Genomic DNA, 509,915 nt, shown 5'->3' with positions numbered 1-509,915 from the left:
AGGTCTTCTCAAAATGCCTTCGAACACTGCCGGTGAGTATCAGCCTGCCAGCTGGAGCGAACTTTTCTGTCAATGCTTCCCTCTTCGCACCAAGAAGCCTTCGCCCGCTGATCAAGACATTGAGATGCAGAACATGAGCAACCCTGTCGTCCCTGACCATGTTGTTCGCGCCAATAACCCCGACAACATTCGCAGACCTGCCCGTCCTTCACCTCAATCTTGGTGGTTGAGAGACGACACACCTCCTGTTGCACCTCCCCCTACTGCTGGCCCTAGTGGCCCTCGTCAGCCTTACACTCCTCCTCAACCTCATCGTCGTGATCTTCGCATTGCAGCTAACAGCCCCGATATGTTTGTTCACGACTCCACTTCCTCGCCACAGTTCCCCTCGCTCGGAACACCTCAATGGGATCATCTGAATAGAGTTCAATGGACTGCAAACTCCTCCAACTACTCTTCTCAAAACAGCGGTCGTATGCCCACCCCTTCCTCAATCTACAGCGAGCACACTTCCATGGCCCCTCTCCCCGCCACCTCGACTATCTTCTCTGAATCTCGACACATGATGTCGGGTGCCCTGCCTACCAGATCCTCCCCATCCTCCACCTACTCTTCTGCCGGCGCCGTCGCTGCTTCCTCCGCTCGCCCTCTCCCTTCTGCATTTGCCCACTCTGAATCGCTGCAAGTCCCTCCATCGACCCCTAGAAGGGATTTCTATGCCGGTGTACTCGCCGCTCAAGAGGCCATCGACTACAGACGTTCTCTGCAAAGATCAGGCTTGCAGCCCCCCTCCCCCACCGATGTCTTCCTCGTCAGCCCCCCTACTCCTCAAGTGACACCTAGAAGCGTTCAACATGCCGGTGTGTTGGCTGCTCAGGAGGCCATTGACAACAGACGTGCTTTGCAAAGGGAAAGCTCGCAACCTCTTTCACCCATTGATGATGAAGCACCACCCAGCAGCCCTACTGGTTCTGTGGCTTCTATTGACTTTTTCACTGGTGCTGCGAGGAATGCTGATTTTGGTGTTAGACCTGCTAGACCTGCTAGAGTTGCTGGGGCTGGCCCTTATGTTGCTTGAATACCCTGCTGCTTTTTTTTTTTTTTTGAGTTGCTTTGCAAAATATGATGGCTTACTCACTGGTTTACTCTGTTCTGATCTGTATCTGCCCTTTTTCTGACCTCATTCCAGCGGTGTCTTTCGCTCTGGGTGTTTTCATCTACTGTTCCATATAATGACAACATATCAAACTCTTTTTTTTTTGCCTCAACCAAATATCATTTTATCTTCCGATGTACCCTTGCCTGCTGTTGTACTAAAGTATTATTGTATCGTATCCCTGACAATTTTTAAGTCACGACGCGTACATGAAACCTGTACAGCTCTTTTTTCCACATGAACCTCTTTATCTCCATGTATTTGTGACTTGTCAACGGTTTACGTAGGTATAGAAATAAATGGCTATTTTCCACGATAAATTATATTGAGTAACCCAATTTTCTTTGGATGACTGATTGTGCCGAATGCTTTGTGGATATCTTGCATTCCAGTAAAACTATCTCCATCAACCAAGAAAAGGTAGCTCTTACGTCTGTGATGTTCCAGTCTGAGGGAGGTTAGATGTGTCGCCGAAGTTCTCGTACTCGGTTCTTGTTGATTTATCTGTGGCTACGAAGGCGGCGCTGGCTTCTTCATGAGCTGTTTGGGCTTGAGTGCATGGCTGTTCCATGGTTATCGTGTTAGCAGGATTTTGGCTTGATCTGATGTTTCTGGCGGAGAGTTTGGGAGGCAGATGTAGAGGCACAGAATTGCACCGCAACTGAGCTCTCAGCCTAGCGAGGCGCCTTGCAAACTACTGTCAGAAAGCATAATATGTTTGGTTCGGTTGAAACTTTCCAAAGAAACCAAGGAGGAGCGCGGCTCTCAATGGCCGTGTACCTGATGACGAAAAACATACTGCCTTTCCACAGTTAGGTCAGAAGCCTTACATGGATGGAGGGAGAGGGATTTGGTGCCAGATCAATCTCTCTCTGTGGCTACATCTACGTTACATCTCTCGCTTCGAAAATGACAATTACAGAAATCCTAATATTCCACATAACTTCCAACCTCAAGTTTCGAGGCATCGAATCCAGACTCGAGTGACGCCGTTTCGGTTCCAAGCCTGACTGTATATGTTTTCTGGATCATCTGGTTTTGATCTCCTGGCAGATTTACTGTTATCTTCACCAGACAGTCGGTAGTGTCATAAGCAACTTCGTTGTGAGCGTCTGTCGTGGTAATGTCTCTCCAGAACTCACAAGGCTTCAGGCATCTTGGGTCAGTCCTTTCATCAACCAGCATCCTTGTCCACACAATCATCCTCTATGTAGCCATTTCTAGTGTTTTCCTAGTCTCGCTCTCGTTCGGTTTGACTTGCGCCCTATATCCTGAAGTGTTCTACTTGATTGAACACCATCTAAGCTGTAAAGATGCAGAGTATATTCAGGTACGTTGTGGTTGTCCATAAGAATGGGACGCTCGCTTCGCCTTCAACTGACATGACTCTGACACAAGCTGCCGGGTGCTTGTGTCGCTGAATCCTCTTGGGTATTCGCATCGCTACCTAGACTCGAAAAGGTGCCAAAAAAGACCAGCTCGTATAGAACACCTTAAGCACTTTCCAACCATCTCGTCTATGGTTAAAGCTAACGTAGGGATCCTTTGAACCGATCTTTGAGCCTTCGAAGGATTTACCACCACGTGCCCCGGACCGAGATACAGTGATACCTTCCACGAGTCACAGAGCCTCCATTCAGTTGTCCAAACGATAGTGTCCCCGGTGCCGCGGATTGAGATGCAGAAGACGCAACTAGTCGAGTCATTGTCTTGTCTTCCGTATCCCGTATCTCGCAACATCTCTTGCGAACCGCGGAGACAAAATCGATTCGCGGGGTGGAGGAAGGAGGGGTGAACGGAACATGACTCTTTCCACCAAGCACTCGACTCATGGACAACATCTATCTATTACCACTGGCATTACATTATATTGATATCGCAAGAACTGCTCGTTTGGTCTGTTGTGTTGTCTAACATTCACACATTTGTTCTATAGACGCGCGGGTGTTTTGGAAGGAAAGATCTACCGACGCACAGGTTGTCGATCATTGATACACATGGCCACTGCCCAGAGAGCCTCCTTCTCTGACAATCACCCTTCTCGCTTGTCATCAGAACTCAAAAAGAAAAGGGTCTTTTCTTGCGACATGACCCCGAACTCTGAAGCGACTCGGGGAATCTTGAGGCCTAATCATTGTCCGATCCGCACGTAAAAGTCGTCTGTCTATACCGTACGTGCGTTGTGGATTCATGGCTTGACGAAAGGCACAATGGCTTTTTTTGTTATACCCGCAGCAGCACCGGAAGGATGGATTGACTTTTACACCACGAGCATCTCCGTTATTCTACTACCGGTATGCCATGTGCTCCTCGGCGCCGAGTACCATATTATCATGACGCAGGAACCTGCATATCCAACTATCAGGGGTGGACTTGGCAGCCTGTTTCAGAAATGCAGCCATCGTGAAGCAAAAGCACTACGGTTCTCGGCCGGCTCATTTGTCCGTCCGTATACCAAGTTCGGCTGATCTGCCTTTGATTGCGTAGGGCTGTGGTTTTGGCTGGGAAGGATTCACACGTGAAAGAAGGACACTTTGGCCTCGAATAACCTTTTGATATACGCGAAGTTGGGAAATTGGATAGAGGGGCGTTGGGTAGCTACAGGAGAGGAATTACGGTGTTGGCCTGTCGACCATTGAGGCTGAAGAGGAAGTTGTTCGTAAATTGATAGATTTTTGAGATGTATGTACAAAAGTCTGGTATATGTGATCAAATGTTGGGCTGTAAAAACCAGAGGCGCTAAATGTGACAATTATATGTCTTGCTGAGACATAGAAAAAGTGGCTGAAAGTCAAGATCAAACAGGTGAGTCGTTTTGACTCTTCCGCAACATTGCTTTCGATGGCTTCTGGGGCGGTGGTACTATCGACGTTGTCGAGTCGCTGGTGCTGCGTCCGTCATCACTGCTGTTGCCTTCTCTGCTGCTACTGCTTCCTGGTGGTGGTCCGGCTGGTGCTCGTACCGCCCACGCTTCTGCCCATGCTGAAGATGTGCCTGTCATGCTGTCGTTCTCCCTCTTCAGACTCATGGTGTCCTCGCTGACGTGGATCTCCGTGTGGCGGTGAATGCCCTCGAATTCGTCCGGATCCGGCATGAGGAGGTCCAAGTCAATTTCTTCGTGTCGTGGCTTTTTCCGCACAAGAGTTTCGACACGTGTATGTGTGGTCGTGTATGTAGGGGTGTAGCCGTTGTAAGGTGTGTAGGTGTTCTTGCCAGAAAAACTGCCCAGAGATCGAAATTTGAAGGTTCTTCGGATGAGAGCCCAAACAAAAGCGGCATTGGCTGTCAGAAGTGCAGTACTTGACTCTCTGACGTACCAGTACACCCAACTCACCCCGAACGGTGAGCGGAAGCTGTAGATTTTGTTGAGGATGGCACAGATGATGACAAAGGTTCCAAGTGAGAAGATACCAACGATGGCGATTTTTTTGCGGAGTGGTAGCCGAGTCTTGATGAACATGGGAAGAGCGACAGCCAGTATCAGAGCGTCAGAACTTAGATTAAAGACGGCATTAGTAATCAGGTGGTTTGTGGCAGCTGTACACTGCTTGGTCGAAGGTACGGCCCAGTACATGGTGAAAGGGCGACACCAAACGCCGAAATAAAGAACCTCCATAACGACCCAGCTGATTCCGACGTAGTAGAACAGTATTTTGATTGCAAGTCTTTCTTTGCTTCCAACTGTGACCAGACGTTGGTAGAGAAAGAGAAGGCAGAGCTTCTCGCACCAAGTGGTCATAATTTGGCATTGTTCCACGACAAGCACCAGTTTTGAGCCGTATTGACGATCATGAATCTGCTCGGCGGTAAGAGTGCTAACGTCGAAGCCGGGTGGTAACAGGTTGGAGTCTGATTTGGCAACAATGTTGATAGTGACGATCAAGGTGGTGTAGAAACACATCGCAGCGACGGTGATGTAGTCATCAGCTTGGAAGCGCCTAATCGTGCCGAGGCTTTGGTATCTCGATATCCTGGATTTGGGAGTCAGAACTGCGTTGGGATAAAGGTCGCAAGGGCTCAATCACATTCGACAAATAACACACAACACCACAAAAGACCACCAGATCCACGTCTCGGCCTTTAGAGGTACCATTTTGGCTGGGGAGACTGGAGAATATTTGCTAGGGCGCGAGGGTAAGGCGACTTCAGGGATATTCCTGAGGCGAAAGTGTAGTCCCAGCCTTTTGCTCCGTGGTCATATCGCGGCTACCGCGGTACCCAGGGTCGAAAGGGGGGTGGTGGAATAAACCACTGTAGACGGGATGTCAGAAAAAGAGTGAGACGTGAGATGTTTAAACACAAAAATGTGGGAGTTTGGAGGATTATCAACTGCCCGGACCCTACATGCAGAGCTTATTCTCTACCTGATTCCTAATTCGAGAAGAACTCTAGCGTCACGCGTACCCAGTAGAGATTCACATCCGGCAAACGGGGACTCTGATGGCGAGAGGATCCCGCCACCAACGTGCGATAAGAAGATCACTGACTTTTGCCAAGCTCATTGGGCCTGTTGCTTTTGCATATGAATGTCGCTTCCCTTGAGAAAAGGTGCCAACAGACGAGATTGTGCTGTACAGTGTCCACTGAAAGCCGTAAACAGTCAGAAAATTCAGCGTGCATCGGATACGCCATTGATCGACAATGCGTCGAGTCCGTCTCATTACGATCGCGCTTCGTGAGCGTTGAGGAGGAGGATCAAGGGACCGACAACTTGGGGTGAGGGCAAGGACAGGCGGGACACTCCAGGTCCGCGGCCGAGAGGAGCGCGAGAAGATCCGAGAGCGGCGACCTTGCCAAGCACGCCCCAGACTCCTGTCCGGTATGAACTCAAAAGTAATATCAAGAACGTTCATCTCAGGTAGAAGCCGCGTTCATGTCCCCGGATGGAGGACGTTGGTCGCGTTCAATACCGGTGTGATTTCTCCAGGCCTTCAAAGCGGCTCGCTACCGTCGGGACGTGACCTGTCTGTCAGAGTCAGTCAGCACGGCTGACATAGATCTCCACTGCGACGAATGAGGGAAACACACAAGCTGGCTGACTCGTCTTTGAGCAAGAGATAAACATCAGTGTTCAAGCCACTATCTATTCGAATCCTTTCTGCAGCACTACAGAGTCAGTGTGGAGGTCGCTCAGCCCCAGAAATGCTTGGGGCTCATTTTAGGATACAACGGTATCCGCGAGACACCGGCGAGTGGAAGAACCTAGAACGATTGGAAGCCCTGACCCGGTTCAAGATCGACAACGCAATAGCTTTGAGACCATCTTCGAATATGGAAAAAGGAAAACGTATGATAATATCAATAACGCCAGTGATAATGTTCAGAATCCGATCCCGAACGCCGTGTGGTGTAGTCACCAATGTGGTTATTCCCAAACCCCCTCCTTCACGCCATCGCTTGATGCAAAAAGCCCTTTTGTTCCGTCGCCTAGCACTACTTGACACGGTCAATATAATCTTGAGTAGGTTGCTCGTATTCCTGAGACAGGTAGTTGCCTGCATTCTTGCTGAGCCATTGAGTCATCTTGTGCAATTCCTCGCGAAGACGGCTCACGGCTTGAGAATCCATGTTGGTGTGCGCAATCAGATCAGGCATGGAGACTGGGAACTTGTTAGCAAGGTAGTCCTCACATATTAGCGATTGATGATACGCACCAAACAGACGGCAAAGATGCTCGACTCCGTAGATGTCCGTTGGGAGCTTGCCTGTCAGATCTCCGGTGCCCTTGTTGAGCTGCGCATGGATGTCTGACCACTGAGGACGCTCGAAACGGTACAGCAGAATACGGCCTATACTCTTATTGAAGTACTCCTTGACACCAGCAATCACCTCCTCAAGGATATCTGCTTCAGCACTGCCCTCTCTGCGCTTGAGACCCTCGGATGCAGCGTAGTCTGCAAGGAATTGCGCGACTGGAGTCTTGGAAGGAAGCGGGACCAATCTGTTCTCTCTGGTGACCTTCTCCCAATCATCAACAAGGATGGCCTTGAGACTGTCGGGCATGAAGATCTTAATCGACGGTCGACGGAGAAATTCATCCTCCTGTTTACATGGTCAGCAAACAATTCTGATGATGGTGTTTTTGGTGCGACAAAGATCGAGCAAGAGTGAACCAAACGCATCTCGGTAGGTCCATCGTCTCGGTGTGGCTGGGTTGTGGTACACACAATCTAGAAATCTTGTAGCGAGGGGCAGAACCTCCGCACCACACGACACGTAAAAAATCGTGAGTCACGAATATACGAAATAATTCACTAACCTTGTCGATACCCTCAAACTCTCTACCACGTTTGGTTCCCCTCGATGGTGCAGCAGTAGCAGGGGCTGTTCTTTCCTCGCTGCCTCTAGCAGATCCAGTGTTGAGATCGCGCTTTCTGGTAACGGTCGCAGTCATGGGCTTTGCGGCCGCTCTGCGCTGTGCATTCATTTCTTGCCTCAAGTTCTTCGAGAGCTCAAGGTTCTCGTCATTGTACTTGCGCAGGCGATCTTGAGGCACCCAGTCGTCCCAGCTATACAAATATTAGCACAATTCGTGCCCACAAGTGCGAATTCGAAACAAATTTCGGTGCAAAACAGAAGCAGGGTCATCAAAAAAATGACACGTGTGCCGAGGAATGTTCGTGCCAGCTTTGCAGTGAAAACTATGATGGTATATGCGGAAGTGATGATGATGTTGTGGTTGCTACAAGTCGAAAGGTCCACAATAGGAGATATTTTGATGCGCGGAGAGATGGTGAATGTTCGAAAATGTCGCAAACTCACGTGTTCTTCCAGCCCTTGTAGTGAACCTTGTACTCGTAGGGTGATTTCTTGTCATTTTGGTCGGTGTGTCGGGAGTCGAGCACTTTTGCTTCATAGAGTAGTTCGTGATGGAAGCAAAGCGCTCTTTCGTCTTTGCCATACATGGGTATCGGTGCAGCTGGCGCCATATTGAACGTTTGACCTGATTGAGACTGTTGAGTCGCGAGATAGTTGTTGTTGAGAGATGATCAACCACGATCGAATCTCGAAGTTGGTCGGGGGATGTTTGATGAAAGTGGTCTTGGAGATTCAATCAAGGAGGAATCTGTGAAAGCGTGTCAACGCTCGGACCTCCGCGTTCAAGTCTGGCTCTCCTTCCAACCGTCCACACGATTTGTTTGATGGTGCTGTGTGATGATATCTTGTCTGTCGGCTCGTGCAATACAAGTGAACAATATCCATGAAATCAGCGATGGGAGACGATCGTCTAAGATTACAGCGGCCATGCGCTTCTCTATCTATTTTCTTGAAATATCTCTACAGATCACATTCTTCCACTCTTCATTCTCTACAGATCACATTCTTCCACTCTTCAATCTTTCCATATCCGTCGTCAGCTTTCTAATCGAGCTTGACCTTGATGCCGAAAACTCTGTCAAGAACACCGAGGAATATCGAGAGCATGAAAGCTACTGGTGGTAGGGAGAAAAAGAAGCTCACGAGGCTTGCGAATCTCATGATCCAAATCACCGCAGTGCGCACCGCATGATCCATCATGTTGAGCTGCGGTGCTTTTCCTCGTGAGAACGTCGAATCCTTGAACTCGAAAGGCAGAGTAGCCCCCAAATGATCAATCGCTACCTTCAGACCACTGCTAAAGCCATCTTCGTGGAAGCCGTACTTAGTCCACGCTCCGCAATAACTGATTCCTGACGTGTTTTGAATCTCGCCCATTCTGTTCTGCGACCTGACTGCAGCTGGGGTATACAATGGGTGACGGTAGATGAATTTGCCTTGTGTCTTTTCTGGTGCAGGCTCGTGAGGAGGATTCATCGTAACAAGGACGGGACCAAATTTGGACTCTGGAATGTGCTGCAAAAGGTTCATCCAGTAAGTCAAACTTACACCTGCAGGGTGTTTAAGCTTGGAGGGTGCAGAAGTCGTAAGATAGTTCCATGCAGTGAATACCGGTCTCCTCAGAGGCATCAAAGAGAGATCCGAATGTAGGTATGCAACGTTCTCAGATGTCTGGAAAGCGCCCAAGATTTCTTGCTCCTTATCTGAGGGTGGCACTCTTGATTTGGCCGATAGAAGAGGCAAGATATCGTCTCCATGACAAGCCATAATAACGTGGTCGAAAGTCGATGATTCCTGAGTACCACTGAGCGGGCTTTTGTAGCTGACTTCGACTACGGATTTTCCATTCTGATTCATTCTCGTCACGCCTGTGATTGGAGTTGAAGTGTGAAAATGAAACCTCCTGGGGTCAGAGCTTCGCACGATGGCATCAATGTACTTCTGAGAGCCGTCCTTGATAGTCAGCCATGTGGGTCGTGCTGCGATAGTAGAAAGCAGGTGATGATTCCACATGAATCGAACAAGGGTCAAGACAGGGAACTCCAGACTCGTCTTGTCAGGTGAGGTGCTCCACACTGCAGCAGTCATCGGAATGAGATAGTCATCTTTGAATGCCTGAGAATAGCCTTCTTCCTCCAGATAATGACCAACTGTCTGGTCGGTGCGCGAAGAGTCGTCTTCGGTCAGAAGGTCCAAAGCAAATTGATTGAAGCGAATGATGTCAAAAATCATGCGCCACATTCTAGGCTTGAAAATGTTCTCCATTTGAGCGAAGATGCCTTCGCCAGAACCAGACCATTCGAATTCACCATGATTGCGGGAAACACTGAATGTCATCAGGGTAGGAGAAATGGGAACTTTCACATGATTCAAAAATCTGATCAAGTTTGCTGGAAGTTGTCAGCATCGCGTACGAAACAAAAGCAAGGATGGGCCAGAACGAACGGTAGGTGGCAGAGTTCATGACAATAAAACCGGTGTCGACGGGAGTAGAGTGTTTGCCATGTGTGAATGTCTGGGTGTTTGTGTGACCCCCCAGACGATCAGACTTCTCAAAGACATGGACTTCATGATCAGTGTTCTGCAATGCCCAAGCTGCACCAAGTCCGGCACATCCGCTGCCAACGATGGCGATACGCTTCTTCTCTGGAGGCATTGTAGAGATGATGGAATGCAATTTATTCAACCTAGCTTGAGAGGTTGACGAACAGTATTCCTTTGTCCAACACGGCAGTACAAGGCAGATATATAGGAAGGTTTGGCTGAGACGATCAAGCTGGATATGATCAGAAACGCGTCTTGTTGGAGGACGTGAGGCGTTTAAGCTCGAGCGTCATCATCGAAGAAGCACTGGCCTCCAAAGACCCATCCTCCGCCAACAAGGTTGTGTCAAGCTTGGGACTCTCAGAACAAGACTACCTAGATGGCTAGCCAGGCGATCAATTGGACATCAAGTGCTGCAGTCTGCTCAACAGAACGGCAAAACTGTTGTTCCGCAAGCATCGGAGGAGACGAAGAAAGAATTAAGGTCCGCGGTCGTCGGCCTGAAAGAGTGCCGAGGAAAGTGGTCCGAGCTTATGTATTGCGGCCTCCAACATCATCGTCGCTTCCCCGACCTGATGCATATGCAATAGCAATCAGGCAGGCACAACCATCCATAACCGAATTACAATCACAGTCAGTTGCACGAAGTGACACGATTTGATACACCTCCAAGCCAATCCACCATCACCGCGCGCACTAAACGCTCCTTCTTGTCCACCAGAATAAACCGCACTTGATCCACACTCGAACAACCGCAGTCAACACAATGGACACCGACGCAGGATCTGAACTGTTCAGCAACTATGAAGCTGAACTCAAGCTCGTCCAGGCCGACTTGAATCAGAAACTCGATCAGCTCGCCGAACTCTCGGGAGAACAGCGCAAGGCTGCCATCAGTCGCGCGAACCACACGCTGGACGAGGCCACTGAGCTCGTGAGTTGATCTTAACAAGCATTCTCTCGATCGGTTGCTAATCATAGCCATCTAGCTGGACTCGATGCGACTGGAGAAAGAGAACCTGCCTTCGAACCAAAAGGCCAAGACGAACCAACGTTTCCGCAACTACGCAACCGACATTGATATGGCTAAGACAAAGCTCAAGGGGCTTTCTAGCGACAAGTCTGCTCTGTTCAATAGACGCTACACCGATAACCCCACTGGCGACGACCAGCTGGAACAAAGACAACAACTCCTGTCCGGTACCGATAGACTCGACCGCTCGAGTGGCCGTCTTCGTGAGAGCCAGCGCATCGCTCTCGAGACTGAGGACATTGGTCGCAACACGCTTGCAGATCTTGCCAGACAAAGAGACGTCATTGACCACACTCGCACCACTCTGCTCGAGGGCGAAGGCTACACCGACAGAAGCAACAAGACTTTGAAGCAGATGGCTCGTAGGTAATGCTTGATCCTATACCCAACATCTACCTGCCAGCCCGAACTAATCTTGACTAGAATGGCTACGAATAAAATAATCACCATTGCCATCATTACTGTTCTGGTTCTCCTGATCCTTGCTGTCATCATTAGCAAGTTCAGATAGACGGCAGTGCATGACGTCCTCTTTCCTTTCATTTTTTTGTCTGTATCTTCTTTTCCAATCGCCGCGGCGCACTCGGAGTTCATATGGCAGGCACAAGTCGTTCAAGGTCGGACGAGTCTTTTATACCAGGTCTACCTTGATCCAGACCACATAATCCATTATCTGTTCCTCGCTGGGGTTTCTCATTCCTGTTTACAATTTGGCCTGCTTGGCGTATTTGTTCAAGAAACTCACCAAGGCAGCATCAACTTCCTTAGCCTTGGTATAATTCAGGTAATGGGGCCCACCCTCGATCACCTGCAACTTTGCATCTGGACTGTTGACGAAGAGCTTGATCTCCTCCTTTGCATTCTCGACGCTGTACACCACATCTTGATCTCCGTGTAGCCATAGTACAGGGGCCCGCACATCAAAGAGTCTGCCATGCAGACCGTCTCTGTCACGCAGATTGATGGCAGACATTCTCGCGCGTCTGCGGCCACCATCACCGCCCCAATTCTTCTGGATAGCCTTGACCCAGAATTCGCCATCTTCGGATGGGATGTCCTTGCCAAAGCCAGTCTGGTTCATGAAATGGCAGAAATCATCTGCAGGCTTAAAGTCGGGAGTGCTTTCGTTGCTTGTCCATCCTTCGATTGAAGGGGTAACGTTTTGCTTTGCATCCCAGCAGCCTAGTTTGACTGTTCGTTCGTTTTCAGTGTCCATTGAAGTGCCGAGAGGGATGATTCCGGCGACCTGTCGTACTGTTCAATTGCTGCTGTTGTATTGCATAAGTGTCACAACTTACCCTCTCGGGTGCTAACAGAGCCATTCTTACAGTCTGCCAACCACCCTGACTAGTTCCCAAGACAAAAACCTTGCCTTTGATCTCCAATTCATCCAGAACCTGCAAATTCATCACCGCACTGTCCCAGTAGGTAAAGTTCTCGGTCTTTGCTCTAGTCTGTCCATGGCCCAGCAATTCGATAGCCAGCAGGTTCACTAGGTTGTTCAACTCGGTGTTTGCATATTGGTGGCGGTAGAGGTCTGCACTGGTGCCGAAGGAGTTGCAGAGAACAAGGGTGGGTTTGGAAGGGTTGTAGGGGTGAGGCATGTAGGTGCTTGCGGAGATGCCACCGAGATGAGGCACATGTACGATTTTTGTCTGGACTGGGGTGATAGTCATGTTGGCGGTCACTCAATCGTTGAGGTGTAAGAAGAGTCAGGATCAAATCTGAATAGATATATAGTTTTATTTGCAGGGAGAGGTAGGATCCTAGCACCTATGTGACCGACCCCTCATATGAATGCGCTCCACTTGTTACTGAGCAAAGAGCCTCCAGTGATCTTGATGATGCTTTGGCGACTAGTTTAACCGAGGTTGTCGAAACCTGGACCGAGCGTCGTACTTGGAGTTGCAACATTCCAGCTTGGCAACTGTAGCACAGCTCTTGATTGTTTGCTGCTTTCTCCTCGTGACCATCAACCACTGCTTCTGTTGAAATAAGAAGGCATTGGGGCGCCGTGTGGTAAACTTCTTGACTCCATGTCAGGCTTCCGCGCATCTGTCGGTACATGGAGCAGGCGATCTCTGCAAACACTCAACAGTAAGGACCTTGGACTCAACAGATGACTAACACCGCGCTCTACGCCAGCGGCTTCAATGCCTTTGGTCAGCTCTCACCGGGCTCGGAAAAGGACATCACCGAGCTTCAAGAGCTTGTAACCCTGCAGGATGCTGACAACATGGAAGAGGTCAAACTCCTTTTCACCGGCTGGAGTGAGACTACCTTCTACCAACACGGCAAAGGTAAGTCAAGCGGTCGAATCATCCGCCATGGCAGCATCAACACCACTCTGGATTCGCCACTGGCTGAATTGGCTTCCGGATTTGGAGATCACAATGGCCTCCTGGGTGTCTACAACAGCAAGGGGGGTGTCGCATTCGCCGAAGAAACTCAAGTCGAAGCGCACGTTGCATCAGCAGACTCGCTCTCTGACGATGAAACTCCAGGTGTTGCACACTTGGCCATAGCAGGCAACGGTCATGTCGCCGTGATTCTCGCATCTGCAAGTTCACCTCGAAACAGTATCCTCGAGTTCACAGCCTTTGAGAAGTTCCGCCAGTGGTTCGACGATGAAGTCAATGTTTATCACGGCCCCAGAATCAGCCACAGCGTTCCAGGCCGTGTTGCACAATTGGTCGCCAACGTCACTGGATTCGTATGCCTGACGCAGGAGGGCAATGTGTATACCTGGGGCGATGCCAGACATAGCTCGCTGGGGCGGAGTGTAGCTGAGACAGAAGCGAAGAGCCCTGGTCTCGTGGAATCGCTTGCCGGTATCCAGATCAAGAAGATTGCCTCTGATGGCTGGATGACAGCAGCGTTGTCAGAGCATGGCGCAGTGTATCTGTTTGGAACAGCAACACCTGGGACTCAACATACCATCTCATGTCTGCAGGACCTTGATTCTACTCAAGCAGCACTGGTAGAAATTGAAAGCAAAGGAGAAGCACTGGACTTTCTGGATATTGCTGTCGGTGATGGACATGTCTTACTGCTGGCTCAGGATGGACACGTCTTTGGCGCTGGCGACAATCGGAATGGTCAACTGGGTCTTGGTCAGAAAGCATCAAATCATGTTCAAGACTGGTCGGAAGTCACCATCCCGGATCAATATCGATGTGTTGCGGTATATGCAGGCCCAAAATCATCATTCTTCAAAGTCGAAAGGTGACTCGGATGGACTCAATAATCCTTCGAGATGGTTCCTCAGGCCGCGCATTGGGCGCTTGGTCCACTGTCAACACCACGTGGGATTCTATACAGCTCCCGCCTTGGCACGACCTCCCGGCGCCCACCACCACATCGATTTATCGTCACTTGGTTGGCCTAGCTGCGGAATACCGACTGCGCCCTCGACTATCCTTACAACTCTCTCACGATCTCTACGCCATCATGGCCCCGCTCAAGAAGCGTACACCCAAGGCGCGTTCCTCAAGAAAAAAGAAGACCGCCAAACTGCAGCTCACCGGAGTTGCCGCCAACACTGATACCTTGCATTGTTGTCTTGTGTGTTTCAAAGACCAGCCTTTGAGCGCCTTTCCCGATGTTGGCAACACTGGTAACCATGACCATGACAACAACACGTGTCGCAAATGTTTCAACCGATACACTGTTGACCAGATCAAGTCTGGCAAGGATGAGATCAGGTGTTGCGAATGCGCAGAGCATTTGACCTACGACCAGGTCAAGACCATCATCTCCAAGACTTCTCTGATCACCTACGACAAAGTCTTGGCCAAGGCATGCGTAGAGTCAGACGCTGACTTTCGCTACTGTCTTTCGGAGAAGTGCAAGTCAGGTCAAATCCACGTGGGTGGCGCAGAGCAGCCTCTTTTCAATTGCGGTGCCTGCAAGGAACAACACTGCGCAAACTGCGAGGTCCCATGGCATGAAGACGAGACTTGCGATCAGTACCAGGCCCGTCACGATGATGAAATCGTTCAGACAGCAGTCGTCTTGTCCAAGATCTCAAAGCGATGCCCCGGAGGATGTGGTGCTAGAATTGAGAGAGACGGTGGATGTCCCCACATGATCTGTAAGTCATGCTCAAGAGTCCGGGGTTTACATGACCGTTGACATGTTTTCATGCAGGCATCAAGTGCGATCTTGACTTCTGCTGGAACTGCCTTGGAGACTACGAACACTTGGATACCCAGGGATTATGCACACCAGCCCCGCAAGCCCGCGCTGATTCGCCCTCTGATGACATCAAGTCTCGTCAGGCAGAACGTCAAATCCGCAAGGAAGCTCGCCAGGAGGAGGATGATGCGTCAGAGGCCCTCATCATCGTTACCACCAAGAAATGCCCCCGCCTTCATTGCGGCGTACCCATCACAAAGGACGGAGGATGTGATCATGTGACATGTCCCAACTGCGATACCCAATTCTGCTACTGCTGCCTTGCCAACTACGCCACAATTCTCAAGTACGACAACCGCCGCCACAAGAAGCATTGCATTTACCATCCTTCCCACAGAGATCGTCAGGAGTTCCCCACCAAGAGTGACTCCGACGAAGACGAAGACGAAGACGAAGACGAGAGCACCACCGCCGCCGATCCTCGCGCCCATGCTGCCGTCAACGATCTGGAGAGCGAAGAGAATTTTGACCAGGAGCTCGTTGACAACGAAGTGGCCAAGATGCTTGAGGATCACGGCAGGGCTCGCGCAGCCGACAAAAAGGCTGCGGCCAAGAAGAAAGCCGCTGCGGCTGCATCAAAGAGCGCAGTATTCACCACTCGTCGCGCCCTTAGATCGAACACTTTGGTCTTCACATCGGTCACCGGAACGGTCGAGCGTCGCATCGACAGAACCCGTACTCGCGCTCTTGACCGCGCTGTTCGCGCTCGTGGCATCTAAGACGCTCGTCGTTGACTCAAGCTCGCTACTCATAACTCCGTTCTGACTTCCACCTTTGTCAACGAGTGATTGCTAGCAGTGTTGCATAACTGTTCGCAGTCAGTTGGTCACTTCTGCCTCGATGATCGAACAGGATTGAAGTACCGCGGTTGGAAGGATACACATCAGGGATTGTCTCATTCACTTTCGTAGATAGCATACATTCAATCGTCACTTGACTTTCCTTGATCTCAGTTAATTGTGCTTCACTCTATCCTTTCTTCACTTGTAAACACCACATTCGACGTTTCTGATTAAGATATCTCCAACACAAATGTAGAGGCACAAGATCGCACTCTCAGCCTCCCAGCACATCCTATCAATCATCTGTCAAAAGGCAGGATGATTTTCGAGTTGACGTAAAGGACCGGAGAGAGCGTACAGGGAAGTCGCTTTCAGCGGACCAGCATCAGTTTCCAGTATCGCTCTCACTGGATAGGTGGTAAGTTTTGAAAATTATCTTGCATTCTGATGTGTGGTTTGAGAGCCGCGTTGGGAGATGGAGATGTAGTTCTAGATGTCCGGATGCTTGAGATGTCGCTATCGGTGAACATTCATCGGTCACTAAAATCATCTTGGCTTTTCGATGGCTGGACGAACAACCATTAATCTTACGAAAGAGAATGGTTTAGGGCATGTGATTGTTTTTCGCATAGCCACAGCCACTGTGTTTATCTTCAACCGACGAGAAGAATATCGCGCAACGTGTGGTTTCTGCAAGCGGTCGGCGATCTGCAGAGTTGCTCGTCCGGAAACTTCATGGCTTTGGTGATTACTCGAGTATCTCGACGACGGTAATCGAGTACAGCGAACGTGAATTTTGAAGATTGTATACTATTGCGAAATATGAAGATGGTGATTCGTTGGAATTTTGACGCGAATCGACCATACGGTCGTCGAGGTATGCTGTTCGACAGCAATTGATCTTTCGCTTACTGCGACCATGAAAAGCTGGTCTGCACCAAACCACCAACCCTCCTTCATCACCCCGCTTCCTGCACCACCGAACATCAAGAAGGTGTTCGCAGAATGTGGAAGGCCCATGCGATGCGACATTTTGACATCCCTTGCATAGCCTCACATCAAGACAAAGAGGGAAGCTGCGACACTTGCCTACTGCTGCAAGAACGGTGGATGATAATTCGCGCAACTCACCACAGCAACAAAGAAGCCCCAAAATCGCGCATACCTTTCTTTGGCTGCTACCGTGCTGTCGGAGAGGGGCGATTGTCACGTTCGGGACCATTACAAACTCGGTAGGTCGTAGAATATGATCCACCACATTGTTTTGTCTCGTGAGAGGAGGGTAAGGGATTTTTCTATCTGGCTCCTTGTGGTAGGCTAAAGCAGCAGAGCCTCGATAGTGGCACAGTAAGGGAGTATATCATCTGCGTTGTCCATTGTTCTTTGCATTCTCTCTACATACTCTTCTTCGATTTCGACTGTGCTGCCTCGAGCCGTCTCACCGGTTCTCGCAATCATGTCTTCGCAAGTTCAACAGGAGGAAATGTTGGAGCAAAAGGTGCCTCGTATCACCTACGCCGACGATGTCGAGAATCGCCCTCGTACTGCAGCACGTCTATCGCGTCGCTTGTCTACGGACTCGATGTCGATTCGCTCGATGTCGCGCCAAAGATCTGTTGACCCTTCGCTGGCTCTGCCTCCACAGTTCAGGACGATGTAAGCACTGCGACAGGTTTCGATGGGGACAAGCAGTTAACGCATCGAATAGGTCTTTCGATATCGAGCAGAGCAAGGCGAGGAACGATCTACCTGTCAAGGGTGCGGTAGAGAAAGAGAGTGGTAAGAGTTTCGTGGTCCTGGCATTGGTGGTACATGACTGAGCAATATGCAGACTTTAGCAACTACGACCTTCACACCATTCCCATCGAAGAAGTATTCGAGCGCTTCTCGAGTTCGCCTACCAGTGGTCTATCTTTGGACAAAGCCATGGTCTCGTTAAGAGACGTCGGACTCAACAAACTTACCGCACCACCATCCAACTGGTTCAAGAAAACCGTCACCTACCTCTTTGGAGGCTTTGGTAGCATCCTGTTCGTCGCAGCCATTATGGTGTTTGTTGCTTGGAAGCCTTTGGGTGACCCTCCTGCACTTGCCAACTTGGCGCTTGCGATCGTCTTGGTACTCGTCTGGCTCATCCAGGCAGCGTTTAGCTTCTGGCAAGACTTCTCCAGTGGTCGTGTCATGGCCTCGATAAATACTATGCTTCCTGACAATGCATTGGTGTTGAGAGACAGTAGCTGGGCAAGTGTCGAAGGAACCAAGCTTGTACCTGGCGATGTCATCAAGATCACCATGGGTAACAAGGTACCGGCAGATGTAAGATTCTTCGACGTGTCTTCAGATGCTCGTCTGGATCGATCCATCTTGACTGGTGAGGTCAAGCCTTTGGTCGCAACAACTAAATCTACAGATACCAACTTCCTCGAAACCGCAAATATTGGTCTTGCCGGAACCAATTGCACCACTGGTACGCTGCATGGTATTATTATCAGTACGGGTGACAATACAGTCTTCGGAAAGGTAAGACTGCTTTCAACATGCAAGCACGATCATCATGCTGACCGACCGTAGACCGCGAGACTTACCAGTCACTCCAAGCAAGGTCTCACACCTCTCCAGAAAGAGATCTTGTTCTTCGTCGGCGTCATCACTGCTCTCATGATTTCCATGATCCTTCTCGTCATCATCGTCTGGGCAGCTTGGCTTCGAAAAGACCACCCTGGTTGGATATCGGTCCCTATCCTGATTGTAGACTGTGTTTCCATCGCTGTCGCATTCATCCCCGAAGGTCTTCCAATCGCTGTCACCGCTAGTCTGACCATCACAGCGGGGATAATGAAGAAGAATAAAATCCTGGCAAAGTCTCTGAAGACGGTCGAGACACTTGGAGCTGTCAATGTCATTTGCTCTGACAAGACCGGAACAATCACGAAGAATGAGATGACTGTTACCGATTTCTGTATTGGTTATCACCCTCATCAAGCATCGAAGGCAGCTCAAATGGTTGACCAGAGTCCAACCTTGGCTCGCCTGGCCATGCTGAGTGGTGTCTGCAATGCTGGCGAATTCGATGCCAGTACCAGGGAGAAGCCAATTGCTGAACGCAAAGTTCACGGTGACGCTACCGACAGAGCAGTATTGATGTTTGCCGAAAGCATCATTCCTACTGCCAGACTTCGTAGCCTCTGGCGTACAGTCTACCGCATCGACTTTAACTCGAAAAACAAGTTCATGGTCAATGTCTGTCAGAACGACAATGATCCCCAGCAAGGTATTCTTCTGACCATCAAGGGTGCTCCCGATATCCTTGTTGGCAAGTGCTCCACATACATGGACCAGAGTGGCAAGATTCAAGAGCTTGGTAATGAAGGTCGTTCCGTCATTGAGACTATCAAGAACAGATGGTCATCTCAAGGCAAACGTGTGCTTCTTCTTGCCCAAAAGCCATTGAGCAATGTCAAGCTCAATCCTCAAGAGCACCCGCAGGTTTATGAGGAGTACATCATGGCCAATGTCACTTCTGGTTTGACTCTCGTTGGTCTCGTTGCCATTGTCGACCCTCCCAGACCCGAGATGCCCGAAGTCGTAAGGACACTGAAGGGTGCCGGTATTCGTATTTTTATGGTCACCGGTGACTTCAAGCTCACTGCCAAAGCTATCGCTACCGAGTGCGGCATCATCAGTCAGGAATGCGATGACATCCATGCGCTAGACTATGATGGCAGCTTGCACGAGTTCAATGGCTCAAAAGAAGGACACGTCCATTTCAGTGAATCCGCCAGATCGATCGTCGTCACTGGAGCTGAGATTAGATCCTTGGAAGATGACCAGTGGGACAGGCTCTGCCAGTACCAAGAGGCTGTCTTCTCTCGCTGTATTCCCGAAGACAAACTGATCATAGTCAAGAACTTACAAAAGAGGGGACTGATCACGGCCATGACTGGTGATGGTGTCAATGATGCACCATCGCTCAAGGCCGCTGATGTCGGTATTGCAATGGGTTCTGGTTCGACTATTGCCATCGAAGCAGCCGACCTTGTGCTCTTGGACTCGTTCGCGGCCATTGTCGAGGCTGTCAAATATGGCCGTGTGGCTTACGACAATCTTCGCAAGACAATTTGCTACCTTTTGCCGGCGGGTTCTTTCTCAGAATTCTGGCCAGTCCTTACAAACGTCGTCTTTGGCCTGCCTCAGGTCCTGTCGTCTTTCCTCATGATCATCATCTGTTGCTTCACAGATTGTGCAGCTGGTGTGGCTCTAGCGTACGAAGCGCCCGAAGCGGACGTATTGAATCGCCCTCCTCGCTCCAAGAAAGATAGACTTGTGGATTGGAAGCTTATTCTGCACGCCTATGGTTTCGTTGGTGTGTTTGAGACCGTGCTGTCTTTCACAGTGAGTTATTGGTTTGCCCAGCGCCGCGGCCTGCCCTTCTCAGAGTTGTGGTTCGGCTTTGGCAAGATCCCGGATGGCATGACACAGGACAGCGTGAATGGCATCCTCAACATCGCATCCTCGATCTACTTTGTCAACTTAGTCGTCATGTAAGTCAACTGCGCATCCTCGCACGAAAAGGATGAAAGCTAATCTCTTCTCAGGCAATGGTTCAACTTGATGAGCGTGCGCACTCGCCGACTCTCGCTGATCAACCATGCACCCTGGAAAAATCCGTATCTGTTGCCGGCTATCATCTTTTCAATGCTGATAGCCATCTTCTTCTTGTACGTGCCCAAGTTCCACAGCGTTCTTGGCACTTCAATTATACCGGTGGAGTATTGGTTTTTACCTTTCGCTTTCGGAATGGGCTTGCTCCTGCTTGATGAGACAAGGAAGTTCCTGGTCAGAAAGTTCCCAAGAAGTGTCTTCGGGAAGATCGCCTGGTAGGGGCAGGTCGCAATGCCGTGAATGGACGAACCCTGTAGATACTGGCATTGAGGTTCCACGTACGTAGTCAATCCATGTTCATAGACACACACAGGATTATGGTAAATTCAGAAAGGTTGTGCCTACCGACCGATCAGCTCCCACATGTGCTAAAGGCTGTCGCTCCCGACCAAATCTTGCTATCACAGGTGAAGACACTTGTGCTTTAAAAGCGCACGATGCCTTCGAGATCGGTGCAGTCGTCCACAGATATGCGCTTACTGACACGCTGTCACATGTCCCCCTTGTCGCCAAAAGCCTTGAGAGGTTCGGCGGCTGTGTGGCACATCCACGCAGAGAGGCTGTCGGAACGAGGCTGGACTCATAGATATGTGGTTGGTCTCCGGCCTTGTATGTAGCACACCGCCGTTGTGTTCTGAAGCACACCAGCCATTGGAACGTGTTTCAAGATCATCCCGTGAGTATCTGTACTTTAAACGGCGCCTCGAACATCCTGCGACAGACAGGGGCGTCCATGTCAGGGTGACGAGCGACGCGCCTTGCAAATACATGCCGAGATGTCACTCAGAGGGCTGAAGTTGTTTTCGGACATGGTGTATGGAATATAATCCGTGGATCGGGGAGGCTGGCGATGATCCATAATGAGCCAAGACTCAGACCTTTTGACGTCGATAAGATCCCATCACAAGCGGTCGGAGATCAATTCGTGCATGAGTGGCTGGTTTCTAGACAAGTATGTCGTTGAATTCCGCCGGGCTGGCTGACTCGTCTGTTGAAGTTTTCCGGCAAGATTTGGAGGATGTACTCTGAGTACCGAGTCACCCTTGTACTTGCAGGATGTCTCTGCAAAGCTTTGCGGAAGGGGTCGGTTTGACAGCATCATGTTGGGGAACGCTTCAAGGTGTGTGGATGAACCCTGCCCAGGTACAGTTCCGTTGTACTTGTTCCTGGATCAGGTACAGAGAAATTTTATTCCCAGACTGGTCGCGTTGTCTGCACACTGCGCGCTTGTAGTGTGAGAGAGATGGTGTAGTGGTGTAGTGGGGGCCAGCCACCGCGCGGCACACACAATTGACCGAACAATCGCACCTGTTGGAGATTCGAGAGGAGGTTGGAGCATCTGTCAAGTTCGGTTGTGTGCATTCAGCCATGGGATGCGCTTTCCCGACCTGCTTGCAATCGTTGACCTGGTAAGGCAAGGACATGTTGCACTGCACTCGAACGTTCTGGGTCAATTGTGCCTGAGACATCTCACAACGATTCCTCCATCGTTTCTATTGCCTGTATAACTTTTTCAGTTCTATTGCATTATCGCAGCCTCGACGTCGTTCGATGGTTGAGGCATGAAGCCAATTGGAATTTGTAACAACCTCTCCACTTGACCAGTCTTTCAATTCTCTCCCACAGTCTTCAGACTTCAGCCTGCCATTCGACCGCACTCAACCGCGGACTGCGCCTCGTTCGGTAAAGAGTGCCCCGCCAGGTGACAGTGATTTTTCGCATGGCAGACGTCGTTCTGCATGTTTCCGTGATGACAAGTCAGCAATGCCGCGAGTCACAGATGCCGAGCTCAGCAACGAGGCTGGGCATTCCAGTACGACAAGTTGGTGTCGCTGCAAGATTCTCACCTCCCCTCTTCTCAAGGCTGTATTTCGCTGGCACGACTTTCTTTCCCGCTTCTGCCGCTTCCGTGGAACAACCCCGATCGCGCGCCAAGAGTCAAAATGGATGGGAGTTGGACCCACCTCACGACCTTCTTCAATGTTTTCGAATTCAGAGTCCACACACACACAATCGCTGCACACTATCGAGTACCAGGCGGCAAGCGGGAGATTGACAGCAACTCGGTGCGCGGATGGCGCATTGATCGAGAGCGTGCGAAAAATTCTTACAGAGCTTCTAAGCCAATCAGATACCTCAAAAAGCAAAAGAGTTTTCGTCTGTTTTCTCGATTTTACCTTAGCGTGTGGAGCTTGGGTTTTGCTCTTGTCTTCCTTTTGCCCTACATGTCTTGCAGATGCTTGTGCGGCGTGTCGACGCTGGGACCTCCATGTAGAAGGTCTTCGTGTGCTTTCCGTCACCAACATCCACGCTTCAACTCACACGTCGCATAAGTTGGTGCATAACAGACATATGCTGGCAGCGATGAGCCGACCTTTCCCAACCTTTCCAGCATGAATTGAGGGGGAAAAGCCATCAATCACGTAACCTTGCACTAACCAGCCAGTCGAGCTCAAGCTAGAATCGAGGCCTTGCAGCATGGCACCGTTCATCAGCCGCTGTACCAGCGAATGGTAGAGGAACAAGTCCCGGGAGTGCCTGAAACGGCGCACGAATGACAGCGCCAGAAAGACCGGGTACCTGGACCGAGTGGTCCGTAGCATCAACTTTCCGCACCCCCCACCAGAACAAGGTCTCTCTCGGTCAACTCGCTGCCTGCTGTGATTCATCAGCTTGTCGGCCACTATCCCTCGATAGGGTTCGCGCGTGAAAAAGCACATGGTAAGCCCAACCTTCGTGCTCCACATGGGGCGGCTCAATATTTTTCAACCTTCTGTTTGGTGTGCTGCTTCGGCCTGGACGACGAGCACGCATAAGAACCACGGACTGCTGCTCCAACTTCCGTCTCGTTTTGCACCACCAACGTCCATCTCTATCATTTGCTCTGGTTAGCAACGCTGCTGTGCAGTTCACTCTTTCACTGCTCGCCACATCAGTCTCTACCAACAAGGTTTCAGCTTTACCTCGACTTTACGACAGTACTTGAAAGCGCCAGCGCATCAATACAACAACCCCAGTCATCAACATGAAGAACTCTGTTTTCGCTACTGCCGCCCTGGTGGCCGCTGCCGCCGCTGACAACGTTGGAAGTGCCATCGTCGTTAACAAGTGCAACTACGATGTTACTCTTGTCAACGTCCCTTCCTCTGACGGTGGTTACTCCGAGATTGACAAGACTCTGTCTCCCTACGACACCTACACTCAGGCCTGGACCTCTCTCAGCAACGGAAACGGTTGGTCCATCAAGCTCTCCAACAGCACTTCCCTGGAGAACATCCTTCAGTACGAGTACACCTACCAGAACGACGGAACTATCTGGTACGACCTGAGCGAGGTCAACGGAAACCCCTGGGATGGCGACTGGGAGATCACTGCCGACTCCTCTTCGTGCACTCCCAAGCAGCAAGCTTACCGCTACGCTACCGATGATGCCTACGGCATGCAGGCTTGCCCCGCTGACTCCACCATCACTGTGACCCTCTGCTCCGGCGAGGAGCAGAACGATGGCGCTGCTTCTTCCATGTCTTCTTCCGTTCAGGCCCAGACCACCACTTCCAAGTTCTCGACCACTGTTCCTGCTCCTACCACCAGCGCTGCTCAGGCCCCTACCACCACTTTCCAAACTTCCACCATCACCCAAGCTGCTAGCTCCGACAGCGGCAACAGCGGCGATGTGATTGTTACCGCCACCTACGTTGTTACCACCACTCAATGGAACCACCACTGGGGCAGCTTCACCAAGCGCGACCACCACCACCGCCGCCACCCTCACGGCAACTAAAGGAGCATTGCTCCGACCGAGCACCCTGGATGTTGACATTCGGGTGCTTGCACGCCACGATGTTTGATTTGGATCTGATTTATGACAATCTTCTTCTTTCGGCTTCGTGAGAAGACTTGTCCTCTCATGTTGTCCGCCCCCTTTTCTTTTCGATTTCTGAATGAACATTCTTTTGGGTGGTATGAGATGCACCACAATGCTCTCATGGTTTGGCGATTTTTCTTCATCTTATGCTGGGTTCTTTCGAGGACTGTCTGCAGGCTGGGTTTCTTCTTTTCTGTGCTTCCCTTCACGAAGGTGAACACTGGTTATTGGCGCTGATGGTCGTTGGGATACAAGATACGATTGGGGCTTCCACGAGGGCGAATTTCACGACGAGTCACGGCTGTTCGGAATGACTGGTCGTCATGGATGAGCCTTCAATCGAGGCAAGAACGAATTTCTTTCACGTGTAACTTCTTCGACGACCAAAAGATGCCACATAGGATCTTTTAGGATTCACGACTTTACTTCTGATTCAAAAAATAGACAAGAGACATTTGATCCCTTGCTACTTTCAATCTTCACTCACTCACTTCCCATGTGCTAAAATATGTCACATCTAGCCATCTCCTGCGACCACAACTGTACAGATTCATCTTCGGCTGTAAAAATGCGCAAGATTTTTGAGGTTAGCAGAATTGTCCACAGAGACGCGCTGGATGTCTACCTCCACCCTAACACAGCAAGAATCGTTTGCAAGGTCACATTTTTCATGTCTGATATTTTTTTCCATGCTGCTTACCTCTTGTGAGACATAAACAGACGATCTTTTACCAAGCTGTCGCCGAGGATCCGCGATCTACAGGCACCATACCAAACCCCACTTTGGCAGTTTTCGGCTTCGCTTGCGGCTACTCCAGGCATTCGTCATGGATGACGACCAAACGTGTGGAGTTGCAATTGTGCACGGGGCGCTTTCTGCAGCTTTCACCTTTCCACTCCGAATCCTTCCCACTGCTTTCTTCGCCGCGGTAACAGCTTTGAGATCACCACCGAGCATCACAAACGCACATGCAGAAACCTCTGTTCAAGCGAGTCGGCAGCGGGAGAAAGCAATATATCAATAATACGAGCTTCTCAACAAAATTTAGTGAGGTGGCAGCGACAAAATTGCCTTAAGGTGACGCATTGCCGACGAATGGAGACTTGGTAACCTGCGATCCTTGCTGCTCCATCACACCCATCGATGCAGCGCTTCGAATCATGCTCGCGGTCAGGAGTGTGTAGTGGGCTTTTTGGCTAAACTGCATCGGCAAACCAGGACTCATCCGTCATGTCCAATATGTTGAAACCCAGGATTGCTCCCTGTTGAGCACATTGGACTGGATTCTGTTGTCGATGCGACCAAGATACGCACACGCGTATGTAGCTCGGTCGTGGGCCATCCGTCGCATGTTGACACTTGCAACTGAAGGGCAATCAAAGCATTCATCACAATATCCAGGAATTGCCTTGGTTCATTCTGCACTGCCCGGAGCTCGTGTTCAACTGTCAGGTGGCGACCCTGCTTACGACGACCGGTTGTCTTTTGCCAAAGTGCCACGAGTCTTGACAAGCCGTTGCATAGATGGGCATCTTTCGGACAAGTCGAGCATACGGAAACATTATGAACAACTTTTATACGAATGATAGTCGTGCCTCGAAGCATGTCTTGTCGATGCTTAACGATCCGATACACGCCTGGTCCATGGGAGCGGGTTTCTTCCACGATGCTAACAACGTATATGTAGGGGAACAGGAATTGCAACAGAACCGAACTCTCAGCCTAGCAAGGCTCCTTATAACATAGCAGTCAAAAGGCACATTGGTTTTGGTTTTTGATGTAGGTCCAAAGAGATCAAGGGGCAGTATCGCTCTTAACGGACATGTACTTGATCATCAAAAGTATCCTGCCTTTTTGCAGCCAAGGTTGCAATGCCTTGCAGGCGAGAGGGAGTTCGGTGCCGGGTCAATTTTACTGCGGCTACGTCTACGTTACTCCGATATCCCAAATCAACTCTGCATCTATGTAGCTAGCCCGTGGTATATCGGTCTAATCTCCTACGCTTCTACAAGGCGGCTATGTGTCGAGATATAGAGTGTTCTGGTTGTCGAGTATCACTTCCAGAGGAGTAGCGCTTCCCTAGCTCTCTAGAGAATCACGAAGACATCAAACCCTTGGTTCTACTCAATATCTACGCTTTTGTCATATCACAAATCGCACCAGAGGTACCAACAGAACATTCGTTGGCCAGAGTTGTTTGGTTGCACACACACACGGTAGTTCTACCGCTATTGAGTAGCACGCATATCCATGCATCTGCATCTCAAACGGTCCGGTCAATTTTCTAGTTTGCACTCAGGCTGGGTGATTGTGCGGCAATGCAAAACTCGACAGGATGGTTATTGAGATTGTGGAATAAGATATCAAGGTGATAGTGAAAATATGACCTCTCCACATAGCGAACGGTAGAAATGCACGATCCTTCTAGGCTGGAGGTGGCTTCCATTGAGAGCGTGCATCGCTGCGATCAACTTGACTAACCCACGGGATATTGTGCGCTTATGCGGCCTGTGTAAGGGAGCATCTCGATAATGTGAAGATATCATCCTTTCTGATCATAGTGGTTACAGCGAGGATGATATCCGAGCACAATAGTTCGGGTTTGTCAGTTGAGTTGGTGCAAGGGTCTCGTGGTGAACTTCGAAAGATCGTGTCTAGGATAAAGGACACGTGCAGATTGCAGCAGTCACATGACCACCAACTAGAAACAAACCACACAGTCAATGTAAATCATAGTTCTGAATATCGCCAAACTCGTTTTGGTATCTCTAACAATTATGTTGATCTCGTAAAAGCACAATGGTTGCGTCGAGTGGTCGTCAACGGTGTGACCCTGGCCGCGGCTGCCTGACTGCCTGACTGCCAGACTGCCTGACTGCCTCATTGTGAAACACTTTGCATCGCGCCTGCCTCCGTCGTAGGGTTTGCGCATGAGCTAGCTTCTTCAGGCTAAAGAGTATACGAGAGCTCTTGTTGGTCAAATGGCTTGTTCTCGCGAATCTATTAAAGACGGCGCAGCTGTGTCAATGTTCATAGAGACTTGGAATTTTGTCCGATGGCGTTTCGGTAGACTTTTACCCGACCACCGATCCATGACCTGCCGTGCCACCACTTCTCGAGCTGCCTGGTCTCTCACTTCTGACTCTCCTCTCGCGTCTGAAACATCCAAACTGTCCTTTCGTGCCTTCTCTTAGCCTCTTCAAGATCGCTCTCATCTCTGGAAGCTCGGCCTGCAGTCTGGTCCTGGCATCTGCATCTGTTCTCTCATCAAGCACCAGGTATATCCTCGATTGTATGTCCGAAGCCTTCTCAGTCGTGTAGTTAGAAAGCGTTTGTGCTAGCAACTCGACATCGAGGGTTGCTTGCATCAAAGCCGTAAGTGAGTAGGTGCGACGTTCAGAGAAAGCAGCAAGAAGAGACTCGCTAGCAGATTCTAGGAAGTGAGATAGCAAGGGTGAAGTCAAGGTGCTTGCTGTGGTCGAGACTTCAGTATGGACCAGTACCAAGGCAAGCAATACATCGTAGATATAGGGACGAGCGTTGGTAGGTCGTGACGAGGTCTTTGGCAACCAGTTGGGTGATGAGATGCCGGCGGAGATGATCACACGGAGTTGTGTTGTGGTGGGCTTGACATAGCCTTGGAAGAGGCGGTCGTCAATTTGTTTGAGTACGTCGCGGATTTGCTTTGATTCATCGGTGAATTTGATCGAGAAGGAAGATTCGAATTGCGAGATTAGTTGTGGAACGACTTCACGGCGTAAGTGGTTAAGGTTGCTAAGTGTGAGTAGTAGACGGACGTTCTGGTAAGCTGAGTTAGGCATTGACAGAATGGCTGCATGCATGGTTTGACATACCTTGTCGGTTGCTCGTGTTGTCAAGACGTTGTTGTCCGCACCCAGACCACCTTGCGCTATCGGCACTGTAAGACCATCTGGGTCCACGATACCTGACTCTTCCAATTTCTTGTTCTTCTCCGCGTTCTCAACTGCACCGCTAAGGGTCTTGTATATGCTGGTGATGAACTGATGTCTGACCATTTGTAGAAGCTTGGTAGGCGGAGGCCCAACGACGTCCTCATAACCAGGACGTGACATTGCCCCAGAAATGTACAGAATCTTCTGCATATCGCCAAGGATAGTTTCCTCAAAGGCGCTGAAGCGGTACGGCATGTTGGTAAGATCTCGGCGATCTGAATGTCTTGACCAGTCTTCGAGATATCTGGTCTTGTCGGAGTCGACGTTCCAAGCAGCACAGACAGCCTGAATACAGCGTTCACGCACTCCACTGACCATGGTCTTGAGCTGCTCTGCCATCCGATAATTATCTCTGACGAGAGAGAGGCTAGCAACCTCGCCAGCCGATGTACCGACAAGAAGTAAGATATTACTGAGATAGTGGACACCGCTCAAAGAGTTTGCGTAAGGTGCCCAAAAGGCGAATTTCTCCCATGATTCACCACGTTTGGGTGAGGGCTCAGGGATGTTGTTGACATCGAAGGAAAACATGCGTTGATCACTGGCCAGACTAGAAGAAGGGGTATCGGGTGTTGCAGGAACCGGTGAAAATAGTGACGAGATATCCTCAACAGGAGAATCGACAAAGAATGAAAAGACGTTCTCACGCATGCTGTTCAGCAGATCGGTAGCAGAATGACGAAGGCGGCTGATCTCGTCTTCTCTCAGATCAAGATGCTGACGACCGCCTTCAGAAGAAAAGACTCCGGTGGGTAGATTTCTCTGGGCTTTGTGCGAGATGAATGACTCTGCAGTCTCCCAGAACTCAACAATCTCGCTTAAAAGCCCACCCTGGGAAGATAGCAGACTGTTCAGTGCGCTTTGCACCTTTTCCCAAAAGTCGATAATCTTCGAGGCGTCCATAGCATTGGGTTCGTTGTTCGAATTTCGGTCTTGCACAAAGTTTGCCACTGCAGACTGTAGATGGAGCTTCGAAGTTTGAAGCGTAGGCGGTTCTGCAGATGCGAGACGTCGTCTCGAAACCTCAATCTCGATGCGCATACGATCGAACGAGCGGGTGAGCTTTTCTTTGAGGTTGTTGTATCGACTGAAAAGCCAGAACGTGATGGGGTTATCATCCATGTCGATCTGTAGTAGTGTCGCTATCAATGTCATAGTCGTGTCAGGCTGACCAGCAGTAGACGGTGTAGAGCGACGAGTCCTTGCGGCAGATAGTTGTTTACGAGATTCGCGCTTGAAAGCACCGATCTGAGATTGAGCGTCCGACCAAACCTTTGCAGCAACCAGAATTTGATGAACGTCCGAGTCTGATAGTTCTTGACTAGTTTCAGCTTTTCGAGTCGCATCATTGGCAAGCTTTTTGGCACGGTTGTATTCAGATACAAGAGAATCGTAATCTTTCTTGCGGATGGCATCTTGTAGAGCCTGGCCAATACCAAACACGTCACGATTTTGCTCAACATAAGACAGGACAGATTTGAGATCTTCCTCCTTTTCGCGACCGCCGAGTGCAGGGCCCCAGACTTCTTCGGCCTTTGCACCAAGTTCGATCAAGGGAGCCTTTATTCCAAGAACGCCATATTCACTCTCCTTTGTCAGAGCATTCTTCTTCTTGTCGGGCAGCTTGTTGATTACGGTTGGTGTCAGAGCTCCGCTGGGAGTACGGAAATGTGAGATGCCTCCCCTACTCGTGTGCCTCGAATGTCGTCGTTGATGGCCGGGAGAAACTGGCATGGCCTGCTGACCTTGGGTACGCATCTCGGTGTATACATTATCGATAGTCGCTTTGGCCTTAACAAAGCGTTCGAAGTTGGACTCGACCAGCAGTTTCAGTGAAGCGGACTTTTGCTCGATGGAACGGGACAGAAAATCAAGACCGTTGAGTAGGGAGTCGGTCGAAGCGGAGTGGTGGACTTGAGAGAGGAACAGGTTCGGCGAGAAGGTGGTCGACGACAGCATGAAACGATTGCGTAGACGGAGGTTCTCCTCAACGGGCAGTCCACGGCGACGCAACTCGTGTACTACGCTAGGAACGATGCCCAAAGGGTCGGGTTCATCTTTCTGCACACTGTTGTCGGATCGTTTCCCTCCAGCAGAGAGGGTGCGATCCAGAGCAGCGAACTTGGACTCCCTATGGTTCGCGCTTGTCGCGTCAGTGGCAGCATCGCTGTCGTAGTCGTCATCGTCGCGGTCCGGCCATTCTGAAGGATATAAGGAGTCGAGCTTGTAATGATTGAGCAGCTCTCGCTCGACTTCGGCAGACATTGGAAGTTGATGCTACAGTTATCATTGACTACTCAAGTAGTGACTGGCTGGCTGTCGCTGTACGAGTACACGTCCTCAAAGTCAATGCATGGGCCCGCCAGCGTGTTCAGTCGTGTTGATGCGGGGGGTATCAGATGGGAGCGATTATCTCTTGGCGCATGCTGGCTCCCGCTCCGGCTTGTCCCTTGTCGCGAGCCGACTCGAAAAGCGCTGTTTGGTAGCCTCGCTTTCGAAGCTGTTGAAGTCCTCCACCACGCACTCTCGACCGGCAATCTCCTCTCCCCGTCGTCTCTCGCTCTCTCAGCCAATTCATCAACATGCTCGGACCCCGAACATTGGCCAGCCCTGCGCGCCAGTGCCTGCGCCAGGCCAGACAGCAGCAGTTCACCAGACTTTCCTTCGCTCGCTCCTACGCCGTCGCCGCCGGTGACAAGGTCGCCAAGTTCAAGGGTACCAAGGGCAACGACGGCAAGTACACCGTCTCCCTGATCGAGGGTGACGGTATCGGTCCCGAGATCTCCCAGTCGGTCAAGGACATTTTCTCCGCCGCCAACGTCCCCATCAAGTGGGAGCCCGTCGATGTCACCCCCCGCCTGAAGGACGGCAAGACCGTCATCCCCGACGAGACCATTGAGTCCATCTCCCGCAACTACGTCGCCCTGAAGGGTCCCCTCGCCGTATGTCCCACCGCTGCCTCTATGCGCCCGCTCTTGCAAAATCTCCCCAGACTGACTCCCCCATTCTAGACCCCCGTTGGCAAGGGTCACGTCTCTCTCAACCTGACTCTCCGTCGTACCTTCAACCTCTTCGCCAACGTCCGTCCTTGCAAGTCTATCCAGGGCTACAAGACCCCCTACGATGGTGTCAACACTGTCCTCATCCGTGAGAACACCGAGGGTGAATACTCTGGCATCGAGCACGTCGTTGTCGACGGTGTTGTCCAGTCCATCAAGCTCATCACTCGCGCTGCCTCTGAGCGTGTCCTGCGCTTCGCCTTCCAGTACGCCCAGGAGGTTGGCTTGAACAAGGTTCGCGCTGTCCACAAGGCCACCATCATGAAGATGTCCGACGGTCTCTTCCTCAACACCGCCCGCGAGCTGTCCAAGGAGTACCCCAACATTGAGTTCGATGCCGAGCTTCTCGACAACACCTGCTTGAAGGTCGTCACCGACCCCACTCCTTACAACGACAAGGTCCTGGTTATGCCCAACCTGTACGGTGACATTCTTTCCGACATGTGCGCCGGTCTGATCGGTGGTCTTGGTCTGACCCCCTCGGGTAACATTGGTGACGAGTGCTCCATCTTCGAGGCCGTCCACGGTTCCGCTCCCGATATTGCTGGCAAGGCCCTTGCCAACCCTACCGCTCTCCTCCTTTCTTCCATCATGATGCTGCAACACATGGGTCTCCACACCGAGGCCAACAGAATCCAGAAGGCCATCTTCGATGTTCTTGCCGAGGGCAAGGTATGTTTCTTGCTTCTCTACTCCCTACCTAGCCAAAATACTGACTCTGTTTCTAGACCATCACCGGTGATCTCGGTGGTTCGGCCAAGACCCACGAGTACGCTGCCGCTGTCATCGCCAAGCTCGCTTAGAAATCTGCTTTATTGCTTGAGAAAGACGATTGGCACGAGTGGTGGTGAGGCGAGTGAGAACGAGAGACTGATGAAAATATATCAAATGCCGGTTTCTTCCTTTTCCTCTTACCTTCCTCTTTTGTTCTTTCTCTCCCTTGTTTATCGCTGTAAAATACACCCTCTTCCTAAATACCATATCCGCCCATTTTCTTTGACATGTTACCCCATCCTCCATGCTTCCATGTGTTTGTTCAAATTTCCTGGGAATGTGGAGGAGGTCGGGTCGGCGGGAGCTTTCGGCTATCTACGTCCGTCGCGGCCCGAGAACACGGCAGTCAGTTCAGCTGCTTCCGGCATGCTCATCACAAGGCACAGCAACCTCTCCGTGTATTAAAGCAAAATGGCGACATACATCTGGCAGTCAGAGATCTGTATTGGCTGCATGCTCTCAGCTTTTAACGTGCTGACATTTCTAGCTATCAAGATGTACAAAGTATCTGAGGATGAAGAAAGTGCCCGCCAAGACTGATACATTGCCATGTACTCCATGTACGAACACATCAAAGTCATAAAATGATACATTTCAACAGCTACAGCATAAGAGCAGGATGCGGAGAGGAAGGTGACGATCAAGATGTCATTCTTGATTAGCTGTCGCGATGTGCAGTATCTTTTAAGCGCTGGAAAATGGACATCGAGAGATGATTCAAATGTGTTTCCGTTCGATTGTTGTGCTATAGCCATGCTTTGATAAACTCCACTGAAGTAAAAGAGCAAAAGACCAGCAATGTTTCCTTCCTTTCCGTGCGTATCGTTCTTCTCGTCTTCTCAGAAAGCATGTTGTGTGGTGCGCCTCATATACGCCAGAGCCCAATGCAAGTGAAAAAGCAACCAGGCATCCCTATACCATTCTTTCCCTTTAATAACCCCTTTTCTTTTTCGTGCTCCCGGTGTGGGAAAGCTACTCGTGATGCATGAAGAGCTGGCTGATGCTTTCACCGTGGTTGTTGCGGCGGATAGCTTCAGCGAGCAAAGTGCTGACATCCAAGACAACCAACTTGCGGATGCCCTTGCGCTTTTCCTCGGGAATGGGGAAGGCATTGGTGACAACGATCGCATCAATCTCGTCACACTCGTCCATCTCGCGTAGACAGTCTTTGCCAAAGAGACCGTGGGTGGCCATGCAGTAGACTTTTGTGGCACCACCGCGCTTGACGACCGTCTCGGCAGCGGCGATCCATGAGCCAGACTTGTCGATTATGTCGTCGACGATGAAGACGGGGCGATTTCGCACGTTGCCGACAAGTGTGATAGTGGTCTCAAGCTCAGGGTCTTGGAGAGCTTCTTCCTCTTCGTCGTCTGAGGCTGTGGCGTCGCCGGTACCGCCAAGAGCAAAGTCAGGACGGCGAGAAGATGCGATGGATGCGAAAGATTGCATCATGTGGTCGGGAACCTCCTCATCGTCGGAGCCTGCGCTTCTCATGGGGTAGAGGCCGGGTGTGGAGCTGGACATGGCGGACATAACAGGCGAGGGGAAATCGTCGTCGACAAGGTGACCGTGGATAAGACGACCAGTAATGACGTTACGGGCACGCTCGTCGGTGTACTCATCGGCGGCTTCTTCGTCTTCGTTGTCCTCGGTGGGCTCAGCAGGAGGCTGAACGGTGCCGAGTGCGGTGGACACGCGGTGAAGCTTAGGTGGGCCGTCGAGTGCGGAGACACTGTCGGGCTTGTCGCTTGATTCATCATGTTGTCCCTCCTTGTTCAGGCCGTCAGACGAGTCGGGGCGCGAGAACTGAGCCAAGGGGCTGGGAAGAGCCGGGGCACCCAACAGCCTGCTGTTGAATGCAGTGGTCGAGCGCGGCTTTCCGGGACGGCGTTGGAAGTTATCTGGACGGCTCTCGGAGTTTGCATAGTCAGAAGGTTTGCTGTCGCCGGACTGGGGAGCGAAGTCGTGCTCGATCGGAGGAGCGTGGTCGAGGTCGGTGTGTTGCTCGGCTTCGACTTCTTCAGCTGCGGCAGCTGTTGCGGCAGAGGAGACCTCGACTGGGGCCATGGACTCGCCGGTGGCGGTCTCGTAGATGACTGAGTTGTACATGCTCTGGCCCATGTTGGGGCGTCTTCTGTCAGTGGTGACAATGCCGAAGCTCAGCTTCAAGGCATCGGCCAACGAAGTCACACGCTTGGTACCACCGGGGTTCTTGCTAACAACGACACCCTCCTTCCAGTTCTCGACGGTGCTGCGGATCCAGCGGGCAAGGAGGGGCTCGGCGACCAGATTGTCGACGGGGCACTTGAAGAAGCCCTGCATCTGGCTTGCGTGAAGGTCAATGGTAATGACGTGGTTAACGCCGGCAATGTGCATCAGGTTGGCAATCATGCGGGCAGTAATTGCACCTCTGTGACTCTTCTTCTTTGACTGGCGCGAGTATGGGAAGTATGGCATGACGGCTGTAGAGCTTGGTCAGTGCTGGGCGCATCGAAAGAGCTTGTTTGTATGTTCGATCTTACCGGTGACAGTCTTGGATGAGCCTCCCTTACAAGCGTTAATCATAATCAGGAGCTCCATGATGTCGTCGTTGGTCCTGAACGGTCAGCGGAGTCCATGGCAATGATCAAATGCCATACTTTTGAGAACCGCTTTGGATGATGAAGACGTTCATGTCGCGCACCGACGTCTTGATCTCGACACTGGTCTCTCCGTTGGCGAACTTTCTAAGATCGACCTTGTCGGGACGTCTGCCGAGTCTCTCGCAGATGCCATCGGTCAGGACGGGGTGGCTACGGCCGCCGAAGACACACGTCTTACGCATGTTGAAGATGCACGGGGGTGGTTGTTGTATGAACTAGAGTGGACGCCGAGCTTCGCGGAGCCTTCGACGTGCGAGACGTGGCGTTTGTTGTGGTTTGTCGCGTTGAAGCGAGTTCTGCTTTACTGCTCTCTTCACATGGTGAGGTAGTGAGCTCGACGTAATTTTGCTCCATAGAAGTTATTTGCTTGCTTGCTCCGTTATCGCGGCCCGTGCCATATCACTTGGCAATGACCAATGCGACTCCTCTCCAATCGCGTCAATTCCTTGTGTAGGACTGCTAAATCCTGAAGTAAGAAGTCAAAAGAATATGTCACTCGGAAAACTACTTCTACGGCACGAGCTAATCTAATTATTTGGACGTGGTGTGATGGCTTCCTGATGCGGCTGTCGGGACAACACTTCTGACCTCTCCGGACGCAAAATAGACAGTATTTTTGGTGTCGCGTGATTGGCTGAACTCAATTGCTTACACGAGTGTTCTTCTCCTAACAATGCACGCTTTATCGCCGAGAACGGTATGAACAAACTGAACATGTTGGCAGGCAGGCTATGCAAAATCGAACCATGGCTTGCGTCCGAGAACAAACAGTCGCGTTCGCAGTGCAATTTCTGGTGGAAGAAGTTATGCCTCACTTAGGTGCAGCATCCACTGTGACAACCATCTGACTTGGATCTTAAGGATTTGAGCAATCTTCTACGAGTAGCTACAAAAGTGTGGCAGGCACAGTGAAAACAGCGGTCAGCTTCACTTCCTCCAACCACATGCCGTTCCACTCACACAGCGAGCTTGCGTGTCTATATTGCGCGGGGTGGTCGCTGTGAGGCTGGAGCTCTTTATCTGCTGACCATCTTCCACTCTCTGTTTCTTGTTACCTTCTTCTCTTCATATCAGGAGTCGTTCTCAGCCCTTCCAACCTCTCTCAGAAGTAACCAGCAACCCAGCCCATCTCATTCCAAGCAACAAATCGAGTTCCGGCAGTCATGTCTCACTCATCTTGTCCCAAGTGCGGTGCAACCATCTCCGGTGGAAAGTCCTGCGGCTCATGCGGTGCTGTATGTTTCTTCTGCCAAACATCTTCTCTCGAGTACTTCCAGATCATCAACCCTGACCTTTCATCAGACATGCCCCAACTAAGACCCTTCCTATGACCTGCATCCGTATCATCACGGTTATGCCGATCAACCGAGATACCCCGCGGACACGACTTTCCCATCCTTCACATCATCCACATTTCTTCACTTACGACAATGACGACAAGGTTGACAAATTTTTGGTTCTTGGAACACATGCGCGGAGTTGGCCTCCGCTGTTGCTCACTGGTTAGCAAGGGAGATTTTCAATCATAAGACTCGACTCGAGGGCCAGATCAATTGCGTTTAGCCGGTGCATCGATATTGACATAACAACAAGCAATAGCATCATCCACATGTCAATGGAAACTCTTTCTCTCCAAGCGTGACGTATTGACCAGATTATTGCTCCCCTATTATAAACTGCTCTCCCTCCCTTCAGCTCGTCTTGAAACCATTCTAACGTATACTACCACTCTCAATCACATCCATCATGTCGGACATCCCTACCACAGGCACTCGCAGTCAGCTGCACCCCGAAATCCAGACCTTCCTCAAGGACCACCCAAAACTTCACCTCGGAGGCCAGGAAGATTTCCACGATGAGAGGAACCACCATCTCGAGGTCTTTGGTATCCACAACCTGCCCAAGGATAAAATTCACCCCATTGGAGAGGTCGAGTTCACTGCTATCCGTGGGGCCCATGGAACAATCCCTGTTCGTGTCTTGTATCCCAAGAGCGGAGAGGATAAACGCAAGAACGGTGAAGCAGCTGCTTTGGTCTACTTTCACGGTGGAGGTTACACGGTCGGCTCAGTCGATGAATTCGAGAACGGTCTGAGATTGCTGGCCGAAGAGAGTGGAGTACAGGTAACCATCCCTCTATCATTATCACCTACAAGCAAGTTGCTAACAAGCTCCAGGTCTACGGTGTCGACTACAGACTCGCCCCCGAGTACCGCTTCCCCATTCAATTAGATGAGTACTCCGCCGTAATCGACTGGCTCCAAGGCGATGGAGGCAAAGCTCGCGGCGTACACCCCTCCAAAGTAATGGGCGGCGGCGACTCAGCAGGCGGCAACATGACCGCAGCAACAACCCTTCGCCGTGCAGACAAAAACCAAACACCTCTCGCCGCACAAATCATGCTGTACCCCGAAGCCCGCGTTCCCTTCGACACCCCCGCCGCGGTCGAAAACAACAGCGGCTACTACCTCGAGTGCAATGGCATTTTCAGTTTCGCCGATCACTATTTGCCCAGAGGTACACCGCCATCAAATCGCTACATATCGCCCGGTATGCAGGATATCAGTAAACTTGGTGGCCAGCCCCCTGCTGCCATCTACACGTCTGGCTTTGACCCTCTGCGTGATGTGGGTGTTGAGTATGCGCACAAGTTGAAGCAAGCGAAGAATGAGGTTGTTTGGCATCATTATGAGGATATGACCCATGGATTCTTGCAAATGACTGCTTGGTCGGACAAGGCTATCTCTTGTGTCAAGGATATCGCTATGGATATGAAGAAGTTTGGCTACGGCTCATGAATATAATCTACAGGGGGAAGGGACGCCGGTAGTCACTTCTAAATCTCGTGCTCAATGTACATCATGAATGCATGCCTCGGCATTTCTGTGACTTCAATTGGTAGTGGTTGATGGAATGCCAATTTCAAGGTATAGCAAGAAAGACAACTATGCAACTTACCAATGCACTAAAATACCCTTGTCGCTATAGACATGTACGAGGCCTTTCAGATCGGGAGACATCCGTGAAGATGAGCAAGTCGGCGTGCTCTCACTGGATACGACTCCGACCTGAACAAGATTCTGACTATTTACAGTCACACCCCTTTAAGGCTGCTCGCGAGAGGGAGCGAATGCGACATAATCAACAGCTGATAGGAGTTCGTGATCATGTAATATAATTAAAACCAATCGAGTATACAATATAAAGCCTGTCACTGAGAAGGGTATGCCACACTTCCCATGAACACCCTCGTCCCAAAAACCGATATCGTGATCCCAGCTCGTCCCGTCGTATCAACATGTTTAGGTGTAGATACTCTCAGTGTAGTAGTTGACTGCCAAGCCCTTCTCAGCCATCTCTGCGTTTTCGAGGAAGTGAAGCGGCATCCACACAAGATGTCCCTAATTTGCGTGAGCAGTTGTTCAGATCGAAAGGAGTGAATACCACTTACCTTAATCTTGTCCAGGTTACTTTTTACGTCAGCCTCGGGTTGGTACTTGTTGTACAGATGGCCCTGTTTCATGTCTCCCCTGGGCAAGAAGTTCTGGTAGTCTTCAAAGGTGCGAATGTTGTCATCGGGATCTGCGTGGAACAGATGACGGAAGACCTCTGTGTTGACAGTAGCTCGCTCGGTCCACATATTCCAAACCTCGTCGCACAAGGGGTCAGTAACAAGCTTGTCCCATTCGTCACCCTCGTACCAGTGGTTAGGGCAGACGTCCGGGGGCTGTGCGTTAGGGTCCTCGCTTGCGTCCAAAGGCTGAGCAGGCAACAAACCTAAGTGTTCACGCCAAAGCATACGACGAAGGGTAGCAGCGTGATGACCAGCTTGGTATTCATGGCCGTCCATCATCGAAGGAAGTGCATTAGTATCCTCCATGATAATGGTCAGTTCCGAGTCGTGGTAGCCCAATTGAGATCGATCGTTGATGTTACTGCTTCCGCAGATGGCAATTCTGTCATCGACAATGCAAGTCTAGCACAAAGTCAGCGTTACTCCTTATAAATTCACAGGTGGTTTCATTCACCTTTCCATGAACGTAAAGTTCCTCCTGAACCCAGTTTTCCTTCTCTTGTTCGGCGGCATTCTCGTCCCATGGCTCCTCGCTAACCTTCTTTTCGCCCAACATGGCGCTCTTAGCCACACTGTCTGCACTGATGACTTCATCCTTGTTGAGTCCGGCAGCCGCTCTACGGGCTTCGAACTTGCGCTTACGATCCTTGTAGTGCTCCTTCTCATCATCCTCGGATTCGCCCTCGTCGGAAGAAGACGATTCTGCACCACCGTGCACACCGGAGGACATGATCTCCTCGGCCTGGGCACGCTGGACTTCTTGGTAAGTAACACCGGACTCTTCTTCCATCTTCTTCATTGCTGGTGTCTTGTTGAGTCGATCGTATGAGCGAAGGTTGAATACGAAGACGTGCTTCTCGGGATCGATACCCTCCTTTCTGATCTGGCCGAAGATGGAATGTTCTCCTCTGTTGATCGACTTGTATTGGTAGTCCATGATTGCTCTGAAGATGTGTTAGCGGATGCGTGAGCACTGAGGAAACAGGAGACTATCTTACCTAGTACCGGCGGCGGCATTATCTCTCAGGTCACCAGCGAATCCAGGAATAGCCGGAATAACGATGATGACTCTGAACTTGCGACCTTCCTTGCCAGCTCTAACACAAGCGTCGACGATGGCTCTACCGATCAGATTGTGGATGGGTGCTTGCTCCTCTCCAGTGGAAGTGATGAAGAACTGGTTCTCAATGTAGACAAAGTGCTGGGCATTTCTGATGATCTCACAGTATGCGTTCTGGATACTGTGCTCGGTCAGGATACCACTGGACCAATCTGCGCTGCTTCGCACAATCTGCGCATGGACACTGCCTTGGACGTTTGAAGGATCCGGTCTGCCAGTCTTGACGTTCATGGGCGAGATGGGGTGGTGAATGTACTCTCCAACAGGATGCTTAGGCCTTTGGACTGCAATCAGATCCTCATCTTCACCCTCACGGCCCTCCAGAGTGAGCCAGTCGAAACGGTCATCACGCTTGTACTTGTCACGCTTGACAAAGTTCCAGCGCAACTGGAAGTGCTCGGCGATATCGTAGACACAAGGACCGATAACACCCATAGCCACATCGTGCCAGGGCATACGTCCATAATCGGCCTTGCTCAACTCATTACTTTTCCAATCTTTGACATCCTGGAAGTCCATAATACGATTGTTATTGAAATCTTGTCCAGGGAAAACTTCGTTCTCGACACCCGAAGGATGAGCATCGGCTAGGGGATGCTGCATCTGGTCCCAGCGACCGAAACAAAGGTCAAGGCCGCCGATGAAGGCCAGATCGAAGTCGATGACGATGAACTTTTCGTGATGGGCCCAGTAGAAGGTCATGTCTCCGGCGTTTTCGAAGACGTTGTGGTCGGGGTGACGCATGCTGTGTATGAGATCAGTACTTGATATGGATTGGGGAGCTGCACGCGGTTCTGTGGCGGTATGTACAGAAGAGGGGACGGTCATAACTTACACATGGATGTTGCCATGGCCAGGAGTTCCCTCGGGGCAGAGAGCACGAAGGGCACGCTTGGTGTGGGCAGAGTTGCAGGTCAAGGCTTGGTTGACTTCCTTGTAGACGACAATGTAGATTTGGACGCCGCGTTCAGCTGCACGCTTCAGGATGTGATCCAGACGCCAATCTTGAGTGGTGAATGGAGGTCTGCGCAGGAAGAGTTCGGGCGACAGCCACCAATCCTCGATGTAGATTGTCTCCTTTGCTCTTTCAAGTGCGACCGACACGGCGTGGAAGTAGTCGCGGCCGTCAATGTACCACTTGATTTTGTTTCCATCTCTTTCCGGCGCGAAACTTTGGAAGCGATGGCCTTCGCCGATTTTTGTTCTCTTCTCGTCGGTAGCCTTCTCGTGCTCTTCGTCATGACGATGGTTTGGGTTGATCAGGTTCTGCCACTTGCCAATCTTGTGCTTCGCGTGGACGGCCTTGACCTTGATGTCGTAGAGAGATGTCTCCTTCAGCTTCTGTCTCAGGTCCGAGAAAGGATGCTTGATGTGGTCGCCAGCACTCTTATGCTCCGCGTCGGTCGAGTCACGAGTCTGCTCTGCCGAAGAGTCGACATGCGACGTCTTTCCGATAAGACCCATGTTGCGTATTTGGACTGGTCAGCGCTTAGGTATGCGCAGCGCACGCGATATTAGGTATCGAGTCGCGAAAGGGTCCAATCAATGACCTCAATCGATTTTGAGAGATAAGGAAGTGCGGAGGAGGGGAAGAGGGACAAGGAAAAGAAAGACCGGCTGAGCTCGGAGTGTTAACGTTTACCTTGAAAATCGAAGGAACGCTGCACCTTCCGAAAACCTGATCGCCAGACACAAGTCCTCGCCCAACTTGTCCGATCTTGGTGCAAGTGTGGTGTTTCGAGTGTCGCCTAACCTACGAGAGCCCCGCGCTTACTATTATGTCATCCCGCAGCTTCCAAACCAAGATCAGATCAGTGGAGTTGGTGTGGCTTGCAAGGGGTGGCTGGCTATCATCTTATCCAGGATCCATCAAAGAAACATCCCCTTGAAAGTTGGCTGGTGGTCAAATCAACTCTTAGGTTATGTATGCTCATATTACTGCCATATTCATGTATGAAAAATCATCTAGACACAAAACACTCCCTTCTTCCCTGTATGCATAAAATCCATCCCGCAAATTTACAATGCCAAAGACGGTGAAATTACAAATGCCAACGCCATACGCGAACAGCAACTTCATCTTGTTCCAAAACCGACTACATACCAGCAGCCAACATCAAGCCATAACCAACCGTGATGATTACGACGTAGGCCATGATTGAGGCGGGTACACCACGCGTGATGAAGTGCTTAACCTGGAGGTAACGTCTGCCAGTGTTGGGCTCTTCCATCATGATTGCAGCTGTGGTATTACGTCAGTACTCATTCGCAGCAGTTTACAGGTATTCAAGAACTTACTCATGTTGGGGAACCCAGAAGTGGGAAGACCCATAGCAGCGGAAGCCATGAGAACGCTTCCCATAACAAGAAGGTTGGGGTGTGGATCGCTCATGCCCTCACCAACCTGCTGAACCAAGGGCAACACAATCAAGGCAGCGACTGTGTGGGAGATAAAGGTAGCTACGACACCGATCAAGGCAGCAAACACAACCAGCACGCTGTAAAGGCCGAGACCTTCGACGCGAGTGGTGATGGATTCGGCAATGGTACGCAGCAACCCAGACGAGTTGACGGCCTTTCCGAGTGCCAAACCGCCAGCAGCCAGAATAATGATGGTCCAGAGGAAGTTGTTGAAGTCCTCCTTGTTGAGAATGCCCAACCCGAAGAAGACAACCATAGGAAGAATGGCGACAACGCCCATGTCACCAAACATGAATTCGAGCTGGTGGCTGAAGCACCAGAGCACGATGGTGAAAATAGTGACAAAGCTGATGAACCACTGGGTAGGTGTGAACTTGTCCTTCATAGGGCGAATGGGCACGATTGTCGTGTTGCGACCTGGACGGAATGTGACCAAAAGCAGACCCCAGATCAAGAGGATGGAGATAATGCAGACGGGGAGTGAGATGAAGAACCAGACTCCCCAGCCGGGTGCTGGTGTCATGTTCTGAAGGGCAATCAAGTTTTGAGGGGAAGCAATTGGCGAGGCAGCGCCTCCCATGTTTGAAGATAGAGCAATGCCCAAGAGCAGAGCCTTGGACATATCCGAGTCGGCCGGCAGGTTTCGCAAAATGGGCTACAATATGGTCAGTGTTTTGTCCTCAATAGTCTTGGGTGAAGCACATACCTGAATGATGGAGAAGCAGAGAACAGGAGCTGCGACGTTACTGATCCACATACTGGCAAACATAGCAACAAACATGCTGGTGATGAGCACGTTGCGAGGTTTCGTGCCAGCCTTACTAAGTACGAACGTCGCCATCATCTTCGCAATGTTATGCTTACTCAATGCAGCAGCAATCGTGAAGCCTCCGAGCAAGAGCATGATGACAGGGGACCACATAGCACCGAAAATGTAAGTTGCTGCTGCCTTGGATTCGAGACGACGATGAGGCTCGGCTTCGGATCTGACGACGCGCAAGACCACAACAAGGAAGGGGACGAGCAGCGAAGTCACGAACAGTGGGATGGCCTCGGTGGCCCAGAGCAAACTTACAAGGACGACAAGCGCCAAGCAGTTCTGTTCAACTGGAGACTCCATGATGGGTGCGAATAGCAGGATGAAGAAGACGGCAACCACAGCCACCAGAGTATAGAAAGTGCTTGACAGGAGGAAACGTGGGCATCGGTACTTACCAAGAGGTGTGACAACCTCCTTGGTAGCCTCCAGCTCTTCGTCACCCTGCAAACGTGCCTTGCCGCGGTCTTCGATACCGCCCAGCATTGTTTGGCCGAGACCCATGTTGGCGGCTTGTGCTTTTCGCTCGATACCAATCATCTCACGCCAGACGGTGTTGCGCTCCCAGACGACGTGTTCGCGCAAGTGTAGGCGCAGCTCACGTCTGGCCAGGTCGACATCGCCCTTGGTCACAAGATCTGCGTATGCTGTCTCGAGCTTCTCGATGTTGACATTCAAGCGATCGGTAGTATCCTGTTGGAAAGGATAGGCATTGTCGACGTTGGCCTTGATGTATGAGCTCTTGAGCTTGCGGTCCAGAGTTTTGTCGTACTTCTTCAACACTTTCGCGAAACCAGTCTTATTGAGTTGGATGAAAGAGCGCAGTTCGCACAAGGTGACATATAGACTGATGGTGCGTTTCTTGAGAGTCACGCCTTCGTTGTACAATACGTCGAGGGCTTGGTCGTCAAAGTCGTGAGAGCTGCTAGGTCGTCTACGCGACGAAGAATCCAGATTGGAGCTTGCCGACATGTCGTATGGGTTGCCGTCGCGAGAGTTTGACTTGGTGAGACCGGTTCGTTCATCATCACTCTCGCCTTCTTCTTGATGGCCACTCAAAGTACTGGCGCGTCTTCGACGACCGATGCTGAAGCCCTTGAAGATGCTAGCTTTTCTCGCCTTTGCCAAAGTACCGTTCCTTGCAGCCGGGCCAGCCTCGTGTTCTCCATCCTGCTCTTGTGTCTCTTCCTCAAACTCCTGTTCATCCTTGAGGAGTGACTCGACTTCGGCAAAGATATCCGACTCCTTGTTCTGGTAGAAGGAAATGATCTTTTCCAGGTCGTGGTCTAGGGCGCGGGAAAAGACCTTGTCTGGGTCCTCATTGTCGCCGGCAAGAAGTGGTGAGGCCTCGACATCTTCGGGGATGGTATTTGCTTGGTGAAGCCTCTTCTCGAGGGTGTATATCCTGGCGTACGTCAGTAGGCAGAAAGCAAGGGCTTCGTGGACGCGACGGACAATTTCTTGAGATTGCTGTACGAGATGTAGTTGTTGCTCCACTCGGGCACGGCATTGAACTGGATGCTATGCGAGAACTTCATGTCGAGTATGCGCGCGAGCTTCTCGAGTCGCGCGGCCGAATATTCGTTGTGCGATGATGATGTCGACGACGGAAGTGGCACTGCGGGTGCGGGAAGAAGAAGGCCGAGCTCGATGTCGGTATCGTTGAATCGTCCACCCTCCAGAATGCTGACGCCAAACGGTTGTTCTTATTGATTCCGGTATCCTCTCACGTGGACATCTGTATCTACAGGTGTGGGTAGCCTCAATGTATCGCACGTAGTCGCTGTGATGGACTTCAACGTGGGTAACGACACCGTGCCATCATGATTGGCTTGGGTTCCAAGACAACCAATCCCCCAGCTTGGCGTAGGTATGCTTCTCGCGGTCCCTCCTCGACCAACACCACTTTCGGCCCTCTTGAATGTCATTTGACCTTGTTATGTGGCCCTCGCCCTGCGTACTGGTCCACTTCGTTCGCCTCATCATGTGCACCCTGCATGCAAGGTGCCTGCACACCGACGCCCAGAATGTCACTGCAAGATAGCTGTGTAATTGCACCATGTCATGCTTTTGTCTTACTCTGTGTTTCGTCTCAAGCCATGTGCTGACTGAAGACCGATGTACTGCCATCGACAGTTCAGTGCTACGACAAGCTACAGCCATCCATCTTCGACGATGATCAGGACTGAGACCAGGCTTCACCTCGACACGCAGGGGCTCAGAAGAATTTTGTGACACTCTACATATTCGGCACGGATCTCTCATGCTCATCTGGCCATTGTCAGATCTGATTAGAGATCCCGCTTGTTCGTTGTTGGTAGTTGCCTGGGATTGGCGATCCCAAGCCCTCATTGTCATTCCCCATCAGGATTCAATATCAAATCTTCGCCATCCATGTTCTGCTCTGCTTCTTCATTATCAACATTGTCGTCGTCGTCAGTTCCATCGTCTTCAGCCGACCACTTCTCCAGTCCATCCTCGTCCTGTTCTTCGTTCGGCTCCTCCTCTTCGTCTGGGGGCAGATCGGGGTCGACTTTCTCTCCTAGGTGACTTGTTGGAAGGAAGACTTTTCCTTGCAGCTTATCAGGGAAGTATTCCTGGACGACCCTGCCTTCTCTGTAGTCCGGGTTATATTTGTATTCTTTGCCGTAGCCGAGTTCTTTCATCAACCTTGTCGGAGCGTTGCGCAGATGCACTGGAATAGGTATGCCGGCAATACCAGGTTCTGACAGAGCAGCATACGCGGCATTGAGACCTCGATATGAGCGTGTAGACTTTGGCGCCTCAGCGAGTGCCACTGTAGCATGTGCAAGGTTGATTCTGCACTCAGGCATGCCGATCTCTTTGGCAGCCGTGTATGCAGCTGTTGCCAACGGAAGCAAGGTGTTGTCAGCCAGACCAATATCCTCGCTCGCCATGACTACCATTCGTCGCGCGATGTAGACTGGATCCTCTCCGGACTGCAACATACGAGCGAGGTAGTAGAGTGCTGCGTCAGGATTGCTACCTCTGACACTCTTGTGAAACGCGCTGATTGTGTCGTAATGCTGATCTCCCTGGCGATCGTATACTAATGTTCGAGTCAAGTTTTCTTTGACAGTCTCAACGGTGGTATCGGCATCGTTTGACAGATCCAGAGCAAGGGAAAGAAGATTCAGGGCTGTGCGAGCATCACCGTCTGCAAAGCTTGCATGATAGCGAAGTAGTGCATAGTCATTGCCTTCTAACAACTCTGACGCGTGAGGTGTCGTGGGAGGTTCAAGGCTCAGAGCACGCCTGAGTATAGATGTAATGTGCTCATCATCTAGCTTGGACAGAGTGAATGTACGACATCTTGAGAGAAGAGCATTGATGACTTTGAAGCTGGGATTCTCCGTAGTAGCTCCAATCAAAGTGATTGTGCCATTCTCTACAGGGGCTAGGAAGACATCTTGTTGGCTTTTACTGAAGCGATGGATCTCGTCACAGAAGATGATTGTTCTGCGGCCAGTGAGAGATAGTTCATTGCGAGCTTCGGCAAACAGTTTCTTGCATTCGCCAACACCAGACGATGTACTGTTGATCTCAACAAAACGATTGCCTGCGGTTTTAGCAATGAGGCGTGCAATAGTGGTCTTGCCTGTACCTGGGCCGCCCCAGAGGACCATAGAAGGAACACGATCGGTTTCGATCAAGGAGCGGAGAACACCTTTTGGGCCTACAAGCTCTTGACCCTGTACTTCGTCTAGAGTACGTGGTCGCATTCTTTCTGCCAGAGGGGCAGCTTTTTCCAGGTTGACATTTTTGGATCTTTTAGGTAAAGGTTGATGAGAGTCTTCTTCCTTGACATCCTCTAGAGGTCTCTTCTGAGTTGCGATGGGAATTTGGACATTCTTGTAAACCTCGGTGCCATTTACGGGCTGGGTAGAAGAGGGGATGCTCTGAGTCCGTTTGGCAGCTGGAGTTTGGAAAAAGCTGGCCACCTGAGTTGGTTTCGGGGGAGGTTGCTGTGTCGGTGGCGGTGATTCGTCGGTGAATTCATGGCAACCTGAATCGATATGTCGATTGATATTCAGCTCCTTGACGGGCTTGCTACAGATAGGACAATCGACGAGCTGTTGTGATGACATGGGAGGTGGTTATGGAATGACATGACTTGATAAAGACGCGGGATTCGGAGGAGACGCGTTAAGCTCTCGAGACGAGCGTCGAGACGACGCGCCTTTTGCGGTATCGGCGTGCTGGTCCCGGTGATGTCGTGCTTGGTAGTGGGGTTGGTCAAACATGGGGTAGAGATAATATACGACTAGCAAGCTGACTCTTACGCTCGCCATGAGATTGCTTCGACCCTCACTTGTTTCTATCAGGACTCTCCCTCAGAAGTCTCTCGTCCGCCAATTCACATCATCCACGTTCAAGATGCGCAAGGATCCGTTCAAGCCTGCAGCCCGCGTGGCCGGCCAGAAGCAAGATGTCTGGTCCATCGTCAACGAGGCCGCTGCCTCTTCCAAAGTCTCTGATGTTGTGAACATGGGGTGAGTAGGCGAAGACTTTCTATGGCCAATCTTTAGCTGACCCCCGACACAGACAAGGCTTCTTCGGCTACAACCCTCCCCAATTCGTCATCGATGCCGCCAAGGGTGCTCTGGACAGAGTCGAGTGCAACCAGTACTCGCCCACCAAGGGAAGACCTCGTCTGAAGAAGGCTTTGGCAGACGCATACTCGCCCTTCTTTGGGCGTACTCTGTATCCTGAGAAAGAGGTCACCATCACAACCGGCGCAAACGAGGGCATGCTCTCGGCCTTCATGGGCTTTGTCGAGCCCGGCGACGAGGTCATTGTCTTTGAGCCTTTCTTCGATCAGTACATCCACAACATTCAGATGCCTGGTGGTAAGGTTGTCTACGTGCCCCTCCATCCCCCAGAGAAGGGTGCCACTCAGACCACTTCCGCTGGTGACTGGTCCATCAACATGGACGAGTTGAAGGCCGCTATCAACGACAACACCCGCATGATCGTTCTCAACACCCCCCACAACCCCATTGGAAAGGTCTTTACACGGGAAGAGCTGCAGGCAATCGGTGACTTGTGCGTCCAACACAACATCATCATCCTGAGCGATGAAGTCTACGATCGTCTCTACTACACGCCTTTCACTCGCATGGCTACTCTGTCCCCTGAGATTGCCAACCTGACTCTTACTGTTGGGTCAGGAGGCAAGAACTTCTACTGCACAGGTTGGCGTGTTGGATGGTTGATCGGTCCTGAGCACCTCATCCAACCCGTTAGTGCTGCCCATACTCGTATCTGCTACAGCAGTGTTAGCCCTCTACAAGAGGCCACGGCTATCGGCTTCGAGGAGGCTGACAAGCACAACTTCTGGGACGAGACCAAGGCCGAGATGAGAGGCAAGATTGATCGTTTCGTCGCTGTCTTCGATGAACTGGGCTTGCCCGTGAGTCCTGCTCCGTTCAACATCGTGTCTTCTCCACTAATATGACCCTCCTAGTACTCCGATCCCGAGGGTGGTTACTTCGTTCTTGTCAACATGTCCAAGGTCAAGCTGCCATCTGACTACCCCTTCCCTGCACACGTTGCAAGCCGTCCTCGTGATTTCAAGCTATCGTACTTTATCATCAAGGAGCTTGGCGTTGCTGCTATCCCTCCTACCGAGTTCTTTACTGACGACAACGCTCATATCGTCGAGGACTGGTTGAGATTTGCCATCTGCAAGAACGACGACGTGCTTGACAAGGCAAAGGACAGACTCAGAGGTTTGAAGAAGTACATGCAATAAGCGCTCCAATACCCATGCTATAGATTTACGAGAATGACAATTGTGTACATATGATGCAGTGTACATGCCAGAAGTGACGACATTTGCTGTGCAGACAGTGAGAATACCGGTGTCCAAAGGTCTTGATCATAAAACTTCGGTCCAACCCGGGGAGCGTGACAGACATTTTAACAATACCCTGGAGAGCTTTCTAAATAGTGCTTGTCTGTTTGAATTCTGTTTCCGCTTGGTCGTCTTGAGTTATCGCGTCCGGACATCAAGACCAGGGTCACCCAGCAAGCGATGAAGCAGATCTATCGCGATCTATCTCCACCTTAGCGCCAGATGCTGACATCATCACCGATCTCTCTTGACGATCAAGGGATTCATGTCTCTGCACCAGTGCATCTTATGAACTAACGATTCTGGAGAAAAAGAAGCATCGTCATAGCTAGCTAACAGGTAGACTGAGCTCATGTGTATCGCTGTTTTTCTCAGCCTCTTTTCTTTCCAATTTCCACACCTTTTTCTCATATCAATTGATGCTTCGGACTTTATTTCACACTTCTGCGAGATCCCTTGCGTATAGAACCAAGACAGTTCTGGTCCCAGTCAAATTCTCACCCATCTCACGATATCAAGCCACTATGGTCGCTGCTAAACGCAAGAGAAACGCGGCCACGACAGCTGCTGCAGTTCCGTCTCCGCCACCAAATGGATTGACTAACCCTCAAGAGAACTCAGAGGTCATTGACGCGCCGAACGCGTATCGAGCTTCTCCAGACAGCGATGTAGACCAACGATTAGCACCAGGACCTATCAAGTCAGAAGCAGGATCAGAGTCGCCTCTGTCAGACGTCCCGGATGTCGAGCCGCCGGCTAAGAAGAGAAACACCAAGAAAGGTGCTGCTAAGGCGGGGGCCGCTATTAAGAAAGAGAAAGAAGATGTAGCTACTGAAACAACGCCGGCTAAGAAGACACCGGTCAAGAAGGCAGCCAAAGACGACATGGATGATCCGGAAGCTGAAGACGAAGAGGAGGCCGGCGAAGAAGAGCTGTCTGCGGCGCTAGGCCGACCTCCTCCCGTCAATAGCGATTATCTGCCTCTACCTTGGAAAGGAAGGCTAGGATATGTAAGCTTGTAGCGAATCAGCGTAAGGGATGACTTGCTAACAAACATAGGCTTGCTTGAACACCTATCTCCGCTACAGCACACCACCAGTCTTCGCCTCCCGTACTTGCCGCATTGCCTCAATCCTGGAACACAGACATCCCCTTCGCGATCCTAACGAGCCCGAGCACCCAACGAAAAACCGTCCTGATAGAGAGCAACCTGCCAGCATAGAGCGAGGTCAAAAGTACGTCGAAGCACTTGGTGTCGCCAATGCTAGGGATGTCATCAAGATGCTCAGGTGGAATGATAAATACGGCATCAAGTTCATGCGCTTATCCAGTGAGATGTTCCCTTTCGCTTCTCACGAGGAGTATGGTTATAAGCTTGCTCCTTTTGCTTCCGAGGTACTGGCAGAGGTCGGCAAAGTTGTTGCTGAGTTGGGTCACCGTGTCACCACCCATCCTGGACAGTTCACACAACTGGGTTCACCGCGCAAACAAGTTATCGACAATGCTCTGCGCGATCTGGCTTTCCATGATGAGATGCTCTCGCTTCTGAAACTTCCCGAGCAGATGGACAGGGATGCAGTCATGATTTTGCATTTGGGAGGCGTCTTTGGCGACAAGGTAGCAACTTTGGACAGGTTCCGTGAGAACTACAAGGCACTGCCACAGTCTGTTAAGAACAGATTGGTGCTCGAAAACGACGATGTCAGTTGGTCAGTTCACGAGCTGCTGCCGGTTTGTGAGGAGCTCAACATCCCTATGGTTCTCGACTACCACCACCACAACATTATCTTTGACTCTGAGCAGCTTCGTGAGGGTACAGCAGATATTATGAACCTTTATCCCCGCATCAAGGCAACGTGGGACAAGAAGGGTATCAAGCAGAAGATGCACTATTCTGAGCCAACGCCCGCTGCCATCACTGGACGTCAAAGGAGAAAGCACAATCCTCGTGTGGCCACTCTTCCACCTTGCGCAGACGACATGGATCTCATGATCGAGGCAAAGGACAAGGAGCAAGCTGTTTTCGAGTTGATGAAAACATTCAAGCTGCCAGGCTACAATACTTTCAACGACATTATTCCACACGTCAGGAATGATGATAACAAGGTGGCCATGCAGGCCTCCAACAAGAAGAAGGCCACACCCAAGAAGAAGGGTAAGAAGGTCAAGGACGAAGATGAAGAGATGGAAGACGATGAGGAAAGTGCCGTGAATGGCGAGACCGCCGCATTGGTACCCGAGGAAGAAGTTGGCATGGGTGGTCCTGAAGGTCGCGTATACTGGCCACCAGGCATGGAAGACTGGCTTCGACCTAAGAAGCGTGAAGTCAAGCCTAAAGCCGTACCTGGATCCGCAAAGAAGGTCACTCCTGCACAGAAGAGAAAGGCCCTGGCCGATGCTGTCGCCCTCGAAGCTGCCGTAAAAGAGCAGCACGAATCTGATGAAGATGCCGCAGAAGCAGCCACGCCAGCAACGAAGAAGGCCAAGGAAGCTCTCAAGCAAAGAGCAGCCGCTGCCCGCGCCAAATCCGATGCCCTTCAAAATGCAACTGCGCCTCCTGCTGCCGCACCCGCACCCGCGACGACAACAAAATCAGCGCCCAAACGCAAAACACCCGCTCCCAAGGTAAAGAAGGAGAAGGAAGAAAAGGTCGAAGTCACACCTCCCACCAGTGATGACGCCGAATCAGAGCTCGAATTGAACTCATCAGAGGAGGATGCTCCAGCCAAAGCGCCAAAGCGACCTGCTCGTGCCGGTGCAAGATCAAGCGGTAGAGCCAACAAGTCCAAGGTCAGCTATCAAGAGGCGGACGTGAGCATGGATGAGGATTGACTCGAGGGGCAAAGGGGCTTTGATCTTGTTCAGCATGCTATTGCTGCTGCCCCGCCTGGTACTGTGTAGTAGAAAACTTGATATATAATAATTACTTGACCTTATTTCCCACTGCCACATGGCTCGCCATTGTGTTCAAATATAGGCATAAACATGCAAGATGATCTTCGACCCTGGATGACTGTTTGTCGACAATAAGATCGAACAGCTGCCCGACTCTCCCACGTCTGACTCCAGTAAATCGATGCCTGTTGAAATGCAAGATACCTTTTGGATCAATCAACACGTCCCAGCGGCATAGACCCTCCTTGGACAGGCAGAGAATTGCAAATAGCTCCGTGCAATTTTAAACAATTATTCGCCGGCCTCACACTCCATCGGGCCCTGCACATGGTGCACCAGAATCAGTCACCAGGGCATCCACAAACACTCGACAACAGCAATTGCTCCTTCCCCTCCTCCACCAGCACTCTCGCTTGAACCAGCCCGGACGATCGATGTAATTGTCCACAGAGAGCGGTAGCTACCCAGGCTCTTGTTGAATAGATCATCGATAGCAAATACCTTCTTGCGTTCTGACCGCACCATCTGCTAGCTTTACCTACTGTCGATGGAAGTGGGAAGAGTTGCTGCACCAATGTTTCGGCAATTGTCCTTGGAATGATTGGAGTGACGATGAGCTCAACACAGAGCATTGATCAGACTATAGCACGTGATAAAGACAGCATGAGCCCTGGCGCTAGCTCGATTCGTTCCAAGTCACAGGATCTCTCGACACGTCCGGAAGTGTACACGAAGCAGGCAGGATGGCAATTAGGCCCCGAGGGAGTAGAAATCTGACAGCACGTGAAATATGATAAAACCCTTTCATTGATTGATTGCTTTTTGATAGTTGTAGACTCGTGATTGAAACATTAGCGACATTGTACGTTAATCTTGGAACTCTATGCGCCAACAGACACATTTGAGCTAGCCGGTGTCATATTTCCCCTGCTTCCTTGCAGCAATCCGAGCAGACTTTCCGCTGCTTCTCTTCTACGAGCAAGATCGTCCTTGATACGCTGGTGTTTGGCCGCTGCACTGCGTTCTGTAAATCTGTTGGAAGTGCTTTCTTCCACGAACTCGATCGAGTGAATCATGTAGCTGACACCGTCGTGATCGGAACCCCACTCCCGAGAGCGCAGGAAGTTCTGCGTCGATGCCATGTAATTTGTAAGAGCAGGCAGTATGAGGAGTGTAATGTGCAGGTCAGCCTTGGGTGGTAAACGCAATGGCACTTTGGGCTTCTCTGTGACGACTTTGCCCAGTTCTGGAGTGTCTGAGGCCTCTTCGCCTTGCTCTGAGAATAGCTCGCGGAGGTCCTCATTAAACTCGCCAAAGTCACCACGGATCCAGCCAGAGTGAACAGCAGCAGCGACAGGGTCAGAATCGTCAGAATAAACTTCAGAACCCCATACTGCGCGTGTTTTACAGATTTCCTCGAGACCGCCAGCGACAGTGTCACCTTCGTCGGTAGTACCAGAAGCGGCAAGATAGGCGCGTGGTACACGAACGGTAAACGTGCAATTGTCTTTGCCTTCGAACCTAGGGATCGGCTTGACAGAGCTCTTGAAATGATACTTGGAGTCGAGAGGAGTGGACTCTCTTGGAGGCAGACTGAGCTTTGTAGAGTAGAGCTGGCTTCCGAGGTGCTTTCGTTGGAAACCTGAGATGGATGCGAGCAGTTCCTGGTTTGAGACGGATGTTTGAGGTTTGCGTGCAGAAGGCATCAGCGGTGGCCTTACATTGTGATGATGGTGGTGGGGCGGATGCGCGTGAACGGCATGGTGATGATGATGGTGGTGATGATGAGCAGCAGCTGCAGCCTGCTGCGGCGTACTGGCATTAGACGGGAAGCGGAGAGGATGGAAAGGTGCTTGGGCTTGAGGGATTTGTTCTTCCGGCATGCCATGGTGATGATGGTGGTGGCTAGGGGGTCTTGTCAGCATCAGCGTGGCCGTACAAAACGGCAATTGGATTACTTACTGGTGTGCGTGGGCATGATGGTGATGATGATGCGGTGGTTGATGTGTTGTTTTGGGCCGCTTGCTGCCTCTCTGGCTAGCCGTCGGGGTGTTCCTACCATCCACGCTATCACTGTCCTCGCGATTGTCTTCTCTCAATCTGCTTCGTGCTTTTCTACTATCTGTGTCTTCGTTGACATCCACCTGCCTGGCTGGACTGCCGCGTGAAGGGGTTGCAATACCGGCTGTGGGAGTATTACTACCAACACCGCTACCGAGGCCCGAGAACATTCGACCAAACTCACTTTTAACGCCAGGGTCCGCTCCAGGGCCTATGTGTCGTGGTTGTGCTCCTTGAACCGCTTGAGGCAGTGGTGACGACCTTCCATTCTTGTGTCTGATCTCTGATGCTACGCCCAAGAAGGCTCGCTGAAGAGGGTGTTCTTCTCCTTCTCTTGCTTCATAGCCCGGCGGGCCGTACATGGCGTAATGTGCTGCATTCGGCCTTTGCCTATCATCCATGCCGTTCATGGCGGGCGATTGCCTGTGTTCAGGTCGACCGATCATCTCGTTGTGTGGGCCACGTTGTTCCATCTCTTCTCTGCTCGGCATCTGCACCGCAGGCCTAAACAGACCTGGATACTCCTCGCGCACTGGGCCGAAGTTCAGGCGACCATACGATTGTGGTGGAGGCGCTGGCGTGGAGCGTGCTGTATGTGACATTGTGTGAGGCAGCTGATGATGGCCATGACCGTTGAGATCCGGCCGTTCAAGATCAGCCCTTGAAGGTGGTTGCGACAACGGTCCGGGTCTGCCCATGTGGTCGACGTATGGTGGGAAAGCGGAAGGGTGACGTGGCGGCGGTCGGTCGTGCATGTCTTGCCTGTTTCGCAACTCCTGATCGAGGTGAGCATGCATGGGTTGACTGTTAGGTCGGGATGGCGCATGCCCAGCGTAGTGATGTTGCTCCTCAGGATGGCCTGAAGGTGGAGATGACTGGAAGGGGCGGAAGCCTGGAGCAGCGTTATGTTGAGACATGTGGAGTGGTTGGTGTGGACCAGGTTGATGGAAGGGCTGAGACTTTGATTCTGCAGGTCTCTGAGCTTGCATCATACTGGTCGGGCTGTGGGGCCGTGGGTAATGGCCAGGCGGGGCTCTTGTGCTGGCCGAACGAGCTCTTTGCGGGGACGACGGGTGTATAGGCTTCATCGGAGGGGAGGGCGCAGTCGCGACGGTCTTTGGCGAGTGGTTTCCATGGCGAGACGACGGGTCGCCGCCGATGAGCGAAGAGATGGACATGGTGGTGCCCGGTCGGGAGCTGAAGCCTGGCAGTTCCCTCGAGCCCACATAAGGCGAAGCGGATGGGGTATGGCGAGGCGCAGGCATGGAAAACCCAGAGCCTGGTGGGCCCGAGGTAGGGGAGGGTGGTGGCATATTGCGAGAGGAGTATGCGAGATGTGGTGGCGGAGGAGGAGGGTCGAGCGGCGCTGCGACAAAAGTCAGCCCAGGTTCTGTTTGACAAGCTTGAGAGAACGCGGAAACGTGCCTCCTGGATAGCGCTCACTCCCGACGGAGCGACGCCGCGCAGGATCGTAAGGGAAAGGCCCGCTTGACATTTGCGCAGAGGTGGGAGCAGATGCGGCGGTGGATGAAGGAGGATGAGAGGTGGGATGCGGAGTCTGAGACAAGTGCTGGTGTTGAGCTTGCTGGTGCTGCTGGGGCTGTTGACGATGATGTGCCAAGAGAGCTAAAAGCTGGGGTTAGAAAAAATCTTGACCTTTCTCGACTTTAGCGCGGTGGGCCAGATTAGGCTCCCGAAGCCGCTGCAGATTGGGAAATGCACGGTCGCGTGGCTGCTGAACCCTGCCATTCAAGCTGTCATGCCAACTGTGAAACCAACCCACAAAAGACGCGCTCATGTAAAAGACAAAGACTCAATTGTCGTACCTTGTGGCTGTGTACTCCATGCTCTTTCGTACGGTGCGCCCAATCCAGGTGCCGCAGATGCTCCGCCGGGGCCAATACCATAACTGTCTCTTCTGCTGTGCTGCGTCGACGAGGGCATGAAAGGGTCGCGCGTGTGGAATGGATCCGAGAATGGCATCTGAACAGGCGGTTGCGCGGTTTGCGTATGGTATGGAGGATGCGACGACGATGAGACCTGAGACGTTGCGGATTGCGCGGCCGCAAAGGGCTGAGACGAGGGTTGTGGCAGTCGATTATCCATCTTGACACAGGCATTGCATGTTAGTCCGAGACCTTGGCTTTGAGAGTCGACCCTGTGGATTTTACCATGGACGGCCGCGGGCTTGTACATGCTGGCTTTGGCCTTTTTCCTTGTCAAGAGACGCGTAGACCTGATGTTGAGAATATGCGATAGCACCGGGAGAAAAGCGAGAAGTTGAAGAGAGGAGGGGGTCAAGCGCAAGACTCGAGCTTGCTTGGTTTGCGCTTGGGCAGGCTCAAGACTTCAGGCCCGTGCTGCTTTGGATCAATCTTGACTGCGTCACTCCAAAGTCAAAACTCCACCTACAAAGTCCACACCTCGTGCCAACGTGCTTTACAAACTCGCGCCGGCCAGATCATGCTCCCTATGCCTGGTGCTCCCTCATCGTCGCTCGCTCTGTTCCGCCAAAGATTATTCAACATGTTCGAGGGAGCCGACAAACGTGTGATAGCTTCGTTTTGGTTGTTCGGTGAGCTGCATCTCCTGACCACCCCCTGCCTCTACCTACTTTAAGTACCTTGCATGTCCAGACTATTAACTCATCAACCAGGTCTCATTAACAATGTACTCTATGTGATCATTCTCAGCAGCGCTCTGGATCTCGTCGGTCCTGCCGTTCCAAAGTCGCTCGTCTTACTATTCGATGTTGTACCGTCATTCCTGGTAAAGCTCACCGCGCCATACTACATCCACCTCGTTCCGTACAACTTGCGGATTCTGGCTTTTGTCGCACTCTCATCGTGCGGCATGTTACTTGTTGCCCTGAGTCCTGGTTCCGCCGACTCATCTGTAAACGCCGCTTCTATCTATATCAAGATGTCGGGCATTGTATTAGCATCCATCAGTAGTGGTGGAGGTGAACTCAGCTTTCTTGGTCTGACCCATTACTACGGCCCCTTCAGTCTCGCGGCCTGGGGGTCAGGCACTGGCGGCGCAGGACTGGTTGGTTCAGGTGCCTATGTCTTGTTCACCACTGCCATAGGCTTCAGCGTTCCAACTAGTCTGCTTGCTTTCTCCTTCCTCCCCGTCATCATGCTCTTCAGTTTCTTCGTCTTGTTGCCTGGCAGGGATTTGCTCAAGGCGAAAAGCCATGTCTATGTTGCTGCTGGGCAAAACGACCTGGATGCAGACACTGAATCGCTACTCAACGACATCCCAGATGACTCTCGTCCACTCTCGTTACCGAAACCGAGCCAGGGCACTTCATCATCATCTGATGCATGGCTCAATCTTAAAGTGAACTTCTTACGGGCCAGAAGTCTATTTTTCCCATAGTAAGTCACAAGATCCTGATACCGACAGAACAAACGGTAAGCTGAACACTATCCTCCTACCATAGTATGTTGCCTCTACTTCTCGTATACGTGGCCGAGTATACGATCAACCAAGGTGTCGCACCCACTCTGCTGTTCCCTCTTAACGAGACACCCTTTGAGCACTATCGATCATTCTATCCAACCTACAACGCCATATATCAACTCGGCGTCTTCATATCTCGTTCTTCATTGCCTTTCGTGAGGATCCATGCACTATACCTTCCTTCGCTCCTGCAATGCGTCAATCTTGTGATGCTGGCGACACATGCCATGTTCCCGTACTTGCCGAACATATGGTTCGTCTTTGCCATTACATTCTGGGAAGGATTGCTTGGAGGAATTGTTTACGTCAGCACCTTCCGCAGGATTGGAGAGGAAGTAGCCGAGAGTGATAGGGAGTTCAGCTTGGGGGCAACATCTGTGTCGGACTCAGGTGGAATCTGTATTGCAGGGTTTTTGGGAATGGCAGTCGAAACGGGACTTTGTGGGTGGCAAGTGGCACATGGGCGAGATTGGTGCAGGAGGCTATAATAGGGTAACATGCAGCTCACAAGTATGAGACAGGCACTGTGTTGTTGCATAGATGAAGAGGTCCGGAGGCTAAACGGAGTTAAGCGGTCAACACGCAATGCGGAGAGATGATCAGCATGTCACTAAGCATAGCGCATGCCCCAAAATTAAACAAAGACATGTTACAACACATGGCTCTTTAGCTGACAGCTCCGCAGCATGAAGCATGGCGACTCCGTCCAAAGTGCGCGCCTTTGTGCAGTGGAAAGAAAGCAGCGTCTTTGCGGGCGAGGAGATTGAATGCATCATCAGCTTCAAGAACACTTGCGACGACGGCTCGCAACAGACGGCCGATGAGCAGACGACAAACACCCGACACAAGCCTGCTCCGAGGCAGCGTACCGTGACACACTCGACGCAACAGCTGTCTACCGCGCCTTCGGTAGCTCCCTCTGTCGCCGGATCAAGGGCGCCTTCACAGTCACAATCGCGTGGCCATCGACCCACCCTCTCCCTGACCGTCTACCCTCCGCCGCCGACCAGTGCCCATGCCCGCATACCCAGTCATGCTGCCACCAACACCACCACGACGACAACGCGCCATGCAAATACCCATGGCCGCTCTCTGTCAATCATGTCAATGGGCAGCGACAAGGCCGCAACCACGACCCCCGTAACCACCCGTCGCCCTCCTGCTCGTGGCCATGGTCGCTCTGCTAGTATGCAGGTCCTATCACGTACTCCCTCATACCAGGCGCCAAATCTGTCTTTCAGTTCCTATAGAAACCCTTCGCCGCTACAAGACCAACACCCTCCATTAACACGACGTACTTCGGGCATCCGTACTGCTCCTGGCACTCCTGCTTTCAACTTCCCTTCACCTACCACAGCCCAGCCGCCCTATGCCACCACCACTTCTCCCTCGAGACCTCCCTCTGCATCTCACATGATGCCTCCGCCACGCCATCCATCGGCTTCTTCAGCCTCCTTCCCACCACCCAACTTTTCATTCCCACCCGAGTCTCCCGGTACTTCACGAAGAGGCACTCCTACGCTTGGTCGCTCTCCCATACCCGAATTCCAGTTCCCTCCCAAAAGCCCCGCTCCACCACAAAGACCACATCACCCTCCCTCTCCAAAGCCTCCAAACATGTCTGATTCTTATGCCAACCCTCTTTCACGCATAATATCCGAGTCTGGAGCCAACGACACTCCTCGCACTAGCAGTGACTTTTATTCTCTAACAAACCACTCGTCTGAGACTGTCTCCTCTGACGCAGCCGCTCCACCGACCGGTAGGATCCTCCCCAAACCGCTCAATGGACGCAATCAATACGCCCCACCGACCAGTCTGCCGAGAACTCAGCTCCCCGAGACTTTGATGATGGGATATATCCAGACCATGGGATCTTTTGTCCTTGATGGCTCGCTCGTAAATCAAGCTCCTTTTGAGGACGTCAAGAGAAAAGGCGTTGTGGGTGGCCAAGGTGGTGGTGGCGTGGTTGGCGTGGAAAAGTCGAAACGTGAGAGTGGCATGTTTGGCTTCGGCTGGGGCAATATAGGCGAAAGTTTAGGTGGCCTCCTGGGCGGTGGTGAAATGAGCAGTATCAAGGAGATGCGTAATGTCGCAAGCTCAAAGACCATTCCACTGCTCAGCACTCCACAATCCATCCTTTTCGTGGACTTACGGCTTGCACCAGGCGAGACCAAGAGCTACTCATATCGCTTCCGCTTGCCGCGAGGGCTGCCACCTTCTCACAAGGGACGAGCTATCAAGGTACAGTATCACCTGACTCTCGGTATCCAACGTCCAGGAGGAAAACAGCAGGTCAAGCACATAGAAATTCCTTTCCGCGTGCTTGGAAGTGTTAATCGTAAGTTGTATCCACCCCAATCAATGCCATATGCTCACAACCTTTAGATCAAGGAGAAACTCTAGGTCATGATTTGATGTCTCCCTATGTACTTCTTAGTGACAAGGCAAGGAGTCAGAGCATCGCTCTTAGCGGTTCAAATCCACGATTTCCATCAACAAAATCACCCTCAGATCGAGAGATATCATCTGCTTCATTGGATGACTTCTTATCGTACGCGGATCAACTGTTCGCCCATCCAGTATCTGATTCTGGTGCATTGTTATCTCCCACAGCGGAAAAGCCGTCACGAAGGCGATCCTCGCTCGAAGAAGCCGCGCCGAATAATATGAAAGAAGCTATAGACCTGGCCATCTTGAGGTCAAACATTTCTTCCGGCTCGCAAGACCAACTATCGCAGTCTAACAACCGCTTTACGATTGCAAGAGGTGGCCAACTTGTCGCCGTGATTACGATTGTGCGACCAGCCTATCGCCTGGGCGAAACCATAATCGGCACAATAGACTTTACTCCACCAACACCCGAGAATGAGTCCGTCACAGATCATATCCCGAGCTATGGAATCAATGTTTGGCTAGAGACCACTGAACGTGTAGACCCAAGCCTGGCTTTGCGATCGTCGTCTTCTGTGCAGCGAGCAACGAGGAAGACGCATGCTCATGTTAGTGAGAGCGTTCTTTTTGCTCGCAAAGTGTCCTTCAGACTCGAGATTCCTACTACAGCCACGCCTACGTTCGAAACTACAGGTGTGCAATTGGTATGGAGAGTTAGAGTGGAGTTTGTGACCGCGAGGGTACGACCAAAGGCAGCTCGCGGATTGGGCATTGATGATTCAGAGATTGGTGGTGAAGAGGAAGAATTGGCACCGACCCCAGACAAAGAAGACGATCTACTCGAAGAAGTCGGTCGGGATGAAAGAGGTGTTGTTAAGATCGCAAAAGAGCGACTAGTCGCCGAGACTTTCGAAGTCGCTGTGCCTGTTCGGGTGTATGGTGTTGCTGGCACAGGAGTTGACGGGCACGAAGCCGAGACTGATGGTCTCGAGGTTTGATCTTTAACTAGGATATGACATGTACCGATATACAGACGGGGAACAGACCAAAAAGTGAGAAATGTCCATGTACTGTATAGCATTCGGTGTGACTAGTCAATCATACTTCCTTCTTGCTACTGCAGTTTTTCGTCATGCGTCATCTTTGATACTCATGTTGTTGTTTTCTCATGCGACCAAATTGGCAGTCAGATCTATCCCATAGCATCTAAAGCAATCTTTGCGGTTTCACGGGTGCTTCCAAGTAAGTTGGAATCATTTTGCAAATGCTGCAAGCGTTCTCTCCAGAATTTCCACCTCTCGATACTTGTGCCCCCCTCTCCCTGCCAGAGATCACGCTCATTCTGCTTGACAGCGTGGATTTTCCCCTCTTTCACTTGTCTTCTGAAGTCTTTGCAAGAACGGAGGAGGTAATGTTCATGTGGCGTCCGTGACAGATCGTAGAGTATAGGCCCTGCATATGAAAGCCACTCTTGTACGGTGGGCAGTTCTATGTCGAGCAGTGCTTTGCTGTCCTCCAGTGTATCGCAAATTCGTGCGAGGCCTTCGAACTTGAGGCCTTCTCCTAGAACATCGGCATCAACCATGACAAACAGCGCTTCAGTGCGTGCGATGTTTGCGATCTGTGCAAGTTTCTCCGGCGATCTGTAGGTATCTGGATGATTACGCCAATGGTTCTGATAGTACCACCAGTTTCCATCGTACCATTGATGGCCAAAAGATGGCAAATTGAGCCAAAATCGAGTCGAGGAGTTCTTGACTGAACCCGAGTCTGGTCGCTGTTTGATGCTGCACATCAGCTCAACGATTTTTGACTGCGAATTTGGAAGTTGAATCAGAGCGTCTTGTAACACGCCCCAGAGATTCGGAAGGTCTTCTAAGGGGTTCTCGCATTCTTCAGTCGGCCGAACGATTTCTTTGGCGGCTTCGATCACAGTGATTTCGTCACGAAGATAGGCTCTCAGAGCCTGTGCTTCCTCCGGACGGCAACCGTCTTCTTGGATGCCGTCAGGTGCGATAGCGTATTCAAACCAAGAGTCAGACATGGTTCTTTAGATGAATAGGAATGGACGATGAAGAAGAACGAGATGTGCAATGAACATGTGGTATCGGAATCATCTCGGCATGTGTGATGTGGGATTGACCACAAAAGCATCCGGAAGTCAGGGGTCCCGAGAAAGTTGACATTCCGCCTGCGTCACTTTGTCGCTCCTACACCTCGACCAGTAATACCATGCACTCGAGTACACAATTCCATCACCGCTGTTCTAAGCAAAACACTGCTCTCAATCGAAGGAGTCACGCAAGTAATTGTGACAGGAACAGGATGTCTTGTCGATCTTTACAGAAAGGTAAGTATGAGGCGCATAAATACACTCTTGGATGTATATGCAAGACCCAGCCTTGTCGTCTATTGAGACTCCGACTTGACCAGATTCCCAAGGAGTCCTACAGGCTCGACATCCGAAAAGTTGACTAGGTCGTCCTTCATCTCTTGTCCATGCTCGCCAAAGCCCTTCATCATGCCGTCTTGGTTCTCCCATTCCATGATCGTGTGGAAGGCATAACCTTGTGATGTTTCCGGGTTGAGCTCGAGGATTTTGTACGACTTGAGGCCGAATGGCTTGAATCTCTCCATGGCCAGAGGCATGTGGTGGTCCTTGTAGTAGTCGAGCTTGAAGTTCTCGGTCTTCTTGTAAAGTGCAGAAACGATGAAGACCATCTTGACGGACTTATGGAGTTGCGAAATATGCTCCGATATCTCTGATGCTTCTGATCAGTACAGGCAGACGGAAGGTGAAACATGGTATGCTGACCTACTCGAGTACGAGAGCGCTGGCTTCGACTACAGTGTATTCAAGAAATAACTCGTGAGCACAGCAAAAATACGAAGAGTAAGGTCATACATATCCTGCATGCCACTCGTGGCATTTATATCTACATCGGAGTTAATGTTATGGTTCCGGCTTATATCCTATGTCCTTCGGCCGATGGGATTGATATCTGAAAGAGAGTTCATTCTGGGTACGGGGATACGGGGATACGAAGATACGGAGGACGTCGTTTGATAATCGCACCATCGATTCACCTGAGCGCGTGCTCGTCGGATATCTTAGCATTTGAGCTCCAAGAGCTTCGGAAACCACGTCTGCCGGTGGACGAACCAGCAGCCGACGGTCGAATACATGGCCGACGAGTGAATGTGTCCCATGCTTTAAAGTGGTCGTGCTTGAGGCTATCCACTCCGTTCTCAGACTCGTCGCTGAACATTCTCATACCGCCATTGTTATCCTGTTTCGAGCTCAAGTCCTTTTCCAAGATGCAGGCTTGGCAATATTCAACAACTGGCCAGGACATCGTCGCAGCTCTGGAGCTCAAGAACCTGGATATCCGGGCCAAATCCTCGCTTCGCAAAGATGAATTGCTCATCGAAGTCATCTCCGCATCCATAAATCCTGTCGAGTACAAAATACCCGAGGCCAGCGGTGTCATGTCCTCTTTTTTGCTGTCACTCCCAGCTACACCGGGTCTTGATTTCTGTGGTCGAGTCGCAGCGAAGCACAAAGACTGTTCTGCTTTCCAGGAGGGTCAAAATGTCTTTGGCGCGCTCAGTAGTGCTTTCATCAAGGCTGGGACACTCGCTCGCTTCGTTGTCGTCAACTCGAACCAATGTGTGCTTTTACCACCTGGAGTTGATCCGGATCAGGCCGCCGCGACAGGCACAGCAGCGCTTACAGCCTACCAATCGCTGTTCCCTAACAGCACGACACAGCCCGGGTCACATGTGTTGATCAACGGAGGGAGCGGCGGAATAGGCACTTTCGCCATACAGATGGCCAAAGCCAGAAACATACACGTCACTGTCACATGTTCAACCCCAAACATCGAACTCTGCAAAGCAGTTGGAGCAGATGAAGTCATTGACTATACAAAGTGCGACCTTATCTCAGAATTGACTCAACGTGGACAGGTGTTTGACTCAGTCCTCGACAACGTCGGTGTGCCAGACAATCTCTATCACAAGAGCCATCAGTTCTTGAAACCTAGCGGCACCTTTGTACTGGTTGCCGCGAACCCCAACGTCTCCGGCATGGCTCGAATCGCGCGATTGTTCATGCAACCATCATTATTAGGGGGAGGTCAGCGCCGTCTGATGTGGACAATGGTGGAAACAAAGCAAGCAGACCTTACGCAGATCGCTGAATGGCTCGCCGACGGGAGCCTGCGTACAATCGTCGACTCTACGTTTGAATTCGAGGATGTACCAAAAGCTTTCCAAAAGCTGAAGCTGGGTCGTACTAAGGGCAAAATCGTCATCCATGTCGCAAAGCAGCCATAGAGTAAGACCGTTTCCGTTGCAATTTTGTCGGAAGACGCTGCTCCACAGAGCTTGGGAAGACCTAAAACTTCCTACTCACATCCTATGGACGAGCGTGCGCCATGTTTTGAAGAAGAAATGTATTCATTTTGCAATCATTATTTGAACTAAGCAGATTTTGCTGGCCACTTGACTCTTCTCTCCGCACGTGCCATGAAGTTTGTAGGTCGGATAAGCTGGAAGAAGGGATCATACTCGACAGCCTCATCATCGGCTTTTGACCAGTGGTAACGGTAAACAAGTTTGGGCAGGAAGATTTTAACTTCCAGGAGAGCGAAGTTGAATCCAATACAGCCACGAGGTCCTTGGGCGAAGGGTATGTATGTGGACCGGTGGCGGTTCTTGACCTCCTCTGTGTCCCATCTATCAGGGTTGAATCGTGCCGGGTTGTCCCATAGCTTGGGATTGTTGTGGATGTGATGTAAGGCTGGGATACATATGCCGCCCTTTGGAATCTTATAACCACCTGGCAGGATTAGATCGTGCTGAGCTGTGCGGCCGGGCTGGTAAGAGGGGTTGTGTTTGCGCTGCATTTCCTTGACATACTTGTCCAGGAAAGGGAGCTTGCCGATGAGATCGGCGTCAAGTACGGTGTCTTCGTCGATGTCATTATCGATGAGCTCCTGCAGCAGACGTTCTTGCATGCCCTCGTAGGTGACCAATCCGTAAATAAGCCATGAGAGAAGCGATGAGGTAGTTGTGAAACCGGCTGCTGTGGCTACCATGATTGAGTGGCTGAGGTAGCGTTTAGGTAGCTTCTCTCCTTGGCCATCAACGGCACGAACAGCATAATCTGAATTATTGAGTCAGTCAAAAGTTGCAAGGATGTCATATCAACATAACTCACCCGCAATACAAGATGCCTTGAGCGCTGCATCCTGCAAGTCCAAATCTTCAACACCGTTGGGAGTCACTGCAGCGATAGCAGCTTCCATCTGGTGCTCAAGTTCGTTTCTGACGTGTCGCAGTTTTGCCGGGTCGCCGAAAGGCAGATATGAGTACCACGATCCCATGGTAGAAACCTTCTTGTTCAACTCCAAGAGTTCCGCAATGTCGCGTACCATCTTGTGCATTGGCGCATAGACCGAGGAGAAGTGGTTGAAATCGAGCCCCAGAGTAAGTTGACCAACAGCTTGAGAGCCGAGCTTCAGCATGTACAGATATACGTTGAATGCATCGCCTTGCTCATCCAGTTGATCAAAGACCTTATACGCCGACTCTACAGTCTGCTGCATCTTTGGGCTGTAGTGACGGACGGCCTTTGGGGAGAAAGCTGGAGGAAGGAATTTGTGCGTAAGTCTCCAGGCTTCAGTATCTGTATCTGCGAGGAACAAGCCTGCTTCTTGATCCATGATACCGAAAAGCGGATGTTCGGGTGTGATCTGTTTGGTAAAGAATCCGTTTTCGTTGAAGACATGGTTGGCGATCACAGGGTCGTTAGTCTGATAGATGGTTGAGCCAAAATTGGTCGTCTTGAAGACAGGACCATATGTATCGAAAAGTCTCTGGTTGTTACCGAGATGGTCGGGGTAGATTTCGTAGTAGTTGCCGATATAAGGAAAGCCTTTAGGACCCGGCACTTCTCTGACCTGCTTGCCGTCTATCGTGATTGCGACTGGTTGTTGACTGCTGATGACCTCTGACACCTCGGTGAGGGTGTTTCCATCGACGGAAAAGTCGATGCCTGAATTGAATCAGTAGCTGCTTGTGTTGGAAGAACGACATGCTTACCACTCGGCTCCAGGATAGCAAAGTATCCTGCCACCAAGAGACGAAGCGACTCATAGTCAGATACTGCGCTTGAGTCGACCTCGATCTCATGCCCCGTGGTAAGATCCTGGCCCAGAAGATAGAACTGTACTGAAGGCATGTTTGCTATGGTTGATCAATACTATAGTCTGTTTTTGCCCATGGAGTTTGAGGGAGTCTGTGTTATATATTGAGCATCCACTTCATAAACGGACAGCCTACCCAGTTGCTTGTTGCTGACCCATAATGCATCACGGACCATCAAATACCCTGCCGCGGTTCGCAATTCGTCTTCATCAAAAACTCATTACAAGCGGGTCGAAGTAGGCGAGAAGTCTCGAATCTCGGCCGCGACATTACACCGCTACGAGTAAGTCCTCGCATCTTTGCGACAATCATTTGAGTTTGCGATGAGTTTCAAGGAATTGCGTACGGCATCATCTAAGGAGGCCGAACGTGTACGAGCGGCAATCGAGCAGATGAGGCGACCGATATGATGTTTTCACATGTCACATACTTGCGAGGACGGGCCGGGGACGCGTTCTGGAAAAGTTTCAGGAAGCGCAATTATGAGTCGCAACGATATCCAGATGTGGTTGCCCCCGAGTTTGCCGATCGTATGGACACTTTCTAGCGTCGTCAAATTTAGATTAAGCTGCTTAGTAAGCTGTCATGACAGGTGGATGACCCTGCCTCATGGTTCAACCACCTCGATCTCCATCCTCGGGAAGCATCATGGCAAAAGAGCAGAAAGACTGAGGTTGAATCGTTTAGTGCGATGAAGTTTTCTATGGAATCCGGACACAAATAATATGGAAATTGGCAAGCCAGGAGGAACCTTTCTCACAATCTTACACCATTAAATAGACCGCTGAGACTCTGACACAAGGCACAACGATTGTCGTCATTGACTGTTTGTTCAAAGAAAGCTGATGCTCCTACATCATTGGGAAAATCACAAATTGGAAGCTCAATGTACGGGAAAAGACAGTGAAGTGAACACGAATGGTATATTGAGATCATCGGAGCATAGTACATTAGAACGTGAAGATATCATCGGTCATCTTGCCGACAGCACCAGGCTTCTTCCATCCCAGCTCGACTAGGTTCTTCTTTGTGGCATTGATCATGCCAGGAGGTCCACAGAGAATAATTTTGGTCGAGCCATCGTTCGAAGGTGCAGGCATGTGTTGCTCCAACACGTCCTTGGTGATGAAACCACTTCCATATTGCCAACCCTCGGGTGGGTTGTCGAGCATATAATGCACCTTGAGGTTCTTCGGGTAAGATTTTGCCCAAAGATCCAGCTCCGATCTGAGTAGGATGTCATCCTCAGTGCGATTGGCGTACACCAAAGAAACCTCTGTGGTGTCCCTTGGGTCTTCGCAGATTGATCTGATTAGCTGGTAGTGAGGAGTGATACCAGTACCTCCAGCAACCATGCCGATCTTCTTAGCATAACCCTTTTGGTACTTCATAGCACCCTTGGGACCACGGAAGAGGACTTGATCGCCGACCTTGAGCTTTGCAAGGTATTGTCCGGTCAACATGCCGTCGTCGTAGAGACGGATGAGAAGGACCAGCTTGCCGAGATCAGTGTCATTCGAGGTTGGTGTATATGAGCGTGTGATTGTCTGCTCTCCAATTTTAGCCTGGATCGCAACGTGCTGACCGATGGGCAATCCAAGTCTAGTCGTCGGAGTGGGAAGCTCGAATGTCAGGCGGACCAGACCCTGACCAGGTAGAATCTGCTTTGACACCAATGGCAATGGCTGGAACTCTGTGCTTTTCAGGAAGCCGACGAAATGCCTGGTGGGCAGCTTGGGGACCTTCTTGTACATTGCACTTCGCCCGAATCCGCCAGGAATAGTCGTGATCTTTGAAATGTACGATGCGAAGCCTGCTCCGAATGCTGCTGACAGCACGCTTGCAAGCAAGAAGCCTTTGAGGAAACCATTTTCGGATTGCAAGAAGTTTATCTTGTGAAGGTATTGCTGGGCGCCAGGAATGTGAACTTTGCCGTGCAGCTTGTATGCTACTGTTGTGACCGTACCAGCAACCAAGCTTGCGGCGCCAATTGTGCTGAGAGTCTTTGTGCTGAGTAGGTTGCTCTGGCTTGAGACCGGCTCCTTGCGAACGATTTGAACAGTCTGCTTGCGTGAAGTTTTGGCGCTGAATCCTTGGACCGTGCCGATCAAGAAAGGAGCCATGATCTCTCTGGCCTCATCCGAATGCCCGACGTCTTCGAATGCTTGGGTAGCATCTTGTCCAGCCACTTCAACCAATGATTCTACACCACCGGGATGATCTAGGGTGTATTTTGTAACGTCGTATATGTTGCCATCGACTATGATCCAGAGGTCTTTTTCGGTGTTGTGCTCTGAAACCTCCTTGAGGGTGTATTCTGTGATTACTGTCATGGCGAATTTGGTGTTTTGGCCTTCGGAGACGGTGTGAGAAAATGCTTTGCACAAGTCGAATCAAGGACGGCAGGGTCTAAAACGGATCTTCGAAGCGCACAAGTTTTCTTATATTGCTTACCGCCAATAGCAATAACATGCTCTCTGCTCGCCTGAGCATGAAGGCCGAGGCCTATCACCTCTGCCGAGCCTGCACGGCCGCACTCAACAGTGGATCGAACGCGACATATTGGTGCGTAAACAAAATCCTGGTGATAGGCTCTTGACTAGTCTTCCTCCCACATTAGAGATCCTAAGGGGGCGACCATAGCGAGATGAGGTATGTCGGGGTCGTGTCAAACCGGGAGGTCAGGATCGGTCCGAAACCGAAGGTAGATGAGAGGGTTGTTCACGGCTGTCAGTTTCAGAGAGCCCGACTTTTGTCGTCCGTGCGCATGGGCCGCTCGTATTCTCGTGTGCAGAAGTCGTGAGAATTCGCCACCCCCAACCTCTTGATGTCACCGATTCCATAGCTATTTGATCGTTATTCATGCTATTTGATGCTCTATACAGCTCCTGTTCCTCTGATTTCTGGCGTAATAGCTCAAGGTAACCCTGCCCTGCAAGTATCTGAAATTTGAGCAATATTAGAGCAATATCTGACTCGCATTTTAGACATTGGTTCGACAGTCGTTATGCCGCTAAACGACTACGATAAAGACCTTATATAGGCCATGTTTCGCGACAGTTGCGACGTATCTATAGTCTCTAAAATTGTTCCTTATGTAGCTCCTAGTACGCTCTATCGCATGTAGCAAAATGTTAAGCTCTTTAGCTAGGTCCGGAAGCCTCCTAGTGCTATTAAGCGCTTAGGAGCTCCTCGCAAGATTACGCTAGTTATGCGTGAATATCTTATAGAACTGCTTAGCTATAGGAACGACCTTTAGTAGGAGGAGTTAGTGTTTAAGTTATAGTACGAATTTAATGTAATAGTCGACCGATCGACCATTAGTAGACTACTCGCTAAGGAGGACCTATCGAATAAGGTTAACATACGTATTGCAAGTTGTTAATCTATTGCTTAGTAAGGCGCATACCTTAAGGAGCTAGGTAGACTAATAACTCGTAGCTACGACGTCGACATTAACCCGATAGAAATGCTACTCTATCTAGATAAATCTATAGCTAGCGAGAAGGTAATGTTTCGAAGGCGCTTATAGTCTTAGATCGGCCTACTAGCCTATATAAGAAGCGAGTTAGTATTAAAGATTCGCTACTATTACCTAAGCGATATACGAGCACTAGCTAGAGAGTGTTATCTTACCTTAGTACGAGCCGTTTCCTAGCAGAAGATCTATTGTTATTATAGATAATTGCTTAACCTACTACTCTAACAAAGTATGTGCAAAATTTGGTGAGATTTAGCTATACCCTAATATCCTATAGATTACCGAGTTAGGTCGACAGTTCGGGGTGTTCCTAAATCCTACTATACTTGCTACCCTACTTACCTTACCTAAACCCTATCGAACCGTCCTTATACCTCTTAAAATAATGGCTCCGTAGGTAGAGAGATCTAGTACTAACACCTAGCGAGATAGATCTAGTAGCGTATAGGGCGGCATAGATACTGCATCTTAAGTAGGCGACGCATTAGAGCCTAGACGGTGTTAATGTTAGGAACTTGTTCGTTAGAAGCTAAGTACCTTATTAGATCTAATGGTCGCTACTCTTATAGCTCGACGACGACGAAGGGGACTACGATAAGATAGACGTAATACTAGCTAGAGCGCGAGAAGTTAAAGCTAATAATGAGGCTAGAGTTAGTCGGTGTTCTTATCTAAACTTATTAATAAACTTAGTTAGCTCCTTATAGAAGACTATTCGAAGACCTCCTTACTTAATAACACGAGCTAGTTACTTATTAGATAACTAGAACAGTATGCGTAGGTTCCAAAAATTAGCCTCTAGAGCGACCCTCGCCTAGTCGACACTACTAGCCTACTCTAGATACGCTGTTTTAACTGTTTTAAAGAAGGATTACTAGCTCTTAGAGGTAGATAGTTTAAGAGGGATAGGTAACACCTATCGAGGAGGTGTAATAGGTGTCGCTAGAGCGACTAATATAGTAGGCGACTAATGCTACTCGGGCCCTTAACTAATATAGAAGTAGTTAATAGTTACTAGGTTTAAGGGCGATACTTAAGTCGAAGCAGCTAATGCTAGCGCTAGCCGTTTAGCCTTTTATAGCTCTACCTCGTGCTAGTAATGACGACAGATAATAAGCTACCTAATCTCTCTACTTAGCCGTTTAAGGGTGCTTTAGCTATTACGAACTAAGTCTCTCTACTTTATAGCGATATCGAAGAGGATCTAGTAATAGCGACCCTTATAAACGAAGCAAGCGAGACCCCTACGCAATTTAATATAGTAATAGTTCGGGTTAGGGCAGTCGTATTACTATATAATAGCGTTCTAGAATAAGGCTCGTTCTTCGAAGTAAGCACTAGTTGCTTATTAAGACCTCTCTAAACGATGACTATAAGAAGTAGGAGTAGCTAGAGCAGTAATAACTAGCGTAGATAACTCGTACGAGGGTAGTTACTCTAGCGCTAGTTCCTAGCTATTAGTCGTCTAAGTAGACTCGATTATAATAGTTAGATCCTTTATGCTAGTACGAGTGTTATACTTAATAAGGTCTATTGCCTTCTGCTAGCGCTCGCTAGCTCCCTCTACTCGTATTAAAGTAACTACCTTAGTCTTAGGTAGATTACGTATACTAATCGATACGACTAATGCTCTAATCTTATAGGGCATAAAGACATAGATTTCCTTGTTCCTTAACTATAGAATAATGGTAGTATCTATCTCTTTAAGAATAGCGGACTATAGCTTATACGTATTAGTAATATTAGTGTCGTCGTTAGAGACCTTTTAGTAACCCTAGCGACTCTTATATTAAAGCTTAAACACTACTAGTACTAGCGGTAGTAGAGTAGCTATTTAAGGAACAACAGCGGCAGTATTTAATAATACTCTCTTTACGAGGGCCGTCTTATTAGCCTTACGAAGGATAGTGCGAGGTTTAGTGACTTTATTTAAAGTAGTTATTAAACGAGAGCGGGTTAGGGCTAACCTGCTAGACGGCTTTATAGGCAGCTTCCAGGCTAGTAGGGCCTATATCTTAGTCTTTTTTAAAGTACTTATTATTCTCGTTTTTCCTAATGTGTTTGTAGCATTAGAAAGTAGTTTCCTCTTTTGTACGGGAGTTTTTAAAGGTTGTTATAGTTGTTAGGTAGACGTAGTTCGTTTGTTGTTAACCTTAGAGCGCGTCGGAGTTTAGGGTGTAGGCGCATCGATAAGCCGGTTTAGCGTAACACTACGCGTACTTCGAGGTAGCCTTGCTAAGGGGCCCTCCTTAGCATCATCTTCGAAGTGTATAAGCCTCTTACTAGTCGTTAGAGACTAATAGATTAGTGCTAGCGAGGGTAGTAGCTCTAAGAGCTCGGATTCGGCAGTAGGCGTGTTTCTAGCTTCCGACGCAGATTGCGAGCGCGTACAACGGCCGGAGTCGTTAATAACGTCTAAAATGGCTTAAGCGTCCTGAGAAGTAGTTATATCGGTGATTATAATGGTCTAATTCGATGTGGTATTGGTGTTGTATAGATAATTAGAAGATTACATGCCCCCCAGAGCATCAAGCTCGAGGCTGGGGGTGGCGAATTCTCACGACTTCTGCACACGAGAATATGTCGACTTCTGTTTCTTCATAGAACAACGTTCATGAATTATGATTCAGAACCACTCATGATGAACGTGCCCTACCACTGCAGTGTCTGTTCCGAAATTCGACCCTCGCGGCTCATCGTTGCCGGTCGTGTTGTGCATACTAGTATGCAGCGTCATCGCCATCTCCATCGCAATCGTTGTTGCGGCAGCAGCATGCCGGTCGTGTTCAGTCGTTCATGTTGGTATCTATGAACAAACCATTGTGATGTAAACATAGACGCCTAAGTAGCGCCCATATATACCGTTACTGAGACCTGTAGATAGCAAGCTTCACATCACAATATTTTCTATCAAAATTTCTCATCTCTCACAAGCATGTGGACTCCTCCTCAAAACTATGCCTCAAGGCCAGTAGCCGTACTCGGTGGCGGTGTCCTAGGAAGACGTATCGGTGGGTGATGAGCGTATGATCCAGATTGGATGGATTCAAGCTGACTAGTTTATGCATAGCCTGCTGCTGGGCATCCGCTGGTTATAACATCCGAATCAGAGATCCTAGCGAACAGCAGCGTAACGATGCTGTCGAGTACTTCAATGCAAATGTGGCATCATATGCCGAAGCTACTGGAAAGACCCCAGGCAAAGTCGCTGTCTTTGTAGATCTCGAATCTGCTGTCCAGGACGCTTGGCTTGTGTTCGAAGTCGTTCCTGAGAAACTCAACATCAAGATCGAAACCTTTGCAGAGCTCGAAAGACTTGTGAGTGCATCTCTTTGAGTTTCGAGTGGCTCTACGGCCCATTCAAATGGCCACATTACTGATTTCTGTCCTCCAGGCTCCCAAGGATTGCATACTCGCATCTAACTCATCATCATACAAGTCCAGTGAGATGATTGAGAAGGTCAACGACGAGACGAAATGCCGTATTCTGAATACTCACTATTTCATGCCGCCGGCAATCATGATGGTCGAACTGATGACTGATGGATACACACACCCGGAGATCTTCCCTTTCCTCGCAGAACGTCACAAGGAAGCAGGACTCGTCCCATTCGTGGCTCGCAAAGAGTCGACTGGGTTCATTTTTAACCGAACATGGGCTGCTATTAAGCGCGAGTTCTTGACGATCTTGGCAGAGGGCGTTTCAACGCCCGAGGAGCTGGATCAGATGTGGACGTTATTCTGGGGCTCCAAGCAAACTCCTTGTCGCATCATGGATCGTGAGTCATTCTCCTATCCAGCGTGAATCCAAATCATATGCTGACACTCACGCAGAGGTTGGTCTAGACACTGTCCAATTTATCGAACAGCACTACGTTGATGAGAGAGGACTGCCCAAAGACAAAACTGTCGATTTCCTAGAAGAGAACTATATTAAGCCGGGAAGGCTCGGAGACAAGTGTCAAAAGGGCGGTCTCTATCCCCCTTCAGCACCCGACACATCCAAGATCGTTCTTTGCGAGCTTGGTGTGTCGAAGTCGCTCAAGGGAAAGGATAGCACGAAAGAGGTCCTCAGCAACGGCCGTCTGTTCCAAGTCTCAAAGGACGGCAGCAAGCCTTCGACATTGTTGGAGAAAGCCGGCTTGCCAGATGGTATCGAGTACTGTAAAGCCGACAATCGTCTGTACACCACTGACATGGGCACTTTCGGCAACAACGACGGAAGAGTCTTTTCCTGCAAGCTTGATGGCAGTGATGTCAAAGAGATTGTACCCCGTGGTAGTGTTCACACACCGAAGCAGACTGTCATCGACGAGAAGAACGGCAAGCTATACTTTTGCGACAGGGAGGGTCTTCGTGTAATGTGCTGCAACCTCGATGGAACTGATCTTCAAACGTTGGTACAGACAGGAGACTGGCGAAAGCCCGAGGAAACAAACGACCAGAGCAAATGGTGCGTCGGTATCACACTGGCTCCTAATCTTGGCAAACTGTTCTGGACACAAAAGGGCTCACCCAAAAGCGGCAAAGGTCGCATCTTCAGCGTCAACATCGATATGCCTGCCGGTGATTCGGCAACTAGTAGATCAGACATGGAGTGTGTCTTGGACAAGCTACCCGAGCCAATTGACCTCGAATTCGACGACACCAACAACATGCTTTACTGGACGGACCGAGGCGAAGTACCTTACGGTAACAGCTTGAACAGAGCACAGCTTGATGCAAATGGCCGTGCGCGCCCGATGGACAATGGCCTCTTCCCAAAGCATGAGATCCTCTTCAACGGCTTCGACGAAACTATTGGACTAAGACTGGACATGTCGAACGACACGATCTATGTTTCTGATCTTGGCGGTACATTGTGGAAGCTCCAGAAAGGCGTCAAATCAAAGGTCTTTGAGGACAAGACCAATGCGTTTACAGGATTTGTTATAGTCCCATAGACACTTCACCGGATTCAACCAGAAGCTCGAGTAGGCAAATGTGTAATGCAATAGTTGCAGCGAGATCTGTGCCAATCTTATAATGCGACATTGCGTGTGATCAAATTGTTTGATAAAAGCGTGATACATTCCGTCAGTCGTTGATAGTATGTCCAATCTAGCCGGAATCTCCTGTTGGCGTGCTGTGATAGCTCACGAACTCACGTTATGACGTTCGTCTGAGTCCATGAGCGAGGTCCAGCCATCAAGCTTTTCAATATCTGGAGAGTCTGTGATCGTTCGTCCGAAGTAAATCCAGAGACGTGTATAGAGCTTTCGAGACTTATCAATTGTCGATCCAAATTCTCGATAATCTTCGCTCGCTTCAGAATGCTCAAAGGGGTATTTGTCGCTGGGAGGACGGGTGCGATGGCGAGATGAACCATTTCGTAGCATGCGAAGAATAGCATAACGACTGGATCTCCCTGAGCGAGGCGTTGGAAAGCGCTAGGGAACCAGTACATCCAATTCCTGATAGGGTAGAGTGCTTGCAACTGGTATTCGGCCGGTGTATTTGTCACTGAGAGCATTGCCAGACTAGAGACATAATTTGAGAGCTCTTTGATGCCGCGCTTGAATTCATCATCAACCTTGAAACTTCGTATCCTCTTCAAAACTGTACTTAGTACCGTGAGAGCTCTGGTCAAAGGTCGCTCCGGAAGGCTAAAAGTGGCGTCTCGTAAGATGGAGACTTCATCGGAGGATGCAAGAAGCGATCTCAGATCAGAATGTTGTTGGTTGACATCCATGAAGTCAAGCACGCTCTTGACTCCTTGCATCGTATGCGTGTACTCGTCACTCGAAGGAGCTTGCCAGGAGAGTACCAGCGAAGCGGCCAAGACTCCAACGAGATTGTCCGGATCGCTGTCTGACAAATTTTGACGCAGGCCTCGTATTGCAAGGTATCGATATTCGGCACTAGCGTGTGCCATATCCGTAGTTTTGGTAAGAGAAGAAAGATGAGAAGCAGAAAGAGCGCAAATCGCATGCCTAACGAAGTCCTTTTGCATAGCTATCTTGAAGGTTCTAGCAGATATCAGATCCGAGCTAGTGCAGAGTCGAGAGGAGTGTTTACGTACTCATGCAACACGAGTCCTCCAAATACAAGCTGTTGTCTTTGTCTTTGCTGAAGGTCTCCAATCAAGCAGGAGAGATGGTTGAACAAGTACGAGTCGCGATCGAGCCAGCCAGGATGTTCAGTCAATGGAAGTCGGATAGGTAGGTTGCCTAAACGTGCCACACTGGAGTCCTTCATATCTGGATATTCGCATTTTCGACTGAGACGTCCGCAGTTCAGACATTCAGGTCTGTGTTCGTCACATCGTACCTGTCGCCTCTTGCATGTCAAGCATCCGTTCTTGCTCTTAACATGTGGGCGGCGCTTCCTCTTCTCCACTGACGAAGCACTGCGGGGCGGCATCTGTTCTGTGTGGTCATGGGAGTGTCGAGCTACACGACGAGAACAAAGGTCTGTTTACATGGTTGGGAAATTGATCGAAAAAGAGTCAAGACCAGAGGATGAAGAGACCGGCCGTTTGAACCGAGGCTTCCCGACGCGCACAGATCTGCGGTCCAGCTTGGTGTCGTAAATTTGCAAGGGCTGCCATCTTCATACGACTCTCATCGCTGTCTTGCACTCTCAAACCCAGAATTATCTCATGCTCAGAGTGGTATGCGTGCGCCCGTGGTTGTATACCCCTCTCAAAGATGTTGCGAGAGCGGCGGCGACGCGTCTTCGTTGATGCACGTGTACCCTTGACCCCTCTTCGCGACATCGTATCGTCAACGCCTTCAGCTGAACATGCCAATGGAGGCTGTACTCTACCTCAAAACCTCCTTTGTACAGGGGTGCGTTAAGTAACTTGACGCGTGACATCTCTTCAACAAAACTCGGCCAAGCGATGCGCAGTCAATTCTCATGAGAGAGTGATTTCACAACGGCTGAAAGTTGCGTGTTCAAGCAGACTCCAAGCGCTGGGCTTGCTTGGTATATGTAGATCGACGAGCATCGAAATATCGAGGCATCGTGGTCGCTGTTTACGAGAAACCTTGTTTTGGTTCCTGAATCCTGACCAGCTGTCACAAGTTGCGCCATGAGATCACCCGCTCGTATGAACCACGTTATCGCATATTGTCTCGAAAAGACGGCACTTTTACGAGGCGTTATACCGCAGGTGGATGCTTCGCTTGACAGATTGGCAAGTCACTGATCAGCTCTATACCACAACATCAGCAGTACGCGCATGCTCACGATGGTATTCTGCACGCCGCAGGAGATGTGCTGTATATCCGAGCCGCATAAGAAATGCGACGATTCGTTGGGTTCCTGCTTGAGCCAATCTATTCCTGCACCTCGATTGGACCCCTCACCAAGCCAGAAAGTCTTAACGGTTTTAGTTCGTCAGCCAAATGCGCCAACTCGACTAGAAATGCCGCGCTGCATGGCAGTGGCAGTATTGTGCCAGGGGATGTGCTGGGCAACATCTCGACCCATGGCTGGTGAGTTCTCGTGTTTCTGTTGTACGTTCTTCTCAACTTTCAAAAAACATTTCTTCCATTCTTTTCAAAACTCTCTCACAACCTCCACTTGGACATGATTCGGCCGCAGTGTTGCTTTTGAGCTTTCGTTTCGACTCCGCATTCTGCCCCAGAAAAGACCCTAGGAAACTGCATCCGTGCACCATCCTGGAAGATAAAGTACTCCTGGTCGTTGCATCTTTGGAATCGCGTCCTTTTCCGACCGTTGATCGCGCGATTGCTGCGTGGGCAAGATATAGTCCTTCTGTCACAGCCATATGCAGCAACACCCGCTCTTCTGATCAAATCACAACACAATGGCTTCGCCAACCAGACCTTCATCATCACGCCGTCTCACACGACCAGAATCATCATACCTGGACGATGAAAGACATGGCGAGCAAGCTGGACGGTCGGCGGTCAACCTCCATGCACAACTTTCATCAGCGTCTTTGCGACCACCCAGCAGACGAACAAGCAGTGAGAATATAGCTCGACATGATCGGCCGAATCCCACGACCGCCCATCGTTCCACAAACTCGACCGTGTCCGACCAATCGTCAAGAGATGGATCAGTGGGGTCACTACACAACGCGCGTACACGAGATGCAAATGCTGCTGGTATTGCACTTGGTCAAGGGTTATTGCCTCCCCCGCCTATACCAGCGTCGCGGTCAGCTTCCCGTCCCTATAGCATGCGTAATGTTAGCTCGTCCACAAGCTTATCAAGGATGGCCACGCCCAGATCTGTTCGAGACTTGGGTCGGGACTTTGACAGATATTACAACCCATTCGCAACACCCTGTCAATCGACGACCGATCTCACTGCTTTGCTGCCCCGTCGCAATTCAATGGATAGTACGCAACATGCCGGAGCTACTTCTGTACCGATATCCAGACGAAACTCGAACCCGTTTACTGACGAAAATCATCCCGCGAATAACTTGGAGACCACAGTTGCGTCTCCTGCTATAGGTGCCGCAGCGATTGCAACCCCTAGGCCGGACTTCGTCGACAACAACGATCCGGACAGATCATTCTTTCCGTATCTCGATGACAGACTCGGTGCGCCACTCACCGAAGAACAAGGCTACACGTTTCCTCTATACTGGCACGAGAAAGAATGGGATGATGACATGCACCTGCCAATGGTCGACGATGATGTAAAACTCAAACCGACATTGCGAGACCACTTTTCGCGCAAGAATGTGCTGGACACACTTGGCCTTGCATTCATGGTCATCGGTTTGCTTAGTGTGTTCATCATGTTGCCTGTGCTCAGCTGGTCAGGCATCAACATCATTGGATACAACGATACGCCACTGGATCAAATGTGGGGATATCTGGATAATGAAGTGACCTGGGCGACGGTGAACGCAAGTCGAAAGTGGCCATTGCTAAAGAATGTGCGTACTGGACTGATCGACCCAGACACACCAAAATCAGAAAGGACAAGAATAGGTGTTGACGGAGATCACTACAACCTTGTCTTCAGCGATGAGTTTAATGAAGTGAACCGCACATTCTACCCTGGAGACGATCCATACTGGTTTGCTCCAGATTTCTGGTACGGAGCCACGCGAGATCTCGAATGGTACGATCCTGACGCCGTGACAACCTGGGACGGTGCACTCCATCTCCAACTCGACGCCTTCGGCAACCACGGCCTCCAGTTCCGAAGCGGCATGCTAAACTCGTGGAATCAACTCTGCTTCAAAGGCGGCATTTTCGAAGTCTCTGTGTCACTTCCCGGACCAGCAGGAATTCACGCATTGTGGCCCGGTGTCTGGAGTTTGGGAAACCTCGGGCGACCAGGCTATCTAGCAACCACAGACGGCACATGGCCTTACACTTACGACTCCTGTGACGCAGGAATTACACCAAACCAAAGCGACAGCAGCGGTATGAACAAATTGCCCGGTCAAAAACTCGCCTCTTGCACGTGTCCAGGTGCCGATCATCCCACTCCAGGCAAAGGCCGCGGCGCCCCTGAAATCGACATCATCGAAGTATCTGCAGACTACGGCGGCAAAGGCCTCGGAGTAGCAACCCAAAGTTACCAAATCGCTCCCTTCGATACCTGGTGGTATCCCAATGTCGACTTTATGGAAATTCCTGATTACTCCTTATCGTTCCTGAATACATGGACAGGAGGACCTTTCCAACAAGCCGTTTCTACAACCACGATGTTGAATAATGAGTGGTACGACGGAAAGGCCTATCAACGGTATGCTTTTGAATACGAACCTGGTGTTACAGAGGATTCGTTCATTGCATGGACGGTCGCAGGAGAGGAGATGATGAAATTCGATGCCAGAGCCATTGGCAAGAACGGAAACATCGATCAGAGGATTATCAGTGAAGAGGTAGCCACTCCCTCTCTCTCCCACCTCGTTCCACGCCCTCATTGCTAACATGAATCCTAGCCAATGTCCATGATCCTCAATCTAGGAATATCCGAAAACTGGGTCGCTATAAACTGGTCAGCGGTAGAATTCCCGGCAATAATGCGTGTAGACTACGTTCGCATATACCAAAAACCAGGCGAAGAGTCAATAACTTGCGATCCTCCCGGTTTCGAAACGACAGAGTATATCAAAAATCATCCAGAGGCGTACTTGAATCCCAACTATACTGTAAGTAACGCAAGGACAAGAATTAGAGGTGAAGAGTTGAAGCTGATGATTTTTTGCAGACTTGGGCGGATACTGGATATGAATGGCCGAGGAATGAGTTGATGCATGGGTGTTAGTGGTATGGGAAATGAATGTGTATGATGGGACATATGAGGGATGAGGATGTAATGTACAGCCACCGTGGATATGGCATGTAAGATGATAGAACGCTACATCTTCAAGCAAACACCACGTCCGTACAGCTTGAGACAAACGGAGGGCATGCAAATGACATGCGGTTTTTGAAGTCGTAAAATTGTTCATTATGCTTGATGCTGCCATCCTTATCCACCTGGTCCATGGTATCAGAACTCCACCGTTTCTTTCCAAAGCCCCGGACCTTCCCTTCCTACACTTTGATCTGAACCCCCGACCATTACCCCAAGTCTTGCCCTTGCCCCTTTCTATATCCTAAAACCAAGAGAACTCCCATAACCAAGGGTCAAAAGTAGAAAAATGCTCAAGCACCGACGACACCCAATCCATTAACCCCCAATCCTTGCCCCTGCCCCATTCCAGACGTGTTCTTTCCCTTGACACCCACCCAGCCTCGTCGTTGCCTTCCAGTCCTTCCCCTACCCAACCAATTGTACTTCAACTCCCTAGTCAATCTCTCCACCATACTCTGACTCTGATCTCCTGTTTGTGCGCCAGCAACCACAGAAACACATTGTAGCATTCTAGCCACGGTTTGAGTGACTTGAGCAGGGTCTGCAAATGTCGGTGGGCGGCCTGAGGGATCAGGGGAGAATGAAGATGAGAATGCGGGAGCGGAAGTTACGCTGTCGATGGACGCAGCTGGATAGTGTGATGAGGTGTGCGGAAGGGAAGTGCCAAAAGATCCCGCAGAGGTGTTGGAGGTGGCGCGGCTGCGTGTGTGTTGGGGAGGTGGTGAACCTATTACTCCGTTGTTATTGTTATCAAGATAGTTTGTATTGCTGTTGAAACTGCTTCCGAGGCGTGGAGAGAGGCTGCCACCTGTGGAAGGTCTTTCTGCTCCTCCTGCTGCTGGATTTGAGAAGCCCCGACCGCGATTGCTGGATATGGGTGGTGATGAGGAGAGATTGTTCGGGGCAGGTGCGGTGTTGATGCTGTCCAGCGACAGTCGCGAGAAGATGGCCAGCAGCGACTCATGACGAGGGAGGAGCACCACATCGCGAAAGACGATCAATGCGATGCGACGGACGTCCAGCTCTTCTCCCAAACCGGGCATACGATTTGATGTATTGCTCGTGATCGTCGCGCCTCCAGAACTGCTCGGTCTTATTTCGTCGAACGAGGAAGAATGTTTCCGGAAGAATGGTGGCGGCATCTCTGCAGGTACAAAGGCACCCCAAAATTCTTGAGCCTCTCTTGCACTCATGATACTGCCACGACCCCTGAATTCGAGGTCGAGAGGTAAAAAGACAGCTTGAATGAAAGGAAGGATAGAGCTAAATGTTGTCTGCCAGATTGCGACAAGTCGTGTTACAAGTCGCTCGTCTGGCACACCTCGTAAAGTTTGTGCGAGAGAAGAGAAGCCTGTCGCTAGTAGTTCCCTCAAGTCCTCTACCAGAACCACAGGAGCACGCTTCTGAATGCATCGCCGAATGTGGACAGAGACGAGTAGGTTGAAGTCTTCGATAGGTGTCCGTAAGTCCTCGCCAGAAAAGATATTCAACAGTCTTGCCTTGAGTAAGGGCCAAGCATCATCGGCTGTGATGCCATGTAACCCCATGCTGTTGCCCAAATTGTTGAATGCAGCGGCTGACATTGTAGGCTGCGGCTCGTACAAGGGAAGCGAGAAGAGCGAGTTGCTACTGGGAGGACCTAATATCGAGGTCGAGTCAAGACTACTGGGACCCATGAAGTCACTTCTCGAGTCGTCTCTCAGCAGATTGCCAGAGCTGTTGGACATGATTGGCGTAAGATTTGTCGCGGCCGCAGCAGCAGCCTTTTCTTCCTTTTTCTTTTCCCTCAAGGCACGTCCGCCGTGTCGTAAGTCCAAACCACTGACAGATTTGGAGAAACCGGGAGACTGAGGGGTGAAGGAGTAAAGAGACTGTGGAGCATTTGGGTCTACTGCAGTCGAGTTTGAGGAAGCCGAAGATAGAGGCAAAGCACCGCGATCTTTTTGTTTCTGCCTTGACAAGAAGTGGTGCCTGTGTTTCTCCTTGTCCTCTTTCTTGTCTGCTGTTGCCGTCGCTGTGGTGGTTACGGGCACCAAGGTTGAAGTCGAAGTATTGGCGGAAGAATATACAGAGGCAGCAGCAGAAGAGTTTGGATCGGTCAGACTAGTCATGGAAGCACTTGCGAAACCAGCGCGCAGCAAGCCACGGTTTGGAGATGGCAAGGCTGGAGCAGCCTTTTTGTCAAAGTCCTTGTCTTTTGTGATTCCAATACTCTTTGGCTTGTGGAACAGCTTCATCTTGGAGCGTTCCTTGACTTTTACTTCCGAGGGAGTTGGCGGAGGAGGAGCGGAAACAGGTTGATCGGCAGTCAAGGCATGGGGAGAAGGCATGGGGCCTGGGCTTCTCGGGAAAGCGACGTTGGCAGCAGTCGTAGCAGTGATTCTACTGTCGATATGGGAAGACTGTTGCGGAGGAGGACTCAGTGTAGTTGGAGAGGCTATGCGACGGTCCATACGACTAGCGGCGACATTGATGGGCTGTAAGGGAGGATTCGGACGTTTGCGGTCTTGGTTCGCAGAGTGCATGTGGTGCATGGCGGCTTGAGCAGCGATTTGGGAGGCTGGCATATGCGAAGTGTGTGGTAGGGAAGGCTCAAAGAAGCCTTGCGAGTGTTGACGACCACGCTGGAGGATGGATGGAGGGGCTGACGGCGGAGGAGGTGGGGGAGAGGTCATGCGCAGTTGAGCATCGATGGACTGGCGAGGTTGAGGACGGGAGAAGTTTGCCAGAGCAGAGGGCGCAGTGGTGCTGTGGGCGGTGCTAGGACGAGCCGAGTATTGCTGTTGCGGTGGTTGGTGTTTGGTGGACGAATCGTTGGTGGCCGCCGACATGCTCGATGCGCTGCGATGCGACGACAGGGTGCCTGTGCCTGTGCCAGAGCCGGAGCCAGAGCCAGAGGGAGAGCGTTGTCGCGGCCGGGGTCGCAAAGGGGGGTGATGGTTGTTGTTATTCATGCTGCCTCATGTTCGGATGTCTTTGGCCCAAGTACATGCACCATGTCTCAAAGTCCCTCTCTGATTTGTGTGGAGTCAGACTTTCCACCGTCATCATCCAAGCCCGTCCCGTTCCTCGACCTTCCCGAAAACAGTAAAGCCTCTCCTGTCAAAATCCCTCTCCTACTCGAGTACTTCCAACCTCCTGCTATCGACAACTGATACACCGGATACTGCCAACATGCCCGCCCACTTGACCGCCGTCTACACATCGCCAACTGCGACCAACACCTTCTCGTCCCCGCTCTCATCCGCCCCCACCGAAGCCAGCTCGTCACAGGAAAAGTCGCAATATCTCGCTCACCTGCGCGACAACGTCTCTCAAATGCAACACGACATCAACCAATTCTTGACCAAAAAGATGGAAGAGGACAAGGCTGCCACCGACGCTCCTGCTGCGTCAAACGACGAAGACATGGAAGAGCAGATGTACGGAGAGGAAGTCGTCGATGAGGCCTGAGTTCATCGACAACAGTCAATGTACAAATATCCTCTTTGTTGTCATCTGCAATACCCCATGTATACCCGCTCTCTTTCGTTCATCTTGGCTCCTTCCATGTCGGCAAAGTCACACTCCTGCCGGCTCCCGCTTGGTCCTATCGAGCGTGAACGGGAGCCCGTGGGAAATGTAGAGAGACCTATCTCGAGATGACCTCGTCCGTGTCTGGGAAGGTAGGAAATCGCAAGTCTTGCTTCGATCCACACGGCAGGAGATAGCCTCCAGATCTCGTATCTCGCTCGAGATCCTCAATTCCAGCAAAAAGTGGCTTCCTCAGGGGATCGAACCCGCATCTATATACTGTACCAAACACACAGAGCAACCTCATCCCATCCACCCAAACCCAAAACACAATCACCGCGCATACGCACCAATCTTTTCTTGAAAACGAGATATCAGTCAGAGATGCAAAAAAGAAAGTCTTCTCGGGTCGCCTCAGTCTCCGGCTGTTTGGACTGGCTTGACCCGCCCGAAAGATTTCCATCCTCAATCTCATTTGAAACTGACTTTTGGCCCACCGCATATGACAAGTTGTCAGTTGACTAGCAAGAGCGCGCTACCGATTGTGCCATATGCCCTTTCTTTTGTGCTTCAAATCAATCCGACTCTAGCTCAATATAAATGCTTGTGGTAAAGCGAAGGGTCTTGGCGTGTTTCGATCAATCATTGCTCGCTTCCATCCATTGGCATGACTACATCCTCGATGGCCTGCGGTCAAGACTTTCTCAAGATGGTCATCTGCTTTTCGCGTCACCCGTTGACAAGTGAGAAGGCATACACAACTGTTAGTGGGAGAAGCTCCAGCGAGAGGAAGACACAAGTGAACTCTCAACTGACAGTACCTGATGACTGAGCTGATCCTTGCTGTGTTTCAATTTACGAATTGATCATGGGAATTTTTGCAACCAAGATCACCGTCGTGATCTCTTGTAGCCACCATCACTTGATCAAACACACCTCTCATCTTGCTTACACCTCGACTTCGGCCAGTTCTCCGAGTCTCTCACATCAACTTTCACATGGACCTTCAGTTGATATTGCCTCGCCAATTGAATGTGTTGTCAACTCCCACTCTCACATCACTATTCTACCGGTACATAACTCTTTCTTGAACCTAACTTTATCTCTTTCACAACACACTTGCCAATTCCGACAGACGATCTCTGCAATCATGGAGTTCAGCGTATGCATCTCTTTCCATACAATAGATCGCCTCGAATATTAATGCTGCACAGAGGTACGACAACGGGCTCGAATACTACAGAACTAGCGCCGGGAAGCTGGAAAGAACAATTCTCGATTTACGTCGGGGCAACGAAAGACGTCAAAAACTGGTGGACGGCCACAGCGTCGAAAGTGAAAAAGTAGCCGCAGTGAAGGCCCTGAAGTGTCTTAGACGTGGGCCACCATGCGAAGCCCAAGAAGATCTCGAGATACTCATCACACTTGCCGGTCGTGAATACATCGCAAAGCACTTGATGGTAAGTTGGATCATATTCTGCTGGATGCTTGTCGCTAACAACGTAAGCACTTTTCTCTGAGCGCAACCAAGATTGGCACTATCGGCAACGACGAAAAGCTCAAGGACCTGCAACCTAAACTGGAGAAGTGCATCAAGTCGATCGAAGAAAGTGGTACTCAGGTCACTGCCGCAATGACCGTTGACTGCGACCTCTTTGTCCATGCCCTGATCCAGGTCCTGGAGGAAGAACAGTCCAGACTGCCCTTTTGACCGATCCTGAGGACTACGATGTTGATGAAGTCTCTGCTCAGAAGTAGGACTTTGCAATCATCTGAAGCAACGATCCTTACAAAGTAACATCTCACGAAAACTCCTGCGACAGGTAGACAGCCATCAGGATCATAATTGCTTCAAAGCACAGCCTATTGGAACCACTTTCCCTTGTAATCAAAATTCAGATTGAGATTGACATCTCGCCCCAATCCGTCGCCATTTCTTTCCTGCTGGTTATATTCCGCCTCTAGTAAATCGTGTGTTTCTTCCGCCCTATCTCCACTACTCCTCACAGATTGCAGAGCTTCTATGTGCGCATCTTTGATTCTTACACCACCTATGACCGAAACATGTTCTCGTCCTCACATGCATACAACGCCAAACGCACCCATCACCTCATTCTCTGTCTCACATCTCCGCCATCATACGTTCAAGACAAATCAGTCTTTGATCTTTGAACACCAGGTATAATGTTCCGTCACCGGAAATAACAACCAAGTGGATTTTCAATATGGGTGATGTACCATTTTTCTATCTGGCCCGCATTATGTCAAGCTTTGAAATCGTCCGCAGGTCCAGCTCCAAGAATGCTCGCACGACCATGGCCGTCTCGCACCCTGTAGATAGATCTATATCACGCCTTCTCGCGCCCCCTCTTGAAGTATCGGCTGACTGCCTCTCGCCCGGCTCCGAAACGTCTTCTCCATTGCTGATGAATGCATTGCCGGGATGAGCCCTCACTCCAACAAGTGCTTCTTGAGCCACTGTGTCTGATGCTCTAGCAAGCCCTTGTCGGTGAACGACCAACCAGTCTCATCGATCAAAGCCTCAGCAGTGTCGTCATCTACCAGCAGCTCGCTATCCAGAGCATAGTCCAGCATGCGGTTGTATTCCTCATCGCTAGCCTCGACCAATGCTGGGGCAGAGCGTTTGTCGAGGTAGAAGGTAGGTTGGGTGTACTTTCCAGACTGGTCGCGACCTTGTTCTTCCAGAGTCTTGTTGAGGCGGCGTCTCTCAGAGCTGACGAGCTCTAGTTCCATCTCAAGACGCTCCATCTTGAGTTTGAAGTGCTTCACGGCTTCGTCGTGCTCTTCCTGGATACGTGCACGCTCTTCCTGCTGATATATGTTAGCGTGACAAAGTGAATGGTGGTTGTGGATGGCTCACAGTCATCACTGCATCCTCCTCGATCTTGGCTTCTTTGTTTGCAGGCTCTTCTTGGTCGAAGTCGGTCTCGCGATCTGTGATTAAGTAAGTGTTGAGATCAGCAGGTGGGAAACGATCATGGCGTACTCTTTCTTCTTGCATTTGCACGGGCAGCTCTGTCGGCCGAGGCAATTGACTTCATGCCATTCATGATCATGGTGGAAGACGAGATATCAAGTTAGATGTTGATGACCAGAGTAGGTAGGGATGAGTGGGTGTTGAAGTACTCTTGTAGACACAAGGTCTGCTGTGAGTGATTGTGAAAGTCTAGAAGCTCTCAGATCATGAGAGATGACATTTTCTGGTTTCGTTGACATGCTACGTGGAAATGGCCTTGAATAGGGCAACAGAACAATGTTGAGAGAACAAGAAGTGAAAGCTAAGGAAGTGAATCAGTAAAGTGGCTGACAAGAACTGTTGTCTCCCGCTCAGCCCTTGTAACTTCGACGGGCGTTGTGTTGAGTTTCTTGTACAGTTTCCAGAAGACATCTAGCGACACTTCAGTCAGCCCGCGTGCATTCGATTGAGACACATGCACACGACAACACAAGATGCCACATAAATCATGGGATCATCCATGCAGAAGAAAACCAAACACGCTATCCATAAGATGATATCAAACTACAAACTCCATCCCATATGACTTTTGCCCTATAAATCAACGAGCTGATTTAAGCCCTGCTGGCTCTGTTGCGGTTCTCATCTCTCTGACCTTGACCCTTGGGTGCGAAACGGCCCTTGTTGACACCGCCACCACCACCACCTCTACGATCGCCAAAGCCACCGCCTCTGCGATCACCAAAGCCACCGCGCGAGCCTCCTCTACCACCGCCTCTGCCTCCCCGATCGCCGAAACCTCCTCTGCTACCACCACGGAAGCCGCCCGAGCCTGAGCTGCCGCCACGGAAACCACCTGAGCCAGAGTTACCACCACGGAAACCACCGCCACGGCCTCCACGAGAGTCTCCCCCACGATCACCACGGAAGCCGCCGCCGCCGCGACCACCAGAGCCGCCACGTCCTCTGAATCCAGAGCCGCGTTCGCCACCTAGACTCCTTCGTTGAGGTTTCGCCCTTGCGTCTGCGATTTCTTGAGCGTCGATTTCCATCTCGTCCTCATCTTCACCCTTGGAACCTCTGTTCTTGAACTTCAGCTTGCCACCTCTACCTCTCTGTGCTGCATCACGTCCCTTGATGGCCTCAACATATGCGTTGATACCATCTTCAAGAGATGCAGAGTTGCCAGCTTCGTCAAACTCCATGACTTCGTCGTCCGAGTCGGCTTCGTTGAAGACGAGTTTGCCGTCGAGGTCCATCTTTGCTGGTTTGCGAGTAGCAGGTGTGCGAGACTTGGAGGGGATTGTGCTGCTGATGTTGGCAAGGGCTTTGCGATCGAGCAAGTCCAGAGGTTCATCTTCATCTTCGACGATGAAAGTGTCACCGCCAGCCTTTGCCTTACGGCCCTTGGCTGCTGAGCGACCAAGTACTTCGTCGTCAGATATATCAGAGCCGGAGTCCTCCTCATCACTTCCATACACTTGCTCGTCAAACTCTGATTCGAATTTGCCTTGGCGCTTGGTGGTGTCTTCCTCTGCGTCGTCGTCCTTGCCAGCTTCCTTCTTTCTCTTTGCGCGGTCGCGAGACTTGCGGATATTGGAAATGAGCTTCTTGTCTTCTTCGGGGCAGTGCTTCTCCACAATCTCAACACCAAATCTCTTGATCATGCGCTCGAAGATATGCTTGACCTTGAGACGGAAGTGGGCCTTGTGCTCGTGGGACCAGACCATGAGGTTAGGAATGAGCGTTGCGAGGCGAGGACGCATGAGATCAGTAGGCAACGAAAGCACACAAACCTTGACGAAACCAAGACATGAGCGAACAATTTCGCGGTTTGCGGAGGTAAGGAAGAGATCCATTGTTTGTACCAGATCCAGAATGACAGGCTCGCTGAGAGTGTGGCGGAAATCGTAGAGAAGACGAGCGAGAGCGGTGATGGAGGCGGAGATCATGTGAGGGGTTGAACCGGCGAGACCAGCAGATACCATGGTGAAGTATTCCTCAAGACTGGCTTCGACAGGAGCGGCATCATCGGGCATGTGAGGAACCTTTGCATTGATGACAGTACCACCCTCGGTCATCTTCTCACCCATTTGTACAAGCAAGTCGAAAGCAGCGGTACGTGCCTTCTCGTTGACTTCCTTTGCGCTGATGACGACCTCGGAAAGGATAGAGGGAATGAAGTGGAGATCATCCTTGGGGATTGAAGAGATGATCTGAGAGATGGCGGTCAGACGGTCGCGACGAGAGGGAGCAGCAGCCTTAGGACCAGCCTGAAGAAGTAGTTGTTGGAGATCAGAGTTGCGCTCAAGGATGGCAGCACGACCAGATTCAGACTCAGCAAGGCGAGGGATGAGCTTGTAGGCCTTCTTCTGCAATTGCGGGTCAGAGTCGTTGTTGACAATGATGGCAGCCATGTTAAAGAGTCCAGCGAAACTGTCACGAGGAAGATAGATAGAGATTGTGATGACCAGATCCATGAGGGTGTGGGACATAGGGGGCATCTTGTTGGGTCCCTTGGTTTCCTTTTGCTTGTCGGCCTGAGTTTGAGGGCCGCTCTCGCCGAGAGATGACTCGAGCATGGAGGCAACACGGGTGAATGTTTCCATCAATTCGGACTCAGGAGTAATGCTGAGGTAAGCATTGATAGCTTGAAGGATAATACCACGGTATTGAGGCAGAGTCTCACTGTAGACGTTGAACAAGACCGCAAGAATGTTACCAGAAAGTCCGGAAAGGTGCTGGATGTTCTTCTGTGCGTCAGCTCTTGAAATTCTACCCTGTGCAATAAGGTCCTCCTCTCCTTCGATGGAGAGAACGGTCTGATTGGACTCAACCATGTTCTGAAGAGCTCTGCAGAGCTCGGTACGGAGTTGAGGTTGAGAGTAAAGAAGATTAGCGACCATCTCGGCGAAAGTTTGATCAAAGGCTTCGGTAACGTCAAGAGGAAGGTCGCAGTATCCAGGAAGGGTAGCCCAGATCTGTTGAACAATGGTCTCGAAGATCTTGATCTCCATAGTCTTCTCGGCATCGCCGTGGTTCAGGACACGCTGGAACATGGCTTCACTGAGGGGAACGAGTTCAGCACGGAAGTGAGCGAGACGGGTGTTTCTGACAGAGTCACGGAGAATAGGAAGCATCCAGGCACGTCCAGGCTGTCCAGGAACAGGCTTGGTCAAGTTCAGGGGCAGGATCTCGAGAACGTTGTCAGGGCCCATGGCTGTGATGGCCTTGCCAAGAACAGCATCTGCTTCCTTCTTGCCGGAGAAGGAGTCGTTTCCACGAAGATCACCAACAGTCTTGACAGCAGTGTTTAGAATACCCTGGGAGCGCCACTTCAATGTGTCGAACATGGCACCGATGACGGAAAAGACCTCCATCCAGGCTGACTGGTACTTGATGCTGAGGAGATCATTCACCTGGTTTCCGAGGTTCTCGAATACCTTCTCGTCGTAGATTGAAGGCTCAAGGAGAACAGAATCCGGAACACAGTTGTTAAGGAAGGAGATAAGACACTCCGAGGCGGAGATGCGGATGTTGTGGGATGAAGATGTAAGGAAGGCCGAGACCTGGGTGAAAAGGGTAGGCAATTTTGCGAAAGTCTCCTCGGGGTCGAGTTGAGCAGCAACATCATAACCTCTCGAGATAACGGCGATCCACGGGGGCAGGAGTTGCGAGTCGTTCTGGGAAGGCTGAAGCTCGCCGATAACCTCTAAAAGACGGGGGAGCTTTGCAGCCGAAACCTCGTTGGCCAGACCAGCAAAGATAATCTCAAAGACTTCGAAAGCGGACATGACCAGAAATTCGTGGCTAGACTTCGAGATGGCGAGCAAAAGCTCACATAGTGAATCAATCTTGCGCGAAGGCCATCCGTTGGCGGCCGTGGCGATAACCTTGACGAGTTGCAGGGCGTGCATCAAAGCTGGGTCATTCTCTTGTTCCTTTGCTCCCTTCTTTGCCTTCTTGGCCTTTGCAGACTTCTCGGCGGCGTCCTGGAGCAGGCGCATCGAAGTTTCAGCGGCCATATCAGAAGCCGGGTGGTCAAGCGAAGGACTGGGCGGAGGGTTCTTGAGAACGGTCGTGAGGGCATCCTGAGCTCGCTTGCGAACCTTGGGACGGTGGTCGGAAGCCAGACCAAGCAGACCGGCAACAGCGCGACGGGGACTCAAAGATGAAGCGGGGAGAGCCCATGCCTGAGCATCTTGTGCGACCAGCAACGATTCCAGACATCCGATACTCGAGCGCAATAGAGGGGCCTCTGCTTCCGGATGTGTAAGGGCGGGGGCGAGACTGCCCAGGATCTGACTGAATTTGGAGCGCAATAGCGGTGCGGGAACGTGAGGCGTAACGAGATCGAGGAGGTATACGACGGCGTAAGCGACTTCCTTGTTAGCCATGTCAAACTGGGCAAGCAGCGACAGGAGGGCGGCAAAGTAGGCCGTTGGTGTTGAGTCGGCCTTTTGCGAGCGCAGAGTGTCTTCGACTGCGCCGAGCACGACAGCCGTCTGTATATCAAGTCAGAAGCTGTCATTCGGTCCAAGTATGTAGTCACTCACCTGCTGCATGCCCTGCAGCTTGGGCTGCGTCCTGATCTTGTCGAGTCTCTCAGTCAACGACATGGTCGACATGATGTGTGTACAAGCAAGAAACTGTTCAGCCTCTTTGCCCAAACTTCAGAAAAGTTGCACTTGCTGCGACCGACTTTCCTTATCGATAAGTGCACGGATATCGCAGGCCGAGACCCTCGCCAAGCCTTTTATTGCGGAAAGAAAAGCATCCTTGCTAGATCCACGACCCTGCAGCCATCTTGACCTTGTCTCGCCTCGGGTTTGTTCTGTTTTCTTTCTCTATGCATTCTCCTCAGGCTGTTGAAAGGCTCCTTTCTTCCTCGAGATGCACGCGAGTGATATCCAAGTATATCAGTGTTCTCCTGGTTCGTGGTCGAATGGTGGTATGCTTCTAGAATATTTTGAGCGTGGTGTCAACCACTCAAGTAAACATTGCCTACTTGGGTCTGCACAACAGCTGCTCTTCACCACCTGATTACTCAATCTAGAAACAGGATAAGACGTGTGATTTAAAAATGAGATTCGTCTGCATCATTTTTGCGTGATAAAAACTAGGGGTAATTACTTAGAGACTACAAAAAACAAAGAAAGGAAGTCCATAAAGTCTTTCAAAAAGCAGTAGACATACATCTACTGTCCAGTCTCGGTCTCAACACCAGGCTGTCTGCCGTTAAGGCCACCTGTCAACTTGTTCTTGATCTTTCTCAAGCCAATCTTTCCCTCATCCTTTGCGAACTTGAGGTTACGTGCTGGCTTCCACTGCATCAGTCCACGCTGCTTGCGCTCTTCAGTGCGCTTGTTCTGCTTGTTCACATCCTTGGGACTACCATCAGTGTTGTCGGAAAATGTCGAATTTGTGCCGGCATAGGAATCGTACGAGCTGCGGCCGCCAGTGGTGTCCGTAGCGTAAGACTTTCTTCTGGATCTTTCGCCGTTGTTGCCGCCACGGTTCTCGGAGTTGTTGGCATCCATGACGCCGAGATCTTCCGAAGACTTGTCGTTGTCAGAGTCGCTATCGTCGTCGGAGCTGGGATTGTGAGGATCGTGAAGGGGAGGTTCGGCACCGGGCTCGCGACGCTTTCTACCTTGCGAGTCCATGTAGGCCTTAGGGTCTTCGCCAAAGGCTCCACTCCAATCGGTACCTTGCTTGCTGAGCCATTTTTGCTTCTCGTCAGGCTCTTCTTCCTTGAGGATGTCGCGGCCTTCAGTGAGAGATTTTTCGTGCAGAGCCTGAACGCGGTCGGGCATCTCCTTCTCAACCAATCGTGTACGGACACCCTCAGCAAGACATGCTTCCCAAGTCTCATAAGTCTCGCGAGACTCGTTGTCGGCGACAAAGTGCTCATGACTCTCATCCATGCCAGCCTTGAAGCGACCGGAGAATCTGAGGCGACCGATCTCCTCGAGGTCGTCAAGTCCTGGCATGGCCTTGTTCACATTCTCCTCGGTGATGTAGTTTTGAGTTAGTCTTGCTGGAGCCGAAGTGCGCCAGATGGGAATATCAATCTCGGTGGTCTCATTGTCGACGAGGTGCTGCAGCCAGAGAACAGCGTGAGCATCAGCCTTGCGCTTACCAGAAACGTGGAACTCGAAGACAATAGGACTACGGTAACGGTACTTGACAGGAAGGCGAATAGGTTCCTTCTTCTCGTTGTGCTGAACTTCCCATTCAAGACCGTTGTCAACCTTGTGGCATTGTGTGCGAGGCAGCTTGCCAACGGAACCACCAGTGCGCATCTTAAGCTTTGCGTGGTGAGTGTAGCCAGTTGCAGTGATCTTCTCGGAAAGGAACTGGAAAGTACCAACATCCCAACCGAGCATGTTAGGAGGAAGACGAGTTTCGATGCTGCGGAAGAGAAGCGAGATACGAATGCGACCGAAGCCAATACCACCGTCAAGAGGGTACCATCTGGTGACCTGCGAGCTGGTCTCCATAACGTCGGATAACTTGAGGGGCACAACTCCGAGGATAGGATCGTGTTCACGGTTGCGAGAATCGCGAACAGTAACAGTGACGACAGCGGATCTCCAGTCGCGAATGAAACGCTCGGTACCAGCATTGAAGATAGGTTGACTGCTGACTGCCTTGGCACGAGTTCTGTAGACCAGCTCATCGTTGTAGAGGATGGTACAGTAACTGGTAGGAAGCTGTTCACCCTCCTCGTCAGTGCCTTCGCCACTGGGCTTGGCGGGCTCGTACTCTCTACCCTTGCGGCTGCCTTCGGTGCCCTTGATGTTATCAAGTTCGAGGTTGACAATCTGGTGGACGACGATACTGCAAACACCACTGGGCCAGAGAGGGTCTGGGGGAGTGTGTTGAACAGCATCATCGGTGTCGGTATTGGCGATACCCTTGTCATCTTGGAGCTCGGGCTTGTCACGGAGGTTCTGAGGGAGTGCGTGGTTCTTTCCGTCGGTACGAAGAGCGGGCCTGAATTGAGGCTTGCCAAAGAAACCGACTTCCCAATGGAGCTCTCCGGGCATTTCGCTGTCCGAGTCCATACCAGCAAGCTTGGAGACTTGAGGGTACATCTTGCCGGGGTGTTGAATCATCTTCTGCATGGAAAGTTCGACCTTGCCAACAATATCATCGGCGGTGTGACGGTCAGAATCCCAGAGTTCGACACTCAAGTTCTCATCGGCTTTGATGAGCTCAGGAGTAACGAGGAGAGCAGCGGTTTCTTCCCAGATAGGGTTCAAGTCGTCGGTGATGACACGAGTGCAGTACATGGGCTTTCCGTACTTGGAGAAGGACAAGGTGATGTAAGGATCACTGCCTCCGTGTTTGCTGCCACGCTTGTCCTGCTTGCTCAGACCGACAGCGCGGTGAATACGAATCCACATGACACCAAGAGCCTGGACATCCTTGGTGATATCGTCGCCTTGAAGCATTGCTCTCATGTCAAGAGACATAGACTTGGGAGCGACGTACATGCTAGCAGCCGCACCAATAGCGTAGTTGACAAAGTTCGAAATGAGAGGAAGGTTGAGAATGTTGACGCCCTTCTCGAGCATAGGGATACATCCTGCTTGGACGTGAGGAACACCCATGAGAGTAAAGGTCAGTGTTTTCAAGAATGGAGGTTCGGGAGTCATGGCCATGCGCAGTCTGACGGTACCGACCAGCTCTTGCAGCTCGACGAAGATTGGGAGGGGAACGCCGAAGAGACCCTTGATACCCAGGTAGAAGACCAATTGCATGTGCATGTTTCTAGCTCTGTCGGATGCTCTCTTTCCAGAAGGAGCAGCGTGGTATGCGAACGAGACCTCGAGGTTGTAGTAGTCACCGCCCTCCTCATCAGCGGCAGCTTCCTGGGGATCCTTGGTCTTCTTGTTCTCTTCGTGGATTGCAGTCTTCATCTCCTTCATATGCTCATCGGGAAGAGCGCGCAAACTGAGGATACGGATGGGGTTGCTGCCTTGGTTGATCTCTGCGACACGCACATTTTCGATGATACCAGGAACCGATGCTTGCATGACGTCTTCGAGGGTATCGGCGACACTCTGGAACATATCCGGATTGACGAGACCCCAAACGACTCCAAGCAATGTATTCATCCACTCGACGGATTCGGGAAGGAGGTTAGCAGTTGCCTATGTCGCTCGTATCAGTAGGAGAACCCAATCAGAACGTCCAGGTGCGAAGCTCACCGTTCTACCTCTGATCTTCTCGCTGTCCCATTCAACTTCTCTACCACTGCGGATGACCTCTTTGGCCCAGAGGAAAATACCGGATGAGACACACATGGCCAGAGGGATGAGGCCCTTGAGCGAGCCACCGAAGATGTTGCCAACAAAGACGATACCCAGGAAAACACCAATACAGAGACCTGTCGCCCTCTTCTCCATGGCAGCGAAAAACGGCTCATAGCTGACGGATGGTGTGGGATGGAAGAGGATGTTGGTCTTCTCGCCGTGGATTGGTACGTCTGATGTGCTTCCTTCGGCGACAGGATCCGGAGGGGCGGTGACATCTTGGTTGTGTTTGTAGTCTGCCATGGACTGGGAAGGGTCTGTCTTGACAGTCTGTGTTGGGTCAGTCATGTCGCATACTCATTCGTATCTGTGTGACGTACTGTAGGCTTGTCCAGGTTTGCGTTGGGTACAGAAAGCTGCTCGCGTGTCAGATAGCTTCCCCTCTCGGATTAGATCAACATCTTCATACCATGGGGTTCTTAGCCGCCTCGACCATCTCCTTGTTGACATCCTCGATGACTACCTCCTTGCCGGTGGTAGGGTCTGTGACCTTTTGCTGGTTCTCCTTTGCGTGGAGATCCGATGTCTGCTGATGAGGGACAGCATCGCCAGTTGCGCCTGTGGCCTTTGCCCTCTTCTGCTCGTCAATCTGCTTGTCGCGAGTTGCCTTGTCGCGATCGAGCTTTTCGATAAATTGGTTGATTGTCGGGATCTTGTTCGAGCCCGAATAGTGGCCTCCAGGCGCGTGCTGCTGTTGAGCATCCGCCATGGCTTGTGAGGTGGGACCGGTTGGCTTTGGGAGAGTATGTAAAGAAAGAGGAGAAGGAAGCTAACTGAGGTATTGTTGTCTTCTCGCATGCTACACAGCCTTGCTCAGGTGCGATTGACGCAGAAAACCTGGAATGTCATCCACATCGAGGGTATGGCGCGTTCGAATGCGTTTCTCTACGTCATCCTTGTGGCTCTTGTCTCGTGTGGCTGCAGCGAGAAAGCCTGCCCGTTGCAACTTTTCGCCAATTCCTGCTCTACCTTCAGAACTAGACCAGGACGCGATGTCAAAGGGGCTCTACTATAAAACCTACTTTCTCATATCAGACATCACAACTACAAGACAGCAGTAAGAGATGTTACAATGAAGACCATGCCGAAATCTTCAAAAGTGGCAGCCACGACGACTGATGCGGAGGAGTGCGGAGCATTGACCAATCCAGCCGCCCGAGGGGTCTCGACGATCATGGTCAAAAAGACAACGATCACCAAGTTCGGCGTCCATGATCTGATCTTCCCCTGCTTCTCGTTCCTTGATTGATTGATCTTATCAACCACGTGTGGCTGGTTTACCTCGTCCTTGAGATGTTGTCCTTGCATGCGTGGCTAGCACGATACTGGAGACAGACGGTCTCTCCTACAAGGAGGGACGCTCCAATCAATAGACAGGTTCTAAAGTCATCCATAGTAGCTATCTACACTCAATTTACACTCTATCCACACTACCTCGCCACCTCGTCATGCTAGTCATGTGACCTGCTATCGCCGAGCACCGAATATCTCTTAGCTAACGCTCGCTTTAGTTAACACCTACTAATAACAATGTCGTCTACTACATCGAGCGATAACGACTCGGACCTAGAAGATACCCTTACTATATACATGATCTAGAAGGGTTAGCGCATTAAACAATACCCTATTCACCCTTTTCGGCCTAGATTTAAGTATAATATAGACTAGTAGGTATTAGACGCATAGGGGGATTAGAAAGTTCGCTTTTACTGCCGGTACTCGAGTCTTCTGCTACTCTAACTTAACTAATAGCTAATTTAATACGTAGGTTCGGTCGAGAGGACGTTCCTCTACTTATTAAGAAGTTCGAACTAAACTACCTCTACTTTAAGCATAGATATAAGGTCGATTCTAAGCTCGCCCTCTACCTTACCCTTAGTCGCTTTATATATCTAACCCGTATCGCCGCTCTATCTAACCTATACGGCCTCGCTCCTTCGACTGTTTCCTTAGTAATTAATAACACCCTTAAGTAGATTACTAGCCGCTATTGTCGTATGCTACGCTAGCACCCCTATTTAACATACAAGTTTATAGATCACTGCTAAGAGGCTATTAAAGAGTTTAGCGATGCCGACTAAATTTAGGGATTTATAGACGGTACGTTTAACCCCTTTAGTAGGCTAGAGCACGAGCAAAAGGAGTAGTATTCCGGATATAAGAAGCTCTATAGTCTCTACTACTAGGGAATTATAACACCTAATAGCATAATGCTATTAATAGATAGTCTATAGGAGGGTAAAAGAAACGATCTAACGATAGCTCGCTAGTCTTAGATAGAGGACTAGCTTCGCCTTATTATAGTAGAAGGGCTCCGTAAGCTCTATCTATACGGTAATCTAGCATATAAGGCCCTCGTCTTTGTTATATATGCTTTTACTAGAGCTAGCAATGTAACGGACTAGAAATGGAGGAAGGAGTTTAATAAGGCGATGTCTAATATACGGATTAGTGTTAAGCATAACCTTAGTTAGCATAAGAAGCTCTAGTCTCTAAACCTGTTTAAGTACGCTCTAAAGTCTAGCTTATAACCTATAGCACTCTACTAGGAGTTTGCTGTCCTTATGTTGAACATATATACATGTCTATACCCCTATAGTAGCATAATAGCGACTCGGTTTAATATAAGACCGCTAACTATTAGTTAGTATTTATGCCCTAAGGCGACGGACTAGTAGGCTTTAACTAGAGAAAATCTACTAACTAACCTTCGCGCATTTAACAACGACGCTTAAACCGTTTTTAATACTTAATAGCTTAGATTATAGCGCTTGATTAGCTCTACAATCTAATGTCTTTTTCTTCTAAATCGGACTTAATTTGATGGTATAGTTAGTAGTAAGAGTAATGATATATTTATTTTAGAGAGCTCGCTAGGGTAAAGCTACGGGCAACTTATACCGCCGGAGAGCTCTAGAGATCTCTAAAGAGTTAGAACTAGGCAAATCTAGGGCCTTAGCGTTGTTTTAAGATAAGACTATACTTCTCGAGTTGTTTTAGAGCAAGATAACGACATTAATTCTTGTTTGATTCATTTAAAATTTAAATCTACGCTCTATTATAGTAAGTTAAGGAGATATTAAGGAAATAAAGCTAAAAGATAAGGTAGTAATAGTACGGTAGGCCATTAAATAGCACCGTTAGATAGCCGCATGTCGCCTTAATCTATCTACTCGACTAAAGCAACCTTAAAGCTTACTCCTTTGTTAATTCTCTTATAACAATACTTCTAACAGTCCTACGTATTAAAGTAAGTTAGGGCGCGCACTAAATCTTCCTACTACTAGCTCTAACTGTCCAGCTATCCTCTCTCTTAATTATGCTTCTCCTACTCTTTAAACGATAGGTTAGTAATAGTATACGGCATAGTTAATAACTTAGGCGCGTACGGTCCTATTTCTCGTAGCCTTAGTAGATTAAAGTCCTCGTCCTCCTCTACTTACTCCTTATCCTCTTTAACTAAGTTATCTATAATGCGCGCGCTATTTAAATAGCGAGAGACTAGTGTTAGCGATGTCATTATCGTACTTAAAGACAGTTCCTCTACGCTAGTAGCATTAGATAAGAACCCTACTAATATTAGAGTAGACCCCTTCGACACTAGTAAAAGAACTTACGATAACAAGCTCTATATTTCCTGCTAACCTTGTTTAACACGACTTAGCCGCTTATCTACGCCATTATTAAAGGGCGTAGAGGACTAGATGCTCTACGAGCGACTTATTCTTAAGCGCGCTATTCTCCTCTCTAATCTCCTCTCTACCTTATCCTTATTTATTCCCTTTAATAATAACACTATCTACGTCTATATCTTAACATTATCCTCTAGTTAAGGTCTACGCATTCGCTAAGGAACTTAACGGCCTAAGTTACTAACCTCGGACTACATTACCTCGGTCGTTTTACTAGTAGAGGAGGGATCTAAGAATAGTAGTTCTCGGCTACGTATAGTAGATAAAGAAGGCGGTATTAACTTAGTCTTTTTCTTCTTCCTTATATGCTCCTCTATGTTAACTTAGTTACTCTAAGACTGCTTAAGGGTCCGAGTAGTAGTAGCGATAGTAGCGTTAGCGGCATCTTTAGTAGTAGTATAGTTATCGAAACACTTAATCTAGTCGTCTACTACTCGGTCTCGCGGAGTATCTATTATCTCTTTACTACTCTAGTAAGTAGCGAGCTTAGTCCTACGCTTTTTAGTCTACCTTTCTATTAACCGCTAATAACTCTAATAGGTATATAGAACTCCCCTCTTAGCCTCGAGCATATTAGCAATATTATTCTAGAACTCGGTAATTTTCCTATCGGCATATAGGGTCTCGAAGTAGTTTAATGCGAGCCTTATAAGTAATGTCTAATCTGCATCGCTTAGTTAATTACTATACGTAGTCGTACTCTACGAGGGTGCTACCGAGGGGCGCTAGGATAACGGTGCTTCGGAGACTAGTATCTAAGAGGGTACGGGCATAGGAGGGGGTTACGTAGAGAGAGGAACTATTAATGATAAGACTAGCTTATTATCATTACGGCCGTTTAAAGTAACGAGTTCGCTACTACGAGGTCGAGGCATGTTAATTGCTATATAAGAGACAAGAACTAACCCTCCTTCCTTCTACTAAGGCTTTAGCTAACGTCTCGATAGCCTTCCTCGCTTAGCTACTTAGTACCCCTACCTTCCAATTCGATGAGTTCCTAGTCATCTACACTTAGTGTAAACCGCTCAACACTTCTAAGCCGATCGAGCCATCCGTCAATAGCCGAAGGCCTCTTAGGGACTGCGGATCGAGTGCGGAAGCGAGTGTGGATGGTTTCAGAACCTCTCTAATGGGTCTTGACTGGACGTGACGTTGTTTCTCGAAAGAGCCATGTCTTTTCATATGGACTTCCAACAGCTCTCGGATGTTGAGGATATCTGCTCCTGGTCGATTGCTGCGACACCGTCTAAGGCTATCGCTTCTGCTCCAATTTGACTGCATGCTGATGACTTGCTTGCTTGAAATAATACATCCAATTTGACAATGAGCAAGGGTAGGGTATTGGACAGACGAACAAAGCTTCGAAGAGCACAATATCTACCTGATTCATTGAACATGACACCGATAGTTCGCATTCATGTTTGGAACACAAGCCGCTGGGGAAGCATGAAATATGTGGCATAGAGGTCGTAGATAATCGTTTTGTTTTTGCTGGCTAAGCAGCGGCTGTCAAATTGGACCGCGTCAACGAGGAAGGTGGTGTGCTAAAAGGAGAAGAAAATACAGAACGTGTCTCCGATGGAAGCTAGGAAATACATGGATTTGTGTTCATTTACAAACGCCTTGTGTTCTCTTCTTTGCAGGGTCCACTGCGGGGCCGGGTTTGTTTAGCACGGCTTCAACGGCGGTTGCTGCGAACTGTCAAGGACAAGGACATTTTCATTCAGGAGTTGAGGCAGCCGTTAAGCCGGCGACGATAAAGGGATAGCAGAGAAGAGAGCTCGGAGCTGTCACTTGATCAAAAGCTGCAACCTTCAACCATCTTCCAAGAGTCCAGGAACGCAAAGTAATTTAATCAGACCAGCCATCTTTCGCGCGTGCTTTGCAAGTGGACAAACAAAGCCGGGACCAATCACTTTATACACGACACCGACCCTCCAACCATCCATTTGCATACTTTTCAAGAGTGATATAGAGACTGCGACACATACAGCAGCAGGGAGACCATGTCCGATATCGAGGCCAAGCACAACGACGACAAGCTGCAGCAGCCAGTGCAGCATGCCAACACCAGCGAAGAGGACGAAAGGGATACGGTAAGTTCCTCGCTTAGCCCTGCCATCAACTCTCTTTGTTGTCTGCATTTGGGCCTCATTCGCGTCTACCGCGTGCTGGGACTGACCACCTTCAGAACACATTCGAAGATGCTACCGATACGACGAGTGCTGTTCACACTGAGCCGCAAGACACAACGCGCCAGTCCATGTCCATCTTGAATCCAGGAGACGACACCCACCATGAGGCTCACTTAGCAACAGACAGCCTGGAATCCGACGAGACGGTACCCAAGGTCTCCACGCCACTCGCGCCAGGAGCCTTTGACGCCGACGACACCGAACACACCACCAATCCGGCGGATGCGAAGAAAGAGATTGAGCACGGAAGTCAGCCGACAGGCGATTTGGTGGATGAGGAGAGTCGACCTTCAACAGCAAAGTCTTTGCAAGAAGATGATCGTCCCGTGACAGTCGACCCAGTGCCCACGGAAAGTCGCCCTTCAACCGCCAGATCCGTGAACGAGGAAGCCGCTACCGCTGCAGGAGCCGAGGACAAGCGAAGCAGTATCGACATCATCAACCAGGAAGTGCCTTCCGCCGAAGAGGACGACATGCCGCGAGCTGCCAAATCCCGTCAGAACACTCTCGAATCTGTCCCCGAACTACCCCCCGCTGTGCCCGAGAAAGAGACCGACAACGAGCCCGTCAAAGGTCTATCTGGTGATCTTCCCACACTCAATTACCCACCACCGCCACCACCTCCTCAAAAATCCCAGACCTTTATGGTTTCGCCTACGATCGAGAAGCCTCCAACCACACGGAAGGTTTCGAGCCCGTTTGCCTGGTTCTCCAGAGCTCGGAAAGCCACTTCTCCATCCAGGCCTACAAGTCCACGAAGAAACACAGCTTCGTCGTTGCAGAGCTTGACCACAAATCCGGACTCAAACGACGATGCCTCCCATCCACCCACCTTAAAAGATCGCTTCCATCTGTTGAGACTGCAGGGTGAGTCTGCCATATCTACAGATGACAGTTTGGCTCTTCCTCAAGGCCGCCACGGTCGCGCAGGAAGTCTGCAGAGTCCAACTAAGGAAGAGAGTGGTCAATTGAGTCCTCCGTTTACACCCCGTGCAAACTCCTTCTCCGCCATCTCATCACCCACGACCAAGCTTCCTCCAGGAACTGTATCCGGTGATGCCGCAGGACCATCGGAAGAGCAAGGTGATGTCAATTGGGATCTCTGGCAATCTGTTGTGTATGAGGGCCCATCGGCTGTAGCACGTACCAGTGGGGACGAACTCAACCGCGCAATTGCCAACGGCATTCCTCAGCCCATCCGTGGTGTGGTTTGGCAAGTTATGGCAGAAAGCAAAAATGATGAGCTTGAGCAAGTCTACAAAGAATTGGTTGCTAGAGGTACCGACAAGGAGATTTCTCAAGCACCCGCCGTTCGACGTATCAGTGGTACTGGCGAAAAGGAATCAGTGGCTTCTTCAGCTTCTTCCATTCATTCGGATGCCTCCGCGTCGGTATCTCCTCAGATGAATGGAGCAGAGACATTCACCCCGACCGAAAAGAAGCGCAGATCGAAGGACGAGACTGCTGCTTTGCAGAAGCTCGAAAAGACCATCAGACGTGATCTGGGTGCTCGAACGGCATACTCCAAGTACATTGCTAGTGCCGGTCTTCAGGATGGCTTATACGGTATCTGCAAAGCATATGCTCTGTACGATGAACCCGTTGGCTACGCTCAAGGCATGAACTTTATCGCTATGCCCTTATTGTTCAACATGCCCGAGGAAGAAGCTTTCACTCTGTTTGTCCGCCTCATGTCAAAGTACAATCTCCGCTCCTTGTTTACGGCAGAAATGACGGGCCTGCATCTACATCTCTACCTGTTCGAACGCCTCCTGGAAGACTACGAACCAGCACTATACTGTCATCTCCACAGACGAGGCGTTCCTCCAAACCTATACGCCACACAGTGGTTCCTCACTCTCTTCGCCTACCGCTTCCCTCTACAACTCGTCCTCCGCGTCTACGATCTTGTGCTTAGCGAAGGTCTCGGCGCTATTCTGAAGTTCGGTATCGCACTCATGCAACGCAACGCTCAAGCACTACTGGAGATGAAGGACATGGTTCAATTATCAACCCACCTCAAGGAACGCCTCTTCGACGTCTATATTGACAAATCACCCTCCGCAACCTCAATTCTCGAATCAGGCTTCTTTGGCTCCACCTCCAGCGGCACAGACAAAGAAGTCTACCGCGCCGACGAACTCGTCCGTGACGCATGTGCCGTGACCATCTCCCCCGAGACTCTCGCCGCGTACACGTCCGAATATGAAGAACAAGCTCGCCTAGAAAAAGACCGCGAAATCGAGCTCGAGTCTCTCCGCAATGAAAACACAAATCTCAGCACCCGCGTCCGCAAACTCGAACTCCGCACGCAAGAATCCGACGCCGAGCACGTCGATCTTGCATCCAATCTTGTTCGCACCAAAGTCGAGAACGACTCTTTGCTAGACGAAAACGAGAGCTTGAAAATGCAGGTCGAGGAATTGAGGAAGATGGTTGATAAACAGCCAGCAGAAGTCGAGGACAGACTCAAAGGGGAGATGGATAGGATTATGGCGAGGAATATCGAGGTGCAGAATAGTAATCGTGCACTTGAAGAGCAAGTCCAGGAGACTGAGCAGGAGCTTGTGGGGACAAAGATGATGTTTGCGCAGGTGAGTTTTATTACAGAAGTGTGGATTGTGATGATTTGATGCTGACTTTGGATTACCAGTTGAACGCCGAACATGATGCTCTCAAGCAGAAACTCAGGGATATCCAGAACATGCTCGCCAGTACTGATGAGAAGTAAACCTCTTCTCTCCACTCTCACATCCAGCATAGCAAAGAGGCACGAAAGAGTTGACCTCTTTGGACTGTAGATCAGTCGTTTTTGTTTTTGCCTTTGTGTTTGTTCAACATTGGCGTTCTCTTTGTCTTTTCAGGCTAGCGAGGAGAAGAGCGATTCTCTTCATTCCAAGCGTTCGATCATTTTTACGGAAGAGCGTTCCAACCGTTGCATTATTGTATATAAAGGTTTAGGGAATAAAGCATCCTTCCTCTTCCCTCATTATTTATCGCTTTCTTGGTGGCTATGTGCATCCAAATACTGATCCTTGACAAGAACTGACTCTTATTCGAGCAATAATACTTCTCTCCTTGACAGTCTGTCGGTCTTGAGAAGCGCTTCCAAAACATGTAATGAGTTGCAGACTTTCTTGAGATTGTGTGTAGGGTGTTTTGATGTTTGAAGATCATTCATTTCGCTATTTTAAATCCTTTCAAAACCTACGCCATTCATCTTTTTGTAACATCCATGTATCATTTTCATTCAGACAGAAATGCAGAGGACATTTAAAATCTCAAGTCCCAGCCAATCTTAGGACCAAGCTTGGGAAGCTCCTCGGCCACACTCTGCACATCCTTGTCACCACGACCAGAAAGACAGATGACGATATCCTCACCCTTCTTCATTGTCTTGGCCAACTCGACAGCACCGAAGATGGCATGCGAAGTCTCAAGCGCAGGAATGATACCCTCAAGCTGGGACAGCAGACGGAAACCGATAAAGGCTTCAGCGTCAGTGGCTGCGATGAACTTGGCGCGGTCGGTGTCTTTCCAGTTTGCAAGTTCGGGACCGACACCAGGGTAGTCAAGACCGGCGGAGACTGAGTGGGTGTCGGAGATCTGGCCGTGCTTGTCTTGAAGAATGTAAGTGCGTACACCGTGGAGGACACCGTGAGTGCCGCCGGAGAGGGTGGCTGAGTGGCGGTCAGTGTCTACACCGTCACCACCGGCCTCAACACCGAGAAGCTTAACGCTGGGGTCCTTGGAGAAGGGGTAGAACATGCCAACGGCGTTAGAACCACCACCCACACAGGCAACGACAGCGTCGGGGAGCTTGCCCTTCATGGCTTGCATCTGCTCCTTTGTCTCTTGGCCGATGACCGACTGGAAAGTGCGGACGATGGTGGGGAAGGGGTGGGGACCAATGGCTGAACCAATAATGTAGTGAGTAGTGTCGAGCTTGACAACCCAGGCGCGCATGGCCTCGTTGACGGCGTCACGGAGGGTACGGCTACCAGCCTCGACGGCGATGACTTGAGCACCGAGAAGCTTGATACGGAAGACGTTCAGGGCCTGGCGACGGACATCCTCAGCTCCCATGTAGACAGTGCACTTCATGCCGAACTTGGCACAGACAGTGGCAGTTGCGACACCGTGCTGACCAGCACCAGTCTCGGCGATGATCTCAGTCTTGCCCAAGCGACGGGCCAAAAGGACCTGTCCAAGGGCGTTGTTGATCTTGTGCGAACCAGTGTGGTTGAGATCCTCGCGCTTCAACCAGATGTTGGCACCGCCGGCGTGCTCGGTAAGACGCTCGGCCATGTGCAAGTGACCGGGACGGCCCATCCACTCGTAGTGTGTGCGGTACTCCTCCCAGAACTTCTCATCGTTGATGGCAGACTGGAAACCGTCCTCCAGCTCGCGCAAGCAGTCCATCAGCGACTCAGGAACGTATTGACCGCCGAATTCACCAAATCTTGCAGGGATAGCATTTGAGTCCATGGGTCCATCGGTGTTTAGGGCTTCGATTTGGTCAGCAAGACCAGGGCCGTCGGGGGTGTCCTTGTCCTTGACAACGCCATCAACATGGACGTTCTCGGGCTCCTTGGCCTCGTTCATGGTCTCTACCATGCCGACCTCGCGTGTCTGCGACTTGATAGTCTCTCTGCGCTGGGTGATACCATCCAGGTAGTCCTCAACAGCCTTTGCGCCCTGGCCAGCAGGAGCGTCGGCTAGAGTTGAAATGATCTGACTGCCAATAACGACACCCTCGGCCATGCTACCAATGCTCAGGTAGTGGTCTCTTGTGCTGACACCGAAACCGACAGCAGCGGGGATACCGCCGGAGTATGAGTGCACGCGATCAAGCAGATCTGGGAGTGCAGTATTGACAGTACCGGAGGCACCAGTAACACCCATCCTTGATACAACGTAGATGAAGGAGTCGGCAATCTTACACAGCAGCTTCATGCGGTTCTCTGAAGTAGCAGGAGCGATGAGGGGAATGTATGAGAGACCGGCCTTGGTGCAGTGGTTGCGGAAACGGACAGCCTCCTCTGGGGGCAGGTCGACCATGATGAAGCCGTTGACGCCAGCCTCCTTGCAGTCCTTCAGGATCTTGTCCTCGCCGTAGCTGAGTACGGGGTTGTAGTAGCCCATGAGCATGACGGGAGCACGCAGACCTCTTTTCCTTGCGTCGCGGACCATCTGGATTGTGGAGATGATGTTGACACCGTTCTTCAGGGCGATAGTGTTTGCTTTTTGGATGGTAGGACCGTCGGCGATGGGGTCGGTGAAAGGCATGCCGAGTTCGATAACATCGGCACCACCAGCCTCCATGGCGAGCATGATGTCGGGAGTCTCCTCGGGGGTAGGGAAACCGGCGGTAACATAGGTGACCAGAGCAGGCTATGGATATGTCAGTCGACTGCGAGAGTCAATTGCGCTTTGTCTGGACTGACTCTGCTCTCCTGCTTAGCCTGAGCAAATGTTCTCTTGATGTGCTCCATGCTGGGTGGTTGTGTAGTGGTGAAAAAGAGGGAAACGGGTATATAAGGCGACTCGGCCTGTAGTAAGCACACAATGAATTGACCTTGGTTGCAAGTCTAGGGAGTGCGCGGGGGTGATTGATGTAGTGTGCAAAAGTTGTGGTGAGTCAAACAGAAAGCGACACAGCCAGAGCGTCGGTCGGCATTGATCATCGTTTGCGGGCAGAAGTGGCGGCGGCCGTGCTTTCTCGAACGCCGCGACAATTGCCCCTCCACCCTTCAATCGTTCGCCCAGCAATATCAATTCTCCCGCTCGGCTAGATGCTTTTGCTGTCATCTCAGTATCGAGTATTTGTCTAATGGGTGATCTCACATTCACACGTTTTCCAGTATTCCTCACAGGTTGTGTCTCCTATTGTCAGTCTTCAGGCTGCTGTAACGAGCCTCTCGATCCTCAGTCATGGACTCGACGCTGCCATCGGCTCATGCGGCAGCACCATTTGGTAATACCACAATGACTCACAAGACAGAGCCTCTCCATTATCAAATCATGCTCTGTGTGGTACAAGAGGAAGATGATTTCGAGTCATCCTTTTAGTACGCAATACGTTGGCGGACCCTTTTATGCCGGAGTGCCGTTCCTGCATGATTGTCTACTCGTAGTTGGCCCTTGGGACGTGCCATTCTGTATCTGATCTGCACAAAGGATATACTGAGAGATGGTTTCGATTTTCGAGAACGTTTGTTCATTGAGCTTCAACACTCAGAACACATGGTCGATCGTAGCCGCCAAACCCGGCGCTTGCAGACACCAGCAAACACTCGAGGCTTCAAGACATCCAACACAAAGAGCTGGGCGGCTATCGAAACATTACCCCCAACTTCCAACCCTCGGCACTTCTCGCCAACTTGAAACAAGACACTTCACCTCCTTCCATAGCCGCCCCGTAAGAGGCCTCGACAATGCCTTCTCGCATTGCTATTTCGAGACAATGGAAGCATGTAGGTTCTTCTAGAGACAATAAAACTTGTTGTACCCTGCTTTTTGTTCTTCCACGCCCTTTCACGATTTCCGTTCACGACTTAGGACAATCACATTCGCTCAATGACACGATAGGCTTCCATTGTCGATAGCCGCATTGCTTTCTTTCAACACTCTTTCAAGTTCCTTCCCTTCCTATCTTCTTCTGTTTCCTGCTTTTAGACACTTTCAAGAATCAACAACACATCCCACGCTGGCCGTTTACTACTTCTACACTTTAATCACCATCTATTTCCACAACTCCTTCTACACCTGCTTCGACATATTCGCAAACACCAACCATCAACCGAAAGATGTCGTTCAAGAAGACCTTCGAGAGACACCTCAACAAAGAGCTTGAAGACAACCAAGACAACGCTCTTTACCCACCACAACTCTCGCCCAAGGACCTCGAGTCTCAATCTCCACCACCTCCTCCACCTCAGCTCCCTCCTCAAGTCTTTCCCAGCTACCCAGAGAGAAGAGGAGGCATGAATATCCCAACACCCATCTTCATCCTTCTCATCCTGGTCCTGCTCTTCGAGTCCTGCATCATCTTCGTCTACACAGTTGTCGCCCTCTGGAATACTCTTCCCATGCCAATGCCTATGCCTATGCATCTCGAGCAACCTCAACCCCTCATCATCTCTCCTCAGTGGCAGATCCCGGCCGCTGCTTCCGCTCAAACAATTACTGAAACTGTCTCTACAACCATTTTCTCAACAATCACCGCAAGCACAACACTCTCTGCATCTACAACTACGCTCTCTGCTTCTACAGCCACAACCACACTCTCTGCTTCTACAACCACGCTGTCTGCATCCCCGACTACGATTCCTCCTGTTACCGTAACAAAGCCTGTACCTACGATCACCGTGTTGAGCACTGTGAGTGCTCCTCAATTGCCGTCCATCACCACAGAAACTATTCTATCAACCACGAGTTTGGGCAGCAGTAGTACGGTGACAAGCACCGCTATCGTTACAGCCAGTGCCGTTTAGACGAGACAGAGACGCAGAGATGACATGAAGAAAGCTGTATGTGTGTTTTTGAAATACATGATTTTGCATCGAGAAGAACTTTGCAACCAGAAGAATCATCATGACAAGGAGCTGGTTCTCCTTCAAAGCGATACATTGTCGTACATTCACGACGACGAAATTGCTCAAAGATTACGAAATATAAAAGTCTACTCAAAACTCCAACTTCTATGTACCAAGACGTGAAGCCTGATGTGATCCCTCAAAGGCCGAAGTCCAATGTTTATCCGAAGTGACATGCATTTCAAGAAAGATATGAATGCAAGGGTGCATGTTCTGAAACCATATGAGATGCAGAAGAACTTCTCATTCGAAGTTTTTGCTTAATCGACTGCAACTATAGACCTCGCCTTCGAAGTATGTATAAAGAAAAGGGCAAAAACGCAGAATTTTCCCCCAACGCAATGCTCAATGACCCCATGAAGAACCCGCTCCATCGCCCTTTGCCCCTCTGGTTTTTTTGTGTTTTTCGTGTGTTTTTATGTGCACAGTATCCTCTCCGATGATTTCCGTTATGAGTAAAGCAAGTAAAAACAAGAACAAAGGAAAAGGAAAAAAACAGAAAGACGATTGCTCCATTTTGATGTGTGATGACCCCCTTTGTCCTGTGTCGTGTTGAGCATCAATCATCAGATTCGCAGAACTCGCAGAGTGAAGAAGAAAACAGTAAAAAGCTCAAAGTGAAGAAAGAAAACAAATCAAAGAAAGACAAAGAAAAGGGGAAGGACACTAGCATGCTTTTCCAGTGAAAAGATGCCCATTGCCGCGCAGAACTCCAGAAGATGCAAGAGAACTCCGTAAACGCCCGCTCAAGATTATAACATGTCGTCGAAATTGATGCCTCTCTGGGCAGCGAGCTTGCGGAGGAATTTCTCCATGGCGTCGTTGCCAGAATCAATCTCCTCGAGGTAACGGGTGGTCTCAGTGAGAACGGCACTCTTGCTGAAGCCACCAGTCTTGAGGTTGGGGACGATTTCGTTGAGATCTTCGTAACCTTGCTTGATGATGTTGCGGCGCTTCTGCTCAGAGCGGATGTGGTTGCTGCGCTTCTGATCTTCAGTGAGGTTCTTGCGAGCGATGCTGCTAAGCTTGCTGTTGGCGCCAGAGGAAGCTCTGCGACGCTTGCCAGTAGACTTGGGCACGTTGTTGCTCTCGCCATCATTGTCGTCAGAGTCAGCAACAGTGTTGTCGCCATCAGGGCTCGAGTTGTTGGTGACCTGGAATGCAGGCGAGGTGATGGATGTGTCAAACTCGTCTTCATCGGGGATCTTGAACTTGCGACGCTTCTTGGTCTTGGAGCGGTCAGACTCTCCAGTGGAAATCTGATCAGCGAGGGTGGCAAAGGGCTGCATGTTGGCAGGGTAGTAGCTGTGAGTACCCCTGGTCAGGTCAGGGGTGTGAGGCACAGAATTCTCAACAGAAGACATGGCGTCGTTAGAGGAGTGGACCATGTTGCGCGCGAAATCGACTTGTTGTTGGGTGAGAGCGTCTTCGAGACCTTGATAGGGGGCAGCGTAACCGGATTGGCGAAAGTTGTTGTCTGTGCCAAAGTGGAACATAGGGGTACTGGATTGGTGGGAGGAAGAAGAGTGGGAATGGGGAAGTGAGTTTACGTTTGTTGTCGAGTTGTCGAATGAAGCACGAAAGTGGCCGTTCGTCGAGGGGTACTGGGAGGTCGAGGAGCTAGTCGCCGTGGGGACTGTGAAGGGAAACGACGCATGTCGGCTTTCGTGCTGCGCCATTGGCTGCTGTTGAGCTACGGGCGCAGGGAAGCTTCCGGAACCGAGTCTATGAGTTCCCGGATTTCCTTGAGCTCCTTGAGTCGAGTTTGCACGGTACGAAAACAACGTCGACGCAGCATGAAGCACATCCGCAGAGGCATTCGCTTCGGGTATACCAACGATGGCGAGCAGATCCTTGGGGTCCTTGGGGATCTGGAAAGTCCGCTGGCTGTAATCGCCGTTCTGGTACTGGTATGCTTGCTCTTGAGTGGGGTATGAAACAGGATATGACTGATCGCTGGTAGGATACATCCATTGAGTGTCGCTGAGCTGGTCGAACTGCTGAAAGCTCGAGTCCGGCAGGGTGTTCAGGTTTGCCAAGATGGACTCGGGCATGCTGTCGGGCCCTCCATAGTGGTCAGGATCGCTGAAGAAGTTCTGGAGAGTGGTAGATTCGTCTTGGTCAAGCAGAGGCGGGCCCGATGGGGGATCGTTGGGCTGGTAGGGGAACTCGTCTGTCATAGTGTCAGCGCGGTAACAGTCAAATGCACGTGCTAACATGTGGCAGGGCACACTCGCACTCACATCCAAAGGGAGTTGTGGACCAGGACGAACGGTTATCGGAGGCCATCATGGATGGGTACGAGGCAGTCTCGACCGACTCGAGTGGCTGCAAGCTGTCGCTTCTGATCTGTGGAGTAGCGCTCGTGTTGAAAAGGGCATCATCCTAGTATTCCCAGTCCAACTGCGATTGGCGCATCGAGAAGAGTTTGGCGGCTTGTCTTGGTCCGGACACTTGAAGATGGCAGAGATGGTCCTGAGCTGAGGTGTAATGGTGTGAGTTGAGATGGAAGTACGGCGCCGCAGTGATGACGAGTACTGATATACCAGGTGATGGTCAGGTACGGAGCTATCGATACTATTCCGGTGCTATCCTGAGAGCTGGAGTGTGTGGTTGTGGTCGAGTCCAGATGGCCGACCATTTGCGAGAGTATGATGCAGACTTGCTTGCATGTGATTGCCAACGTGCACGGACCACCCGCTTTCACAGCTACCTTGAGCACGTGCAATCAAGTCTGCTGCGTCCTCCGCTCCTTCCTTCTAACGAATACTGACACCGCCCGCAGGAGCATGTTTCTGCTTCTCAATTCACTTTCATATACGCCTTGAGTGACGGCCAACTAGCATGCACGCTCATGCTGTTCTGAAGACGATGACGTAGCTTCCCAGAAGGAAGATGAAAGACAAGATACACAGTTCTGTCGATTGTGAAGTACATCTGATCGTGGCTTGACATGGAAAGCTGCGAGATCATCACGCACATTGCAATCCTTGACTTGAATTGGACCCTGATAGGTATACATGAGAGGCCCGGCCCGTCTGCATGTCAAGGCCTTCTACTTGTCCATCGTGGCGCAAAGTGTGGTTTGAAGACAGGTTGGTTGACCTTCAGAGATATGCCCTACCTCTTGGCTTATGGCTGCTTGCCCTCCGTTTCATCTTCAGTGATGATACGAACATGCTTCCGCTTCGAGTTTCGTGTCTGCCTCGCCTTTTTCTGCCCTCCAAGAAGGCATTTACAATGTATTCTTTATGCTGCCTCGGAATCGTGTCCTGCAGCTCGCCGCATTCCTCGGGACTCCGCATTCGCGGTCCGCCTTCTGCCGCTTTGCAGATCTGGAGCCTCTCTTCTGCAGAAAGCACTGCACTTTCAAGTCACAACCACAGCATCTGGATGGTGGAAGAATTACACTCCACACAATGATCTGCAATACCAAGCAATTCTTCCGAAACGCTTCGTCTTTGCTTGTGGAGACCCCATGGGCAAATTAAGCCACCTCATTGAGGCTTCTCTCGCTTGTCTTGCCTTGGTCTGCTTTGCTGGAAATGCTTGTTGAAATTAACGGATGAATGATTCTGTACATCCCCTCATCCATGTAACAAGTACCTGATGTTAGAATACAGGCCAAGTATAAGTAGCTATACCACGCTCCGATCGTCTCTCTTCCTCCATTCAACCATTCAAACATTCATTTTGAACCTTTTCTGTCCACGAAACAACATGAGATCTCTCGGTTCGTTCAAACCAACATGACTTTCTCTACTTCCAGCTGACCTCTGAAAGCATTCCAGTCATTGTCACTTTCCGGACTGGCAGCAGTAGCCGCCGCTGCCCCAGCTTCGAACATCGCCAGAGCCGCTGATGCTTGTCATGTCACATCGTACTCCGGTGTCGCTGCTGCTGTCTCTTCCTGTACCAACATCACTCTGGATGGTATCGCTGTGCCTGGAAACACCACTCTTGATCTCACCAAGCTCAAGGCAGGCACGACGGTGACGTTCGCTGGCAAGACAACTTTTGCCTACGCCGATGCCAACTACGATATGATCAAGTTCGCTGGTACCAACGTCGTGCTCACAGCCCAGAAGGGCGCGATCATTGACGGAAACGGTCAAGCATGGTGGGACGGTTTGGGTTCGAACGGAGGAGTCGCTAAACCCAACCACTTCATTACCGTCAAGGCCATCGGTAATTCCGTCATCAAGGACCTTGTGATCCAAAATTATCCTGTCCACTGCTTCAGTATCTCTGGCAGTAACGGCCTTGTTGTGAAGAACATTCTATTGGACAACTCAGCTGGCGACGCACCCAACAACCGATCCAATGGACTTGCCGCTAGTCACAATTCTGATGGATTCGATATTTCAAGCACTGATGGCATGATCCTGAAGGATTCTCGGGTCGTGAACCAAGATGACTGTGTTGCTATCACCAGTGGCAACAACATCACCGTTTCGAACATGTACTGCGACGGCGGTCATGGTCTGTCGATCGGTAGTGTTGGAGGCAAGGTGAGCATACACTTACTCCCTCCATCGTTCGATCATCTTATCTGACTTTTCACAGAGCAACAACAATGTCACCAACATCCTTTTCGAGAACAGCAAGGTGTTGAACAGTCAGAACGGCGCAAGAATCAAGTCAAACTCTGGCACGACCGGCTACATTGCCAAGTAAGCATTACATTCTCTTCGTCCTAATTAAGCAAGCCTAACATCCTATCCAGCATCGAGTACCGTAACATCCAGGTCTCGAACATCGACATCTACGGTATCGATATCCAGCAAGACTACCTCAACGGAGGCCCGACTGGCAGCCCAACCAACGGAGTCGTTATCAAGAATATCACTATGTCGAACATCTCTGGTACTGCACAGGCCAAGGCCAGAGACTACTACATTCTCTGTGGCGATGGCAGCTGCTCCGACTTCAAGTTCAACAACATTCACATCACTGGTGGAACCAACAATTCCTGCAATATCAAGCCTACAGGAAATTTCCAGTGTGTTTAGTTAGACATGCAGCAAAGACGGAACGCTGTATCCGAAATAAGGGAGAATACCAACCAACCACATTATACTTGATTGGAGTCTATGAATAGTCTGTGCTCATGCTGGCGCTTAGATATCCAATGAGGAAGGAATACAATTATTTTCTCTAACCTCGAAACATCATCAAGCTGGAGGTCACAGCAGTGCGAACTTCCCATTTTTTACTTCCAAATATTTACTTTGTCGCTGTTAACCACTCGTTACATCCGCCAGGATGGTCACTACAACTCGCCTTCTGAACAAAAACAAAGAGAAAGACTGCATCTCAGTAACCTTTGATCGAAAGTATTACCAAACCACGACCGCTTTCATCAAGCGAAGTCTGCGTCCTCAAGAATGGCAGGTCAGCACGTTCCATGGCCGTATCATCGTTCCACGCCTCGGAGAAGAGCGATTGCTTAACGAAGCAGCCGCCCTTGAATTTATCGCGAAGAACACCACGATTCCCGTGCCAAAGGTCCTCGCTTGCTTCGAAGACGATGGAGCCGTGTATCTCATCACCGAGTTTATTGATGCACGACGCATGGACGACCTCACGTGCTCTGACCGCATCATCATCGAGGAGGAACTAGAAGGCTACGCTCACCAACTGCACACACTCCGCTCCAGAAACCTTGGCGGTTGCTCTGGTCTTGTAATTCCACCCTATCGAGTCTGGGACAAGACACCTCGTGATGAGTGGAAGCTGCATCCCTCGGAAGTAGAGGAATATGTGTTTTGCCATCATGATCTTAGTCAAGCCAATGTCCTGGTCTGCCACGATGAGCTGAAGATCAAAGCTGTCATTGATTGGGAGTATTCTGGCTTCTAGCCTGAGAGGTTCGAGAGGGCGTTTTATAAGCGTGTGGGAGCTTCGGTTGCGTTGGAGGGGGAAGCGGATGATGTGGACGAGATGTTGAAATTTATGAATGAGAAATTGGTTCGTTGATTGGTCCGGCGAGAGCGACTGTTACCTGTTATGTTGGCAGATATGTGGATGTTATGGCGATCCGGACTTCGGAATCGTGCACGAATCTACTTCGTGGGCTGAAAGCAGTTCTGCAGCAGTAACAATGGCTTCAAATCATAGCGTGGGGGAATTGAGCAGGCGAGAATGGCTTGGAGGCCTCATGCGCATCTGAACTTGATATTGAGGGGAACAATTTTGTTTGAATGGCTTCTCTCATCTATTGAGGGTTGGCTTCGCTCGCACCGCTGCTTCTCCATGCGCTCAAGATCAAATCGACGATGTGATCCACACCCTTGCCGTTCTTGACTTGGGCGAAGATAGTAGGCCCACCCTCTCTGCGAGTCCTGTCAGCATGGATATTCCAAGATGTATTTGGAAAAACGTACCTGATCTTCCTCGAGTCTCTGTCCATGACTCCGAGATCAGCACCAATAAGTTCTGCCAGATCAGTCTTGTTGACAACAAGCAAGTCAGACTGTGTGATTCCAGGACCGCCCTTGCGAGGAATCTTGTCGCCTCCCGACACATCGATAACGTAAATGATAAAGTCGGCAAGTTCACGGCTGTAGTTTGCAGCCAGGTTGTCACCGCCAGACTCAATAAGCAGCAACTGAGTGTTGAATTCGCGGTGGAGATCCGTCAAAGCAGCCAGGTTTGCCGAGATGTCCTCACGCACGGCAGCATGAGGGCAGCCTCCAGTCTCGATGGCTCGAATACGTTCAGCAGGCAGAGCCTTGTGTCTTGTCAAGAATTCGCAGTCCTCGCGGGTGAAAATGTCGTTGGTGACAGCAGCGATGTTGTACTTTTCGCGGAGAGCCAGGCAAAGGGCCAGCATAAGTGCAGTCTTTCCAGATCCCACGGGGCCACCGATACCGACCGTGAAGGCTCGTTCCTTGAAGTCACGACCTTCAACGATAGGCATCTCACGGCCCAAGAAGGATCCAGGACCATCTAGAATCTCATGGCTGTGTCCGTGGTCAACAGCCTCGTGAGAATGAGAGTGGGATCCGTCGTGCGAATGAGACATGGTGCGGTATTGGAACGAAGGACACTTGGATGTAAAAGTAAACAGATGCTCAAATTACGAGTCAAAGTTTGGAGAGCTCCACGTCGAGGGTCTTGGAGGGTCCGAACGGGTGGGGCAGCCCGGCGATAAGGACCGAGTCCAAGCTTTTTGCCCGTTATCGGGAGTCGACGACAACATCCAATTGTTCATACTTCTCTCCCACGCTGTCTAGACTTCATGACCATGTTGTTACGTCTTCTCGTCAAGAACGACGAGAGGTAGGATATCAGATGATGGATCTTGAGTCCGTCGACGCAGTCACATATACGTCCTTTGGTATCGAGAGATTCTGAACTTCTGATCGGATGTTCTTGGGTGAAGGAAGCATGTCTATTCGCCCATGATGATGCGGACGCCCTCCTCTATCCATTCTCTATGTCTAGTAAACGTACTCGAAGTTGGGATTCTGCTTGTCCGTCAAATTGCTGAACGCTGTATCATTGAGCGCAGCAGCTTCACCACTTTCACGCATCCTGAGTCTGGTGTTCTCCTTACGCTTATTCTCCCAGATAAACACGTATCTCAGAACTCCAAATAGCACGAGCTCGACACAATTCGCTACTAACAGGGAGCCGATCCCGAGAGGATACGAAGGTGCTTGCTCCTGTCTGTAGAAGAATGGACTGGCAATGTTTCCAACGCATGCGCCGAACCAAATCATTCCGGAAACTATCATCTTCTTCGATTGACCTCCAGTATTGCTGGTCACAAGCGAGAGAGACAGCACGAAAGAGGCTTGGTATGAGCCAGTCAGATAGCTTCGATGGATGTCAGCTTTGTTTGGTTCATCAACTGAGGCCCTGGTTCTGAATAACTTACAAGCAAATCAGTCTTCCGACGTAGGCGGTGTCGGGTGCCAACAAGAATCCGAGAGCACCCGCAATTGTTGGCAACATGAAAAGAGCACATACGATTGTGCGGCTGTTCTTAGGCAAATATCTGTTTGCCATGGCTCCCAACCCAATCCAGATCACTACCAGGGCTCCTTGAGGGATACCGAGCAATGCTGTATGTAACGTATCAAACCCCAAGCCTTTGATAACCAGTGTGGAAAAGTTGCTCAAACCTCCGTTAGGTAAATTACTAAAAAAACCTAACAAGGTAAATAACCATGTTTTGTAGTCGAGGTATGCTTCCTTGATTTGGTCCCAGTTAATTCGCTTCTGCTCAACACCAGTCTGGTTACGGCGCATACGAGCGATCATGATCAATTTCTCATCGCGAGAGAAGCCTTTGAAAGTCGTGGGTGAATTGGGGAGAAGGAGGCAGAGCGCAATAGCCCAGACCGAACAGAAAGCACCGACGATCAAAAACTCGTATCGCCAGGAGGCAAGAGCACCGTTGATATTTCCAATTCCGTATCCGATAAGACCACCACCAGCCACTCCCACGCCATTCCAGACATACCAGGCTGCAATTCGAGAGGGCTGTTCCTCACGAGTGTAGTACATGGATGTGATAAGCATGAACGCAGGATCGGCGATGGCTTCGAATGCTCCGGACAAGATACGTAATGCTGCCAGAGCTGGGAAGTTGTTCGCGGCAGCTTGACACATGAGGAGAGCTCCCCACATGAATATATTGAAGGAGAGGTACCACCCAGGTCGGCATCTTTGCATGATGAGGTTGGAAGGTATTGCCCAGACCAGCCAGCCAAAATAAAAGATACTTGACAGCCATGAGTATTCATCTCCAGTTAGGTCCAGGTCTTTTTTGATGCCAAAAATTGCTGCGTAGGACAAGGTAGTCTTGTCGACGTACTATATCGTGGGAATCAGAATAAGCTATGACTGCTTTTCCTCCATCTATAGGGCGTTTCTCACGTAGAAGAAGTAACAAATTCCCAGCAATGGGATGATGCGTCTATCCAGCTTGCGTTTGAGTCTTTTCTCATCTGCCTGATCAATTGATTCATCATTCGGATAGCGTTGCAAGGCTTCTGCATAGAGGTCGGCTTGATCGTTGTCGAGCTCCCCAGTGATCGGTTCCTGAGGCTTCTTGTAGTCAATGTACTCGACCTCCTCCTCCTTGGCCGTATCGTCGTGCTTGTCCATGGTTACTTCGGCGGATGTGTCGGATGCTTTCGTGGGAGACGTTCATGAGGGATCAGCGTGTCTTTATAGCGACCATGCATTGTCGGGGTCCGGGGATTGCAGTGATCCTCCGGCGAGAACCCCGCTGAGATTCATGTCCATCGGTATCACCGCGTGACGATCGTCCAGACATGTATGTCGCAGTATGGCGGTCCTGGGGTGCGTGAGGTGGAGTATCACTCTTGGCGACTGGAGTTGTTCCACCAATGAACACCTCTGAGCCTCGAGACGAGCACAATTGAACACCTGAACTTCAGATGTGACCCCAGCCGAATCACCGGCAACACCGCCCCATGGGGCACCTGCTTCCAGCCTGTGCAGCTTCTGAATGTCTGTGCCCTATTCGACGGTATTGGCTAGTCTCACTTCCGATGCTCTCTGCAATTGTCCGGCGGCCTAAAATCTATGCAGAGGCACCATCGACTGTGGACAGCCTCGTAACCAGTGCGCAAGCAGAGCAAATGCTTCCGCGCTGCTACATCCATGTCTCTCTCTATGACTTGATCGGAGACGGTCGTGGCGCGAGTGGCCCTGCCTACCGATGAGAGCACCACAACTATTGATCCGAGCCGTCCGTTCATGCCAGTAGATGGACCCGATTTGTCTTCTCCCAAGTGCCCAAAGCTGTTGCGAGTGTGTGGGTCGAATTGCGGACCTGACTTTTGTGACCGCCAACTTCTTACGTCTACTCCTTGCTCTCCCGGGTATTCAGTCGTACCACACTCGATCAAGTAAGTATCGATCGCCGGGAGGGAGAGAGCAAGTCCCTACAACGAATTTGAGGTTGAGACCAGATCATCGATTTTGCTTGGATTGGGTGCGTGCGAGAGGTAGCACTCTGTGCTCCTCGTTCCTCTGTCTGTCATGGGACTTGCTAGCCACTCTCGGTTAGCGCGGGAATTGGTTTTCTGAACGCTGGGGTGCTTATTTCGAACCAACTGCTGAGATGACCCTCGAAGACTCAATTGAAAACTCCAAAGGATTTACAGCAAGCCGTGCATGTAGATACGTTAGAATCTGCGACGACTGCTACGTTGTATGAAAAGCGAAGGTATCGAGGTTCCCAGCGAGGTTCAAATGTGACAAATTTGCAAGCCTGCTGAGACTCTTTCGAACTTGGGAAATCTCTGAGAAGGCAGCGGCAGTTTCAAGTGCTACTATGTTGCAGAAGATGGCGAACGTCTGGGTTGGCAGACTGACGGAAAGCAAAGATGAAGCTTGTCCTGGCGACGGCAGCAATAATCTAAAACGGGACGCTCTCCACAGGCCCCCATGGGGATAGAATTGCCGAACAAGCTAACATCTACACACGAATAGATCGTATCTACGGGTTGCGACACGCAGTGAACCGCAATGTACGCCTAGCGCGAGAAATTCCGCGATTTTAATATGGGTGGAGGAATAAAGGTAGGCCAAGAACTCGATGTCAAAGCCACTCTTCCGCGCCAGGTATCCAAAGGTGAATTCTGAGCCAAGAGAGTGATTGATACGTTCATCTGTAGTGCTCGTTCGGGATCCCGTACTACGGACTGTCCAGAGAGAGAGAGAGAGCAACAGAAGTTTGTGGTCGGTTGTCAAAAACAGGCAGGTCTTTGAGCCTGCCAAGCCTGCGGACGCGAGGTCGCTGAGGAAAAATCTCCAAACTTTGATGCTTCCTGTCTGTTTGAACCCATCCTTCATAACATTTCTGCCCCAACACGGCGGATGCAGTACGGTCAGTAGGCGGATACGCCGTATACCCGAGAGACACGGTGATGAAACTAGGGCAAGACCTGGCGCAAACAACCAATGAAACGCTCTGATTCTCGACTCCCCAAGCCTCGTAACGCAATACGGCGGATACGACCGTAATTCCTTTACGGTCAACAACAGTTTTGATTGCGACTTGTACGAATAGAAGAGGCAGTGCTGCAAGGCAGACAGGTAAGATGTATGATAAAACTGTAGAATCCGGCTCTTCTCTCTGTTCTCTTCTTGTCACTCCATCTCCCGCTCCTATACCTCACGTCAGCCTCGTTCCTAAGCTCGCTCTCAGCTTGAGTACCATCTACTTACTCAGAAGAGACGATACGCACTGAACCACACAAAATGTCCGACTCAAACGACGGAGAAATCAACTTCGTTCTCTACCATTACACGCCATCAATCGTAGCCGCCATCATCTTTGTTGTGCTTTTTGCACTCGGATTCTTCGGACATGTGTTTTACATCTTCAAGCTGCGTGCTCGCTATTTCATTCCATTCACCATTGGTGTGCTGCGTGAGTTTTCTGCATTAATCATTTACAGGACACAGCTAACACGACATAGTCGAATGTCTTGGATACGTTGGACGTGCTCTCTCACACAGCGACAAGGAAGCTCTAGGGCCTTTCATCATGCAAAGTCTTCTGATTCTCGTCGCACCTGCACTGTACGCAGCCTCGATCTACATGGTTCTCGGTCGCATCATCCGCCGTCTTGATGCCGAAGAGTACTCGGTCATCCGCACCAAGTGGCTGACCAAGGTCTTCGTCATTGGCGACGTCTTCTCCTTCCTCGTCCAATCCTCTGGTGCTGGACTTCAGGCCAAGGGTGATCTCGACTCTTTCAACCTCGGAAAGAACATTGTCATCGCTGGTCTCATCATCCAGATCATCATCTTTGGCTTCTTTGTAATTGTGGCCGGTCTATTCCACGTCCGCGTCAACAAGCTCCCCACCGGTGCATCCGTCGATTCAAACTTGAGCTGGCGCAAACACATGTACAACCTTTACTTCTGCAGCGCCATCATCCTTATTCGCAACCTCATCCGTGTGGTCGAGTATGCTCAAGGAAACAACGGCTACATCATCACTCACGAGTGGATGCTTTACATCTTCGACGCTGTCTTCATCTTCTTGGTCACCGTTGCTTTCCTTGTCTTGCACCCCAGCAAGCTTTTGGGCAGCGGGCGTTTCCCTGCTCGTCCTTCAAGCGATCCCCAGCTCTATGCCATGGAGAGTGGTCGTAGCCAGGTTAGATCACACCGCCGCCATTCCAAGCATAGACACAGTCGTACTCATTCGCATTCTAGACACCCCCACAAACATCATCAACACCATTCAGCAAGACCGAGAGGCCCTAGATCTCCTCATCGATCTTCGAAGCATGATCGCCGAAGGATATCGCGCGAAACATGAGAAAGAGCTGGCTGGGAATGGAATGGGAAGGGACACATGATAGCGTTCGAGCATCACACATAACGAACAGGCGTTAGGGAGTTCTTTAGCTCAGGCTATACCACCTTTGAGCATTGACAAAAGGTCATGATTGGAATTGAAGCAAGGCCTGCACATACTATGCTAGTAAACATAATGAGATTGTTCGATATCATTCCGCTCTGCCAACCGAGTGCTAGAGAATACTGCTATCATGTCTACTTTGTCGCCATTATCCAGAACTCTTGAGCTCATGGTAGTTACAAGCGTTTTTGGAAGACTCAAGATTCTCAGCAACACCATCCATCTCTCGTTCAAGAATCACTTCGTTTCTTCCTTAATGTCTCTTCTTTACTTGGGTCCTCCAAAACAGAGACAAGAGCCAATCAAGAGACGCTAGTCTGTTGGTGAGCAGCACAGTGTTGTGCCCCAACACAAGAATGATGGCCAACATGACATCTAAGCTATTTTGAGGAAGCAAACCGTTGTCCATGCAGTCATTAAGCGATACAGCTATTGTAGCAATCTCGGAGTAAGCAGAGGTAGATTGCAACAACAACGGCGGATGAAATGACAAGCAAAACGGGCAAGCGCTGCGAGAAAAAATACGTAGATACAACGGTGATCAAGTGATCATGCAGCTCTGATTTAAGTTTTGGTCAAGGCTAATGAGATTGTTCATGAATGTGAAAATGGTTTGTCTTTTGTGTGTAAAAGTGATCGTTCTATGGAAGACGATCATGCTTTCTCTGTGATGATTGAGAAGGAAGATGTGACAAGGGAGAAAAATGAAATAGGCATCAAGCAAACAGGAAGCGACAACGGGGGTATGGTCCTTTTCTCCTGACATCATTAACAACAAAAACATCAACGCCGCCGTAAGCATTAAATTCACAAGAATATGTGAAGTGGTTAGGTCGTTCAAGCAGCCACTGGTGTAGACTCCGGAGCGGCTGGTTGCGCATCAACAGACGTGCTATCATCACGAACAACGTCACTGAGGCGTAGACGTTTTGATGGGGGTGCAGCTTGTGACTTGTAGGACTCGATCTCGGCTTCGAGCGACTCGACTGTTCTCTTCAAAGCAGACTCGCGAATCAGGGCGGCATCAAGGTCGGCTTTGTATTGGTCTGCGGCATCGCGAGCTGAGGCTTCCTTTGCACGGGCATCTTGCTCGCTCTGTTCAAGCTCAGCGACTCTACCACGGAAGAGGTCGTTGATGACTTCCAGTTCGCTAACTCGGGTCTTCAAAGAGCTGTTGTTCTCTGAGTACTGGTGTGCATGTTCAGGGTGCATTCCGTTGACCGAAGGTGCGGGAGAAGGTTGACGAAGGGCGAAGGTAGGCAGACCGGATGGCTGGAAGGAGGATTCGGCGAGAGAGACGTTGTCAAAGACATGTTGAGGGGCGATGTTGGGATTGTGGTGCGAGACCATTCCAGGAGTATTCGTGCGAGATGAGGGCGAAGGGGAACGGTGGTGTTCGCCAGAAGACATGCGATCAGAGTGACGGCGCTGAGGATATGATCCAATCGGAGTGTTGATGTCGGCATGGAAGCCAGGCGATTCAAGCGAAGGCTGAGGCAACATTAGCTTGTGCCAGAGACAGAGTAAGAGTGACAAGTTGGCTGACCTTCTTCTTGGGGCCGGTGGCTGTCTTGACGCGGTTGCGGCTCTTGATAACGTCCGTCTTCAGACTGATCGGACGCGGACGGCCATGTAGCTTGAGGAAGAGACCGCAGGCATTGCACAGCACTGAGCCCATCTCGTCGCGGCGCCATAGTGGAGTGGTGCTTGTACCGCAGTTCTGGCATACGGGCTGCGTGTCGAGCTCAAGTCAGTTTCACGCTCGTTATCGATTTGAAAGATAAGGATAAGGAATCGCGACGCGCACCAGTCGCGACGGACCCTCGAATAACACTTACAGGTCCATTTTGCTGGCCACCAGCAGTGGCAGCAGGCGCCGAAGTTGCGTAGTTCATCGTGTGCATAACATTAGAAGTCCTGTGAAGAGAAGGTATCAGTCCTGTATCAATTGCGAGATGCGTTGCCAATGCCGATGCGCTGATAGGGTAGGGCAGAGATTCCCACAGCTTGGGCCTTATCTCGGGTCTACCTGCCGACTCAAGATAAGATTCTCCCGACGCCGACCGACTACCCCACTACCAAGTAACAACAACAACAATCAAGAAAGGAATGCTTACCTGGGCATCATGGCCATTGGATTTGCTCCGAATTGTCCAAGGCTCGAAAGGCCAGGAAGTTGCATCGGTCCACTGAAAGATCGCTGAGGAACAGAGTATTGTGGTCCTGTGTACATAGGGGCTGCCGAGGATGGTCGAGGGATTTCATGTCCCATGTGTGCAAAGAATTGTCTATCTTCAGCATAGATTGGAGGCGTAAGAGTGACCGGGTAGTGAAGGCCCATGGAAGACTTGGGTCTGTACACATCCATTGCAGCATGTCTGTACGAAGTGTCGATAGAAGTAGGTCTGTATGCCTCGATAGAAGAAGGTCGGTGGAGCATCGTAGCGGTGATTAGTTCGTCAAGTCTTTGTAGAGTATCGTCAATCGATTAGTCGTTGGAGATGGTCTAAGATATATGAACCAGGTCAAAGGAGTGTGTATCAGAAGGTATTAAAAGAATGAATGACTGAATTAGGATGGAAATTAGTATAGAGTCGAACAAAGGAGTGTCGTGAGAGAAGTCGTAGGTAAAACACTTTGTCGTGAGGCGTATGTCTAAGTATACATATGTCGTGAAGACATGCCCAGGGGTGGCGACTATGTAATGACAACGGTAGAGGCTTGAAGTTCGGCGTCGAGGTAAATTGCCAAAACAACAGCAAAAACGCAAAGCGGTTCTAGTGGGCGTTATGTCCACCGTCCTGCGTTTTTATCCTGTCCAGATATCTGTGACAGCATCTCAAGTCATGGTAAACATTGAATTCACCATGTACCTGGTACTCTGATTCCTGTGTTTGTAGTCCTATTTGATTCGAGAGGGCTCTGAAGTATCATGACGTTCTAACATTCCGAGTCTCTCGAGCTTTGGAACGAGTAATCGATCTGTGATATGTCTTGTCAATTCATTCCTGGAAAAGTGCGTAATTTGACGAAGCCTTCGACCAGCGTCATCCGTGGAGCTGCGTACAGGTGAGCAGCAAACAAAGCTCCTTACGAGAGCCGCAGGCCGCAATCAAAGTACAGCTCGCGTTCGACGGCTGCACAACGGTGAAGACAGGAGATTGGCGGTAGCAAGTACACGAAGTTTATCCCTTACCCGTCACGCATGAACAGAGATGAGGTCCGTCCTACTTGGAGAAGCGATCGGCGATCGATAGCAAGTACAGCTTATTGTGATAATACTGACTTCTGAAACTTGATTGCGATTGGCATGATGTATAGCGAAGAGAGAGCAGGCGAATGCTTCCAGGTCTCGGTGAGCTTGGACCCTGGCAGATCCAAAAGGAACAAGTTCAAGGGGCATTGGGGCTTTCCGTTTACGAGAGACAGCTCAATGAACTCGGCGTTCGCGGGACAAGCATGGTTCGACGACTTGAGGCGGTGCAATCAGGACTGAAAGTTGGAATCTGCTATCGAACAAAAACGACTGCTGTATCGCGGAATCGTTGGCATTCAAGCTACGATAAGCAAATGATAGCTAGCTGAGATGTACAAGTTTCTGGCCATGACAATTTTTTCGATTATTCTTTTTGCAGTAAATCGACGTGTAAGCAGAGAGTTCTTGGTTACAAGGAAAAGAAAACACAAGGCTATTTAGACAGCTGTTGAATCCCATGCTTTGAGATGGAACTTTGATCAAATGTGCAACCCCCTCTTGTATTTGAGTCAACATGGGGAAAGCTTGGCATGTCCAGTCGTCATTCCATCGCCATTCGTGTTCAAGAATCACAAGGTGACTGTCTTGGACTGGCCACCTGTCTTCCCTGAAACCACGACCAGTCAAAATTTATCATGGGAAAGTCGAGGCCAGCAACGTCCGGCTATGCCAGAATTGCCCAGGCAGAAGAGGAGGACGACGATTCATACCATTCCGACGAGGACATTCACCAAGGCCAGTCCCGCATCTCGGTGGATGCAGACAGTACGACGTATGCGCCAATACAACCGAAGCGACGTGAGCGTATGGACCTGCCCGATGGTCGACCTTCCAATCACCGACGACGACGTACAAACTCTGGAGTTGACATCAAGGCCATCAATGCCAGGTTGGAGAAGTGGGCCGACGAGATCGCTCAGAAGTTCAAGATTCGCAAAGTCAAGGGCAAGTCGCAAGAGGAGGAGCAATTAGAGATACACCATTCCGTGTTCCAGGCTCCTGACTGGATCAGACCGGCCACAGCCGAGACACCGGCAACCGACCTCGACGAGCCCAACGATGACAGAATATCCAAGATTGAATTCGACGACATTGTTGAGAGCGTCCGGGTCGCCATTGAGATGGGCATGCAGCCCAAACTCATCTCTCAGGGAAGTTCTGGAAGTTACTTTGCGAGGAACACGTCTGGCAAAATCGTTGGTGTTTTCAAGCCAAAGGACGAGGAACCGTACGCTTCCAAGAATCCAAAGTGGACAAAATGGATACATCGAAACCTCTTCCCCTTCTTCTTCGGACGCGCATGCCTTATTCCCAATCTCAGTTACATCTCTGAAGCGGCCGCCTATGTGTTGGACAGTCGTCTACGGACTCATCTTGTACCCTATACCGACGTCGTCACTCTGTCTTCCAAGGCCTTCTTCTACGACTTCTGGGATAGGCGAGCGCATTACCGCAAAGGCAAGCCATTTCCTGAGAAGCAAGGTAGTTTCCAGGTCTTCCTCAAAGGCTTCAAAGACGCGAACATCTTCCTCAAGGAGCACCCATGGCCCGATCAACATAACTCAGGCTTCCGAACAGATGCTGCGCCCAAGCGAAGGAAGCGAAGATGGGGAGAGGACTGTCGACCCAGAGGTGCACCTTCCGATGATGAAGACGAGGATGTCGAGGGGTCTCAAGCACCTTATACCGACCGACAACGCTCTCGTAATGTGTTCTGGACGCCCGCTCTTCAACAGTCATTCCGCGAGCAGCTTGAAAAGCTTGTCATTCTCGATTACATCATGCGCAACACCGATCGAGGACTTGACAACTGGATGATCAGGATCGACCAGCAGAGTCAGGAAGCCGAGATTGTTATAGAACCTCCCAACAAGCCAAAAGATGGACAAGCCGACCCTTACAAACGACAAGAAAACATGAGCACAGGCGGCCCAACTAGTTCACGACCAAATGCCACTGTGACTCTTGGTGCCATCGACAATAGTTTGTCCTGGCCTTGGAAGCATCCTGATGCTTGGAGAAGTTTCCCATTCGGCTGGCTTTTCCTACCTGTTTCCTTGATCGGTCGTCCGTTCTCGGAGAAGACCAAGCAGCACTTCCTTCCTCTGCTTACGTCAAAACAATGGTGGAGTGAAACGCAGATCGCGTTGCGTAAATGCTTCGAACAAGACGCCGATTTCCAGGAGAAAATGTTCGCTCGTCAGATCGCCGTCATGAAAGGACAAGCCTGGAACGTCGTGGAGACTCTAAAGACACCGGACCACGGCCCTCTGGAATTGACGAGACGTGCTCGTGTTTGTGTCTGGGATGACCTTGTAGAGATTCCAGTGGCCGTTCCCTTACGTCCTTCCAACGATATTCGCCATAAGCACACCGACGTTGTCAAGGTTCCAGGAATCAGAGAGGAAGAAGAGATGGATATCAGTGCTGCTTATGCTTCAGCACCTCCACTGCACACCGATCTTCTTGGCCCCGATCCTGCGCAAAACAACCGGTTTAACATCTCGCGACAGGACAGCAGTGGCGACGTCCGACGCAGTGATGACAGCAACACTCCTCTTTCGCCCTCCAGTGTACAAGGTTTCACATTCGATAACGCCAAAGAGTCCAGATTTGCACGCCCTGTTGCCATTCGCTCCAAGTCAAGGCTCAGTCTCGACGAGACGAGAAGACTATTTGACAATCTTGGGGAACGTCGGAGATTCTCCTTCGCTCTGGGAAAGAGAAACGATGATCTTGATGTTGGTGATGATGATGCCGATCTGGATGGCGACCTCGGTTTCGCTGCAGCAGAAGATCAAGATGGTTACAGGAGAAAGGTGATTGTCGAAAGGATTGAGATGGTCAAGGGCAGGGCACCTGTCTTCACTTGGTGCTAGTGTTACGTGTTAACGGCGTTTCGGATCTGGATTGGGGCATGGGAAGCTCAAAGACATGGGTAGGCGGCATTGCAAGGCGCTGTACAGATACCACGTGTATACCTAGGATACCTGAAATGAATGAATGATGACAGTCTCTTGACGGGATGGCTCTGGCCAAACAGCGAAAATGCAGTTTCCACCGCGTCAGTGTCGCAATGCGTACTTCCAGCGAAACTCGAGAGCACACTAGACCTCGAATTTGTCGCATTGTATAATACACAGGATTGCGCATCTTTGGGTGTCGCTATCTTTGGCGAGTTCAGACTCGAGATTGTTGATTGCTCACGGCCGGCTCGAGTCCGAAGTTCGTCTCGAGACGGCTAGCGACACGTCATGATTCACAACCAAACACAATCCTGTCCAAACCAAACATCTCGCCAGTGATACCAATACCTTTGGCTTGAGTAATAATTTTGTCGGAGGAAGACTGTCTGACTTGCTGCTTGCAAATCAAAGGCTCATCAATTTAACGTTGTTGCTTGAGTGCGACCGAGTGCCCCAGACGTCTTGCCGGATGAACGAACCTTCTCTCACCTCATTCGCTCGACTTCAGAACACTGTTATCACATGTTCAACTCACAGCGAATTTTACCGGCCACTTGAAACCAGCAGGCGATTGCCCTTGAGTTCTCGTGAAATCGATCACTTAAACATCATTCTCAAATGAACGCTGCGCAGAGAGCGGCATTGCTCAATCCAAAAGCTGCACGTAAAGCGGCTGCAGCAGCAAGTGAGTAGCGGAACAATCTTGCATCACATCGCTTCTTCACCCGCCATTGTTATCTCTCACTCTTCTGTTGTCGACATCGACGCCATCTCACTTACCTTCTTGCCTTCCTTGCACTGCTCCCCTCTTCTTCTCTTTTACCTGAACTTCCTCTTCCTCTTCCACTTCCACTTCCACTTCCAACCTTCCAACCTTCCAACCTTCCACTTCCAACCTTCCAACCTTCCAACCTTCCACTTCCAACCTTCCAACCTTCCAACCTTCCACTTCCAACCTTCCAACCTTCCATCGCAACCTCAATCATCCACTTTATCAATCCAATACATGCACTCTCTTCCACTCGTATCTACATCAGTTCGATACGTCCTCTCATCATACAATACAACATGTCTTTTGACTTCGCCCCTCCACCCCACCACTCCCCCGGCGCTTCTTCCACCATGGAGCAAGATCTGACTGAACAAGGCAAGAAGCGAGAGCGTCAGGATGGTCCCCTCGAGGATGACACTGCCGAAACCATGCAGCCTGGAACTGGACTCGGCTCTTTCATGGAGCGCATGCACAACGTCACCGATCGCGAGGCTCTCCCTGCCTCAAAGAAGCAGAAGACCGACAACAATGACGAGAACGACGAGAAACGCAAGACCACTTTTAAAGGTGGCAAAGGTGGAGTCATTGGTGAGTATCTCAAGGAGCAGCGCGACCAGGGCGCTCGTGAAGCTGGACCCATCGACCTCACTGCAGACGACGAAGAAGACGATCTCCAGATAGTGTCTGTGAAGTCGACTCCTCAAGATCCCAAACGCGAGATCTGCCTGGGTTCCATCTCAGCCAAAGTCATGGCTCACAAGGTACCTGCTGCCAACAGAACCCTGGGCAAGTTTTCAGAGAACTGGCCGCCAGCCAAGATGACACTTCATCCCCGAGTTGGCCAGGAACTGGTTTTCATCGCACTCGACGGCAAAGGTGTCGAGTTCGGTAAGCTGGACGTCATTACTGCCACCGCGCTGTCTCCTTTGCTCAAGAATGCCCTTCTGAAACTGCGCCTCGCCCCTTTGTTAAAAGAGCGACCCAAGGAGACCGGTGAGGAGCCTGGACAGACCATCTCGAAGCCTTTGGACATATCGATTACTCTTTACTGCACCGCTGAAACCGCCAAAGGCATTGGTCGACAGCTCAGCAAGCGCCAAATCTGGCTACACAAGCCCCTGACCGTTGCATATGGCACAGAGGTTATCAATCCCCACGTCCCCAACTACAATTTCATTCCGAAGGCCGGTTTCTCAGCTCCGATACTTAGCCAATCGGCCGGCTTCCGCGTTCGTACTACCGAGGAGATCAAGAGCGACGTTCTCTCGATGTTCGACCGTCTTGGAAAGGCAGAAGAGCTACCAGAAGCTGAGGCAGACGCGACACTCGTCAAGACTGAACTTATGCAGCACCAGAAGCAAGCTCTGTACTTCTTGAGCAAGCATGAGACTCCCACTCCACCTGAAGAAGACCCGCTCTGGAAGGACGTCATTCGTAAGAATGGGACTCGGGCCTGGTACAACGTTATTACAGGAGACGAACTGAAGAAGGTCAGCCCTACCTTGGGCGGTCTATTGGCTGATCAAATGGGTTTGGGCAAGACGCTTAGCGTGCTTTCTCTCATTTGTGCGACACTCGAGGAAGCCAGAGCTTTTGGCGATGGAGAATTGGAAGCAAGCGATCAAGTTACCGAGAGCGTTGTGCGCAGATCTGGTGGAACCCTCCTCCTCTGTCCCAAATCGGTTATTTCAAACTGGCAAGAGCAGATCGGCCAGCATTTGGATAACACAAAGGTCCGCTTCTACATGTACCACGGCAACAAAAGAGAGCAGGATCTCGACGTTTTGGCCCAATACGACGTTGTCGTTACATCATACAGTATTGCTGCTAGCGAGTTCACATCATCCTCAAAGAACTTTAGCGCGCTAGCTCAGATGGCATGGTTTCGCATCGTTTTGGATGAGGCACATCAGATCCGCAATCAAGACACTACTACCTTCAAGGCAGCCTGCAACTTGGTTAGCAAGCGCAGATGGGCAGTCACCGGAACACCAGTCCAGAACAGACTCGACGACTTTGGCGCTCTTATCAAATTTCTCAAGATTTACCCCTTCTCCGACAAGGGTGTCTTCGAGAAGCATTTTATGGCACCATTCAAATCCGGTGACCCTCAAGTCCTTGACAACCTCCGTCTTCTGGTATCCAGTATCACCCTTAGACGCTCAAAGGACAGGATCGATCTCCCTGACCGTGTCGAGGAGATCGTTCGTCTTGACTTCTCGTCTGAGGAACAAGCTCTCTACGATGCGTTTGCTAAGGATGCCAACAAGAAGGTACGCGCCATGACCCGCGGAAACGACCGCCTTAGAGGCAGAAGTTACGCCCATGTTTTGGTCAATATCACCAGATTGCGTCTTCTGTGTGCTCACGGTCGCGAATTGCTCAGCGAGGATGACATGAAGGTCCTGCAAGGTACTTCGTACGAGACAGCCATTGACTTGGGAGAGGAAGGAGATGCAGAGAAGGCCGTCATGACCAAGGACCAGATTAACGACACCTTCTATCTTCTCCGCGAGAGCTCAATGGATATCTGTTCGTGCTGCATGGAGGGAATTGGCCGTCTCGACCCCATGGGAGACACCGGCAGCGACACCTCTGATGATGAAGATGAGGCAGAGGACATTATCGGCTATCTTACCCCTTGTCTCCATCTCGTATGCCCCGCTTGCGTTGATAAGTTCTGGAACGAGCTGAGAAACACTCAAAGCCGCGACAATTACGCCACTTGCCCTCAATGTGAACAATACGTCAAGGCCGTGATGCACCCCATCAGTCAGAAGAACGTCGACGAAGACTTGGAGATGCGCCAGAAGAAGAAGGGACAGGTCAAGTCCAAGAAGGGTGTTGAATACGGTGGTCCTCACACCAAGGTCAAGGCATTGATCTCTAACCTGCAAGAGCACGCAGAGAACTCGCGTGAGCTGATGGAGATTGGCGAAGCACCAATTCGCAGCGTTGTGTTCTCCGGCTGGACGTCTTACCTCGATCTCATTGAGATCGCTCTCAAAGCTGCCGGCCTCGGTTTCCTTCGTCTTGACGGCAAGCTCTCCGTCAGCGCGCGCACGCAAGTCCTCGATCGCTTCAAGACCGATCCATCCATCTCTGTCTGCCTCGTGTCAATCAAGGCTGGGGGTCAAGGCCTCAACTTCACTGCCGCAAACAACGTCTTCATGATGGAGCCTCAGTTCAACCCTGGTGTTGAGATGCAGGCCGTCGACCGTGTTCATCGCTTGGGACAGAAGAGAAATGTGATGATCAGACGCTTCATCATGGCCAACAGTTTCGAAGAGAAGATCGTGGAGTTGCAGAAGAAGAAGATTGAGCTGGCCAATCTTGCTACGGGAGGAAAGGCTGTAAGACAGGACGCTAAGGAGATCTTCCAGAACTTGATGAGTCTGTTCTAGATGAGAACAGACGGGGAACGATTGAGGGATTGAAGGATGGGGAAGTTGAAATTAAAGCAGAGCGTGCGGTTGAACCGGCGCAGAGAAGAGAAAGAGAAACGTACTTACATGGCTCAGAGAGACCTGACAGTCAAGTACTCGAACATAACGTAGCAATCAATCTCCGCAAAGCATTGACAATCCAGGCTCCCTTTGAACACAACTGCTTTCCTCGTGGTTTACTGCATTGTGACAGCACAGGCTAACCATGCGACAAACTCACAAGATACTGGGGGAACATCGTGGTCGAAGCGGCAGTAAAAAGAAAGGCGCACAAACATTGCATTGGACCTCCCCGTGTGCTGAACTTTGTCAAAGCGCTAACTTTGACACTCTCGGTGGAAGGATGTACTGATCTTGAAACAATCGTGCAATCATTCAGCCCGGATGACCTCAGTTACGATTGCGAGAGGCGGCTGAGTGACAACCGTTAGCACACGGGGAGGGAGAAACAACCAAGCCTCAAGGGCTTTAGGGAATAGACGAAGCAATGTGGGGACCGATGCAAGAAATGATAGTGTCCAGAGGTTGGAAGAGGGTCAAGAACAATTGCAACACCAGAGTTAGTGCGAGCAGATCATCTTCATGACTGGATGCCGAAGAGGCAAAGGAACACCAAGACTGCTTTCGCTTCGCCATGCATGATATTCGAGGATAAAGGAAAGATGCCCGAAATGCGCCCACCTGTGGTATTTACAACGTACAGCCTACAGATCCAGACCCCTTGCCATGCCCAGAGATTTGGTTCACTTTTCATTTAGATTCAATCGTCGTCTATTGCTTGAGCTTCTCGGTCAACTCGGGGACCTTCTCGAAGAGATCGCCGACAAGACCAACATCAGCGACTTGGAAAATGGGTGCGTCGGCGTCCTTGTTGATGGCGGCGATGACCTTGCTGTCCTTCATACCAGCAAGATGCTGGATGGCACCACTAATACCGGCGCAAAGGTAGAGCTGAGGAGCGACGTTCTTTCCGGTCTGACCGACCTGCAAACTGTTGTCTGCGAAACCGCTGTCGACAGCAGCACGAGAGGCACCAATGGCGGCACCAAGGGCGTCGGCGAGCGGGGGCATGATGCGGTCGAACTCTTCCTTGGACTTGAGACCACGGCCTCCTGAGACGACCTTCTCGGCGGTAGCGAGATCAGGGCGGTCCGAGGTAGCGAGGTCTTCGCTGATCCACTCGGTAGGGCACTCGGCCTTGGGGTCGACACCCTCTTCGACAGAGGCGCTACCGCCCTCTGCGGCGCCTGAAGGGAAAGCAGTACCACGGACGGTAACGACCTTGGGGCTGTCATCGGTTTGGACGGTGAGGATGGCGTTGCCGGCGTAGATAGGACGGACGAAGGTGTCTTCGGACTCGATGTTGGTGATGTCTGAGATTTGCTGAACGTCGAGCAGGGCGGCGACTCGAGGCATCAAGTTCTTGCCAAAGGCCGAGTGGCCAGCGAAGACATGTGTGAAGCCTCCCTTCTTGATGTTCTCGACGAGCAACGGGGCGAAGTTTTCGGGCAGACCCTAGGCTTGTTGTTAGCGACTTGGACAAGAGGGGCGAGCAATTGTGTGACACACCTTGTCGTACGAAGCATTGTCGACGTAGATGACCTTCTCGAGTCCCTCAACCTTTGCGGCCTCCTCAGCAACGGCCTTTACGTTGGAGCCGGCGACGAAACCAGTAATGGAACCACCGAGCTTCATGGCAGCCGAGACGGCGGCCAGCGATGACATGTTCAGCTTTCCCTCTCTTTGTTCCAGGACAGCCAGTGTCGAGAGCAGGCGGGCGAGGGCAACATCGCGCGACAAGGGGGAGGTGACTCTAGGGCGGAGACATGATGAGCGGGCTTGCCGCAGGGCCGTCTGTCGTGCTGCTGAGAACATGGTTGTGATGTGTGATGTGTAGAATGGAATCTCCAGAAGACCAAAAGACTCCCCGCTCTGTCATACAAAGATGGTTCGGCAACACCAACTTCGAGCCGAGGGACCGACACCGGCCGCCTCGTTTAGTCCATCACCCTGTCCGGATATTGCTTCTACAGGAACACACCATCACAGTCTACTAATGGACCCAAGTCCTGTGTGGGGTCATCTAAACCAATCAGTAAATATCTGGGATATGATTTGTGGCTATCTTATTGGCGTTGTACGATGGGAGACATCATCCACGATTCAGATGGTTCAATCAGAATGTCAAGCTGAACGAGTGAGGACTCGTGGGAAATGTGATTGGAACAAAGGTTGGTGTTGGGATGGCTAGACTTCTTTTACTATATACGACCAACTCTCATATTTGACCGAGTAAGAGTCCAGTTTTTGAAAGAAGCATTAAACTCTGTCTCGGACTGCTTGTACGATGTCTTTCCTCACAAGCACTTTCACAAGGAAGGAGCTCGGGAGGGCCGGTTGATCTCTGGGTAAACGCTCGTTGCGGAGGATTGGCTTGACGGACGCTCAGCGCGGAGATTCAGACGCGTCGGGCCCTTTCCATACCAAGTCGATCTGTCAAACCATCGACACGCGCATTTCTACCTTTGTCGCATTCCCCGCCTGTTGCATTATGGATCCTCTGGCGAGCGAAGACACTGCCAACGCGCCTGGAGCCGTGTCTGACGAATTGATCCACGCCGAGAACGACCAGATTGAGCAACAGCAACAAGAAGCTCAAGGTATATGCCAACCCATCCCCATACTTTGCGCCCATCACTAATCACTCGGCGCAGAGGCAGAAGACACTTCTATGATGGACGACACAAACGCAAAGTCACCGTCCGACAATCCACTCGATGCGCCCGATGGCCCTCCCGCCGAGAACGATGCACAGCAGGGCGACGACGAGGACATGGCTGACGCAAATGAAGACGCAAACAAGGATGCACCTGAAGCTGCCGAGGATACCATGGATGCCACACAGCCGGAACAAGCACAGCAGACAAAATCACAAGTCGAGACCTCGGCCCGCTCCCACCTGATCGAACAGACACACGCCATCATTCTACCCTCATACAGCGCATGGTTCGACATGCACCAAGTACACAACCTCGAGCGCAAGGCTCTGCCCGAGTTCTTCAACTCGCGCAACCGCTCAAAGACTCCCGCCGTCTACAAGGACTACCGCGATTTCATGATCAACACATACCGCCTCAACCCTCAAGAATACCTGACTGTCACTGCATGTCGCCGCAACTTGGCCGGTGATGTCTGTGCCATTATGCGCGTCCACGCTTTCCTCGAGCAGTGGGGCTTGATCAATTACCAGGCATGCTCACCTTACCACTCCATTCTACCCAGTACAAGCTAACAAGCTGTAGATTGATCCCGACACCCGTCCCTCGAACATCGCGCCGCCTTTCACCGGTCACTTCCGCATCACCGCAGACACTCCTCGTGGTCTCCAACCCCACCAACCGGCACCCACCTCCGCAGTCACTGCCGGACGCGCCCACCCCGGTACAGACCGTCTAGCAAGCGCAACTCCCGCAATCAAGTCCGACTCGAACTTGGAAGTCAGACGCAACATCTACGAGTCCACTGGCAAGGACCTCACCTCCAAGCAGGAAAACGGTACCGACCTCGACGAAGCGCTCAAGCAGCCCGGAAAGCAATACCACTGTTACTCATGCGGCAAAGACTGTACCCGTGTGCGTTATCACAACGCAAAGGCCCCTCCGCAACAAATAGTCGGAAAGAACGGCGCTATCGCTAAGTTTGATCTGTGTCCTTCCTGTTTCATGGAGGGCAGATATCCCAACTCGACTGGCCCGGCCGACTACACGAAGCTGGAGAACGAGAAATACACGACTATCGCCGACCGTGAGGCTCCCTGGGCAGACTCGGAGTTGTTGCTGATGCTCGAGGGCCTTGAGCTGTTTGACGAAAACTGGGAGCAGATCGCAAACCATGTCGGTAGCCGAACAAGGGAGGAGTGTGTGCTCAAGTTCTTGCAGCTCGAGATCGAGGACAAGTACCTCGAAGGAGAAGACACAGTTGACGGCGCATCAAACAACCTCGCTTTCCTGAGCAATGGCCGCATTCCCTTCTCGCAAGCCGACAACCCCGTCATGTCTGTCATGAGCTTCCTTGCCAACTTGGCAGATCCCACGGTGGCCGCAGTCGCAGCAGGAAAGACAGTGGAACAGATGAGAAAGCAGCTCCGCAAGACCTTGGAGAAGGACTCGACATCTGCTGAGCCAGAAAAGGAGAAGGAGACATCGACCGAACATCAAGAGGCCGCTAAGGACGACAACTCGATGGAGGTGGACGACAAGCCGGCAGCCGAGAAGCAATCTGCAAGCCCCAAGCCGATGAAGGAGGAACCCAAGGACACCGCATCTTCACCCGCCACACTCGCTCTCAGCTTGACAGCTGCCCGTTCTTCTGCTCTGGCCTCACACACCGAACGCCACGTTAGCTCACTGGTTTCCTCGGCCGTCAACTTGCACATGCAAAAGCTGGAACTCAAGCTACAACAGTTTGACGAGATGGAGACACTTCTCCAAACCGAACGCAGAGATCTGGAGCGCCAACGCCAACGTCTCTTCTTCGACCGCCTGCAGTTCAAGCGCAGAGTCGCCGATGTCGAGAGTAAGTTCGCAAGCATGGGTCTTTCTGCAGAGAAAGATGTCAGAGCAGCCGCACAAGGCGAGGGCGAGGACAAGGGCGACAAGCTGGGTGTCGTGGGTACTCAAGAAGGCGCAGCTGCTGCTCAACAGACAGAAGAAACAAAGCCCTCCAGTGCCGATGAGGCGGGATACAAGACTGTTGAGATGTAGTATACTCAAGGTCTCAATGCGGTAATGGCGACGGCGTTTTAACAAGCGAGCACAGGGTTCTGGCTCAGGATGGGGGTTTAAAGATCAAAGTCTCTCGAATTGGAGTTCTCATAACTGCTACTACTACTACACAAAATATCAGCAATTCAACACTGAAACCTTTGTCGTCACAGGCTCTCGGTGAAGAATCCTCGATGTTCGCTAGACCTCTGCATTCATATAGTCGCCTCTGAGCCGAGGAAGCTTGTTGTGGCAGAGCAGCTTGGAGTCATGGCTTCGCGTACGTCGCTCTTCCCCTGCTAATGTGCGCCGCTGCTACATTACTACCGTTCACTGCGTATTACAGAAGTCAAGAGAATTCATCGTGGAAAGACAAAAGACTGTCAAGGCAGAACAAAACTTTACTTTTCAAAACCCAACTTTTCAAGTACAAGAGAAGTAACGACAACGTGAAATTTCGAAAGTGGAAGAGCAGAACAACAATGCTACAGATGTGACTTGATAAGTACCACAAACGAAGATTAAAAGGGTCAAAAAAATGATGGAAAACATGTCAAAGCTGCAAGCTGCAGGCTACTGTATGTGTCTTCACCAGGAAGTAACAAACAAAAAATAAATAAGCACCATGGGCAGGAATCGAACCTGCGACCTCCTCGGATCTAGACTGACACGGCGTTGAGTAACAACGAATGACTGCGCACGTGTTAAGACCTCGGGTGTGATACCACTACACCACCACGGCTGATTTGACTTGTTAGAATAATCTAACGAAATCTCGAATATAAAGGTTGAGTAAGAGTGGTGGTCAGTGGGCAGTTCAGTGGTGGAGAGGTGCGCGTGGTTGAGGGAGTTCGAGGGATGAGCAGGCTTCAAGATTGGTCGATGTCGGATTTGCGAGAGTGAGGGAAAAAGGAAGACCGAGCATCACTTCTTCCATATTGCATGGTCCATCTTCTCCCAAATCAGTTCCACAAGGGCACCGATTTGCATTCCTCCCTCCAATAGTACCATGAAAGGCACGTCCGCTCTCAACTCTCTCCAACACCAGTTTCTCAGCTCCGCCACGACCATACTGTCCATTCCAAAATCGGACATTGGTCGATCGAGTGAGGTCGTAAGTCTCTCCACCTTCGCCATTACAAGCTTGGAGAAGTGAGCGAGGAAAAGATCGCGGACGGCGAGATGAACAGCTGATTCGCCATCTGCAGCTGCGTTGCGCAGGAGAGTGGTAGTGTTGAGGGCGGAAGAAATCATGGATGTAGGGTGTTGATTCATTTCGGCTACGGCGGTGGCAATGCGTTCGAAACGGGGATCAGCGAGGAAAGCCGGTTGGATACTTGATGACACAAGTTGACCTGGCTCTAAGCCAGTGACGATATGAGCGACACTCAAGGTATCATGGTCAGATAAAGCTCTGACGGAACCTCGAGGTCGGCATGCGACTTCCATCATCTCGATGAAGTCGTCTTCAGGAATACCGTATACACCTCTCTGCTCGAAAGATCCCTTAATGTCTGCTTCATGTTAGCAATGGTTTGTTGAGCTTTATGGTGTGCTGCGAATGTAAATTCACCAGGATGAGACTCGACGTGTCCGACTCCAACAACCATCCCCAGCGCAATTGAACATGCTTCCAAACCCAAGCTCCATCTGTGACGTGCCATGGAGTCCAAGAAAGCGTTAGCTGCAGCATAGTTACTTTGGGTCGAAGCTCCGATCGTGCCCAGTGTCGAACTGGTCATCACAAAGAAGTCCAATGGCTCATGCAGAAGTGCTTCGTGTAGATTGATCGTTCCTTTGACTTTTGGATCCAGCACTTTATGCCAGCGTTCGAGTGACATGTCATCAAACAGATCGCTCTAAGTTGGCTTTAGCAACACACACGAGAAGAAATTAAGCCAGGACTTACTGCGAGCGCCATTGCCAGTTGCATGACTCCCCTGATGGGCGTCTTTGCCGACGCAATGGCTCGATCTACATCAGCACGATTGCTCACGTCTCCACTTACAACAGAGACCGTGACTTCACCGGCTGACTCTAGCTCAACAACAAAGTCTGCCGCTTCAGGCTTATCGACTCCCGATCTTGAGAGGAAAACAAAGTTTCGTGCACCTCTAGAGATCATCCACCTGACAAGGCTTCGACCCAATCCACCTAAACATCCAATTAGCAGATACGAGGCCTTTGACTCGAATTTTACTAGTTCGTGAGGCAAGTTTGTTGGTACCATGCTCTGGCGATCATACGCAAGAATTGTTCCCGCCGTCGAGGTACTTTGCGACACTGCAGAAAAGGCGTCTGGAAGCTCCGATACATCGTATGTAGAGCTCGGCTTGATAGCAGCAACTGCACCATCTCTCAGGAGTCCGAGGACTCTGTTGACTAGCTTTCCCAATTCTTGTGGCTGCGTTTCAAGCATATCATTCATATCGAAGGACGTGATCGAGACACCTCTTGCAAAGACTGATCGATCGAGGAGGCCAAGATCAGGTAGCTCAGAGTCTTGCGAGATGTAGACAAGACGACCATGCTTCGCAAGAGATTGCCACACCCCAGACACATCGAAGCCTTTTGGGCGAGTCAATGCCAGACTAACACCGTGGCCACCCGTGATAGTGTTCACCTTGTCCGCCAGCAGCCCCAAGCTGGCGACACATGACTCCCAAGTCGTATCCTCTGGCCAACCTTTCTCGAACAGAGTCTTTTTCTCTTCCGACTCAAATGTCAAAATCACCTTGAAACCACGGGTTAGAGAATAGCGTATCACAGCGACAGCTATCGCTTCTGGCATGTCGTGGATCAGTATTGTTTGTCCTACAGCAACGCGAGCCAGATCATCGAGGATATGAACAGCTGTACAATATGGCAAGACAGATGTGACCACATGTCCAGCGTCCTCATCAGGGCGCAGTAGCTCGCACCGAACATCACGAACAGTGAGCGAGGTATCAAAGTTACTAGGAGAGAAACAAACGACGCGGTCACCAGGTTCACACTTCTTTGTCTGAGGCCCAGTATGCTCCACAATCGCAACGCAGATGTTGCCAAAGTAGGTTGCGATTTGCGTACCTCTCAGAATGGCAGCTTCTTGTGCGCCGATGCCATAAACCGTGGGTGTCAAATGGACCTCATCTGCCCCAAGATCAGAAGGTGCCAGAGGCTTTTCTTTGAAGTAGAAGCTCTCGACTCGTCCGACTTGTCGAAATGTCAGTTCTAGGTTTTCCTTGATCTGGCATATTTCTGGATCTGGCCGAGATTGACGCGCAAAATCGTGGTTCAGCGCATCGTCAAGGATGTAGCGACTGGTGTATGCAGTGCTCGCGGAGATGACAAATTCGTCATCAAGGGTGCGACTGTCATCGTTGTGGAAACTTGACTCATGTTGAAGGATAAAAGACGCCGAATGCGAATCGTCAGCATTGTCAGGATCGATATCAATGCTCGATATTTGGAGAGACGGCTGTGCTTTAATAATTGATCTTTTCATACCAGAGATGAGCGAATACTCTGGATGTCCTCCTTGGAGAAGGCCGCCTCGAGTGACCCACACAATGGAGGAAGCAAGCCTAAACAGCGTTTTCACAGCATTCAAACATCCCTCTGTCATGTTGATGAGCAGTGGACCCTCGAGTTCGGCGAGCATCAAAACTCGTTGACCTTTAGAGATGTGCTTGTCTACAGCAGAGAGAGGGATGTTCTGAGTCTCGATGCCTTGAATTCTTGCGAGAGTCTCAATCTCTTTAGCAAGAGGTTGTAGAGTTTTATTGTAGACGAGGCAGAGCTTTCCAAGCTTTGGAGGCGTGGTTCGTGAATCGGCTTTGTCCTTGGTCTCAATAATGGGTTGCCATACGAGTCGAGCGAACGGTTCACGAGGCCGGTCGATCTGCTGGTCGGCAAAGTCCCCTTCAAGCGAGAGCAAGGATACCGACATCTGAGCCAGGGGGCGACCCTCAGTGGTGAAAAGTCCAGAAGCTCCACGTACCGAACGCGTACCGCGACAAGTGCCATGGCTCAGCAGCACACCATGGCCTGGAAGTGGAGGTGAGTTAGGTACTTGCCAAATTGTCAGATTGTCGATCTTTGTAGGTAAGTACGCTTTACATATCCCTTTAACGTCGCCATTACAGGCCGCGATGACTGCAAGCTGGATACAAGCGTCTAACGTAGTCGGGTGTATGATGTAGCGCGATTCATGGACCATGACGCCTTCTGTCGATTTCATATTCACAAGCGCAGTTGCTGTTCCCGGTTCTGCATCGGTTCTGATGTTGCCCAGCGGACGAAAGGTAGGTCCGTAATGTAATCCGATCTTGGCGAGCGCGGTGTACCACTTCTCGTCGCTCTTTCCCGAGTTTTCCGTCCAGTCTATGCCTTTGACATCTCCATTGCCCACCCCTCGGTTCGTTCTTAGCTCGTGAATAAGCACTGTTCCGACAGCGTGCTCAGTCCATTTGTCTTCTGCATTGACCGAAGTTACGCTAAACTCAAACATCTTTTGACCAATCTCTGAGCTCGACACATGAATATTCCGAAGGTCGAACATGGACTCGACTTCTCCATCGGGTGCGATGATAAGAGGTGCTCTGATCGAAAGATGTCGGAATGTGTAGCCACCAATTTCCATCCCACAGGTTTCGCCAAACTGAGTCACTGCTTCAATTGCCATTGCAGAATAGCCAGCTGCTGGGAAAAGCACATCACTTCCGATACGATGATCAGAGATCCAAGGGACGTCCTTGAGCTTCAGTCTATTACGCCACGACGGGCTGAAAGAGGAGCAACCTAGTTGAATGCTACCAAGGATATCGTGACGAGGGTGTTTTCGGAAGCGCAGCTGTCGACTCAGTCTGTTCTCCGCCCATAGTATGTCGCCTTCGTAGTTCCATTGATAATTGGGCAAGTCCGGCAGGAATTGACCCGTCTCTCCACCCTCGGCATTGACGGCGTCTGTATTGATCGGGTAGCCGTTACTAAAGAGGGAACCGGCTAGCTTCAGAACATTCTCCACGCTGTCTTCGCCACGTATTATGCTGGGAAAGTAAGTAAGCCTTTCGGGCTCAATACCCAAAGAGGACCGTATTTGTTTGATTGGACCAGAAAGTGCAGAGTGCATACCAATTTCTATCAAGCAATTGACAGTAGGATGAGCTTCCAGCAGAGACGAAAGTGCTTGGGTGAAATTCACTGGGCTCTCCAAGTTCTCTCTCCAATACTCAATGCGAACGTCGTTCGAGTTCGTGAGTACTTTTGGCTTTATGCAAGAGTACATTGGGATGTCAGAGCATGCTGACGTAGGCGGAGAGGTTGGGAGTGAGGATTTGAATGAACTTTCGTAATACTGGCCAGCGTCTTTGACCAAATGGGAGTGATAAGCATTCTGTGAGGTATTGAGAATACGCGCAAAGATTCCCTTCTGGCTGAGAATACTGTGGACTTGTGAAATTGCGATGGCTCCGCCACTAAGTGTCACACTCTGGGGAGAATTTTGACAAGCGATCATAATGTCGGGTTGATTTCTCATGAGAGCCTGCATCTCTTCGGCTCCCAGGCCGACAGCCATCATGGCCCCAGGCTTGCCATACTTTGTGACAGCAATACCACGGAAGTAGGCGACTGCGATAGCTTCCGAGATGGTCAATAATCCTGCCGAAAAAGCTGCTGCTACTTCGCCAGAACTATGACCTACGACAGCTTGCGCCTGTACACCCCAGGACCGGAGCAGAACCGTTAGAGCAATTTGGAGCGCCGTACTTAGAGGTTGGGCCAGTGCTGTTTCGTGCATGCGACTTTGGTCTGTCGACCTAGAAAGCTCTTCAACCAGGCGCCATGCTGGAGGAATGGGAAGTGCAAGAGTCTGCATAGTCTCGCGTACGACATGATACTGTTGGATAAGTCCATAGCCCATACCCGGCCATTGTGCACCCTGACCGGTGAAGACAAATGCGATCACTACTTTGCCGGAAACTTTTGAAGGGACATGCTGTATTCGTCCTGGCAAGAGTTGAGACCGAATGCTCTCTTTCGTGACTGTAGCGAAGGATCTGTGGCGGTGTCTCGTCTTTTTTTGCGCAAGGGTGTACGCGACGCTCGCGATGTGGTGACTTTCGGCTACATCGGCCAATGCAGCGATATTCCTGTCGAGGGTGGACTGATCGTGCGCCGAGAAGACGAACAGGTATTTTTTGGGTGTTTGTTCCACGCAGGAGTTGCCATCGTCGACCACTTGAACCAATGAAGCACCCACATCAGGCCCTTGCGACTCCGAATGGATGAGCTGGCGGGAGCCCAGTATAATCTCGGGAGACTCAACAATGCAATGTGCATTGGCGCCACCATAGCCGAATGAATTGATGCTCACCCGCTTTGACGCTCCTTTCGGCCATGGGACAGTGTCACGAACGACCTTGAGGCATCCCTCCTTGAAGTCTATTTGTGGGTTGAGATTTTCTACGCCAACGGTGGCCGGTATCTGGCCATTCTCGATGCTCAGAACTGCTTTAATCACGCTAGCGAGTCCACTAGCACCTTCAGTATGGCCTATGTTCGTCTTGATCGAGCCCAGAAGTAAAGGGTTTTGTGGTGTCCTGCTAGGCGCAAAGATATTCGCAACAGCCTTGACCTCAATGGGATCGCCAACGGGAGTGCCAGTACCGTGACACTCAAAATATCCAGTATCAGCGAAATTCAGGTTGGCTTTCGTGTACGCTGCCCTGATACATGCCTCTTGTCCCTCGGCGCTGGGGTGGTTGATGCCTCGACTTCTGCCATTGGTGTTGACAGCGGTAGATCGGATGACAGCTCGAATGGGATCATTGTTCGCGACGGCGGCGGAGAGCGTCTTGAGGTAGATTGCACATATGCCCTCTCCTCTGCCGAACCCATCCGCTCGCTCGTCAAAGGTGTGGCATGTCGACGTTGGAGACAGGACTCCAAGCCGTATGCTAGCGATATGCTGCTCGATGTCGTTGATGATGTTGGTACCTCCGACAATGGCTGCTTCGGAGTCTCCGGAAATGAGACTCTGACAAGCGAGATGGAGAGCGTAAAGAGATGACGAGCAAGCTGTGTCAACCGTCATGCTTGACCCTTTCAGATTGAACACATAATTAATCCTATTGCTGAGTATCGTCATGTCCGAGCCGGTCATCTCGTAAGGCTCCCCGTATTCAAGATCTCTAGAGGTCATGCGACGCATGTCGTTGGTAAAGCAGCCGACAAAGCAGGACGTTTTAGAACCAGAAAGTTCATCAAGTGTAGCTCCAGCATTTTCGAAGCTCTCATATACGACTTCGAGTAATTTCCTTTGCTGGGGGTCTAATGAGGCGGCCTCAAGAGGGCTAATCCCGAAGAACGATGGATCAAATTGGCGCAAGCTGTCATCGTGGCTCAGGAAATATCCTCCTCGAGTGTTTACGCTTCCTGGTCTGTTTCCGTCTGGGTGATACCATGCATCAAGGTTGAATCTGTTTTTGGGAATCTCCGACCACGCAGATTTGCCATCTCTGAGAAGATTCTCCCAGAGCTTCGACGGTGTATTCGACTCTCCAGGCAGCCGACAGCCTTGTTTTCTGTTATTCTCTAAGTATGTGATGTTTTCGTATAAACCTACCTATGCCAACAATGGCTATTGGTTCGTCAAGAACTTCTGAAATTGTATCGGCGGATAGCATACTCGCCATGGCATCCGGAATTCACACGAGACGTAGTCGCCTATCATGGCGGCTCTTCGACCTTTTTGTTCTTAGCAATCGCTGACATTGCGGTAGCCATGTCAAACCTGCGTGCCCACGCTAGGCTTGAATGCGCTCGCTTATGTATGCTAAAACAGATTGAGCTGCAGACAAATCACAATGGTACCGAGCTCCCTCAATCTGACAGAAGCTATCACGGGGTTATCGAATAACACGGCGTTTTCGAGAAGCAGAGTTGTAGCCCACAAGAATGGGTTCGGTAGTTAGTCTCAATGAGTGACCTTGTCAGTCAGGAGTCTTGTGCCTTCCCAAAGTCTGCTTTAGCAGGACCATTGCTGTCGGAGCGTTGTTCCTATCGTTCATTTCATCCGGGTAATTGTCACCACGAGGCGATCTGTCGAGCTTCGAAAATCATCTTGATTTGTCGAAGGATGAAAGACTGCAGGAAGAGGCCGGTCGCGTCGCGTGAACATGATTGGCCTGAGCTTTGACGATGGCCCACTTGCTTGGCAAATATTGATCCACCTCTCATATCAAGACTCATTCTGCGTCTATCCAGACATTATCGGACCTACGGCTGGTAGTATAGTTGCGCAGAGTTGCTTACAAGAGGTCTCACATCCACATCTGTACTGTCATTCCTGCATGACGGCTACCCGGTCATCAGGGATGAAGCAGGCTGATCAGGCTTATTGTGGCTTGGTCTCAACGAATACTAATATCATCCTTCGGCCATCTGCATGTGGTTTGATAGTGCTTTGGTGAGACGAAGCAGCCCCATGAATCTCATTGGTGATCAAATTCTAGCCTCCGTCATGTTGGTGGTGATCTCGGCCATCGCTCTTTCCATCAACGGTTGTCGCATGATCTTCCCGTACGCGTTTCTTTGGATGGTTTCCACGAAAACAACACCACCATCTAGAGCCTTGAAGCTGGCCAATCTATCTCTGACGAATCTTTGCACCTCTTGCTCGTCGATGCCGAAACCTCCTTCACGAATGACCACATATGCTCTAGGGAGCTCTCCGTCAACTTCCCTGGTGGGAAATCGAACACCAATCACAGCGGCATCAAGTATAGATTCGTGCAACAAGAGAGTCTGCTCAAGCTCAGTCGGAGACACTTGCCATCCACGAACTTTGATAAGCTCCTATACACGATCAGTCACCATGGTCCCTTCGATCTAAAGGACTCGATCGTTCCTCACCTTCATGCGACCAAGGATGTAGACATTACCGCGTTTGACGCACCCGAGGTCGCCAGTCCTGAGCCAGTCTGCGGTTGACACACCAGTAGTGGCGTCATGGAACCTCGAATAGCCATTCATCGTAGAGGGTCCACGAACTTGGAGTTCGCCTGCAACGCCTTCGTCGAGAATCTCCAAGCCATGGCTGTCCATCACCCTATGAGAGCGTCAGCGTCAATCCTGCTTTTCTTGAGGATTCCAATACCTTGCTTCCGTGTTTGGCATCAGTTCGCCTACACTTCCGTCCATGGTCCCCCTATCCCATGGTGTGGAAGTAATGCGACCAAACTCTGTCATCCCCCATACTTGAGATATGCAAGCGTCTTCATGCAGGATATCATACATGGCATCACTCAAAATCGGAGATAAAGACGAGCCGGCACACCATATTCGTCGTAAAGTCTTCAACACGAGCGGCGAAGTTCGTTGGTTAATAATGCTTGCCACCATAGTGGGAACCACAGCAATTTCTGTCACGTTGAACCGGTCCACAAGACTCGTGAAAATCTCTGCATCAAATCTACGCATGACATACGTAGGCTCACCACTCTGGTATGCCGAGTTCTGGACAAATGACGCACCGAAAGAATGAAACAACGGCAGAGAGATCAGTTGAGAGGCGGCGTACGGCTTCGGCTTCGAACACTGCATGGCAACTCCTGCTGCGACCAAAGCATAGTGAGAGGTAGCAGCTACTTTCGGTAGCCCTGTTGTCCCGCTGGTAGATTGAAGTACAGCAATAGTCGATTTTGCTATCGCCTCTCCGTTGAAACGTATCCAGTCTTGCTCGCCATATTGTAGCAAGCTAGTCCAGCATTTGAGCTCTTTTTGGATGGTTTGTCCGGCGTTCGGATCGAACACAAATATCTGTTCTGCTGAAATCGAGGCTTCCAGAGCAGTGGATATCTTCGTCAAAAGCCCTGCTTCGATTATGGCATACTTTGGCTGTGCTACTGATATCAAGTGGCTCAGCTCAGTTACTTTGTAAATGGGATTGGAGCCGACGAAGATTCCGCCTGATCCAATGATGCCAAAGTAGAGGATGGGATAAAGGATCTATCAGAGGCTTAGTAGCTTTCACGATGTAGGTTGGACCATACTGACATGATTGAAAGCATGCACAAGAACACAATCCCCTGGCTTCAATCCCACTGCTCTGAAACCAGCAATAAGCTTATGTATCAACGAGATAGTTTGTCGACTGTTGAGTCGACTTTGGTGATTGGCAGCATCAATCAGGATCTGTCGAGATAAGAATACAGCATATTGTATTGTGTGTTCTTGACAAGATACGTACGTCTTTCTCCACATCTACTCCAGTGTTGTCAAAAAGCCAGGAAAGCAAATCTACAGGTGGCACCTCACGGTATTCACTGGGCAAGTAGACCATGATTCTACAGTGTTTCAGAGCATGTTTCTTGAAAGAGACTGCATCTTTATGACAACCAATGCGAGAGGTAATATATATTTGGAGACCTTGCTGACCGCCAAGCACGCTATGAGCGCCACACCAAAGCTGCCCCGAATCTATGTGATCCTGCGAGCTTCTGGCAAGATCGAAATAAGACGAATTCCTGACGAGGTTTGAGGACTCATAACGTGCCATCGAATTCGTTCGTCACGGCATCTGTAGCTCGTGCAGTAAAGATAGGTGGCCAGCTCAACTTCGGGCCAGGGGAGAGGCAGACCTGACCAGGCTCCTCGTCAGAATCTCCAGTCAGATCAGACCTTTCGGGTAGGCAATAGATCCTCATCTGCATCCGCGGATCTCGATGGAGAACTGCTGCGACAGCCGTATCCCAACCATATATCCATCACTGCTCCACGTGTTGCTCCAAAACTTCAGCATCCATCCATACCAATGCGAGCGACATCTCTAAGCACCGCCCGAGGCCACCATAGATTCATCCCGACGTTCATACTGACTCGACACTGTTGCAGCGCCAGGGGCAATCTGCACGCCGCCATTGCTTGTGACTGTAGCTATGGGGCGCCCACAGTTGCTGCATGTGTGACGTGTGTCTTTGCATTCATCCAAAACGCAAGGCAACCAACAAAGGCAGCCGGTCAAGACGCAGAGGATTGCACCCCACATGAGTGCTCTGTCTCCTGAGTTTTTGGTCGTTCTCGTCATGACTGGTGCTTTGCAGACTGCACAGTCGACCTTCGCTGGCAGGCTTGAGAGCGATCCAAGAGGTGTCACATTCTCAGGGTTGGGGGTTGCGACTTTGGCTGGGTATGGCGGTGGGGCCTCCATTGTACGATGTGTTTGGAGGAGAAGGATCTGGGTTCTGATGGTCGATGTCGATGCGTGGTATTGATATAGAGTTGGAAGGCTCTAGCCTGGATGAGAAGATGCGATTCGATGTTTGTGGAAGCAGGCTGTGCTTGAGACCTTTTCTTTCAGAGCTCGAAGGATATATGGACTTATATGCTTCGATGTGAATGCGGAGCATCTCAATAAGTGAAAGAAGAAAATAAGGCAGAACCGTTCACCTAGGCAGATGAGAGCTCGCAGCTCAGCCATGCCCAGCCATTGTGCCTACATTCCTTCGCGATAATCCTCTTGACCATGCGGCGGTTGCGGATTGAAATAGACAAGGCGCGTTGATCAGGCTGACCGCATTGATGTGGCGCAGCTCAAAGGATTGCACGAATCCTTCATGTGTCACGAAAATATCGTCGATCTTCTTGAACGACCAACATTTGTTTCGTTTAGCGCTCTGAGCTTCGACGACAGGTTTTGGTCACTCACATATTACCAAGTTGTAGGATTTCCGAGCCCGTTTTCCGGGCATCTTGGCCAACATCATTAATGACTTACCATGTCCTCTTACTGGCCAGAAAATGTGCGGAAAGGGAGCACTTCGGGTGAGCATACAGAAGAAACATTGATGTTGTAAGTTGGGTCGCGAAAGCCCAAAAGAATCAATTCCAGCACTCCCGTACGTCCCCTGTGCAATTGGATACATGACGAGCTGAATGCACAATATGGATTCCGAGCTCAGGACAAGCATAGAAATCGGGCTGAGTTGCATATATTGTCTGAATGAGAAGAGTTTGATAGCATGGCCACGTAAATACAACGGACAAGGCATTGCTCTTACAGGATTCTGGATGCAATACCATCATCCTCATCTTCACGCCGCCCCTCTGCCAGTTCATCGGCGTGTTGATCACCAGCCACAACAAATCCATCCGCATCCGTACTCTCAATCCATCGTTCACCAGCTTTGCCAGGTTGTCTCCATGGAGGCACCTCTCCAGGACCAACCTTGCCCACACCCCTTTCTCTCCACTTCTTGGGCGGCTTGATACCCAGCTCGGCCATCTCTGTCCACTTCTTCTCGCCTCTCTTCTCCCATCTTTCTCTTCTGTCTTCAGCTTCTTCTTCATTGGGCTGCCATTTGCTCTTCAGAATACGCCGGATAGCCTCTGGTGGGACTTTGAAATGCTCAGCCAACACGGCCGTACTATATGTTTCTGGTGCTTTGGCATGTAGAGCTCTGATACCGGCCAAAGCATCTGGCGAAATGCGTTTACGGGGGTTCCAATTCTGCTCTCCGAATTTCTCTTGCAGCGCGTTCTTTTGTACGGTCCAGGTGTCGAGGTTGCGGTTGCGTTCCTTTTTGGCTAGCTTCGCTGCTGCTTGATCTGCGATGAGCTTTTCGGCGGCGGCGTGTTTTGCGGCCTTTTCTTCCTCTTTTCTGGTCTTGATTGCTTGGGCGATTTTGGAGGCTTTTGCTGCGGAGGGCAGCTTGGGGGAGGTGGCAGAGGCGATCAGCGAGGCCATGTCTACGGCCTCCTCGTCTTGGGTCGGATTTGTTTGTGATTCCAAAGCTTGCGCTGCTGCTCTTCTTGCCTTTCTGTCCTTTCTGGCTTGCGATATGGGTTTTGGCGTGGTTGTTGATGCATCCGCAGAGACGTCTTCAGCGGGCTCGGAGCTAGGTGTATTTTGTTCTAAAAGAATGGCCTGGTCCTCCGGAGCTAGTGGCGCACCCCTTGCCTTCTTCTCTGCTCTTACTTTGTTCTTGGAAGGCGACTTGGTAGCTGTTGCTGGCCCTGTTCCAGAGACTAGATCCAGAGTCACTGACGATGCGTCGTTTTGTGGTGGGAGAGATTGAGCCTCTGGAGCGTGTGCCGCTCTTCTCGCCTTTTTCCGAGCGTTTTTGCCGGGGTAGTTCTGTTTCGGTGTCGGCTCAGAGAAGATGTTCAATCTTTGGCCCAGGGACATCAGTTCACCAGGCTTGAGTTGAGGTTGTGCCAGCAAATCGGGGAAGAAGATGGCATCGACTGCTTGGTCTCGGTCCTTCAAGTCCAATTGTTGTATGCGCGCATGGCGTACTATTGGGTCGGGTTCGGTCTGCGCATGCTCTTCGTGTATGACTACCTCGGGCTCAAAGTCCACAGTGCTTCCAATCTCTTCATCGGGGTCGAACGGCTCGGGCGAGTTCAAGTCATGGCTCGACTGTGGTAACTGCGATATGTCGGACGTGGCATCTTGTGTTGTCGTCGTCGAGAGTTTGGGGTCGGTGATGTTATCGAAAGGCACAAAAGTGTCATCGAGTGAGCGGATAGTGGTATATGATTGAGAGGCAAGGGGCTGCGACGAGTTGTGGCGTATTTGCAAGGCTGATCGGTTGCTTAGATTTCTGAAGCTGATGTAATTGGGTCTTTGGCGGATGTCGAGGCCAGCGACATCCCTGACAAATGCCTCTAGAGCCCGTACTGAGCAAGGGCACTTGTAAGAACGCTGCATTTGATCGAAAGAATAGACTGGTTATGTGTTGGCGAAACGAGGGAGTCGAAAGACTGAGATAATTCGCCCATCGACGACCCCACCGCCAGGCAGAACCCTGGAACAATCATCTTGCTCCGTTAAATCCGCACAACTTTCGAGCCTATTTTTGTCGCCTACTGTTCAACTAGGTACTCAGAGATATCGCTGATTTTGGATGCTGTAATCATTCTTGGAATTTCGACATGACAATGCTAGGTCTGCAACATGCTCCACGCGCTCTTGACACCCCATACGGCCACACGTCCTCCTAGTAGACTGGCCTTGGTGACCACAAATCCAACCACCGATACAACCGCGACTCCCATCAACAACCACTTCAGACTCGCAATTTCAATCTCTTTCTTCGATAACTTGGCTTCCTCGACTCCACCCATCTCAGTCATGATGCTGTACTCTGGCACGTACTTGAAGTCGAACGATGTCTCTTCACCCTTCAATCCACCCTTGACGATGATTTTCCAGAAGATGTCTCGCAACACCACCAGCTTCTTCTGATCTGTTGATTTGTTCATGCGATTCGTGTAACACCAGAATCCGAAGAAGATGCATTGACCTGCCATCAATGCAGTATAGTATATACTCGGTTTCGGAAGCGCTAATGCATCACACAACTCATTGCCATTGAGCCATCGTGCTCCTGCGCAGAGGAAATCCGAAGATGCATAGCCAGGAGGCTGGTCTTGCAGACTGCGAATCACATTGTTGGCCAGGATCTGTGATGTCCGCGTCGGTGCAATCTCATGCATCATGATGCTGTCGAGGATGCGCTTGCTCTGTTCCTTCGTTTCCAAAAGACCCTCGACAGGACAGCCAATCACGTAGGCAATGTACCGCCATAAAGCTGTATAATCCTCGATCTCCTGTGGACGAAGATATATGCCCTGTCGAGGCAGCGATATCCAGATAAGTGCGCTAGAGAAGCTGACTATCGTGCCAACACAATCCATATTGTTGATGGGTACTCCAAGTTTCTCCGTGTCGAAGTATTCCGGTCTCGTGGCTGCAAGTTTCATGATTCGATTCCGTACTGTTGCGTGTAGTAGTCGTACTCGGATCGTGGCCGCCCATCCTTCACCTCCAGGCTGAATGGCTTCCAGTGATTTTGTGCACTGAAGAAGATATTGTGTGGTCTCAAACAAGCGATTTCTCGCCACATCGACAGAGAAACCTCCTGTCCTTGACAAGACCTCGGTCACTCGAGCTGCTCCGAGCCCACCGAGTAGAGATTGATATGCCAGTCCAGTAAGAACAGGTCCGCCATATCGATAAAACACATCCTGTCCGCGTGCAATTTGCTCCCAGTCCACCCATTCCGGAACAGTATTCACCTGCTGCCAAAGTTCCTGCAGTACTTCATCCTTCTCGGCATTATCGCGGAAGATCGCATACAAGTCTCTCTTAGGCTTGACCTCTGGAGTCGGCTGCTTCTCCTCATCAGGAAATGGTTCTTTTCCTTCCGAAGGTTTCTTCGTGCTGCGCGGTGGTGGTGGCGAAATCTCGTTTAGTCGGTTTAATGCCTTTTCTCCAAGATAATCCCATCTTTGTTTTGCTGGGTTCATTTGGTCCAGTGTCAAGTGCTCGTCCGTAAGCACGAATTTGTATCCCCATGCTCTGTGTCACAGTCTCAGTATTTTTGTACTGCATGTGATGTTTTGCCTCCAGACTTACGAGACGGTATTGGGCGGATCTCTTCTAAACCACGACATTTCTGCTATGCTAAGATGTGATTACACCAAACGAAAAACGAAAAGAAAGAACAGAAAGGGATACGGTGTAGGAATATTGTATTCAGGTTTAGTGATGAATCAACAAGAAGTAGTAATAGGGAAGAAGTAACGGTCTAGCCTAGATCAACGATTGGTGCGAAACAATTAGTTGGAGCCGCTAGACAGTGAGGTCATCGACAGATATTTAGCCTTTCGATGCTTATGCATCCTTTTCGATCAAACACGTGGAGAAGCCAGATTACCTTGCATGTATTGCAGATCTGTTTTGTATCCTCCCTACTACTACAGCGAGATTCGGCAGAGAAATCGATTTGTCCCATGGAGAAGTGGGTTGTTCGCCGCGTAGCCCTTCGAAAGTCAGGAGTTGGGGACGGCATGGGGAAGTTGCCACCAAAAACATGCACTTCTTCAAGAACATGAAAGAGAGCCGACAAACGTATGAGAATTTGATGAATCGCCGTGAGGCAGATATAAAATCTAGATAAATAACTGAACTATATGACAAAGGTATAAACGTAGAAGAAACTCCATGGCTCTTATTCCTTGAGCATGCCACCAACCACACCATAAAACACCTTTCGTCGAGAGGTTCGATATTTCATTCCTGGGATCTCTCTTTCTCTCTCTTTTCAAGTTCTCGACACTAAATAGTCGAGAACAAAATCATTAGTTCATATCCATTCAAAATATGTGCCCGACGCCGGATAACGATGCAAGAAAAAATATCAAGGGACTGTGTCGACGTCTATGCGCGTCTGAAGATATCTCGCAGCCCCCTTCTGTCGTTGGTAGATTCGAGAGAACAGCTACGGTCATAAAGAGCCTGGAAGATTCAGTTAGTCGTGTGTCTGCAAATACCTTGATCTCTGAAGAACTTACCTCGTCATCTCTGATCATGTTACTGTTCAGGATCAATGCTCTCAACTCATCATTCCTAGGGCCGAGCATGGAGTTCCTATAAGGCAGACCTTGCGCCTTTTGAATCCCGACGACCGTTTCTCCCATGACTTCGAACTTGCGCCAGTTGATTCTGCCATTCACTTCGTCGCCGACAAAGGTCTTGTTGCCTTCCTCGGCGGCCACAAGATCTCGGATGGGTAGAGGGAGGAAAGGGATTCTCTCTCCGCTTGAGTTCTCCCAAGCCAGGCGATAAGCAGAATAAGAGCGAGTGGGAGACATCAATATCTCCAGCTTCATCCAATCCTTGCCGGTCTCGGGTGAAACCAGTTCTCGAGTAGCGGCAAGTCGGTGTACGGCTGCACTGCTGATACCGGCAAGGAACGCCCCCAGCGAGTTGTAGTTGTTCATCTCTCGCAGCTTACGGGCGACATGCATGAGCTTTTCCAACATCAGTACACGGTGTTTCGCCTTCTCTCTAAGCAAGATGAAGTTGGCCACCCAGTCTCGAATGTGATTGAAATGGTCGATCATGCGGCTGACATGTACTATGGATTTGCACTGTGCCTTCTGAGTTTGCGATAAGGAAACGTGCCGCACCAAATCACGCGGACGTACTGCACTGAACATGATCCAGTCAATGCGTGTCAGTTCGCAAGCGATGTGATCCGTTGGTGTTTCCATAAGCATGTGCCAATGCATCTTGCTGATTGGAATCTTGGGGACGGGAACCAGAGATGGGCCTTGTCTACGTGCTGCGTCCACGGTCTGCAGCATGCCAAAGTCGGTATGTAAGGAATGGGCTGCATTTCTACCCTGGCCGCCATCGAGAGACAGGCTTCCCAGGTTGTCGCTAAAGTCAAATTCGGGATCGTCCAGGAGTGTGCTCACACGGGATGACCAGCCGAGATCGGGGCTCAGGAGACCGCGTTTTTCACGATCCATGTCACAACAAGCCCAATTTGTATCATCGTCTTCTGTCACAACGTCCAAGTCACAGCTCATCTCACGAGCGGCAGCAGAGAAGATGCGTGTGTTGGACAGCTTGGCGACGAAGATGCGCATGCGACGGCGGGTTTTTGTGTGTGCAAAGTCTCCAGGGTATGTTCCAATCCATTGCTCAATGACAGATAAGTAGCGTAATTGTGAGACAGTCTTTGTCATGAAAGGACAGTTTTCTTTTTCCAAGGCTTCGAAGCGATGAACTATAGCTTCCAGCAACTGTCCGGGTGCAGCGAATTTCCGATAGAGGGCAAGAAAGACAGAGCCGAATCGTGTGTCGGCTTTTGATCGCGGTAGCCCCAGGAGACGGTCGACGAGGTTGTCAAAGGAGTATCCCCGCTCATCGGATGGGGCCTCTGATTGACTATCGACATCAAGACCGCCATCCTCAGATGAGGAGGCGTGCTCAGAACGAGATGAGTCTGTAATGTCGTCGCGTGATTCGTCCAAATTCGTGTCAATGTCGAGGGGCGGATTTGTGGAGGCTGAAGGGGTTGTCACCATTGTGGTAGAGTCGTGTCGTGAGTCTTTGCGCATCGTGTTTGACTGTGCCGAGCTGGCTCTTACGTGACCTTGACGTGAATGTGATCGAGAGGCTTGGGAGAAAGCCAGGGCGGATGATATGGTTCGACGGCGAGATGAGGCAGGGTCTCTCTGGGCTTTACAGAAGTTAGCCAACTATACTTGCATGGTGGAGCGTTTAGGGCATTTTCAGGGCAGGATGGGGGCGCCATGTTGACAAACAAGACTTGTTTGCGTTTGCATGGGAGCGACGCCGGGGCTGGAGGAACAGGGAGGCGGTGGATGCGACTTGCCCGAAACAGCTTGCAACAGGCTGGCTATTCCCTTTGCGTGGGAATCGACATGCGATATGGAGGATTGAAGCGTGTCGAGCGAGCGGAGGATGGCTTTTGCTCGTTGTTCGATGTTGTTTGGATCAAGCTGGCGATAGGTCTTGTCGATGTCGCATTTGTTTGAGACAAGGACCGAAGGTACCGACGATTTCTCGAGGGCGTCTAGACGGCAGTTAGCCATGTTGAGCGAGTCAGGGCGGAGAGTGGATGGGTCACTCACTCAGGACGACAGGGACGTCTTCAAAGGTGTCCTTGTTGGAGATGTCGTACAAGGTGCATGCGGCGTCAACACTGGGCATACGGGGGTCCAAGGGCCAGGTGATTCTGTTTTTCTTGTCGACGTGGACGTCTTCGAGTCGGCACTCTAGCATGCGCACCAGGTAAGTAGCACTGTCGACCGAGATGCGACGGGCATTGACTGCAGCTGTCGGGCGGTTTGCGAGGCCTAGGGACTGCTGGATGAAGGTCGACTTTCCCACGCCGATGCTCCCGACGACAGCAATGTTGACTTCGTATTCCGAGTCGTTGTTGGTCTGCAGGAAGCCGTTAGTCGCCAAACGGCGTGGGCTTCCTGCTTGCTCATCCGTGTCAATGCCCAACCCCCGTGCGTGCGACAGTGAAGACGATGCTGCGTCCGCCAGAGGGGTCGAGGGCCGACTGAGCGAGGATTGCTGCTGCTGGCCGCCTGCATATTTGGCCGTCGCGACTGGCGAAGAGTGCGTCCGAAGAACGCGTGGCCGTCCAGACGCCGACATGTTCAATTGTGCTTGGGCTGCTGTTTCTGCTGCCATTGTTGGAGTTGGTGCGGCTTGTTCATGGTACTGCTGTTCCGCCATGGTCTTGATGAAAAAGGCAGCGACTGCTGCATGGCCAGTCATTTCATGTCTCGAACTGGGTGATCCGCCGTGACTTCTTAGACCATTTGACGATCTCCTTTATTCACGCCAAGCCAGAGTCTGCTTCGTCTAATCACGACCATCTGTGCTGCCTCTCCGTCCGACCTCTCTATTCCTCTGTCTAGACCTTCATCTAGACTCTCGCTGCCTCTCTTCTCGTCGTGTCCATTTGGCTCGCCTTATTCATCAACAATATTACGAATCCCATCTTTGAATCAATCTTTGCGCGTCCTAGCTGACCCGACAGTCGGGGTCTGGGTCTTCGGCCAGCATCCGAGAAACGGCTCCACGCGAGTCGGCCCTCCACCTAAGCGTCCTTGCTTTCTCTTTTCTTAGCACCCAAGCCTCGTTCAATATCCTACCAAGACTACTCTTAGAGTCATGCTCAGCTCGCTTTGCTCGAATCGTTCAGAGCGGCGGTCAGCTGGTGACCAACACAGCCGAATGGCTCGTGGAGATCTACCTTGTCTCGAACCCAACTACCAGCACAGGTTCCTGTTGACGAATACCACACTCCCCATGTCTCCTTGACCTGCACTTCCGGCTAGTATTCCTCAGCTCCCCTGATTGCGTAATTGCGGACTGGTCTTCTCGAAGAACTATGCGGTCAATATGGACATCTCACAGTTAAGATGTAAACTGTCTGCTTTCAGATCACAGCAGAGGTACCTGTGTTCTTCGCGATCGAGTCACTTATGTACAGAGATTTTGACTCTACAATGATCATGCGAATCGTAAGGAACAGGAAGTGGAATGCCATCCTTTACATGATATTTGACATCAAGCTTCGAACCTTCTGACCATCCAATACCACAACTGTACAATGACGTCAAGAACACTTGATGAGCTCATTTGACTTACCTCTACCCTTCCAGAGCTCAAAGCTGTTTACCACAGAAACATTGAGACACTTACTACGTACACAATGGCTCCCTCCGGATTGGCAATTCTCTTAGGCGCAGGCCCCGCTACTGTGAGTATGCTCTCGAGCGACAAAGCCATCTGTACTGAAAGCAACAAAGGGTGCTGGCATCGCACGCGTCTTGGCCGACCCGGCTCGCGGCAACATGGCAGTCGCGCTGCTTGCTCGACGCTCTGAAGTGCTAAACGACCTAGTGAAAGGCCTCAAGTCATCTCTTGATGATCCTGTCGTCGAAGCTTTCCCTTCAGACACCTCGCCTGATTCGTTGAAGAAAGCATTCTCAGACATCGGCCAGCACAAGTCTTTCAGCGGTCTTAAGCTCCGTGTAGCCATCTACAACGTCAAGCACTCTTCCAAGAAGCCTTTCCTGACCGAGACCTACGGCGATTTCACCGAATCATTGGAAACATATGTCGGGGGCGCCTTCACGTTCTCACAGGAATCACTCAAGCGATTCTTTGCCGACCATGGAGAGTCAACACTAGCCGAAGGCTCCCCTAAGAAAGGCACACTCATCTTCACGGGAACTCTCGGTGCTCTCAGATGCAATGCCGAGTACGCGGCATACGGCGCTGGCAGATCAAGCGTAAGACAGCTTGCCCAGACACTCGCTCGCGAGTTCAGTGCGAAAGGTGTCCACGTCGCACATTGTATTGGCAACGGATCCATCGAAGATAAGGACGGAGAGGATCAGAAGACCGGAAAGAAGATATCGGCTGAAGCTGTGGGCAAGACCTATCTATGGTTGGCGGAGCAAGAACCGTGCTTGTGGACTCATGAGCTCGATATGAGACCCGCACAGGAGAAGTTTTGAGCAATAGGGCGAACGCCGACAGGTTATCGCTGCACAGGATCTTCCTATCAACTCCGAACGCCGCAAATCTACGGTGCTATACGGTATCTACCAACGTCTGTAGTATGTAATGCCAAGTCGTTATTGTCAGGGTTATCTCTGATGGCCAAATTTCTCTACGGTTTTTACAGCGACCAGATGACGAGTAAGTAAAGATCACCATCCATGTGCTTCGTGCGCCGCCAACGTCGACACCAAGAGCACCATGTTTCTTCGTCACGCCACTCGGTTGCGGGGGAGGACGGGCGAACCAGGCTTCTGGTAGTCATGCTGGATGCTATGGAAGAAATGACCCGCCAATATCTTACTTGACATTCTGCATGGCATTCTCCGAAGAGAGTAACTGTCGTACTGACAATCCTGACAGCCTCAAAGTGGGCAAATACAAAGCCTACGATTGCAAGATCGATGCGTGACTCGGAAGCCTGTCATCGAAAGCGGTGAGCCTACAGCAAGGCGGCTATTGCCAATGGCCTCGCATCATCAATGTTGAATGGCTGACCGTGGTCCGCGGACAAACAACCGAAACAACTCCTCGTCAAAGCTGGCTTCAGACCCCGACAAAGTAAAGGTTTGTGGGAAAAACATCTTGCTGGCGTACTCGTACGACAAATTTCAATTTGTGTCCTCCTCAATGCTTGCTTCAAACATTACATCTGGATAACTCTTGATCCACCCACAATCCCATCCTGGCATGTCTGTATCCATTCGTCCGTACGCAAACTCATTCGACGAGACAGTCTGCTCGATCAAGGACCTCACCACCACGCCATACTTGATACGGCATGCTCATCAGGGCGTCTGGTTGGAAGTATTCTGTTCAGGGAATCAACACCATGGCTGTCGAGCAGAGACAGCCGGACTAACCTTGCTGGCAGCTATTCGCACAATCGGACCACCAGGCTCTCGTGGAGACTTTCTGCCGTCCGAAATGCAATTTCCACAAGCGTCATATGCCTGAGTTGTCCAACGACCGCATATGTGAAAGTATGTGCATTGGTGTTTGAAGAAACCGCCTTGGCCAGCACTCATGATGGAAGATAGGATGTCTGGGGGTTTTCTTGTTGAAGAACAGAGCAGATGATAGGATGAGTCGACACCCTATACCTTCTTGCCGGTGTGGCCGTTCTTATAACATGGCAAGCCTGTCAGGACTCTGCGTGGTGTCAATAAACCCCGTGCCGTCCAACTGCATGTTGTTGGTTCTTTGTCGTTGTCGATTTCCTCTTTGACACAAAAAGATACAGAGATGAGAACGCCACGATACTTGTTGCAATACGCCTGCTGTCGTCGAAAGCAATGCTGTTGGTAGCCAGGCTGTCGGTGAAGCTTGCAGCTGTCAGAAGAGGGGCACGAGTTATCGGCGGTACACATTTTCATGAAGACACCAACAACATCGACCTCCGGTGGGATAACTGCATACCCAAAAGCAGCCGAACATCGTTCACAGAAAGGCCCGTCTCCGGTCTTACTGAGATAGAGGCTCTTTAGACAGCGTTATTGCTTTGCAAAGCATTGATGCAAGGCCGCAGCTAAGCGCGATTTAGGAGGCCTGTCTGTACAAGGTCGTCATTATAGGCGAAGGAAGAGCTTCTTTCACATGTAAGAGAAACTTGGACCCTTAGCAACAGGATGAAGCGACTGTTGAACTCGGCGAATTAGACAGGGCACGGAATAATGTTCACAGAGACTTTGAACCAATGAAACTCTGTGTCGCGAGGATCAACGTCCGCCTGGACGCGGTTGGGTAAAGTCTGAGAGAGGTTCAGGCACCCGCACTGGATAGAGCAGCATATTTAGGCGGATGTGGGCTGGGAAGTGGTGCAGATAAAGGACGATTCGGCGGCGCCTCGTCGAAACGATGATGGTGCTCATGCGGAGAAGGAGCACCTCATCTTCCCGTGCGATTCGCTTTCGGCCGTTGTGACCCTGACTCTTCTGTCAAGGTTCGCAATATTGCGGGGTTGCAGCATGGACTCTGGAGATAGCTCGCCTAAGTCCAAGATGTTGATCGCTGATGACTAATGGAAGCGAAAGCGAAGGCTACGGCATTTGAGGGGCGGGCACGCAAACACGGTCCTGTCGAGCTCGTTTAAGAGGTTTGTATGGGGAGCATGGATGATGTATCAAAAGAAATTTCATAGAACGATTGATAATTTAAACAAGGCCTTGCGAAGATACGAGCGGACTGGCGCAAGAGGGCGATAAGGACTCTCATTGGCGGGGGAAGTGGATGCGATAAGGTTCGAACTGGCTCTGGAAGCCTCGGCTCTCGCCAGAAGGCATGGGGGTTGCAAAGCGTGGGAGACGGAGTGATGAGCGGGCTTTCCCTAGCTCGACTGTCCAAACCATGTCCTATTCTCAAAGACTACCATGCCGCCTGTCATCAAAAGTATCCCTCGTGAACACTCTGAACTCCGATAACTTCTCTTCTTTGCTGGAACATGCTACCTTGGCTACTCGAACGTCCTCTCTGCCTAGACGCCACACTCTCCACACACAACTTGATATCTCCATTATTTGAGTGATTTCGACCCTCAAAGACGTCCAATGCACACGACCTGACTGCTCGACGCTTAAAAGATTTCTGCAATTCTTCCGCCATGAGCACAGCATGCATCAAGTCCGAGGTCAGTGTTGGCCCAGAGACCAAGCCAACCATCAGAAAACGTCGAAGGAGGACGACAACGACAGGCGCGGCCGACGACTGCTTTGCATGCCGGAAACGAAACGCCCCCTGTGACCGCAGGAGACCGTACTGTGGCCAGTGCCTCGAAATGGGAAAAGATTGCTCTGGATACAAGACCACCTTGACATGGGGTGTGGGTATCGCTAGTCGAGGAAAGCTACGAGGCCTGACATGTCCCGTGGCTGAGAAGGCCGAGGGTCCGGTTGGTGTCACCAAAAGGAACAGTCTATCACAGCCTCGAAGGAAGCCTTCCACTACTGTACCTGCTTCCGAGCGACCCCCGCGTATAAGCATAACCACAAACACTGTGCCACCTACGTCTCAGGAACCTCTCCGCACTCCGTCCTATGGCTTGTTATCTCCAAACGACCCTCAACAGCCCATCTTTTGGCAACCGATACAGCAATATGCGAATCCTGATCTCACATCACCGACCTCGCCTTATGAGAATCGCCATCTAATCCACCAAGGAAATACTTCGGAGTATCCCATGACTCCCTCCTCGCTGAACTACAACGATGGCCTACAGTCTTCTAATAATTACAATCTTCTTGAGCCTACCTCTCAATCTTGCCCTGAGTCTTTCCCTACAGACTCAGCTTTCTATCCCGATCCACCCTTGGAGGCTCCTACTGCTACCGACGACCTAGGGTTTACTCAACACCAAGATACATCATTCTTCGAGCCTTCATACGATGCAACAGGCGCAGATTATGATCAAAACGTGCAACCTGACGAATTCGAGTACAGCAATCTCGCCATGACTTTGGCGACTTCACAACAACCTCTAAACACGCTGCCAGACCTGTCCATATCGATTCCGAGGGCTATGGCCACTTCGTTGTTCTACCATCTTTCGCCAAGAATGCAGTACCTGTTGGACTACTACGACAAGCATATCTGCTCTGTTCTTGTCGCCTTTGATGACACGGTCAATCCTTATAGGATGCATATCCTTCAGCTCGCTACACATAACGAAGGTCTCCAAAACGCTCTTGCTGCTCTGTCCTTGAACAATATGCGTATGCGACTGCATAAGCGGGCTCCTGTCAAGGGGTTCATAGAAGAGCTGGACGTGAAGCAACAAGATGTCGACAACAGTATTCTAGCTCGACCGTCACCCGAGGAAAGTTATTACAAGTCCGTCTCGATCGGTCAACTGCAGGCTCAATTGGCAGATGCGGTCAACGCTCAGGACGATTCGGTCCTTGCTATCTTGCTCATTCTGTGTTTATTCCATGTTTGCGATAGTGGCTTCTCCAAGTTCAAGACCCAGCTAGAGGGGGTTCAAAAACTGCTGTCCATGCGTGATCCTGGCGTCAGGACCGGTTTCATTGGTTGGGTCGAGATGTTCTTTGCTTGGTTCGATGTCATGACCTCGACTGTCAACGACAGAGAAACCGAAATCCAGGGCGATCGTCTAGACATGCTTCATTATTCTTCGAATCTCGGTGCTCTGGAGCAATTCTCTGGATGCGACGGTCGATTGTTCAAGTTGATCGCCCGCCTCGGCCGCCTGAATCTTCTATCGCAGAACAGACCAGTACGCCCAGATCCACGAAACTCAAAGGCATCATACGGTGCCACGACAACTCCCAAGTATAGGGAGCAGAACACCTTTCCAAGCTCAAGAGGATGGCGTACACGTCCTCATTTTGACCCAATGGACTTCAGCCGCCTAGATGGTAATGGCTGGGGTGCTCTTTTGGCCGACCTTCCTGAGGATAGTGACACAATATTCAGAGAACCTTCTGACACGCGACAAGAGTTTTGGAAGGAATGGCATGACATTCGATCTCGTCTGGAAACATGGTCGATGGAAAGTCCTTGCTTGTCGCCTACAGCCCTCGATGCTCCAGCAGCTTCACTCGAGCCCGGACAAAGAGACTTGACACATATCAACGAGTCTTTCCGTTCGTCAGCACTTCTCTACACTGAGCGACTTGCTCACCCATTCCTCCCCTCCTCATCGCCAAAATTCCAAGCGCACGTTCGCAACGCTCTCTCGCACATTGCTGCGCTGGAAATTACTTCATGCGTCAACAAGTTCTTGCTTTGGCCTCTCTTCATTGCAGGTACCGAATGCGTCGACGCGGCTGATCAAGCATTAGTGCGTGACAGATGCATAGAAGTACAAATCGAGAGCGGTTTTTTCAATAACATCTCCGTCTTGGATGTCCTTGAAAAGGTGTGGGCCGAGAACGAGAATCCAGACGTGCAGGACGCAGAGTCTGATGAAGTTCAGCGCCGACGCGACAGTGCTAAGGAAAACGGCGATCGTGTGCAAGCGTTCAGATGGAGAAAGGCTATGGACAGGGTTGATGGCGAGTATCTTGTCATATAAGACCAAAAGTTTGAAACATATGCATTTGTGTGTACATATTTATGTCGAGAATTCAAGACCCATGATTACTGCCTTCTCTGACTATCTATTACTTCCCTTGTCATTTCTTTGCTCAAATGAAAGCTTGTGTCTTCCTCATCTGTTTCTGGATCGCGCGTTGCGTCTCGCTTTTCTCCATGTTCGAAATGCCTGGCTCTTCCTTCTTTGGGTACGCAAACCATCACTTCCTCTTCTAGATGAACACAATTTCTTCCTATTTGAGACGTCTCGGTCGTTCCTTGTTTGCCTGAAATAGAAGGTTCCATCCCTGGTGGACTCGATTTGGTTCTTTGAGCATTCACATTTCATTTGTAATATTTCTGCTAACAGATGAAACTTCAGTGCGATCGGCATGAGCATGTGTGTTTGTGTTGATTGTACATTGAGCAGTTCCTCTACACATCTCTATGCTATTTCTACATGGTTAACTTTTCTGTTTGGATGTGCCCAGCCTCTCTTACACCAAATTCTCTACAGTAACTTTATTCAACTCTGCAGAGCTTTCCGTTCTGCATATCGTAATCCCGCCACTCGGATCCAACTCTAGAGACCGCATACAACGACTCACTAGGATCGTACTTTCTCTTGATGGCAGCAAGTCTATCATAATTGACACCAAAGAAATCATGTTTCCAGTTCGAATTGTAAGGGTTGGCTTCGTTCATGTAGGCACCTGTGTTGGGCGCCCATTCGCGCCAGACCGCTTCTCTGTTGACTTCATACCACTCTGCAGATTTCTTGATGATTTGAGATGGAGAGTCGGTCTCGTCGGAGGCGGGGCCGGAGCCGGAGATGGCGTGCACGTAGGTGGAGCGCCAGACTGGGTTCACGGCGCCTTGACGTTCGAGAGGTGTGTTGTTGACGCCGGGGCCGGCCATGAGGCCCAGGATGAGCATAGCTCTTCCGCTTCCAGGCTCCGTGTACATGATGCGGCGGAGGTAGGATGATACTTGCTTGTAAGGAAGAGTGAGTTGGGCACGGCCGAGCAGACGGCTGGTCTCCAAGCCTCCGGATCCTGCGGTGTTGGAGGGTGTTTTGGAGCTACTGTTGCGATCGAAGGGAGCCACTGTAGGCTCACTCCATTGTAGAGAGAGGCTGGAGTTCCTGCCACCAGTGGTGTTGCGAATGGCTGCGATGATAGGTTCAACTAGAGCAGTCAGGTTGGCTGCAGTGCTGTTGTATGCGGACAGTTGGACTGTAGCCGAGACTTCGCCGGGTGTTGACCCAAATGCAATAGCATTGCCCCAGAGGCCTTGGTCCATGAGGTCAGGGATGTGGTTGAGCAAGACAGCAAAGGCGTCCCAGGTAATGTTGCCAGTAGCATTCTTGCCGGCACTGATTGCCAATGTTCCGGCTACGGAGTTGGCAGGAGCTGGATAGGCTTTGAGTACGTACTCGGTAACAACGCCGTAACTGCCACCTCCACCGCCGCGAACAGCCCAGAACAGATCTTGATGTGCGGTGCTGTTCGCAACGAGAACATCGCCCTGAGTTGTCACGACAGTGACTTGCAAAACTTGATCGGGCGCAAGACCGTATGTGGCACTACGGGGTCCATAACCTCCACCCTGAATGTGACCACCGAGACCTACAGATCCATCTGCACCACCAATGACCACTTTGCCGAGCTTCGCTGCAGCATCATAAACATTGCCCCATTGCTGGCCACTGCCAACATGAACAACGTCTTCAGTCTTATTCCAGTTCGACTCGAAAGTGATGTTGTTCAGGTGGTGAGTCCAGATAGAGAGAGAGTGGGCACCAGTTGATCTGAGATGTGTTAGCCAGTGTTTGAATGACAAGAATACAAACTACATACCGGCCGTCGAGATCATGACCAGTTCCCTTGACATTGATGCGGATGTTACGGTGCGAAGCCCAGCGCATTGCCTTTGCAATCACATCATTTGATGTGCCGTTGACGATGTATGCCGGGTAGAGTCCGAGAGTACAAGGTCTGCCTTCAATGTAACCTTCGGTTCCAGGAGGTACACACGAGCTGTTTGTCCAAAGCGAGAAATCGATAGACTCTGGAAGGGTAGCATGGAAGTATGTCGAGTTCCACTGATCTTCCACCTCATTGCAGGAAAGAGTAGAGTTGAAGGGATTGCCAGGGTAGCATGCCGATGCAACCGGACGGGTTTGCAGAAGAACACCACCGAGTGTGCGATTCAATGCTGCCCATTCAGATGCTTGAGGCCAATCAGAGTCCAAAGGGGTCGATTTGCAGACTGCTGCAGTGCTAGGACTGCAGGCAGCGAGAACTGCTATAAGAGTTGTGCTTCGCATAGTGCTTGGTGGGTGCGATGAAAGATGAGAGCGAAAGACTGTGGAAGATTCTTCTTATATAGATACATGTTAGCTTGTCAGAAGTTTGACTATGACATAGCAGAGGGAATGCAATGATGCTCGGAAGTTAAGGGCTCGGCGTGTCGTGGCCAGGTCCACAGCGTATGTACCATACGCAAATCCCGTATCCGCATACGGACAGGGTCTCGCCTTAAATTCACCAGTACGTACGCAGCTTGTGGCAACACAACGTCCGGCAAGATTCGGATGGCTTTGAAACTGCGTTAATACATCTGTAACCTACCATAATTAGACCGTGATCACATTCCTCAACACATCAAACTTTCTTGGTTCGGCCTTGGTTTCGTCTTCACCAAACCTCAGCCACAATGCGTGATTACCCCATACTCCCTACAACACAGCCGGAATTGCTATAAACCAGACGTCGAGTTTGGAATGCTTTGCGCATAGGAATCAACTCTGCTGTGCCTGCGGGAAACTTTGACCCAAAATGTGACGCTTGCGGGCATACAAATCCAAAATCATCTGACCAAAGAGTCCATTGGCCCACGAGAACCACGGTCTGGTGTAGTCAGATGAGTTAAAGGTGTTGATGCTCTCATGTATAAGTCCAAGAGTGTTGGTACTGTCGATGATCAAGGCGAGTTGCTCGCTGATTTCGGTGTCGTTATCGCTGGTCAGAATGCGTACAATCGAAGCCATTGGCCAGGCATATCCAGGTCCTTGGTGTGGCCCTCCAATTGCACTAATGACAGGACCTTGCATGAAGTAAGGATTGCCGTAGCTGAGCAGTAAGGCGCGTGTGTTCTGGTAGACATCGTCATTGGCGTCAAGGTAGCCAAAGAACGGTGCTGAGAGGAGCGAGGGGATGTTGGCGTCGTCCTTTGGAGGTATAGTCAGCAAAATTCTGTTAGAAGAACGGCAGACGGCTATTGTCCAACAAGCCAGTTCACAAATTGAACTTGTCATCAATGAGTTGCGCCCTAGACGCATTCCCTCGATGCTAGTTGAATGTGCAGACTGGCCCGCTGAGTTTGATCCTTCGGCTGACGTACCATGATGTTTGCAGAACCATAACCGTCAACCTCGTAGGCATAGACACGTTTGCCCCCAACAGTAACGATACCATGTTCCTCTATACCTTGTCTTATGATGGTAGCGAGCTGTGTCATGTGCACGGACGTGACAGCACTCTCTGAATCGTTCAGAGCAACCATGATTGGAGCAGCTGCTTCAAGGTAGCGAGCCAACATCATATTGGACGGAATGAGGTACTGGTAGATGGTCGCATCATCCGAAGGCCTGAATGCTGAGCGGAACAAGCCAATGCCGCCTTTGAAAGGATTGCCCAATCCGTCGTTGGCAAGGGTCTCAGTTGCGCGGTCGCTCACTCTAGTGAAGCTGTAATCTGGCTGCTTGACCTGTCCATTAACGTCGTACGTGGAAGAGAAGTAGAGATCGTTGAAGACTTGGTAAACGTGATTGATGGCTTCTAGCCAGTGGTGCTTGCCGAAGAAAGCGGCATCTCCTGTAGCGTTGTAGTATTGTGCGCTAATCTGCAGGAAGGAGGCGAGAGAATCCAACTCGTACTTGCACTCGAAGACCGAGGCATTATCGTAGGTAGGGAAGACAACATCTTGGCTAGCTGAGGGATTCTTTGCAGGAGCGATACCGCTCTCGACGGGAGGCTGAAAAGCATTGCAGTAAGGCGAAGTGAGCAGGTATCGAGCCTGGAGATTAATGACACCGCGGAAGAGAGAGGCAAGTGAATCCGCCGAAGAATTGGCTGTGAGAAGAGGAAGATAAGACTGCATCTGATTGCTGCTGTCTCTCAACCACATAGCATCAATATCCCCTGTGACGATGAAGGTAAGCTCCTCATCGGGAGAATCGGCGGCATAACCCTTCCAGCGAATGGCTGTGTCAAGGGTGTTGGGGTAGGCTATCAACATTAGCAGCAGAAACGATCAATTGTCAACATAACTTACAGTTGAGGAAGGTACGCCACAGGTCGAAATCAGACATGGAATAAAAGATAGCGTCGGAGGAACCATCTTCGAAGAAGGACATGTTGAAAGTGCGGCAGGCAGGTTCAGGACGCATGTACGAGATATTGCGTGGGCCGGATGAAGGTGGATAGTGCCAGGATTGCGAGTATTGGAGATAGTCAGGGCATTGGGCAATGGCAATGCCACAAAGCAGGGCAAGGAGTGCGAGCAGATTGACAGACATGTTGGATGGATGTCGTTTGGTCAAGGAACAGGGAAAGAACGAGGAAGGGGGGAGTGCGGACGATCTTTAAAGAGGAGAGAACGGATGAGCGAGTGCGTGCATCTGTATGGCAAGAAGAGAAGTGGAAAGCATGAAAGCACTTGCCTCTGTTGACTATTTCCAGATTCGCGCGTCGATCAAGTCAAGAGCATCATCACATGGGCAACACGAAGTGGAATATTGTCGTTTGTACTTGAGATGGGGGAGCATCAAACAGCGGAGACAAACAGCACGAATGAGACGCGAAGGAGAGACTGCGGGGCTGAGGCAGGGATTTGCAGTTGCACTCTGAGGTTGCGCTGCAGTATTGGCTAAATGGAGCGAGCAACCTTGTCGATGTCAAGTGAACACTTTATGCAAGAGAGCGACGGACGTTGCTGCCGGTGTGTGATGTCTCGGAAGGAGGGCAGAAGTGAAAGAGCTGGGAGAGTGAGAGTGAAGAAGGAGCGACGCCGTGGCCTCGGCCCGCAATTGACGTCGTTCATCCTCAGGCACGGTCTCAGCGGCTTTGTCGACTGAAATATGGCCCATCACCTCAAATCGCTCTGAACTTGAAATCAACACAACCACTCGCACGACACAATACAGGATCACATCAGTCTCCTCTGTCCCACGCGCGTACCTCGCCACATCGACTCTGCGCGCCATGGCCGCCCAGGCAGCCACCCTTCGAGGCGACGAGTACTCCTCCCGTTTGCCCACTCCACCACGTATTGTCGTACCGCCGCCGACAGCAAACATCAACCTGGCTCCCGAGTTCGATCTGCATCCCATCGCCAAGTCCGGCCCGCTTGCAGCCGTCAACTACAAACACATGACAACCAGCAGTCTCCTGGACTGGAGCTACGAGCGTCGTCGTCAAGCCCAGCAAATCCTCCCATTCCTCTACCTGGGCCCCATGAGTGCTGTCAAAGATCGCGACTTCCTACGAAATGAGGGCATCACTCTGCTCATGGCCGTTCGTCATTGCCAGACGTTGGAAAGCAAAATCATGCAGTCTGCTTTGAACGTTGCCGACGAACTCAACATCGAAAAGAAAGCCCTCGACATGTCTAGTGCCTACGAACTGGTTGCCTCGTTCCCTCGTGCAGCAACCGTCATCAACCAACACATGAACTCTTGTCCTGGAGCAAAGGTTCTGATCTTTTGTGAAAGCGGAAATGAGCGTTCTGCTGCTGTCGTCGCTGCATACATCATGGATATTCTGGCCGACGTCGATCACATCAAGGCCATGCAAATCGTCCAGGCTCAACGCTTCTGTGTCAACTTCGACGATAACGTCAAACGTCTGCTCCAAGGCTACTGGGATATCTTGCAGGCCAAACGTGCCACCGCCAACATGAACACCAGTGGCACAGCTAAGCGCGTCCTTGAAAGAGAGACCGACGACGATGGCATGGACGTGGATGATTCAGGCGACGATGGTGAGAGGTTCGGGAGCAGAACCTTTGCTCCCTTTGTGGATACTGCATAGTCAGATCATTCTGCCTTTTCTGTTTTTCAATGCGTGGCGTTTTGCTTTTCCCCAATATACCCCTCGGTTTTGTTTGCTAGGCGTTGGAGGCTCGGTTCTATTCATGACTTGTGGCACAAAGGGTCACTATCACCATCACAGTTTCATGGTGTAGCATGGTCACGGCGTTAGCTCAAGCTATTCGGGCTTCTTCATTTACACATCTCAGTTCTTCGATTTGCACAGTCGACATATTTCGTTCCACTACAGTGACTTTGGACTTGGGTGACACGGCTTCTTGCAGTGCCATGGTAGGCTGCTAAACACACGGGTATATACAATTCATCTCGCCGCCTTCTCATCGTCGATCTGCTTTCTCAGGTCGCTGAGAACCTCCTCTCTTTTCCTCAGGTGAGCCTCGAGACCATCAACCTGCTCTTTGACCATGGAAATCTCATCGCTGAGGCCCTTCAAGCCCTGGCCCACCTTTGCTCTTCCCTCGCCTGTTTCGAGGTCACGCAGCTCGCGACGCTTCCAATCCAACAGCTGCTCCAGCTCACGCTTGACTAAAGCGGGCTTGCTCTCGTCGCGTCTGCCACCACGTTCTCTTCGCTTCTTTGCTTGCTCCTCTACCTTTTCCATCTTCTCTTCCAGCTCTTTGAGTTGCTTCTTCAAGCGTACCTCTTCCCATTCGGCATCGGTGCGGGTGGCAGTGAAATCAGTGCCCTTGGGTCTGTAGGCACCACGGTCACCGACTCCCAAGCGACTGAGGTATGCATCGCCGAACTTCTGCTTCTTGCCGCTCATGGTGCTGTCATCACGCTTGGTCCCCCAACGATCGGCGGCGGTTTGTACTTTGTCGACTTGATAGTCGATGCGGCCTTGTTCGAAGGTGGCGCGCAGACTGGGAGGAACGGAGCGAGGTAGGCGGTAGCCTTCGTGGCGGTTGGCGAGCATGTGAAGGAAGGTAAGGCATTGGTCCTTGCCAATTGCCGGGTCGCTACGGGGGTTGACGAGGTTCCATGCACTGCGCATGTCTGTATCGGGCACGTCCAGCGATTCGTAAAGCGGGTTGAGAGATTCGAAGGTGATGCTACCATCGCGAGGGTCGCGGTTTGCGCTGTAGATTTCCTCGTACTTTGTGCGGTCCGACGGGGGCATGTACCAGTCGAAACCATCTTTGAGTCCTGGCGTGTCGTCTTCTAGGTCGTCGACTTGTTCGAATTGAGCCTGGCGACCTGAGATGGCGTGGGATGCTTGGATCAAATGTGCTTTGCTCTCGGGGACAAGCCAGTCAGGCAGTGTTGCTGGGACGTCCATGTACTCCTGAGAATAAGTCAGCACCCATCACAAGCAGCTGCATCTTATCTCTCTCACGTACTCCGTTGACCAAATCAAAGATCAAGCGCATGGCGACGCAGAACTCCTCGAAATCCAGGCTGCCGTCACCATCGACATCTGCCAAATCCCATACTCGTTCCAGCTGGTCGTCGCGCAATTGACTGTTCTTCAGCACCGAGGCCGCCTGTGCGCCATTGAGGTGGGTACCGCCATTCGACAGCGAGGCGAAGATTTCCCAGTATCGTTCCACCTCCCACTGCTCGATGCGCTTCGTTGCCATATTGCCTGTCTGTCTATCGATACGCGACTAAGGAGTGAGCCTGTCGGGATCGCTGCCTTGGCTTGTCCGGTAGTTGGCGGCTTGGCCGATGACTGCTCTCGGCTCTTCCTTTGTCTGCTTCAGCTGGTATTATCGTATGCGTATGTACTGCTGATCCGACTATGTGAGCTCTGCCGTACTTCCGCAAGGGTGTTGTCGTGTTCCTGGACCGCTGGACTGGTCGGGCTGTGAGTGACGTGCACTTCTTGGCTCTACCGACCCCAATCTGTCTCCGCCTTCTCCTCATTTGTCGCCCGACATCCAAACTCACAACTCACTCGACTCGTCGTCTATATCGCTCTTCAGAACGCGTTGCTGTTATATTGAAGCGTGATTGCGGAATCGATTATACGGGTCTGAGCGTACGTGTTACGCTGTCGCTTCCATGCAGCACTTGCTATCCGACAGACTGTCTGCCAATGGCTATCAACTCTTGATTCTCCCAGTCACATAACAAATCTTGAGAACGCCGCTCTCTCTCCTCCATGTCACAAGAGCTTCTCAGCTCTAAGCCGCGTGGCTGTCTATGTTGGGTCAGCATCTGCTTCAGGCCATCCTCCAGCCGTCAAGCCAGGTGATTCCGTTGTTCCTTCCCGACAGTATTGCACAGTGCATCTAAGATCCTTGTTGTACTTTAGTACTCAGACAAATCACACGTACTGCCATGGATCCAATCGACGCCCGCGGATACCACACCAGACTCTTCTCTGACTTATTCCCGGAAGTAGACAGTCGTTCTTACGAACACGAAACATGGTTTTGAGTTCTATGCTTACGAGACGCAAGTCTGTCACGATGTCTTTGCGGAGAAATTGATGCCTGTAGACTGGCTCTGCTCCCGTGCTTTAGCATCAAGCTCCGGCTCACTAAACACATCCCCTCTACTCTGGCTGTAACCTAGGGTCGACGGATATCACGTCCAGCTTGCCATCTTTTCAAGTCTATATCTCCAGATAGACAGATTTTGAGCCTCCAGATCAGACTTATCGGAAGTTCAGATAAGCATCTGTCGTTTCTGTGGCTTGCTTGGCTCGACACAGTGCATATAGATCTTGGCATCAAAATTTACCTAGATTCCTTGTCACCTTCCAGGTCTCTCCCTCGGTTTTGGAATTCGCAAATATCCGTTGCGTTGGTTCGGATTATTCTTGAGGTCCATGTCAGAAGTCCGTAGTCCTGGAGGCCGGTTTCTTCTTTTGGAAGTACTGCTGCCGATCACTCGACGATCCACACACTACCGAACATCCTAGAGTACGTCACGGTCTAAATCTCCGAAGCCTTTGATGATCACCTTCTGAAGATGTACCACGCATGAGTGGCTAAGCTACAAACACCGCTTACCTTGCGGTTCCACAGCTCAGAGGCAATGCGGGTCCGTGACGGGACCAAGTCTCCATCCTTCTTGCTGTCTGCCGTTCTTTCCCTCGAGATCTTAAGATCCAATCGTAAAATACTCATTAGTCTTTGTCACTACACGGAAGTTTGCTCTAAAGGTTCCTGCGCAGCCAACTCGGAGATCACCACCCTTGCATGGTTTGTTCGCATCTCATCTCGGCACGCGAGTAGGAAGACTAAATCGTCTATCTTTGGCTGGGCATCACATTTGCCTGACTGTGTGGGTCAGTACGTATGCTATGCTCACTGCCCTGAAGCCGCTCTTCCGTCGTACTCGAAAAAAAGCCATCACGATGAGCTGTATATAAGATCAAGTCAGATGTGTACGTTTTCTCTCTCTGTTTCTCATTCCACATTGGCAACATTCGTTTCTTGCCTCTCAGTAACCACGACGTTCTTCGAGTTGTACAGCTCACACTTCTTCTTATCCTTCGTACTTACATTATTCATCCTTTGCTTCATTGCAATGCATTTTGAGAGCTTGACCGCTGCCTGCCTTCTGGCATTGGCGTCCGTGTCTTCGGCTTCATCTTCTGGTAGAAAGTATCTATGGGGGAGGGGTGGTCAGGGCAAGATGGTTCGCCGTCAAGCTTCTTCGACATCCTCAGCTGCTGGCAGTACCTCAACTTTGGTCGCTGACAGTGCCTGTTCCAACGGGCCTTTCACAAGGTCTTGCTGGACAGATGGATTCTCCGTTGCTACCGAGTATGCAGTTCAAGACGACCGCCCCTAAACACTGCAGCTAACTGTATCCCAGCTTCGATCAAAAGTTTCCCACGACTGGCAATACCGTTAGCTACAACCTCGAGATCACAAACACAACGTGCAATCCTGATGGTGCGAATGAGCAACAATGCCTCCTGATCAATGGTCAACTACCAGGACCTGTGATCAGAGCCTCCTGGGGTGACACTCTTTCCATCACCGTTACCAACTCTATGCAGGATAATGGCACATCCATTCACTGGCATGGAATCAGACAATTCAATTCACCCGGAATGGATGGTGTGAACGGTGTCTCCGAATGTGCTCTTGCTCCAGGCCAAACCAAGACATATACTTTCAAGTGCACACAGTATGGCTCTTCATGGTACCATAGCCATTACTCAAGCCAGTAAGGAAAAATTGCTTTTCTCGCATCTAATATTAACTTGCTGACCCATTATGCAAAAGGTACGGCATGGGTGTGGTGGGAACCATCTTAATTGATGGTCCAGCGACTGCCAACTACGACATCGATCTCGGCACATTCCCTATGATGGATTGGTACTACAAGAATGCCGACGTCGTCAACACCTTGGCCCTCATCAACTCTCAAGCTGGAGGCGGTGCTCCTCCTTCGGATACATTGCTACTTAACGGTACGAACAACAACGGTGCTGGTGGCAAGTACCAGTCGGTCGCACTTACAAAGGGCAAGAAGCACCGTCTGCGATTGATCAACACTTCCGTCGACAGCCATATGTTGGTAAAACTGGACGGTCACTCTTTCAGTGTCATCGAAGCCGATTTCATCCCTGTCGAAGAATCAGCCGTTGATGGCTGGCTTTTAATCGCTATCGGCCAAAGATACGATGTTGTCTTCGAGGCCAACCAGACTTCCGGCAACTACTGGTTCAGAGCTGAGGTTGCCACAGAATGTGGAAGTGTTAGTAACGGCAATGGTCGTGCGATCTTTAGATACGACGCTTCCGATACCTCCACTCCAGAGGACACCACAGAAACCCCTCCAACTGTAGAATGTATAGATTTTCCTACTATTCCCTACTGGAAGCAGTCGGTGGACAAGGACGACTTCGCTCAGCAGGCCAAGACTTTGAGCACTGGCTTTGGTGAGGGTGTCACTGTCAATGGAGAGAGTCTGCTTTTGTGGCATTTGAACACCACTGGTAAGTTTACGAATGTCCTGGGTCTATGCGAACACATGCTAATGTCGAGCAGCCATGTCCATCCACTGGGACAAGCCTACGCTGGGCTACGTCTTCAACGGCAGCACTTCCTACCCTCAGGAGTATGATGTGATCGAAATTCCCAACGAAGGCGTTTGGACATACTGGGTTATTCAGCAAGTCTCTGGATCTCCACCCATCACTCGTAAGTTCACCATTTCAGAATCCTCCCACCTATACATTCTTCATCATGCTGACTGAGCTCTCACTATAGACCCTATTCATCTCCACGGTCACGATTTCTTTGTTCTCGGACATCAAGCGTCATCAACCTTCGATGCTTCATCCATGATTGACCAACTCAACTTCGATAACCCACCCCGCAGAGACACTGCTACCCTCCCTGCCTCTGGTTGGCTTGTACTCGCCTTCCCGGCAAACAATCCCGGTAGCTGGCTCATGCATTGTCACATTGCCTGGCACATCTCTGAGGGTCTGGGAGTGCAGTTCCTGGAAGCTAAAAACCAGATCGTTTTGCCTGATGAGGGACAATTCACTAGTCAATGTTCGAGTTGGAAGCAGTATACTGCCAACATGGCTTTCCCTCAGATCGACAGCGGTCTCTAAGGGTGTTTGCCAGCTATTGTTTGGTTCTGTTGGCAGAATAGGCGAGACAAAATAATGTTAATGACTTTATGGAATCTAAATTGTCGTTGTGTACTGGACGCCAAACATGGCATTTTCCAACTGTTCCACATAAACCAGACATCCTATCGTCAACCAGCCAGCAGATAACAAACCGAACTTCCAAATATACGCAAAGGGATTTGCAGCATTATGAGCTCTATGGATGTATCTTGATTGCCATGTCGAGTATATGGGATGAGAAACGGGCATGCCATTGCGAGAACAGGGTGGCCCTTGCGGCGTGACGAGAAAAGATACTCGTCTGTGATTGGCCGATCTAGATCTGAGCGATCTACAACTTTAGATCGCAACACCAGATCGCGACGCAACCAAACGCGCCTGCGTCATCAGGTACACGTCCGAACTTGGCTCAAGAAAAGGCAAGGGGGAGATGTATCAATAAATTTACATCTCCTATCAATTCTCGACAGCAACTTTACACACTAGTATTAAGTTACCGAAGGCCACAGAAACAGTCTTCGATTCATCATGGCACGTCTTTCGAGAGGAGCTGCCAAAGCCGAGGAGGCAAAGCAGCCAAAGCAGCCAATTCCTTCGCTGAAGACAGAGAAGAGTGAGATATCATCAAACATGGAAGCCGAGGAAGCAAAGATGGCAGAAGCTCGAAGAGTTCAGGAAGAAAAAAGAGACAAGGAGCTGGAGGCTGAGCGAGAGAAAGATCGCAAAGGCGGCAAAAAAGTCGTCGACACCAAGTTCAAAGCTCTTGAATATCTCCTGAATCAGAGCAAGTTGTATTCGACCATCATGCTTGCTCAAATGCAACGACAAGAAGAGGAGGCTCAAGCTACTGATGAGAAGGGCAAGAAGCGAGCTTTGAAAAGGGAAGAGACTGCGGAGAAGGCAGCCGAGGTCAGCCAAAAGAGAGCTACACGATCAGCAAATGCCGTCGAGGAAACAGCAGAAGACGCATCAGAACAACCAACCACTGGAGCGGGTCGAAGGAAATCAGCACGAGGAGTCGCAGCCAAGCCCAAACCTGGAAAAGGAAAGATTTCAGATTATCTCAACAAGGACGACTTGAAAGCAAAGGCAGGCGACAAGTCCATCAATGAAGCCCTGAAAGAGGAAGCCGACTCCGACATCAAGGCTGGCGACATTGGCGTTCAGAACTTACGGTCAGCCAAGCAGCCAGCACTTGTCAGCGGTGGTTTGATGCGTTCCTATCAGCTCGAGGGTCTCGAATGGCTCACATCACTCTACGAAAACGGATTGAACGGTATTCTAGCCGATGAGATGGGTCTCGGGAAGACTATTCAAACGATATCGTTCCTCGCTTTCTTGCGCGAGAAGGGCACATACGGTCCTTTCTTGATCGCATCACCTTTGAGTACAACAAGTAACTGGGTGAATGAATTCAAAAGGTGGACTCCAGAAATCCCAGTCGTACTCTACCACGGATCCAAGCAAGAGAGAGAAGAGATGCGTCGAAAGAATTTCAAGAACCCGGGCAGCAAGGAATTCCCAGTCATCTGCACTTCTTACGAGATTTGCATGAACGATCGCAAGTTTCTTGCCAACTATGGCTGGAAGTTCATCATCATCGATGAAGGCCATCGTATCAAGAACTTGAACTGTCGTCTCATCAGAGAGTTGCAATCCTATCAGTCGGCCAATCGACTTCTGATCACAGGAACGCCGCTACAGAACAACTTGACGGAGCTGTGGTCGCTATTACATTTCCTCATGCCCACCATCTTCGACAAACTTGAGTCTTTCGAGTCGTGGTTCGACTTCTCTGCATTGAACCAGCGCAACGGTTATGAAGATATTCTGTCTGAAGAGCGCAAAACCAATCTGGTCACTTCTCTTCACGCGATCTTGAAGCCATTCTTGCTACGCCGCATCAAGACAGATGTCGAGACCTCTCTTCCCAAGAAGCGCGAGTACATTCTATACGCACCTCTCACAGCCACTCAACGCGAACTTTACCAGGAAATCCTCGAGGGCAACAGCCGAGCATACCTCGAGAATAAAGCAGTCGAGAGTCTGAGTGGTGCCAACACACCTCGCAGCACTCGAGGCGCCAGTCTCAAGCGCAGTAGACTCGAAGAAGGAAGCGCCACACCGAACAAAAGCGTCAAGTCCAGTCGAGCATCTACACCGGCAACAACAGCAAGTGCTCGCGGCAACAGAAGAGCCAAGAGATCACAGAATTACGAGGAGCTATCCGACACTGCCTACTTCAAGCAAGTGCAAGACGAACAATCAGAAGAATCAGAGCACGAACTAAACTCCAGCGAAGAAGAAGCCCAAGAACAGGCCCAGACCCTCGCATTGGCCAAAAAGCTGATCGGAGCAAAGAAGCTGCAGAACCCAGTTTTGCAACTCCGTCTCTGCTGCAACTCGCCTCACAATTTCTTCTACCCATTTATGGAAGAAGACAACAGTGATGTCGATGAAACACTAGTCAAAGAAAGCGGAAAGATGATGCTCTTAGACTCCCTGATGCCTTCTCTCTTGGAGCGTGGGCACAAAGTCCTCATTTTCAGTCAATTCAAAACCCAACTTGATCTGATAGAGACTTACTGCGATGTACTCCGCGGATGGAAATGCAGTCGTATCGACGGCGGAGTCTCCCAATCAGACAGACAAGAACAAATTGCTCAATTCAACTCGCCAGAATCAGAGACGAATATCTTTCTGCTCAGTACAAGAGCCGGAGGCCAAGGAATCAATTTGACAGCAGCGGATACGGTGTTACTCTTCGACAGTGATTGGAATCCTCAGCAGGACCTACAGGCACAAGATCGAGCTCATCGTATCGGTCAAACACGCCCTGTCATCGTCTACCGCTTCGCCACAAAAGGCACCGTGGAGACTTTGCTCTTGGAAAAAGCAGAATCCAAGCGAAGATTGGAAAAACTTGTTATTCAAAAGGGCAAATTCAGATCGATGAAAGCTGGTGAGGTTTCGGGGGCTGAGTTCAACGAGTTGCAGCGGTTGTTGGAACAGCAGGATGGTGAGAGGATGGAGTTGGAGGAGGGGACTAAAGGTCTGTTATCCGAGGAAGAATTGAACACGTTGACGGACAGGAGTGAAGAGGCCTATGAGAGGGCGGAGAAAGGTCTGGATGGCGGTGACAAGTTTAAAGCTGTCGAGACAAAAGCTGGTGGTGAAGGGTTCTTGGAGGCAATGAGCAAATGAGATGTTGCGTATGTAGAGCTGGGTTGTTGTACCAGAGGGAATCGGAACCCCGCTAAATGCATTCATTTCAGGCTGCTTCATTCTAGACCGAACAAATAGGCAGGAACATATTCAAGCCGGTCGCGCAGAGAGTCCGTAGGAAAACACAGTTTACGGTCTCTTGTATCCAAAATGACGATAGCTAGTCTATCTGTTGTATCCTTTCTGACGGATGAAAAAGCGAAGTGTGTAAGAAAATAAGATCTGTCCAAAAACGCAAGGGTATCTGACAAGAATGACAAAACATGACTTTTTCTGTGTCCCCTGTGAGCCACCGTTCCATAAAAGGAAATTTCGACTAGTCTACGGTATCAGCCTCGTCGTTCGTGTGCAAGATATTCTTCGAGGGCATCAGTAAACGTATTGCGGCCATCTATGAGAATGTCAGCAAGTTAATGTCTTTAAGTAAAAGGAAGAGATACTCACTTTACGGCCCACTGCAAACACCAGCCGTTTCCCATCGGCATCCCAGTTGAGACTGGGCTCGTCACCAGTCTCGTCGCCATCAGGCAAGTTGTTTTCATCGCCTTGGTACCAATGTGTGGCGGCGGCTCGCCATGTGAGGAGCGGTACGGAGCCGGTATTAAGGTCCCAAATCTTGACAGCTTCTTCGCTTGCGACAGCAAGACATGAGCCTGTAGGTGACCACGACAAAGCCAAAGCAGCTTCATGAGGACCCATGGTGAACTCATGGAGGGTTTCGCAAAGATTGGGAGAAACGCGGTAGACCCTCACAAGTCCAGAGTCATGTGTTACTGCGAGGCGCCTGGGTACAGGAGTGCCGATGTTGCTTGCAGGGTCTACCGGTTGGAATGCCATAGCAGTGGCACGTCTACCGGCGGGACCATCCGCAGGGAAGCCAGGCAGAGGGACCCATCGAGGGGTAGTTTTGGCGAGCAATATGGTACAGTCGTCGGACACAGAAGTGGCAGCAACAATGCCGTTTACCGAGTCATAGCGTACCTTGTCCCACTGCTTGTCTGTTGGATGAGAATATTGCAAAGCAAAGTTTCTGGTCCCAGTCGAGGCAAAAGAGTCGCCGTTTGTATCAGTACCGTTGGGTAGCGAAGCATCATGGATCTGGTAAAAGTCAAGACGGTTCTCACCGCACACGACGATTGAGTCATCGGAGGCCCAAACAGCATCAATGACAGGCTGATTAAATAGCTTCACAGCTACAGGATCTAGTGAAGTTGCGGGCTGACTAGCATCCCAAATTTCGACCAGGCCACGCTTCATGTTTGTAGAAACACTCAACAGACGTGTTCCAGATTGATTATAGCGCAAGGCGACAATCATGGCAGAGTGTTGTAGCAGGTAACCTTGAAGGTCGTAGAAACGTTTCGTACCCTGAACAGTAGCATCGAACATTGATCTCACAGGCTCATGACTACCTCCAGGCAAGCGGCGAGTAGACTCAAGAGCACAAGTAGCATATCGCCCAGACGGATGCCAGCAGGCAGCGGTGATGATGGAGCCCTTGGGCATGGTCTCTGCGTCGGTGTGGTGAGCACGCTGAACACCGCCCTTTGTCTGATTCGGCAGAGTGTAGAAACGGCACAACGATTCACCGACAGTAAGTAGGTGGGTGGACTGCGACAGGGTTGGGTTCCACAAGGCATGCAAAATAGAAGCGTCCGGTTGGTCCAAAGCCCAGTACATGGTCTCTGACTTTGATTTCAGCTTTTTGTCGGTTTGTGTAGCAGAGGAGGTGGTGGGAATGTGGTCTGGCTCAGGAGCATCTGAAGTGGGCTCGTGTTCAGCGTCTTGTTGGTCGTCGTCTTGCGGTATGGAATCAATTTGCATGCTATCTGGATTGAGCGAGTCATTGCTCTTTCGGGAGCGTTTGGCGGGAGGTATCGGGAAGTCGTGTTGGTTCGTAGAAGATCGTCTGTCGTTGATGGAGGCGCGGTGGGCGAAATGCCTGGTAGTCAGGTTGAAGCGGCGCGATTGGTTGGTGACTTGAGCGAGCAGTTGGTCGTGGAAGATGGCGTCCTGGATGATGTGCACCAGCTCGTGCTGCTTGACCAGCGGCGCGAATGGCAGTTTCTCGGGGTCGCCATATTCTTGTGGACGGTGCCAGTCTTGATGCAGTGCCTTGGCCGCGTTCTCATGGCCTGCTTCTTGCAGGTAGCGGAGGATCAAGTAATTGATGTGGTCCGAGCCCAGAGCTCCGTCACCCATGGCGCCTGAGGTGGAACTGTGGCCGACTGTATGCGAGTGCCAACGACAAAGCCCGAGATGGAGATGCAGATGCAATTGGCGCGAAATGACAAGGACCGTGTGCGATGCTATGCGATGCGATGCGACCAACCAACCTGGAAGAGTATTGGCCAGCCGGTATCCACTATCCACTCGATGCAGCCAAGTCCTGCCACATTCCCTCAGCCAGACAAGCTTTGGCTTTCCGCTCCACTCCGCTCCGTCCAAGGAACGTGCGAGGTGGGGGAGTCGCGACCGGAAAGCTCGCTGCTGTTGTTGCTGCTTTGCTCTGGCTTGCTCCTGCCCGCATTCGAAGCTCCATGAACGTCGGCCAAACATAGATCCTTCTTCGTCGTCATGCCCATTCGCATCAACTTACCGCCATTGACACGGGCGCTTCTCGTGCTTCTGCTCGTTCTGTCCCTGCTCAATGCCTCGTTCAGCGTGCGCAGTCTCATTCGCGTTCAGGCGGTGCCGTTCTTGGCCATCATCCCTGCGAACTCGCTGAAGTACCCATGGACGACCCTCACCGCTGCCCTGCTTGAGACCAATCTTGTCAGTTTCGCCATTTCGGCCATCACCATCTTCTATGGAGGCCGTTATCTGGAACGTGCTTGGAGTGGTCAAGAGTTCGCCAAGTTTGTCCTGTTCGTGACCATGATTCCCAATTTGTTGACCTTTGCCATCTACTGTCTGTGGTACTCTCTGACAGGGAACCAAGTCCGAGCGTGAGTCTTCCTCTGCCTGCTGCCTTGCCCATCTCCTTGCTGACAGTCTCTAGAAACACAATCATCAACGGTAACGTTTCCCTCGAAGCCGCCTTCCTCGTTGCCTTCAAGCAGCTGGTGCCCGAGCATACCGTCTCCTTGTTCCGTGCCACCATTCGCATTCGCGTCAAACACTTTCCCGCCGTCTTTGTCTTGTTGAACAGCTTGTCTGGTCCACTACTCGGCACTGACACTGCTTTCTTCCTGTCATGGCTTGGCTTTTTGACCTCTTGGATATATCTACGTTTCTACAGAGTCGCGCCTTCTCTGGCAACCACTGCTACAGGCGAAGATGCCGTTATAAAAGGCGATGCCAGCGATACGTTTGCATTTAGCCACTTCTTCCCCGATCCAATCCAGGTTGTTCTGGACCCCCTGACCGACTCCATCTACAAGACTATGGTTGCGCTGAAGCTATGCGCGCCATTTTCTGAGGATGCAATCGATCAGAGTAACGAACAAGCCTCGGCACGAGCAGAGGGTGGACTACCAAGCATAATGACTGGCGGGAGAGGGGGTCGTGCTGGGGGCAGACGAGAAGAAGCAGAACGAAGAAGGGCGCTTGCCTTGAAGGCTCTCGATCAGAGGTTGAATGCCGCTGCAGCTGCTCGTGCGCCCGCCGAAGCACCAACAGCACCTACTGTTTCTGCAACCACCAGCGAGGCTGCGGAAACGAACACGACAGAACCTGTGGCTGCTTGAAGTTATTTGTTGCGCTTTTTAAGATACCCCCATGCGAAAGCTATTGTCCTTGATCCCCGGCTTCGTACACAATAACGATACAGTATACGCCTTATAAGCGTTTCATGAATAATGCACGACGAGACGCGTGCAAGTTTTGCGTAGTACGGTAAAGGTGCCGTAGCGAATGTTTGTTCATGCTGTTTCGCTCCAAAATCAACTAGCAAGTCCCACCCGAAAACCATGTCTTCTCTCCTTGTACGCCTTGAACAGAATGGGATATCTCTTGTATTAGCCTCGATGAAGCGGATATATGGTGCTTGACCAGATGTCGGATCCATGTGTGATGTCGTTGTTTCGATGGGTATGGGGAATTTCGACGATCGCATCAATCCATGCGTTGATCTTGAATGCGGCTTTCGACGTAAAAGCCAGAGTCGGGTCTACGGAGTTCCTTGAGCTCTTCGGGAGAAAACTTCTGGTCGACCTCCTGGACGTCGATGAGTTCCTTGACGGCGAAGATTTGACCGGCGACTTGTTGTGAGACGGGGTGGTAGACGGTCTTCATGCGTTTGCGCAGACCGAGAGCCTTGAGAACGCCAGAAGCCTGCTTGGGCAAACCAATGGCCGAGCGCAGCAATGTGATGCGGAAGTACGACATGTTTGTCTGGCAGGTGTTAGAGCTGTGACTTGTAGGTTGGGACTTGTCGCTACGCACGATTGGACAAGCACAATTGACAGGCGTAATTGTGAAAAGCTGATGGCGAGGGTGATTGACGCTTGCGCTTCGATGCTGTCGGCGCCTCTTGGCTTTCCCGACGCTCCGCCGCCGCCGCCTTCTTCTCCGCATTCACTCTCTCCGAGGCTCCGTTCACGCGTGTGCATGTCCATGTTGGTCCCTTGACGTCTTGTGCCTCGCATATTGACTCAACATGAATGACACGGACGATGTCGCCAATCGGCTTGCTGAGCTGCTGCGGCATCCAGATGATTTGGAGAAAATCACCTCACTGAAGAGTGAATTCACGCGCAAGAAGGCCGCTGTCGACGGCCAGCTCCGTATAGGTCTCAAGGAGCAGCTCGAAATCACTCAGCAAGGAATGTCTAGCATTAGTGACGGCCAACACACTGTCAATCTGATCAAAGACGAAATGATAAAGATTGATCGTCTCTGTGTCGAAGCCCAAAACATGATTCAAGACTTCCCATTCGTCGACAAGGTCGCCCAAACACATCGCAACTTTGCTCAGGTCGAGGACATGAAGGCTCAGATTGAATCCTTTGGCCGCAATCTCGATGAGCTGGAGCAGCTACTTCGCGAGGACGACGAGAATGTCGAGAATCAGGACAACCTCCTTGCTATACACTACGGCCTCACCAAGTTACGCGACATCCGCGACATGGCCCTGGACTCGATCAAATCGTCAACCGAAGATTCTGGCACCGAGCTGATCAACAACCTCCAACTCGGCGAAACCGGTGTCACGTTGCAAGACCACTTTACGAGACTCGACGACGTTGTCGACTGGTTTGACGAACACGTAGGGTCTGCCTGTCTGAACCTGATTCCTCTTGTCCAGTCAGGTAACAACGGCATCATCGTGCGTCTGGCCCTAATTGTTGAGAAAGAGGAAGAGAAAGACCGCCAGGTCGAGGCACTGCAACACGCTCATCGCGAGTTCAAAGACCTGGCCTCGCGTTTCAAATCTATGAACGCTGGTCAGAAAGAGCTGCGCGGCTACAAGGACAAATTCTTAAAAGCCATCGAGTACAACTGTCAAGCTCAGTTCGATCAAGCTGGAGAGAGCTTCTTTGAGGACCCAGACAAGCTCGAGAAAAGCGTGCGATGGTACTTCAATGACCTCAATACCGTCAAATTGGGCATGCAAACTCTTATGCCCAGAAAGTGGCGTATCTTCAAGACATATGTCGCCATCTACCACAGACTCATGCACGATTTTCTCATGTCCAAAGTCCAAGACGATCAACTAAATCCTCCACATATGCTGGCTGTTGTCCACTGGGTCACTAAATACTACGCCAAGATGGAGAAGCTGGGTGTACCTGCTGACCAACTTCAACCTCATGTCATTGATGACAGAGAGGCAGACATAATCCGTGAATACAGGACGCTCATTACCAATGCCGTCGAACAATGGATGGACCGCATGTCTACTACGGACCAACAAACTTTCCTCGAACGTAAAGATAACACACTTGACACTGATGCTGAAGGTCACCTCCGCACCAAAACCTTGGGTGACTTGTGGCGTATGCTTCGCGAGCAGCTCACAGTCGCAGCATCTTCGGATAGACCTGACGTCGTCGAGGGTGTTGTGGAATCGATGATGCGCGCTCTCCAGTCAAGGCAATCAATGTGGCAGCAACTCATCGACTCCGAGACCCAAAAGTACACTTCGCCTGCAATGCAACAAGTTGAGCAGGAAGGTCTACAACCCCTACAAGACTGGCTCGTCGCAATAGCCAACGATCAGATCGCATGCATCGACGATCAAGAGGACCAAGGCCAGATCTCATACCTTACGACCTTTAGACGAGAATATGAGACAATGGTCACACCTGCATATGCAATCTCGTCAAACACTGAGCTCGACACTCTGCGTGATGGCTATGTCGATCTTGGTACTCACTGCATATCGCTTTTCACTGCTCTCATCTTCTCGGTCGATTTCCGTGGTATTCTTGCCGAGTTCTTCACTCCGACGTGGTACAACAAGAAAGCAATGGCTCAAATCATCTCCACCTTCGAGGATTACTTGGCCGACTATTCTGATGTCCTGCATCCTTCTTTGAGGGATGTTCTTGTCGAAGAACTCTCAGACGAACTGCTGGTACGTTACCTGTCAGCCATTCGCAACCGAGGAGTCAAGTTTCGTCGTGGGGATCCTTTCAACGAGAAGATCAAAGACGATGTCTTGACGGTGTTCAACTTCTTCTCTACCCAGGAAGCTTCATTCCCTGCCATCAAGGACAAGTGGAGAGCTGTCAATGCCTTTGTCGAGCTCCTCAACGCTGAGAAAGGACCTGCAGTCGCGGATGCGTACGAACAGTTCAAGAGAGAGAACTGGGACTTGCAAATTGGTTGGGTTGAGGCCGTCTTGAGGACCCGTGATGATTGCGACAGGTCCTTGATTGGACTCGTCAAAGCTCGGGCTGCCGAAGTTGAAGTCGAGAGAGGAATGGAGACTGTCATGAGCAAAGTGAGATGATAATGATAAGGTTGCCTGTTTGTTTTCTGTTGGAACTATGCGGACTTGTGTTCGGCGTGGAGGCTTGAATTGAGTTTTGGTTCCTGCATGGGTTCTGCACACCCTGTTTGTTGGTGGTAGCAAGGCGTTCCTGCGGGTGAGGTCAAAAAAGATACCCGGTTTGATTAGAAACTCTTGATATAGAAAGAGTAGACTATCGCTGTCCACTGTCGGACATTATTCACTCTCTAGCCCAAGCACGATACATTAATCACGGGAAAGCGCAATCACATTCTGAGCCCCTTTTGGCGTTTCGATAGTCATGCAAGAGAGCGAAGAACAGCTGCAGGCTTCGGGCAAGCCGCCACCTCACGGGCTCAACCGAGTGCTTGCCGCAACTTTGTCTTCTACCGCGCCCAACCGTCTGCTACTCGGTGAGAGGCTTGCAGCTGAAGTGTCTGCCACATCGTCAGTCCAGATGGCGCGCCACTCGTTGACGTCCGCCACATACACGCAGCTCAGGCTGAGCTCGCCCATCACAAGAATAGTAACGGTCCGTGGCGGACGGCAGCCGCGCACGCACAAGCAGCCGTGCCCGGTCCTGTCGATCGCCCTCGACCCCCCGAGTTTCAAGTTACGGCTCGCGTTCTGTGAGAAGCTTCCGAAGCATCTCTCTCCAAGTTTTCGTTGTTGGGAAGGCACACTTCCAACACGCTTTGGAGTCGGCTCTTCTGGCGACATGATTTTCGCACTCGCTTCCGTCAATGTTCTGCTGAGTTACAGTTCAGCCCTTCCAGAAGCTGGCAGCGAACTGGCCTTCAATAGCAGCGCATGGACATCCCCATGTTCCATTTTAATCTCGGTCGGATCAGTTCGTGAACTTCCTGAGCCTACCAAGGTGGAGCTCTCTCTACTTATCACCGCGGTGGTGTTTATTTGCGGTCGCGTACCTCGTGCACTGTATTCACGTTCGCGGTGTAGACGTTACCGTCCAACGGCCATTGACTCTCAAAAGAAGAAGCAACTTGAGCAAATACATACAGCCGTTAAGTCGATGCAAAACGACGTCAAGAAACAGTGTCTCGAACAGATGATTGCCCAAAATGCTTTTTCGTCATCCAATAGTAACTCGCCCAACCCCCTTGTCGCAGCACAATCGTTGAACGAGGAAGAAGCTCGACTCTCAACGTGCTGCGGGGGAAAAGTGAGACTTGGCGTTAGTGTAGCTCTGTAACCCGATTCTGACAAGGCTGTGATTGATTCCGCTAATAATTTATTGTTGTGTCGTTGCCCCGAACCCAAGACGGAGCTGGCAGGTTATAAAGTCGACGATCCTGGCATTCTCGTTCCCGCCGTCCTTCTTCCCTCTCTTCCTTCCTCCTTTTCACTCTTCTCTGAATTGACCTTTTTCTTGTGAGTCTCGCCAACCTGTCACCCTCGAGCCCCGCAAGCAGCTTCTAATACTCGACCTCGAAGTCCAATTCAGTTTCACATCAATCACAATGGCCTCCGAGATGGCAACCCACCTGAAGCCCAACGGCGGCGCTGAGTTCGAGAAGAGACACCACGGCAAGACCCAATCCCACGTTGTACGTTAACCACCCTTCGAGCTGGTGATGGATGTTTTCCGGACACGGTGTCATTGTGTGGGCGCAGAGAAGCTAGAGACGGCAGCTACTTCGTGTGGAAGCTCTTCCATCCTCTCATCTCAGCTTATGCTGAGCTGACGCGATCGTCGTTGCCCCCACCATGTTGCATGGCTTTTCAGTTTCGCTCATACAATTGACGTGTACCTTCGACGGTACCATGGCTTGTGGCACAGTCAGGATTGTTTTAATCCGCCAGCTCGACAAGTTTGCTTAGCAAAGTTGCTAACCGTGTCGGAACAGGCTTTCGAGAACACCTCGACCTCGGTCGCTGCCTCGCAGATGCGCAATGCATTGAACAACCTCTGCGACGAGGTCACCGACCCCGCTGAGAAGCAGGTATGTTTGAAACTCGATGAACTTCACAAACTGTATGTTCTGGAAAACTAACACGCACGAACAGCGCTTCGAGACTGAGATGGACAACTTCTTTGCCCTTTTCCGCAGATATCTCAACGACAAGGCCAAGGGCAACGAGATCGAGTGGTCCCGCATTGCTCCCCCCAAGCCTGAACAGGTCGTTGCCTACGAGGACCTGCCCCAGCAGGAGTCTGTCGACTTCCTCAACAAGCTCGCTGTCCTCAAGCTCAACGGTGGTCTCGGTACCTCGATGGGCTGTGTTGGCCCCAAGTCGGTCATCGAGGTCCGTGACGGCATGTCTTTCCTCGACCTTTCGGTCAGACAGATTGAGTACCTCAACCGCACCTACGGTGTCAACGTCCCCTTCGTGTTGATGAACTCGTTCAACACCGATTCCGACACTGCCAACATCATCAAGAAGTACGAGGGCCACAACATCGACATCATGACCTTCAACCAGTCAAGATACCCCCGTGTCCTCAAGGACTCGCTCCTCCCCGCCCCCAAGTCGGCCAACTCTCAGATCTCCGACTGGTACCCCCCTGGTCACGGTGACGTTTTCGAGTCGCTCTACAACTCCGGTATTCTCGACAAGCTCCTTGAGCGCGGCGTCGAGATTGTCTTCCTCTCCAACGCCGACAACCTCGGCGCTGTTGTTGACCTCAAGATCCTCCAGCACATGGTTGACACCAAGGCTGAGTACATCATGGAGTTGACTGACAAGACCAAGGCCGATGTCAAGGGTGGTACCATCATTGACTACGAGGGTCAGGCCCGTCTCCTCGAAATCGCCCAGGTTCCCAAGGAGCACGTCAACGAGTTCAAGTCGATCAAGAAATTCAAGTACTTCAACACCAACAACATCTGGATGAACCTCCGCGCCGTCAAGCGTATTGTCGAGAACAACGAGCTCGCCATGGAGATCATCCCCAACGGCAAGTCGATCCCCGCCGACAAGAAGGGTGAGGCCGATGTCAGCATCGTCCAGCTCGAGACCGCCGTCGGTGCTGCTATCCGTCACTTCCACAACGCACACGGCGTCAACGTCCCCCGCCGTCGTTTCCTCCCCGTCAAGACCTGCTCTGACCTGATGCTGGTCAAGTCTGACCTCTACACCCTTAAGCACGGTCAGCTCATCATGGACCCCAACCGCTTCGGTCCCGCTCCTCTCATCAAGCTCGGTGGCGACTTCAAGAAGGTCTCAAGCTTCCAGAGCCGCATTCCCAGCATCCCCAAGATCCTCGAGCTCGACCACTTGACCATCACCGGTCCCGTCAACCTCGGCCGTGGCGTCACCTGCAAGGGCACCGTCATCATCGTGGCCAGCGAGGGTCAGACCATCGACATTCCCCCGGGTTCCATCCTCGAGAACGTTGTTGTCCAGGGTAGCTTGAGACTGCTCGAGCACTAGAAAATTTCTTTCACAAGGCGCGTGTTATTATGGAAAAGATTCAAGAGACGCAGTAGATACCACGGAACATCCAGTAATTATCTCATTTTCAAGTCATGGCGAATTCATGCAACCTTTCAAATTTCTCTATTGCAACTGCTCATCCTGCTCATCCTGCTCATCCTGCTCCAATCTTACTGCCTGTGTGATGTTTGTCAAGGTTCCAACGATAAGGGTTACCTCGGAGATTGCGGGATGCATCTCCTGGCTTCATGATGGCTCTCAAGATCGACGACAAGTGCCAGAGCGCACTTTCAGAGATCGTATAGGATCCCAACACTGTAGAAGCGACTCTTGTAGGACAAACATGCAGAATAACAGGGTGTGGATTCTTTGTTTGATCAACAAGCACATGGAGAAAAGGACAATGACATAAGGCTGTGTCAAAGTTGGTTCAGCTTGGCACGGCACGTTTTACCTTTCCGAAGGCTGGATGATGATGAGTGTTTGGGAGTTTGTTGGCGGGCTCTTGAGGGCGATCTCTGTAACTCTGTTGCAAGTCACGGCAACTCAGTAGCAAGTTTTCGTCTCCAGCCAGGAACACTTGATGTCGCAGCGTATCTGAGTGCGGCCATGTCGCGTCGTGTCACCAACGTAACAAAGTCAAGCCGCCGTATCCGCACATCACCAGCCGCCGCCGTCGCGACCCCGTGTAGCTTGTCCTCGCCGTCGTCGCCATAGCCCGGCGATGCAGCCATCCCAGGGCTTGTCTGCTTCCGCATCGAATCAAGCACCCGACTCTCAATCCTCGACATTGAACGCTTCCAACCACATCTTTCGCGATTCTTCGTCAGCCGACAACCGTGTCGTCCGCTCCATCCCGCCATGGGTGCAGACCGAAGACGACAGCGATGATGAGTCGATCGATCAGACACAGCGTCTCCTACCTCTGGCCAATACCGTTCCCGCCTCTCATCACTACCTCCCTGCCCCGCCCACCCAACACAAAGCCCCTGGCCGAAAGTGGGATCACATACGCTCCGCCGAGCCTCCGTTGCTAGATCAGCCGATAGATACGAATCAGCAAAGATGGCTTCCCTACATGGTGTCCGGTCCGCAGCCACGAGGCGTACCTGGTGCTAGGCTGGTCTCGGATGCCTGGATGGACGAGAACATGCCTCATCTCACTACTACCTGGACTGCTGCCGAACCTGAGAAATCCTCAGATAAGCCCAAAGGCTTGTGGTTATTTACTCGCGAAAGAAGATCAAAAACTTTCGGGCGCATCAAGGTATTTTATATTCTTCCGCTGTCGGTAGTCTTGATTTCTGACTATTGTGGCAGCGCATCATCCTTAAAAATCCTTTTGTACCTCTAGTTTTCCGTCTCATCGTTCTTACCTTTACTCTGGCTGCCCTTGGCTTGGGCGCCAGAGTCTTCCACGAGGCCAATGCCGTCAATCGAGATGGCGAAGGGCCTTGTAGCAAGCGCGCCTCGACATACATGGCTATTGTCCTGGATAGCGCTGCCGTGCCTTATATTGGCTACATCACATGGGATGAGTACTTGAGTAAACCGTGTGTATCGTCCAATTGAGAAACCCACTGAGATCATACGACTTACTTTTGTTCATAGGCTCGGACTCCGCAGTGCTACGGCCAAAGTGTCCCTCCTTCTAGTCGACCTCTTTTTCATTGTTTTCTACTCGTCCAACTTATCTCTGGCTTTGGATGCACTTGACGATCCTCGTTGGGCCTGCTTCGACCACAACGAATCTTTACTATCGAACTGCCCCGCTTCTCCTCGTATATGTCGGTCTCAACAGGGTCTTTCTGGTGTTTTGGTTGTTGCTTTGATGGCGTGGCTCTTCACGTTTGTTATCAGCGTACTCAGGGTAGTGGAGCGTCTTCGTTAGCGAGGAAGGGAAATCCAGCATGTTCCTTTGTAATCATTTATGCCATCCCTTTATGTTCAGTGTATCTATTTATATCCTCCATCTAGACATGCCTGTTTTTGATGCCCATGGCTATGCTTCTCCACAGATCGTGACTCCGTATTCGACATCTCCAGATCTGCCTCGCACCAAATGGATCAAGACAGATCAGCGTGGAGGACGTAGGAAAATCATCGACCGCGTTGATGCCGAGGCATCCAATTTAATTTAAGCGGTTTCAATCAAGGCCCTGGTTCGAGATGCATCTCTACAAACGCCACAGAAACATCTGGCTGTGGCTGAGCGACAACTCAGCCACACGCGACATCCACGTCACTCAAGCATTTCGCGGACTTCTTTTCACCTTTCCTCCCATCGCCAGCAATCAAGGTACCGACGACAAACATTGCCCGATTGTCTCCTCAGCATACATCCCTCCCATCCACACCATGCGGTTATTCCTCCTCCCCATCTCAACACGACGCACGCTCATCTACTGCGATCGCGTCGCAACCCAAGTCAACGCCAGCGGAAAGCTCTCCTACCACGATCGCATCGTCAACAAAGCAAACGAGACCTGGGCATCCTGGGAGAACTCGCCTAACAAATACAAGAAAAAGCTCACCGATTACGGCAATGTGATCTTCAACCGCATCTCCTACGAGGAGTGGGGGCTCAAGACATTGCCTTCATCCACTGCGGACCTTACACCCACTGAGATTATCTTTCCTGGTCGGTTCCTGGATCAAAATAAGGTTCCCGAGCTTCTGAAGAGGCTGGCGACCGAGAGGCAGGGCTTGCACAAACAGAGGTTTTGGGGTAGTTTGATTGGATTGCCTTTCACTATCCCAGTTGGACTGCTGCCCGTCATTCCGAATATTCCTGGGCTCTACCTTACTTTCCGAGCCTGGTCGCATTTTAAAGGTCAGTTCTTGAAGCTTTCATTCCTTTGAGCGCTGCCTCTTTTGGCACGCCAAGGACAGGGTGTCCCTTGGTTTACTCCTTCCACGACCAATGATGCTGGGATGCAAGCAATCAGTTCACCGACGGTCATGATGTATGCTGTCTGAAGACCAAGGCGTCTTGACAGTCCTCATGGGTCCAAATGGCTTCGTATCATTCGTGATTCATTGCTTTCGTCTCAATCTTTGTTCGGCGATGGCTGTCTCTCAAATCAAGGGGAACCCTGTCCTCTGTCAAAGAACGTGATCGCGAGAGAACCACAAACTCCTTCGCGCGCTGATACAAAGGGCTGAATCGCTGACTATCTCACAGCATTATATGGATCAAAATATCTAGAAGCTTTGATTAACAGCAAGGAGCCCTTGATAAAGATGTCTCCGTCAAAAGCTTTGGACAATCTTTACGCTGCTGGCTTGATACATCCTTCCCGAGAGCACTCTAGGCAGGCAACTCTGCCGTCGGACAACGAGTCCCAAGAAGTCGCCAATCTTGTCACACAACAAACTAACAATGACACAGCCGACGTCATGTTGCTCAAGCGGTGGAATGGCAAGCTACTCGCCGAGCAGTTTGGCCTTCCAGGCATGGAGCTTGAGATTGAGAGAGCCGTCGAGCAAGTCCAGAAGACTATCGAGATTGAGGGCGAAAAGAAAGACACCAGCACAACGACGGAGGAACAGGCGCTTTCGGATGGCGAGAAAAAGTAACGTGCTGGGGTATCTTGCTTCCAATCACCGAACTGTATTTGTGTCCTTTGCCAACATTCCTGGGTCTTGAATCTCTACTCTTCGCAGCACTGGCGGTATCGTCGTCGATTCTATATTCTGGATGCCTTCTCGAAGCTGGGGTATGACGCTCCAGTTTAGGAAGCAGAATCTCAATCGTCGGAGCATCTATCGAGCGGTGTAGCCCCCATCGACGGGCAGTGCGACCTGCATTAGTGTCAGCACATATACTACAATAGTCGACAATTACGAATGATGCTTACTCCTGTTATCCATGAAGAGTCTTCGGAGGCCAGGAAAACAGCAGCCCGTGCGATATCGTCCGGAATGCCCAGTCCCCGGAATGGATGCAGGCCGATTATGTGTTCCTGCGTCTCTTCATCCATCATTAACTCGCTAGTCATCTGAGTCGATGTCCCTGCGTCGTGTCAGTACGTACTTGTACACGCCAAGGTACCTTCACACTCACATCCGGGACAGATACAATTGACATGAATCCTGTGAGGGGCACAATCCAGTGCGACCGCCTTGGTCATGTTGACGATCGCACCCTTCGAGGCGCAATAGCTAGCGAAATTGCTTGTTCCCACCATACCGAAGATACTTGCGACATTCACAATCCAGCCACGGTCGCCGTTTGGGTGCGGATCCTGGTTGAGCATCTGCCTTGATGCGAATTTGCAACCGAGAAAGACGCCCTTCGAATTGACTGCTTGTATGTCGTCCCACAGGTCTTCGTCGGCAGACCAAATAGGTTGTAACGTCTCCAAGTCAAATGTAATGCCGGCGTTGTTTACAAAGCTGTTCGAGACAAATCAGGAAAATGCGTCGTCTCAACAGAGGTGAAGTTGAACGTACATGTCGAGTCGGCCATACTGAGATACGGTCGTTCGTACCAAGTTCTCTACTTCCTGGCTACACGCTACGCTCGTGCTGACGAACATTGCATTGCCGCCTCCGTTGATGATTACGTTGTGTGTTGCATTTTCGCCAGAATCGCTATCGCTGTCGGATGACGACTCAGTATCGGCACATACAACATACGCGCCCTCGGCTGAGAACCTAAGTGCAATCGCTCGACCGATCCCTGTGGATGAACCTGTAACGCTGAGCCGGTGTCAGCTGGCGGGATAGGATAGCTGGCGCAAGACCCCTGATCAGATATATGATCAGCCGGATACTCACATTGCTACTTTTTCGTGCAGCCGTCCACATTGACCATTGTCCATCATGGCCGAAGAAGATCACACTCGTCGATGTGTATGTGACTGAAGTCTGCCGTGTGACTTCGAGGATGATAGCTTATACACCGTGGCCACCGTTTTCGATCAGACACCAGGTACTGTACAGTTTTGAAACTTCATGCAACAGCAGCCTGTCGACAGACCATGCGTACTTTGCTGTATAGGTCGGATAGTTTGCTTCCAAAGTCTGAGCACGTTCGATGACACCTGGAGATGGATGTCTTGGCTAGTTATGCCCTGTCTCAATCACGTCTGGTTGTCCTTGCGAAAATAGCCAGTGCTAGGGCTGAGAACAACCTTTCAAGGATGATGTAAGGCGTTCGTCGAGACTGTTCGTCAGGGGAACAAGGCTTTCTGGCGGGTGTGCCACCGAAGGGTCTGCAGTTTGCGAATCAAGACCGGGTCAACGGTCGGATGTAGAATATGATGAAGTCGAATCTTGTGGTAGATGGGCCAAATTGCGGCTCGAGGGTCCACACAAGGGAAGGTGCGATGGAACGTTCCTAATAATACAGCTGTGCCAAAGTCATGCTACTCAAGATTCTTACCCACTTGGCCGATAAACGAACTAATCAATAAACTGACCATCTGCCCGAGTTCATACGACGCGTGGCTTGAAAGAGTTACATGCATCTAAACTTACCAACGGCGCCGGCTTGCGGGGAGGCTTGCATACTTTTGCTCTGCCGACCAAGAGTCCCCAAATTGCTGACGATCGACCGGCAGTTGTCGTTTAAGGTATTTATTCGGAACATGTGGTGACCCCTCGATCACTTCGCACCCATGCAAGCAGAAGGGGCTTGATCCGAGATTCTGATAGAGAAATTTTGATCTTGCTCATTCAACTCCTCATGGTGGGACCGTGGACGTTTGGCTGTTGAGATGGAACAACCCTAGGGCCAGTGTTTGCAACATGTATGTCATGCTGCTATCAAATACTCCAAATTGTTACGGTTTGCTTGTCTTCTTCCGGCCTTCCGGACCTGAACTTACCGGTGAGTCCTTGTAGGCTAGTGTTCCACTCAGTAAGGCTCTGCAGGGTGAACGCTACTCGTATACGAGGAACGACTTTGGTAAAGGATGAGTCCAGATAATGTCAGTACCGTCGTGTCAAGAGGGAAGGGTGGACTAGTGTCATGGGCTTTCCATCTAATCGTACGAAGTACTATGAAATATAAGTAGCCATTCCTAACGGATGCGATCATCAGTAGTGCCAGGCAGGCGCGATTGTGGACTACAGTCAAGCTATGCAAATAGAGTTTCTGCAGTTGTGCCGTCCGTTTGTCTAGAGTGAACTGGTCGCTGACCCCGAACAGCTACTCCGATCAAGATCCGTGATTAGGCGCTTACCGCCCGGCGGCTCTATGATCTATGATATCTCTTCCTGAGCCCCTAATCATGGGCTCCGGAGAGTAGGTCAGCCCTTATGTACGTGACTGCAGAACTTGGATTTAGACATTCTGCTTGTCAACGCAATCGCGCGATCATGGTCAGCTAACGCGTGCTAGTCTCAACAAGCTGCGGACCTTTCTGTGCTGATTGCCTGCCCACCAGCCTGATCTTTTGATTGATCGTTGACCGTATGCGCTTGGCACCATCAGAGCAAACAAGATTTGACCAAGCCATCATTTATCCGAGGTGAGTGACGAATAGACGTTCTCGAGTCTTGACAGATGGGTGAGACCCAGCCACATCTCAACTGATGGTGCAATGTTTCTGACTCTGTCTTAGAGTTACGAGCTAGGGCTAGATGGCAGAAAAAACCCCCATGCCTTGAGCCCTCGTAGATCTTCACAGGGAAAAGCTGCTCAGCCGTCCACCAGATGCAAGATCAGGACCGCGTCTCTTGAAACAACCGAGTGAACCTCGGAGGCTGGATACTACTCCCTGCGCATCCATTGGACAAGCTGGAGAAACAGAGCCGCTTGCCAAGGGTATCAACTCTAATGGTAGTCTAGCCTATCCAACGGCAGCGGCGCACGTCGCAACAACACATGGCTTGTGTGTCGAGGCGCGTGGGGTAATCCTGATTCCGCGATTCTTTCCGCATGCAATATCAAGGTCAGCTACCGCAAAACGATGACATTCATCCAAGGTTTTCACCAAAAAGTTCTCGAATCAGAATCGAAACACACTACGTTTACCTGAAAAGATGTGATGCAGTGCAGAGGTGCATGCACGACCTTTGCGTTGCGCTGTGACGACAAAAACATTTTCTGGGCGTTGGTCCTCTGGAGACTGGATCTTTGGCCCTTCAAATCTCGGTCCGCCCAAAGAGACGCCGTTCAGTCTACCCATGCTAGTTGAGGAGAAGGATCACGGAAGGAATTGAGATCTTCACACCTAGAATGCAAATCTCTTGGATTGACGAGAGCGCATCTTTGACAGAAGCTAACTAATTACACTGCAGTACTGGGGTATGCTCAAACTGATATCAGCTCAGCGGTCACTTGTGCTTTGCCCTGACCAAAGCTTCACTACAACGATATCGCTTACATGCGTTGAGAGATCGCACATCTAACTTCATTTGGCCTGCCGACTCATGTTCACTCCGTATCGTTCTCCTATAAGCTCTTGGGTGAAAAGCCGTACGATTAGGAGGGCAGTGGTTCGAATCCAAGTGTTCAGGATCTGTAATGACTGTGGTTTGGAACGTGTTTCGAGCCTGGCAGGTCCTCAATCCTATGTTGCGGAAGCACTCTCAGCGCAAGTGCCTGCCGAAGTCCCTGCGCTGAGAATTGCAGATGCCGATCGACCATGTGTTTCGATCATCGCTCACTGGTAGACCACGACTTCAACCGCAGTACATGTCAACTCTACTTGTTTCCATCTTCAAGCCGCACTACCGACATCGCGCTGCCGGTCCCAAGTCCTCCGTGGGTCACACTAAACGCAATAGGATAAGTTGCTAAGCGGTTAGACTAACATCCCTCTCCGTCACCACATGCCTTTGGGACTAGCGCACGTTCGCTTTACATCAGCTATCGCGTACGCCCAAGAAGCGTCTTCTCTGCCTTTGTTCCGTTTCGAATGGAATGGAATAGGACGAAATGGAACGATCAAAGTGATTGCATCTACAAAGTAGTAGATCGAGAGTGTTTGAGTTATCTTGTCGGATTATCCTTCCAACCACTCGCACTTGTTAGGGTTCAAGCGATTCATGCCATTCATCAATCTCGGGCGGAGGCAATCAGATACAAAGACCGGAGTAATGTATCCTCCAGGAGCAGGGGCTTGATCGTATTGTGCCTTGTACTCTGCATGGCAGCGCCGGTGTCTGACGGATCGAGCATCTCCCTCCCCCCAGACGACATTCCCCCTTCTTCTACAGATACACGAACAGAGTCTGAAGCCGTGTTCTTTGTGTATTTGGAGATGAATCTCTACTCCAGCAGTCACGCGTAGTCATTTCTGTGACGATCACAATCGCACATCAGAGATATCAATATCGTTCTGCTTTTCTCAAAAACGTCAAACCCAGCCTGATAGGAGGAGCGGGTCGATTCGCACAAACGTAGCCCTGCCATGAACCATCCAAATAAACTGCTCGTAGATCGGCTTCGCCGATATCTGCTTCACGGTTCTGATAGACCCGTGGTCGACTTCATAACGAGCGACTAGTGTCATAAAGTGTTGGTCCTTCTGTCGCGGCACGCCCGTGAGCACAACTGCCGCCGTCATGACACAAATGTCTACAGACACGTCGCAACCCGGAACTCTTTTCCTCTAGCCCTGATCTTACTAGCCTTCTCGTGCCCCAAAGTGTGTGATATAGAATCGATTACATGTTCTAATGCCTTGACGCTGTATAAGTAGGTCAGAACTTGGACCTCATCATAGTGTGATAGTCCCACTTGATAGATTCTGCACGTCAGTGCGGAAAGAGAGCGGTGAGATTGACTGGCGCAATGTGGGACAGTGGAGAAATTCTCCGAATACGCACCCTGATTGAGAAGTCATTCGGATATTAGAGCTCTGAAGATTGTGGTCACAAGAACCAACGCATGTACATACACTACGCACGTAGCTAAGGATCACGCTTCTCAGCAATAAAAATGAAGTCCTGATAATGCAGAGTTGAGATATGGTCACGCAGCTAACTGAAATGGGTCTTACACAGCAATACTTGATTGTCCGTTATCCTTCTCCATCGAAGCTCACAGGCTAGAACCATGTCGATTCAGGATAGTACCTTGTCAACACATTAGCGAAAGCTGGGAGCTACAGTATCTATCCCATTCGTCTATTCCATCTCAACGGAGTGATCATCTTGGTCACCGTGACACTGGCACGGCTGATGCGTAAGGGCCGTCTTTTTGGTAGCGTGGTGCGGTTCTCTGCCACATCATTAATCGGAACCTGTTTTATCAGCTACTTGTTATCTAGAAATGCAAACAGCAACAATGGCGATTGATGAGAGGGATGTCTACTTCGGCGACCCAATGAAATCGGGAAGCCTGTGAAGGCTTGAGACATATCGAGCTTGGCTCCGTGCGTAAATAGGGTTGAGTTACAGGTGTACTGTGTATCACGCCTTTGTACGGAGGGAGGCATCTCATGATGTTGTCTACATCTTTCGGCCGAGTAATTGAGGCTTGCCTCTCGTTGTTTTGAGCAGACCACGCATTGGAGCTGCCACTGCTCTAGCTAGCATCAGTTGCTCTTCGCCTCTCCAATAATTGGAGAACACGTTCCACTTCATGCAAGGAATCGCTGATATGATCAAACTCGTGCTGCGGTACGCATATTGCTAGTGTGGAATCATGTGAGGAAGAGCAATGCGATGCCTTCCAATGTACAAGGGCTCTGGATATGATCAGGCATCAAGACTGGATCTCTTGTATGGTAAGGCAATTTGCACATATCGATACACCCTGGTCTGCACATGCCCATACGACAAAGGTTATAGGCGAGTCGCTTCGACATTCAATCCTTCCAAATACTGAAACGAGCAATCGCTGCCGGAGTCTCGGTCCGATCTCTGACGATAGGGCGCTGTCCGAGACGTCATGATGTTGTGGCCGTCAAATGCGCACAAAGGACCGAAGAAAAGTTTCGTTGTTTGTTGCTCTATGTTCCAACGATGTTGTATGCGGCTTCCAGGAAAACTTCCGATGGCCGAAACGCACGGAAGCCCCGAGGGTGACATTACCGGCGCGGCTTGCAAGTTGCAACGTCCTTCGGTTCACGAGTCAGACCGCATGGCTGCTGATGCCAAGAGATCTAGAGACATGGCTCCACTTCCACTCTCCGCGCTCCACGGGTAAATCCTACCTATCGTTCCACTGACATACCGTCCCACCGAAGACTCACGTCCCGGGCCATTGCGCAGGGCTTGCTCACCCGGACTCGGCGAGCTCGGGACTTGATGAGGCGGGGCCTTTGACTGAGGGTGGGGCTGATGGAGGATGGAACACAAGGGCGGGCGGACCTCGCGGATTCTGAGCACGAATTATCACCAGCCGGACTCCTTTGCAGTTCTTGGGCTAACGTTTCCCTGGACTTAGTCTCACCTTTACCAGCGCACCGTTTGGCACCTGCCACCTGCTACCAACCGACACATAATTCCGAGGGGTCACACGAGGATACGATGTTGAAGTCTGCAAGTTGTATGAAGATGAAGCCTCGCACTAGATCTTTGCACAGCTAGCCGCAGAGGACGCTTTGAGTTGACAAAACCAATCCCTGGCCATCTATCTGACTTTCATACAAGACAAAGGTAGGCACTGAAATCGATCTTCAAGGATGTCACCAAGCCTATGCTCTACTGTCTCCGTGAGTCATGTTCGGCCGAACCTCTAGACACACATGTAAGGTGCTGGTATAATCGGCAGGGTGAGATGTTAAGAGCGGCATAGTCGAAGCTTGGAGAAATCAATCAACCGGTGCGAATTGATCTCGCCATGCCATGGCTTGCTCTAACGTAGGACAAGCTCTTCTTATCGACTCATGATCCAGCAACTTTTTGGACCATCGATGCAAACATCTTGACACCGGTTCGAGTACACCATGTCGCTATCGGTCATCGGTACGTAGAGCCACATGCAGGTATTCGAGGTAGTTTCACGAAGCAGGTGATACCATATCGTTTGCTCGACGTACTCAAATATGGCCAGGATAGGCGAACATGCATATTTTCCCAGTACAGATCCAAGAGCCTAGAGGAAGAGGCAGCACGCAAAGGAGATATGGCATTCATCCAACGGCTACGGAGACTCAGGGGCTGCCACCACATGGTTAGCCAGTACCTAGCATGCGAGTATGCACTCTGTGGAACAATTAGTGTGACAGCGTCACTCGGCCGCTGTTCCAGTCCGCTGGACCGCCGACACTCAAGTGCTGACTCCATATAAAGTATCCACTCAAACCAAGTCGCTGTTCAGCGAGACAGAGGCTCGGGTCAGCCGAACTCGCCCGCACGACAAGTACACTCGGGTTGTACTCCGCAGAGCTACAGTACTGTATCCCGAAAACGATAGATTCCTAACTTCTCAGTCTTCAAAAGTGTTACTCCTGCTTGGTTTATCGCGGAAGCCTCTCTTGCAACTGTGCTACTTACAATTCAGATGGCACAAGCATGTCCAGTTGTTCTGGTTCACGGCATGCAGGGAAGACAACATATTTCATAATTGGACTATGCTATGAACGGTTCTCGAGACCTTTGGACCTTTTCACGCGATCATATGCACAACAGAAATTATCTACCGGATCAATCATTTGAACAATGAAGCCTCATTGTACTGCTCCTAAAGAAGTAAGGACATGCCCGAATGATCAGATGTGGTGTATCCGATACGTAGCATTTGATGTGGTTTCGGAAGCTGCACTTAGGATGTAACTCTGTACCTTGTGGAGCTGTCTTGTCCAGATGTTTGCAGTCGAAGTCATGAATAGGTCATGAACAAGCCTGTGTCATGGCAACTGGGTGGCATTCTACGTGCTTGAACATCATGGCCAACAGAACGAACTACCTATCGCTCTTGTCGTTTTTGCTGTCATCTCTTTCTCGGGATTTATTCTTCCCGTTTCAGGGTTGCTCCTTCCGGCTCCAAATCCATGTTTGACCCATCCGCAGATCGCGCCCTCCTTGCTTGTGGCTACATTTTTCTGGTCTGCGACCACCTTCCTCTTCTACACACGTTTGACATGCTATTGTTGTGGTCTCAGTCTTCCAAGACCCTTGGCTATAATGAGCTTGACTCTTCTCATCGATCGAGTCGAGATAGAGGAAGATACCTGTGGCTGTCCCAGCCGCTCAATTCAACGAGCACCATGACGGCCAGTATTTGTTGACCTCTTTAGGTTTACCATCCACCACGACTCCGAGCCATAACAAATCTTGATCACCTTCTGCGTCTTCCGACCACAAGTACAATCACATCGTCCCGTCGTGTCGATGACAACAGCAGTAGCGATTGCTGTCTGTATCGTGCCTCACACTTCGCCCTTCCGCCTACTACATGTATCTTTCTATCTTGAAAACCACAACGTCAACAGCAAGACCTTACCTACGAGCCCCGTCTCGTCCCGTCCCTACGACCGTTATTTGTGCCCCGGAGCTGGTATTTTCGACAACCACGGAAGACGAACATCCAAAAGACCAGGAAGAAACATGGAGGATACGCACAGAGAGAAGATGGAACAATCCATGTCAACACATTCGCTGACCAACGGCAAGGAACTGGCAGTCAAGTATACGAGAAAGAGCAAGTAAACAGACAGGAAAAGGACGATAGCGCAGATGAGGGAGCAACTAGCAGCCAAAGATGGAAGTGAGAACACTTAAAAAGAAGAACCGAGCGACCGAACAGGCACAAAGGTGGAAGCGGCGATCAGACTCGAGAGGATAGAGCGATTGATTAGGTGCCGGTCACTCTTTCCTTTCGTTTGGTTCGCTCCATCTCTTTTCAATGCTCTTACCTCTCGGATTTGTATCGTCTGCATTTCTAGACCTTCCCTACTTGGCTGTCTTTCCATTGTCTTGCTGCGATACATCAGTTGCAAGTCCCCTTGACATTTTCCTCGGTTATCACTCCTGTACACATCGATCGTGCCTCAGATCAGTGATTTGTTTCTCACCAGAGAGGGGTATGATCTATTCAACTGTTTATCATCTTGTGTATGTCTCTCATGTATGCAATGATATTCTCTACTATACATCATGTTGACGCAGTCAGTTTCTGCGAGCGGAAACATGCAACCATGCAAGCAAACCCATCCATCAAGATAGACATAACGGTTGACGAAGCAAAAGCCACTTTTTACTCCAGACATTATGTCTTCTGCTATCATGAAAAACAACCTTGTTTGTTTTGTTGGAAATGCTCATAGTACTATGTTGTTTTGCAAGTGGCCTTCAGAATTCGACTTTTGTTGTTTCCTTTTTGTTATATTGCGACCGCAAACACAGCCCAGCACACCCCGTATCCCTACATAGCATCTGAAATATCGCAATGAATGCATACAAGCAATTAAACTGGTTCAAAGACTTATATGTGAACGATTAGACTCAAGATAGTGTTTGGAATGGCTGCAGTAGGGGTGACCCTGGTCGAGATGTCGTATCCGGACCAATGTCCTACTTTTCGTTTCAACAAGAAAGTGGCGATTGAGGGCAAGTAGGTTCGCATAGATATGCAGATAAATACGGTGAAGCATACCGCAGTGATTTAAAGCACTGTCGTTAGTACTTTGACTTTGTATACACCACTGACCAGCACACTTACTTACAACACTACACACTTGACCACTTCCGACGATGAGAATCTCCCACGAGGATCATAGCGATTTACTCGGCATGGTGTGATAAGACAAACGCTCAAAATATATCGCTGTGCTATGGAAAAAAGGGCCTGCCAACAACAGCAGTAGTTCTATCTATCCTACAAATAAGATCCTGAATTTTCCGCCTTAAATTTGAAAAGGGCTGCGACTTTAGCCAGCATGCTCGACAATCTCGCTGACGAGCTTGCCATCCTTGAAGTAACTGCGGAACTGCTCGGGAAGAGGGCACTCCTTGTAGTCCTCTTGCTCGGTCTTGGGAGGCAGGTTGACGTTGATGCTCGTGCACTTGGAGGTGTAAATCTCGGTGTTCAAGCTGTCCTTGGAAAGATAGATGGCGGCACCATCGACTTGGTCGAGCATGACAGTGGGAAGGCTACCCAAGACCTGGAGGCCGAAGTTGGGACACTTGATGACATCGACGGAGGAGATGAGGTCGTCGACGACGAGGTTGGTGCGTGGACTGTTGTCGATGCTGATGGCGTTGGCCTTGCCGATCAGGCGAATGCTCGTGTTCTTGCACTTTGTGATGAGAACAGACTGGGTGACGGTGACCTCGACTTCGACGAGACCCTCGGCATCTTCAAAGTTCTCGATGATCCACTTGTTGCCGTCGAGCTCCTTCTTGGGGTCCTTCTTTGGTGCGGGTTGTGAGATACCCTTTCCGCGGATGCTGTCGGGCTTGGGCTTGAGCTCGGGGCCTCTGCTACGGCTGCGGGTGATGCTGTCTTGGCTTCCTTTTCGGTCAGTGACGGTGGAGCCAGCGCGTAGCGAAGGGTTCTTGTGTGTCATCTCGCTCTTGTCGACCTTTCTCAGACCAGACGTAACAGACTCGCCTCTGTTCAACTGATCGAAAACAGCACCCATGTCACCACCACCAGCCTTGGCGGCAGGAGCCGGACCTGGTGGAGGTGGGGGAGCAGCGTTGTCGAAAGTAGGAAGTGGTGGCGGCGGAGGAGGTGGTGGGGGGCCGCCTGCACCACCTGGGGCCGGAGCGGATTGTGAAGGAGCGGAAGTGGGAGCAGAATCGGCGGAAGCTTCCTTGAGGGCCTTTGCGAGGTCCATGCCTTGAGGGTTCCATGTGACACCGGGCGAGTAGTGGGTGCGGATGTAGGATTGGAGGTTCTTCCAGATGGAGTAGTATGATTGAACGTAGGCGACGTGCTTGGGGTCCCTGGGATGTGGTCAGCAAGATGAAGCCTGAAGCATGGAGCGGTCGTGATTCACTTCTCCTTGTATTCCTTGAGCACCCTGTTTCCGAACAATTGCACACCTCCGAGAATCTCGGCAACGTAGTCGGCGGGCTTTCCCTCAAAGACGACCCACTGCAGACCACCCATACCCTCGGCGACCATGTTCAGGTGGTCCTTGAAGGGCGAGGCACGGTTCGAGTCCTTGATCTCGGTAACGGTGCCCATCTCTTGCTGAAGGTCCTTGATGAGTTCGGAGAAAGCTGGCGAGGTCATGTCGGGCTTCTTGGCCTTGTTGGCGACGACGAGATAGTGGCGCTGAGCAGCAAATGCGCGTGAAACAGCGTGTGCCTAGAGCGTGTTAGTCGAGGTGTGGTCGAGTCGTCGGCGGGTCATGGTCGTACCTGTGTCTCAATGTTCTTATCCAGACCTGATGCAGAGTCAAGGAACTTGGCGACATGTTCGTTGATCAGGCTGTCCATGTCCTGGATGGGCTTAGGGAGACTCGGTTGCTGAGGAGCGGGCGAGGCTGCAGTCGGAGCATTGGCACCATCTTTGGCGATTCCAGGCAGTTCGGGGGCGCTGGATGAGGCGGGAAGATGGGTGGCTCCAACATCGGCGACTGTGTTGCGAGGTTGGTCGAATGAAGCCGACGAGGTAGCAATGTCCTCAAGACGGGATGTCGCTGCCTCGAGTCTGGCGACGGGCGTCAGTAACGTGTGTGGTATGAATCAACAGCATGCCGGCAGACGAACCGCTTGATCAGCGTAGTGAGGTTGTGCATGCCGAGGTTACTCGTCGTTGTCGCCATGTTGAACAAATGGAATTGGTCACTTCGTACAAGTACAAGCAGTTGGTATAAGGAAGTCAAGTCCGAGTACGGATACCCAAGTGCTACTGTATTGTTGGACCCCCGGCCTGACGCTCCGCCGATGCACGAGCCCGGAGGCCCAGACACCGAGACCAAGCCACTTCCGTCGACGCCAACTTCGACACCATCATCTCGGATCCATTCACCACCCAAACACTCTTTGTTTCGCCTTTGTCACTCTCTTGCTTTGGTCGTCATGCATCCTATTGATTTCTGTACTACGGGCATGTTCATCATTGGTAAGTGGCCACCCAGTTCTGCCTGCTCCGTCTTCGCTTCGTCTGTATGATACCGTTTCCCCGGACAAGACGTTCGTTGGACAGACAATACTCGACCACCAGTCCTGGACACTTGTCTCACAAACTATTGCTCTAGACCTGCACACGTCTTTATTGCTGAGATAGGTGCTTCCTCGAATGCTAAGTCGTCTTTCGCAGATGACATTTACCCTTCGCCCTCTGCCCCTGACCAGACTCCCTTCCTGAACATTCCTGGTGGTGCTGGGACCTATAGTGCTTTGGGTGCTCGTGTGCTCTCTCCATCACCTCAATCAAAGCGTGTTGGCTGGCTTGTAGATGCTGGTCATGACTTTCCTTCGCTGTTACGTGAAATCATAGACTCTTGGGACACTGCCATCCTTCTGAGATCGCGCGACGGCTTGACCACCAAAGGCTGGAATGGCTACGGTGCCAATGAGCATCGCGGTATGTACAAACCCTTCTTGTAAATTGCCTTACTAAACAGAAAATCAGCATTCAAGTACCTGACGCCCAAGCTTCGTATCACGGCAGAGGACTTGTCGCCCGAGTTGCTGACTGCGAAATCATTCCATTTGATCTGTGCTCCGGCGCGTTGCATTGAACTGGTTGAAGGGATCAAAACTCGAAGGGCTGAGCTTGGACAATCACTCGAAGAGCCTCTTTTCATTTGGGAACCTGTACCCGATCTCTGCGTGCCTGCCGAGTTGGACAACACCATCAAAGCGCTCGAGCATGTCGATATCATCAGTCCCAACCACGCAGAGCTATCCAATATCTTCTCAGTTGTTGGCAACACAGAATCTGGGGACGTAGATGGTCAAGTCATCGAGGACTGCAGCTCAAAGTTGCTCTCTGGCCTTTCTGCATCTCGAGCATCCAAGGTATCAGTAGTGGTCAGATCGGGCAAGGATGGGTGTTATGTCGCTTCAGCGTCCAAGAAAGCATGGCTTCCGGCATTCCACGCACCGACCCCAGACAAGGTGGTTGACCCAACAGGCGGAGGTAATGGTTTCCTTGGAGGATTGGCAATAGGCCTCGTCAGAACGGGAGATGTAGTCGAAGCATCCAAATGGGGCAACGTAGCAGCAAGCTTCATGATCGAACAAGTAGGAGTTCCAGTGTTACAAACAGAAGGAGGAAAAGAGAGGTGGAACGGAGTGGTGGTAGAAGAAAGAATGAAGGAGTACTCGATGCGATGCGAGACTGAGGGAAGCAGATAGACAGTAATGGTATTGGTCAACCTTTTGAAAAAGAAAAAAATGTACAAAGTGAAAGGCCCCGAAACTCCGAATTAAATCATGTAGACGTGCATGGGTCTACTCGTCCTTGGGTGCAAGTGTTCTCTCGTGTTCGCGAATTTGACGGCTCCAGCTGTGCGTGTGGTCAGTATGATGCTGACTCGTGGTCTGGGGGTTCGGGAAGTATGTACTATCTGCTAGGGAAGAAACGGCCCTGCTCGGGCATCTTGTAGCGGTGTTCGCGGTCGGCGCTCAAGCTGAAGAAGACAGCAGCGACGGTGAAGACGGCAAGGCCCATGACGGCAGTGTTGGCTTTCCAGTTCTTGGGTTGCGAGTACCAACCACCAGCGGGGGACCAGACGTGCTTGGGGTAGCTATGGAAAGTTAGAGGTTGTACAAGTCGAATGCGATAGCAGTTGGCAGGTGTAAAGGGTGCGGTGAGGGACAATTGAGCAGTTTTGGGGAGTGGGTGGTTGCATGGCGGAGGAGGGTTCGGAAGTGTGTCGAGACGGCGGTAGGGACTGTAGACGAGGGAAAACGTACGGGATCTTGTCGCCGGCCATTTTGAATTGCGATTGAGAGGAAGTCGAGAGAAGTGAGGAGTTGGGTGGTGTTCTGATAGACAGCTCTTCTGACGAGTCGAGTTGCTTGTCGATGGACTTCCGCTGACGGGGCCGCCAAGACATGCAATGAGGACCGTGCATGGTGGTAGTTGGTGATGTCTGGCAAAAATCTTGCCCGTCGACGACGAGGTCCAATTGCAACACCATGAAGCGCATTGCAAGTCAACACATGCGTCGCTCGCTGCTGTCGCCGCGGAATCTCCGCCTGTCATCGCCGCTATCTTCCATCTCCTCGTCTCGCCGGTGCTTCGCCCTGTCCGCCCGCCTCTCCCAGCATGCCCCCGTAACAGCGGCGCCCGCCATAGCATCCGAAGCCGTCCTCGATACTCCCTCGACCGACTCGCCAGTCGATCTTAACAAGTCGAGTCGCGCTGGTCGTGAAACCTCTCCCAAGCTCAGCGCTCTTCACGCCCGTCTCTCGCTCCCGCCGCGTTTCCCGCACGCTTCTCTAGCTCGCTGTCTCGTACATCCCTCAGCCGACCGCAATCCTCTCAACAACAATGCCTCTCTCGCTGTCCTTGGACAAGATCTTCTCGCATACTACACTGCTGAGTGGTTGATGTGTAACTACCCTCGCCTTCCCATGGAGGTCCTGTTTGCCGCCCAATACGCTTACTCTGGCCCACGTACTCTGTCCGCCATGCGCGAGGAATGGGGTGTCGAGTCTGTTGCCGCCCCTGGTCCCGAAGTCGATCCCGGTCTTTTGCAGTTCACTCGCCGCCAGGCCGGTAACGCCATGGCCGAGGGCGGTATGGCCCGCTTGAAGGATACTCAGACCTCAGACAAGAAGACTGGTACTGGCCGTGCTAATGAGCAGTGGAACTACCGCCGTGGTACCTCTTCTCGCATTGTCTACGACAATCAGTTCGGTGACCTGGCAGAGCACGCCGATAACCCTGTGACCACTGCCAACGCTTCAACCCCCCCTGGTCCTGTCACCACCGAAGAGGCTTCGGCTACCTTTATCAACGCCGTCTTCGGTGCTCTCTACTTGCACGCCGGTGCCCAAGCAACCCAGGCTTTCCACCAAGCTCATATTCTGTCGCGTCATATTCCCCTGCATACTCTCTTCTCCTTCACCCACCCAACTCGCGATCTTTCGCGCCTGTGTCTTCGTGAGGGCTTTGAGTCGCCAGTTGCCCGCCTGCTCTCCGAAACTGGCCGTCACTCTCGCAGTCCCGTCTTTGTCGTCGGTGTATACAGCGGCAGCGACAAGCTAGGAGAAGCCGCCGGCTCAAGTCTGGACGAGGCTCGTGTGCGCGCAACTGCCGCCGCTCTGCGCGCATGGTACCTCTACTCGCCCCCTCGCGACCACATTGTTCTGCCCAGTCAGTCTGCCACGACTCAATGGCGACCTCAAATGGTCGACGTTGGCGAGGTTGTTACTTGAGGATTTTAACGACATGTAAATTTCTGTACCATTAGTTATACCTGCGTCCACAGGCCAGAGGTGCCGCGGACCATACCGCTCCGATTTAGGACACCCGTTCCGCCAGCTTCTATGCTATCCAAGCATTGTATCCTGTGGCGCGCCAAAAGAGTAGGGGAGACAATTTGACTCTCCCTGGTTGTATTCTCTGCATACGGATAGGCGTCAAGGATGGTGGGCTGTCAATTTATCAGGAGTATCTATGAATCTCCCTTGAAGATCCGAGGGTTTCTGTGTGTAAATATCCATTTTTTCTTCACAAACTGTACAATCATCCATCATGTCTTGTGCCAATCTTTGTACCCAGCTGGCACCGATTCAGCCTTCTTCGCCAACAGCTCTGGATGCTCATCATCATCTACGCATTTCTGGAAATCATACCGAAGGTCCAGTCAAGTAAAGCCGAGCGATGCCGAAGCCGTCAAACACCATCTCGCGTCTCCGATGCTGAGTCACGCCCTATGAAGCACATCAGTCAACAGTACGCGAGGTGGCTTTCCATCAAGGTCGACCCTGCCGAGTTCTCCGGACCTCCACACGCCCTTGTATCAACATCACTGCATATTGCGAATTACTTCATGTAGGAATCGTACGATTCAATTCTCATCCGTCTCCCTGTCCAGCTCGCCATGCGCGGTTTCTTCTTTGCTTGCAGTCAGCTTGGTAAGCCAAAGCCCAGGAATATATACGGCATATTTGGTGGAGCTGAAGATGGTGGTGGTGACTCAGCATGGTCAACGATTGTGGGGTATCTTATTGCGGTGATTCGCTTTCGGCCTTCTTGATCCTTCTCGTTCTTGTCACAAAACAGGTCGAATGTCAGCCTATAGGGCTGATAGTCGCGTTTTCTAGTCGCGGTATGCCTACCACACGTCTGGGTCGAAACGTCAAGAAAAAGGCGTGAAGGATTGCAATCACCGCCTACCTTGTTTGTAGAGTCACAAGGGCGTAAGGTGAAGACTCAATTGAGTACACGAGGAGTCATTGTGGCTTTCTTGTTGGTTGAGCGGTTTGCCAGAATTGCATAAATAGTTAGCGGTAGGTTCTTTGTTGTTGCCTGATCATACCATCTCGAAGTAGCAGCTTTTGCAGTCGATCTAACTGTACTGTTGACCTTGTACCTGTGGATGATTGTCAGACCATTTGAATCCTTCTTCATCTTCTGTCAGATATAGTATCTGCTGCATCGCCAAGTTTGAACGACATCACAACTCTCTACCATTCTAGTCGACAAAACCACAACACAGATCCACCTGGAAATCAAACATTTATCGACTTGACAAGATGCCTTCCAACCCCTTTACCCGCCTCACATCCTCTGCTGGTTCTTCAGACACCGCCTCAATCAACACAACATCCTCCACATCATCACTGGCAAAACTGCTAAAGAGGAACCCATTCTCTTCATCCTCTTCCACCACCACCTCTGATACAACTTCGACCGCCGCCTCCACATCAGATACGACGACCAAAGCCAAACCAGACAAGAAGGAAAAGTCAGCACTATCCCCAGGAGAAAAGCAAAGGATCAAACAACAAGATCGTATGAGTATGCAGGCACTGGCGACTCATGCAGCTTTCAAGTGATGCATTTGTGCAAGACGAAGACATGTCGACAAATCCCCCGACTAGAGATAATGAGGTCTGACGGCTCTCTGAACAACGGATTGAATCGTGATTATATGGCTAGAGGTGGAAAGCAGCAGTGATGAACCACATTGGAGGATTGATAGACGTCATAAAGTGTTGAGTAGTCGAATGGAGTGGAAGGGGGAGTGAGTTGGGAGTTGAAGAAAAAGCAGTCGAGCAAGTTGCTAAGGTGATGCGTTGAAGAGTTGGTCGCGGAAGAGAGTGTGCTCCCCGAAGTAGTACGAGTAACGATAATGCTTTTAAATCTCCCGGTTCCAATTTCCCCTTCGTCCTCTCCACATGTGCCTGCCATCGTTGAATCTCGAAGGGAGTTCCAAGAAGGCAGGAGCGCACCCAACCTAACCACAAGAAGCTAAGGTTTAGACCGCTCCTTCTCTTCTGAACGAGAGGTCCAGGGGGTTACAAGAGATGCGAGGAACTCATGATAGCAGATCGAGAAGGATGAAGTGGAAAAAGGCTGCGATTTCGCTCATGTAAAACATTAAAGAACTTTCTACTCCTGATACGCCCCACCCCTACTCCTTTGTTCTTTTGTGGATATCATGCTGTGTCATTCATTCGCCGAAGGAAAAAAAAAACCCCATTTCCCATGTTCGCCGAAACCAATCGAGATTTGAAAGTCGAGGGAAGGGAAAGAAATGAAAACGTCGTGCTACCCGCTCGCACACAATCAGCCACTCCTCTCTCTACGAGCGATAAAGTAGACGATCAAATTGCGAGCACTCTCCTGCAACCCATTCTTCTCCAGCATACCCCAGAACTCGCTCTTGGGATCGCCTGGAGCAGAGGCATCAGAAGGCCAGCTCATGTGCAGTTGCGTCGCCAGCTCAACAGAAGACTTGCGCACCTCTGCATCCTTGGAGCGCAAAGACACTACAGCAACGCGACCGGCACGTTCGCCCAATTCCTTTGACAAGGGAGAAGCAGTAGCCGTGGTGGAAGCGAGCAGAGCGGCCAGATTGCGGAGAGCCAATGCCATGGCTTTATTCTTACGCACCATACTTTCATCGCCATGTCTGGCTTGAATAGCAGCAACAGCTCCGTCGAGTTCTTGCTCTTGGGTATCGTAATCGGCTTCTTGCACGCGATTCTCAAGCCACTGGATGATTGCTCTCTCGCCCTCGTCCGGGTGAATTTTAGCCACGATGTCGCTAGCCAGAGCTTCTAGATCCTTGACTAGGAGGCCAGAGCCTTCGACGTTCTGACGTGCGTCTAGTGCGCCGGTGAGGGAGCGAGAGTACCAACGTCCTGCGGCAATCCACTTTCTATAAGGTGATTGCTGTGCGTTGAGCACAGTTCTCATCACACTGGTAGCCTGTCTTCTGAGTTCTTGCGAGTGTCGGACGTTGGGGTTTGCTGCAACGTCGGAAGACTCTACAATGTACTCGAGCAGAACACTGCACAAGTCGTCGAAACGTCTGCCTTCTCCGACCGAGCCGAAGATCTCGCCGGACTCGGATGACTTTATCAACTCGAGCACTTTTCTAAATCCATGTGCATCGAGAGTGCGTCCACGGATGCGCTCGATGCCGGACATGAGCAGTTTTCTAGAGCGCAAAGTTTCCTGTGGTGTTGAGTCTTCCGTTTCCGGCACCTCGTCTCTGTTGGAGCCTTCGGCGATGGAAACTTGGCTGAACTCATTGACAGGCACCTCACTCAGGACATTGCGAGCATCTTGTGATTGCTGCACCTTTTGTGCTTCCGAAGCCTCAATACCCTCCATGAATGGATCCTCGTGGATCTGGAAAGTGGCTTCCTCAGACTGAGGAGCAGAAGGCTCGATTTGAGCTGCTGGAGCCAATGTGGGCACAGGAGATGCTCTAGCGCTTGCAGTCTTTGGTGGGCTGACTGGACGAGGGCTGGCCCGCTGACTGATAGTGATGGGCGAATCATTTCTGTCCGATGCGCGACGTGTATATTGCGGTGCTGCAGGCTGTATATCTGCGATGGGATCAACATTTGAAAGTTGCGATGGGCGACGCTCAAATGAAGGCATCTGGGTTCTGTGCACAGTGGGTAACTCCATAGTAAAGGTGTCATCCGCGATTACAGGGATCACGCTATCAACGGAGGCAGACCCGTTTAAGGTCGGTCTACGAAGTGTCGATTGTGGGGAAGTTGGAAGATGACTTCTTGTCGAGTTTGGAGAGGTGGGAAGGTGGCTCTTGTACGAGGAAGTCGGCACAAAGGAAGCAAAGTCATCTTCTTTGGGCGCTGCTGGCTGCTCCGATTTGCTGTCTCTGCTCGAGGGTCGACTTCTGTTTGCAGCTGAGCGTGGAGACAGGTATGACTGACGGAATGGACTCAGCGCCGGGCTACTTCTTTCGCCGCGGTTCTTGCTTGCAGATGTGTTGGAGACAGCCGTCGCAGTCTCTTGTCGTGGACTGGTAATGGGGCTTTTGATGGATGGTGTCTCGGGTCTGGCTAGTCTGCGGCTGGCATAAGGGTCTGCTGTAGCAGGACGAGGCAGCTCTGGACGCCTGACAGGTCGTCTCGCAGCTCCAGACATTAGTGCGTTGGGTTTGTTGCTGGTAGATGTGGAGGAAGAGGTGGAAGCAGCTGAAGGCACGCGTGCAGAAGCCGGTGGCGCGGCGGAAGGTTGACGAGCGGATAAATTGTTCGAGGACTTCGACCTCACCGTAGTTGGCGATACAGTGGCCATGGCCGAGTTGGGACGACTCTCAGCTTGTGCCTTCTTTCGCGCTGCTATGATTGCGTCTCGAACCGAAGATTTCGAGGCAGCACCTGCTCTACTCACAGTGGAGGCGCGTAAAGTCGAAGCGTGTGAAGCACCAGTAGTGGGAGCGTTTGGATTTTGTGGGTGCTTCTCAAGAGCCGTCTTTGCTTTTGGATCGAGAGTGTTCATGATGAGGTCAGCTCTGTTGGGCCAAACCTTGGCCAGAGCCCAGTAGGTGGCTCGCATGGCCTCCTTGACCTTGGGCTGAGAGTCGTTGAGGCCATGCTTTACACACTTCTCAGCAAGTTCGAGACCTCCGGTGCTTTCGAAGTGCGACTTTGCGCCAGCCTGTCTGCTGAGGATAGTGCGGAGCCAACCTGAGGCGAAAGTCCTCGGCTGAACGTTCTTGTCCTGACAGGCAACCCAAACGTGTTGCATGGTACGGATGTTGTACGATACGTATTGGTAGATGGTGTCGACAGTCTGGTTGCCGTTCTGAGCAGCAATGTTCTTTGTAGCTGCACACATCTTGATGAAGGTTTGCAGGTAGATCTCGACCATTGGGTCAAGAGCAGGACCCAGGGTTCTGGCCAGCTCTTGTACCATAAAGCAACCGTTACTTGATGTTGTCGTTCTGAGAGAAGTTGCAACCTTGATGATGCCGGCCTGCATCTGTTTCATCGAAGCCATAAACAGAGTGTGATAATCGGTGGGAGCGTTTCCTTTGAGCAGTCTTCTCATCTTGGTCACGCTCTTATCGCGGTTTCCCCAATTTTCCTCGCTCTCCCTGCCTTCGAAAAAGGGCAGCATATCGCTGAAGGTGTCTTCTAGTTCTCTTTGCGAATGGACGAAGATGGGGTCCATTGGAATCTCCTCGGGTGGCGGGGCTCGAGCGGCTTCGCTGTTGATGCTTTCGGCGAGGTGTGGATCGAGGGCAGGTAGGGAGCGAGTTGAATGTGACATGTCTGGTGCAGGCGCGGAAGCCTTGTCTGAATCGATTTGTGTAAGGATTTGAGATGCGATGCCTGTGCGTACGCCGTGCAGGTTCAACTGCTTCTTCAGGTCGGCTTTTGCGCGGTCTGGCGCATGGCTACGGGCGAATTGTTAGTGGAGCTGAAAGATGCTCAATAGGAGCGACATACCGGAAAAGGTCCACCAGAGCGCTCTTTGCTGAATCCCGCACTGCGCCGTCGTGATCCTCGAGATTGGCGACCATCAGAGGCACAAAACTCTTGAAAGGTAAGGCTTCGTCCCGGTTCATACGCACAACCCAGTGCATGGCTGCATCCTTTGCGCGTACATTTCCAGTGGGGATGACTTCATCACGGACAATGTTCTCGACGTCCTGGGGACAGAAGTGCCAGGCATCGGCGAATGCTTGCGACGCAGCGTTGCGATGGTTCTCGCGAAGGTCGCCCAATCTCTCTTGCAAAGCGACGAAGAGTTTGGGGACGTGTTGTGAAATGGCAGTACCGTCGGGGTCCTGGATCTTCAGGCGCTTAATAAGATGACCCAGCGTGGTGAAGGCAGCAGTGGCAAGGGTACTGGAGGCTTGTTGGGTCAGGGCGACTCGGAGACACTCGAAGATGATGGGTTGCGCATTGTCGGGTACTCGGTGGTGCTTGATGTCAGACTTGAGATTGTTCAGCTGGGTGAGTTTCGCATCCGACGCGGCTGAGGAGCGCTTGAGCGTCGTCAACAGAGTCGTGGCCTGCTGGTCCATGGCGGAGCGAGGCGGAGGTCGCGTGAGGGGCGGTTGTCGGAGGTCGAGGACAGTTGGCGCAAGTATCTGGCAGAGAAAGACAGAGTGGACGGGCTTTGGGCGCTGTTGTTGTCTCCCCACGCCGGAGTATAAACAACGGCTTGGAGCTGAACCTTGTAAATCCTCCCTCTGCTTTAGCCGCGATTATGCACAAACTCAGCCAGCCTATCCTTGCAGTTTCCCAGGTTTGTTTGTTTGTACCTGTTCTTTGTCTTTGTAATCAATTTCACTTGTGTTTCTCCAATGCGACGATTCGATTCTAGAAAATGTCTAGGTCTGACGCAACTTTAGTCGGTCCCGAACGGCTTTGGGCTTATCTAGCCTATCGCAAACGCCAAGCTTTTCACATCTACTCCAAACTCAGAGGAACGCATTCGAAACCATCTGATATACAACTATGTAAAAATAATACCTCCGTCAACAACTTGCGTTTGCCCGGTAATGTAGTTACTGTCGGGGCCAGCAAGGAAGGAGACCAGTTTGGCTACGTCCTCTGGCACAGACACACGACCAAGAGCAATCAACTCATCTGTATATTTCTTGATCGTTTCACCCTTCTTGATGACTTGGCCCAGATCATTGCCACGTTTCTTGCCGAGCTCCTCGTCGATCAGATCCCACATGGCTGTGCCGACAATGCCAGGTGCATACGCATTGACGGTAATATGATGTTCGGCCATTTCCATTGCATAAGCCTGTGTGAGTCCTCGGACTGCCCACTTGGACGCCGAGTAGTGCGAGAGGAGTGCGAATGGCTTGAAGGCTACAATCGATGCAGCAGCCAACATCTTGCAAGGCGCCTCTGCAGTGCCATTACCCTGTGAGATCATCTGTCGTGCTGCAGCGCTGTAGCAGTTCTGTACGCCAAATACATTGATTCGGAACATGCGTTCGAAATCTTCGGTCGTGAGGTCCAGCAACGGCTTGACTTGAGCAATTCCTGCATTGGCAATCCTGCAATCAGAAAAGTCAACGACCAATTCAACACATTCTCTCACTGCAAAAAGGTGATAATCATATGGGCAAGAGACAAAAAATACGCTCCCCCGGACAGGCTTGAACTGTCAACCTCTCGATAGCCAGTTTCGAAGAATCGAAACCTAACAGTCGAACGCGCTAGCCAATTGCGCCACGGAGGAATTGAAGAAGTTGTACTTCTCGTGGCAGGCTTGGTTGGGCCTGGTTGCGGGGTGGCGAAAACTTTGCGTATATATCGCCTCAGGTGTCCGAGCGTCTTGTGCTTTGACTGCCAACCAGCCCGAGTGCTTCAATCTGATGTGCATGATGGACAGATCCCAGCTCTTACATACTACAGCTTGCTAGGCATAACTCATGCTCGCTGTGAATACATGGAAATGATGAGAAAGGTTGTTGACAGAAGACTCGACTTACATTGTGTTCAACGGGCCAAGCTCTTTGACACTCTTTTGAATTACAGCCTCCACTTGCGAGAGGTCTGAGACATCGCCGACAGCTCCGACAGCATTGACGCCTGCTGACTTGACCTGGGAGACGACCTCATCAATGCCTTGCCTATTGGCTTCGACATCGTTGATGCATAGATTGTAGCCGTCCTGGGCCAAACGGAGAGCGATCGCCTTGCCGCTGTCTTGCGTGTCAGCATTGGGAAGCAAGATTGGAGTCAACATGGTCAATCACATTCCACGACTCGCACCAGTGACAATGGCTGTCCTCTTGTCCTCTCTTTGGAGGGTGCTTGCAAAGGTCCTGGCCTGAGAGGTAATGAGGGACGTCCTAGCGGAGTTTACAGCTTGCCAGGCTGCTCTAGAGGCGATTCGTGCGACCATGATAAGCTATGGGCTTATGGGATGAAGCTGTTCAACGAGTAGAAGCTACAGGGAATTGGAGGTCTGAGAGCTGGCGAAGAAGTAGAGAAGAGTAGGAAAGCGAGGAAAGGCAAGACCGGACAGTTATGTGAGAGACGGGGTTACGGAAAGACAAGCAGGGCACAGCTAGGTGACCCCTCTCCAAGAGGCAGTTGAGGATTCACATGAACGGAATGATTTCATTCGGAATAGCGATCTGGTGAGCTGAAGGAGGAGAGATGCATGCCCCGCATCTTGGCCAGCAATAGCAGTCATCCGGGGTTGCGGGAGGAAGACGATGATCCGGAATCTCATAGCTCGTGGTGTGTTTGTCCGAAAGACGAGAGAGATGAGGCAGATGGTGGATGGTAGATGCGGGGTTCCACCTGTGTGGCTACTAGCTGCTTGTAGGTAGGAAGCATTGGTAATTCTAGGAAGGAAGGTGGAGCGAGAGATTGATTAGATACAGCCAACTCGGGGGTTTCGGGCTAACAAGCAAGTCGTCTTTGTTTTGGTCGGCGACAATTGCAGCGTGACAGGATCCAGAATGTCTAGACTTGGAGGAGCAGCGAGCAGTCGCAACTTGAGTCTGACAGAAGAGCTCGAAAGGCTTGAACAGTCAATCACCTTGACGCTACAGGGTGGGTTGAATTGATTCTCAATGTCTGGCTAGGATTGACGTGTTTGGCAGAAATCGACCACAACTTCAGCAAGGCGCATCGCATTGTAACATCAAGCATTCTACCCGTTGTCGACCAATATGCCCAGCACTCTCGCGATGTTTGGGAAGGCTCCCGCTTCTGGAAGCAGTTCTTCGAGGCATCGGCCAACGTCTCCCTGTCGGGCTACCAGGAGGGCGCATTAGAGGAGGATGTCTCCCAAAACGACACAACCGCCCAGGAGACTAGCTACGATCATGACGCGTCAGTAGAGGACCTCGCCGACCGAACCACGACTCCTACGGGCCATGATTACGCTCACGACCAAGATGACGAGACGTCCATCATCGACTCTCCTTCAAACACAACCGGCGTCCACAGCACTCCTCAGATCAAAACCAAGCCCAAACACTTCGCTTCCCCTTCGCCCGTCAAGCCGCAGTTGTCAGATCAGATCAGCACACCTATGCGCGACTTGAACTTCCAGTCATCATCTCCATTCGAGCCCCCTTCAGCCTACCAGCCTTCAACCGCCCAGCGCCAACAGAACCCCGACCCCTTGATGCATCGCATCATGGACCGCAACTTCCGCATCCAGGCTACTCCACACACTGCTCGCAAGCAACAGCGTCCCGCTCCGATCGAAACCCCTGCCACTGCTCAGCAGTCCCACACTCAGACCCGCACTCGCAACTTGTTTGCCGACAGCAGTCCCATGAGCAGTCCCGAGATGGCTGCTCCACAATTGCGCTCCGACCTATTCTCTCCTCAGAAGTCTCCCAGAAAGACCTACCAGCCGCCAACCACCCCCGGTATCTCTGTTCAAACTCCTGGTCGCGACATCATGACTAGCACTGGCCGTGCTTTGTTTACAGACACCAAGGACAAAACCACCCGCACCCTCTGGGAATCTGACAGTGATGGCGACGACGACTTTAGTATCAGTCCTCCTAAGACCATGCAGTTCCACGTTCCTCAGTCCCGTCTCATGCAGACACCAGCAAGAGAAGCAAGCAGGATCATCGTCGACGACTTGTTGGCTACTGCCGGCGCTGACCGTACCGAGTCCATTGAGGGTGATAGTGTCCCCGATATCAGCCCGGGTCTCGTCAGGAGAAAGTGGGACGATGATGATACTTTCTAAGACACCTGTTCTGGAGATACACTTTCAATACTAGTAAAATTATCACTTGCTTGGAAGATATTGCTTGTTCGGCGCCGTGGTCGCGTAAGATGCCGCCGTACTACAACTCCCATGTCCCCAGTTATACCCCGCCCAAGTACGCCGTAACCATACATAATAAACAAAAGACCTTGATCACTCAACTAGAAGAACAGCAACTCATCATCGCGCCAGCCTTGATTCAACAAGGCAGCATGGCAACTCTTTTCCAGCGCCTCGGGTCCACAGATCAATACCAACGCTTGTTCGGTCGGATCCAGCTTGAGCACTTCTTTGCTGGCGTGTTCGGCGAGTAGCGGGGCAGCGATGCGTCCCCTGAGACCATCCCACTCATCTGGGGCTTGAGTGAGCGTGTACAAGAGTTTTGCTTTGTGCTCATTGTCCTTGGCAAATTGGTCCAGCTCGCCCTTGCACAGGATGTCTTCGACAAGACGATTGCCGTCAAGAACTGTGCATTTTGTCTTGTCATCAGCATCCTGCATGACTGCACGGAACACTTGGTAGATAGGTGTGACGCCTGATCCACCACAGATCATGACGAATTGTGAGATCTGGCGTGTGACACCATTGACGGCACAGAGACCTTGACTCAAGTACTCGAATTTGCCTATCGGGCCTTTGAAGTCGACGAAGTGGCCAATAGGTAAAGAATCCAAGGCTGTCGACATCTTTCCTCCTTCTTGCGTGCCGTTCTTGAAGTAAACCTTGATCAAAATGTCCACAAAGCCCTTCTCGGCTGTCTCGGAGATTGGTGTGTAGGATCGGATGATGGCCTCGCGTGTCACTGGATCGCGCAAACGCATCATGAGATGTTGACCAGTGGGGAGGCCGAGTCGCTGGTCCTCAGTCTCGAGCTTGAATCTGAAGACACGACTGTCCCAGGATACCGTGGTCTTTGACTGCAAAATTGCTTTCTTCCATGTGCGTGAATTCAAGAAGAATTCCGATGGTGTTGCATTCTCGTCTGGTTGGACCTCCTCACCGCTCAGTGCTTGTTTGCCTTCTTCGTCCAGAGTGCCGATGTGATAGTCCGGCATCATGGCTTTTGCAGTCTCACTGTGGATAGCCATGAACTCGTCGGTGCTGTCCAACCCAGCTGCTGAAACGATACTCTGTGCACCTCCAGGATGTCCTTCCAAGAACGCCGTGCCATCGTAAACTTCTCCATTCACAACGAACCATGGCTCTTTCTCCGTGTCGTGTTTGCGCAAATCGTCAATCGTGATCTTTTTGTCTATTCCGTCCTTGATCATCTTGACCTCTTGTGCCGCTTCTGTAACAGGCTCCGGTGCTTCGGAGCTTCCGAGTTGTTCGCCCCAGTAGCCGTTGGCGAGGTTGCCTCCTAACTTCTTCACTCTTTCCATCCAGCCGCCAGGCATCAGAGCGGGTTGAGTGGGATGCTCGAAACGCAGATAGTCGTTCTCGCGATGGATGGCAATGCGGAACCAAGGATTGTTCATCATACCCAGAACACTCCAGTACATGTCGCGAGGCTGCACGTTCATACTCTCATCCATAGCTCGGCACATGATGTCTTTTGCGTCTTTCAGGTCATCGACCGGGATATCGATGTTCCAGAATGCCCAGGAAAAGCAGCTTTCTCTCCACTCCATGTCCAGTCTGCCACCGTAAAGGTCAACTGGGCCAGCGTCGCGGTACCTGTCTTCTGCGTAGTCGACATTGGCCAGACGCCAGCTCTTGCCTTTGTCCAAGGTAACCTCCACACGAGTGATTCGTCGACCACCGCCACCATATGCGTATCCTTTGACTCGATAGTTTTGTGGTGCGCCAACTATGCATAGTTGCTCTTCATGCACCGGGTGTGCCATAGCGGAGTTGGTCGAGAGATCATAGATGGCATATCGCTCATCCATCCACCAGTCCTTGTTGTTGGCCGATTCTTCTGGCGACACGGTGGTTGGCAGCACTCGGTTGTCGTAAATGTGGTACCAGTTGTCGCTAGGCTTGTCGGTGATGATGAGCTTCTTGAGCCATTTCACGCTACGGCCTCCGATTTGGCCAGGAATGATGGCTCGTAAAGGTTTGCCGTGGTCTGGCGTCAGCATTTCGCCGTTCATCTTGTACGCCAGCATCATGCCTCTGTTGGGATCCAACGCCCAATTGAGCTTGACAGAGGTTCCGTAGTATCCATTGGGCTGTCACGATTAGTACAAGCTTCAATGTTGAACATGCAGAAGCGTCTCACCAATTTGTCAGCACCCTCCATACACACATATCTTGCTCCTCTCTTTAGTCCGGCCTTCTTCAAAATCTCATGCATCATAACACCAGTCCACAGTGCATTGGAAACACCAGCTGCACCCCAAGAAAAGCCTTTGGTCTTACGAACAACATTCTGCTCCTTTCGTCTATTACCAGCACAGACGAGAGTTACAGGACATGTGATCTGGTCATATTCTCTGACAAGGTCTTTGAATTTGATTGTGAGTGGGTTTTGAACAAGTCTAGCATCATTTAGTGACAACCTCCTTGGATCTCGCAAGAAATATCCTTACCCTTCTACTGTGAACTCCCAATCGGGGATGTCTGCGTCGTTGACCTGGGGAACGGGACCGTGGTTTCTCACATAGAAAAGCTCCGGACTTGTCAACCATCCTTCGTTGTAAAGATCTGTGAGAGGGGCTTCACAGTTGAACGGGTGGGCTCCAGTCAGTCGAATCAGTCGTGGGTCTCGTGGGAGCCATCCATCTGGTGTCTTGTGGTCTAGCGGATTGATCTCGGTGGGTGGGTGTGATGGTGGTGGCAAAGCGAAATCTGTTGATTCTACTTTGCCGCTTGATTTCTCCGAATCACTCAGATCTGAATCTGGCGGTGTTGGTGGAAAGTCCGCAGATACCCTTCGGAGATGCACACGCTCTTCCTCTGTTGCTTGAACGGCGGCCATCTTGAAGGTCCAATCTTGCAAGAAATTTCAAGGATAGATGCTGGACAAAATCGGGGCACGAGAAACCAAGAAAGAATGTTGTAGGTATGGATTGAGTTCTGTTTTGGATATGATTGTGCAACGAGGACCGATTTACGAAATCAGAATAAAACGAAAATGTCCCCGGAGAAAGGCTGACCACAAGAATGCCTACAATTTAGATGCCAAGAACGGTCAAAGGCTTCACATTCGTCATACCGGCATGTCCAGACATGTTGTGGGCGGAGAAGCAGAAAAAGAGCCTCACTAAACTACGATCACAAGTTACCGCGGAATTGTTTGTGCTGCAACCGGGTCAAGGAGGTACCGCTGTCAGCATGTCTGTGGGACGTGGGTGGTTGAGATTGAGCAGAGATAAGGCTGTCTGTTTGCGGGATAGCGTCAAAAGCGAGAGCCAACATGCTGCTCTGCCCGATGCACCCGTTTTCGAGATGGGATTCTCCAGTCTTGCTCCTTTACAAGTAATTGCTTCTACCCGCACTCGAAGACGAGCTTCAGACGTCGATAAAGAGGACCAATGGTCCAGCATCAGCTTATCAGTGGTACATTGTTGAGCAGGTGAAGTCCAAAAAAGACTCTGCGCTTAAAGACTACTTTGCCAATCGGTCTGCTGTGATTGGTTGCATCCAGTCTTGTCAGGGTTCCTTAAACTTCTTTTCTTCTTTGCCGACAATGCTCCTTTATCGTCCTTATCAGTGTTGCTCCAGCTTAGTGCATCTCCACGTTCACGACCCGTTTCCGCCCTCGACGATCTTATCCGAGGAGAAAGACATTGATGTCGCCGTGCAGGTGTTTTTTGTTTGGTAATCGCGACCTTCGTGTTTGGCCACGTCCCGCTGAACGCTGACCAGGTGTTGCTTCTCCGGCCGCCGCGGCACACGTTTATGCCATGGCATTTGCTGGGCTTGCATGTGCTCCAGTAGGCGGGGAGGCAAGATATCATGTTGATAGATAGCTCTGTATGGCAAGGCAGGTCCATAAACCCTCTGTTTCCCATCTCTATCTTTGGCTTCTACTATCTTGTGATACTCCTGTTTCTGCTCTACACCACTTCCACGCCAGCGTCGCTGCTGTGCTTTACTAATACATTTTCACCTGTGCTTGGCCAGTTACACTACTCGCCAACATGAGTAACAGCGAATGGAACGATGCTGAGGCAAACCTCCTCCCGGAGAAGGTTGAGGAGTTGGAGCTCAAAGGAGAGCTGCCCAAAGACACGAAGAGGAAACGAATTGTAGTGGTTGGTTTGGGCATGGTCGGTGTTGCATTCATGTGAGTATCGCGTGGTCCAAGTCACATTGCATACGCTGACTTCCTCCCTACAGAGAAAAGCTTATGAAGTTCGACGTAAAACGACGAGAGTACGACATCATCGTCATCGGAGAAGAAGCACACCTCGCATACAACAGAGTTGGCTTGACCAGCTTCTTCCAACATCGAGAAGTCGAAAACCTATACCTCAACCCCAAGGAGTGGTACTCATCAATGCCCGAGGGCTCGTTAAACTACCACCTCAACACCAAAGTCACATCCATAAACTCAGAGGAAAAGAAGGTGGAAACATCACAAGGCACTACTGTGCCCTACGACATTCTGGTCCTCGCAACTGGATCCGACGCTGTTCTCCCTCGCCACACTCCTGGACATGATGCGAAAGGCGTATTCGTATATCGCACAATCGAGGATCTGGAAAAGCTCATTGCATATTCCGCCACGAAGAATGGATCAGTCGGTGCAGTAGTCGGTGGTGGTCTTCTAGGCCTTGAAGCCGCCAAAGCCATGATGGATCTCGAGGAGTTCAGCAAAGTCAAGCTCATCGAGAGAAATCGTTGGGTGCTGAGTAGACAGCTGGACGGTGATGCTGGTGGCATGGTTGTTGAGCAAGTCCGAGCTTTGGGCTTGGATGTGCTTCTCAGCAAACGTGTTGGAAAGATCAACGTCGACGATAGCAACAGTGTCACTGGTGTGACCTTCGAGGATGGTGAGCAAATGGACTGCACATGCATCTGTTTCGCCATTGGTATCAAGGCTCGTGATGAGCTTGCCCGCGCGGCAGGTATCAAGTGCGCTGACAGAGGAGGTGGCATCGTTGTCAACAACGACCTTTCTACTTCAACGCCAGACATTTACGCCATTGGAGAGTGTGCTAGCTGGGAGAGCCAAACCTTTGGTCTCATTGCACCCGGTGTCGAGATGGCCGATGTCCTTGCCTTCAACCTTACACAAGCCAAGTCTCATGCATACCGACAATTCAAGCGACCGGATCTCAGCACTAAGTTGAAGTTGCTCGGCGTTGAGGTTGCCAGTTTTGGTGATTTCTTCGCCGACCGTGACGGTCCGCAGATGCTTCCCGCCAGACGCGGTGCTGGAAAGAAGGAAGGCACCACCGATCAAGAGGACCAAGTCAAGAAGCTTACTGAGGGACCCGCCCCGCCTCCGGTTAAAGCTCTCACCTACAAGGATCCCTTCAACCAAGTTTATAAGAAGTACCTCTTCACCACCGATGGAAAGTACTTGCTTGGTGGTATGATGATCGGAGACACCAAAGACTATGTCAAGTTGGTGCCTATGGTCAAGAACCAAAAAGCTCTTGAAGTCTCCCCTAGCGAATTCATCATTGGCGCAAGCAAGGGCGACGACGATGCCGACGATCTTGCAGATGACACCCAGATCTGTTCTTGCCACAACGTGCTCAAGGGAGATGTCACCAAGGCAGTCAAGGATGGTACTTGCAAAACCATCGGAGACGTCAAGACATGCACCAAGGCCGGCTCTGGTTGCGGTGGCTGTATGCCCCTGGTTCAAACCATCTTCAACAAGACCATGGCATCTATGGGTAACGAGGTTAAGAACCATCTTTGCCCACATTTCGAGTACTCTCGTGCCGACCTCTTCAACATCATATACGTCAAGCAATTGAAGAGCTTCGCGGAGATTATGAAGCACTGTGGAAAAGACCCCGAGTCACTGGGCTGTGAAGGCTGCAAGCCCACTATCGGAAACATCACTGCTTCTCTGTTCAATAAACACATCCTTGAGAAGGACGGTCGTGGTCTTCAGGATACAAACGATAAATTCCTTGCCAACATCCAACGAAATGGCACGTTCTCCGTCGTCCCTCGTGTGTCAGGAGGTGAGATCACAGCCGACAAACTCATCATCATCGGAACTGTCGCCAAGAAGTACAACCTGTACTGCAAGATCACTGGTGGTCAGCGCATCGACATGTTTGGTGCTCGCAAGCAGGACCTTCCTGCAATCTGGCAGGAGCTGATTGATGGTGGCATGGAGTCAGGTCATGCCTACGCCAAGTCACTGCGTACTGTCAAGTCCTGTGTTGGAACTACCTGGTGCCGCTTCGGTATCGGTGACTCTGTCGGTATGGCTGTTCGCCTTGAAGAGCGTTACAAGTCTATCCGCGGACCTCACAAAATCAAGGGTGGTGTCAGTGGTTGTGTGCGTGAGTGTGCTGAGGCACAAAACAAGGACTTCGGTCTTATTGCCACAGAGAAGGGCTTCAACATCTTCGTCGGTGGTAATGGTGGTGCGAAGCCTAGACACAGCGAGCTTTTGGCCAAGGACGTTCCTCCGGATGATGTTATTCCTATCCTTGACCGCTACCTCTCCTTCTACATCCGCACTGCAGATAAGCTCCAGAGAACAGCTCGCTGGATTGAGAACCTTCCCGGTGGTATCAAGTACTTGCAAGAAGTCGTTCTCGAAGACAAACTCGGCATCTGCGCCGACCTTGAGCAACAAATGGAGCAACTCGTTGGCTCCTTTTTCTGCGAATGGACAGAGGTCCTCAAAGACCCCGAACGTGTAAAACAGTTCTCCCAATTCGCCAACACAGAAGAAGGCGTTCAAACCGTCGAGGACGTCCAGGAACGCGACCAGCACCGTCCAACCTACTGGCCCAAGGACTCCATCACCACCGACTTCCGCGGCACAAAGTGGACAGATCTAGCATGGCAACCTCTCGCTCGCTCCGATCAATTCCAAGACACTGCAACCGGCAGTTCGCTAGCGGTCAAGCGTGGCGACACACAGTTGGCCATCTTCAAGGTCAAGGGCCAATACTACGCCACTCAGCAAATGTGTCCCCACAAGCGCGCCTTCGTCCTCAGCGACGGTCTCATCGGCGACGACTTCAAGACAAACAAGCTCTGGGTCAGCTGTCCCTACCACAAGCGCAACTACGAACTCAGCGGCGCCGACGCAGGAAAATGCGGCAACGACGAGAGCGTGAACATTGCCACTTTCCCCGTCGAGGCCCGTGAAGACGGTAACGTCTATGTCAAGCTGCCTCCTGTAGAGGAACTTGACTCTGTGTTGGGAACTAGCAATTTTGTGGTCAAGAAGGAGGGCGAAGAAAAGCCTTTCGAGAAGTTGGACAAGAAGATTCTCAAGGGTCAGAAGGGCAAGTTTGTCAGTCACTTGGAGAACGGCATGGGTATGAAGGCAAAGGCCAATGCTATCCTTGCTGGTGGCGAGAGAAGTGGTGGTATGGACTGGTAGCTTGCAAAGCATACTTGCTAGAGATGATTTGACGACTTTTGAGCATTGGGTTGGTGTTTTTAGTGGATGATGGGAGTAATACAGATGATATCACTTTTGCATAGTTTTGTATTTCCTTCATAGACAAATTACATTTCATTGATCTACCAAAATCAGACTCTTTTTCTCAATGCAATGTTGACTTCTTTCTATACCCTGATTCCTGTTGTCATCTGTGCCCCGTCACCCCTTCCTTTATTTTCCATCTGCGATCGCTGTATGACAAACAGAGTCCCTGATCATTTACAGGACGACTCAACCATTCTCAAAATGGTCTTCAATGGAGAAATTCGCCTTGATTTCATGCATTTTGACACGTGTGTGTGACCGCTATAGCATGATGGGCGTTACTGCTAATTTTGTCGACCACGATTATGTTGTATGCGCTTATAAGTAGCCGCCGATACATCGAAGACCATCGAGATGACACCCAGGGATAAGACTGTCTTGTGGCAGGCGAGCAGAGTCATTCTGTCTACGTCTCACAATGGACATAGTCTAAAGGAGGAGCCTGGATAGGACAGACGTCTCGAGCCAATTGAGTGTGAGTGGATTAGCCGTCCCGCAATCGAATGACCATATTCTGCAGGAAGGGACGAACGCGGTACAAGCATCCGAGTTGTGTTTGACACGGTTGAATGCAGCAGCAGCATCATTGATCTTCGAACAGACAATTGCACAGTTAATTAAGCGGCTTGTGATCACAGGACAAGATCTAGCAAGGGACCATGAAATCAAAAAGATTGTGTAAAAAAAAGACGACTTTTGATAAAAAGGAGTCGAGTGGTTGGTATATAAAGCTGGCGTAAACAATGGACTAACAAAAATCAAGGCTAAGTCTTCGAACAGGGGTATTTTCTTTTAGAAAAGAGGCTGAAACAGCAGAACAGTGCGGGCGAAAACAAAAACAAAAAGTCAAGGATAACAGCGTTGACCATAAAACGGCAAAAGAATTGATGAGGGAAGAGACGGGAGATGAAACATAACTGGGTGGTATATGTAACAATGTAATCTCAACAAAAAATGATGCCGGTAAAGATAAAAAGCAAAATAGGGAACGTCAGGCGGTCGGATATCATTTGCGAGGAAAAAAGCAGACGCGAGAAGAGAACAGAAAACTCCAGGGGGCGAGAAAGGAATGATCGCATGAACTCCACCTTCTCCCTGGGATTGGAAAAGACATACGTAGTCTGTAGAATCAAATCAAAATCATTGCGGAGGCCCAATAGGAGCCGGGTATCCAGAAGCAGGTGCAATAGGAGCAGCAGAACTCGAAGGACGCGAGCCAACCGGGCCATGTGTTGATGACGATGACGATGCGGACGTATTGCCGCTATTGGCATTCACGACCTCGACGGAGATCGAGGCCGACCGATTGGCGTTGGCATGGTAGTGAGCGTTGGAGGCGACATCGCCGCCTAGCCCGGGTATCAAAGTGGTGTTAAGCGAAGTCGTAGAGCCATTACGCCCAGCGCCAAAAGGAAATTTGCTTTCATAAGGTGTCGACGAAGTAAGCGATGCCGAAGAAGTAGCTGGCCTGCTGCCTGCCGCAGCCAGAGTGGCCCACCCGCCGTTCGCCTGATTGTTGGCGCTATCGGGCTCGACTTCGGGACCGTTGTCATTCCAAGGATTGCGATAGCCCGACTCTCGCGATTCCAGGCTTTGCAGCGAGGCCTTGGATGCATTGTTCGAGGCGTGCTTGAACAAGGATGAGGCAGGGGAGTTGGAACTGTTCTTGCGCCTGTCGAGGAAAGACGAGAGAGAGGAAGACATACTACCCGGCTTCCTGAGTCTATCGAAGATTGACCGATGACCTTCGTTACTTTCCCCACTGCCAAAGTGAGTGCGCGTGGGAGATTCGGCCACGACGGGCGGCTCGGCGCGTTGCAGTAGCTTTGAGTCGAAGTATGGCATCGAGTCTTCGAAAGAATCGGACTTGGGTCGGGGAATCGCACCCTTGACGGTGCTTGCATTCAACCCATGAGAAACCAGTCCAAGGACCAGGAAGTCTATGGCATCCTTCAACCCACCGGCATTGTTGCGAGTATAAGTTAGAAGGAGATTCTCAGCCTCGACATCGTCATCGCCAATCCTTTCGAGCTTGGGCTGCTGGACAATGACCTCAACAACGTATTGGTCTTTGAGTTTCTGCAAAACATCGTCATGGAACTCTGCAGAGTTTAGGAAGTTACGAAGCTCGACAGTGCTAGGAAAGGAGATGTCGTGGCTTTCGGGAACCATACCCAAGAACTCGTCAACTGCTTGCGGGACCTGGTATTCGGGACCAGACACAGTGATGATGTCGCTAGCCTGCTCGGTGCCGGGGAAAGTGATCTTACAATTCCACTTTTTCTCGAGCTCCTCAATTTCGGGCATACGAGCGACCAGCTCGCGGTGGTAAAGTCTGTCGACAATGACTTGTTCTGAGACGTACTCGGCATCGACCTTCTCAACCATGTCCATGATCTCCTGCTTGACGAGTTCAAGGTTGTCAGCATTTCGCGCAGGGGTACGGCAAATGACATTGTCGACTTTGACATCATCGTCGTCTTTGCCAATGCCGCCACGATCCATTGCATTCGAGAATTTGACGAAAACAGAGTACTTCTTCATGATGCGCTGGATGTGTTGGCCTCCGATACCAATAATCCGCTTATGATATTGGTCGGGGACATGGAATGAGATAGAGGCAGGCATCTCGAGCTCGACAAGGTCAAGTCCGTTTTTGGTAGCTTCATACTGGGCGCCACGAACGTCGATGTAGAAGTTGTACTCATTGAAACCGTCGAAGACAATCTGGACGTTGCTTTGACTCATGATTTTGTTGATCTTGCCATTCTTCTTTCCGCTCACGAATTCTTTGTGTTCGTTGGCAAGCTCAACCTTGACCCGCAGAGTCGAGTTGGCCTTCTTTACAAACGGTAGCGAGTTGATGATGGTCATAGCGGCTTTGACAGAGTCGTCACTTCCATTGATGTGGAAGTTTAGTTTCTCAAAGTTGATCTCGGCGCCGGAGTTGATGCAGATGTCGGGCAACATGGCACGGATGTCGGAGGGATTGGGCTGTCTTTGCATGGGGTCTAGCTGTGTCAACCACCAAGAGGCGCTGTAGAATTGACCGGCCAAAGACATGATGTCGCGCACAGTACGCTCGACGTTGAGAATATCAGTGGCTTGTACGCGCAAGAGACCACTGTGATTGCCTAGCGGGGGCAAGAGGACATATGAGCCGTTTTGCTCGACAATCTTGCGGATCTTGTCGAGGCGCTCGAGCAGAATGTAGTCGACTTTGCTGGTTGTGATGGCCACGTCCTTGACAAAAGTCTTTGTCGTCAGGACTAGATCCTGAAGGCGTCTCTTGGCTTGCATGATATTCTCTTGGCTCTCGCCTGTGATGATAATCTCGTCTCTGGCGCGGGGATATGAGCCTGCGGGGCTATAACCGAAGATGCCAGGAAACAGGGGCGGGAAGTAAATGGCGGTACCGGTGGCCGATTCAATGAGCTTGATGTTGCGGCGATGTCGGCCACAGATGAGGGTGTGGAGGGAAAGCTCGAGCTTGATCGTATCGACTTGTCGCATGAGCTGAAGTACTTGTTAGTATACGAAGAAGGGAAAATGGGTGAAAGACTTGGTGGGCGTACGATTTGATCGATCATGATCAGAATTCTAGTCTTTGCATGCTCGCAGCACTCCATGTCACCAAAAATCATGAGACGCAATCTGTTCTCGACCAAACTGTCCATGGCACCGTGGATACTGGCCGAGTCAACGTCGAGGGGGCGAGGGTTCAGCAGGAAGATGTCGGCTTTGGTACGGTCGGAAATGTCGTCCATGTGGCGGAGGACATCAGTACGCACACCCTCGGTGTTGGGCACCATAATGAGAGTCGAGTCCACGTCGACGGTAGCGGAACGCTATTTCGAGTCAGCGGGGTGCTCTATGTGTAAACGTCTTCTTCCCTCATCTACCTACCAAGGTGATGGGAGTCTCGTTCAATATCTTTGCCCGCATCTTGTAGACTAGCTCCGAGTCGCCAGAGAGGCAGACGTTTGTGACCAGGGTGTTCAGGGGACCTCGCTGCATGCCGGGGACAGGCTTGGGCTGAGCTGACGTGACATGGGCCTGGATCTGGGCACCGCTGGCCTCGGTGATGACCTTGCACAGCGACTTGAGGTTCTCGACATTGCGGGCGTGGACGGGGAGGTCGTGGTTCGGCGGCGGAGAGTCGGGATTCGTGGCTTGGGGATGCGTCCAGCGCGCGTAAGCTCCAGGGCTGGCGTATATGACAGAGTCGGGGTCAGGGCCTGAGAGATTCGAAGCGAAGGGTATGTTGAACGACAGGTTGACGAGGTGGCCGGGGACTTGTGGATTCGGCTGCATGACATGCTGGCTGGCCATGTTTCGCTTGATGTTTTGCGGAGGGATGGACATGTCCTGGTGGTGAGGACGGCCGAAACCCATTGCAGGCGTCATCTTGTCCCAACCATGGCGTGCTTGGCCGGTGAAGTTTGATATCTTGTGCATCGAGGACGTCGGGGTCGGGTGAACGAGCGTGATGGGTTTGTGGTCAGATGGACGTCGAGGCTGGAGCAGCGCACTGCAGGAAGCAACCGATAATCAACGGAAATCACGGGCGCCCAGAGAGCCCGCCAGTTTATGAAAAGACAAGCCAACCAATGTGAGTCGTCGTATATTGCAATCCCCGACGATTTGCTTTGTTAAACTCGTCGTCGTCGATTTTCCCACAGCGCGTACGACCTCCGCCGATACTAGCAAGCACACATCCACGCAAACTTGGGGCTTCACGTGACCGTGCCATCAACTGCCAGCCTGCCAGGTGCCTTTAGCCTTTCCGCATCCGCCGACCACGAAACCTGCACGAGGAATGAGGGGCCCACCACTTTTCACTCCCATGAGCCGCCCATCATCACATCCTGTTTTACTCACTTGTGCACACGCAATACGGTACTCTGTTGGATGATTGTTTGCCTTTCTGACCATCTGCATCTCTGGCCGTCTGTTCCGACACACAACCCATCTCTTCCCATGCTCTTCCCTCTTGCTCAGTAGCCTACTCTTCTAACCTCTCTTCCGTACTGATCTACATATATCTCCCTGGGCGCTGCCGATCCTTCCTCGCCGTAACGCGCTCCAGGTCCTGCATATGATCCTGCAGCTTGACCCGCTCCGTAACTATATCTCATGTCCACCGGACGCCCATATTCAGATCCTGGCACAACACTGACGCCTCTCATGGGTGCAGGAGGAGGTGCCATCGTCGCCGCACGACCTCCTGCCTCTCCCATCCGGACAAACTCGCTCTGTGGTGCCATGCTCGGTTGTCTTGACATGTAGCGAACAGGCTCCATGTCGGGACGCACACTATACGCTCTGGGAGCATATGGTCCTGGTGCCGCTTCGGGTGGGTACACTGAAGCTCTACCCCCTGGCGCCTCCCTAATGTACACAGGCCCGGCTGCCTCGTCTCGATAGTACTGCGGCTCTGGAGCACGGGAATATTCTCGCTGTCTGTAGGCACGGTAATCGGTAGGCATAGCCTCCGGCTGCTCGACCATTCTACGTACCGGCGGAGGTGGTGGCGGTGGCATTCTCGTACCATGTTCATCCTCGTATACACTGTGGGTCGGCTGGCTTGCGTAAATGACAGACTGTCTGCTCGGTGCACGTTCGTACATCATCTCAGGCTCCGGTCGCAATTGCGGCGCGACTGACAATCTGGAGGATACCTCAGGCTCGTTCGCGTAGTATCTATTGCCGTATTGGTCCACGACAATCCTTCTAGTCGGTGGCAGTGGAGGAGGTGCCATAGTGGACATGGGAGCCTCCCGCGCGGCCCTGAGGTGTGGAGGAGTCACCGATCTCTCAGATCGAAGGTACTGCATTTGTGGTGCTCTCATGACTTCGTCGCCATATCTCGATGTCCTTTCGGGAAAAGGCTGCGATACAGTACGGTAGCCAGCAGGGGAGGCTATCCTGCCCATAGGAGAAACTGGACGGTGCGCAGCATGCAGGCTTGCCACGCGGCGTAAGTCTTGATCATCTCTTCTGGGTCTGCCATAGACACCCGGCGAAGATACTCTTATGACACTGGGAGAAGAAACGCCATCCAAGCCGTAGTGCGAAGGTGGTGGTGGCTCCTGATAGTAGGTTTGCCTTGGGCCTGAGACTATCTCGACATCTGATGGCAGTTGGTAGGGACGAGTGCGCACAGATTGCAAAGCAGGAGGTGCAGCAAACGGTGGAGGTGATACTGGCTCGGGTTTGATGTACGGTTCGGGAGATGGGGCGGCCGGCTTGTTGCGTGTTTTACGGGCCTTGGTAGAATGAGCCTCTGCATCTCGCTTCCTCTTTTTGTTGCCCTTTCCTCTCGGCTTCTTGTAAGCGCCATTTGGACTGGTTTGTGTGGAATTGCGAGGAGAAGTCGTCGAGTCGTCGGACTCGAATTGCTGACGATAGGCGCTGGATGATTGATAGGCATGGGGTGAAGCAGGGTGTTGGTTGTTTGATGCTGAAGGATAACTCGTCTGAGATTGACCAAGTCCAGGTGGCTTGACCATGGTAAGGGGCGAGACTCGGGCAGGCTGAGGGGCAGCGACTTGTGTGAGGTGGCTTGTGATGACAGGAGCTTGAGGCGATGGGACGTAAGCGTCTTGAGGCACGAACTCACTGCTGTCTGATGCAATGCTTAGTCGGGCCGTGTCCAGCACAAACAGGAAACACTTACCATCATCTAGATCCATAGCATCTGCATCACCGTCGGGTCCGCTGAAGGCATTGGCATCTGGAGGTGAATATTCCTCCGAGTCTTCTCGTTCCGCGTCGTATAGGGCTTCGTTCTCATGCTGAGCAAAGGCCTGTGAAGAAGGATGAGGCTGCTTGTCAAGAGACTCAAACTCGACAGGATGCTTCTTGGGAATAGACGCGCTACTTGCCGTATGTATCGCTTCCACCTTCTCCTTGGGAGAGCCCTCTTCTGACGACCAGTCGTTTGCCTGGCTAGAGTAATATGAATTCTCGTCGAACGAATCACTCGCTGCAGTCTGGGGGTTAGCGGCAGGTTTGAGACCTGATATGGGCTTGACCATTTCGAGGGCTTTTGAAAAAGTCTCGCTCAGGTTGACGAGAGGTGGTGCCTCCTCAGTATTTCTGAAATGAGCGTTGTGTTTGCGCTGATCCGCCGCATCCTTGAGCTGTCGCTCGATACGTTGTCTTTTCAACTGCATCTCTGCTCTTATCAAGTCTTCCGATTTTGTCAACAGGATTGGGTCGATACCGCTCTTGGTGGCATTTGTCCCTGTCGCCGTAGACGTGTTCTGCGAGAAAGCTTGCGCATTCCCCAGACGAGCAGCAGCGCCGTAAGAAGAGCCAGACATTGCCTGTTCTCTACTTGATCCGTTTGACAGACCAGGTAGCTGAGAGGCCAAGGACTGGCTGGACGTAGTTGGCGGTTCGGCGGCGGGTTGAAGCCGCTGTTTAACGGCAGCTGGCAGCTTGAATCGCGGATGTCTGTCTGCAAGAACATTGTCCTTCAGTTGCAGCCACTGGTCGTAGAAAGCAGCTTGTACATGATGCTCCGCGATCATGGACCTGTGGCCATTCACCTGCGTGGAGGCCATGACGAGAAGACTATCTCCTGTTTGCGAGCGTCGAACAGCAATTTCACAATAGTGATGGTACTATGCAAGCGCCATGCCTCTGCGATTCTAGTGATAGTGGATGGATGGCACGCGTGTTGTTTCAGCAAAGGGAGGAAGAAACAAGAGCTTGCATTGAAATTGTGAGATCGCCCGCCAGACTCGGGCTTTTTCCTTGGCGTCGTCCCCGGACCGAACGCGGAGTGATCCCTTCGTTCTCCATACCATCCACGTCAATGTGAGTCTTTGCCTCTGCTTCTTTACAACCTTGTTGAATGTTGCACTCTCTTTATCGGTCTACTTCTCTCTTTGGTCGGTCAGGTCTTCTTGCTTCTCGGAGTTTGGCATCTTCTACGCATATACACGCACAGAGGTTTCAGAGCAATATGGCGGACAATCGTAAAGTCTTCTTCTTTGATATAGACAACTGTGTATGTACCCAACCGAACAATCTCACGCTCTCTCCTTCGTTACTAACACCTAGTTTAGCTGTACTCGAAGAGTAGGTGAAAATCGATACACATCCTGAAATCATGTCTAATGAGTCACAGGCAAGAAGGTGCATGAGTTGATGGGCGATCTTATTGGTACGCGTCTTCGTTGTACGCCTATCTCAACAGAATCACTAACGGTATGACAGACAAATATTTCCAAACTCATCTTTCCCTATCACAGGAGGACGCCAATGAGTTGCACATGCGATACTACAAAGACTATGGACTCGCTATCGAAGGACTCGTACGCCATCACAAGGTTGACGCACTTGAGTACAACGAGAAAGTGGACGACGCGTTGCCTCTCGAAGACATCATGTTTCCGGATCCCAAGTTGCGCAGACTACTCGAAGATCTCGACACGTCGAAGGTGAAACCCTGGCTCTTTACCAATGCATACATCAACCACGGCAAACGAGTGGTGAAGCTCCTGGGTGTTGAGGACATGTTCGAAGGCATCACGTACTGCGACTACTCAGCAGCCAGGTTTTTGTGTAAGCCATCGCCGGACATGTTCAAGAAAGCTATGAAGGAAGCTGGTGTGACGTCGGCCGAAGATTGCTATTTTGTTGGTATGTTGTAGCTCCATGACTTTGTAAAGATCAGTACTGACGTGTAAAAGATGACTCGGCCATCAACGCAGTTGGTGCAACCAAGTTGGGCTGGACTGCGGCACACTTGGTAGAGCCGGGTGTCACTGCTCCTGTGACACAAGCCTCAAAATATCAGATCAGCAACCTCCAGGAACTCAGGAGCATCTTCCCTCAATTCTTCAAGTCGACTTGACTGAGGTCTAGATGATACGTTTACTTGCTGCTTCATGACCTTATTCTAGAGCTAGACGATACATTAGCGTAATCATAATTTTCGAAGATGCTAGGGGTGCTTGGCTTGCGATATCCACGAACAATGCCAGCCAACAGAATTGACACAGATGATAGAGAAACGTGTCGGAAGCGAACGACTCATTCAACAATCCTGCGTGAAGGCACGAAGGCACGAAGGGACGATTCGTTTGAAAGACAGAAGCGAATGTCCAACGAAAGTAAGTCTTTGAAGTGTCGTGCCTTGGGCAGACCGCTCTTTGGAAACCCAGTCCCTGTAGGATTTGGGCAATCCCCACGTCTATGTTGTGCTATGATGTCGACGAGTCTCATATAAGGATTATGGCGATTGAGTTTGGTCAGGCCTAACATGAGGTTCAAACCTGCACGAGTAAGGGAGATGAAACGTTTAAGGAGCCGCGGCGGGTCCTCAGCCCCTATAAACAAGCTCAGTGGTAGAAGACATTTAGCGTCTTCTAGAATGAAAAGTTAGAAAGTATATGGAGACAAGCAAGACTGGGCTGCTAGAAAGAATTCTGTAGACCAAAACGGCCGTCGGACCCTGTTATGCCTGCATAAAGAATGTAGACAGTCCTGAAATTCGGCGCTTTTGAATACGGAGATTGGCCGAGGCGAAGACGGGTTCATATCCAACAGCAATTCGAAAGGCTGGAGGTGGAGAAGCCACACAAGATCAGACAAGAAGCGACAAGCGGAAAACGAAGCGAAGCTGGAGAAGCTTGTCGGACTTTGAATGTTTTGAAGAGTGTTTTTGCCGAAAAGTGCGACGCTGCTGCAGGCATGTTCCTGTCAGCACCGCAGCAACAATCGGTGCCTGTCAGCACGGCAATGGAGAAGGTTTCATGTACTCTTTTGCATCGACGATAAGATTTGGATAACAAAAGAGGTGTGGCTACGGAGTCATGCTTCTCTCGCAGTAGAGACTGGGCATCCAGAAAGCAGGATATGGCAGAGCAGAATGATGAGAGTGGTTGTTTCAGCAGTCTGGTTGGAACAAAACTTGGGCCCTTGTCTGGTTCCTTGAATAGATGGCGCTCGGACTTGATAGCGAGACGGGCTAGACGGGGCAAGTTGAGGGAGATTCAACCAAGACAAAATGGGGCTGGCGTTGCGGGAGTCCAGGTTTACGGAGGTTTGCCACGGGCTGACCTCGTCGTCATGACCAGCGGCTGTGGCGATCGGGTTACAGCAAAGAGGCACGAGTTGAGGCAGGACAAGTGACAAAGATTGATGGGAGGTTGCGAATACAACGATGGTGCAACATGGTCAGATGTTAGTGCATGGTGCTTGGCTGGCAGGCACTTGAACGCGTAGTCGAATACGAAATGATTGAGATCGGCCGAGATGGATGTGGCAGGGCGGCGGGCCCATGTTGAATTGTCAGAGGGGATTTGGCAGAAGCACCAAGCCTGCAAGTGCCAAAGCCCCCTTAAGACGGCAAGCACAGGCCCAAACAACATTGTAGCGCGACACCTCCCGATCAACAATCTTTTTGCTTGCTGCTCCTCTTTCGCATCTCGCATCTCGCATCTCGCATTCCGCATCACCTCGACCGTCTCCGTGACCCTCTGCGACTTCCGTGTCCGTTCCGCCATACAGCATTGCCCGCGCAGGCCGAGGGCTGGCCGACTTGCAAGACTCTGAGTAGACGCTCGCAACGACACACGACTTCCGACGGCGACTTCTCCGCTCTCCACGCTCCACCACCTGTCTCGCTCTTGCTCGAGTTTGTTCAATCACAACCAGCAGTATGTCATCTCCACCGGACGCCTACCAGCCTTCAACTCCTCACATTCGGCTGAACTCAGGCAGCGACGACCTCGTCAACATGGCCGACTCCCAAGACCACCAAGCCACACGCCAACCCTCGTCTCGTTCATTGACGAGGCCTGGCACCGCTGGCTCTGCTTCCATCCGCCCCTCGTTACACCCCGCCCCTTCAACGAACAGCCTATACAACGCCGGGGCTCCCGAGTCGGCAGAGCTCCTCCTCCCGCCTAGCCGCTCTCGTCCGTCACGGCGCTTCCGCGATGACGACTCGCCCATGCGATCGCCCAGCCAAAGTGGCTACAATTCTCGCCGCACCAGTTGGGGCTCCGAGTCGACTGGCAGCAGAGACAGCCGCGTGGGTCCTTTTGCCTCTCCCTTTGACGACTCACGCGCGCCGTCACGCGCTGGCAGCGATGACGAAGGCGTGAACACCCAGACCGTTTCGGAAAAGTACAATATTCTGCCTTCGGCTGGTCTGCTACTCTTCCCCGAAGATGTCGAGAAGGACGATTACCTGCACAATCCGGATCCCAACGAGAAAGAAGGTCGCATAACGTGTTCCGACTTGTTTTCGAAACGTGGTATTACCAACTTGGGTGGCCTCGTACTTATCACCCTAGGAGTCTTTATGCTGTTTATCGGTTATCCCATCATGTATGTTGACCCTTCACTCATACACCGCCACTTCACCACTAACTAGCCGCGCAGCACATTCGCTGTCAAGTACAACGAGGCTCCCGTAAATACATGCTCCAGCGACCCCATGTGTATCAAGGACAACGTCGCACTGCTGAAGAACGTACGCCATGGCCTCATCGACCCAGCCACCCCCAGCTCGGTCATGACGAGAAAGTCCGTAAACGGCAAGACTCTCAAGCTTGCAGTATGTCGCACCGCCCCAAATGTGATATGCCTTATACTGACTGCTTTGAAGTTTTCCGACGAGTTTGAGACTGACGGCCGCACTTTCTATGATGGTGATGACCCGTACTTCCAGGGTGTTGACATCTGGTACGGTGTCACTCAGGATCTCGAGGTGAGTCTTTCACACCCTTTCATCTACATCTCCATCTGACAATAGCTAGTGGTACGATCCCGATGCTATCACCACCAAGGACGGTGTCCTCGAAATTACATTTGATGCTTTCCAAAACCACGGACTCAACTACCGCTCTGGTATGCTGCAATCTTGGAACAAGCTCTGCTTCAAGGGCGGCTATCTCGAGGCTAGTATCTCGCTTCCTGGTAGGGGTGACACGATCGGTTTCTGGCCTGGTTTCTGGGCTATGGGCAACCTTGGTAGACCTGGCTACCGTGCTACTACTGATGGAACCTGGCCTTACAGTTACTCGGACGTCTGCGACCCCGGTATCACTGCTAATCAATCTTCTCCCGATGGTTTCAACTGGCTTCCCGGTATGCGACTTCCCGCTTGTACTTGCGATGGCGAGGAGCACCCTAGCCCTGGAAAGTCTCGCTACGCTGCCGAGATCGATGCCATCGAAGCCAGTGTCTCCTACCTCGATCCCGAAACATACGGTGCCGCCGTCGGCTCAGCCTCGCAAAGTTACCAGACCGCTCCCTTCGATATTTTCTGGCGCCCGAACACCGATTTCATCGAAGTCTACGACAACTCCATCTCGGAGATGAACTCTTACCAGGGTGGTGTTTACCAGCAGGCTCTCTCTACTGTCACCCTTCTGAACAACGATTGGTATGATGGCAAGGCCTACCAGGTGTACGCCTTTGAGTACGAGCCTGGTTCAGATGGTTACGTCGCTTGGTACGTGGGTGCAGAGCCCACATGGAAGATGACTGCCGATGCTGTCGGACCCAACGGCAACGTCGGACAAAGAGTCATGCCGGAGGAACCTTTGGCACTAATTGCCAACTTCGGTCTCTCGGCCAGTTTCGCCCAGCTGAACTGGACTGGTCTGGCTGAGCTCATGCCTGGCAAAATGAGATTCGACTACATCCGTATCTACCAGGATGAGGACGGCGAGATGACCTGCGACCCCGAAGGCTACCCCACAACCGAGTACATTAAGAAGCACTCCAAGGCATACGAGAACCCCAACATTACAAGTTGGGAGGATGCAGGATTCAGCTGGCCCGAGAACTCGTACGTCGATTCTTGCAAGAGCAGCAACTACAAGGGCCCGAATTAAATGGACGGGAACGAGGGTAATGGCGCAGCAGCATTTTTGACAAAGGCGTTATTGACGGAGTAAACATGGACCATGATGATATTTTCTCTCGAATGGGCGAAAGACGGACCACGCGGCAAGACGCAAGATTTTTTTGATTTTCTCTCGACAAAGTTACAGCATGCATGGGAGTGCTCGCCATGTTTTCATTATTTGAGGTGGAATTCACGAAACGGAAAGAAACACACACGATTGATTTTTTGTATAGATGTTTTGAGCAAGTCACCCGAACTGGAGCAGAAGGCATCGAGCTTCATCTCGTCATGACTTTTGGGGAGGCAGTTGTTATTGTTTTGTCGTTTCTTCGCATCTGCTCGTTTCTGTTTTCAGTGTTTTTGGAGGGTTTATGCTTTTGGCCTGATGTACTCGTACGACATGAAAAAAAAGCAGTGTCGGTGTTTTTACTAGACCTTAATCGAAAAACCAAAACACATTTCATAATTCCCAAAGACCGAGTTGCCAATTGGGTGATATAAGAGGATAGAAGACACTGAGGATTGAAGTAATCCAGAGAAGTGGAGTGAGAAGGGGGTATAATACAGGTATATGTACAGGTAGTTTCGTGATGTCTGGTGCGCCTTGTCTAAGCGACAGGAGACAGATGGCCATCCTTGTCATACTTTGCCTTGAAGAAAGTATAGTTGAGGGTGATGGTGTCAATCTTTGACATGTTCGGATCCCTCAAGAACTCGGGATCAATGTAAAAGAAGACAGGCATGTCGACAGTCTCTCCCTTGTTCAACCTCTGCTCTTCGAAGCAGAAACATTGAATCTTTGAAAAGTAGGGGGCGACTTGGCCGGGAGTCACAGAGTAAGTGGCCACACCGATGATGTCTTCCTCTTTGCTCAGATTGGTCGCGGTATAGAAGGCCAGCGCGGTCTCGCCAGGCAACACACGGACTTCCCTCTGCTGAGGTGTAAATTTCCAAGGCAGCACGTCCGAGGTCGAACCAGCAAAGGTGATGCGTAAACGGCGGGAATCAGTGATGGGGATCAGGCGAGATGCAATGTCGTCTTCTTCGTATTGGCCACTGTGGATGGAGATGGGTTGGCCGCCCCAGCCCATTTGCTGGCAGATCATCTTGTAGAAGGGTACGGAGCCATAGGATAGCGCTACTGTGCCCAGGATGATTGAGAGGGTGTAATAGAGAGTGTTGCGATTCTTGTTTTTGAATTGAGCGCGCAGATCTTCTTGGGTGGGCATGCGGGTCTGTTGGTGTTGGTTTGGCTGTGGACGGGTCTGCATGCTTCTTCTAAAGAAGTTGCGCGGTAAGGAGCGGGCGCATTGTGTCGTCGTCGTCGATGGTGCTTGTGTTCGTAGTGCTGTGCGCGCTAGATTGCGACCGAGCAGCGATATCGAATTCATGTTGGATCGTGTTTATGAAAAATGTAGATCGTCATGGATGCGATCAAGGATGGGCCTCTTCGGAGGTGAGCCACTGGCCGCAAAGCTTACTCATCCATCTAAACTCTTTTTTACCATCCAACTCTGTCTCTACCCATCTATACAACCAGTCAAGATGGGAGAAATCTGTGGAGTCTGTTCGCAGAACGAGTCCAAGTACAAGTGCCCATCTTGTCAAGTGCGATAGTGAGGTTCTCGTCATCAAGAGCAAAAGTCGCATGCTGACCATCAACAGCTGCTCCATCGCATGCTTCAAACAACATAAAGAGACGCACGCAAATGACCCACCAAAAGAGAAGCCCGCCCCTGCGCAACCGATAGCTGCCGAAACAACCACAGTGCCAACCACCACAAGGAACGCCCTCCCAGGAAGCACCAAGAAAATAGACTTCACCAATTTCGAATCAGACCCAGAACTCCTACGCCTACTATCTCGTTACCCAAACCTGCGCATCCAGCTCCAGAGCGTCTATGGTCTGACTCTAGAACCTCCACCGCAAGAGCAGCCTTCGTCCAACTACAGAGGCAGAGGTAGAGGCAGAGGAAGAGGAGGTTTCCATCAGCAATCCCACTGGTCGCAAGCAAAAGGTGACAAAGAGGCTACCGAATCTTTCAAGAATATGAGACGTGTCGAGGGTGATGACCAAGGGCTGGCTGAGTTTGTTCACTTGCTCAAGATGAGATTTGCGACTGATGCTGGACACGCTGGCCCTTGAGTCGCATGCTGTCAAAAATACCAGCATCGGCTACTCTACCAACTGGACCTACACTTTCACTATCAGAACCGCATCATGACTTTCAACTCGGCACGAATCTAGTGTCAGGATGAAGGATGCGCTCAGCACCTGCGCCAAGATTTCGATCGAAGCCCAAGGCATTGCATCCACACAAAGCAAACTTGATCACCATGATTCTGAGCCTTCGACACAATCGCCAAGGGGTCAAAGTCTCAGATTCGGTTCTTATCAACATATCCAAAATTCTGGCCAGCCGATCCAATCCTCAGCCTGGCCAATCCAAGTCATCAGTCGGGTCTTCCCAATCATTCGTTCATTCATCTCTCTACTTCAGCTCTTTCTTGCTGTCGACCGACAACTCGGAGAGGGGGCCGTCTTTGACCATGAGTGTCTAGAGAGGGAACTTGTTAGCGAGACTTCAAGATGATGCGATGGGCTTCATTTCACGTACCATAACTTCGTACAAAACGTCGGCAGCGGCCATGGTGGTCAACTCGGCATTGGTATCGTAAGCAGGCGCAACTTCGACGACATCGGCGGCCACAAGGTGGATGCCCTCCAGGCCACGGATGATGGTACGGAGCTCACGGGTGGTCCAGCCACCTGTCTCAGGGGTACCGGTTCCAGGAGCAAAGGCAGGGTCGAGCGAGTCGATGTCGATGGAGAGGTAGACAGGGTTATCGTGACCAACACGATCGTGGATCTTCTTGATAATACCATCCATTCCAATCGTATCAATCTCGCGAGCCTCGACGATTTCGAAACCACAGTAGCCGTCGTTTTCGTAGTCGGACATGCCCGAGAGGGTTGTGCGGATACCAGCATGAATGTTTGTATCATTGCGCAGTAGCCCTTCCATTGCGGCATGGTAAAAGTACGTACCATGGTTGATAGAGGCAGTCTTGGAGGGTGCGCCTCCGAAAACCTTTGGCTTCCAGGTGTCGAGATGGGAGTCAAAGTGGATGACCGTGATGGGTCCGTATGCTTTGTTCATGGAGCGCAGAAGAGGCAGCGTGATAGTGTGGTCTCCGCCGAGGGTAATGACGCGAGGAAGTGTCTTGCCGTGTTTGCTGGGGCCAGTCATGTGTGCGTTTGCGGCGGGCTCGCGCATGAGGATGCTGTTGTGGCCCTCTTCGATTTGCTTGAGAGCCCACTCGTTGTCGTAACTTGTCACGGGGATATCACCACAGTCGATGACAGTGGCCCAGCTATTGAAAGGGTTCGCTGTAATTCGAATTAGTACTTGATATTATGATGCATGTCATCGTTGGTACAAACCTTGGAGGGGGACGTTGAAACCTCCGTAAAGGTTCAGACGTCTCGAACCCTGACGAATACCGCTAGGACCGAATCTGGCACCAGGACGGTACGAAGTGCCAGTGTCGAAGGGGGCACCGATAAAGGCAATGTCGTACTTCCTGGCATCGCTAGCTAGGCAGGGGTGGTACTCGATACGACCAAAAGTCGAAATACCAGAAAAGACCGAATCGGCCTGAGTACCACCATCACCAGGAAGGGTATTGTACCACAAAGACTTGTGAGGGCCCTCCTTGAAAGCCTCTTGGCTATGGTCGCCGTGTGCAGAAACACCAGCTGCCAATGCAGCGGCAAAGGTGACCAACTTGAACATCTTGAGCTGTACCCTTCAAAGATGAAGAGGATTGGGATAGTAAGATAGAGTTGTTGAGAAGTATGAAGAGAAGAGAAAGAAAACCGCAGCAGCTCACTCACAACTAATACTCTTGCGATCCTCCAGCTAGCCGCCAGGAACAGGAAAAACACCTACGCAACCAACCTCGAGCTTACCATATTTACCTAACCACGCCCTGTCAAGATTGTCAACACAAGCTAAGCTACACAAGGGAGCTCAGAACGAGCAGAGATCATGTCGTCAGTGTCGTGCGATCCGACATCATCTTCCCGGGACTGGTGATCGCGCGAAGGTGTCACAGCAGAGAAAGCACGATATCAATCTATCATACCCCACATTGGTTGTTGACACACCGGCCTTAGAAGGCGGCGGCCGCAGATATGCACCCTCGTAGATATCTCCGGCTTGAGTTGAGTGATCTACACTCGTGCAGTGGTGGGGTTGGCAGGGCCGCGAAAAAGCTGGGGTTAGTAAAGAGGGTTTATAACACTGACGTCGGTGCATCACTCGAGTACTCCAACCACTCTATCTCTCCGCTGTCAATAATCTGGATTGGTAAACTTGCCGTATCGCGTGGCAGAAAGTCTAAATGGTCGTGGTATCGGAAGTTGTGTCAGATCGAGGGATTGGTGTGGATGCAAGCCAGCTTCCTAATCCGGTGATATGGTTCTGATCAGGCACTCCTTCCTTACCAGGGCTGAGAATCCTCGTCATCGCATAGAACCAGGTATGGTGCTCTTGGCATCAAGCAGTCTATCACCGAAACAGCAGAAGCAGCATCTCAGGCGTCAAATTTGGTCAGATTGTATTATCTATAGTACTATGATATTTTTGATGCTGGATGAGCCCAATGCTATCTACTTTCCTCACCCTGGTAGCCCTCAACATTGTTCGCCAATCCAGACTCGACCTGCTCCTCATGCTCCATCCTTTCGAAAGCCTTGCGGACTTGATAGTCCCAATTACTCCAAGCAACAATCGCCCACTCACCAAACCCGACCAGGTACAGAGCGATACATTGACCAACCCACAGACCTGCCAAACCCCAGCCATGGAAGGCCAACCAGATTCCCAAAGGCAGGGCACCACAGTAATAACTGATTATGTTGACCAGAGCACCAACATGTTGGCGTCCCATTCCACGCAGAGAACCACCACAAGACCCGTTGAGCCCATCAGCAATCTGGAACAAGGCGACCCAGGGCATGACTTCTGCAGTCAGCTTGATCACATCCTGATCGTCGTTGAAGATTCTGGCGTAGAAATTCTTGACGCCCATCAGGAGTGCAAGAACAAGGGCTCCAAGGATCATGGATAACCAAGCAGCTACATTGGCGCTACGTGCTGCGCCTTTCGCGTTTCTGCCTCCTAGGAGATTTCCTACGCGTGCTGATGTTGCAACTCCAACACCGAAGGGGATGGTGTTGAGGACTTGATCTGTGGTCATGATGACGGATTGCGCGGCCAAAGGGATGGTTCCGAGTTTACCTGCTGCAAGAGCCACAATCTCAAAGGCCCACCACTCTGTACCTACGTGGACGACTCCAAGTAGAGCAAGCCTTGTGAATGTGCCAATGTTTTGGAAAGCTTTCTTTGACCATCCGCCCCAGCAGTCCCAGCCTGAGACAAAGCGAGCATAGGCGAGAAGGAGGAGGAACGATAGCCAATACGATATGCTTGTGGCCAGAGGTGCCCCGAGGAGACCCATCTTGCAGGTGTAGACGAAAAGATAATTCAGACCTGCATTGATCGGCGAGGTGATGAGAAGAACATATGTGCCAGGTCGCATGATGCCTACACGTCGTCAGCTGGTGTCAGAAGTTCAATATTCATGTCTGACTTACCCTGTGCTTGCAGGAACTTCTTCAAGCATTCGAAGTAGATGTATCCAAGTCCACCGAGCGCAAGAACGCTGAGGAACTTGCTGCTGTCGTGCGACAATTGCTCGTCTTGGCCAAGAGCTCTAAAAACAGGCTCCGAGCAAAACCATAGAATAGCCACCGGAATGTATAGCAAGCCAAGTACGAACAGTGCTCTCTGGAGGATGATCCCCAGATCGTGTTTGTCCTTGCTTCCAGTAAAACTCGCCGAGGCAAGCGTATCGATGGCAGTGGTTCCTCCCAAAGCAATGAGCCAACCAGAGGCCATGGCGAACATGTAGGAGAAAGCCGCTGCTGCTAGTGCTTCGGGACTCAATCGTCCAACGACCAGAACCGAAACAGTTTGCAAAGAGTTTTGCAGCATATATGCAAGGAAGACAGGGGTTGATCCGCTGAGCAGCACCCAGAATTCGTGGATAATGAGCTGAGTGCTGCTTTTGTCCTCGTCATCAAAGTCGTCGACTGAGCCAATGGTTGGCTCATCGTCAGGCTTGGGAAGAAGAGAGGTTCTTTCATCTGGTTCTTGAAATTTCGAATCAGTCGACTTGCGGAGGAAGTTTGGCAGCCACGAGCCGGCACTCTCGGTGCCATCTTGACGACTGTCCATGATGCGGTAAGGTTGATTGAAATCAGAACAGTGTAGAAAGGTGCCCAGAATCACTCAGCAATGGCTGTCCAAGACATCAAGTACAAGGCCGATGCAACGAACAGAGATCTACATTGAATGGGTGATAAGTAACATGATGTTGTAACCACTCAGGAATCAACGTCAATTGTTGGCCATGAGAAAGAACGTTTAGTCACACTGTTGGGCGCAAACCGAACATAACAAAGTACGGGCTGAGTATCCAGAAGCAGACTCCCGATAAAGGTACGGAAAGACAGTGTAGACGATAGACGACGGGCCGGCGGCAGTAGTGTTGAGTCAAGTGGATCTTGACTCTCTGACAGCAGAGTGTTTAACCTACTGAACAAGGGCCCTGTGAGCATGATTCTTCTTATCAGGAGGATCTGCTGGGGTAGATTGAGCAGGGTTGACTAAGTCGCATGGCTAAGCAGCGATGACTACAAAGCCATGTCAGCCGCCATCTATGCTTTTATCATCCTGGTGCATAAGATCGGGTATCCAGATACGAGCTAGGCTTTTACACCATCGCAAAAAGAATTCATGGTGTGGCATTCTTATTGTGACTGTTCAAGATCAAGAAGATTGGCAGCGTGGATGGTCGTCGCAAGATAACGGTCGGTAACGAGACCCCCGCCTCACGGTGTCCTTGGCTTGAACTGCGAGCTTCGAACCCAAAGGTAGTGAATCCACAGTGTGGTCACGTCTTTGACTTCAATGCTTGCAAATTAGGTCAACTGCAGGGATTTTCAATCAATTACAAGTAGGCATTCGTTATATAGTAATGCGAAGGCCGGAGGTGTTGTTGAATGAGGCACAGAATGTGGGGCGAGGGCAGTACACAGACCACTGCTTGATTGCTCTTGCTTCCGATGCCACGCGAGTAGGCAACTTCAAAGATCCCAAACGAGACCCTGTATGGGTCGTCACCCTCGTACAATAATGCCTGTCGATATGGGCAAAACAAATTTCCATGAACATTTGATATCATCTCTACCGACCTGCCGAGAAGAGACAGGTGTAACGAGATCAACTCCTGAGCCTGACGACAACCAGGTCAATCGACCCGCCTCGATATGTCGAGTTATAAGCCACCAATGAAGGAAGCCGTGTAAGGCAGCGAGTTCGATGGACGATGAGTCTTCCATGGCGTCGTGTCAGACATGCGATCGAGAATTTGTGTTGCCATCCTGCGCGCCCTTGGTTGCGCCAAGTTTCATAATCAACCCACACTCTGTACCGGGCTGAGACTCAAGATATGAATTCCCGCGATGTGGAGGCAGCCTGCGATAGCACCTGCATGAAGACCCGACGAATGAGATCCTGGCAGACGCGGCACCTATCGGAAACCCTACGAGTCGTCTCATAGGGCCACGAACAAAAGTGTTGCTCACTTACACAGACCTATTATCCATACGCAAGATTGGCTTGAAGGTTTTCTCGATGCCTTTTCATTCCTTTTGCTCTTTAACACGGTCTCGCCAGCATCTTATGCATTCCTTTACTCATCGGCTCAAAGTCAATGCATTGAAAGCATCCACCAGCCATGTCTACCAAAGATGAGAAAACTCTCGAGTATGGCGAGAAACCACCAACAGGATCCACCGAACCCAGACAGTCTTTGGAAAATGGAGTTGGCGAGATCATACACACAGTCAACGCTTCGGGCCATCGAGATCAACTGCAACGGCATTATGGTCCTCTACAAATTTGCGGTCTCGCTTTAAACATCGACTCTGCTTGGGTAGCCTTTGCTGGCTCATTGATCCTTTCGTTACCCAATGGTGGTCCTGCTGGCGTTCTCTACGAACTTATCACTGCATGCATCTACTATGGTATCATTGCAGCATCTATCGCTGAGGTATACTTGACATTATATACACGCATCAGTACAGTGTCACTAACCTGAGTACAGCTTGCTTCAGCAGTTCCTACCGCTGGAGGTGTATACCATTGGGCGTCGGTCACTGCGGGTCCAAGATGGGGAAGAAGTATTGGGTTCTTCGCTGGTAAGTCATAGCTCGTCGAAGGTGATGGTCTTCGCTGACAAAACTCTCAGGTTTTCTCAACTTTGCTGGTTGGATATTCGATCTCTGTTCGATCATTGCAATCCCATCCAACGTCGTCCTTCAAATGTACTCGCTCTTCAACCCCGATTTCGTCCTTGAGGCCTGGCACACCTACCTGACCTACGTTCTGATAACATGGTTCTGTGTTCTTTTCTGCATATTCGGCAACCGCTTCCTGCCACTTCTACAAAATGTCGGCCTATTCTTGCTTATCGTCGGTGGAGTTGTCAGCATCATCGTACTAGCTGCGACACCGAAAACACATGCAAGCAGCACTTTTGTCTGGTCAGACTGGCAAAACACTACCGGCTGGGGCGGTGGAGTAGCCTTCTTGACTGGTGTGCTCAATGGCTCTTTCACCATTGCTACCGTCGACAGTGTGAGCCATATGGCAGAAGAGCTCCCCAACCCACGCCGCGATATTCCACGAGCAATCTTTGCACAGGTCTCTCTTGGAGCCATAACCGCATTTTTGTACGCCATCGCACTTTTCTACGCAGTCAGCGACCTCGATGAAGTCATCAACACTACTGGCTCCTTTCCTGTCGCCGTCATCTACCACCAGGCAACTGGCAATGCTGGTGGAGCCTTCTGCCTGTTGCTCATCGTTTTCCTCATCATCATGATTTGCGCCATCTCGACTACCCTGTCTCTTGGTCGCACCTGGTGGGCCCTTGCCCGCGATCAAGCCACACCTTTCGGCAAACTCTTTTCTTCTGTAAACGAGGATCTCTCCTGCCCTATTCCAGCAACCATCCTTGTCGGCATCCTGGTTACCGGTCTCGGTGCCATCATTCTTGCCTCGGGCACTGCTTTCAACGATCTTGTTGGCTCCTTCATCGTCTTGTGTGCATTCAGCTACTTCCTGGCCATCTTCCCTCACCTTATCACCGGCCGCAAGTACACACCTAAAGGCTCTTTCTGGATGGGCAAGTGGGGCTTCGGAGTTAATGCCCTAGGTTGTGTGTTGATCGTCTTCTTCAACATCATGTTCTGCTTCCCTTATGCTATGCCCGTCTCACCAGATTTGATGAACTACAATTCTGTGATTTTGGTGGGTGTGCTGATTATTGTCACCTTCTGGTGGCTTTTCTATGGACTGAAGCATTATCCTACTCCAAAGGTGCTTACTGAGGCAATGAAATGAGTACCACTCCCTCCATAATGTAAGATATACCGCTTGTGTTATTGCGTTCGCCTATGAATATCTGTAGCGCAGTCTGTGCGATGCAATATCAATAGAATTCCCTCCGATTCCTCCCAAATCAAGAACTCTTTCCTCCAAATCAAGACTTCTTTCCTTTTCCCTTCTTGCTCACATCCTTGCCGGACGCTCTGTCTGGCCAAACCCCTTTTCTCTTGAACCACTTCGAACAGGGGTTGCAGACATGGCTGTTCTTGACTGGCGACCACGCCCATCGTTGGGCTGCTGTAACTCCACAGAGATTGTTGGCGCAAGGCAGATTCTCTTTGCGTGAGGCACGTTTGTGGCGTCTTGGGGTGCGAAGCTCATCGTTGTTCTCCCTTGCATGCACCTAGCATGCATCGCACAGATAGAAGCCATGAGCGAAAGTCCAATGCCAGGTAGAGTTGCCGTCCATGCCACATAAACCATTCTGACAGACTCCCGGTGGTGGAGGGTTGGCAGCCATTGCTACAAGGTTTGCCGCTTTCGTTGTAAGACGGGACAGGAGCAGCCGAACCAGGACCTCTGACAGTGCCACGGGAGTTCTTCTTGACCAAGGCCTTGCGAAGGTTGGTGGTCTTCTGCTTGGAGGCGGTCCAAGACTCGTACTGGCCTGCGAAATTTGTCAGTATCTGTCTGCGAAAATTGTTGCTCAAGGACATGACATACTGTGGTCATAGAAATCACAGAGCTCGGGGTGGCTAGTGAAAGCACAGTTGCTGCAGGCACCGAAGTTGACATCGCGGGTGCCACTGTTAAGGGTGCGGCAGGTGCTGAACTTCTTGGAGCTGTTGCGGCGACACTAGGTGCAACAGTCATCGTCGTGGATAACAGAACCGCGGGCAGCCTGCTGGAAGATCGAGCCTAGGTGGTAGGAGTGGCTAAGCACGGCGAGTTCGGCATCACGAGCGTTAACCTAGTCGAGCTCGTTAATGAGGTGAAGGCGACGGTTGTGTTGATCAGCGAAGACACCGCCATGGGTGCCGAGGGTGCCGGGATTGATGGTGCTAGAGATTAAGGCGCTGCGCATGTACTGGCGAATGTATAACAAGTCTACGAAGGTTGCGATTAAGCCTAAAAACGTTGGTCAACGATCTGAAGATCTGAAGATCTGAAGACTTACCAGCAGTGGTGATGTCAAAGTCATTAGTGTTATCCTTGTGACCAAGAGGACCTTCGTTGTTGCGGTTAGGCTTCTTGCAGCTATCGTCACCCCCGCCGCCGCCGCCTAAGGCGCTAGAGGACGTGCCGCTAGCGGTGTCATCAACGCGGTTGATGGGAGTGCAAGTCGTCATGTTAAGAGCGCGTGAGATCGTTAATGCGCGTGTTAATGTTGTTGTTCAAGAGAAGCCGGAGAAGTTGTTTTGAAGGCGCAGGCGTCAATTGAGAAGGCGCAGCAAAGAGTGATGAAGACTGTGAGTGATATTGAAGAAGAAGAAAGACTTGAGGCACGAGAAAGGAAGTACTGATCAACCAACAACTGTTGCTGTTGATGTTGATGTCGTGGAGAGCGTTGAAAGCAGCCGGAGGAAGTTATTTGTGGCTCCCTTAAGGCTTCCAACGACGAGTGAATTCAGCTATTCACTCGCTCCATGGAGCTCACGAGCTTCTTCAGCTATTGCTGCCTTGCCTCGTCGACCACTGTCACTGATGGTCATCACTGGAGAACTGAGAGATCAAGCCTCCAGTCCTCACCGACTTACTGGTGAATTTGAAGCCTGTTGAGGCCATGGTATATAGATCTTGAGGAGTATCATTGCATCACTGCGAACATTCGATTTGAACTCATGTCATAAACCATTCTGACAGAATCCCGGTGGTGGAGGGTTGGCAGCCAGTGCTACAAGGTTTGCCGCTTTCGTTGCAAGACGGTCGACTTCCTCCGGCGTAGGGTACTCGTCGTATGACTTGTAGTACGCATCGCAACGGTGGCACATTCTGTCGCCATTGTCGTCGTCGACTCCCTTCACGAGATGCCATGAGTATGCTTCGGGTGTCTCGCAGTTCGCACAGACGTAGTTGTACCTGCCAGTTGTTGCCATGTAGATCTTCTTCGATTCGTTCTGCATCTTGCGAGTCTCGGCGGCGCGTGTTTCAATGTCGATGGGATCGTCGCTGCTGCTGTACGAGAAGCCTTCCCGTAAGACGTTGGTATGGTTTGTTGGGACGGTTGCTTGGATGAATCTCAGCTTGTTGTAGGAAGACAGCGCACTGAGCTCTCTCAAGTGAGGGACGTCGGCGTTCGCACCAAAAAGCTGCCGTGTGACAGCCTCTGCAAAACGAGTAAAGTCTTTGTCCAGAATTGTCTCTCGGCATGTAGTGATGACGAACGGGTCCAACGGATGGTCGATGTCGTCGATGAGCGGAGTGTATGGTAATGGACGGCGGTGGTACGAAGAGTGTAGTGATGGATGACAAAGGTTGTGTTTGTGGAAAGAGATGAGAAAGAAAGCGGGTCCGTCTTTGTTTTGAATCAAGTGAATGATTGGACTTTGTTGCCATTTGAGAAGTCGCGCAGTGTGGGAAGTCGCTGCCACGCCCATCACAACCAGCATCTCTCCACCTCCTTCCTAATCTCGTCCGTCGTCTTTCTCCCGTGTGTTAAACTTTGTCACGCGTATGGCTGTAGAATTGCACGATTTCCAACATTTGCAGAGGTAGCCTCCATTGAGAGCGTAATAGTTAGTGCCTCTCTCCGGATGACTAGGCCGATGTTGGAAAACATTGTGCATTTCTACAGACCAAAAATAATTCTAGGCATGGCCGTGGGAGATGGCTAAATTGACAGAATTTGGCACAAGGGGAGGTTGTGGTTCCGTCGAAGGAGGGATGCAGGTCCGAGGAAAGCGTCACGATGGCGTGAAACTATGAAGTGTCTTTGAAATGACTCTCCCAGATCGAACCCGAAAAACGCCGGACCAAGCAGGGCACGTGAGAATCTTTTAGGCCTGAATTGTTGGCCTCTCTAAGCTATCAGAAATTATAACACTGACTCGGGAGGTCAAGACTCTCTTGTCATTGCTTGATCATATTTCCGGTCGAAAGTTGTGTTAGTCAGGGTGACACTGACAGCAGTATTGACATCCTCATGACATTATTCTGAACAGCAGAGCAACAGAGGAGCTAGAGCAAACGTTTTGCATACTTCCGCGAGACATGACTCGGGTTTTCAAATGCTTTGTGTCTTTGTATCATCAAAGTCAGCTACAATCAACGAAGTAATTCAGCTCGGTCAGGGTGAACTCTGCGCAACGCAATCTGCATTACTGCGAACAATCGATCCAAACTCAGGACTCCTCAATGTGAGTAGGATGAAGAAGTTAAACTGAGTGTGTTAAATTGCGGCGCAATAAAAGTCCATATTCACATTAAACATTACTCATCAGATATGCTACTATCCTCCAGCGTGCTCTCCTTCGAAGAATGACCGATCTTCAGCAAAAAGACCAAGACGGCAGCATAGATCAATCCTAGCGCGAGGAACGGCAGACCAACGAATGCGCCTCCCAACTGCAAGCCACGCTCAAACAGCCAAGCAAACAGAGGACCGCCAACCATAAGAGCCAGAGTATCAACAACACCAATCACAGTATACAGCTCTGCGACCTTGTTCGGCTTGACCAACTCAGTCAAGAAAGATCTCAGATACACCGGAAAGCCACCGCCAAGGGTAGCAATCATCAGACTGATGGTAAAGAGGATTGCGTTTGGAGATAAGCCTACGGCAACAATGCCGAGGAGCATAAAGCAAGCACTTCCACGTGCGAGGAAGAGATCTCGTTTTCGTCCACTCAGACCTGATTTGGCGAGGAGTTTGTAGATCCAAGATTGCATGCCTAGGAACATGACGATCGTTACCCCAGCTTTGACGGTAAGCAACAGAGTTGCTTGTGAGAAACTCATGCTGTAGCGGGTACTCGTGTATTGTAGCAGTAAGGGAACAGCGGTCGTCGTCAACATTACTGGAACGAAGGTAAAGATGAGGCAGATCACACGTTTATCCTGTAAGAAGTACTGAGTCGATTCGATCAGAGGCTCATAACATCGCTGCAGGAAGTTTCTGGCGTCTTTCTTCGAAGCTAGCGGCGGTCTCTCCTCATCGCTCTGCTGGAATTCGCTGGCTTTGGAGTTCGAGTCCTGATACCCAAGCGTCTCTGGGATCAACAGACACATGGGACAACCGATGGCGAAGCAGACTATGCCGAGGAATATCGCGATCAAGGGGTTGAATGTCATGATCCAGGCCGCTATGGGTGGGCAGATGAGGTTAGCACAAAGGTTGGCCGCGAAGATTCGCAGATAGACTGCAGATCTGGTCTCTTGAGTTGTCACGTCTGAGATGATGACGAAGAACAAAGCTGATAGTACCGGCGAGCCTCCACCAGCAAGATTGCCCAGCGATGAGAACCAAGCGACTCGCAGATCGAATGTTTGCCAGAACCAACCTGCCCGGCTATTAGTGACCCTTGGCCAGAAAGCAGGCAATCGAGGCAGGGTCTACCACAACTTACAAACAACTAATTGCCAGACCATCTGAATAGGGAAAGAGCAGATACCGAGCACGATGATCGGTCTTCTGCCCCAGCGATCCGCTAAAATGCCTACTGGAATCGACAGAATGAGACCTGCATGTAGTCAATAAATAGACCGACTTTCAATCCTGAAGATCAACTCACTAGGAACACAGTCAAGAAATTGTTGAGTGCCTTTCAGCATTGCAACCTTTCCTTGTACCTCGGAAATTTTGCACAATCGCTCTTCAACACCTCCAAGTGCGCCTGGTCCAATAGCAGATCTTGGTACGAGAATCTTGGTTGGATCCTCTTTCTCCCAATACTGGTAGCAGTAGATAGACTCCTGGATCCTCGTCAAGGGCGCTTGCGAGAACTGATCACCGCATTGAACGATTAAGATCAAGACTCCCATGATGATCAGGATGGCACGAGGGCTCATCCGACGTGGCCCATTGTCCAGTGATGCTCCATCGAGAGAGCCCAGATCGCGTGCCAAAAGCGGCGTCACTTCTGTTTCAAGCACTGCCGGTAACTTGCTGCTCGCTGGTTCATGTTGCTCAATTTCGAGTACCTCAATTGTGTCTTTCGATGGTCCAGCCGTCATGATGTAAAATGGAAAAAATGACGAATCAATCCCCAGCGCAAGCCCGAAAAACGCGTAAGGGGAGTACGAATACAAACACCCCAAAGCTGTAGTCTTGTAGTTGTACTATTTATCCACCTACCCTTTTGGAGCGCCGCGCCGGGACAGCTCCTACCGGCGATTGTTTGAGATAACGCCGTCAAAGGGGGCCATGTACGACCAGGCATCCACAATCCAGCGACCGCCATTGGCTGATGTTAATTCAGCTGCCTGCGTTTCCAGAGATCAATTTTTGTTTTTTCTCAATGGTATGGGCAGCGGATCCTGATCCCGCCATCGGTTATGCATGCGTTGTTGAAGATGATCTTCTTACAGCAGTCTGATAACCTGTGACGCTGTGACATTATGATGCCGAGGCTCAAGGTGATTTGACGAGATTTGGCGCGCTATCTTACTCGTATGTACCCACCTCTCGAGTGGCAGATGTCCTCCAACATTGACGAGCAGCGCATGAAGCATGGCTGGGAGATACGTGTACAGACGTCGTTTGGGATGTTCGCTTCAAAAGTTGCAGGCTTGTCCGCAGCCAATTTGCAAGCTCAGAACATCGATGAGGCATCAAAAACGTCACTTTCCGCACATGGAAGCCGAGATGTGCAAGATTCGGACATGAGCCGACTTTGACGTTCAATGTTTTTAGGGTGTTGTAGATATTTGGTCAGGCACATCAGGTCATTGACAAAAGAATTGAACATATGAATACGGAAGTTACTTTTTACAGAGAAGTTTAACCTTGTAATCCCACGTCCGTGAAAGACCGCATGCAATCACAACAATGTACGAGAATATGCCATCAATCGTGGTTGACACCGTTGCTCGCCTTGGGGCTGTTTCTCTCGCTTTGAGGCTTGACGGGCCTCTTGTCTTCATCACCACTGTCATCATAATCCTCGTCCATCTCCATCTTACGAGCGGCGGGCTCCAGATGGGGCTGCTGAGGCTGCGGCTGCGGTGGTGGTTGAGACTGAACAGGTGTCGGAGCTTGGGTAGGAGGTTGAGGTTGGGGTTGAGGAGGAGGGGGAAGCTGTTGAGCAGGAGGTGCTGGGGTGTGCTGCTCTCTGCGCTCCTCGTTTGCGCCAATACGTGGAGAGGGTTGAGGTTGAGGCTTCACCTGAGGTGGGCCAAGAGCTGGCGGGTGGTGTGCAGCCTCTGATGGGTGGTAGTTATCGGTAGCACGACGCTGGTCCTCTGCGCGTCGCACTTCTGACGGGCTTCTATAAGGAGAGTTGGGGATGCGATCCATACGGTCTGGCGGCGAGGCACGTCTGCTGCTAGGATCTTCCAGGCGCGAACGACTCTCCTCGTTCGCAGGCTTCTTCTGAGAGCTCATGCTGGAAGCATCATCTTCCCATTCTCTGTGTCTCTTGGGAGGAGCAGTCGAAGGGCGGTCTTCGCGCTCCCTTGCTGCTGCCTCTGCTGCATGCATAGCTGCACTAGGTGGAGGAGCACCCCCAGCGATGCTGGGAGTACCAGATGTAGGATGGTGCTCAAAAGGCTGACGACCAAACTTGCCGTTGGGAGAGGTGTTCTGGTTCTCCATGATGGGACGTATCTCGGGAGGGCTGCCCATCCTGTTAGGGTATCCAGAGGCTTGACCTTGAGCCGGAGGAGGTGCACCCATGCTCACAGCTGGAGGAGGCACACTGGACGACTGCGGGCCATAATTGGGGTTGGCAATACGGTTAGGGGGAGCGGGTCCTTGTTGCTGAGGCAGGGGCTGAGGAAGCTGAGAAGGAGTCTGAGCTTGAGGTGCAGGAGGGTATGCGCCAGGCCCAGGAGCATTGTAAAGCACCTTGGGAGAGGGCGACAAGCCTCTGTGGGCTGGCGGAGGTGGACGCTGAGGTTGGTCCTGGAACTGTCTAGGTTCTTGCTTCGGGGGAGTGGGCTGACGAGGAGGCACATGCTGAGCAAGGCGATCTCTAGAATCATACGGGTTCAACATCTGAGGCTGAGCACCAGGGTTCTGAGGGTTCTGGAGATCGGCAAGACGGTTAGCACGAGACCAGTCTCCACCTGCGGGAAGTGGTGGCTGTTGAGCCCCTTGAGCTTGGCCCGGAGGAGGAGCTCCCCATTGAGGGGCCGGCGGACCAGCGCCTAGAGCACCTGGCTGGTATGCTTGGGGAGGTACATCCTGAGGAAGTGGTGCACCTGCTTGGTTGGGCAGGCCGTTGGTGGGCTGGCCCTTCAGCAGCGCGAGACGGGCCTTGATGTGCACATTGGTGGGGTCGAGTTCGGCAGCTCTCGAGTATGCATCGAGCGCGTCGTTGGTCTGGTTGTTACAAGACTCATACAAGGTGCCGAGATCATACCAGACCTCTGAGATGTTGGGGTTAAGCCTAATGGCGCGGGAGTAGGCATCCAGGGCATCTCTGTACTGGTTGATCTGATAGTACAACACTCCTATTGAGCACCAGAACGTCGGGTTGCGACCATCGCGATAGACGGCTTGTTGATATGCCTCGTAAGCTTTGGGGTACTTCTGCTGAGACATGTAGCAGCGACCAAGAAGGTACCAGCTTTGTGCATCTGTCTGGTCCGAGTTGACCGACTTCTCGAGGTATTCGATGGCCTGCTCTTGACTATTGAAGCTGGTGCTTTGTTGATGATGCAGCCATCCGAGCTGTTGCAAGACCTTGGCGTGGTTGGGGTCGCGGTCGAGGACGCGCATGTAAGCGCTCTTAGCCGAATCATACTAGACCTTGTATTAGTCGTGGTGACGAGATGTGATGAATGGTCGCCTTACCTCTTTCTGCTGCTCGTAAACATGACCAATCTGGAACCAAATGTCTTCTTCACTCAATGGGCGAGGAGGGTCATTGACAATGTACTTGAAGCACTGCATCATGGTCAGTAATCTAGATGTTGCGAAGGACGGTGAATTGACAAACCTCCAAACTTTGCTGGAACTTCTGCTGCTGCTTGTATATTATACCGAGGCGAAAGTATATCTCATTGGCCTTCTCGAAGCGAGGGTCCATGCGCATGACTTGTGAAAAGGCTTCTTCGGCGTGTTCGAGGGAGCCGTAGCGATCATAAAGAATACCGATGCCATACCAGAGCTTGGGTTCCTGCCGGGTATTTAATATTGGTGAGAGCGACGACATTGAATAAGCAGGAGTAGACAAACCTTGGGGTCTGGCAAGTGATACAGCGCTTGCTGGTATGCCGAATAGGCCTGTTGCAGGTCATCCATCATGAGGTAGCAATGGCCTAGACGCGATTAGCTTGGAAGCAGAGAGAAAGAGAAAGGTAGTCGCGAACCAAGACTGCTCCAAACCTCCCCATTGGCATTCTCGATTCTCAAAATCTGCTTGAGATACTCAACAGCAGCAGGAAATTGGTCCTTTGACCTAAGAATGCAGGATATAGCAAGCATGGCCTGGACCGAGTGGTGGTTGAAGCTAAGAGCACGCTCATAGGCCTGAGTTGCGCTATCAAGCTCACCCATCAACTCGGAAACACTTCCTGGGACGTGTTAGTAAACGCGTCATACTAGAGGTAAACACGAATACGCGGAAACGTACCAAGTTGCAGCCAAATGCCCTCATTTGCTTGCTGGAGGAAATGCGATGCTGGCTTGGCCTGCTGAGGTGGCTGCAAGGCAACAAGGCCATTGGGTTGACCTCGACCCTGCTGGACAACATGGTGGGGGTGCATAGCCGCCGTTGGAGACGTCTGAGATGCCATCATGAGGGACTACGGGAAGAGCGCTGTGCTTGGTCAGTCTCGGGGAGCAGCTATAGCAGGAATCGCGTGGTGTTGTGTTGATAGCGCGAAGGAAGAAGACTTACTTGTGGTTACGTGAGACGCGCGCAGACAGACACAGTGCCAAGCGAACAGAGACAAGGTGGGGGAGTTGTGTAGGAAAGATGTCTAGTATAGCTCTGATGAGCGGTGGATGGAGGCTGCTAAGTCTCGGGGGTGTTGATGGGATACACGCGACGAAACAGGCTGCAAGTGAGAAGAGGAAAGAGAAGAAAATCGAGAGGGGAAATGCCAGCAGTCGGATGGACGACGCTTCTCACAGAACCCTAACCCAGAGTCCTGAAGGGCCGCCGCACACCTACATCTGCTTGGCGTAGCTGTTTTTGATGAGCCAAAGAGATCGGCATTATGGCGCCCGCCCCTGTCGAACGGTAGCGCAGGCGGCGTGTGGAGGATACGGAAACGATTCAGGAAATAATGGGGGTTTGCCGAGCCAAGCATTGAGGCCTGCCACGGGAAGGAGCGAGAGCGGTGCACCAATTGGACTGCTTAGATCTGTTGACATCTGTTGCCATCTGCATCTAATCTTCATCTGCAGAGCTTCTAAGCATTCCATCCATCGGCAGCCTGCATGTTTGGCAGTGACAAGGCTCTGATCACGGTCCAGCGCTGTGAGACTCCTTGCCTCAGCTACAACAAGAAGTAGTTGTAGCTAAGACCACACCTACGGTTGACATCCGTACCTTGAAACTGTCGTCTCGTACCTTTGAGCGCCACCCTCCCGTCTTGTGGGAACACCGAGGCTTTCGCGAGAGTTGATTGACATCGTGGGGAAACCACGAAAAGAAACTCAGGAGAGAAAAATGATGATGCCTGCACGTCCGTTGAACTTGGCAAACCGCCATGTTGCGCCCTAAACGCCTTTACACCGCAACGATTCGATGGTCGAATCTCAATCTCGTGATGAACCAGCCACGTCGAATCCTTCGGCGTGCATCATCACTGCACCGTGTGCACTCGCAATGCAGTGATGCACACCGCGCAAGCAAGCCGGCCCGCCGTGCATACTGCAAATTAATGCGCCAATCCGTCAAGCCTGTCGATAATCCCACTCGGCTATCTTTGTCTCTGCCGGCGCTTCGCTGCATATCTCCCCGCCCAGTCAAACGGACGTCTACAGAACGTTCCGACAATAAACCTCCTGTACACAAAGGAGTAATCCAAAACGGTCGGCTGGCTGCTGCAATAGGTAGCGATGCAAAGACATAGACGACGTTGCAACGACCAAACAAGATCCAACGGAATCTAGTATGAACCATCAGGTGCGCCACGGCGAGCCGCGAGCGGCTTTCGAGTTCTTGGAAGCTCTTCGCTGTGGTTAACGTTTGGCTTTTAAAAAGGGTGGCTAGGTCAGGGCCACGTGCAGCCAGATGCTTTTAGGATTTTGGGTGTGGAGCCCACTCGTCTGCGGCTCGATGGCGTGCCTGGCGTGTGTGGCTTTGGCAACACATCGCTAGATCTCTCCGCATCCTGACACCCCCGAACAGGTTCAAGGTCTCGTCACACAGCACCAGTGTGATCGACAGTCAGATGTCCGGGAGAATTTACATTCACTCTCTTGGAAGTACACGCAGGACATGGGCCGAGTTCAGCTGATGTTGCACTCAGATACTAAACGGGTCACCACGGCTCCACGGATCCACTATGCGAGGTTGCAAAAAAGCTTGTTCCTGAAAATGGCGTACTGCCCGATCAAGCTTCACCGTGCTTGGCTGTTAGACATCGATGATCTGAGAATTGACACAAACATCCATGATTCGAAAGCTTGTCAGTGTGAAGTTGTGTTTGGAAGCGCAGTGATTGACTGGTAATTGGATTGCTTTTTCTATTGTATGTGCTGTCGGGCAGCGGCACATTTGGCAAGGTACTCTATGCATGGACCTGCTGACGGCTTCTGGTGTCCCCGAACTTCACGTTGCAGCGTCTGCATGTCGCCTGCACGCAGTTTAGTGCAAGCCCAGCATCTCGGGCGCTCTGCACGAGAATGTTTCAAATCAAGACAGATTGATTTGCCCTCGGTAGCACTCCTACCCTGTGGCTCGTCTCAGTTTAGCAAGGGTTGCTTTCCCTGCGCGGCTTTCGTTGGGCTTGCCAATCTCGCTGGTGATCCAGTCACCAATTTTGCTAATCTCAGAAAGGTCGATACCAGTGTTGACCCCAAGGCTTTCTAGCGAGTAGACCAGGTCTTCTGTAGCGACGTTACCAGTTGCACCTGGCGAATAAGGACAGCCACCCAAACCACCGACAGCGGAGTCAAACGTTCGAATACCATGCTCAAGTCCCACAAGGGTGTTGACCATCGCTTGGCCAAAAGTGTCGTGGAAGTGCAGGGCCAGATCGTCATTGCGAATGCCTGCTGAGGTCAGAGTACGCAGCAGTTCTCTTGTGCGAGGTGCTGTGCCCATTCCTGTGGTATCCGCGACTGAGATCTCATCGGCTCCCATCTCAAGTAGACTAGCAGCTAGTTCTGCCACCTTGTGCGGGTCGACATCTGGGCCTTCGAAGGGACAACCTAGAGCGACGGAGATATAAGCACGTACACCGAAGCCCTTGTCTCTGGCGGCAGTGATCAGAGGCTGGAACCTATCAAGCGATTCGGCGATGCTGCAGTTTGTGTTCTTCTGCGAGAAAGACTCAGTCGCGGCGAGGAAGATCGAAACTTCATGCTTCGGCTGCTCGACGCTTGACTTTGCATCCATGGCGGCGGCTCCAGAAGTCGCAGAGGGCATGTCATTCGGATTCTGAGATGATGTATTCAGTGCAGGACCAGAGTCATGAACAGGAGATGGCGGAGGAGTTGGGTAAGAATTGGTCCCCTTGGTCGAGGACTGGTTGTGGGTAGAGATAAAGTTGGTTAGACCCTTTATGTTTGGCAATAACCATTGATAAGTTACGGGTTCGGTCGACTGAGGGGGTTGTTGCAGAATATTTTGCAGCACCTTGTCTGAGCTTGCCATCTATACAGTGTCAATTGTCAGTGAGAAATGTTGAAGTTGGACATACTCACTTGCGGAGTCCACTTTGGGTGAACGAACGAGCCAGCCTCGATGGTCTTCAGTCCGGTGGCCGCGAGTCTCCTGACCAAATCAATTTTGACATCAGACGAGATGGATGACTTTTCATTTTGCAAGCCATCTCTGGGTCCGACTTCAACAATTCTGACCTGATCTGCAAATCGTTTGGAAGTGATAGAGAAGCATCGCCTGCTCAGAGGCTTAGGCAGCCTAGGATGTCTCAGTGTACGCATGGTTCCAGACATGGTCTTTGATCCAGAGAGACTGCAGCTCAGGAGCGAGTCGAATGGAGGATAATCTTTTCGCAATGCAAAGTACACTGTACCAACAACAGTCACAAAGATGGAGTCATGCCTCGGGCTATGTGGAGAGAGAGAGCGGGGGCGGCAGGACGGGAGCCAAGGCCGAAGAACGACGGCGCGGCGTCGGCGGCTATCGGCGCCGATGCCGTAGGTAATCATGATATTTTTTGGACATGGGCGCAACTTTTCGAATAAGAACAAAATGGAGCAAGACCGACGACAAGCAGATCTCTCGACACCAGAGCTCGATGGCGAGGCCATCGCCGTGTCTAAGCAACCTAAGAAGCGATTCATCGGACGTAGGGCAGCAGCAGAAAAAGCAGCGGCCAAAGGCGAGACAAATGGCGGCGGTATCGAAGACAGCGGGGCTGTTCAAGGTGCGCATCTTGCTATGGTCTGATTACGAGCTGTACTGATAGCAATCTGCAGTCGCCGCACCCAGAAGGAGCGCTCGTGCCTTGAACCAAGTACCTCCCGAGATTCTGAACGATGAAGACATCAACGCAGCCGTTGCCCTACTCCCCTCCAACTACAACTTCGAAATCCACAAGACCATCCACAAGATCCGCACTGCAGGAGCAAAGAAAATCGCGCTACAATTTCCCGAAGGCCTCTTACTGTTTGCGACGACCATATCCGACATCATCACACGCTTCTGCCAGGACACGAGCACATTGATCATGGGCGACGTGACATATGGCGCATGCTGCATAGACGATTACACGGCGCGCGCATTGGGGTGTGACATGCTGGTGCACTACGCGCACAGCTGTTTGATCCCTGTCAGCGTGACGCAGATCCAGACGCTATACGTCTTCGTCGACATCGGTATTGACGTCTCACATCTCCTGGCGACCATCGAACGAAACTTCAAACCAGGATCTAGGATCGCCATGGTTGGCACCATTCAGTTCAACGCGACGCTGCATGGTACGGCTCCACAGCTGCGGAACGCGGGCTACGACGTCGTGATACCGCAGATTGCACCGCTGAGTAAAGGCGAGATTCTGGGTTGCACAAGTCCAGCCCTCAAGGACGAGGACAAGATTGACTCGATTCTATATCTGGGAGACGGACGCTTCCATCTGGAAAGTGCAATGATTCACAACCCGACGATACCTGCGTACCGATACGATCCCTACTCGAGGAGGTTGACACATGAAACATATGACCACGAGCAGATGATGTCTTTGCGAAGTGATGCCATCAGGTCAGCAGGAAAAGCAAAGAAATGGGGGCTGATTCTTGGATCGCTCGGAAGACAAGGAAACCCGCATACAATGACCATGATTGAGCAGCGGTTGCAAGAGAAGGGCATACCATGGGTGAACCTGCTGCTCAGCGAGATCTTCCCGGGAAAGTTGGGAATGATGGACGACGTTGAGTGCTGGGTGCAAGTAGCATGCCCTAGACTGAGTATCGACTGGGGTTATGCGTTCCCACGACCATTGTTGACGCCGTACGAGGCGTTGGTGGTGTTGGGAGAGAGAGAAGGATGGGAAGGAGATAAGAAGGTATATCCGATGGACTTTTATGGAAAGGATGGTCTGGGAAGAACAAAGCCTGAAGATGTGGCCGCCAGGACGCGGGCAGTCCAGAGTGTCGCGTAGATGTCATGTCACAATATCAAAGATAGCGACTTGTTTGGATGTTGCAATTCATGTTCGACCGTGATGTTTAATTCATGTTGTTGTGCAAAGTCAGGGAGGTCTTTATTGATCGGCGTCGACGCTTCAACATGGACAGGGACATGTGTTTCAAGATGGCTTCTCACTTAGCCAGCTCATTCAACCTTCCTAACATGAGCAAATGAGATCATCGCAACAATGGCAAGTCTGACGCTGGGCGTGGGACAGACAATCGAACTCAACGATGGGAGACAGGCCGTGGTGCGGTTCCTGGGAGCGACGGGCTTTGCGCCGGGAGAATGGGTCGGTGTAGAGCTGCACGATGCGACTGGTAAGAACGATGGATCAGTCAAAGGCGACCGGTACTTTGACTGTGAGGCCAACCATGGCATGTTCTTGCGCGCCCAGGGAGTCAGTCGTATCGTGAGTCGGCCGACGACGAGACCGGCTAGTATCAACCTTGGACAGGCGCGTCTCGCAGACACCAAGGCGACTTCTGCTCTGCCTTCTCCTACAAAGTCGCCGACCAAACTTGTTCGAACTGCTACTCCGACCGCGTCTCAGCCCACCAGGAATGCGACTCCTCCTACCACAACGACTGCACGTCGCCCTGTCTCGACCGCTACTGCTAAACCACGAACTGCCTCAAATCTGAGCGGTCCTTCCACGCTATCTGCTGCTGCTAGGAGGACATCCACTGTACCCCCGTCCAATGCCTCGACTACAGCTCAAACCCCTCGAACTTCTGGCTCAACAGCTGCTCCCTCCTCGTCGCGTTTGACTGCTCGCAATGTCTCTACCGCAAGAGGCCTCACCCCTGCGACCAAACAACCTCCCGCACCCATCCGTCAGACTCCCGCTGCCCGTCGCGTATCGTCCGCGCCAAAGCAACCACAACCTCAAGATAGTCCTTCGCCTGCGACTTCCCCCTCGATCGCTCACCCGGACCACTCTCAGGACCCTCAAGACAGTGAAGATGCTCCTCAGTCATTCGCCCCATCCTCAAAGCCTGCCACTTCACCGGCTGCATCACATACATCACTACGCCCGACCAAGACTACCGCGCGAGAAGTTGAGGACCTACAAACAAAGATGAAGATTATGGAACGCAAGCGCCAGGAGGACCGCGATGCTTTGAAAAAGATGCAGAATGTCGAGCAAGAACGGGATAAATATGCGAGCGTCGTTCAGAAGATGCAGTCAAAGATGCAAGCCCAGTCGCAAGAGTTGAACGACCTCAGGGGTCAGCTCAAAGACTCTGAGAGCCGCTTGCTCGATATCGAGGCAATCCAAGCTGAGCACGATGCTGTCGTTGAAATGGCCACTCTCGATCGTGAAATGGCCGAGGAGACAGCAGAATCGCTCAAGACTGAAGTTGACGCTTTGCGGACCAGCAATGAAGAGATGCGTCTCGAACTCGACATTCTCAAGGAAGAGAATGAAGAGCTAGGCAGAGAAATGAACCCCGAAGAGCGTACAAGTCAAGGCTGGCTCCAGCTAGAACGCTCCAACGAGCGTCTGAGGGAAGCTCTGCTCAGGCTGCGTGATATGACCCAGGAACAAGAGTCTGACCTGAAGGCTCAAATCAGCAGCCTCGAGGAAGAAGTCAAGGACTTTGGTCTACTGAAACACGACTATGAAGAGACCAGAGAGAAATTACTTGCAACCGAGGCTGATTTGGATGACATCCGCCAGCAGCTCGATGCTGCCATGGGCGCTGAAGACATGATCGAAGAGCTGACGGAACGGAATATGACCATGCAAGAGAAGATTGACGATCTGGAACTGGTCATTGAAGATCTTGAAAATCTCAAGGAACTCAACGATGAACTTGAGATCAACCATGTAGAAGCTGAAAAGCAGATGCAGGAAGAGATCGACTTCAAGGATACCATCATCGGCGAACAATCACGTCGCTCTACACAGCAACAACAGGCCATTGAAGATTGTGAATACACAATCTCACGCTTCCGTGAGCTTGTTACCAACCTGCAAGCCGATCTGGAAGACATGCGTGCATCGCGACAGATCACAGAGACCGAAGCAGAGGAACTGTCAAGCAGAAGCCGTGCAATGATGGATCTCAATATGAAACTTCAGATGTCTGCTGCCAAGACACAAATCAAGACAATCGATCTCGAATTGCGACGTCTCGAGGCCGAAGAGGCAGCAGAGCACCTGTCGATCGTCCAGCTGTTCCTACCCGAAGCATTCCATACAGAGAGGGACTCGATTCTTGCATTACTACGCTTCAAGCGCGTGGCCTTCAAGTCTCGTCTGCTCAACAACCTGATCAAGGAACGTCTGAATGGACAGGGAACCAAGATCGCTGATGAGGACATCTTCGCCGCCTACAGTGTGCTTGACAGACTCACATGGGTTGCCGAAATGAGCGACCGATTCATCAATGGCATGCGCAGCTGCTCTGTTGAAGAGTTTGCCAGATTTGAAAGTGCACTCTATGAGCTTGAGCCTGTGGAAAGAGCATTGAATACCTACATCGAGTCCATCAAACGAGATGACATGAAGGAGGGTAGAGTGGACGAAGAGCTGCAAAGGTCAATGGCAGTCATGTCTCATTTGGCCTCCATACATATCAAAGAATCACTTGCAGCATCTGCTAGCGATATGCTTATGCAGACTTCCCTCGTCCAGAGCCATTTGGACAGCACTTCGTCAGCGATCAGTCTGTGCAGATCCTTGGTCCAGACGCATGTCCCTACACCACCAGACAGCGAGACTGACGAGGAAACCCTTTTCACACAGCTGGATAACATCATCTCCAGCATCAGAAGTGCTCGCGTCGTGGTCAACAAGACGCATCGCAACATCACTGATCTGCAATCACGTTCGCTTGCATTGAGTCCCTCTAACTTAGAGCTTCTCATCTCCGCAGAGAGTCTGACGTCCAAGCTCGCTGTCTTTGGACGTCGCGCCGGCGAAAAAGTCCAGAGCCTGTTCGGTGAGGAAGGCCGTGAAGATACAATCACCCTGGGTGAAACCGAGCTTCTCTTGACCCGTCTGTCCGCAAGCATCTTTGGCAGTGGCGCAGCGGAGTCAGCACCATTCGAGTCTCTGTCTACCTACCTTACCTCGCTGACCATTCAACTCAACGAGCTCAGCGACATCTCAGCCAATCTCGAGAACACCCAGGAGTTTGAACGCCCGGCCGAGCCATGGGTGATCCGTAGTTCCACTCTCCGCTCCACCAAGCTCACCTCCATCGACACCGAAGCCGAAGTCGTCCGCCTCACAGAAGTTGTCCGTGAACGCTCCCTTCTCGTCCGTTCCAAAGAACAAGAACTGGAGGAACAGAGCGTGCGTATCGAAATGCTCGAGGCTCGCATGGCCGAAGCCACGAAACGATCATCCGCCCTCGCCGACCTCGAAACTTCCATCACCGCTCTCCAAAAGGAAAAGAGCATCCATCAGACTGCTCTTACTGAAGCCGAAAACAAAGTCACCAGACTCAGGAGAGAACGAGATGAGTGGAGAAAATCGGCAGAAGATAATAAACCAGATGTCAACGCTACTAACAACGTCGCCACCGAGATGGGAGGAGCAAGTAAGATGGAGCTTGATAGAGCCAACCTCCGCATTACAAGCCTAGAGTCAGCAATCCGCTATCTCCAAACCCACTCTGCTGCTTCCACAACCACCACTGCCACCAGATCTTCAGATCTGGACTGGCTAGAGACACCGCTTCTCCCTCCTCCATCCAAGCATCAGCAACGCCAGAAGACACTTCACGCAGAAGGCAAGACCGCATTCAGCGAATTGTTGAAACTGGTCACCGAGGCCAGACCTGTGTCTCTCGGCAATGCACCAGCGAACAGACTTGCTTGGAGACCTGCTGCACAGACAGCTAACTACACTGCTCAAAAGAAGAAGGAAGATTGGGCAATATGGCGGGATTGGGAGAGAGATATTCTTGATCGTGTTGAGGGTAGATCTGGCAAGAAAATCAGCAGGCCATCGAAGGATCAGGATTATGTTGGCAGTGGAGATGCTGTTGTCATTGTAGGCGAAGACGACATGTAAGATCACTAAAGAATTGAAGAAACGTTCTTGTCAAATTTGTGAATCGATGTGTTTCTTGCGTGCTTCTTGCGCTTTGTGTGGACTCTCGCCCCTTGGAGAACGAAGCCCTCGTTAACTCGATACGGCTAGTTTCGTCCCGTCACGTGTCATGCTCGCTCGTGGAAAGTTATGCCGTGATGCAAATAAATTATGCACGATGTCATCTTTCTCCTGAAGGCGCTGTCGTCTCTATATAGCTAACGCTGGTCTCTGTCCTGGTATCTTTATAGATTCATGGACCTCATGACATACCACAGAACACTGTTGAGAGTCCTTGGATCTTGTTGTCACGAAGAAAACATTGTGCTGCGAAGAGCTGGTTTTCAGACCTGAGAGCATGCAGAAAGCCCGTACACATCCATTTTCTGTAATTTGTATGTTCTATGTGACCAGGAATGAAGAATTCTGCAAAAATCGGTTGGTTTGGGGCAGAATGTTCAAATTCGGTGGAGGAATGCTGGTATGCGCGTCGAGCTGCGAAGACACCTCAAACCGATTGAGATCAAATCGAAGATCTTACTGACCATACAAACCTGTTACAGACAAGGTGGCCATTGCTTTTACGAGAGCCACACACTTACTTGGACAACTTGTGCTCACTCGCGCGAAGCTATCAGCAGATATGCAAGCGTTTCGTAATAGTGGACTGGAATCTATCCTCCGATGAAAGACCCCTGTGCTCGCTGGGCATTATTCGATCATAAACAGAATTATGCACATCAACAATGCTGGCAAGGAGAGCATTTTGGTTTGGCAACACAGCTTTAGAAATTGACGTCAGCGGTAAAGAGGGGCAGGGCACTGTTTGTTACCAAGAAATCTCACAGGCACCAACAAACATGCAACGACCAACACTCAGACTTTTACGCACACATCTACTACGCGCCAAAACTTCAAGATCAATCTCCAGGTCACCAGCACAAGAAAAGATTTACTTCCCTCAACGAGGTCTATCACAAACCACACGAATCAACATGTCATCCGATCAGGAATACGCCAACTTTTTGGAAAAGGCCAACCAAGATACCGGCAGCAGCAGCAACGAAGTCAAGAGCAGCGGTTTCGCGCAAACGAAAGCAGTGGATTCCGCTGTCCCAGCACCGCTGAAAGATGTGGATGCTTTCTATCAAAGCGACACCGATGAGCCCTTCGAGCCTGTTGCGCTGAAGTATGGCAAGAAGGATTCCATCAGTCAAGGTCGGTTTATTCGAAGAGGATTTATCAAAGTAGAAGCTGATGTACAACAGACAAATTCGCTGATCTGATCAACCATTCTGGAGAGGTGGAAGAGATCAGTGTCAAGGACTGGAATGTCAAGAACGTCTATGCTGAGGTCGTTGAGGCTGTCAAGAAGGCTGGTAGTGGCAAAGCAGATGTGCAGGTGTTCCGTGTCGCTCATGGCAGCACTCGTTGCGAATACTACATTGTCACTCTCAATGATGAGGGCGTCGTTGTCGGTGTCAAGGCCAAGGCTGTTGAGAGCTAGAGTTTGGCTATTTGGCTTCTTCAACATCCTTTCTGTTTCCTGCCTACTTCTGCGTAGGTAATTTTGATACCCATATCCAATCCACTTCATCATAGAATGAGAGTGCCCAACGTCCGAAATGATATCCTGATTTACTGATGTACAAGTCTCACACAAAGCACACTAGCCGCAGCAGCACTTCCACCCAATCCAACCATCTTCAATCCCTCCACAATTCTACACCCCCACCTTCTCTCTCCTAGAACAGCAGTCTTTCCCACTCCGAACCCGAAAAGTGTGAAAACCATGACCACCACCGAACACACCAAAGCAACACCCCCATCCTCAATAAACACATACGGCAACAGCGGAATCAACCCTCCAAAGAAATAGCCAAAAGCAATGCATAAAGCACTGGTGTACAGACGAGGTGATACATCCGCGGATTCGAAGCGGTGGTGGTGTTCAAGTAGAAAGTTGATAGTCTTGTCGTGAGCCGAAGTGATGTCGGTGGCTACTGCGTCGAGCAGAGAGGCAGAAACATAGCATTCTAATGTTGATATCACCGCTGCTCTGGCTTCTGCTGGTGATGTATAGACCATTGCGATGGTACTTGCTTTTGTCGTAGCTGCTGATTGTCTGTTGCACATCAGTACAATAACTTCGATATCTCCAGACGTTAAAACACTTACGCTTCACCACTAGCTCCTAGATCTGTCACAGGAATTAGCATGCAACTTCCTCATGCCCTTGCAAACACCAAAAACTTACAACCACCGATTCCCATACTTATACTCCCAGCCATCAACTCAGCCAATCCCGCAAATACCACAATTTTTGTATCTCCCAGTGCAGCTAGTCCGGCGGTGAGAGCAAATGGAACGGTCAAGCCATCGCTCAGACCTAATGTCAAATCCGAAATTGTGCGAGGGTCGATTCTCTGATGCCATTTTGAGGGTTTTGAATAGGCAGTGGTGAACTCAGAAGGTGATTGTTTTTCTGAGTCACTACGACTAGACGTTGGGAGGGGCGAGTATGTGCCGGATGTATCGCTTCGCAGAAAAGAAGTTATAGAGCTAAGTGCCATGTTTGGTGTCGAATATGTTATTTGTATTCGAGGATGAGCTGGCCGGTGAGTTCGGGAGTAATATTTGTGTGAGTGGGCGGTAGGTACTGTAGAGAGGGAGGGAAAGAAACATGAATGAACGGGTGCTGGGGCGAGCTACAAACATATATGCTCGAGTACTACCCACGTGGTGGCTATCAAGCGGCACACTTTCTCTGTATCCCCCGTCCCCGCAAGATCAAGAAAGGCAGAATTGTGACGCGATAGGCATAGTCACACCAATTGAATGGTAGGACAGGAGCTCTAATCTCATAGAGCAAAAATCCTGGATGACTGAAGGTTTTAGAAGTTTAGAAAGATACGAAGAACGGAGAATTTAAGATGGAAGCAAGACAGACATATACAGGAAAGATAACACTGGGGCATGGCCTCTTTTTTCCTAGCAGGCCCAATGGACGACCATCACGAGGCTCAACAGTTTGTGGGATCTGAAGCCCACAGTAAGGCAGACTGATTTTCGATCTCTCATTGGAAACGACCCTGAAATAGAAAACGATTGTGCCTTTTCACAGCTTCGTCAACAGCAGTCTTCATTGCTGGAGTCTCTCTGCTTTTGTTCCCAACTGTTTTACGTCTGAATTTTTGCTCATGATAGGCTTAATGGACTGTTTTCCGCAAAAGCATCAACCTCTAGTTGGCCCAGCCCTGGGGAGGGTACATGCCATCAGGGATCTGTACAGTGTTCTGATAGTAGGTCTGATTTTGAAGTGATTCGTCACCCCAAGTACGCACAATTCTGCCAAGAACCTTGCGGCCGTTTCTGACAAGCTTGGTGTTGGGAGGAGGAAGAGTGACAACTTGTCTGTCAGAGTTGAAAAGACCAGCGAAAGAAGTGTTGAAGAAGTGCGTAGGGTTGGCACTGGTAGCTGCATCCCATGCAGTGTTGGTGTCGCCAGTCTGGTCGGCAACGACAGAGAAAATATTGGCGCCAACGTCCCAACGACCAAGTGTGTGCAGGTTCCAGTTGGCCTCGACTGTGCTGATCTCGGAGTAGTGGTTGTAGTATTGAGGGTCAGTTGTACCAATGAGCTTCTTCGGAACTGCGTCGCCAAGCAGCATGCCCAAAACGCGATTTGATGAAGTATATGTATGATTCTCATCGAAGGTGACCAGGATGAGTGTGTTGGCCATGAAATGATGATGCTTCTCATCTAGCAACGGCTCCAAGAAGCTACGAGTCCAGTTACCAGCAAAGGTCACAGAGGTGTCATGTCCATCGTTTTGCATACTAGTAGTGAAAAGTCAGAAATCACGGTTGTGTCTGGAGGAGGAAGAAGAAGAAGTAGAAGAAGCGTTTGCTTAAGCATTCGTACCTAGGAGTGATGAACATCCATTGCGGCAGCTTCTTGGCTTCAAGGTCGCTGTAGAATTGGGTCAAGTTCTTGTTCTTGGCCAGTCTTTCCTGGCTGGTGTTCGCATCGTAAATGATAGCGGGGTTATGTTTTCGGACGTAGTCATTGGCTTTGGTTTGTTGATTGATCCAGGCCTTGCCTTCGAATCCAGAGTAGGGCATATCTTCCTGGTATTGAGACCAGGATATACCTTTGTCCTCAAGAAGGTCGATAATAGACGAGACATTTCCGGGTAAGTTGTTTACATTGTCATTGTCCATGCCAAAGTTGTCACCGCCAATGGCAGCCACATAGTTAGGCTCACTGGGATGGGTGACACCAAAGTAATTGCTGAGTGTAATACCCTTCTTGGCTAACCATACAAGGTTAGGGTCACTGGCGGCTTTGTCGTAGTCGGTGTTCTCGAGCCAGATGACAACGAAACGATCGAACGCCTTGCCCTTGACATTGGAGGTTGGGGAGAGTGTCAGGGCGGAAGCTCTAGCAGCAGCGACATCTGCTGCTGCAGTCGCAGTCAAGTTGACAGCGACAGCCTGGCTGGAAAGAGCCAGCGCAGACAAAACGAGAGTAGAAGAATGCATCGCAGATCAAACGAATGGTGTTGTACTGATCTTCGATAGGAATGAGGGCGGGCAAATACAACCTTTATCATCTAGCATATTGCACTCTGCCTCTGCCGTCGCCGCAAGCACATACCGCCATTTGGGAGATAATCGACCTTCCTAGAATACTCGTAGCTAGGTGGCGGACGAGTGGGAAGAGCTTGTGTCCATGAACCCTACACACGTGGGACCTAGCTGTACAGGACGGCATGTAATAGCCGCGCCCTCATTGGCACGGCGGAGTCTGGTGTCAATCTCCTGCCTTAGCAAGAAAATAAACATGTCGGTTGGAAGTTCAAGCTCCACTATCGAGCATGTAGAAGGTTGTTCAGCAAAAGTCCGAGGCGGGTGGAGGAAGCACATGTCGAACAAACAGCCGTGATTGGCCGCTCCGAAGCGTTTTGTTTCTCCGTCCACCTTCCCTTCACGAATCACGACCACATTCTACGGATATTCGGCGCGCGCACCTTCCTGAATAATAACAAGCATTGCCGTGATTTTCTAGGCGTGTCTTGATATGAATTGGCTCCCGCCCGCCGCCGCGGCATCAGCCTGCAGGCCAGCTACAAGCAAAGACGTTCGAGAAGTTGTCGCGTTTTCGACCCGCGCCACATGATCATGTTGAGTAGAAGGCAAGAGCACTGAAGATCGCCGCAGGATACTTTTGTATTCGCTCGAATTTTTGCAATTGCTGTCTTCATACTCTGCTCAGTTTCTCCTCTCCTTGACTGGGCAATATTGAGGCTGCCAATCGCCGAGCGTACAACATGACGGCAACGGACGAGGAATTCGCTATGAGCGAGACTTCCGACCATTGGCTCGACAATGATTCTCAGAGCCGAATTCTGCTTGATGAAGAGAAAGCTCGCACAGATGTCGGCTCACAGCCACGTTCATTCAGATGGTGGCAGTTCGCACTGCTGTTTCTAATATCAGTCTTGTTTCTTGTGCCATTTGTAGTCAATCTCGCGCCCAAGGGCTCATCGTGGAGCGAGTTTATGACAGATGGTTCGCGACAATCAGCTGTGAGCACTGAGTCGTCTCAACCTGAGGAACCCAATTTGGCGACTGCAGATCGGACAAAAGGCGCTACACCATCGCCTGAAGATGAATATCTGCTTGATCCTGCCTGGGATCTCCAGGCTGCCCCCACTACGAGAGAGTACAATTGGACTCTCACGGAGACGGAACTGAATCCAGATGGCGTATGGAGACCGATGCTGCTCATCAACAACCAGTTTCCCGGTCCTCTGATAGAAGTCAACGAGTACGACACAATTCGGGTCACCGTCAACAACCTAATGAGCAACTCGACATCTATACATTGGCACGGGATCTATCAGAACGGCACAAACTCTATGGACGGGACCGTTGGTGTCACGCAGTGTCCAATTGCCCCAAATCACAGCTTCACCTATGAATTTGTGGTGAAAGGGCAGAGTGGTAGTTACTGGTACCATGCGCACCAAGGTCTTCAGACTTCGGATGGCCTGGTGGGTCCATTGATAATCCACTCAAGAGACGAGCGGAAACTGCAGCAAATTCAATACGCCAGCGACCGCGTCATCACGCTATCAGACCATTATCACGATTTGTCTGGAGCACTCGCTAGGAAATATCTCGCCCCAGATATGGAGAATGCAGAGCCCGTGCCGGATGGAGCTCTCATGAATGGTCGTGCTATCCGTAATTGCGACAACCTGCCTCATCGGAGATGCGACAACACCACAAGCAATGTCGGCCTACCCACCTTCGACCTCGAGCCGAAAAGACATCACAGATTGCGCATAATAAACGTTGGTGCTTTTGCCGAGTTTCAATTCCAAATCGACGAGCATGAGCTGGCAGTCACAGAAGTTGATGGTACTGACGTCCGACCAATCAGCTATCATCGCCTCAATATCAACCCAGCTCAGCGCTATAGTGTGATTGTTCACACCAAAAGCAGGGAAAAAACCAACTTCAGAGTGAGAGCTCGGATGATTACTCACTGTTTTGCTGAAAAGAACCCATATATGGTAGCAACGGTTGAAGGCGTTTTGCGTCATAGCAGCATCCCTAATCACGAGTTGGCCACTGAACTTCCGGAGACTATTGATTGGGACGAGGCTATCGGCCTTGAGTGCAAGGATTTGAACACCACAGAGTTGGCGCCTGTGCCAGTCATTGCAGCACCCGCAAAGCCAGATTCACTTGTCTACCTACGTTCCAATTTCGAGATCGGCGCCTACAGGCTCTCTAGAGGCAAGTTCAATACGAGTAGCTGGCACGCGGATGTTCAAAATCCTACATTGTTCCGAGCTATCGATGGTTTGCAGGCAAGCAACACGTCCTTCGATGAAGCGCAAAGCGACAGGTCAGTGTTCGTCAACGACCGGGCGTTCTATCAGCCCACGGAGCTCGTTGTTCAGTCCTCAGGCATTAAGACCATCGACATCTTGATCTCCAACTTTGATGATGGTAATCACCCGTACCACCTTCATGGATACAAGTTCTGGGTACTTGCTCAAGGCCACGGATACCCTCCAAGAAAGTCACTTGATGGTCCTATGGATCTGGACAATCTCTCGCCGCTATATGATTCGCTTGACTTATCGAATCCTCTGCGTCGTGATACGGCTAGTATTGAAGCGTTCGGCTGGGCCCTGATTCGCTTCGTGGCCGACAGTGCAGGTGCTTGGGCCTTCCATTGTCACACATGGCATACGGAAGCTGGTCTTCTAATGCAGTTCCTCACGCGCACTGATCTCCTGGTTGATAGCGAGATTTCAGAGGCTCATCGGGGACTCTGCATGGCAGATAGACTTGATCTGGAAAGAGGCATGGGCCCAAAGGATGAAATATATTACGATGAAGCATGATCGCTGTATTGAAGATATCGTGATCGTCTCGATCCCTCCTCGGGCCCCTAACCTGTGCTAAGATTTGTTTTCCGCAATATTCTTGGGGTCGTTTTTGGGCCATAAAGAGATGCAGAATCATATCAAGATTGGAGTCGCGTCCAGCGAGAGGGGCAGATGGAGGCCCAGAAACATTTCAAAGCTCAATTGCTTGGATTCAAAGCAAAGTCTTCCACGCCTGAATGTCATCGCTTCGCATGATGATTGAGTAAACTCGACTCAACGACTAGTGGGGAGTTGTGTTTGGCTCCAATCTGAACTCGCAAAAGGATTCTGGGTCAATAGTCTGCGACAAAGATGAGGATCAATTTGTATTTGGAAGACTGAGCTTCGGTTCCACTTGTCACCATTTAGATATCCACGAGATATCGACCTGCCTCGAAGACAATCATTTCCACGTTCATTGGACTATCTGGACGTCTATCAATGCGGCTATGCACACTCGTCTCGCTTCTGCAGCTATTAACAGTTAAATCGGCATGGCATAACGGACCCCGTGGGCGATCATCCTCACACGAGCGCCGCCAACACCTTCCGCTGCTGCCAAGGCATCTTGGCATACCAATCATTTCGCGACTTGGCAATTTGTCCCTTGTTGACCTTCTTCTTTGGGTCGTGCATCCTACCTCACCGTGTAACGAGAAGGTGGGTCGAAGGTCTTGGGTCGCGTGTGCTCCTTGTCTTGGCTGCTCATGCCTGAGTACATGTGTACAGCCGCCACCATCGAATATTCGCTATCTCTTGGCTTTTGGCACCATTGTCAACCGCTTCTGATAACAATCCAACAGGTCTGTACTGTACAGGTGATTGACCCGCGGCTCGACAATATAAAGTTTTGAGGAATGCTGCATATTTCACTTCCCCTCTTCTCTCCGTAGGTAAGTTATATAACGAGTTGTATCTTCATACCTGCTCGAAGACTCTCGCTTCTCCTTGTTCGTTGTTTCATCCACTTATTCCAAGGTGCATTCCACCTGAGAACATTCCCAACAATGAGCAACACCGTCCTTGACGCCAACGAGCTCGCCAAAGCTCATGTCCCGGAGGCATCAATGCAAGGCACTGCCTTCGAGAGAAATGCTGGCCGTGGATCAATGGACGTCGGCAAAGCTGAGCCTCTCTACGAAGTGAGGACTCCGGAAACCGAAGTATACGACGACCTTCCTACCGAAGAAGACCTTAAGACTCTTCGTCGTGTATCGGGAAAGATTAATTGGGCTGCTTATACAGGTAAGAAAACAATTTTCTTTTACGCGAAGAGCACGCGTTTTTTATAATTTTCATTGTCGATAATAACAAAACAAAAAACGCAGTTGCATTCGCAGAGCTGGCCGAGCGATTCTCATACTACGGAAGTTCTATCTTATACACCAACTTCGTACAATGGCCACTTCCTGAGGGATCTCGAACTGGTGCTGGTGGTCTCAACGGTCAGCCCGGTGCATTGGGCATGGGTCAAAGTGCTGCACAGGGTATCTCCCTGTTCAACCAATTCTTCGCGTAAGTTTGAGACGTCCCAAATTCTGTTGTCAGCTATGGGACAAGGGAAGAGAGGAACCGCTGCTAAAAGTTCGCCAGCTACTTCATGCCATTGATTGGTGGTTATGTTGCCGACGCTCACCTTGGACGTTACAAGACGATCCACATTGCCATCGTTATTGGTATCGTGGCTCACATTATCCTCGTCGCTGCCTCTGCGCCCGATGTCATCATTCACAAGACGAGTGCGACGGCCGCTTTCATCATTGGTCTTTTGACCTTGTGTGTCGGTACTGGTTTCTTCAAGGCCAACATTTCTCCTCTGCTTGCAGAACAGAATACTGACCGCCGCATGCGTGTCGAGACGCTCCCAACGGGCGAGAGAGTGTTGGTTGACCCTTCTGTGACCAATTCCAGAATTTTCTTGGTGAGTCGCCTCTAGCGGACTCTCAAGATCGTTCAACTAACTTGAACTCGTACTTTTATTTTGCTGTCAACATCGGCTCGTTGACTGGTCAGATCTCCATGGTGTAAGTAAGAAAGGGTGCAGGCACCGGAGATGAAACCCGACCTCGAGGCCCAGATCTCAGCCGCCACTTTCTAAAAGGCTGCATTCATGCTGACTCCACCCTTCACAGATACGTCGAGAAATTCGTTGGCTTTTGGCTCGCATTCCTCCTGCCAACTGTCTTGTTCGTCGCTGCTCCAGTAGTTTTGTTCTTCAATCGCAAGAACTACATTTTGAGCCCACCTACTGGCTCTATTCTGTCCAAATTCTTCCACATGCTCAAATTCTCCTGGAAGAACAAGCAAGGCTCATTCAAGTGGGACGTTGCAAAGCCTTCGAACGTCCCCGCAGAGCAGCGCCCTGTCTGGATGACATATGATGATGCCTGGGTAGACGAAGTCAAGCGCGGTCTCAGTGCTTGCAAGGTCTTCCTTTTCCTGCCTCTCTTCTTGTAAGTCTTATCCTTGTCAGCGTATTAAGGCTTCAGCTGGCGAGTGGTGGCTCCCAAAATCGTTCCTGCAAAGTGGTGGTGCTAGGTTTTGGTTTATCTAAATTTTCACCAGCTCAACCCAATCCCCTATGCCTTCATTATACTGACTTTAAACCAGCTTAGCGTACAACCAAATGACAGGCAACCTGACTTCCCAGGCCGCTGTATTGCAACTTGGAGGTAATTATGAGTCCTGGTGGTGTTTTTGGCGTTTGGGGGTCGAAAATGCTAATTTTGCTCTCCACTTGCAGGCGTACCCAACGATATCATCCAAAATCTTAACCCTATTTCGATTGTCATCATGATCCCCATCCTCGACCACGTCATGTTAGTCTTCTATCGTAAAGTGTTCTTTCATTCGCGAGTGCTGACTCCTTTTCAGCTACCCGGGATTCCGCAAGATAGGCTTTGCATTTACCCCCATCAAGAGAATGACAGTCGGATTCTTCTTCGCTGCCGCATCGATGTACGTCACTTACCATTCCATGAGCTTTTCCGGAGTGGCGTTTCGGTCTTGTTTGAGAAACTACTTTTGTCAAAAAAAAACCCCTTTCTCCAGAACAGACTCACACCCTGGAAGCTCATGGCGTGCCTGCCAGCCCTACTAACCAAAGTGAATGCTGACCATCTTTCCTTCAGGGTCGCTGCTGCCGTCATGCAACACTACATCTACGTCAAGTCCCCTTGTGGTAAATCGGCTAGTGATCCAGATTGCATCAAAGAATTTGGAAAGGCCGATATTAGTGTCTGGGCTCAGGTTCTTCCCTACATCTTCATCGGTAAGTAAGCTGAAGGTACAAGCTCAATAAGCCAGTTCTGCATGTTTGGCCAGTTGATGAGACAGCGTCAAGGACGTTGTTTCATTAATGTCAAACTCGATGTGTGAGCCGGCTCGCCGAACAAGTATCGTAATCCCCATTCAAAGAGCTTTGCTAATTGTGACTTCACCTCAAGGCATCGCAGAGATTTTCACAAACGGTAAGGATAATCACGGACCCGAGAAGCCAGAGACGAAAGAGAATATCGTTTAATTTTGGCAAATTCTCTGTCCAGCATGCTAACCTTATCCCAGTAACCTCCCTGGAATACGCATACGCCAAGGCACCCGCCAATATGAAGTCCATGGTCATGTCTATCAACCTCTTCATGAGTGCCTTCGCCTCTGCTATCGGACAGGCGTTCACTCCGCTTTCTGAGGATCCTCTTCTTGTCTGGAACTATACCATCATCACTATCCTTGCTTTCCTTGGTGGTGTAGGATTCTGGTTCTGCTTCCGTGACCTGGACGCAAATGAAGACAAGCTGAACATGCTGGAAAGGAGTAACATGCAAGGCAAAAACACTGTCGTCGAGCCGAAGGACACTGAAGCACAAGTTCAGCACGTTCACGAGCAGAAAAACTGAGATGGACTTCTGTCCTTCAAATAGACTCTACCTCGACGCGTTATGAACTAAATTCAGTTGATGCCTATCACTGGTCGTTGTTCATAATCACCACTATATATCTTCAAGTACTCTCGTTTAACAACTATACTAGGGATCTTCTTCCACTATACGCATAATGTTCCAGTCCTAAGGCCAAATTGATCTCGATGTTCTATCCACACTCGGATATAATAATGCCGAGGGTATATGGTGTAGCAACCGACGTCAGTAGGATTCCAACGCACTACGTATGGAACTTTCAGGGTCCCGACAGAGGAAAGAACACAGCCATTAGCTCTCATATACAGACTGTTTCCACGTCCGACGGTTAGCGTGGGAGTCAACTTTCTTGCATAGCAGGGGCATTCAGCCGATGACAATGCTTACCAAGGTCGATATGAGCAGTGTTCAAAGCTCACACTAACCGTCAGATGCAGCAGCAGTCTGTACAATCCTAGAACAATCGTGCGGTTCTACGACCTCTCCAGACATACAGGAGATGCGGGATGAAATGTGCCCGTAGAGAATTGCTATAGACTTCGTTTCATCCTTCTGCAAGCCATGCTGACACAACCCCGCGAGTCTGACCGGTTGTCCCAGCCATTCCCCCCACGAAGTCATTCCAGACTTCCTGCAGCTTACACTCGACCAATCGATCCTCCGCTATTTGGAATTTGTGTTCTACGATGCGCGACCGGTCAACATCAGGCGTGCAATAAGGATGACAGGAACAGAGTCTAGACCACTAATCAGAAAAGGTGGCAAAATCTATATAACTTTGCGTATCCAGCATGGGATTTCTTTTCTGTTTTTCAAAACACAACATTTGTCGAGCAAACCGAGAATCTTCTCTCGAATAAGCGATATGACCAAGTGGGACGACCTGCTGGTTAATAATGGAGCACGAATTCACCAAGGTCATGGACGCAGACTAGCTTCCGTGCCTACCGGTGATCGCGAGATTGACAAGGAAGGAGGTGTCCGTACAAGACCCATGAAAGTCATTCTTGCCAGCATGTCAAGAACTGGCACTGTTTGTAAGCTACCATATTGTCCATCCTCCCGAGCCATGAAGCTATCGCGCCGGTATCAATAAAGCTACACGATGGCTTCCGAGCAGGAACCACTTCTAAAAGTAGCGTGCTCGGCTGCTTCTTCTGGAGTGTTCTGCAGACTTCAAAAATATCGTGGATATAACTCAGGATGTGCGAATTACAAACTGCTACTTTGAGAGGGAGATAATCGAAAACATATCGCTAACGAGACAAGCCATGTACACCGCATTCCAGAAACTGGATCTTCATCCATACCATATGGGTATGACATAATGAGGATATCGCCACAGTCACCGCTGATGAATTCGTAGTCGAGGCCATAAAAATGCCGGCTAGAGATCTCGCCATAGCAGTCGAAGCTATAGACGCTCGTAACACTGAGAGGGCTTATGGCATAGCTGAATTCGACAAATGGATAGGAGATTACGATGTAAGCTTATCGCAGTCTACGGGAATCACCAGCTAACAAGGATAGTCTGTCTGCGATACTCCCATGAACTTGCTGGTCAAAGAGCTTATCGAAGCGTACCCAGAAGCCAAAGTCATACTCACGACTCGCGATCCTGCTAAATGGCGCAAGTCAATTGAGAACTCCATCCTCATCATCGACAAATGGAGAGTCTGGGGATATCTGCCGCTCATCAGTCCCGATTGTGCGGCTTTCATCAAGATGATGCACAAGATGGACGAAGTCATGGATGGCTACAGTATCGCTGCTCTCAAACGTCATAATGCCGGCATTCGAGAAGTTGTGCCCAAGGAAAAATTGCTTGAGTTTACGTTGGGTGAGGATGGATGGAAGGAGCTCTGCGAATTCATCGAGCTACCGCAGCCGGAAGGCGAGTTTCCGAATGTGAACGATGGGAAGCTGTTTGCGACGATGCATGTTGTGCTGATCAACATCTGGGTTATGAAGGCACTGAAGGATGCAGCAGTCCGCGTAGCTCCTTGGGCAATACTGCTTGGGTCGATGTGGTTTGTCAAGAGGCTTGGTTACTTCTAGCAAGAACAGAGCTGATCACTTTTTGAAACACCCATCTCTTGATAGCATTAAGAACCATCTGACCGTCCACTTTGAACAATAACCTCATTAGCCCAACCGGCTGTCTGCACCAAACGTCTCGGGTTCGACTCGGCTCGTTGCTAACATTCTTTCGCAGCTTCAATCTTCCCAATCGGTTCACTTCTAATCCTTTCCAATTCACTTGCACGTCTCACCCTTCACAACGTTGACCTGTTCCATAGGTCCGCTGTTTCCAAACCACTGCTGGGCTTCGGTCCTCAGTATTCCAAACCACTGCTGGGCTTCGGTCCTTANCCGGTCTTGGACAAGAGGTCATGGTGGTGAAAATATGTGAAGTGTATATTTGAGCTGAACGCTGATCCCCAGTATAACGAAGACCTCCTTCAACATCTATCAAAATGCAGAAATCGATTCATTATATCGAGCAGGTCTGCAGAGAGCTTGGAAATCATCGACTTTGCTTGAAGTTCTGATTCCGTTCAAAGTCTACATACAATTGGACCTTGATCTCTGTATACCCATCACAAGCAAAGGAGGACGACTCGTACTTTCCGCCAACAAACGTTGCAGTAGGAAGCGTTTCTATCAAATAGGCAAGATTCAATTCACTATAGTCCGCAGGTCCAGGGAAAGCTCCGTATTCATCATCTTTCTTTGGACGTTTCAGCCATATTCAATAACTTCGTGCATCTCTACCGTGACTTCTCCATGCCTCTGGTGAGCAGAGAGAAGAAGATTCATTCATCTCCGACAGTCAGTACAATAAAAAGTATAGCTGAAGAAACGCAAAAGCCATTTCACAAATCACGCATGTCCAGAGAGAGCACTGAAATTGACAACTCTGTCAGCTCTCGTTGGACATTTTGGAAAAGGCGAAGAACTTCTTGCACTCCCGCGAAAGATAGATCAAGGCAAAATGGGTGCTGGGAAGGTCTGATCCTTGCTCTCCACTGTCTTCCTTACTTGTCTCCAAGAGTGTCAGGGGAGCTCAAGATAATCGCACAAGTCTTCGGAGCAATAGTCGACGTCGTACTCGGAACAGCAACCATAGCGATCATCAGTGTCGTCGTGATAGCCTGCATGGGCTGCCAAGGAGGTTAGTAACAATATCCGTGCCCAACGTCATGCCGTTCTTCCCTTCACACACGAGCGAGATTCTCTTCTTCAAATCGGCAGCCATCATTTGCAATTCTCGCAGATGTGTATGCTTTCCGGCGACGGTGCCCATTGCTCCGTTCCATCTGGTTGTTTCACGGCCTAAACATCATTGGCCTATGTTACAGGTTGTGCTGCGCAATGTGTTAGCTTTTCGGTGACCTGTTTGATCTCGTGTCGCGTGTCGTGTGAACGACATGCCAAACATGGCGGCAGAGATTGGCGCGTGTAAAGGTTGAAGTGGCAGTACGCATTTTGTGACTGTGATGATCAAAGCGCAAGCGAGGAGACTGATTTATACGAAGCTCGTATGATTGTGCTCGACCAGCCTGGAGAAGGCGCGAATGCACAGTTCAGCGCCAAGGCGAAATCACCAGCAGACTTTCGTTGCGCAGTGACGGAGCAAGGGACGGCTCATCATAACCAATCAAGCATCGTCCCCATCCAAAACAGCGCAGAACACTCGACGAAGACACACAGAACCGACACAACCCAGTAAACCACATCAACATCACACTTCGCACTTGCAATCATGGCTTCCTTGCATGGGATCAATTGCTTGGTCGCTCGGGGCTGAACTACACCCTTGCTGCCATTAAGCCTAGAACAGAATGGAAGCAAGGTACTTCCACGACCGCAAAGGCCAAACCCAAGCCTTTGTCAATGCAGGACCGTCTTCTTATCGACAATTGGCAGGGAAGACCTTCTCGCGCTCCCAGACTTTCTTCCTGCTGGCGTCCGCGACTGCCCAAGGGTTTACCTGGTTAAGCCCCGTCAAACAAACACTGGCAAGAAGAACTCGACCTCCAGGGCAAATGAGAAGGTACGCCGCGCAAAGCGACCTCGAGACACAGAAGACAGCGTCCAACGTCGCCCATCGAATCCAGCTTCTACCTACGCGACACCTCAAGCAGTGGCATAGGAGCTCTGAACCTACTCTGGCAACTGATGACTTTCAGAGTCGAGTCCGTCTCAACCATAACTACACCCATGACCTCGGTCACATCCAAATACTGCACGGTCTCGGCCACAGTTCTTTTCCTCCAAAAATTGCATTGGCCAAAGGCCTCGGTTTCTTTCCTGTCGTAACTGCATTGGCTCCGGCCTCAGTTCTCTTCACACCAACACCAACTGCATTGGCCTCAGCCTCAGTTTCAGTCTTCCTCATACCAACCCAACTGCATTGGCCTCAGCCTCAGTTTCAGTCTTCCTCATACCAACCCAGCTGCATTGGCTTCGGCCTCAGTTCCCTATATAAAGCTACTGTATTGGCTTCGGCCTCAGTCTTGAAAATGTTCACCATCAAACCAATGTGCCAGACAAAATCTGCCTTGCTGCAGAATCTATTTTCGGTGCGCGATTGTGCGCAACTTCTTGTTACTGTATCTGTCTACCCCGGTCCTTCGATTGTGCTGTCAGAATACACGAAGTTATTAGATTGATGCAGATGGCTACGGAAACTAACCACTTCATGTGCTCTCATTAAACATTCTCCTCGGTCAAAGAGCAATCGTGCATCTTGGAAGATGCGTGTGTCAGACTTTTGCAAGAAGAGAAGGGATCATTTGAAAGCTCGATGTGGTAGAGATCATTGATGATGACACTCCCTCACCCAAGTTCGGATCGCTGTGTGTTTATCAAAAGGCACGAAGTGTTTGAGAGCATTGTGAAAGTCCAGTGGGAGTGAGAAACAGGGACACTCTCTGTGGAAGGAGTCCCTATTTCCAAAAGCTTCTTGCATTTTGACAGTTGAAAGTGAAACCATCTGGCAGCTGGGAGCCTCAGCTACTCTCCTCGATTTCCATATAGCCACTGTCCAACTCAGCTTCGCAGTCATATTGGTTCGCTAAGCACAAATATCATCATCACCACCCTTGATCTTGCCTTCTGAAATGTGCCACGTCGTCATTATTCTTCAACTGTGACTCATGTGGTTAGCATATACAGACTCGACTTGATGATAGCTCCTGACCGACGCTGCGGTAATCATCAAATACTCTAACACGGAGGTTCTTCCGGGACAACCCAAGCACAGTCGTCCCTACGCGCACGACAATCGCCAGACAATTAACACGCTAACAACCAACACGAAATGCAATAGATAAAAACTTCCGCAGCAACAACAACAACAACAACAACAAACCAAGACAAAGCACAATACATCACGAACACTGAACCATTTCTCCAAACAGACACAATGAATCTTCAGTCGCAAGTAATCGCACCTGCCAGACCTGCACTTTGTCCAAGATGGGCACTTGGTCTTTGCCCCTACGGACACCACTGCCACCTCGATCATCCCAACAATCTAGATCCGACAATGCCAAAGGAAGTCGATTACAAGGTATCCAACGAGCTGGGTGAGGCTTGCACAAGATGCTTGCAAGCAGCAATCAAGGTACGCAGCATCCTGCTCACTTTCTTGCATTTATTGATGCTGACATGGATGCAGTGTGACAAGCAAGGACGCGATTCTGGATCCGATGACCCTTGCTCAGAATGCCGTTGGTTTGGTGGAGCCACCTGCAACTGTACTCTCTCCATGACTAGCTCATACAACGATGCATTGTGGCGCGGTATGATGGGCAGACGCGACTCTGACTTTGACCTCGCGCAGCCCAGAGACAAGCAAGCTGCATTCTCTAATGGCAGAGTCCCGGCACCAATGCCTGATGACAGGCTCAAGAGTAACTGGCAGGGAGCCTCCAAAGACGAGCTCCTCGCAAGAAAGAACATGTTGCCTCCGGAGGTTCGTCGTCACCCAAGAGCCTACCTGGTTCCCCCACGTGAAAGCAACACAAAGAAGAAGTCAACAGCCTTTCTGTCACGCAGCGGCGCCCATGATTCGAGTAGGAACGTGAGCATATCTTCCAGCAACACATCGATGGCACCAATGCCATACGGAGGATTACAGCAGCCACCCCCTCCGCAACCCTCAGCATACCCCCAAGGCAACGCAGTGGTAGCATCTGCAATGCATTGGCCGACCGGTCAACGTATTCAGCACTTCCAGTCGGGCCATACCGTCATCAGCCCACGACAGAACATGTTCCCCTTGCTGCAGAACACATTTTCTGCTCCAGCATACGGTACCAACCCTACTGTGAGTCACCTCCATCTGTTTTTTAAGTGTACGAAACCGAGGTTTGCACCAAAGCCGAAGCTCCAGGGAGGTCTGAGCATTGACCTATACATCAAAAATCAAGATGTTTCTGATGATGGGGTACACGTTCGTTGAGAGAGCAAAGTTCATCAAGCTCTCTCTGGCCATTGTACCTACATGAGGATCATCTTGCTTTTCGATGGCTGTTTGCAAGGAAGTTCAACTCTGTCTCAAACTCTCTGTCCCTATATTCAAGTTAGTCAAGACTCATGTTACTGACCGATCAGCAGTGGAACAACCCGCCTCCAAGACTTCCACCAGCCCCAATGCCAGCCATGCGCACTCGCAACCAGCCGTCAACATCCAATCTTACAAGACCTCCACCAGCCCTGATGCCAAACATGCGTGCTACAAACGAGCCCTTGTCATCCAACACCGCCGGACCTCGCCCAGCCAAGAGACAGCGCACCATGAGCACTACCGCACAATCGTCCAGCACCCGTTCACAAGTCAATGAAGAGCAGAACGAGTCGAAAGCAAGCACCGCTAGCGACTCTGGCAAGCCCACCAACCACGATGACTCGGATGAGGAATACTTCTCTGCTCCAGAGTGATGTTTTTACTGGCGCTCCCTCCCTCGATGACACCTCCGCGGTGTTTCACTATCTCCTCTGTACACTGCATGCCTGCTGGCTTTTCTGTTCCGTCTTTCGCTCCACTCTGTCTCAGGACTTTCTCTGCCTTGTCCATTGACTGTGGAATAATGCTTTTCCTTCTATGTCCGCTACACGGTCATAACCTTCGACGTCCGAAGAAGTAATAAAGAAATCAGATGCATTCCGTGTTTCCATCAAAGTATCCAAGCCTGTGAATTGATACCTACCCTTTTTCTGGCTCCATAAGTCGATTTCATCATCATAGCAGGCCTTTCGAATTGCCATCAACAGGCACAAAGCTTCTCACACTGTTGTGAATCTCCAGTGAGAATTTGAGGATGTGGTGTGCCGCCATTTTCTCTGGACAAGTTCGCGGCCATGAAGAGGACTCTACGTTTCGAAAAGTATTTCGAGAGGCGCGTGGAATTCGGCGTGAAGAGGACTGAGGAGAATGAGTCTAGATTGTAGATCATGTTCATCATTTGTCTCATGCAAGAAGACCTGGGCGAATATCGTGTCTGCTGATCCCTTGAGCCTCATGACGATCAGTGTCAGATCAAGCTGTGGTGCTGGGAGGACTGGTAATGAGGTCTGGTCATGCGATACCGGTCCGGTCTGCCATCGCATCGACAGCACCTTGCTGTACGCAGGCGAAGATAGTCGAGAGTTCCATAACTCGGAGCTCATCGGGTTGTATGAGGAAGTGATAGAGGGGGTGTCGATAAAGTAGCGAAAGTACAGGACGAGCGCTGCAGCCGAGTCGGTGATTACTCGCTTGACCATGATGATAGCGATGAGTGTTATAACATCAAGCAAAGTGCAACTTCGCCTATGGATAGAACAGGGGCTGGTTGAGTAATTGAGCCAATCTGTTGTGCAATCAGTAATGATCTTCGTCTTGGTTGATTATGAAAGCTCGAACTCTACAATCATTGTTTATTATGCCATCGGTCAAGAGAATTGTTTGCCCATATCAACGAACCAAAACAGCCAGTGTCATGAATTGCAAAACGTGCTTCCAGAAGTAACTCAAATGTCAAACCAGCGTGTCGACTGAGAATTGTATTCAGGGTAGCTGTCTCGAAGCCTCTCCGGAGGTTGGCAGGCTGGGAATGCGGTCTGATCAGCCCTTAGGGCTTTGCAAGGCTGTGATCAACACCACGTTTCATGAGGTCCAACATGGATTATGACGATTGCGGTTCTAGAAGGCTTGAAGATGTGTGTCGATTGCAACACACGGACGTATGATTTCAGCTCCATAATTGTTGAGCTGAACGATTGCTGTTGACGAGATGAAGCTTCCCGTGTGCTGGAGTTTGTCGCTCTCATCATTCTGTTGCGGCCGAAGATCGACTTGTTGAGCCTGAGGGGGAGTGCTCCGCTGTCGAAATCTCCAGCGCGTCGTCTATTTTTCTCAAAACAGTTAGACCGATTTAGGGCTGCATGGTGGACTCTTCTCCGAAAACCCTCGTGATCTTTAAGCCGCGACGATGCGACAACAACTTACACTTTGGCGACTCCAACAAACTAGATGATCCTTTCAAACAACTACAGCCGCACCAATCGCTGTGTTTCGAGAGAGTGCTTATACTTCTATATTAGGCTGCGTACAGCAGATGATCAACGCAGGGTTGCAATGGCGCCGAGCATCTTGATGATTTTTAAATGCCAAGCTGTTCGCTTCGTCTCAGGTAAGTTCTCACCCGCAACCTGAGACGTCGGCGTTCGCTTTAGAGACGACCTTGGTCTTCCGGGCCTTGCTCGCAGTATACAGGGCTCTGTAGCCGATATTGGCATCATAGTAGCAAGTCTGTGGAACTTCGGGGGGACAGGTAGGTACAAACATATAAGAAGCTTTATGTGCCTCCTCGAATGTGACTCTCTCATCAGTTCTTCATTCGTCTTGTTTCTTCTTTGTCCTTTTTTATCCTACACTTGTCACTCGTTTCGACTATGAAGTCATTCACTCTTTTCACTTCTGCTCTGGCAGCATTCGCAAGCACTGTCAGTGCCGCTGGTGTCACCGGTGCCGCTGAGGGTTTCGCAAAGGGCGTTACTGGAGGTGGCTCTGCTGCCCCTGTCTACCCTTCCACCACCGCCGAGCTGGTCTCGTACTTGGGTGACAGCTCGCCCAGAGTCATCATTCTCACCAAAACCTTCGATTTCCGCAACACCGAAGGCACTACTTCTGCCAAGGGTTGCTCCCCCTGGGTATGTGATACTGATAAGACATCACCACAAGCTATCCAGATATCTGTTCAACCTTTGCGAACTCATATAAGGGATGTTTGTGGTGGTGGCTATCGATCCTGCCAGAATAATGATACTAATTTTCAATAAAGGGCACCGGCAGTCTCTGCCAACAGGCTATCGACAAGGACAACTGGTGCGAGAACTACGAATCCTCGTCGCCGAAGGTATGTACTGTAGCTCCTTGGGATGTTCTTTGTGGCTCCAGGATGTTTTTTGTGGCTCCAGGAATTTTTTTTGGTGGCTCCAGAATTTTTTTTCTTATGGCTCCAGGATGTTTTCTTGTTGCTCCAGGATGTTCTTTGCAGCTCCAGGATGTTCTTTGTGGCTCACAGCTGATGTAATCAGGTTTCTTCCCTCACATACGACAAAGCCGGTATGATTGGCATCACTGTCAACTCCAACAAGTCCCTGGTCGGTCAGGGCTCCAAGGGTATCATTAAGGGGAAAGGTCTACGAATGGCAAACGGCGTAAAAGTATTTTTAGGGTACTCCTGGTTGCACAGAGCGATGCTAACTGTGTTTCCAGAACATCATTATCCAGGTTTGTGGCCAATTCGATTCTTGGGCGATTTTCGGTCTCTAACAGCGGAACAAGAACCTTGCTATCACTGACATCAACCCTCACTATGTCTGGGGCGGTGATGCCATCACCTTGGCCGGTACTGTGAGTTTTGAGGTCCTCAAGGTGTTGTTGTGAGCTGTATACTAACATATCACAAGGACATGATCTGGTAAAAGGAATATTTCAACACCCATGTTTGACCTTACATTCTGACTCGTTATAGGATTGACCATGTCACCACACAAAGAATCGCACGCCAGCACATCGTTCTCGGAGAGTCTGCCTCCGGTAGAGTCACCATCTCCAACTGTGATATCGACGGTGCCTCATCTTGGTCGGCCACCTGTGACGGTAAGACTCCCCCAAATGGAACAGTAAACAGGAAGAAAGAAAGGCAAGGAGAAGGAGATGAGAAACAGAAAGAAGGGAAGAGGAAGAGGAAGAATATCAGAAAAGACGAAAAAGAAAAAAGGAGAAAAAAGCCAAAAATTTCCCAAACCCTCCCCCAAACTCCCCAATACAGTCCAGGACTAACAGTATCACCCTAGGACGCCATTACTGGGCCCTTTATTTTACTGGGTCTTCAGATTTAATCACGCTAAAGGGAAACTACATTCACCACACTTCCGGTCGTTCTCCCAAGGTCCAGGGCAACACTCTCCTCCACGCCGTCAACAACTACTGGTACGACATTGATTCCAAGGGTCACGCTTTCGAGCTTGGTCAAGGCGGCTACGTTCTCGCTGAGGGGTAAGTCAACATACTTCTGACTTGTGGTACGTGAATTAGCATACTGACTCTCTCTATAATAGTAACAAGTTCCAAAACGTCAACACCATCATCGAAGCTGGTGCCACTGGCAAGTACTTCACCGTACCCTCCAGCGGCTCTGCTTGCAGCTCTGTCCTCGGCCGCAGCTGTGTCAACAACGCATTCGGCAGCTCTGGTCTCTTCTCCTCTGCCGACACCAGCTTCCTCAGCAACTTCAAGGGCAAGAACATTGCTTCTGCTGCTGCTGCCAGCACCGTCTCCACTGCCAACGTCGGTTACGGTAAGATCTAAGCTATCAGTATGGCTTGATCGTCTCTCAACTTTCGCTTCTTGGTGCCCTATTCTTGCTACACACTTTAGATATGAGTCAATGAAATATCATTCTTGTGTCAACCACGATCTCTCACAAGTGAGGACTATTGATAGTACCACAGTAGTCAAGCTCGAGTCACTTCAGGGTAGGTGACCATCAGTTGCATTGAAGACAATTATCTGCCTCCGGCGACCCCTCGATCCAGGTATCGAAAATCACAATACTTTTGATGGTTGGCTCACATTTCTCGAGATTAGGGGCATCATGTGCTCTATCTGGGCAATCACTCTGCCATGAAAAGCATCGTGCCTTTTGAGGCTTTGCTATCAAGACGGAGTTGTGTATTGACGCAACTTTTTAAAGGTTGCGGGCAATTCCACTACGTGAACGTTCCGTGTAAACCACACGCGGCTCCTATACTTTCTCACCATTGCGTGTCTTGCACGGCAATCTATTCACATATCTTTTGCATTCTCTCCAGGCAAAAAGCTATCACGTGGATGACTGATCATGCAGGCTACTTTTCCGGTTGATGCAGCGGCCCACAAAGATGACCTATCAGCTTACTGTCACTGTACATGAAGTCTGTCTGGAACTCAGCGTACGTTTTTAAGGCTCACATCAATAGAATAGACTAAGAGGTTGGAAGTTGATCAAGGTGCTCGACAGAAAGGACGGGTGAAGATCATCAACATCCTCTTGCACCAGGGAGAAGAAGATGGTTCAATATATAGCCGGAGGAAGGTGTAGCTTCGCAGAGGCATGCTTTCTCCAGTTTCACGCCGTCACCTGCGAGCAATGGCTTATTTTGAAGTGCGAAATTTTGGCTCGTCCGTTCATCTCTATCACTGGATGCTTCCAATCGGTTCGCTCGTCACAAAAGCGTTTCGCCTTTTCACACTCGGAAAAACTTGCTGGGGAAAGAAAATCCAGTTACTGCACAACACTTTTCTCTCTCGTCCGCGCAACTTCATTACCAGAACCAAAAGGCAAAAGAATGGCTGTAGCGAGCAGGATTCGAACCCACGATCTCCTTGCTTCAAGAGAATTCACTGAGGACCGAAGATCAACAGTAAGGAATTAACCTGGATGCTTGTGTTTGCAAGACATGTTTGCAAAGGCGTCTTGATCACTAGACCACAGCTACTTTGGATGATTATTGTGGATCTGAATAGTATCTGAAGGTCGGAAGGAGAGATCGTTCAGGATGGAAGTAAGTCAAGTAATTGGAGGCAGGAACGCGCCTTCCACATCGCATCACCTTAGAAAACGCAACCCAAGTTCCACCTCAAACGACGACATACTTGCGATGCCAGTGAGCCATTTTTAAAACCTGTGATCAGTATCGTCTGAGCAACTTTGTCAACCCAAGATCTTGCGACCCTGATGGTTGCTTGATGGGAACACCACATCGAGATACGAAATGCGCCATATCTCAGCGCACAATGCCACGGTGCGTCTAGAGATACTCTAACCATGTCTCTGAGAGTCAACAACCACTATCGTCGTATCAAATACTGCACCGACTGGGTACCTCGCCCTACATGCTCATTGTTGACTTGGAAAGCAACGTTGAGGGGATGACCCTGTCATCACACATCTGGGACAAGCAACTTCGTCATCAGAAATTTCTTGCGATAGAAACAAAACAAGAGAAAAAAGCGAAATCATCGAATTCATCAAATTTTATTACTTTACAAGCTGGAGCAGTGTCTCCTAGTAATTCCCTCGAATTTCCAGCGAAGCGCCACGGTGCGGGGTCGACATGCTAGCTCCGAGAGGCCGAGGAGGCGCGAGAGGTAGAGGTATAGTAGGAAAGGGGAGGTTCGAATCGCTATTATAGGGTAGCGGGGACAGGTAGGATAAGGAGGATATAGTTATAAGGGATAGGGAACATGCGGAAAAAAGAAAAAGAGACGGCAGACAGGGCGGCGCAGAAGATAGCCCTTAGAGACGCGACGTACGCATCGATATAGACTCTAACTCGACGTTAGTAGAAGCGACACTAAGGAAGAGACCCTTACCTATAGCTACAAGAATGGCGACTAGAAGCGTAGAAAAAGAAGGGAGGAACATTAGCCACTAAACCGAGGGTAGCCCTACACCTAGTAGTAGTAGAAACAGCGACAGTATAAGAGAGGTCATAATGAACGACATTATGCAACAGCTATTAGATACACAAAGAATGGCTAGAGAGAGAGAAAAAAAAGAATAGGAGGAAAAAGACAGATATAGAGAGGAGATTAGACAACTATAGACGACTGTCACAATGCTAGTCCTAGACATTAAGAGCCTACAAGAGGTAGCCCTAAACTAGGGTTCCCTCTAGTTATCGTCCCTATAGACAGGAACAACCGATTCCTACGTAAGTGTTGCAGCTTAGGGAGTATAACTGTCAAGCTAGGAAGTAGTAAGAACGCTAGTTAGGTCGCCTAGAACATTAGTGTCATTCGACCTTTTAGAGCAGTTAAGCCTACCGTAGTCACCCCTAATATCTGTAGGAACGTCGATTAGAAGCGCAATAAAAAAGTCCAAAAATGCACAAGAAGCAGATATAGTATTAGACATAAAAAACCTTAAGATAGATGGATACACCGGAACATAGCTTAGAATAAGAACTAAGAATCGAATTATCGCTACGATCAGATCTAACGAAGGGCTAGACATAGTCGTCCTTAACTAGTTCATAATTAGACATACGAATAAGGACGTCTACCTAGCGTACTTTAAGATCGATAAGGAAGTAGAGAAAGTAGCGAGAGCTTACGTAGATAAGTAGATACCTATATTCCTCGAAGGGGTAAGGCTCATCGAATCTACCTAGTACCTAATTAAGGTGGATTTTATCCTAAAAATAGAAGCTACGGACCACTAGACCGGAGCAATTAGCTAAGAAACGCGAGATGCTTTTATAGAGGAGAATAAAGTAGAAGTTAAGTTAATAAGATGGCTAGGTAGACTAAAGGAGTACGCCTCCTATGCATCTATAGTAGCTAAGCTAGCGACGAAAGAATAGGTAGAGAGACTACTCTAGAGACAAGTAGATAGCGAAGAAGTATAACTATTTAGCTATATAGTTACAGTCTTAACCTTCTACGACAATAGAGGACTAAGAGCCTATTATAACTGCCACTAGTTTAGACACACATATAAGGAATGTAAGAACACTACTAGATGCTTATAGTGCGCATAAGAAGGACATAATAGCTGCAACGTAGGGAAGCCGAAGTGTAGCAACTGCGGAGGAAGTTACCTAGTAGGCTACAAGAAATGCCTAGAGTATAGGAAACAACAAGAAAGAGAGATTAACCTACGTCGCTATAATTAGTACACTAAACATTCTTTAAGCAAATTTGCATAGGAGCTTAGGAGTTTAGGATGCTTTATATAACGACTTAGACATCTAGGACTTCGATGCTATTCTCATATAGGAACTACACTATTAGGAAATTGTAGGAAACCTTTAGATCACCGGAGCCGGACCTAACTTTAAAGTTATAAAACCAAAAACACTATAAAGAGAAAACTAGACATAGAGGATTCGATCGTGCATGTAGATTAACCGGAACAACGAGTATACGCAACTTACGATAAACAGTAACAACATTATAGCAATCGTTATGAAACATAGGACCCGTAGCATACTGCTAGTGTCTATATACATCCCGTGTATAGGCAATAGGCAAGAAGTTAACATATAAGAATTATATACCTAATTGCAAGAGGTCTAGGAAGCAATTATAAGAGAGGGAGACTATAATGTAGAGTTAGAAGTATTTATCGTAGGAGACTTTAACTAGCATGACACGATATAGGGAGGAAATGAGGTAGCATTAGGGATAAGATAAGGTAAAGGCAGTAGAATACTAGATTTCATTAAGGAAAACAACCTATAGCTACTTACATAAAGAGGAGTGCTAACATAGGAACGTAATAGGTCGACATTAACGATCGACCTAACTATAGTTAGTAAAAGACTGTTCGAGGACCGAGACGTCTATTAACTCTTCGAGAATGAATACGGCTTAGACTATAGGGCGATTTATATAGCTATAAGCATAGGAGACACTATAGAGGACCTAACAGCTCTACGATACCTACTATAGAAAGCGGACTAGAAAGCGATAAGAGACAAGATAAGACAACATCTTGCTAATAACCTATTCCTAATAGATAATCTTAAAGCAATGTAAGGCTACATTTAGGAAGTTACCTAGGCAGCAATAGAACACTATTACCTAAAGGCAAAACCATTAAAACACGTAAAGAGATAGTAGTTAAATAAGTTGACTTCTATAAGAAAAGAGTACATAAGGACTCGTAACCTAGCAAGATTAAGAAGGAGATAAGGCTAGCAAGATAACCGCCTTAAGATCGTAGTAAAGATAGCGAGGCATAACTTTTACTACGCGATTAAGAAACGCAAAAAGGAACATTAGATAGGGTTCCTCAGTAAATTAGCAAATATTTAGAAAGCAGCTTAATACCTTAACCTAAGTAAGAGATTAAGCTTCGGCAGGATTACATCTATTAAGGGACACGGAGGGGAGGTCATTTAAGACAAAGCTAAAATTGCTAAGGAACTGCTACACAGTTTCTTCCTAGAACTACCTATCCCCTAGAGACCTAAACATATAGGAGACACTGTTGCAGACTAGCTCTTTAGCAAAGCATTAACACTAAACGAGATTAAGAAGGCACTATTCTCTATAAGCCTAGACAAAGCGGTAGGAAGTAATAGCTTAACTATTAGAGTATAGAGAGAAGTCTAGCTAGTTTTGCAATAGCAAATCTACACACTCTTCTTAACCTCGCTTAGGTAAGGTAAACTACCGTTATAATGGAAGGTAGCAAAGATTGTTCTACTTAAGAAAGGGAATAAAGATAACTACACTCTTCCTAAGAACTATAGGCTAATATCTTTGCTAGCAACGCTAGGAAAGATAATAGAAGCAGTAATGGCTACACGGCTTGCATACCTTACGGAGGTGCATAGACTCCTACCTAATAACCACTTCGGAGCAAGGAAGCAGAAATTAACAGTACTAGCTATTTCCTACCTTTAAGAAGCCATCTACGACGCCTAGAGAGGCAAAAAGACCCTATTACTAGTTTCATTCGATGTTAAAGGAGCATATAACAATGTTGTAATAGGACCACTTCTAGAGAGGATAAGATAAAGAAGAATTCCCGAAACTATAGTTAGATAGGTTTAAGACTTTTGCACCGATAGGAAAGCAAGTATAGTAGTTAATGGCTTTACGTCTAAGGTAGAGGACCTACCTTAATTAGGCTTGCCGCAAGGATCACTACTTGCCCCGATCCTATTCCTTTTCTTTAACGTAGATCTAGTATAGATGGCAATTAAAGAAGGGGCCTCTATAGCATTTGTTAACGACTATACTACGTAGGTAGTTAGTAACTCCGCGGAAAGAAACACAAGGATAATCTAGAGAGATATACTGCCGAAATTGGAAAGATAGGAAAAGGAGAGTAGAGTAGTGTTCGAAGCCTCGAAAACAGCGTTCATTTACTTTATAAGATATAACGACTTGCTTAGAGATAGCGACATGCCCCTATACTTTAAAGGAGACCGAATATAGCTAAGCTAGTCGATCAAAGTCCTAGGTGTAATCCTAGACTAAGGGCTTCGGTTTAAGGAACATCTAGTAGAAAAAGTAGGGAAAGTACTAAAAGTAGCACTAGCCCTTAAAAGACTGCAAGGCTTAAACCCTTTAACTATGCGGCAGTTATACACTATAACAGTTGTACCTATTATAGATTACGCGTCGCTAGTTTAGTATCTTGCAGTATCTAACAAAACGCTATTAGTGCTACATAGAGCCTAGAGGGTTACAGTATAAGCCATTATAGGAGGATTTAGAACGCTAGGTCTCGATGTTGCAGTCTTAGAAGTAAGGATACTATCCTTATAATAAAGACTACACGAGCAGACACTTAGGTTCTAGATCTCGATCTAGAAACTAGAGGCGTCACATATCCATACAAAGCTTACTAGGATAAGACTAATTAAGCGGTTTAACTCGCCTCTCCGGAAAGCAGTAGGGTTATTTATAGGACTTAATGCGAATAGAGCTAAGAAGATCCCCGCTATAGGGTGTAAACTATAGAGCCTAAAGGCCTATGTTCATATACTCGATAAGGAAGCAGCTAAGCTTGTAACAGCGGAAGAACTAGGAACAATCGACTTCTATACGGATAGATCTATCCGTAACGGACGAGCAGGCGTAGGGATCTAGACATTAGCATAGGAAGCGTTAAGCATAATAAGAAGAGCTAAAGAAACTAACGTCCACCTAATAGAGCTAGAAGCGATATAGATGGCCATTAGAGGAATACCACACGGGAACAACAGATTAGTAAAGATAAGGGTCTTTTCCGATAGCTAAAGTGCCCTTCGGAGCATCTAAGCTACAAAGATTAACGATAGTATAGGCCTAGTCATGAAAATTAGGGAGAAAATTGCTAAAGCGACATTCTCACTGCACTAGGTCCTAGGCTACGAGGGAATTAAAGGTAACGAAAGGGCAAACGAGCTAGCTTAGAAGGCGATAGACGCTAACTTAGCTATACCTAACCCTGCAAACAACGTCCCGATTTTAGCGATATACGTAAGAGCAAAGGTCATAGATTTTAAGCTAAAGCACAAGGAGTTCTATAGCATAATAACAGGCAAACATCTTTAGAAGATCGACAAAGCATTGCCTAGAAAGCATATAGCTAAGCTATATAATGCACTTAATAGAATAGTAGCTACTATACTGGTCTAACTAAGGACAAACATATTAAGGCTAAATACGTACCTTAGTAGAATTAACATTGTAGATACAGATAGGTGTAAATGTAGAATAAAAGAAATAGTACTACACTTCTTATTCTTATGCCTAAGATAGAAGGATAAAAGATAGGCTATAAAGGTAGCACACGGCAGCAGATACTAGGATCTGTCCTACGCGCTAGGAGGATACTTAATAGCCGAAAGAGATAGGAAGAAGGTTAACGGCGAGAAGGGCAAATAGTAGCTAGACTTAAACGCAGTTAAAGCTACCATTAAGTATGCCATTAAAATAGGAAGATTGCAAAGATAGTAATAAAACAGTAAAAAGCAAGACGAACCCTATAGACTAACATAAAGTGCTCTCTATCTAACTATAATAACATAACTACTACCTTAATCTAACTACCTCTAAGTAGTGTTCGGCTAATAAGGAAGAACACGACATAAGGAATTGCCCATATGGAGGAGGCTTACACCCTCTAACACTTAAGGGAGGAAAGTGTAGAGTCACTCTTTATAAGAGCACACTAGAGTACTAGGCGTCTGCGATTAGTTCGAGGTCTAAGAGACCTCCACCCTCCTTATATAACTAAGACCGATGGTTGTGATTGGCTGGAAATCTTATCAATTATGGACAGCTCATACCCCTTGCGGGGTAAATAGCTTAAGAAAATCAAATCAAATCAAATCAAATTTCTTGCGATTCATCGGCAGCGAAGAAACACAGGATTTTTGGATGTCCACAAGTCAAAACACTGCACTCTACGTGTTCTGCGTTCACGGCTGCTGGACTCGGCTGTCGAAACAACATTGTACCGAGTCTCCTTGATTTGCTCCCGAGTCCTCCAACTTGGCCTTCGCAAAGCCGTCCCGAAGAGCCGAAGAACGTGGCCGAAGATCCACACCAACATCAATCAATATCCGACCCCTAACATGCATTTGATTGTCTCATCTATGTCGCCAGGACAAAGCTCCTTTTCAATATGATCATGATCTTACCGTTCTCAACAGCAAAGTTTCGTGTCTAGCGTGGAGGTTGTTCAGCTCCTTATTTTGATCAGAAAATTTTCCTGTTCCACGCTGGCTGCAAAGAATGGTAAGCTTTACAGAAAGGGGTTTGACACAAACCGTCTGCGATGCCGAAGACCTCACCACAAGAGGCAGGAGCTCGTTAATAGGAACTTGACAGAACGTTGCATGCGATCTGCGTGAAGCATGAATAGTAGACCTGCAGGTTTAACGAGTACAATGAATTGTAGGATCGAAAGTTACTGCATCCTTCTACGTTGACTGCTCGATCAAGTTAGACGAACAGCACTATTGGTCGCATGCGCCTACTCATAAGCCGCCACAGCATCTACAGCGCAGCAATACTACCTGAGGGATCATGAGCTGTCGTATTCGCGACAGACTGATCGCGATGGAGATTTTACATCTTTCACATGAAGCCGGCAGGCGCGCGCTTATCCAGAAAGCGCAACTCTCTGCATTCTCTGGTTGAGCCAGCAAGAAGCGTGAAAGAATTTTCCATAATAGCGCCCCGTGCTCAGTCAATATCGTCCCCATGGAGAGCCCCACGCACCTCCCTGTATCCACAGTCCCCATGGTGAAGGAACGTTGAGTCAATCACACTGTTTACCATCCCCAATCTTGATCGGCAAACGAGGCACACCGCTTATTGTTTACTCTGACATGAGACTCTCGTAGGATCACACCCCAGCTTCGATTCGTGCTTCTCAGCCACTCAAGCCTATTCAAGCCATTCCAAGACATACAAATTTCGGCAGTCGCGTGAGTTCTGCCCCAAGCCTCGGACCAAGCAAGTGCAAGCATCCACAACGCCGCCACGCTGGCCAGCGTTACTTGTATGCTGGCATCCACCGATGCCGCATCGTGCAGTGGCATGCGCCAGAGGCAACGGGCTGGCTTGAACAGTCTTACACATGAGAACAGGTAAGCTTAGCCTGGAACTTCCAGTCCATCAGCCTCGTTGTAGGGATATTGCCTATGTTATGCCACCACTACAGAGTTTATTTTGGTAATTTGGCACAAGCTCGATGCGATTTCGGAAAGGAGCGTTCAACTTAGGGCGCGAAAAAACTTCCGCCCCAGCTTTGCATCCATCTCCAGTGGGGTTGTTCGGGTCGTTCGACAGTTCTGGTATGGCGCTTGCCTGGAGGTGACACGGATCTGAGATGATGATCCACTTCGGCCATCGCCGCATGGTCTGACTGTACAAGGATGTGTCTGACCTTCGGCACCCCGTGAAAGCATGCCGTGTTGCAAGTGGCCGAGGCGTCAAGCGTTCCCGAGTCTTTCCCCGAAATCCCCACCTCCTCCCCAAAGCCCTCCACACACGCCGCTGAAGGTCATCCCCACAACACGCGAGAAGATCAACTCATGATCCTCTCTGGATGCGAGAAATGCGATGGAGTCACATGCTAGAGGTTCTGCACGAACATGTACAGGTACATGTTAATCATATGGTAGGATCATCAACTCCGCATTTGGGAGCTGGAGACATCTCTCAAAAGAGCCAATCATGGTCGGCTAACATGTACGAAGGACCCCGTACTCAAAACGTCCCAGGGTTAGGCACCGCGGCAAAGATGGCATGGTTCGCGGAGCACAAGCTCAAATTTCTTCACATTTTCCACCACACCTCTCGAGACTTCCGAGGAAACATGTTCGTGGTTATGCTAAGGCGATCGAAACGCTTCATGATTTCATATCTTGGATTCGTCATGGTCGAGAAGCACAAGACGGCGAAGCATCGGGCGCTGCGAGCTTGTCTTCGAGACGGCGAGTCTATTGGGTGGCCGAGGCTGGGCTTGCCCGGCCGGTCCTTGCTCGACGTTGGGTGGACCGTTAGTCTAAACCCACATCAAATTTGTAAAGCTTGCCCCGGCGTCCCGTTGGTGAGTCTCCCGGCAGAAGCACTTGTTTGCTTGCCAATCAAATGTTCTAGATGGCTTAACGATCGAACCATGTGACTGGAACCGAGCGCTGAACGGCCATTTTCTCGTCATAGCTCGCCGAAGAAGGTGTCTCTCGAATTTGTTTTGGGCTAGATCGAGATGTTTTCGCTGTAAGATGGGGCCACGCGGGGATCGAGTCGAGAACGAGGGAGGGAATACAAAACCACGGGTCTCGCACCCCTCGATGGATTTTCGTATCACACAACCAATTCATTCATTCAAGCCTCCGCCAACATGCCTGGTGCTATGCTTGCTACCACCTCTGATGTCAATCAGATTGAGGCTCCAGTCACCTGGAAGGCCTATCTGATCTGTGCCTTTGCTTCCTTCGGAGGTATCTTCTTCGGTTATGACTCCGGTAAGAAGCATTTCACAAGACCGCAACATTTCTACAGCCTCTGACAATTGATATAGGTTACATCAACGGTGTCACTGGTTCTCCCGTCTTCATCGAGCTCATCGAGGGTGCTGGCGCAACCACCCTCTCTGGTCCCCACAACTCTCTCATCACTTCTATTCTCTCTGCCGGTACTTTCTTCGGAGCCATCATCGCTGGTGATGTCGCTGATACCATTGGTCGTCGCTGGACTGTCATCATGGGTTGCGCTATCTACATGATCGGTGTTGTTCTTCAGGTTGCCTCTCACGGTCTTGGTCTGATTGTTGCTGGTCGTCTCGTCGCCGGTCTCGGTGTCGGTTTCGAATCCGCCATTGTCATTCTGTACATGTCTGAGATCTGCCCTCGCAAGGTCAGAGGTGCTCTTGTCGCTGGTTACCAATTCTGTATCACAATTGGTCTCCTGTTGGCTTCCTGCATCAACTACGGTACCAAGGACATCAACAACACTGGATCGTACCGTATCCCCATCGGTATCCAGTTCCTCTTCGGTATCGTTCTTGGTGGTGGTCTCTTCTTCCTCCCCGACTCTCCTCGCTACTTCGTCAAGCGTGGTAACGTTGAGGCTGCTCGCAGCGCTTTGGCTAGACTGCGTGGCCAGCCCGGTGACTCCGACTACATTGAGGCCGAGCTTTCCGAGATCGTTGCCAACGAGGAGTACGAGCGTTCCATGATCCCCACCACTGGCTGGGTTTCTGGTTGGGCAAACTGCTTCAAGGGTTCGCTCTGGAAGCAGAACAGCAACCTCCGCAAGACTATCCTCGGTACTTCTCTCCAGATGATGCAGCAGTGGACTGGTGTCAACTTCATCTTCTACTACTCTACTCCTTTCCTCCAGTCTACCGGTGCCATCGGCAACGCTTTCTTGATTTCGCTCATCTTCACCCTCGTCAACGTCTGCTCTACTCCCCTCTCTTTCTGGACTGTTGAGAAATTCGGTCGTCGTCCCCTCCTCGTCTGGGGTGCCCTCGGCATGTTGATCTGCCAGTTCATCGTCGCCATCATTGGTGTTACCGCTGGTTTCAACAAGACTCACACCATCCCTAACCCTGCCGGTGGTGACCCTCTCACTCGTGCCAACAACATCTCTGCCGTCAACGCCCAGATTGCTTTCATCGCCATCTTCATCTTCTTCTTCGCTTCCACTTGGGGCCCCGGTGCCTGGATTTTGATTGGTGAAGTTTTCCCTCTTCCCATCAGATCTCGTGGTGTCGCTCTCTCCACCGCCTCCAACTGGCTCTGGAACACAATCATCGCGGTTATCACACCGTACATGGTACCTTCTATCGCTCTGTATTGTCTGACAACATGCTAATCATCATACTAGGTCAACGAGGACAAGGGTAACCTTAAATCTTCCGTTTTCTTCATTTGGGGTGGTTTGTGCACCTGTGCCTGTAAGTACCCTCTGAACATCATTTCTACTGTTTAACGATCATGCTAACGCGTAGTCTAGTCGTCTACTCCTACTTCTTGGTGCCCGAGACCAAGGGTCTTTCCCTCGAGCAGGTCGACCGCATGATGGAGGAGACCACTCCCCGTACCTCCTCCAAGTGGGTCCCCCACGAGACCTTCGCCTCCTCCGTCGGCCATGCCAACGGCGGCAAGCTCGACATGGAGGTCGTCGAGGACGTCGAGAGAAAGGGCAGCGTCTTCTAAGCGCATCGCCTATCTCATGGATTCGCAAAAGAGACAGAAAACAAGACAAGTTTGGAGCCACCATCACTCCATTGTACAGTTCTTTATAATGTTGATTGTTATCTATTAGTAAATCACTAATAAACCTCTCTATTTCATCTTCAAACCACCTCTCTCAATGTTACTGCTGTGATGCATGATGTTTTTGACACTCCTCTAGCTCGTCCCCTGAGAGCAGCAATCGACCGCACTCTCAGTGGACCCAGCACTGTTTCTCAAAACATTCGTGCATTTGGACGAGCTCACAGCCCACCAGACAGACCATCACGGTGGAGAGAAAGTGACGATTTCTGGGGCATTGTGTTGTGCAGATCACGATCGTCTCGGATCGACCACGAACCGCTGGCCGGTGTATCTCTTCCCGAACGTCCAAAATTGAGCGTAAGCAGCACCGAAAGTCGTTCCGATAATTTCGTTGTTGTCAAACCATCGACTTTCATCTTGCCTGTTGCTAAAACAATCCACTGATGAGCATAGGATCCAATATTCCTTCGTAAAAGACCCGCGAGGAGTTCTTCGGCCGACGTCCCACATCTCAAAGTTTTCCTTCCTTGGAGGTCGAAATCCAAAAAACGGTCATCGCAAAGCACGGGAGCTTATTCATTCTGGCCCCTTGGTATTATTTCTCGGCGCCCCTCTTATGTGTCTCGACTGCGCATCCCTGTGTTACTCAACATGGCTGGACTCCCGCCTCGTGTCGAGCGGCAACGCCAGCTTACATGAGTCTTGTGTCGCATCAACGCGACCGATCCTCGGAAAACATCTCATCACCATATCGCCAAGTTATTATTGCAAACGGCACAGTCGACTGGTAAGCGCAACGTCAACGAAATGAACAAGCAACAGCCACTTTGCGGGAATTGTTCTTGTCTGACGCCAACGTCTTTCTTCCTTTTTCTTGTCGCTGCGACAAGCAATTTTCCTTTTCAGCTGCCAAGTCGGCGGCGGCTTGCTCGCGTGACTCGGACGACTTTCCTCTCGCATCGCATGCAGAACGAACTGCAGAATGTCACATATCGAGCGCATCTTGCGGCATGGACATCCTTGCGAAACTCTGGGCTGTAGCATATTCATGTGCTGAAGCTGAATTTGTGCAGCCTCCAGATTGCACGACGACGACGACGAGCACACCAAATAGTCGCCTTTCTTGACCCATGCGCTCACATCGAAAACCTCTGCCCAGGATGATGGATGCAAGCACCGCGTGTAGTAGACGCGGAAGTTCAAGTTGACTAAACTGAGCATAAGAGGTCAGGACATGTTGGTCACAATACCGGTAGGTACACGTATGATGCCAAGACTTCACCATACACAAACCCTTTTTTCTGGTATCACTGCATGATGAAGACCCAATGGGTTTCGCGGCTGCGTACGACAACTTTCGGAAGTTTTGCCATGTCCACGTCGTTGAGCATACGCATGGCCGCGAGTCCAATGGAGGGGTTAAGGCTATCAGTGTACGAATAGAGTGTTGTACTCTGGTTGTACTGAAGCAGTGACGAAGAATAAGTTTTCCTTTATTTTCTATTTGGTGCCCTTTTGTCTCTGCTCTTCCACCCTTCTACTTTTCTTCCATCCAAACATCTAAACCGCGATCAAGTGTTCACATCACATTTCCAACATGCAGCTCACAGCATTAGTCGGCGTCGCTCTGGCAGCCATGACCATGGCTCAAGGTCTGAACAACACGGACCCAACTTCCACGAACTCAGTCTTTGCATCACAAGCATCCATGAACCTTGCAGCACAATCTTCTCTCATCTCCGTAGCCCTGGACTCCATTTCTTCAGTCGCCGAAACCGCGACCGGCATCTACAAGACCCAAATGCAGAGCCAATATTCAGCATATTCGTCGCAGGCTTACGCTGGACTATCAAGCCAGGCCATCGCAATCAGCAGTCAACTCGGCTACTCCATATCTGTGGCTACGAACATGCCCATGACATCGGTGGTTGTTGTCATTACGAGCACGAGTACGAGCTCGGTGTTTGCTGCTGGAAGTGGAAGTGGCAATGTGACTGCTTCTGGATCCAGCTTCAACTCCTCGTCAACGTCATCAGGTGGTTCCTCGGGTTCATCAATCAGCAGGATTTCGGCCTCTTCGACTGCGGGCTCATCATCTGTTCGTTCGTCGGCTTCTTCTTCTGCTTCGTCCACATCCTCAGCTGGGGCTGCTTCTATCGACATACCAGCTTTGGGTGGGTTTGCCGGTCTCCTGTTGACGATCCTGCATCTCATGTAATTTCCTGTCATCATTTTATCCCATCCTTTTCAAGCACTTCTCATAATGATCTAATATGTTTCCATTCACACATATACATACCAGATATTACCACAACGCAACTCGCACCATTCAAGCTTCCATTGTCACCATGTTCTATTATGTGTCTACGGAGACAAAGTGCGAAAAGAAAAACGAAACCGTCGGGCGAGAGAGTTGACCGCTGGTCATAGGTTTGGCGGGCAAAACTCTTACAGGTCCTCCAACCCTCGGACCGAATCACACGAAGCCTTTTATTCATACATACCATTGTTGAGAGTATGGTGGTATATATACGCTGAAGTATTCACAAAGATAGAATATGACTCAGGTATAGTATGGCCAAAATCAGTCAGTCTCAATGGTCCACGAGCCCCTTGTCAAAAGCATCCTGCATTTTGATATGCAAATTCGTGCGGATTGTTGTGATGGGCGATCAGTGTGTGATAGGGACGGCTTTGCCCCTATCTACCATATCATGTCAAAGGGGTGGGTGACCCATCAGTTCAGTGCACGTCATCTCCAAGAGTAGAGACCATCAGATATCAGCCTACCAAAATGCAAGATGGTTTTCTATATTCGTGGTTTGTCCACTGAGAGCTCAAACACTGGTACCCTCCGTCGAGCGTTATTCCGATCTTCAACTTCCTTCTGCATTTTCATGACTACTCTTGATGGCCTACCACATCGTAGAAAGCAACATTCATTGTGCTTTGGAGTACCCATGTCTTGATACCGATTACCATGGCTCTCCTGTGCCTGCGCTTCCACGCCTCAACCTCATTTTTTCAAAGGCAAATCCACATCCACCAAAAACGCCGCGTTCACAGGATGATACCCAGCATCCATGATCGCCGCATTGACCATCAGTGTCTGCTCTCCCCTGATGACCTCCTTCCCACTCGTCTTACTAGCATCCACATAGACTGCTCTCTGCTCCATAACTTCCTTTTTGTCCACCTCTACTGTCTCAACACTCTTAATGCTCTTCTCCCATCCTCCATCCTTGAACTCCTGGATCGTCTGTTGCGGTTCTCTCTTGGGCGTGTCTTCCCAAGTAACCCTCTCAGCGCCCCAGCCCTCATGAATATGACCGAAACAGTGGATCAGTGGTTTGGCCCTCGCAACTGCTTTGAGGAGATGCGGACATCCTACATTTCCATGTGGTGTGATGTCTCCACGCTTGAAGGGTGGGCCATGAGTGCAAATAACATCCAATTGTTTGGCGGAGAATGATGGGATGGGGTTAACAGAGATGTGTTTGGCGTCGATGAGGACGTTGGAGATGTTGTAGCGGTCTTCGTGCTTCCAGTAGGGGAAAGCCCAGTCGCAGAATTCGGGTTGGTATTGCGATGTGTAGAGCTGGTTTGGGAAGGAAGATGTTAGTAACTTTTCCTTGTGTTTGTGGTGGTGAAGAGGTAGATGATGGGAAGTCGCGCTGGGATCGAGGGTTCTTCTTTCATGTATCGGCTCATGGTGGGTATCCAAAGGCACGATGAATTTGATGTTGGTAGGATTGGATGTCCAAAGAGAGTCGTTGAAAATGTTCCCAAAGCTCTTCCATTGTTTCCGTCGTGTTCTCACCATGTCACCAAAGCGAGTGACAAAAAGAGTGAGATAAGAAAGATAAAAAGGAAAAGAATAACTTACAGTCAACACACCCCCATTCTTCAGAGGCACCTCATGCACGCCCTCCTCCAACATAACCACCCCCTCTCTCCTCGCCCGTCCTTTCTCTCCAAACCAAAACTCCCTCGCCTCCTCATAAGTCTCTCCATCCCATAGATGATTCTGATGTTTTTCCATCCACGTCTTGTCAAGTGTGCGATCATGATTTCCGGCAATGACCAGCTTGATAGGTGCGTCGATGGAAGCGAGCAAATCCAGCGTTTTGTGGTATTCAGAGGTCAGTCCTTTCATAGTGAGGTCGCCACAGTGGATGAGGATATCTGCTGAAGGGAGGGGTTGGCGGAATGGGTTTGGAGATGTGGTTGGTTGGAGAGGTGTGCTGTGGGTGTCGCTGACGATCAGGATGCGTGTTTTTACTGTTTGCGGTTCTGCCATGTTGTGCGGTAGTCGTTTGGACGTTTGTGAGATGGAATTTGGTAGTCGTTGGAAAGTGTTGTTGTTGGTGGTGAGTTGGTGGATTGATGCGATTTGGAGCTTGGGTTGCCTGCGTGGTCGCGTCACAAGCCTGATCTTGGGTGCAGCAAACACACGATTCACAGTGAGCTTCACCATGGAGTCGCACATGGTTTCATCTATGTATCAATATATAGTGAAGGGTAAGAAGCAGAATTATAATTGTTACATCACATGCGATCTTTCGAGTGATGGACTCATCTCTAGTCAGGCCGAGGCTACCCAGACACAGACTGGCAACTCTACTGGCTACCAAAATGCAATATTTATTCAGTGATCAGGTGAACATCCAATGATAGAGGCTGATCCTACATCTATCTGTCTTGCCGAGAAGGAGGGCTGAAATCGAAGAAGACAAAGTCAAGCACATTGAACCAAAGTAGTCAGGCACGTTGGAGAAGATAAAAAAGTCAATACCAAAAGCACAATCATCTCATGAAATTTCTGTCGACAGATACAACTTATGAGGGGGTATTCGAAAGGCTTTGAAATTTTTTTGAGAAACAAGAGAGAATTTGACGTAAGCTAAACAACAACAGTGCTTTTTGCTGTCCCGAGCAGACGCCTGTGTCATGAACAACGACGCCAACCATGTGAAAAGCCATGATGAACATCCCCCCATAATCCTTCGTTAACGGCGGGTCATGGTTTACTTGCGGATGGCGCGCTGGTAGAAGGCGAGCTCCTCACCCTCGAGGATGTAGCCGTCAACACGACCGCTCTGGCCGGGGCGCGAGGCGACAACGGCGAAGAGACGACCGGCCTCGAACTGCTTCTCAATGGGAGACTCGACCTTGCCGGAAGCCTTGGTGCGGGCCTCCTGCTTCTTCTCGACGGACTTGGACTTCTTGACCTCCTCGGCCTCGGTGCCCTTGGCCTGGCGACGGCGACCGAGAGCGGCACCGTAGTGGGCCTCGTACCACTGACGGAAGGGAGCGGCATCGATCTGGACAACGGCGGACTTGGTCAAGGTGTTGGTACGGACGAGCTCGTTGTTGGAAGGGTGGTAGGCGACGGCAATGACACGGGTCTTGCGGGAGATACCCTCAGAGCCCCAGGAGAAGTTGCCCGAGTCGAGACGGAGGGCACGGAACTTGCGGTTGCCACCACGGGTGCGCACGAGATGGATACGCTTGGCACCGATACGGGTGTTGGCGGCCTGACGGCCCTTCTCGAAAGCTGTAAAGACGAAAAGTCAGAAAGACAGTTCGTCAAGCAATCGGGTTACGGTGTTGGACACCAGTTTGTTTACGTACCGCGCTTCTTGTTGGCGGGAATGCTGAACGGAATGTCAGCGGGTGTTTTCCCATAGAGCAGAGATTGACAGCAAATATTTACCGCTTGGCGCCAGAGGCGGCGCGCTTCCAGTTACCACTGCGAGAGATACCCATGTTGTCGGATTATGAAGGCTGCTATGCGAAAGCGGAGGTCAGCGTGCTGTTCGAGGTGCGTGTTGAGAATGACGACTGAGAAGGCGCGAGCGAGGATGGTACGGCGGACGGCTGTTTGCAAATCTGAATCGATCGGGAGGGCTTGAGACGGTGGCAGTCGAGTGGAAGGAGTGCGCGGTGCGTTGTGTGGTATTGTCTCGATCGTTTGTCGAAGATTGTGTATGCGTGTGCAATTTTTCTGTCCTCCACTGACTGTCCCCTGCGCCGGTCCGACGCGGATTTGCAAAAAGTCGATGGCCGTGTATGCCCTGTCGCGTCTTCTCAGGCCATCAATGAAGCGACTCACATTGAATGGCTTCACAAAGAGGGGGTTGTCGAGGGTTGTCGTTGTCGTCGTCCGATCGCGAAAAGCCAGACTCCAGTGCGATTTGTGGAAAGCTGCAAAATTCGCTTGTGGCTAAACTCCGGCTTCCTTCCCTACAAATCCTGGGGAATTCCTGACTTCTCGTCCGCCAAGCTTCGACCATCACTTCAGGACCATCATCCGAACATGGCAACTTCCCAAAAACATCCTTCACAGCGGCTTGTGCTGGCGGTAATGAGAAGCTCTGGCATGTATCGCCAAGAGTCTAACAACTGTTGATACTTCGTATCAAGAGTCTTCTTCCATGAAAAACTAACATCTAAGCTGCACGATTCATGCTGATAAAGGCAAGTAATATGCAAGTGCTGCAAACCTCGATAGGTCGCTCTCAGTGCGGCCAACTTCACGCAAGGCGAGGGGAAGGCTGTTGGAGTAGGCAGCTTTCCATCGTTGCTGCCTCTTCTGTCATGCAATCCTAAACTGTGTTTCTTTCTGCACCTCCGCACAAACACTCATCAACTGCAACATCACATCAAGAACATTACAATCCATCAATTTTGCAACGTAAGAATCCATCAATCATCCCGCAATCTCATCTACGTTACCAAGCAGTCCATCATGGCTGCACATATCGAGACAGAAAAGGACAGTCCTGCACAAATCAAGACAGAACAAGACAGTCCTGCACAAACCAAGATAGAACATGACAGCCCCATACAAGACAATCATCCACAGGTCGTTCCTCCACAAGTCGTTCACCCACAATTTTACCCTGGCCAGGGCCCTCTTGGTGTCTTCACCCTCCCTGGTGTGTACAGTTTACGTACCAACGAATGGCCCACTGTCGAGTTCAAGAACGAGTTTCGTTACAGAGGCGTACTAGTCTTCGAGTTGAAGATTCACCAGGACCCAGCCACTGTAATTGATCGGAAGGATCCCATCACTGTGAGAGTCTTGGTCCTTAGAATGAGCAAGACTCCGCACAATGCCGACTCGAAACTTGTCACGTATCGAGAAGAAACAACTAGCAACAACTTGACGAAGCGGATCACTTATCGTGGTGTGCCAACACTCACCTATACCGGCCGGGGAGAAGATTTCAGACCACCTAAGGTGGACAACGTGCACTGGTGCGATGGTCTAAGGACAGACACGGCCTGGGACGAATCAGAACTGGAACAAAATTACCGACGCAAGGAGTTGATTGAGCGCATTGCGGAAGTAATTAACATCGAGGATGAAGATTGGGAAGACGTTAATTGGGGGGAGTTCAAGGTACTTCTAACCTAACGCACTTCATGTCTGAGTAATGACTAACAATATTCAGAAACGCGTCGATAAAAAGGCCAGCCTGCGCACCGACGTCATTCGTGACCTTTACTAGCCCACTTCGATGTCGTCTTTTCCCGCGACATCATGATTTTCCCCGGATACTGTCGATATCAGCACGTCTCAAGCTCTCTTCCGTCATTCTCGCCCGACCACAACCCCCATTCCTCATCCGAGAGTCTTGACCCCAACAGAACACAAACATCTCTACGAGTTTCAGTCACTACAGTTTACAAGGAAGGGGGAGGCGAAGAAGGGTATAAAGGATCATCAGTCTGTCATTCACAGTTCATGATACTTCCTTGAGTCGATCATTACTCCGAAGTAGTCGAGACTCTTGATAGCAAGCATCAACCAAACAGTCGTCTCTTCCCCAATGCTCTCGTTTTTCCAGCTCTGGCTCCGTGTCCTATTCTTGTGTTTGCAGGTTAACTCTAATGCTGAAAAGGTCAAGCAGAACTTGTACCACGCGGTCTTGCGTGTTAGAGAAAGTTATTGTTGTTCAATAACATCTTTCAAGAACATGACAGTGTCTGTTGAGCGCTGGGAGAGTGTTACTGTCGAGGATGCTTCTTCTTGTAACACAATTTCATAGTAGCGGCTCTGATCGCCTTGCCAACACATGCTCTGCTGGGAAAGAGTGTTTCTGAAACATTAACACTCATGAATTAGTCGACTCGTTTATAACATTATACATCTCTTGTCGCGCAAGAACTCAGTCTCTTCAGGTTTCATCGTTCTTTTGACGAGCGCTGGAACGTTCTTGTTAAGAGAGAATGGGGAACTTGTCTTGGTAGACGTCAATGTCCAAGGCTGACATTCCTTGAGCGAGTAGAAGGGACGGCAAAAGAGCGATGAAGATAATCATACAAATAAACGATAAAATAGGGTATCTAGAAAGATAATAGCTGACAAACAAACGAACAACGAAAAAATCGCGAACATAAATCGCGAACCTCTTCCTCCACATCTCTGTATCCTCCATCACATCTTCACCACCCTCACCTATCACCCCTAAAATCTCGTCCTACTACTCGCCCGACTATGACTCCTCGTGCCTGCCTCCTTCTCCTTCCCGCTCCCACCCAAACTCAAAAAACTCAACCTCTTCTTGATACTAGCTCTTCTACCTCTAGGTTTCTGCGCCGCCGTCAATTCGGTCTGTTGTGTATCTATCGTCAACACTTCCGATGGCGCTCTTTCTCTGGCTTCCCTTGCTTGAGGGATTTCTGTATTCTGCCATGCAGGGGAGCGAAGACGCCAATCCCGTGATGGGTAGAGGACATGCAGCTCCAAGAGGAAGGTCTGTTCAAAGGAAGTGCGGAGGTGTTCTTTGATGGCGGGGGCGATAAAGGGGGAAGAAATGGCTAATTCGAGACAACGGGCGTGGTCGTCGAGGGAGGTTATGAGGATATCTCGTAACTGGCTTTCTTTGGTCTTGACTTCGCCGCCCAAGGCATCGTGGTAGATGGATTCTGCCATTGTGTTTGTTGCGGTGCTTCCTGTGCCTGGACGTGAGGTCAGGGAGTCGAGGAGGCGGTGGTATTCGGCCACACTGCCTGTGCTAGAAGTGTCGACGCTGGCTTGAATACATTCGATGAGTGTTTCTGCTGCGGATTCGCCCTTGGATGCTGTGGAGTGGGCAGCTACTGCGATATTCAGGGTTTTGCGTTGGGTGCGGTCGATGGCTGCTTGTACTGGCGACAAGATTACTCTTTCCTCGCGAACGATAGGGGAGTATGAGAGGAGTGTTGGGAATGCGGTTGAGGTGTAGAAGACTGTTTTCTCGACGACTTGGTCGACGACGCTGATGGCTGGGTTGTCGTGGCGGGATGTCATTGCGAATGCAATTGGCTGAGCTGTCAAAACGTGTTCTCTGAAGCCGGGTGCGACGCCGCCTTGTTGGTTGATGGGATGGAGTTGGTTCTTGTACACTGTGACGGGGCTAATCTTGACGGCTGGATCTTGTGTCGAGGATGTCGGATGCTTGTAGTCCGGACCCAGATTGGCGACATAAGGATACTGCACTTGGAGCAATGTCGAGAAGCTCTTCCGATCGCAATTGGCGGGACCTTCGAAGATGAACTGCCTGCTCCGAACAGACTCTGGGAAGAACTCGTGGTCGCTGAAAGCAACATAGAAGTAGCGAGGGAGTGGTACAGGGCCGGCTGCCAGAGTGTTGTATATGCGTGCCTCATCAAAGCGGACTTGTGCGATACCAGCTGCGTCCCAAGTCGCCTCTCGACCTTCCGAAAGTTGTTTGAGAGTCTTGATGACATTTTCCCAGCAGTAGCCTTTCTCAAAGTACGTTGCCATTGTCCTGTACAGACGGTCTTTGCGCGATTGAACCAGTTCTGCAGGAGTTTCTAGCCCCGGGATCTTGGCTGGAGAAAGTACTCTGGAAGGTTGGCTCTCATTCAACACCTCGACATGCAGGTTCAGTGCACACGCTGCGCTGGAGTAGCTCTTGGCTTGTACGTGGAGCTCAGCAAGTTCGTGAATGCGACACACGTATGCCTCTTCTTGACCACTCAACCGCAAGAACTCCATCAGACGTAGCAGCTGCACCATGCGAGAAGCAGGATCTCTCACCTCGCCCAGATCGGCCAACACATTGAACAGGCGATCGACTTCTGCAATCACACTCATAACAGCTTCGTAAAGCGTATGGAGCTCGGTGTTCTTGATGATGACGAAGTGTTTTCCGAGTCGCTCCAGGAATGCTGAGGCAAACGGACTTTGGATAGGGGCACTTTCGCGGTGCATTGTGTCGAATGCGTTGATGATGGCCGCTTGGACGACGCCAAGGTTCTCATTCAACTGCCATTCGCTCACAATGATAGACCGAAGGACGTCGAGACCAACAGATTGAAGTTGGTCATGCAATCCCATGCAGAGCCTGACGACTGACGGGATGACCTCAGTAGAGAGACCCACCTGATATCCACCAACTCTGTCCATCGGATGGAGAACCTGAAGATACTCGGGTGGTGCCTGCCAACCTAAGCAAGCCCATCCTCTTTGGAGGAGATTGGCAGCGTCTGCACGAATATCACCACCGATCGTCCAGATTGCTCGTCGTGTCTGTTCAGTAAATGTCTCCATCGACACCATCTTACCAAGAGCTAGATCAATCAAGATCTGGAACCAGAGCTCCCACAAATCAGGGTTGAACTCCATGACATCGTTGACGCCAGTGTCATCTTCTGAAGGCACAAAGTTGGTGGCGAGAATTTCGAGCAGCCACTGCAGAGCAGAAACTGCTACCTTGGCATGCGTAACGTGCAGACTGAGCCATTGCGTTGGAAAAGCTTCTCCATTATGAATAGATTGGAACACTCTGAAAGCTTTCACCAAGAACTCTCGCTGCATGATCTTTGAGTCCGATGCAGTTGTGCTTGTGAAAAGCTGGCCTTGTGGAGGACCATTTTGGAAGAAAGTGTCCAGAACAGCAGCAATCTCCATCAGAACCTCAGAGGGTACATTCGCCGCATCCACAGGCATGTTTAGAAATGGGTAGTGGCTTGGGAATAGATATGAGAGTGACTTCTTCGACCTGTTCATGGACAGCGAGGATACTCTTCCATCACCCCCATCCTTCATGAATTCATCGATGACATGGTATGCCTCGACCAACCTCCAGATGTAGTGCAGAGATTGAGCCGGGATTGAGATTTGCGCTTGCTGCGTACGCAGAATAGAACAGCACATTCTTACACCCTCGATCTTTTGCTCGGTCAAATTTGCAGCATCTGGCCAATAATCTTCAAGCCATCCGATTGTCAAGGCATGAAGCTTAGGCAACACTTCAGGGTCGGAGAAAGTGCCTTGCCCAGACAATTCTTTGACCATGATCAATCTGTGTATACGCAGACCACCCTTCTTGCTGGCGGATGCACTCATCATGCCTTCGACGACGTCCAATATATCATCAGCAGACATGACATGAGCAAGCTCAGGAAGCCAGGAAGAAAATTGTTGCATAAGGATAGTCTGTGTGCCGTAGAGATCTTCTCTAGGGTTTCTCATCAGGTTCACCAATGCGACTGAAACAGAAGAGACAGCATTGCTCAGAGAGGAGGTGCTTTTGGGTGACCCAGGTTGGCCGCGGTTCGTGACAAACTTCATTACCTGGCCAGAGACTTTCAAGGTGCTACGAAGCTCTCTTGCATCTTCGACATCGTAAGGTCTGCTGATGAAGGCGCGTAAAGCTCTGCAGACACCTTTGGAGGCATCGTGTGAGTGTTGGCGCTCTTGGATGTATTCTTCGAACAGAGTTTTTGTGCTACTGAATCGACGATCGCGCGTGAGATGAAGCATGTGGACCAGACACGACAAGGCCCGCTCGGTGAAGTTTTCTCCAAGGTTTACTCCAGTTCCAGTGTCATCGACCACACGGTAGAAGACATCAAAAATCTTGTCAAGTGCTGTCAGCACAGGCTTGAAAAACTTGACGATCTCTGCATCCGGTGCTTGCTTGAAACCTCCTAGCAAAGGCATGAGACCTTGTACAGTTGTTCCGTCCCATTGAAGAAGAGAGCTGATGGTGGGATCTTGAGGTGTAGTACTACTACTCAGCGTGACGTCTACCGACAATGCCGCCATTGGCGTATTGTCTTGTATTTGTAGTTGATCCAAGCAAGATGGTAGCATCTGATATGCGCCTCTACCATGAACAGTGCTAGCAGTGTATTCGCTGTAGTCCCAGAGAGCCAGCGTTTGTTGGCCATGGGTACATACAGCACCCTGATGATCCCAAAGAGGTATCCAAGCCAGTGCGAAAGGGAACTGGTTGCCCTCAGCAATACTAAGGACAACATGAGCATGCGGAAGGTCTTCGTTGGGGACTGATAAGCGAATGGTCTGATTCCAGATCTCATTACGGTCGATAGCAGAAGTCCTGAAAGCAGTATGAGGTGGTCGATTCGAAGTCGGCCAGATCGAGCTTTCAATTCGCTTTCCTGATTCGGTGCGCACCTCAAGTGTCAGCTGCAGATTTCTTAAATCTGCTTCATTGGGTATCAATACGCTTCCTTCTTGAGGATGGAAGCAGCGAGCGCCAGATGGGAGGATGGATTCTTTGAGTGTCAGATACACGTCGCTTCTTTGTTGAGCTGATCCGGAAGAAAGATTTAGTGCTTGAGTACAATAGACGTCTCTTAGTAATGCGGGATGATCTTTGATCAGCGCATCCGCATTCGCGTGAGCAAAAGCATGTAGATCGAGTTGGAAGTTTCCAACCGAGCTTGCCTTGGTGAAGCTTCCCATTGGACTGCGGACAAGATTCTTGATGACCTCTTCCCAACCATCAACTCCAGTGGTAGGTTCCTCAATGACTTCTTCAAATGCCTCAGCAGGGGTCCACAATGAAATATTGTGGATGATATTGCCATGTTGACGAATGAGCTCGCCAATTTCTATGGCGCCATAGCCAATGACACGCCGCAACTTCTTTTCTGCAGTCGGGGGACGTCCTTGGGTGTCCGCTGTCACAGGCGTCTGTGGTCGACCTCTCAATTTCGATCGTGAAGATTCTCGAGTTGGAGGTCGTGCTTGGTCCTGGGAAGTGCTTCTTTCTAGGGTCTTCCGGCCCCGTTGACTACCCCAGAGGAAGCTGCGACGTGCTCCCGTACTCTCAGAACGGCTATGGGATTCCGGACGTTCTCCTTGAGGCACCGCGGGAGAAGGTGCGATGGTTCTTTTTCTAGGAGCCTCCTCGCGATGGAGCAGACAGACAAGATATAGATGGGAGCTTGGATCTGTAGCACTTCCTATCTCAGCTTTGGTCAAGTCTGTGAAAAGTGTTTTTGGCAATTGGTTTGGTGTAAGACTCTCGAGAGAATGACGATCGAAAGGCACCTCAACAGCAAAAACCTCGGACACAGCACGTGGGACTGAATCTGATGCTTGACGACACAAATACATGTGCAATACCCCAGACTCTCCACTCATATCGCCAGTTTGTTTTAAATCAACCAGCAAGTGTGAAACCAAAGACTCTTGAGCAGGAGGTGGAGGAGGCCTATCGCGCATGCTCATTAACGCCTGCAGCTCCAGCATTTCTGGGATGCTGTCCTGTGCGGTGAGGATGCGACCTTTCTCTTGTGGACTCCGGACTATGACTTCGCCATGGAGCAGCTTGTTTCCGTCGACCAAATCCCATACTGTCCTCTCTCTCAAAGATGCAAGCTCTTTCTCTGTTAGAAGATCGTGTATCAACTGCTTGCGAGCATTGTCCAATCTTCCAGCCAAATCTGACAGCTTTTCCAAAAGGTCGTACTCGTGGTTGAGTACTAGTTGATGTACATGAGTAGAATGCCATTCGCGCAGACATGAAGAGATCTCGTCGACCAGAGGTTCTTCATTCGAAAAGGGGGTCGCGTCGCCGATACGGAGGGCAGGCAGAGGAGCCTCGTCTTTGAGAGCACCCACCGGCCTAGGCTGCACGTCCACAGGCAGCAGGTGCGCATCGTTTGGTCTGCGTGGTAGCAGACGTGTCCGTCTCTTCGACTTTCCTCGGCTTGGTGCAAATGGCGGCACTTCCGGGGCAATGTCTCCATTCTGCGCACCTCCATTTGCCTGAGCAGTATCCAATTGTTCCTTCTCTTCTCCAGCAGTCTGGCTGTCTTCAGTCAAGACCTCGCGGATCTCAATGCAGTTGCGAGGGAAGATTCCAGCGTATGCTCGCGGCATCAGCGCTTGGCCGTTTTGACATTCCAGACCAGTAAGGATCGAAGGTTGTGATAGTAGCCATCCTCGACACCACTCATGAGTAGTTCCACCTATTTCCGTCACGTAGACATCGTCGCCAATCTCAAGAGCGACATCGTTCGGGTGGGTCGCTTCAAAACGCTGCACGCATACAGCATGTACGATGTTCTTGACCGGTCTCCACGACATGGGGGATGTGCTGACTGTTTCCTGCTCATATATGCGCTGTCTTCATGGGCCAGGGACGAGTTCACACAGGGTTACACGGCGTGTCGTGTGGGCTTAGCGGTGAGCGGTCGGTCGAGCACGAGGGGCAGCTTGGAGCTGAGGACGATCAAGCAGCGTTTCCACAGACGATTAGCTAACGAGCGACTGCCTCGACATATAACTTTTGATCGAGACGAAGGGCGCAGCTGTAACAGTGAGAAGGTTTGAGACCGCCTGCCGTCGTTTCGGATATCTATGCGCCTACAAGTCCGCGCGTTTCTTGGTCTTGCTTCTCTTTTGCTACGAGTATCTCGTCCCCTGTGCTGCTTTTCTCGGGGTGACCCCTAGAACTGGGCTGATGCGATTCGGTCTCCGCTCAATTCAAGGAGCATGATAGGGAACGTGTAAAGGAGACTCACTGATCGATGACTCCTATACCGACTGCCCACGAACGCGCTCAGGGTAGTCTACCAAAAGGTTATTTCGGGCTTCCAATGGCTTCATGGCACGGACCATCTCATCTTCTTGAAGGTCGCACTGTCTCAACCAGTGCAGATCCTCCATCTTTTGCTGATCTTACCGTCTGTCTTGTGTCCATCACACCTGCCACCCGTGCTTGGTAGTACTTGTGCCGTCCTTAGGGTTGATATGCGATGGAGACTTTGAGCGTGGTCGAACCAAGTCGCACAGCCGTCAGCCTTCAGCTCGGGTTCAGACGCCCTTCTCACCCTGTCGGTTTAGATTCCAGCAAACACCAGACGATCATCATGCCGTGCTTGCCGGGAAACATATTACAGTAGCGACAAGGTCGAAACTGCGCGAGAACTTTTTTGACAGTTTTGGGATTGATCGCTGTGTGCCTTCTGAATCGTTGTCGATACCAGGCGCATGATTTCTCTGACTCGAGTGGCAGCGGCTGGTGAAGATCTGGTCTCGAAGATGGAAGAAGTCTGTTGGAAGCCATAGTCGCCGACGTCTTACTAGAAATTATCGATCTTCCGATACGTTCGTTAACAGCTACTCACTTTGTTGTCTTGGAGAAGATACGCACGCTGGAGAAGATTTCTCTATGCGTTAAATCTCATGCCCACTGCGAATTGATCTGAAGCTACCACGTTCGGAGCGGAGAACCACCGTCCGTGTCAAGAAGAAGACATGATCATGAAAGCTTAAAGGGTTGTCGACTGCGCGATGCATCGGTGCTTCTTTCCTGATCAGTGACGAGATCAGATGAAAGGCTGGAGAATCTCACGATCTGTGAAAACTGGAGAGGAGACCCCTCTTTGACCTTTCCCACAGCAATCCACTCTCGATACGACCCAACTACGACTGCGTGCGGAGTCGTGCGGGATGCCTACCACTTCCCATACAGGACGACGTCATCATAGCAAGCATCTCTAGGGCTAGTTCAGTACTCAAGTAGGTTATCTCATAGCTTATAAATGAGACGCCTCTACGCGTGACAGCTCGTCGAAACACAAGTAAATGGTTCAATCGCTCCATCATGTTGGTTCGTAGAATAGCTGCCATTGCAGCAACGCTCCTCCCGAAAGTCTTTGCCCAGAATATCATCAGCCTTAGTGGCCACGACTGGATCTTGTCAAACTCGGACTTGAACATTTCCTGCCCTGCCTCATTGCCATCTCAAGCTCATCTTGACCTTCACGCCTGCCAGGTCATAGGGTCGCCATACTATGGCCTAAATGATTTCAACCTTCGGTTTGTAGCCTGGGCCAATTGGACATATACCAGTGCTCCCATTTCCAACCTCCAAGCCAATTCATCTTCAACATGGCTAGTGTTCAATGGACTGGACACCTTCACAAGCATATCATTCTGCGGAGAGCACGTTGCCGCAACAAACAACCAGTTCCGTCAGTACTATTTCGATGTCTCGGCCATCTTCGACGACTGCCAGGACGACCCAGTTCTTAGTGTCAATTTCGGAAGTGCTCCAAAAATAACACAGGAAACCGCAGACGAACCTGGTCAAGAGACATGGCCATACGGGATCGAGATCATGTATGAGTTCCCGAACAGGCAATTTATGAGGAAAGAACAGAACGATTTTGGATGGGATTGGGGTCCAGCCTTTGCTCCTGCAGGTCCATGGTATGTGTCGTGGAATCGCGGTCAGATATGAGAAACGTGCTTATTGTTTGATTCTACCAGGCAACCAGCATGGATAGTGCAATTGAACAACCCAGAGGTCTACATCAGGAACTCTCTTGTCGATATCTATCGCCAAGGACAGCTAAACAACCTACCTCCAGATCAGAGCCAGCCATGGGTTGTGAATGCTAGTCTGGACTACTTCGGAGCGATTCCGAATGGTGCATCTCTACGCTATATCATCTCTACTCCTGACAATACTGCTGTTTCGAGCGGGTCGTTATCAAACATTAATATAACCCAGGGTACAGTGACAGGATCGACAGTGGTCGACTCTTCTCTTTTCGAGCTATGGTGGCCGAGTGGCTTAGGACCACAAACACTGTACAACATGACCATAACTCTCGAGGACAGCCGGAACAACACACTAGCAAGTGTCAACAAAAGGACCGGTTTCCGCACCATTGTCCTGAACGAGAACCCGATCAGCCAAGCACAACTTGATCAAGGGATAGCACCAGGCAACAACTGGCACTTCGAGATCAACGGACATGAGTTCTATGCTAAAGGCTCAAACTTCATCCCACCTGATCCTTTCTGGCCTACTGTCACCGAGGAAAGAATGCGAACGCTTTTCGAGGCCGTAGTTGAGGGGAATCAAAACATGCTTCGCATTTGGTCTAGTGGAGCATACCTTCCCAGTTTCATCTATGATCTTGGAGATGAGTATGGTATCCTCCTTTGGAGCGAGTTTGAGTTCGGAGATGCTCTGTATCCTGTGGATGAACTTTTCCTCGATAACGTGAGGGAAGAGGCAGAATACAATGTGCGACGAGTCAACCACCATCCCTCACTGGCTGCCTGGATGGGAGGGTACGTATCTCGATAGCGTGACCCGCGGCAATCGCTGACGAAATTCTAGCAACGAACTGGAAAATTTGGAGTTGGCGAACGTTAACAACACAGCTCCAGAAGAGTATGATCGCTACGTGTCTGAGTATGAGAAGCTGTTCCTCGACACTCTTCTTCCAGTAGTATTCGGCAACTCTCGAAGTATCAGCTACGCACCCTCTAGCACAAGCAATGGGTGGCTGGAGCTCAATTTCTCCAACCCGATCCCCATCGTTGAGCGATACAACAACCTGACCGAAGGGTCAGTATACGGCGAGACAGGTTGGTGAATCAATTCTTGCCTTTCCGTGTGCTAAACCTTGTCACGCGTACAACTATGAAACAACACAATTTCAGCATTGTTAGGGGTAGCCTCCACTGAGAGCGTGGTAATTAGCGTCTCTCTACGGACGACTTACCGATCTGAAAAACATTGTGCGTTTTTACAGGCCAGACGACTCCAGGCGTGGCCGCAGGAGATGGCTGGAAGTGACAGGTTTTAGCATACGGGGAGGTGGAACGACTCTATGCTGACACACGAATACAGATCATTACAATTATGATCCGACCGTCGCTTTCAACCTCTCCTCATACCCTATCGGTCGTTTCTCAAACGAATTCGGGTACCACTCCATGCCCTCCCTCCAGAGCTGGCAACAAGTGATCCCAGAATCCCAGCTCTACTTCAACTCTTCCTACGTCCAGCTACGCAATCGCCACTACCCACCTGGCGGTCTAAACACCACAAACTACTATAACAGCAGTCTTGGAATGGGCGAGATGACAAGAGCTGCTATTGAGTGGTATCCTGTGCCAAACAAGATTGATAGTGTGGCCAATTTCTCTGCTTGGTGTCATACTACGCAGATCTTCCAGGCAGATTTCTATCGCTCGCAGATTGAGTTTTATCGCAGAGGTAGTGGACTTCCTGAGCGTCAGTTGGGATCTTTGTATTGGCAACTTGAGGACCAGTGGACGGTATGTATCTTGACAGCTGGCAGAAAAGACATGTGGACTGACCTGATCAATGACAGGCACCCACCTGGGCAGGCATCGAATATGACGGTGAGCTTGGAGCTGGCCGCTGGAAAGTGTTGCACTACATTGCAAAGGACGCATACCAACCAGTCATCATCGCACCATACTATAATGTCACGACAGGTGATTTGGAAGTATACGTAACCTCTGATCTCTGGCAAGCCGTGTCAGGAACAGCTAGCTTCAGCTGGTACGACTGGTCAGGTAATCGCCTAAACATCTCAGCAGCACCCAGCGCACAAGTCAACGTGGGCGCCATCAACTCCACACGCGTGCTTTCGACCAACACTTTCGACATCTTGAACAGCACTGGCTTCAACTACTCGGATGTGTTGCTGCACATGGAAACGACAGTCCAAGGTATGATGCCCAACAGCAATCAGAGCAAGACATTCACACATGAAAACTGGTTCCACGCGTCTCCATTGTCGACAGCAGCGATGGTAGATCCTGGGCTTGAGTTGTCGTATTTGAACAGCACCAAGAACTTCAGTATAACTGCGACTTCTGGTGTGGCTGCTTGGGTGTGGATAGACTATCCAGCAGGCGCTGTGGTTACTTTTGATAGCAATGGATTCTGGTTGCTGCCAAACCAGACACGTGAAGTTGGGTACAAAGTCAAGGCCGACTCTACTGAGGGTGGATGGATTCAAGGAGTCTCGGTGGAGAGTCTGTACAATAACACGATTGCGTGATGAGTTGCTCGTGGAGAGTAAGCACTTCTTGCCTTCTCACTAGCCGTAATACAAATCTCAAAAGCAGTCGTGCGTTATGACAGACAGCCAACAAATGACTTGCCGGTGGGGTGTGATGCTGGCCAGTATGTTCGTTCTGCATGGGTTCGAGACATTTGAGTGACGGGACTCAGTTTAAGATGTTTCCTCAGTCGTGCCTTCCTTAGATTTGGCTCGGCGTTGCTCTTGCCACTCAGACCTGTAGGGAAGCTCGCCATCGACCGCTCCACGTTGCGAAAAAGCGAGCAGAGAAACGTAATCGTCAAATTTTGCCACTTGGTTCACAATGCCATCGATTAAATAATTCGTCGAGAAAGTGGACGAGTGAACAGTCCAGATGTGCAAAGTGAAGGGTCCAAATCACATGACGACGGTGGTGCGCAGAAAAGTCGGAAACTAAGCGAGGACCACGCTGCCAAGACTTGCACGGCGGGCTTTTGCAAATTTGATTTCCTCCAGCCTTTCACTCTTCAGGTCCTCCTCGTTGCAACTAACCACAGCAGTCAAGCAAGATGTCGCACAGAAAGTTCGAGGCTCCCAGACACGGCTCTTGTCAGTACCATCGCTACAGCTACACGCTCAATCGGAATCCCATCTGGACGAATTGCTAATGCGCGCGCAGTGGCCTTCCTTCCTCGCAAGAGAACCGTCCACCACCGTGGTAAGGCCAAGTCGTTCCCCAAGGATGACTCCAAGAAGCCCGTCCACTTGACTGCTGCCATGGGCTACAAGGCCGGCATGTCCACCATCGTCCGCGACCTCGACCGTCCCGGTGCCAAGCTCCACAAGAAGGAGATCGTTGAGGCCGTCACCATCATCGAGACCCCTCCCGTACGCTATCCCGACCCTCCAATCCGACTCGAAACAACTACTAACACGCCCTGCAGATGGTCGCCGTTGGTCTTGTTGGCTACATCGAGACTCCCCGCGGTCTCCGCTCGCTGACCACCGTCTGGGCCGAGCACTTGTCCGACGAGGTCAAGCGTCGCTTCTACAAGAACTGGTACAAGTCCAAGAAGAAGGCCTTCACCAAGTACGCCAAGAAGCACTCCGAGAACGCTGGCCAGTCCGTCACCCGCGACCTCGAGCGCATCAAGAAGTACTGCACTGTCGTCCGTGTCCTCGCCCACACCCAGATTCACAAGACCCCTCTTAAGCAGAAGAAGGCCCACCTTATGGAGATCCAGGTCAACGGTGGTTCCGTTTCCGACAAGGTTGACTTCGCCAACGGCCTCTTCGAGAAGCCCATCGAGATCAGCTCCATCTTCGAGAAGGACGAGATGATTGACTGCATCGCCGTCACCAAGGGTCACGGTTTCTCTGGTGTTACCTCCCGTTGGGGCACCAAGAAGCTCCCGAGAAAGACCCACAAGGGTCTCCGTAAGGTCGCTTGTATCGGTGCCTGGCACCCTTCGCACGGTATGTTTCGACTCACACTTCCAATTTTTGTCCTCTCACTAACACCCTCTCAGTCCAGTGGACCGTTGCCCGTGCTGGTCAGGACGGTTACCACCACCGTACCTCGGTCAACCACAAGATCTACCGTATTGGCCGCGGTGACGATGCTGGCAACGCCTCGACCGAGTTCGATGTCTCCAAGAAGACCATCACCCCCATGGGTGGCTTCGTCCGCTACGGAGAGATCAACAACGACTTCCTTATGCTCAAGGGTTCCGTCCCCGGTGTCAAGAAGCGCGTTGTCACTCTCCGCAAGTCCATGTTCATCCACACTTCCCGTCGTTCCACCGAGAAGGTCGAGCTTAAGGTTAGTTCATCCTACTTACCCTACCATGCCATGACGATGAATGCTGACTTGAAAAAAAGTGGATTGATACGTCCTCCAAGTTCGGTCACGGTGCCTACCAGACCCCCGCCGAGAAGAAGCAGTTCATGGGTACCCTCAAGAAGGACCTCGAGCGTTCCGCTTAAATGCTTTCTTCACGATAGTAAAAAGTCTTACTTGCGACATGACCGGCGTTTTGTTATTCAATTAGCGGTCTGGCAACTGGGGAAGACGAGTGCTAAATTTCAAAATGATTCCCACCCCAACCAACTTTTATGTTTTTCGTTCTTTCAATTTTTCGTTTTTGTGCACGATCGATCATTCAAAATGCCCACTCTGTGCTACCTTTAGTTTGACCACCCACTGATTACAGGTGTAGACATACTCTTTAAATACTCAAACCATGTCGCCACTCTGACTGAAGATCATGGCCACAATGTCAAATGATTCATACCTGTCCTATACTCGACGACTTCGTCCATACTAACCCAAGCAATGTACACATAGAGGTATAGTCGTCGAACCAAGACCGAGCTCCCAACCTGGTGAGTGGCCTCACTAATCAATCGTCAAAAGGCACGGTGTTTTTGGTTTTGCTATGGTTGTCCAAAGAGATCATGAAATTATTGTCCTCGACGAACAAGCATCCGTCGACACTGCTGTGCAGGACGCCCACAAGAAAGATCGTGATGAGTCACCAGCCTCTGCGACACGAGCATCTGTCGACACGGCTGCGAAGAGCTATCCATCAGAAAGACCGTAGTGAGATCTCAGCCCCAGCAACGCAGTTGTCCGTCGACACTCCCTCGAGGAGCCAGTCATCGGAAAGACCGCAATGAGGCACCAGCTTCCGCACCATGGTCATCCATCGATACTCCCGCGAGGATCCTGCCCCGAGAAAAAGATCAAAAGGCCTCTCAGCCGCTGCGCTACAGGCTGTTGTCGACACTTTCTCGAGCAACTATCGCTAGAAATATCGTAATGGAATACCAGCCCGCGCATCATATTCATCCGTCGACACTCCTACTACAAGTGCGACCATGGAAAAGACCTTGGACGACCACCAGCCTACGCATCACGGCCATCCGTCGACACTCTTATGAGGAGCTGGCCGCCAGAAAGATCTTGAAGAGCCACCAGCCTTTGCGCCGCAAGAACTCGTCGACACTGGTGCGGTGGAGCAACAACCAGAAAGATGTGAAAGACCCTACACCGCCGTACCGCAGGCTGTCGTCGACACGTTCTATAGATTTGCTATCGAGGAAAGCCTTGTGGGAAAACTAGCCTCTTCGGCTCGATTAGTCGTCGACGCCACTTCGCGCACAGTGTTGATGGAAGCTCGTTGGCTCTCACCGGCCAGTGACCGTTAGTCAAATACCTTCCTGCGTTTTGATGGCTTCTCTCCGTAGCTGCACGGCAGTTGAGAGCAGGGCCGTTACTCGACATCTCTGGCGTCTCTGGCCTTTCACTGACATTGTCGAACATCTTAACCCATTAGGCAGTATGTCCAAAAATCCTTCAACATTCATCGCACAATAGCCGTGGATGGAATCGAACAAGCTTTCCACTGTTGGGTAGGGACTTGCCTACCTGCTCCAGTCGGGTGATTGTCGTGGATTGATAATCATCTTGCGTTTCGATAGATGCGTCAACAGCGCTGCCTGGTACCAGAGGTTGGTTTGGTTTATGTGTACGAATTTCCTCACCACCATATTAACAATTGTAGTCTCCCACCCGAAAGTTTCGACGGAAACAACAAAAGTCCGGTAGGAAGCTCAATTGAAGGAGCTTAGGAGGTACGTGGAGTAGTCTCCTCCATCATGCAGTGGACGTGATTGGAGGACAGACTCTTGGTTTCGAGCAGAAGGAAGCAGGATCAGGAGACAGACATGATCGGAGAGCGATTTGATTAGGGGATTATCTTTTTTTACAATTTCTGGATGCTCAAGTTCTGATGCCATGATCTCCACAACCTCCATGGCTACCACGCTTACTCTTACTCACTCCACTCCAGTACTTCTTCTTCTTGCCACGCTCATCCTTAGGAGGTCTCCTACCTGAACGCATGACATTCTTTCGCCAGCCTCTGTCACGACCAGGGTTGTTCGCCTCATAGCACGACCTACAGCCGTAGCCTCTGCACAATCCACACTTTTGAATTGCAACCCTGGAACATTTGATCAGCATTGTAAGATATTGGCAACAGAAAAGAGCGAGTTGCGTACGTTCTACAGCCCTGCTTTTCCCTGTTTGGGGCTTCTCGTCCGTCCTCGCACTTGAACTTGTGGCGAGAGTCGTGGCCGTAACCAAAGAATTGACTGTGATCTGTCCATCCATGATTACAGGTTTGTGCCTCGGCACATTTGTGATTGTTGCGCATCACAAGATCGTCGAGAGTGATGTGGATTCGTTCCTCGTCATGGTGTCCTTCGTCTTCCATGTCTTCCATGTCTTCGTCTTCTTCTTCATTGGTATCCAGGATGTCCCTGGCTGGAGGGCTTCCACGAGTAGTCTAAGATAAGTCAGCACAAAAAGAGCAGGAAAAGAAAGAGGGCGAAAGAACGAACGGAAGCTGCAAGCTTGACTGGCATTAACTCAGTACGATATGTACCGAAAGAAGGTTGGGCGAAAAGAATTGGCTGCCATCGATCTTCGGCAGAAGTACGAAGCTGCGTGCGTGGTTCAACAAGAGCTGAGGCTTGCGTACGTGATTGGAGAGGAGCTGTAGCCAGCTCTTGTGATTGAAGAGGAGTAGTAGCTTACGTACGTGATTGGAGAGGAGCAGTGGTTTGCGTGCGTGATTGATGAGGAGCAGTGATTTGCTGACACGATTGAAGAGGAGCAGTTCGCTGCAGGTATGATTGTCTTGCATCAAGCTTTTTGTGTTATTTCGGCATCTCCAGCATCGATCCCAGACATTGAATACTTATCAAAAGGCACAATGATTTCCAGACCCGTGATGTTGTCCAAAGAGAGAAGACAATACGACGACTCTCAGTGGACGTAGCTCGACACTACAAAAACATCGTGCATTTTGACAGAGGGTTTGGACGCGTGGCTCTGGAGTCGAGAGAAGAGGCTTAAATTCAACATCTCCATCATCGATCTCAGGCACGAAATTCTTATCAAAGTGCACGATACTTTTCGGATCAGTGAGGTTGTCCAAAGAGAGCATGAGAAATGATTTTTTATCAGACACTCCATTTGGGGGTTCACGTGCTCTCTATGGACAGAGAGTCGGATTACAAAATCACTGTGCATTTTGACAGCAGAATTCTAGGAGTGTTTTGTGCTTGGGGTACGCACCTGTAATTGAACATCGGACATTTGAGCCCCTTTTTCTCTTTGAGCTGCTTGTGATCTCTTTAACCGACGACTAGGGAGGTTGCGTCTGTCAAAATGCAAGATGATATTCGATCTCATCGGCCGGCCCCTGAGAGGCTGATTGTGGGTGTCAAGTGAATGATATTTACCTTTATATAGAAAAATCAAGCATCCTTCAAAACGTCCTCTCCAGAGAAGAACCAGCCCTGCTTCTTCACTTCCTTGGCCCATGGCTTCTCCTTCACTACCTCGACTTTCTTGACTTCCGGTTTCTTTTCGGGCGTTACGGCAACAATAACAGCGGCAGGGGCTTTCACTTCTTCGATAACCTTGTCCTTCTTGTAAGCCTTGCCTCCAGATCTGTCATCCTTTCCAGCCAGCAATGCTCCCAATCTCTCTTGCTCAGTGCCAACGACCTCCAGCTTGGCAGCAAGTTTCTTGGCCTTTCTCTTCTCTCTCTTGTGCTGACGGATCTTTTCCTCCTTTTCTTCTTGTTGGTGGCGTTCGTACTCGGTATTGATAGTCTTGTCGAGTAGCTTGTAGATAACCCATGGGGGCTTGTTGAGGTAGTATTTCTTGACATCCCTCTCAGGAGCCAGGATGAAGACGTCGTTGTCTAGCATGTATCCGATGGTGTTGTATACGGCGTCGAGTGCGGTGAGTTCCGGCGGGCATGGGTTCTCCGGGTTGAATCTTCCCTGTCTTCATGTCAGCGAGCCTTCCCGTTCCTTCTTCGAAATTACTTACACGATCGAGTTTGCAGATCAAAACCCACTCGCTCTGTGTTGCAGCGATGAGTGCATAACCGATCTCCTCTCCATCCGCTTGCAGAGCTTCGTACAGCTGATCCTGCAGCTTTTGCACCAAGTTTCTGTTCTTGACTTCGGTATCGGGGTAGATTGACATGCACTTGCTACGATCGTAGGGGCGGACTGTGTAGTCAAGGCCTTCCAGTTCGGTTTGGAGGGCGGTAAAGTTCCCGAAGAGCTCAACATCGAGGTTGCGGATGCGGCCGAGAATATCGTAGTTTGGGTATCTTGGAAGGTGATTGGTCACGCATGACTCCCACTCTCGCTGTGGGCAGAAATCAGAGACATTCTGTCAGGAGAATAATGTCAAGACTCACAGCGCTGACATCAACGGGCGCTACCATAGCATCTGGTTGCTGGGCGTGAAGAAGGATTTGGAAGCGGATTCCCTGTTGAGGTGTCAGATACGATCTGTGCAGGGCCTGGTTATGTGGCTGAGTTACCGAGTAGGGTGGCATCTTCGCGATACCAGTAGCTTAGGTCGTAGGGTGATGAGAAGACAGTGGTCGGAAACGAGAATTGGCCTCAGAAAGTCTTGGAGTCAATCATGAGAGGTAGAGAGTGTGACTGAGGGTAGTTGTGACGGCCGTGCCTATCACTTTTCAGTCTTTGGTGGGAGTGAAAGGAGTTGAACAGCGAGGCTTGTGAAATTCAGAACGTGAGCAAACGGAAATGTTGCGGGAAAGAGTAAAAGCAAACGAACTGCTTTTCCTTGAACAATGTAAAGATTCTCGACTTGACAACTTGCTGCAACCTCACTTCTGCTTGGTTGTTGCATGCGTCAGACCTACTACTGTTGAACTTTGTGTCATGCAGATTTACAGCGGTGCAATGTTCACCACTATCTCCTTACTGTTGTATGCTTCCGAGATACATGTTGCTCGAGACAAATTAGGCCAGGAGGAAAGATAGTGAAGCGGCGTCAGAGAAGACACTGTACGGTGTTGTAATTGTGTCGTTGTTGGACGTTGACATGTTCGTGTGGCAGTGATCGTATTGTAGGCATCAAATCTGTTACGCCTGTTTATCGCGTACATGCCATAGATCTGGCCTGACAAGACGATCAGAGCAGACAAACAGGGCAGAATTGATCCTCAGTACATGACGGCCAACACGCCAATAGTATTGGTGTGCACGAAGAAAGGATGTGGTTGAGAGAAAGTGCAAACAGGGTCACCCGCTGAGCAAAGAACTGGTCAAAACGTAAAGCCGGCTCGAGCTCGGACACAAGCCTTGCGATTTACTCTGCTAGTCCTCGACACTTGGCAGTCAAAAGTTGGATAGCCTTCTGATAACCAGCCATCCATCCGAGGTGATCGCACAGTGCATGTATCCTTCCGCTGCTGAGGTGATCGAAAGAGCAGATCATATTTTGATTACTCTGCAGAGCAGGGCTGGTATTGATGGTGTGAAGAAGTATTGTTTACCTTGGACAGCATCTTCAAGAAAACATGTTGTGCCAGCATGTGATGCATGTGGCTGGGAGCACAATAAAGATGCGCGCTTTTGATTGGGCAATGGGGAAATTGTACTTTCCAGCAATTTGGATGGGAGAATGCGCCGAGGAGCTCTTCAAGAACCCTGGTCGGACACAGCAAACGCACCCATCCAAGCGAATGTGCGACATGATTTCCAGCCGTTGCTCGTTGTTTCTCCAATGCGGATGAGTGCGGTCGAGGATGTAACTGCGCCATCTGGGGTCATTTGAGATCTGAGAGGCTGGGTAATAATTCTGTCAAGCCTCTTGAGCCCAGAGCCATGGCTGTGTACAAACACAAATCGTGGGGTATGGATCTCATGGTTTGAGTGACCGAGCACAAGGATCAATGGACCGGAAATAATCGCACGTGTATAAGCAACCTCGTCAACCCAGCGAGAGAGACCCTTTCCAAAATGCAGTAGGGGTATCGCATGGAAGCTTTAATGGCCAGCGTTTCGAGCGGTAGAAGGCAGGGGTCCTTGTCTAATTTACTGCCCTGCAAACTGTCATACAGCACCCATCAACGGGAGTGCTGCCAGTCATGGGCGACCACTGCTTCAGATCTCACCAGCGGTAACTCCTGGCGGCAAGCCTCGAAGGCTAGCTGTGGCTGGGTGATGTGGCACTGTGGCACAGTGGCTAAGCCCTGTCGTACCTGCATGAAAACAAGGAAACTGGCAAAAGGCAAAGTCGAGCTTGCCAACACATGATGGAGTAATCACGAGAGATCGTGGAAGGCGCTCGCGAGTAAGACATGAATTGAATCGTAAAGCTTGCGGATGATGTCAATCGGTAAAGTGATATCAAGGGATCGTCAGGGCACGTTGGAGGAAGAAAAACAAGCAAGGTTCCGACTAGTTTGCAAGCAAGCGACTGCAGGGCGGTGGGAGCAACGGTGTGGATCTGGGGAAGCTCGGATGTGCTCCCACTGCGATTCACAGCAAAAGGAGAGCTGTAACACAAAGGAGATGAAGCATTGGAGGAACTGCGTTCGACACATCGCTTTGAAACAGAGACATAAGCCATTGAATGCAGAAGTCCTGATCTCATTTATCCAACGGCAGGAGGAAAAGGCTCGTCGGCCGCCGTTGCCAGCTATCAGTGTTCCTGCACTGGACCGCTAAGCGGGAAGCCAGCGCCATTAGCGGCCGAGGGATTAAGTCGATCATGGTCACGAAAGCTACGTGGGTTATGTGGATAGTGCACGCTGGTGAATCAGGAAATGGTGGAAATGTGGGAAACTGGCTGGCAGTCTAGGCCGACGTAGGCACGGCATCGAGCGATTAGTGTGGTCAGAAAGTGAAAGAAGAGGCGTGACCGCATCGTAACAGCCTTCCTCGGCGGGAATTTAAGAAAGAGCTCGCGCATGCATCGTCACTGCGCATCCTTGACCAGCCATCAACACCTGCCTCCGAATTACCTTACTTCTCCCTCGCGTCTACATCTACCATCCACATCCCCTCATCGATAGTCGTTTCATTCTCCACACTCCAACCTCGTCTTACCGTTCCTCGTAAACGATCACTATCTGGTATCCTACTCCCAAGCATCTACCATCTACGCAATCATCATCACAATGAAGTACGCACTTTCTCTCATCGCCGGCAGTGCCGTCCTCGCTGCCGCCCAGGAGGGTCTCAGCGCTTGCGCTGTAAGTCTTCAATCTATCAAGATCTTCCAATTCGCAATGCGCTAACACAATGCGCGCAGCAAAACTGCTTCACCAACATGGTCACCATCGCTCAGACTCAGTTCGGCTGTGCCACTGGCGACGTCTCGTGCTACTGCAACCACGCCAACTTCGGCTACGGTGTCCGTGACTGCGCCAACGAGGCTTGCGGTGCCGCTGATGCCGCTCAGGCCATTGGCTTTGCCAACAGCTTCTGTTCCGGTATGCATCATCTCAATACTCTCGCGAGCGCCAATACTGACTCTTTCTCAGCTGCCGTTTCTCCTAGCACCGCTTCTGTCGCCTCCATCCTGAGCACCATCTCCGGCTCAGGTTCTGGTTACGCATCAGCTACCTCTGCCGGCGCTGCTGCTGCTAGCTCTGCCGTAGGCGGTGCCGGTGCCGCCTCCTCTGGCGCCCAACAGTCGTCAGGCAGCACCTCGTCTGCCGTCACCACCTCTGCTTTGGTTGGCACCATCACCTCGGGCGGTAGCACCATCCCTACCACCACTGGCTTCTCTACGATCTACTCCGTCGTTCCTATCGTCGGTGGTATCGTTGGTGGTGCCTCCAGCGCTGGCTCGTCTGCCGCTTCAGCTGTTTCTTCCGGTGCCTCATCCGCTGGCTCAGCCGCCTCTTCTGGTGCCTCGTCTGCCGCAGCCGCCGCCTCTTCTGGTGCTTCATCCGCCGCCTCGGCCGCCTCTTCCGGTGTTTCCAGCGCTGCATCTGCTGCCAGCTCCGCCGTTTCTAGCGCCTCTGCTGCTGCTTCCTCGATCGTTTCCAGCGCTTCTGGTGCTGCTTCTTCGGGTGCCTCTTCCGCTGGTGCCGCTGCTTCGTCGGGTGCCTCTTCCGCTTCTTCGCGTGCTTCCTCTGCCGGATCTGCCGCTTCTTCGGGCGCTTCCTCTGCTGGAGCCGCTGCCAGCTCTGGTGCCTCTTCCGTCACCTCTCGCGCCTCAAGCGCTGCTTCCAGCGGTGCCTCTGCTGCCAGCTCTGGTGCTTCTTCGGTCACTTCCCGCGCCTCGTCTGCCGCCGGAGCTGCTTCCAGCGCTGCCTCGTCCGTCGTTGCCACCGCCGGCGCCGCTCCCATGATGACTGCTGCCCCCATGTTCGGTGCCGCCGCCCTTGCCGCTTTCATCCTGGTTTAAGCAAAAAACAACAGCAGGTGCTCTCACTCAAAGTCTCCCAGCACTGCTACGAGTTACGAAGATTTGCTTTACCAGCGTCGAATGTCTTTAAGTTAATATCGGCCTGGGTCATCGATGTCAATGAGCATGGAAAGCGACATTGGCTACGGCGTAGGGAAACGAAGAAAGCTCTTCTTCTAGTTGGAACAGCTTCAAAAACCTAATGTGTACTCCTTGAAATGAATATACCCTCTTCCTCATTTATGATAACTTGCCTGTCTTGTGTGGTGAAACGACTCAAAATCAACTGTTCTTGTCCTCCGTCCAGTCTACTCGGCATGCCGCCAGAATATCGATTGGGTCATCATGTAAAAGAACCCATACAGCATTCATCGTAACTCTTCAGCCGCTGTTGTCTACTGTGTCTTGGTTACTTGTAACTTACCTATTCACAAGGCTGCAGTGAAGTACTCTTCGATTCACGTGATCAAACCGTAGGGCTGAAGCTCTCACCAAGGCACGTCATCCAATCAATCGCGCTCGCGGTATGGAAAGTTGAGCGACATCAATACAGATCGTAGCACTTCCGAAACAATCACATATCATGGAGAACATGAACATGCAGAACGCACCTCCGCCGCCACCTCTTGGTGGAGGTCAAATGCCCCCGCCGATCCCCCAATTGCCTCCGCAAATGTTCACGACCGCAGCGCAACTACTTGACTTGACCGACAGTGAGCATGCCCTGCGCCATCGCAAGAGCTGTACTTCACCTCAAGAAAGAGACTGACCGGGATGTTTGACTTGGCGAATAGAAAAACTCATGGTTTCGCTTCGCGACGGCAGGAAACTGATTGGTGTCTTGAGAAGTTGGGACCAATTCGGTATGGGGATGCGCTGCGGAACATACTGGCATCGCAGTCGTTGACAAGACACAGGAAACCTCGTTCTCCAGGACACAGTGGAACGCCTCTTCGCCCAAAATCTATACGCCGATGTCGACCGTGGTCTCTTCCTTGTCAGAGGAGAGAACGTCTTGCTGCTCGGCGAAATCGTACGATCAGCTTTCTCATACCACGACTCTACAGCCACTGACGTTGCGCTACAGGATCTGGACAGAGATGATTACGTCCCCCCAACCTTCCAACAAGCACCCCTGGATCAAGTCTTCGAACTACACAAGCAAGAGCAGGCCCAAAAAAAGAAGCAGGAGAAGATGAGACACAAGAAGTTGGCCGCCTACGGTTTCGAGGGCGAGCATTCTGGAGAGGCCATCTTATGAGGTGCTCCATGAGATATGCATGGGAGCCTTGTACACTTTGCCATGAGCGACAACCGTATGGTCAAGAAGACCTGCCTGCACGTTCGACCTCCTATCGACACCATGCATCGAGCCTGAAAGTCATGTTAGGGCCAGGGTGCCGCGACCTCCAACAGTCCCTATCTAGGGCCACACAGAATTCGCCGTTGGGTACTCACTATCAGGTGCGTTGGCATTCTTCTTATGCTGTATTCGCCAAAACCAGGAGGGCTCATGCTCTCTAGTTTCGAAGCAGTTCCATGCTCCATTTATTTGGCAAGCAGGTGCATGAACCTCAGTTGATCATTAATGAAAACTCATGACACGTAACATGCCAGTATTCTTCTCCTTGTGCCTTTCTGTATTGGGTACCTCTTATAAAGTTGTTGTTGATGTCCACACATAGTCATCGATCGCCCAGATATTCGAGTCTCAGGTTAAGCTATGTAAATGTACAATGCCACCACAACACTGAGAAATATCTGATAGAGCATCTTACTAGGTAGACTTTGAGCGGACACACGATACCCAAATTGGTTCTTGCCACCGGATAGCTACCCAGCTGGTGAGAAAGAGTGGAGCATGCTTCCATGAGAATGTTGCAGGAAGCCTCGAAGGACACATACCTGAGGAAGGTACGAGAGAGCGGGCTCGCGAGCTTGCGGGTATTCTAACCCGCTCCGCTCTCAATAGCCACTGTCGTCTTCACATCGCAGAAAGAGCAACCAACCTGGACCAACATGAGGAAAGATCGATCCTTTGGCTTTCGTGCTCGTGCCTCTCTCAGCTTGGACAACCCATCTCTGCTTCAACCTGACGCATCTCCCAACATCCTTCGAAGACAACGACGACATATTGCATTACTGGACGATTATTCTTCGATTCGACATTACAAGTGCATTCTTAATAGCTCTTCTCTCAAAACACAATCCGGTTCTCGACGCTTCATCCGCACCTAGGTTCGACATCGACCCGTGGACTTTCGTGTATGTCGCTCGACCCGTTCACTTTCACTCACTATGGTAGTAACACAGATGCAGCTGCTTCTACGATAATTACTCACTTGAGAGTTTTCTGCTTGCATCGCGATTGTCATTCTACCGATACAGACGCTGCCGCCCGCTCAATCTTGTTGCTTCGCTCGCGGTCCTTTGTTCGGCTTGACCTCAATTGGACGTTCATCAGCAAATCATGACGCGTCCCTATTACAAAAATCCTGTCCTTGCCGACTACAATGAGGATATAGATCAGGCTCTGCGAGATGACACTTTCCCAGGACGTCTTTCACTTCTAACAGCTCCAGAGACCCGCTGTCCCGACTCACCTGGGCAGCGCCCGACGACGGAACATAGATATGTCACCCTAGTGAACAGAGTCATACGTAGTCAGTGGCCAGGGGCAGAGTTGGCTGCCTATGAGGTAGACAAGATGATGTCAAATTATCTGTACCAATACCCCATGCGCAAATGGGTCATCGACCCCAAACATGCCGAACTTGCGTACGACACGTTCCTTGCAAGAGAAAGTCTCCGCAGACAGGGTCGCTCCATTTATGACGAGAACCAACCTCACTCCCCGTGGTCTAGAGAAATATCAGCCTCGGCTATCCAACATGCGCGCATCAACAGTGCGCCCCCTCTGCCCGGAACAGATGCTCTTGATACTGCAGCCAGCTCCAGGCCCGACCCTCTCGAGCCTACAGGGGAGAACCCTTATGCCGACCTTGACACGGAGGTGGTCTCTCCACGCTTCAAGAAGGAAGACTCGATACTCAAAGCACCCCCTCAGGATGAAGATAGTAACTATGAGAAACCCTTTACCGCTGACGGGCTTTCTCAGAACGTGGACGGCTCCGAACCTCAACATATGCTGAACCAGACTGTGAGCACATCTTCAGGAGAGCGATCAGAAACTCGCGAGTCGTCATCCGAGGCAGGGTTTGGAAGTGATAACAGATCTGCTACTATCGATGAAATTCCTCCATACATGGGAAACCCTAAGCCCAAATGTCTGTTGGAAGCACTTGCCCGCACAAAAACACGGCGGGAAAGGAGTATTGACGAGTTTCCTTGGCGCCAGACTTGGGCGAAGAATGCCCCGACACATTGGGATGATACAATCTATCCAGGAGAGCGTCTCAAGGAACTGAAATCAGTGCATGAGCAAAATGAATTCTTGGCGCTGGAGTATGGAGCATTCGACAGCACAAACTACAGGAAGAAAAAGCAACCCTCGCATCTCAAGACCGGTTACCACAGTCTTCAGTTCCGCGATCAAGGATTCAGATACAAATACAAAGATCTGATCGACTTCGAAAGTGCTAGAAAAGCAATCAAAGCCATCCTCAGCCATCATCCAAACATGTCTCAAGGAGCCCTCGAGCGGTTGTCTGAAATCGAGATCTACTATGGCTCCAAGCATTCAGGAACAGGACTCAAGCCTTTCTACTTCTCGCTTCTAGATTCAGTCCGCACCCGCATCCAGATATCATCGAGCGAGATTTTTTCACTCGTCGAAGCTCGACGTATTATCGACTTCGCCCCTGATTTACTATCTAGAATCACCCTCCTGCGAGTACTCGCTGTAGGGGATGGCATCCTTGACGAATTCGATCTTCGTCACCGTCTGATGCTGAATGGCAACTACGTCAATCTTGAGAATTTGCGCAAGCGTTTGGAAAACGCTCTTGGTATCGAGATGCATCACTACATCAACAAGAAAGACATGAAGTCAGTTGCGGAGGTCAAAAAGTGGTCTGATGTGAATCATCGCCACTTCCAGGAATTCCAAGAGTTTTAGAAGGTCCGAGGTCTTGTATCCTGTGAGACGCAGAAAGAAAGAAAGGTCACTGGGTTCGAAAAGTTGGGAGAGAAACCGGTGATGCAGGAGGCCGAAGCAGAGGCAGAAGACGTCATGGAGGTTGATGGAGAGATGAATGAGAGGTACGTTGTTGAGAAGAAGACAAAGAGGAAAGAAACTGACCAAGAACCAGTTTCGTTGGCAGTTCGTCGGCCGACTCAGGCTCTGATGAAGAGAAGTCCCCAGGCGTCGAATGCACAGTCGTTTCATGGTACCGCCAAAAACAAGAGATACGAGAGGTAGAGAGGGTTTGGAGATGCAGGAATTGGGCCGGAAGATAGGAAACCAACTGTCACTACAAGAAACTGTCACCAGAATGAACCATCGCTACAATGACAAAAAGCTTGGTTCGAATATTCTAACCATGTAATGTGCCAGTGGAAGTGACAGAATTTTGAGTCGAGAGTTCTTTGTAACGCATCTCATATCAAACGGATCATGCTACCTGGACAAATAACTTGCGTTTTGACAACCATAAGGTGAAGCATTTTGCTTCTAGCCGTCATTTCAATGAATGCTTCGCCGTTGACCGAAAATCATCTTTAGGTTTTGTAGCGATGTAACTACATGTTTGCAGTTGTCAAAATGTCTTCGATCAAACATCTTGAACTCTCATCGGTATCGCTGGAGTTGATATGACACGGCTTTTGCAGGATGTGTAACCTCACAAACACTCAAGGTATATCTATAGGAAGTGAACCAAGAAATGTATGGAATAAGCCGAGTCTAGGTGGTTTCCAAGTCCTAGAAATATGTACTCAGAGGCCAATTGCAGTATGACCCACAGCCATTGCCCACCACCCAAGAATACCAGCAAGGTCATCTGGTGAAATCTGTGGCATTTCGCCTTCGACAGAAAGTGCTTCCTTCCACCTGAGGAGCAATGTTTTGCACTGCAGGATTGCGTTGGATTCTATGGCCAATGTAGTTGGAGAAATGCATAATCGCGATGCAAATACCAAATATGACTTTACGTTCTATTCAGCTATCCATGCATTGAATCCTGTAAGTATGAGATTGCAGAGATGTCAATTTCGAGAGAAAAGCTCATGGATCCACAGTTCTTGTGTCAATTGTTCTCTATGCTACCTGTCCTTAACCTTTCGAGCGGGCTGTAACGAAAGAAGAGAGCTTAATAAGAAAAAGTCGACGATCGTGGCAGAGACGTTGCTTTCGGGTTTAGAGACCATGTCGTCGTGAAACTCTTGCGGAAAACGCTCCACAATCTTTGCTATTGCCGTGGAGGTGTCCGTGGTAGTCAGGCCAGACTACGATTTATATATCTGCTTGCTTGTTGGCCTCGATGCCATTAGTTGATTACGTTAACAGGTCTTTCCGCCGTCATCTGCATAGTCCTTACAATGAAGACATCCATGTCTATGTATTTGTAGTCCCATAGGGGAAGGCATTTCTTGATGCTCAAACTTGGGATATATGCCTTATACATCTTGTGTTCTTCAACAATTTCAATTTCGACGCCTGTTGTCTGATCAGAGTACACGTGGTAAATTTCTCTGCGCCGATTCTTCTGGTGGAAACCGGTTGCTGAGCGATCATGCGCAAGCGAGTCTCTGATCCACCAAGTCTTTGACGTATTGCTGTCAACAGTTTTCGAACGTTTCTTTGGTTCTTCTTCATGCGAATATTTCTCTGGATCAAGTTTCGCGTCTTCTGGATCCTTAAGATCGTCGAACCAATGAGCACACGATGTCTCAGACGCGCCACGTTCAAGCTCAATTCTTGGTTTGTGAGTTGCGTGAGGGGTTTGACTAGCTGAGAGGGCTGCTCGGCGATGCTTCTCCATGACTATGATAGCAGGCAGAGGAGGCGGGTTTCGCCGGTCGTGTGAGGAGTTGTCCAAGCGACCGTTGCCTTGCTGCTTCATGGGTGGTAGGGGAGGCGGTTGGGGCTGGTCATTTGAGGACTTGTCCACGCTAGCGGTGCCTTGCTGTTACGCGCTGCGAGGAGAAGCTACGCCTTGCTGATCGATGGGAGACTTGTCCATGCGAGCGGTATCTTGGCAATTGTCTCTGCTAAAACAAGGAGCGCGAGGTGGTTTGTCGTGGCAGCGCTGGATTTCCTTGAAAAGCCGTATCTTTAGTCGTCATCTCCGCAAGCAGGAGACGCGCGGAGTGTTTCGTTGCGGCGCCAGAAATAGTATGTATGAGAGGCGTGATGTCCTTGCTCATCGCAGCGAGGGGACGAAAGGCTCGATGGTCTGGCGCGGCGCCAGTGATGAAAGTCCTCTCCACATGTGCCTCCACCAATGCAGGGTGCTGCTAGGATGTAGATAACCACGACAAGAGGGCTTGGAGTGTGAAGGCAGAAAAAGAATCGCAACTACTCATCCCTGAGTCGAACCGTGGTCCTCCGCACTCAACCCATATAAACCCTCAGGATTGATTTGTTACCATAATCCTCTGGGTTGGCGCAATGGCTTAACCACACTCATGATTTGATAAAACTCATCCGAATTTCCGACACGTAGTCTTAAATCAATTGAGCCAGAAAGTAGCTGTTTCTGGTGGCATAGATCAAGGAAATTTGTCTGAGGGATTTTCCCAAGAGCTTTCGAGGCTCAGGTTTTTTTGTTGTTTTTGGAAGGGTGAGTTCTTTTTGGATTTTGAAAAGGAGAGTTGCGGTGCTATGTTGGAGCCATCGCGTCAAAAAAACCACGAGGGTGATCGGCCGTAAGCATGAGCCTGCATGAGCCTGCATGATGCCGACTGAGAGCTATGAATGGTTGCAAGAACGCAAATCAGCGTGCTGGCAGCAGCTGCCATCCGAACCTCGGCATGGTTTATACACAGAGGTTCTTCAGACCACATGAGTAACCACCCATGAACTGCAACACAATTGTTTGACCGGAAAGGTCCGCAACAAAGCCAGACCAGAGACTGAGAAATCCATAAAACTTTGTTGCCTGGGTGGAACATCACAGCAAGCCTGAGAAGCATTGTACGAGTCAAAGCTAGGGTTGTACGACATAATGCGAGGCTCCGAGCTGACTGTGGTGGAGGTATCTATACCTTCACAAGCCTTATCTTTGTTTGTTGATTGCCGGGTCCGGACATCCGCGTGAAACATATGGCGGTTTCCAGAATTGAAATAAGGTGTTGGTAGATATATAGGCAGAGACTGGGAGGTCATGTCAGCCTCATCTATAACCTGTCGCTCCTAAGCACCTTACCACCCGTAGGTTAATACAGAGCCGACGTTCGTCATGACTTCCTCGACCTCACTATCGTTCGAACAAGATACAGTCCTCCTTACAAACCACGATATCTATGATGCAGAGCTTGCTCTGTCAGTCCTGCCTCAACGACACCCACTCCAGACCTTTTCCGACCAGATCAAGAACAGAGTACACAGACTGGCTGTGTATGCTGCCATAGCAAGCACAACGATAGCTGGCAAGGACATTGAGCTTCGAAACTTGGATGCTACTTCTGGCAAAGCATACTGCTCTGGTGCGCGGCAAGAGATTGCAGTCCACTGAAGCATCATCCCCGTGTGCTGATGTCTGTCACTGAAACTCTTGTAAAAATGCACGATGATTTTCGAAAGGAGAGCTAGGTCCAAGGAGAGAGCATCAAATCGTCACTCTCTGTGGACGACGTGCTCTTTCTCAATATCTTTGTGCATTTTGATGAGTGGAACGGTGAGTATCGCCGCGGCTTGAGAGGCTGAAAGGCCACACAATGATGAGCCCGGAGCATACGTTTGGTAGCATTTCGACTACGAAATGATGGCAAGTCGTCCTTCAATAACGGCAATTCCAGATACTGTAGATGCTGACCATGAGCAGCATACTGTGACACGTCTACTCAAGACATGTCTATTGTACATTGGAGCTGCTATCATCGAGATCGTTTTGGTTGTCGTACTCGGGCTGAGCGTCTTGGTAAACCAGTAGAAAGAGATGACCTCGTGAGCATCTCTATCAGTCAAGGAAATGGCCAGGAAGGGAAAGTGCTGGCCGACGTCGTGGCCTTCCCCGCGAAGGATCAGGGCGATGGTTTGGAGAAGAGATGCTTTAATCCTTCTGTCTTCGTTATCAGATCTATTCTTGAGCATTCAGAAGAAGATGAACGATAAAACTGATCATTGCATCAATGCAAGGAGTCTCGTCCGTGATCGCTTCTATCAAGATCCGCAATCGGCGTCTGGCGCGTAAACAGATAGATTATTATTATCATTAGCAAACCGATTGGTCAAGAAACAAATCCGGGGCCGGGTGCTCGTCAACTCTTGCGCTTAGGAGAACACTTCCATCTTCAAGACCGCTATGCGCAGGTATAGCCTGTACCAATTTTCCTAGCTGGCGAACACGTTTTCACTACAAATTCCTTCTTTTCTCAGCGTTCCCCTCTCTCCTCTTCTCTATCTTCCTCGAGAACCAACTTTCCTGGCATCGTTTGCTGCAACTACCCGTGTCCTACTTACCTAAGACCCCTCTGCCCCGCGATACCCCACCAAAACAATTTATTCATCAAACATGGCTCCCATTGCCATCCACACCAACCCCAAGGACTCGCTCAATGCTGAGGCCGAGTCCTTCAAGCCTGTTGGAAACAAGCAGGTCGACCCTTACCACTCTGCCACATCTGCCACCGCTATCGCTGCGGAATCAGCATATGCCGCCCACAACTACCACCCATTGCCGGTAGTCTTCTCGAGAGCCCAGGGTGTTGATGTTTGGGACCCGGAAGGTACGTTTTGCAGGTCGGAGGCGTGAGCAAAGCGATTGCCAAAATGGACAGGCGCTAGTCTGAAGGGAGTTCTGCTTGTGCTAGACTCTCAACAGATCCGACCCAATCCTGATCACATTGATGCATTGCGACGGCCACCCCCCGACAAGCCGTGACTCTGAAGGAGTATTCTGACAAAGAACAGGAAACCACTACCTCGATTTCCTCTCAGCATACAGCGCCGTCAACCAAGGTCACTGCCACCCCGAGCTCGTAAAGGCCCTGGTCGCCCAAGCCTCAAGACTCACCCTCAGCTCTCGCGCATTCTACAACGATGTCTTCCCCCGTTTCGCCGAGAAGGTCACATCAATGTTGGGCTTTGAGATGGTTCTGCCTATGAACACTGGTGCTGAGGCTGTTGAGACCGCTGTCAAGATTGCACGCAAATGGGGATACAAGGTCAAGGGCATTCCTGAGAACAAGGCTTGGGTCTTCTCTGCACAGGAGAACTTCCACGGCAGAACAGTAAGCACAATCTGTGTCGGTTTTTGCAGACAGTATACTAATCTGTATCTAGTTTGCCGCCATCACCATGTCCACCGACCCTGAATCCAGAGACAACTACGGCCCTTACCTGCCCAACATTGGCTCATCCAACCCCACCAACGATGAGCCCATTCGCTACAACAACGTCTCTGACCTTGAGAAGGTACTCGAGGAGCATGGCAAGAACACAGCTGCCTTCTTGGTCGAGCCCATCCAGGGTGAGGCAGGTATCGTTGTGCCCGACGAGGACTACCTTAGAAAGGTGCGCGAGCTGTGTGACAAGCACAACGTCCTCATGATCTGTGACGAGATCCAGACCGGCATTGCCCGTACTGGTAAGATGCTCTGCCACGAGTGGAGTGGTATCAAGCCCGACCTTGTCCTTCTCGGCAAGGCCATCAGTGGTGGTATGTACCCCGTCTCTGCTGTTCTCGGCAAGAAGGAGGTCATGCTCACTGTCGAGCCTGGCACTCACGGCTCGACTTACGGTGGTAACCCTCTTGGTTCTGCTATTGCCATCAGAGCTCTTGAGATTATCGAGGAGGAGAACATGGTTGAGCAGGCTCAGATCTTTGGTGAACTCTTCAGACAAGGTCTTCGTGATATCCAGGCCAAGAACTCGATGATCTCCCTCATCCGTGGCAAGGGTCTGCTTAACGCCATCGTCATTGACGAGAGCAAGACCAACGGCCACAGTGCCTGGGATCTCTGCATGTTGATGAAGGAGAAGGGTCTCTTGGTAAGAAAAGCTTCGCTAACGGTGATGAAACAACAGGCTAACGTCGTTGCAGGCCAAACCCACTCACCAGAACATCATCCGTCTGGCACCACCTCTCGTGATTTCCAAGGAGCAAATTGAGACCTCTTTGAGAATTATTGGTGAGGCAGTTGATGAATTGCCAAACTTGAAGGGCAAGAAGGAGGAGCACGTCCTGCCTCCAGGTGAAAAGAACGTTCACATCGGCGTTGACAACTGAACCCGGCCGGGATGATTCGATGACAGAGGAGTACGTCGCGGCTGCACGTAAACCTGTACGTCGGCCTGCACCTACACCTATTAACGTTTCCGCCATGATGCCATGATGCCAACCCCCAGCATATTTTATCGATTTTGTAGCGTTCGAGTCAGGACTCTGCATGGATACCCCGTTGAGAGAAAGCTGCAGTCCGCATGGGATGGTTGGGTGTTTACCACCATTTTCGTACATTTCGTTCGAGAAGCTCCAGCGAAAAACCATAGAAGTCACAGAGATATGGATCTACGTAACCTACCAAAATGCGACCGAAAGAACTTGAAGAACCAGAATCAACGTAGAATCAGGCGCAACTGAGACAGCCGTCAAAAGGTCCTTGGGGTAGTTTTGCTAGACTCTACCGAAGAAGTATGAACACATGTGACATGTCGGCCACGGCCCAGAGCGGCGTAGAGGAGCCTATCAGCAAGCTGGTGAAGGTCGCTTGCAGTGCTTTGCGATATGCGATAGCAGTTTGTGATAAACCGCCACGCCTTCATAACGTGCTGAAGCACTTCTAGGCCAAAGGTTGAGAGCGCCCAGCATCTTCTTGCGCGCTAGTCTTCCGCGTAACTTTGTTCGTGACCTTCCCCAGAATCAAGTTAGCGGCCCGATTGTGTAGGGTAAATTGATTGTGCTGAAACCGAAATCGTTCGATGCCAGTCAAACCGCGGCTTGAGCGTCGCAATCTGTTGAGACGGGAATATTGTACGGGAATGGAGAACCGCGATGCAGTCAGTGATTGGTATCATTAGAACAGCGCATTAGACAGACTCTTGATTTGGCTGCATCCTTCTGAGACTCTCTGCAAGGCCAACGACCAGGGCTCGTCGCTCTAGCCGTGGCTCTAGCCGTGGCGGAGAAACGACCGTTGCTGATCTAGTCAGGGGGAGTTGGTCTGGGCTCAGAAAGCGGACGACTCGAAGGCGTATTCCCTCTGAAAGAGCTGACACGGGCTGGAGGCTTGCAGCATGTTCGATAAAGCATCGAAAAATCAATTTAAAGCGCTAGGAGTGAATGGTGCTTAGCTTGAGAAGTGCGGACGTATCTAAACGACCGTGCTTTTGGTCCTCCCCGTCCTCAACTGCCAACGCCAACCCTCTTCTTGAACGACGCATTGCGCCTTTATCGTAGCGGCTTTTTCTTGTCCTCCTCTTATATCCTCGCGACCCCTCTTTACCGTCTTCGACTGGTTGTTTTCTCGACGCATCTGTGCAACGTATCTCAGTGTGTGCACTGCCAATCCCAGCGATATCATCGACCATCCACACCACCGACGCAAGAGCCGCTGCATCTCCGCCTTCCTCGCTCACCCCCTGGCCATCTTCTTCCGTCGACATCACATAACGACCACATCGCCCTCCGATATCAATATCATCATCTTCGACCACACTCGACGACCAATCATCCACAACTCACAATGGGCTCTTCCAAGTACAACCACCTCGAAGATGAGGTGACTTTCGGTGCAACCGTCGACACTCCCACCAAGTCCCAGAACCACCTCGCTCCCAATGTCTTCGACACTCCCAAGTCGCTCAGCCCCGTCGTCACAGTCGACGCCCCATCGACACCCGACGAGCAATTGACTCCATTCTACGCCGCCCCCTCGGCCGAAATTTCTCGCCAGACTTTGTCCGCCGGCTGCCACAGCGATAACGACCTCGAGTCCGCCCGTAAGGAGGGCTACTTCATCACATCGAACCCCGTCGCCTCAGACCTCAACCTTCCAGCAGACATGGCCAACGTGTCAGCAGTTCCCACTGGTTCAAGATTGAGCTTCGACGGCCGCACCAAAGAATGCACAATGTGGCCCACCAAGCAGACACTCCGTAACCAGGATCAGGCCGAACGAGCCAAGCGCAGAGCTGCCAGATCGTGCGGGTGCAATGGCATCAATGCATGGTGGAGCAGCATGAGCAAGAAGCAAAGACTCATGTTCCAGGTCTTGATCGCTGCCTTCATCGTCGCCGTCGCTTGCGGTCTCGGTATCGGTATCAGCAAAGCTGTCGGTGCTGGTGTTTTTGCTGGCAAAGGTCAATCCAAGCCCATTGCCGACGCATAAAAGCCTCTTTCTCGTTGTCGTTTTTTCTTCTTTCCGAGTTTCCCTTTAACCGCGTTCTTGCTTTCGAGCGTTGATGTTTGTTGTCGTCGGGCCTTCATGGCTATTTTTCTTCTCCTTCCTCATGTTTTCCTTTTTCTCTGTCGATTACATTGTATTGCACCTGTGGCAGTGATGCATTGATGTGGCGTTTGGTGGCTGGAGACCCTCGAAGGGCTATGGTATCGGAGTTTGGGGTCGTGTACAGAGGAGCCTTATTGGGTATCCGTGGACCTTGCAACCAGGGCGGGTGTCTGCCTAACATTAAGAATATGATCTTCCATCCGCTTGACCGCGGATTCTTTCCTGCACTACAATATCGTCTTCGTCTCATGTCTTGCGTCGTAAATGTAATATGCCATGGCGTTTCGTACCTAAATGTCTACATGTCTTGTTGTCGTCTAAATGTGTTGTCGTATATGTGTTTTCACTCACTTGGGCTTGTTCTTGACATCTTGGGCATGCACATTGACACGATTGTACATCCACTTCAAGCAAAGCGTGCTAGCAGTCATGACCACAGCACTACCCGCGAAGAGACCAACCCTGCCGGCAGTACCCAAAACATCAAAAATGGGATAAGGATACCATCCATTATGCTTGTAGCATTCCTCGACCCAGAACCAGTAGGAAACGGCGATACCGCTGCTGATGCCCAGAGCCGGCAATACGGAAACAGTGTATGGTGGGGAGAAAAAGAGGAGGTCCAGGATCAGCGCTATCGAGGGTGCGGCGTGGAAGGAGAAATCGGCTCCAAAGGGAATCCTGGGGGCCCAGTCTGGGAGGACGAGGGTTTCGTCGATCTGAGGTGTGGTCAGTGTCATAGCATTCCATGTCGATGTTGATATGACATACACCCTTGAGACCCCAGTATAAGATACTAATCAACACTTCCATAGGAGCACTAGTAACGGACAAAACATTCTTAATCCTGAATAGCTTTGTCGACAATGTCAAGTCTGCCAGCAGACCGATGATGAAAGTCAATGTTGCCAGACTCAAACCCAGAATAGTCAGGTGTTGGAAGTGTCGGCCATAGGAATCGTTTACTGGGTTTGGATTGGCCTCGAGCCAGTAAAAAGAATATGCGAAACTGGAAAGACCGAGAAGCTGTGAACATGATTAGGAACCAGTCATCACCACTCCTCAAGTCATAGAGGTATATTCATACATGAAGAGCAGCACTAGCGCCTTGAGAAGGCGATTGAAGCCTTTGCTGTGGATGGCGTTGAAGAAGCCTCTGTGCGGTTTTGGAAGACATGGTAATAGTTATCGATACATGTGCTGTAGTTTCTAACAAGTCAAGTTCCGTTCTGACGATCTACAAGAGGAGGAAAGACTCTGCTCACAAAAAACGCGGATATGGTGACGTTTATTAGTGAGCATGGCATAATGGGCATTTCTAAAATCCGGGTTTCCCGGCCACACCGGATGCTATGGCATCCGAAAGACCGTGGGCTGTCATCTGTTCGCCGGGAAGTTGACAGGCCGGTTGCTTTTCTGATGCATTATTGAGACCTGCCTGCTAGAAATGTTGATCTAGACTGCTTGTATTTGCTATGAGAGCGAGTGAGTTGTGTGCATGTGGTTTTGCTCGATGGCAATTGGATGACTGCGAATTTCGATCCTGTCCCCCGCCATCTCTTAAAAAAGATCTCAGATCTTGTGTGCAAAAGTTTGGCACAAAAGTGGCTGTCGACGTGCAAGGCACTTTGCAAGGTCAGAAGTTGTTCGAGGACGAGTGTCGAACCATAGAGAGCCCTTTCTCCTTGAACAATATCTATTCTGTCGAAGGTACGGAGTATTGTGCAATCTGATAGATACTTACATCCCACGAGTGGCGTTACGGCTGGAGGACGGATATGAAAAGCTTTTACAGACACGGGCAAAATTGAAGAGCTTCACGACCTTCAAACAAGCTCGCAGTCTTGACAGTCTTTATTTCAAGCGAACATGTTCTCTGAGGTAATGCATGTACAATGCTAGGGAAAACATGTTCGCATGAAGATGCGCAACCCTGCTCTAGACCGTTTCCTTATCTCGGGCTCATCGGGTCATTGATAAGAAGCCTATTTGCAAGCCTGTGGCCGAGGTGCACTTTCACATCAGGGCTGGTATTCATCATGTACCAATCTGAAAAAATCCATCTACGATGCTTTCCAACCCGTGATATCGAACATCGTTTTGGAAACGCGAAGATACCAATGACCTGGAAAATTGCTGGTTCTAGGATGTATATTGTGCCACATTGAAGAAGCACGCCGAGCCATCTCAACACAACATCCCCAAACATGCCGCGGAGCAAGCCACCGACTGCAGGCAACGAGCCAAAGAAACGATCACGTACTGGATGCCATGGGTGCAAGAATCGAAAGGTCAAATGCGACGAAGCAAAACCACGATGTTCAAATTGTGTAAAACTCAATGAAGAATGCGACTACTCTCTCAAATTGCAATGGGGAGGTCGCAGTAAAAAGGAGCAGAATGCCTTTTCAGCCATGGCCAACGCGACCTCTGGATTTTCTACCATCAATTTTGCTGCTCCTGGTGCCTCACCTGCTGCTGCTGTACCCTCATCGGCTCAGACGCCATCTGGATCAGAAGGTCAATATTCTACACCAGATGTCACAAACAGAGATAGCAGCAGTAGGGTTGATACACAATCGACATCTTTCAACCATGAGACCGAACAGGAAGCTCAGTCAAGCTCTTATACAAGTCGGCCCTCAACATACCCTGAGCCTCCCAACTCATACTCCACCTTACCTCAATTCGCTCTTCCAAATCCGTATCATTCCATGAACCCTCCAACAGGACAACATTACCGAAGTCCTAGTCTCACGCGTCCGCCATCACCATATGATTTTGCGTGGTCTTCCGAAGACAGGACCAAACGAGTCAGACTGGATACTGGTGACGGCCCACCTCGCAGTCTTCCCCCTCTGTTTCCTCGACCTGGACTTCCGGAGCCTGTGGGATCGTCCTTCTCACCATATGATCAACCATCTCCTGGAGCAAGTTATATGTCTGTAAACTCTGCACCTTCACCTCTTACCCCAGGTTCTTCTAGTGCTCATGCATCGCCCGGATTGAGGAGGCTTTCTGTGAACTATCTACTTTCAGGTCCTGCTGGAGACCATGCTAGTCCTAGATCATCCTATGATAGATTCGGTGGCTATCGCAAAGTCGAGGATGGCTGTACAATCTATGGATACGATTATGGGCTACCAGACCTGGACATACCTAAGAATGATGACAACGGTGCTATCAACCCACAGACACCTGCGGCATCCATGCAATCGCCTAGTTTGTCTGATGCTGCATGGTCACCATCACAACTCTATGAGTCGCCATTGGAGAAGCCTGCCTTTGAGAGAGGTGGATATTATGCTCGTCCTGTACCGATACGAATACCTTTGGAGCTCGAACCTTTACCCGCTCAACTCTCCGACAGTCCGATGAACTTGATATACTTCCATCACTTTTTGAACCACACCGCTCGTATCTTGGTACCTCATGATTGCCCTGACAATCCTTTAAAGTCCACACTCCCACGCAGTACGTTACGACAACAACCGAATTATCAATTCGAAACCTTTACTGACATGTTCTTTCGCAGTCGCCGTACGCAATCCAAATCTACTGAATCTCCTCCTCGCCTACTCAGCATCCCACCGTGCCCGCCTCCTGTCTCATCCAGAACCGGCAAATCGCATAGCAACCTGGCTCCGCGATGTCTTCCCTTCCCTCCGCCACTCCCTCTCCTCAAACTCACCTATTTCCAACGCCACCCTGACCACCGCAATCATGCTCGCCTCCCGCGAATGCATAAATCCGGACAGCCTTGACGTTTCTATCCCATGGCAACAACACCTCAGCATAGCACGCCAAATCATCATTTCCAGAGGAGGCTTGAAAGACAAAGGCGACAATGGAGATCCATTTGTCAATTTCCTGGCTAGATGGTTTGCATATCTCGATGTCATTGGCAGTTTGAGCGGATTTAGGAATGAAGCGCCATTGGATGATTGCTACATGTCTTTTGATCACGACGACGACCATTCCGACGACGCGTATGGTTTCACCATCGATTGCTTTTTCGGGTTTACGAATTGTTGCATCAGTCTATTAGCCCGTGTGGCCAGATTGGCCAGACAATGTGGCGCCCAACGTATCGATGAAGAAGGCAATATCGACATTCATTGGCAACCCGGGAGTGAGATATTAGAGCAGGCTGAGTCGTTGAAGGAGGAATTGAGTCATTCGCGCCATCACATTCAACGAGGATGTCGACATTCCAACACCGGCACTGAAGAAGATCAAACACACTCCGAGCGCACTCGTCTGGAACTTCAAGAAATGGTCTCGGTCAACGAATCTTTCCATCTCGCCGGCCTGATACACCTCCACCGCCGCGTCTTCTGTCTTCCCTCTTCCTCGCCTGTGATCCAGGAAAATGTCAAACTGGTCTTGAAAGCGCTTTCCGGTGTTCGCAGAGGAGGTACCGCGGAATCTTCCCTCTTGTTCCCCATGTTTAGTGCTGGGTGTGAAGCTACGGATCCAGCAGACAGAGAAGCCATCTTGGAAAGGTTGAAATTGGTGGAAGGGTTGGGAATGACTTATGTGAGGAATGCACGGAATCTCATGGAGAAGAGTTGGGAGACGGGGAAATCTTGGGAGGGTTTGGTGAAGGGGGAGTTTTTGGGGTAGAGAGAAAAATATGGCGAGATGTGTACATGTGTCTCTTCGAGCATGTAGGAGATGGCTGAGTGTGTTAGCTCTGAGTATTAAGCATTCTAAAAGCGATGAAAGGTGTACTGGGTGACAAGATCTCGCCGGCATGTGGGAGCGAGAATTGGTCCACAGATCACCTCACCAAGGCATCCCCTGTGTACAACGACCTGAAGGTACAAAAGAACTTGAACATGAAAAGGGTAGAGAGACAAGACTTTTATTGGTTGTGATAGATACGAACACGCAGAGCAAAACACTCTGATGTGAAAGAACAATGTTTTTCCCCCTGACCAATCGAACCGTAAAAACGCCATCGCTGTGCATATCCGAGGCAGAGAAAGAAAGGATGAGGTGGTGCAAAGAAGAGAAGAGCAACTCATCACGACTTGTTGGGAGCGTTTCTGCGCTCGTTTGCGCGCATCCTCCTCTCGTTGCGCTTGACACGCTCCACTCTCTCCTCTCTTCTCTCCTTTCTGGCATCGTGCTCACCACCATCCTTTCTGCCCTTCTTCTCGTCAACCTCGACCAGCCAGTCGTTCTCGCCATCCTTGTTCTTGCCCTTGTAACCGTACTTGGGCAACCATTCGCCAGAGGCTTCGTCGTAGACCATCTTGCCATCGCGCTTCTTGTCCTTGATACCCTTCTTCTTTGCGAATTCTTGCCATTTGGTCATGGGCTTGTCGGCGGGGATGGGCTTTTCGCGGGGAAGGTGGGTGGTGGGTGTGGGTAGGCCGAGGGTGACACTGGTGCTGTCGTCTGATTTTGTGATGGGGCAGGTGGACAGGAGTTGGTTGATCAGGGCTTGGGCGCAGTCGCGGGCGGCGGACTTGATGTCGGATTCGCTGATGGTGCTGACGGGAGGGAGAGGGTTTGTGTCGTTGCAGAGGAGGTTGCCCAGGTCGAATGTGTATGGGATGGGTTTGGCGACTGTGACGGGGAGGCGAGGTTTGGAGCCTGTGGACACGTCGGTGTCGATTTGCATTTCGTCGATGCTCATTGTGATTTGAGTGTGTGAGGATTGTGTTGTTGTGGTATTTGAAGTGAGATGATAAAAAAGACCAGTCTTTCTTTGATACAAGTTTGCGGCGAGCGAGCGAGACTTTCTTCGATAAGAGACGGCGATTAGATCTTTGGCTTCTTATCGTTATCAGATCTTTCCCTGGAAGGACGCTCGGGCAAAAAGTGGGGCTCCTTAACAAATAAACAAGACTTGCGAAACATACACGACGACGGCTTCTCGTTCAAATCACAAACACACCATGTCGTTCTTGTCAGGCTTCTATAACCGCCTTTCGGGCACCTTTGCTCGGCCGAATGAAGGCGAAACCGGCGACATGACTACTTCGAACCCAGCCCAGTCGGATGCGGCCAACGAGAACGATGCATCAAGCCGCACTCTCTCTCCCGAGGACGACCAAGGAGATGTCGAGACTCCTGAGAAAGCTCCTATTACTTCGCGATCGCGTGTACCGCCGACACCGTCATTCGCTCCTCCAGCCACTCCATTCGCCGGACAGGCCTCACCAGTCGTCAACCAAGCAGCCGCCGAGCAACTCATGCGCGAGGCCGAGTCCTATGCCACAACACCCGCACTGAGAAATGCACCTACACCATTCTTCGGCATCTTTGCCCCACCGCAAACCCCAGCTGCGCGCAACTTGTCACCAGTCAGAGCTCAAGCAGCAGAGCAACAACTCATGCGCGAGATGCTAGGGGATGTTCCCGAAACACCTGCCACTGTCCAGACGAGAGCAAGAGCTACTCCCATGACATTATACAAGACACCCGCCATGTCACAATCCACACCGGAAGAGCCAAGCACAGAGCAGAGTATACAAACAGATGCTTTCCAAACACCGTCTGTCATGCCATCTAGGCGCCAACGCCGCAACCACTCGCCAATCCAAGAAGAGTCCGAAATCGTCTTTGCAGATGTGGAAGCGGTAGAAACACAATCACAAAGCTCCTCTACATCATCCATCGACGCAGAAGAAGAAGAGGAAGAGCAGGAAGAGGAAGCAGCAGAGCAAGAAGCCCCCTCATCATCACCCTCTGCAACCTCGTCCCCAAAAGCACCCATCGACATGGATCTCTCTTCAGCAGACGAAAACGACACATCCACAACTTCCATCGAATCCAGCGATGACTCGGACAAGAAGCGTCGTATCACCACCATCTCCACCACAACAAAAACTCGCAGAAACCAACGATCATCGCGTCCCAATCAACGCATAACATCAAAAAGCTACGAAGACAACAGAAGAACAAGAGTGCAGAAATCAACAAGACCGGGCGTCAGCAGAAGTGTCAGTGGAAGGGAAGAGTTGCTGAATAGAGCACGCAAGCGATATCACGATCGCAAGGCAGATGGACTGTTCTGATTTCCTTTTTCTGTAAAAACAATAAATACATGCGAGCATGGGAAGTGGAAGCATTTATTTGGGCGGATCTTTGGAAGCGGCGGCATATCAATCTCTGGCTTATGATACCCTTTATGCCTGGGAACATCTTCATTTTCTGGTCGATACAATTTTCTTTTTTCTTTTTGTTGTTTGTAAGAGGAGCTGCAATCTGCCTGGTGTGTTTGCATAGCAAGATCTCTCTCATCGAGAGCCACATTTTTCGTATCTTCGTACAAATCATTGCCTGTTCGAGTTTGTGGACGATCGGAAGAAATAAACAATCAAAAAGAAGAAATAAGCTCGGAGTGAATCATCTTCAATGGACCCTGATGGGTGGAGATGCGTCACGCCCCACGCCCTACGGAAGATTGATGCTACTTTTTGTTTCCTGACAACAACTCACCGACCTTTCTCTCACCTCAATTGATTTCAAGACTTGGTTCAATCTGACACTCGAATCACTGCGCAAACATGGCTACTTCGTTCCCTCCTCCTCCCGTCAGCACCATTGGTATGCGGTTCTAGCACCTCACATCCGCATACCCCGCCATAGCTAACACAACGACCAATTCACAGACTGGGACAACATTGGCTTCCAAGTCCGCGAAGGTATGCGCATAACTGTCCCCTGTCGCAACTCACAAGTCCTAACTCTTCCTCCTACACAGTAAACGGCCACATCGAATCCACCTTCTCCAAGAAAACAGGCCAATGGACTCCTCCCAAATTCGTCACCGACCCTTACCTTCGCATTCACGGCATGGCTCCCGGTCTCAACTACGGCCAACAATGCTACGAAGGTCTCAAAGCCTTCCGCACACCCGATGACTCGGCAATCACCATCTTCCGCCCTTCCATGAATGCGAAACGCATGCAACATTCCGCCTCTTTCGTCAGCATGCCCGAAGTCCCCGTCGAGCATTTCGAGAACTGTGTCAAAGCCGCTGTGGCATTGAATGCGGAATTCGTACCTCCGGCTAGAACTGGGGCGGCCATGTACATTCGCCCTTTGCTGTTTGGATCTTCTGCGCAGTTGGGCTTGTCTCCACCCGAGGATTATACCTTTGTGGTTTGGGTGTTGCCTGTAGGTGTTTATCACGGTGTTCATTCCGTGCCTGCTCTTATCCTCGAAGATTTCGACCGCGCTGCTCCTCATGGAACCGGATCTGCCAAGGTCGGCGGCAACTATGCGCCTGTGTTGAGGTTCAGTGAGCGGGCCAGAGCTGATGGGTTTGGCATTACTTTGCATTTGGACTCGAGGACGAGAACGGAGATTGACGAGTTCAGCACTTCTGCATTCTTGGGTGTCAAGAAGGAGGGAGAAAAGACTACTATTGTGGTTCCTGACAGCAAGAACGTCATCGAGAGTGTAACCGCAGACAGCGTTTGCGATATCGCCAGAAGCTTTGGTTGGACTGTCGAGAAGAGAGCTGTAAGTCCTGTCTGCATATCACTACCACCAATCTCCCCTGCCCTCCATAATCCTCCTTCGCCTATTCCATCCATTCATCCTTCTCCCGCACATCTTACTAACCACTTCAACAGATCAACTATGACGAGCTATCAACATTCAACGAAGTCTTCGCAGCCGGCACAGCCGCAGCCCTCGTCCCAATCAAATCAATCACGATGAAATCCCGCAACGACACTTTCACCTACCTCGACTCCGACGAGCCCGGTCCCGCTTGCCTCAAACTTCTCGACAACCTAAAGGGCATCCAGACCGGTAGATACGAAGACAAGTTCGGCTGGAACGTCAAGGTCGAGCAAGTGCAGAGGAGTGAATTTGAAGGCGAAGCAAGAGATGAGACTAAAGGTGGTAATGTTGATAAGATGCCTTAGATGGAAGGGAAGTGAAGGGTGAGGATGATTGATAAGAGTACTTCCAAATCTTGGACAGGGAAATACAAACCGTGGCATGGAATGAGGGAAGAGAACGTACATCCATATACGAGAGATTTAAAGCATCGCATGAGTTACAAACCATAACATCACCAAAAGAATACTCTTGCACTTTTCGAATCGTATTGTTGCATGCTGTTTGCTGAATTTATGGGATCACTAAAAGAGAAGATTATTGATGTGTAAAGAGAAAGAAAAGATGAGATTGAGATAGAGATTCGAGGCGGGCAACCAACTCATCATCTTCCTCGATCAAGAAGCGAGCCATGTATATGCGTAGCTATCAATCCATTACCCTCGGCACCGATCAGGTAGGTTTCAGAGGCTGCCAATTACCACCAACACCACTACCCATACCTGCATCATCCTCATCATCATCCAACAGATTTCTCTGACCAGTACCTCTCCTAGGAGGCAAAGGTGGCCCTCCATCTCTACTCTGCTGACTAGTCTGTCTAGACCAAGTTTCAATGCCCTTGGTGTTGACCTCGCCAGTATTACTCCTTCTGGGCGGTGGAAGCATCGGCATACTTCCACTTTTCTGCAGTCCTCCCGGCGATTGCGGCAATGTGTTCACCCTCGATGGCAATTTGGGGGCGAAATCATCACGGGTGCTGGAGGGACTTTCTGACCGCAGCATTGACGGTTTCTTCGGGACGGGTGGGGCAGGTTTGCGCGGTATGGTTTTCTGATCCATAGAGGGACGGGGTGGAAGCGGTGGGTCGGGTTCAGAGATTGGGTCGTCGAGGAGGCTGCCTTGTTGTGAAGATGTAGATCTGGATTGTTGATGTGCAGGCCATGCTGGAGGTAATTTACGATTAGACACTGTAGATCTCCTGTTCAAGTTTTCGCTTGACGTTGCAGCAGAGGAGTTGCGTTCGCGAATCGACGCAGCTCTCGAGGCAGGTGGATTTGGTCGGGGCACTTTGACCCAGTCGGGTTCGGAGGTTGCGCTGAAGGGGTTGGGTGGTCTGGAAGGATTGCGGACGTGGCCTTCGGGTGCTTTGACTTGCGAGCGGACAGGGACGCCATTGTCTAGCCACCATTTTCTTCTATCGGAGGATGCGGGAGGTAAACCGGGTTCAATCGACTCATAGCCGAGTAAATCTTCGTCCTCGGTGTCTTCGGCTCTGGTGTTTGCAGTGTGGCCGCCGACGACAGCACGTCTCTGTCTGTAGAGTCCTTCGCTGATATCCTGCTTCTTCTTCTCATCGATCACTGTGATAGTGCATTGGAAGGTGGCGTAGACGGGACGGTGATCTGAGAACTTCAATGGCGCGGTGTTGTAATGAATTTGGCGGAGATTGTGACCTTTGGTCAAGACTCGATCGCACCATGCAGGGATACGAGCTTTGTCGCTCGAATCGTACTCATCTGTGCCAACATCATATTTGTATGTCGGTAAGAAGGTAATCCTGGCCTCGTTGTAGTATGGAAAAGTCTTGCCATGAACCATTTGAAGGTTGAGCTAGAGGTTGTTAGCACACAGCAGGATCCAGAAGAAGAATAAGACTTACCTGATCGTTCTCGTACAATTTCTCAAGATCGCCCATCTTGACCAATTGTCTCGTCTTCTCATTCGCCATACCAATGCGGTAGTTGAAATCACCAAGCCAGATGATAGTGTCATGATCCTCAATCGATCTGTTCCTCTGGAAGCGAAGTCCATGACTGATGGTCCGATAATCCTGGTTACGCTCCTCATAGTTGGCGAATCCTGCAGCCAAGTGTGCCGTGACCAAGCAGATTGATGTATTGGCGTACTCCATACGAATAGCCACAGCACCCTTGTTCCCTGCCATACCAGACATACCAGTCTTCTTCAAAGCTCCCTCAACATTCTTGATATATGGCAAGACGCTTGCCTTGACGAATACAGATAGAGAAGCGCCGACCAATTGCCCGCCTCGCAGCATGACATATTCTTCTGATCCCAGAGTTTGAGCATGTTCATTGAGACATGTTTTTACAGCATCTTCCCAAGCTTGTCTTCTGTGAGGGTCGGTAGACATGATCTGCTGGGGACTGAGATCCACGATTTCCTGGAAACCCACAGCCACAATCTCGGGCTGTTGTTGCGATAGATCGATAGGAGGACAAAGCCAAGGTGACAGATCCTCAGAAAGACCTCTAGTCTTGCCGTTGAGGTTGAAGGTACCAACGTAGATGTTGATATTGTCGTAGGCCGAATATTCATTCGTCCTCTTGATGAGCTCTGCCGATACCCAATCGTTGATCGGGTCGAACAAATGGACTGGAACTTGATCCATCAGACGACCCAAAAGCATATCGATGGTATTCTGTCTGCCTTTGTCCTCGAAGTTGTTGATATACAGTCTTGTAGCACTCTTTCTGAAGTCGGCGAAAGCACCTGCAATAGATGACTTTCCATGCCGGGTGAACGATGACTTCAATGCACCTGTACCTGCGTAGATACGCGACAGTGCGTCACCGTTGTCAGCCCAAAGAGTACCATGTCTTACCCAGAAGTCATTGGTCGCCATCCTTTCGCCTCGTTGGCTCAAAAACTCTTGGATGGCCAGTTGACTGATGAGTGTCTGAATAAGGTTTGTTCTGTCCAAGCAGTCGAGACAGTTTGTGCGGAATATACCTTCCTGCTGGAGTATACTCATGTTTCTTCTGATGTGTGACTGTGGTCTACCATTGGCGTTCTTTGGTTGGTCATCTACCTCTTCCGAGAGAAAGTAGGAAAAGTTCTCGACCGAGTCTTGAATGTATCGCTTGATTCCTTTGGCTGCTTCATATCCAAGCGCACGGGTCTCAGCATGGAAGTCGTAATCGGTTTCTTTAATGAGCTCGTGATCTTCAACCTCTTTCTCGCCAGGTTCACCCGAAGGCAAATTCAAAGGACTGTTACGAACATGATATTGATACCTCCGGCTCAGCTCAAGTTCACCAGGTTTCTCATTGCTGAGCAGGTTGACAACGTGAATATTGCCATAGTTGATCTCCAGGTCAGACATATGTTTGTCGAATGCCGGCTGCGAAGCTTCAGCAGAGCGCGTGAGCTGAATTTTCTGTTGACCTGGTGTGAATCCTGCAGCCTGCTCCCAGAATAGAGGAATACTGCCTCGTACTTGGACATAGGAGAAGCTTGTACCAGCGGGCGTGGAAAAGATGACTTCGGTCTCGACAAAGTTGGCAACATTACCATCATCATCAATACCTCGAGCGTTGAAGCGGGTACCAGCTCTGCGGCAAGATAGACGAGAAAGCAGAGTAAGAGTGGATGGGAAACCAGAGGAAGCATGACTGATTGGCGATGATGCGGGTGGGACAGTAACCGTCATGGCAAATCCACGTATCGCAGACGTCAGAATGCGAGAGGCATCCAGTTCTCTTCTTTCATGTTCTGATAATCTGGAGCGAAAGCTGACTAGTGGCTGAATCATGTATGAGTTCCAGAGGAAGCCGGCATCGAGACTGTCGATTGCAACAGTTGCTGACAAGGATGATCTGCCAAAATTTAGCATCCGATAACGTCGACAGAAACAAGACATGAAATACCTGTCTTGTAGACGTCTGGTCAAATCAAAGTCGGCACTGTAGTAGAAACTGCCTCCGCTAAGAAGCTTCTTCATGGCCATACAAGGGTGTTCCAGGACAGGATCCTTGGCATGATAATGATCGAAACTATCCTCATCAAGATCATCAGTGGAGAAGTTGTTGAGGCGATCCAAAGTAAGAGAGTCATAATCGGACTTGTTGATGCAGTCTGATATCTTATGAGCAACACATCCAACGACAGCCGAAAACAAGAAACTCACGAAATTCGACAGAAGTGATCTTCAAGACATTTTCACCATTTCTAACAGTGGCAGCCCTTTGCGCTCCATTGACAACGCAAAGAAAGATATCGCCATTGATGGTGATCAAGCCGAGGGTTCCGAAAACCGTAAGTGAGCTCAGGGATCGAAAGTCGGTAGTATCGGTATCCGCAACTCTAGCGAATTCGACCATACATCTTGGTTGCAGGGTATTGCTTTGCGTAGAGTTGACGGAAAGCGAGGAGGCGCCAGCAGTGGAGGCACTATGGCGGAAGGTTAAGATGTGGTCATCAGTGGCTAATGCAACAGCGCGATGAGGATGGTCCCTCAACAACACACGGATTGTCATGCCGCATGCTTTGCACTCGGAGAGAGTCCTTTGAAAGCAGAAAAGTCGATGCTGATATTATCGTAGGAGGTTAGGCATAATGTTATAAGCAGGAGATGAACAAACAACAGCTTCCGAACGTCCTGTCTTGGGCAGTGACTCCGCGGGTGACGCCGAGGTCATTCTAGAGAACGTGACTAGTACAGCTATAAATATATACAAGATCGATTATGCTCAGACACGCATTTCGCAAGGTCTCCAAGAACGGGCCTGATGGGAGTGATTGTGTAAAGTCTTTGAGAAGTTCAAAGAGAGGACTAGGTTTTGAAGCTGCAGACTTGGAACCACAATCTGAGACTATCATCTAGTGATCGGACCGCCAGCGGTGACAGGCAGCAGACAGTTCCAGCACGAAGTTTCGACTGTCGTAGGTTTCATACTAGGTGATGGGATAATTCATATTGATACAAGAAGATATTGAACGCCGTATACCATGCTTGCTCTGTTCACGGCACATCAAGCACATCTGATGTATGCCGCTTCCAGAGCATTTCCCTGCCCGTAACATAAGGTTTTGCTAATTTTTGTACATGCGTCTGTCTTGGGAGAGCGAGAGATTCGGAAAAGAAAAGGACATCAATGACTGAGAGTGGATCTCTTCTTCAGGCGTCTTCTCTTTACCAAGTTGCGACCGTTTCTGCTGCGAATGCGGGCAAGGAAACCACTTCTTCGCTTTCTCACGCGGTGCGAGGGGTCGAATGTATCTCTCTTAGGACCTCTGGCTTGTAGGAGAGTGAGGGTGGTGGAGGAGGCTGGTAGAGTGGGAAGCTCGAGGGTGGTGTTGAGCGACAAGGTCGATGTTGGGGCGGTGGGAAGTGTCGGGCGTCTAGCTGACAGCAATGAAAATGTGCGGCTGGGAGTGAATGTTAGTAGGCGCACAGTATGGGAGAGATGCGAGGGGAGACATGCGATTGTGCGGGTTGCGATGCGGCCAGTGGGCGAAGAGTCGACTGAAGCAGCGATGTAGAAGAGAGATTGAGCGCCGGTCGCGCTTGGGCAATCTGCCGTGTGCAGCGTAGGAACAGCATTGTGTGTGTGACTGATGATATCCAGGTCGCCGTCAGTCGCTCGTTGACAGCATCAAGCACTCAGCACTCAGCACTCAGCACTATCGCCGGCGTGCTACGAAACTTGACGCTTGGACCATGACATTTTTCTCGACTTTCGCGAATCCGTCTTCCGCTCCGCAACAAAGATAACTTGCATTTTATTCTGCAACTCAATCATCTATACAATGGCCTCGACTACTCCTTACCCGCCCTCTCGCTCACATCCCTCGACTCGCATCTCCTCGGAAGATGCTCTCTCATCACTAAGCACCTTCATCGCTTCCTCGGAATCTACTCCATGGCTTCACCCCGATGCTCGCATTACTCCCGATGAGATCAAATACTCGACCAATGGAGGTCCCCAAGGAGGAATCATCATGCATCACTTGCGCCGTATCGAGAAGGGTCTGAATGGCGAGATTCTTGCTCCCGAGCCCGACGATATCTTTGGTCTGCCTGAGGGTGATGATGCCAACCTTGACAGCCTCTCTGCTGGCTACCAGACTTCTCTGGACGGTGGCTTGAAGAAGGGCGCTCTGAAGAAGTTCGAAGACGAAGGCGAGGACCCCGAGACATATGCGCGCAACCAGGACATTCTCGAAGGCGACGTCGGCGAGAGAGATACTAGTCATGCTTTCGCTAGCTACGACGCAGATGCCATGGATGTTGATGACGATGCCTACGCTGGGACCGGCGGCCTGTCTAAGGCTGAGAGAGAGGCCAGAAAGGAAGCAAAGAAGAACAAGAAGAAGGCCATTGCTAGAGAAAAGGCCGAGAAGGGCAGAGCAGAGGACTGATCGATACATACCCACGACACGACTCCTCAAACCCCGACTATAGCCACTGCACATACATCGGCAGGCACTACCTCGACCCGCTTGCGCACGCACTACTGCACTGGGACGACATATTGAGAGCGGACTTGTACGTCCTCGACAAAGTTTTATTTACGACACAGCTGTACTACAGCTCACGGCCTGTGGCCTCGGCCGTCTTTTCATCCAAGACCTCCTCCTTTTCTTGGCTCACTTTCTTCTCGCTGGTCCAGCCAACGGCCTTCAGGCGTTCCGTCAGGATTGGGTGAGAGTAATGGAAGCTGGAGTACATCCAGTCGGCATCCATACTCGAGAGGTTCTGAATCTGGAGCTTGATCAAAGAGCTGGCCAATTCCGCCGAGTATCCGAGCTTGAGAGAAAAGTTGTCTATACCAAGCACATTAGCATAAATCTTCATAATCATGCAGCCATGTAACATACCAGCTTCAAACTCCATCTTTCTAGTCATGATGTTCATCAGGAGCTTGATGACCGAATCGGTAGGTGCCAAAACTTCGTTGAAGAGGATGAATCCAATCATGATTGGTCTCTCGCGAGTAAAGCCAAAGGCGTTGTAGAGCGACTGGTTGTTGATGAAGACAGAGAAGAGGGCGAACATGTAGAACAAATGGACCTGCGAGATGAGGAGCAATTTGGTTGTGTGTCCCATCTTCCAGTGACCAAGCTCGTGAGCAAGAACGGCCTCGATCTCCTTAGTATCGGACTTCTCAATCAGGGTATCGTAGATGACAATCTTCTTCTTCCAGGGCAGACCGGTAAAGTAGGCATTGCTGTGAGCGCTACGCTTGCTACCATCAATGACCTGCAACTCGGAGAGAGGGAAGTTGAGACGCTGAGCAAGAGCTTCGACAGCGACCTTGAGCGGGCCAGGTTCCAGAGGAGTGAGCTTGTTGAAGAGAGGAACGATGACGATAGGGTAGATGGTGATAGCGAAGAGCTGGACACCAAGAGCAAACAGCCAGAGGTAGTAGAAGAACTTGTCACCAGTCTTTTGAATGATCTTCAAGAAAGCCCAGCCAAGAGGAACACCGAATGCGACAGAGAGGGCTTGACCCTTGAGCAGATCGGTCACCCATAAGCCGATTGTCTGCTTGTTGAAGCCAAACTTCTCCTCGAGGACGAAGTGGTGGTAGTATGAAAGCGGCAGGCTGAGGATGGTTTCGATGAATGATGAGGCGAAGACAAACAGCAACGAGTGGGCGATTTCTCCTTGACAGCTGACAGGAAGGTAGCGAGTAAGAGCAAGACCAGTGAGAGCCCAGAATCTGGGATAGAAATCGTAGCGGATGACAGCGAGAGATTTGACTTGAGAGATGAGACCAGAGACGAAGCCGTACTTGGCTTTTGCGCGACCGTAAGCCTGAGGAGGATTAGTAGAGGGACCCTAGATGGACAGATGAGTAGGTATGACTTGCCTGACTCTTGTCGAAGGTGGCCTGGTCGACCTCATTCTGCAACTGCTTAGGCACCTTGGTCCCCTGCAGAACACGGTACTGACGGAAGGCCAGCCAGTTCTCCAGGAGATACTCGCCCAAGCTGAAGGAGATGATGAGGGATTTCCATGGGAAACCAGGACGATCAAGCCATCCGGCTAGACGACTGAGGATGTCCATCGTCTTGGGTTGACTAGATGGAATGTATCTTGTTCGAAGAACAGAGTATGGGCAACGTTAGAGAAGTAGCACATGCGTGTGCCAAGCAAGACGTTTGAGCAAGCTCATGGCTTGAAACGGATCACGATATCAAGCGTGTGAGCTTTTCTTATACAGCGCAAGCCAACTTTGGCTCTCTCCAAGACCAGTGCGGTCAATGTCACCATCTATCAATATGCACAATGTTATTGAGAGTTCAAAGAAGGTCCACTGAGAGCTGGATTTATTTGCCCTCTCACCGGACAGCCACAGTTCTCCAATAACATCATGCATTTTGATAGATAAGATCTCGAGAGAGTTTGGTACTTGGAGCATCCGCTAGATAAGCAAACACGGTGCGCTCGGTATCAACTCGTCATGAAACACGACTGCCCCGCAAGCTCAGAAGCTCTCCCAGAAAGGAAACCGTCTCTTCGAGGCCTCAGACGCGGACAGTGGCCCAAATCAATCTATTAAGATTGCTGTAGCCGGCGGGTGGTTTCCCTGTGGCACGTCGGGCGCATCGGAAACCAATCACGGGGCCGGTGACCAATGGCTGCTGCCGCCGCGAATGCACTCTCACGTCACTTCAGAGTTGGCAGCGCTTACGCTCCTCTCTAGCCTGATCTTGCAAGTTAATGCGCAAGTGATGCTTCCATAACCATCCTACTCCACGAGAGTGCGCACCAGGTAGTACACGAACACGCTTGCCTTTCTTCTGTTCTTTCCTCGTCAAGTCACCATGATCGTCCAACTCTTTTGATTGTGCCCCACTATCACTACGCGACCAGCCCCCTCACCGCCCCATACCAACCCGCCTCGTCGTCACACTACTCGACCGAGACAATGGACGGCGCTCATGGTTATCAACGACCTGGCGACTTTTACTTTCAAAAGCCCAGGTCCCCCGAACCTGAAACTCCCACCGTAGGTCCTTTGCGCATTCACAAAGCCAACCATTCGACATCAACCGCTTCGACCACGTCCACTCCCTCGAGAACCTCGTCAGAAGAAGCCGAGGTCGACGGCACCTCGCAGCTCAGACACGCCAGTCCGCCATACCCCGATGATCGTCCCCGTCCTCTACACGCTGCTGCCGGCGCACAACGTCAAGGCACTCCCGAAGTAAATCCTACAGGCATGCGCCGACAGTCCTCAACTCGTGCCAAGTTTGGCGCAAACGATCCAAACCGCCCTACCGTTTCTGGCTATGCCGGCACTCCACCACCCTCGCTCACCCCAGGACTTGGAGGTGACAGAAACAAACTTGCTCCAGAGGTACCAGGAAAAGAAGAAGTTCATGACGACGATGATGGTTTGTTCCAGAAGGCCCCTCCGAAACCAGCAGTACCTGTTGGTGAAGAGGGAATAGCTCAGTCTACCTACCAGCAATACTATCCACCACCGGCAGCTGCCTCGCTTCAACCTCCCAACGCTGGTGTGAATCGTTTGAGCTCAACCGCATCGACTTCCACAACACGTGCTCAGAGGGGCTCTCCACCGCCTCCAGAGACACCTATTCTTGGGAGACCGACTGGTGGCTTCGAGTCAGGTTACCCATATGCTCAGACTGCAGCTGCTTCTCGCGCCAACCAGTATGCCAACCCTATTGCTCGCCCTTCGACCATGTCGCCCTCACAGCAACCCATGGAAGTTCCTAGACCTTGGACGCCAACAGAACAACCTGGCAGCTACCCGCATGGTCCCCCAGTCGCTTTCCAGGGAGACACTGAGGTTCCACCTGCAACGACCTATCAAAGCCCCATGATGCCCGCCTATCAGAGTCCCTCTCAGCCGAGTCAAGCTCGTACATACCAGACTTCTCCACCTCAGCCTGCCCAACAGTTTGGGGCTCCACCAATCCAACCCTTCACAGTCCCAGTAATTCAATCTTTCTCACCCGCGCAACCTGCTCAGTATTTGCAGTCGCCCCAGAACAATCAGCCTGGTTCACGAATGTCTTTCTCTCCTCAGACTCACCCGCTGGAGCAGGATTTGCAACGTCTTCAGGTAGCTGATGAACCCCCTCCAGCTTACTCGAGTGTGTCTCAGCAGAGACTCTTCTCCGGTGCAACTGCTGCAGGCTACCCAAACGAGAAGCGATTGAGCAACGCTTCCGTGCCGAGTTCTGCATCTTCACAGGATCCGAATCTTCGCAGACATCCAGCTTTCGCAAATGATGCAGGACAGCCTGTTGTACAACAAACCGTATTGCAGCCTGTCGCAACTACCCAACCCGTGACTCTGGCCCCCATTCAGATCGTATCGCCCAGCCCGGGACCGAGCATAACGCCAGCTTCGCCTCCTCCTCTTCCCGAAGGATGGATCGCCCACCTTGACCAAAACTCTGGTCAGTACTACTACATCCACCTACCGACTCAATCGACTCAGTGGGAGTTCCCGAAAGGACCGACTCCTTTGAATCTCCAAGAGCCGCTCTCCCCAACTGGCACATTCGCGAACCCGATGGCTTCTCCCGCTCTAGGTGGCTTCAATCAACCCATTGCATCTCCTGGATTTCCACCGCAAAGTGCCTCATATCATCGTGATAGTATGCTCAGCATGAACAATCTTGCAAGTCCTACAGTAGCTGGCTTCACCGGCCCGCCTCCAGCTGCTGGTGTTGACATGTACAAAGTTGCTCCCACTAATGGTGTCTACTTTGGTCCGTACTTGCGTTACACTAATATAGACCTCGAAAGGGGCCTCTGGCTTGGTTCAATTCTCTTGGTCACGGATGTCTCTCAGCCGCCAACTATTCATATTCACCAGAGCACCGATTTGTCTCCCAACCGTGAGTCTCCCCGTACATCGCGATGTTATCTTACTAACTGGAAACAGCCCGCCAACTGAAGGCTAACCCAATCTACCAGCATCAGCGTTGGACCTTTTACCGTTACGATGTCGATCTAGTCATGGATGAACAAGACACCAAGTGGACATATGCCATCACATCACACCTTGGCTGTACCAGATACGAGTTCCTCGTCGCCGGACGCTATGAGACGAGCTGGCGCTTCATTTCTCACTCTGGCAACGACTTTGCGTTGAACGTCAGTGCTAATGAGAGAGCCAGACTCGGCGGCATCGGTCTCATGTGGAAAGATGTCTTGCAAAAACACGTCGAGTGTGGTGGCTTCCATGCTCAACTTGGTCTTGGAGGTCAAATATTCGGTGACCGCCTCTGGAAGGAGGTTCCTGCACTCAGGCAGTGGACTGCCATGAGTGGAAAGGAGAATCGCAAGAATGAAGCTTGGACTGCGAAACTCGAAGACGACGTCTCACATGCTTACTTCCATTACTACTCAAGCCACTTTGATCAGCCTCATGTGCGGGAAGCATTCGCGCAGATACCTCATGTTCTCACGCTTGACGATAACGACATGTAAGATTAATGACAACGGCAAGAAAGTTCTGGCTAACATCTACCAGTTTCGATGGTTACGGCTCCTACCCTGATTACATGCAACAATCCAACATGTTCAAAAACATTGGTCGCATCGGTGTTGACATGTACCTCCTCTTCCAACATCACACGACACATGAGATCCTTCGCAATGTTTCGGGCGATCTGGATCTCTTCACCATCACTAACACTGGCTGGCATTTCATCAAGTATCTTGGGCCGGCTGTTGTCATTGTTGGACCAGACACTCGTTCAGAAAGAGATTCACACAGAGTCATGGCCGGTCCAACCTACCAGGGATTGTTTCCCAAGATTGCTACTCTGCCGCCGAGCGTGCAGCATTGTATCTGGATGATACCAGTGCCTTTGCTATATCCAAGACTGGAGACGGCAGAGCATATCGCTCATACCATGGCAACAGGCAAGAAAGCTGTCACTGGCACGTTTAACATGCTAGGCCGAATGACGAGTTCTATGGCGGGTGTCGTCGGTGCTAAAGGTGTCGTCGGTGATGGCTTCAGCTCAATCAAGAAGGCGGTCGGAAAGTCGGGCCTCATGAGCAGCGTGCTGAGTCCGTTTGGAGAAATTGACATGCTTGACGAATTGCGTGATATGTGGACTCATGAATCTAAGGTAAGGAATCTCTTACATGCGAATGTCCCAGTACTGACCAAACATCACAGGATCTTGAACGTACTTACATGATTCGCACTCTTCAAGGCATTGCGCACAACAAATCCTTACGTATGACTTTCCTATCCGGCAGCGTCAATGCCTGTGGTGCCGGACTTGTTCACGATCCTTCACATCCTGGAGACCACAAGACCATGTATCAACTCATCACCTCATCAATCGTCAACGCACCTCCAGCATCCTACGTCCTTCGATTACTCAACAGTAATCCCAAGCAACCAATCTACATCCCACAGAATGGTCAACGCAGCGCAGGACCCCACCAACCCACCCAATCTACTGACACAAAAGAAGACATGATGGAAATCTTCGTGGCAGATGTTAACGGCGCTCCGCGCGAAATGAAACGTCTCATGGGTCGTAGGAATTACGTCGCAATGGTTGCGTATGACCCTGAGGTTGTGCGTGGATCTCATGGGTCTATTGTTCCTGGTAACAAAGGACCCGGTTGCCTCAGTCTCGCTGCAGACTTTATGGTGCAGAATGAGGGTGCGTATGCGGCGCCTGTTAAGTACGGTCCAGTCATCATCCCAAGCTTGGAGTTCGGGCGATGAAGTGTGGGCACGATGGAAGAAGAGAAGGGAAGGTAGACCAGTATGCTTTGATGTAATATGAGCGCTTTTGACCCTTTGCCTTTTGCTTTCGAGGGCCATTACGATTACAATGACAGACTTTTTTCTATCCGGACTATGCAATCTTTCATTCATTGGTGAAATGATATTGTGATCCCCTTTCACGCCTCTTTACATTTCGCTGATTGTTCTTTCCATTGTTTCTGGAGGCTTCCAAACAGACGGAAGGAGCAACGAGGCATGTGCTCATTAACAAAGGCATGAGAAAGAGCAACCCAAGATACCACATTTGGACAAGAACAATGAGCGGTGTGATCCAAACGTGTTGCCGTAATGTGCGTGTTGGTATTAGATCTGTGACTCTGATATCACGGCTAGGGAAAACCTTCAATCAACACCTCAATAATCTTATTCTTCCTCTGTGTCTCACGTCTTTCCTCCATCTAGACATGATCATCTCCTCATACCTTGCCCTCACCCCTCAACAAATCATACCTCAACACACTACCCATCAAAACCTGCGCCCCCGTTGCACAATCCTCCGGCTTCGTAAACTCCACAGGATTATGACTAACCCCATCCCTACTAGGCACGAAAATCATGGTCGTAGGAACCCTCTTGCTCGTATACACCGAATCATGACCAGCCCCTGAAGTCATAGCTTTTGTCAATTCCTCTTGCTTTTCCCCAAACAGTGCTTTCGTGGTTTCAGAGACACAAGAGATACAGGTGGGATGGAATCTCGTGGCGGGAGAATTCGAGTCGGTTCGCCAGGATACGGTGCAGGATTTTGAAGAAGGAGTGAAGGAGGTGTTGAGGTTGTCGATATCTTCGCCTGCAGCGATGGCGGAAAATGCGGTTTTGCAATCGGCTTCTACGGCTTCTACTATACTGTCGTCTGGGCTTCTGATATCCAGTGAGAAGTCCACAGAGCCAGGGACGGTATTCGTGCTTCCTGGTTTCAAGGTCAGGATTCCTGTTGATGCGAGCGCTCCTTTGCGGGAAGCGGCGCGGTGGGAGTAGATGATCATCTTGGAAGCTGCGAGTAGGGCGTCTGCGCGGTGGGAGAATGAAGTCGTGCCGGTGTGACAATCTGCTCCTCGCACTTTGACGGTGAACCATTTATACGCTTGCACTCCTTGGACGATGCCGATTTTTCTGTTCTCCGCTTCCAAGATAGGTCCTTGTTCGATATGCAATTCAAAGTGTGCTGCTAGGGGCATTGCTTCGTGCGAACAAGCGATATCGCCGAGGTAGCCGATACGCTGGAGTTCCGATTTCATGGTTGCAGTACCAGTGCCTACTTCTTTGAGATCGTGGGCGTGGGAGATGGGGATGTCACCAGCCCAGACGCCCGAGGAAACCATAGAGATTGGGAAACGGGCTCCTTCTTCATTCGTCCAGTTTACCACGCCAACTGGGAATGTGGTTTTGATGTCGTTGTCGTGAAGGGTGCGGAGCATTTCTATACCTGCTGTTACGCCTAGTATGCCGTCGTATCTGCCGCCCTATGCTTGTCTCAGCTTTGTGACTTATAATGAGGCCTATCGTCGTGGATTCGCATGTGGATGAGAGAGGGAGAAGCTTACAGTAGGTTGTGTATCCAAATGACTTCCAGCAACTGTAGGAGGGCCGTCTTTAAGACCAGGACGAATGGCAAACTGGTTTCCCATGGCATCGGTGGTGACTGTACATCCCAATGTTTTTGTCGTTTCTACGAACCAGTCGCGAGCTTGTTTGTCCGTATCCGAGAGGGAGAGTCTTGACATGCCTGTTTCGGTGGGTGCACTATTGGAGGATTTCGTCAGTTCAATCCTCCCACGATACCGACAGAAACAAGAAAAGAGAGCGGTGTTCAAGCTATCGAGAGGGAACAGTCTCCTCGAAGCCCCATAACTCATATGCGAGCCGTAACAAGGCATGATGGTTTTTGGAATCCAAGGTCGCTGTAAGAGACAGTCCACAGATTGACAACTCTAACTGCTTCCCCTTTTCCATCACCTCTCCTATCTTCCTCCCCTCCTGGGCCCATTAACAGAATCAAAGAAAATCAAGCACCTACCTCCCCCATCTCTCACCAACTCCCCACTCGCAAGTCTCATGAATATCCCTCATCAATCTCTCCTGCTGCACCTTGATCCCTCCCAACTCTTCCTCAGACATCGCCCTCAACTCCTTCTTCCGCATCCCCGAAACAGAGAAACATCGTTTACTGCTCCAGACACTTTCGAAAGCTCCCAAAGAAGTACCTCGATATCCCGAAGCTCGTGGTACCGATAGTGACATCCTAGAGCAGGACATCCTACTCAAAATTCGTGATTGCATCATTGAAGGATATCCTCGTGTTTTCGAGCCCGCCAGGTAGCTGATTAAGAGTCTTCACAGGAAGTCGTCAAGACAGATAGGACAGGTTCGGCGGATATACATGTATTGCCCGCATCTGCTTGCCCGGCTATCCTTGATCGTCTCCACCTGCCTGATAAGGATGTTGCTTCGCCCGGTGGCCGACGGGTGGCCGTCGGAGATAGTGGGATTGATGGTTGATGGGATCACCCTGACACCACCTTTCGAGAGCACCTATATGCCACTTCCACTGCCAGTGTCTTCATGATTGTTGGTTGACCTAAATCCTAGCATGATAGAGACAATCAGACGTACCATGTTCGGAGATGTGAGCTGGGTAATTGATGTGCGGCGGCTATTTGAACTTGTCATCCATGTCATCAGCTTCGGGGCCACTGACAATCTGTGTTAGCCGTCGGATGAACAATGGATTTCCTTGAGAAGGAGCAGGAGAAATGCATACCCTCCAAGTCCGATGTGCTCTTCTTCAAAAGCCTTGTGCGCATTTTTTTGCATCAGCACGCATTGTTGCGGTGGGAGACTCAAGCGCTAAAGTATGGCCCAGCGCTACGCCGTCTCCCACAATCATGAACAGCTTCTTAGTTTCACGACACAAGTTCACGCGACACAGGATGTAATCAAGGAGTAGGGGTATGATGTTGTAGATTAATAATGTCAATCAGGTGTCTAGGGATTTTTCTCTATACCACAGGAATTTACTGCCGTCAATGCCTTGCCCGAAAGAACGAAGCCAACCATGAAAACGCCACGTTTGCCAATGCCATGCACAATACACACATCCGCTTACTCAATCTCGTCCTCGTACTGCTCAGGACCATTCGGTGTCATCAAACGCTTGAGCTGATCCTGAACGTACTTGTGAACATGGTCATCGGCGCTTTCTTTCTCCTTGCGAGCGTCGGTGTTACCGTCGTCCTTGTAGATGGTCCAGGCACGTCCGTTAGACTTGGTGTCATCGCCCTCTTCAGCTTCGTGATCACCTTCATGGTCGCCATCATCACTAGGAGGGGCAGACTTCCAGTAATCGCTGCGAGCACCAATGCTACGGCTGGTCGATGAACGACGGAGAGTGCTGGGCTTCTTGGTCTGGGAGTTTCTGCGTTGACGAGTGAAGACGTCGTCAAAGTAGTGGGATGCCGCGGCGGTGGGAGTTCTGGGTGTTTGAGGCAGACGGCAGTTGACACCAGTGTCGTGGATCATCTTGGCCATCAAACCGGTCCAACCACACTGGTGACTGGCACCAAGACCTCTGCCACTATCACCGTCAAAGAATTCGTAGAACCACAGGTAGTCCTTCCAGTGAGGATCAAAGTCGAGCATGTCGTTTCCATCGTTGATGGCACGTCTTCCATCGTCACCACGAGCCATGAGATGTTGAAGGCGGTGCTGAATCTCCTCTGCCACATGCCCAAGGTGCATCATGTCGCCGGAACCCTTAGGACACTCGACCTTGAGTGTGTTGCCGTAGAACATGTAGAAGCGGAGTAGCGACTCGACGAGCAAGAAGTTGACAGCAATCCAGACGGGACCACGCCAATTGCTGTTGCCACCGAAGAGACCACTGTCGGAATCTCCAGGAACGTAGCCGACCGAGAAAGTCTGACCGTTGACATCCATGGAGTAGGGGTGCTTCTCGTGGTACTTTGACAACGAACGGATACCACCCTTTGACAAGAACTCGGTCTCGTCCAACATGCGCTCAAGGATCTTCTTCAATCTGTCCTCGTTGACCAAAGACAGGAGAAGACGGTCATCCTTTCCGCGACGTCTCATACTGGCAATGTTGCGCTCGAAAACGTCGTGCTTGTTCTCAATGAACCATTCCATGCGCTTCTTGAATTGAGGGAGCTTGTTAATAACCTGAGGCTCAAGAGTCAAACAGGCGTACATGGGGATGAGACCGACGAGCGAGCGAACGGGCATCTGCTGGGTCCATGGGCCACCCCATGAGATTGCGTCGTAGTAGAAGCCGTCCTCATCGTTCCACAGAGACTTTGCCTCACTACCGGCGCGGTACTGCATGGCATCAGAAATGAGGACGAAGTGCTCGAAGAACTTGGAAGCAATGTCTTCGTAGGTGCGACGATGCTTGGCGAGCTCGAGAGCGATGTTCAACATGCACAAGCAGTAGAAGGCCATCCAACCAGTGGAATCGGCTTGCTCCAGAACACCACCAGTGGGGAGAGGGTCGGAACGGTTGAACAAACCAATGTTGTCCAGACCAAGGAAACCACCCTCGAAAACGTTCTTGCCCTCAGCATCCTTGCGGTTGACCCACCAGGTGAAGTTGAGGAGTAGCTTCTGGAAGACACGCTCGAGGAAGTCGAGATCCTCACGACCGTACATCTTGCGCTCCATCTTGAAGGTTCTGAAGGTAGCCCAGGCGTGGACGGGAGGGTTGACATCACCGAAGTTCCACTCGTAAGCGGGCAGTTGTCCGTTGGGGTGCATGTACCATTCACGAGTGAAGAGGTCGAGCTGCTTCTTGGCAAACTCAGGATCGATCATGGTGAGCGGGATACAGTGGAAGGCTGAGTCCCAAGCGGCGAAGAAGGGGTATTCCCATGAATCGGGCATGGACAAAATGTCATCAAGATGCATGTGCTTCCACTGAGAATTGCGGATAGCTTTTCTGCCAGGTGGAGGTGGGGGCATGCCAGGATCACCGTTGGCCCACTGGTCCCAGACGAAGTGATAGAATTGTTTACACCACATCATACCGGAAAGAGCTTGACGCTGGATGTTGCGAAGATCGTCGTTCATGGGCATGGGGCTGATGCGGTAGTAGAACTCATCGGCTTCTTGAAGTCTCTGGTCCATGATGTCGTCGAAAAGCTCTTCATCGATGTAGCCCTCGGCCATCTTCTTGGAGATGCGGAAACGGACAACGGCACACTCACCAGGTGGTACACCCTCGCCTTGGTCGAATGCATACCAGGCTGCACTCTTGGTTCCGGACTTGGCAGGGTTGACAGCGTCCTTCTCCTTGTTGACAATATGTCTGTGGAAAGCGTCCTTGGTGTATTCCGTCTTGTTCTTCTGATCCTTGCCCCAGATGGCCTTGAAGTTGGTGTCGTTGTCGGTGAAGAGGAACTCAGGGTGAATATCTTCAGTGAGACCACCAACGTTGGGCGAAGGAGAGCACTGGAAGTAGCGCTTGCCGAGCTTCTTGTGGTTGGTCTCGCAAGCAAACTCGCTAACCTGCTTGCTCTCAGGCTTGGTGTCGTCGTAACCCCAGGCCCAGGTGTTGCGGAACCAGACGTGAGGGATGATATGCAATTGAGCAGCCTCAGGGCCACGGTTGTAGGCTGTCACACGGAACAGAAGCTCATCCGGGTCATCCGTCTCTTTGGCAGTCTCGATGAAGATATCCCAGTACTTGTTGTCCTTGAAAGCGTCGGTGTCGATCAGGTTGTACTCGCGCTCGGTCTTGTTGCGGCGAGCGTTCTCCTCAATGAGATGCTCGTAGGGGAACTTCTCTTGAGGGTACTTGTAGAGGAACTTCATGTACGAGTGCTATGAAACTGATGTCAGCATGATGCAATTGTTGGTTGATGGAAAGACGTACAGTAGGGGTGTTGTCGAGATGGAAATGGCATTCCTTGACACTCTCGCCGTGAACACCTTGAGGGTTGGACAGACCGAAAAGACGCTCCTTGAGGAAGTCACTGAAGCTGTGTCAGCGGATGTACCTGGTGTCAAATACTTTGTGTGAAGCCTACTCTTTTCCGTTCCAGAATGCAAAGGCAATGTTCTGGAGACCGTGAGTGTCGGAGACACCGGCGATACCATCCTCACCCCAGCGGTAGGCTCTCTTGCGTGACATGTCATGCGAGAAGTCTGTCAATGCTGTCAGTTCAGGTCATACAATGGGGATGGGTCAAAGGCAGGACTTACGACTCCAGGCATCTCCATCAGCGCTGACTGAGTGTTAGCAGGTGTCGTCAAGCTTCAGTGTGAGCATTGGTTAGCTTACGAGTAATCCTCTCTCACTGCGAGGTGTCAGCGTTGTACAATGAGGCGAAGGGGAAGCTCAGTGAACAAACCGGTAGCCCATTGTCTCTCAGCAACGTAGGGACCCCATTTCTTCCAGTACTTGGTTCTCTCGCGGTCTTCCTGAAGACGCTTCTCTTCCTCACAGAGAACCTCTGTGTTGTCGACGAAAACCATGGCGACGCGGTGTGTCCAATATCCGATGAAAGGGACAAGATACCGCGGAGCTGGCTAGCGATGGATGTAAAAGTTAGGTCGGGCAAAGAGCGACGGGTTGTAGAGATTAGCTATGATGTTAAGTTTAAGAAAGACGATGATGCGAGTTTAAAGAGAGAAACAATGCAAAGTCAGCCGAACCGAGACAAGTTTCAGGAACTGGAAGCGGATGAGAGAAAAAAGAGCAGTCACACTAGTACTCTCCAGATCTCCGTGTATTTGGGAAGGTCCACTGGGGAACGCACCCGCCCGAGAATCCAACCACAGTCGTCATCCCGTGCGTTGCGCGGGATGAGCTACTCGGTTCTTGGCCCAACAATTTGTTCTTATCGACTTTTTGAGAGCATCGGTCTATTTTACAGACCTGTTATCCACCTGCATTCGAGCCCTGTGGATTTTCTCAACAGTCGTCTATATTGTCCAGTATTCGAGGTTCATGTTTGAGATTGAATTGGCTGGTCATCTCGTCAAATCACCAAGAAAACAGCTGTCGAGTCTCCAGGTCATTTCCCCCGGGCGTTGCTTCCTCTCTCCAAACTTGTTGAAAGCTGCCATCTATGATCTGGAGACTCCGCTGTCGATTGCGCCACAACAAAAATGTGCTCCACACGCACTGTTCAGCTCTCTCCGCTAGACTGTCAATTCACCGAAACTCATCTTCCCCCCACCACCAACCAATTCTCGTTGACCATACGGAGTGCAAGCGGCATACAACGCCTTGTGCTACATGTCCTATCTCCGTAAAATGCTGACCGAGTACTCCGTACTTTCACTGCTGCCTTGTCTTTCATTATCGCGCAGCTGTGGCGTTATATCAGAAACTTGTCCGCGGTTGAGGCTCTGGCGCCAAAAAAACCGGTAGGGCTAGTCGGAGGGTTCATATGCAGGAGAGCCCAGAGCCTATGCTTGCGGTGTTGCTCTCTGGCTTGGTGACAAGCATCTGTTAGAACAATGCAGTCCACATGTTTGACGTTGTGTGTCAGGTCAAGTCTTTGAAATCTCATGTCGTGACATGTCGAACAAATTGTGGTTGAAATTGGTATCTTTCGCGAACAGAAACAAAAACCCATATAATGTACAAGAATCCAGGCTATGCATTAGGAGGCAAGAGACGTATAGCACCTACTCAACGGTGTCAAGAGTGCCCTTACCGGAAGTTCCAGCAGGTACCTCTCCCTTCTGCGCCTTGAGCTTCTCCTCGAACTTGGCAAACTCACGGAGAGCAACCTCCTCTTCCTCATCCAGCACTTGCTGAACACCTTGGACCTCGTCTGTGGGGACTGTTAGCAGGAGGACTTGGAATGCATGTGGAAAGATGGTACGTACCGATATAGTGCATAAGCATGCTCTCAATACCGTTCTTCAAGGTGACGGTGCTCGAGTCGCAGGTTCTGCAAGCACCGCGGAGCTTCAGAAGAACCTGGCCGTCCACGAAACCTCTGAATTCAATGTCACCACCATCTTCCTGAATAGCAGGACGAATACGAGTCTCGAGCAACTCCTTGATCATGCTGACAACCTCGCTGTCGTTCTCGTCGTATTCCAAAGAGTCCTTCTCAGCTGGTTGCTCTTCGCCATTCTTTCCTGCCACAGTGTTCACCAGAGGCTGACCAGATGTGACGGCCTCGGTAATCAAGCTGAAGACCTCAGGCTTGACGTGGGGCCATGGTGTGGCGGAATCCTTTGTGACGGTGATGTAGTCAGGGCCGTAAAAGACTGAGGTAACACCATCTACATTCAATAATTGAGCAGCGAGAGGCGAAGGGTGAGGCGGCGCAAGGGTCGAGCGAGGCGACAAGTACTCGAGGAAGGTAGTGTTCAAGTTCTCAGGCAAGATGCGGGAGTTGGGAATGAACTTCAAGGCATCGGCGTTGGGTGTGTCCTCGGTCTGAATGAAGATCGAACGGGAACCAGTAGGGAATTGATTGCGAGCAGGCTTGAGCGAAGGCGCACTCGGACGGTGTCTGGTGGCGGTCGATGTGAGAGGTGAAGGTGTTGACAAGCGGTGCAGGCTTCGACGGATTGGTGCTGTGGCGACGGTTCGTGATGCGCTCGAGCGAGCGACGCTTCTGCAGGCAGATGTGAACATTGTTGACTTGGCCGGCATTGTGTGTGATATCGTGAATGTCTTAGGAAAGTTCAGAAGTATTGTTGTTGGGTGTTTGCAAAAGATTCACAATTATCTGAACCTCGAATGACGCAAAGCCCGCGCCGCTCTCGGAAACCTCGGCAGAATTGGTAAGCTTCGAGCTCCTGCTTCTGATTCGTTGCCTCTACTTTGTCTCTACCACACTCCAAGACTAGATGCAACCATGAATCTAGCTATCAATATGCACGAACGTATTGTGATCGGAGAGCCTGTCCAGTGAGAGCATAGCTCAGTGGCCAACGTAGACGTAGTCGTAGGGAGATTGATCCTGCCGAACTCCCTCACCCCTTCGAGGCTTCTCCGAGCTCCCTCTCCCCTTTGAGGCTTCTAACCTAGCGGTAAAAAGGCAGGATGTTTTTGATGATCAAGTGAATGTCCACTGAGAGCGGCGCTTCTCTCTAATTTCCTTGGACAACTACATTGCAGGTGATCAGGATAAGGACATGTATTGATTGTTACTACGATGACTACTGATACCACCAGCCAGATTTCTGCGAGGAGACGACGTTGACAAGCCTTTCGGCCGGACTGTATCGAAAGCTAATGCTACTTGTGTTGAGAACCAGAACAGCAAAGACAGGGTGGGATCAAACTTCACGAGATCTAGCCTTTCGGCCGGACTGTGACCGGCTACCAGGATCTATACTCAAAGTCCACGCTCGATGGCGCGCTTTGCTTTTCTCTTCAGAGCCGCAGGGCGGGCTCGATGCTTTGTGTTTTCCTTAGCGGGATCCTCATGCATCTTACCACAAGGTCCGCAGTAAAGGGTGTCGCATTTGCGACAGATCTTGAGGTTGTGGTGCCAGATGCGACAGAGGGCCGAACGACCGTCTTCGCAGCAGAGCACACCCGGCTCGCCAAACATGTGCTCGTATGCCGCTATTGTGGTCGCCTTCACCGGTCGTCCATCGTAGCGTCTCCAAGGCGCAGCATGGTTGCACTAAGTTTCAAGTCAGACCAGAGCTGACAGAGCTTGTCTGTAGCGATTGACTTACCTCGAGGTTGCTGTCTTGAGAGGTCCAACCAGTGTGCAGCCTGGTCCAGTCACGCACATAGTATCGACCATCTTCGAGAGCTTGACGGACGAAAGCATTATGTTTGATGTTGTTAGCTCCGGATAGAGATGCTACAACAAGGTCATGGTGGCTTGTGAAGCGAAGAGGCAGGGTGAAATCGAAGCCGTCGGCGTAGGAGTCCTGATAATGGATGTCAGCTGCATTCCGCATGAACCAAGGAAAACAAGTTGACTTGCATCTTGGCCATCATCGATGGTGTTGGCCATTTCGCCGGTTGACTGCATGAGGTTGGACATGATGGTGCGGTGGATGGATAAGAAGGAAAGAAGGAAAACAATCGGAAAGACGCAAAACAATGCGTCGTGGACAGTCGGGGCTCGCACACTTGGAAACAACATGTGAAAGCGCTCCTCACTTGTGCCTTCCTAATCTGGAACGATTGCGCGCTTGCAGCCTTCCATCTTCCAAGTTGGCACTAACATAATCCCCCATAATCTAATGTTTCACAAGTCATGGCGACCCAGGCAGGAAAGACAGAAACAGAAAAGAAGATAGCGGCGTATCTTGGTATGATATAGTCCCCATGTCCGAGACCAAGCACTGATTGAATCGTGACAGACTTCAGCGCGCAGTTGATTCGGCGCCTTGATTCTAGAAACATCAATGCTGTCACCTTGAAAGAACTCGCGGCTCTTACTGAGCGTACATGTCCTCGCCCCCCGACTGCCAAAGCCATGGACTTCGATCGGCTGGGCACACAGATTTGGAATGCTGCGATTCATTTGAGCGGCCAATCCTCACCCATGCTAAAGACATGGCCACAGCTCGAACCTCAATTGCGTGTTCTCGCCTTCTTCTTGCTGGACGCGGCTCAGAGATGCTACGTCAAACATGGCAACAAGAAATCATCCCAGAACCTCGTTCGCGTCTTCAAGACAGCCATGAAAGCAGCACGCATATGCATCAACGCAAATGCTTTGGACCTCTGTACCAGACTTTTCGAAAAGGTCGCCGATCACGTCGAGCACAAGCAAGATCCACCTCCAGAGCACAAGAAAGACAAACAAGAAAGCGAGGCCGACGAGATGCTCAAAGAGCTGACGGCCGATTACTATCTCCTCAGAGCAACCGCATCATGGAAGCAAGACAAACCGGACAGCGTTACCTTCTGGCTGGCGAGAGTTCTTCTGCTGCCCAATCGAGCTGACTTACTACGTCTGGCTGAAAAGAAAGTAGACTTGACATACGAGGTTGGCAAAGCGGCTCTCAAGAAAAAGCACTTTGACATCGCGGCCAGGTGGCTTGAACAGAGTTATTCTATCTTCGATGATATTGATCAAGAAATGCTGTCTTCTGACTTTTGCGACCTCCGTCTGGTCGTTACGCTCGATTTTGGTATGTCTTAAGCCTCAAATACTGTTGACAAGTCGCTCACTCTGCAAAGCTCGAGCATTAGTCGGTGTTGGTGATGCCGCGTCTTTGAACAAGGCTTCAAATCTCATTGTATTGCTGGATCAGGTATGTATTCTAAACTACACAACAGACACCTACTTATGTCAAAAAGGAGTATGGTTACAAGACCGAAGTCTATCTTCTAAAACTGGATGCTATTTACGCTCAAGAGCCATTTCAAGCCGACGAGTTCCATGGAGGTAGACCGACTCTGGAGCAAACACCACATTCCTGCGACTGACTGACTCTACGATAGCTTTGACTCGAATCATCCGTACTGCCATTCTGTCCGAGGGCACCTTCCGATCGTGAGAGTTCTATAATATATTCTCTTACCACAACTGACGTTTATGAGGATCATGTATCAAATACAGAAGCTCAACACTTATCATCCGCCGAAGGAGGGCTCATTGAACAGTGCCAACATTGTTAACTCAAATCCCGGGCCACACTCGTATCTGGCCTGTCAGAGTCTGGATCTCTTGTTGTCAAGATTGCTCCCCGAGCTACCTGCTGCCCTGAACATGGTTGAGAAGATCGTTGTGACCAGGATTTGGATCAGCTCGCTTTCTTTGCAGGTTCACGATCATCCTTCTAGACTGGAAGCCTTATTCGAGGACATCGCCAATACAAATGGAACGAAGTTGGGTCTTGAGGCAACCCATGCCTCGCAATCTGTAAGCGATTTGTTCTGTCTAGCATGTTTCGTGATACACTAATGCTATGATCCAGCTGATCTGGAAAGCTGTCACATCTCTCCAGCAGGTGAAAAATGAGTTAGAGGCTGCAAGATGGTGTGCCCTCGCCAACCATGCCATATTTGCCAGTTCCGGAGAGATGAACAAGTCCAAGCTGCTACGGTAAGATTGGCTGGCCCCCTCTGTTATGATATGGTCTAACCTTCCTCAGCAAGATGATGACGGTCGCTATTGCCAAAGGCGATGCTGCTTATGCTCGTAAAGCTTATTATCAGATGTCTGAAGTCGGCAAAGCGTCTGTCATGACGAGATATCTCATGTTCAAGATCGCCCTGCAGGAAGGTGACGCACAATTAGGTATGTCGTGTGGGATTTCATGCAAAGCAAGATGTATGCTGATTAATTATAGCCGAAGAGTCGCTCGAAGGAGTTCTCAAAGCCTCATCGAAAGAAACCGAGAAGTATCTTTTTGCCTGCGCACTTGAGGCACAACAGATAGGCGACAAAAGACAATTTCTCGCTACCATGAACAAAGTCTTGGAGTACCATGAACGCAACCCGTCGAGCGATGTTCGGTTGCCAGTTCTACTTCGGTTTGTGGCTCAAGGTGACATGCAATCGTATAGGTAGCTGACTGCTCTCAGCTGCATTGCCGGTGCTATCACGGCAGAGTTGAACACCAATGATATGCCCCTGGAGGCTGGTCTGACGGAGCTGTGCAAAGTCTTTGAAGCTGGTAGGACAACGAGTCCCCTCCAGATCCATGAACCATGAACCAGAGACTGAGCATCACTTTGCAGCAATGAGGCATGGAAGCACTTTCAAGGATGGGAACGATAGCGACTCTCGTCTCGCGGAACTTCGATGGTTTTCTTGCCACAGCTACAACACGGCCTTGAAATATTGCTCGGACATGCACCCAGAACTTCTGATGAGGTTCATGACGGCCAGCGTTTCGGTGTGTCTCTCTGACACATCCAACTATCCAGCCTATTGACATTAAAAAGCTGATAGATCTACTCCGTAATGAGGGCGAGAAAGACGACGGTCTAATCAGTCGACTGCTCCTATGTCGCTTTCTGGCCACATCTTCCTTAATCGTCCTGGCGAGGTCAGAAGACCACATCGAGCGAGCAGTAAGCATCTGGGACGTTCCGGTCTGAAGACAGCATACTAACAGTAACAGCTTCAACTCTATATGGACGTAAGACGGCAAATTGAAGCATTCCACCATAGTTACCAAGAAGCCATACAGAGAAACTTGCTGCAGCCAGATGTCATATCAGATGTTGAGATCAAAGAATTCGAAATGATCCAATTCGACCTTGAAGCGCTTATGCGTTTGGAACAATGGAACGACCTTGATAAAACCCTCACAGTAAGCCAGTCTTCGAGTTGTTCAAGATGACAGACACTGATGGAATTGCCAGATGTGTCTAGATGCACGTCACTCGGACAGATTAGAAAGAGCAGCAGACTTGATCCTCCACATACATACCTATATCGCAAACTCCTGTCATACGAACCAACGCCACCAAGAAAAGATTCCCACCGTCATGGAAAAGATTATCAACACATGCTGGCGTAACAACAAAGACATCACGCGCCTCGCCCGCTGGATACGCTGTCTCTTCCAAATGACCATCACCACCGACCCCGTCATGTCTCTACGCTGCCTAGATCAAGCCCACGCGATCGCAAACAAAGCAGCTATGCAACAGATCCCTGAACCGTATCCTGTAGAAGAGTTGGAGTGGCTGGCAACAACTGCGTTTAATCATGCTGTGGATTTGTGGTTCGCTAGTGCTGATGAGGGAGATGGTCAAGACACCGCAAAAGCGTGGGCGGAGAAGGCATTGATGTTGAGTGGAGCTGTCACTATTGGGGAGGGTGCATTGCACAAGACACTGCAGGATAAGTGGATGAGATTGAGAGAAATGGGTCAGCAGTCGTGAGATATGAATGACGCGGGGAGTCGAGATATGGCTCCATTGCTCAAACATTGCTAGAGCTGTATGATCAAAGAAGGTATCTAGCTGAACAGCATTCAACACTCAACCCCGTCATCCATAGTATACCTCGATCGTGACAAAACTTTCAAACCAATCACAAGAATCTGCACACATCATAAACCGCACTCGAGAACCAAGCTCTACACTCAGCAACACATCCTCACTAACCAGTCTATGAAAAGGCACAGTTATGTTGATCTTTGACCTGATTATCCAACGAGATGACAACAGCGAGTGCTGCCAAGATGGATAAGAGGAATGCGCGACTGTGATTGGAAAATAAAAAGGGGAGATCCAAGCTGATAAAACAGGAAAGAAGGATCCAACAAACCGAGAAAAGGTAGGACTGACGGACGTACAAGATGGGACAGGGCGACCATGATGAGAGGAAATTGGATGAGGCTAAGAAAGAACGAAAAAAGATCAGATGCTCTGACTGGGGTTTTCTTGTAATCACTATAGATGAAAATACAGTACATGCTAAACCTCCAAACGAGCATCGAAGACATTTCACAAGAACGATGTTGGAAACGAAAAAAAAACCATCATAATGCATAAACAACTAGCGTCATCACCCGTCCCATCACCAAAACAATTCTCTCACCAGCCCATCTCACACAGCACTCAATTCAGCAATCCTCCTCTCCACCCCCTCCACCCCTCTCAGTCTCGCCTCCAACTCCTCCCTCTCATCCTCAAGCCCCAACCTCTTTTCCGCATCCAGCACTCCAAACACCGCTCCGCCCTTTCCATCAAATTGCAATATTCTCGTATGATACTGCCATAAACTTCTCCGATGAGATACCGTCAAGAGAGTGATATTTCGCTTTTTGGCTTCCGTGTAGATGAGAGTTTCGATGGAGGGGGTTAGGGAAGAGGTGCATTCGTCTAGGATGGCGTAGCAGGGGGAGTGGTAGAAGAGGCGGGCGGCGGCGAGGCGTTGTTGGGTGCCCGTGGAGAGGATGTCTGGCCAATTTTGCAGTGAGTCCAGTCCCGAGGACGCGTTTTCTTTTCCTTCTTTGGATGGGAGGGAGAGTAGGGAGTTTAGGTCTAGCGAAGTCATGATGGAAAGTAAATCCTTATCTGTCGTGCCCTTTTCATGCATTTCGGCCACGGTGTCTGGGTATATCAACTGTTGGCGCAGACTACCTGAGGCCATCAGATAAGGCCGTTGAGGGATATAGAAGATTTCCTCAGCAGAGGGTTTTCTGACTTCGCCGCCATAGACAGGCCAAAGTCCGCCTAGGATTCTGAAGAGGGAGGATTTACCACAGCCATTGGGGCCGATGATGAGGAGGTGGTCTTGAGGTTTGATGTGGAAAGATAGTGCAGGCACCAAGATGTCACCGTTGGGAGAGACGATGGGGACGTTACTAAACATGATGTCTGGGCCTTCGGAAATGATACCTCTGCCTGCGAGAACTGCTGCGTTGGCGTCTGTGGAGGCGGAGCTGACGAGTTGCTTTTCGAAGTGACCGGCTTGGATGTCTGCGATGACTGAGAGTAGTGTTGACACTCGTGAAGTGTATCCGGCGAGTTGAGAGATCTCCTTGTAGGAGAACATGAGACGGCCGAATGCATCGGACGAGCTCAGCAACAACCTTCTGTTTGTGACGAAGGCTTCTGTGGAGTTTTTCGCTGTGGTGCCTGCATTCTTCGCAACAGGTAACTTGAAGAAGACTGGGATGGAGCAGAGCATCAAGCCCAGAGCGCCCCAGAAGTACTTGATCACAAAGTCTTCCATGATGCCGTGGTAGAATCTTCTCCTCAAGATGCGGTTGACGTGTTTGATCAGAGTGAAGTAATTCTTGTCCAAAGCATCTTTCTCGGCCTCATGGCCATGATACAGAGCAATTTCCTCGCTGTAGTCAATTACACGTGAATGCTGGAAACGGAACTCTCCTTCCAGACGTGCTTCGTCAGCAACGTATTTGCCGAATGGGGGTGTAAGTGCTCGCATGACTGAAGCTGAAAGCTGTACCAGCAAACCCATGGCAAAGAGGCCTTCTCCGCCTACACTTCTTGACAGTGAGTAGTTGTATATGACCATGTCCAAGATTGGTTTTGCGAGATTGCCGTACAGCTCGGCGAGGGAATTTGAGAACTTGCTGACATCTACTGTAATAAGCTGGTCTGCATTCTTGATTCGATCGTCCAAGGCAGAAAGTGTGTAGAAGGTCATGTTGGACAGGTACTTGTTGTGGATGTGTTGGGTGAGGCGAGTGCGGTACTGGAGGGCAAGCTTGCATTGGTGATAGCTGAGCATGGAGTTGGTGAACGTCGCGGGGATGGCGACAATCATCCACCAGATCAGACCTCCAATAAAGTCCTTGCCTTTACCGCGAACAAGGGCAGACACCAGGCGGCCGTCGAGCTCGGCGACGTACAAGGAGATCAAGGTCCGCAAGACCAGGAATATACTGTGGCTGATGAGAAGGCGTAGCTCTTTGCTCTTCCAGCCTGGTATACATATGCGTAACAGGCGTATCAAGCTGCGGAAGAAGTCCCTGTTCAATTCGACCTTCTTCCTGCCGCCAGTTGTGCTGCCTTCTTTTTCTCCATTCCTGCCTGCGGCTCGACGTTGCTGTTCAGCAGCTTTCTGTTCGTTGACAGCGTTGCGTACGCGATTCAGCAGGGTGACGAAGAGTCCAATGTAGATGGCGCGTGAGATGCGTGTGCGATGTTTGAGGTATAGCGACGTGAGGTCCGACACGGCCTTCTTCAGCCTTCCTTCTGACATGAGCCCACCGGGGAGCGACATCTTGGATTGTACCGCCATTTCACTGTCAAGTCCATCTGAGTGTATTGTTCATGAGAGGCTACATGTGTCCAAGAGCCATCATCCATCTTCTGCCCTTTGTCTTGCATGTGATGAACACGACACATGCCGAGGTCTGGGGTCCAAATCCGGGGTCACGATCCGGAGGTGCCAAGGGTGCCCACAGTTTGTTTAATTAATCACAGATAGAGAAGAATAATTCATAGGCCATCAAGAATTGGTTATCTGACCGTCCTGTGAGCCCGGCGTCATGCGAATGCAATACCTAAAGTAGGTATACTCGGCTTTTCAACTACCATCTACTCCCATTCCGCTTCCCAAGTTTCGCCAATTGCTTCAATCTCTCGTTGAAGTTTCGCCAACTCTTGCTCTGCTCTGGAGCTGATCGCATACCCGCTGCGACCTTTTAGCTGTGCTGCCTCCATCTTCAAGTCTGCACATCTTCGCTGGAAATCATCCTCAACTTCCTTTCTGTCTTTTGCTTTCCTTGCCAGGTACCTCATGTCATTCGTCTCGACGGCATATCGGAACACATCCCTCATTCTTCGTGAGTAAAGCTGGCAGGATAATCCTCCTCTGGCCTCATTGCGTATCGGCTGTTTTGTTCGGTTGAACCTCATAGCCACATCCGAGTTTGCCCTCAAACATGGCAACACCACGTCATTGTAACACTCATCACACACCGTCATGGCCGGTGCGAGGGACGGGACGAAATACCAGTCAACTCCTTCGAGTTTGTCATCTCGTATGCATTCCGGTTGCCGAGTTCTATGTCTGACAAGTGTAACAAAGTCGGACATGATGGGTAACCGTTTGGCAGACACCGCATCTTCATGAAGCTGGAACAAGCAATCAATGTAGGCTGCAAACCGGTTGTTGTTTTCTGGTCGAAGAGAGCAGAACCGACCCAGGATGTCGTCGTCGTCTTCGTAAGAGAATCGAGTGGGAAGTGGCACGAGCAGTCCTCTGAATCCAGGGAACAGTAGTTCCACCCTTTGGACGTCTGATGGACAAACGATGAAGTTTCGGAGGAAATGTCCATCTCTGTCACGAATCGAATACCAGTTGCACCAACCTCTTTCAATCCCTGGGCATGGCTCTTCAGTCTCATCAGCCTTGAATACCGCCTTCATCATGTTCAGTGTACTTTGTCGATTGTTCGTGGTTAACACCCAAGCGAGCCGGATCCAGGGGCTACTGAACTCGCATCTTCTGGGCATCCTCGGCGAATTGGCCTGCAATGGTCTGAAAGCAGACCCAAACTGTGTTTTGTCGATCACATGCTTGAAGCAGCGTGGACAAACATTGAAATCAGGGCAACCTTCGAGGCTGAGCCAATCATCGTATTTGACCATGTACTTGACTCGCTTGCATGGTGGTAGTTGCTCCCCTCGAGTATTCTTCGTGGTCGACGACATGTCAGCTGATTTCGGTCTATCTCGTCTTGAAGTGCCAGGTGTCGCAGCTTTCTCATCGGTGGGCCGCACATGGCTAGTTTGTGTTGGCTGTTTCGGAGTATTGACACGCGTCACTGGTTCGCTGAGTGGTGGCGGCAACAGACCGCTAGGCTGTTCTGGAAAGTATTGGTGATCTCTTTCTGAGGGCATGGTCTCGAATGGGCGGTCGTCGTCCGGATAGGGAAGCGGCGAGTATGGACTAGATACAGAGCGCGATGCCTGAGGACGTGGCGATCTAGGCAAAGTCGACTCGGCAAGACGAGATGGTGGTTGAGCGCGTCGCGCTGTTGTAGAAGCTGCTGAACCCATGTTCCAAGGATACTCAGGAGGATGCACAATCCGAGGTGAAGATTGAGGCGATGATTGTGTAGAACCACCTCTTGATGTAGGCCTTGAGTTTGGGATGCTGGGCGGATAAGTGTCTTTCACTTTATCTGAACTCGAGTTGCGTGGCGGCGAGGAAGTGTCCTGAGGGTTGTAGCTTCCTTCACTAGCGTGACGAGGATAGTATGTTGGTCTCTCAGATTGCTGCAGATTGACGACCTGTGGTGGGGGTGCAGGCCTATTCAAATAGTCGTTTGGGTTTGGATAGCCTTCGACAGGACCTGACTGCCTTCTCAAAGGATCGCGCACAGGAGGGTTGAACGGGGTGGGAGGAGACGAGTGAGACTGATCTGGCTTGGACCAAGAGTAGCGGGTTGACGATCTCTGGGGAATATGATCGTCTGCACTTCGGTGTGACTCGGCGGTGCTACGTCCTTCGTACACGTGCTTTGAAGTGGAACGGGGTGGAGAGTTGCCTCTAGTTGGGAATTGCTGTGGACCAGAGGCGCTGGTTGGCGGTGGGCGGTCAAACGTTGTAGACTTAGGTACAGCAGGTGGGGTGATGGTGTCTGGAGAAAGGTATAGGCCTTCTGAAGTCCTTTGTGTTTGGGAAGAAGGGGTCGGTTTGCTCCAGGCATACGGCGAGGCTTCTCTTCGCATCTCAGGAAGGCCAGCTGTTTCTATTCGAGGACCTTTGCGCCTTTCACGGCGTCTAGCTCGCTCATCATCACTAGAAGGAGGCGTGGAGTGTGTTTCAGGAGACTTCTTTGCAGAGGGAACCCAGACATAGCGACGATCCGGAGTGTGGCCAGGCACATCAATGAGCAATGGTTCTTGTTCAATAGTGCCTCTTGACGGAATGCGATCATAGTCTGTGACTTGTGGATTGTATTCCTTTCTCAGGGACTCTTTCTCGTCCTCGACGCTCGGTGGGGGCGGCCATCGGCGTGGTGCTCGACTGTGATCTCGACTCCTGGGTGCGCGACTGCGGGTTCTCGTGGGTATGGTAGGGTATAGGGATGGTTGCGTATAGTCATGGTATGTGGGGTCGAGACTGGCAGACTGTCAGCGGTCGAAAGGTGGGCAGGCAGAAGGGGAGCCGAGGCATACGTTGAGTCGTTTCGTGAGCGTCGTGTCTTGCCGTAAGAGTCGTCGTAACGTGGACGAGAAGTGTCGTAAGTCTCCCAGGACGCCATGCCGGCTGGCTAACCAAGAAGAATGTTGTGCTGCAAAAGAGGGACAAGAGAAGAAATCAGAAGAGGGTAGGGAGTTAGTAGGAGAGGTACGAGACTAGAGGAGACACAAGCGCAGGCCCGAGGGATCATTTGGGTAGGCAGGTGGATATATGCATCTCACCCCACATGCGAGTCGCCGGCGTGAGAGGAAGCGTGGAGGGATGCCTGAGCGGGCGCGCATAAGGAAGGAGCTGACGATCGCGCGTCCTCGAACTCCTTCACAATACCGACAGAGACTTACCTTTTCTAGCCGCGTCAGACCTTGTCGCTTTCACCTTGATCCCATTGAACGCATTCCTATGTGTTTGACACCGCTCTTTGATCCGTCTGTCTGCAGTTGAGGAGAAATCCAGAGCCGTTGCAGCATGACGTCTCGTCCGACTGGTCAACTCTGTTTTTGTGTACCACCAATTTGTCCAGCCAATCCAGGCCACGACCAAGTGACCTCTCCCCAACACACTTGGCCTCCTTTTTGCGTTTCATGTCACTGCACTAATCCACCATCCATGCATTTTCGGCATAGAGGACCGTCTCACTGCGGCTGTCGGCACAGCTGACGCCGCTCAATTTTCTATGGGCTCATGACTGTTTCACTACAATCCAGTTGATGTACAGATATTGCTGGCCTTTTGTCATACAATGCGACAATTGCACTCTCCGGGCAAGACTTCGGGGAAAGATTCTGCCTGTCCTAGTTGAGGTCTTGACAAAGGAGGATTTTTCTAGCAGCTCATGCAAGTCTCACACTAGGCAGGTAGGTCACAAGACATATTACTCGAAATATGCATCTAGAGAACCAAAAGCGTGAGTTAAACATTCAACATTATGGTTACCTATTTTCGATCCTCTTGTCGCGTTTCATATCCATCATCTTGTGTTCTCCTCGGCCCTTGATTCTTTGCTTCCCTGCTCTTGTCTACAAAGGGCTGTATCCTTGTAGAGTCACTCGGTCCGGGCCACGCAACAATGATTCTGCCAACACTCACTCACCAAGGATATTGCTATAGCAGTTAGGAAAGGCGCTTGGACAAAGTTCCAGCTTTACTTACTTTATTCTCCCAAGTCCAGAATGTTCCGCTGTGCTGTATACCCTTGCTCTCGATGACCTTGATCATAGCAGAGACTGATTCTTCTGGCGTCATGATGCCGTCGACTTCCCATCCAAGATCGATGTTTGCCATATCCCTGGTAACCCATCAGCGTGTACTCGGGTCCCTCAACAACTGTACTTACGTGGCGACCTCTCCAGGATGAATTGCTAGTAGGATAGTATCGTCGTCTTTGCGCTTGAGTTCGGCAGCCATATGCCGCATCGCCTGATTCAACGCGGCTTTTGATGCAGAGTAAGCTGCGAACCTGAAGAGGCGGTGAGTAAGAATGCAGAGTACATGTCAAAGGTACATACCCATCCTCCATTTCCAGGAACCGTTGTGCTGAACCTGAATCGCTGGACATGAAGACAATTGTTCCAATCGGAATCATTGTCTGAAGGAGTCTCTGAGCAGTGATGATCGGTCCAATGGTATTGGTATGCAGGTGGAAAGCGAATTCGTCGAACGAACTACAGAATCGTTCGTGGTCAGTCTCGACCAGGCAATCCCTCTCCGGTGCCCAAGTACTCACAATTCGGTCGCTCTCTGCAGAAGTCAGTCATGGTAAAGCATCAAGGACACCTATTACTCACATTCGGGTATCTCAAAACACCAGCATTAATCACGACATAATCTAACTTCAGGTTTGGTATAGCGGCGAGCTGAGTGACGAAACTCTTTGGAACACTGTATTAGCCATCACCTCGAATATTCCAGTACGTATATGGTGCTAAACAGAAGGACAGGGTTGATGAGGATGGGAAGAATGTTCCAATGTACATTTATGCTTTGTTCTGATAGGACATCGCAGATCAACATCTGACATCTGCCATGATCGTTTCCTGCCTGCGCCCAAAGCCCGGATGCATGAACGGCGGCGACGTCGCGGACTGTTGCGAATATGCGGTCTTCACGAGCGATCAACTGTCGCACAAACTCCAAACCTATGCCTCTGGATGCACCAACGATACACCAAGTTTTCTGTCCGGTCTTGCCATACAGAATCTCGGGTATTTGGTTCATGTTTTGACGAAGAATATTGGCCCTAAAGTAGTGAAGGCTTCAGATCCTGGTTACTGAGAAACAAACATGGGCTTTGGTGAAGGAGCCGCGCAGAAGCGTTGAGCCGCGCTCCGGTTAAAACAAACAATCTATCAGATCAAGATCTCGCTCGCGTGTTGCTTTGGCAGCTGAAGGAGCTTGAGCCGGCGCCATTCTCTTGACACGACGTCAAACCGCGTCAATCCGTGCATCACCAAAAAGTGTTTTGCTTTGGCCTGTGGCTTTGACAAGTCACGAGTTCACGGTGATACGGGGCGAATAGGAGCAAGAACAGAAACATGATCGAGAGCAGGTCTGGTGTTCACAATTGACAGTCTATGATACGTTGAGATGAGAAAAGGACCTAGGTCGCCACGCTGGTGAAGCAAAGTCGCGATCCAAATCAAGAAATGTTCCGAGGCTGCCCGAAAAACAAGCGCGTTTCCAGCAACATTGACTTTCTGGCCTTTTCTGATTGGCTGGATTCGATGGTTCGTGCACGGCGCCTCCATCCTAGAAACTCCTTGTTCGCCGCGATCGTCGAACAAAATTCCCATCCACTTCTCTTTACTCTTCAATCACCGCCACACATCCTACATATCACCCTTTAATCTTTTCATACACATCACATATCCGTCAAAATGGGCAAGGACAGCTTCGCACCTGGTAAGCATGCTCTTTCCAGCACAGCACCGTGTCAGCGCACCTAGCAGCCAGGAGCGAGAAACAAGAGGACCCGATCTCGACCCCTCGACACACGAAGGACACAAAGCAATTGCCAGCCTACGGCATTGCCTACGATCATTCCTCTGGTCTTCCGATTTCGTTCCTCCGCTGCTGTCGTCGCTGGCACTTTGCTGGATGCCAATGTTTGCCAAAGTGAACAAGTTCACTGACTGTACCATGTAGGTGACAGCAAGAAGGGTGCCAACCTCTTCAAGACCCGTTGCGCCCAGTGCCACAACTTGAAGGAGGGTGAGGGCAACAAGGTCAGTCCTCCTCCAAAATCAACATCATGAACTGGTCTACTTTCGGAGACCAACTCTTGGTGTTTTATCTCATGTCTGGTTCTCATACTGACCTCTTACAATAGATTGGTCCCAACCTTCACGGTCTTTTCGGTCGCAAGACTGGTGAGGTCGAGGGCTTCGCCTACTCCGATGCCAACAAGCAGAAGGGCATCACCTGGAACAACGACACTCTCGTAAGTTTTACCTGAATCGCCACTGCGTATACACACATGCAGCGAACTTTTGTCTTTCCTACGATCAGTCCCTGACCTCCGCTCCAGTTCGAGTACCTCGAGAACCCCAAGAAGTACATCCCCGGTACCAAGATGGCCTTCGGTGGCTTGAAGAAGGCCAAGGACCGCAACGACTTGATCACCTTCCTCTCCGAGGAGACCAAGTAGAGCACGACGACGACGATGATACCTCCACCTTGTACCAATACCACTTTTAGAGCGCAAAATTAGACCTGGTTGATGGGTTGTCTCAGCATGGCGATGCAAAGCGTGGTGGACTTTTGATCCACACTTGCATGGGGTCTCGAAGGCTGAGGCCTGTATAATGAATCTTTCCTCTTCTCTCACGCTTTCCATTCCTGTGCAAAAGTATGAAACCTTTGCTGAACACTTTTGGCAGCAGTTCTGCGACATGTCCTTACGTGATATGTTCCCCGTTTTTCCGACTAGATACCCGACGCCTGAGATATGCAGGTTACCTCTGCAAGGGACCGATTTCGTCGACGCATTGTTTTTATGGCATGTTGCAGGTGGAAGATGAAACACCACTTCTCGATCCCAGAATACCGCTGTCTGAATTTCCCTCTGCCTTGACTCAGATTGCTATTGATTGCGTATAGGAATTGGGCACACAGACCTATCCTGATTGTTTTCACCCTGCAGTCGAACATCTTTTGTTCAGAAATACTGAGCAAACGACCAGGCTTCAAACGCGGCTCTGGGTCGCGCCTTCCACATACAAATAGCCGACCATTCAGTCCCTTGTGCCTTCCCTCAGTACAACTTCGTCGCTTCGAAATTTATCATTGAACACTTTGTTGTTCCACTTCTCTCTTCCAACGTTCTCATCAACTCCGACCTTAATCCTCATCATCATGTAAGATATCCATGCATCACCTTGCTACTCCCCATTCGATCAATTGATCAGCACCAATGCCTCGATTCCTGCCTCGTCAATCTCTACTCAAAGTCTCATTCTTCCCAAGTCACCAACATCTGTTCTTGTTCCACGGTTTCAGATCTCAATTCATTCTTGCGTTTGCTCATCGACAGCTATCTACTTGACTAATAGCCAATTTACAGATCTTGGCCATCGTCCGAAATCATGAATCCAGGATATCGAAGCGCCCGTTCGCTGCCTCCGCAAAAGTGAGTTTGATGTTTCCTAAGAGTTGTCTCTAGCACTTACTTACATCCCCAAGCGCCTGGTGTAGCAGATGCCCTGGTTTCCGTCCCCTCGCCGCCTTCTCGAGGAGCCGCCAGCAAAGAGTCAATAACCTGCTCGCTAGAGGCGCCAGGTTGGGAGACAAGTCTGTAACATCCATCCTTTTCTGCAACAGCTGTTCTGGTGGCCCCAAGCTGGAGCTCAAGTGCACCGGCTGCGACAAGACTCGTGGCATTAACGAGTTCTCCTCGACCCAGAGGAACGTCCCCGACACTGCCAGATGCCGTAAATGCCAGGCTGAGATCGAGAACATCAAGGCTGGTCCACTGGAGCTTGAAGAAGATGAGTCGGACAACGAGTACATGGCCGTGCGTGTCTTCTGGTCACGTTGATGAGTGTGTCTGACACAGTCGCAGAAGAACATGGGAAAGAATGACCTCAGCTCTATCGCCTCCGCCATGGGTGGCGTCTCCCTGGCTCCCAGCAATGGCTTCGAAGCTCTTCCTTCTTCCACCCGCAGCTCTCACATCCCAACCAACATCACGACTTCCGCCAGATCTAGCACTCGCGCTTCGACTGCCACTACTTCCAGTAGGGCCAAGCTGCCTCTTGTGGAAATCGGTGCAAGTGGCTTCGCCAAGGTCAAGGCTGTCAGTCGACCTCACTTCGGACAGTACCCCACACATGACTGACAGATATCAGGGTCACCGCAAAGTTCTGGTTCCTGTTATGATGGACGATGATGTCGAGACCTTCGAAGACGGTGAAGACTGGGCAATGTGAGGCCGCTGTACATGACATTACGAAGTCCAGAACATATGGGTTTCTGGCCACAATGGTGGGCTGGTCATGAGTGGCTGAGCAGACGCATCACGTTACATGATCAACGTCAACTGGCTTATGTGCATAATTAAAGATGGAGGGCAAACTACAGACATAGAAAGAACCAAAGTATCCTTGCAAAGACAAGTATGCATCAACTTTAGATCTCGTTCATCCTCCCATCTCCTCAATAACATTTCCACTGGGCCCAGTCAGATGGGCCTAACGTCCCCAGTTGCTGTACAGTCGGCCCTGCTTCGTCGATTAAGTGTTGCTTCTGGCAATATCGCTGGGGCGACAAGGTCAAAGACATAATCAGAGGAGCAGGCAAACCTTCGGAAAGAGATGAGAAAGACAGAGTTTTTGCAGTGGCTGATCTACCTTTGAGATACTCTCCGTCCCTGGTCGAGTATACCTCCATCTCCTCTGTCGCGCTTGCCTTCCTTTACATGCTTGTAAAAAGGCAAGGTGCTTTTCAGGTTAACACGAAGGTCCAAAGAGAGCAGCAGATTCGGGCTTGAGTTTCCGATAAAATTTGAGCATCTCACTGGACGTTTCTCTGGTTCTGGAAAGCTTCTTGCATTTTGATGTGGTGTTACACGGCCCCTGAAAAGAAGTCGAGAGTGAATAGAGAGAGGGAAGGTATGAGTGTTTGTGAATAAGGTTGTTTTCCGCACTATCAGATTCAATAATTTCCTATCCCTATCCTGCCCAAGTCCCTGATCCATGATGTTGAATGCCAAAAAAGTCTGAAAAGTCTGAAGATGTGTCCCTGCCAATGCCCAAATCCATGTCTTTGTCCGCCCTGATAATGTCCAATCCTGTTCTAATGATGATGATGATGAAAAAATCTCAAAAATCTCCCAACTCTTCACCAGATACCCAGTCAAAACACCCAACTCAAGCCAAAAACAACCAAGCAAAGCCCCATAACAGTCAAGCAAACCAGCAAAGAAAAACCGAAAAAAGCTGATGAAAGCAATTCTCTATCGTCCCGAATCACCCAACTCCTCTCTTTTGTCAGGGACCATATGCAGTACGACCACCTCAAGCTAGACACCTTTTGAATGAACTGCATCCCAAACCACCATCAGCGAAAAATTCGTCTGCCAGAAGCATAAGAAAATCCCGGGATGTTTGCTTTTTCGTCCCCCAAACCACTGACTGCACCGACTCTCGCTGCTTTTTTTGAACTCTCCGAAGACCCGCCAACACAATGCTCAACACCGAACACGCCGATTTGGACCGATTTCTTTGAAAGCTCTCGACACGGTGGGTGGTTCTCATAGGCTGTATAGCTCAGGTGCATTTTCGAGGCTTTTCCCAAGTTTCTCAAAAAGATGCACCCGAGCTGACGCTGAGTTGACCGTGTGTGCAAGAGCAATCGCAAAAACCAGAACAGGGATCATAATTGCAGTGCCAGTGAAGAGCATGAGTCTTTGGAATCGACGTACTTTTGTTTGTTTGAAGCTTGAAAGTCGGATTGGTACTGGATCCGGTTTGCGTACTTCGCATGGAGAGATGAGCCGGTGTTTTCGCAAAAGATGACCCTCGCTGGTGTGTTATTGATGAGAAGTCGAGTGGCGGACTGGTTGATCTCGTTTCGAGGCTGAAATTCGCAAGACCGTGTGCCTGAGGCGATGCGAGGTGTTGATGACGAGAGCAGGCATCCTTTCTGAGCAGCAAATGTTGAGTCGAAAAATCGAGTTGCTGAACCCTGATGTGCCAAAAAGTGCTGCTCTCCTGAATCTGAACCTGCTGAGTGTCAGTGTATGAGAAATAAACCGATCTTGGCTGAGTACAAACCCTGATAGTGCTGAAACCTCGTGTTTTGTTGAAATATGCCGAGCATCGAAAGAAAAAGTGGAAAAACGTGAAAAGGTCGTTGGTGTTGAATTTGGTGTTGAAAAATGTGGTTGAGTGCAGCTGGTGCGACGAAGTGGAAAATAGAAGATAAAAGGAAGGAATGTGTGAAAGGTGCAAGTTGGCGAAAAAGTCGGCTTTGGCGAAAGGAGAAGTGCCAAAATGCTGTTTTCTGTAAGCATGAGACATCAGTAAACGCAAAAAATCACTTACTTTTTGAGTAAGTGCAGTTGGAGCGAAAAGGAGGTGCTATCCCAGATGTCGAGTGCTGAGAGCTGGCTGGCTGTCAAAAGGCAAGAAGGATTTCAAACTTGGAGAGATGTCCAGTGAGAGCCTGACAAGTGTCTGTGTTTGATGTCAGGGGAAGTTGATCTCAGTGAGCATGAGTGAAGATGACATACCTTGATGTAATGCAAAAGATCTTTGAAAGATGTCTTGATGTTGATGAAAGTTGATCAAGATAGGTGAAGGTAGTTGACCAAGGTAAGTGAAGACCAAAAGAGGTGATGATGTATGACCAAGGTATGTGATGAAGGTTGATGATGAAAGTCGATGATGAAAGTCGATGATGAAAGTCGATGATGAAAGTCGATGATGAAAGTCGATGATGAAAGTCGATGATGAAAGTCGATGNTGCGCGAGATGGCAAGTCGTTGTGTGCGGCGAGGAATTGAGGCGCGCATGCTGAGAAGCAGTTGTTGTTTTGCGTGTGATGGAAACTTGGCGCGCGCGCTGAAGAGCTGATGTGTGCATGATGGCAGGCAGCTGCTGATGATGATGGTAATGATGACCAATTGATGATGAAGAAGGTAGATCAATGATGGAAGAAGATGTCAAAAGAGGACAAAGTGGTTGTTGATATTTTTGGTGGATGTTGTGGAAGGAAGGTTGGAGAGGAGAGTGGGAGAGATGGCGGTTTATATAGGGAGAGGCTAAGCGAGCCAACGAAAGGCTCCCAAAAACACCTCATTTTTGAGGGAAAAACGTCGATTCGATCAAACGTAGCCATCTGTATAGCAAGACAAGTGCCCTTTCATCATTAGACAGTGCCATCGATACCTTTTGATGCCTTCCTCTTGCTACGTGATGCGTGATGATATAGGAACTCGTGCGCAGAAGGGCCTCATGCTGCTAGATGGCGGCGGGAGCGATTGCCCAGAAGGTCTACGACTTTTGCGTGCAAGGCAGACAGGCGGCGGCAAGGTCATTGATTAACAGGAAACTCATGGCTGCACAAGGTTGACAACCTGTGTCTCTCTACCGCGCTCATACTTGTTTTGATATCTTAGCTTGAGTGGGCCGGCCAGCGCCCTTCCCTAGGGAACACCTCTACGACAGCAGCCATTCGAAGACCATGGACGCCAGTACAAGACACAACCGGGGACGAAGACACAGACACTTCCATATCCTACACCGACGGCGGGTCCAAAACACTTACCATCACCCAGGGGCTGTTCCACCGCCTACCAACCCGAAGACCACGACCAACACACATGTCAAATCGACCTCCGACAAGCGCGCATACATTGAGACCTACACTCGCACCATGCAGCATGCTGCTAGGCACCCTTCGAGCGATGCAGCAACCTCTATCATCTCATACATCGATGATCATGAGCAGACTACCGCTGAACGCCAGCCCCTGCCAAAATCACCGGCCACAGTCTCCGACTTCTGCCAGCCCAAGACCAGGCATCTTCAACACACTGTTCACCATGCCTGAGCTTCACTAGAAACACAGAATAGTCGTCCCTATCTCGAGAACCATGGACTGACATCTAGCAGACAACCATGCCGATCGAGAACAGCGCTCGAAGCCTCGAACCGAGTCACCACCACAATCCCAAGCTCTTGACCGGCTGGGAAGTCGCATTGAAGATAGAGTGAAAGGAGAAAGAGAGAAAAGGAAGAGTTCTGGAACACAAAAGGCTGCTGGATCTTCAGAGCCAACGGAGCGCGGGAATGACCTGCAAGCAAGGGGGGCATACTCGAGTCTCAATGGACAACTTCATTGGTCTCAAAAGCCATTTGCCTTTTGACAGCCATAGCTCAAGGCATCACTGGCAAGGAGGGAGAGAGCCTCAACATCAATTCAATCAACCTCCTCCTTGTTGCCTCCTCACCCACCTCCCCACCGGTCAAAGAAACGGATCATCCTCATCAGGGAGCGGTGGCAAGCCACTCGTATCGCAAGAGCCCCAGTTGGCTAGGTTCCCCCATACACGTCGGTACCGAATGTATGCCCCACTGACGCTGAGAAGACTATGTGTCTGAGCGTACCCATGCATCTCCTCGCACTTCGTCACCAGGTAAGCATTGACAAGCTCAAGAGTCTGTCGAGAAGCACAAGACAGACCGGAGACGGCGACAGCTGTACCGGCCCAGTCCGAGGTTCCCGGTGCAAGAGAATCGGTTCCAGCGGTCCTCTCTAGGATAAGTCCAACAAGCTCGGGTGGTAAGATATCAAAGCGTGATTGTTTTTTGGCTTTCGAAGCTGCAGCATGAGACCGAGTCCTCACCATGTTTTGGAACAGGCGTCGGACTGTTAGAGTCTTGAGGAAGATATATGCCAGAAGCTCGAGGTGGGCAACAAAAGTTCTACCCACCAATCGAAACTAAACAGTACAGCTACGAAGACAAGAACATGGGCACGAAAGAGAAGGAACGAAGGGGAGGCAGAACAGCGAGTGAGGTTGAATGAGATATGGGGTAGAGACTTGGCCCGTATCGGACCGAGTTCTACTGGGCATGAAAGGCGAGGAGGGAAGGCAAAGCACATAACCCAGGAAATCTGGTTGAAACATTGTCCATTTTTTAACTATGGTTCTAGTTTGTTTTATTCTTGCCTTGTAGGGTGATTGTGCTTTGTCTGGAAAGGAACGAACAGATGTCAAATCACCGACTGGAACCTCGAGCTTCTTGACTGCTCATTCTCTTGAGCTACGTCCAGTACCTTTGCACCAGACTCATCATCAGCTGCAATTGCTGTTTCTGAGCAGACTGATATTATTGCGTGATCTTGACCAATAAGTATTTGGATCATCAGAAGACAGTGTGACCTTCATGGTTTCCAAAACATTGTCCAATTTTCATGTCTCGAGGGAGACCCTGGCCCAGGACTGAGCTTGTGCTTTACTTCCAGCAGTGACGCAGCCCACCACACAAAACATTGTTCCCCATCAACCACAATCATGGCGGACCAACAATTAGAACTGGCCAAACGGACGAGCACCAAAGGCAAAGTGCCTACTGGCTATGCCGACGAAATCATTATCAGCGAAACCGCCTTCCGCAACGCGCATCGAGCAGTCGAAGCAAACCACGAGCCGCCGACCAAGAAGCGCAAAAGAGAGGGGAAGGGCGACAGCAGTGTCGTCTACGGTGCAAGCGCATATAAAGGGCCATGGGCGCGCTACGAAGTAGAAAGACCCGACGACAGCTCAGGCAGTGAAGAGGAGGTTGAGGTCGAATACGAGGAGGATGAGATTGCGCCGCAGCCTACCGCGCCCTCAAAGGCTGGTACCGCATACCAAGAGTCGGATGGATCGAAGGAGACGACCGAGTTCCATGGAAGCCAGCAATACGATTACCAGGGCAGGACGTACATGCACGTACCGCAAGACTTGGATGTGGATCTACGAGGCGACTTGCCAGACGACTACAAGAACTACGCGCCCAAGAAGCTGCTGCATACCTGGAAGTCGCATACCAAGGCTATCACCCAATTGCGCTTCTTCCCCGATGCTGGACACTTGTTGCTCTCGGCTTCTGCGGACAGCAAAGTCAAGATTTGGGATGTTTACCACCAGCGCGAGTTGCTGCGTACCTACTCTGGTCACACAAAGTCTGTCTCGGATATCTGCTTCAATTACGATGGTTCTCGCTTCATGACTGGCTCGTTCGACAGACAGATGAAGCTTTGGGATACAGAAACCGGTGCATGCATCAGCCGCTTCAGCACTGGTGCCACACCCCACGTCGTTCGCTTCCAGCCAGACCAGAACTCAGCCACCGAGTTTCTAGCCGGTATGAGCGACAAGAAGATCGTCCAATTCGACACAAGGACGCCTGGCGAGTCGCCAATCCAGGAATACGACCACCACTTGGGTCCAGTCAACACAATTACCTTCTGCGACGAAAACCGTCGCTTCATCACCACCTCCGACGACAAATCCCTCCGCGCCTGGGAATACGGTATCCCCGTACCCATCAAATTCGTTGCCGAACCCTACATGTTCCCCATGGTCCGCTCCTCCCCTCACCCTTCTGGCAAATATGTCGCCTTCCAGAGCAGCGACAACCAAATCGTCGTCTACGCATCTACCGAGCGCTTCCGCCAAAACAGAAAGAAAAGTTATCGTGGACACAACAATGCTGGGTATGCTATCGATGTGGCCATCAGTCCTGATGGAGGTATGGTCATGTCGGGAGATAGTGGTGGTTATGTGTGTTTCTATGATTGGAAGACTTGCAAGATGTGGCACAAGATCAAGGCTAGTGAGTCTGCGGTCGTTGCCGCGCAGTGGCAGCCCAAAGAGACGTCCAAGGTCGTCACGGGTGCTTTGGATGGTCTGATCAAGTACTGGGACTAAACGGAGACAGGGAAGATAGTGTTTCATGGAGATGGTTTCTTCTCTAGTCTATCGAGTTCTTTTTTGCGAGCGACCAGGTCTTTGTAGCGCGTGATTCCTTCGTAGCCCGCTGGCATCGCTTGGTCAACATCCTGTACATAGCAAGAGTGGCATTTGTACTTGTCGGGTTCATCCTTTGAGATCCACCAGACTTTCATGCCTCCATACCTTACGTACCCGCAACCTTCGCATAAGTGTTCGACTGGTTCGGGAGAAAGGGACGGGCGATGAGTTTTCCAGGGCAGGTCGGATACCCATTCCGGATGACGGGACACCCACTTGTGAATATTCGATTTCATGGTATAGCGAACATCTCCTTTGTGTTTTTGATAATGGCGATGGGCTCGCTCCAGTTTTAGCTGGCGAAAGTCCTCGTCGGCTTTGTATCTCTGTTGCCCGTATTGCAAGGCGAACTCACGATTCTGGTCATACCATTGCCGTCTTTAGACAAGTATTTGTTGACGATAATCTTCATCGTTCTTATATTTGAGGCGCCGATCTTGGTTGTATTTGTCCATTGCTTCTCTTCGAGCTTCAGGAGTCTTTGGCACTTGTTGGTTGACGCGGCAGACAGAGAAGAAGCGTGCATTCAGCGGAGCCCACGGTATGGAATTTTGACAGCCAATGGCCTGCCAGAGAGGTTTGAACATGATTCGATGTTTTTACACGCTAATGGTCGGTAAAATGGAGGAATTGGTGGTCTGATTGGGTTTGGCGCTGAATAGGTTTGTGCAAGGTCTTAAGGTTCTGATGACAGAGATGGTTGTTCGACTGAAGCAGTTGAGATTGAGGTGACTTTCATGATCATCAGAGAGGATTGATGATTTAATGTTATAGTATGCGGGAATAATCGTGGTTTGTGAGGGCGTTTTTCAAGAGGCTTCTGGGAGCGACTGACGTGGGGGCAGTTCAGCTTTGAGCCCCACCAAGGTTTCCCGGCCTTTGGAGCTTGACGCACGAAACAAAACACTTGTTGTTTACTCGACATCCAACCTATCAATATGCCTCAGGAAGAATCGAAGCCCGTGGATGCGCCTGCCAATCAGGACGCCCTGAACAATGCCGTCTCGGAGCTAAAAGTGTCGGAAGACCAGACCAAGACCGACGAGCAGCAGGCTGCAGAGTCGAGTGGAGACGACAAGGCCGACTCGACACAATCTGGCGCAAAGAAGTCCAAGAAGACAAAGATCAAGGAAGCTCTCTCCGGCATCGCCTCATCGTCCAAATCGCCAGCCGCACCCACCTCGACCGAAGACCCTCTACCCGCCTCGACAATCGACAAGCTGTCCGACTCGCAGATCAATGCCCTGGTACAACAAAACCCCGCGCTGGCCCAGGCCATGCTCAAGGGCAACTCAAGCCTTGACGCCCGCAGTATGCGCGAACTTCTCAAGTCAGTGAGCGCTGCCGACCTCATGACCGGTATGAGCTCGGGAAAGAATGCAAAGGACATGGCCAACTACAAGTTCTGGGCTACCCAGCCCGTCCCTCGCTTCGACGACAAGGCCGCTGCAGACAAGAAGATTGTCGCCGAAGGCCCCATCAAGGAGGTCGACATCAACAAGGTTCCCACAAAGCCGTCTCCGCTGGTCGAAGGCTTCGAATGGTCCGAGATTGATCTGCTGGACGCCGCTCAGTTGCAAGAGGTTCAGGACCTGCTCTGCAACCACTATGTCGAGGATGACGAGGCCATGTTCCGCTTCAACTACCTCAACGAGACTCTCAACTGGGCACTCAAGGCTCCTGGCTGGCGCAAGTCATGGCACGTTGGTGTCCGCGCTACCAAGTCTCGCAAGCTGGTAGCCTTCATCTCAGGTGTCCCCGTACGTCTCAATGTTCGTGACCGCCTTGTGAATACTGCCGAGATCAACTTCCTGTGTATCCACAAGAAGCTCCGTAGCAAGCGTCTTGCTCCTGTCCTCATCATGGAAATCACCCGTCGCTGCAACCTCGAGGGCATCTTCCAGGCCATTTACACTGCCGGTGTCGTTCTGCCCAAGCCCGTTGCCAGCTGTCGCTACTTCCACCGTGCTCTTGACTGGGAGAAGCTCTATAATGTCGGTTTCAGTCCTCTTCCTCACGGCAGCACAAAGATCCGCCAAATCGCCAAGTACCGTCTACCGGAACGTACTGTCACTCCTGGTCTACGCTTGATGCGTGCTGAAGACGCCGACCAAGTGACGGACCTGCTCGCACGCTACATGAAGCGTGTCAAGATGGCTCAAGAGTTCAACAAGGAAGAAGTACTGCACTGGTTCGTGGATAACGAGACCGACCCCAAGAGCGCTAAGCGTGTCGTCTGGACCTATGTCGTTGAAGATGCCGACAAGAAGATCACCGACTTCTTCAGCTTCTACTGCCTCGAGAGCTCCGTCATCCACAACGCCAGCCACTCGAGCACAATCCGCGCTGCCTATCTCTTCTACTACGCCTCGGAAAGCGCCTTTGAGCAACAGAGCGAAGATGACGATGTTCTCAAGACTCGTTTGAACTTGCTGGTCAAGGATGCTCTGATTCTCGCCAAACAGGTAAATAGCATTTTACACTCTACCACTCGAACCAGACTAACAACATTTCGCAGGCTAAGTTCGACGTCTTCAACGCTCTGACACTCCTCGACAACCCTCTCTTCCTCTCCGACCAAAAGTTCGGTCCCGGAGATGGTCAACTCCACTACTACCTCTTCAACTACCGCACCGCAGACTTGCCTTCTGGTGTCGACTCCAGGAACGTCGTCGATGCTAGTCAGCGCGGTGGTGTCGGTGTTGTTATGCTGTAGATGACTCCGAGGGTATCTTTACCTGTTCCCCCCTTCCCCTTTTTTTTCTTAGCGGATACCTCAAAAAAATGACATATGATCCAACACTCCATCAAAAATGATGCTACAAAGTGTGACACGTCGAATATACGCTTTCTCTCCAAGTTGGTGTAGCAAAAGCCAAGCGGTCAAGTAGCAAATTCTAGGCCTACCACAAGTGTAGACAGATATCTTAACGTGGACGTAGCCGCAGGAAGGTTGACCCGGAACCGAACTCCCTCTCGCCCTTAAAGCTGCAACCTTGGCTGCAAAAAGGCAGGATGCTTTTGATGATCAATATCCATGTCCATCGAGAGCGACGCTGCCTCTCGATCCCTCTGGACCTATATCAAGAACGGGAAATCATTGTGCCTTTTCGACTACTATGTTGCAAGGAGGAGTCTTTGCTAGGCTGAGAGCTCAGTTCTGGTGTAGTTCCCGTGCCTATGTATCTATGTTATACTCTTCCTTAGAACCTGCATCGAGCGACTTGCCACATCCGTACACCGCGAATCTCGACACCTCTGCTCCAATGTAAACTACCTCAAATAAGCTCCCTCGTGACTCAACATCCCAAACCCCATCGACTACAAGAACACCCCATGCATCTCATTTCTTCCCTTTCTTTCTCTTTTCTAATCGCGCAGCTTAATTGTCGTAATGTGATTAAAGTCGTAACTTAGCAAAAAGATCGATGATGAGAAAAAACTGTTCATTGCACTGGTGGGATTCTGTTTACTCGAGCACTGGTGGAAACCGGTGGTTGAGGGGATGGGTGGGTGCTTTTTGTTACACTCTGAGGTCTTGATGTGATGGGTGAAAGTTATGTAGGTGGAGGATGTGGTTTGGTGAACTTTTGAGGACTATCAAGACGTGTTGGTTGGTCGGTCATCTGGATGTTTAAGAGTGCAGCGATCTGGTGCCTCCTCGTATGCCGAATTTTGTCACCTCAACTCTCTTGCCGCAAGCGATACGCATTGAACCCCTGTCCGATTGCACGATGGTGAGTATAACCGCTTCGTCCACGGAGGACAACTTCTCAAAGTTCTCTCTTTGGGCCTAGCATCGATTTCAAAGATCATTGTGCGTTTTTACAGCTTTTTACACGTGACAAAGTTTAGCATACGGGGTGGTGGTACTATGGATGGGAGGTTATTGTTGTCGATGAGATTGTTGGCGCTGCGGCTCCCTCAAATATCACGGAAAAAGCAACATACGAATTTCGTTTATCGCCATTTCCAATTACATTGCTATCTTCATCACACCACGCCTTCCAAACCCAAAGGATGATCCAACCCAATCATCTCCCACCAGTCGACATAGACCTGAGCACCTACATCAGCGACGGCGAAGACCATGCACCTGCCGACAAGAAAAAGCTATCAGATACCCATTGCCTCACCTTCCTCACCCGCGTCTTCAACAACAACGGCTCAGCCATGGAGTTCTGGGGTATGCCTTCCCTTCATCATTTACCCTCCCTCTCCACCCATCCATTCCATCTTCCTCTCGAAGGCTTTTGGTGTTCTTCCTGATCGATAATATCCAGGCCGTCGCGTCAGATTCACCGCGCTGTGTCCAGGTTACTCAATGTACCGGGGCCACCCTCACACATATCCCGACTTCGAGCAAGAAAGAAGAGTCTGGGGCCATCCGTGCGGCAAGCCTTTTCCCAGTATGGGTGTTTTCGCCATTCACGTCAGAGCCGTCATCGAAGAATATCTCAGACGGTGTAGATGTTGGCTATGTGATGCTCCCGATACAGAGAGCGATCCAAGTTATGTGAAGGGACCGTTCGATCTGGCAAAGATGAGGAGAGAGGGCATTAGTTTGGAGGAGGTGAGAAGGAAGGACAAAAGGCTAAGAAGAGTGGGAAGCACGGAGATAATACCAAAAAGAGCAGGAAGGGCGTGGAGCATAAACCGTACCTTGTCCGTCGCCGCGGATAGACCAATTCACTTCCTACTCACGTCCGAGCAACGGACATGGAAGCAAAAAGCAGACCTTACTGTACTAATCACACCAACCAAGGTGAAAGCTTCCCAACAGTCAGGGGCGGATGTGATTGGTCTGATGAGAGTGAACGAAGCTCTCCAACAGATGTACCTTCCAAGTTTGATGAGAAAAGGCTCCACTGTTCTCTCTTTGGAGTCTTTGGACATCCACGTCGAGTTCAAAATCATCTTGCCTTTTGACAGGAAGTCAGTCCGTGCCTGAGGAGGTTGAGATGAACCTTTGGTACTGGTGCGAATCATCTTCCCCTATGACAGCAAGGTACCTGTCGATGTAGCTCAGACTGTAACTCCTCTTCTACCGGGCATGCCTCTTGGTTCCTACATCAAAATGCACAATGTCATTCAGAACCGGCTACGCGTCCATTGAGAGTTCGTATGAAGTAGGGTTTCGGTGGACAATGTCCAAGAACCAAGGCATACATTCTATACATGTCTCACTGGAGATTTAAAGATCGTTTCTAGACAGGCGGATAGTCATAGGTATACTACTGCAAGCGAAACTTGAAAGAAAGAAAGAGACAGGGCACCAGACAATTTTATTAATTCGGCTTTCTGCAGTAATTGTCCGTAAACTCTCACAAGTGTATATGTCTGTTCCGACGTGGTTTGCAGAAGACTTTCATGTGTTCTGTCCTTCGGGAACGCAAAAGTCATCATAGAGCCTCCCTAGGTCAAAGAAGTCAAGGTCAAGACCAAAATCGAAAAAGCCCATGCCCTCCAAGGTGTTCTCAGAGGTCGGTTGTGAAAAGACGCCCCGCTCCCGTGTTGCATCAGTAGGGTATGAGCCTTGTACGAGTAGTTTGTATCTCTCGAAGGAGCGTTGTGACTCCTCATCGATCTGCTGAGCCTGGCCTTTATCCCGCAGTCCCACTCCCCACTGCTCAGTCAAGCTTTCTATCACCATGATAGAACGGTTACACCAGAACCATGCGATATTCATCTTGTAGAGGCTGCTTACGAGCAATCGTAGCATGTTTAAAGACTTGCTTGGGTTTGGATTTCCCGGGTCTTTCGCATCTACCAGATGGACAAGCCCAGCTGTAAACGCAGCGTGCACTGCAGATATTGGGATACATCGCTATGAACAAAGGTGAGCATTTGGGAAAGAATCGTCAGATGCATCAGCCGACTCACCAGAGTATAATTCGATTGGTAGCAACGAAAGATGTGTGCAATCTTGTCCGCGGCCGTTGTGCACACTTGGGAGTGATAGCTTTCGCGCTCAGTTATCAAAGCGCTGGGATTACCACGACTCTTCTTGAGGGCTCTTTGGAATATGTGGCGGTGTAGTAAGATCTGAGTGACATGGTACTGTAGACTGGATCGATGCATCAGCGGACTGGCAATGAGAGGAGGCAGAGTCTCTCCTGCGTACTGTAGCTGATACACGTGAGGCAGAGCTGGTCTCAAAGACGATGAGGATATCTTAAGGCACTGTGGCAGCTTGTTGAAAAACTCAGTCAGTTGCAAATACGTTTGCAAAATCGTATCATCTCTCTTGACAGTAGTCAATCGTGGTCGTCTGTAGTAACTGTAACTTCACATGAGCACAAGTCTTGAAATTCAATGTTCGGAAGCGCCTACATGCGATCGAGTGCATCAGAAGATATCTCGAATAACTTGCTTGTGTGCCAGGTGTTGAGGGACATGAGTTCAGGGACATTAGAGTGTTGATCTGGTTCCTTAAAACACACGCTGGGCATTGGGACAGCTGGAGCTAGGGACGAAAGAATGCCACTTGGTCGTCCCATTCCGAGACCAAACAGTCTTGTGCCTAAGTCAGTGATGATCTGGGTAAATCAGAGCCGTGTTTTTCTTACCTATCGACGATGTACACGCCATTCCATGTCAAATTACGCGCATCAGCTGCCTGGCGGGAGAGAACACCAGACCTCACAAGGTCGGAGCAATCTTCGTGGAGGCCAAGACTGAAACTCATACGTGAAGCTATGCCAGCGTAGAGCCAGGCCAGGGATTCATTGTCGGTAGCATTCACGTAAAGACCGTATAGAGCAGCTGCCTGAATTGTAGATATGGTTGGCGCTCGGATCTCGAAGTGCAGCATGATATCGACATCTGCGGCAAACGCAGCACCCGCTGTATTGGGATCATTGGGATCTGTTCGAACCTCGCTCCTGTCTGAGTACCGAGACGCCAAGGCAAGGATAGCTCGCAAAAGTAAGGCTGTGCAATATCTTCCCATGACTCCCGTATGCAGATCATCAAGGAAGGATGCTTGCGGTACAAGCACCTGCCACGAGTTCTGCCACCGCCAAAATAGGTCAAGCAGATGGTCGCGAAGCTCATTCGGCACGTCTTGCATTCCAGAAATTTGAGCAGCCTGTAGTCCGTCTTCTTGCGCACGCGCTGCGGATGCGACGTGAGTTGGAACATTATGTCCTAGGTTGAAGCTGCTTGCCGCGCCAAAGTATCTCAGGTCACCAGCATCGCCCAATGTGAACCGACCGAGCATCTCCACGACTTCGTCGGTCTCCTCTGTGGCGTTCGACTTGCCCGAACTTGGCGTGTCTTGAGTAGTGGAATTTGATTCACCGCTCCTAAGAAGACGAGCGCTGATCCGATCTGCTTGGGCGAGCTCTTGCTCCAAAAAGGCCACTCTCTCTTCAAGGGCATGAACATATTCATTGGTGGGCCTCCTGTTTCACCTGATGAGCTCCGCAGCCCTCCATAAAAAGCAGAATAGACTCAGCTATGCATACTTTCGTTTGCTCTCACCTTCAGGATACTCGCATTGTTCCTCACGATGATTGCAAGCACCGCAGATTGGATGAACACCGTCGCACTTTCAATCCAAATCAGTCGATTTCCTCATCAGTAGCGGACGTGTGCTGGAACCTGTGTGGATGCTACCTCCCCATGTGCTCAAGTTTGTTACTCTTAGCTATTTCTCGCGACCGCAATCAAGGCCACCCAGGCTGGAGAAATGCACAATGCTTTTCAGACCAGTGCATCCCTCCACTAGGAAGCGCTAACTTTCACACTCTCAGTGGAGGACAGCACTGATCTTCGAAATATTGTGCATTTCTACAGCATGCGCGTGACAAAGTTCTACACACGGAGAGGTAGAGTTAAGCAAGGCAAATTGCTCACCTTTGTTCTTTTCGTTCGACAACCAAGACATGCTCGACTGATCCGCTGCCGCTTTGGCCGACTCTCGCCCTGCGTCTCGTGTGACGCTGGCATTCCAAGTGCGGCGTGATGGTATTTTACGTGCGGCTTGTTAGGTTTGCCATTGACGATGCAAGGCAGCTTGTCGAAGTGCGCATGTTCAGACGAGAACAGAGTCTTTGTCGAGTTTAAGAGCCCTCGTGGACCTCGGACGTCTCTGGACCCTTATGAAGTGCTTGACCAAAGTATGGATGTCAACTGTAGTAAACGATGCTATTGACGTGGTTCACGAGCGGAGTGGAAGGGAACAACTTTTGGGAGGATGTCAACCGCTGCCAAGTCAGTTGGTCCTAGCTCTCAGTAGGAAAACGTGGCACGTGCGCTACGGAGTTTACGCAACCTTTGCCGCAACTCTGAACCTCTATCTGGACAACTGTTACCCGGATGTACACTGCAGATAACGAGACTATCCCGGATACCGTGGTGGCAACACTTGTCGGAAGTGGTCGCTATCGTGCGATCAAGTATTTCAAGCGCGGATAGATCACATGGTACGGGACATGCCTGGCTACTTAACACTCGGATACTCTCACAACTTTGGCCCATAGATTTCGACCGTGAGAGATAGCAACGGTGATAGGCCAGAAGGTCATATCTCAACTGAGGCAGAGACGCTCAGCTCTAGGTAGAGTCAGTTTAGTCAAAATCGTGAACATCTGAAAACGCCGACTCTTAACTCCCTTGTCTCGAGGCTCACATCTTGTCCTTCAAACATGGTTTCTACGAACTACAACTTTGCGGTGAGCTTTTGTGCTCATAACCGGCTTCTTTGCTTACGGGTTTGCCAACGCGTGCATCGGATCCATTCAGGCTTACACTCCTTTCTCGAGTAGTTCGACCTGGCTAAGCCTGGTCAATACAGCAACACCATCCGAGACGCATAATCCGACGTCTTTGCTGGTGGCAGCGGCATTGGCGCTCTTGCATTATCTTCTATTGCCGACAGATGAGGCCGTGTCAGACTGGCTCTCCTGTGCGGCTCTCCAAAGATTCCTGAATCGCCCAGATGATTGATTGCCAATAATCGAAGAGAAGAGGCGTTCAAGATTCACTGCGATCTTCATCATGACAAGCTCAACAACGAACGAGTTGCGAAACCGTAGTGCTGTTCGAGAAGAGTTTAGTTACCTCGCTCATCCGGGTAATTGTTAGCCGGATTGCAACAGTGACGCACCCTCAGGTCCGTGGAGCAATGCTGTCTTTTCGACCTTCATATTTTTTGACTACGAAAAAATCTCTCTCATCCTGCAACTCATCAAGAGAACAAAATGCCACCAACTTCTGTCACTCTGATCTTTTCACCTTACCATGTGGGTCTCCGCGACCACCGTGTTGGCAACGGCCCCCATCGCATCTGCAAGCTTGGCATCATCAAAGAACTCGAAGGATTGAACATCGACATTCACATAGAAGAGCTCGAAGCGGTCGATGAATTTGAAGGAGAGATTGGCAAGAGCTTCGAGCTTCTCCGGCGAACTTCGACCGCTGTCTCGAAAGCTTGCGCCCACAACTCGTTCCCTCTCATCCTCTCGGGAAACTGTATGGCTACCGTCGGCGTAGCAGCAGGCCTTGGTCTCGAAGACCTCAGCTTTGTTTACTTCGACGCTCACGATGACCTGGAAACCCCGTCCACAAACACCAATGGCTATCTCGATGCTATGGGAATGTCTATGCTCAAGGGAGAGAGCTGGCACAACCTGATTGCCACCGTGCCAGGCTTCAAACCTCTCTCTCTTGACCGCTTAGTGTACTGCGGCCTCAGGGATATCTCAGATGAGTCGCGTCAGAAGGTCAAGGACATGAAACTCGACGTGGTCTGGGGCGACTCTACAAAAAAGGTGGACTTTTCGACAGAACTCGGAAATGTGCTTGATGCTCGCGCTCTTGGCCGTACGCATGTGCATCTCGACCTCGATGTCCTTGATGATACACTAGGTAAAGTCAACGATTATCCATCGCCTGGAGGACTTCTCGAATCGGATCTTATCAGCTGCATGGAGCTCACACCGAAGAAGGTCGCTCCAACATCTCTGACGGTCTGTTCATTCGACCCTCATGCAGGTGACGGTGACAAGATTGCAAAGATTGCAGTGCGTGCAATTTTTACCTTCATGTCGTCTCTGATTGAGACTGGCGGTCTGCTGCGATCTCAGTCTTGACTCGGCAAGTGTATCTGATATACAAGCTTGGATAGCTTTTGTGTAAAATCGTCATTCATTTTGCGCGCAATCACAAGACTTCGATTTCAATGTGTGCCCTTGCCATGAGAGACTCCATCTCCAGAGCCTGAAAGTTTTTAGTTGTAGTCACAGTCCGCCGGGCCAAGGCGCTATCAGATAATCATACAAACATGACTCGCAGCCGGCAAAAACACTGGATTGAAAGCTGTTAAATCAAGATTCAAGCAGACGCGCCGAGAGGGTAGCGGGTACTAGGAAGCGTCAGATCATGATGATAGGGACAGGACAGTACATCAACAAGTGTAGGCAGAAGGAGTCGGCGAGTAAAGTCATAGAGCTTGGTGATTGATGTTGCACAACTCGAGCCAAATAGATTGAGCAAAAATCCATCTACCATCAGCAAAAAGATGCAAAAAACCAGAGCGTAGCTCTTATGGGGAAACTCCCTCGGAAATCTCCTTGATCAATGTCACCAGATGTCGGTCATCTGGCTGGGCTTACGGAATGCCAATTAAGACTACAGGTCGGAGATTCGAACAAGTGTTTCATTAAATCATGAGAGTGGTTATGCCGTTACACCAAGTCAGAGGATTACAAATTAAATGTAATTCTGATGCAATATGTATTGGAGGAGGAAAGGGCTGGTGTTCGATTCAGGGCATGATAATCCTCTCTTTTTGCAGTCACTCAGTATGTCTCTCAAAGCTTACTGGGTGCTCAAAAATGCCCTGACAATTCATATGGTGTAGTAAATCAAGGGGGTACCTCTTCTCAACATTCACCAAGCATACTGATTGCACGAACGTGTTTGGCCCTTCGAGTCAGCGAACTATCGGAACAAAATCTTGGAAGGCGAACTGTCCAGCACCTTCCCAGAATCACAATAACCATGTGACATACGTCTGGCCTGCCCTTTCTTTCTTCGCTTCCTGCATTCTGACAATCACGACAACTACACTGCGTCCATCATAATACAGCACAACATTAAACATCTTCTTTCAAATCATCAGTGATGGCCACAAGGTACGCCAATACCACGGAGGTTCGCCTGATCGTCAACGGCAACACCGTATTCGCATCCTGTGTTCAGGAAAATACCGGATCGCTTAGCATCACCGTGGCACATGGTTGTGTCAATATCTCCACACCTACCAGTCAAACGTCAATCTTCACTCAACCAAAAACCATCTCAATCAGCACCTGTTCGAACCTTGCGACTGTACCTCTGTCGGCTCCCAGTCTCCAGATCGAAGGTACTCAACAGAGTATCCCCTTCAATTCGGCACCTCTGGCCCTTGACACTCTGGCTGGACATGTACGTTCTGACCTCTGTACTTGTGTTGCCGGAAAGAAATGCCCGCGTCATCTTCGGGTTGCTCAGGAGAAACGACGCAGGCGCCGAGAGAGGAGACAACAGCAAGATCCACCCGTGGGCAAGGTGGAAAGAGACATTGATCCCAATCACACCAATACCGTGAAGCAATGCAAGGGGAAATCTCGCAAGAGGGCTGGGGCCAGTGAGAGCTTCGACCGAGTGGTTCATGGACATCGAAAAAGTACGAGCTCGAGGATTGTCAAAGCAGAGCCAGAATCCGACTTCAACACCTTGACATCAGACTTGAGTGGCAAGCAGGACATCACCTCGAGAGTCGTCGATGTCCGTCGATTCCAGCAGAATACTCACGTACCGGAATACATGATCGGTCTCCCAACACATCTTCCTGGTGAGCTAAATTGGGCCGTCGATGACTCCTCTCCAACAGGCCGCGAAATCAAGTGTGAATTACAGAGTGACACCAGACCTCCGGACGCCTCGATCGAATCCTCCTTGTCGGACGTCCATGGCAAGCAACTAAACAGCTCATCATCTGGACACATCATACCAGGTTTCTCTCTCTTCACTAGCTCTGGAGAGTGGGACCCTCCGCAGATCAAGATCGAAAGAATGGAGGATATCTTCCATAGATAAGGAGACGGGACAGAACATCATGCATGACACTCCACTGATTATCGATTTCTTGTAACGATGCCGGATGGCTTCTGCATTTGCTCTTCTTGCACAATTCTTAGCTACAGTAATGATTGCAGCACTTCTTGATCGCGCTACACATCCCATGTCTCGTCACTGCGTGCCGCACTGCCGAGTGCTACATGATTCGTTGTCATTTGTCTTGATGCTTGCTGCAAATGTTTTGATATCGACCTTGCGTCTGACTTGGGCTGCTTCCAACTTCCAAGCTGACTTTGATTGAATCTCTCCATGCCGCTTCTCCTATGCGCTTTATCTCACACCAGCATTTCGTGTACCCTGGTTTTCTTGTGACAATTGTTGCTCTGTCTGATAATGTCAGTGCTAGTCTCGAAGCCAACAAAGCTGCTTTGATGTTCCATACACTCGGAGTGGAGGTGCCTCATCTCGGGCGACGGGTCCTTTGTTATCATCTCCAAAGTCTTCAGGAGACTGCGTGTTCTCCCATCCACTTCTGGTACTTGGCTTCCATCTCAGGCACGATTCTACCCGCTATAAGAAACTCAGTGGCATGCGTACCAACCAACTTCGACGTCCGTTTCTGCTTGCCAGCAGTCTACGGCCCAGTGGCAGAAAACTTCGGCTCTACCTCCTTTTCGAAATATTTACGCCAGTGTTGGAATCTCTCCTCGAGATAATTCAGTGTAATAGAGTCAGGAACATCCATCTTAGCATGATAGTCTCGCCAACTTTGTTCGTCGCCTCCCTCGCGCTTTACCCTTTCGATTCCATTGCGTAGCTCCATCTTAGACCAAAGTGTCTGGATGTCAGTTTCTTCTACAGCTTGGTCTTCCGCGGAAGCCTGTTCTTTGGTCGGAACTTGACCTTCGAGAGAAACCTGCTGCTTGGTAGGAGCTTGCTTATTGATCGGGGTTTGGCCTTCGAGGAAAAGCTGCTGTTTGGTTGGAGCTTGCCATTTGCCCGAGCTTTGATCTTCGTTTTTGTATGGAATCAGATTTTCAGGCGTGGCTTCTAGTTCGACAATGGGTTGCTTAGGTGGGATCCCCTGGTCGGGGGTGTTGATCCAGAGGAGAAGTACCAGAACAATGAACCAAGAAACATGATTGATAGCCAGGGAGAATAGAGCATAGACGAGAACCAGGCAAGGCATAGCAAAGATGACGACTGGGACGGCCAACAAGGCGTAGCAGGTGAGGCCAACCATAGCGCAGGTGGAGCAGATGATACACACGAATATCAGGAAACATAGAGTGTGCATCATCTGACCGCTTTTCTTGAAGAGTACTTGGGGGGTCATATTTGTTGCTGGTGTCATGATGATGCGTTTCCGTCAGAGAAAGTCAGTCACTTGTATCAATTGGTCATGAAGTTGCTGGTGGCAGACGTATCGTGGATGATCGAGTTCCGAGCACACTGTTTAAGTCAGGCATTTGCGTTGAAGTCTGGGTGGTTGACAAGATCATATATCCAGAGCTCGATGTCCAGAATCTTCTGCTTGCTTCGGCTCATCCCACCCATCATTGTGATGTGCATGTTTGCTGTGGCCAAAGCCGTGATCAAAGAGAATTTGGCTGGATAGTCGCTCCACGGACAACTCGGCATTTGACGACCGAAGTTTAGGGGAGCGCGAGGGACAGATGCTGAATTTAAGCCCTCTGTCAAAATGCACGATATTTTTGCAGTGTGGAGCGATGTCCACTGAGAGCCGACATGTTACCTTCTCTCTTTGGACAACCTCATGGATCTGAAAACAATTGTGTCTTTTGGTAAGTATTTTATGTTGGTGGCCGGTGTGGTGTGGGAACGTCCAGTTCAGCAAAGAGTTTTGCGTATCTCTGTTCTTATCCACGATTCAAACCAGACTAGGAGTTCTCCATCCCTCTTGCCGTTCCTGTTACATGCCAAAGCAGCAACCTTGTGCGTTAATACCTTGGTTCATGTATGTCGCTGAACTTGTTTCCCACGCTGATTAAACTTCGCTATTTAGAGCTCACCTTACATGTTAGACTTCCATAACTGACGATTCGTGAACAAAGCCAAGCAGAACTTTTAATAGAGATTTCAAGATGCAGCATCGACCTCGCAAATCGTGACCACGAAAAACCATCAGCGTGTACTTACGCAGCACAGTGCAGGAAGCAGTTCCCTGATGAGCTTCGATGTGGTAAATACGTTGCAAGTGTTGCACTCGTATGCTCTTCTGGGTATTATCAAGAATTGCCAACAAAGTCAGTAGGGGCTCGAGAGCAGCTTTGGTTATTGAGCACCCGATACGGAAATGCGACTCGGCTTATTGAAGCCAGGATTCGGCGTACCAAGACAACGCCTTCTCGAGGCTTTATTCCAACGTCCAGCTACTCCATTATAGCATACAAAGCGAGATACATGTCCAAGACAAATGTTTTCGACTGAGTATGTGCTGCTGGGTCAACCCTTGTGTCGCCTGCGAGTAATGTTGCCTTCTAATCTCCTCATCATGGTTCGAATGCATCTTCTGACGAGACATTCTTTGAGGCCTTATTGTCAAGTCTTCTAGTCGCGCAAGATCGAGGCCCGGTCTCGTCAAGATATACTGCTGCTGAACATGAACAAGATGCACGCCTTTATCCAGGCTTATTGACATACTGTTCCAACGCGAAACAGATCAGCGAAACATAAAAGAGGCTTTGCCTTCGTCTTATCATCGCCCACTCACCTTCTGAGTATCCCACACACTCTCTACCTTATACAAAAAATCAGACTTCGTCATGAAGTTCACCACTATCGCACTCGCCGGCCTGGCTACCGTCGCCATGGCCTCCCCTGCCGCTGAGGCCAACCCCGAGCCCGTCGCCGCACCTCAACCTGAGGCTGCTGCCGACCCTGCCTTCTCCTCTTGGGGCAAGAAGTACCACCCCAAGATCTGGAACGGATGGGGTGATGCTCCTGGACAGGTCTACCGCCGTGAGGCCGACCCCGCTTTCAGCTCCTGGGGCAAGAAGTACCACCCCAAGATCTGGAACGGATGGGGTGACGCTCCCGGCCAAGTCTACCGCCGTGAGGCTGATCCTGCCTTCTCTTCATGGGGCAAGAAGTACCACCCTCACATCTGGAACGGCTGGGGTGACGCCCCCGGACAGGTCTACCGCCGTGAGGCCGACCCTGCTTTCTCATCTTGGGGAAAGAAGTACCACCCTAAAATCTGGAACGGATGGGGTGATGCTCCTGGCCAGGTCTACCGTCGTGATGCCGCTGCTACTAGCACCGCATCTGCTTCCACCACTGGTGCTGCTCAGCCCGCCGAGACTGGCAGCTCTGAGGAGGAAGAGGAGATGGAGTACTACGCCAGCTTGCAGCGCCGTGACCCTGCATTCAGCTCTTGGGGCAAGAAGTACCACCCTAAGATCTGGAACGGATGGGGTGACGCTCCTGGTCAAGTCTACTAGACCGTGCCTACTGTGTTAGACGGTCAGCAACTCTTTGCCTGGCCTTAGCCTGAACCAGTCGCGAAGTTGGACGTCCGAACCAAAACAAGCTTTTCCCTTTCTCTTTTCTTTTCTGCATCTTTTGCGTTGTCGGAGGCAGGATATTGAACCTCTGGCATGAATTTTTGGATGGATAGATGACGAGAGTATTCTTTTGAGTATTTACCTTGTCGTAATCGAAACCTTTTGTCCATATGCTCTGTATTTTCAATGATCGTGGAATGGTGTGTACTACCCAAGAATCTAGCCATTGGTGATGTTCTGCAGCCGATGAACAGTATGAGTTGGTATGTTATTAACGCCTGCAGACACCTGGCTGTTCGAGGTGGCCAAGCAAGCCACGCGCAGCAGTCACGACGCGACGTGCTCGTAGAGAACAATCAAATATCAGACCATTGATCGCATGGTAGCGTATCATGTCGACGTTCAATTAAGGAGTTGACATGCACATTGGTTGACGATATGAAAAGATCGATGTCCATACAACGGAGTCGGCCGCCAGTGATACGTGATATTTGTGACACGGGTACCCTCTGCCGGAGTGTGTGAGCAATCTCCGCTCAGGCCGGAGAAGACTGATACGATTAGAAAAGAAGCAAAGAGACGACATAGCTAGCAGCAAGATGGCGGTCGACAGTCCCAACATCAAGGCGGTTCTGCGGCTGACAGCATTGCTCAGCAGGAGTACATCACGTTATGGCTCGTATGAGCATCTCAGAGATGAACTGAAGCTCAAAGTGTCGTGATGGCAGGCGTTGGCGTGTCTCTTCCAGCAACAGCTCTCTCGGCCCGATCACGGCGGGCTGCACCCTGGAAACGTGAAGAAAGGTGAGTCGGAGTCCGAGTGGTCTGTGCATAGCTCAGCAGCTTTGTTGGGTGCTTAGGAGGGGTTGAGCGTTCAAAAAGTCCTGCTGTCCACCACCACAAACCTCTCTTTCCTTTCTACATCCACAAACCACAACTCAAATGTAAGAAACACCTTCCTCCACCTCCCCGGGAACTCTAGGAGCTTAGCAGCATCGTCAATTGCGGGGTGTGTCCGGAGATCTCGAGTCAACTGCTCTGAGCTCTCCGTTTCTGCCCGAAGACAGCACCCCTCCGTTCCTCATGACGCTCCTGCTTGACCCTGCTATAGCCGAGGACCCTGTCATGCCTTCCTGAGCATTGAGCTTTGTCCTTTGAGCTCCCAGCTTTCCTCAAGAGATCTACACATCATCCCCGCGTCTTCGCAACCTCCAAAACTTGTACTGACAAAGTCCTCCTTCAGCATCATGCCTATTCAGAAGATCCACGCCCGCCAGGTCTACGACTCTCGCGGTAACCCCACCGTTGAGGTCGACCTCGTCACTGAGGTAAAAACAATCTTACTTTAAACAAAGAGGGCAGTCGACTCACACACTCATAGTCCGGTCTCCACCGCGCCATCGTCCCCTCCGGTGCCTCCACCGGTTCCCACGAGGCCTGCGAGCTCCGTGATGGTGACAAGACCAAGTGGGGCGGCAAGGGTGTCCTCAAGGCCGTCGCCAACGTCAACGATGTCATTGCTCCCGCTCTCATCAAGGAGAACCTCGACGTCAAGGACCAGCGCGCCGTCGACGAGTTCATGAACAAGCTTGACGGTACCACCAACAAGACCAAGCTCGGTGCCAACGCCATTCTCGGTGTCTCCATGGCCGTCGCCAAGGCTGCCGCTGCTGAGAAGCGTGTTCCCCTCTACGCTCACATCTCCGACCTTGCCGGCACCAAGAAGCCCTACGTCCTTCCCGTTCCCTTCATGAACGTCCTGAACGGTGGCTCCCACGCCGGTGGCCGTCTCGCTTTCCAGGAGTTCATGATCGTTCCTTCGTAAGTTTTGCTGCCATGAAGCCTCCATCAAGCATTGACTGACCTTCTCTCCCAGGGACGCTCCTACCTTCTCCGAGGCCATGCGCTGGGGTGCTGAGGTTTACCAGAACCTCAAGTCCCTCGCCAAGAAGAAGTACGGCCAGTCTGCCGGCAACGTCGGTGACGAGGGTGGTGTTGCCCCTGACATTCAGACCGCCGATGAGGCTCTCCAGCTCATCACCGAGGCCATTGAGAAGGCCGGCTACACTGGCAAGATGAACATCGCCATGGACGTTGCCTCCTCCGAGTTCTACAAGACCGACGCCAAGAAGTACGACCTCGACTTCAAGAACCCCGAGTCCGACCCCGAGAAGTGGGTTACCTACGAGCAGCTTGCCGACCAGTACAAGGACCTCGCTTCCAGATACCCCATCGTCTCCATCGAGGACCCCTTCGCTGAGGATGACTGGGAGGCCTGGAGCTACTTCTCCAAGAACTACGACCACCAGATCGTCGGGTATGTGTTTACTTCCAGAAAGATGTAGACAACAAGAATGCTGACATGACTCCAGTGATGACTTGACTGTCACCAACCCCGCTTTCATCAAGAAGGCCATCGAGACCAAGGCTTGCAACGCCCTCCTCCTCAAGGTCAACCAGATCGGTACCATCACCGAGGCCATCCAGGCTGCCAAGGACGCTTTCGGTGCCAGCTGGGGTGTCATGGTTTCTCACCGCTCTGGTGAGACCGAGGATGTCACCATTGCTGACATCGTTGTCGGCCTCCGTGCCGGTCAGATCAAGACTGGTGCTCCCGCCAGATCTGAGCGTCTCGCCAAGCTCAACCAGATCCTCCGTATCGAGGAGGAGCTCGGCAGCGGTGCCGTCTACGCCGGTACCCAGTTCCGCACCTCTGTCAACATGTAAATTTCCTCTTTATTTGATGACACGGGAGTAAAAATGGACAGAGGACGGTCAGGTTTCTTATTGCACACATATATCCCTTTTCTTAAAATTTGACGACGACAAGAATGAAACACTTCAAACAAACAAACTTATGGGTGTCCTAGCAATCTGTGACTGTGTTATGAGTTGATGTAAAGCGCATGATGTTTGCCTAGTCAATGCATGCCAGCTCTACGAAAGGGAATGCCACGATTGAGCTCTCAGTGGGCGCCCTTTTAACCTCCATGTATTCTTACAGCTAGCGATTATCGCGGCATATGGAATTTATATATTTTGTGTAAGGGGAGCAATAAGTTATGCAATAAGTTATGCAAGCAGTAATTATGATGCTCATCCATCGGCGAGCGGCTTGGCGAGATGCGGACTTGGGAAACTTTGAAAGTGTATGAGCGTACAGCAGGCGCAAGCACATTCACCGTGTCGCAAACATGTCTGGATCAATCTGTCTGCGGTGCCTTGCCAGGCCGGCAGTGAGCACATTAGAGCAGAGCTCACTACGAATTTCAGCACAGGCGACAGCAGCTTTCTCGACAAGCGCGCCTTTGGAAGCCAACCCCGTCAAGAAGAAGGGTGCCGTCGTCGTTAAGCCCGGCCGCGGTGCTAACGCATCATTCAGCAAGCAGGGAAAGATCAGAAAGGGACAAGCTGGAGGAAGAACAGGAAAGCCGCCAGGAGAGGGAGAACGCAAAGCGATTCGCAAGAGAGTCGTTCTGTCCAACACCAACGCCGTCGAGGTCCAGGGACTTGACAACCTCTCTGCCACCAACATTCACGATGCCGCTATCGAGGGTCACGTCATGGGACTCAGCAATGAGGTGATTGACGCTCTGCGCGCAACCGAAGCTTTCAAGCCAACTCAAGGATGGAGCCTTTTCCGAAGACCAGCAACATTGGTACGCAAAGAGACGGCAGAGGTCGCTAGGTTGATGAAGGATGTCGAGTCCAAGAAGACTTCAGTACGCCGTGTCATATACGGAGAGCGTGGCTCAGGAAAGAGTGTTCTGGCTTTGCAGGCCAAGGCCATGGCTCTGCTCAAGGGCTGGATCATCGTACACATTCCCGAAGGTATGGGCATTGGAGCAGTTCAGAGGTGAAAAAGAGAAAGACCGAATCATACTGACTCTGTACAGCCAAGGAGTTGATCCTGGGACACACGTCCTACGCACCCTCAAACGAGCCCGGCATCTACAACCAACCACATTTCGCAGCGGCCATGCTAGGCCAGATCGCCAAAGCAAATCACTCAGTCCTCTCCAAGCTGCGTCTGTCAAAACAGCACGACCTCTCCATTCCCGTCCAGTCAAACATCTCTCTCGACCGTTTCGCCATGATGGGTGCCCAAGACCCAGATATCGCCTCCGAAATCTACAACGCCCTCTGGTCTGAATTGACCGCACCCTCGCAGAGCGGTGAAGGCCTGAAGCGTCCTCCCGTCATCTTCACTATCGACTCCATTGCCCACGTCATGCGCGACTCAGCATACATGAACCCTGACGTCGAGCCCATCCACGCCCACGACCTCGCCATCGTGAACCACTTCTTCAAGCTGCTGTCTGGCAAGGAAACCCTCTCAAATGGCGGCATCGTCCTCGCTACAGACTCTGGCAGCAACAGACCTGGTGTCCCTGGCTTCGACCATGCTGTCGCTCTCAACGCAGCTCTCGCACAAAAGAAGGACGCTCCTCAATGGGACCCTTGGGTTAAGGTTGACCAGCGTACAATCGACATCTTGAACGGCGTCGATGTATGGCAGATCAAGGGCTTGAGCAGAGAAGAGGCCAGAAGCATCATGGAATACTATGCCAAGAGTGGTATGCTGCGTCAAACCGTCAACGACAACTTGGTCGGTGAGAAGTGGACTTTGAGCGGTGGTGGCATCATCGGCGAGCTCGAGAAGGGCACTGTCAAGACTCGCATCTAGAGGAAGAACATGTTGATGTCAAATGTAGATGTATTCTGTATGTATTATTTTCATCTTTGTATAATTGAACAAGGCTTCAAAATCAAGGGCGTTCTTTTTTGCCTTGACCACTCGCTCTTAACAAGGCTATTGCTTTCTTCTTGACTTCGTCGACCATAGTTGTTGCACCTATACTTCGAGAGTACTATCATGTCTGTACAAGCAAGCAACATCCTTATCTATGGCCGATCAAGATAGGCTCCATATGCTTGCCCGCAAAGCTTAACCCAGCCTCGCCTAAACGAATCTCTACTACATGTATACACTTTCTTCCACGGCATACTCTCTACCATCCACTTCTCAGATCATTCCTATCCCACAAAGCCGACTTGATCTCAACAATGCGTCTCCTCCCCATCCTCCCCCTCCTCCCCCTAACCCTCGCACACCAATCTCCCCTCGCCGCAATCGATGCAACAGGTCTGACTGTCAATTCAATCCCCTACTCAACCCGCGTACACTGGATGCGTAAAGCCAATGAAGCATTGTCTCTCCTCTCCTCACCTTGTCCTTTTGCAGCTTTCGGCACTGTAATCGTAAATCACACCGCTGTCACCCCCGATGGCTTGGGAGAGTTGGTCTGTATAGGAATTAATGAGAATAGCAAGACTGGGAATCCTACGTTACATGGTAAGCTTGTCTCTTCTTACCTTTCTTCTCCTTCTTCCCGTATGGTGGAATGATATGGAAGCTGATGATGACATACAACAGGCGAAATAGCAGCAATAGCGAATTGCACATCCATCCTCACAGACCCCACTGGACGATACAACTTCACTGCTTCCCAAGCCCAATCTGCATTTTCCAGTCTTTCACTCTATACGAATGCAGAAAGTTGCCCCATGTGCGCTTCTGCTATCCGATGGGCTGGGTTCAAAGAATATATCTATGGTACTTCTATCGATACTTTGGTGCAACGTGGTGAGTACAAAGTCCTTTTTCTACATCTGGACATTTACTGATTTGCTGGAATAGGTTGGGGTCAAATCCGCATCTCTAGTTATGAGATTTTCAAGGAATCGGGAGATTTACCTTCAAAGACGAAGTTGATCGCGAATGTCGCGGTCAACGAGACTGATCCGTTTTTCCTGTGGCAGTATGATCCGGCGTATCCTTGTCCCGTGGGCTGTCAGAGGGGAGCCCAAGGAGGATGTGCTGTTGTTTGATCTGTCAAGATGTGAGGCCCACGAGAAAGGAGATGTTGAGCAAAGTGCAGTGAACCCTGCATTGTGGGATCGGTGAGCGGGCCTGTATTTCTGTAAACTGACCGTGGGTTATGGCCGACACGAATCTGTATTCTGACGTCGAGTCTTGGATTTATGTAGCTTATCCAATGGAGAGCTTGGTGAGATCTCTTCGCCCGTTTGCACAAGACCAGGATTGATCGTGGCTTCCATGTCTTCGAGACGATACCCAGGTACTAGCAAGTCTCATAGCATGTCACATCATCAAGCAGTCTACCTTTCAAGTTCTCAAGCCTCCCCGTGCGCTAAGTACTGTTACTTCTAGCCATCTCCCACACCCATGCCTGTAGTTATTCGGTCTGTAGAAATGCACAATGTTTTCAAGATCGCTCTAGTCGTCCGTAGAGAGGCGCTAACTATCACGCTCTCAGCGGAGGCTACCTCCGAAAACGTTGCAATCGTGCAATCCTACAGCCATACGCGTGACAAAGTTTAGCACACGGAGAGGAGGTTTTAGGGTGAGGAATATGTTGATCATAGGTTACGGTCTATAGAACTCTTGTACTGTGATGTTACTTCATGCAATTTTGACCGCCAAACCTAGGATGTGGAGGTCTGAGGTGCGGTAGAGCCGGCAGTGTCTTTTGGCTTGTCGGGTTCCTTGCTGTCTGCGTGGGTGGACTCCTGAGGCTTGTCGGGCTCCTTAGCGTCCACATGTGCTGGCTCTTGCGGCTTCACAGAATCTTTGTTGTCGACAGGTGCGGGCTCGTGTGGCTTCTCGGAGGCTTTGCTGTCGACATGAGCAGGCTCCTGTGGCTTGTCTGGCTCCTTGCTTTCCACGTGTGTGGGCTCTGCAGCTTTCTGGGTATCCTTGTCGGCAGAGTGCGTAGGTGCTTGCGACTTGTCGGAGTCCTTGTCAACGATACGAGAGTCCTTGGTATCAATGTGAGCAGGCTCTTTTCGTATCTCGGGGTCCTTGTTGTCGATGTGAGTGGATGCATGAGGGTTTTCCGAGTGCTTGCTCTCGACATGGGGAGGTTCTTGGGACTTTTGGAAGTCCTTGCTATCAGCATGTGTAGGTGGATGAGGTGCCTCGGAGCTCTTGCTGTCCACCTTTATTGACTGGCTTTTGTGAATGTCACTCCATCTCGAGTTTGTCGGCTCTGACTCGCTGCGCCTTCTCTCGCTCTCACCAGTGCTGTCGCTCTCTTGGTCCTCGTCGCTATCAGTCTCACCGACTTCAACACTCTCTCCATTCCTCTCGCGTTCGAGGTTCTGCTGATGCTTTGCTTGATAGTGATGCGGCGTGTCCACGTCACGATGGTGCACTCTGACGTCGTAGTGCTCCGGCCAGACATTCAGTTGGGCCAGTTCCTCAGCGACAGCAACGCTTCTATGACGGCCCCTCACACAGGCTACAGCGACCTTGATCTCGATTATCTGAGTGCTGTGATGCTCTTCATCCAGGATCAACGCTCTGATTGTCTTTTCTGCCTCGAAAACTTGAGGCTTGGCTTCATCGATGAGTTTCTGGAAGGCTGGGTCTGCGCGGATGTTTTTGCGGAGGGTTTCGCTGCGACCATCGAAGGCTTTGCGGAGCTCGATGGGTGGGTTGATAAGGCGGCGAGCATTGAGGTGGACGTCTGGCTTGAAGTCCAATGGTGCTTCTTTCAAGGCGTAGCTGGTGATGACTAAAACGACCTTCTTGTGAGGAGAAGCTTCATTGTTGGAGGACATTATGAACTTGTGTATGATGAACAAAGATTAGGATGGTTCTGGTTGATGGATGATATAGATGCTGATGGATAATTGGCAGGGTTGTGATGGGTTGAGGTCAGATGGAGGTTTTGGTTAGAAACTTGAGAAAGGTGGGATGTAGAAAATCATGAAGGTTGGAAAAGCACGACGACATTCGTTTCATGGTCGAACCTGCCTGTCAAGCTTGGGTGCCATTATGCAGCTGTCATCACCTCGAATTGGCAAGAACAGAGGTAGCTGCTGCTCAATGGCAGATTTATCACCTTGATACTGAGCCACGGGGAAAGATTCGATTATTATGTTACATGACCACAACCGCATGTGTTCACGATGAGAAGTATTGTTCACGGAAGGTTGCCCTTCTTGGAGGTCGTTGCCGATCTTACGGATGGTGCCGAGGTTTCGCCTGCTCACGCCAGCTTCTCTCTTTCTTGCCGGCACCATCATGCTTGAAGGTGTTAACGCAGCCTGTCTTCGCTCAGTGTTCCCTTTTACCGCGAGCATGCTCCTTCGAGTTTGATCGCCGTGATTTGCATAGCTTTGAAAGTTGGTGCAGGTTGTACGCGATTTGACCTGTAAGCGCTTGCTTTCTCGTGGCTGGCAATGCTTGCATGCGATTCGCTGTCACCTCCGCTTCTTCACACAGCTTGCCTGCATGCCGTCTCAACTCCAGGCCATGCATAGCAGTGTGACACGTCTTGCCATGGGCGCTTATGGCCTAGATGTACGGGCTCAATTTGCCATTGCAATATCTTAAGCATCCATGAGTGGTGCAACTGTAGATAAGAGCAGAGTCACGGTTCTGCCTGCAACGTCTTCCTTTCAGCACTACCCTCAGTCATATCATCTCACGCCGTGAATATTTTGGCTTTCACGTGTTAGCATTCTATTTCCAGGACTCTCCGCTGAGCGGTCGATCAGACCCCAATCGCCGGATTTAGACACCAGCCTCCTCCACTCGACCCTGACCTATCAGCAGTACGAATTGCCATCCGTAAGAGGTCAGTTACCGCTCATCTTTTATGTACTGGTGTCGCACATTTGTTGGCGCTACGAGCCCGCCTCTCAATCTGACTACCTCTGGTGTTAAGCGCCCAAGGTGTCAAAAGGTTGGCATTTCCTGCACCATTCTCATCAGACTTTCTATCATCATCTACCACACGCTGTATCCTCTTGCTGTACTTTCATTCCAGTTCAACATCAATTTCTGGTATTGCGAGACGAGTACAGAGCCGGTCTCTCATATTTGTATTTTCCCTGAACCGTTCTGAAATCATCTCACGTCAGCCCCGTTTTGTTTCTTGAAAGTATGAGTGCCAACAGTGGTCAAGTACCTACAGACAGCGACCCCACAAGGCCTCGAGCACAATCCACAAACTCCTTCGCCTCGTCCTTCAAATCTCCTCGAGTCGCTCGTTTCGCAGAAGCAACCACCGTCAACTCACCAATCGAGCCACCTCGATTATCTTTTATAGCCGCACCGACAAACCACTTCCGGCCGCAGCCGCAACCGTCTGACATCGGATTTGGGTACATTGATGACAAGCACACCTCACACGTAACTGTCGAGATGGAAGATACAGATTACAACCACCTGCCCAGGGGCAGAAGTGAAGCACCTTTGAGTCCGCCACTGAAGAGTGCGATGAAAACACCTGGAGTAGCGCCGAGAAACTTCGGTAACATCATGAGTCCAACCTTCAGGGAAGAACACGTTTTGGAGAAGAGAGAGCTTGCTACCGAGAAGGAGCAAGCCAAGGATATTGTAGGTCCTCATTATAGATCACAACTTTGCAACTCGCTGACATGTTTCCAGAAAATCAAAACTCGCGTCCGTGCAGCGAAGGTGTTTCTACGCAGCATCAATTTCGCATGCTCCCTCATTGTACTCGCGATGATCGGAACAACATTTGCTATCTTCAATGCGACCAAGAAGCTATCGCCTCGTAGCAATCTCCCTCCGTGGGCCGTCGGGACGAGTCCTTGGCCACAAATCCTTCTTCTTGTCATTGCATGTGTGTCGTTGGTATTCTGCATCGCCATATTCTGGGGATACTTCAAAGGAGGTCACAAGCGAGCTGAAAAGGTCCAAACCTACTATACTGTTTTCGCAGTTGGGTTCTTCGTTTTCAGCATCATCATGTGGGGAGTCGGTGCTGGTGTCCTCAACACTACCAAGAGCAATAGCAACGGACAAGATCTCTGGGGGTGGTCTTGCAAGGAGAACAAGCGAAAAGAACTCTTCGCTGCTGATGTCGACTATGCACTCGTCTGCCGCCTACAGAACTGGTCCCTGGTATGTGCGGTCATCGAGATTGTTGTGGAACTTTCTGCGATCGGTGTCTACTCGTTCGTCTTCTACCGCATCTGGTCGAAGAGAAAGCTGAGAAAGTCGATGGCTGTCCGTGACCGTGCCCGTTCGGATTTGTACCTTGCTCAACTGCGCTCTCAATCCGCACCAAACACACCTGGACTGAATGGTCCCCTCAGTCCTAGAGACGGCGGCTGGAGGCCACCTGTGGACTACTACAAGGCCGGGCCTTCAGTCGAGGCAGGTCCTGTCGAAGACGAGAGCACTCGATACGTTGATGCTTCTCAACAGCCTCCACCCCCCAAGCCATTCGTGCTGCAACCGCCGCCTACTAAGGGCTCGACACCAAAGATACAGCAGACCGGATTCACGCCTCTCAATTACTCTTCGCCCACAGACTCTCGATCTCCTTCGCCAGTACAAGCCCAACCTACCGAGCAACAGCAAGGACACTTTGCCGCTGCCCCCGGTGAACATGTCTATGAATCTGTTCCGATCCCTGGATCATATGCTAGCCCATTGAACTCGCCAACAGTCGCACCAAGGCAAATGAGCTTTCCTCATGTGAGCAGATAGTCGTAGTAATCTTTCCTTGATCTCAAGATACCACTCTTTTTGCAATCGAGTCTCGAACATTCATTTGTCCTCGGAGATACCACTTGGCATTGGAAGGACATCGGCTAAATCAACCGACAACTACTTAGTATGTGGCCTTGTAGTTTTCATGTTACATGAATCGAAAATTATTGAGAATTGCACATCTGTCTACGATATCGTCAAAAGTTCAAGCAACAAGAGGCTCATGATAGTAGTATGCTTGGCGTTAAATGGTTAGGTAACTGGCGGAAGCTTGACTTTGCTTGTCAGTCCCGGCTCATCCGGAATCCGACAGAATAGGTAGCCACGGAGAAGGAAGCCGTTCAACCATTCTAAAAGTTGTTGGATGACATTCCTTTATGTGTTCCCGTCGGCCGAACATAATCTCAATGCAGTGGAGTTTCATGCTGCTCGCGGGAAGGCCCTCCACTATCTGAATCCTCAACGATAAGGTATGATGTGAGGAGCATATGGAGCTCTCACAAATATGACCGGCAACTAATTACATTCAGAACATTTAAGTATCAAAATCACTCCAGCATAGTTGGCGGCCGTTCTGTTATTTCCATAATAGCCCCGGACCGAAAAATCAAATCAATGTTTCTTCTCCACGAAATCTTCAAACGGATCCTATTTTTGACGTCACTGCTCCGCGGTTGACTTTTTGAGAGTCGAACTAATCACGATTGTGGCAGTGTTTGTATATTCCAATAGGAAGGCTCGATTACCCAAATGGCCGAGATCTTCTTCATCCCATCTCCCTACATGATTTTCTGTTGTCCGTGTTGAAAAAGCTGTGCATCTCGTCCTGTCTAACCTGCCGCTCCCACGCGCTCCCCCACACTGCATTCACGCGGACTTGGTGAATCTCCCGAAGTACTGGCCAACACGCTGTAGGATCGGTCTCGATGTCTCTTCCACCTTGGATTTCTGGAAACAAGCACAAGTCTTCGGCCCCTAGCAATGGCTTTCTGTCTGCTACGGGCAAGGTCCGGAATCCGAAGAAGCCCAAGGCGCGTCCTCCCAAGTCGCTCCGAGAGACTGTACTCTTACCGGTGAGGTCGTTGCCAGCATATTCTGGGCCTTACTCTGTAGGAACTATGGAAATAGAAATACCAGTCGAGGAGCCACGGACTTTCTCCAACATCACACGGAAGGGAAATCATCTTCTGCAGTTGAAAACTGTGCTTATGACAATATACTATCCAGCTTCTCCTCCGCAAAAGAAACGCCCGTCACGACAGTTATGGCTGGGCCGACCGCGAATGAGTATGGCGGGAGGATATGGTCACTTCTCAACTCTTGGGCCTTTGGGTGTTCCGATATTTCTACCGACGATGTTCACAAAACTTCCTGCTTTCCGAAATGCACCGTTATCTTCTCAATATCCTCCGGGTACTGGCCTGAAAGAAGAAGACAAAGATGCTGAGGAGACCACAGAGGAAGAAGATGATGGCAACTCCGAATACGAAGACGAAGCACCGAGATTCCCTCTCATGATATTTAGCCATGGCTTGGGTGGCACAAAGACTGCTTATTCTAGTGTTTGCGGCGAGGTACGTATTGGAACCCCTTGAACCGATCCTTTTTGCTGACTCCTGAAGTTCGCGAGTTATGGGTTCGTCGTGATCGCGCTGGAACATCGAGACGGAAGTGGACCTCGGAGCTTTGTCAACCAACCTGGCAGTGGAGAAATTGTCTTTGACAAGAACGGACAACGAGATCCTAAGCATCATCACAGAAAGCACAAAGATACGCACTACGATGTTATGGTAAGTACCCCTTCATACAAATCATGATTTCGCTAAGCTAACTTGTCAAAGGATTATGTCTTCCCCAAAGGTGTGTATCAACGATTCCGCGAAGCTTCTATGCGTACTGACAAGTCTAGATAATGCTTGGGATACGAGTCCGCACAATGAAAAGGGAGTCGATAGAGAGCTTAGAGGGGCTCAGCTGGATCTACGCTTGGCCGAGATCGAAGAAGCATACAAGATCATAAACACCATAAACGCCGGAAACGGCGAGGAAGTCGACAAGAAAAACATGCGTCGAGAAGGGTACAAGGCTTCGAGTACCCATGGTCTGGAGGGTGTAGATTGGGCTGCTTGGAAGGGTAGAGTTGACACAGAGTATGTCGTTGCTGCTGGTCATTCTTTTGGCGCGGCAACTGTTGTGGACATGTTGAGACACGAGAAACGATTCAAATGGGTTGCACAAGGCATCATCTACGACATCTGGGGGTAAGCAAGGCATGCACTAGTCATGGGTACATCACTGACCTTTTAATCCGACAGAAGCGGAACCAGGCCAGCAGCTGCCGAAGATGAAAAGATCCAAGCGCCTCTACTCGCCATCAACTCCGAAGCATTCACCTACTGGCCTTCGAATTTTGACCTTGTATCGAATCTGGTCGAAGAAGCACACCCATGCCCAGCATATCTCATGACCGTTCGAGGCACGATACACGTTTCTCAATCCGACTTCTCCTTGCTATACCCCAATGTCTGCTCAATATTCCTGAAGGCAAGCGCAAACCCCGAACGAGCTCTGGATATCAACGTCAACGCATCACTGGAATTCTTGTCAATGGTTATGCCGACCATACCATACCGCATCAAGAAGGCTTTCCCCAACGAAGAGCTGCTGCGCACGCAAACACATCATCTCGAAGATATTCCCACGATTGACATGCACAAACCGAAAGACGAAAAGTGGATGGCCGCTAGGTTGAGAATCCCGCACGAATTCACCTGGCGAGTGGCTCCTGGATTGGCGAGAAAGTTGGCACGGAAGAAGGTAACAGAAGGTGGTGGTTCGCCGGACGATGAGATCTGGCTGCATTGCAAACCGGTAGAGGGAACGGTCGAGAAGTATAACAGTACGGTGGAGAGACTGAAGGATAGGAGGAAGTCCAAGGACGCAAAGACAGTACCTGCATCTGTGGGCCCGAATGAAGGTGCCAAGCAGGAGCCAGGTTGTAAGGAATGGAGGAATTGATGTTGAATGCTCAGGGTACATGCATATGGATGTGTTTATCAGCAAGCGATGTGAGATATTGTGTAGGTCTCTGTTTCTCAAAGCATTACGCTTTCTTGATTTCTCTCTTCGATGCCATGTGTTATCTCACGCCCGAGACCAAGTATTGGTTAGCACACTTGACTGCCGAGTTTCTCCATGGCGTAATGCTGTGAGTCACCCTTGTTTTAACTGACTATAATGTGACCAAACAGAATTTTCCACATCCACAAGCTGAGTGGCGCAGCGGAAGGTTCGTAATCTATCAAATCACCCACCATCGACTCTTAACTAATTGAAATGTAGCGCGCCGGGCTCATACAGCTCACGGAGCTCATAAATGCAACCCGGAGGACCTTGGATCGAAACCAAGCTTAGCTATCACATCTTTTTGCTCTTGCTTTGGGTGTAGACGTTGTTTTTTGCTTCAAGGCACATATTGTGTAACTTATATTCAATACAGGCTTGTTTGGAGGGCATTGGATCGAATCACAGCATGCTCTGTTGTTGATTCAACATGGCTCATCTTTTTTATGCTGCTGAGATTTTTTGTTGTGGAGTGCCTTGAAGGGGGAAAGCGCCGATCAGCGGAGAACATCTCCGGCTGCGACTTTGCTCCCCCATCACGACACAAAACTACTTCCTGCCTCTAATTAGACATGCATCAGTCTTCTGATCAAGGTAGGTCCGGACAATAACGACAGACATTGTTCATTCTCGTTCGAGATGTGTGATCGCAATGCTTTCTCCATGATCTCTCACAAATGCATTCCGGTCACGTCGTCCATCTACATTCCTCTTTCCTTCAGTCCAATTCCTCTGCGTCTCGTTACCCAGGAAGCACTACGAGAGCCTCATAATGTCAACAATCAACAGGCAGCTCTTTTACAAAGATGCTGCGGAGACCTCTTCCGCGATGTTTTCTTTGCACAAACATTTCACATCTTCATTTCATTGTCCTACCTATCAGTTGACTTCTAGCTTGATCAAGGAGATCCTCATACCATCATCATGCGACCTGTAATCACACTTCTCTACACAACAACAGTGCTGAGCACATTCGGTCAAGCCCTCAGTCTGTGGGGTCAATCTAAGCCACTGGGTCTGCAGAAGAAGGCTAGCATCTGGGGTCTTCCTGACTGTGCCAGCACCTGTGTGACATCCAGTTTTGGCGGCTGTAACTCCATCGATGTTGAATGTATCTGCAAAAACTCTGCCTTCCTCGACAATCTCGGCTGCTGCATGTCCAAGGCTTGCAACAAAGCAGATCAAGATGGTAACCAACCCACTCTCGAAGCTCAATGTCTCACCTACTGACGTTTCATAGCTGCCATCGGCTTTGCCAACAACTTCTGCTCTGCCTACAAAGTTAGCAACTTACCCACCGCTGCGACCTGCAAGTCTACCGACCCGGCCTCTACTACAAAGGAGGGCACGACACCTGCCCCAACACTTGACCCCTCCTCTCCTACTTCCTTGTTGCCGGCATTGAGTTCTGCAGCCTCGGCCGCAATTGCCAACATATCGAATGGGACAAACATCACTGGATATGTCAGCACCCAACGCGTTACTGTTATAGCGACTGTCACGGCTAGCAGCAGTGGCAAGGCTCCTCGTGTCGCAGCTGAAGTGACTGGTTGGGCTTGGGGTATGGGTGCCGTTTTAGCAGGTGCTGCTGCTGTTGTAGTCTGAGAGATGAAGTCTGGTTTCTTTGTTCCCTGTTTCGTAAAGCATATACACCTCTACCAATACTTCATCTTGTCCTCCGCGTGCAAATCAATTAAATACACGTATTGGAGTCAATCGTGAAGAAAAGAATGCCATTCGTGTCCCTCATTCTTGGTGCCGCTCTTTCTTTTGCATTTCCACCCCATCGCTCCTTCATAATGTCTCAACGACCACTGACTATAGGTCGAAAGTCTCTGGTCGTTCCTGACGATTCTTTTGGCAGACATGATTTCTGATCATTGACGACAGGGTGTCCCCTCTAGCTATACCTCAGGTCATCGTCGACGACATTAAAATCGGGTTTTGAACAAAGCATATGCTTATCGAGAGGCTGTTGTGTGTTTATTTCCTGGCCATGAGAACGATCATGGGCTATTCGGTTTACTTTGAGGATAAAGATTGTTCCATTTCTCAAGGGACGCCAAAACTCGCTCGCTTAAATGACTAGACCAGTAAACCAATATGAACCCAAAACCCGAAACAATCGGACCAGATCAGAATCATGCTTTGCCCTTGCCTTTTCCTTCGTAGATTGGTGCAGCTTCGAGTTCGGCACTGGCTTCTTCCTCTTCCTCATCGTCGCTCATGAACTCGTCATCTTCATCATCCCAACCGAAGAAGGTGCGTGTGGCAGCAGGGACAGACGTAGTCACTTGTGCATCATCGTTATCGCTGGATGCAGAGCTAGAGGCCTCGGGTTGAGCGTCACTGCCTTCAGCCTCAGCAGCTGAACTCTCGCTGCCAGTCCTCTCGAGCATGGGAGCATCTCCTTCAATGAGACCAGCCTTCATGGCTGCCATAACCGCATCTCTTGTCTTTTGTTCAGCTTCCTCCTTCGCCTCAACCCACTCTCCGTCCAATCTCGCATTCTTGTTGCCCTTCTTCAACTCCTCCTCTTTCCTCTCTGCAGCCTCAACAACAGCTTCCCAGCGTTTGCGTCTCTCTTCTCTTTCCTTCTTGTCCATCTCCGGTTTTAGCGCGAGGTATTCGGCAAGGTTCTTGGCTTCTGTGATTGTGCGGAGACGGCGGCCGTCCAGGTTGCGGTTGCTACCGTTTATTTGATCGGGGTTGCGGTTACGGTTTTTGCGTGAGGACATGCGGCCACCTGCCGCGCGAAGTTGGGATCCGAAACCTCCCTTTCCACCGAGCAGGCGCGCGCTCAGATTGAGTGGGAGGAAAGATGCATCGTCGCTGTCGGAGAGAAGGGTCTTGAGTGACGAAGTTGAGGAGGTGTCGACGCGACGAGTTGTGGTTGAGAGGAGAAGGTCGTCGGCATAAGGTGGTAGATGGGTTGACAGGAGCGATGTGAAGGATGCGATGGATGTGTCGGCGGGCACGGGGAGTGAGAGCGTGCGAGGCAGCGACAAGCCTGCAAAAGAAGAGATCAAGACGTTGATTGTATCCATGATTGGTGTTGTCGAGTTGTGAGTTGCGCAAGATTGAAGATTGGAAGACGGAGATGGTGGCGCTGTTCCAAGTCGCGATGCGGAGATTCATGAGCTTGACTCGGACTTTCACAATCCCGCCAAGCCTCCGAGTCAACGAAGCGAAGGCCGCCGGTGCAGCGTCCACGGCATTTTGGACATTTGCGCGCGCGCCCGACAGACGACTTTTTTCTACAAACCACGTCGGTACATCAACATCGCCCAAGCCCCACGTTGATCCAAATACATCAATCGTCAAGATGCTGATTCCCAAGGCCGACCGTAAGCTCATTCACGAGTACCTCTTCCGCGGTAAGTTTCGTCCTTTTCCGACCAGATGAATCCCCATCGACAGCATACTAATTTCAAGCGCAGAGGGTGTTCTCGTCGCAAAGAAGGACTTCAACCAGCCCAAGCACGGCGACATTGACACCAAGAACCTCTATGTCATCAAGGCCTGCCAGTCTTTGACCTCGCGCGGTTACCTCAAGACCCAGTTCTCCTGGCAATGGTACTACTACACGTACGTTCCTGCTCTTCCGCCATTCCACCTACAATCTCAACCACCATACTAACACATTCTTCACAGCCTCACCGCCGAGGGCCTTGACTACCTCCGCGAGTGGCTCCACCTCCCCGCCGAGATCGTTCCCCAGACCCACATCAAGCAGCAGCGTTCCCACGCTCCCCCTCGCGGTATGCTCGGTGGTGAGGAGCGCCCCCGTGGCGGCCGTGGTGGTCCCCGTGGCGACCGTGAGCGCGGCGAGTACCGCCGCCGCGACGCCGGCGAGGGCAAGGAGGGTGCCGCCCCTGGCGAGTTCAACCCCCAGTTCCGTGGTGGCTTCGGCCGTGGCCGCGGTGCCGCCCCCGCTCCTTCCTCTTAAACAGCTCGACTCTTTTCTGAGATCGAGATTGTTGAAGATGAGATGATGGCGACATGAGGTCTGGGCTGGATATGGTTGTGTTGAAGGGTATTACTGGAAGAATCGCCAAAAAGAGCCATCTGTCTTGATATGGTTGGCCGAGAGTCTGGCTGTTGGACGCGCGGATGGAGAGGTCGATTATAAAGGAATGCTCATGCGACCAACTTGTTGCAAATCCTTCCCCTGCAAAACAAAAATGAAACGAAACGGTCATTCCTACGGGATACCTTGGAAAACCACAAATTTCTGTCCGTTCTGTTACTCTGCTTGTGAATCGTGACATGTATAGAACAGTTGTGGCTACTGGCGATTATACTGCGAATCGTTCATGCTCACTGCGCTGCCGTCGACTCGTTCGCTAAAAGTCATATGCTTTGCAAGACTTCTTGGTTTCCATCTCCTTTTAACTCGTCTTCTCGACAATTTCTCGAAACGTGACAAAGACAAGAAGTATACATTAAAGATTAAGCTACAAGAAAATCAAAGTATTTCATCAACTTTCCAACCCACATCAATCATAAATCATTCGTAATCATCCTCAAGAACTCATCAAGATCAACATCAACATCATTCCAAATCGTCCCAAACACGTCAGGTTGTTATCCTCGAAACCTCAAAAAAGAAACATCGCTCAGTCAAAGAGCTCTTAGACCAGGACGCCGCAGAAAAGGGCAAAGGCTAAAGCGAAACCATAGGAAGGAACGATCATGGAACCAGCGCTGGCAGGTGGAGCTGCAGTGGTAGAAGCAGGTGTTACGGAAGAGGTCCTGCTCGAAGCTGCCGTCGATGTTCTAGATGCCGGTGCCGATGTTGTCTGTTGAGACGACGCCGCGGATGAAGAAGCAGCAGCAGCAGATTCAGACGTCGAGCTTTGCTCTTGTGTTGGGGACGCAGCGGCACTTCCTGATGTCGTGAAAGAAGTGATCGTCGTCAAAGTGGTCAAAGTATCCGTGGACACAACTGCCGAAGAAGAGACAGAGCTGGCGATTGAGGAAGCAATGCTAGATGCGACACTGCTTCCACTCTGGCTGGACACGGGAACCACAACCGTAGACCCAGATGTCGTGACAGTGGTAGATGCAGCAGCCGTGCTCGTAGCCGTGGTCAAAGAGATCAAACTGCCTCCACTCGACAGCAATGTCACAGTCTGACCACTACTGACCACAACTGTAGATGCTGTGATCGTACTTCCTGCTGCTCCAGTGCTCTGACTTTGAGTCACGCTCGAGCTTGCAGTCGTAGGTCCAATAGGGCTAGGTGCAACATTCGTCTGACTCCTGCTGTATTCTGAGAAAGTGTATGTTTGGAGTGAGGACGGGAAAGTCGCCAGTGCTGAAGAGAGGATGGAAAGAGCATTGGTTGTAGCGACTGCAGAGGCAGCAGAGGAGGCAGGACAGCCGGCGATGGAAGCAGCGCAGGAGGTTATGGTTGTGAAGTCGGTGGTTTGTGTGGTGATGATGGGGATGACGACCGCGAGAGTTGAGCTGGGAGGGATGTCGATCGTTGCTGTCGTACAGATTAGTCGGTGTCTCATAGGAGCAGACAGGAATATCAGATGTGTATGCTTGGAAGATGGTGAAACGGCGATTCTGATCATGGACGCAGAAGATGGAGCAATTGGAAGCATGAACATACCAGTAACGTTGCTTTGACCCATCGCAAGCAGCGGCAATACCGAAAACGCAAGTCCAGTCTTCATGGTTATGATAGGTATCAGATGTATTAAGTATATTCAACAAATATGCTCGTAACGAAGAACAAGACGTTTCAGCGACAATAACGCAGAAGATAGCAAGATAAAACGAAGCTTGCAAGGTTGTCAAAAACAGTTTTCCAACGGACGAAGAAGTAGTGGAGACACTCAATTGATATTGATAGAAAAGTGATCAAGATGGCTGGGAAAAGGTGGGTTTGAGGTGGCTGGGTAGGAGGAAAGACAAAAGGTCCTAGACTGAGACCAACCTTTTGACTTACTTGATATGACTATACCTTAATTCGCAGGAACAAGCCCCGATGGAGGCGGGATACACAGATGTGTCGTTGTCTTACCGTCTTGCTGTCTAGCTTAATGATCGAGCTTGTAAGAGGCAGAAAAGCAAGATCAACAACGATGGAAGTCGTAGCCGCCAGCGGCTTTGGCACCTGTTGTGCCCACTTCTCTGCGTGTTTCGAATTCTCAGGATGTTACACCGTTTATTGAACTGGTCTTCGATTGGAGGAAACACAATGCCATGCTGCGCGAAATTCATGCATTGTGTTCAAGTTTTACGTGTGTGGAAGCTTGTTTGTTAGTCGGTGTGAGGTTGAAGTGGGCGTCAGCGGGGCGCGTGGCTGGGAAAGTTGCCAGTTGCCTCGACCATGAATCTCGTCTGGCCAACTCCCACTGCCACCTCTCACTAATTTGGTCCCACAACCGAATGTGCAGATAGCGTATTGTGGTAGACAGCCAGAGGATGAAGTTCGTTCGGGTGCTTGACTACGTGGTTCACAATGTGAATGGAAGAGTTGAGGGTGGCACGGAATTCAAGGCAAGGCAGATCTGATGGATGTTGATTGATGTCACACTTTTATGAAGCGTTCTCCTAGTATCTACTGAACATGGAACAGATCGAACTCGGCAACGCAAGTATGCAAAGCCGAGAAAGGTATCACAAACTTGGAGAGGCACGAGCGATCACCTAAACTCAAGGCAAGCATAATCTTGCGGAGCTATCCGAGAGGATGTGGTGGACGCGGGCTGAGATGACTATTGTCTCAATTGCGTAATAGAAGAACTTAGACCTGTCTTTTTCAAGTTAGCTGATTGTTCAATACATCAAAGCTTGAAAGTGAAGGGAGAGTAGGGATGATTGTCAGACAGCAGTTGGACAACAAGTATAGAATCGACATAGTGATTTCCGATCAGGTCTGTGAGATATTGCTTTTTCATCATGATAGAGGTGAGGAGGAGAGAAGAAAAAGTAAGAGCTTACCATACTAGTGGATGCCTATGCACAAGCGTCTCTTGGTCCGAGGACGTAGGCACAGGCAACAAGGAGATCAATCCTTTCTGGCTCTCTTGAAGAAAGTAGTCATGGTTTGCTGTTTGTCATCATGCTCAGCTCGACCAATACCACCGCGCTGTCGTTTCAGGCCAGTGAGGTGCTGTTGACCATTGACGACGAGAATGGTGGTATGGTAGCCTGCAAGTAGTCTGAGGTGTTCGACTTCACTACGCTCAGGGTCGACGGCATCTTTTGTGACACTTACATCGCCAACGGTGTCGAGTTGGTCTGTTGGCAGCTCTGCTTCTGAAGACTCGGTCATCAGCTGTGGAGGTACGGCATCGATCGCAGTGACGCTAGGGCTCCTGGGCAACGAGACATCAGCGGCCGTGACAGCGTCTTCGGAAGATGCGGCAGGGCTAACTGCGGCCGTGTTCGACCTCGAGCTTGCATCGGTCTCTGCGCTCTGTACGGACAGCTCGAGGAAGCCAGTATTGCTCCATCCGCCCAAGTGCGCAAGCACGACTGGACCTTGAGACGCAACAACGTCACGCGAGACGGTCACACTCTTTGGGCCCAAGCGGAGCAACAGTCTTCGCCAAAGGCTTGACAGCAAGATGCCATGAGACACGATAGCGACAAGATGCTCTGCAGCACCGCCGAAGTCGGCCTCGTCATCCAACATGGGCAAGAGATGTTGGTCCAAGAACATGTCGGCGCGGCGTGCAAGAGCATCTTTCGATTCGACATCCACGAAGCCTGGCTCCTTCTTGTGTCTCTCGCGATCGGGACCCTTTCTGACAGCATTGGTCTTGCCCTCGTAAAAGCCAAAGTCGCGTTCCATCAGGTAAGGGACGGTGCTGACAGTCAAGTCTCTGGTGGATTGCTTCGCAGCCAAGAGACTGGCAGTCTTGTAGGCGCGCTGCAGCGGCGAGGCAAAGATGCGGGTCAGAGGCTGTCGAGTGTCTGCGAGGTAGTCGCCGAGGCGACGGCCTTGTTCGTAACCATGGTTGGTGAGGGCTGAATCTCTTCTCCCAGCTCTGGCCAAGTCAGTCCGATACTCTTTCATCTGGAGCGTGAACAGGGAGCTTACAGTAAGCCGGCCACATTGTCGACTGTCTCACCATGGCGGATCAAAAAGAGGTGCATTGGACATAGTCACAAAGATGGCCATGTGTGATGAAGCAGAAAGCAACAAGCCATGCACGCTGTTTTGATGAAATCATCTGTGGTGGTCCGAGTGCCCAGCATGACCGGAGCTTGCCATCCCACCGACCTCATCCTCCTCTGCAAAGAAAGCAAGACAATTCACATCACAACTATCTGGTCTTGTCTTCGTCTTGCTGCACCGCAGGCCCTTCTGCGCTGTCTTGGTGCGCAGCTTTTTGTCTATGCAAGACGCGACCAAGGGATGGGATCCTCTTCGCCATCCATGTCCGCAACTTACAGATCTCCCCTGAGGTTGAGTACTTATTCTCCATCAAAGGATTGAGCTCCAGTATGCTCTGGGCCATTTGAACATGGCCCAGATCTCCAGTCTTGCACGTTCGCTGCGGACACTAATCTGTATATTGAATGCAAGCAGAAGGCGCACGACCAGCTTTTGGCTCCTCGTTCGTGCCTGCTTTCTGCAGTCACTCACCTCGCTCCTGAGATATCCCGACTTACTCGGCCATATCGCCTGATCCTGGGGGAGAGAGCTGATCTCCATGTCCTATGTCCTCTACCGAAATCCACTACTTTACCAGCAATTGGTGTCTCTCACAACCATCTTCTCTCATTGCGATCGTGTTGCTTTGGTCACCGCAGGGTCTTAGTCTCCTAATATCTCTCACCAGCTTAGTATTCTTCAATTGTCACTCCTTCTCCATTTCGATTCGATTCGAATCACCCAACCCACATCGTTTGCTTTTTCAATATCTCATTTACTGTCCGTATGCTACTAGTCTTTGGTAACCCCCGAGATAATCGATCCTTATCATGCACGATCGTGTTTGTGTACTTAGTCCTTCAACAGACTTGGTCATCTACGCTTACTCACACGTATAACCATCGACAACTAGTTCGGCCTTACTCGATCATCTGGTCTCTCCATCGTCTCGAACTACTGGACTTGTGCATCAAATCTGGCGTTCTCCGACCGTCTCCAACTGTTTCAACAATCAGTTGCCCTAAAGACCTCGCCGTTAAATCCTCTTCTGTTGCTTTCGATCGATCGAGCCTTGCAACCATCTTCAGCAGCTATCTAGGGGACCCGATTAGCCTGAAAGACTTCCCTTCTTCAACTGCCCGCGACATCTGTAATCACTTACATCCCGTCCTCTCTGCTCTATCTCCATACCTCTTCTGCAACCTCCAGCTTCTCCAAGCTTGATGTCGGCACACAAATCGCAAAGACAAGATTTCAGCTCACTCACCAATACCGTTTATCAGGAATACCCCCAGTATCCGCTAGTCCTCACTTATAACAGCTTCTTCTACCGAAACTTCCTCACACATACAAGAGTTGGACTCAACTTCCAAGCAATATCTCCTCATCCAAACTCACTCCTACCTAGCAAAAGCCTTCACAGGAATCACTTTCCGTATCAGCGACGGTCATTCTTGCTGCTTGGGGTACGTATGCCATCGAAGGATTCATCATCTCCGTTGCTCCATTTTCAGTCACAGTAAGTCTTCATTTTGGCCGAGTGGTTCGACAAGCAATTCATGTCCAAACGCAGGCCCGACATGGAGCACACCACGATGATCGCTCCAGGAGCACTTCACTTCGTCCCTTCTAGCCCTCGCTCAGATCCAGCACCTGCTGTCATCTTGCCACCCAACGATACCAATCATACCTCGGAACAGAACGACCGCCCGGTCCAGGGAGCCGCTAGGTCAAAGCACGATGAAATGCAGATGAACATCGACCTGGCAGACAGCCCCACCGAAACGAGCAATCAGCCTTCGGTGACAACAGATATTGGTATGCAGATGGACGTCGATACAGTCGACGACATCACAGAGACAAATTTTCAAGCTTCCGCCGCAGAAGAACCACAAAGCTCTCCCTCACGGACAGACTCGATCAGTCACTACACAACGTCCAAACCAGTCAGAGAAGCCGAGCCTGAGGCTACTAACTCGACCAGTGGCACATTCTCCGAGCCTGTCTTGGCCGATGTCGAGTCTAGTGACGACATAACGCCTGAGGCCACTGCCATACTCGAAGATATCCAGAAAAGACCGGTCACGACCAGTATCGAATCTGAGATCGTCGAACCCGCAAGTCTTTCCAAGCAGAGCGAAGATGCATTCGCAGATGCCACAGCTACACCCCACAACACTGAGAAGATCCCGATCCCTACGAACACCGAGCCCAAGGCCATGGAGCATGCCCCCACCGAACCCGCTACAACCGAGTTTTCTACCATCGAAGAGTCTACGATCAAAGAGTCAGAACACGCACGACCTACCAAGCCCGATCCCACCAGCGCCTCCAACCCAGATATCGAGAACGACGTTGCGGTGCCGGAAGGCTCTCCAAAGGATGTCAGCTCAAAGAAACCCAGTGCAGAAGATACACACATGCAAGATACCTCCAATCGTGGAGATGATCTTCTCATGTCTTCGAGCCCGGCAGATAGCTCCACGAAGCCCGCAGTATGCGTCACGGAGGCTGACCAACCCCAGAACATGGATTGTGAAGTGCACAGGCTACAAGCCACGTACGGTTCCAGCAATTCATCGAGCCAATCTTCTGAGAAAGAAAGAGGAAGAGAGGGCGAAATAGAAGATAACACCGAGGCGGGTGCACAAGAGAGCGAGACTCTGCCCGATGTTGGAGATGATCATGACATGACTACGGCACCCGCTGACAACAGCAATTTCGTTCCGAGCAGCGTCTCACCTTCAACAGAAAGAGAGATCAAACTCGTTGGGCGAACTTCGGTGAGGCCCTCTTTGTTTGGAGGTGCACCAGGCCCGTTGAATGAGATTGTCACAGTCGCTGGCGTGTCCCCAGAAGCTGAAACCAGTTCGAAAGTCGATGCATCAACAGATTCGGATTACGCTGCAGAAACCGGCCCGGCTTCAACTCTCAGTGCAGAGGCTGCTGAGTTCCTGAATGGTACCAGTGATCCTCCGGGTCCCCCTGTCCTCATGTTTCCTTTGGATATGTCTCCCCTCATGGAAGAGTCCGAGTGGGCGGCGAAGTTCAATTTTGAGTCGGGCGCTGACATGGAATCTTTCGATTCAGCTCTAGAGATGGATGAAGATGCTAAGCCTGATATGAACGCTTTGCCGAGCAACGTACCGCAGGCTCCATCTCATCCATTGACACGCCTTGATCGGACAAACACTATCGTAGAGCTCGTTGATGTTGATAATCTCTACCCCGAAGTTACACTTACTGGAGATGGAGAAGCTCTGGAAGGACTGGCTGAAGAGGGGGACAACGTCCCTGACATGTTCAAGCAGCTTCCTGAATCAAGGCAGCCTCACGAACCAAAAGTACCAAGCTGCTCTTGTGGTCGTTGTCGAAGCTGCAAGTACGGTCTTCGTCCGATGGAGAATGACGGATGTACAAACGACTTCGGAAACCACATCGTTGACACAGACGACACTGGCGACTTCGAGCCTCAACCCGAAGGTCCAATCAAGCAACCAAAGCGGTACAAGTCGAAGAAAAAGATCGCTGACGTGGAGATGGAAGATGGAGAGGAGGATGAAGAGGAGGTTGAAGAGAGTGGCGCAGACATCGAAATGTTCGACAAAACCATTCCTTACAACCAGAACGATCCTGTGATCACTGACAAGCAGTCATACGAGGATGAATTCTCAGACGACGATGATGCCTTCAATACCAAAGGTAAGAAGCGCGCCAGAGCAGGAGCTTCAGGATCATCCAGACCGACCAAAAGAGCCAAGAAGATGGTGACCAAAGAGGTCGTGAAGGAGCCCACAACAATTCTGGAAACAATTCAGCGTCTCTCGACCCCAAAAACAACCAAGCTCTCGTATCCGATCACCTTCAATGGCGGTATTGACACCTGCAGTATCTGCAAAAGATACAATTACGCCATTCTCGGCCTGGGCGTCAGGAAGATCAAAGTTTACGATTATGGTAAAGGCAAAGGACCAGTGGAGATCCCCGATGCCATCGAAGCAGGTCTGTCGAGCCCGCCCAAGAGGAAGCCAGCTGCGACTTCCTTATGCATGGCCTGCACGACGTCCAGAATGCAGATTTTGATGTGCAAGAAGCATGCTATTGGACCCCTGGAGCCTGCCCCAACTATGGATATCATGCCAGCACTCACCCGTCTGATCCATAACGAACCACCTTCAGAGGACGATACCTGGTGCTCAATCTGTCCATCACCTGCTCACTACACTTGTTGTGCAAAGACCGTCCAGGGTGTAAAAGGCTGCGGCCTGAAGGTCTGCGGGACCTGCGCTGTCAAGCTTCAAACAACTCATGAAGGAAAACTGGGTACCATGCTCAAGTATCTGGACGACGAAGTCACAGAAGACTACAAGGCAGGATTGAGAGCTGATGTGGAGCTCTTGAGAATGGACGGACCACTCAAGAGATACATGTCCCTGAACTCAAAGGGAAAGGGAAAGGCGGATGCTTGAGAAAGCAGAGGTCAAAATGACAATTTTTGTAATATACAGCCCGTGATGATTTTGGCCGCGAAAGACCGCGTTTTCATAATTTGCTTTACCATAACTATGCATCTTCCAATCACTGTCTCCCCTGATCTTCTCCAAGAACGTGACAAAACACAAAGTCGTCCTGTCTTGAGAGATGCCTGCACCTCCCACAGCGTGGTCTAACGTGGCATTCACAGCCCTGAAAGTACCTCGATACCTTTGCTCATCCCTAGATATCATGCTCAGAGCAACATGCGATAGACGTGCACAAGACATCCAAGACACAATCTGACCTCCGAAGTCTACGGAACAACCATCCAAAGTCCCATCTCCCGAGCAATTGAGGTAACGACAAAGTTACCGCAGAAATGCACAAAGATTCCAAGAAACCAATGTATCTCTAGAAAGGTTCGAAAGTGCCAGGATCAAACTCTGCAGTTGAGTATATCACTTGTCATAGCTAAGGAACAAACTTGTGAAAATACAAGAACATATCGACCAACAAGCGTCTGCCGAAAGAGAGTGCGGGAAATCAAATGACTACTGTATACAGCAGGGGGCTAAATCTGATACCAAATCAAACACCTCATCACTACTGATGATACAACTTCTTATTATCCAGGTGAAAGAGCTCATCTCGCAGTGAGTATGTATTTCTAAGGAATCCCATGTCAAGCCTGTTGATATCTCGACGGGATTCCAATTAAAAGTGCAAGTCGAGCATCGCGAGAAATGAAAAGAAACGGCAACAACTTTCTGTAAACAGACGTTTGTCTCTGAATAGCCATTGTGCAGTTCCCCCGGCATCGAGGCATTGGAGTTGATTGCCGAGAGTCGTTGAGAATATGGGCTGCATCTTAGCTCAAGTGCTTACTCCCGAGATCGCTGAAATGTCACAAATGTGTTTGTGGAAATGCAAAAATATTTGAGAAAAGGACAAGGATCCGGTGAAATCACATCGCAAAATATTGTGATTGTCGTGTCCTAGGGGTAAGAACGGTATCTTCATTGTCCTAGGAGAGCTATGGAATGATCAAAAAGCGCTTGAAAAGCCACTACCAGAGAACTTGTGAGGATCTCGCATCTCTGGTCGGACGTCAATCTCTTCCATGTATCTGCGGGCTCTGGCGTGTGATACGCGCTGGGAGGCAGGCCGATATTCAGAATCCTCGGTGATACGTGATAATCTTGGGGAAGTCATCAATTTCTTGCGGTTGGAACGGAGTTCTTCCATAGAAGACCGCTCTTGTGCCGAGAGTTGGGGGCTTTCTGAAAGGTAGCGTTGCATGGCTCGATTGTACACTGCAAAATCGGAGACAGACACGTCGTCGTTTGCCATCTGGGCGACACGGGGCAGAGGACGAATTGTGTCCCCATCTCCAAATTCGGTTTCCTGCGAGGATGTGCTTGAGACAGAGGGAATGCAGGGGAAATCGTATTCCGGAAGAGATAGAGAGCTGGTTTCGTCGATGAGCCAATTTAGTTCTTTCATCTGTTCTTTGAGAGCTTCAGCACGTCTATTGTTGTTCTTGGATAGTCGTGCGATCGGATTGGTGTAGTATCTGCGCAAGCGGTGTAGACGTTGGCGGCGTGCTCGCGGATCCGTAGCAATGACCAACTTCTCAATGGGGCTTAGAAAAAACTCGGTCTCAACCCAACGCGAGTACATGGTCGGGGCAGGCAATGTGGTCACCACATCATCACTGAAGCGAGGGTCAGTACGCAGGTCAACATCCATGGGATGCAGGTTCGGTGCTTGGAGGCAGCACTGACATGACGCACTTTGAAACAGCACCGTACCTTGCCAGTGATTCCATAAAGTGTTGTTTGAGATTCTCGATGTTGGAATCGGTGCTGGCAAATCTGGCCGGGCGTAGTACGGGAGTGACAAGAAGGCCATCAGCATTGATTAGGACGGAGTTTTCTGCCGGCAACGTCGTCTGAGACTGTGGTGTCGATCGTTTCTTGAAGATGTTTCGCATGACGAACAGTGTCAATGTGTGATGATGGATGTCAAACTGGATAAATTGGATATGGTCAAGCAAGAATTGATAGCCGCTATAATGTTTGCGTGAGGGACAAGATTGGGGCCGCATGGAAAGCTGGAGGCATCTTGGGTCTGTGTGAGCGAAGCAGGTTCGCAACAAGAACCGTTGCTTCCTCATCGAAAGATAGCCGCCAAACTGCAACGGAGGCCAGACAAGACGGGTGTGAATCGCCCCTTCCTCAAGTACTTTGGCTGGTAACCCAAAGAACCGACCAGAAAGACGCCCGATCCCGTCACCAAAATCGTAGGTGATGTAATTGAGGAAGATTTTCTGCAAGGGAAGACAGCTTGTATATCCACTTCAGAAAAGCCATGTCGCTTTGAGGCTTTGAAGACTGAACCAAGTTGAAGACTGCTGGTACATTATTCGCCATATAGACCGTACGGGCCATATACAAGTTGATTGCGAAGACGTTAAGCTCATGAATTTTCGAAAAGCCTGAAGCAGATTCGAAAATTACAGTAGGCAGGACCATCGTGAAGGGCACGGTGTGACGTGAATCCTTGACGAAATATGTCAAAATTTGTCCTCAAGGCTCAAGCTACGATTAACTATGAGCAAAATTCTAAACTTAGAAAGGTAGCGGAAGCACATTGAATCAATTAATCAGATACTTTCCATGGTCCGCGATGGAAGCAAGCAGCCAAGGTATGCAAAGGTCGAGATAAGTACATGTAGTAGGGATGTCAACATATCGCCAGGGTCCTTTGTGCGGGCTGGAGGAAGCGTTCTCAGTCATGGTAGCATCGACTCGGAAGAGCTCACCCATGCTTATCGGCGTTATCGCTGGAATGTCATTCTGATGAGCTCTTTGTTGAGAAGAGAAGAGGGCTCCAGGGCTGGATTAACTTTGAGAGCAACAAAACCAAGAGAGAGTGCTGATTTGTCGCTTGGTGAAGAGCCGTTTCTTCTTTGCTCTACATCAAGCATCTAACCTTAGCAAGCAGAAAGATGCAGGGAGTTATTGCTGGCAGTCGGCCTCGCGCTAGCACGCTGCGAGAGGGCACATTCACGGTGAGTGAATTTTCTTCCAGCTGTCGATTTGGACCTGCCGTTCTCGAGTACCGTACTGCTGCGACCGAGGACAACTCTGGAGCCTGGACAGAAGGAGAGCTTGTTGGTGAGAAAGAAATCAACCGCGCGGTCAAGATGTGGCCGAGAAGACCCGAGGTTGGCCGCATTGGCGTCATGACCTGCAACCCGAATGACGGCCTTAATTTCTTCTCTCCTGACGCTTGACGGTGCATTTTTGGAGACCCGGTCTCGCACTTCCAAGTCACAATTCTCGAACACATCCCACCTCACGCCACGTTCCCAGTTGTTGCTGTTTCTCCAATAGCAGTTGATCTGACATCGATTGAGTCGGCGGAGCAAATCGGCGCGGGGGAGAAGAACAACCCCGCCATCTCCATCTATTACGGAAACTACCAAGGCAGCGGTAGCAGTCACGCGGCAATCATAGCTGGTGCAAAAGTCCAGACTCTCTCCTGAAGTCACAGCATTGCTTACTCTGCATTTGTCCCCAATACCTCCCTGTCTCGCAATCCGAAGAAATACATCCATCTGGCACCTCTCAAGCCGCTGCAAGCCGCTGGCACGGAATACGACCGCAGCAGACCGTTCACCACCACTTCTCTATTGATACACCTTCTCCAATTCGACAGTCATGGCTCTGGATCAGATACCCTCCGATGTTCGCCAGCAGTACAAGCCCGAGATGCGCAAAGTGTCAGAGGGACAGATGATGCGTCCCAACAGGAAGACTAATGGCAGCGGCGTTCAGGCCCAGGAAACGAGAATCTGTGTTGTTATGGTCGGCCTCCCGGCCAGAGGAAAGAGCTTGATAGCTCAGAAAGGTAGCTTGCCTCAGCCTTCAGCCCATCCAAAACATGCTAACCACCACATAGTTGTTCGCTACCTCCGCTGGCTCTCGATTGACGCAAAAACCTTCAACGTAGGCCAATACCGCCGAACAAATACCCCCAATCCTTCCGCAGAGTTTTTCGACACGAGCAATGCAGAGGGCGAAAGAATGCGCAGAGCTGCTGCCGAGGCTGCTGTGGCCGACATGCTGAAGTGGTTCGACAACGGTGAGGGCCTTGTTGCTGTCCTTGATGCCACTAACTCCACAAAATCGAGAAGACGATGGATTCAAGACCAATGCGATGCTGCCAACGTTCAGACAATGTTTGTCGAGTCGAAATGCGACGACGAGGAGCTTGTCATGTCCAACATCAAGGAAGTCAAGACCACCTCTCCTGACTATGTAGGACAAGATCCTGAGGTCGCTGCACAAGACTTCAGAAAGAGAATCAGAAACTACGAAAAGGTGTACGAGACTTTGGATGAAGACGAGGCCGACCTCACATACTGCAAGCTGATTGATGTTGGACACCAAGTCATCATCAACAAGATCAAGGATTATCTTCAGTCCAGAGTGGTTTACTACCTGATGAACCTGCACATCAAACCTCGTTCCATCTGGCTGTCACGAGTAAGTCTCCACAACACGAATTCCATACTATTGGACTAATCAATGACCACAGCACGGCGAATCAGAGTACAACTTGACTGGCAAGATTGGTGGGGACGCCAACATCAGCGAGAGAGGGCAGATGTATGCTCAGAAACTGCCCGAGATCGTCAAACAATCTGCTGGCGATCTGGAACTCACCGTGTGGACGTCGACACTGAAGAGAACCATTCAGACCTCGAGATATCTGCCTTTCGAAAAATTGTCATGGAAGGCATTGGACGAACTGGACTCTGGCGTGTGCGACAGCTTAACATATGCGGAGATCGAAGAACAGTTTCCGGCAGACTTCAAGTCTCGTGACGAGGACAAGTACAATTATCGTTACCTGGGTGGTGAGAGCTACAGAGATGTGGTCATCCGCCTGGAGCCCATCATCATGGAGCTGGAGCGTAGCGAAAACATTCTTATCGTAACGCATCAGGCAGTGCTGAGATGCATCTATGCTTACTTTATGGGCGTGGACCAGGCTAAGAGTCCTTGGATGGAGGTCCCTCTGCACACGCTGATCAAACTTTCGCCCAGAGCATACGGCACGCAAGAGGAGAGATACTCGGCAAAGATTCCTGCGGTCAGTACGTGGCGTGGAAAGGGATCTAGTGCTCAGCACCAGGATCCGGGTCCTGGTGAAGGTACGGTCGATATTGAAGTGAACGGAAAGCCTGTGAAATAAACTGAAAGCGATGGACGATGGCGATACCGTGATTCTGCAGACCAACTTCTTTCTCCGCAAACCAAAGGCAGCAAAACCTGGGCAAGACAACGCATTAGTCTGACGCCCAAACACTCATTGTATACGTGTAGCATCGCCAAACAACAGCCATTTTGCCTTACTTGATTGAACTCGGACGCCAGCCGAGTGATAGAATTGATTGGTGACCTCCAGTGATCTGCCACGTATGGGCTGTGAAAATGTACAGCTCTTTGAGCGCAGCCAGGAGATCTGGATAACCAGACCATGAAGCCGACTCCCTAAAAGGATGTCCTTGTAGCTTGGTACTTGAAGTCTACGGAGCCAGGGAAGGTAAAATGGCAATAATCTTGTTAGTGCATGGGGTAACAACTTTGACCAAATCACTCTATAGATCTCTGAGTACCTCTACAATTGTTGAAGCTGTGTAAGCCGAACAGCAATCAGAGCGCGTGAAGGAGAAAGACAACGATACAGTACACCAAGTAAGGCAGCTTCCAATCATCGAGAGCACGAGCAAGGAGTCTCTTGTATTTGTGAGATAGATTAAAGTCTGACGTGCAAGCGGTGGGTCCGTGAGCATCTTTGACAAGCAGCGGGCAGCAAACGGCGTTTGCCGATGATATCAAGTTGCAACCGAAGCTACCAGATGCATCAGCTCTCGGACCTTTGAATCTGTCACATTGCTCTCATCGCAACTCTGCAACACGACCCGATCTTGAAAGCGCTGCACCGCTGAAAAGATCCGCCGTCACTTTCACCCGACACCCGCGCGACACCAACGCACCTTCACTTTGATAAATCTCACTGCGATTCGACATCCAGATTCTGGTCGACCCGCATTTGACCGAGCAAATTGTAGCCGTCGTGACGTCTGCCTTGCTCACGACCATCATCTGCAACTGCCCGCGCATCTGTTTGCACCTCTTATTCCGACCTTACCCACACCATCTTACACAGTCTACCTTCCTGGTCTTGTGCCGCCACGACTAGTCTCCACGAGCATCGGATCAGTCGCAACCATACCCAGACACAACACTTGAACTGGTGAAGCGCAAGACTTGCGCTCGTGTCTCGGCACGCCATGGGGAGGATCAAGAAGACCGCCACTGAGCGTCATCTGGCGACTATTGTGAGTTGGCCCTCTCTGTTCGCAGCACCATCTGATTGACTGACTTCTGCCACAGTCTCCGTACATCACCACCTTCATCAAGGCCCTGGTTGAGCTACCTCTGCACCAGCTGCCCGCGCATATCGCCACCTTTCCACACCACTGGCCCTTTCCTAGAGGCGACCTCTACCACTGGATTGCACCGTTAAATCGCTTCGACCGAATTCTCGAGGCTTTCACCACTGTTTATGCTTTGGACAAGGGCCCGCAGACACAGCCGTTTGAGCTACGGCTACTACAGAAGGGCGATGCTGAGGATGGATCAGTGACCGAAGTTTCGGTGCAAGAGCTCGAGAGATGCGGATACTCGGCGGACGGAGATCGCGAGCTCATCGAGAGCGTGCTCAACTTTACTCGAATCCTGCTTGAGCGCTGTGGCAACCGCAGCCTGTACGCTAGCAGCGCACATCTCAACCACCTACTCAACACCGTCTCCCTCAGCCTGCTCAAGATTACTCTGCGTGTGTGTTTGCGCTTGGCCCAGAGATACCATACCTCACGCATGCGTATGGTTTCGCCACATTCCCTCCACAACTTGCTGGCTAGCCACTACAGCATCAACCTGGATCGCATTCAGAAGCTTGCCAACCCTTTCCCCAAGAAGCCCTTGACCACTTCCATCTTCGGCCAGACCCCATCTAAGATCAAGGAGAAGGAAGACGCCGTCAAGCCTGGCGTCAACACTTCCGACATCGAAACTTTGGTCAAGGCTAAGGACGTGCCTCTATCATACAAGGAGGAGCTCTCTAGCGTCCACTTGACATATTACGACAAGACTGACGCATCTGCACCTGCATCATCTGTCGAAATCGGCGCTCCCAACACGCCTGACTCTCCCATGCCCCCTGTCACGCCCACTCCCGCTCGTCGTACTTCAAACCTTGGTCCGGGCTCGACACGTATTGAGCGCACTCCGGTCAACACGGATGCGCCCGAGACTCCCATCCGTCCTCAGCAACAGCCCGAAAGCCCTTCGGCCGGGCCCAAGGTCTTTGAACTTTCTTCTGCTCAAATTTCTGGTAACGAAGCCTGGAAGATTATGGAGGAGAACCTCACCAATGTGCCAGAGGAAAACCAATTCGATTTGCTACACAGGGTCCGAGTGGCATCTGCTTTCCAGACATCCAGAGCGGCGGTTCACGATCTAGTTGCTGTCAGAATTCTGGCAATCTCCAATTTATCGTATGTTTATGGCGAGACAACGTTCCACCAACGTATCGGTCAACCAGACTCCGAAGAGCCTCGCCGCACTCAGCTGGCACAGCAACTCACAGATATGCTCCAACCTCCTAGTTCAGGCCAAGAAGAAGTTTCTCGCGAGATGACCGTCATTGTCATCCAAGCTCTTGAGGCCCTGGCGAAGTGCAAGACCAAGGCCTCTGAAGTTGCCAACGCTCTTAACATTACTGTTAGCCATGGTGTCCTCTTCTACGTCCTGAGAAAGGTTCTTGCTACGCTTGGTGATGAGCAGATTCCTGCCCAAGAGCACGAATGGTGTAAAAACGTCTTCGAGCTGGTGATGACTCTTACCCCTGCAGCACCACACCCACAACGTAACGCCGATGTTCTCGTGGCAGCTGGCTTCGTTGATATTTTGGTTGACATTCTCAAGCTTCGTACGAAGCAGGCTGAAATCTACTTCCCGCTTGCTCTTGGCTTCTTCGAGAGTTTCATTCACAACGGAGTGAGAGATGCATTCCAGGCAATGGTCAACGCCAAAGGCTTGGATGTACTTGCTAATCTCATCGCTTTTGAGGTTCACCGTTCTCTCGAGGCTGCCCAGAACCAAGGAGGTCTACGAACTGATTACAAGACCAAGATAACCGACTATCAGATTCCTTTTGATTCTCAGCAAACTCTGCGCTCGCTTCTCAAGTTTGTGTCGCACATGTATGGCCACAACATCGGCACGGACGACCGTCTTTTACGCAACTTCATAGATTCGCCTCCACTTCTCGAAGCACTTCGCACTATCTTCACCAACGCCTCCGTCTTTGGCTCTAATGTATGGAGTGGCGCTATGAACATCCTCAGTGCCTTTATCCACAACGAGCCGACCAGTTACCAAGTCATTGCCGAAGCAGGCTTGAGCAAAGGCTTCCTCGAAGCTGTCACCCAGCAAACCATCACCGTTTCCGATGTGGTAGTCGAAAATGCCGATAGGGAAGACGAAGACGAAGAGCTTGAAGACGTATCTACTGATAAGGTAGTCCACGAGCCCATTGTCACGGATTCTGGAAACGATGGACCTTCATCAGAAGAGACGGCCAAAGCCCCAGGTATCCTCCCGGTAGGTGAAACTATGCGAGAGATACCCACGGCTTTTGGCGCCATCTGTCTCAACGAGAACGGCATGCGCATGTTCCAAGCATCCCAATCCCTAGAAAGGTTTTTGGAGATATTCGAGAGCCCCGAGCATGTCAGCGCCATGGAAGAAGACTCTGAGGTTCCCACATTCATCGGACAAGCGTTTGATGAACTGACACGCCACCATCCTCAACTCAAAGAAAGAACCATCAACGCTGTCGTTGTTATGATTCGCAATGTGTTGACCATCTGTCAGCGTCGGGCTGCAGACAAGGGTGTTGGCGCTAAGCTCTGGCTTCCAGGAGACAAGGACTTGCACGTAGCAGGAGGACGCGCCGCGTTGCAGGGTTTGACTGTGTCTGAGGCTGAAGACGCCGAGGATGCCGATGACACCAATTTCCACGACCGCGCCCAAGCTGCATCGACTGGCTCGAAGGCGACTGCCACCGAGTCTGAACTCGAGAATGATACTCTTGTCAAGGGTCGCAGTGGCGGTCAAGCTACTTCGGACTTCATAACGGTGGCTTGCAGATTTCTTAGTGCATTCTTCCACAACCATGGAATCACAACAGCCTTCTGCGAGGCAGCTGGTGCTGAGATTCTGCTCGACATGGCCACTGCTGCTTGTAATCCATACAACTTCCATGAGACCCATGCCCAGCGAGAGCTCATTCAGGTGTTCTTGCACTTGGCGGAACACAAACCTCATCTCGTTCTCCCTTCCCTGGCTCGGCGCACACAACTAGCTCTGTTCCAGCTAAGACCATTGATCGAACACCGCCCTGGAAAGACCTACTTTAGTGACTTGACAGACTCCACTATCTCGGATCCAAGCTCTCAAAATCTCGTAGTCTTGAACTCGACATACACAGCCAAGGCAATGGTTCAGATTCAGTTCTTGTGCCAGGTCCTGTCCACGGTTTTGTCCAGTCACGTGTACCATGCTGGTCGTCAAGTCCCACACCACTTTTTCGGTCAAGTTAATTTGACGGATGTTTATGTCGACCTGATCGATGACCTCGGCCAGTTGTACTCGTCATGTGTCTTTGAGGCCATCACTATGCGCAACAACATGCCCGAAGACTGGAGAAAGCAGATACACATTTCCGGAATGAGCTTTGACCACAGTGAGGCCGACAATGTCATGGGTCTTTCCGCTTCAAGCAACTCGCAGTCCAGCAATGCTGAGACAGGTTCGTCACAAGCAGAACAGCAAGAGGTCGAAGCCAAGAAGATTGGGGCACGCAACACTGGTCAATTTAAGAACTGCCAGATTCTGGCTTCTCTATCCAATCAGGTGTCTACAGGCGTGTTGTCTTTCTTCCAAGCCGTAGGCAAATCGCTGCTTTGGAAGCATTCATCGCGGACCAGCTTCAGTGATTACCAAAAGCAGAACGCTGGCAAGATGGCCGAGCACTTAGCAGGCGCATTGATTGATCACATAGCCACTCCTCAACCGTCGACCGTGTCAGAAGTGGATCGTGTGGCGTACGACATCGTGGTCTTGACTTCCACGCTGCAGGCTTTGGTTGATGAGCGAAAGACCACTCGCACCAACGGTACCCATCGCGAAGTCTTCACTTTAGTGCTGCTCGCATTTTACCGCAAGGGTGGCTTCAAGGAACTTGAGACTCGTCTGCTGCAATTCAGCAAGCTCATCGAACAGCACAAGGAGAATTCTCAGGACACTTCTTCTTCTGACACTGTCACATCATCTAAGCGTATCCATGCTTTGGCACTTGCTGGTATTGACAAGATCCTTGAGTTCTACAACAAGATCTGTCATTCGAAGAACATCACCGACGCTCAGCAGACTACTGTCATGTCTGTTAGAGATCGCCAGAAGAGCGAATTCTTTTTGGGTGCACAGTTTGTGGTAGAGCTTCGCAACGTTGTCTTGCCCCAAGTCAGCCAAATGTGGAAGTCTTCCGTCATGGAGGCTTTGCCTGCGCACAGCGTCAAATCAGTCGTCGATCTCCTCAAACTCGTACTTGAAGGTGACGGAGAGTCCAATGCTGTCAAGCGTAGCGAGAACCTGAAGCGTCGTGTCGCTGCCGAACCTCGTAAGTGGAAGATCCGCTCAGAGTCCAAGGATTTATTGAAGACCGAAGGCCTTGATGAAGATCAGCTTTGCGTTGAGGCACTGTACCGTTGCAACAACAATGCGACGGCGGCTAAGGAGTATTACATTCTTCGAAGGGACAACCCCGACAATCACATCCCATGTCTCCCTCTTCCAGCTGATGAAGAGCCTCAGCCACCTGTCCAAGAGCAGTCTGGTGACGCTGCAAACCCATCAGCCGCGTCTCAGAGTGTGCCTTCCGTCGAGATGCAGGATGCAGACGAAGCGGAGTCAAGTACGCATGACACTGATGGCGATCGCTCTGAAGCTGATCTGCTCTTGGGTAGTGGCAACCGCCGCATGATGCTACCCCAAGACATGCTCAGCGGTGGCATTGCGGAAGTTCTTTCTCATGCTCTAGGGGGTGGTGAGGAACTGATGCGTGCTCTTCCAGTTCATCAACGCTCATCGGATGATGCTCAAAGGCCCGCCGATATTGTGACAGAAGAGAGCTTTGTGACTGTTGAAGATCTTGACGAGAAGCGCAAGGATATTCGAGATGGTCTCATTGACAGATGTCTCGATGTCCTCAATACTCATACCGACGTCACCTTCGAACTTGCAGACCTGATCACAGCTGCTATCGCCAAGGCTAGCCAAGATCAATCCTCAAAGGTCGAAATTGGTGAGACTCTGGTCAACTCTCTGATGTCTCTTAGACCTGAGGAAGGTACACCGCTTGAAGGCAAGAAGATCGCTTCCTATGCTCACCTGCTCGCCCTGGTCATTCAAGATCGTGAGTTTTTTGAGGCATCCCTCGAAACCCTCAAGGAAAACTTCGAATATTTCGGCGGCTTCATCAAGATGTTCCAAGGACAGAAGCCGGACGAAACCTCGCCTTGGGTTAGCAACGTGCTTCTCATCATCGAACGCGTTCTGGCTGAAGATGAGAAGCCTCAGCAAATCCAATGGGTTACACCACCTTTCGAGGATCCCCACAAGGAACAAGGCATTGTCGAGCTCAAGGCTCCTGTTGTACCCGACGAGGACAAGTCAACAGTCTTTGATGCTCTTGTCGAGATTCTGCCCAAGATTGGAAAGGACGAAACCCTTGCACTCTCAGTCACGCGTACACTTGTGATCTTGACTCGTCGTCGTGCTCTTGCTAAGAAGCTTGGTGAAAAGTTGTCGATTCAGAGACTCTTCGTTATGGTCAAGCAACTTGCGGGCGTCGGAGGCGAACGCCTTCAGAGTACCTTCCTTCTATTGCTTCGCCATATCATTGAAGACGATGAGACGATCCGCCAGACCATGCGTACCGATATTCAAGCGACTTTCGAGAGTAAAGGCATGGGTAGATCCTATGACACTACACTCTACACACGAACACTCTTCTATTTGGCATTGCGCAGTCCCGAAATCTTTGTCGAAGTCACCAATGAAAAGGTTCAACTCGCGAGATGGGATCAGAGCCGCGCTGGTGGCGCACAGCCACTGATGCTGAAGAAGGCTGATAAGTCTGAGGAGACCAGCAAGGTAGAAGGACCCGCTGCAGGCGACTCAAGCACTGCACCCGAACGACCTACTATCGAGCGTACCAAGACTGGTGATCTCAAACCTCCATCAATTGAAAACCCTGACGGCGTTATTCAGTTTTTGTTGAAGGAGCTTTCTTCATACAAGGATGTGGAGGATAAGGAGGTTCAACCTCCCAAGCCTATCCCTTCGGATGCTCCTGCTGTCTCTACTCCTTCGGACGTCGAGATGTCCGACTCAACTCCCACGCCCGCCGCTGAAACCACTCCTGCTCCTTCCACTGAACCTGAACCGAAGCAGTCAGACAAGCCAGTGTTCAAGGCCGGAGAACACCCGATATTTGCATACCGTTGCTTTATCCTGCACTGCCTTGTAGAGCTGCTCGGGTCCTACAATCGCACCAAAGTCGAGTTCATCAACTTCTCACGCAAGGCCGAATACCAAGTCTCCACGCCATCCAAGCCTCGCTCTGGTCTTTTGAATTACTTCCTCACCAGTCTCATACCGGTTGGTAGTTTGAGCCACCCCGAAGACATCGTTGCCAAAAAGCGATCTGCGACTGCCAACTGGGCCATTAACACGCTCGTGGCACTTTGCTCGAAGACAAATGAGCGTGTGATCGGTCTGAAGCTTTCAACCAGCGACGAAGAGTCTGATCTGGCCTACGTCCGCAAGTTCGTTCTGGAACATGCACTCAAGGCCTACAAGGATGCTATGGCATCTTCGGAACCTCTCGACCAGAAGTATGCTCGTCTTCTTAGCTTGAGCAACCTCTTTTATCGTATGTTGACCGGCAAACAACAACCTGGCAGCAATCACTTCATGCTCGAGATGGTAACCGTCTCTCAAAAGCAGCTTGGTCGCTTCATGTACGAGAAGAACTTCATCACCGCGTTGACATCATCCATCGCCGAGCTCGACCTGAACTTCCCGGGCGCCAAGCGTGCAGTCAAGTACATCCTTCGCCCTCTCAAATTGCTGACCGACATTGGTGTCACTCTGAGTATCTCTGGTGATGTCTCTGCGCCTGGCACTACTGAGGATGATGAGATTTCTTCTGCCACTTCCATCTCTGACGACGAGAACGAGCGTGAGGAGACCCCTGACTTGTTCCGTAATTCCACCCTCGGCATGTTTGAAGCTGCAAACAGTGACGACGATGACGATGAGTCAGGCTCGGACGAAGCTGAGGAATACTACGAGGGTGACGAGTATGGCGAAGAAATGGACTACGACGAGTACGAAGAAGGTGGTCCTGGCATGCATGAAGGAGATGTCGTCAGTGACGAAGACGATGATATTGAGGGCATGGGCCCGATAGAAGGTCTGCCCGGCGATATTGATGTCGAAGTGGACATGGATGAGGACGACGAGAGCGGCGAAGATGACGACGACTCTGACATGGACGAAGCCGACTCAGATGAGGGCGACGACATCGAAATCATCGACGAAATCACCGGCGATGATGAAAACGCCAGCATGGTCGAAGATGACGATGATGAAGACGACGATGATGAGGAGGACTGGGACGACGACGATGACGACGATGGTGATGATCCTTACCACCACGGTGCTCTTCCCATGGACGCTCTGGTACCTCCTCACGGCGGTCCATTCGGTGGAGCCATTCCTGTCCTTGACGACGATCGTTCAGACGTTATGGACCAACTGGAAGGTGACGAGCCTCTCATGACACTTGATATGGGTGGTCCAGAGCAATACTTCGAGGAAGAAATGGCCGAAGACGATGAGGACAACGAGGAGGACGAAGACGAAGAGGTCCTTGGCTACGAACCCGAGCACGACGACCCGGAGAACGATGAGATGGAATGGGGCTGGGAGACTGCCGCTATGCCTTCAGCACATGGATGGCGTCGTCCTGGTGTTCCTTTCTACACTATGGAAGATCAGCCAATCGGACTTCCACGCTCGCATCGTGGAGGTGCTACTAGCCGCGGCGACGAGGATGGTACAAACCCTCTTCTTCAACGATCAGGCCGTCACGCGAATGCTGGTGGTCTACCTTTCCCTGGTGACATGCACGACTGGCTACATCATGGACACCGTCCTAGACTTGGTGGACAAGACGGGCTCTCTTTTGTCAGCGATCTCATCCAGATGGTTGGCCCTTCAGGAGCCAGAATCAGTGTCGTTGATGGTACCGGAGCTCTTGGTTTCCCGTCAGCAGCTCTGGCTGGTGGTATGCCGCCTGCTGTCTTCCACATTGCCGGTGGTCCCGGTAGATTCGGGATGTCTGACATCCGTGCTCTTCAGCGAATGACAAGAGGTCTTACCGGTCGTGAAGCTCATTCGAGCGGCAGATCTTCTTCAAGCGATCCTACTGCATCCGTAGCATTCCAGCCTACAATTACAACTACGCGATGGCAAGAAGAGGCCCGCTTGTTGTTTGGCCACCTCGCCCTCGACACTGCCATGAAGCTCGTCGACTCGTTGTTGCGTCATCTCGTTCCACCTGCTATGGAAGCCAAACGTCAAAAGGACAAGGCTGATGCCGAACGCAAGGTCGCTGAGGAAAAGGCTCGTGAGGAGGAACGCCAAAAGGAAGAAGCAGAGCGCCTCGAGCGCGAGGCTCGCGAACAGCGGGAGCAAGAAGAACGTGAAGCCAAGGAGGCTGAGGAGGCCGAAGCTCGTGCCCGCGAGAGAGTAGAACGCGGCGAGCCCGCAGAAGGCACTGATAGCATGGAAGGCATTGAGCAGCCTGCCGGAGAAGACGCCGCGGAAGCCGCGCCTAGGGTCGTCACCAATATCCGCGGCAGAGAGATGGACATCACACATCTCGGCATCGATCTGGAGTACCTCGACGCACTGCCTGAAGACATGCGCGAGGAAGTCATCATGCAGCAGTTCCAGGAGCACCGTGCTCAGGAACGCACTCAAGATACCAGCACTGGACAACCCAGTAGGTCTAGTGAGATCAACCGCGAGTTCCTCGATGCATTGCCACCGGACATTCAACAAGAGTTGCTTGCTTCCGAAGCAGCAGACCGTCGCCGTCGTGAACGTGACGAGCAGCGTCGTAGAGCAGCCGCCAGCGGTAATGCCCCCGTACCCCAAGCCGGAGATATGGATATGGCCGACTTCTTCGCAACATTGAACCCTACTCTCCGTCAACAGGTACTCATGGACGCAGATGCCGGCACACTTGCTGGCTTCCCTGCAGAGTTCCAGGCTGAGGCACGTGCCCTGCTCGGTAACATTCAACGAGTACGCGGTGCACGTGAAAGACGCGAAAGCGGTCGTCCTCAAGATGAACAGGAAGCTCCCGAACCTGAGGAACAGCGTGTCCGCAGACCTGTCATTCAAATGCTTGATAAAGCTGGTGTGGCCACACTCCTGAGATTGATGTTCGTCGCCATGCAGGACAGCGCACGCACCACAATGCAGGCAATCTTGTCAGACATCTGCAAGAACACCCAGAACCGCGCCGAGGTTATCAGCATTCTTCTTTCTATCCTTCAGGATGGAAGCGCCGATGCCAATGCTCTGGAGAAGAGCTTTGCCCACCTTACTCTTCGTGCCAAGCAGATGTCGGGACAGAAGACACCACAGCCCCTGAAGCGCAGTCTGACTGGTTCGCAATTCACATCGCCCAGCACAGACATCTCGCCTCTTATGATTGTCCAGCAGTGTCTCTCCACTCTTACTCATCTTGCCAACGAGAACCCTCGTGTCAGCTCCTTCTTCCTCTCCGAGCATGAGACCAGTATCAGCCAGAGAGCCAAGTCTGCAAAGAAGGGCAAAGGCAAGGAGAGCAAGGCCGCCAAGTATCCTCTCAATGCACTGCTTACTCTCCTCGACCGCAAGTCTATCATCGAGAACTCTTCTGTTATGGAGGCCCTGGCTTCTCTCCTCATTCGCGTTACCGAGCCGCTGAAGATTCTTCTCAGAAAGGCCAAGGATGCCGAAAAGGAGAAGGAAAGGGCAGCTGAGGCCGCTAATGCAGCTGCCGACGTCCCTATGACTGAAGGTGAAGCTTCGACCACAACCGAGACTCCCGCCGAGGCTGACAAGCCTCAAGAGCCTGCCGCAAAGCCTGAAGAAAAGAAGAAGCACAGAGATCTTACTCCACCTGAGGTGCCGGAAGAGAACCTCCGCTTGGTTGTCAACATCATTGCTGCTCGTGAATGCAATTCCAAGACCTTCCAGAGCACATTGGACATCATCAACCATCTCTCGGCTATTCCTGGTGCCAAGGACACCTTCGGCAAGGAACTGGTCCACCGTGCTCAGGACTTGGGTGATGCTGTTCTTGTTGATCTTCAGCAGCTGGCTCCTCAAATCCAGAACGCCAAGACGAGCACTGACATCCAAGGCATTGCTCTTGCCAATTTCTCACCTGCTAGTTCTCACCAGAGCAAGTTGCTACGTGTCTTGCTGGCTCTCGATTACCTCTTTGATCCCAGGCGTTCTGTATCTCATGACAGACAAGCTTCCTCTTCAGCTGATGCTTCTCCCTCAAAGGCCCGCCAGGATCTGCTGTCGACGCTCTACGAGACATCGACATTCGCTAAGCTCTGGTCCAATCTGAGCGACTGCCTCACTGCAATCCGCCAACGCGGTAACATGAACAACGTGGCCACTATCCTTCAGCCATTGATTGAATCCTTCATGGTCGTCTGCAAGAATACCACTTCCAAGGAGGCCAACCTTGCTGCATCTCAAGAGCTGTCAGCTGGTACGCCTCAGCCAGACTCGCGCATCGAGAAGTTGTTCTTCTCCTTCACTGAGGAGCATCGCAAGATCCTCAATGATCTTGTCCGCAATAACCCCAAGCTCCTCAACGGTACATTCGACGTTCTAGCCAAGAACTCCAAGGTGCTTGAATTTGACAACAAGCGCAATTACTTTACTCGTAGAATGCACACTCGCAACGCTGAGGATCGTATTGCTCATCCTTCGGTGCAGCTCAACATTCGCCGTGACCAGATCTTCATGGACTCCTTCAAGAACCTCTACTACAAGTCGCCTAACGAAATCAAGTATGGCAAGCTCAACATTCGCTTCCACGGTGAGGAAGGTGTCGATGCTGGCGGTGTTACCAGAGAGTGGTTCGCTGCTCTCTCCAGACAAATGTTCAATCCCGACTACGCCCTCTTCAACCCTGTTGCCTCGGACAGAACCACCTTCCATCCCAACCCCATGAGTGACATCAATCCTGAGCATCTCACGTTCTTCAAGTTTGTTGGTCGCATCATCGGAAAGGCTCTGTACGAGGGACGTGTTTTGGACTGCCATTTCAGCAGAGCCGTGTACAGACGTATTCTTGGCAAGCCAGTCTCGCTCAAGGATATGGAGACTCTTGATCTTGATTACTACAAGTCCCTCTGCTGGATCCTTGAGAATGACATAACTGATGTTACCTTTGAGACTTTCTCCGTTGAAGTTGACAGATTTGGAGAGACTGAAACTGTTGATTTGATCGAGAACGGTCGTGACATTCCTGTCACCGAGGAGAACAAGCAGGAGTACGTGCGCCTGGTGGTCGAACATCGCCTGATAAAATCAGTCGAGGAGCAACTTGAGCAATTCCTCAAGGGTAAGTTATATCCGCTACTCCAATCACATTATCACGTGCTAACAGTCTCACAGGTTTCCACGAAATCATCCCCGCCGAACTCGTCGCAATCTTCAATGAGCAGGAACTTGAACTTCTCATCTCTGGTCTGCCGGACATTGATGTCGACGACTGGAAGGGCAACACCGATTACCACAACTACCAGCAAACTTCTCCTCAGATCCAATGGTTCTGGCGCGCAGTTCGCAGCTTCGACAAGGAAGAGAAGGCCAAGCTCTTGCAATTCGTTACCGGTACCTCCAAGGTCCCTCTCAACGGCTTCAAGGAGCTTGAGGGTATGAATGGGTTCACCAAATTCAACATTCATCGTGATTATGGTAGCAAGGACCGTTTGCCTAGCAGTCACACCTGCTTCAACCGTAAGTTCTTGAGATCTTCCGAATTTCGAGATTTAGATGCTAACACGTTTCCAGAACTCGACCTTCCTGAGTACGAAACTTACGAGCAACTCAGACACCAGATGTACACTGCCATGACACAAGGCAGCGAGTACTTCGGTTTCGCCTAAACTCACTCTTCTCTCGACACACCACGATACACAAAACATTTCACACTATTCATGACGATTCGCATTCCCAAAGGCGTTTTCCTTCTTGACACTTTCTCGGAGCAAAAAGGGAGGGAGTTTGTTGCTTCTGGCGTCGTCTTTCCCAACGTGCTTTTTTTTTTGCCGCGTCGAACAGAGCATCAGTCTTCTCTATACACTTTTTCTCTTCGCAATGCCTAGACTTGAAATTGCAGGAAGAAACCAAGGACATGGCGTGCAGGTCTGGACTTGGACTGACCTTCCTCGCGAAGAGGTCTGGCGATGGAAGGGAAATGAAAGAGGACGAGCTGCTGTTCTTCTTTAGCTTTAGTTTCTTCTTTGACAATACTACTTTTCCCTCTTGTTATGTTTTGTTTCGTCTAGATTATGATTTGAAGTACATGTGAACCTGACCTCGAGTCTGGCTTTAAAGCTCGCGCTTGCATGACAATCGACCTTCTGATTTGTGTCGCTCCTTCCTGGTTTAGCTTCTGCATCTCTGCCAGAGCGGGAGCTCCAATGCTCTTGCATACTGCAGCACTCAAAGACTGTATCGTTCTGATTGACTTAGTCATCTCTCCGGTGTCAGGTAAGAACGATTTATGGAGTAAGAGGGCCAGAAGCGTTCTAGACAAGGTGAGCCCGCAAGCATCTCAAGCTGAAAGACCTATCTTCGCAGTGCATGGTATCTTTCGGCGACCACGACGTCTCTCCCGGGCGCAACCGTTCTCTATATTCTCCTCTCCCAATGCAGGTACCTTTGAAACCATCTTGCCTTTCAAAAGCTATACATTTCCCCTTCCTCAGAAACCAAGAGTTCGAAGATAATGCACCGCCAGGGTCATCCTCTCACCCAACTCCTTCCAAACTTCTTCTCGTCCGTCTAACCGGTCAACCGCTCAGCCGTCCGCGATCTCAGAAAACACCTTTTCCCACCACCGTTAAGATACTCAGGTACATAGTTTGTAAATGTCTCACACCGTGTCAAGAAATTCCCCGTCATGTTGATGATTTGACTTTTATATACGAGTCAAAAACAAAGCCACGAGGATGTTGGCAACGGCGTTTGTCGTTCTCGGGTAGTAGAGTTTTTATCATTTGTCCGGATTCTGATTCTAGTGTTTCGGCCGAAGGATTGTTGTCAAGATTGGGGGTTGGAGTTTTGGACCGGTGAGATGGGATGGGATGGGATGGAGGATGAGATGGGTGAAGGACGGGGAGAATTGCGCTCAGCAGTCGTTGTTTAATAGCGATAGATTTGGATAGAGGAGATAACAGTAATGTAGAAGGAAGCAAAAAAGACGATGAATAGAAAGAATACGAGAAGAGCGGTCGAGAAGCAAACAGCAGTAAAGTCAACTATACGCACCTGAATACGGACTAACATTCAATCTACTCCATCTTACTCTGACCAAACTCGTGGTTTTGGACATCGTATACCATCAACGTCATAATTAGCACCTTCCCATCTAGTGATATCTACCTATCTCACCAATGCACATACATCGCATCCTTTCTACCAATCACGCACAACGGACATTCCACTCCTTCGCTACTCCGTCCTCCCGCTTTTCCAGAAATATTCCCGCATAGATCTTCATCATCACCTACCCGATCTATACCTTCCATATGCACTCTCCCACATGGTGAATGACGAAGGATGAATTGTAAAAAACGTCGATCTCCCTCTTCTCTTTCAATCCTTCCCGAAAGCCCCAACCTCCAAATATCAGATACGGCAGGAGAGAGAGAAATCGATGGGAAAACAATACATACACGAAATAGTTGCTCGAAATGTACAAGGGTAATGTACAACAGCAATCGCGGCCTCTCGCCACCAATTAAAAGTGTCGTCAGGAAGAGAAAGGAAGGGGAAAATAGAGACGTCACATTGTAGTTTTTTTTACATTGTAATCCTTCCTGCATGGCGCTCTTTGCTGACTGCATGGTCTACGGGCGGGGCGGGGCGGGCGGTTGACGGTGCGCGGACGGAGTTCACTCGGAGGTCGTGTGCGGGAACTACACCGTGAGATGTACTCCGTACAAAGCGACTTTGCTCGATGGACGTGCGGATCGCAAGCTTGTGGCGAACCAACTGGAGCTTCGTGAGGTGAATGCATGGAGCGAAGAACATATGCATGAGGGGCGGAAATGGGTATGTGATGGCTAATGTGGTGTACGTTACACGGCATGAGCAGAGAAGCCTAGATCGGAGTTGGAGATCTGCCATGGGTAAGAGAGCGAGACATGGGAGTTTCTGACAGAGACACATATGCACTGAATTCATGCCGAACACGTGAGTGAGTGAGTTTGGTTTGATATTGTTTATTTGTAGACCATCTACTACGACAGAATACATAGTACATAGGGTAAAGAAATAAAGGTTGTTTTAAAGACGAAAGCGAAAAAGAGCAAGCTGAAATGGGTATCGATGCTCGACAAGAGAAGAATAGAAGAAAAATGTGGAAGATGAGAAGCGAAAAGATGCGTGCAAAGAAACAAAAGACAGACGCCATATAGATCTCGTGAACAAAACAATAAAAGAAAGCCTTGCCCCATCGCTGATGCATTTCGAAAGCATGTGATTTCATATCTGGGTCGTGATGGTGTTTTGGTCCCTCCCTTCTCTCGTCTTATGCACAAGGGGGAGTGCAGATGGTAAGGGTCATAATTGGCTTTTGTCGTCAACAGGACTTGATGAGGGAGGTGGTGTGATTGTGTTGATGGGACCGAGGGTCCACACCCATTCCCGAGGCTTCTTGCTTCGTCGAGTGATGGGTGTCGAGGGGCAGATGTCGCTGTCTGAGTCATCTTCCGAAGAAGAGTCGCGTTTGTCACCACAGATTGGTGATCTGATAGGCAGGGTTGCTGCCTTCTTGTGTTTTTGTTGTTGTTGGACGTAGCGTCCATGACCCGAGGGCAGAGGTTCTATCGTGGGAGTTGATGAGGGAGTCGGCTCAATGTCGGAGTGAGCGAGAGTGTAGAGGTCGTTGTGAATGTCTTCGGTCAGGGGTGCACGGAACGAGACCTTCTTGGCCGAGGGGAACATGGGTCGGGTACTTGAGAAAGACTTGCGACGGCGGACACAGCCATGAGGGCCGTTGGTGAGGATGGAGTGGTGGTTGAAGGGAAGACGGTAGGGGATGGGCTTGTTGTATGAGTCGTCGGTCGAGATGGAGGAGATGGAAGAGTCGGTCGAGGCCGAGGTTGCAGAAGTGGCTGACATGCAGCTGTCGGTAGAGGAAGAACGCGGAGGTTGCTGGTGAGTAGGTGCTACCGAAGTGTCCAGACACAGTCGAGACTTGGGTCGTACATCCTCATGGGGAGTCATAGCATCAGGACTCGCGACATGATGCGATCCGTAGGCATTGCTGAAGGTGTTCCTAGCAGTAGGCGAAGCTATTGAAGGGGTGTCCAGGCGGAGTCCGGTAGTGCTCTTGCCAAATGTCGATGGCAGGGAAGCAGTGTTGAGAGAGAGTTTCGGTCGTCTGGCCGGAGCAGTCGGGCGAGAGACGGGCGTGTGCGACGGTAGTATGGCGAGTGACATTGTATCCACGGGCATGAGTGCCAGCATCACGCGGGCGTCGACGGTAATATACTGTGGGCGAGTTGTGCAGTCGAGGTGTTGGCTGATCTAGCCGCTCATCGCCACAGAGGCTGTCGTAAACATCCAACCAAGTCAGCAGGTCCAGAGGGGCGCGGCGAAGGTGAACGACACAGGACTGGCCGATGACGCGCGTGAAGGATGCCTGTCCCTCTTCTATCTTGGGCACAGCACCAAAGGGGAGTGGGAGGGGGAGCCACCCGCTTAGATGTCAAAGGTCAAAGCCTCTGTTGGTTCTAGCAGGAGACGACCTGACACACTGGCCGTTCTGATACACTGGCGCCGCAAGGATTCGTGTGAGAGAAGAGTGCCTGTGTCTTCAGGATGCGCTTGACAAAGTCATAACGACGTCTGGGTTGGGAGCCATGGCCCTTGTAAACCGTGACCGGCAGAGCGGGCGCCAAAGAAAGAAAAATCTCGTCCTTGGAGCAATTCTAAACGAAGCCGATCTGCCCATGCATCGTCTCTATCCCATCCAACTTACCAAACATCCAGCCAACCACTCGCAGATGCTGCACGAGACGGTTCTTGCCGCGGCGCTGTGACCTCTCTCCTCGTGTTCTATTTCGAGAGAAAGCCCTTAGCCCCGCCTGTCACTTAGACCCCTCCGTCACCAAGTCCAACGGCCAGGGTTGAACGCCATCTCACGAATCAATGGCCAGAACCACTTTTGCTTGCTGCATCTCCAAATTTGCCGTGCTGCATTGATTTCTCGCCCCGTCTGTGTCTGAACACTCCTGAAACGCTACTCGCTGCTGCAACTCATGCGCTCTGCAAAATCTTCTCGACACCTCCTCGATCGCGCCATTCCTGAAGCTTCCCCTGGCCCACGACATCGGCCGGGCTGAGTAGTATGGCGACGTGGTTTGGAGGCGTATGTCCGCCGCGAGTTTCGCTCCGGCGTGGCGCTTCATATACATCACCAAGTCCAGACACGTAATTCACCTCCCTGCTTATACATGCGTCCGGCTCCCCCCTTGTCGGATTGGCAACATCAAAACACCTCCCGTCTTCTTGTGCTACGGCCGTTCTCTGCTTGCTGTTGCAAGATATGCGACTCAGTGCACTGTATTAGCCCTGCTCTGTGGGGAGCCGACACTTGAAACACCTTCCTCTTACACTTCACTTGCCAATATCTGTGCCAATGGTCTGCTTTCCAGACGTACCTGCATATCTTGCCGTTCTGCTATTCAGAACTCTCTTTCTCCTTGTCTTCGGGTCCTTTGATTTTTGTTCGGAATCAAATTTCCCCCATCAAGAGCAGTGGAGTCTTTCGCAGCCACAGAATACGAAGCCTAGAGTTTAATTTGGTCGCTTTCGCTATCCTAAAGCCCAAGCGCCGACAGACGTTTTTAGGTCCTGTGCCGAGGGAAAGCCGCTTTCAAAGCAAGCAAGCAATCGTCCGGGGTGTCCTTCTAATCCTTGATCGCAATGAGTCGAACGACAGGATAAGCCCGGTCCACGGACTTTTCTAAAATAGAAGGGTGTTTGCCACTGCTGAGAATAACATAGGCAACCGCAACAACAACAACAACAACGACGAGTCCTGTCATCACGGACTCACAACTTCTAGTTGCAACCGTTTTACGAATGATTCAAGAGTTCTTATCCCGTCAAAGACATGACTGCTGATTTGGAGCCGCACTCACCCGCATCGCATGCCAGTCACACTCACGCTGATCGCGCGCATCGCTGATCAAAAGCGACCCATCGAGGATCTGGCGGCGGTCAAGCGCTTGCCAAACGCCCGTCAAGTTAGGAGAGCGCCTGTTCTTGGTCGCATGCGCTTCATCTCTCATGCTCAACCGTTATTCATACATCTAGATTGACTTGCAGAGTTTCAGCTGCAATACCAGTTCCTCACAGTTTGTGGGTCTTGAGGACAAGCGTTACAAGAACTGGCACGACCATGAAATTGAAGCTTGAAGTGCCTCCACTCGGGGTTACATGTGGGTCGTTGCAATGGTTCCCGTGTGCCAGAATCTGGCGCATAGTAATTAGCTGTGAAGATGCAGAATAGTAAGATCGCCCGTGGAGAAGGGCTTACTGACGCGCTCTCACCAGACATTATTGCACTAGCTGGAAAGCAAATATGCATTTCGACGACCGTAACATTTTCGTGTACGATCGCGAGAGAGAAGCGAAAGTGACAAACCCTCACATATATTCAGGATCGATGAACAAGTCATCGACACAGGGTATGCTCGTATCTTGGCGCATGGACCGGTGCGATCCGAATGGACGTGGAGAGTGCCTTGGACGTGCATACCAGACTGCAATTTACAACGACAGCGCACGGTTTCCTCTATACATGAATGTTGATTGAATGCCGGACGGTGGGTATTGCATTGCATCACCGCATGCCGACAGCACACTGCGGTTCACGGCAGGAAAAAAGAGTGACTCTTGCAGCTCCAGCAGTGTTGCACAAAGCAGTGAGACGAGTGTCGTGCATTGGAGCTCGTGAGACCGCTTCTGCCATTCTCACCGCAACGGCATCAATTGCACCGTTCGCTGTGCCTGCCTATAACGGGTATTCTCTGTCTGTCTGCAGACCAGTGGTTGAGCTCATATAGACCCCACCACATGGCTAGCTATATGAGACATGCTGTCATCATATCACCCCTTCCGCTGCAAAGTTGGCATTCCGACATTTCGGACGTCTATCCAAGTTCATGTGGTTAGTAAGCTCTCCCAATGGATATTCAATCCTGGTAAAACTTCGTACATCATTGTAATGAGACCCTCCAATCAACGAGACGCTCCGAGAGAGCTCCGTGCTATTCAGATCGCCCTGAGGAACGAATCACAACCACAACGATTTCTGCCTTCCCGCATGTCTTGTACCCATGTGCTAAGGTCTGTCATGCAGGAATCGGCTGGAAGGCATGGAGATTCTTCGATCTCTAGATGCGTTCAGAGAGCGTGTCAAGTAGCTCATCTCACTGCATCACGCTCTTGGAACAAAGTCATGGTTCGCGTTCGCGATGGTTTCGTGTTCCGCTACTCTCGTGTTTTGAGATCACATCAATTCATCTCTCATGAATCGTCGAAAAGAGACATGTTCGTGCCTGCCATACCAGATCTATCTTTTTGGTTAAGGCTAGTCAATAGGGTCGGCGAAACCACGGGTGTAGCGACCCCTCCTTCCGACTTCCAGTGATCGACCTATCCTGTCCAAAACAGGCAGCTCGTCAACCAACCACCTTCTTTTTCGCCCTTGAAGCCGCGCATGATGTGCTACACCGCCGGCCACGAAGCCGCACCAGCACGAATGGTGTAGCCTGTGCCTCGATGTCATGAGTCTCAAGAAACACAATCACACGATGCCAGTGTGCTTCCAAAACACGTCTTGATGACACTGCGAAAACAAGCTTTAGGAAAAGCCTTGATTCAACTCACCAGAAGGTCTTGGTATGCTTTCTATCTCTTATCAACACGCGAGGACGTCATCAACAGCATGGTCGTCCCGACAAACCCTTGAGCTACTATGGAATATCCTTTTGCCGGCCTTCGAGCTGCTTGTTGGAGTTTAGCTGCCAATTAACCTTGACCATCTCTGCCTCTCTTGTCGACATCTCGTATCAATCGCATGAATTAGCCCATCATCCAGCATGGTTAGTTTGCTGCCTAGAAACTCACGGTGCGGAGAAAAGTATAAGATAGTTGATTGAGGCCTTTTGTCGCGTGAGTTTGTGTTCTGTCTCTCATCAACATACCTCTCAATCAAGATGTTTGGAGGAAAGATTATGCTAAGCAGCGCTGCTGCCTTGCTCTCGGCTACAGGAGTGTCCGCACTTGTCCCAGTTCTTGACAAGAGGCAGTACTTCCCTGCCAATGCCACCGGCCTCAAGACCATCACTGTAAGTACACGACAAAGCGACAGGCTAGACTGACGACAGCTGACCCTAGGCATAGACTCCCGGATCAAATGTCACCATCCGTTACAAGGAGCCAGGCAAGGAGGGTGTTTGCGAGACCACACCCGGTGTTAACTCGTACTCTGGATACATCGACCTTGCTCCTGACATGCACACTTTCTTCTGGTTCTTCGAGTCTAGGCGTGACCCTGCCAACGATCCGATTACACTCTGGCTCAACGGAGGCCCGGGAAGTGACTCGTTGATCGGACTGTTCCAAGGTAATTGAGCCCCAATTATCTTGCAGACATGCATTGTGATCTCTCTAGAGGCCCCAGTCTTTAGGAAAAAGATCGCGCATTGATGCAGTACTTTTGCAAATGTCGGGGCCTGACGGGAACTCAACTGTGCATCGAAGCGTCAACTTTCACGAATCTCCGCTGACCTGATTGACCTCAGAACTTGGTCCTTGCAATGTTACAGCCAACCTCACAACCCAGGTCAACCCATACAGTTGGAGCGAAGTCTCGAATATGCTGTTCCTTTCCCAGCCTTTCGGTGTTGGCTTCAGTTACTCTGAGGAAGAGCAAGGCTCGTTCAACCCTGTCACTGGCTCCTTCCAGAACGCGACCGAGGCCAATGCAACTGGTACTTACCCCGCTATCAATGCCACCGAGATCGACACCACCGATCTTGCCGCCATTGCTGCCTGGCACGTTCTGCAAGGATTCCTTGGTGCTTTGCCTCAACTCGACGCTGAGATTGGAAGCAACAAGGAGTTCAACCTCTGGACTGAATCTTATGGAGGGTATGTATACCATAGGCGTAAACTCCGCGAGCCTATCATGGCCTCGTCGAATGGAAGCCGTATCCCGATTTATCGTGTAGCTTTGCTGACCATGTCTTATAAAGGCACTACGGACCTTCTTTCTTCAACTACTTCAACGACCAGAACAAGCTCATCTCCAACGGAACCATTCCTGGTGTCAAGCTCGACTTCAACACTCTGGGTATTGGAAACGGTATCATCGACGAGTACATTCAGGCACCTCACTACCCCGAGTTTGCTGTCAACAACTCTTACGGCATCAAGTCCGTCAACGATACTGTCTACAACTACATGAAGTTTGCCTTGAACATGCCCGGTGGCTGTCTCGATCTGGTTGACAGTTGTCGCCAGTCCAGAGAGACCGGCCAAGAAAATCTGGCCACGCAGACCATCTGTTCTGAAGCACAGGATATGTGCAGAGATAACGTTGAGGGACCTTACTACTCCTTCAGTGGTAGGGGCACATACGATATCAGACACCCTCGCAACGACCCCACTCCCCCTGAGTACTTTGCCGATTACTTGAACATTGCTGAGGTCCAGAACGCTCTCGGTGTTAGCGTCAACTACACTGAGTCGAATAACGACATCTACTATGCCTTCCAGGCCACTGGTGATTTCGTCTATAACAACTTCTTGACAGATCTTGAGGAGCTGCTCGCTCAGGGCCTTCGCATCAGCTTGTTCTACGGGTTAGTAACCCCTCTAGTCTCATCTCTCGACTTTTGCTAACATGATTGACAGTGACGCCGACTACATCTGCAATTGGTTCGGTGGAGAAGCCATCTCGCTCGCCATGAACTACACCCACAGCAAGGAGTTCGCCGCAGCCGGTTACGAACCCTTCACTGTGGACGGAACCGAGTACGGTGAAGTTCGCCAGTACGGCAACTTCAGTTTCCTCCGCATCTACGACGCTGGTCATGAAGTTCCGTACTACCAGCCCCAAGCTGCGCTCGCCCTCTTCAACCGCACTCTTAACCACTGGAACATTGCCGACGGTACTGAGATGGTCACTGCCAACCTTACCAGTTACGGCTCGCCCAACGCTACTCACACTCAGTCTTTTGTACCTCTGCCTCCTACTTCGACTGCCAGTGCTTCTGCCACTGATGGTGCTGATATTGTACCTATCGGATGGAGATCTTAGATCAGCAATGAGAAGAGGTGCGCGACATGAATGTAGAGATCATGTTGTCGAATCTACGTATAATGACAATGGCTACATATGTCCCAGAAAGTATGTAAAATATGAAATCAAGACCGTATGATAACACAAAGAAAGTCGAATGAGATTGATCTTGAATCTCAGCCCAAGCTTTGAAAGATGGATTCACTACAATGATCAACGCTTATGTTGAACTCGCACTCTCTGATCGTGGCTGCTGCATGCTTATATAAAGGCAGAATGATTTCGGTACCAGGGTCGCGCACAGTCAGAGCTTGTAAAGTTGGCGTTCTCACGAGGACAATTTCGTCTCAAAACACATTGTGAATCTTGATAGACTCTCTCTAGCACTCGCTGATGGCAAGGATACTATACTGGTCCCACTGATGTCAAAACATAGCTTGAATAATGCTGGTCCCATGGTTATATTGTTCTCGCCAACCCATGCTCATGCTGCAGCACAATCCTTTCTGGATGAGGGGTCGACGCCTGGAAATCCTTCGTGCCTTCCTTCGAGCTTTATCACGTCGTACTTGCCTTCGCAAGAACTCTCAAGACCTTGACTAAAACATCTTGCATCGCGACAATATTCACTTTTATCCATCATGGCGTCTGAGAAAAAGGCGCTTTCCCTCAAGGAAAAGTATCCCGAGATATATGCTCAGAAGGATATTGATCGAAGGGGGTATAAGCGTGTTGTTCCCATGGAGATTTTGTCACTGAGCTTGGGACGTACGGGTACAATGTGTGAGTGGTTTTTTCGTCGTTCGATTCAGAATGAAGAGGACTGTGTGGGTCAAAACTTCATATCGGTTTCCCTTGAAACAAAAGGGTTATATATGCAAGATGGTTTTGATGTCAGTATGATTGTTCAATGAGAGTGTTCACCATTCTGTGCTCTCACTGAACAGTTATTCTGACATGAAAATCTTTGTATGTTCCCACAACGCCTCAGCAGTCGCAGTGGCATGAAGTTCGATTCAGGGGCAGTTTGTTTAGCTACTCCACTATCACAACTGAACAAAACTAACAAATCATAACAGCCATGAAAGCAGCCTACGAGATTCTCGGCTACCCAACCTACCACTGGGTCTCCATGATGGAGAACCCCAAAGACCTAGACCTTTGGACCTCCGCCTTGATCAGAAAATACGACGACGACAACAACAACCCATACACACTGGCCGAATGGGATGCTCTCCTCGGCCACGTCTCCGCAGTCACAGACTCCCCTATCAATGCTTTTGCCCCTGAACTCATCATCGCTTATCCTCACGCCAAAGTCGTGCTGGTTGAACGCGATACAGAAAGTTGGTATAAGAGTTTTGAGAAGAATGTTATCAGCTCTTTTGCAGCACCGTTTACGAGACTTGTTGTGAAATTGGAGCCGGAGTTTATTGGGAAGATGGGGAGGATTGGTGGGTTACTTATGCGTGGGCAATGGGATTCGAAAGACTTTGACGAGTGGCGTGCGAAGGCCAGAGATGGGTATGAAGAACACAATGCTCTGGTCAAAAGACTGGTACCCAGAGAAAGGTTACTGCTATATAAGCTGGGGAGTGGATGGGAGCCTTTGTGTCAGTTCTTGGGGAGGGATATACCGGACGTCGAGTTTCCGCATGTAAACGAGACCGAAGAGTTGCAGGAGCGGGTGTTCTTGAGTCTTATGCTGGGATTACGAAGAGCATGTATAAGGTCGATACCCTGGTTGATACTGTTTGTGGCTGTAGCTTTGGGTCTTTGGAGATCTCTTGCTTGAGAGCATTCTCTCCGTCTCGAACGGTGGAATCATCACAATGCAGAAACTTATCAAAAGTACTGAATGCACCGGAGAGAGCTGGAAACGCCTTCTGGTAGATATCAAAAGGGTTGTGCGTTTTGATAGCCTACTAACAAATCCACGCGTTTGCTACTTACTCTCATGTCTTTGTCCGCTTAAAGATTCTGGATCTTCTTGCCTGAATCTTCGCGTCAACTTCTATTTCCTTTGCTGTGACTGAAATACGTATAATCATCATCCCAGCATACCATTTGCTCCAGCTGTAGACTATTGCGTTGAGAATCGCAGTTCAATGGACTGCTGAGCAGAGGAGTTTGTGTAATACAGATAACGGTGAGAAATCTCTAGAATAATGCCGTGGTATGAGCTTCTTGCGCATATTCCCTCAGAAGCACGTAAGAAGCAACTTTGGGACAGTGATTAGTCACATCCTTGCTTATCCTATATATTCTTTCCTACTGGCTCGTGGCTACTACTCCCTTTTACAAAATTCAAATCGTATTTGACAAGAATTAATCATGATTTCTCTACCGTTCAAAAAATGGCCATTTGGAAGAAAGGCAGTTGACAACAGTCTTCCGTCATACACGGATATCTATCCTTCTGCATCACCTCAAGCGCATACGGATGTCTCGGTCCACAGACTACAGACCTTCATCACATGGCGACTGGCTATCGACTATCGTCTCACGTCTAGCATACCAAAGCCCAACAGGCCGAACGAAAGTGAATACGCGTATTTCGCAAGCCTCTGTCAAAGATACTGCATGATTCTTGCGCAAAGGAATGAAACCGGAGAGGAGATGATTGCAATCAGGCAACAACTACAAGAGGACGTTTTCGATCCAGCCCTCACCCTCGGCATACCGGCAGACATTGCAGAACTCTTTCTCTTCAGCACACGCATCTTCATCAAGAGGTGCCGCAAAAACACCTATATGGGAAGATGGTCTGCTAAGAGACATACCATGGCAGTCATGTCCCGCTGCGCCGTCGACTACAACGTTATCATCACCTCGGTAGTGACGGATCCCAGCTTGGCTTGCGAAATGATGGCGAAGTGCCTCAAGCTGCACAGCTACTCTTTCCGCTGCTTCTTGAGTCCAAAGTACTACACGCTACCTGATCTCAACATGGAATTACTACCCAGCTATATGACCGAGACCCCAAGTCACTGGCCAAACGTCTTGGAAATTCTCAAACAAGCTCACCGCACACCAGCCAAGTCGAAAAACGACAAGACTCTGCGTATCGACTTTGCAGAGTTCAAACAGTGGACACCGAGATTTAGTGATGGCATAAGACCTGGGGTTATATTGGCCAAGGATGACGACAAACTCGCAAAATGGGAAAATCGTCTCCCGCAATGGGCGCAATTGCATAGAGGTTTCATGGCAAATCCTGACTGGGAATACAAGGACGTAGCTCCAGGGGACGGGCTAGCTCCTGGTAATCTAACCTTGAAAGAAAGACAGGAAGTTGAGAGAAAGATTCGAACGCGGACTCTGGGAAAGAGTCCAAAAGACCACAGATCAGCGATTAAGGATGCGCTATGTGTTGACTGACCATCCAAGAGATCGACGGTAGTTTTGTGAATCTGACGGTACACTATTGTTGGCGGTCGTGATCCCAGCGAGCGCGTGCAGTATCGAACCGGGCTGTCAAAATGCACAAATCTTTTGAGATACGCTGAGAGGTCCAAAGAGAGTAAGATATTCCAAGCTCTCGAGCCAACTTGACAAACGCCAAACACCCTGCTGCAATGCACAGTGTTTTGAAGAAACACAGGAGAGTCCAGTGAGAGGCGAAACCCATCTACTGAATTTCAGGCTCTCCTTGAATATTCGCTGATATCAGAGAAACATCGTGCATTCCAGCAACCTCTGATCAGACCAAGCGGGGTGCATTGGAGTCGTGATCAAATTTGATCTCAAGCCCAGTGGATGGAGACCGAAAATGTTGTTGTAATGCACGAAGGTATTGAAAAGCATCGAAGAGTCCGGTGAGAGTGAAATCTTCTGTCACGCTCTCTGGACATGCTCTGATTTCCAAAAACACCGTGCATTGCGGCTGCCCCTGATCACATAGCCCTGCATGCTTGAGAGTCCGTATCGAGTGTTGATTCCAAGACCAGTCAAAGGGCGAAACATACTGCTGCAACGCACAAGATTCTTGAACAACGCGAGAGAGTCCAGTGAGAGTCGATATGTCTGTTCTGGATTTTCAGCTCTCTTTGGACCCACGCTAGTTTTCGAAAACTACTTTGCATTTTCACAGTGTCTTTTCGATAGGCGTTGTGATTAAAAGATGTGAGAGGTCCGCTGCTACGATACGCAAAGTTCTTCAACGGCTCTGGTATAGTACAAAGAAAGCTAGTATGGCCTTCAGCTTTCTCTTCACAGCCAGTCTCCAAGACTTCTTGCATTTCTAGAACATCATTTCCGAGGCGGGGATGGAGAGGGAGGTCGACAGGCTTCTCTGTTTGTGACATGAGAGTCGAGAAAAACGAAGTTCGTTGGATTTGTGATAATCAGTAGATCGATCTAGTCATATATACATACCCCCCAACGCCATGCACTTTTAGATACTTCAAAGAACCAAAGCTATTATAACAGATGAGAAAGATTCAGGCTTATGACGCACGCATCTCCTGCTGTCCATCGGTGCCAGGAATATGCTCGGAGGTTCTGAAGACAGCCTTCATGGCGTCCTCAAGGATGTCCATACCTTGCTCAATCTCGGACTTAGAGATGATGAGCGGGGGGACGAAGCGAAGGGTGTTGGTTCCGCAGGTGATGATCAGAAGACCACGCTCGCGGGCAGCGGTAACGACAGGAGTGGGGTCTTGGGAGAGCTGGACACCGAGCAAAAGACCACGCCCACGGACCTCAGTGATGACATCGGGGTAGTTCTGCTTAAGCTGCTCAAAGCGCTTGCGGAAGACCTTCTCTTTTGCCAAAACACCGTCCTGGATCTCGGAGCCTGAGAGACGACCGACGATGTAGTGTGCAAGGCGAGAACCAAGAGGGTTGCCACCGAAAGTGGTTCCATGGTCGCCAGTCACGATCTTGCTGGAGACGTTCTCGGTGACAATGGTAGCGCCGATAGGGAAGCCGTTTCCAAGGGCCTTTGCGGTGGTGAGGATGTCGGGGTGTGCCTCCTTGGGCAGAGCTCCGTGGGCCCACATGGTACCGGTACGGCCAAGACCGCACTGGATTTCGTCGAAGATGAGAACAGCACCGACCTCTGTGCAGCGGCGGCGAAGGGCAAGGAGGAACTCGTCAGTCGCGACGTTGACACCACCCTCACCTTGAATGGGCTCAATGATGACACCGCAAGTCTTTTCGGTGACGAGGTCGTTGATGGCAGAGACATCGTTGTATGTGCCGTATCTGAAACCAGGAACCATGGGACCGAAGGGCTTCTGGTACTTGGGGTTGGGAGTGGCGGAGAGGGAGCCCATGGTACGACCGTGGAAAGAGTTGTGGAACGAGACAATCTCATGCTTATCACCAGACTCATCAGCCATGCGACCACACTTGCGAGCGAACTTGATGGCAGCCTCGTTGGCTTCGGATCCAGAGTTGCAAATGAAAGCTCGTGCTGCGTCGGACATGGCTCCTGATTCCACCGTCTTTTCAATGAGTAGCTTGGACAATGCGCCGGTCCAGGGGTTGTGGTAAAGGTTCGATGTGTGAACGAGGGTTTGTGCCTAAAAGAAGCATTAGTACAGGCATATTCACTCAACGAGGAGGATTCTGACTGACTTGGTGAGCGAGCAGCTTGGACATCTCGGGGTCGCAGTGACCCAGAGCATTGACGGCGATACCAGAGGTGAAGTCGAGATATTGTCTGTTCTCAACGTCCCACAAGAAACATCCTTCTCCCTTCTGGAACATTGGTGGTGGGCGAACATATGTAGGGACCATGAACGGTGTCGACTGGCCTACCAGGCGGCTGGTCTGAGAGTCTGACTGAGGATCCGGAGTCGCCAGGGTTGCCTCCTTCTATTCATATCGTCAATTCGGTTCATCTGGTTTTACGAGGATATTGCGCACTTCGATGGCACTCTTGAGTGCCGCGGGCAAGTTTGATGCAGCGGCAGGAGTGGCATAACCACGGCGCAAAGCCAATGGCCTGAGCGAGGCGCTCAATCGCGATGAACAGATACGGAAAGACATGATGGGTATAAGAAGTCAAACACAAATGCAAGAAAATCAAAGGAAACGCTTCAACTTTTTTGATTGACAAGATACAGCTATTGTTGAGTCACGCTTTGACTCGAAATTTCTCTTATCAAGGTGGGATCCTGCATGCAGATGAGTCGTCTTTTCCTGGGGAAGGAACCCCGACCTCGGCTCGACACACCCGATCTCGCCACGAGGGTGTTCTTACAGAACGTATCTCTGGTCCCTCAAGGACCCATGCTCTCAAGAATCCCATCCATCAAAACGCACGAATTCGTCGAGGAATTGAAGAAGGCCCGGTGAGTGAGTAAGGAATCTGTACCTTCAGTGATCAAGTCTGAACACCACTGTGCAATTTGACAAGCGATAAGATCAACCATGCTGTGCAGGGAAAGCTGGCGCTGAATAACAAAATCACATCCGCCTGATATCGACTCTTGGATTGATCAATGATGGCTTCATCCTCGAGAACAGCTTCAACTTTGAACACTGAGCACATGATCAACCTGACTACGCGAATTGTCCGCTTGACCGAATATGGCGAAACACTCAATTGCATGGAGTCTTGGTTCGATTACAGGGAGAATAAGATATGCAAAATACCAACCAGGAGCAGAGCCTCCCTCAAGCTCCCTTTCGATGACGTAGCTAGCCATATCTCTGAATACCTGGATGAACAGATGCTTCCAACTACCATCAATTCATGTCAACCCACGCCGACTCTCTCACCAGGCACCAGCTATCGCGATCTACATGCGATCAATCATTTGAAACATAATCAACAATGATATTCGTCGACCCAATACGCCAGTTGCTCCAGATACGAGCATCGCCATCGAGATGGCATATATTCGAATGGTGTGATTTGACAATGTAAGAAATTGGAAGTCAAGTCATGTACTCGTACACATACAAGAGATCTCGTCAGATCTGAGCTCCGGTCAAATCCATCTGTCCCGACGCAGCATTGAATGCCAGCAGAGAGCTCTGGTCATCGAGAGCATAAGCTACAAGCTCTCAGGGTGCTCTCATGAATATTCTGCATCGCAGTGATGGCACAGATCAAGATACACTGCCATGTCTGAGTCTGAGCCCTAACGAGATCTCGCTGCAAAGCCCCAGTACCAAGTACCAGTTCTGATTTCCATGTCCACAGAACTCCATCGTTTATCAAGCATTGCTGCCAGGACATGCTCACAGCCCAATGGACACGAAAACTCCCACTCATACAACAAACTGCTCCAGCAAAACTAGCAGCCAGACTCATTCACACCTTTCTTCACGACTTTCCCGACATTGATATGGAACAATACTTTGTCATCGATTTCTGTTCAGGAGCTGGAGGTAAGCGAATCAATTACGTTCATGCCATACGTGCTCTTGCAAGCAATGCCCCTGAGACTGGCCTTCCTGCAACGATCAGCGCCATCTTTCAGAACTAGTAAGAGACAAGGAGTTGTTGAAGCCAGGCTTGGGGGCGTTGGGAGCGCATGCAGCGGTTATTCACAAGGGGCAACCGGCACTAAAGAGAACTTCGCGTCTACACACAATCAGATGGGGATACACTTCTGAAGCACCTCACGATACACCGTCCCCGTGTGCTAAAGTTTGTCACCGATACTGCTGTCAAAATGCACGATGATTTTCAAATGTAGAGCTAGGTCCAAGGAGAAGGCCCCAGATAGTCGCTCTCTGTGGATGACCTACTCTTTCTCAAGGACATTGTGCATTTTGATGGGTGGAAAGATGCGCATCGCAGCGGCTTGAGAGTCAAAGTTACCTACTTTAGCACATGGAGAGGACCGATGTTGACATGAACCTATAAGCGCAAATAGCTAACATCACAAATCCAGGTCCAACACCTCTGATAGAGAAGACCGTGAACGAAGCCAGAGCTCGAGCAGGCCACCAAGCCATCCCCTTCCGTCTCTCTGACTTCCATCCAAACTTGGACGCCTGGATGCCGTTAGCAACCCACAGCGCCAATCTTAGTTTTATACCCCAGCCAGTAGATGCCACTGATACCTTGCACGCACCCCCTCTCGTGGTCTCCAAAACGTCCTCCATGCCGAATTCGACAGGCGATCATAAGTCCATACACCTGTACAACCTCTCCTTTCACCATTTCGCAGACGCAGACGCTGCCAGAATCATGGCTAGCACGCTGACCACTGCCGATGGACTGGCTATCATCGAACTCCAGGACCGCACCTTGGGCATGCTCCTCCTCATGGCTGGCGAATTCTTCCTCCTCTTCCTCCTGACAATTTTCTGGTTCCCGTACTCACCTCTCCATCTGTTCTTCACTTACATCATTCCCGTCTTGCTATTTGTACAAGCCTGGGATGGTCTTGTCAGTTGTCTCCGCACCAGGACATTTGAGGAAACGCTTGCACTCGCGGAAAAAGCACTCGGCCAAAAGGCCAAATTCGTCAGCTCAGAGGACACCGAGATCGGAGAAAAAGTCACCGTCGCTATTTGTGGGGATTGGAAGTTCGTCGGTGTTAGACGCTTACACACATGGCCTTTTGGCTATATGAATGCCTTTTTAGGTCAGAAGAGGTTGTAACACGCGAAGCCCCCAACCACCCACACTTTCTCTATCTATCTCTCACGGCTACAACCAAAGCCCTCCGGGCTGGAGAAATGCACAATGATTTTCTGACCAGTGCAGCCCTGCACTGAGAGGCGGTGACTTTCACACTCTCAGTGGAGGGCTGCATTGATCTGAAAAGCATTGTGCATTTTTGCAGCATGTTTTGTAGGATATTCACAAAGCAGCACTCATCACGTGATATTCACGGTCGGTTAGCTCAGTTGGTTAGAGCGTGGTGCTAATATCTTCCTTCTCCGGTGTCATTTCGGTCACTACGAGGGATTGTATCTGGAACGCCAAGGCCGCGGGTTCGACCCCCGTACTGACCAGTCTTCTTTTGCTTCCCTGTGGTGAGGGGCTGCCTCTTTTCTTGTCGCTGGAGGATTGTCATTATGATTCTCATGCGTTGGTCAGGCGGAGTTATACTGCAGGGATGCACGGTGTATTTTTTGGCACGCTAAACATCACCAGAGAGAGTGTGGAGAGAAGCGAGGCAGACAACACTTCAATGAAAATATTCTACCTCCGACAAACCAGCCTTTATGATGTGAAATCTCAAGGCCAATACTCCTTCAACCACTCCTGCGCTTCAATTACCCAATCTACCTCCAGCCCAACCTCATCATTATCAAACCCATGTTCCTTGCCCACAACAACCCTACTCTCCACTTTACCTCCCTCTTTCTCTCCAAAAACACTCTTCACCTCCTCCATAAACTTCCACGTACCTTGAATGGGAATAATCGAATCTTCATCTCCGTGAAAAATCCACATTGGCATCAATGGTTTCCCTTCTTCCTTGACTTTTTTCAAATTCTCCAAGGGAAACAGCGATGAGTCGGCGCCTAGGATTTCGGTATATCGTCCTTGCTGCAACAATGCGACGAAGAGGTCCAGATCTTCTTCCTTGGGGATGCGAGAGGTCACCGGAGCAGCAGTCCCGGCGACTTTCAATTGCGCGTCTAGCCAGCCTGGAGGATATGATGGGGGAGGTTGATTGAAGATTTCCTTGTGGCTGGGGATGCTGTACCATGCGTCTTGAAGGTCAATCATGGGATAATGGGCGATGACCGCTTTGACACCTTTTGTTTCTCCCAGGAGGGAGGATTGGATTGCCATGTAGCCGCCTGCTGATTCACCTGTTATGAGGATATTCGAGAGATCTGGGGTGGGGCGAGAGTCAGAGAAGGAGGAAATCAGGAAAGACGAGAGGGAGGTGTGGAGCCAGGTGTAGAAGGTGTGGAGGTCGGAGAGGATGTCGAGGCCAGGTGATTCGGGCAGCAGACGGTAGTCCGGGCATACGATTATGGCCTTGTGGAGGGCTGCTAGTTCGATTATCCTGGCGGCGAGAAGGGAAGTTAGTGGTTTGATCTTGGGTACAAAGATATAGCATTCGAGATCTCTTGTAGATACCAGTCTCTCTTTCTATGCGTCACGCAGAGTTGACAACTTGAAGGAAGCTACGATGTTTTCCGAGATTGGTGGAGTCGTCACCAGAGAAGTGTCATTCTACACACACTCACTGAAACAACCATTCAATCTTCAACATTATCGTGTATCCTGACAGTATGTTCATACTAGGTGCGACTCCTCTAGGAACCACGCTCCCAATTTTCTTTACTCCAAAAACTCGATATGAGATCATCAAATCTTATGCAGGAAAATCACTCACCATCTAGGAAACCAAGGCTCATAATCTCTGCCACCATTTATCAATGCACCGCCATGCCACCTCACAAGCACTGGTAGAGTTGATCCTTTGTCAACATTCTTCGGTACGAAGACAGTAATGCCAATTTCCAGGCCATCAAAGGAGGTGTAAGTCGTGTCTTGACGGTCGAAAGCATGAAGTTTAGTTGTTGACAATAGTTCGGCCATCCTCGCGGGTAGTCTGGAACCAAATCTGGCGATAAAAGAGTCCAGATGTGAGATTGTGGATGCTCAGAGATGTTATTGAAAGTTGTCAGGAGAGTCTATCTATTTAGCCTGAGATGGTTCGTTAGCGGGGTATCGTATTTCGGTCAGTCATTATACCGGCAAGCAAGTCATGAGAACAGAGCAGCAAACACAAAGAAATTTTAGAGAAGAGCGTAAAGACTGACACGAAGGTGTATGTAGATACAATTGTTGTCATTAATCTAGCTAAAAACTTCCGAAAGGGCTGTGTACCAATACAAAGGCATGTTCAAACGTCAATCATCAAAAGGCATGAGGGCGGTTTTTTCTACTCGCAGTATGCGGTATGCAAGAAGAGACCATCCTCGGCGTCAATCTCGAGGTCGGTTCCTTGGGCAATGAAGAAGACGTTGCCCTCGGATACATCGTATGACTTGCCCTTGGCGGTGAACTTGCCCTTACCTTCGGTAACGAGCAAGATGCTAGGGCCATTGACAGCACCAAGAGTCTCCTTATCGCCCTTGCCAAGTCGCGACACAAGCATGTTGAACTCGCTCATAGGGGGTCTGTAGACTTGTGTCTTGCCGTTCTTGCTACGGTCATATGACTCGCCACGCAGCATACAAGACTCAGGGTCGTGAAGCTTGAATGTCAGGGTGGATGTGAAAAGGTCAGCAGAGTTACGCTCAGCCTGAGGACAGAAACCAGTGTTGAGGACGTTGTCGCTGCGAGCCATGCACTCGATGATGTCGCCTGCAAGGTAGGCGTGGATGCCATCTGCAGGGATGTAGATACCCTCGCCAGCTTGAAGCACAAGGTAGTTCATAGTAACGAGAGCGACCAAGATACCGTTGTCGGTCTTGTCATACTGCTCAGCCAGACGGGGAATGAGTTCTGGAATGTATGTGTCCTGACCAAACGAGGACTTGTCAAGCTTTTTCAAGCCATCAACAGCAGAGGCAACAGTCTTCTCGTCAGCCTTGAGCATAGTGTTTACGGTCTTCTTGAGAACTTCGTCATCAAATTTGGAGTGCTCAGGGACAAACTGCTTCAAGGGATCGATCTTGAAGAGAGGCTCAATGCGATCGAGAGGCTTGAAACCGCAGAAGGCCTCGAACTTGGACAGAGCAAGAGCAATTTCGGGCTTGTGGTTTGGGTCGGTGAAGTTCTGGGGGTCCTCCTTGTGTAGCTTGGCAGCAAGTTCCTTGTTGGGGTGTAGTTGGAGAGGAAGAGCCTTTGCGATGGAGAGGACCTTGGGCAGGAAGGGAAGGTTGGTGTGCCCGAACTTGTCAATGACATTTTTGCCGATGAGCTGCTCGGCGTTCTTGTCGATAACCTTCTGCAGGTCCTCCATGTTCGACTTTACGTACGAGGGAAGAACGGGGTATGTGCCCATCCACCTGGTATCTTGTTAGTGGCAATTCTGTTGGTAGAGTAGAGAGAGTGAAGATACATCTCGGCGTAAGCCTTGCTGTCATCAATCTTGAATTCCTTATCGGCCTTTTCGCCATCCCAACCGGGAGTCTTTTCGCAGAGGCGTGCGGAAATAGAGTCATGACCCTGCTTTCCCCAGGGATACTGGTTGCAGCTGCAGCTGAGCTGGATAACTGATTCGACTGTCATGTTATGTGTGGATTTGGGAAGTGGCGGAATGTGAGTGAGAAGAAAGTAAAAGAGAGAGGCTCAAACAGAGCTTTTGAAGAAGTCAATCGTATGGGATGTTTTTCTATGGAATCGCGCGGAGACGTGACGGTGTTCTACGTCACAGTTTATCAGCGTAAAGTCCACTCTCTCGGCGAACCTACCTTTTGCTGTCATTATGAGTGGAACCTCAAGTCTTGGGACTCTGCTTCCGATACAGAGGCAACTGTAAGCGCACACGCATCTTGTCCAAGGTTGGATACCTGACAACTTGGAGCTACGAGTATCAGTTGAGAGTCGGGTCGAATGTCTGGCGACGCGACGGAGGTCTTCTCCGCAGTTTGCGGAGCATCAATAAGGAAGGTTAAAAGACCGTACAGTCACAAACCCAAAGTGCATCAACGCAATCAGGAGGGATAGCCTGCGGTAGCAAGTTGCGTTGGACTGGCTCGAGTAGCATACAAGCAGGCCGAGCAGTACCTAGACTTGTACAGCTCATGAAAGAGAAGCAGAAGGATTCGAGAAATGGATTTGCGCCAAGACTATGCCCTGATGTGCAGACAGAAGGAGCGCCGGAGGGTGGAGGCTCGAGAGAATCAGCCGTTGAAGAAGGACATAATACATGTCGGCAGTCGCTCTCATGCATGAGCGAATGTTCTGCTAGAGACCGGCTATCATATTCTGTATGAGCCTTCGCAACGAAAGTTCAAAGTTTGATCAAAGCCAGGGGCTCTTGTTGAGAGTAGACGATAACCGTCGAAGCGCCAAGCGCAACTTGACACTTTATTGTTCTAGCCTGTCGGTCGAATACAAGGAAGCATCAAATCAACACATCTCTCATAGCCAAGCGCCCCTCGTTGTCGTCCTGGACGTCCTACGAACACTTCACCACGCATTGTATCATCGACAAGCACACGATGCAGCCATAAGAGCAGAAGCGCTGCTACCATTCGTTCCTTAATCCCGCTGCTGCTCCTTTTCCACCATCCCCAATCTCGACGAACCTCGACAAGCCATAGCATTGCACACGACCTCGGACGACCTTGACGAAACACGAACGGATAAAGCATATCCAACATGCATTTCGCATTCCCACCTCGCAAAACATCACACCCTCCGCCGTACGCGGCGCGCTCACGCTCTGGCTTCTTGCGCTATACTCAGCTGCGGAACCTCCTCATCCTAGCTGTTGGCGCCCTTGTCACATTATATCTGCTCTCGGGTCTGTTTTCTGGCTCAAGCAGTGTATCAATACCGGCAGGTACTCCGAAAGCTGTCGTAGTCACCACACTCGACCCTTCGCTGAGCGAATCTTATAAAGCTGCCATCAAGGCCAACAGAAAGCACTATGCCGCTAAGCATGGTAAGCAGCCTGCAATCATGAGGCTTCCGAAGCTTCGCATCGCTGACATGATGGAATCACAGGCTACGCTGCTTTCTTCCCCAACACGACCGACTACCCTCTCGGCGACAACCCAAGCTCATGGTCGCTGGTCCCCGCCATGCGCCATGCAATCGCCCTCTACCCTCATACACCATACATCTTCTATCTCACCAGCACAGCTTTGATCATGAATCCTTCATTGTCAATCGAAGACCACATCATGGACCCCTACAGACTCGAGTCTCTCATGCTTGTCGACAAGCCTGTTGTTCCTCCGGATTCAGTCATCAAGACTTTCTCGCACCTCAAGGGTGACAGAATCGACTTTGTGCTATCTCAAGACAACGAAGGTCTCGCTGGCGGCAGCATGGTCATCAGATCAGGAGAGTGGGCCAAGTTCTTCTTGGACTCTTGGTTCGACCCTCTATACCGCAGCTACAACTTCCAGAAGGCCGAAGCCCATGCGCTTGAACATATCGTACAGTGCGTCATTTCTTGGAATGCTCCGTTTTAGCACGCATACTGACGACTTCACAGATGGCACGGCACCATCTTAGCCAAGCTAGCCCTCGTACCCCAGCGTATCCTGAACTCCTACACCCAAGGTCCCGCAGAGGGCATCTACAACGAAGGCGACTTCGTCGCAAACTTCCACGGCTGTATCCGCGACTCAAAACGTAGCTGCGAGCAAGAGATGCAACCACTCCTCACTAGATGGAGAGAAATCACCGATCGCGAGCGTTGAAGGAAGGTCAAAAGAACCGGCACGACACAATATATGTTTACGGCGTAGGGAGAAAGACAGGGATTTGTTGTTGACTTTGTTTGAAAAGAGTATAGATTTTACAAGTGGGAAGCAGAAGCATATCACTTTCTGTTCAGGGTCGAAGAGATACTGTTGCATGACGAGCTGTTTGGAGTAGTCGGGTGTAAAACATCTCGCTAGCGGCACAAGAAGATCTGATATGGCCATATCCGCAACGAGAAATATAAAGCATTTTCACTTTTTCAACATTCGATCGCGCATACGGGATGATCAGAAGGACCTTTTTCCCCCTTTCTTCATTCAGTTTCAGATTCGATCAGATCATCCATCAGAGCTTTTGAGGCAAAAGAGGGACCTTTTCACAGCCAATCCCAAATCTTCTTCTTATCATTCCACTGTCAAAATCTGAACTCACTCTTATGCGAGACACCAGAGTTGGTGTTTTTCACAATCCCATGTTCCATCTTGAGTTTTTCCCATGTACCATCATCTATCATCTATCAAGGTTCGCGGCGCATGCTCCGGGCTAGGAGAAACAGGCGAGCGAGGCAAAGTTATGGTTTTCACGGCAGACCCGGCTTCCCCGAAGACAGCAGAGCCTCCTTCTCTTTTCTCTTTTCGTATTAATAAATTTTGCCTTATAGTTTTTTTATCATTACACGCAAAACGTATTCCGTACTCGTTACTGGCAAAGTGGAATAGTATGAGCACTGGAAGGTAACTACGAAGTATATTGGGGGCACTCTTGAGATTGCAAGAGTAAGATCAAGACATGATTTCTTTTGGCTCGATCTTTTGAATTGATGTCAAGGAAGGGGGCTTGAATATAGGGGGACGGATGGATGGTTTGGAAGGACTTGGTCGAACACACGGTCATCGAATATGGGCCCTGGAAAGTTGTCATGTACAAGCTGCAGTCACTCTTTTTAACCTTGGTTAACAAGTTCGAGTATTACCACCTCGCCATGCGCTGAACCTTGTCACACGTATGCTGTAGAAATGCAGAATGTTTTGGAGATTGGTGCATCCCTCCACCGGAGAAGCGCTAACGTTCACACTCTCAGTGAAGGGCTGCACTGGATTTTGAAATATTCTGCATTTCTATAGCATGCGTGTGATCGTAGTCACGGTCGCGAGAGGTGGCTTTAAGAGTGACAAGATCTGGCTCACAGGGAGGCAGAAAACAGATATCTCGCGATTCAGGTGACTGAACAAGAAAGCGAAGATGTGAACTGAAGTGGAGAAGCGTGTGCAAGCTAGAGCGGAAATGAACTAGGCAGAGACTGTGAAGTAGAAAATGGTAAGAAAAGACAGAGAGAGAAAAAGGGGCAAAGCTACAGTGACTAGATATTATGTTAAACAGAAAACGGAAAACGCCATTTGCTCCAGATCTATGACTCTTGTCTTTGTCTTCGACAACTTGGCAGAGCACGCCTCGGATGCAAGAACCTTGATAGAGGGACCGGCTGCAGTAAAACATGAGCTGAATGCAAAACAAAAAGGTAGGGCGGAGCGCTGCGAAAGGAAGTGAAGGAGGGAGTTTATATAAATGGTGGGGATGGTGGTGGTAATAGTGGTTGTTTCTTCTCATTGTGGATGAATTCATGACTTTTTGTCTCATTGATGTTTGGTGGCCTCTTCCCCTGCTGCTTCGCTCTTCTTTCTTCCCTTTGGGCCATATCGTTATATCGAGTAACCTACTCGTCGTCGTGGTAGAATTTCCTCAGCTGGCGCTCGACAACCTTGAACTCTTGCTTTGCTTGTGCGATGACGGCCTTGAGGTTCTTGAGGCAGACCTCATCGTCGGGCTCGTCGCGTGTGCCCGTCTCGTCCTTGTGTGCGCCGTAGTGCTGGATCTTTTCGCAGCTCTCCTTGACCTTTGTCATGCCGAGTGTTGCGCTGCTACCCTTGAGGAAGTGGCCGAGGGCGCTGAGTTGGGCAAGGTCCTTCTTCTCACTGTTTGTAGAAATTCGAGTCAGCTTTGGTTCTTTCTTACATTCGTTCGCGGCCACTGAGCGAGGGTATGGGGAACGCACAGGTAATCGTCCATCTTGTCGAATGTGCTGTCGGCTTGCTGGAAGAAGTCGAAGACGATGCTCTTGCTGAACTCTCTCTCCTCCTCGTCATCGTCCATCTCGAGGATCTGCTCAAAGGTTGCGACATCGATAGTGTCGCCAAAATCGGGGAGTCCGCTGGAACCCTCCTCGCTCTGTTATGCTGTGTTAGCTCCAGATGCCGCAGTACAATATGTATGGCCGGAACATACTCTAGTATCAGCTGCAGGCATATTTGCGTCTTTTGAACTGGAGTTCTGGATTTGAAAGTGAAGTGGTTGCTGTGTTCGCAAAGGTTGAGGTTGCGGAGTTCGAGCGAGTCGCGTGGCAAGAGTCTTGACCTGTTGACTTTGTTGATCGGGTGACGGAGTTTGCGGGTGTCGAAAACTTGATATTCCGGGCTTTCTTCTGGATGAGGTGGTCACGAGGAGACTGAGTGGACGATGGTGTCGAAAGGGCGTTTCCTCTTCAAATCTCTGCACGGACGAATGACGTGAAGGAGGGGAAAACAGATAGCTTCTAGCTGGAGAGATGGGCGTGTAGGTGGCAAAGAGGTGGTGAAGTCGATGAAAACAACACACACGAAACCTGCGAGTCGAAGGGGATACTGTTAGGGTGAGAAGGAATGAGGAGAAGTGTATGAGCTTCTTCGGAGAGTTGGACGTCGAATCCGTGCCCGCCCAAGTCAAGCGCAACAAACCAGTCGGTGCAGTAGTGGGGTTTTCCCTCGGCCAACTTGAAAGAATTAACGAGCCCTCGACACTTCTCATCCGGAGCTACCGTTTATGCTATCAATCCTTGTTTTTGCCGGACCACGCGTTGCTGGCTGCCCGCCTCATCGAACAATACAAACAGACTCCACATCTTTAGATTGTTCTATACTCATTCTTCTGTTCCCTACTTTCTGCATTGCTGGTTGATCAAGGGTCATACGAGTCCTTTAGGAGACGCTCATTTCTCTGTGATGAAAAAGACTTGGACGGTCTCCTTTCCGCGATTCCTCCAACCCGGAGGATTATGACGAAATCCTCATGCTCCTCTTGTTCCTGTCCTCGGCGAACCCTTGTCTCCTCGTCCTTTGTTCTTCAGCTGCCCGCTATCACTTATCCTCAACTGTGTCTCCTTAGAGATGCGTACGAGTACAGCCAGCCTCCTTTTGTATCATGCACAACGGAGAGTGTAGGTACATCTCGCTCGGCAGTTCAGCCCAAAGAAGAGGAAAGTGAAGGCGCCAAATTTCAAGCCACCACTCTAGCGGGAATGATGTAATGATTTTTGTTGACGATTTTGATGAGACCCTGCACCTGTCTAGGAGGAGGCTCTTCCGGCCACCTCGTGTCTCGAATTCGACAAGTCAAACGGATCTTCGAACGCAGATTACTTGAGACATGCCTGCTTCCAGTGTGTCGTTCCACGTTCCGATCAAACGGCTGTAGAAGAATTTCCTTGATTTCTACTTGAGCTTGTGCTCTCCCATACCGTTGAGCAAATCGCGGTGTGCAGCGAAACCAGAAAGCCATCTCCCTAGCGTGCCGAATCCGGAACCTGCTTCTGCGCCACAGCTGCCACGCGATCACGGTCAATCCATATTTGACACCTGACGATCGCAAGATTGCATTCAGGGGATGTGAGAGGTTTCGGAGAGCCTCGTGAGTTGCGACAGCGTTCGTGCATATGCTTCGACTGCATGCTGTCATGAGACATCCTTGACACTTGGGGTAGAAACAAGGACGTGCTTTGCAAGTGGAAACTATTTTTATAGATCGTGATTGATGCTTTTTGATTGCGACTCTTGTTCTACAACCTGCTTGTCCATATCCTACATTACGTGCTTCGTCAAAATACAGAAAGATCATATCCTACTCTAACCGGTGACCTTGTAGATGGACTCGGCAAGACGCTTGACGTTGGCGGAAGTGATACCGGCGACGGAAATTCTGCCGTCCTTGGTAGCGTAAACACTGTGCTCCTTGGCCAAGGCGTCCATCTGTTCAGGCTTGAGACCGGTGTAGGCGAACATGCCGATTTGGCTAGTGATGTGGCTCCAATCGTGCTTGCTGCCGAGCTTCTCGAGGTTCTCCTTGAGAAGAGCACGCATGGTGATGATACGGTCAGCCATACCCTTGACCTCACCCAGCCACTGCTTGTTGAGCTCGGGATCGTTGAGAATGGTGGAGGCGACACGGGCACCGTGAACGGGAGGGTTGGAGTAGAGAGGGCGGACCAAGATCTTGATCTGCGAGTCGACACGCTTCTTCTCATCGGCGTCGGCACAGACGATGGAGAAGGCACCAACACGCTCACCGTAGAGACCCTAGGTAATGTTAGTGTACATTGAGCAGAACCACAAGACGTTGGGAATGCTTACCATGTTCTTGGCGAAACTCTGGCAGAGGGAGATGTTGTGGCCCTCCTTGATGAAGTGGCGGATGGGGAAAGCGTCCTTGTCAGTGTCACCACTGGCAAAGCCCTGGTAGGCCATGTCGAAGAAGGGGTAGTGGCCGTTCTCCTTGACAACGTCGCTCAGAGCGCGCCATTGGTCCTCGGTGGGGTCGACACCAGTGGGGTTGTGCGCGCAAGCGTGGAGAAGGACAATGCTGCCCTTGGGCATGTTCTTGATGTCCTCAACCATACCCTCAAAGTCGAGACCGATGGTGTCCTTGTTGTAGTAGCGGTACTTCTCGACCTTGAGGCCTGAGTCCTTGAAGACGGCATTGTGGTTGGCCCAACTGGGGTTGGGAATGTAGATGGTCTTGTCGCCAGGGTAGAAGCGCTCGAGGAAAGCACCACCGATTCTGAGGGCACCAGTACCAGAGATTGACTGGGTGATGACAACTCTGCCCTCCTTGAGAGGTGCTGAGTCGGCACCGTATGCGAGGACAGCGGCGGCCTTGGTGAAGTCGGGCACACCGGTAATGCCAGCGTATTCCTTGTCAAGGTTCTTCTTGACGACTCTTTGCTCGGCCTCCTTCACGGAGGGCAGGACGTAGGGCTTGCCCTTGTCGTCGCGGTATGCACCAACACCTTGCAATGGTCAGATTATGTGTTGCTTCCATCGCATAGTTGAATCATACCGAGGTTGATCTTCTCGGGGTGGCTGTCGGCCTTGAAGGCCTCGGTGATACCAAGGATGGCCTGGACAATTAGTTTGTTGCTTTGTTCATGGTCTCTGATGTGCGCTTACATCCTGCGATATTGTCAGTGCGTGTCCTTGTAGTCGATTTGTGCTCCTGGTATACTCACGGGAGGTCCTTGGGGCACTTGCGACCAGGCCGAGGCAGCTCTGACGCTAGACTGCAGCTGCAGACGAAGCTTGGAAGCTTGAGCGGATGCTCTCAAAGCAGTTCTAGATCCTGACAGCATCTTGGGTATGAAGAAGGGAATGTAATGACAATAGATGGAAAAAAGAAGACAGCGTGACTCCAAAACTTAAACACGCCAGCGATGGTCGTTCTGAATCCTGGAGACAGAGCTGGGGCAATGACGGTTCTCCCGGTCTTGGCCGCGGTATCGGCCCTATCGCTCTTAGCATGGTTGAAAAGGCGTGACAACCGACTTTAACCGATCTCGACAACACCACTCCAGTCTTGCTCATCATTACGATGGCCTCTTGGTCGTACTTTGCACAAGTCATAGTAAACCACAAGTTTAGAGTCATCTAGTGGTCTCGAGATCTCCTTCTGCACGAGACTAGCATACCTTTATCCTGCATCAAAAGTGTGTTTTCCAACAGAAGCAGTGCTTCAAAGGGATGTGTTCTATGGTTTGTGCGAACTCTGCACCATGACAGTTGTCAGAGTTTTTGGACTACCTCGTGCTGGGGCAGAAGTGTCTTGAAACCGCAGATCGTGTGTATGAAGTGTCCTATGTGGTCGCAATATGTACTCGACGAAACCAGTGACAACCGACTGTTATTTCCTGCTGCAAGAGATACTCTGACCTGTAGCAGCTTCTGAATTCTTGCTCATCACAAACATCTCGTGTAGGTAGAATTTGATTGCTTCGACTGTTCGATTCTAGCCAGCAGAGAGGGAAGGTGCGTTGCACCACTCGTTTGTCGAAGAAGGCAACTGTGCAAACACTTCCACCGACCATTCCACCAACACCCCCACTCCATCACTCCTGTACCTTTACATCCATCAACTGACAGTTCAAGCACATCCTAAAGACCATCGACATGGTTGACAGCTGCAACCCAGGCGCCCTCATGTGGCTGCTTCTCGTCGTTCCGTTCAGAGCACCCTGCTGGCCTCATTGTCCTTCACCCTGCTATTCTACAATTGGCTTGCGCAGCTCTCTTCGTCTCGTCGCCATACTGTACACAAGCTTCGCGCTTCTAATATCTTTCTACAATCTTCGTGCCTCGCCCAAGTGCGGCCTCTTTTGGCTCTTTTCAAGAGCTGGCATCCACACTCTACTCACCGTGGCAGCCGTCGCGGAAGCCTGTCAAGGGCCGAGCTTGACAGATCTCAGAGCATACCACGATCTATTGATCCAGTCTCTCATGCTCGAATTCTTGGTCTTGCTCTGTGCCCGTGAAATGCTCAATCTTTGTGTCCGCATCCCTGGTCCGCTTCTCGCCAAATCCACCTTCATCTGGAACGCCTGGCATCTCGTCAGAGGCACCTATGAGCAAGCTGTTCTCGAAGCTCATCAAACCTATGGTAAGTCACTTGGACAGTGAATCTCGCACCTTTCAGCCAAACCTGAGACTTACAATAGCTCATCGATGTGCTAATTCGCATCCTAGGAGCTGTTGTACGCGTCGCCCCCAATACCTATTCGGTTTCCAGAGATTGCTCTCAGCTAGATGCTCGGTTCGAACTCCACCCTTGTGACTATTACAGTCCGCATATCGCTCTGATACGCATCTTCAGGCACTGCAGTAATCATGAGCATGTGCTGAGCCAAGCATCAGCCAACGAGCCAGCCATTGATGCCTGTATCGAAGGGCTGATTGAAAAGTTGGCCGCTTCGATGGATAAAGAAGGCCTTCAAGTCTCAAAGTTGCTGACTTGCTTCGGCTGGGATGTGATGAGTGCAATCATCACTGGCGACCAGTACGGATTCGTGGACTCCCCCGACGCTGCTGTACTTGCCGACATACTTGCTAGGTCCAGGGTTGAGTCCATCTGGGACGGATCGTTTTTCCGCTTCCATCCAGTGGTCGCTAAGATGACAGCATGGTTCGTTCCCCGAGCCAGCATTACAGAGTGGTTGTCATTATCCAAGGTTGCAATGGCCCGGCGCTACATGACAGACGACAATGGGAACGACCTTGAGACGGCTACAAAGGCTATGCAAGATCACCTGGATCGAAAATCCGAGTTTCTCCATACCGAATTCGGAATCCACTGCAGTCCTCACGACTATCATTACTTTAGCGTCTTGTCGCTCTTGATGGGAACAGCCGATCCCATTGTCGCCTATCTTCAGACAACCATGACATACCTCGCATGCCACCCTGATGCGCAAATCCAGATCAGAGCAGAGGCGGGATCAAGTCTGAGTGAAGACGACTTGTCTCTTCAGCATTTGCTTGGCCTGAGCTCCCGACTTCCGTACCTCAACGCGGTTCTGCGTGAATCTGACAGGTTGACGGCGACTGAAGGGATTGTCTTGAATCAGTGTGCTGAAGAGCCAGTCGAGACGCAAGGATGCCGCATTCCAGCGGGAGTAAGTCGAAATAGCGTACATCATTGAGCCTAAGCTGACAGTCAATTCAGTCTACCATTCGTTTGACAAGAAGTGCTGCCGGTCGCGACAGATCTCTCTTTGGTGATGATATGGACAGGTGGGACCCTTCTAGATGGTTAAACAAGGAGATTGCTGTGAGTTGAACTTTGTCACCATTCACTTTTTCGTTCACTTTCTATTCCTCACTTTTCAGTTCATCGCTTTCTTCTCTCATTTCCCATTTCCTCACTTTCACAAGCTCGGATCCCTCTCACTTTTGGTCACCTCGTATTGTCCATGCTATTGTCAGTCGTCTTCACTCTCACAAGCTATTCACAAGCTATTGAGAGACTGTGACAATAACATGCGACAATAGCAGGCGACTGGTCCTGAAACTATAAGTTCTCCCTCCATCCCTCCTCTCTCTCTCTTTCCCTTCCTCAACTCCGAAAAAGTCTTGTCCTCCGTACATCAACCCAACATCCATACATCATCTTGTACCTTTCTTCTACCTTTTCGCAGTCCATTTAGATTCTGTCACACTCTTGGTACCATGACTTATCATCGCCATCATATCGCATCCATGTACTAATATCATGCAAGTTCAACAGCACGACTCAGTCTTACAGCAACCCAATTTCAAGAGCAATCGTTGCAAAAATTGTACTTCGACTTGTTCATCAATTCCAATTCAGTGTCGACATGGCTTCATACACTCCCACCATCCTCTTCTTGTCCGCTCAGGAGCTTGAGCAGATCTGCCTCTTCGTCAAATGTGCCTCTCTTGCTCAGAAGCTCTCCGCTCTCAACATCACTCATGGCGCCACTCTCATGACTATGGGTCCTGATCCTGCTGAACGCCTTCTCTCTATGTTCGAGGGCGCTGCCAAGGAAACACTCTCTCGCCACATCAAGGATCCCACCCAGACTTCAACCTTCTCTCTCATCCAATCCATTCCTCTCGACCGCAACCAACGCAGAGAAATTCACAATCTCATCCGCCAGCTTTCAAAGGGCACGCTCGACTCTGGTCTCGATCACAAGACCTCTCGCATCAACGTCTACTTGAGAGGCACTGGTTCTTCGTACCACAAGCCGGAAACCCAACGCCCTCGTTTCCCTCAAAAGATCGCTCCTCGCACTGCTGGACCTCGCAATGTCGCACCTCGCAATGTCGCACCTCGTGCCGGTTTCGCCACTAGAAGCGTCGTCGCCCCTCGTGCCGGTTTCGCCACTAGAAGCGTCATCGCCCCTCGCGCAGCACCTTCGATCATTCTCAAAGCCGAGCAACAGCAGAAGCTTGACGCCTGGAACAAGGCAGCTGCTGAGCAGACCGCTCTCAACCTGGCTGCTCGTGCTGAAGCCAAAGCTGCTCCACCCATGACCGACTTCAAAGAGATGGACTGGGTTGCCAACGAGACTTTCAAGTGTACCGCCAAGCCTCAGGAGGAGGAAAGCGCAGAGGTGGTTGCTGAGCGCGCCGAACGCAAGAAGAACGCTGTTCCTCCTCACATGCGTCGCGCTGCAGCCAAGAAGGAGTAGTTGGACAGTTATGATGGGAAATGATTAGTTTAATGATCCGCTTTGCTTGTTTCTTTTCTGTTTTTCTCGTCTCGCTCGATACCCATGAATATTACAATCAGTCTGCTTTTGAAACTCTTCTTCTTCTGTCCTGCTGTGGAATTAATAGCTATCACGAATTCACAATGCAAGGCACTTCCGCCCAACCACGAACTTCGAGCGATAGTGATGTTTTCACAAGCTCTCAATGGACAATCACCGCCAAAATATGTCTTGTGTTTGCATGGTTCGAATTCAGGACCGCATGTAGATAAACCAAGAGTGCTCATTCTCAACTCTTCTGTCTCTGACCTCTAACTCAATATTTCTTCAATGTTATAAAATGCCTCCAGACATCACTACACTATCCCTCCTCCAATGCCTTCAAGAGGTGATCTCAATCAGCGACTAGCAGACTAGGAATGAACATTGTCAAGGTATTGTACGTCAAATCTCCCTGACTGCCACTCCCTTGTATGCTTCTTCGACTTTCCCGTCAGCAGAAACATGTTTCTTGACCCCCATCTCGCAAATAGCGATGCGGGAGATTGGAATATCAGAAGCCCAGACGTGATTCGCATAACGAGGGAGAAGATTTGTGGCGTCTAGATATAGCGATGAAGTTGCCGAGGGACCGTGGCCCGAGGATGGGGTATTTGCTGTCAGTGGTTGAGAGGAGGTCGAGGATGATGGCTGGGTGTCTGAAGAAGGTTGAGTTGTCTCTTGGATCGTTCTGTCGTCCTTTGTATGTTCCGGTGAAGCATTTGCAGTCTTCTCGCCCTCTTTCTTGCTTTTACCTCTTCTCTTTCGGCCTTTGACGTAGATTGTGTTGACGATTGTGGCATGTAGTTTTAGTGGTCTTGTGTCGGGGACCAGCAGTCCTGCTTCTGTAAAGGCTGTCCGTAGAGCTTGAGATAGAGGTGCCAGGCGATTCGTTGGATCTTGAGGCTTGACGTAGAGGATGCTTGTTTTTCGTGGTGATTGCATTGGTTCCAGAGACTCGAGAGATATGGTCAGAGGTTCGGTCTTGAGGGATCGCTGGGCCGGATCTGTTGCGGCTACTTCTGTTGCTGGTACCGTCACATCGTCCAATTTCGTCGTTGGTGTTGATGCTTCATGAAGTAGTTTATCCAGATTCAAGGATTGTAAGAGGTTCGAGGCTTGAGCAAGCTTCTCTTCATCAAGACTCATCACTCCGAGGGTCAAATGAAGCGAGCCAATTGGTCTAACTGCCTTCTCAGGTATGAGGGGTGCTTGTAGTGCCGATGCTGATCTCTGGTCGATCTCCTCGCGAGGTTTATCTCCAAAAGCTGTAGCATCCTTGCTAAGGCTTTCGGTCGTGATGATAGAGGTGTCGTCGTTTTCCTCTGCTGAAACTTTGACCCCTACAGACTCATCTGGAGCAGGTCTACACACGTCTTCCTTGAACTTGCTGACACTGGCTTCGAGCTGGGGTTTGGAAATGGAGTTTACGAGTGGAATGCAGAGGAAATGGGTAAGAGCAGGTTTCTTCAGAACGTTGCTCTTTCCCTTGTTTCCCTGTTTGTTATGCCGAGTCATCGTACCGAGACAACTGTGACGCAACGATCTTTGAGAGAGGATCTCGAGACAGGCAGTACGGAAACGAAGCATTCAAGACACATATAGTGGCACATGAGACAAGGTCAGCTAGACTTTGATATCACATCGGACTCGACATACTCGGTCTTTCAGGTGCAGCGACGAAGAAATAGCAACGCGATAATAGACTCATGTCAAACAAAGAGCTGTGATGAGTTGGTATCAGGATGAAAGAGGAAGGCATTGTCGAGGGAATGGTATAGAGCGGCAAGTTCCGCCATGACGACGTTCCTCGAGCTTCTAGATTTCCAAGCCATGCGACCAGCTTTCCGTTTGCTTGTCTCACAAAGGTTTCGACACTAGGAACAACAGCAAAACATGGCAGACGTTGATACAGAATCACCAGCACAGCATGCAGCTCGTCTGCGCCGCGAAAAGCGCAATGCAAAGATCCAGACCGAGGGATCGGACAGACTGGCGCGAATTACTCAACTGAGTGGAAGACCTGCTCCGGCACCTGAAGAGCGTATGTTGCATAGCATCATAGCAGTGAAGTCAGCAAGATCTGACGAGCATCACAGCATCCATGGTTCAAACTCCCACCAAGCCCGCACAAGCAACTTCCCCCATGACACCGCAACATGCATCCATCGAGGATCCAGATGAGGTCGACATCTCCGAGCACTACTGGACACCCACTGCCTCAGAACAAAGCCAACTCGCTCGCTATCAACAGCAACAGCAGCAGTCACCATTCCAGCGACCAGGCCAGCAAGATGAGGACCCCATGCTCAAGATGATGCAGTCATTGCTCAGCGGAGACGCATCTGCAGCAGGCGGCATCCCAGACTCGGCCATGGATGATCTACCCCCCATGCTCAAGGCCATGATGCAGGGACAACGCGCGACCCAACAGCAAGCCTCGGCACCCACGGGCACCACATACCTCTGGCGCATTGTCCACGCCGTCTTCGCCCTCGCACTGGGCCTTTACATCGCAGCCAGCGGCACCTTCAACGGTAGCAAGCTGTCACGCTCAAACTCCCTCGAAGGATCAGACTTTGGTCCTAGACTGTTCTACATGTTTGCGACTGCCGAAGTGGTGCTGCAGTCTAGCAGATACTTTATGGAGAAGGGAAGGTTGCAAGGAAGTGGATGGCTGGCTACAATTGCAAACTCGGGTTTGGTGCCACAGCCGTGGTCAAACTACATCAGCATGGCTGGCAGATATGCTGTCATTTGGCAGACGGTTGTTGCTGATGCCATGGTCATTGTCTTTGTGCTGGGATGTCTTGCTTGGTGGAATGGCATGGCCACTGCATAGACCATGCATGACTTATACCGCATTATTACAGCAATCAACCGCTTTCCAGACTCACATGCCTCTCTCTCTCTCTCTCTCTCTCTCGGGTCCGCAGTGACTTTACATCCGTCTTCTTTCGAAGAATCATAGAAAAGTAGTTGAAATGGCATATGCCTTTTTGTACAGGCCCAGTGATTTTGAACAACCCAGCATCCAAACGCCATGCGAAAATGCGGCTTCCCCTCCCAGAATATAATTTTACACGAATCGAGCTCTCCAAGTCTAGACAGCAGAAGCCATGTCACCTCTTGCCTGGGCCAACAAAGCCTCCTCTCTCTTCTTCTTTTCTCTGACTTCCAAACTGAGCTTGCTATCTCTCTCACTGCGGATCCGTTGCTCCTCGAGCGAACGCAGTGTGTCCAACTCTTCCTTTGTAGCCTCGATCTGTCTCGCATTCGTAAGGTTCATCAAGTCGGCCAAAATGTTCTCTGGCAGGCGGCCCGTCATGTCAATCGTTTCCGTCCTTGAGCTGGGCGCATAGTTGCTGGGCTCCTTGTCACCACTTGTGCTGGTTGTGGGTGTAGCACCACTTGTAGGCGATGCTTCCGGGTCGGCGAAGAAGATGGTCATCAGAGCGGGATCGGTCTGGGGAGCGGTGCGGTCGAGGGTCATGGGAATGGCAGGGTTGTGGAATTTCAGGCGGACGAGTTCGTGGCGCCAGAACTTTTTTGGGCCCATGTGGCCGCCGTCGATTTTGGGGGCGAAGCGCATGTGGATGCGGGAGACTTCCTTGGGGAGTACTGCTGCACCGGGACCGAGGCGGATGGAGAGGAGCTAGGAGGGATGAGGTCAATGGGTTGTTGGCGGCGGACGGTGCTGAGAGAAGTACCTTCTGCGGAGGTTGTCAGTACGAGTGGTACGTGTAGGCAATTGCGAAACTCACAGTTTGCAGCTTGCGCATGCGCTGAAGTAATGACACCATGACGGGCGAGTGTTATGTGTGATATATGGGAATCTTGGATTGACTGGTCGGCATGTTCAAGTCTCTCTAGACCATGGACACTTTCTGTCCGCAACCGAGAATTTGCCGATACCTTTGGCTCCATCTTGTCGTTGCTGCACCATCTCGAAACAGCTATCCAATCCAACCACTTTCCATCTAGTCATCTTGCATCATGTCTGTCGCTAACGGAGGAGCTCTCGCGACCACATCGGGCGGCATGAAGCCCGTTCAAATCGCCCAGGTCAAGGCCAACTCGCGCGAAAACCGCACCGCTGCACACTCGCACATCAAAGGCTTGGGCTTGCGCTCAGATGGCCGCGCAGATACGAACGCTCAGGGCTTTATCGGCCAAGTCGCTGCCAGAGAGGTTGGTCCTGTCCAATCTTCACGCGACCGCAGTACTAACATACTATGACAGGCTGCAGGCGTCGTCGTCGACTTGATCAGAGCAAAGAAGATGGCTGGTCGTGCTGTCCTTCTCGCCGGAGGTCCTGGAACCGGAAAGACTGCCCTCGCATTGGCCGTATCACAAGAGCTTGGAACAAAGGTGCCCTTCTGCCCCATCGTCGCCAGTGAGGTCTACAGCACAGAGGTCAAGAAGACGGAAGCCTTGATGGAGAACTTCCGCCGCGCCATTGGTCTGCGCGTACACGAGACAAAAGAGGTTTACGAGGGCGAGGTCACAGAGTTGACTCCTGAGGAGGCCGAGAACCCGCTCGGTGGCTACGGTCGTACTATCTCACACTTGGTCATCACCCTCCGCTCTGCCCGTGGTACCAAGAAGCTACGTCTGGATCCCAGCATCTACGAGGCTATCCAAAAGGAACGCGTCCGCGTCGGAGATGTCATCTACATTGAAGCCAACACTGGTGCCGTCAAGCGTGTCGGTCGCAGTGATGCCTTTGCAACCGAGTTCGATCTGGAAGCCGAGGAATACGTCCCAGTGCCCAAGGGTGAGGTGCACAAGAAGAAGCAAGTCGTCCAGGATGTCACCCTTCACGATCTGGACATCGCCAACGCTCGCCCTCAAGGTGGTCAGGATGTCATGAGCATGATGGGTCAATTGATGAAGCCTCGCAAGACCGAAATCACCGACAAGCTGCGCGCCGAGATCAACAAGGTCGTCAACAAGTACATCGATCAAGGTGTCGCAGAACTCGTGCCCGGTGTGCTGTTCATCGACGAAGTACACATGCTCGACCTGGAATGTTTCACCTACCTCAACCGCGCCCTCGAATCCTCAATTTCTCCCATCGTCATCCTCGCCTCCAACCGTGGCTCAACCACCATTCGTGGAACAGACAACCTCGTCTCAGCCCACGGCATTCCCCCAGATCTTCTCAACCGCCTCTTGATCATTCCTACCCACCCCTACTCCGCCAACGAGATTCGCAGCATTGTCGCAACCCGCGCCCGTCTCGAATACAGCAGTGCCGCACCGCCATCCCTGCAAGCCGACAAACCTGGCGCCGCTCAAGGACTTGTCCAGACCACCCAGCTCGCAGACGAATCTCTGGATCTCCTGACCAAGCACGGCGTACGCGTAAGTCTACGCTACGCCATCCAACTCCTCGCGCCCTCGGCCATTCTCTCGCGATGCAGAGGCTCCGACAACAACATCGTCACAGCACAAGATGTCAACGAGGCAGTGGATCTGTTCTGGGATGCCGGTCGCAGTGCCAGTGTGTTGAGAGAACAAGGCACCAGCACCGGTTTCATTTCATGATGCAGTTGCGACGTCTGAGCATATAAGCGTGTGGGTTATTAACGACGATAAAGTTTTTGAGGTTCACGGGGCAGCAGGTGTTTTTTCTGGCGTAGATTCATAAGGGTGCGGCTTAAGGGGGAACGTCCCTTTGCAAAAAAAGGGTAGTATTTGTACGATTTTTGAATTCGAGATTGAAGTTTCCTTCACCAACATCTTTTTTTTCTTTGTCACCGCCTGTTGTGCTCTCTTTGGTCAGTCGTGTTGACATTAATTTCATCATGCCTTTTTGATGGTTGCTTGACGGCTTAGTTGGCAGGCTGGGAGTGACCAATATCTTCCACCTTGACATGAAGATTGACAAAGAGACTCTGACAATTTTCCATCCCAAGCAACCAGGAATTATCGATCAACATCTTCATTCCCTGCGTCTATAAAGAGAATGATCGGAGAGAAGTCGAATATCACATGTCAGGGTTGCCTGACTTCAATCGATGACGAAGTTCTGCATCTCCACAACTTCAATCGCGAAGTCGCGACCACAAACCTTCGTTACTCCTTCCTTTGTGTTCTACTCATATCAACAACCACATACCACAGCAACCATGACATCCACGTTAAAACGCAAGCCTTCTCCTTCAGAAGATGACACTCTCGCCGAATCGTCCAAGCGCCGCTTCACCGAAACCACAACCGAAGATGCGACAACTACTGCCGATGCGCCAACCATGAGCGAAGCAACCACACCGGCCTCAGTAGCAGACTCAACCACATCAACAACAACCACAGCGCAAGCCGACCGCCTCGCCCGCTTCGCCGCCCTCCGCAACAGAAACAAATCCTCCCGCGACGACAACCGCAAAGCCACTACCCAAGAAGTCTCCCGCGCCTCCCACGACCCGGCCGCTCTGGCATCCCTGTCCCGCCGCAAAGAGCGCGCATCCGAAAAACTTCTCCATGCACAAACGCTAGAAGATGGAGATGACTGGGATCGCAAGCGCGCTTGGGATTGGACGGCCGAGGAATCGGCGGCGTGGGATAAAAAACTGGCCAAAAAGAAGGCGCATAGGGATAATGTGGCCTTTCAAGATTTCAGCCAGGATGCGAATAAGATATACAAGAGGCAGGTCAGGGAGATGGCGCCGGATACGGCCAATTATGAGGCTGAGAAGATGGCGGCTGTGGAGAGGGCTGCTGCGTCTGGAGGTTTGGAAATTGTGGAGACGGAGGATGGGGAGTTGATTGCTGTGGACAAGGATGGCAGTTTCTACAGCACGAAGGACAGTACGGAGTTTGTGGGGAACAAACCGTCAAAAGAGAAGATCGACAAGTTGGTGGGAGAGATTCAGAAGGCCGAGGAGGTCAGACTCAAGAAGAGGAAGGAGAGGAGTGGGAAGGAGGAGGACGGCGATGTCACATACATCAACGACAAGAACAAACAGGTATGTCCGCCCTTGAAATCAACAGAGTGCTGGATAATCGCTAACAAATCATACAGTTTAACCAAAAGTTGGCGAGATTCTACAACAAGTACACCTCGGAGATCAGAGACAGTTTCGAGAGAGGAACCGCTATTTGAGAGCATCATGGTATGCTACTTCTTCAGCATTCTCATTTCAATGTTACAAGGATTGGAGTGTCCATGCGAGCAGCATTATATTCCACGCGCAGTCATGGGAAGTTGCAAAAGACAAGCACTTCTTGCAAATGAAAGTAATAACGAATCATCCATTCCAAAAGTACATTTTGCACATTCTTCATAATTTTCTCAGTTTTGAGACTACGAGTGAGGATAGTCAACGGCAGTCACCAATACGACCATCATTTGTTCTCGGAAATCATCATCATCTTCTCAGTGTCAAATGTGGCATTAAATTATCTACATAAGGGAGGCACAAAAGAAAGGGAGGAGAGGTGAAAAAAATTTCTTGACCATGCTCGAGTAACAGCAATTCTTGCTCCCCTCCCCAAACAACTGAAAATCCAGGGCTTTAGTTTGCAAAAACCCAAAACTTTGCAACCACTTTGGATTCGCCAAACCCCCTCTTTGTAACAAGAAAAAAACAAAAAAAAACATCCATATAACGCCAAAAGAATAGCCGCAGAGGCGGTTGCACTGTGGTAAACCACAATGCAAGCGTCTTATGAAAACCAACCCAATATCCGGAGGACAAGGATAGTGCTTTTTACAAAACAGCCGCACTCAAGCCATAATATATCAAGATGATATCACTGCCCAAAAAAGGGGGCAAGTGATTCATCAACGCTCGTTATCAGTCAGCAAACTGTCTCCAGTCCTCCATCGTTTTTCCCACAAAGTAATTCGGTCTAAGGGGTATTCGCGGGAGTGTCTGGAGCAGGCGAATGAGCGCCATACCACCATATGTCCGGTCCGTGATCCCGGTTTCCAATGAGTTGCTGCACGCAACACAGTGCTTCGAAGTGGTGAGCGAATGATCTGGGTTCTCTCACTTTTCTGGGAGATGGACTCCCTCGGTTACGCGGTGTGTAGAAAAGGTAATTCAGGCATCTCGTGTTTGGCGTCGTTGGGGGTTTACACTCCATCTCGAATTTTGGCGGTCTGGGCAAAAAGGCCACACGACGGGCAAAAAACGAGCTCCGAAGCGCAAAGGCCGTGACGGCAAGACGAGGACAAAAAGACAGATCCAGACGGTTGCGCAAGCGAGAAGACGGCATGTCGCAGAACGAAGAAGAGAAGCGAGAAAGCATACCCACACAGCGGTATCTGAGAGAGCAGCGGTTGTTTGGAATCGTCGGGTAGAGGGACGGGAGGGATGGAGCATCGAGTACCGGAACATTACCAATGTCGAAACTACGACTCAATCCTTGAAATGTCTTTCCTTCTCAAAACCAGCCTACAGCTCAAATCTGCCAGATGAAAGGGCGGGCGAGGCAACCTATACAAAAGGGAGGGCGAGGCATGGGAGGAGTGAACAAAAAGCACTACCGGAAAAAGACGGATATGAGGAATTTCGACAACGCAAAAGTCGAGCGCGCCAAAGCTGCAGCTCGAGACATACATCAAGAGAGAGCACGACGCAGTAGCGACCCCGATCAATAAAAAAGCAAGTATCTTTTTTCTCTTGTTTAACATCAGTTTGTAACGTGCACCGATCAGTCCGAAAACTGATCATCACGCTTCTTCCTTCCTGCGGAGGAGCGGCGACTTGTTGTTGGACCGGAATCCGAAAGCAAGCGCAGCATCAACTCGGGAGGAAGGGAAAGAATGGGACTCTGGAACACCAAGCCAGGTCTGAGCATATTTAAAGTCTCCCTATATGCAGGTGTCGATCAAAACCCGTAGCCCACGGGTGACTCAGAAGAATTCACGCGGCCAACGGAGTTCAAAAGGTCATGTGTGGGCCGATAGCAAGCTATCACCGGGCATGATCGGCGAATGGGTCTTGTGGTTGCAAATGAGTATTACTCCTTTGCGGACTGGTGGGAGTCTTGTCGACGGGAGATGTGCCTTCGACAAAATTGCCATGGCTGCTGGCACGAATATGTGTAGGTCGACGCGTAGCAGCTTCCACATTCTGGGCGCCAACGAAACCAACCTTTTCGCTAGGGCTGAAGCCGGAGCTCAAGATTGGGGAAGTGACGCCTGGATAATCGGAAAGTTGGAATTTGCGAGGCGAAAGGGTGTAGGATTGGCCATTAAGGCGATTTGCTGAGTTGTCGCTTGTATCGACAGTTGTGGCACTGGTGGCTTGTTCGTATGTGGGCACTCGTGAAGAGATCGACGAATTTCTGCGAGAAAAGCTGCTGCGTGAAGCGTGTGTCGCAGAGAAGCTCTGCGGCGGCATTGATTTGAGCTCATTGGGATAGTGATCGGCTGGAGCTGGTTCGTTGTCAGCATGAGCTAACATGTAACCAGCTCTGATGAGTCCGATCAGCACAATCAGTACCCAAATGAGTAGCACGCAGGTTGAGATGATAGCTTCTTGCCTCACAGCCTTTTCCAGTGCATGAACGACAAACAAGATAGCTCTGGAGATTGCGTCGCCTGCGTCAAGACTATCTCCTTCTGCCAACATTGAACTGTTGCCAGAGGAAGTATCATTGACTTTGTCCATGGTTCCGAGAGAGAAAGTGTCGTTTCTGACCATTGGGAAGTCAACATGAGCATGATCACTGACCCAAGTCAGTGCACTTTGAATGCCCTGAATCTTGAGGGTGATCAAGCAGTTCACAACTTCTTTGACGGGATCTTCGAGGATCGTGCCACCAAAGGTGTCATTGATCGCATCATTCATCCCGTCAACGAAGATGTTGAGAGTGTTGTTAACTGCCCCAGTTGTGGTGTTGACCCAGCCGAAGATGTCTTCATTAATTTTGGTATTTGTCGTGTTGATGACGTGGTTGGTATCGACGGCCCATGCTAATGAAGCATTGTTCAGAGACCATTCAACTTTATCAGCAAAGGCATCCACTTTCTGGGTGAGCTCGGGAACTTCTTTTCTGATTGCCTGAAGCAGGATGAACTGACAGAGGCAACCAAGAAGTCCGGCAATTGCAAGACAAAGAACAAAAAGAGCAGGTACTGTAGTCGCATAGGCGACTGTCCACCTCACGAGTGTCCGCGCACGGGTTGATGAAAAGTGATTTGAAACTTTGACACCAAAATCGGCCGTGTATGGACGTGAGACAATGTAGACAGCGTCCATGGGATCGTTGATATGCTTGATAGCTCTTGCTCTTTCTTCTTGCAAGTTCCAACGACGAATCTCTCGATAGGCCATGGGGACACAGGCGAGGATTGCTGCAATGATGAGTACAGAGAGGAAAATCTTCTTGGCGAGCGTAATGACATCCGCGAGGTCATCAAAGAAATCGTTGATGCCATCGTCGTCGGAGCAGAACGTGAGTTTTTCCTTGGGCGGTACATGAAACATTGATCGATTCATGGTGTATCTGCCCATCGACTCGTTGAGCAGTTGTTTGACTTCCTCGAAGGGGAAGCGTAGAGCTTTGTTTGTCGCGTTATGCACTTCAGCAAATGTCGGAATGGAGTCGTTCATTTTGTCCAACCCTTTGTCATATCCGGAAGGAAGTTGAAATGTGTCGAGTTTGGCGATTGATGAGTTCAGGTTGATCTCAGGAACGTCAACATTCTTTCCAGTGAAAAAACTGCCGACGTCTTCAATCGCGCCAGTAAATTTGTTCATGGCTTTTTGGAAGTCTTCCATAGCATCACCGAGCTCGGTACCTACACTTTTGGCGGTGGAGTTCAAAAAGTCTCCAACGTCTTCAGCAACATCAATGGCAACATGTAAGCTACCACCGATGGCGAAGGTGAAAAGACAGACGTAGGTAGAGGTGAGAAGATTGATGTAGAATACAAAAACCTCCTCAAGCACGGTGATGCTGAGTAGTAGCATGGACATCAACCCGTTAATGGCCTTCTCGATTCCTGATGCGGTGAGTTCGTTGACGCCAGATGACATGTAATAAGGCATGCTCGCCATGGCGCTTCCGACATTTTCAACGCCAGTACAAGCAGAGAGTGCTTCTCTTTTTGCGGAAGTCAAGTTCGTATTCACACTTCCGATGGCGAGTAGTGCCCGTATCAGGACGAGAAGGATTAGGATAGTCCAGCGGTTGATCCAAACCTGCGAGAGCCTAGCTCGAAGACCAAGGTATGGTGTTAGGTATGATGTTTGATCGGAGGACGGTCGTGGTACATCTTGCGTAGCGTAGTAGTTTCGCATCTCATGGTCGCCAGCGGATAGAGAAGGAGGCGCAGCCGGAAAAGCATGCTGTTGGTTCTCTGCGGAGGACATGGTTGAGGGAGTGAAGTGTGAATCTCTGACCAGCAGGATAAATGTTAGTGTTTGGTTGCAGGCACGGGATAATGCAGCGCTGTGATCCAAGTCTTGGTTGATGGGGTGGATTTGTATGTACAATACAATCAATAGTGATTGTCGGCAGAAGTGAAGGTGTAATGGAGTGGAGGACAACAGCGAAAACGATTGCGGAGCGTGACAGAATAAAGACAATGGCTGTTTTTGAATGGAAACAAAGAAGCACATGCATTGACTTACCTGGTTGTCGGTCGCGGCCCAGTCGTGCGGCCGCAGACCTTGCTGTCTGAGACTTGTAGCAATGCTTCAAGTCAGCAGCAGTTTCACACGACATCCACTCAATCCAGTCTCTATTCTGGGATATAGGAGTTGCATCTTGCCAGAGCGCTGTTTCTTTTAGCGCCCTGGAAAGAAAAGTTGACGAATTCGTATAGCTGCAAGTCGGGTCTTTGATTGGGCGGTTAGAGTAACGCGCATGCGCGAACAAAGAACCGCCCAACCCAAAGCCCTCATGTTCTGTCCATTTCAGTACACCAAGGCATGCTGAGTGGACAAGACATGTTGACCAGTTGTCGTTAGCAGAGCGATTCCGTATCTCGCTCTGGGAGACTTCTCGTCCTCGCGCGACGGCGAGTTTTGAGACGAGAAGCCCGAGTGGAAAAACATCAGCGCCTCGCTGGCGCTTTATCGAAATACTTGCTGACGTAGAGCCACATGCAAATTGTGGCTGGGCACATTTCTTGGACGCCACATTTGAGCACGAGCCATATAAGCTCTCGGATGTCCGATCGACTTCGACTGCTTCCTTGCTTTCTCTCCTTCTGTCTGAACACAATTCAAGGTAATCTCCCGCAGCCTGCTTGATGCGCGAACCACCCGTCAAAATGCACAACGATTTTCGAACGGTGCTGTTCTTCCACTGAAAGCTCATCGTCTACGAGTTCCTCTAGAAGCAGAGACTGTTTGTAGAAACATTATGCATTTTGATGTAACATTTCTACCGTGCCCACGGTCAATGAGATAGCCAATTAGTCCACTCCATGGACCCCGCGACATCATTCGGGCTTTATCAAAATGCACGATTGTATTCGAGAGTATTACAGTAAGTCTTGAGAGCTTATGCTCCTCATCTGTTTCAGACATCTCATGCATGAGCTCCCTCCACCACCTTCTTGCGGTACCATAAAAATGCACAATTGAATTGCCTCTGATCAAGTTTACCATTGAGAGGAGACCTCGCTCAAATCAAGGCTTCTTCTACCCCGACATCTCGGGCATACAGAGAAACTAGCCCCTCGTGCCCCCAAGCAATGCCACCAACGAGCAGTCGACGAATGAGCGAAGCAGAGCCTGGGTGTCGCTGCTTTATGACCGGAGACGTCTCTAAACAGGAGAATCGCTGCCTCTATGCACACCAAAACCCAAATCTTGTGCCTTCCTTCCGTCAATCGACGACGTGTCGACGAGTAGACGGAGCGAAGCCTGAGCATCTATCTTGTCGACCGAAGCTCTTTCTACCCCGTGAATGAAGGGACCGCTACCTTAGTACACACCAAAAGTCACGTCTCGTGCCTTCCTTCCGTCAACTACGACGTGTCGACGAGTGAACGGAGCGAAGCCCAGGCATCTGCCTTGTCGACCGAGGCTCTTTTTACCCCGTGAAAAGGGGAATCGCTCATTCATCCATACCAACGAATCGTCGAAGAGTGAACGAACAGTTGACAAGCAAGCGAAGCGAAGTCTGGGATTACTGCCTCAATCCATGCCTAGGACCACGTCTCGTGCTCTCTGTCAACACATTAACGAATAGACGACGAGTGAACGAATCATCGACGAGCAAGCGAAGCGAGGTCTGGGATTGCTACCTCGACCCAGACCAAGAACCCTATCAACACATCAACGAACAGACGATCAGTGAACGAACCATCGACGAGCGAGCGAAGCGAAGTCTGGGATTGCTACCTCGACTCATAACAAGAACCTTATCAACACATCAACGAACAGACGACGAGTGAACGAACATTCGACAAGCAAGCGAAGCGAAGTTTGAGGATCGCGACCACACCCACCGGACTATCGCTGCCTTGTCGACTGGAGTTGCTGCCTCATCAATCTCTGATATAATTCAGTCGCCCTTTACGTCTTTTCTTTCTTCGACATCGACATCCAACATGCATTCGTCTACCAAGAAGTGGAAGGCACCTCGTGTCAAGGCTAGAGAGGATGGACAACGCAAGTTAAAGGCCAGAAAGTACATCTGCCCTGAATCTCCATTCTTTACAGAGCACTTCAACTTCCAGCAGCACGAGACAAAGATGCTCAAAGAGAAGTTGATGTACCTTGAAAGATCAGAGAAAGTCAACATTCCTGTCAAACCTTTTGGTGGAAAGATCTTCGCTCCTGTACTGCTTGAGATCTTCGACGAGAACTACCAGTACCAGGACTCAGCCTCTCTCGAAGGCAAATTCTTACAGAAAACCTGCAGTCCAGTTCTCTGCATGCCCACTATCTGGCAGAATGAACCGGACCAGAACAAGTACTTTGTGTATCCGTCAAACGCCTTTACCACATCATCAACCGCTCTCTTCCCCAGCGTTCAGGAGCTCAAGTTTGAAGGGACCGACAGAATCGCAAGTACCAACATCCACCGTCGTTTCCTCCCAGTCCCACGCAATCCTTGCAATCAAACCGTCAATTGGAGTGTCAAACCTTTCTTGAAGCCTCACAAGCTTGATGCAATCCTGGAGAATGAAGTTCCTACCGAGGAGGAAATTTTCACTTACGATTGGGAGATTGGTCTCCCTAACGATGAAGATCTCCAGGTAGGTCTTCCCCCCACCCCAATCAACAAGGAGGATGGCGATGCTGAAGACAAAGACACCTACAACGAAGACCCTTACAAGGGTGAGAAAGCTTTGCGTCTGCTTGGTCACGGTCTCTTCGCAGCTCTCGATCCTCAAAATGTGTATTTCTGACAAGAGTGGACGGTCGCATGCCGTTTCATGCGATCATCGATCCATCTTCAAAGTCGACATACATACGGTCCCACTCACACCTTGCCCAATCTGTCATTGCCAGCAGTTTCATCTCGACCGACTTCGCAAACAACCCAACTCATTATCAGCTCTGCAAATTTCTCTCCCCGATCTTCAAGCACTTGCCTCCTCTCAGAACGACGTTCACGATAACTCAGCTCGTGCTCTGAGCTTATGACCGTCATGCCCCAACCCTTTTCACGAATTTTCATGCTTTATACTGCGCTCTCAACGCTCAAGACCTTCACGACGTTATGCTCTTGCTTTTCATCTTTTTTGCGATCTTACAATGCGTTGTCTTTTTTGCTTCTCTACTCATATTTCGGATGGACGTTTCAACAACAAGCCCATCTGTTTCAAGTCTCGAACGCGAGCTCTTTTGCTGATTTCTCTCCTTTCGACACGATTTCCACGATTCACGACATTCATGATCACTTTACATTGATCTTTACGATACTATGATGCCCCCGCGGTGCAAGATGGAGGAATGTCTCCAAATTTTGTCATCTAATTTCTGATTCTCAATTTAAATCTCAGCTCAACCTGCTTTGCTCATTGCCACTGCTGAATCCGACCAGTGACCGCCAAGTTTCAATTAACATACACATACACTTTCAATAGATATCTTATCCTTTCTTGTTTCTCAATCATCGCCTCTCAAAATGAGACCAGGGTGATAGACTCAACAATCCAGCCATGACGAGTCGCATGTGAAACCTACGTCATTTCCAAGAAAAGCAACAACTCCACCTCTCCTGCTCTCCCCTCCCCAGATCTTCACGATTTAATTAACCTTTCTCTCCTCTCTCCAGATGCTCTAGATCTGTAAATAACGTCAACATGAGTATGTTCTCAAAGTTACCGTGGAACTCAGGCGGCGGCGAGCAACAACAGCAACATGAAGAAGAGCAATCCCTCACATCAGTGCTGCCCACGCCGCAAGCACGCAGCGATCTCACCTTGCTGGTCGCCAATTGTACCGAGACAATGAGAAAGGGCATTACCGACACCTTCGACCCGAACCAGACTGGAAAGATCGAGGATATGATGTCCGAACTCAAGATGGACGGGAAGGCAGAACAAGCCGCTGAAACCGACGACTCGACATCCGCCGCACCAGAATCGACCGAGAAGACCGAGGAAGAGAAGAAACAAGCAGAAGAGAAGGCGAAGAAAGAGCAGGCTGTAAGAGAAAAGGAACTCAGTGGACCCAAAATGCAAGAATTGCAGAGGGCAGCACTACACCACTTCGATGACTGGCGTGAGGCTGTCTTGCTTCGTATTGGCGAGGTAGTCAATCAGCGCGAAGAAGCCGTGTCTCAGAAGAAGGAAGCACATGCACAGACACCTCGAGTACCCTCGAAGAAGGCTCCCGAGCCGTCCCAGTACGATGAAGGTGTGAGCAGGGCATTGAAGGAGCTATGTCCACCTACGGAAACCCCTCTGGCCAAGCTGGAAGAACAGCACAGAGCTTTGATTTTGCATTCAGTCTTGCTGCTGTTGCTGAGTCTGGAACATTACTCCGCTCACTCACGTGTACTTCTCCTACATCTCACCAGCAGCTTGAACCTGTCCATAGGCTTCCTAGCTGATGATGAAAGCAAGATTGCCCGTGGTCTCTTATCTGCTGCTGAGATGAAGGCGGATGATGAAACCAAGAAAAAGGCAGATGACAACCAGAGTTCGAGGAAGTGGAAAGTTGGTCTGGCTTCTGTGGCTGGTGCTGCTCTCATTGGCGTCACTGGTGGTCTGGCAGCACCTCTAGTCGCCGCTGGTATTGGATCTGTCATGGGTGGTCTCGGTAAGTTGGACTCATCGTATTCAGGAACACTTCTTCTGACTGTTCTCAGGTCTTGGAGCAACTGCTGCAGCCGGCTATCTCGGTACTCTCGCTAGCAGCTCTGTCATTGTTGGTGGACTCTTTGGTGCGTATGGAGGCCGAATGACTGGCCAGATGATGGACCAATATGCCAAAGAGGTCGAGGACTTCTCCTTCGTCCCTGTTCGTACCTATCACAAGCCTCGCAAGATCGACAAAGAATACCGCCGTCTCCGTGTCGCTATCGGTATCTCTGGCTGGCTTACAGAGAAAGATGAGGTTGTTGAACCGTGGAAAGTCATTGGACCTGAGATGGAAGCTTTCGCCCTCCGTTTCGAACTACAGGCCCTACTCAATCTCGGAAACTCTTTGACTACAATGATTCGCTCGGCAGCATGGGGATACGCAAAGAGTGAAATCATCAAACGCACTGTATTTGCTTCTCTGACCGCAGCTCTCTGGCCTCTTGGTCTGCTCAAAGTCAGCAGAATCATCGATAACCCTTTCAGCGTAGCCAAAGCTCGTGCCGACAAAGCAGGAGAAGTTCTTGCTGATGCTCTCATTAACCGAGCTCAAGGCGAACGTCCTGTAACTCTGATTGGCTACTCTCTCGGCGCTCGTGTGATTTTCACCTGCCTGAAGTCCCTTGCCGCCAGAAAAGCATTCGGTCTTGTCGAGAATGTTGTGCTACTTGGTGCTCCTACCCCTTCAACAGCAGCGGACTGGCGTCTTATCCGTGCAGTAACCACAGGCCGCGTCGTGAACGTCTACTCAACCTCTGACTACATCCTTGGATTCCTCTACCGCAGCTCAAGCATTCAATATGGAGTTGCAGGTCTCGAGCCTGTCTCGTTTGTCTCGGGCGTTCAAAATGTTGACGTCACTGACCTTATTGCTGGAAGCCATACTGCTTACCGCTACCTTTGTGGTCGCATCCTTCGTAAGATCGGATTCGAAGACGTTGATCTCGCTGCTGTTGAAGCGGAAGAGGAAGCACTTAGAAAGGCCACTGCTTCTGAGGAACAAGAGCGCAAAGCCAATGAAGCCAACACCAAAGAAGGTGCAACTGAAGCAGAAGTCAAGGAGATGGAGGGCAAAGTGCAACAAAAGAATGAAGCATCCATGATGGATTGGGCGAGCGAGAAGTTCAAGGCTGGTGGCGCTTCAGCATCTAGTGCAGCTAACCAGGCCAAGAACTGGGTCCAGAGGACTGCTAGTCCCAAGACTGGCGATCAGAGTGCCAGCAAGGATGTTGGTGGTGCTGCTGGTGCTGTCGGTGGGAGTTTGATTTGAGCGTGATCTTTACTCTGCACACGTTTTTATGCCTTTTGCAATGCAACAACTTTCACGATTCACAGGAGCTGACCGCAAGGACTGGAGATGTCTGTCTTGATGCGATGCAGGAGAAGAAAGCTTGTAGATGGTCGCGGCTTCGGATGTGCCATGTTCCGTTGACAAGACGAGGTGGCAGGAAACGTCTTTCACCGCCACCATCACAAGTCAACTCATTCTAACACTCTGCTTCTAGTCCTGGGATACTCGTCTTACACCAGAACCATCAGTCTCTTGCAAGTTCTCAGCTAGTGATACACTCCCCTGTTTGATAGCCATCTTCCACGAAACCGTACTCCAAGAGCTATGAGTTAGAGTGCATCCGAGGAACTCCAGCTGAGCAGGAGTGACTACCTTAGCCCACCAAGATTATAACGTCTTCCAGGTCATCCGGCCACTCAGCTAAGAAGGTACGATGGAGAGTACGTACGATCACCAACCCCGCAATCCCGAAGGCTAACCCCGCACGAGCGCCCAAAAAGCCATCAAGGTTCTGGCCCTGCAACCTGAAAGGAGCACCACGATGTTTTTTGCACGCTCTTTCGGTCCTTTGCACCGAACGTGTCTACATTCTTACTTTCTTAGCTCCACATCTGGCTTTGTGCCCGCATCGTAGCGTTGTAAATTTGGTGCACATCCAAACACCAAACGATGTCCGTCCCTCGGTTGTTCTGCCAAAGAACACTTCCGAAAGAGGGGTCAGGGACAATCATGGAGACGCCTATAAGCTATATGCAGGGACGTGTGCGCTCGATGCACTCGATAGGTCTTTGAATCATCTCGTTCTGCTCTAACATATATCTTTTAATCTAAATCGACAATGACAACACACGTTCAAGGCCGCGAGTACGATGTCATCTTTGCAGGGTATGTATTCATCAGCAAAATTTCGAATCAGCATACTGACAGACAGTAGCGGTGGCACCGCAGCATGCGTTGCGGCCGGTCGTCTGGCCAGAGCAGACCCAGGACTTTCTATCCTTCTTGTAGAAGGAGGCAAGAACAACTACAATGATCCAACCGTCGTAAACCCAGCCATGTACTTGATCCATTTGGCTCCAGGATCTCAAACAGCTTTGTTCTATGAAGCCAACTCGGAAGAAGCCCTCAATGGCCGCAAAGCTATCGTACCTTGCGGTGGTATGCTAGGAGGTGGAAGCTCCATCAACTTCATGATGTACACTCGTGCCCAGGGAGTCGACTTTGATGATTGGGAGACTGAAGGATGGAGTGCAAATGACCTTTTGCCATTGATGAAGCGGGTAGGATTACTGTCATCATGTTTTTGACCACATGGACTAATTTGATCAGCTCGAAACATACCACCTCACAGATCCAGATATCGATCAATCGCTACACGGACACGATGGCCCCATTCACGTCTCGAACGGTACCTACTTTGCAGAAGACGCGGCGCAAGATTTGTTCAAAGCAGCGATTGCAACAGGGCATGAAATCACTGCTGATGCACAAGATCTCCACAAAGATATCAGAGGACTCAAAGGTGTTGGTGTGTTCTCTGTAAGTATTTGGTACCCCCGTGATTGGTTTGCGCGGTTTGTTGACTCGATGATAGAAATGGGCCAAATACATCTCTCCAGAAGGCAAACGCCAGGACGCTGCTCACACTTACATCCATCCTCTGATGCAATCGGGTGACTACCCCAACTTGCATCTTTTGCTTGAGAGCAAGGTTACTCGAGTACTTTTCGATGACAACAAGCGAGCCAGCGGTATTGAATACATCCCGACACCCTCGTCACAGCCTGTCGGTGGTGTCAACGGCACAGAACCCTTCCAGGTCAAGGCAAAGAGAATGGTGGTCGTATCCGCTGGAGCGCTTGGCACACCTTCCGTCCTCGAAAGATCCGGTGTTGGAAGCAAAGAAGTTCTCGAGAAGCTGGATATACCTGTCGTCAGTGATTTGCCAGATGTTGGAGAGAATTACCAGGATCACCACCTCGTGCTCTACCCTTACAAGACTTCTTTGAAGCCCGAACAAACTCTCGACGGCCTGCTCAGTGGACGCAAGGACTTTGGTGAATCAATTCAAAATCAGGATCCAATGCTGGGATGGAACGGTATCGATGCCTGCTCCAAGATCAGGCCCACAAATGAAGAAATTGAAGCCATGGGACCAAACTTCAAGGAACACTGGGACAGAGATTTCAAAGACCGCCCAACTCGTCCTGTAATGTTGACCGGTGTCGTACAGGCTTTCCTAGGTGATCAGAAAGTCCTGCCTCAGCGTGAGGATGGCGTGCCGCAACAGTACTGTACAATGGGTGCATACACCGCTTACCCTTACTCTCGTGGAGATATTCACATCACTTCGAAGGATGTCTCGACACCAGCAAGCTTCAACACTGGCTTCTTCAAGGCAGAAGCAGATGTTCAGAAGCAAATCTGGGCATACAAGAAGCAGCGCGAGATCTACCGCAGAACCGACGCATACAGTGGTGAATTGGCAATGGGCCACCCCAAGTTCCCTGAAGGCAGCAAAGCCGCACTACAAGACGGACCCGCCGCGAAGTTCTCGTCGCAGGAAGACCGCAACAACCTTCCCGAGATTGAGTACAGTGCCGAGGATGACAAGGCCATTGAGAAGCATGTCCGAGACAATGTCAACACGACCTGGCATTCACTGGGAACGTGTCGTATGGCACCGCGTGACAAGGGAGGTGTTGTTGATGCTGACTTGAACGTATATGGTGTCACTGGCCTGAAGTTGTGTGATCTTTCCATTTGTCCCGGTAATGTCGGTGCGAACACCAATAACACGGCGTTGCTTGTTGGTGAGAAGGCGGCCGATATTTTCGCAAGAGATCTCGGGCTTGGAGAACTTGGACAGCCGATCGAGCGTGTGGACTCTGCGATGCCGTCTCCTCCTAAAGTAAAGGTTTAGATGGTGTGGCTGGTGCGCTTTGCAAATATCAAGAATAATATTTCAAAACATTCACACTCGCCTCATGTGCCAATTGAATTCTCCAGTTTCTGCGGTATGCAGTGATGCACGGTTTGAAGATAATACTGAGCAAGAGCACGCCTCTCGTGAAGAGGGGCGATCTGCTGTTCTCTCTTTTGACCTAGCTCAACTTCCAAAAAAAAATCGTGCATCCCTCCAGCTCAACAAGCGACAGATTCCAGCGTACGGGGAGGTCGGACGACAAGATCAAGACTGACCACCTGTTATGGTCACAGGTTTGAGTTTGCTCCTTCGTGCAGCTCGGGTGTTCTGGCTGTTCGTGGCGTTGGCCTGACTAGTAGTCCTCCGTCTTCGGGGCGCACACACATGTGTTAGAGGTGTCCGGAGAGCAAAGGTGGTGATAAGATGAATGACTCCTTGCAACACCGTTATCATTATCAATCTACTGATCTATACGAGAGCTGAAAGTCGAATTGGAAAATTTTCATCTCCTGATCTGATTAGATCCCGATGCTTGCCGAGACTTGGAAGCTTATGCCGACCAAGCAAAGCTGAGCATGCACTTGAACATCCACATTGCTTGTCTGCTTTGTGATTACATGGTGATATATGTCTTCCCTCGAGGCCAGTAACGACAATTGAAGGTTATCTCTATATCACATGAAGGCGCCGGAGTCTGATGACTGATCACCGGCTCGACGCGTCTCCATGGGCTGCAGCTTCATGTCGCTCCTTCCTTTCGTTCAACCCTTCCGAACAATCCCACCGGACCGGCTAGTCTGGCAGCCACTTCTACGCCTCAGAATGTCGAGATGGGTCCGAAGGTTGTGAGCTCGGTCGACAGCACCACAGCGACCAACAGCACCAACCAAACTTCTACATATATAACTGCCATGGCCGGCACACAATATCTGCTGTTCCATCAGCATAGCATTGTATTTCATTCTTTATCTGCACTGTCATGTCTCGCTTACTGTCTCTTTCATTCTTCGTGCTGGGTGCATTGGCACAAGGCACTTCTCCATCATACGACTACATCATTGCTGGAGCTGGTCCTGCTGGTATCATTGTCGCTGAGAGACTTGCTGAGGCTGGAGTTAGTGTGCTCCTGCTCGAACGTGGCAATGCATCAACATACGCATCCGGAGGACGTTCCCTTGTACCATGGAACAACACTCTCACTCAATACGATGTCCCTGGTGTTCGACACTATATCAAGAACAGCTTTGCCGACAAGAGCGAATACTGCACAGACACTCCTGACAATGCAGGATGTATCCTAGGTGGTGGTACCATGGTCAATCAGCTCGCATACATCCCACCTCAAAATGTCGACTTCGACGACAAGTGGCCTGTTGGCTGGAAGTGGACCGATGTCGCCAGCGCTGCAGAAAGAGTCCATTCTCTCAACCCTGGTAGCACAAACCCCTCGGCGGATGGCGTTCACTATGATCAGACATCATACAACGCGTTTGCCAACTTCTTCAGTGCTCAAGGCTACACTTCTGTTGATGCCATTTCTGAACCCAACAGCAAGCACGATGTTTACAGTCATGCTCCCTACAACGTCAAGAATGGTCTGGTTGCTGGTCCTGTTATGACTTATCTCCCGATGGCGCAAGCAATGTCCAACTTCAAGCTTCAACTCCATACCAAGGTCATCCGCGCTGTCAGAAACGGTTCCACTGTGACCGGTGTCGAGGTGGAAGTTGATGGTCAGCGTCAGATTATCAGCCTCAACAATGGTGGAAGAGTCATTCTCGCATCTGGTGTATTCTCAACTCCTCGCATCTTGTTCAACAGCGGAATCGGACCTAACGAGCAACTACAAATCGTCGCTGGTAGCAAGGCAACTACCAATGTTACTCTGCCCGCAAGCCCCGATTGGATCGAACTCCCCGTCGGTAAAGGCATCAAAGATCACATCATTGTGACATTAAACTTCAACACCACTGATTCCGTGGACTTTCTTGACACCTCATACTTCATCAAGCCCTCATCAAACATCACTGACCCATATAGTCATGGCAGCGGTATTCTCACTCAAGGATATCAACGATTCACCTTCTGGACCTCAAATATAACATCCGACGGCAGTGTTCGATACTTCCAAGGCACTTGCTACGCAAGCGGTCAAAACTATGTGTCCATGAAGCTTTACCTCACGCATGGCCTCACCTCAAGTGGTGCTCTTGGTATCACTGCAGCTGGAAACACTGTCTATACTGTTGATCCTTACCTCAACACCGCCGAGGACAAGTACGCCATTGCTTCTTTCATTGACAACCTGCTCGTTCAGACACGCAAAGCAGACTCGACCTTGATCTACTCTGGTCCCTCAACTGACACTGGTGCTTCGCTGTCCAAGGTCTACACAGGTGGCAGCCATTGGGTTGCGACTGCCAAGATGGGTACTGATGATGGTCGTGTCAACAATGGTACATCGGTCGTCGATCTCAACCTCAAGGTGTACGGTACGGATAATCTGTTCGTCGTCGACGCTTCTATGCATCCCGATCTCCCCACTGGAAACTTGCAAGCTACAGTTCAAATAGCCGCTGAAGCAGCTGCTGTCAAGATTCTTGCTTTGCCAAAGCAACAGTCACTGTCAAGCTCGTCTTCTTCGAGCAGCAGCGCAACTTCCTCGATCAGCACTTCCTCTAGTTCGACTAGTCAGCTTTCCTCAGTCAGCACCACCTCTAGCACGTCCACCCAGCTATCATCATCTGCTAGCTCCACGCTCGTTACACTGACTACCTCCGCATCTACCTCGTCTACTTCCTCATCAACGTCCTCCACTTCATCCACCAACACTGCTCAAGCCACAAACCCTACCTGTCCAAAGTCAGATGGTACAACCTTCACAGCCAAGAGTGGCGCAGTCTTCCTTGTCGAGTGCTACGTGGACCGCGTCGGTCATGATATTGCATATGTCGATGTCCCTACCAACCGCATTGCAGACTGTGTGAACAAGTGTGATGCTCTGCCTGGATGTGTTGACATTTCCATGTCTGGTACTGCTTGCTACATGAAAGGTGTGGTCGGAGAGAAGATTGTCAACAGCAAGTACATCAGAGGCGCACGCAGGATCTCATAGGTTTAGTAGGAGAGAGCATTTGGGGCAGCATTTGTCTACATATCAGGAAATTTACGAAATTTACATGAAATTTACCCTCGTTCTCTGCTTTTCACAGTGAAGTCATTGCATTGACGTCTGGCTATTCATTTTCTTGGAAATCCCTATTCAGGAGCCATCGTCAGTACGACTAAGCAGCTATCACAATTCACGAAGAAATTCGATTGGCTTAGACATTCAAAGAGAGGCTACAGCCCTTTGAGCAGGCATCATCACTCATGGAAATCGTGCATTGCCGGATCGA

The 509,915-nt window shown here is 50.5% G+C and overlaps 199 protein-coding genes across 199 annotated transcripts; 105 read left to right on the top strand and 94 right to left on the bottom strand.

The window, feature by feature from the left end:
• Positions 1 to 13: 13 nt before the first annotated feature.
• On the top strand, positions 14 to 1,078 carry M438DRAFT_366343 (uncharacterized protein; the record flags this gene model as incomplete). Its single annotated transcript, XM_029907869.1, has 1 exon — positions 14 to 1,078. One exon carries the CDS (start codon positions 14 to 16, stop codon positions 1,076 to 1,078), a length of 1,065 nt encoding a protein of 354 aa, XP_029759869.1.
• A 3,304-nt stretch (positions 1,079 to 4,382) lies between these two features.
• On the bottom strand, positions 4,383 to 5,249 carry M438DRAFT_256665 (uncharacterized protein; the record flags this gene model as incomplete). The annotated part of the gene is made up of 2 exons (XM_029899723.1): positions 4,383 to 5,127; positions 5,182 to 5,249. Coding segments are annotated over 2 exons (813 nt in total), but the record flags the coding sequence as incomplete, so codon positions are not given.
• Positions 5,250 to 6,340: 1,091 nt separating this feature from the next.
• On the bottom strand, positions 6,341 to 8,177 carry M438DRAFT_346604 (MRG-domain-containing protein). Its single transcript, XM_029905716.1, has 4 exons — positions 7,919 to 8,177; positions 7,416 to 7,665; positions 6,811 to 7,198; positions 6,341 to 6,756 (listed from the first exon to the last, which is right to left on the bottom strand). The coding sequence occupies exons 1-4, from the start codon at positions 8,083 to 8,085 to the stop codon at positions 6,590 to 6,592; spliced, it is 972 nt and encodes a 323-aa protein (XP_029759867.1). The 5' UTR covers positions 8,086 to 8,177; the 3' UTR covers positions 6,341 to 6,589.
• Positions 8,178 to 8,364: 187 nt separating this feature from the next.
• M438DRAFT_321051 (FAD/NAD(P)-binding domain-containing protein) lies at positions 8,365 to 10,409 on the bottom strand. The gene is made up of 2 exons (XM_029902901.1): positions 9,920 to 10,409; positions 8,365 to 9,864 (listed from the first exon to the last, which is right to left on the bottom strand). The coding sequence occupies exons 1-2, from the start codon at positions 10,128 to 10,130 to the stop codon at positions 8,519 to 8,521; spliced, it is 1,557 nt and encodes a 518-aa protein (XP_029759866.1). The 5' UTR covers positions 10,131 to 10,409; the 3' UTR covers positions 8,365 to 8,518.
• A 375-nt stretch (positions 10,410 to 10,784) lies between these two features.
• On the top strand, positions 10,785 to 11,421 carry M438DRAFT_356341 (vesicle transport V-snare protein; the record flags this gene model as incomplete). The annotated part of the gene is made up of 2 exons (XM_029907091.1): positions 10,785 to 10,952; positions 11,008 to 11,421. 2 exons carry the CDS (start codon positions 10,785 to 10,787, stop codon positions 11,419 to 11,421), a joined length of 582 nt encoding a protein of 193 aa, XP_029759865.1.
• Positions 11,422 to 11,754: 333 nt separating this feature from the next.
• On the bottom strand, positions 11,755 to 12,727 carry M438DRAFT_321043 (alpha/beta hydrolase fold family protein; the record flags this gene model as incomplete). Its single annotated transcript, XM_029902900.1, has 2 exons — positions 11,755 to 12,297; positions 12,350 to 12,727. The coding sequence occupies 2 exons, from the start codon at positions 12,725 to 12,727 to the stop codon at positions 11,755 to 11,757; spliced, it is 921 nt and encodes a 306-aa protein (XP_029759864.1).
• A 443-nt stretch (positions 12,728 to 13,170) lies between these two features.
• On the top strand, positions 13,171 to 14,280 carry M438DRAFT_275164 (RCC1/BLIP-II protein; the record flags this gene model as incomplete). The annotated part of the gene is made up of 1 exon (XM_029900767.1): positions 13,171 to 14,280. One exon carries the CDS (start codon positions 13,171 to 13,173, stop codon positions 14,278 to 14,280), a length of 1,110 nt encoding a protein of 369 aa, XP_029759863.1.
• Positions 14,281 to 14,501: 221 nt separating this feature from the next.
• On the top strand, positions 14,502 to 15,967 carry M438DRAFT_275445 (uncharacterized protein; the record flags this gene model as incomplete). The annotated part of the gene is made up of 2 exons (XM_029900783.1): positions 14,502 to 15,144; positions 15,201 to 15,967. 2 exons carry the CDS (start codon positions 14,502 to 14,504, stop codon positions 15,965 to 15,967), a joined length of 1,410 nt encoding a protein of 469 aa, XP_029759862.1.
• A 1,480-nt stretch (positions 15,968 to 17,447) lies between these two features.
• On the top strand, positions 17,448 to 21,040 carry M438DRAFT_406577 (cation-transporting ATPase pacL). Its single transcript, XM_029909856.1, has 5 exons — positions 17,448 to 17,686; positions 17,739 to 17,809; positions 17,862 to 18,550; positions 18,602 to 20,571; positions 20,626 to 21,040. Exons 1-5 carry the CDS (start codon positions 17,487 to 17,489, stop codon positions 20,909 to 20,911), a joined length of 3,216 nt encoding a protein of 1,071 aa, XP_029759861.1. The 5' UTR covers positions 17,448 to 17,486; the 3' UTR covers positions 20,912 to 21,040.
• A 1,216-nt stretch (positions 21,041 to 22,256) lies between these two features.
• Positions 22,257 to 23,204, bottom strand: M438DRAFT_38352 (uncharacterized protein). The gene has a single exon (XM_029908941.1). It carries the CDS (start codon positions 22,996 to 22,998, stop codon positions 22,351 to 22,353), a length of 648 nt encoding a protein of 215 aa, XP_029759860.1. The 5' UTR covers positions 22,999 to 23,204; the 3' UTR covers positions 22,257 to 22,350.
• A 513-nt stretch (positions 23,205 to 23,717) lies between these two features.
• Positions 23,718 to 24,473, top strand: M438DRAFT_375427 (uncharacterized protein; the record flags this gene model as incomplete). Its single annotated transcript, XM_029908577.1, has 1 exon — positions 23,718 to 24,473. One exon carries the CDS (start codon positions 23,718 to 23,720, stop codon positions 24,471 to 24,473), a length of 756 nt encoding a protein of 251 aa, XP_029759859.1.
• On the top strand, positions 24,462 to 24,929 carry M438DRAFT_38329 (uncharacterized protein). Its single transcript, XM_029908935.1, has one exon. The coding sequence runs from the start codon at positions 24,555 to 24,557 to the stop codon at positions 24,792 to 24,794; it is 240 nt and encodes a 79-aa protein (XP_029759858.1). The 5' UTR covers positions 24,462 to 24,554; the 3' UTR covers positions 24,795 to 24,929.
• A 2,703-nt stretch (positions 24,930 to 27,632) lies between these two features.
• On the bottom strand, positions 27,633 to 30,797 carry M438DRAFT_275562 (exocyst complex component Sec5; the record flags this gene model as incomplete). The annotated part of the gene is made up of 2 exons (XM_029900794.1): positions 27,633 to 28,358; positions 28,440 to 30,797. 2 exons carry the CDS (start codon positions 30,795 to 30,797, stop codon positions 27,633 to 27,635), a joined length of 3,084 nt encoding a protein of 1,027 aa, XP_029759857.1.
• A 317-nt stretch (positions 30,798 to 31,114) lies between these two features.
• M438DRAFT_375425 (uncharacterized protein) lies at positions 31,115 to 32,394 on the top strand (the record flags this gene model as incomplete). The annotated part of the gene is made up of 3 exons (XM_029908576.1): positions 31,115 to 31,474; positions 31,544 to 32,263; positions 32,320 to 32,394. The coding sequence occupies 3 exons, from the start codon at positions 31,115 to 31,117 to the stop codon at positions 32,392 to 32,394; spliced, it is 1,155 nt and encodes a 384-aa protein (XP_029759856.1).
• Positions 32,395 to 33,228: 834 nt separating this feature from the next.
• M438DRAFT_38206 (phosphoribosyl pyrophosphokinase) lies at positions 33,229 to 35,287 on the bottom strand. Its single transcript, XM_029908910.1, has 3 exons — positions 35,005 to 35,287; positions 34,888 to 34,961; positions 33,229 to 34,827 (listed from the first exon to the last, which is right to left on the bottom strand). The coding sequence occupies exons 1-3, from the start codon at positions 35,187 to 35,189 to the stop codon at positions 33,338 to 33,340; spliced, it is 1,749 nt and encodes a 582-aa protein (XP_029759855.1). The 5' UTR covers positions 35,190 to 35,287; the 3' UTR covers positions 33,229 to 33,337.
• A 1,441-nt stretch (positions 35,288 to 36,728) lies between these two features.
• Positions 36,729 to 37,918, top strand: M438DRAFT_299058 (uncharacterized protein). The gene is made up of 2 exons (XM_029902012.1): positions 36,729 to 37,131; positions 37,185 to 37,918. Exons 1-2 carry the CDS (start codon positions 36,754 to 36,756, stop codon positions 37,803 to 37,805), a joined length of 999 nt encoding a protein of 332 aa, XP_029759854.1. The 5' UTR covers positions 36,729 to 36,753; the 3' UTR covers positions 37,806 to 37,918.
• A 295-nt stretch (positions 37,919 to 38,213) lies between these two features.
• Positions 38,214 to 41,426, bottom strand: M438DRAFT_346589 (phospholipase D/nuclease). Its single transcript, XM_029905715.1, has 5 exons — positions 40,537 to 41,426; positions 39,580 to 40,446; positions 39,036 to 39,525; positions 38,459 to 38,983; positions 38,214 to 38,408 (listed from the first exon to the last, which is right to left on the bottom strand). The coding sequence occupies exons 1-5, from the start codon at positions 41,163 to 41,165 to the stop codon at positions 38,310 to 38,312; spliced, it is 2,610 nt and encodes an 869-aa protein (XP_029759853.1). The 5' UTR covers positions 41,166 to 41,426; the 3' UTR covers positions 38,214 to 38,309.
• Positions 41,427 to 41,797: 371 nt separating this feature from the next.
• Positions 41,798 to 44,477, bottom strand: M438DRAFT_275833 (SPX domain-containing protein; the record flags this gene model as incomplete). Its single annotated transcript, XM_029900813.1, has 4 exons — positions 41,798 to 41,943; positions 42,000 to 42,777; positions 42,829 to 44,344; positions 44,395 to 44,477. The coding sequence occupies 4 exons, from the start codon at positions 44,475 to 44,477 to the stop codon at positions 41,798 to 41,800; spliced, it is 2,523 nt and encodes an 840-aa protein (XP_029759852.1).
• A 128-nt stretch (positions 44,478 to 44,605) lies between these two features.
• Positions 44,606 to 45,170, top strand: M438DRAFT_38156 (uncharacterized protein). The gene has a single exon (XM_029908905.1). The coding sequence runs from the start codon at positions 44,763 to 44,765 to the stop codon at positions 45,045 to 45,047; it is 285 nt and encodes a 94-aa protein (XP_029759851.1). The 5' UTR covers positions 44,606 to 44,762; the 3' UTR covers positions 45,048 to 45,170.
• A 123-nt stretch (positions 45,171 to 45,293) lies between these two features.
• On the bottom strand, positions 45,294 to 47,048 carry M438DRAFT_275843 (putative AAA family ATPase; the record flags this gene model as incomplete). The annotated part of the gene is made up of 1 exon (XM_029900814.1): positions 45,294 to 47,048. The coding sequence occupies one exon, from the start codon at positions 47,046 to 47,048 to the stop codon at positions 45,294 to 45,296; it is 1,755 nt and encodes a 584-aa protein (XP_029759850.1).
• Positions 47,049 to 47,326: 278 nt separating this feature from the next.
• On the top strand, positions 47,327 to 48,727 carry M438DRAFT_346587 (kynurenine-oxoglutarate transaminase 1 mitochondrial precursor). Its single transcript, XM_029905714.1, has 3 exons — positions 47,327 to 47,453; positions 47,506 to 48,373; positions 48,428 to 48,727. The coding sequence occupies exons 1-3, from the start codon at positions 47,338 to 47,340 to the stop codon at positions 48,713 to 48,715; spliced, it is 1,272 nt and encodes a 423-aa protein (XP_029759849.1). The 5' UTR covers positions 47,327 to 47,337; the 3' UTR covers positions 48,716 to 48,727.
• Positions 48,728 to 49,701: 974 nt separating this feature from the next.
• On the top strand, positions 49,702 to 51,649 carry M438DRAFT_275628 (UV-endonuclease UvdE; the record flags this gene model as incomplete). Its single annotated transcript, XM_029900800.1, has 2 exons — positions 49,702 to 49,827; positions 49,877 to 51,649. The coding sequence occupies 2 exons, from the start codon at positions 49,702 to 49,704 to the stop codon at positions 51,647 to 51,649; spliced, it is 1,899 nt and encodes a 632-aa protein (XP_029759848.1).
• Positions 51,650 to 52,498: 849 nt separating this feature from the next.
• Positions 52,499 to 55,139, bottom strand: M438DRAFT_321011 (Rxt3-domain-containing protein). The gene is made up of 2 exons (XM_029902899.1): positions 53,675 to 55,139; positions 52,499 to 53,617 (listed from the first exon to the last, which is right to left on the bottom strand). Exons 1-2 carry the CDS (start codon positions 55,084 to 55,086, stop codon positions 52,594 to 52,596), a joined length of 2,436 nt encoding a protein of 811 aa, XP_029759847.1. The 5' UTR covers positions 55,087 to 55,139; the 3' UTR covers positions 52,499 to 52,593.
• A 1,088-nt stretch (positions 55,140 to 56,227) lies between these two features.
• Positions 56,228 to 57,894, top strand: M438DRAFT_321007 (putative Golgi integral membrane protein). Its single transcript, XM_029902898.1, has 3 exons — positions 56,228 to 56,348; positions 56,430 to 57,153; positions 57,219 to 57,894. Exons 1-3 carry the CDS (start codon positions 56,237 to 56,239, stop codon positions 57,724 to 57,726), a joined length of 1,344 nt encoding a protein of 447 aa, XP_029759846.1. The 5' UTR covers positions 56,228 to 56,236; the 3' UTR covers positions 57,727 to 57,894.
• Positions 57,895 to 57,931: 37 nt separating this feature from the next.
• On the top strand, positions 57,932 to 61,120 carry M438DRAFT_397961 (Rgp1-domain-containing protein; the record flags this gene model as incomplete). Its single annotated transcript, XM_029909332.1, has 2 exons — positions 57,932 to 59,579; positions 59,627 to 61,120. 2 exons carry the CDS (start codon positions 57,932 to 57,934, stop codon positions 60,628 to 60,630), a joined length of 2,652 nt encoding a protein of 883 aa, XP_029759845.1. The 3' UTR covers positions 60,631 to 61,120.
• M438DRAFT_38048 (uncharacterized protein) lies at positions 60,728 to 61,858 on the bottom strand. The gene has a single exon (XM_029908886.1). It carries the CDS (start codon positions 61,674 to 61,676, stop codon positions 60,825 to 60,827), a length of 852 nt encoding a protein of 283 aa, XP_029759844.1. The 5' UTR covers positions 61,677 to 61,858; the 3' UTR covers positions 60,728 to 60,824.
• On the bottom strand, positions 61,859 to 62,504 carry M438DRAFT_38070 (uncharacterized protein). The gene is made up of 2 exons (XM_029908890.1): positions 62,452 to 62,504; positions 61,859 to 62,394 (listed from the first exon to the last, which is right to left on the bottom strand). Exon 2 carries the CDS (start codon positions 62,351 to 62,353, stop codon positions 62,042 to 62,044), a length of 312 nt encoding a protein of 103 aa, XP_029759843.1. The 5' UTR covers positions 62,354 to 62,394; positions 62,452 to 62,504; the 3' UTR covers positions 61,859 to 62,041.
• Positions 62,505 to 62,742: 238 nt separating this feature from the next.
• Positions 62,743 to 64,126, top strand: M438DRAFT_346583 (NAD(P)-binding protein). Its single transcript, XM_029905713.1, has one exon. It carries the CDS (start codon positions 62,951 to 62,953, stop codon positions 63,968 to 63,970), a length of 1,020 nt encoding a protein of 339 aa, XP_029759842.1. The 5' UTR covers positions 62,743 to 62,950; the 3' UTR covers positions 63,971 to 64,126.
• On the bottom strand, positions 64,117 to 66,325 carry M438DRAFT_406564 (putative cytochrome P450 monooxygenase; the record flags this gene model as incomplete). The annotated part of the gene is made up of 3 exons (XM_029909855.1): positions 65,741 to 66,325; positions 64,857 to 65,693; positions 64,117 to 64,802 (listed from the first exon to the last, which is right to left on the bottom strand). The coding sequence occupies exons 1-3, from the start codon at positions 65,877 to 65,879 to the stop codon at positions 64,117 to 64,119; spliced, it is 1,662 nt and encodes a 553-aa protein (XP_029759841.1). The 5' UTR covers positions 65,880 to 66,325.
• Positions 66,326 to 66,712: 387 nt separating this feature from the next.
• M438DRAFT_346582 (uncharacterized protein) lies at positions 66,713 to 68,476 on the bottom strand. Its single transcript, XM_029905712.1, has one exon. The coding sequence runs from the start codon at positions 68,176 to 68,178 to the stop codon at positions 66,796 to 66,798; it is 1,383 nt and encodes a 460-aa protein (XP_029759840.1). The 5' UTR covers positions 68,179 to 68,476; the 3' UTR covers positions 66,713 to 66,795.
• Positions 68,477 to 72,258: 3,782 nt separating this feature from the next.
• Positions 72,259 to 74,301, top strand: M438DRAFT_320991 (putative 3-hydroxyacyl-CoA dehydrogenase; the record flags this gene model as incomplete). The annotated part of the gene is made up of 4 exons (XM_029902897.1): positions 72,259 to 72,337; positions 72,397 to 72,644; positions 72,721 to 73,105; positions 73,161 to 74,301. 4 exons carry the CDS (start codon positions 72,262 to 72,264, stop codon positions 74,267 to 74,269), a joined length of 1,818 nt encoding a protein of 605 aa, XP_029759839.1. The 3' UTR covers positions 74,270 to 74,301.
• A 168-nt stretch (positions 74,302 to 74,469) lies between these two features.
• On the bottom strand, positions 74,470 to 76,083 carry M438DRAFT_356322 (uncharacterized protein; the record flags this gene model as incomplete). The annotated part of the gene is made up of 3 exons (XM_029907090.1): positions 74,470 to 75,334; positions 75,388 to 75,757; positions 75,870 to 76,083. The coding sequence occupies 3 exons, from the start codon at positions 76,081 to 76,083 to the stop codon at positions 74,470 to 74,472; spliced, it is 1,449 nt and encodes a 482-aa protein (XP_029759838.1).
• Positions 76,084 to 77,676: 1,593 nt separating this feature from the next.
• Positions 77,677 to 79,577, top strand: M438DRAFT_275710 (beta-glucan synthesis-associated; the record flags this gene model as incomplete). The annotated part of the gene is made up of 3 exons (XM_029900806.1): positions 77,677 to 79,191; positions 79,252 to 79,461; positions 79,521 to 79,577. The coding sequence occupies 3 exons, from the start codon at positions 77,677 to 77,679 to the stop codon at positions 79,575 to 79,577; spliced, it is 1,782 nt and encodes a 593-aa protein (XP_029759837.1).
• A 256-nt stretch (positions 79,578 to 79,833) lies between these two features.
• M438DRAFT_346579 (HbrB-like protein) lies at positions 79,834 to 82,673 on the bottom strand. The gene has a single exon (XM_029905711.1). It carries the CDS (start codon positions 82,622 to 82,624, stop codon positions 79,961 to 79,963), a length of 2,664 nt encoding a protein of 887 aa, XP_029759836.1. The 5' UTR covers positions 82,625 to 82,673; the 3' UTR covers positions 79,834 to 79,960.
• A 171-nt stretch (positions 82,674 to 82,844) lies between these two features.
• M438DRAFT_275519 (uncharacterized protein) lies at positions 82,845 to 83,123 on the top strand (the record flags this gene model as incomplete). The annotated part of the gene is made up of 1 exon (XM_029900790.1): positions 82,845 to 83,123. The coding sequence occupies one exon, from the start codon at positions 82,845 to 82,847 to the stop codon at positions 83,121 to 83,123; it is 279 nt and encodes a 92-aa protein (XP_029759835.1).
• A 1,210-nt stretch (positions 83,124 to 84,333) lies between these two features.
• On the top strand, positions 84,334 to 84,894 carry M438DRAFT_336245 (uncharacterized protein; the record flags this gene model as incomplete). The annotated part of the gene is made up of 3 exons (XM_029903866.1): positions 84,334 to 84,345; positions 84,398 to 84,643; positions 84,691 to 84,894. 3 exons carry the CDS (start codon positions 84,334 to 84,336, stop codon positions 84,892 to 84,894), a joined length of 462 nt encoding a protein of 153 aa, XP_029759834.1.
• Positions 84,895 to 85,634: 740 nt separating this feature from the next.
• On the bottom strand, positions 85,635 to 86,260 carry M438DRAFT_366313 (uncharacterized protein; the record flags this gene model as incomplete). Its single annotated transcript, XM_029907868.1, has 3 exons — positions 85,635 to 86,012; positions 86,065 to 86,138; positions 86,191 to 86,260. 3 exons carry the CDS (start codon positions 86,258 to 86,260, stop codon positions 85,635 to 85,637), a joined length of 522 nt encoding a protein of 173 aa, XP_029759833.1.
• Positions 86,261 to 86,766: 506 nt separating this feature from the next.
• On the bottom strand, positions 86,767 to 90,812 carry M438DRAFT_320980 (NUC173-domain-containing protein). Its single transcript, XM_029902896.1, has 2 exons — positions 90,717 to 90,812; positions 86,767 to 90,665 (listed from the first exon to the last, which is right to left on the bottom strand). The coding sequence occupies exons 1-2, from the start codon at positions 90,786 to 90,788 to the stop codon at positions 86,775 to 86,777; spliced, it is 3,963 nt and encodes a 1,320-aa protein (XP_029759832.1). The 5' UTR covers positions 90,789 to 90,812; the 3' UTR covers positions 86,767 to 86,774.
• Positions 90,813 to 91,225: 413 nt separating this feature from the next.
• Positions 91,226 to 95,344, bottom strand: M438DRAFT_406555 (uncharacterized protein). Its single transcript, XM_029909854.1, has 4 exons — positions 94,894 to 95,344; positions 94,805 to 94,840; positions 94,380 to 94,754; positions 91,226 to 94,322 (listed from the first exon to the last, which is right to left on the bottom strand). Exons 1-4 carry the CDS (start codon positions 95,191 to 95,193, stop codon positions 91,359 to 91,361), a joined length of 3,675 nt encoding a protein of 1,224 aa, XP_029759831.1. The 5' UTR covers positions 95,194 to 95,344; the 3' UTR covers positions 91,226 to 91,358.
• A 137-nt stretch (positions 95,345 to 95,481) lies between these two features.
• M438DRAFT_346574 (uncharacterized protein) lies at positions 95,482 to 95,822 on the bottom strand. Its single transcript, XM_029905710.1, has one exon. It carries the CDS (start codon positions 95,790 to 95,792, stop codon positions 95,529 to 95,531), a length of 264 nt encoding a protein of 87 aa, XP_029759830.1. The 5' UTR covers positions 95,793 to 95,822; the 3' UTR covers positions 95,482 to 95,528.
• Positions 95,823 to 99,911: 4,089 nt separating this feature from the next.
• Positions 99,912 to 103,383, top strand: M438DRAFT_346573 (RabGAP/TBC). The gene is made up of 3 exons (XM_029905709.1): positions 99,912 to 100,272; positions 100,368 to 102,965; positions 103,025 to 103,383. The coding sequence occupies exons 1-3, from the start codon at positions 100,183 to 100,185 to the stop codon at positions 103,100 to 103,102; spliced, it is 2,766 nt and encodes a 921-aa protein (XP_029759829.1). The 5' UTR covers positions 99,912 to 100,182; the 3' UTR covers positions 103,103 to 103,383.
• Positions 103,384 to 103,483: 100 nt separating this feature from the next.
• M438DRAFT_346572 (tryptophan synthase-like protein) lies at positions 103,484 to 105,723 on the bottom strand. The gene has a single exon (XM_029905708.1). The coding sequence runs from the start codon at positions 105,703 to 105,705 to the stop codon at positions 103,645 to 103,647; it is 2,061 nt and encodes a 686-aa protein (XP_029759828.1). The 5' UTR covers positions 105,706 to 105,723; the 3' UTR covers positions 103,484 to 103,644.
• A 1,457-nt stretch (positions 105,724 to 107,180) lies between these two features.
• M438DRAFT_336239 (uncharacterized protein) lies at positions 107,181 to 107,867 on the top strand (the record flags this gene model as incomplete). Its single annotated transcript, XM_029903865.1, has 1 exon — positions 107,181 to 107,867. One exon carries the CDS (start codon positions 107,181 to 107,183, stop codon positions 107,865 to 107,867), a length of 687 nt encoding a protein of 228 aa, XP_029759827.1.
• Positions 107,868 to 108,283: 416 nt separating this feature from the next.
• Positions 108,284 to 110,600, bottom strand: M438DRAFT_320971 (uncharacterized protein). Its single transcript, XM_029902895.1, has 2 exons — positions 110,213 to 110,600; positions 108,284 to 110,142 (listed from the first exon to the last, which is right to left on the bottom strand). Exons 1-2 carry the CDS (start codon positions 110,259 to 110,261, stop codon positions 108,722 to 108,724), a joined length of 1,470 nt encoding a protein of 489 aa, XP_029759826.1. The 5' UTR covers positions 110,262 to 110,600; the 3' UTR covers positions 108,284 to 108,721.
• A 609-nt stretch (positions 110,601 to 111,209) lies between these two features.
• Positions 111,210 to 112,981, top strand: M438DRAFT_397949 (glycoside hydrolase; the record flags this gene model as incomplete). Its single annotated transcript, XM_029909331.1, has 4 exons — positions 111,210 to 111,236; positions 111,761 to 112,480; positions 112,536 to 112,642; positions 112,696 to 112,981. 4 exons carry the CDS (start codon positions 111,210 to 111,212, stop codon positions 112,979 to 112,981), a joined length of 1,140 nt encoding a protein of 379 aa, XP_029759825.1.
• A 1,205-nt stretch (positions 112,982 to 114,186) lies between these two features.
• On the bottom strand, positions 114,187 to 114,996 carry M438DRAFT_275491 (urease accessory protein UreG; the record flags this gene model as incomplete). The annotated part of the gene is made up of 2 exons (XM_029900786.1): positions 114,187 to 114,304; positions 114,356 to 114,996. 2 exons carry the CDS (start codon positions 114,994 to 114,996, stop codon positions 114,187 to 114,189), a joined length of 759 nt encoding a protein of 252 aa, XP_029759824.1.
• A 418-nt stretch (positions 114,997 to 115,414) lies between these two features.
• On the bottom strand, positions 115,415 to 117,089 carry M438DRAFT_275705 (MFS general substrate transporter; the record flags this gene model as incomplete). The annotated part of the gene is made up of 3 exons (XM_029900805.1): positions 115,415 to 115,793; positions 115,855 to 116,795; positions 116,859 to 117,089. The coding sequence occupies 3 exons, from the start codon at positions 117,087 to 117,089 to the stop codon at positions 115,415 to 115,417; spliced, it is 1,551 nt and encodes a 516-aa protein (XP_029759823.1).
• A 2,127-nt stretch (positions 117,090 to 119,216) lies between these two features.
• Positions 119,217 to 120,288, top strand: M438DRAFT_275303 (RTA1-domain-containing protein; the record flags this gene model as incomplete). Its single annotated transcript, XM_029900776.1, has 2 exons — positions 119,217 to 119,388; positions 119,438 to 120,288. The coding sequence occupies 2 exons, from the start codon at positions 119,217 to 119,219 to the stop codon at positions 120,286 to 120,288; spliced, it is 1,023 nt and encodes a 340-aa protein (XP_029759822.1).
• A 939-nt stretch (positions 120,289 to 121,227) lies between these two features.
• Positions 121,228 to 122,285, bottom strand: M438DRAFT_275483 (uncharacterized protein; the record flags this gene model as incomplete). The annotated part of the gene is made up of 3 exons (XM_029900784.1): positions 121,228 to 121,881; positions 121,925 to 122,122; positions 122,229 to 122,285. 3 exons carry the CDS (start codon positions 122,283 to 122,285, stop codon positions 121,228 to 121,230), a joined length of 909 nt encoding a protein of 302 aa, XP_029759821.1.
• A 1,830-nt stretch (positions 122,286 to 124,115) lies between these two features.
• M438DRAFT_346567 (uncharacterized protein) lies at positions 124,116 to 126,692 on the top strand. Its single transcript, XM_029905707.1, has one exon. The coding sequence runs from the start codon at positions 124,282 to 124,284 to the stop codon at positions 126,523 to 126,525; it is 2,244 nt and encodes a 747-aa protein (XP_029759820.1). The 5' UTR covers positions 124,116 to 124,281; the 3' UTR covers positions 126,526 to 126,692.
• A 259-nt stretch (positions 126,693 to 126,951) lies between these two features.
• M438DRAFT_346566 (uncharacterized protein) lies at positions 126,952 to 131,110 on the top strand. Its single transcript, XM_029905706.1, has 2 exons — positions 126,952 to 127,297; positions 127,760 to 131,110. The coding sequence occupies exons 1-2, from the start codon at positions 127,231 to 127,233 to the stop codon at positions 130,786 to 130,788; spliced, it is 3,096 nt and encodes a 1,031-aa protein (XP_029759819.1). The 5' UTR covers positions 126,952 to 127,230; the 3' UTR covers positions 130,789 to 131,110.
• Positions 131,111 to 131,601: 491 nt separating this feature from the next.
• M438DRAFT_275267 (electron transfer flavo protein, alpha subunit) lies at positions 131,602 to 132,705 on the bottom strand (the record flags this gene model as incomplete). The annotated part of the gene is made up of 2 exons (XM_029900773.1): positions 131,602 to 132,345; positions 132,400 to 132,705. 2 exons carry the CDS (start codon positions 132,703 to 132,705, stop codon positions 131,602 to 131,604), a joined length of 1,050 nt encoding a protein of 349 aa, XP_029759818.1.
• An 856-nt stretch (positions 132,706 to 133,561) lies between these two features.
• On the top strand, positions 133,562 to 135,593 carry M438DRAFT_375395 (SWIRM-domain-containing protein; the record flags this gene model as incomplete). The annotated part of the gene is made up of 2 exons (XM_029908575.1): positions 133,562 to 134,080; positions 134,133 to 135,593. The coding sequence occupies 2 exons, from the start codon at positions 133,562 to 133,564 to the stop codon at positions 135,591 to 135,593; spliced, it is 1,980 nt and encodes a 659-aa protein (XP_029759817.1).
• A 790-nt stretch (positions 135,594 to 136,383) lies between these two features.
• Positions 136,384 to 143,567, bottom strand: M438DRAFT_298975 (ketoacyl-synt-domain-containing protein). Its single transcript, XM_029902011.1, has 4 exons — positions 143,203 to 143,567; positions 137,503 to 143,153; positions 137,167 to 137,452; positions 136,384 to 137,107 (listed from the first exon to the last, which is right to left on the bottom strand). The coding sequence occupies exons 1-4, from the start codon at positions 143,270 to 143,272 to the stop codon at positions 136,518 to 136,520; spliced, it is 6,597 nt and encodes a 2,198-aa protein (XP_029759816.1). The 5' UTR covers positions 143,273 to 143,567; the 3' UTR covers positions 136,384 to 136,517.
• Positions 143,568 to 143,855: 288 nt separating this feature from the next.
• On the bottom strand, positions 143,856 to 145,920 carry M438DRAFT_406539 (acetyl-CoA synthetase-like protein; the record flags this gene model as incomplete). Its single annotated transcript, XM_029909853.1, has 5 exons — positions 143,856 to 144,434; positions 144,492 to 144,687; positions 144,736 to 145,586; positions 145,635 to 145,772; positions 145,828 to 145,920. The coding sequence occupies 5 exons, from the start codon at positions 145,918 to 145,920 to the stop codon at positions 144,081 to 144,083; spliced, it is 1,632 nt and encodes a 543-aa protein (XP_029759815.1). The 3' UTR covers positions 143,856 to 144,080.
• Positions 145,921 to 145,985: 65 nt separating this feature from the next.
• On the bottom strand, positions 145,986 to 147,238 carry M438DRAFT_346562 (uncharacterized protein). Its single transcript, XM_029905705.1, has one exon. The coding sequence runs from the start codon at positions 146,785 to 146,787 to the stop codon at positions 146,407 to 146,409; it is 381 nt and encodes a 126-aa protein (XP_029759814.1). The 5' UTR covers positions 146,788 to 147,238; the 3' UTR covers positions 145,986 to 146,406.
• A 200-nt stretch (positions 147,239 to 147,438) lies between these two features.
• M438DRAFT_346561 (uncharacterized protein) lies at positions 147,439 to 149,321 on the bottom strand. Its single transcript, XM_029905704.1, has one exon. The coding sequence runs from the start codon at positions 149,287 to 149,289 to the stop codon at positions 147,634 to 147,636; it is 1,656 nt and encodes a 551-aa protein (XP_029759813.1). The 5' UTR covers positions 149,290 to 149,321; the 3' UTR covers positions 147,439 to 147,633.
• Positions 149,322 to 149,477: 156 nt separating this feature from the next.
• M438DRAFT_366295 (uncharacterized protein) lies at positions 149,478 to 151,096 on the bottom strand. The gene is made up of 2 exons (XM_029907867.1): positions 151,000 to 151,096; positions 149,478 to 150,942 (listed from the first exon to the last, which is right to left on the bottom strand). Exons 1-2 carry the CDS (start codon positions 151,035 to 151,037, stop codon positions 149,523 to 149,525), a joined length of 1,458 nt encoding a protein of 485 aa, XP_029759812.1. The 5' UTR covers positions 151,038 to 151,096; the 3' UTR covers positions 149,478 to 149,522.
• A 385-nt stretch (positions 151,097 to 151,481) lies between these two features.
• On the bottom strand, positions 151,482 to 154,869 carry M438DRAFT_298963 (ras GEF). Its single transcript, XM_029902010.1, has 4 exons — positions 154,032 to 154,869; positions 153,773 to 153,973; positions 151,938 to 153,616; positions 151,482 to 151,881 (listed from the first exon to the last, which is right to left on the bottom strand). The coding sequence occupies exons 1-4, from the start codon at positions 154,687 to 154,689 to the stop codon at positions 151,804 to 151,806; spliced, it is 2,616 nt and encodes an 871-aa protein (XP_029759811.1). The 5' UTR covers positions 154,690 to 154,869; the 3' UTR covers positions 151,482 to 151,803.
• A 730-nt stretch (positions 154,870 to 155,599) lies between these two features.
• Positions 155,600 to 156,590, top strand: M438DRAFT_320929 (NAD(P)-binding protein). Its single transcript, XM_029902894.1, has 2 exons — positions 155,600 to 155,680; positions 155,730 to 156,590. The coding sequence occupies exons 1-2, from the start codon at positions 155,633 to 155,635 to the stop codon at positions 156,441 to 156,443; spliced, it is 762 nt and encodes a 253-aa protein (XP_029759810.1). The 5' UTR covers positions 155,600 to 155,632; the 3' UTR covers positions 156,444 to 156,590.
• A 2,480-nt stretch (positions 156,591 to 159,070) lies between these two features.
• M438DRAFT_346556 (uncharacterized protein) lies at positions 159,071 to 161,587 on the top strand. The gene has a single exon (XM_029905703.1). The coding sequence runs from the start codon at positions 159,086 to 159,088 to the stop codon at positions 161,513 to 161,515; it is 2,430 nt and encodes an 809-aa protein (XP_029759809.1). The 5' UTR covers positions 159,071 to 159,085; the 3' UTR covers positions 161,516 to 161,587.
• A 335-nt stretch (positions 161,588 to 161,922) lies between these two features.
• M438DRAFT_406534 (FAD-binding domain-containing protein) lies at positions 161,923 to 163,843 on the bottom strand (the record flags this gene model as incomplete). The annotated part of the gene is made up of 2 exons (XM_029909852.1): positions 161,923 to 163,324; positions 163,374 to 163,843. 2 exons carry the CDS (start codon positions 163,841 to 163,843, stop codon positions 162,037 to 162,039), a joined length of 1,758 nt encoding a protein of 585 aa, XP_029759808.1. The 3' UTR covers positions 161,923 to 162,036.
• Positions 163,844 to 164,077: 234 nt separating this feature from the next.
• Positions 164,078 to 166,096, bottom strand: M438DRAFT_298949 (uncharacterized protein; the record flags this gene model as incomplete). The annotated part of the gene is made up of 3 exons (XM_029902009.1): positions 164,078 to 164,746; positions 164,920 to 165,806; positions 165,853 to 166,096. The coding sequence occupies 3 exons, from the start codon at positions 166,094 to 166,096 to the stop codon at positions 164,318 to 164,320; spliced, it is 1,560 nt and encodes a 519-aa protein (XP_029759807.1). The 3' UTR covers positions 164,078 to 164,317.
• A 650-nt stretch (positions 166,097 to 166,746) lies between these two features.
• M438DRAFT_397932 (phosphatases II) lies at positions 166,747 to 167,609 on the top strand (the record flags this gene model as incomplete). Its single annotated transcript, XM_029909330.1, has 1 exon — positions 166,747 to 167,609. The coding sequence occupies exon 1, from the start codon at positions 166,782 to 166,784 to the stop codon at positions 167,607 to 167,609; it is 828 nt and encodes a 275-aa protein (XP_029759806.1). The 5' UTR covers positions 166,747 to 166,781.
• A 193-nt stretch (positions 167,610 to 167,802) lies between these two features.
• On the bottom strand, positions 167,803 to 169,297 carry M438DRAFT_397931 (EF-hand). Its single transcript, XM_029909329.1, has 2 exons — positions 168,970 to 169,297; positions 167,803 to 168,914 (listed from the first exon to the last, which is right to left on the bottom strand). The coding sequence occupies exons 1-2, from the start codon at positions 169,207 to 169,209 to the stop codon at positions 167,931 to 167,933; spliced, it is 1,224 nt and encodes a 407-aa protein (XP_029759805.1). The 5' UTR covers positions 169,210 to 169,297; the 3' UTR covers positions 167,803 to 167,930.
• Positions 169,298 to 171,217: 1,920 nt separating this feature from the next.
• On the top strand, positions 171,218 to 173,205 carry M438DRAFT_320910 (putative multicopper oxidase, type 1; the record flags this gene model as incomplete). Its single annotated transcript, XM_029902893.1, has 5 exons — positions 171,218 to 171,348; positions 171,401 to 171,757; positions 171,817 to 172,532; positions 172,585 to 172,737; positions 172,807 to 173,205. The coding sequence occupies 5 exons, from the start codon at positions 171,218 to 171,220 to the stop codon at positions 173,157 to 173,159; spliced, it is 1,710 nt and encodes a 569-aa protein (XP_029759804.1). The 3' UTR covers positions 173,160 to 173,205.
• Positions 173,206 to 173,564: 359 nt separating this feature from the next.
• Positions 173,565 to 176,524, top strand: M438DRAFT_346551 (SWI/SNF chromatin remodeling complex component). The gene has a single exon (XM_029905702.1). The coding sequence runs from the start codon at positions 173,709 to 173,711 to the stop codon at positions 176,382 to 176,384; it is 2,676 nt and encodes an 891-aa protein (XP_029759803.1). The 5' UTR covers positions 173,565 to 173,708; the 3' UTR covers positions 176,385 to 176,524.
• Positions 176,525 to 176,721: 197 nt separating this feature from the next.
• Positions 176,722 to 178,607, bottom strand: M438DRAFT_375381 (uncharacterized protein; the record flags this gene model as incomplete). Its single annotated transcript, XM_029908574.1, has 2 exons — positions 176,722 to 176,796; positions 176,850 to 178,607. The coding sequence occupies 2 exons, from the start codon at positions 178,605 to 178,607 to the stop codon at positions 176,722 to 176,724; spliced, it is 1,833 nt and encodes a 610-aa protein (XP_029759802.1).
• Positions 178,608 to 178,982: 375 nt separating this feature from the next.
• Positions 178,983 to 180,094, top strand: M438DRAFT_275388 (DUF1751-domain-containing protein; the record flags this gene model as incomplete). Its single annotated transcript, XM_029900779.1, has 2 exons — positions 178,983 to 179,353; positions 179,407 to 180,094. The coding sequence occupies 2 exons, from the start codon at positions 178,983 to 178,985 to the stop codon at positions 180,092 to 180,094; spliced, it is 1,059 nt and encodes a 352-aa protein (XP_029759801.1).
• A 367-nt stretch (positions 180,095 to 180,461) lies between these two features.
• M438DRAFT_375379 (mitochondrial 54S ribosomal protein YmL33) lies at positions 180,462 to 180,734 on the bottom strand (the record flags this gene model as incomplete). The annotated part of the gene is made up of 1 exon (XM_029908573.1): positions 180,462 to 180,734. The coding sequence occupies one exon, from the start codon at positions 180,732 to 180,734 to the stop codon at positions 180,462 to 180,464; it is 273 nt and encodes a 90-aa protein (XP_029759800.1).
• A 220-nt stretch (positions 180,735 to 180,954) lies between these two features.
• On the top strand, positions 180,955 to 183,613 carry M438DRAFT_406526 (exocyst complex component Sec6). Its single transcript, XM_029909851.1, has one exon. It carries the CDS (start codon positions 181,006 to 181,008, stop codon positions 183,301 to 183,303), a length of 2,298 nt encoding a protein of 765 aa, XP_029759799.1. The 5' UTR covers positions 180,955 to 181,005; the 3' UTR covers positions 183,304 to 183,613.
• A 1,008-nt stretch (positions 183,614 to 184,621) lies between these two features.
• Positions 184,622 to 186,876, top strand: M438DRAFT_346546 (UDP-glucose pyrophosphorylase). Its single transcript, XM_029905701.1, has 4 exons — positions 184,622 to 184,695; positions 184,759 to 184,871; positions 185,172 to 185,267; positions 185,332 to 186,876. The coding sequence occupies exons 2-4, from the start codon at positions 184,785 to 184,787 to the stop codon at positions 186,697 to 186,699; spliced, it is 1,551 nt and encodes a 516-aa protein (XP_029759798.1). The 5' UTR covers positions 184,622 to 184,695; positions 184,759 to 184,784; the 3' UTR covers positions 186,700 to 186,876.
• Positions 186,877 to 187,052: 176 nt separating this feature from the next.
• Positions 187,053 to 188,634, top strand: M438DRAFT_37175 (uncharacterized protein). The gene is made up of 3 exons (XM_029908288.1): positions 187,053 to 187,969; positions 188,023 to 188,255; positions 188,314 to 188,634. Exons 1-3 carry the CDS (start codon positions 187,427 to 187,429, stop codon positions 188,591 to 188,593), a joined length of 1,056 nt encoding a protein of 351 aa, XP_029759797.1. The 5' UTR covers positions 187,053 to 187,426; the 3' UTR covers positions 188,594 to 188,634.
• A 426-nt stretch (positions 188,635 to 189,060) lies between these two features.
• Positions 189,061 to 190,281, top strand: M438DRAFT_375375 (uncharacterized protein; the record flags this gene model as incomplete). Its single annotated transcript, XM_029908572.1, has 2 exons — positions 189,061 to 189,535; positions 189,887 to 190,281. 2 exons carry the CDS (start codon positions 189,061 to 189,063, stop codon positions 190,279 to 190,281), a joined length of 870 nt encoding a protein of 289 aa, XP_029759796.1.
• Positions 190,282 to 190,467: 186 nt separating this feature from the next.
• On the bottom strand, positions 190,468 to 191,528 carry M438DRAFT_375374 (NAD(P)-binding protein; the record flags this gene model as incomplete). Its single annotated transcript, XM_029908571.1, has 5 exons — positions 190,468 to 190,506; positions 190,563 to 190,717; positions 190,769 to 191,100; positions 191,158 to 191,406; positions 191,485 to 191,528. The coding sequence occupies 5 exons, from the start codon at positions 191,526 to 191,528 to the stop codon at positions 190,468 to 190,470; spliced, it is 819 nt and encodes a 272-aa protein (XP_029759795.1).
• Positions 191,529 to 198,724: 7,196 nt separating this feature from the next.
• M438DRAFT_37067 (uncharacterized protein) lies at positions 198,725 to 199,355 on the top strand. The gene has a single exon (XM_029908204.1). It carries the CDS (start codon positions 198,940 to 198,942, stop codon positions 199,255 to 199,257), a length of 318 nt encoding a protein of 105 aa, XP_029759794.1. The 5' UTR covers positions 198,725 to 198,939; the 3' UTR covers positions 199,258 to 199,355.
• M438DRAFT_37068 (uncharacterized protein) lies at positions 199,356 to 199,821 on the top strand. The gene has a single exon (XM_029908206.1). It carries the CDS (start codon positions 199,454 to 199,456, stop codon positions 199,709 to 199,711), a length of 258 nt encoding a protein of 85 aa, XP_029759793.1. The 5' UTR covers positions 199,356 to 199,453; the 3' UTR covers positions 199,712 to 199,821.
• A 564-nt stretch (positions 199,822 to 200,385) lies between these two features.
• M438DRAFT_406524 (uncharacterized protein) lies at positions 200,386 to 202,298 on the bottom strand (the record flags this gene model as incomplete). The annotated part of the gene is made up of 4 exons (XM_029909850.1): positions 200,386 to 201,498; positions 201,552 to 201,865; positions 201,919 to 202,210; positions 202,270 to 202,298. The coding sequence occupies 4 exons, from the start codon at positions 202,296 to 202,298 to the stop codon at positions 200,478 to 200,480; spliced, it is 1,656 nt and encodes a 551-aa protein (XP_029759792.1). The 3' UTR covers positions 200,386 to 200,477.
• Positions 202,299 to 202,581: 283 nt separating this feature from the next.
• Positions 202,582 to 203,865, top strand: M438DRAFT_275416 (Ribokinase-like protein; the record flags this gene model as incomplete). Its single annotated transcript, XM_029900780.1, has 3 exons — positions 202,582 to 202,624; positions 202,823 to 203,089; positions 203,138 to 203,865. The coding sequence occupies 3 exons, from the start codon at positions 202,582 to 202,584 to the stop codon at positions 203,863 to 203,865; spliced, it is 1,038 nt and encodes a 345-aa protein (XP_029759791.1).
• Positions 203,866 to 204,131: 266 nt separating this feature from the next.
• Positions 204,132 to 205,896, top strand: M438DRAFT_275740 (ribonuclease III; the record flags this gene model as incomplete). The annotated part of the gene is made up of 2 exons (XM_029900808.1): positions 204,132 to 204,253; positions 204,669 to 205,896. Coding segments are annotated over 2 exons (1,350 nt in total), but the record flags the coding sequence as incomplete, so codon positions are not given.
• A 913-nt stretch (positions 205,897 to 206,809) lies between these two features.
• On the top strand, positions 206,810 to 207,567 carry M438DRAFT_36994 (uncharacterized protein). Its single transcript, XM_029908142.1, has one exon. It carries the CDS (start codon positions 207,220 to 207,222, stop codon positions 207,520 to 207,522), a length of 303 nt encoding a protein of 100 aa, XP_029759789.1. The 5' UTR covers positions 206,810 to 207,219; the 3' UTR covers positions 207,523 to 207,567.
• A 206-nt stretch (positions 207,568 to 207,773) lies between these two features.
• Positions 207,774 to 212,203, bottom strand: M438DRAFT_406520 (uncharacterized protein). Its single transcript, XM_029909849.1, has 2 exons — positions 211,405 to 212,203; positions 207,774 to 211,352 (listed from the first exon to the last, which is right to left on the bottom strand). Exons 1-2 carry the CDS (start codon positions 211,983 to 211,985, stop codon positions 208,256 to 208,258), a joined length of 3,678 nt encoding a protein of 1,225 aa, XP_029759788.1. The 5' UTR covers positions 211,986 to 212,203; the 3' UTR covers positions 207,774 to 208,255.
• Positions 212,204 to 212,406: 203 nt separating this feature from the next.
• On the bottom strand, positions 212,407 to 214,211 carry M438DRAFT_346538 (3-oxoacyl-reductase). Its single transcript, XM_029905700.1, has 3 exons — positions 213,684 to 214,211; positions 213,417 to 213,629; positions 212,407 to 212,978 (listed from the first exon to the last, which is right to left on the bottom strand). Exons 1-3 carry the CDS (start codon positions 213,830 to 213,832, stop codon positions 212,420 to 212,422), a joined length of 921 nt encoding a protein of 306 aa, XP_029759787.1. The 5' UTR covers positions 213,833 to 214,211; the 3' UTR covers positions 212,407 to 212,419.
• A 70-nt stretch (positions 214,212 to 214,281) lies between these two features.
• Positions 214,282 to 215,744, top strand: M438DRAFT_36987 (uncharacterized protein). Its single transcript, XM_029908134.1, has 2 exons — positions 214,282 to 214,491; positions 214,542 to 215,744. The coding sequence occupies exons 1-2, from the start codon at positions 214,398 to 214,400 to the stop codon at positions 215,651 to 215,653; spliced, it is 1,206 nt and encodes a 401-aa protein (XP_029759786.1). The 5' UTR covers positions 214,282 to 214,397; the 3' UTR covers positions 215,654 to 215,744.
• Positions 215,745 to 215,835: 91 nt separating this feature from the next.
• Positions 215,836 to 218,597, bottom strand: M438DRAFT_375366 (nitrate reductase; the record flags this gene model as incomplete). The annotated part of the gene is made up of 3 exons (XM_029908570.1): positions 215,836 to 217,848; positions 217,899 to 218,157; positions 218,209 to 218,597. The coding sequence occupies 3 exons, from the start codon at positions 218,595 to 218,597 to the stop codon at positions 215,836 to 215,838; spliced, it is 2,661 nt and encodes an 886-aa protein (XP_029759785.1).
• Positions 218,598 to 219,762: 1,165 nt separating this feature from the next.
• M438DRAFT_298895 (nitrite reductase) lies at positions 219,763 to 223,231 on the top strand (the record flags this gene model as incomplete). The annotated part of the gene is made up of 2 exons (XM_029902008.1): positions 219,763 to 219,908; positions 219,962 to 223,231. 2 exons carry the CDS (start codon positions 219,763 to 219,765, stop codon positions 223,152 to 223,154), a joined length of 3,339 nt encoding a protein of 1,112 aa, XP_029759784.1. The 3' UTR covers positions 223,155 to 223,231.
• A 705-nt stretch (positions 223,232 to 223,936) lies between these two features.
• M438DRAFT_346534 (uncharacterized protein) lies at positions 223,937 to 227,947 on the bottom strand. Its single transcript, XM_029905699.1, has 3 exons — positions 227,169 to 227,947; positions 226,838 to 227,110; positions 223,937 to 226,778 (listed from the first exon to the last, which is right to left on the bottom strand). The coding sequence occupies exons 1-3, from the start codon at positions 227,718 to 227,720 to the stop codon at positions 224,403 to 224,405; spliced, it is 3,201 nt and encodes a 1,066-aa protein (XP_029759783.1). The 5' UTR covers positions 227,721 to 227,947; the 3' UTR covers positions 223,937 to 224,402.
• Positions 227,948 to 228,244: 297 nt separating this feature from the next.
• M438DRAFT_346533 (uncharacterized protein) lies at positions 228,245 to 230,953 on the bottom strand. Its single transcript, XM_029905698.1, has 2 exons — positions 229,942 to 230,953; positions 228,245 to 229,890 (listed from the first exon to the last, which is right to left on the bottom strand). The coding sequence occupies exons 1-2, from the start codon at positions 230,831 to 230,833 to the stop codon at positions 228,260 to 228,262; spliced, it is 2,523 nt and encodes an 840-aa protein (XP_029759782.1). The 5' UTR covers positions 230,834 to 230,953; the 3' UTR covers positions 228,245 to 228,259.
• A 233-nt stretch (positions 230,954 to 231,186) lies between these two features.
• Positions 231,187 to 232,315, top strand: M438DRAFT_346531 (pyrimidine 5-nucleotidase). Its single transcript, XM_029905697.1, has 5 exons — positions 231,187 to 231,282; positions 231,341 to 231,353; positions 231,403 to 231,438; positions 231,492 to 231,917; positions 231,968 to 232,315. The coding sequence occupies exons 1-5, from the start codon at positions 231,238 to 231,240 to the stop codon at positions 232,129 to 232,131; spliced, it is 684 nt and encodes a 227-aa protein (XP_029759781.1). The 5' UTR covers positions 231,187 to 231,237; the 3' UTR covers positions 232,132 to 232,315.
• A 1,703-nt stretch (positions 232,316 to 234,018) lies between these two features.
• M438DRAFT_275435 (beta-glucan synthesis-associated) lies at positions 234,019 to 236,128 on the top strand (the record flags this gene model as incomplete). Its single annotated transcript, XM_029900781.1, has 4 exons — positions 234,019 to 234,614; positions 234,669 to 234,843; positions 234,895 to 234,996; positions 235,046 to 236,128. 4 exons carry the CDS (start codon positions 234,019 to 234,021, stop codon positions 236,126 to 236,128), a joined length of 1,956 nt encoding a protein of 651 aa, XP_029759780.1.
• Positions 236,129 to 236,683: 555 nt separating this feature from the next.
• M438DRAFT_346529 (uncharacterized protein) lies at positions 236,684 to 237,568 on the bottom strand. The gene has a single exon (XM_029905696.1). It carries the CDS (start codon positions 237,531 to 237,533, stop codon positions 236,751 to 236,753), a length of 783 nt encoding a protein of 260 aa, XP_029759779.1. The 5' UTR covers positions 237,534 to 237,568; the 3' UTR covers positions 236,684 to 236,750.
• A 119-nt stretch (positions 237,569 to 237,687) lies between these two features.
• Positions 237,688 to 238,288, top strand: M438DRAFT_275935 (uncharacterized protein; the record flags this gene model as incomplete). Its single annotated transcript, XM_029900821.1, has 2 exons — positions 237,688 to 237,758; positions 237,808 to 238,288. 2 exons carry the CDS (start codon positions 237,688 to 237,690, stop codon positions 238,286 to 238,288), a joined length of 552 nt encoding a protein of 183 aa, XP_029759778.1.
• Positions 238,289 to 238,634: 346 nt separating this feature from the next.
• Positions 238,635 to 239,939, bottom strand: M438DRAFT_336191 (Arginase/deacetylase; the record flags this gene model as incomplete). The annotated part of the gene is made up of 3 exons (XM_029903864.1): positions 238,635 to 238,700; positions 238,761 to 239,533; positions 239,588 to 239,939. The coding sequence occupies 3 exons, from the start codon at positions 239,937 to 239,939 to the stop codon at positions 238,635 to 238,637; spliced, it is 1,191 nt and encodes a 396-aa protein (XP_029759777.1).
• Positions 239,940 to 240,813: 874 nt separating this feature from the next.
• Positions 240,814 to 242,794, bottom strand: M438DRAFT_366262 (mate family transporter; the record flags this gene model as incomplete). The annotated part of the gene is made up of 2 exons (XM_029907866.1): positions 241,805 to 242,794; positions 240,814 to 241,754 (listed from the first exon to the last, which is right to left on the bottom strand). The coding sequence occupies exons 1-2, from the start codon at positions 242,445 to 242,447 to the stop codon at positions 240,814 to 240,816; spliced, it is 1,584 nt and encodes a 527-aa protein (XP_029759776.1). The 5' UTR covers positions 242,448 to 242,794.
• A 1,217-nt stretch (positions 242,795 to 244,011) lies between these two features.
• On the top strand, positions 244,012 to 245,681 carry M438DRAFT_336189 (amino acid transporter; the record flags this gene model as incomplete). Its single annotated transcript, XM_029903863.1, has 3 exons — positions 244,012 to 244,326; positions 244,381 to 244,474; positions 244,525 to 245,681. 3 exons carry the CDS (start codon positions 244,012 to 244,014, stop codon positions 245,679 to 245,681), a joined length of 1,566 nt encoding a protein of 521 aa, XP_029759775.1.
• Positions 245,682 to 245,778: 97 nt separating this feature from the next.
• Positions 245,779 to 246,333, bottom strand: M438DRAFT_346523 (uncharacterized protein). Its single transcript, XM_029905695.1, has one exon. It carries the CDS (start codon positions 246,147 to 246,149, stop codon positions 245,850 to 245,852), a length of 300 nt encoding a protein of 99 aa, XP_029759774.1. The 5' UTR covers positions 246,150 to 246,333; the 3' UTR covers positions 245,779 to 245,849.
• Positions 246,334 to 247,049: 716 nt separating this feature from the next.
• On the bottom strand, positions 247,050 to 248,514 carry M438DRAFT_36882 (uncharacterized protein). The gene has a single exon (XM_029908069.1). The coding sequence runs from the start codon at positions 248,273 to 248,275 to the stop codon at positions 247,511 to 247,513; it is 765 nt and encodes a 254-aa protein (XP_029759773.1). The 5' UTR covers positions 248,276 to 248,514; the 3' UTR covers positions 247,050 to 247,510.
• A 581-nt stretch (positions 248,515 to 249,095) lies between these two features.
• Positions 249,096 to 250,673, bottom strand: M438DRAFT_275731 (MFS general substrate transporter; the record flags this gene model as incomplete). Its single annotated transcript, XM_029900807.1, has 3 exons — positions 249,096 to 250,173; positions 250,228 to 250,345; positions 250,397 to 250,673. 3 exons carry the CDS (start codon positions 250,671 to 250,673, stop codon positions 249,096 to 249,098), a joined length of 1,473 nt encoding a protein of 490 aa, XP_029759772.1.
• Positions 250,674 to 251,585: 912 nt separating this feature from the next.
• On the bottom strand, positions 251,586 to 254,778 carry M438DRAFT_36584 (TPR-like protein). The gene is made up of 7 exons (XM_029907829.1): positions 254,669 to 254,778; positions 254,402 to 254,587; positions 254,139 to 254,342; positions 254,005 to 254,087; positions 253,766 to 253,954; positions 253,621 to 253,713; positions 251,586 to 253,569 (listed from the first exon to the last, which is right to left on the bottom strand). Exons 2-7 carry the CDS (start codon positions 254,565 to 254,567, stop codon positions 251,671 to 251,673), a joined length of 2,634 nt encoding a protein of 877 aa, XP_029759771.1. The 5' UTR covers positions 254,568 to 254,587; positions 254,669 to 254,778; the 3' UTR covers positions 251,586 to 251,670.
• Positions 254,779 to 256,522: 1,744 nt separating this feature from the next.
• Positions 256,523 to 258,009, bottom strand: M438DRAFT_397903 (hydroxymethylglutaryl-CoA lyase). Its single transcript, XM_029909328.1, has 2 exons — positions 257,650 to 258,009; positions 256,523 to 257,599 (listed from the first exon to the last, which is right to left on the bottom strand). The coding sequence occupies exons 1-2, from the start codon at positions 257,899 to 257,901 to the stop codon at positions 256,670 to 256,672; spliced, it is 1,182 nt and encodes a 393-aa protein (XP_029759770.1). The 5' UTR covers positions 257,902 to 258,009; the 3' UTR covers positions 256,523 to 256,669.
• A 151-nt stretch (positions 258,010 to 258,160) lies between these two features.
• M438DRAFT_298857 (diphthamide biosynthesis protein 1) lies at positions 258,161 to 259,631 on the top strand (the record flags this gene model as incomplete). The annotated part of the gene is made up of 2 exons (XM_029902007.1): positions 258,161 to 258,335; positions 258,388 to 259,631. 2 exons carry the CDS (start codon positions 258,161 to 258,163, stop codon positions 259,566 to 259,568), a joined length of 1,356 nt encoding a protein of 451 aa, XP_029759769.1. The 3' UTR covers positions 259,569 to 259,631.
• Positions 259,632 to 259,738: 107 nt separating this feature from the next.
• Positions 259,739 to 263,662, top strand: M438DRAFT_346519 (uncharacterized protein). The gene has a single exon (XM_029905694.1). It carries the CDS (start codon positions 259,785 to 259,787, stop codon positions 263,625 to 263,627), a length of 3,843 nt encoding a protein of 1,280 aa, XP_029759768.1. The 5' UTR covers positions 259,739 to 259,784; the 3' UTR covers positions 263,628 to 263,662.
• Positions 263,663 to 264,567: 905 nt separating this feature from the next.
• On the top strand, positions 264,568 to 265,287 carry M438DRAFT_366253 (uncharacterized protein). The gene is made up of 2 exons (XM_029907865.1): positions 264,568 to 264,863; positions 264,914 to 265,287. The coding sequence occupies exons 1-2, from the start codon at positions 264,641 to 264,643 to the stop codon at positions 265,150 to 265,152; spliced, it is 462 nt and encodes a 153-aa protein (XP_029759767.1). The 5' UTR covers positions 264,568 to 264,640; the 3' UTR covers positions 265,153 to 265,287.
• M438DRAFT_320821 (DUF125-domain-containing protein) lies at positions 265,284 to 266,218 on the bottom strand (the record flags this gene model as incomplete). Its single annotated transcript, XM_029902892.1, has 2 exons — positions 265,284 to 265,792; positions 265,903 to 266,218. 2 exons carry the CDS (start codon positions 266,216 to 266,218, stop codon positions 265,284 to 265,286), a joined length of 825 nt encoding a protein of 274 aa, XP_029759766.1.
• A 365-nt stretch (positions 266,219 to 266,583) lies between these two features.
• M438DRAFT_320818 (phosphoesterase-domain-containing protein) lies at positions 266,584 to 268,512 on the bottom strand. Its single transcript, XM_029902891.1, has 2 exons — positions 267,571 to 268,512; positions 266,584 to 267,485 (listed from the first exon to the last, which is right to left on the bottom strand). Exons 1-2 carry the CDS (start codon positions 268,188 to 268,190, stop codon positions 266,888 to 266,890), a joined length of 1,218 nt encoding a protein of 405 aa, XP_029759765.1. The 5' UTR covers positions 268,191 to 268,512; the 3' UTR covers positions 266,584 to 266,887.
• A 697-nt stretch (positions 268,513 to 269,209) lies between these two features.
• On the top strand, positions 269,210 to 271,072 carry M438DRAFT_275194 (putative multicopper oxidase, type 1; the record flags this gene model as incomplete). Its single annotated transcript, XM_029900769.1, has 1 exon — positions 269,210 to 271,072. The coding sequence occupies one exon, from the start codon at positions 269,210 to 269,212 to the stop codon at positions 271,070 to 271,072; it is 1,863 nt and encodes a 620-aa protein (XP_029759764.1).
• Positions 271,073 to 271,305: 233 nt separating this feature from the next.
• On the top strand, positions 271,306 to 271,994 carry M438DRAFT_36463 (uncharacterized protein). The gene has a single exon (XM_029907740.1). It carries the CDS (start codon positions 271,538 to 271,540, stop codon positions 271,883 to 271,885), a length of 348 nt encoding a protein of 115 aa, XP_029759763.1. The 5' UTR covers positions 271,306 to 271,537; the 3' UTR covers positions 271,886 to 271,994.
• Positions 271,995 to 272,205: 211 nt separating this feature from the next.
• On the top strand, positions 272,206 to 274,992 carry M438DRAFT_275496 (PTR2-domain-containing protein; the record flags this gene model as incomplete). Its single annotated transcript, XM_029900787.1, has 11 exons — positions 272,206 to 272,341; positions 272,425 to 272,611; positions 272,690 to 273,021; positions 273,045 to 273,120; positions 273,229 to 273,549; positions 273,707 to 273,768; positions 273,840 to 273,915; positions 273,971 to 274,054; positions 274,228 to 274,367; positions 274,543 to 274,566; positions 274,661 to 274,992. The coding sequence occupies 11 exons, from the start codon at positions 272,206 to 272,208 to the stop codon at positions 274,990 to 274,992; spliced, it is 1,770 nt and encodes a 589-aa protein (XP_029759762.1).
• An 886-nt stretch (positions 274,993 to 275,878) lies between these two features.
• On the top strand, positions 275,879 to 277,071 carry M438DRAFT_356254 (uncharacterized protein; the record flags this gene model as incomplete). Its single annotated transcript, XM_029907089.1, has 4 exons — positions 275,879 to 276,050; positions 276,187 to 276,330; positions 276,380 to 276,498; positions 276,544 to 277,071. The coding sequence occupies 4 exons, from the start codon at positions 275,879 to 275,881 to the stop codon at positions 277,069 to 277,071; spliced, it is 963 nt and encodes a 320-aa protein (XP_029759761.1).
• A 1,787-nt stretch (positions 277,072 to 278,858) lies between these two features.
• Positions 278,859 to 279,689, top strand: M438DRAFT_356253 (uncharacterized protein; the record flags this gene model as incomplete). Its single annotated transcript, XM_029907088.1, has 1 exon — positions 278,859 to 279,689. The coding sequence occupies one exon, from the start codon at positions 278,859 to 278,861 to the stop codon at positions 279,687 to 279,689; it is 831 nt and encodes a 276-aa protein (XP_029759760.1).
• A 575-nt stretch (positions 279,690 to 280,264) lies between these two features.
• On the top strand, positions 280,265 to 281,618 carry M438DRAFT_36384 (uncharacterized protein). The gene has a single exon (XM_029907678.1). It carries the CDS (start codon positions 280,445 to 280,447, stop codon positions 281,483 to 281,485), a length of 1,041 nt encoding a protein of 346 aa, XP_029759759.1. The 5' UTR covers positions 280,265 to 280,444; the 3' UTR covers positions 281,486 to 281,618.
• Positions 281,619 to 283,756: 2,138 nt separating this feature from the next.
• M438DRAFT_346511 (putative pectin lyase) lies at positions 283,757 to 285,991 on the top strand. The gene is made up of 9 exons (XM_029905693.1): positions 283,757 to 284,217; positions 284,349 to 284,423; positions 284,605 to 284,733; positions 284,786 to 284,800; positions 284,855 to 284,923; positions 284,980 to 284,990; positions 285,045 to 285,172; positions 285,370 to 285,571; positions 285,634 to 285,991. Exons 1-9 carry the CDS (start codon positions 283,960 to 283,962, stop codon positions 285,881 to 285,883), a joined length of 1,137 nt encoding a protein of 378 aa, XP_029759758.1. The 5' UTR covers positions 283,757 to 283,959; the 3' UTR covers positions 285,884 to 285,991.
• An 8,322-nt stretch (positions 285,992 to 294,313) lies between these two features.
• On the bottom strand, positions 294,314 to 294,759 carry M438DRAFT_381144 (uncharacterized protein). Its single transcript, XM_029908895.1, has one exon. The coding sequence runs from the start codon at positions 294,607 to 294,609 to the stop codon at positions 294,340 to 294,342; it is 270 nt and encodes an 89-aa protein (XP_029759757.1). The 5' UTR covers positions 294,610 to 294,759; the 3' UTR covers positions 294,314 to 294,339.
• A 1,016-nt stretch (positions 294,760 to 295,775) lies between these two features.
• On the top strand, positions 295,776 to 297,797 carry M438DRAFT_397896 (putative glucose transporter rco-3). The gene is made up of 4 exons (XM_029909327.1): positions 295,776 to 296,040; positions 296,097 to 297,355; positions 297,407 to 297,476; positions 297,536 to 297,797. The coding sequence occupies exons 1-4, from the start codon at positions 295,917 to 295,919 to the stop codon at positions 297,736 to 297,738; spliced, it is 1,656 nt and encodes a 551-aa protein (XP_029759756.1). The 5' UTR covers positions 295,776 to 295,916; the 3' UTR covers positions 297,739 to 297,797.
• Positions 297,798 to 299,498: 1,701 nt separating this feature from the next.
• Positions 299,499 to 300,054, bottom strand: M438DRAFT_346510 (uncharacterized protein). The gene has a single exon (XM_029905692.1). It carries the CDS (start codon positions 300,031 to 300,033, stop codon positions 299,686 to 299,688), a length of 348 nt encoding a protein of 115 aa, XP_029759755.1. The 5' UTR covers positions 300,034 to 300,054; the 3' UTR covers positions 299,499 to 299,685.
• Positions 300,055 to 300,583: 529 nt separating this feature from the next.
• M438DRAFT_346509 (Metallo-dependent phosphatase) lies at positions 300,584 to 302,280 on the bottom strand (the record flags this gene model as incomplete). The annotated part of the gene is made up of 2 exons (XM_029905691.1): positions 300,584 to 301,399; positions 301,688 to 302,280. Coding segments are annotated over 2 exons (1,175 nt in total), but the record flags the coding sequence as incomplete, so codon positions are not given.
• Positions 302,281 to 302,644: 364 nt separating this feature from the next.
• On the bottom strand, positions 302,645 to 303,951 carry M438DRAFT_298831 (40S ribosomal protein S8-B). Its single transcript, XM_029902006.1, has 3 exons — positions 303,518 to 303,951; positions 303,436 to 303,458; positions 302,645 to 303,358 (listed from the first exon to the last, which is right to left on the bottom strand). Exons 1-3 carry the CDS (start codon positions 303,568 to 303,570, stop codon positions 302,829 to 302,831), a joined length of 606 nt encoding a protein of 201 aa, XP_029759753.1. The 5' UTR covers positions 303,571 to 303,951; the 3' UTR covers positions 302,645 to 302,828.
• Positions 303,952 to 304,282: 331 nt separating this feature from the next.
• On the top strand, positions 304,283 to 305,641 carry M438DRAFT_366242 (uncharacterized protein). The gene is made up of 2 exons (XM_029907864.1): positions 304,283 to 305,209; positions 305,262 to 305,641. Exons 1-2 carry the CDS (start codon positions 304,553 to 304,555, stop codon positions 305,316 to 305,318), a joined length of 714 nt encoding a protein of 237 aa, XP_029759752.1. The 5' UTR covers positions 304,283 to 304,552; the 3' UTR covers positions 305,319 to 305,641.
• A 577-nt stretch (positions 305,642 to 306,218) lies between these two features.
• On the bottom strand, positions 306,219 to 312,635 carry M438DRAFT_298826 (uncharacterized protein). The gene has a single exon (XM_029902005.1). The coding sequence runs from the start codon at positions 312,161 to 312,163 to the stop codon at positions 306,278 to 306,280; it is 5,886 nt and encodes a 1,961-aa protein (XP_029759751.1). The 5' UTR covers positions 312,164 to 312,635; the 3' UTR covers positions 306,219 to 306,277.
• A 1,050-nt stretch (positions 312,636 to 313,685) lies between these two features.
• M438DRAFT_320793 (glycoside hydrolase family 2 protein) lies at positions 313,686 to 317,262 on the top strand (the record flags this gene model as incomplete). The annotated part of the gene is made up of 5 exons (XM_029902890.1): positions 313,686 to 314,299; positions 314,354 to 315,166; positions 315,216 to 315,466; positions 315,732 to 316,162; positions 316,219 to 317,262. 5 exons carry the CDS (start codon positions 313,686 to 313,688, stop codon positions 316,915 to 316,917), a joined length of 2,808 nt encoding a protein of 935 aa, XP_029759750.1. The 3' UTR covers positions 316,918 to 317,262.
• Positions 317,263 to 317,444: 182 nt separating this feature from the next.
• On the top strand, positions 317,445 to 319,006 carry M438DRAFT_406487 (uncharacterized protein). Its single transcript, XM_029909848.1, has 5 exons — positions 317,445 to 317,508; positions 317,579 to 317,787; positions 317,844 to 318,375; positions 318,429 to 318,721; positions 318,781 to 319,006. The coding sequence occupies exons 1-5, from the start codon at positions 317,469 to 317,471 to the stop codon at positions 318,883 to 318,885; spliced, it is 1,179 nt and encodes a 392-aa protein (XP_029759749.1). The 5' UTR covers positions 317,445 to 317,468; the 3' UTR covers positions 318,886 to 319,006.
• A 3,197-nt stretch (positions 319,007 to 322,203) lies between these two features.
• Positions 322,204 to 323,330, bottom strand: M438DRAFT_366237 (uncharacterized protein; the record flags this gene model as incomplete). The annotated part of the gene is made up of 4 exons (XM_029907863.1): positions 322,204 to 322,761; positions 322,811 to 323,137; positions 323,190 to 323,261; positions 323,316 to 323,330. 4 exons carry the CDS (start codon positions 323,328 to 323,330, stop codon positions 322,228 to 322,230), a joined length of 948 nt encoding a protein of 315 aa, XP_029759748.1. The 3' UTR covers positions 322,204 to 322,227.
• A 2,421-nt stretch (positions 323,331 to 325,751) lies between these two features.
• M438DRAFT_346502 (uncharacterized protein) lies at positions 325,752 to 327,398 on the top strand. Its single transcript, XM_029905690.1, has 3 exons — positions 325,752 to 326,003; positions 326,063 to 326,243; positions 326,295 to 327,398. Exons 1-3 carry the CDS (start codon positions 325,929 to 325,931, stop codon positions 327,164 to 327,166), a joined length of 1,128 nt encoding a protein of 375 aa, XP_029759747.1. The 5' UTR covers positions 325,752 to 325,928; the 3' UTR covers positions 327,167 to 327,398.
• A 351-nt stretch (positions 327,399 to 327,749) lies between these two features.
• Positions 327,750 to 328,427, top strand: M438DRAFT_336159 (Sm-like ribonucleo protein; the record flags this gene model as incomplete). Its single annotated transcript, XM_029903862.1, has 4 exons — positions 327,750 to 327,879; positions 327,961 to 328,029; positions 328,084 to 328,199; positions 328,254 to 328,427. The coding sequence occupies 4 exons, from the start codon at positions 327,750 to 327,752 to the stop codon at positions 328,425 to 328,427; spliced, it is 489 nt and encodes a 162-aa protein (XP_029759746.1).
• On the top strand, positions 328,333 to 329,422 carry M438DRAFT_35928 (uncharacterized protein). Its single transcript, XM_029907324.1, has 2 exons — positions 328,333 to 328,630; positions 328,948 to 329,422. Exons 1-2 carry the CDS (start codon positions 328,424 to 328,426, stop codon positions 329,260 to 329,262), a joined length of 522 nt encoding a protein of 173 aa, XP_029759745.1. The 5' UTR covers positions 328,333 to 328,423; the 3' UTR covers positions 329,263 to 329,422.
• On the top strand, positions 329,423 to 331,346 carry M438DRAFT_35929 (uncharacterized protein). Its single transcript, XM_029907325.1, has 2 exons — positions 329,423 to 329,431; positions 329,486 to 331,346. The coding sequence occupies exon 2, from the start codon at positions 329,637 to 329,639 to the stop codon at positions 331,242 to 331,244; it is 1,608 nt and encodes a 535-aa protein (XP_029759744.1). The 5' UTR covers positions 329,423 to 329,431; positions 329,486 to 329,636; the 3' UTR covers positions 331,245 to 331,346.
• Positions 331,347 to 332,295: 949 nt separating this feature from the next.
• On the bottom strand, positions 332,296 to 333,408 carry M438DRAFT_346500 (uncharacterized protein). The gene has a single exon (XM_029905689.1). The coding sequence runs from the start codon at positions 333,187 to 333,189 to the stop codon at positions 332,614 to 332,616; it is 576 nt and encodes a 191-aa protein (XP_029759743.1). The 5' UTR covers positions 333,190 to 333,408; the 3' UTR covers positions 332,296 to 332,613.
• A 2,355-nt stretch (positions 333,409 to 335,763) lies between these two features.
• M438DRAFT_346498 (putative L-ornithine aminotransferase Car2) lies at positions 335,764 to 337,847 on the top strand. The gene is made up of 4 exons (XM_029905688.1): positions 335,764 to 336,016; positions 336,201 to 336,520; positions 336,573 to 337,280; positions 337,333 to 337,847. Exons 1-4 carry the CDS (start codon positions 335,803 to 335,805, stop codon positions 337,516 to 337,518), a joined length of 1,428 nt encoding a protein of 475 aa, XP_029759742.1. The 5' UTR covers positions 335,764 to 335,802; the 3' UTR covers positions 337,519 to 337,847.
• A 1,127-nt stretch (positions 337,848 to 338,974) lies between these two features.
• On the top strand, positions 338,975 to 339,619 carry M438DRAFT_356234 (uncharacterized protein; the record flags this gene model as incomplete). Its single annotated transcript, XM_029907087.1, has 1 exon — positions 338,975 to 339,619. One exon carries the CDS (start codon positions 338,975 to 338,977, stop codon positions 339,617 to 339,619), a length of 645 nt encoding a protein of 214 aa, XP_029759741.1.
• Positions 339,620 to 339,708: 89 nt separating this feature from the next.
• M438DRAFT_381118 (uncharacterized protein) lies at positions 339,709 to 340,702 on the bottom strand (the record flags this gene model as incomplete). Its single annotated transcript, XM_029908894.1, has 2 exons — positions 339,709 to 340,458; positions 340,511 to 340,702. Coding segments are annotated over 2 exons (564 nt in total), but the record flags the coding sequence as incomplete, so codon positions are not given.
• A 1,830-nt stretch (positions 340,703 to 342,532) lies between these two features.
• On the top strand, positions 342,533 to 344,543 carry M438DRAFT_298808 (uncharacterized protein). The gene is made up of 2 exons (XM_029902004.1): positions 342,533 to 343,213; positions 343,275 to 344,543. The coding sequence occupies exons 1-2, from the start codon at positions 342,679 to 342,681 to the stop codon at positions 344,363 to 344,365; spliced, it is 1,626 nt and encodes a 541-aa protein (XP_029759739.1). The 5' UTR covers positions 342,533 to 342,678; the 3' UTR covers positions 344,366 to 344,543.
• A 40-nt stretch (positions 344,544 to 344,583) lies between these two features.
• M438DRAFT_320775 (ribosomal biogenesis regulatory protein) lies at positions 344,584 to 345,371 on the bottom strand (the record flags this gene model as incomplete). Its single annotated transcript, XM_029902889.1, has 1 exon — positions 344,584 to 345,371. One exon carries the CDS (start codon positions 345,369 to 345,371, stop codon positions 344,769 to 344,771), a length of 603 nt encoding a protein of 200 aa, XP_029759738.1. The 3' UTR covers positions 344,584 to 344,768.
• A 277-nt stretch (positions 345,372 to 345,648) lies between these two features.
• On the top strand, positions 345,649 to 346,770 carry M438DRAFT_275193 (uncharacterized protein; the record flags this gene model as incomplete). The annotated part of the gene is made up of 1 exon (XM_029900768.1): positions 345,649 to 346,770. The coding sequence occupies one exon, from the start codon at positions 345,649 to 345,651 to the stop codon at positions 346,768 to 346,770; it is 1,122 nt and encodes a 373-aa protein (XP_029759737.1).
• Positions 346,771 to 347,262: 492 nt separating this feature from the next.
• M438DRAFT_275487 (branched-chain amino acid aminotransferase) lies at positions 347,263 to 348,633 on the top strand (the record flags this gene model as incomplete). Its single annotated transcript, XM_029900785.1, has 4 exons — positions 347,263 to 347,302; positions 347,368 to 347,400; positions 347,460 to 348,223; positions 348,337 to 348,633. The coding sequence occupies 4 exons, from the start codon at positions 347,263 to 347,265 to the stop codon at positions 348,631 to 348,633; spliced, it is 1,134 nt and encodes a 377-aa protein (XP_029759736.1).
• Positions 348,634 to 348,864: 231 nt separating this feature from the next.
• M438DRAFT_320768 (uncharacterized protein) lies at positions 348,865 to 352,914 on the bottom strand. The gene is made up of 4 exons (XM_029902888.1): positions 352,482 to 352,914; positions 352,222 to 352,429; positions 350,211 to 352,170; positions 348,865 to 350,161 (listed from the first exon to the last, which is right to left on the bottom strand). The coding sequence occupies exons 1-4, from the start codon at positions 352,828 to 352,830 to the stop codon at positions 349,001 to 349,003; spliced, it is 3,678 nt and encodes a 1,225-aa protein (XP_029759735.1). The 5' UTR covers positions 352,831 to 352,914; the 3' UTR covers positions 348,865 to 349,000.
• A 395-nt stretch (positions 352,915 to 353,309) lies between these two features.
• M438DRAFT_35780 (uncharacterized protein) lies at positions 353,310 to 354,022 on the bottom strand. Its single transcript, XM_029907200.1, has 3 exons — positions 353,779 to 354,022; positions 353,491 to 353,722; positions 353,310 to 353,466 (listed from the first exon to the last, which is right to left on the bottom strand). Exons 1-3 carry the CDS (start codon positions 353,895 to 353,897, stop codon positions 353,446 to 353,448), a joined length of 372 nt encoding a protein of 123 aa, XP_029759734.1. The 5' UTR covers positions 353,898 to 354,022; the 3' UTR covers positions 353,310 to 353,445.
• Positions 353,681 to 355,109, top strand: M438DRAFT_346493 (uncharacterized protein). Its single transcript, XM_029905687.1, has 2 exons — positions 353,681 to 353,722; positions 353,779 to 355,109. The coding sequence occupies exon 2, from the start codon at positions 354,104 to 354,106 to the stop codon at positions 354,713 to 354,715; it is 612 nt and encodes a 203-aa protein (XP_029759733.1). The 5' UTR covers positions 353,681 to 353,722; positions 353,779 to 354,103; the 3' UTR covers positions 354,716 to 355,109.
• M438DRAFT_406472 (CAAX prenyl protease 1) lies at positions 354,602 to 356,444 on the bottom strand. The gene is made up of 3 exons (XM_029909847.1): positions 356,170 to 356,444; positions 355,175 to 356,114; positions 354,602 to 355,120 (listed from the first exon to the last, which is right to left on the bottom strand). Exons 1-3 carry the CDS (start codon positions 356,365 to 356,367, stop codon positions 354,882 to 354,884), a joined length of 1,377 nt encoding a protein of 458 aa, XP_029759732.1. The 5' UTR covers positions 356,368 to 356,444; the 3' UTR covers positions 354,602 to 354,881.
• Positions 356,445 to 356,907: 463 nt separating this feature from the next.
• Positions 356,908 to 361,133, top strand: M438DRAFT_406470 (uncharacterized protein). Its single transcript, XM_029909846.1, has 4 exons — positions 356,908 to 359,179; positions 359,227 to 359,770; positions 359,818 to 360,424; positions 360,475 to 361,133. The coding sequence occupies exons 1-4, from the start codon at positions 357,232 to 357,234 to the stop codon at positions 361,036 to 361,038; spliced, it is 3,663 nt and encodes a 1,220-aa protein (XP_029759731.1). The 5' UTR covers positions 356,908 to 357,231; the 3' UTR covers positions 361,039 to 361,133.
• Positions 361,134 to 361,517: 384 nt separating this feature from the next.
• Positions 361,518 to 363,342, bottom strand: M438DRAFT_275128 (amidase; the record flags this gene model as incomplete). The annotated part of the gene is made up of 3 exons (XM_029900764.1): positions 361,518 to 362,564; positions 362,646 to 362,844; positions 363,119 to 363,342. 3 exons carry the CDS (start codon positions 363,340 to 363,342, stop codon positions 361,518 to 361,520), a joined length of 1,470 nt encoding a protein of 489 aa, XP_029759730.1.
• Positions 363,343 to 364,046: 704 nt separating this feature from the next.
• On the bottom strand, positions 364,047 to 367,909 carry M438DRAFT_320758 (family 63 glycoside hydrolase). The gene is made up of 6 exons (XM_029902887.1): positions 367,467 to 367,909; positions 367,397 to 367,412; positions 367,318 to 367,340; positions 367,143 to 367,260; positions 366,989 to 367,088; positions 364,047 to 366,936 (listed from the first exon to the last, which is right to left on the bottom strand). Exons 1-6 carry the CDS (start codon positions 367,588 to 367,590, stop codon positions 364,204 to 364,206), a joined length of 3,114 nt encoding a protein of 1,037 aa, XP_029759729.1. The 5' UTR covers positions 367,591 to 367,909; the 3' UTR covers positions 364,047 to 364,203.
• An 842-nt stretch (positions 367,910 to 368,751) lies between these two features.
• On the bottom strand, positions 368,752 to 369,718 carry M438DRAFT_275235 (HIRA-interacting protein 5; the record flags this gene model as incomplete). The annotated part of the gene is made up of 2 exons (XM_029900771.1): positions 368,752 to 368,900; positions 368,956 to 369,718. 2 exons carry the CDS (start codon positions 369,716 to 369,718, stop codon positions 368,752 to 368,754), a joined length of 912 nt encoding a protein of 303 aa, XP_029759728.1.
• A 218-nt stretch (positions 369,719 to 369,936) lies between these two features.
• On the bottom strand, positions 369,937 to 371,324 carry M438DRAFT_366220 (uncharacterized protein). Its single transcript, XM_029907862.1, has 3 exons — positions 371,019 to 371,324; positions 370,774 to 370,974; positions 369,937 to 370,718 (listed from the first exon to the last, which is right to left on the bottom strand). The coding sequence occupies exons 1-3, from the start codon at positions 371,190 to 371,192 to the stop codon at positions 370,425 to 370,427; spliced, it is 669 nt and encodes a 222-aa protein (XP_029759727.1). The 5' UTR covers positions 371,193 to 371,324; the 3' UTR covers positions 369,937 to 370,424.
• A 195-nt stretch (positions 371,325 to 371,519) lies between these two features.
• On the top strand, positions 371,520 to 375,007 carry M438DRAFT_298781 (uncharacterized protein). Its single transcript, XM_029902003.1, has 13 exons — positions 371,520 to 372,189; positions 372,239 to 372,312; positions 372,359 to 372,446; positions 372,503 to 372,554; positions 372,602 to 372,923; positions 372,979 to 373,106; positions 373,156 to 373,301; positions 373,354 to 373,537; positions 373,589 to 373,680; positions 373,724 to 373,902; positions 373,952 to 374,080; positions 374,131 to 374,322; positions 374,375 to 375,007. The coding sequence occupies exons 1-13, from the start codon at positions 371,529 to 371,531 to the stop codon at positions 374,897 to 374,899; spliced, it is 2,772 nt and encodes a 923-aa protein (XP_029759726.1). The 5' UTR covers positions 371,520 to 371,528; the 3' UTR covers positions 374,900 to 375,007.
• Positions 375,008 to 375,385: 378 nt separating this feature from the next.
• On the bottom strand, positions 375,386 to 377,792 carry M438DRAFT_346487 (uncharacterized protein). Its single transcript, XM_029905686.1, has one exon. The coding sequence runs from the start codon at positions 377,715 to 377,717 to the stop codon at positions 375,570 to 375,572; it is 2,148 nt and encodes a 715-aa protein (XP_029759725.1). The 5' UTR covers positions 377,718 to 377,792; the 3' UTR covers positions 375,386 to 375,569.
• Positions 377,793 to 377,852: 60 nt separating this feature from the next.
• M438DRAFT_298775 (uncharacterized protein) lies at positions 377,853 to 381,088 on the bottom strand. Its single transcript, XM_029902002.1, has 2 exons — positions 380,627 to 381,088; positions 377,853 to 380,570 (listed from the first exon to the last, which is right to left on the bottom strand). The coding sequence occupies exons 1-2, from the start codon at positions 380,710 to 380,712 to the stop codon at positions 378,035 to 378,037; spliced, it is 2,622 nt and encodes an 873-aa protein (XP_029759724.1). The 5' UTR covers positions 380,713 to 381,088; the 3' UTR covers positions 377,853 to 378,034.
• Positions 381,089 to 381,552: 464 nt separating this feature from the next.
• Positions 381,553 to 382,915, bottom strand: M438DRAFT_346484 (NAD(P)-binding protein). The gene is made up of 7 exons (XM_029905685.1): positions 382,623 to 382,915; positions 382,436 to 382,519; positions 382,375 to 382,388; positions 382,157 to 382,312; positions 381,985 to 382,107; positions 381,801 to 381,936; positions 381,553 to 381,752 (listed from the first exon to the last, which is right to left on the bottom strand). Exons 1-7 carry the CDS (start codon positions 382,863 to 382,865, stop codon positions 381,738 to 381,740), a joined length of 771 nt encoding a protein of 256 aa, XP_029759723.1. The 5' UTR covers positions 382,866 to 382,915; the 3' UTR covers positions 381,553 to 381,737.
• Positions 382,916 to 383,455: 540 nt separating this feature from the next.
• On the top strand, positions 383,456 to 384,474 carry M438DRAFT_346482 (cytochrome c). Its single transcript, XM_029905684.1, has 4 exons — positions 383,456 to 383,549; positions 383,793 to 383,872; positions 383,977 to 384,087; positions 384,175 to 384,474. Exons 1-4 carry the CDS (start codon positions 383,525 to 383,527, stop codon positions 384,292 to 384,294), a joined length of 336 nt encoding a protein of 111 aa, XP_029759722.1. The 5' UTR covers positions 383,456 to 383,524; the 3' UTR covers positions 384,295 to 384,474.
• A 289-nt stretch (positions 384,475 to 384,763) lies between these two features.
• On the top strand, positions 384,764 to 386,294 carry M438DRAFT_35558 (uncharacterized protein). Its single transcript, XM_029907043.1, has 5 exons — positions 384,764 to 385,003; positions 385,210 to 385,275; positions 385,329 to 385,659; positions 385,708 to 385,941; positions 385,994 to 386,294. Exons 2-5 carry the CDS (start codon positions 385,232 to 385,234, stop codon positions 386,072 to 386,074), a joined length of 690 nt encoding a protein of 229 aa, XP_029759721.1. The 5' UTR covers positions 384,764 to 385,003; positions 385,210 to 385,231; the 3' UTR covers positions 386,075 to 386,294.
• A 1,795-nt stretch (positions 386,295 to 388,089) lies between these two features.
• Positions 388,090 to 388,869, bottom strand: M438DRAFT_35504 (uncharacterized protein). Its single transcript, XM_029907002.1, has 3 exons — positions 388,378 to 388,869; positions 388,190 to 388,321; positions 388,090 to 388,141 (listed from the first exon to the last, which is right to left on the bottom strand). The coding sequence occupies exons 1-2, from the start codon at positions 388,727 to 388,729 to the stop codon at positions 388,263 to 388,265; spliced, it is 411 nt and encodes a 136-aa protein (XP_029759720.1). The 5' UTR covers positions 388,730 to 388,869; the 3' UTR covers positions 388,090 to 388,141; positions 388,190 to 388,262.
• A 2,298-nt stretch (positions 388,870 to 391,167) lies between these two features.
• Positions 391,168 to 392,568, top strand: M438DRAFT_356214 (WD40 repeat-like protein; the record flags this gene model as incomplete). Its single annotated transcript, XM_029907086.1, has 1 exon — positions 391,168 to 392,568. One exon carries the CDS (start codon positions 391,168 to 391,170, stop codon positions 392,566 to 392,568), a length of 1,401 nt encoding a protein of 466 aa, XP_029759719.1.
• Positions 392,569 to 392,591: 23 nt separating this feature from the next.
• M438DRAFT_275794 (uncharacterized protein) lies at positions 392,592 to 392,975 on the bottom strand (the record flags this gene model as incomplete). Its single annotated transcript, XM_029900811.1, has 1 exon — positions 392,592 to 392,975. A coding segment is annotated over one exon (384 nt), but the record flags the coding sequence as incomplete, so codon positions are not given.
• A 633-nt stretch (positions 392,976 to 393,608) lies between these two features.
• M438DRAFT_275256 (N-myristoyl transferase) lies at positions 393,609 to 395,386 on the top strand (the record flags this gene model as incomplete). Its single annotated transcript, XM_029900772.1, has 2 exons — positions 393,609 to 395,135; positions 395,189 to 395,386. The coding sequence occupies 2 exons, from the start codon at positions 393,609 to 393,611 to the stop codon at positions 395,384 to 395,386; spliced, it is 1,725 nt and encodes a 574-aa protein (XP_029759717.1).
• Positions 395,387 to 396,674: 1,288 nt separating this feature from the next.
• On the top strand, positions 396,675 to 397,712 carry M438DRAFT_35436 (uncharacterized protein). The gene has a single exon (XM_029906948.1). It carries the CDS (start codon positions 396,995 to 396,997, stop codon positions 397,619 to 397,621), a length of 627 nt encoding a protein of 208 aa, XP_029759716.1. The 5' UTR covers positions 396,675 to 396,994; the 3' UTR covers positions 397,622 to 397,712.
• Positions 397,713 to 397,938: 226 nt separating this feature from the next.
• M438DRAFT_346475 (uncharacterized protein) lies at positions 397,939 to 400,783 on the bottom strand. The gene is made up of 7 exons (XM_029905683.1): positions 400,531 to 400,783; positions 400,140 to 400,222; positions 399,240 to 400,076; positions 399,004 to 399,186; positions 398,795 to 398,950; positions 398,554 to 398,737; positions 397,939 to 398,497 (listed from the first exon to the last, which is right to left on the bottom strand). The coding sequence occupies exons 1-7, from the start codon at positions 400,621 to 400,623 to the stop codon at positions 398,039 to 398,041; spliced, it is 1,995 nt and encodes a 664-aa protein (XP_029759715.1). The 5' UTR covers positions 400,624 to 400,783; the 3' UTR covers positions 397,939 to 398,038.
• Positions 400,784 to 401,721: 938 nt separating this feature from the next.
• Positions 401,722 to 402,852, top strand: M438DRAFT_346474 (putative arginase). The gene has a single exon (XM_029905682.1). It carries the CDS (start codon positions 401,877 to 401,879, stop codon positions 402,765 to 402,767), a length of 891 nt encoding a protein of 296 aa, XP_029759714.1. The 5' UTR covers positions 401,722 to 401,876; the 3' UTR covers positions 402,768 to 402,852.
• An 860-nt stretch (positions 402,853 to 403,712) lies between these two features.
• On the top strand, positions 403,713 to 404,877 carry M438DRAFT_366208 (uncharacterized protein). Its single transcript, XM_029907861.1, has one exon. The coding sequence runs from the start codon at positions 403,801 to 403,803 to the stop codon at positions 404,755 to 404,757; it is 957 nt and encodes a 318-aa protein (XP_029759713.1). The 5' UTR covers positions 403,713 to 403,800; the 3' UTR covers positions 404,758 to 404,877.
• A 496-nt stretch (positions 404,878 to 405,373) lies between these two features.
• On the bottom strand, positions 405,374 to 406,093 carry M438DRAFT_336130 (uncharacterized protein; the record flags this gene model as incomplete). The annotated part of the gene is made up of 1 exon (XM_029903861.1): positions 405,374 to 406,093. The coding sequence occupies one exon, from the start codon at positions 406,091 to 406,093 to the stop codon at positions 405,374 to 405,376; it is 720 nt and encodes a 239-aa protein (XP_029759712.1).
• Positions 406,094 to 407,525: 1,432 nt separating this feature from the next.
• On the top strand, positions 407,526 to 408,203 carry M438DRAFT_275766 (uncharacterized protein; the record flags this gene model as incomplete). Its single annotated transcript, XM_029900809.1, has 1 exon — positions 407,526 to 408,203. The coding sequence occupies one exon, from the start codon at positions 407,526 to 407,528 to the stop codon at positions 408,201 to 408,203; it is 678 nt and encodes a 225-aa protein (XP_029759711.1).
• A 1,306-nt stretch (positions 408,204 to 409,509) lies between these two features.
• On the top strand, positions 409,510 to 411,120 carry M438DRAFT_346472 (Allergen Alt a 6). The gene is made up of 4 exons (XM_029905681.1): positions 409,510 to 409,594; positions 409,648 to 410,087; positions 410,143 to 410,583; positions 410,639 to 411,120. The coding sequence occupies exons 1-4, from the start codon at positions 409,514 to 409,516 to the stop codon at positions 410,991 to 410,993; spliced, it is 1,317 nt and encodes a 438-aa protein (XP_029759710.1). The 5' UTR covers positions 409,510 to 409,513; the 3' UTR covers positions 410,994 to 411,120.
• Positions 411,014 to 413,070, top strand: M438DRAFT_298746 (uncharacterized protein). Its single transcript, XM_029902001.1, has 2 exons — positions 411,014 to 412,097; positions 412,163 to 413,070. Exons 1-2 carry the CDS (start codon positions 411,461 to 411,463, stop codon positions 412,951 to 412,953), a joined length of 1,428 nt encoding a protein of 475 aa, XP_029759709.1. The 5' UTR covers positions 411,014 to 411,460; the 3' UTR covers positions 412,954 to 413,070.
• A 146-nt stretch (positions 413,071 to 413,216) lies between these two features.
• Positions 413,217 to 414,362, top strand: M438DRAFT_406451 (guanine deaminase). The gene is made up of 3 exons (XM_029909845.1): positions 413,217 to 413,622; positions 413,704 to 413,913; positions 413,968 to 414,362. The coding sequence occupies exons 1-3, from the start codon at positions 413,334 to 413,336 to the stop codon at positions 414,156 to 414,158; spliced, it is 690 nt and encodes a 229-aa protein (XP_029759708.1). The 5' UTR covers positions 413,217 to 413,333; the 3' UTR covers positions 414,159 to 414,362.
• A 330-nt stretch (positions 414,363 to 414,692) lies between these two features.
• Positions 414,693 to 416,245, bottom strand: M438DRAFT_346469 (uncharacterized protein). The gene has a single exon (XM_029905680.1). The coding sequence runs from the start codon at positions 415,911 to 415,913 to the stop codon at positions 414,777 to 414,779; it is 1,137 nt and encodes a 378-aa protein (XP_029759707.1). The 5' UTR covers positions 415,914 to 416,245; the 3' UTR covers positions 414,693 to 414,776.
• Positions 416,246 to 417,243: 998 nt separating this feature from the next.
• M438DRAFT_397865 (uncharacterized protein) lies at positions 417,244 to 418,821 on the top strand (the record flags this gene model as incomplete). The annotated part of the gene is made up of 2 exons (XM_029909326.1): positions 417,244 to 417,699; positions 417,751 to 418,821. The coding sequence occupies 2 exons, from the start codon at positions 417,244 to 417,246 to the stop codon at positions 418,819 to 418,821; spliced, it is 1,527 nt and encodes a 508-aa protein (XP_029759706.1).
• Positions 418,822 to 419,582: 761 nt separating this feature from the next.
• Positions 419,583 to 421,937, top strand: M438DRAFT_346468 (uncharacterized protein). Its single transcript, XM_029905679.1, has 5 exons — positions 419,583 to 420,398; positions 420,447 to 420,614; positions 420,666 to 420,684; positions 420,734 to 421,085; positions 421,140 to 421,937. Exons 1-5 carry the CDS (start codon positions 419,751 to 419,753, stop codon positions 421,840 to 421,842), a joined length of 1,890 nt encoding a protein of 629 aa, XP_029759705.1. The 5' UTR covers positions 419,583 to 419,750; the 3' UTR covers positions 421,843 to 421,937.
• A 934-nt stretch (positions 421,938 to 422,871) lies between these two features.
• Positions 422,872 to 423,552, top strand: M438DRAFT_336122 (uncharacterized protein; the record flags this gene model as incomplete). The annotated part of the gene is made up of 2 exons (XM_029903860.1): positions 422,872 to 423,136; positions 423,188 to 423,552. The coding sequence occupies 2 exons, from the start codon at positions 422,872 to 422,874 to the stop codon at positions 423,550 to 423,552; spliced, it is 630 nt and encodes a 209-aa protein (XP_029759704.1).
• Positions 423,553 to 424,088: 536 nt separating this feature from the next.
• On the bottom strand, positions 424,089 to 424,994 carry M438DRAFT_336121 (uncharacterized protein; the record flags this gene model as incomplete). Its single annotated transcript, XM_029903859.1, has 1 exon — positions 424,089 to 424,994. The coding sequence occupies one exon, from the start codon at positions 424,992 to 424,994 to the stop codon at positions 424,089 to 424,091; it is 906 nt and encodes a 301-aa protein (XP_029759703.1).
• Positions 424,995 to 425,272: 278 nt separating this feature from the next.
• Positions 425,273 to 425,869, top strand: M438DRAFT_247646 (uncharacterized protein; the record flags this gene model as incomplete). Its single annotated transcript, XM_029899605.1, has 3 exons — positions 425,273 to 425,324; positions 425,388 to 425,535; positions 425,602 to 425,869. Coding segments are annotated over 3 exons (468 nt in total), but the record flags the coding sequence as incomplete, so codon positions are not given.
• Positions 425,870 to 426,431: 562 nt separating this feature from the next.
• On the bottom strand, positions 426,432 to 427,730 carry M438DRAFT_406446 (uncharacterized protein). The gene is made up of 2 exons (XM_029909844.1): positions 427,571 to 427,730; positions 426,432 to 427,441 (listed from the first exon to the last, which is right to left on the bottom strand). The coding sequence occupies exons 1-2, from the start codon at positions 427,632 to 427,634 to the stop codon at positions 426,582 to 426,584; spliced, it is 924 nt and encodes a 307-aa protein (XP_029759701.1). The 5' UTR covers positions 427,635 to 427,730; the 3' UTR covers positions 426,432 to 426,581.
• A 1,244-nt stretch (positions 427,731 to 428,974) lies between these two features.
• Positions 428,975 to 430,068, bottom strand: M438DRAFT_375309 (phosphoglycerate mutase-like protein; the record flags this gene model as incomplete). The annotated part of the gene is made up of 2 exons (XM_029908569.1): positions 428,975 to 429,959; positions 430,013 to 430,068. The coding sequence occupies 2 exons, from the start codon at positions 430,066 to 430,068 to the stop codon at positions 428,975 to 428,977; spliced, it is 1,041 nt and encodes a 346-aa protein (XP_029759700.1).
• A 5,494-nt stretch (positions 430,069 to 435,562) lies between these two features.
• M438DRAFT_366195 (uncharacterized protein) lies at positions 435,563 to 436,552 on the bottom strand. Its single transcript, XM_029907860.1, has 2 exons — positions 436,339 to 436,552; positions 435,563 to 436,259 (listed from the first exon to the last, which is right to left on the bottom strand). The coding sequence occupies exons 1-2, from the start codon at positions 436,536 to 436,538 to the stop codon at positions 435,590 to 435,592; spliced, it is 870 nt and encodes a 289-aa protein (XP_029759699.1). The 5' UTR covers positions 436,539 to 436,552; the 3' UTR covers positions 435,563 to 435,589.
• Positions 436,553 to 438,321: 1,769 nt separating this feature from the next.
• Positions 438,322 to 439,810, top strand: M438DRAFT_275931 (bifunctional 6-phosphofructo-2-kinase/fructose-2,6-bisphosphate 2-phosphatase; the record flags this gene model as incomplete). The annotated part of the gene is made up of 3 exons (XM_029900820.1): positions 438,322 to 438,460; positions 438,512 to 439,098; positions 439,151 to 439,810. 3 exons carry the CDS (start codon positions 438,322 to 438,324, stop codon positions 439,808 to 439,810), a joined length of 1,386 nt encoding a protein of 461 aa, XP_029759698.1.
• Positions 439,811 to 440,541: 731 nt separating this feature from the next.
• On the top strand, positions 440,542 to 453,392 carry M438DRAFT_366193 (uncharacterized protein). The gene is made up of 4 exons (XM_029907859.1): positions 440,542 to 440,960; positions 441,016 to 452,461; positions 452,515 to 452,859; positions 452,914 to 453,392. The coding sequence occupies exons 1-4, from the start codon at positions 440,913 to 440,915 to the stop codon at positions 453,006 to 453,008; spliced, it is 11,934 nt and encodes a 3,977-aa protein (XP_029759697.1). The 5' UTR covers positions 440,542 to 440,912; the 3' UTR covers positions 453,009 to 453,392.
• A 91-nt stretch (positions 453,393 to 453,483) lies between these two features.
• On the top strand, positions 453,484 to 454,415 carry M438DRAFT_34630 (uncharacterized protein). Its single transcript, XM_029905638.1, has one exon. The coding sequence runs from the start codon at positions 453,709 to 453,711 to the stop codon at positions 454,198 to 454,200; it is 492 nt and encodes a 163-aa protein (XP_029759696.1). The 5' UTR covers positions 453,484 to 453,708; the 3' UTR covers positions 454,201 to 454,415.
• Positions 454,416 to 455,691: 1,276 nt separating this feature from the next.
• On the bottom strand, positions 455,692 to 456,573 carry M438DRAFT_356193 (uncharacterized protein; the record flags this gene model as incomplete). Its single annotated transcript, XM_029907085.1, has 1 exon — positions 455,692 to 456,573. One exon carries the CDS (start codon positions 456,571 to 456,573, stop codon positions 455,692 to 455,694), a length of 882 nt encoding a protein of 293 aa, XP_029759695.1.
• Positions 456,574 to 459,879: 3,306 nt separating this feature from the next.
• On the top strand, positions 459,880 to 462,617 carry M438DRAFT_346457 (peptidase S10, serine carboxypeptidase). The gene is made up of 5 exons (XM_029905678.1): positions 459,880 to 460,493; positions 460,549 to 460,771; positions 460,950 to 461,298; positions 461,403 to 462,011; positions 462,064 to 462,617. The coding sequence occupies exons 1-5, from the start codon at positions 460,362 to 460,364 to the stop codon at positions 462,467 to 462,469; spliced, it is 1,719 nt and encodes a 572-aa protein (XP_029759694.1). The 5' UTR covers positions 459,880 to 460,361; the 3' UTR covers positions 462,470 to 462,617.
• Positions 462,618 to 463,092: 475 nt separating this feature from the next.
• M438DRAFT_320690 (uncharacterized protein) lies at positions 463,093 to 464,246 on the top strand (the record flags this gene model as incomplete). The annotated part of the gene is made up of 2 exons (XM_029902886.1): positions 463,093 to 463,234; positions 463,531 to 464,246. The coding sequence occupies 2 exons, from the start codon at positions 463,093 to 463,095 to the stop codon at positions 464,244 to 464,246; spliced, it is 858 nt and encodes a 285-aa protein (XP_029759693.1).
• Positions 464,247 to 466,899: 2,653 nt separating this feature from the next.
• M438DRAFT_275781 (mitochondrial acetylornithine aminotransferase) lies at positions 466,900 to 468,196 on the bottom strand (the record flags this gene model as incomplete). Its single annotated transcript, XM_029900810.1, has 2 exons — positions 466,900 to 467,979; positions 468,035 to 468,196. 2 exons carry the CDS (start codon positions 468,194 to 468,196, stop codon positions 466,900 to 466,902), a joined length of 1,242 nt encoding a protein of 413 aa, XP_029759692.1.
• A 1,448-nt stretch (positions 468,197 to 469,644) lies between these two features.
• M438DRAFT_366188 (uncharacterized protein) lies at positions 469,645 to 471,164 on the top strand (the record flags this gene model as incomplete). The annotated part of the gene is made up of 2 exons (XM_029907858.1): positions 469,645 to 469,798; positions 470,308 to 471,164. 2 exons carry the CDS (start codon positions 469,645 to 469,647, stop codon positions 471,021 to 471,023), a joined length of 870 nt encoding a protein of 289 aa, XP_029759691.1. The 3' UTR covers positions 471,024 to 471,164.
• A 441-nt stretch (positions 471,165 to 471,605) lies between these two features.
• On the bottom strand, positions 471,606 to 472,928 carry M438DRAFT_275371 (alpha/beta-hydrolase; the record flags this gene model as incomplete). The annotated part of the gene is made up of 2 exons (XM_029900778.1): positions 471,606 to 472,389; positions 472,723 to 472,928. 2 exons carry the CDS (start codon positions 472,926 to 472,928, stop codon positions 471,606 to 471,608), a joined length of 990 nt encoding a protein of 329 aa, XP_029759690.1.
• Positions 472,929 to 473,154: 226 nt separating this feature from the next.
• On the bottom strand, positions 473,155 to 474,647 carry M438DRAFT_320677 (mannose-6-phosphate isomerase). The gene is made up of 2 exons (XM_029902885.1): positions 474,400 to 474,647; positions 473,155 to 474,346 (listed from the first exon to the last, which is right to left on the bottom strand). The coding sequence occupies exons 1-2, from the start codon at positions 474,567 to 474,569 to the stop codon at positions 473,275 to 473,277; spliced, it is 1,242 nt and encodes a 413-aa protein (XP_029759689.1). The 5' UTR covers positions 474,570 to 474,647; the 3' UTR covers positions 473,155 to 473,274.
• Positions 474,648 to 475,250: 603 nt separating this feature from the next.
• M438DRAFT_298704 (uncharacterized protein) lies at positions 475,251 to 477,210 on the top strand. Its single transcript, XM_029902000.1, has 3 exons — positions 475,251 to 475,950; positions 476,013 to 476,454; positions 476,509 to 477,210. Exons 1-3 carry the CDS (start codon positions 475,665 to 475,667, stop codon positions 476,714 to 476,716), a joined length of 936 nt encoding a protein of 311 aa, XP_029759688.1. The 5' UTR covers positions 475,251 to 475,664; the 3' UTR covers positions 476,717 to 477,210.
• A 521-nt stretch (positions 477,211 to 477,731) lies between these two features.
• M438DRAFT_34433 (uncharacterized protein) lies at positions 477,732 to 478,611 on the bottom strand. The gene has a single exon (XM_029905198.1). The coding sequence runs from the start codon at positions 478,356 to 478,358 to the stop codon at positions 477,798 to 477,800; it is 561 nt and encodes a 186-aa protein (XP_029759687.1). The 5' UTR covers positions 478,359 to 478,611; the 3' UTR covers positions 477,732 to 477,797.
• M438DRAFT_336105 (histidine containing phosphotransmitter protein) lies at positions 478,435 to 479,024 on the bottom strand (the record flags this gene model as incomplete). The annotated part of the gene is made up of 3 exons (XM_029903858.1): positions 478,435 to 478,693; positions 478,774 to 478,946; positions 479,004 to 479,024. 3 exons carry the CDS (start codon positions 479,022 to 479,024, stop codon positions 478,435 to 478,437), a joined length of 453 nt encoding a protein of 150 aa, XP_029759686.1.
• A 698-nt stretch (positions 479,025 to 479,722) lies between these two features.
• Positions 479,723 to 480,532, bottom strand: M438DRAFT_346448 (uncharacterized protein). The gene has a single exon (XM_029905677.1). The coding sequence runs from the start codon at positions 480,486 to 480,488 to the stop codon at positions 480,030 to 480,032; it is 459 nt and encodes a 152-aa protein (XP_029759685.1). The 5' UTR covers positions 480,489 to 480,532; the 3' UTR covers positions 479,723 to 480,029.
• Positions 480,533 to 480,655: 123 nt separating this feature from the next.
• Positions 480,656 to 482,154, bottom strand: M438DRAFT_375298 (putative aspartate aminotransferase; the record flags this gene model as incomplete). The annotated part of the gene is made up of 5 exons (XM_029908568.1): positions 480,656 to 481,105; positions 481,160 to 481,815; positions 481,866 to 481,926; positions 481,976 to 481,978; positions 482,035 to 482,154. 5 exons carry the CDS (start codon positions 482,152 to 482,154, stop codon positions 480,656 to 480,658), a joined length of 1,290 nt encoding a protein of 429 aa, XP_029759684.1.
• Positions 482,155 to 482,968: 814 nt separating this feature from the next.
• On the top strand, positions 482,969 to 484,631 carry M438DRAFT_375297 (cytochrome P450; the record flags this gene model as incomplete). The annotated part of the gene is made up of 3 exons (XM_029908567.1): positions 482,969 to 483,455; positions 483,542 to 484,467; positions 484,518 to 484,631. The coding sequence occupies 3 exons, from the start codon at positions 482,969 to 482,971 to the stop codon at positions 484,629 to 484,631; spliced, it is 1,527 nt and encodes a 508-aa protein (XP_029759683.1).
• Positions 484,632 to 484,873: 242 nt separating this feature from the next.
• On the top strand, positions 484,874 to 486,242 carry M438DRAFT_34271 (uncharacterized protein). Its single transcript, XM_029904822.1, has 2 exons — positions 484,874 to 485,015; positions 485,071 to 486,242. The coding sequence occupies exon 2, from the start codon at positions 485,170 to 485,172 to the stop codon at positions 486,007 to 486,009; it is 840 nt and encodes a 279-aa protein (XP_029759682.1). The 5' UTR covers positions 484,874 to 485,015; positions 485,071 to 485,169; the 3' UTR covers positions 486,010 to 486,242.
• Positions 485,940 to 486,388, top strand: M438DRAFT_34341 (uncharacterized protein). Its single transcript, XM_029904975.1, has one exon. It carries the CDS (start codon positions 486,030 to 486,032, stop codon positions 486,300 to 486,302), a length of 273 nt encoding a protein of 90 aa, XP_029759681.1. The 5' UTR covers positions 485,940 to 486,029; the 3' UTR covers positions 486,303 to 486,388.
• On the bottom strand, positions 486,248 to 487,804 carry M438DRAFT_346445 (uncharacterized protein). The gene is made up of 2 exons (XM_029905676.1): positions 487,729 to 487,804; positions 486,248 to 487,680 (listed from the first exon to the last, which is right to left on the bottom strand). Exon 2 carries the CDS (start codon positions 487,585 to 487,587, stop codon positions 486,475 to 486,477), a length of 1,113 nt encoding a protein of 370 aa, XP_029759680.1. The 5' UTR covers positions 487,588 to 487,680; positions 487,729 to 487,804; the 3' UTR covers positions 486,248 to 486,474.
• Positions 487,805 to 487,965: 161 nt separating this feature from the next.
• Positions 487,966 to 488,911, top strand: M438DRAFT_336101 (uncharacterized protein; the record flags this gene model as incomplete). Its single annotated transcript, XM_029903857.1, has 2 exons — positions 487,966 to 488,113; positions 488,169 to 488,911. The coding sequence occupies 2 exons, from the start codon at positions 487,966 to 487,968 to the stop codon at positions 488,909 to 488,911; spliced, it is 891 nt and encodes a 296-aa protein (XP_029759679.1).
• A 130-nt stretch (positions 488,912 to 489,041) lies between these two features.
• Positions 489,042 to 489,918, bottom strand: M438DRAFT_34264 (uncharacterized protein). Its single transcript, XM_029904808.1, has 3 exons — positions 489,834 to 489,918; positions 489,780 to 489,782; positions 489,042 to 489,724 (listed from the first exon to the last, which is right to left on the bottom strand). The coding sequence occupies exons 1-3, from the start codon at positions 489,870 to 489,872 to the stop codon at positions 489,173 to 489,175; spliced, it is 594 nt and encodes a 197-aa protein (XP_029759678.1). The 5' UTR covers positions 489,873 to 489,918; the 3' UTR covers positions 489,042 to 489,172.
• A 93-nt stretch (positions 489,919 to 490,011) lies between these two features.
• Positions 490,012 to 491,741, top strand: M438DRAFT_320662 (putative RuvB-like 2 protein). The gene is made up of 2 exons (XM_029902884.1): positions 490,012 to 490,260; positions 490,312 to 491,741. The coding sequence occupies exons 1-2, from the start codon at positions 490,066 to 490,068 to the stop codon at positions 491,617 to 491,619; spliced, it is 1,503 nt and encodes a 500-aa protein (XP_029759677.1). The 5' UTR covers positions 490,012 to 490,065; the 3' UTR covers positions 491,620 to 491,741.
• Positions 491,742 to 492,271: 530 nt separating this feature from the next.
• Positions 492,272 to 493,267, top strand: M438DRAFT_298686 (SYF2-domain-containing protein). Its single transcript, XM_029901999.1, has 2 exons — positions 492,272 to 493,040; positions 493,097 to 493,267. Exons 1-2 carry the CDS (start codon positions 492,327 to 492,329, stop codon positions 493,175 to 493,177), a joined length of 795 nt encoding a protein of 264 aa, XP_029759676.1. The 5' UTR covers positions 492,272 to 492,326; the 3' UTR covers positions 493,178 to 493,267.
• Positions 493,268 to 495,482: 2,215 nt separating this feature from the next.
• M438DRAFT_261974 (uncharacterized protein) lies at positions 495,483 to 497,270 on the bottom strand (the record flags this gene model as incomplete). The annotated part of the gene is made up of 1 exon (XM_029899789.1): positions 495,483 to 497,270. A coding segment is annotated over one exon (1,788 nt), but the record flags the coding sequence as incomplete, so codon positions are not given.
• A 2,324-nt stretch (positions 497,271 to 499,594) lies between these two features.
• On the top strand, positions 499,595 to 500,398 carry M438DRAFT_406426 (uncharacterized protein; the record flags this gene model as incomplete). The annotated part of the gene is made up of 1 exon (XM_029909843.1): positions 499,595 to 500,398. The coding sequence occupies one exon, from the start codon at positions 499,595 to 499,597 to the stop codon at positions 500,396 to 500,398; it is 804 nt and encodes a 267-aa protein (XP_029759674.1).
• Positions 500,399 to 501,298: 900 nt separating this feature from the next.
• On the top strand, positions 501,299 to 503,570 carry M438DRAFT_356173 (DUF726-domain-containing protein; the record flags this gene model as incomplete). Its single annotated transcript, XM_029907084.1, has 2 exons — positions 501,299 to 502,259; positions 502,309 to 503,570. 2 exons carry the CDS (start codon positions 501,299 to 501,301, stop codon positions 503,568 to 503,570), a joined length of 2,223 nt encoding a protein of 740 aa, XP_029759673.1.
• A 625-nt stretch (positions 503,571 to 504,195) lies between these two features.
• M438DRAFT_366175 (alcohol oxidase) lies at positions 504,196 to 506,566 on the top strand. The gene is made up of 4 exons (XM_029907857.1): positions 504,196 to 504,476; positions 504,526 to 504,871; positions 504,921 to 505,130; positions 505,186 to 506,566. The coding sequence occupies exons 1-4, from the start codon at positions 504,430 to 504,432 to the stop codon at positions 506,512 to 506,514; spliced, it is 1,932 nt and encodes a 643-aa protein (XP_029759672.1). The 5' UTR covers positions 504,196 to 504,429; the 3' UTR covers positions 506,515 to 506,566.
• A 630-nt stretch (positions 506,567 to 507,196) lies between these two features.
• M438DRAFT_346438 (FAD/NAD(P)-binding domain-containing protein) lies at positions 507,197 to 509,708 on the top strand. The gene has a single exon (XM_029905675.1). It carries the CDS (start codon positions 507,497 to 507,499, stop codon positions 509,630 to 509,632), a length of 2,136 nt encoding a protein of 711 aa, XP_029759671.1. The 5' UTR covers positions 507,197 to 507,496; the 3' UTR covers positions 509,633 to 509,708.
• The last annotated feature ends 207 nt before the right edge of the window (positions 509,709 to 509,915 follow it).

This window comes from Aureobasidium pullulans (assembly GCF_000721785.1).
Source record: "Aureobasidium pullulans EXF-150 unplaced genomic scaffold scaffold_11, whole genome shotgun sequence".
NCBI lineage: Eukaryota > Fungi > Ascomycota > Dothideomycetes > Dothideales > Saccotheciaceae > Aureobasidium > Aureobasidium pullulans.
This window is presented reverse-complemented; position numbering and strand designations above follow the sequence as displayed.

Excerpts from the sequence above, each read along its gene's own strand:
- M438DRAFT_366193 (XM_029907859.1), top strand. The coding sequence starts at position 440,913 with ATGGGGAGGATCAAGAAGACCGCCACTGAGCGTCATCTGGCGACTATT. Across the intron at positions 452,462-452,514 it reads ACTTGAGCAATTCCTCAAGG|GTTTCCACGAAATCATCCCC; the intron begins GTAAGTTATATC and ends ACAGTCTCACAG. Across the intron at positions 452,860-452,913 it reads CAGTCACACCTGCTTCAACC|AACTCGACCTTCCTGAGTAC; the intron begins GTAAGTTCTTGA and ends ACACGTTTCCAG.
- M438DRAFT_406470 (XM_029909846.1), top strand. The coding sequence starts at position 357,232 with ATGGACGGCGCTCATGGTTATCAACGACCTGGCGACTTTTACTTTCAA. Across the intron at positions 359,180-359,226 it reads CACCGATTTGTCTCCCAACC|CCCGCCAACTGAAGGCTAAC; the intron begins GTGAGTCTCCCC and ends AACTGGAAACAG. Across the intron at positions 359,771-359,817 it reads ACGCTTGACGATAACGACAT|TTTCGATGGTTACGGCTCCT; the intron begins GTAAGATTAATG and ends AACATCTACCAG.
- M438DRAFT_36384 (XM_029907678.1), top strand. The coding sequence starts at position 280,445 with ATGAATCTTCAGTCGCAAGTAATCGCACCTGCCAGACCTGCACTTTGT.
- M438DRAFT_298826 (XM_029902005.1), bottom strand. The coding sequence starts at position 312,163 with ATGTCGTGGAGACCGGTCAAGAACATCGTACATGCTGTATGCGTGCAG.
- M438DRAFT_320662 (XM_029902884.1), top strand. The coding sequence starts at position 490,066 with ATGTCTGTCGCTAACGGAGGAGCTCTCGCGACCACATCGGGCGGCATG. Across the intron at positions 490,261-490,311 it reads GCCAAGTCGCTGCCAGAGAG|GCTGCAGGCGTCGTCGTCGA; the intron begins GTTGGTCCTGTC and ends ATACTATGACAG.
- M438DRAFT_346587 (XM_029905714.1), top strand. The coding sequence starts at position 47,338 with ATGCGCAAGGATCCGTTCAAGCCTGCAGCCCGCGTGGCCGGCCAGAAG. Across the intron at positions 47,454-47,505 it reads TCTGATGTTGTGAACATGGG|ACAAGGCTTCTTCGGCTACA; the intron begins GTGAGTAGGCGA and ends CCCCCGACACAG. Across the intron at positions 48,374-48,427 it reads TCGATGAACTGGGCTTGCCC|TACTCCGATCCCGAGGGTGG; the intron begins GTGAGTCCTGCT and ends TGACCCTCCTAG.
- M438DRAFT_37068 (XM_029908206.1), top strand. The coding sequence starts at position 199,454 with ATGCTCTTACCTCTCGGATTTGTATCGTCTGCATTTCTAGACCTTCCC.
- M438DRAFT_366175 (XM_029907857.1), top strand. The coding sequence starts at position 504,430 with ATGACAACACACGTTCAAGGCCGCGAGTACGATGTCATCTTTGCAGG. Across the intron at positions 504,872-504,920 it reads TTTTGCCATTGATGAAGCGG|CTCGAAACATACCACCTCAC; the intron begins GTAGGATTACTG and ends TAATTTGATCAG. Across the intron at positions 505,131-505,185 it reads AAGGTGTTGGTGTGTTCTCT|AAATGGGCCAAATACATCTC; the intron begins GTAAGTATTTGG and ends ACTCGATGATAG.
- M438DRAFT_406487 (XM_029909848.1), top strand. The coding sequence starts at position 317,469 with ATGTCGCACAGAAAGTTCGAGGCTCCCAGACACGGCTCTT. Across the intron at positions 318,376-318,428 it reads TGCCTGGCACCCTTCGCACG|TCCAGTGGACCGTTGCCCGT; the intron begins GTATGTTTCGAC and ends ACACCCTCTCAG. Across the intron at positions 318,722-318,780 it reads CCGAGAAGGTCGAGCTTAAG|TGGATTGATACGTCCTCCAA; the intron begins GTTAGTTCATCC and ends CTTGAAAAAAAG.
- M438DRAFT_346438 (XM_029905675.1), top strand. The coding sequence starts at position 507,497 with ATGTCTCGCTTACTGTCTCTTTCATTCTTCGTGCTGGGTGCATTGGCA.
- M438DRAFT_346561 (XM_029905704.1), bottom strand. The coding sequence starts at position 149,289 with ATGCAGCGTTCTTACAAGTGCCCTTGCTCAGTACGGGCTCTAGAGGCA.
- M438DRAFT_346468 (XM_029905679.1), top strand. The coding sequence starts at position 419,751 with ATGTCTCTTCCACCTTGGATTTCTGGAAACAAGCACAAGTCTTCGGCC. Across the intron at positions 420,399-420,446 it reads ATTCTAGTGTTTGCGGCGAG|TTCGCGAGTTATGGGTTCGT; the intron begins GTACGTATTGGA and ends TGACTCCTGAAG. Across the intron at positions 421,086-421,139 it reads ATCATCTACGACATCTGGGG|AAGCGGAACCAGGCCAGCAG; the intron begins GTAAGCAAGGCA and ends TTAATCCGACAG.
- M438DRAFT_34264 (XM_029904808.1), bottom strand. The coding sequence starts at position 489,872 with ATGGTGTCATTACTTCAGCGCATGCGCAAGCTGCAAACT.
- M438DRAFT_366242 (XM_029907864.1), top strand. The coding sequence starts at position 304,553 with ATGGCTGCACATATCGAGACAGAAAAGGACAGTCCTGCACAAATCAAG. Across the intron at positions 305,210-305,261 it reads TTAATTGGGGGGAGTTCAAG|AAACGCGTCGATAAAAAGGC; the intron begins GTACTTCTAACC and ends AACAATATTCAG.
- M438DRAFT_36463 (XM_029907740.1), top strand. The coding sequence starts at position 271,538 with ATGCGGCTATGCACACTCGTCTCGCTTCTGCAGCTATTAACAGTTAAA.
- M438DRAFT_36584 (XM_029907829.1), bottom strand. The coding sequence starts at position 254,567 with ATGATGGCATCTCAGACGTCTCCAACGGCGGCTATGCACCCCCACCAT. Across the intron at positions 254,343-254,401 it reads GGGCATTTGGCTGCAACTTG|GAAGTGTTTCCGAGTTGATG; the intron begins GTACGTTTCCGC and ends AACACGTCCCAG. Across the intron at positions 253,714-253,765 it reads AGTTCCAGCAAAGTTTGGAG|TGCTTCAAGTACATTGTCAA; the intron begins GTTTGTCAATTC and ends ACCATGATGCAG.
- M438DRAFT_320818 (XM_029902891.1), bottom strand. The coding sequence starts at position 268,190 with ATGCATTCTTCTACTCTCGTTTTGTCTGCGCTGGCTCTTTCCAGCCAG. Across the intron at positions 267,486-267,570 it reads TGGATGTTCATCACTCCTAG|TATGCAAAACGATGGACATG; the intron begins GTACGAATGCTT and ends TTTCACTACTAG.
- M438DRAFT_366253 (XM_029907865.1), top strand. The coding sequence starts at position 264,641 with ATGTCATCCGATCAGGAATACGCCAACTTTTTGGAAAAGGCCAACCAA. Across the intron at positions 264,864-264,913 it reads GAAGGATTCCATCAGTCAAG|ACAAATTCGCTGATCTGATC; the intron begins GTCGGTTTATTC and ends GATGTACAACAG.
- M438DRAFT_35780 (XM_029907200.1), bottom strand. The coding sequence starts at position 353,897 with ATGCTGTTCCTACGCTGCACACGGCAGATTGCCCAAGCGCGACCGGCG. Across the intron at positions 353,723-353,778 it reads GCATCGCAACCCGCACAATC|CCGCACATTTTCATTGCTGT; the intron begins GCATGTCTCCCC and ends ATTCACTCCCAG. Across the intron at positions 353,467-353,490 it reads GCAGAAACGGTCGCAACTTG|AGATCCACTCTCAGTCATTG; the intron begins GTAAAGAGAAGA and ends CGCCTGAAGAAG.
- M438DRAFT_320677 (XM_029902885.1), bottom strand. The coding sequence starts at position 474,569 with ATGACAGTCGAATCAGTTATCCAGCTCAGCTGCAGCTGCAACCAGTAT. Across the intron at positions 474,347-474,399 it reads AGCAAGGCTTACGCCGAGAT|GTGGATGGGCACATACCCCG; the intron begins GTATCTTCACTC and ends ACAAGATACCAG.
- M438DRAFT_346531 (XM_029905697.1), top strand. The coding sequence starts at position 231,238 with ATGGCGGACAATCGTAAAGTCTTCTTCTTTGATATAGACAACTGT. Across the intron at positions 231,439-231,491 it reads GTTGATGGGCGATCTTATTG|ACAAATATTTCCAAACTCAT; the intron begins GTACGCGTCTTC and ends ACGGTATGACAG. Across the intron at positions 231,918-231,967 it reads CGAAGATTGCTATTTTGTTG|ATGACTCGGCCATCAACGCA; the intron begins GTATGTTGTAGC and ends GACGTGTAAAAG.
- M438DRAFT_298975 (XM_029902011.1), bottom strand. The coding sequence starts at position 143,272 with ATGGCGAGTATGCTATCCGCCGATACAATTTCAGAAGTTCTTGACGAA. Across the intron at positions 137,453-137,502 it reads AACTGGCAATGGCGCTCGCA|AGCGATCTGTTTGATGACAT; the intron begins GTAAGTCCTGGC and ends AAGCCAACTTAG. Across the intron at positions 137,108-137,166 it reads ACACGTCGAGTCTCATCCTG|ACATTAAGGGATCTTTCGAG; the intron begins GTGAATTTACAT and ends AACATGAAGCAG.
- M438DRAFT_346472 (XM_029905681.1), top strand. The coding sequence starts at position 409,514 with ATGCCTATTCAGAAGATCCACGCCCGCCAGGTCTACGACTCTCGCGGT. Across the intron at positions 410,088-410,142 it reads GAGTTCATGATCGTTCCTTC|GGACGCTCCTACCTTCTCCG; the intron begins GTAAGTTTTGCT and ends CTTCTCTCCCAG. Across the intron at positions 410,584-410,638 it reads TACGACCACCAGATCGTCGG|TGATGACTTGACTGTCACCA; the intron begins GTATGTGTTTAC and ends ACATGACTCCAG.
- M438DRAFT_406451 (XM_029909845.1), top strand. The coding sequence starts at position 413,334 with ATGCGTCTCCTCCCCATCCTCCCCCTCCTCCCCCTAACCCTCGCACAC. Across the intron at positions 413,623-413,703 it reads TGGGAATCCTACGTTACATG|GCGAAATAGCAGCAATAGCG; the intron begins GTAAGCTTGTCT and ends GACATACAACAG. Across the intron at positions 413,914-413,967 it reads CGATACTTTGGTGCAACGTG|GTTGGGGTCAAATCCGCATC; the intron begins GTGAGTACAAAG and ends TTGCTGGAATAG.
- M438DRAFT_34433 (XM_029905198.1), bottom strand. The coding sequence starts at position 478,358 with ATGAGACAAAAAGTCATGAATTCATCCACAATGAGAAGAAACAACCAC.
- M438DRAFT_346519 (XM_029905694.1), top strand. The coding sequence starts at position 259,785 with ATGGCAAGTCTGACGCTGGGCGTGGGACAGACAATCGAACTCAACGAT.
- M438DRAFT_320980 (XM_029902896.1), bottom strand. The coding sequence starts at position 90,788 with ATGTCGACCATGTCGTTGACTGAGAGACTCGACAAGATCAGGACGCAG. Across the intron at positions 90,666-90,716 it reads AGCTGCAGGGCATGCAGCAG|ACGGCTGTCGTGCTCGGCGC; the intron begins GTGAGTGACTAC and ends CTTGATATACAG.
- M438DRAFT_346523 (XM_029905695.1), bottom strand. The coding sequence starts at position 246,149 with ATGGTTTATGTGGCATGGACGGCAACTCTACCTGGCATTGGACTTTCG.
- M438DRAFT_346533 (XM_029905698.1), bottom strand. The coding sequence starts at position 230,833 with ATGGCCTCCACGCAGGTGAATGGCCACAGGTCCATGATCGCGGAGCAT. Across the intron at positions 229,891-229,941 it reads TGCTATGGATCTAGATGATG|ACAGCAGTGAGTTCGTGCCT; the intron begins GTAAGTGTTTCC and ends GCATTGCATCAG.
- M438DRAFT_321051 (XM_029902901.1), bottom strand. The coding sequence starts at position 10,130 with ATGCCTCCAGAGAAGAAGCGTATCGCCATCGTTGGCAGCGGATGTGCC. Across the intron at positions 9,865-9,919 it reads CATGAACTCTGCCACCTACC|CAAACTTGATCAGATTTTTG; the intron begins GTTCGTTCTGGC and ends GACAACTTCCAG.
- M438DRAFT_346574 (XM_029905710.1), bottom strand. The coding sequence starts at position 95,792 with ATGCAAGGACAACATCTCAAGGACGAGGTAAACCAGCCACACGTGGTT.
- M438DRAFT_36987 (XM_029908134.1), top strand. The coding sequence starts at position 214,398 with ATGTCTAGACTTGGAGGAGCAGCGAGCAGTCGCAACTTGAGTCTGACA. Across the intron at positions 214,492-214,541 it reads AATCACCTTGACGCTACAGG|AAATCGACCACAACTTCAGC; the intron begins GTGGGTTGAATT and ends CGTGTTTGGCAG.
- M438DRAFT_397931 (XM_029909329.1), bottom strand. The coding sequence starts at position 169,209 with ATGGCAACGAAGCGCATCGAGCAGTGGGAGGTGGAACGATACTGGGAA. Across the intron at positions 168,915-168,969 it reads TCTTTGATTTGGTCAACGGA|GAGTACATGGACGTCCCAGC; the intron begins GTACGTGAGAGA and ends ACTTATTCTCAG.
- M438DRAFT_381144 (XM_029908895.1), bottom strand. The coding sequence starts at position 294,609 with ATGCCACTGCACGATGCGGCATCGGTGGATGCCAGCATACAAGTAACG.
- M438DRAFT_346572 (XM_029905708.1), bottom strand. The coding sequence starts at position 105,705 with ATGCTCGCCATGGAGGCTGGTGGTGCCGATGTTATCGAACTCGGCATG.
- M438DRAFT_406446 (XM_029909844.1), bottom strand. The coding sequence starts at position 427,634 with ATGAAGACTGGACTTGCGTTTTCGGTATTGCCGCTGCTTGCGATGGGT. Across the intron at positions 427,442-427,570 it reads GGGTCAAAGCAACGTTACTG|CAACGATCGACATCCCTCCC; the intron begins GTATGTTCATGC and ends TCTGTACGACAG.
- M438DRAFT_299058 (XM_029902012.1), top strand. The coding sequence starts at position 36,754 with ATGTCGGACATCCCTACCACAGGCACTCGCAGTCAGCTGCACCCCGAA. Across the intron at positions 37,132-37,184 it reads CCGAAGAGAGTGGAGTACAG|GTCTACGGTGTCGACTACAG; the intron begins GTAACCATCCCT and ends AACAAGCTCCAG.
- M438DRAFT_346582 (XM_029905712.1), bottom strand. The coding sequence starts at position 68,178 with ATGACAGTAATCACAGAATACACCCTCAAGGAGGTTTCAGAGCACAAC.
- M438DRAFT_321007 (XM_029902898.1), top strand. The coding sequence starts at position 56,237 with ATGCTCCCTATGCCTGGTGCTCCCTCATCGTCGCTCGCTCTGTTCCGC. Across the intron at positions 56,349-56,429 it reads AGCTTCGTTTTGGTTGTTCG|GTCTCATTAACAATGTACTC; the intron begins GTGAGCTGCATC and ends CTCATCAACCAG. Across the intron at positions 57,154-57,218 it reads AGAAGTCTATTTTTCCCATA|TATGTTGCCTCTACTTCTCG; the intron begins GTAAGTCACAAG and ends CTCCTACCATAG.
- M438DRAFT_298963 (XM_029902010.1), bottom strand. The coding sequence starts at position 154,689 with ATGACTGGCCATGCAGCAGTCGCTGCCTTTTTCATCAAGACCATGGCG. Across the intron at positions 153,617-153,772 it reads CCTGTTGCAAGCTGTTTCGG|CCCAGAGAGACCCTGCCTCA; the intron begins GCAAGTCGCATC and ends ACTTCTGTAAAG. Across the intron at positions 151,882-151,937 it reads ACATGATCAGAGATGACGAG|GCTCTTTATGACCGTAGCTG; the intron begins GTAAGTTCTTCA and ends TGAATCTTCCAG.
- M438DRAFT_38206 (XM_029908910.1), bottom strand. The coding sequence starts at position 35,189 with ATGCGTAAGACGTGTGTCTTCGGCGGCCGTAGCCACCCCGTCCTGACC. Across the intron at positions 34,962-35,004 it reads ATCCAAAGCGGTTCTCAAAA|GACCAACGACGACATCATGG; the intron begins GTATGGCATTTG and ends CTGACCGTTCAG. Across the intron at positions 34,828-34,887 it reads CTCATCCAAGACTGTCACCG|CCGTCATGCCATACTTCCCA; the intron begins GTAAGATCGAAC and ends CAAGCTCTACAG.
- M438DRAFT_346604 (XM_029905716.1), bottom strand. The coding sequence starts at position 8,085 with ATGGCGCCAGCTGCACCGATACCCATGTATGGCAAAGACGAAAGAGCG. Across the intron at positions 7,199-7,415 it reads AGTTTGAGGGTATCGACAAG|GAGGATGAATTTCTCCGTCG; the intron begins GTTAGTGAATTA and ends CCATGTAAACAG. Across the intron at positions 6,757-6,810 it reads GCATCTTTGCCGTCTGTTTG|TCTCCATGCCTGATCTGATT; the intron begins GTGCGTATCATC and ends ACAAGTTCCCAG.
- M438DRAFT_397896 (XM_029909327.1), top strand. The coding sequence starts at position 295,917 with ATGCCTGGTGCTATGCTTGCTACCACCTCTGATGTCAATCAGATTGAG. Across the intron at positions 297,356-297,406 it reads CGGTTATCACACCGTACATG|GTCAACGAGGACAAGGGTAA; the intron begins GTACCTTCTATC and ends TCATCATACTAG. Across the intron at positions 297,477-297,535 it reads TGGTTTGTGCACCTGTGCCT|TCGTCTACTCCTACTTCTTG; the intron begins GTAAGTACCCTC and ends CGCGTAGTCTAG.
- M438DRAFT_346445 (XM_029905676.1), bottom strand. The coding sequence starts at position 487,587 with ATGACTCGGCATAACAAACAGGGAAACAAGGGAAAGAGCAACGTTCTG.
- M438DRAFT_346534 (XM_029905699.1), bottom strand. The coding sequence starts at position 227,720 with ATGCACAAGATATCAAACTTCACCGGCCAAGCACGCCATGGTTGGGAC. Across the intron at positions 227,111-227,168 it reads ACGAGACTCCCATCACCTTG|CGTTCCGCTACCGTCGACGT; the intron begins GTAGGTAGATGA and ends GACTCGAAATAG. Across the intron at positions 226,779-226,837 it reads TGATCATGATCGATCAAATC|CTCATGCGACAAGTCGATAC; the intron begins GTACGCCCACCA and ends CAAGTACTTCAG.
- M438DRAFT_34271 (XM_029904822.1), top strand. The coding sequence starts at position 485,170 with ATGGCTTCATACACTCCCACCATCCTCTTCTTGTCCGCTCAGGAGCTT.
- M438DRAFT_346551 (XM_029905702.1), top strand. The coding sequence starts at position 173,709 with ATGGCACGTCTTTCGAGAGGAGCTGCCAAAGCCGAGGAGGCAAAGCAG.
- M438DRAFT_298746 (XM_029902001.1), top strand. The coding sequence starts at position 411,461 with ATGTCTGGATCAATCTGTCTGCGGTGCCTTGCCAGGCCGGCAGTGAGC. Across the intron at positions 412,098-412,162 it reads CATCGTACACATTCCCGAAG|CCAAGGAGTTGATCCTGGGA; the intron begins GTATGGGCATTG and ends GACTCTGTACAG.
- M438DRAFT_346474 (XM_029905682.1), top strand. The coding sequence starts at position 401,877 with ATGCCACCAACTTCTGTCACTCTGATCTTTTCACCTTACCATGTGGGT.
- M438DRAFT_346573 (XM_029905709.1), top strand. The coding sequence starts at position 100,183 with ATGTCCGATATCGAGGCCAAGCACAACGACGACAAGCTGCAGCAGCCA. Across the intron at positions 100,273-100,367 it reads AAGAGGACGAAAGGGATACG|AACACATTCGAAGATGCTAC; the intron begins GTAAGTTCCTCG and ends GACCACCTTCAG. Across the intron at positions 102,966-103,024 it reads CAAAGATGATGTTTGCGCAG|TTGAACGCCGAACATGATGC; the intron begins GTGAGTTTTATT and ends TTGGATTACCAG.
- M438DRAFT_406520 (XM_029909849.1), bottom strand. The coding sequence starts at position 211,985 with ATGGACCAGCAGGCCACGACTCTGTTGACGACGCTCAAGCGCTCCTCA. Across the intron at positions 211,353-211,404 it reads GCTCTGGTGGACCTTTTCCG|CCATGCGCCAGACCGCGCAA; the intron begins GTATGTCGCTCC and ends ATTCGCCCGTAG.
- M438DRAFT_346484 (XM_029905685.1), bottom strand. The coding sequence starts at position 382,865 with ATGAACCAAATACCCGAGATTCTGTATGGCAAGACCGGACAGAAAACT. Across the intron at positions 382,108-382,156 it reads TTCCTGGAAATGGAGGATGG|GTTCGCAGCTTACTCTGCAT; the intron begins GTATGTACCTTT and ends CCGCCTCTTCAG. Across the intron at positions 381,937-381,984 it reads CATCCTGGAGAGGTCGCCAC|GGATATGGCAAACATCGATC; the intron begins GTAAGTACAGTT and ends ATGGGTTACCAG.
- M438DRAFT_298775 (XM_029902002.1), bottom strand. The coding sequence starts at position 380,712 with ATGGCGTCCTGGGAGACTTACGACACTTCTCGTCCACGTTACGACGAC. Across the intron at positions 380,571-380,626 it reads CGCTCACGAAACGACTCAAC|TCTCGACCCCACATACCATG; the intron begins GTATGCCTCGGC and ends ACAGTCTGCCAG.
- M438DRAFT_346493 (XM_029905687.1), top strand. The coding sequence starts at position 354,104 with ATGGCCTCGACTACTCCTTACCCGCCCTCTCGCTCACATCCCTCGACT.
- M438DRAFT_38048 (XM_029908886.1), bottom strand. The coding sequence starts at position 61,676 with ATGTCTGACTCTTGGTTTGAATACGCTATCGCACCTGACGGCATCCAA.
- M438DRAFT_35558 (XM_029907043.1), top strand. The coding sequence starts at position 385,232 with ATGAATCCAGGATATCGAAGCGCCCGTTCGCTGCCTCCGCAAAA. Across the intron at positions 385,276-385,328 it reads CGTTCGCTGCCTCCGCAAAA|CGCCTGGTGTAGCAGATGCC; the intron begins GTGAGTTTGATG and ends TACATCCCCAAG. Across the intron at positions 385,942-385,993 it reads GCTTCGCCAAGGTCAAGGCT|GGTCACCGCAAAGTTCTGGT; the intron begins GTCAGTCGACCT and ends GACAGATATCAG.
- M438DRAFT_320929 (XM_029902894.1), top strand. The coding sequence starts at position 155,633 with ATGGCTCCCTCCGGATTGGCAATTCTCTTAGGCGCAGGCCCCGCTACT. Across the intron at positions 155,681-155,729 it reads TAGGCGCAGGCCCCGCTACT|GGTGCTGGCATCGCACGCGT; the intron begins GTGAGTATGCTC and ends AAAGCAACAAAG.
- M438DRAFT_346498 (XM_029905688.1), top strand. The coding sequence starts at position 335,803 with ATGGCTCCCATTGCCATCCACACCAACCCCAAGGACTCGCTCAATGCT. Across the intron at positions 336,017-336,200 it reads TGATGTTTGGGACCCGGAAG|GAAACCACTACCTCGATTTC; the intron begins GTACGTTTTGCA and ends GACAAAGAACAG. Across the intron at positions 337,281-337,332 it reads TGAAGGAGAAGGGTCTCTTG|GCCAAACCCACTCACCAGAA; the intron begins GTAAGAAAAGCT and ends ACGTCGTTGCAG.
- M438DRAFT_37067 (XM_029908204.1), top strand. The coding sequence starts at position 198,940 with ATGACAACAGCAGTAGCGATTGCTGTCTGTATCGTGCCTCACACTTCG.
- M438DRAFT_346583 (XM_029905713.1), top strand. The coding sequence starts at position 62,951 with ATGCAGGCTTGGCAATATTCAACAACTGGCCAGGACATCGTCGCAGCT.
- M438DRAFT_298831 (XM_029902006.1), bottom strand. The coding sequence starts at position 303,570 with ATGGGTATCTCTCGCAGTGGTAACTGGAAGCGCGCCGCCTCTGGCGCC. Across the intron at positions 303,459-303,517 it reads GCCGCCTCTGGCGCCAAGCG|CATTCCCGCCAACAAGAAGC; the intron begins GTAAATATTTGC and ends CATTCCGTTCAG. Across the intron at positions 303,359-303,435 it reads TCCCGCCAACAAGAAGCGCG|CTTTCGAGAAGGGCCGTCAG; the intron begins GTACGTAAACAA and ends TCGTCTTTACAG.
- M438DRAFT_34630 (XM_029905638.1), top strand. The coding sequence starts at position 453,709 with ATGGTATCTTTCGGCGACCACGACGTCTCTCCCGGGCGCAACCGTTCT.
- M438DRAFT_346556 (XM_029905703.1), top strand. The coding sequence starts at position 159,086 with ATGAGCACAGCATGCATCAAGTCCGAGGTCAGTGTTGGCCCAGAGACC.
- M438DRAFT_406577 (XM_029909856.1), top strand. The coding sequence starts at position 17,487 with ATGTCTTCGCAAGTTCAACAGGAGGAAATGTTGGAGCAAAAGGTGCCT. Across the intron at positions 18,551-18,601 it reads ACAATACAGTCTTCGGAAAG|ACCGCGAGACTTACCAGTCA; the intron begins GTAAGACTGCTT and ends GACCGACCGTAG. Across the intron at positions 20,572-20,625 it reads TTTGTCAACTTAGTCGTCAT|GCAATGGTTCAACTTGATGA; the intron begins GTAAGTCAACTG and ends ATCTCTTCTCAG.
- M438DRAFT_346579 (XM_029905711.1), bottom strand. The coding sequence starts at position 82,624 with ATGAATAACAACAACCATCACCCCCCTTTGCGACCCCGGCCGCGACAA.
- M438DRAFT_406472 (XM_029909847.1), bottom strand. The coding sequence starts at position 356,367 with ATGGACATCCTCAGTCGTCTAGCCGGATGGCTTGATCGTCCTGGTTTC. Across the intron at positions 356,115-356,169 it reads CCACCTTCGACAAGAGTCAG|GCTTACGGTCGCGCAAAAGC; the intron begins GCAAGTCATACC and ends AATCCTCCTCAG. Across the intron at positions 355,121-355,174 it reads AAAGATGGAGTTTGAAGCTG|ACAACTTTTCTCTCAAGCTC; the intron begins GTATGTTACATG and ends TGCTTGGTATAG.
- M438DRAFT_321011 (XM_029902899.1), bottom strand. The coding sequence starts at position 55,086 with ATGCCACCACCCTCCCCTACCTCGGGCCCACCAGGCTCTGGGTTTTCC. Across the intron at positions 53,618-53,674 it reads CATCATGCCCACGCACACCA|CCACCACCATCATCACCATG; the intron begins GTAAGTAATCCA and ends AAGACCCCCTAG.
- M438DRAFT_320971 (XM_029902895.1), bottom strand. The coding sequence starts at position 110,261 with ATGATGGCCTCCGATAACCGTTCGTCCTGGTCCACAACTCCCTTTGGA. Across the intron at positions 110,143-110,212 it reads GTCCACAACTCCCTTTGGAT|ACGAGTTCCCCTACCAGCCC; the intron begins GTGAGTGCGAGT and ends ACACTATGACAG.
- M438DRAFT_346529 (XM_029905696.1), bottom strand. The coding sequence starts at position 237,533 with ATGAATTCGATATCGCTGCTCGGTCGCAATCTAGCGCGCACAGCACTA.
- M438DRAFT_346567 (XM_029905707.1), top strand. The coding sequence starts at position 124,282 with ATGGGAAAGTCGAGGCCAGCAACGTCCGGCTATGCCAGAATTGCCCAG.
- M438DRAFT_320758 (XM_029902887.1), bottom strand. The coding sequence starts at position 367,590 with ATGGTTTTCGTCGACAACACAGAGGTTCTCTGTGAGGAAGAGAAGCGT. Across the intron at positions 367,261-367,317 it reads TGATGGAGATGCCTGGAGTC|ACTTCTCGCATGACATGTCA; the intron begins GTAAGTCCTGCC and ends CAGCATTGACAG. Across the intron at positions 366,937-366,988 it reads ATCTCGACAACACCCCTACT|CACTCGTACATGAAGTTCCT; the intron begins GTACGTCTTTCC and ends TCAGTTTCATAG.
- M438DRAFT_38352 (XM_029908941.1), bottom strand. The coding sequence starts at position 22,998 with ATGTTGGTGACGGAAAGCACACGAAGACCTTCTACATGGAGGTCCCAG.
- M438DRAFT_35929 (XM_029907325.1), top strand. The coding sequence starts at position 329,637 with ATGACGCGTCCCTATTACAAAAATCCTGTCCTTGCCGACTACAATGAG.
- M438DRAFT_366195 (XM_029907860.1), bottom strand. The coding sequence starts at position 436,538 with ATGCGAAACATCTTCAAGAAACGATCGACACCACAGTCTCAGACGACG. Across the intron at positions 436,260-436,338 it reads AGGTACGGTGCTGTTTCAAA|TGATGATGTGGTGACCACAT; the intron begins GTGCGTCATGTC and ends CCCTCGCTTCAG.
- M438DRAFT_36882 (XM_029908069.1), bottom strand. The coding sequence starts at position 248,275 with ATGCTGGTTGTGATGGGCGTGGCAGCGACTTCCCACACTGCGCGACTT.
- M438DRAFT_38329 (XM_029908935.1), top strand. The coding sequence starts at position 24,555 with ATGACAATCTTCTTCTTTCGGCTTCGTGAGAAGACTTGTCCTCTCATG.
- M438DRAFT_37175 (XM_029908288.1), top strand. The coding sequence starts at position 187,427 with ATGCAGCCATCCCAGGGCTTGTCTGCTTCCGCATCGAATCAAGCACCC. Across the intron at positions 187,970-188,022 it reads AAACTTTCGGGCGCATCAAG|CGCATCATCCTTAAAAATCC; the intron begins GTATTTTATATT and ends CTATTGTGGCAG. Across the intron at positions 188,256-188,313 it reads GATGAGTACTTGAGTAAACC|GCTCGGACTCCGCAGTGCTA; the intron begins GTGTGTATCGTC and ends TTTTGTTCATAG.
- M438DRAFT_36994 (XM_029908142.1), top strand. The coding sequence starts at position 207,220 with ATGCCTTCCAACCCCTTTACCCGCCTCACATCCTCTGCTGGTTCTTCA.
- M438DRAFT_346469 (XM_029905680.1), bottom strand. The coding sequence starts at position 415,913 with ATGTCCTCCAACAATGAAGCTTCTCCTCACAAGAAGGTCGTTTTAGTC.
- M438DRAFT_346546 (XM_029905701.1), top strand. The coding sequence starts at position 184,785 with ATGGCCTCCGAGATGGCAACCCACCTGAAGCCCAACGGCGGCGCTGAG. Across the intron at positions 184,872-185,171 it reads GCAAGACCCAATCCCACGTT|GCTTTCGAGAACACCTCGAC; the intron begins GTACGTTAACCA and ends GTGTCGGAACAG. Across the intron at positions 185,268-185,331 it reads CCGACCCCGCTGAGAAGCAG|CGCTTCGAGACTGAGATGGA; the intron begins GTATGTTTGAAA and ends ACGCACGAACAG.
- M438DRAFT_346448 (XM_029905677.1), bottom strand. The coding sequence starts at position 480,488 with ATGACAGCATGCAGTCGAAGCATATGCACGAACGCTGTCGCAACTCAC.
- M438DRAFT_34341 (XM_029904975.1), top strand. The coding sequence starts at position 486,030 with ATGATTAGTTTAATGATCCGCTTTGCTTGTTTCTTTTCTGTTTTTCTC.
- M438DRAFT_366220 (XM_029907862.1), bottom strand. The coding sequence starts at position 371,192 with ATGTTGTTTCCAAGTGTGCGAGCCCCGACTGTCCACGACGCATTGTTT. Across the intron at positions 370,975-371,018 it reads GCCAAGATGCAAGTCAACTT|GACTCCTACGCCGACGGCTT; the intron begins GTTTTCCTTGGT and ends ATCCATTATCAG. Across the intron at positions 370,719-370,773 it reads CTCAAGACAGCAACCTCGAG|TGCAACCATGCTGCGCCTTG; the intron begins GTAAGTCAATCG and ends CTTGAAACTTAG.
- M438DRAFT_346566 (XM_029905706.1), top strand. The coding sequence starts at position 127,231 with ATGAACGCTGCGCAGAGAGCGGCATTGCTCAATCCAAAAGCTGCACGT. Across the intron at positions 127,298-127,759 it reads TAAAGCGGCTGCAGCAGCAA|GCAAGAAGCGAGAGCGTCAG; the intron begins GTGAGTAGCGGA and ends TGACTGAACAAG.
- M438DRAFT_298781 (XM_029902003.1), top strand. The coding sequence starts at position 371,529 with ATGGACTTCGATCGGCTGGGCACACAGATTTGGAATGCTGCGATTCAT. Across the intron at positions 372,447-372,502 it reads AGCCGACGAGTTCCATGGAG|CTTTGACTCGAATCATCCGT; the intron begins GTAGACCGACTC and ends ACTCTACGATAG. Across the intron at positions 372,555-372,601 it reads TCCGAGGGCACCTTCCGATC|GATCATGTATCAAATACAGA; the intron begins GTGAGAGTTCTA and ends GACGTTTATGAG.
- M438DRAFT_406526 (XM_029909851.1), top strand. The coding sequence starts at position 181,006 with ATGAATGACACGGACGATGTCGCCAATCGGCTTGCTGAGCTGCTGCGG.
- M438DRAFT_366295 (XM_029907867.1), bottom strand. The coding sequence starts at position 151,037 with ATGTCGTGGTTTAGAAGAGATCCGCCCAATACCGTCTC. Across the intron at positions 150,943-150,999 it reads GATCCGCCCAATACCGTCTC|AGCATGGGGATACAAATTCG; the intron begins GTAAGTCTGGAG and ends ACTGTGACACAG.
- M438DRAFT_346457 (XM_029905678.1), top strand. The coding sequence starts at position 460,362 with ATGTTTGGAGGAAAGATTATGCTAAGCAGCGCTGCTGCCTTGCTCTCG. Across the intron at positions 460,494-460,548 it reads CCGGCCTCAAGACCATCACT|ACTCCCGGATCAAATGTCAC; the intron begins GTAAGTACACGA and ends CCCTAGGCATAG. Across the intron at positions 461,299-461,402 it reads TGGACTGAATCTTATGGAGG|GCACTACGGACCTTCTTTCT; the intron begins GTATGTATACCA and ends TGTCTTATAAAG.
- M438DRAFT_346502 (XM_029905690.1), top strand. The coding sequence starts at position 325,929 with ATGAAGTACGCACTTTCTCTCATCGCCGGCAGTGCCGTCCTCGCTGCC. Across the intron at positions 326,004-326,062 it reads AGGGTCTCAGCGCTTGCGCT|CAAAACTGCTTCACCAACAT; the intron begins GTAAGTCTTCAA and ends CAATGCGCGCAG. Across the intron at positions 326,244-326,294 it reads TGCCAACAGCTTCTGTTCCG|CTGCCGTTTCTCCTAGCACC; the intron begins GTATGCATCATC and ends ACTCTTTCTCAG.
- M438DRAFT_406555 (XM_029909854.1), bottom strand. The coding sequence starts at position 95,193 with ATGGCGGATGCTCAACAGCAGCACGCGCCTGGAGGCCACTATTCGGGC. Across the intron at positions 94,841-94,893 it reads AGGCGGCTAAGAACCCCATG|CTTTCTGTACCCAACGCAAA; the intron begins GTATGAAGATGT and ends ACACGCGAGCAG. Across the intron at positions 94,323-94,379 it reads AGAAGATCAGAGGTAGAACG|GCAACTGCTAACCTCCTTCC; the intron begins GTGAGCTTCGCA and ends CGAGCGACATAG.
- M438DRAFT_38070 (XM_029908890.1), bottom strand. The coding sequence starts at position 62,353 with ATGGTCTTCATCGTTTCTGCACTTTACAAGAAGACCGAGAACTTCAAG.
- M438DRAFT_320768 (XM_029902888.1), bottom strand. The coding sequence starts at position 352,830 with ATGACAATCCGTGTGTTGTTGAGGGACCATCCTCATCGCGCTGTTGCA. Across the intron at positions 352,171-352,221 it reads ACCAGACGTCTACAAGACAG|ATCATCCTTGTCAGCAACTG; the intron begins GTATTTCATGTC and ends AAATTTTGGCAG. Across the intron at positions 350,162-350,210 it reads AATTGTACGAGAACGATCAG|CTCAACCTTCAAATGGTTCA; the intron begins GTAAGTCTTATT and ends AACAACCTCTAG.
- M438DRAFT_346589 (XM_029905715.1), bottom strand. The coding sequence starts at position 41,165 with ATGGGTCTTATCGGAAAGACGTCGCATGTCGACTCTTCGGCAGAGCAG. Across the intron at positions 38,984-39,035 it reads AACTTTACGTTCATGGAAAG|ACTTGCATTGTCGATGACAG; the intron begins GTGAATGAAACC and ends ACTTTGTGCTAG. Across the intron at positions 38,409-38,458 it reads GTAACCTGGACAAGATTAAG|GGACATCTTGTGTGGATGCC; the intron begins GTAAGTGGTATT and ends CACGCAAATTAG.
- M438DRAFT_38156 (XM_029908905.1), top strand. The coding sequence starts at position 44,763 with ATGATTGGCTTGGGTTCCAAGACAACCAATCCCCCAGCTTGGCGTAGG.
- M438DRAFT_35436 (XM_029906948.1), top strand. The coding sequence starts at position 396,995 with ATGTACCGGGGCCACCCTCACACATATCCCGACTTCGAGCAAGAAAGA.
- M438DRAFT_346538 (XM_029905700.1), bottom strand. The coding sequence starts at position 213,832 with ATGGTCGCACGAATCGCCTCTAGAGCAGCCTGGCAAGCTGTAAACTCC. Across the intron at positions 213,630-213,683 it reads ACTGGTGCGAGTCGTGGAAT|CGGCAAGGCGATCGCTCTCC; the intron begins GTGATTGACCAT and ends CACGCAAGACAG. Across the intron at positions 212,979-213,416 it reads CTTGGCCCGTTGAACACAAT|GATTGCCAATGCAGGAATTG; the intron begins GTAAGTCGAGTC and ends TTCTGATTGCAG.
- M438DRAFT_298808 (XM_029902004.1), top strand. The coding sequence starts at position 342,679 with ATGTCTGTAAACTCTGCACCTTCACCTCTTACCCCAGGTTCTTCTAGT. Across the intron at positions 343,214-343,274 it reads AAAGTCCACACTCCCACGCA|TCGCCGTACGCAATCCAAAT; the intron begins GTACGTTACGAC and ends GTTCTTTCGCAG.
- M438DRAFT_346511 (XM_029905693.1), top strand. The coding sequence starts at position 283,960 with ATGAAGTCATTCACTCTTTTCACTTCTGCTCTGGCAGCATTCGCAAGC. Across the intron at positions 284,424-284,604 it reads ACGAATCCTCGTCGCCGAAG|GTTTCTTCCCTCACATACGA; the intron begins GTATGTACTGTA and ends TGATGTAATCAG. Across the intron at positions 285,572-285,633 it reads GGCTACGTTCTCGCTGAGGG|TAACAAGTTCCAAAACGTCA; the intron begins GTAAGTCAACAT and ends TCTCTATAATAG.
- M438DRAFT_346482 (XM_029905684.1), top strand. The coding sequence starts at position 383,525 with ATGGGCAAGGACAGCTTCGCACCTG. Across the intron at positions 383,873-383,976 it reads AGGAGGGTGAGGGCAACAAG|ATTGGTCCCAACCTTCACGG; the intron begins GTCAGTCCTCCT and ends CTCTTACAATAG. Across the intron at positions 384,088-384,174 it reads CCTGGAACAACGACACTCTC|TTCGAGTACCTCGAGAACCC; the intron begins GTAAGTTTTACC and ends CCTCCGCTCCAG.
- M438DRAFT_346475 (XM_029905683.1), bottom strand. The coding sequence starts at position 400,623 with ATGCCAGCGTCACACGAGACGCAGGGCGAGAGTCGGCCAAAGCGGCAG. Across the intron at positions 400,077-400,139 it reads GAAGGTGAGAGCAAACGAAA|GAGGCCCACCAATGAATATG; the intron begins GTATGCATAGCT and ends CAGGTGAAACAG. Across the intron at positions 398,738-398,794 it reads CCTCACGTGTATCAGCTACA|TCTACAGTACCATGTCACTC; the intron begins GTACGCAGGAGA and ends GCATCGATCCAG.
- M438DRAFT_346510 (XM_029905692.1), bottom strand. The coding sequence starts at position 300,033 with ATGATGACAGGAAATTACATGAGATGCAGGATCGTCAACAGGAGACCG.
- M438DRAFT_298704 (XM_029902000.1), top strand. The coding sequence starts at position 475,665 with ATGCATTTCGCATTCCCACCTCGCAAAACATCACACCCTCCGCCGTAC. Across the intron at positions 475,951-476,012 it reads GCACTATGCCGCTAAGCATG|GCTACGCTGCTTTCTTCCCC; the intron begins GTAAGCAGCCTG and ends ATGGAATCACAG. Across the intron at positions 476,455-476,508 it reads GCGCTTGAACATATCGTACA|ATGGCACGGCACCATCTTAG; the intron begins GTGCGTCATTTC and ends ACGACTTCACAG.
- M438DRAFT_35928 (XM_029907324.1), top strand. The coding sequence starts at position 328,424 with ATGAGGTGCTCCATGAGATATGCATGGGAGCCTTGTACACTTTGCCAT. Across the intron at positions 328,631-328,947 it reads CGTTGGGTACTCACTATCAG|GTAGACTTTGAGCGGACACA; the intron begins GTGCGTTGGCAT and ends GCATCTTACTAG.
- M438DRAFT_397903 (XM_029909328.1), bottom strand. The coding sequence starts at position 257,901 with ATGTCTGGAACCATGCGTACACTGAGACATCCTAGGCTGCCTAAGCCT. Across the intron at positions 257,600-257,649 it reads ACCCAAAGTGGACTCCGCAA|ATGGCAAGCTCAGACAAGGT; the intron begins GTGAGTATGTCC and ends GACACTGTATAG.
- M438DRAFT_298686 (XM_029901999.1), top strand. The coding sequence starts at position 492,327 with ATGAGCGAAGCAACCACACCGGCCTCAGTAGCAGACTCAACCACATCA. Across the intron at positions 493,041-493,096 it reads TCAACGACAAGAACAAACAG|TTTAACCAAAAGTTGGCGAG; the intron begins GTATGTCCGCCC and ends CAAATCATACAG.
- M438DRAFT_346562 (XM_029905705.1), bottom strand. The coding sequence starts at position 146,787 with ATGGAGGCCCCACCGCCATACCCAGCCAAAGTCGCAACCCCCAACCCT.
- M438DRAFT_366208 (XM_029907861.1), top strand. The coding sequence starts at position 403,801 with ATGGCCACAAGGTACGCCAATACCACGGAGGTTCGCCTGATCGTCAAC.
- M438DRAFT_346500 (XM_029905689.1), bottom strand. The coding sequence starts at position 333,189 with ATGAAGCAGCAAGGCAACGGTCGCTTGGACAACTCCTCACACGACCGG.
- M438DRAFT_346487 (XM_029905686.1), bottom strand. The coding sequence starts at position 377,717 with ATGTCGCTCCCCGGTGGGCTCATGTCAGAAGGAAGGCTGAAGAAGGCC.